At 41.2% G+C, this 576,716-nt stretch overlaps 6 protein-coding genes, 2 long non-coding RNA genes, 2 other non-coding genes and 3 pseudogenes across 25 annotated transcripts; 9 read left to right on the top strand and 4 right to left on the bottom strand.

Annotated features, from left to right (window-relative positions):
* The first annotated feature begins 12,625 nt into the window (after positions 1–12,625).
* TSPAN33 (tetraspanin 33) lies at positions 12,626–32,534 on the top strand. Of its 3 annotated transcripts, none has more exons than XM_012789184.3 (8): positions 12,626–13,006; positions 26,827–26,884; positions 27,511–27,635; positions 27,911–27,985; positions 29,056–29,151; positions 30,544–30,672; positions 31,074–31,235; positions 31,448–32,534. In XM_012789184.3, the coding sequence occupies exons 1-8, from the start codon at positions 12,905–12,907 to the stop codon at positions 31,547–31,549; spliced, it is 849 nt and encodes a 282-aa protein (XP_012644638.1). In that variant the 5' UTR covers positions 12,626–12,904; the 3' UTR covers positions 31,550–32,534. The 3 variants fall into 3 exon arrangements, with proteins under 3 accessions (XP_012644638.1, XP_075862718.1, XP_012644637.1); XM_076006603.1 differs by having other exon boundaries at positions 27,514–27,635; XM_012789183.3 differs by having other exon boundaries at positions 12,627–13,006; positions 27,508–27,635.
* A 16,180-nt stretch (positions 32,535–48,714) lies between these two features.
* Positions 48,715–71,275, top strand: SMO (smoothened, frizzled class receptor). Its single transcript, XM_012789185.3, has 12 exons — positions 48,715–49,581; positions 63,147–63,352; positions 64,059–64,268; positions 64,476–64,648; positions 64,992–65,211; positions 65,306–65,429; positions 66,745–66,837; positions 67,265–67,373; positions 68,206–68,391; positions 68,773–68,921; positions 69,391–69,525; positions 69,771–71,275. The coding sequence occupies exons 1-12, from the start codon at positions 49,254–49,256 to the stop codon at positions 70,196–70,198; spliced, it is 2,361 nt and encodes a 786-aa protein (XP_012644639.1). The 5' UTR covers positions 48,715–49,253; the 3' UTR covers positions 70,199–71,275.
* A 9,719-nt stretch (positions 71,276–80,994) lies between these two features.
* Positions 80,995–260,164, top strand: AHCYL2 (adenosylhomocysteinase like 2). 6 transcript variants are annotated; one of them, XM_012789190.3, is made up of 17 exons: positions 80,995–81,418; positions 213,035–213,146; positions 221,891–222,034; positions 222,485–222,585; positions 231,590–231,692; positions 233,499–233,593; positions 236,131–236,237; positions 238,059–238,175; positions 239,023–239,086; positions 239,564–239,652; positions 242,761–242,831; positions 245,919–246,013; positions 252,727–252,825; positions 254,776–254,844; positions 254,967–255,045; positions 256,649–256,769; positions 257,166–260,164. In XM_012789190.3, the coding sequence occupies exons 1-17, from the start codon at positions 81,056–81,058 to the stop codon at positions 257,170–257,172; spliced, it is 1,836 nt and encodes a 611-aa protein (XP_012644644.1). In that variant the 5' UTR covers positions 80,995–81,055; the 3' UTR covers positions 257,173–260,164. The 6 variants fall into 6 exon arrangements, with proteins under 6 accessions (XP_012644644.1, XP_012644645.1, XP_012644646.1 ...); XM_012789191.3 differs by having other exon boundaries at positions 213,038–213,146; XM_012789192.3 differs by lacking the exon at positions 80,995–81,418 and adding an exon at positions 201,156–203,689.
* On the bottom strand, positions 98,702–110,765 carry LOC105884859 (uncharacterized). 2 transcript variants are annotated; one of them, XR_012921027.1, is made up of 3 exons: positions 110,676–110,765; positions 109,738–109,845; positions 98,702–98,797 (listed from the first exon to the last, which is right to left on the bottom strand). It is a non-coding gene; the product is annotated as an uncharacterized LOC105884859 (long non-coding RNA). The 2 variants fall into 2 exon arrangements; XR_012921026.1 differs by having other exon boundaries at positions 98,708–98,831.
* LOC142873148 (U6 spliceosomal RNA) lies at positions 106,865–106,968 on the bottom strand. The gene has a single exon (XR_012921196.1). It is a non-coding gene; the product is annotated as a U6 spliceosomal RNA (small nuclear RNA).
* A 5,032-nt stretch (positions 260,165–265,196) lies between the features above and the next one.
* Positions 265,197–323,076, top strand: STRIP2 (striatin interacting protein 2). The gene is made up of 21 exons (XM_012789197.3): positions 265,197–265,466; positions 270,625–270,694; positions 274,382–274,456; positions 275,372–275,506; positions 277,546–277,666; positions 278,454–278,522; positions 278,730–278,836; positions 279,502–279,629; positions 280,533–280,736; positions 282,729–282,964; positions 283,224–283,289; positions 284,031–284,094; positions 284,811–284,882; positions 288,880–288,954; positions 289,805–289,902; positions 290,364–290,490; positions 293,415–293,515; positions 297,310–297,376; positions 312,831–312,935; positions 314,817–315,021; positions 320,632–323,076. Exons 1-21 carry the CDS (start codon positions 265,320–265,322, stop codon positions 320,880–320,882), a joined length of 2,523 nt encoding a protein of 840 aa, XP_012644651.1. The 5' UTR covers positions 265,197–265,319; the 3' UTR covers positions 320,883–323,076.
* Positions 309,116–309,867, bottom strand: LOC142872930 (high mobility group protein B1 pseudogene; annotated as a pseudogene).
* On the top strand, positions 319,274–319,425 carry LOC142873084 (uncharacterized; annotated as a pseudogene).
* A 17,704-nt stretch (positions 323,077–340,780) lies between the features above and the next one.
* SMKR1 (small lysine rich protein 1) lies at positions 340,781–347,922 on the top strand. The gene is made up of 2 exons (XM_020289965.2): positions 340,781–340,908; positions 347,391–347,922. Exons 1-2 carry the CDS (start codon positions 340,906–340,908, stop codon positions 347,589–347,591), a joined length of 204 nt encoding a protein of 67 aa, XP_020145554.2. The 5' UTR covers positions 340,781–340,905; the 3' UTR covers positions 347,592–347,922.
* Positions 347,923–364,512: 16,590 nt separating this feature from the next.
* Positions 364,513–372,102, top strand: LOC142872874 (uncharacterized). The gene is made up of 3 exons (XR_012920966.1): positions 364,513–364,591; positions 370,403–370,574; positions 371,334–372,102. It is a non-coding gene; the product is annotated as an uncharacterized LOC142872874 (long non-coding RNA).
* Positions 372,103–382,021: 9,919 nt separating this feature from the next.
* LOC142873223 (small nucleolar RNA U13) lies at positions 382,022–382,125 on the top strand. The gene has a single exon (XR_012921263.1). It is a non-coding gene; the product is annotated as a small nucleolar RNA U13 (small nucleolar RNA).
* Positions 382,126–413,325: 31,200 nt separating this feature from the next.
* Positions 413,326–555,724, top strand: NRF1 (nuclear respiratory factor 1). Of its 8 annotated transcripts, none has more exons than XM_076006606.1 (12): positions 413,326–413,599; positions 433,536–433,626; positions 461,729–461,960; positions 470,604–470,718; positions 472,305–472,431; positions 488,932–489,072; positions 505,892–506,050; positions 507,561–507,758; positions 508,393–508,494; positions 514,992–515,149; positions 523,964–524,088; positions 553,997–555,724. In XM_076006606.1, exons 3-12 carry the CDS (start codon positions 461,738–461,740, stop codon positions 554,158–554,160), a joined length of 1,512 nt encoding a protein of 503 aa, XP_075862721.1. In that variant the 5' UTR covers positions 413,326–413,599; positions 433,536–433,626; positions 461,729–461,737; the 3' UTR covers positions 554,161–555,724. The 8 variants fall into 8 exon arrangements, with proteins under 8 accessions (XP_075862721.1, XP_012644656.1, XP_075862723.1 ...); XM_076006609.1 differs by lacking the exon at positions 413,326–413,599 and adding an exon at positions 413,720–421,287; XM_012789202.3 differs by lacking the exon at positions 433,536–433,626.
* Positions 500,973–501,605, bottom strand: LOC105884863 (transcription factor BTF3 homolog 4 pseudogene; annotated as a pseudogene).
* Positions 555,725–576,716: the final 20,992 nt, after the last annotated feature.

A 576,716-nucleotide genomic window follows, 5' to 3' on the forward strand; every position in this document is an offset into this window, starting at 1 on the left:
GGTATGGTGGTATGGCTTTTTGGAGACTCAGTTATGGCACCAGCTTGGTGGTAACAACAAGCAGGCTGGGATAATGTCCTTCAGGATGCGACATATGCTTTAAATCAATGACAAATATATGGTGTTATTTATTCCATAGCTATGGTTTACAGGTCTGAGAATCAAGGGGTGGTGGTAGGAGTGCCTTTTGTCATTATTATTCTCATAGATCCAGTAGACCAGATGTCTTAGCTGGCATGGAAGTCTTAGTTTCCAAGGGAAGAATGCTTTCTCCAGGGGACGCATGAATGATTCGAATAAATTGGACCTTGAGGCCAGGTGTAGTGGCTCACACCTGTAATCCTAGCACTCTGAGAGGCCGAGGTGGGAGGATTGCTTGAGCTCAGGAGTTCAAGACCAGCCTGAGCAAGAGTGAGACCCCATCTCTACTAAAAATAGAAAAATTAGCTGGGCATGGTGGTATGCACCTGTAGTCCCAGCTACTTGAAAGGCTGAGGCAAGAGGATCTCTTGAGCCCAGGAATTGGAGGTTGCTGTGAGCTAGACTAATGCCATGGCACTCCACTCAGGGCAATGGAGTGAGAGTCTGTCTCAAAAAAATTAAAAAAATGAATTAAAAAATAAATTGGAGCTTGAGACAGCTTCCTGGCCACTTTGAGCTCCTCATGGCAGTGAATCAGTAGGCAAAGAAGGAGGTTACCATACTGGCTAGGCAGATGGTCCTGACTAATAAGGGGAAATTGAGATGCTATTACACAACTGGGGTAAGGAGATGCTATGGTCTAAACATTTGTGTCCCACCAAAATTCATATGTTAAAAACCGAATCCCAATGTGATGGTATTAGGAGGTGAGGCCTTTGGGAGGTGATTAGATTATGAGGGTAGAACCCCCATAAATGGGATTAGTGTTCTTATAAAAGAGGCCCCAGAGAACTGTCTTGTCCCTTCTGCCATGTGAGGACACAGGGAAAAGGTATTGTCTATGAACCAGAAAGCTGGCCCTCACAAGAAACTGAATCTGACAGTGCCTTGATTATGGACTTTGGTGCTCTTGAACCACAAGAAATAAATTTTGGTTGTTTATAAGCTACACAATCTAAGGTATTTTGTTATAGCACCTCAAACAGACTAAGACAGGAGGACTATGTCTGTAATGCAGGTTATTTCCCAAGATGTCTCTTAGATACACTTAGAATCACACATACTATATGATTAATTAGTGAATGATTACCATAACTCACGTAATCAGGACTGTTAAAGGGCCAGATCCTTTAGGAACAAAGATGTGAATCTCTCTATCAGATCACAAACAGCTGAGGTGCGTGCTGAGGGCAAAAGGAACACAGTAGTGGACAAAGGTAGCTACAAATACCAACTGCAACCATGTGACCAGTTGCAGAAACCAGGTGCAATAATTATAATATTTTTTCCTTATTTTGATATGAACATATTTTTTCTCTTCTCTTCTCCCATTCTTCTACAATCTAACATAAAATATGTTAATGGCGTTTAACCTTATATCTCAGTATTTGAGTTGCATAAAGACATGAAAGGAGGAATGTGAATCATGTAGAAAAAAAATGAACACCACCCAAAGATGAATAAGGAGACTCTGTATCCTTTTTGGGAAAGAGGGTTAGTATGCTTTCTTTTATACAAGGGATAGTTGTATTACTATTTTGTTAGGTAGAAGTATGATTTTGCTTTTGTCTTTATCTGGAAGTTAGGTATGGTTGAAAGTGTATATATGGAAGCCAAGAAGACAGGGTGGACTAGGATAATGAGTAACACTAACCTTTCATTTAGAAGTATATTACAGGTGCCCCCTGGTCATATGGCTCTATTTTGTATAAATAAATTCTTTACCTGAATAACATATTTAAAATGTATCAATTTATATTTTCTTATCATGATTAACACATACAGAGACTAATGTTATCACAACCACAATCTACTCAGCGATAGCTGAATTATTCACTCTCTCATCCATTCAACAGTGTTTATGGAACACCTGCTGCATGCCAGCACTACATGCACTGCAGAGGTACCAACGTGAGCCAGGCAGTCCTCACTCTTACAGTAAATGTGTAGTTTACTCTCTTCTCAATCACTGAGAAAACCTATGAAATGATTTCTTCAAGAATAACATCTCAATGAGAAAAAAAGGGAATTGAGAACTGGAGAATTTTGGACTCATAATAACAGTTTTCTTGCAGAAATTTCAATAACAAATGTTGTTTTGATAGCTGTAAGTGTATAGCTATAAAGCCTCAATATGACTGAGCAAATCCAGTGTTTGATTTACATCTATGGATGCTTTTCTTTCTCTATTATCATCAGCATGACGGTTAGCACAAGTTTCAAATGTAGTATTCGCATCACCTTTTCACCCATCACTGCGATTAAAAGAAATCAGAGCTGTTCAAACAAAACAGCCATGTGCTGAAAGTCAGGCTTTTTTCCTGCCCACAGAATTAGTTCCTGAAATAGATCAGAAAATAATCAATAGCTGTTACTATGATGAAAACAGTTTTCATAATTAATTGCTTCTATCATATGAGATATGTGTCATGAAAACTTGCAGGGCAAGAAAAATGCCTGAAATCCTGCCTAGATGTAAAGTTAAGAATGTAATAATGATGGCTAATAAATATTAATACATAATTCAAAAATATCTTCATTTTTGCAACAATGTGATGCCATGGATTTACTTCACAATAATCCTGTGATGGGGGCAGTAAGTGGGAGTGGTGATGAAGCAAGAATGACCACAAACTGATGATTGCTGTAGCTGGGTGCTGGGTTCATGGGAATTCATTGTACTATTATTCTCATTCTCTTTACAATATATATGCATATTTGATTCTATGATATAAAGTTTAAAAAAAATCATCTTTCTTTTCCTACTTCAGCCTGCCCTTTTGATTAAATTATTAGTAGTATTATTTTTAGACAGGGTCTTGCTCTGTCACCCGGGCTAGAGTGCAGAGACATCATCACAGCTCACTGCGGCCTCAAACCCCTATGTTCAAGTGATCTTCTTGCTTCAGCCTCCCAAGTAGCAGGGACTGCAGTTGCATGCCCCTACATCTGGCTAGTTTTCCCATTTTCTGTAGAGACTGGGTCTAGCTCTTGCTCAGACTGGTCTCAAACTCTTGGCCTCAAGTGATCCTCTTGCCCCAGCCCCCCAAAGTGCTAGGATTATAGACATGAACCACCACACCCCAGCCTGCTTAAATTATTTGCTTCAATTATTTCAATTTACCTCTGCCTATTATTTCAAGTTGCTCTGATCTTTTATTTTCTCTTTTTTAGCATAAATTTTGCTATATTGCATATTTAAACATGTGTAACCATGATGACAAGAATAGACATGCTTGTCTTCTCCCCAGCAGCCTCATTGCCTACCACTGCTTGCACGTACCCTGTACACTGGGCCATTGGTGCCTCCCGCTGATCATAGACTTGCACACCTCTGGATCATCATGCACTCTCTTCTTTTCTCTGTTTGGCAAAAATCCCCCTCATGTCTCTAGGCTCAGCTCAAATGCCACTGCTCTCCCTTCTCTCCAACTCTTTCCTGCCCTTTCATTCTACCTCACTTCCCTTCTGGAATGGAAATGTCAAGGTTTTTTTCCTCCTGTGCCAACAGAACTTTGCTTATATTTCCATTATAATATTTATTGCATCATACAATGTGCTGTTGTATCAGTAAGTACTATTTGGTTGAAAGAAAGAGAAACTAACTTAAACTAACTGAAAAGAAAATCTATTATTAATTAGAGAATAAGAAGGAAACTCCCGAGACGCAAGTGCAAGTAGCCAATTGAGCCTGAAGAACTAACAAGGAGATGGACAGACTCTTCGACCATCTCTCATCCCTGATCCTCTCTGGGTGACTGGTTCATTCTCCTGCTGAAAATCAACTTTTTTTGCTCCTTAGTCCCCGTGCCAAAAAATGTGGGTGTCCCTCAGTTACCAAGTTTATCTGCTAGAGATTAAGCCACATGAAGAGAGTGACTATCTCTTTTTGAAAGTGAAGCAATTGATTGGCCGAGTTTAGGGCAGGACTTATCTGGAGCGCGTTGGATGGTGGGTGGGCAGGATCACATTGTGCAAAACAGCCACCACATCTTTGGATGGGGATGGAGCAGTTAAGGGTAACTGGGAACATGGTAGGTCATCTAAAAGTTTCCATTAGAGTTACATATGCGTCTGATTTCCCAGCCAGACTGTGAGCTCCTCAAGGTCGGTGACAGTGGCTCACTCATCTTTGCGTGCCTTTGCCAAGAAACAAATATCCATTGAATGAATTTATAACCAATTCTGTGGCCCTTAATTCACACATTAGGCTCACACAAACATCTGAATTAATACATATAGACATATTCTGATAGACATTCTGACATATAATAAACACTGTGTGACAGACATTGTTCTAGTTTCCTGTCCATATTCTTTCTCACCATCTTTCTTAGCATAACCCCAATTTTTTTTCCTTGGGGAAATATTAACATTTAGTTAGCAATGTTTACTACTTTCCCAGAGGTGGTGATGTGACTCAGTTCTGGCCAACAAGATATTAGCCCAAGTTGCTGGTAAGGCATTTGTGAATACTTTGTAAAAGGGATGAATGTATCTGGATTGAAATTTTTGCTTCCCTCTTCCCCTACCTGGAGTGTGGATGTGATGTTTGGATGTGCAGCAACCATCTTGTGACTATGAGAATGAAGTTTGCTCCTTAAGATAGGGTAGTAGAAAAATAGAAGGAGCCTAGCTCTTTGAGAATATTGTTAAATCTTTGCATAGAAAGGATCAGCCCTGAACAGTATACTCCTAGACTTCTTGTTGCCTGAGACGAAAAGCAAACAAAAACAAAACAAAACTGGTTTGTGTAAGCCACTGTTGGTTGTGCATTTTGTTACTTGCAGCTGAATATAGTCCTAACAAACTTAAATCAACAACAGCTATTTTAGCCAGACATAGTAGTGTGTGCCTGTATTTCCAGCTACTCAGGACACTGAGGCAGGAGGATGGCTTGAGTCCAGGAATTTGAGACCAACCTGGGCAACATCGCAAGACCCTGTCTAAAAAAAAAATCTACTTTAAACTAGAACTCATTTTTAAATTGTGCAAGTCATATTCTTACCTAAGGAAAGATACTAGACTCTTCTAGGTCCTTTAGAGAAGTTTACCAAAGTATTATCCATGGATGATGTGGCTCAGAATTACACAGCCTGCTTGTTTAAGAAGGCAAATTTCCAGAGTGCCTGTTTGTCCAACCTAATCTCCCAACTAAGAATCAGAATCACTGGGGCTAGGACCTGGAAATCTGCCCTTTTAACAAATTTCCCTGGGGATCTCCATGCTCAGAAAATCTTCAGAACCACCACCATATAATCCAAACAAGTTTGAATCATTTGCTGGGCAGGAAAGTAAATGTACCTATTTTTTTTCCCCTTCAGTTCAGCACTAATCTCTACACATATCATACTTAATTCAGATATAATCAAGGAGGGTCCAACCTCCTTCTTGAGGGGAGAGAACTGTCAAGCACACAATTTCCTATGTGGTTTCAGCAAATGTTCTTCTTTCTTTATTAAGTTTATTTTAACTAAATTTGCTAAGCTTCCTCTAAATATGTCATAATATCCCTATCCCCTTTCTTTTTTGAGCACTGCCAATCATATTCCCATTTCATATATGCAATTCTGCACAGTATCATATTCTAATTCTCTAATAAATTTGAAATGAACACAATCCAATATAATTCTGATTTAATATTCCCTTGGTTTAGGCTTTCTTGAGTTATTAATTCTTTTTGGGCTCAGAATAGTCTTACCTAATTTATCTTCCTTATTGGACTAAAAGTTAATTCTTATGAAAAAACATAGGTAGACACAGTTTTCAAAACTCCAAATCTTGAATTTAAGTATGATCAGAAGTTTTTTATTAAGTAACACCAGAGACCATTGAGCACGAGTAGACCCCCTAAACTATCCTGACCCTAAGTTTTGGAACCTCATTTCTCAAGACACCCCAAAGTACATTCTCCCCACCAGTCACTATGCTATGGTCACTCATTCCTGACTCCTCCTCTTTGCTTATGCTGTTGCCCTACCTAGAGTGGCCAACCCCACCTCCTCTAGAAGACTCCTTCAGTTACTCCAACTCATTCCACTAGCTCTCTCCTCTAAATTCTTAGTCTACTCACCAACACTATCACCTAATTTTTCATTTTATTTATTCATTCATTCATTTATTCTTAAGAGCTGAGGTCTTGCTATGTTGCCCAGCTGGCCTTGAACTCCTGGTCCCAAGAGATCCTCCCACCTCAGCCTTCTGAGTAGCTGGGACAACAGGCATGTGCCACTGTGCCCAGAAAACCACCTAATTTTTAAATCTTCCCAAAAGATATTTTGGCATGTCAGTCTCCAACTAAAAATCCTTCAATAGCGTTATGTTTTCAACACTGAACACGACCTGAGCATCCCATGCTCTGCTCGGTGCCAGGGATACACAGATGAACACAACACAGCCACTGTCCTATGGGAATAATGGATTGATGGGTTATTCATAACTGGGGTGCACTAGAATTCTCAAGTTGTCCACAGAATGGACTGGAAACAACTTCAAGGCCCTCCGTGATCTGTCTCCAATTTATTTTACCATTTTTATCCCCCTCTTTCCTTTGATCCAATTACACTGGGCTACTTGCTGCTGGCCAAACACAGCTGCTCCCATTCTCTTAATTTGCTCACTTTGATCTCTGCTCCTGAAGTAACCTCTTCACTGCTCTACCCATGTCCATTCTGACTGATCCTTGAAGACCCAGATTTCAAATACCATGTTCTTCATGAAACATTATAATTGCTCATGAAGTTTCAATTAAATCAAGTTCCTGAGAAAGAACTGCACATAACACCACATGCAATGGCTAGTTCTTGATTAAATCCTGGTTTGAACAAACCAGCTGTAAGAGATTTTTGGGGGTCAATTAGGGCAATTTGAGTATGAACTAAGTATAAAATATTGTTAGAGAATTATTGTTAAACTTAGGAATTATGTTATTGTAGTTATGTTAAAAAGTCATTCTTTTTAGATGTGAAAACGGAATTAAATAGAGTTAAATGTTATGATAGCTCAAAAATGGATGAAGGAAACGTAACAAAATGAAAATTTGGTAATGGGAGTACTATAGATGTTTTTGGATTATTCTTTCTACTTCTCTGTGCATTTGAAAATATTTCCAATCAAAAGTGAAAACAAGGCCGGGCGCGGTGGCTCACGCCTGTAATCCTAGCACTATGGGAGGCCGCGGCAGGCGGATTGCTCGAGGTCAGGAGTTCGAAACCAGCCTGAGCAAGAGCGAGACCCCCATCTCTACTATAAATAGAAAGAAATTAATTGGCCAGCTAATATATATATAAAAAATTAGCCAGGCATGGTGGCGCATACCTGTAGTCCCAGCTACTTGGGAGGCTGAGGCAGTAGGATTGCTTGAGCCCAGGAGTTTGAGGTTGCTGTGATCGAGGCTGACGCCACGGCACTCACTCTAGCCTGGGTAACAAAGCGAGACTCTGTCTCAAAAAAAAAAAGTGAAAACAAGAACTCCAGATATTTTTTTGCCAATAAAAGTAAGATATGTTCACTAAAGAAAATCTGGGGGCAAGCTTGGAAGAATGAACTCCACTCGCCATCAAATTGGTACTGACTGATTAACACTATGGTGCTCAAAGGGTGGTGGTGTTCACCAGGGATTCGGGGGTTGGGTGGGTAGACCCACATCTGACGGATGTGGTAAGCATTGTGGAGGGTAAGGGCATACCTCTAACCCTTGCTAGGGAGAGGCAAAGATATAAAAAGCAACGAAAATGTTTGTACTCTCATATTTTCTTGAAATAAAAACAATAAAGAAAGAAAATTTGGGGACAAAGAAAGTAACACAAATAAAAAACAACCATTATACTACCACACAGAGATAATCATTGTTTATATAATGATGGATTTCATTCTATAAGCTTATAAACATAATTATTTTATTTATTTTTATTGACAAATAAAAATTGTATATATTTAGGGTGTGTGACATGGTGTTGAAAAATACACAGTTCTTTTTATTTTCCAAAATTGTGGTTACTCTGGACATATAGTTTTGTACTGATCTCAGATTTTAAAAGGACATACAAAAAATGTGGAAAGAAGAGCATATAAATAAGAGTGGCTGAGTATCGTGGCTCACACCTATAATCCTAGCACTTTGGGAGGCCAAAGCAGGAGGATTGCTTGCGGCCAGGAGTTCAAGACCAACCTCACCAAGAACAAGACCCAGTCTCTACAAAAACCAGAAAAATTCTCCAGGCATGTGGTTCATGTCCACAGTCCCAGCTACTCAGGAGGCTGAGGCAGAAGGATCACTTGAGCCAAGGAATTTGAGATTGCAGTGAGCTATGCTGACACTACTGCACTCCAACCAGGGCAACAGAGCAAGACCCTGTTTCAAAATAAAAAAGAGACAGAGAGAGAGAGAGAATGCTACAATTTCTAAGTATATGTTAATAAAAAGTTAAAACATACACACACAAAAAAAAAAAAAGAAGAAGAGGAAGAAAGAAAATTCACTAAACAGAGAGAATGATGCAGACAAACCTTCTAATCCTCGCAGACTCACATTCCAGCAGTTAGTTCTCTTACAATCCTAGATCCCAATGGCACATTTCAAACCATCCCAGAATCACTTGCTTCTTTGCAGGTGCCAGCATTTGTAGTTCTCACTGCAGGCTGTCCACACTACTATGTGCTTTTTGAAGGAAATCACCAGCCTGGCTAACTGGGATCACCACAGCCATCAGCCACTCCAGCTGGGCCATCACTGCTGCTGTCCCATCTTGCCTTGGGTCTCCTGCCCTGCTCTACCTAGAACTCCTTCCTAAGGCTCCCAATCTACACCTTGCCACTGCTCTTTTCTCCACATGCCTTCTTGCCAATGTTAGCTCCAGCAACATGACTCACTTTTTTTCTTTACAGAAATATCATTCAAATATTTTAATTCTTTTCATAATCATGTATAATAACATTAAATATATTTTTAGAGTTAGAAATTGCTACACATCCCACCACATCAATGCAACTGATTTTATGTTTACATTTTCATCATCTCTTTAGAAATTTGCACATATTTCTTTACTGGGAATATGCTTATATTGTTAAAATTTTATATATATTACATAATCTTTTTGAGTTCCATTTTAAATGGCCACATCATATATTCCAAAGAATTGAAATACCTTCTGATGACCTGAAGTAAATTGGAACCATTCCTTGGTTCTCAGACACTTTATATACTTTCTTCTACAACCTGATTTTTGTACTTCCTAGATCATGGACCTTTTCCCAAGTTGGTACATATATTTTCTACATTATTTTAAATGATTGCGTAGCATTCCATAATAAGAATGTAATTTTTTTTCAATATTTAAATTTTTTTAGATTTTTCAATTTTTTTCATTTTGAATAGTTAATACACTCCATGTTGTAAAATCAGAATAAATGAAATGGTACACAGTGAAAAGTCACTCTCTTCTCTTAGTTCTCATCCCCACCCCAGTATGGAACCTTTTTTCTCAGTGTCTTACATTTCCTTCCAGACTTTATTTAGGCAGATACAAGTAAATACAAATGTCATTCTTTACTTTTCCCTCTCTCTTCTTAATTAGAATGTAATATATTTACATATACTGTCCCTCATTTTGTTTTTTTTGTTGTTGCTGTTGTTGTTTTTGAGACAGAGTCTTGATCTGTTGCCCAGACTAGTGTGCCATGGCGTCAGCCTAGCTCACAGCAACCTCAAACTCCTGGGCTTGAGCAATCCTTCTGCCTCAGCCTCCCAAGAAGCTGGGACTACAGGCATGCTCCACCATATCTGGCTAATTTTTTCTATATTTTTAGTTGTCTGGCTAATTTCTTTCTATTTTTAGTAGAAACAGGGTCTTGCTTTTGCTCAGGGGTCTTGAACTCCTGATCTCGAGCGATCCTCCCACCTTCCCACCTCAGCCTCCTAGAGTGCTAGGATTGCAGGTGTGAGTCATCACCTCTAGCCCCTTACTTTGTTTTTGTTTTTTTGAGACAGAGTCTTGCTCTGTTGCCCAGGCTAGAGTGCTGTAGCATCAACCTAGCTCACAGCAACCTCAAACTCCTAGGCTCAAGTGATCCTCCTGCCTCAGCCTCCCAAGTAGCTGGGACTAGAGGCATGCACCACCATCCCCAACTAATTTTTTTTATATATGTATTTTAGTTGACCAATTAATTTTCTTTCTATTTTTAGTAGAGATGGGGTCTTGCTCTTGATCATGTTGGTTTCGAACTCCTGACCTTGAGCGATGCCCGCCTCGGCCTCCCAGAGTGCTAGGATTACAGGCATGAGCCACCGCACCCAGCCCTCACTTTGTTTTTTGCAATTAATAACTTATCTTGGAGATTGTTCCAACTCAGTGCATACAGAGTTTTCTCATTCTTTGTTCTACAGAAGCCTGGCTCCCTACAGTGTGGATGTCATCCTTGACTTCCACATTAAGGACATTGTGGTCATCACTTTGCCTCCTGATCCCAGCTCTTCCCATTAATTCCAAAACCTTGTTCCGTCCATTATCCACCTCAATCCCTTTTTACTGACTTACATCTTTCCCCCTACAAACATGTCAGGTCTCATATGCTAAAAGAGAACTTTCCCTTTACTCTGAAGCCCCTGAAGGCTCCTGTAACCTTCAAACCTCTAGGTAGAAGTGTTTTCATCTTCATCCACAGCTTCCCTTTCACCACCCATTCTTTCCTTGACACTTTGTGATCTGCCTTCTGTTTTCTTTCTCTATTAAAACTGATTTCTGGAAGGTCATCTAATAGAAATATTCAGCAGGCTGGTCTATTTATCTCTGTCCACACCCCTCTAACATCTGAAAAATGGATACCTATTCATTCACTCCTTGACCCCTTATAAAATGGTTTCTGTCCACTCTGCCCCCTTCATACTAAAACTGATCCCCAAGTGATCATCTAACCTGTTAGTGGACAATCTCCCAGTAATCTGGCTGTGGCTCCCTTCTTCCACCTCCACTCCAGGTTCTTCTGTTACACCTACTCGCCATTATAGCCAACGCCCTAGAGATTCTGTCTTCCCAATGGCTTCACTTGTCTCCTCTCCGCTCAATTTATTGTTGTCTATTACCCCTAAATCAGATCCTAATTTCTGATTATCTGGACTGTTAATAGTGGGCTCCTAACAAACCTTTCTCTCTCCAGCCTCTTTCTGAAAACTGCAGGTTTTACATCATTCCCTTCCTCAATACTTTTATTTCCAAATCAATTAAGCGCAAACTCTCCAATCTGATATTCAAGTGCTTCCACAATTTTAACACAATTCAATATGTGTTGGCATCAGCCAGCACTATCTTCCACTGCTATAGTAAGCATACTCTATGCTCCAGCCAAAGCCATCTATTTATTTTTCACAGAATATGACATGTGCTTTTGCACCTCCAGGCTTTGGCTCAAGCTTTTTTTGTTCACCTAGATTATGCTTCTCCTCCATCTCTGCTGTTCTCAATCTCTTGCTCCCCTAATTTCACTTGCCATGATATCTTCACTAACCTTCCACCAAATGTATGTAGTTATTTGTGCAGTTTTTATACTTCCATGCTGGAGTCTAAATTCTATTAAAATTCCACGCTGCATTTAGTGAGCCCTTCTGTGTGCCAGCCATGTGCAAAGTGATCGACTTGCATTATCTCATTTAATCCACATACCAACAGCATTAGACCAGGACTCTCCCATTTAACATTAAGCAAACTGAGGCTCAGGGAGATTAAGTAGCTTGCAGCAGCTATCATGCAGCTAATGGTGGTGGAATCAAATCCCTCCCTAAGATTCACGTTTGTGTTACTTATGATAGCCAGAACAGCGTCCACCACCTACACTGCACTCAACTTGTGTGTCAGCTCAGCATGTTAAAAACGGCGTCTGCCTGTAGATCAAGACTCCAAGGAGATGGGTTGGGGGGAGATTGAGACAACAATGAATTAGGATGGCAAGCTTGTCAGTGATGTTTCCAAATTTAACTATTGGGGTATAGAGCTTTAGAAATAAGTATTTACAATATAGAGTTACGAAACAGGATCTTATTTACTCTTACGTAGTATAATTGTTATGGGGAGGTTAGTTTTATCTTTCTGATTTTACTGTTATCCCTCCAGGATTATCTCTATTCCCTTGTGTTCCCAAGCTTTCGGCGCACTGCTCAACACACGGTGTGCGTACTTGTTGATTTTAATGTATGTGTGTTCGCATATGTGCACAGCAACTGGGTAGAGGACGTGGGTGTGGGATGCAGTTTGCATTCCTTCTCCTCATTCTTGCTCCTTTGAGCAGCTGCAGCCTGGATGCTTTCCTTCTCGGGGAGTGGGGGGAGGCAGAACCGCTGACCCTTTAACAAGTTGTCCCTCACAGAACAGGTGTCTCCCCCGACTCTCAGTGGAGAGGGATGGCTGGATACTTAGTGACATCAGCCACGGGCCAATGAGAAGTCAGGCTTCGGCAGCCGCGCCAATGGGCGGCCGGGGGCGGGCCGGGTTTCCTGGGAGCCGGGCTGGCCGGGCTGGTCCTGCGGCCGCAGCGGAGTCTCGGCCGCTCGCGCCGCCCGGTGTGGCCCCGGCGACTCCCGGCGGCTCCGGTGGCGGCGGCGTTCCCCTGCCCGCGCGGCTCGCAGACGCACGGCTCGGGCGCCTCCCGCCGCGGCGCAGCTCCCGCCGCTCGGGCTCCCGCGGCGGCGCGGCTCATGCCCCCGGGCGCGGGGCGCGCAGGCCGGCCGGCCGCCGCTGGGAAATAGGCCCCCGGGGGCGGCGGCGGCGGGACCATGGCGCGGAGACCCGGGGCGCCGGCCGCCTACAGGGACGAGTTCTCCTTCGTCAGCCCGCTGGTGAAATACCTGCTCTTCTTCTTCAACATGCTCTTCTGGGTGAGTCTTGGGGGTCGTGGGGGCACCTGGGCTGCAGGGCGCCCCGGAGGGCGGAGGGGGCTGTCCGCGGCTGAGGAGGGGGCGGCCGGGATGGCCCGTGCAAGGCGAGCGTGGTGAGCGGCACTGCCTAGTTTTCTGGGCCGACGGCACTTTGGGGGAATTTATCCTGGGGAGGAACACCACCGTGGCGCGCAGTGTCTGGAGGTGTCGTGGGAAGGAGGGGGTATGCAAGGGATTCAATAAAGACATGGATATTTTCTGGGGGTCGGATGAGGGTCTGTGTCAGGCCAACAAGGTGGGTTCAACGGAGGAGCGGGTTTTCCTGTTGACCCAAGGTGGACCCACGGGCACGTTCATGACTGGGGGACTTTCAGTCCTGAGGGCTGGGAGGCCCCGCTGGCAAAAGGAGAAGAGAAAGGGAGGGAAAAACCCAAACCTTCCCTCCCCCTTGCCTCAGAGAGGATGGGTTAAGGGGCTTCCTTTTGCAGGCCTCTGGTGGCCCTCCAGAGGCTGAGAAGAATGGCCTCCAGGTGCAGATGTCATTCCCATACCAACACTGCCCCAAAGTTTACCTGCTCCCCTTCCTCAGGGCCAGACTCTACCCCTGGGGTCTGACAGTCCTCAGCTTCTTTAAGTAGAATCCCCTGTGTTGGGCTGGAAGGCCAGGGGTCTTTTCAGAATCTTCTTCTTAGGGGTAGAAAAGTAGAAAAAGTACTGGACTGGGGCTCCAGACACCTGGATTCTCATCCCTACTCTGCCATTAATTGTTGACTTGACTGACCTGGGCAAATACCGTCATATCTGCAGGCCTTAGTTCCTTCCCCCATAAAATCAAACCCAGTATGATCAGGGGTGGCAGAAATACTCTGTTGGAGCTGAGGATTTGGCTGGACCAGATCATGAAAAGCTAGCTGGATCCTGTTTCATGGCTAGAGAGTCCCTGGGCCCCTTGGGATTTGAGAACCTAGGGAGGTCCTTCCCCGCTTTCCCCAGTTTCTCTTCTGGCTCCTTCCACACCAGAGCTGCTGCTCTGGGAGCCCATCGTCCTTGCTCACCTCAGCTGGAGACCTACAGTCCAGACTTGGAGGCGGAAGGAATCTTGAGTCTAAAATATGTTTCCTAGGAGAGGGAGCAGACCAGTGCTAGAAAGGTTTCACAACAGCTATGGGGTGAAGTACAGACATAAAGCACATAAGTGCTGGCCTGTTGGGACAAATGAGAGAAATCCCGGAGAGTGGTGATGACAATTCACTCTCCACCATTGCACTCTTGGGAAAAATGAAATTCGGGTTCCTATAAAATTTTCAATTTTCGAACTAGAAAAAAAATTTAGAAGAAATCTTGTCCAGCATCTGCATTTTATCTATAAAATATAGAAAGCTGAAGCATAGAGATGTTAAATGTTTTGTCAAAAGTCCAGAGGCTGGTTAGCAGGCTTGGTCTGGTGATTTTTCCACTGAAGCACAGTGCCTCTAGGGGAAGTCCTTGGCCCAGATGGCTGCTACTCTCGCTGGGGTATTGGCAGTATTAGTAGTTAACCAGTCAACCCAAGTTCCCGTGGTCTAGGTTCTGCTTCAGCTGGTGGTTAGGGAAGAACAGAAGAAAAACCCTCTCTACCACTCTGCCAGGGCTAGGGGAATGTGCTAGGGGAACTCCCCACCTACAGGAAGTACCAGTGAAGTTTCCTGCATGCTCACGAGTGTGCCAGGCCAGTGACATGCCATCCTCAGAGACAGCGCTAGCATCCCAGAGACCTCAGGTTGTCATTCTGGTTTCCTCTGTCAGCCAAGACTGTCTCCTTTGGAGCCATTGACAACTCACCCTTGTCTGTGCTCCCCAGCAACAACAGCTGGGTGCATCTGTTACACTTGTGTTCCTGGTCTTTTTTTTTTTTTGCTTCCCCACCCCTCTTTTATCAGACAAATGACTTTGGGAGGTTGCAGCCAGGAAAGAGTTTGGCTCCATAGACCCATTTACCTTGGTAAGAATGTTTCACTCAAGGTCAGAGGACCTGGCTAGCCAAGCTAACACCACCCCAAGTTAGAGTCGAGTCCCTTCTTGGCAGTACTGTAGACTCATAAAAAAGTCGGAGGCTCTAGAAATAGCACACTGTAGGACAAGAGGCCCAGCTTCTTTGGTACCAACTTACTGTGTGACCCTAAGCCAATGTATCTGTCTCTCTGTCCTTAATCTTTCTCCTGTAAAAGAGAAAATTTTTCTTCCTTGGTGAACTATTTAGAGATGAGTTAATCGCTTTGGGGACTGTTCAAGTCCTGGGGCTAGATCTAAGGATGAGTCTCTTTGTGTCCTGGTCTCTCTGGAATGTTGCCCTCCCCAGGGAACAGTATTTTTCAGGTATTACTGAGTGTCACTTCTCCCCCAAGCCCAGAGCTGCAGAGTTACATTCCACACAAGTATAGCTGGAGATAAAGGGCTGCTTCTCCAGTTCAGGGGATATCTTTCTTGTCATCTCCTCTTCAGGTACTGACTACTGTGCTTTCTCTTTTGCACCATCCTAATCAAATTCCCCTCATCTGCTCAGGGAGCACCTGTGGGTGGGATGGTCAGCTCATACCCTTTGCAGGCAGAGTGCATGTTCTGGCCAGCTGCTGGGGTTGCTGTGTAGGGGTGGTGTTTGTATCTGTGCCTGGAGCACATTAGGAAGATGGCCAGCATTGCCTGGGCTCACGCTCGGTGGTGGTGGTGGTGGTGGTGGTGGTAGTGGTGGTGGTAGTGGTGGTGGCGGCGGCAGTGGCTACCTCTGCTACTGTTCTAGGAGCCCCAACTCTGGGGCATTTGGAGTCTGACTTAGAAAGCTGCTGGTTCCTTTGGGTGTTCATGTTTCAAATCTCACTTCTCCTTCGGCCTGGGAGTTCTGATTTTCTTCCCAGAAATCATGTTGCTGGGTTACAGATTGTTGGGATCCCATAGCCTAGAGTAATTACGCCATGATCCTAGAAGTTGTATTTAAATATTTTGGTTAGGAAGTAGTTGCCTTTCCTCACCTCCCTCTGTTGGACAGCTCTGTACAGAGGTAAGACATTGGGGTGGTACATGCCTTATCAGCCCTGGGCATATGCTGTCAGGGATATTATCAATGCTGCCCACTTCCTTCCCTTCTGGTCCTATTTCCCACTCAGGGCAGGAGTTGGGTGGCTTTTGAGTCAGGCAGAGCCCAGAAGCTCTGGTCTCCAGTCCCTGTATCTCAGCCCAGGCTTCCTTGGTGGCCATGCCTCAAGGCTCCCATGGCACCTTGCATATACTTCGACGGTCACATTCCTTAACTATGCTGCAATTGTGTGTGTATTTGTCTGTCTCCTCCTCTACGCTTCGGGCTCCTGAGGGTAGGCACTGGCCTGTTCACTTCTGGATTCCCAGTGCCCAGCTGTGTTTGGCAGAAACTGGGTACTTACTGAATATTTATAGAATGGCAAGTGAGACAGCAAACCCCACAGGGCAGAGGCACAGATGCAGCACAAACCTGGAGTCCTCAAGCATTCTTGGTGGTATGGTACCCAACTGTGTTCTCTTCTGAAATGGGTCTTGTGGCCTGCCACCTCTGTCTCTAGCCAGGTGAGAAAAAGTGGCAGCCATCCCTTCCAGCACCTCCTCTGAGCCACACATAATTACTCTCTATAGCATCTGAACTTTTCCACTTCTACTGTAGCACTGTGGACTCCTATTCAGATCCACCCTAGGCTGATCCAAGCCACTGGTGAGGCATCTTCCTCAAGAAATCTACTCTCCCATCCAGCAGCATTGTATAGGAGTCCCTAGAGCACTCAGAATCACCCCAACCACCTGTAGCACCATCTTGTCACCTGGCTCAGAAGCCACGAGGAAGTAGCCAGGCATCAAGCCTGGCAAAAACTCCTTCAAGTAGCCACCCAAGCCCCCTATCCTCCTTTATACTTCCAAATAAACTAGGAGGCAAGCTCACCCCTCCCACTTTCCCCTTACCTTCCTCATGCACTAGGCTGGCTTTAATAACTGAAGTAGCCAGATTCTTTTTATAAAAACCACAAAAAAATGCAAAATACTGAAAATGAAGATGAGAACCATACCCTTTGCTATACCATACCCTGCATAGCATGCATGCCTTCCTAACTCTCCTAGTAACTGTGTTTGCCTTGTACCAAGTAGAAAATCATAAACTTCAAACGGCCTTTAAAAAGAAGTAAAGAAAACATAGATTGCCTCTCAGAGTCTGGGTATCAGGCTGTGCATTGGACCGGTCACTCCAAGGCCGTGGGTTTGAATGTTTATATTAATATTACTGTGAGGCCTTGGGGACTTCCTTTCCTCATTCATAACCTTAGAAGACCAAAACCAGCCATGGCCTGAGGAAGATGCCAAAGGCTTGGCCCCAGCATTGTCGAGGAAAGAGTCTTGTGGCCTCCTCCACTCCAGCGGGACGGTACCATCCAACCCAGAGGGAGAAAGCTGAGAGCCAGTTTCACATGATCAGTTGCCACCACTGAAATCCAGAAACAGGAGTGCCAAGGTGACCACAGAAGGACCAGCATGTGCAGATCCTGGGCAGGGAGAGAGAGAGCACCCTGCTTTGGGTCTAGCAGGCTGTGACTTCTTTGACTTCATCCAGAAATAAGGATGGAAATGACTGAGCAACCAGAGGTGAAGGCCCCTCCCTCCCCACTTCTCTCTGAGTAGGGACAGGGTCTGATTCCCACACAGGAAACCACTCTACCCTCAGCGGTCCCCTACCCTCATCTTCACAACAAGAGGGAAATAGATTCTGAGGAGGAGGAGGGGACTCTGAGCCAGTTCCCCTGCTTCTTGCAGGGGAACTTCTGGGCTTTGGAAGACAGACAAGACCAGGGCTTTCCCTCAGAGGCTGCCCGGGCTGGCATGCCCTATATGTCGTGCTGTGTCTTCCCTTTTCAGGGTGCTGTTCCAGTGACTTCCCTCTGAGCTATCTGCTGGGGCTGCCACCACCCTGGCACCTCCTGGCCCTATCTTCCTTCCCTTGCTTAAGCCTCACCCCATTTGGAGATTACCAGCTGCTCTCCGAGAGAACTGCAGGCAACTGCCTCTTCCTATCTCTGGTGATGGCTGAGATGAATGCCCAGGACCTTGGGGTTGCTGTGAGCCAGAGACAGGAAGGCAGCCATGTGGCCGAGGTCATAAGGCTTTGGGGACATCCGGACCTAGGTTCCAGTCCCACTTCGGCTGCTCACTAACTGAGTGAACTGTGTAAAGTTGCTTGAATTCTCTGAACATCAGTTCTATGAAATGGAGATACTGATGCCCTCTTGGGGTTGTGGTTAGAGTTAAGTGAGATAGCATGTATCAAGCGTTTAGTCCAATACCTACGCCTTAGCAGTCAACAAAATGTAGCTACTACTATTGTCGTTGGAAATAGCTCCTAGAGTTCACCTGTTGGGGGTAGATTTGGAGAGCTAGGTTGACCACTTCTCCAGGGAGGAGGAAAGAGAGAGGCATGCAGATGGGGATTGAGTCTAGGTATAGGCTCAGCATGGCGGCTAATGCCTATAGTCCCAGCACTTTGGGAGTCCAAGGTGGGAGGAGTTCCAGTTTAGGTAAGGGCCAGCCTTTGCTGAACCTCGTTTGATCACATTCCCACCACTAACCAGAGGGAGATGATACCTAATGATATCTTTATATTTTCTAGTTTATGGAGAAATTTCATGTATATCCAAGGATCAGAGCCCCACTGTTGTCTCTGAGGGCCTTCTCTAGGTCCACTCCTCAGAGCTTGTCATACCACCTTGGTTTTAAGATTCAATCCAGTGGAAATGGACTCTAGGACGTAATTTGCCTGTAAGTAATGGCATTTGGGTTTGAGAGCCAGGAGAACAACCCTTGTTCAGGACCTCAGTGTGGGACCCTGCAAACTTTTCTCTCTTAGTGCTGATGGCCTTGAAGTAGTGTCCTAGGGGCTAAGATAACGGTTTTTCCTCCCAAACATCAAATCATGGCTATCTTTTCCCAATTTGTAAGAAAAAAGTTAAGATAATGGAGAGAATTTTCTCCATCTTCTGTTTTCTCCCATAGACACTAGTACCTGTAGCTGCTAATCTGCCAGCAAGTGCTAGCAAAAGGCAAAGGAAGAGGACCACAAGCAAATGAATATTATGGAAAACTAGGAGACTATTTAGAGTATTGCCTGTATTGTTTTATGAGACTGAGAGACATACATCTAACAGCTGCAGTTCTGTTAGTAAAATTGTTTCTTATTTCTTTTTTTTTTTTTTTTTTTTAGAATGTTTTCAGGAGACATAGTTTCTTATTTCTATGATAGAAATTAATATGTTGTGCTTCTTCACATGATACACTGAGAAGGATATAATAATCTTTGTTATATTTCTGTCAAAAATGTATAATCTAAATCCAATGGTGAAGAAACAACTAGACAAATCCAAATTGAAGAACATTGTGCAAAACAGTTGGCTGGGACTTACCATAAATGTCAGTGTCCACAAAATATCTAATTGGGGCCAGGTGTGGTGGCTCATGCTTATAATCCTAGCACTCTGGGAGGCCAAGGCAGGAGGATTGTTCAAGGTCAGGAGTTTGAAACCAGCCTGAGCAAGAGCGAGACCCTGTCTCTACTAAAAAATAGAAATAAATTAATTGGCCAACTAAAAAAAATATATATAGAGAAAAAATTAGCTAGGCATGCGCCAGCATGCCTGTAGTCCCAGCTACTCGGGAGGCTGAGCAGGAGGATTGCTTGAGCCCAGGAGTCTGAGGTTGCTGTGAGCTAACCTGACACCACGGCACTCTAGCCTGGGCAACAGGGTGAGACTCTGTCTCAAAAAATATATATATATATCTAATTGGAACCCTCATACATTGCTAGCGGGAATGTAAAATGGTGTGGGACTCAGTTTGGCAGCTCCTTTAAAAATTAAACATGGAGTTACCATATGACCCAGCAATTCTCCTGGGTATATACTTGAATAAATGGAAAACAGATATTCAAACAAAAACTTGTACACAGATGTTCATAGCAGAACTATTCACAATAAACAAAAGATGGAAACAACTCAAATGTCCTTCAGTGAATGAATGGATAAACCAATTGTGTTATGTTCACACAATGGAATATTATTCAGCCATAAAAAGAAATGAAGTTGGGACACATGTTACAACATAGATGAACCTTGCAAACATTATACTAAGCAAAAGAAGACAGACACAAAGGGCCACATATTGTGTGATTCATTTATAGGAAATGTCCAGAATAGGCAACTTCATAGAGACAGAAAGCAGATTTGTGGTTACCAGGAGCTGGGGGAAGGTGAAAAGATAGAGGAAATAGGGAGTGACTGTTTAATGGGGATAGAGTTTCCATTTCGGGTGATGAAAAGCTCTGGAACCTGAGCATAGTTGCACAGCAATTTGAATGTACTGAAGGCTACTTAACTATATACTTTAAAATGATAAATTTAAAAATACCATGGTTAAATTGGTAAATTTTTTGTTATATGTATTTTACCACAGATTTTAAAATCCAGTGTCTTGAAAGACCAAAAACAAAGGAGGAAAACTAAAGAGAAAATAACAAAAGCCAAGAAAGTGTTCCAGGCTAAAGGAGATTGAATCACTAAATGCATGGTCCTTGATCGGATCCTGAATCAGAAAAATAAGTAAATAAACAAAACAGTTACAGAGGACATTATAGGGATAATTGGAGAAAGTTAAGTACTGTAAATTAGGTAACAGTAATCATAAAGTTTAAAAAAAAAGAATTTAATAAGTCAAAATCTGTAGTGTACACCAACAGAGCACTGTGGCTTCCCAGTGCTCTGTCATTTGAACAATTTAAAGATACACTGCTTAAGCTTTGGATTGATTGAGGACAAATCATCCTGATTAAACTTTGTAAAGCGGTATGCAAGTGAACTCCAGTTTAAGAAAATCTGATATTTAACAATGTTTAAGGCTGGGCTTAGTGGCTCATGCCTGCTGTAACCTAGCACTCTAGAAGGCTGAGGTTTTCCAATCAGCATTGGATTTAAAAAAAAAGAAAGAAAGAAAGAAAAGAAATAGAAGGCTGAGGCTGGAGGATCACTTGAGGCTGGGAGTTCCAGACCAGTCTGAGCAAGAACAAGATCCGTGTCTCTACCCAAAATAGAAAAATTAGCTGGGCATGGTGGCACATGCCTGTGCTCCCAGCTACTTAAGAGGCTGAGGCAAGAGGGTCATTTGAGCCCAGGAGTTTGAGGTTGCAGTGAGCTCACTGTACTCTAGCCTGGGTATCAAAGTGAGACTATGTCTCAAAAAAAAAAAAAAAAAAGAAAAGAAAAAGAAAAAAAAGTAAATTTACAACAAAAATTTGGGTGGGGTTTACAAAAAATAGACTTTATTTTTTAGAAGAGTTTTAACTTCAGAGAAAAATCGAAAAGATAGGACAGAGATGAACATGTTTCAAAAAACTAAAAATAGGCCAGACACGGTAGCTCACTCCTGTAACCCTAGCACTTTGGGAGGCCAAGGCAAGAGGATCACTTGAGGCTGGGAGTTCAAAACCACCCTGAGCAACATAGACACTGTGCCCGGCATATTTCCTTAGTTTTTACTTAATGTTCTTCTTCTGTCGCAGGATCCCATCCAGGACACTACATTACATTTAGTTGTCATGTCTCCTTAGGCTCCTGTTGGCTGTGACAGTTTCTCAGACTTTCCTTGTTTTTGATGGCCTTGGCAGTTTAAAGGAGTGCTAGGCAGGTATTTTGTATAATGTCCCTTTCCTGAAACTTGCCTGATGTTTTTCTTATGGTTATACTGGAGTTGTAAGTTTTGGGGAGGAAGACCACAGAGATAACATGCCATTTTCATTGCATCTTACCATGTCATACCAGTGATTCGTCAACATCATCATTGTTGATATTGACTTTGATCACCTGGCTTGAGGTGGTGTGTGTCAGGTTTCTCCATGGTATAGTTAGTCTTCCCTCTCCCCCAACCCAGCCCTTTTCTATACTATGCTCTTTGGAAGAGGAGCAAGGAGTTATGTTCTATCTCATTTTTTTTTTTTTTTTTTTTGAGACAGAGTCTCACTTTGTTGCCCAGGCTAGAGTGAGTGCCGTGGCATCAGCCTGGCTCACAGCAACCTCAATCTCCTGGGCTCAGCGATCCTACTGCCTCAGCCTCCCGAGTAGCTGGGACTACAGGCATGCACCACCATGCCCGGCTAATTTTTTTTTGTATATATATATTTTTAGTTGGTCAATTAATTTCTTTCTATTTTTGGTAGAGATGGGGTCTCGCTCAGGCTGGTTTCGAACTCCTGACCTTGAGCGATCCGCCCGCCTCGGCCTCCCAAAGTGCTAGGATTACAGGCGTGAGCCACCGCGCCCGGCCTGTTCTATCTCATTGAGGGTAGAATATCTACATAAATGATTTAGAATTCTACTGCATGGAAGATTTATCTTTTTTCCTCCATTTATTTATTCAATAAGTCATTTATATCAGCATGGACTCACATATATGTATTTTATACTCTGGGTAATAATTCAATACTTCTTTCTTTATATTGATGCTCAAATTGTTCCATTGGCTTTGGCCAATTGGGAGCTCTTTCAATTGGCTCCTGTGTCTGTTTGGCATACTCACATTGATGTGGGTATTGAGGTGGGGGGTTGTTTTTATTTGTTTTTGAGAATTTCCTTAATTTCTGACACTACAAGATGCTCCAGGTTCATTTTATATATTTCCTGCCCTGGTCCTAGAATCAGCCATTTCTCCAAGGAGCCCAGGGGATAGCTATTTTTATTACAAGGTGATTAATTTCCTTACATAAGGATAAAAGTACTGGTGTGTGCAAATTATTTTATATAATTTGATTGACAACTTATCAGGAACATACATTTTGCTAAAAGCTAGACTCAGCCATTTTAAAAATTGTATATAGCTTTTGAAAGTTTCCAGCCAGGCTTCATTCTAGCCAGAATGTGAAAAGCTATCCTAAGAAAAGAAGTATCTTTATCTCCATCCTCATTGTGAATGGAGGTCATTGGTGATATTGTGGGGTGTTATAAGGATTTTGCAGCAAAAACTGATATAGTAGAAAGAGTACCAGAATGAGTTGGAAAAATTGAATTTAGTTCCGATATTGCCACTGCACCCATCTGCATGTGGTCAAGTATCACTTCTACTCTTTCAGACCCATTTATAAGGTTCTATTAACCTCTAAAATGTGATGCTGGCTGGGCATAGTGACTCACACCTATAATCCTAGCACTTTGGGAGGCCAAGGAGTGGGGATAGCTTGAGCCCAGGAGTTCAAGACCAGGCTGAACAACATAGCAAGACCCTGTCTCTATAAAAAATGGAAAAATTAGCTGGATATGGTGGTGCACACCTGTTGTCCCAGCTACTCAGGAGGCTGAGGCAGGAGGATTCCTTGAGGCAAGGAGTTTGAGACCAGCCTTAGCAACATAATGAGACCCCATCTCTACAAAAAATAGAAAAATTAGCCAGGTATGGTGGTGCATGCCTGTAGTCCTATCTACTCAGGAGGCTCGCTTGAGTAGTTTGCTTGAGCGCAGGAGTTTGAGGCTACAGTGAGCTATAATCACGCCACTGTGCTGCAGGCTGGACAACAGAGCAAGAACTTGTCTCTAAATAAATAAAAAAATAAAATAAAATGTGATGCTATTAACAGCAGCATCACTAACTTTGGAAAGGCAGTAGCCTTGAGGAATCCAGGATGGGAAGTGGGAGCAGGAATGGGAGTATGCAAGGTCTGGCTGTGAAGTGCAGAATTTGAGAGCTCAGAGGAAAAGACATCATTAATGATCATATTAAATATTGAAAATAATATTAAAGTCTTGATTTTAATGTAGCCTGCATCTGCTGCTCTAGCTCCCTGGCTGATTGTGCCATAGGCTTATGGGTTTTCAGACTTGGCTGCACATTGGAATCACCTGGAACTCATTCAGAAATACTGTTGTCTGCATCCCAGTGCCAAAGATTCTAATCCACTTGATTTGGGGTACAGCTTAGGCATTAGGAGTTTTATAAGTCTCTCCTCCCACTCCCAACCCCCTGGGTGATTCTAATGGCAGCCAAGGTTGAGAACCACTGTTTTCAGCTATAAATGCTATTGTCCATCCACCATGTAACACATAGTTTATAGGTCCTCAGGGTACCATGTACACAGCAGCTGATGAATTGGATTTGGACAGTGTGTTAGTTTCCTATTGGTGCTGTAAGGAATTACCACAAACTTACTGGCTTAAAACAACACAAATTAATTTTGTTATATTTTTGAAGATCAGAAGTCCAAAACAGGTCTCTTGGGCTAAAATCAAGGTCTTAGCAGTGCTGCATTCCTTCTGAAGCCTCTAGGGACTAATCATCTCCTTGCCTGTCCCAGCTTTTAGAGGCTGCCAGGATTCTTTGATTCATGGCACCACATCATTCCAACCTCTACTTCCATCATCATATCTCCTCTGACTCTGACCCTTTTGCCTCCTTCTTATAAGGTCTTTTGGGTCCTCGGGATAATCTCCCCATCTCAAAATCCTTAATCACATTTGCAAAGTCCCTTTGGCCATGTAAGGTAACATATTCATTCACAGGTTCCAGGAACTAGGACATAGACATCTTTAGGGGGACATTATTCTACCTACCACAGAGAGAGACAGAACAACTGCTATGATTACAACATAAATAAAATTGAGCTACCCTGAGATATGCAGCATCTCTTTACTTTGCCTTTCTTGTTTTAGCTGCATTAGGATTTAGTCAGAGACCATCTTTGTGGAAAGTTACACACCCTAGTGAAAAGTTAACATGTGAATAAACAGTGAGGAGCCTGGGAGCAACAGAATTAAAGAGCAGACACATCATTTTAAATGGTTCGGTAAAATGATATTCAGAACCGTAATTGGCACTGGTGAATTTTAAAGGGCAGAGATGCTCACTCACTCTGGCAGAGGGCTGGCCTCCAGGCCCGGGGGATGACTGGCATCTCTACCATGTGGTTCCCCTGCTTCCCCCATGTTCCCTGGGCCTGGTCGTGCTGTGGGACCAGAAGTCAGCTGGCACCTCCAGCCCCACAGGCAGCTCTGCTAGCAGCTCCCTTTCTCCTGGACAGAGCATGAGGGCTGGTGGATAATGCATTGGGTCCTGAGTTAGAGGCAGGCTCAAGTGATGGGGCTGAAGAGAGGGGGCTGAGGAGGGTCCTGAAAGACGTGGTTTTAGATGAGGGTTTGCCATTTACTGCTGAATGCACCTGCCCTCCCCTGCCAGATGGCAGAGGACCTTTATAAAGGAAGCCTATAAGGAAAAATGTCATTCTCCTGAGGCACTAGTCTGACCCTATTGCCTTTCTAGAAGCCCAGGTCCCTTCTACTACCAAAGCCCCAAAGTGGCTCTTTCCAGCTGGCCTCTCTCTTGCAGGACAGTGGAGTCTAGCCAGCCACTTCCTTCCCCACTGAGTTGGTCAAGTCCCTGCTGCTGAGAACTCTCTCCTGCCAGAGCTTGGGCCCATCTATTGCCATGGCAACAGCCAGCTGCTGCTTAGCACCAGCCTGGAGGCTGGGCACAAAGAAAGGGTAGCCAAGGGAGGCACACACTGGGCTGTCCTCACTCCTGGAGGCCTGGTGGGTACAGAAGGCTTCTTTGGGGACTCCTGGTAGTCTCTGATGGATTTATTCTCTCAGGGAGAAGCCATAAAATTTGGAAGATCTGAACTCCTCTTATGACTCCACACTGGAATCAGAGTTTATAAAGATAAAGGTTCCTTTGCCACGGCAGCTCCAGTATTTAGGCACACTCTTTCACATTGGAGTGCACTTCCTTGTAGTTGACACCATCTTGACCTCCAAGAAGGTTAAAGAGCTGGGAGTGTGCATCTGCCCAGGCCTGCTCTAGCTGTAAGAGCTGCCCTTTGATGTAGATAGATTAGAATTCAAAACCTCACCATTTGTCTGTGACCCTGGGCAAGTTAACTATTAGGAATGATAGATAATATGTATTGTCAGGCATTGTGTTAAATGCTTTTCATGCATCATATTATTTGATTCTCACAGTAATTTTTTTTTTTTTTTTTTTTTTTTTTTTGAGGCAGAGCCTTACTCCATGCCCGGGCCAGGCCTGGGCTAGAGTGCCTTGGCATCAGCCCAGCTCACAGCAACCTCAAACTCTTGGGCTCAAGCAATCCTCCTGCCTCAGCCTCCCGAGTAGCTGGGACTACAGGCATGCGCCACCATGCCTGGCTAATATTTTTTCTATATATTTTTAGTTGGCCAATTAATTTCTTTCTATTTATAGTAGAGATGGGGTCTTGCGCTTGCTCAGGCTGGTTTCAAACTCCTGACCTTGAGCAATCCAGCCAGAGTGGATCCACCAGGCCTCCCAGAGTGCTAGGATTACAGGCGTGAACCACCGCGCCCGGCCACGATTCTCACAGTAATCTTGTTAGATGTACTTGTTTGTTTTTAATTCCCATCTTCAGATACAGGAACCAAGGCTCAGAAATTTGCCCCACATGAGCCTAAGTTTGACTCACTCTGAAGCTCATCTTCTTAATCACTGATCTATACTTATATTGACTTTATTTCCTCATCTATAAGATTGAGAAAATATCTACCTTCCAAGATAATTGTGTTGTAAAGATTGAATGAAATGATTTTGTAAAAGTATCTCATGGAGCTAAAGCACTGTCAGATACTATCAGCAATATACCTGGGGAGGAGAAAGATACTCACCTCTGGGTCCTAGGGAAGGCATCTCTCTCCTACTCTCCTGGAAGGTTACTCACGGCATTCAGGGTTCTCTGGTTTCCAAAATCTCAGGGCCTGGCTTGTTCCCTGTCTCTACAGGTGATTTCCATGGTGTTGGTGGCCGTGGGAGTGTATGCACGGCTGATGAAGCATGCAGGTGAGCAAAGGTCTCCCAACACCTCCCCAGGAGTCTGGCCATGCCCTTTCTCCTCTGCCTCCTTCAGCCCTGGCCCTCTTGCATGCCTTCCTGCATAAGCTATGGTGCTCAAGAAGGCAGCCTCCTTGTAGCCAAATCTTAGTGGTCTACTTAGGTGTCAGACCATCCATGCCAGTCCACCTGGATATCCCTGAGCCCCCATGAGTCTTCCATTTTAGGCTTAGGAAATGTCTGAGAAAGAAGGGAGGCCTCTGGAAGCAGAGAGCAATCAAGGGCTTTAGCCCCTCCCTAGCTCTGTCCTAGAGAAACTCAACCTCCATTCCTATTACACTGCACAGTCTCCAGGAAACAGAGTCTGCAAAGCTGGTGAGCCTAATGCCATTCTAATTCTTTTCTGGAGCGAAAGTGGCCCCTCCTCTCTTAAGCCCAGGAATAAAGGCTCTTATATCGTTAGTTCCTCAAATTAAACGCCACAGCCCCATCTGGTTCCTTTTCTCCCCCTACCCTTCACCTGACCATACTGGAGATTCCCCCACCAAGGGACGGAGACTGGTTTGGGGGCACCCTCCCACCCCACCCCCAGTGGGCACCAGGCTCAGACTACAGGACGGCTCCTCCCCCAGAAGCAGCCTTGGCCTGCCTGGCAGTGGATCCTGCCATCCTGCTGATCGTGGTGGGTGTCCTCATGTTCCTGCTCACCTTCTGTGGCTATATTGGATCCCTCCGTGAGAACATCTGCCTCCTGCAGACGGTGAGTGCTCAGGGACCCCACCAGAAAGATGTCACCTGATGCCATTCCTGCAGCCTTTCAGTTTCCCCTGTCCCACCCTCTCCCAAGGCCTGTGCTGTCCACTTCCTTACTGTAGAGCTCAGCCCCAGATGATGATGTTCCAGAAGCAGCTGCCTTTCCCGTGTAGGGGGCACTGGGAAAAGTGCCCAGTGACTGCCCTGCACTCCCCATGGCCCTGGGGGGACAGCTGCCCCGAGTGTTAACAGGCGTCTCCTTTTCCCGTCTGCCTCCCACAGTTCTCCCTCTGTCTCACCATCGTGTTCCTGCTACAGCTGGCGGCTGGGATCCTGGGCTTCGTCTTCTCAGACAAGGTAACACTGAGAGCCTGGAAGCCTCCTCAGGTGGGACCCAGATGGAGGAAGGGAAAGTTTCTGCCTGAGTTTACCCTGGTTAATTAACCACAGCACCCCCTCCCTTGAGAAACACCAGCCTGTGAAAGGTTCTCCTTAGGAGTAAATGAATGAATGCCCTTTAAGGTCACTGTATTTGAAGAGAATTTCAAAGCTGTAAGGTGTTTTCCTCTGACAGTATGAGAGGCCAACAGGGAAGTAAATTCTATGAACTCCAAGTTAAAATAATTTGCAAACTTTAATAGCAAATGACTAAGTAAAACTCAGTGATCAAGTGGGGCATAGACAACATGAGGAGCCTCTTATTTCTTTTAAAAATTGTTTATTGATATAAACACGGAGACAGAAGGGAGAAAAGAAAACAAGATTTTGAACAGTGCTTACCATATCTGGAAGTGGTCTGCCATTCGGTGACTGTCCTTATTGTTAAGAACCAGAATTCCTTTCCCAAATGGCAAGTGATTGCTGGGGGCAGAGTATAGGATTATGGAAGGAACCTTTGAGAAAAGTAGTGTATCAGGAAGAAAGAGAGCATGGTAGAAAATTATGAAATTGAGAGCCATTGAGTTAATTCAGAATTTCCTAGTCCTTCTGGCTTAGTAAGGTCCTGAAAGGATACAGATGTGTTTTGAGTCTAAAGAGATGCGATTCTCTAATGTCCACTAGAGGTCAGTGCCTCAGCTCAGTAAGCCCCTTCTGCCAATTAAAAAAAAATTAGTTTCTCTACTTTGCATCAATCAGCAAGTATTTTGTGGTAATAGTCCTGGAGGTAGATAAGCATTGGATTATCTTGAAATGTGGCTTAGAGAATCTCTGACAGCAAGTCCTGCATTTTTTTTTGCTCACTGGTACCTGAGGGCCCAGGGACATATGGGCTTTGGAACTGGCTATCATCCGTTGTTAGGACTCAGTTCAGATTTCAAGTTTGACTCAGATGGAGAAGGATGATCCCTGTCTACTGTTATTTCTGCAGGAAGGAGCAATTTAGGGATTAGTCCTAGGTCCTGATTCCCCACCCATGTCTCTGGCAGGCTCGGGGGAAAGTGAGTGAAATCATCAACAATGCCATTGTGCACTACCGGGATGATTTGGATCTGCAGAACCTCATTGATTTTGGCCAGAAGGAGGTATGGCCTTTGCATGGTGGGGTCAGCAAGTGGTCTGGGGGGCCTGTGGGTAAAAATGAACATCATCCCAAGAGATACCTCACCCTCTAGGCCTATGGGGCCTCTTCATTACCTGCCAGGTAACGGATTCTGGGAAGGGGTTTGGCAAAAAAACATACATAGCAGAGTACTTTAAAAGTACTTTTAAGGACACAGAACAGTATATATAGTAATCTACCATTTGTGTAAAAAAAAAGGGGGGAGAAAAGAATATATGTTCATATTTGCAAAAGGAATCTGGAAAGATATATAAGAAATTATTACTATAAGTGGTTACCTACAGGAGAATAGGGAACTGGGCAGATTTTTTAATATTACTTACTCAAAAGTTACAATTTTTAAATTTTTGGAAAATTTACATAACATAAAATTTACCATTTTAAAGTGTACAGATCTGTGGCCTTAGGTACATTCAGTGTTGTACAAGCATCACCACCACCCATCTCCAGAACTCTCATCTTCCCTAACTGAAACTCTGAACTCATTAGACATTAACCCCCTATTTTCCTCTCTCCCAGGCGACCACCATTCTGCCTTCTGTCTCTGTGAATTTGACTACTCTAACCACCTCATATGAGTGGAATCATACAGTACTTTGTCCCTTTGTGGCTTATTTTACCTAGCAAGCCTTCAAGTTTCATTTATGTTTTAGCATATATCAGAATTTCCTTCCTTTTTAAGGCTGAATAATATTCCATCATACGTATATACCACATTTTGTTTATCCATTCATCCATCGATGGACACATAGGTTGCTTCTACCTTTTGGCTATTGTAAATAATGCTGCTATGAATCAAAAGTTAACTTTTAAATAAAAGTGCTTTTGAGTTCAACGCTGAGTTCCCTTTCTCCTGGTACAACAGACACTTGACTTTGAGATCCAGTTTGCTTTCATGGAGTAATTATAGACTCACAGTGCTGAAGATTCCCCTGCTGGGTTTTCTCTATCTTAAGACAAAGTTTTTCAGCACTGAGCCTTTGATTATTTCAACCAGTATTTTTGAACACCTCCTTTTGCCAGACTCTATGCTGTGCAAGACTACAAAGCCCAGAAACTTCTCTGAAGAAGCTTATAGTTGAATGTGTAAAACAAAATACATATACAACTGTAATACCAACAAGCACTTGGTGAGTTATAACAAGATACATAAAGTAATAGACATTAAGAAGAGAAAATTTCTTCAGGTGAAAGCAACTAGGAAGCTTGAGCTCAAGGTTCAAGGTTGTGTTTAAACACAACCTGATGTTACAAGGAAAAGCTTGCCATAGACTTGTGGCCACTCTGAGAATTCCCCTGGTCACCTCAGTGTGAGGGGTAGGTGATTCTTAACTTCTGGTGGGCTTTGTTGCAGTTCAGCTGCTGTGGAGGGATTTCCTACAAGGACTGGTCCCAGAACATGTACTTCAACTGCTCGGACGACAATCCCAGCCGTGAGCGCTGCTCTGTGCCTTACTCCTGTTGCTTGCCTGTCCCTGACCAGGTGAGCAAACATCCCACCTCATTTCCCCCTGGGCAGTGATTTGAGTTACTTTCCAATCAGGGCAGGTGATATTGGAGATCCCCATTCCCTAACTTTACCAACCAATTTTGTAGGACAGCTGTCAGGTGTTTTTCTTCACTCCAGTATTATGGTTCTGTTAACCTTTCACTCCTGCAGCCCACATGGGGGTTCAGAAGGGACAGATCTAAAGCAAGGAGACCTGGATCCAGACCTGTCAGAGGAAGGGATGTCTGCATTTAGTGATTTCCAGCCCAGCATCCTCCACATATATTCTCTAACAATTTAGGAGTTTAGGTAGGGTAGGAAGCCCATCTGCTAGGGCCCCAGACAAAAAGTTATTGGAACAGGAGTCCCACTTGGCTTTTCAACTCTCTCCGCAGGCAGTGATCAACACTATGTGTGGCCAAAATATGCAGGCCGTGGACTACTTGAAAGCTAGCAAAGTCATCTACACCAATGGCTGTATTGACAAGTTGGTCAACTGGATACACAGCAACCTATTCTTACTTGGTGGTGTGGCACTAGGCCTAGCCATCCCCCAGGTAACTTACCCTGTGAGACTTGTGGGTCCCACAAACTCTGCAAAGACTCCTTTGTTTTGGGGAGGGCACCTGGGGATCAGCTAGGGTGTCAAGTACTGACATTGCTGAGGGGTAGCGGAAGGGATGGTACTGACGGCACTGGGAAGACTGAGTCAGGAAAAACAAGGGCATCACTCATTGCTGGGGGCTCAATTCCTTCTTGCCTCTCCCAGCTGGTGGGAATCCTGCTATCCCAGATCCTCGTGAATCAGATCAAAGATCAGATCAAGCTACAGCTATACAACCAGCAGCACCAGGCTGACCCATGGTACTGAGAATCCATCCTGTACCTCCTCACCATGGCAACAGGCAAGCCTCATTGACCAACAGCAGCGGGTGCTGAGAACAGCACCAAGTGGAGATTTGGATTCCAGCCCCCCAGTGACAGCCCAGTGGGAAGAAGCAAACTCCAGATGGACAGAAGGCAGGGTGCACAGGTGGCTACTGAAGTCTCAGAAGGATGTGCGTCCTCTTTCCCATCCTAGCCCTCAGCATTGTTTGAGTGTTAGAACGTTAAGCATTTGGGTTTATGTTTTAATCCTCGTTTGGGCAGAGATGCTTGGGAAACAGCAATTGCACAGAGTTGTGGGGGTACTACTGCTGCTTTTGCACCGAGGCACCACAACCAGCAGCTCCTACTTGGGCTGAGTTTGAGCTTGGTGGACATAGTTAGATTCTAACTGTTGCCAGCAAGACCTGGAGAGTAGACACCAGCAGCCCTGCCTGGAGTCCAGTTGGCATGATACCAGTTCCAGAAAGGAAGGGAGTGGAACAGGCAGTGAGGAGTGAGCTTGAGGGTCGGCTGGGGACAGCTGTATGTGTTAGGTAGGAGTGAAAGGGGATATGTTTACCAAATGCCTGCCCTGCCATCCTCCCAGGTAGTCAGAGTGAGCTACATCCTGCCCCTCCTTCATTTCCATGGAAACATGGCAGCAAGGGCAAGGGGTACAACAGCAGCCAAATCCATCCCCCTCCCCACCCCCTTGGAAAGAAGTTTGGAACCATAGTCCCTACATTCTACAGACAGAAGAGGGACTGAGCCATACATGCCCTTGAATTCCTCCCTGCCTGGCCCTCCCTCTCCAGCAAGTGGGGTTTTCTTTAACTTGGCAGTGTGCAGAGGAGTGGTAACACCCACCCAGTCCCCCATCCCTGCCACCTCTGCACCAGAGCTCAGTATTGCTACAGCGTAAGAAGCAGGAATCTTGCTGGGGTTGGGGGAGCTAGAAGTGGCAATAAAAGTTTGTTGACCTGGGCTAAGCTGGACTCCATGAATTTTCCATTCTGGCAACTAGAAGGGGAGGGGTAGAAAGGCCTCGCGGTGGGCCCTGCCTCCAGGAGGGCACTGGAGACTCCCCTAAATGCCACAGTACCTCCCCGATGTGGCCTCACCACAGGATCCATCTCCCTCAACCGGATGCACTGCTACCCTCCCACGATCTCGCCCTCTGTGGTCTAAATTAGGTCGAAAGATTACCAGTTTTGATCTGGAAACTGCGTAATTTTATTCCAAACCCTGATGTTATTTTTCTTACAAATTAAGGCGGATTAAAATTAATTTGCCATGCAAAATCTAGGATGGGGGAGGGAAAGAAATGAGGAGGGAGAAGGCCATGTCTTCACCCCCAGTCTGAGCTGTCTATCCCACTTCTCCATCGCTTCCCGAAGGCGCTGGGTACCCGCAGGCCAGCCTGCTTTGGGGAGGACTCACAAGAGACTCGGAGCGGCGCGCGGAGAGCAGCGAGCGAGGGTGCGGGCCGGGAGGCGGGGAGGCCGGGAGGCGGGGAGGCGGGCGGGCCGGGAGGCTCCGTGGGTGGTCCCCGCCCCGCCCCGCCCCCTGCCCGGGAGGAGCTGGGGGCTGCGTGAGCCTGCTGTCCTGTGAGTGTCCTGGGAACCTCCTGGCCGCCCCTTGCTATCGTAGGCTCAGGCTGGGGTCTCGGCCTGGCCGGGGAAAAAGCCTGGAGAGAATCCACCCGGCTGGGGAGACAAAGAGTCGCGAGTTCGCTCCCCGCCCCCCGCGTCTCCTAAGCGAACCTTCTGCTCCTGCGAGGGCGCGTTTCCAGCAGCCGCCTGGGGCCCCCGCCAATGTTTAGCTCCCAGCTAGTAACAGAACGGAAAGAAAAAATAAAATCATGTGGAATATAAAATAAAAAGTAAGGGCATTTTATTCTGGGAGAGGAGAGTAAAAAAGCGCGCTTTCTTGGTAATGTGCCTTTCTTGCTTAGTGCCAGAGACGTGCATTCTATACTTTTCCTTTTTTTAGTGACACGGACCCAGAAGTTAGTGTCCTGGGTTAGGTGTTGGGGTGATGCACTCTGGGGGTTCTGCAGCCTTGAGACGCACGGGCTCCGTTTGAGGCCTCTTGGAGGAAGTAAGAGACCAGGAACTGTGGTGCTCAGAACCAGGATTCAAATCTCAATTTTTTAAACTCCAAACTACACTTTTACCACGATCTCTATCTATGCTGTCTATCTCTATCTAGCCTTCTGGGCCTGGATTAAGGCTTTAAAACGCTTTGAGCAAATATTCAGAAACTTACCGTAGAGTTGGGTGTTCCTGGCTAGATTCCAGATTATCACTGTCTCTGAGTCTCAGTCTCTAGCTTTTTTCCTCTTTGGCCTAATGCTGAGGGAGAAAATGCTCCAGTTTTTAAAAGGTTTCTCATTGTTATTTCATGTTTCAATTGAACTTGCTCCTTGAATTTCTACCTATTTCTATTAATAGTAACCCTAGTCCCAATCATGTGGGATTAACACCAGTACTTCAGAACAGCTAATCAAATCTTGGCGCCAAAGGTGGTTCAATGGAAGGAGTTTCTTGGGGACAGCAGAAATCAGGCTGAGTGGGCAGGGGTGGAGGGAAGAGACCTGAAGAATAGTGAAAACCAGACTGGGTGGCAGGGCCAGAAAGGCACCGTGAGGGTCTTTGAGCTTCAGTTCCTACAGTTAAACAGGATCTTGTGCGCAGGAGAGCAAATTTTGTAGAATGTTCAATGAAATTCTGATTCCTTCTCTATTATTTTTCTATTGCTACTGTCACAAATTACCACAAATGTAGTGGCCTAAAACTACACAAATGTGTTATTTTACCAGTCTGGAAGTCAGAAATACAAAATGGGTCTCACTGAACTAAAATCAAGATGTGAGCAGGGCTCCTCTATTCCTTCTGGGGCTCTAGAGGAGAATTTGTTTTTCCAGCTTCTGGAGGCCACTTGCATTCCTTTACGTAGTCCCTTTCTCCATTTTCAAAGCACAGCACTCCAGTTTCTGTCTTCATATCTCCTTTTTCTCTGACTGCCCTACCACTCTCATATAGGACCCTTGTGATCATATTGGGCCCACCCAGATTATGCAGGATGCTCTTCCCCTTTTAAGATCCTTAATTTAACCCCGTCTACAAAGTCCCTTTTACTATGTAAGAAAAGATATGCATGACTTCTGGGGGTTAGGACATGGACATTTTTGGGTTGGCCTTACTTAACCTATCACATCCCCCTTTCTAGCCTCATGCATGGCTTCAGGTGGAGGACATGTGGGAGGAGCTAATGTTGGATACCGGCAAGAGTTTGAGGAAGGTGTTCTTTGGTCTTCATTTGATAATTACCTAACATCTATTGAGTGCTTACTGTGTGCTGAGCACATATTTATTATGAAGTTTAATATGCAGTCTTTGCTATTTTCTGACTTATCCTCATCCTGAAGACTAGATATGTTAAGAGGACCAGGGACCCCTTTCAAAAAGGGGAGCAGCACAACTTCTTCCATGGGAAGAATCCCTTGATCCATTACTCTTAAAAGATCAGGAACATTTTGTAAATATCCCCACCCCCAGAAAATAAGAATAATTAGATAATCCTATCATCATAGATAAAGCATGTAGAGGAGAGAATAAAGTAAGTGGGAACTACAATCTAGAACTCAGGTTGGAAATTAAGCCTCCAGAGTCCTCTCCCTACCGTGCCAGGAACCTGATAAATCAATCAGATGAATAGAATAGCATAGAGATTCCAGAAATATTTTCAAACATCAGTGCTCACTGTCTAATAAACAAGAAGCAACACAGTGATGGGAGGGGGAAATCACTGATAAATTTTATTAGAGTTATTAGACAAATGGATTACAGTATGAAAAATAAGTAACAGATTCCTATCTCACATCATTTACTACAGTGCATTCCGGAAGGGTAAAAGAGCTAAATATTTTAAAGCAAACAACAACAACAAAAAAAGAAAATCAGAATATCATATTTGTCCTAGCTCTAGGGAACTAGAGTGGACAGCTTTTCAGTTTATCTGCCCAACTCACAATGACTCTTTCTTCTTTGGAAATTAGTTCCCCACCCCCCAAGCCATAGGGGTGAGTCTGAGGAGCCCCATTTATACTATGACACCTGGTCCCCTAGGCATAGCTGATTGGATCAGGCTTGGTAACTGTATCCTAGCCCTGTTTCCTAGGGCTGCCATAACAAAGTACCACAAACTAGGTAGCTTAAAACAACAGAAATCTATTGTTTCACAGTTTGGGAGGCCAGAAGTCTGAAATTGAAATGTTACCAGGGCCATGCTCCCTCCAAATCCTCTAGGGGAGGATGCTTCCTTGTCTTTTCCAGCTTCTGGTAGCTAGGCATTCCTTGGCTTGTGGCAGCATAACTGCAAACTCTACTTCTGTCTTCACATGGCCATCTTCCTTCTGTGTCTGTGTCCCAGTTTCCCTGTCTTACACGGACAACAGTCATATTGGATTTAGAGCCCACCCTACTATACAGTCAAACCTCATCTTAGCTAATTACATCTGCAATGACTCTATCTCCAAATAAGGTCACATTCTGGGGTACTTGGGGGTTAGGACTTCAACATATCTTTTTTGAGAGGACACAATTCAAACCTATAGCAGGTACCTAACCCAAATTGTGCCAAGCAGAGTTCCTTCCCTGGGACTTTGGAATTTAGATTGAGATTCTAGTCACAGCCTAGACTGATCTCATGAAGAAAGGGAAGGCAACGTGGAGCTAAGGCTCAGCCCTGCGGACTCCATGGACTAGCAGAGAATGTCTTTACAGAAGGAGAAGAATGGGCAGGGCGCGGTGGCTCACACCTGTAATCCTAGCACTCTGGGAGGCCGAGGCGGCTGTGGATTGCTCAAGGTCAGGAGTTCGAAACCAGCCTGAGCAAGAGCGAGACCCCGTCTCTACTATAACTAGAAAGAAATTAATTGGCTAACTAATATATATAGAAAAAAATTAGCCGGGCATGGTGGCACATGCCTGTAGTGGAGGCACATGCCTCCCAGCTACTTGGGAGGCTGAGGCAGCAGGATTGCTTGAGCCCAGGAGTTTGAGGTTGCTGTGAGCTAGGCTGATGCCACGGCACTCGCTCTAGCCTGGGCAACAAAGCAAGACTCTGTCTCAAAAAAAAAAAGGAGAAGAATGAAGAGTGGAGGTGAGGTGGAGAGGCAGAGATGAAAGGGACAGACAGAAGAAGGATCTTCCTGGAGGCGATTTCCTCTTATGACCCCAGAAGCTTTCTGCAGCTCTACTGCTTTCTTGCCTTGGGTTCCCCAAGACACCCTGTATACTCACAGTAAAGCCTGCTTTGTTGGTTTAAGGAAGCTCCACTTGGTTTCTCTTGCTTACAAACAAGGGTAATAGAAAAGCTAGAATCAGAGCAAGGTGCTGTATTAGTTTTCTATTGCTGCTGTAACAACTTACCACAAACTTAGTGCTTAAAACAACACAAATGTATTACCTTATAGTTCTGTAGGTCGGAAGTCTACTGTGGGTTTCACTGGGCTGAAATCAAGGTGTCAGCAGAGCTACATTTCTTTCTGGAGATTCCAGGGGGGACTCTGTTTCCTTGCCTTTTCCAGCTTCTTGAGACCTCCTGCATTTCTTGGTTGGTGGCCCTCTTTTTCCATCCTCAAAGTCAGCCATGGCAGGTCAGGTCCTTCTCACACCACCACCCCTCTGGTTCTCTGCAGCTAGGAAAGCTCTTCCATTTGTGTGATTGGATTGAGCCTATCTACATAATCCATCTCAAGGTTTTTAATCTTAATTACATCCATTTGCAAAGACTGTTTTGCCATGTGAGATAATACATTAACAGGTTCTGGGGATTAGGACATGGATATCTTTAAGGCCTCTTTTTCTGCCAATCACAGATGCAAAATAAGATATATTATGACCATTTGTAGTAAGATAGATGACCAAGAGTTTAATGGTCTTTCTTTGTACTGTTTCTTTTCTTACAAAATTGCTTCATTTCATTTAACAACTCAGTCTGAGCCCTTTTTGAGGAACATATGGTCAACTCTGCCAGCTTCGAGGACCTTTATTTATTTGCCTTCTCATAGCTGAAGTTTTAGCTCTCTCAGAAAGACATTAAATGAGGACCCATTCCCAAAAGTCCTCACTGGAGCCAGACAGCAATGGACAGAATGGGATGAAATGTGTATTCCCCACTAAATAATTGCATTTATTAAAATGTAATTACTGGGAAGGGACATTTGAAAAAAAATTTAAGTCTTCTCTGAACTGAGAATCTGGGGTGGATACCTTGATAAAGGTGTTGTTTCTGGCAGAGGGTTATAAGGTCTAATTTATGTGTTGACACAATAAGCAAAATGGGAAGCCAGGTAAACCCATGCATTTCCTCAACAAATACAGTGTGCTAGGTGCCATTCTAGCACAAGGGAGAGAACGTAACAAGTGCCTGACCTCCTAAGTTTACATTCTACTGGAGGCGACAGATTTACACAAATACATATTATATCTTATACATCACATACTATAAAATCAGGTAGAGATGTAGGCTATGAAGAAAAATAAAGCAAGCTAAGAGGATAGAGAGTGATGGGAGAGCTATTTTGGACAAGGAATTTTCTTTTTCTTCAGAGACAGGGTTTCACTATGTTGGTCAGGCTGGACTTGAACTCCTGGGCTCAAGCTATCCTCCCACCTCAGTCTTCTGAGTCACTGGACAACATGCACACACCACAGTGCCAGGCTTGGATCAGGCATTTTTTTAAAAAGGCTTTAATATTTTCAAGAAAAATTATTTTGAAATAATTATATACTCATAGGAGGTTGCAAAGACATGTACACTTATTCAGATTTCACCAATTATACATGTACTTATTTGCATATATGTGCATAGCTCTATGTAATTTTATCGAATTGTAACCTTGTGTAATCACCACATCAATCAAGGTACTCAACTTTGTATGTGAATTGTATCTCCATTAAATCTGTTACAAAAAAATACTCCACAGTGCCATGATCACAAGACACACTGGTTTACCCCTTCATAGCCACACCCATTCCTCCCCACCATCACTAACCCCGGCAACCACTAATCTGTTCTTCATCTCTATAATTATGTTATTTCATGAATGTTACAGAAATGGAATCATGCAGTAGGTATCCTTTTGAGTTTGGCTTTTTTAACTCAGCATAATTCCTTTGAGATCCATCCAAGTTGTTGCATGCATCAGTGGTTTGTTCCTTTTTATTTCTGAGTAGTATTCCATGGTATGGATGAACCACAGTTCGTTTAACCACTCACCCATTAAAGAACATTTGGTTGGTTTCCAGTTTTGAGCTATTACAAATAAAACTGCCATGAACATTCACGTACAAGTTCCTACGTGAAAATAAGTCTTCATTTCTCTTGGATAAATGCCCAGGAGTGTGATTACCGGGTGGTATGGTAAATGTATGTGTGGTTTTATTCAGAAACTGACAAACTGTTTTCCAGAGTGGCTGTATCATTTTATGTTCCCCAGCACTATATAAGTGACTCAGTTTCTCTGCAGCCTTGCTAGCATTTGGTGTTAATCACTATTTTTTATTTTAGTCATGTTGATAAGTTGTGGTAATATTTCATTGTGGTTTAATTTGCATTTCTCTAATGGTTAATGATGTTGAATATATTTTCATGTGTTTATTTGCCAGATATATATTCTCTGCTGAAATGTCTGTGCGTGTCTTTTGTCCCTTTTCTTTTCTTTTCTTTTCTTTTCTTTTCTTTTCTTTTCTTTTCTTTTCTTTTCTTTCCCTTCCCTTCCCCTTCCCCTTCCCCTTTCTTTCTCTCTCTCTCTTTCTCTCTTTCTTTCTTTCTCTCTTTCTTTCTCTCTCTCTTTCTTTCTCTCTCTCTCTCTCTCTCTCTCTCTCTCTCTCTCTCTCTCTCTCTCTCTCTCTCTTCTTTCTTTCTTTCTTTCTTTCTTTCTTTCTTTCTTTCTTTCTTTCTTTCTTTCTTTCTTTCTTCTTTTTGAGACAAAGTCTCACTCTATCACCCAGGGTAGAGTGCAGTCTCGTCATCATAGCTCTCTGCAACCTCAAACTCCTGGGCTCAAGCAATCCTCCTACCTCAGTATCCTGAGTAGCTGGGACTACAGGCACTTGGCTAAGTTTTCTATTTTTAGTAAAGATGGGTTCTTGCTCTTGCTCAGGCTGGTTTCAAACTCCTGAGCTCAAGCAATCCTCCCACCTGAGCCTCCCAGAGTGCTAGGATTACAAACAATTTGCTTATTTTCTAATTGGATTGCTTGTTTTTTAAATTCTTTATGTATTCCAGATACAAGGCCTTTGTTGGACATGAATTGCAAATATTTTCTACCAATATATAATTTGCCTTTTCATTCTTTTAACATAGAGCAAAAGTTTTTAATTCTGGTTATAAATTTTTTCTCTTCTGGGTTGTGGTTTTTTTAATTTATTCTAGAGACAGATTCTCACTATGTTGCCCAGGCTGGAGTGCTATTCACAGACACTTCCAGCTGGAGTGGCTATTCACAGGCATGACCATAGTGCACTCTAGCCTTGAACTTCTAGGCTCAAGCAACCCTCCCAGTTCAGCCTCTTGAGCAGCTGGGACTGCAGGTTCAAGCTGCTGCACCAGACTTTGGGTCATAATTTTGGTGTCAAGTCTAAGAACTCTTTGCCTAGTATAAGTTCTGAAGATTTTCTCCTATTTTTTTTCCTAGAAGTTTTATAGTTTTACATTTACATTTAAGTACATTATTCATTTTGAGTTAATTTTTGTTTAAGGTATGAGGTTCAGGTGGAGTTTCATTTTTTTGGCCCATGGATATCTAATTGCTCCAGCACTATTTATTTTTATTTTATTTTATTTTTGAGACAGAATCTTGCTTTGTTGCCCAGGCTAGAGTGAGTGCCGTGGCATCAGCCTAGCTCACAGCAACCTCAAACTCCTGGGCTCAAGCAATCCTCCTGCCTCAGCCTCCTGAGTAGCTGAGACTACAGGCATGCACCACCATGCCCGGCTAATTTTTTTTTTATATATATTAGTTGGCCAATTAATTTCTTTCTATTTATAGTAGAGACGGGGTCTCGCTCTTGCTCAGGTTGGTCTCGAACTCCTGAGCTCAAACGATCCGCCTGCCTCGGCCTCCCAGAGTGCTAGGATTACAGGTGTGAGCCACCGCGCCCGGCCTCCAGCACTATTTATTGAAAAAGTTCTCCCTTCACCATTGAACTGCTTTTGCTATTTCATCAAAAGCCAAGTAGCCATATTTGTGGGTGTATTTCTGGATTCTCTATTCTGTTACATTGATCTATATGCCTGTCCTTCTGCCAGAACCACACTGTCTTGATTACTGTAGCTATCTAGTCAGCTTTAATATTAGGAAGTGATTCTTCACACTTCATACTTTTTCAAAAATTACCTAGGCACAGTGGCTCAGGTCTGTAATCCTAGCACTCTAGGAGGCCAAGGTGGGTGGATTGCTTGAGGTCAGGAGTTCAAAACCAGCCTGAACAAGAGCAAGACCCCATCTCTACTATAAATAGAAAGAAATTAATTGGCCAACTAAAAATATATAGAAAAAATTAGCCGGGCATGGTGGCACATGCCTGTAGTCCCAGCTACTTGGGAGGCTGAGGCAGAAGGATTGTTTGAGCCTAGGAGTTTGAGGTTGCTGTGAGCTAAGCTGATGCCACGGCACTCTAGCCTGGGCAACAGAGTGAGACTCTGTCTCAAAAAAAAAAAAAAAAAAAAATTTGCCTAGGAAATTTCACTTTCCATATAAATTTTAGAATAAGCTTGTTTATGCCTACAGAAAAATTTGTTGAGATTTTGATAGGAATTGTATTAAACCTAGAGGTTTAGGGAATAAATTCAGGGAAAGTTGACAACTTTGCTATGTTGAATCATCCAATCCAGGAATACAGTATGTCTCTCCAAAAATTTAGGTTGCCTTTGATTTCTTTCATCAGCATTGTATAATTTTCATCGTATAGATCCTTTATATCTTTTGTTAGTTTTATACTGAAGTATTTATGTTTCTTTGGAGCAATTTGTTAGGAATGCCTTCTTGATGAAAGATATTTGAATGGGCCTGAATGAAGTGAGAACATAAGAGTAAACACAAGTGCAAAGGTCCTGAGGCAAGTTCTTGCTTATGTAAAGACATACAACAAAAACTCTCTACCCATTAACCAGTAAAGAGAACAGCATGTTTGAGGTGGCATGACTAAAAAAAGGGGCAGCAAATGAGATCCAAGTGGTTGCCAGTGGTTAGCATGGACTTGGTGAAGTCCTGATGAGAATTGGAATTTTACTCTGTGATGAAATGCCATCAGAGAATTTTGAGCACAAGAATGATATAACTGGACAGACTTCTGAAGGCAGACTCTAACACCTGGATGGAGAATAGGTTGTAGGAGGGTAAGGGGAAACAGGAATCTCTGTTAGAAAGCTCTCATAGTGGCCCAGGTGACAGGTGATAGCAGCTCAGACGAGGGGTCAGCTGTGGATGGGATGAGGAGTAGTTGGAGTCCAGACATATTTTGAAAGTATAGCTGTCAGGATTTGCTGACGACTGGGTGTGGGATGTTATAGAAAGACAAGAGTCCAGGGTGATTCCAAGGTTCTTGGCCTGTGCAGCTGGGTGAAAGTTGGTGCCATTTACTGAGAAGAGGAGAAATACATTCTTTAGTATAAAAACAAAACTGTCAGCTGGTGCAGTGACATGTGCCTGTAATCCCAGTGACTGGGGAGGTTGAGGTGGGATGATCACTTGAGCCCAAGAGTTCAAGGTCAGCCTGGGCAACATAGTGAGACCCCGTCATAAAACAAAACAAAAACTGTCACTACCCGGAAAAGACCTAAAACCTAATATTAATATCATAGTGTGTGGTCACAGACTGGCATAGGGTAAGATTACCCTTTCCCAAACCAGCTACATTTATACAATGCTGGCCACTAGTTGGACTTCCAGGAACCACTGAGATGGTACCATAAGAAGGACGTTGAAGATGGAAGAAGAGGAAAGTGAAAGCAACAATTGTTAAGCCCTTAAGAGCCAAGGTTTTTCATGTTACTTCATACTAATTCTCATTAGACTCCTTAAAGCTAAGTAGTAATACATTTATTTTTTCTTTTTTCAATCATAGTAAAGTATACATAGTATAGTATTTATCATTTTAACCATTAGTAACTTTACAATTCAGTGGCATTAAGTATATTCACAGTGTTGTATAACCATCATCACTGTCTATACCCCAAACTCTTTCACTATCCCCAACAAAACTCCATGCCCATTAAACAATGACTGCTTTTTTCCCACTTCCCTCCCATCCCCTGGAAACCTCTATTATTTTCTGTGTCTAAGAATTTACGTGTTCTAGGTGCCTCATATAAGTGAAATGATATAATGTTTGTTCTTTTGTGTCTGGCTTACTTCACTAAACATAATGTTTTCCCAAGGTCCATCCACATTATCCCATATATCAAAATTTCATTCCTTTTTATAGCTTAACAATATTCCATTATATGTATACACCATGTTTTGTTTATCCATTCATCCATGGACACTTGGGTTATTTCTACCTTTGGCCTATCATGAACAATGCTGCTATGAACATTGGTGTATAACTATCATTCAAGTCCCTGCTTTCAGTTCTTTCAGATCATATATACTTAGAAGTGGAATTGCTGGGTCATATGTTAGTTCTATTATATGTTTAGCTTCTTGAGAAACCACCAAACTGTTTTCCATAGTACTTGCACCATTTTACATTCCTGGGAGTGATGCATGAGTATTCCAATTTCTCTATATTCTCACCAATACTTGTTATTTTCTTTGTGTATGTGTGTGTGTTTGTTTTAATCACAGTCATCCCAGTAGATGTGAAGTGGTATCTCATTGTGGTTTTTAATTTGCATTTCCCTAATGGCTAATGATGTTGAGCATCTTTTAATGTATTTATTGGCTATTCTTATATCTGCTTTGAAGAAGTGTCTATTCAAGTCTTTGCCCACTTTTAATTGGATTGTTTGTATTTTTATTGTCGCTGAGTTTTAGGAGTTCTTTATATGTTCCAGATATTAGAATCTTATCAGATATTGTTTTGCAAATATGTTCCCCCATTCTATGGGTTGTCTTTTTGCTTTATTGACAGTATCCTTTGATGTACAGAAGTTCTTAACTTTGATGTAGTCCAATTTATCTATCTTTTCTTTGTTGCCCATGCTTTTGGTGTCATGTCCATGAAATCCAATGTCATACAGATTTTCCCCAATGTGTTCTCTCTTTTTTTGGAGACAGCAGTTCACAATAACCTCAAACTCCTGGGCTCAAGCAATCCTCCTGCCTCAGCCTCATGGGTATCTAGGACTATAGGCACTCACCACCCCACCCAGCTAATTTTTCTATTTTTTGTAGAGACAGAGTCTCGCTCTTGCTCAGGCTGGACTCGAACTCCTGAGCTCAAGCAATTCTCCTGCCTTAGCCTCCCAGAGTGCTAGGATTATAGGCCTGAGCCACCACACCTAGCCTTACCAATGTTTTCTTTTAAGAGTTTTATAGTTTTAGTTCTTAAATTCAGGTCTTTGATCCACTTTGAGTTAATTTTTGTATATTGTGTAACGTAAGGGTCCAACTTCATTCTTTTGCATGTGTATATCCAGTTTTCCTACCACCATTTGTTGAAAAGAATGTCCTTTCCCCATTGAATGGTCTTGGCACTCTTGTTGAAAACCAACTGGCCATATATGTGAAGGTTTATCCCTATATTTTACCCTTATGCCAGTACCATAGTGCAATGGCACACTCATAGCTCACTGTAAGCCTGAATTCCTAGGCTCAAGCTACTATCCCGCCTCAACTTTCCAAAGTAGCTGGGACTACAGGCATGCACCACCACACCTGCCTAATTTTTAAGAATTTTTTGTAGAGACAGGGTCTTGCTATGTTCCAGAGACTAGAACTCCTGACCTCAAATGATCCTCCTGCCTTGGCTTCCCAAAGCATTGGATTATAAGATTGACCCACTTCACCTGGCCTCATAGTGTTTTAATTATTGTAGCTTTGTAGTACATTTTGAAATTGGGAAGTATGAGTATTCCCTTGTTATTCTTTTTAAAAGATTACTTTGGCTATTCAGGGCCTCTTGAAATTCCATATGCATTTGAGAATTGGCTTTTCTATTTCTGTAAAAGAGGCTGTTGGAATTTAGGTAAGGATTGTGTTAAATATGTAGATCAATTTGTATAGTATTGACTAACAATGTTAAGTCTTCCAATCCTCAAACACAGTCTAGCCTTCCATTTATTAAGGACTTCTTTAATTTTTTTCAGCAACAGTTTGTAGTTTTCAGTTTACAAGTCTTTTACTTCCTTAGTTAGATTTATCCCTAAGTATTTAATTCTTTTTTTTTTTTTTTTGAGACAGAGTCTCACTTTGTTGCCTGGGCTAGAGTGCCGTGCGTCAGCCTAGCTCAAAGCAACCTCAAACTCCTGAGTATTTAATTATTTTAGATGCAATCGTAAATGGAATTGCTGTCTTAATTTCCTTTTCAGATTATTCATCACTGGTATATAGAAACACAACTGATAATATCCTCATTTTTGGAAAGGAAGAGATAGAGGCTCAGAATAAGTTGTTCAAGGTGCTTGGCTAGTAAGGCCCAAGTCAGGGCTCTAACTCCAAATCGATTGTGGTGTCTCTCTGAGGGTAGTTGCTTATCTGGCCTCTTTCCCATTTTGCTTTTTCCCTTTGACTCAATGCTCTTAATTACAAAATAGGAAACATTGGGGAAAAAAGAACTGGAGCACAGCAACAATTACACTGCCAATTCTGGCCAGGGTAATAATGGAAATAGAAGGAGGCAACCAGGGTCTCAAGGATACCCATGGAATATTCCAGGGGTACTTTCATGTCAACTTTCTTTGAGTGAAGGGCCCAAAGGCAAATAACAAAGAATCAACATTGAATGTGTGACCTCAAAATGCCAGAATATTTGATGAGAATGACTCAGAAATCAAGAAGCTACTTGTAGCAAATCAAGTACTAAATGCAATGTCAATAGGATAGCCACTCATCCCTGACAAAAGGACTGTGTTAGGACATGAAGATGGGGCTAAGACTCTTGAGGAACTGGGTGGCGGGTGGCCCAGGCTCAGGAGAGAAGCACTTCCCAGCCTGCCACCAGGTTGGAGATGGCAGTGTGTCAAGTGAGTCCCTCTAAGGCATCTCTGACAGACATTGGCAGTCTTGGTACGTCTGCAGGAGATGGATGAGCCTTCTCTGAGACCCTGAATGCCATTCAGGAACCACCAAGAAATTCTCTCTTCCCCAGTCGCTACTCAGCACTTTCCTTATTCTCCCAAACCTGCTGTCTGACAGGATTCCTAAATCTCTTTCCACTTCCTTTTGTATCTGTGGAATAGCACGTTGGTGCAGCTGCCACTGATGGGAACCTGGCCCACTAGCAGTAGACAGTGCCATGAGAATTTTCTGCCTTCCTGTTGTCTTTTGCTAGGCCAGCAGGATTCCCAGGAAGGAATGCCAAAGCCTGGTAAACAGGAGCATGTGTGCACAGACACACACACACACACACACACACACACACACACACACACGTGTGCGCACACAGGCACATGGAATTGAGAAATCAGATTATCTTCTCCTTTTCCCTGAAGGGTAGAGCCTTCTGGCTAGAAGATAACATCTTAGGATCTTCTTTTTTTTTTTTTTAGACAGAGTCTCACTTTGTTGCCCTGGCTAGAGTGCCTGTAGCTCACAGCAACCTCAAACTCCTGGGGTCGAGCAATCCTTCTGCCTCAGCCTCCCAAGTAGCTGGAACTACAGGCATACGCCACCATGGCTGGCTAATTTTTTTCTATATGTTTTTAGTTGTCCAATAAATTTCTTTCTATTTTTAGTAGAGACTGGGTCTCGCTCTTGCTCAGGCTGGTTTCAAACTCCTGACCTTGAGCGATCCTCCTGCCTTGGCCTCCCAAAGTGCTAGGATTATAGGCCTGAGCCACCGTGCCTGGCCAGGATCTTCTTAATTTTCCTCTTCCATTTTTAGTGTAAAGGCACTTCTATTATGACAACATGAATCTTCCTCATACCTCCCAAGAAATCCAGACAAGGAATTGTAGAGCCTTCCTACTTGAAGAATTGCCCACCGACATTTTTAGGCAGAGAGCTAAGGGGCTGCTTGAGCACATATGGAATACTGAGAAAATGCCACAGTAATGACCACATAGAAAAAAAGTGGGGAAAGTTCACAAAGCAAAGAGCATCAATGTCATATCAGGCTCCAGGGCAACTTTTTCTATGGCTCATACTTGGACATATTATGACAGTCATTTCATTATAACACAGAAAAAATATAACTGAAATAGGTTATGTCTTAAATTATTTTTCCAGTGGGAATATTATGCCCTGATGACAGTCTATTTCCACTTCATCCATAAATCACCAATGATTTCCTTCAAAATGGCCCCCTGTCTCCAGCCTCTTGCCCTCATACCATCCTCACATTGGCTTATTACTAAGGATTAATAATACTCCCCTGGTCAAAATTTGCACTGTTTTCTAATTTCTAATAAAATTAAGCCTTAATTCCTCTGTCAATTGAGGCCTCTTACCAATCAGTTTCCATACTTACCTTGGTCCCTACCTCCTGAGTACCAGCCAGGCCAGTCATGCTCTGAGCTACAGTCATAGTTTCCTTCACCTCTGATGCCTGTTCTACTCCTCTTTACTTTTCTAACTCTTCCTACTCACACTTCAGTCCTGAATTCAAAACCCATCGCTTCCACTTCTACTCACACTGACCTCTCTGCTATAAATTCCTGTAGTATACTCATAGGACACCTCATTTGGGCAGCTTATTTATTAAGTGATTGATAAGCATGTCCGACTGAACTAGATGCTTTGTGAACACAAAGAGAATAAGATAAAGCCCCTGCCACTGAGGAGGAAACTTTGCTGCTTTGTCATGATATATGTTTCTTGAGGGCAAGCCTTGTCTCCACAGTAAAATGTAAGTCCTCAAGTTCTTCAAGGATGTCACCATGCTATGCACATCCCGAGATTTTAGAAAGACTTGCTAGATAGACTAAATTCTCTCTCTCTTTCTCATTTTCTGGGCTCATGTGCCAATTAAGGATGTTAGCTAAAGTGCAATAGCTAATTTGCTCTTAAACAGTGAAAGGTAACCGAACTTCAGCTTCAGCTAGGCTATAAGCTAGTCTTCCAGGGATCAGAAGGTAAAAACTACCCTGGTGTGATGTCGGAGCAGCAAGGTGGGTAAGTTGCTCCATGCAAGCTCACTCTCCTGGCTGGACCCTTAGTCACACGGGGTCATACGTGGTTGGTTATGCAGGAGTAACTGCTGCTGGGTGAAATTAAGTGTGGTGACTGAAAGCATGATGCACAAAGTGAGAAAAAACAAAATGAGCAGAGTGGGGAAGAGGAACAGCAGAAACTTCCTCAGGCGCATTAGCAACAAGGGCCATCAAAGAAGGACTGGCTTCCTTGGGACACAACCAAAACACGCCAAGGCGAGTCACTGGAAACCACAGTTCAGACTGCACACATTTGTGGCAATAAAGTCTTGATGTTGGCACATTTCATTTCCAGACACCTGCTCCCACAGGTAACAGCAACGCGGGTAGCTTTGTGGGTGACTCTGAGGTCATCACTGAGAGTCAGAAAACTGCAGAAGGATTTGGAGAAGCGGGAACACCAAACCCAAGTTCTTTTCCTTGGGGCCCCGGGATAAACTGTAAGATCCAATCAAAAGCAGGAAAGACTGGCGGGCCTGGGAAACGGCAGGGATGGGGTACGAGCTGCCGCTGACTTCAGGCATCCCCTAACTCTACCACACTAAACCAGGAGAAAAGTCCGCTCCCTACGGACTACCAAGTTGAACGATCCTCAGACCAATTAAGGTGAAGGCTTTATCTCTAGTTGTGACTCCGGCCCACGATTTCCATCCATCTCTTTCCCCGGGCCGGGGCGGCGGCGGTCAGGGTCACCGGATCCCCCCAGGTCCCCCCAGCTCGGGCCCCTCCGGGCGCGAGGACGCCGAAGCTCGCGCTCCTCCTCTCTCGCCTCCCCTCCGCTCCCCTCCCCTCCCCTCCCTCGTCCCGTCCCTCCCACAGCTTCGGCGAAGGGGGGGCCGGGCTTGGCTCAGCGAGGCCCATGCATTCCAGAGAGCCGAGCGAGCTAGAGCAACAAAGGAGCGGGTAGTCGGCGGGGAGAACTCGGGGGGCTGCGGCGCGCTCGGGCGAAGGTGGCTGCTGGGCCGCGGGCTGGCGCGGGGGCGGAGCCGGAGACGCAGTCCCGAACCCTCGGCCTGCGCCAGCCTCCCTCGCTCGGCCGGGAGTTGGTTTTAACGGTGGGAGAGGGAATGGGGTTGGGGATTGGGGGTCCAGAGGGGTCCCGGGGCTGAAGACAACTCGGATTGCCAGGCGAGGGGCTGGGGAATTGTGCATCCCGGCCCGGGCCTCTGCAGCCCAACATGGGCCCCTGGTTCCAAAGTTTGCGAAGTTGGGCGCCGAGGGGCCGTGGCGCGCGGAGCGTCCGGGGAGGCCCGGGCCCGGACTTGCGGGGCGCACAGGTCGCCTGAGCCGCCTCCGCGGCCCCGAGGGTTGCGCGTGTGGCCTGGGGGCTCCGGGGAGCGGGCGGGGGCGCCGGGGCTTCTGCTGAGTTGGCGGGTTTGGCCATGGCCGCTGCCCGCCCCGCGCGGGGGCTGGAGCTCCCGCTCCTGGGGCTGCTGCTGCTGCTGCTGGGGGGCCCGGGCCGGGGGGCGGCCTTGAGCGGGAACGCGACTGGGTCTGGGCCGCGGAGCGCGGGCGTGAGCACGAGAAGGAGCGGGGCCGTGACTGGCCCGCCGCCGCTGCTGAGCCACTGCGGCCGGGCAGCCCCCTGCGAGCCGCTGCGCTACAACGTGTGCCTGGGCTCGGCGCTGCCCTACGGGGCCACCTCCACGCTGCTGGCTGGGGACTCGGACTCCCAGGAGGAAGCGCACGGCAAGCTCGTGCTCTGGTCGGGTAAGCACGCCGGAGCAGGGCCTCTGGGGGCTGCGCTGGTGGGATGGGGGCACTGTGGAAAGAATAGGTCAGGCCTGAGCTTCTGAGAGGGCGGGGGCTGCACCTGGGAGGGTTGGAGGGACAGAGTCCGAAACTTTGGGGGCGGTTACGCGCAGGAAGGGACCCTTGGTGTTGGGACAGGGAGGGTGAGGAAGTTGAAGAGACGGGTCACAAAGGGCCTGAGCAGGGTCGTGAGCAGAGGGTGGGGGATGAGGGGCCTGTGAGGAGGGGGCTCTGACCCACAGAAAAGGACATGTTTTAAGAAGAGGAGATGCTCTACCTGCTCTTGAAGATCCTCTGGGATTCAAGAAGGTGTTTAATATCTTCGGGGAATCGCAGGTGGAGAAGAAAAAGGGAAGGATGGCTGTGGAAGGGGTTTAGGTATTTGGAGAGAAAGGGTAGGCGAAAAGAATGAGTGAAAAGGACTTGGGAAGGAAAAGAAACCTTTTGGTGATGAATAATTAAGAGGTAACCAGAAAGTTCTGTTGGTCTTGATTTGGGTGACAGGAAGTCTGGAAAACTGGGATCTTGTCTGGCTTTGGCAGGAGATTTCCCAGTTTCCTCATCTGAAAAATGGGGACTCTGATCCATGCAAGGGGTTATAAAGGAATTCGACCATTCTTACAATTACTTGTGTGTTTTTGGGAAATTTGGATCCTCAGGCTGGTCGGGGTTGTGGAAGGACACGTAAGTCTGGGCTATTGAGACCCCTGGGTAATACTTTCATGGTGGTTTGAGGTCTCAGAGGTCCCCCATCTCTTGTCGGGGAGGGATTATGGCAAGGCGGGAGAAAAACTACGGACTGAACCCAAATAGGTCCTTCCTTAGCTGTGTGGAGTGGACTGTGTCCCCATCTGTCACTGTTCTGGATGGGGGCATTCGAGGGTGGGCCCTGGAGGATACTAGAGAAGGGAACTGGCCTTGTCATCCCTCACTTCTGGCCAGTATGATTCCAAAACTGTCTTTGAAAGAGAAAACAAAATTAGGAGCCAGCAGCAGACCTAGGAGCCTCCTCCTTTTGACAGGCCTGGGGTGCCACATCTCTTAGCTCTGCCCAGGGGCTGGTGAGGACCCTAAGGGGTAGAGTGTATGTATATAGGCTGCTTGTCATTGTCAGCTTGGTCACTAGAGTTCTCAGCCTTTGTGGGATCTTGGACAAGGCCATAAAGGTTTCTTGGCTTGGGGCAGATGCTGAAGGAGGAACTTGGAAGATGGTACCCATGAGATAGAGCTGTATCCTATGTGGGGATCATGTTCTAAAGTCAACACATAAGATAGAAACTGTGTGTAATCAACAATAGCTCTGAAAAATCCACATATTACCGTAATGTAAGGTCTTCGTGATTTTGTGCTCCTTTTATGATGTTTGCATAAATGTGTAACATATAGTGGTGTATACATGTAAGAATGGTATATATAGAAAATATGATTGTAGTCTTTAAACACTTTTACATACATGCAAAAGACTGAAAATAAAAAAGGAACATGAAAGAAAGATTAAGCAAGGTTTCTTTGAGCACCACTTGAAATGAGACTTGAGTTTGGGAGCCAGCTGCATGGAAAATCCAAGTCTCTCAGTGCTAGAATCTCACCCAGTTCTGAGTTGCTCATGCTCTGAGAGGGTATTCTCTCTCCCGCTCTCTCTGGATTTTGTGGGGGCCCTTGGTCGAATTCTCTTAAGTAAAATGCATATTTGATGCTGCCCCTCTGTAGTTACCATCAGATCAAGGAGGAAGGGTAGGAACTTCTTTCCCGCCCATGCTCCTGACAGCAGCTGCTGAGCAGGCCCAAGTGGTTCTGGCAGGAAAGTGTAAGAGTTAGAACCATCTGCTGGCTGTGCAGGTTCAAATCTCATTAGCTGTGCCTGTGGCAGGGCAGGCTCCTTGTAGAGGCACCAGCACTGAGCCCATGGCAGTGAATTCACTCTGAGCTCTTCTCTGCTACATCCACCATCCCTCAGCTCAGTCCTATTCCCAAGTGTGTTCTGGTTGTACTCTTTCTGCTTTGGGTCTTGCTGCTTCCTGGTTTATGAAGTAAGGCCAGAGCAGGTGTTGGTGTGAGCTGAGTCATGGATGGTAGACTGAACCTGAGCCATGTGTGAAAATCACAGCCAGGTCTTCAGCTGGGAACCCCTGGCTAGTGATTTGTCCCATCCTGAGTGAGTGGTATTGATTTGCCATTAGATATGGTCAGTGTCACCCAGCTTTTGGAAGTGTTTTGTGGATAAAGGATGAGGATGATCTAGGTTGTCTTCATCTGGTAAACTTTTGAAGGTAGAGTCTTGGTCTTTACTTTTTTTTTTTTTTTTTTTTACAAAGCCTATATATCCACAGCTATATATGTACTCATTCATTCAGTTATGTATAGAGTGCATGCTCTATGTCACACCCTGGGTCAAGTTCTGGGGCATATAAAGATGAACAATACAGACATGATCCCTGTGTCATCAAGAGGAAGGCAGACAGTTAAACAGGCTTTAGAAACACTTGTGAAAGATATTGTGACATTCTGGGATGCTGAAAGAACACAAAGGATTTTGGGGAACAAGGAAAGATCCCCAGGAGAACTGACATTTAACCCATGCCTTGAGAAATAAGCAAGAACTACCTGGGCCAAGGGAGGGTTGGGTCATGAAGGGATAGGAAGAGGAAATAAATAGAATGTACAAAAGTGTAGAAGTAAGAGGGCTTGGTACCTTTAAGGTTAAAAGTATAAGAATTGCAGTAGAATTGGATGAAAGTGTGTGAAGGGTAGAATTCGAAGAGATAAGACCAAAAAGAGATTCATCCATACCCCATATTAAGTTTGGATGTTAACCAGAGGACAATAAGGAGCCACTGAAGACTTCTAAGCAAAGGAGAAACGTAATCATATTTGCATTCTAGAAAGCTCTCTTTGGGTGCTATGTGAAGAATCCATAGGATGGCACCTCAGTTGAGCTTGTTAGGGACAAAAATGAAGAAGAAGAAGAAGAAGCCATGGGAGTAGGGGAAGCCTGGAGCCTGGCTTCTTGCCCAGGGCATGGTTGAAGTAGTCCAGGTGAGAGATGCTGGCGGTCAGCTCTGGGGCAACAGACTGGAGGAAGTGGGCAGATCCCTCTGAGTGTCAGAGGTAGAACCAGTGGGACTTGCTGATGAGTTGAATGAGAGGCCTGAGTGAGCAGGAGGCCCCAAGTTTCAGGCTTGGATGAGAGGTGGTGCCATTCCCTTTCTCTAGTTTAGAGAGTGCCAGAAGAGGGGTAGATTTAGGAAGAAAGTATGGCTTCAGTTTTAGCCGTGTGAGTTAGAGGTGCTTGCTGGACATTTATGTGGAGATTCCCAGCAGATCTGGAAATATGAGTTGCTGAAAAGGGATGGCCACTATGTGCTTCTTTGGCCCAGATTGCTGAGGCTTTGGAAGGATGCCATTGAGGAAGTTTATAGCTCAGGTTGGTCCAATTTCTAGGTCTGTATAGACCTCAGGGCTCTCCTATGTCTTTCCTCTCTCTGGCCTTGGGCTACTTCAATCACTTAGCATCTCTCCCTATTACAGCTGGAAATTTCTCCTCCCAGGCATTCCAAGCTGACCAGATAAACATAATGTCCAGGCCGTGGTCCACCGTCGGCCGAACCTGGTTTAGTAAATGGGGCAAGAAAGCAGAGAGGCCAGCAGCTGGCAAGAAAAATAGGTCCCTGAGAGCCAGCACGTAGCCTCCTTGACCACTGCTGCGCTCTTCGTGTGTACCTGGGTGTGTGGTCTTGTCACCCGGCCCAAGCACAGTCAGTGAGTAGGAAAGAAACAGAAAAACTGGGAGGAATGTCTCATTTGCCTCTCACATATTGAGTTGAGAGGTGAGAGGAGGGATGTTGGTGATGATGAGTTATTTGCAGGGGCAAATCAGGAAGAATTTCCTTAGAGCTGTTCCCAGACCTGGCTGGTGACCAGAATCAGTTAAAAGAATATATATTTTGGGAAAATGTAAAAATACAGAAAAACATCCATGGGCCCAAGTTTTCTTTCTTTTTTTAAATTTATTTTTTATTAATTAATTAATTTTTTAGAGCTGGGGGTCTTGTTTTGTTGCCTAGGCTGGTGTGCAGTTACTATTTATAGACCTGATCAGAATGCAATATTCCCTTAAACTCCTGGCCTCAAGGAATCCTCCTGCCTCAGCTCCCCAAATAGCTGAGACAACAGGCATGTGCTACTGCACCCGGCCCAAATTTTCATTTTTGCTTCAGGTTTTTAACTTTTTAATTGTGAAATATAGTGTGCATACAGAAAAGTGCATAAAACACAGAGGTCCTAAATCATAGCTAATTATAAAGTGACACATGGGTCAAGAACTAGAACATGGTCTGACCCTAGAATCTTCCCCTCTGTCTCATCTAGTCACATCCTTCTCCCCCCTTCTCTAGATGTAGCTACTATCCTGATGGTTTTGATAATCATTTCTGTTTTTCCCTGTAGTTTTACTACCCAGTTTGGAATCCCTTAACAGTATATTTCAGTTTTGCATGTTTTTGAACTTTGTACAAATGGCGTGATGCTGCCTGTATTCTTTTATGGCTAGCTTCTTTTACTCTACATTATTTTGTAAGATTCATCGATTCATCCGTGTTACTGCAGCTTGTTTTTCATTGCTGAATAGTATTCCATTGTATGAATATACTGCAGTTTACTCATCCATTTTGTTGTTGTCTCTAAATTTTGCCCACTGTGAATAACATTGCCTTGAATAGCCTTTTATGTATATCCTGGTGCACCTGGCGGAAGTTCCCTCAGGTACATACTTAAGGAGTGGAATTGCTAGATAACAGGGCATGCCTACATGCCTACCTTCAGCTCACACCAAACTGTTTTTCAAAGTGGCTGCACCAATTTACACTCTCACTAGCCATGTAGAGTTATCATTTGTCCCTGTGATCCCCAACACTTGGATTGTCAGCCTTTAAATATTTTGCCAATCTAGTGGATATATTGTGATATATATTTGTGGTTTTAATTTGTATTTCCCTGATTACTTCCCTTTTCAAAGGCTACTGGCAATTTGAATTTCTTCTTTTGTGAAATGTCTGTTCACATCTTTGGCCCATTTTTCCATAGGGATGTCTGTCATTTTTGTAAGATTTTTTAGGGCTTCTTCCTCTTCTTCGTTTTTTTTTTGTTTGTTTGTTTGTTTGTTTTTTGAGATAGAGTCTTGCTTTGTCACCCAGGCTAGAGTGCAGTGGAGTCATCATAGCTCACTGCAACCTCAAACTCCTGCGCTTGAGGGATCCTCCTACCTCAGCCTCCCAAGTAGCTGGGACTACAGGTGCTCACTGCCATGCCTGGCTAATTTTTCTATTTTTTGTAGAGAGAGAATCATGCTCTTATTCAGGCTGGTCTCAGACTCCTGGCCTCCCACAGTGCTAGGATTACAGGTTTGAGCCACTGGTGTATAGCTTCTTCATATATACTAGATATAAGATCTTTGTTGGTTTTATGTGTTGAAAATATCATGTATTAATATTCTGTAGCTTGCCTTCTCATTCTCTTTGTGTCTTCTGTTGAACAGAAGTTCTGAACTTAAAGGTAGTGATTTATCAAACTTTTTATCATTAGTGCTTATTGTGTCTTGTTTTAAAAAATATTTTCCGGCTGGGCGAGGTGGCTCACGCCTGTAATCCTAGTACTCTGGGAGGCCGAGGTGGGTGGATTGCTTGAGATCAGGAGTTTGAAATCAGCCTGAGCAAGAGCGAGACCCCATCTCTACTATAAAAAAATAGAAAGAAATTAATTGGCCAACTTATACATATAAAAAAATTAGCCAGGCATGGTGGCGCATGCCTGTAGTCCCAGCTACTCGGGAGGCTGAGGCAGAAGGATTGCTTGAGCCCAGGAGTTTGAGGTTGCTGTTAGCTAGGCTGATACCATGGCACTCACTCTAGCCTGAGCAACAAAGCAAGACTCTGTCTCAAAAATATATATATATTTTCCTACCCTAAAGTCATGAATTTATTCTCTTACGTTATCTTCTAAAATAGGCATCCTCAAACTACGGCCCGTGGGCCACATGTGGTTGTTTTTGCCCGTTTGTTTTTTTACTTCAAAATAAGATATGTGCAGTGTGCATAGGAATTTGTTCATAGTTTTTTTTAAAACTATAGTCCAGCCATCCAATGGTCTGAGGGACAGTGAACTGGCCCCCTGTTTAAAAAGTTTGAGGACCCCTGTTCTAAAACTTTATTGATTTTCCTGTTATTTTAAGTATATAATTTACCCAGAGTTGTTTTTTGTATAACTCCAGTTTCACATATATTATCTCAATATTATTTGTTTAAAAAAAATCTTTTCTCCACCACTCTGCAGCAAATCAAATGTATGTATTTATCTCTGGGATCTTTATTCTGTTCCATAGGTCTGTTTGTCCCTTTCCAGTATCACAACATCTTAATGACCATATTTTTATAGCATGGTTCTTCCCCTTCTTTGAGTGATGTGCCTCTTTGGCACTCTGGTAAATTGTATGCACTCCTTCTCAACATAATATTTTTACTTTTATTTATTTGTTTTTTCTTTTTATTTTATTAATTTCTTATTTATTAAGAAATCACCACCTTTCAATCAACATAATATTTTAAAATTCATAAGGTAAGACACATAGGATTTTTAAAAAGCATATAGGATTACCAGGGAAATGAATTATATTTATATACAGTTGTCAAATATAAAAAACAAGAATATGCACTTCTATAAGATCTAGTCCAGGTATAATAATAACCACTATCATGATGAAGTGGTGATGAGCATTGACAACATTTTGAGATATCTGCAAGAAAAACATCTGATTTCCGTTTGTGACAAAGCCAAAGGTACTGCTTACATGTTCTGTGGTATGTTGCCTACATTCATAACTGGAATTATGGAAGGGCTGAGGAAGGGCTAAGTTTTAGTTAGGTATACTTTTTTTCCCATCCAAGTTCATAGACCCCTAAATTTCTCCAAGAATGGTTTGTGAACCACAGGATATGAACTTAGGCTACTCTACAGTACATCAGTATCTAGGAGAGAGTCTGGGCTATTTTTGATCCTTTGTGTTTTAATATAAAAACACTTGTGATTTTTATTGGGATTGCATTGACTATATAGATTCATTTGGGGGAAGAAGACATCTTTACAATACTGAGTCTTTCAAACATTGAACATGTGTATATTTTTGTTGATTTAGATCTTATTTTGTTTTCTCAATGTTTTTTACAGTTTTCTGTACAGAGTTCTTAAATACATATTATTTATTAGATTTATTCCTAGGTACTTGATGTGTTTGATGCTGTTGTAAATGATGCCTTTAGTATTTATTTCACTTTCTGTTTGTTGCTTATACATAGAAATACAATTGATTTTGAATCCAGTAAACTTGCTAAACTTATTCTACATGCATAGTCATATCATTTGTGAATAATGAATCTTGTTTCTTCCTGTTCAAGCCTTATACCTTTTATTTATCTCTATTGCTCTACTTAAGGTTTCTAGTACCTTGTTTTATTTTTTTCTTTGTTTTTTATGTCTGCATATTGTGGGGGTACAAATGTTTAGGTTACATATGTTGCCCTTGTCCCCACCCCTCAGAGCTTCAAGGTGTCCATCCCCCAGATGGTGCACATCACACCCATTATGTATGTATATACCCATTCCCTCCTCCCCCCTCCCATCTGCCCAATGCCCGCTAAATGTTATTCCTATATGTGCTCTTAGGTGTTGATCAGTGAAACCAATTTGCTGGTGAGTACATGTGGTGTTTATTTTTCCATTCTTGGGATACTTCACTTAGTAGAATGAGTTCTAGCTCTGTCCAGGAAAATACAAGAGGTGCTATATCACCCTTGTTTCTTAGAGCTGAATAGTATTCCATGGTATACATATACCACATTTTATTAATCCACTCGTGTATTGATGGGCACTTGGGTTGTTTCCACATCTTTGCAATTGTGAATTGTGCCGCTATAAACATTCAAGTGCAGATATCTTTTTTATAGAATGTCTTTTGTTCTTTTGGGTAGATGACCAGTTATGGGATTGCTGGATCAAATGGCAGATGTACTTGTATCTCTTTAAGGTATCTCCATATTGCTTTCCACACAGGTTGCACTAGTTTGCAGTCCCAGTACCTTGTTAAATAGAAGCAGCATCCTTGACACAGGAAGAGTTCTTAAAATAAAAAAATAAAAAAATTAAAAAAAAAAAAAAAAAAAGCAGCAGCATCCTTCATTCTTGACTGTTCTGGATTCTAAAGAGAAAGCTTTTTTGCTTTTCACCATTAAATATGGTGTTTGGTATAGGTTTCTTGTAGTTAGTTACACTTCATCAGATTAAGAAAGTTCTTTTATTCCTAATTTTATAGATGGATATTGAATTTTATCAACTTTTCTGTATCCATTGAGATGATCATATAATTGTTTTTCTTTCATCTGCTAATGTAATAAACAGCATTTTCTTTTTTTTTTTTTTTTTTTTGAGACAGAGTCTGTTGCCCAGGGTAGAGTACCATGGCATTAGCTTAGTTCACAGCAACCTCAAACTCCAGGGCTCAAGCGATCCTCCTCCCTCAGCCTCCCAAGTAGCTGGGACTACAGGCGGGGCACCACCATACCCAGCTTATTTTTTCTGTTTTTAGTTGCCTGGCTAATTTTTTTTTTTCTATTTTTTAGTAGAGATGAGGTCTCACTCTTGCTCAGGCTGGTGTCAACTCCTGGCGTTAAGTCTCAGGAATCCTCAAACTTTTTAAACAGGGAGCCAGTTCACTGTCCCTCAGACCTTTGGAGAGTGCGCACTGTGGGCCTGGGACAGTCGGCTGCTAAGCAGGACAGACAGCTGCAGGGGGGCCGGATAAATGCCCTAGGCGGGCAGCATGTGGCCCGTGGCCATAGTTTGAAGTCGCTGCTTCAAGTGATCCTTCTGCCTCAGCCTCCCAGAGTGCTAGGATTACAGGCATGAGCCACTGCACCTGGCCTGAATTATCTAATGTTAAACCAACCTTACAACAGTGGTTCTCAATTTGACTGGTCATCAGAATCACACAAACAAAAAATCTTTTTAAAATTCTAGATCTAATTGTGGCAAATGTTTTTTTTTTTTTTTTTTTTTTTCATTAGCAAAGACTTCAGGAGCAAATGTTTTTTTAAAAGTCTGTGAACAGCAACAAAGCGAGACTCTGCCTCAAATAAATAAATTAATTAATTAAAATAAAAGTCTGTGAACAGCCCGGGAGTGGTGGCTCAAGCCTGTAATCCTAGCACTCTGGGAGGCCAAGGTGGGCGGATCACTTAAGGTCTGGAGTTCTAGATCAGCCCGCGCAAAAGCGAGACCCCGTCTCTATTAAAAATAGAAACAAATTAATTGGCCAACTAAAAATACATAGAAAAAATTATCCGGGCATGATGACGCATGCCTGTAGTCCCAGCTACTTGGGAGGCTGAGACAGAAGGATTACTTGCGCTCAGGAGTTTGAGGTTGCTGTGAGCTAGGCTGACGCCATGCCACTCCAGCCCCGGCAACAGAGTGAGACTCTGTCTCAAAAAAATAAAAAAAAGTCTGTGAACATAGAAAAGTGCAGACTAATATTGTTATAATATCTGGGTTCCTATTTTTCTTTATATTTCATATTTTATTAAAAGAAAACAAAACAATACAGATAACATGGATGTCCCCTTTCTTCCTCTTTTCAGTTTCATTCCCTTCTCTTCTCTGGGGAGCTTCCCCATGTTAGTAATTTGTATATTTCTTTTGTTTTTAAGCTTAATTACTTAAAAAAAAATAGGTAGTAGGTGTACATGGTACAAAATTCAAAAGGAACAAAAGTTAAGTCCTACTTTGCTTCTAGCTATCCATTTCCCCTCCCCAGAGACAATCAGCGACACTGGTTTTTGTGTGTCCTTTAACAGATATCTGACATCTGTCCAGATGTAGCCCCAAACAGTATCATGCTCTACAGACTGTTCTCCACTCACCCATGTCCATTTAACAATACATATTGGACATCATTCCATTTCATAGCTTATCTAGTGATGTGATGCATAATGATGTTTCATTTAACAATAGACCACGTATACAATGGTAGTGCCATAAGATTATCATACTGTATTTTTATTATAGCTTTTCTATGTTTAGATACACAAACATCTACCATTGTGTTACAATTTCCTGTAGTGTTCAGTATAGTAACATGCTGCACAGGTTTCTAGCCCAGGAGCAATAGGCTATACCAGGCATCCTCAAACATGCCACCCACCTAGGACATTTATCCGGCCCACCAGGTGTTTTTGCCACAGCTGCCTGTCCTGCTTAGCAGCCAGCTCTTCCCCTGGGCCCACAGTGCGCACTCTCCAACAGTCTGAGGGACAGTGAACTTGGCCCGTGTTTAAAAAGTTTGAGGACCCCTGGGCTCTACAATACAGCCTAGGTGTATAGTAGGCTGTATAGTAGGCTATACCATCTAGGTTTGTGTACATATAATACTCCATCGTGTTCACACAACAACAAAATCTCCTAACGATGCATTTCTCAGATCATATTCCTGTCTTTAAGCAATGAGTGATTGTAGTTCTAACCTGAATTGTATTCTATTATATTGATGTATGGTATTCTATTTAGCCAGTCTCCTTTTGATGGATATGAATTCAAGCTGTTTTCTAATCCTTTGCTATTACAAACAATGCTGCAATGAATAATCTTCTATATTATCTTTGGGAACCTGTGAAATGGAATTGCTAATATAAAATTTTGATAAATAATGCAAAATGGTCTCCATAAGTGTTTACTAATTTTTATTCCTACCAACAATATATAAAAGTACTAGTTTTCCCCTACACTTTTGACAATACAGTATTTTCAAATGTTTTGATCTTTATCACTTAAAAAGTGATGAAAAATATACAAGGTTAAAAAAGTATATTTTATTGTTTTATTTCACCTTTATTAAGAGTGAGGTTGAACATCTCTTTATGTTTATGAAGACTTTTTGTCATTTTCTCTGTGTTATCTATTGTCTTTTGTCCATATTTCTATAGGGTTATGCAATTCTTACTGATTTGAAAGAACTTTATACATATAAGTAAATTAGCTCTTTACCTGTGATATGTATTGAAAATATATTTTCTCAGTGTCTTGCTTTTATGAGTTTGTTTTTACCTTACTGAATTCATCTATTTTTCTGAAGTCTTTTCTTTAAATCTTTTATTTCATGGCTTATAGGTTTTGTGTCATGCTTCAAAAGGCCTTCTCCACTCCAAGGTTTAGAAAACCATTTCTCATCTTTTCTTCTAGTACTTTAATTTTGAGAAAAATAATGTAGTTATTTTTGGTTCCCTGGAATTTACTTTTCTATAAGAAATGGGGTGAGATATCTTTTCCCTAGATGGCTCCTCAATTGTCCTTTAATAGTTATTTAATAATCTGTCTTTTCTCCCTAGGGAGTTTATTTTTAAAGTATCAAACAGTATTTAAAATGAGAAAAAAAAGAAAAACAAATTACACATTTTTAAAAGTTGACAGGCACTGCAAATATCACATAATCAAGAAAAATAACACATTTTAAATTAACTGATGCTCCTCTAGAATACAGTGTACTGCAGAGAGCTTCCCTCCCCCACTGCTGGAAATGTATTATATAATAAACATCCAGTGAAACTCACTTTTTGAGTTCTATGAGTTTAGACAAATATATAGAGTTGTGTAACCAGCCACCACATTCAAGATAGTGACCTGTCCCACCACCTCATAGATTCTCTCGTGCTGCTTTGCAGGCAAACCCTCCCCTCCCCGCAGCTGTGCGCTTCCCCCCCCCCCCGCCCCCCGCCCCCACCACTGTTTTCCACTGGCACCCACCTGCTCAGTATTTCTGAGACTAGGTGACCATCTAGGTCAGGCATCCTCAAACTACGGCCTGTGGGCCACATTTGGGTATTTTTGCTCATTTGTTTTTTTACTTCAAAATAAGATATGTGCAGTGTGCATAGGAATTTGTTCATAGTTTTTTTTAAACTGTAGTCCGGCCCTCCAATGGTCTGAGGGACAGTGAACTGGCCCCCTGTTTAAAAAGTTTGAGGACCCCTGATCTAGGTGATAAGGGTTCCCCAGGTGATTCTGATTTGAGTCAAGTAGGAACTCCTGCCTGAGGACATTGCTTCTTAACTGGCAGGAACTTGGCCTGTGCCCTGGAATAGACTCTGAGACCTGTGAACAGAGGCCTTGGACAGGTAGTAATAACAGCTAACGTTTCCTGGGTGTTTGCTGCACGACAGATACTGTACCAGGCACATTTAATGCCTTATCTCACTCTTCACAATAGCTCTACAAGGTAAATCCATCATCCCCATTTTACAGATGAGGAGACTGAGGCTAGAGATTAAGTACTTTGCCCAAGATCACATGGCACCAAGATTGGTGGTGGCACTAAGATTTGGACCCAGGCCAGATAATTGCAGTGCCCTTGCTGCTTACCCTTCACTAAGTTGCCTTCCTCCCAAAAAAGCAGTACCCACCCCATCCTCCCCAGCCTGACAATGTGACAATCACCTGTTTGGCTCTCACATCTTCAGAAGATTCTCCTAAAACAACTTGTTGCTTGGGAAATAGATGTTCCTGAAGCAGGGATGATTCTCGAGGGGCTAAGAGTGCAGAGTGGGGCCAGCTACGGGGATGAGCAGGGTAGGAGCCTGGACTGGGGCAGGGGTGCTGGGTGCTGGGAGACCTCTGCCCGTTTTTGTCTTGCTGACCACACCTTTCCTCTCTCTGCACTGGACAGAGCCTCCTCTGTTTCTCTCCATCTGACCTCCTGCTTCCTCCTCTGGCTTTGGAGTTCCTGGCTCCTCTGACCACCTCTTCCTAAGCCCCCACCTCCTCTCTCTCTCACCTCAGCTTGGTAAGAGGAACAGGGGCTCTCGGGGCTGGGGAGTGGGCCCTGTGAGGGGTGGGCCCCACAACCCCCTCTTCCCCAGGAGGAAGCCTGTAGAAAGTTTCAGGAACACCCCTGAAAAGGTAAATCCACCTGGGGTTCTCAACCAGAGGTGCTACCACTCCATAGCAGGGCATTTGGAAATGGAAGCTGTCTTTTAAAAAACTGTAATTGAATTGTAGTATACAGTATAGTGCACAGATCATAAGCTTGATTTGCACAAGGTGAATACACTCGTGTAACCAGTACCAGATCAAGAATAGAATATTACCAGCATCTGATGTAATAGAACATTCCCCGAAGTTCCTCTTCAGGCCTTCTAGTCACTGCCCCTAGGTGGAGGTGAGGGGTGGGTGGCATTTTTTGTTTGTCACAATGACTTAAGGGCATTTACTTAGCAGGGTGTGGGGATGGTAAATGTCCTACAATGCATGGAACAGTCCTACAGCACAAAGAATTGTCGCGCCCAGGTGCTCTGTTGAGAAACACTGCCTGACAGGTCTGTGCAGTGATGGCCTGTGGTGTGGCAAAGGCCTGGGGCTGCAGCTGTGTCTGTGGGTCAGAGGAGGAGGGGTCTTCACTGCAATGTGTCCACACTGTCACCACCCTCCAGGCCTCCGGAACGCCCCCCGCTGCTGGGCAGTGATCCAGCCCTTGCTGTGTGCCGTGTACATGCCCAAGTGCGAGAATGACCGGGTAGAACTGCCCAGCCGCACCCTGTGCCAGGCCACCCGAGGCCCCTGTGCCATCGTGGAGAGGGAGCGGGGCTGGCCGGACTTCCTGCGCTGCACCCCTGACCACTTCCCTGAAGGCTGCCCGGTGAGTGCTCTATGGGGCAAGTCTGGGCTCTCTAGGCTGGGCAGGCCCGATGTAGGGCAGGGGCCAGCAGGGAGCAGGGGAGCCCTGAGCCTTTTTCTCCTGGGAGACCCTAATCCTATAGCTGTGGGGTCAACAGGCCACAGACCCAAACTGCAGCTCTCTGGGATTGTCCATTCATTTATCAAAGGGAACATGTTCAGCAAATATTTTTTGTGCACCCACTCTGTTGGCTGTTGGGGTGTTATAGGCATCATGGATGATAGGAGCCTGTCCTCAGGACATTATCTTACATGTGGGGAGTCACGGCTGTGCATCGGAAACAGCTGGAGCCACCAAGACAAAGGACATGATCTAGTTCTGGGTGGTGAACGAGAGATTGTAAATGGTAATAATAACAGTAATAATGATAGTAATAATACAGTTACTGTTACTATATGCCAAATACCATTATAAGTATTTTATACTTATTGATTCATTTAACCCTTAAACCATACCGTCAGGTAGGTACTACTATCTTATAGATGGGGAAACTGAGGTACAGAGAGGTCAAATAACTTGCCCAAGGCTGCACAGCCATTGAGTGGCCAGGCTGGGATTCAAATCCCGGAAACCACCATGCCATGCTACTGGGTTCCTTTCACCAAACAAGGGGCTCATCCCTGAGCTGTCTTTGCACCATCTCCTCCCCATCCCACCCCGGTGTCAGAACGAGGTACAGAACATCAAGTTCAACAGTTCGGGCCAGTGTGAAGCGCCTTTGGTTCGCACCGACAACCCCAAGAGCTGGTACGAGGACGTGGAGGGCTGCGGGATCCAGTGCCAGAACCCGCTGTTCACGGAGGCGGAGCACCAGGACATGCACAGCTACATCGCGGCCTTCGGGGCGGTCACGGGACTCTGCACACTTTTCACCCTGGTCAGCAGGATGGCAAGCTGGGTGGGGGAGGGGGAGGCGGCGGGGCATCCTCAGCCCGGGAAGTGGGAAGGGAGCCGAGTGGAGGGAGGAGGCCAGAAGAGGCGGGGGTCCCTGGGGCAGGTCATGATCAGGGGTTCTGGACTCAGATGAAGGTGTCTGTCTGCTCAGTGGAATAACACTCATCACATTTGTGGTTCTATCTTCTAGGCCACATTTGTGGCTGACTGGCGGAACTCGAATCGCTACCCTGCTGTGATTCTCTTCTATGTCAATGCGTGCTTCTTCGTGGGCAGCATTGGCTGGCTGGCCCAGTTCATGGACGGCGCCCGCCGGGAGATCGTCTGCCGTGCAGATGGCACCATGAGGCTTGGGGAGCCCACGTAGGTGGTCTGGGGACCCAGAGGTGAGGGTGGGAGGAGGAAGGCTGGAATGTATGTTTATCACAAAAGGGACAGGTAGCACTTGAAAGTGAGATTTCCGGGTAGGATTCAGCTCTGCGTTATTGCACCCAAAGTCTCCAGTGTTAGGACCTTGGTTTTGATATCAGGACTTTGATTGTTTGCATCTGCTCAAAGGGGAGCGAGCCTCTTCAGGTCTGACCTTGGTCCTGTCTCCAAGCCCTGACTCTTGGTAAACTCCATTCCTCAGCAGCCCAGGGTCTGGGGACAGGATGGAGGGAGTACAGAGTGGCCTTCCCAAGTGATATCCCACATGTCTGTGCAGCTCCAATGAGACCTTGTCCTGCGTCATCATCTTTGTCATTGTGTACTATGCCCTGATGGCTGGCGTGGTCTGGTTTGTGGTTCTCACCTATGCCTGGCACACCTCCTTCAAAGCCTTGGGCACCACCTACCAGCCTCTCTCGGGCAAGACCTCCTACTTCCACCTGCTCACGTGGTCACTCCCCTTCGTCCTCACTGTGGCGATCCTTGCTGTGGCCCAGGTATAGTGACTGGTAAGGGGCTGGGGACCTGTTGGGGTGGGCTCCGGGGAGGGGGCCAGTGACTGACCGTCCCTTCCACCCCTTGCTGCCGCAGGTGGATGGGGATTCTGTGAGTGGCATCTGTTTTGTGGGCTACAAGAACTACCGATACCGTGCCGGCTTCGTGCTGGCCCCGATTGGCCTGGTGCTCATTGTGGGAGGCTACTTCCTCATCCGTGGTAAGTGAAGACCAGCCCACCTGTCGGGCAATAAAACACGCTGAGCACCTGCTATGTGTAAGTAGGAGCTGGGAGCTGCCGGCTCTGCTGCCTTCACTCCGAGACCTCAGCTACCTCGTACACAGCTTTGGTGCAAAGTAGAAGAAGGTGGCCCTCTGGGCAGACACAGCACCTGAGCACTTGGACATCACCTTTATGCTGGCCCGAAAAATCCACTCTTTTCTGCAGAGCCTTGGCCCAGGGCTCATCTGTTGTCAAGCAGAGCTTTGGCTAGGTTCCAGCCCCAGTCGGCCCTTAGGTGGGTGCTATGTGGTGAGCACCCTGAGTAACACACTCTGTCCACATGAACCAACTTGGAGACCTTGGTCATGTGTGTGCACATTAATTTTATATATACTGCCAATCTTTCAGAGCTTGGTTTCCATCTTTTTCCTGTCTGCAGCACACATAAACACACAGTTTTCATGACATGCACAGAATTGCTGGTCCCTGACTTCCCTGTCTCAACCTGCCACCCTGTGATAAGCCTTGCTATCTGTTTAACCTAGTGTTAGGTTTTCCTTCTCAATTTCAGTTTCCTCACCCTGAACTGTCATTCTTCTGCCTAGCCCACGTCTTTCCACCCTTTGTGGCAGTGTCTGGGACTCTGATTTATGTTCTGTGTCTGTGCTGTCCTGTTCAGCAGCGCTGGCCACGTGTGTTGAGTCTAGTCCAAATGGAGATGTGTTCTAAGTGTAAAATACACACTGCATTTCAAAGGCTTAGCATGAAAAAATGTCATTATTATCATTATAATGGTAATAAGTTCTTATCAATAATAACTTGTTACATGGATTACATGTTGAAATGATTATAGTTTGGATGTGTTAGGTTTATGAGGTATATTGAGTGAGTCTTGCTTGTTTCTCTTTACTTTTTTTAAGGTGGCTACGAGAACAGTTGAGATTATGTATGTGGCTCACGTTATCTTTCTATTGGACAGTGCTGTTCTCTAGTCTTTGTTTAATGCCTTTTCCATCAGAACAGCTTTGACCGCCTTACTCGGGCAGCTGTGCCAGGACCGAGGTTCCCTCTCTCTCTTCTTGACTGTCCATCTGGGCTCTGCCCCAGTCATCCCAGTCCCTGGCAGATCTGCCACCAGCAGCTCTTTTTCTCCTGTGTCTCCAGTTCCTCAAGCTTTAAATCAGCACAGGCACAATCAGACTTGGGACTCCAGGGCAGTGGAACCCTTCACCCTCCCACTTCCCCATACACCCATCCCTCCCAGGAGAGTGTCTTCACGCCCTCTAATGTCTGAGGTCCCCTTTCTGTTTAGGAGTCATGACTCTGTTCTCCATCAAGAGCAACCACCCTGGGCTGCTGAGTGAGAAGGCTGCCAGCAAGATCAACGAGACCATGCTGCGTCTGGGTGAGTGGCCTCAGGAAGCCAGTCTGACGTCCTGGCCAGCCCAAGACTGCACCCTCCTGAGGCTATGGGACCTACAGGGTGCAGTAAGTCAGTGAGACGAGTTAGCAGCCATGGGGACAAGGACAAGGGGTGTGTGTGTAGGTGGTAGCGGTGGTGGCAGGTGAAAAGAAGGCCTTTTGGATGGAAGAATTCAAGTTGGTGTCAAGATCTCTTCCTTGTGCCCACTGTCCTCCCACTTGGGACCTCCCACAGTTGCCTCAAGTGTCTGTCTTGCTTTATTTTGGAGAAAGCAGTTCTTGAACTGAGCCCAGCATGAATTCACCCCAGCCTCAGCAGGCTTTCGAGCCTTGGGGCAGCCGGCCTCCTCCCCACTGCTGCTGCAGTACCTGGGATTGGTAATGTCCTGTCCTGCCCCTGTCCTCCACAGGCATTTTTGGCTTCCTGGCCTTTGGCTTTGTGCTCATTACCTTCAGCTGCCACTTCTATGACTTCTTCAACCAGGCTGAGTGGGAGCGCAGCTTCCGGGACTACGTGCTGTGAGTGAGGGGCTCGCAGGCAGCAGTGGTGGGAGCTGCAGGCAGGACTGGGAGGACAGCCCCTCTGCAGTGCAGCAGGGAGCTGCCAGGGCCCTGCCTCAGACAGCAGATTTCACTGATGGTGTCTGGGTGCCCAAGACATCAGTTGCTCTGTACTTTGCCAAACAACCTCCCAGTCCCTGCTCAACCTCACCCTTCCCTCTGCACCCCTGTGTTTGCCTGGCTGGTGCATTTGTTGTGATTGTCACTGTTAAGAAGCCATTTCATGTTTTGGCTCTAATTCTGACGAGATCGGGCACGTTCAGGGTGGTATGGCTGTAGACTCGGCTCTAATTCTGTGTATTCTCCTACAGAGCTTAGTGTAGATCCCTGCACAGGAATAGTTAGTTAGGTTAACAGCCTGTTAATGTTTGCTAGTTTTCCCTGTGTTTTGTGTCGTAACGAGGATGAATCAGTGGGAATAAGGCATCTCAGCTGCTAAAAAGTGCAGCACCTGCTGTGACAGGGACAGCAGTTCCAGTGCCCATTAAAAGGGACACTAGTTCATGCCCTGACTGCTTCATGCTCCTTCTTAAAGGTTCCAACTTCCAGTCTGAGAATTTTAAACCACAGCAGTGCTTGGGCCTCTCTGCCCCAGAGATTTGGTTTAATTATTTAGGGTGGGGCCCAGACATCAGTAGCTATTAAAGCCTTCCCAGAGGATTCTAATGAGCACCCAGGATTGAGAATCAGTGCTGTGGGGCTTAGCTCTTTCTAAAGTCTTTGGATTGATTGTCTGGGTAGCCACCCTGTGAGCTCAGAGAGCCTCACTGTCTACCATCCCTCACCATAGGTGCCAGGCCAATGTGACCATCGGGCTGCCCACCAAGAAGCCCATCCCCGACTGTGAGATCAAGAATCGCCCTAGCCTCCTGGTAGAGAAGATCAACCTGTTTGCCATGTTTGGAACTGGCATTTCCATGAGCACCTGGGTCTGGACCAAGGCCACGTTGCTCATCTGGAGGCGCACCTGGTGCAGGTGGGGCCAGCAGCCAGTAGTCCTGCCCCTCCACCTTACTCTCAGCCCGGGGTCCCCATCTTTAGACTTTGCCTAGACCTATGTCCACCACAGTGGCTCATCACTGCCCCCTGGTGGCACTCCCTGTCCTTGGGAGGTCTGGGGCCTATGGCCAAGTGTAGAGCCAGCTGCCAGCATCTTCTAAGAGTAGAGTGATTTGAGAGCCAGGCACACAGGAGCCCTGCATTCCAGGCCCACCTCTTTGCAGAGAAGTCCTCTACTCAGAGTCCTTCAGGGACTTGAGCTCCCTTCCCTGGAGGGCATGGAATTACTGGGCCTTCACAAGATTTGATGAGCACCAGCTGCACCTCCACGCCCCACCCCCACCCTTTCTGCTCTCAGGTTGACTGGGCAGAGTGATGATGAGCCCAAACGGATCAAGAAGAGCAAGATGATCGCCAAGGCCTTCTCCAAGCGGCGTGAGCTGCTGCAGAACCCTGGCCAAGAGCTGTCCTTCAGCATGCACACGGTCTCCCACGACGGGCCCGTGGGTGAGCATGAGCCCCTTCCCCCTGTTGGAGCCGCCAGCCACAGCACCTGTGCCACATCCCCTGCCAGCTTGGCGGGGCACCTAGATTGAGCGTGGGGGTCAGGGTGCTCCCTTTTCTCACTCACACGCTCATTCTTCTCCAGGCCCTCCTTTGGGGGATCCTCTCCTCTCTGCTTCTGCCCCTGGGCCTGTTTGCTGGTCCTTTGGTTCCAAGAGGACTCACCTCCCTCTCCCTTCATCTCCTAAATTCTCTAGTTGCTCTCCCTGGGCAAGAGTAAGATAGGGTTTCAAGAACTGGATTTATAGCCTCTAGTTAGGCCCTTTGGGAACCTGAGTCCCCTCTCTTCAGGTTCTGAATGGGTAGAGCAGGAGGGATTGGCTGGACGAAGATGAATGGGGCTGAATAAGGGAGGCGTTGCTACCAGGGCTGGGGAGTCACTGCTCCTTCTCCTTTTCTTCTATTCCCATAGCGGGCTTGGCCTTTGACCTCAATGAGCCCTCAGCTGATGTCTCTTCTGCCTGGGCCCAGCATGTCACCAAGATGGTGGCTCGGAGAGGAGCCATCCTGCCCCAGGATGTGTCTGTCACCCCTGTGGCAACCCCAGGTATGAGGTTCAGGTTTCTGAAGGAAAGGGGGGGACACAGAGGCTGGGTGTTCCTGGGCTTAGGGCACAGGGGCTGCCTGAGAGGCAGGAGGAAGGAAAGGCCCCAGAGAATCTGAAGGGTGGGTCGAGGTGCTGGAAGTCTAGAGGTGTGGGTCTCCGAGCTAAAGAAGCAGGGGTCCAGGGAGAGCAGGGGTGGTGTGGACAGAGCCAAGGCTCCAGGCTTGTGTTCTGTCTCCCCTGGTCAGTGCCCCCAGAGGAACAAGCCAACCTGTGGCTGGTAGAAGCAGAGATCTCCCCGGAGCTGCAGAAGCGCCTGGGGCGGAAGAAGAGGAGGAGGAAGAGGAAGAAGGAGGTGTGCCCCCTGGGGCCACCCCCGGAGCTGCACCACCCTGCCCCTGCCCCCAGTGCTGTTCCTCGACTGCCTCAGCTGCCCCGGCAGAAATGCCTGGTAGCAGCAAGCACCTGGGGCGCTGGGGAACCCTGCCGACAAGGGGCCTGGACCCTGGTCTCCAACCCGTTCTGCCCAGAGCCCAGTCCCCTGCAGGATCCATTTCTGCCCAGTGCTCCGGCCCCCACGGCCTGGGCTCACGGCCGCCGGCAGGGCCTGGGGCCCATTCACTCCCGCACCAACCTAATGGAGGCCGAGCTCATGGATGCAGACTCGGACTTCTGAGCAGGTGACAGGAAAGACAGGAGCAAATATGTTCTGAGGCTCTTCCTCCTCCCTGAGAGTGCTTCCCTAGGATCTTGTCTTCCCGAGAACCTGTGGGCCAGGTGCCCTCCAAGGAGAGTTCCGTGTGTCTGGCTCAAAGCAGCAGGACTGTGGGAAAGAGCCTAACATCTCCACAGGCGGCCTCTCCCCAGCGGCAGGGCTCTGGAGCTCAGGGCCCTTGTGACCACCCTGCCAGCTGGAGTCTGGCCGGCAGCATCAATCTCCAACAGGGTCATGGGGTACACAGAGCTTGTGGTGGGGCAGTAATGGCCGAGGCAGGGGCAATGCTACCTGGAGTGTGCTGTGGTGCCCAGGGAGGCAGCCAAGCCTATGTCCATCAGGTGAGGGCTGCCTGCCCTTTTCTGGGCCGATGGGTGTCCTTGCCTGGCACTCTCAGACCAAAAGTGTTTATTGTGTCATTAGTCTTTTGTCTAAGTAGGGGCAGGGCTCTCCCTCTTCTAGGTGGTTGTGGGGCTGGAAGTGCCTACTCCCACAGGGGCCAGAACCTCTCCTGACAGGTGGCCCTACTCCACACCCACCCTCAGTTCTCCTCCGTCCTCTTCCCCTCTCCCATTTCAGTTCAGCCAGGCCAACCTCCTCCTGTTCCTGTTTGTTGATTAAGACCCAGAATGGCAGCACACCCCTCCCACCCCCACCTTGCCACTCCGTCTCCAGGTGAGAGATTGGTTCAGCTCTGGCGCCTCGGCCTGGAGTGGGATGGAAGCAATAAGTGACAGGACCTCAGAGAGACATGTGTTATCTCTTCCTTGTACCCATTCAGTGGAGGAGGGGGTCCTCTTGACTTGAAGGGCTAACCTGGGAAGCAGCTGTAGCTTTAGCCAGGCAGGAAAGCTTCCTTCAACTTCCACAACCGGTGGGTGAGGACATCACCACCTTATGTAACCTCCAACCATGTCCCCAAAGCCCCACTTTCAAGAACCAGACAGCAGGAAGCCGTAGAAGCTGGCTGGGTTCCCCGCTGGGGGATAGAAAGGGGGAAAAGAAATATAAGCAGTAAATAAAACATTTTTGTATAAACTTTGGGTGTGTTTATTTTCCATAGGCCCCAGTCCTGGCCTATTTATCTGGTCCTGATCTCTTTTGTCTTCCACATCCTCCCAAAGGCTGTTCTGCAAGGTCAAGAGCTTGATGCTAATGAGGTCACCACTGACAGTCATGCTTCAGGCTGACATCAGCTTAGTATGTTGGTTGTCCTCCTTGTCCAGTGGTCTCTACATGGGTGAAAGTTCTTCTGTGCCCACAGCTGCCTCACTGAGCACAAGATGACTGAGCACAAACATGAGCTTGCCCCTGGAGTGATGACCGGAAGCAGGGTGGTCAGGGCTCCTCCTGATAATACTGGGTCCCACCTCTGGGGCCCTCTTGCCTTCTATCAGATATGTCTGTCTGGCCAGGTGCATTCTGATCCACAGCTTCCTCCCCTGGCCAAAGGAATTCAGGCTTTGTCAGGGAGGCCTGTTAGCCCCACTTCCTCTAAAACAATGTCAGCTGAAGACTGGGAACTGGGTCTCAAGGACTCAGATGTGCAAAGGACATCCATGGAGAAAAGGGAGTGGTGCCCACAGACCTGGAGGGTGTTGTGGACTTTTTTTTTTTTTTTTGAGACAGAGTCTCACTATGTTGCCTAGGCTAGAGGCTTGTTGCGTCAGCCTAGCTCACAGGCTGACCTCAAACTCCTGGGCTCGAGCGATCTTCCTGCCTCAGCCTCCTGAGTAGCTGAGACTACTATTTTTAGTAGAGATGGGTCCTTGCTCTTGCTCAGGCTGCTATTGAACTCCTGAGCTCAAGCGATCCCACCTTGGCCTCCCAGAGTGCTAGGATTACAGGTGTGAACTACCACATCTGGCCTGTTGTGGACCATTGACCAGGCTTGTTAGGACAGTACCCTTTTCCACTGCTGCTTGTGTAACTGGACACAGCCCTTTGCCCAGAGCCAGACTCCAAGGGAAGGCAAAGGGAAGCGCTCACATACTGATCACATTCTAGGCACTTGACATGGTATTACTATAGCAATAACAGTGAACTCTCAGCGAGTGCTTGCTAGGTGCTCTTCCAGGCTCCTCACCTACATCAACTCACTGAGTCTCAGCACAGACCTGTAAGGCTGTTAACACCCCTCAAGACACTGAGGCACAAAAAGCTCCCACAGCTTGCCCAAGACCACACAGTAAGTGGAACACTGGGATTCAGGCAGGGTCCTCTGGCTCAGTGGGCGCTTAGCCACGGTGCTGCCTTGAGTTTGATTCCAAGAGTAACAGTGATCTAATCAGAGGTGCTCCAAGCTCAGCGAAGCACAATGACTGGCTTACAACCTCATGGCTAGTAAGGGACAGACACAGCCCAGGGTCTTCCTGCCTCCAATGTCCAGGAACTCTCAGTTCCAACCTTTGATTTCAGTTCTCATCCAGATCTTTCTGTGCACCCTCTGTGCCACCTGCCTTGTCTGTCCTCCCCTTGTCTCAGCACTATAGCAGCTGTTTTTCAGTCTTTTTCAACAGTAGTATTTAAAACAATACTTATCAGAGTCGTTTAATGATCTTTTCTGAAACAAGGAAGAGTGTCACAATTTTCATTTCACCTCTATGACAGCTGACTACTAGTTTCCCATCCCTCCCCCTGTCCCTTCTTTCTTTAGTGGGATTACTTGAGTAAAGGATGGGGGTGTAGGTTGAAAAGGGGGCCAAAAGGTTGAGAAATGTGGCCAGACACAGTGGCTCACACCTGTAACCCTAGCACTTTGGGAGGGTGAGGTATGAGGATAGCTTGAGGCCAGGGCTTTGAGACTTTCCCGAGCAAAAGCCAGATTCCATCTCTACAAAAAATAGAAAAATTAGCCGGGTGTGGTGTGTGCCTATAGTCCCAGCTACTTGGGAGGCTGAGGCAGGAGAATAGCTTGAGACCAGGAGTTTGAGGTTGCATGCCACCGCACCCCAGCCTGGGCAACAGAGCGAGATGCTATCTCCAAAACAAAAAAAAGTTCAGAAATGTGACCTTTTTGTGGATAGTAGTGGAGGCAGTGGAGGAGGTCAACACTGTGACCACTAGAGGGTAGTGTTAGCCCACCTTTTGTGACTGCAGGCTGCTGCTGGATGTCCAGGAAGACCGTCATTCCCACAACCAAGAAATCTTGCAGCATTTGTATAGCAGTCTCAGATCTCAGGACTGAGCAACAGTGGCCACCCTTCTACCAAAAGCTCCTGAATAAGATCCCCAAAGAAACCCCTCAGGGTCCAAGAAGAGCCAGGTTTGGGAGCCTCCCTGTTGTGCCGCTGCCCTGAGAGCAGAGCTCTCCGTGCACTCACCTCTCCAGCAGGCTCTGCCCTCCGCTGCCTCGTGGGCCTCCTCACTACCCTCTCCAACTCAGTTGTCCAGCTGCCCAGGTTTTAGGCTCACTTCTGTGGGTCCCACCTTTCTTTTATTTATTTATTTATTTTATTTTAGGTCCCACCTTTCTTTCTTTTTTTTTTTTTTTTTTTTTGAGACAGAGTCTGGCTTTGTTGCCCAGGCTAGAGTGAGTGCCGTGGCGTCAGCCTCGCTCACAGCAACCTCAAACTCCTGGGCTCAAGCAATCCTGCTGCCTCAGCCTCCCGAGTAGCTGGGACTACAGGCATGCGCCACCATGCCCGGCTTATTTTTTCTCTATATATTAGTTGGCCAATTAATTTCTTTCCATTTATAGTAGAGACGGGGTCTCGCTCTTGCTCAGGCTGGTTTCAATTCCTGACCTTGAGCAATCCGCCCGCCTTGGCCTCCCAGAGTGCTAGGGTTACAGGTGTGAGCCACCGTGCCTGGCCAGGTCCCACCTTTCTTAAAGCAGTCTGTCCACTGCCTTTCTTCCTTCCTCTGCCTGCTTTTTTGTTTGTAAGAAATTGAAAAGAGATACAATAGCACAAAGAACAACCTAATAAACACTGAAGTTCCCATCACTCAGGATTATCAGCTGTTTTTATGATTTCATCATATTTCCTTTAAGCCTATTTTTTTTAAAGAAATAAAGTGTCACAGATTGAGCTAACAACCTTTGACCAATATCCCTGTCTCATTTTTCTTCCCATTTTCCCCCTCCTCAAAAGGAAAACAACTGTGTTTCATGGATTTCCTTCCAGTCTATTTTTATGCTTTCATGTATGCATACAGAGCCATGTATCCATAAATAATTTATGCATTGCTTTTGTCTGCTTTTAAAATTTTTATTTTCATCTAAGTTATACATAATATAGTTTGAAAAGTCAAATATTTCTGCAAATCTTGCTACTTAAAACAGCTGTCTTGGTACACCACTCTCACTACCTAATCATTTCCTGTTTCTAGGATCCTTATGATATTTACTTCCATATGTCTGAGTAACATGATTACAATTCTGCCTCCTGAATGTTTGTTTTAGGCATTATCACTGGACTTCCCAATATAGAGGATGGGGATTTAGCTCTTTTTCACTCTTTACCTATAAGGAGGTAAAAAGAGGTGGGGGCTAGAGGAGGAGCCAATAGTAACAATTTTGAAAGCTGGAAAGCAAATGGTGAGTGATCATTTAGCAGTCTTGAAAAAGCTAAAGTGCTTTTATTTTTAGTTATTTATTTGGAGACAGGGTCTTCCTCTGTTGCCCAGGCTACTAGAGTGTAGTGGCATCATGATAGCTCATGGCAACCTCAAACTCCTGGGCTCAAGCGGTCCTCCTGCATGGGTTTCCAGAGTAGCTGGGACTACAGGTGTGTGCCACCACACCTGGCTAATTTTTTGCAGAGACAAGGTCTTGTTATATTACTTAGGCTGGTCTCAAACTTGCAGCCTCAAGTGAGAAAAAGCTAAAGTTTTAGCCAGCAGGAGGGAAAACTTATATTGCAGTACCCCTAAAAGGCTCTGTATTGGAGACAGCAGGTACTTCACAAGGTGGGGATGAAAGCAGAATCGGTCCCCTACCACTCCGCACAGTCAGATGATTGTCCTTCCCAACCTTGGCTGATTGTCACTGTATTCTCTGCAGAAGGCAAGCAGGCTGTAGTATTTGGAGGTATTATCTTCTTGCTTCCAGAATTGATTTTAAGTGTAATCTTTCTGACTCTTTTGCTTTTTAAAAAATGTTGTCCTTTCTCCTACTCTAGACATTTGAAGAATTCTCTATTTGTTCCCAGAATTTTGAAAATTTACAACGATGCATATTAATTTAGGTTGATTTTCATCCACGGGGATGGGTACCTGCCATTCTAAAAATTATTATCTTCAGTTCTGGGAAATTTTTTTTTTTTTTTTTGAGACAGAGTCTCACTTTGTTGCCCAGTCTAGAGTGAGTGCCGTGGCGTCAGCCTAGCTCACAACAACCTCAAACTCCTGGGCTCAAGCGATCCTCCTGCCTCAGCCTTCCGAGTAGCTGGGACTACAGGCATGCGCCACCATGCCTGGCTAATTTTTTCTATATATATTAGTCGATCCTCCTGCCTCAGCCTTCCGAGTAGCTGGGACTACAGGCATGTGCCACCATGCCTGGCTAATTTTTTCTATATATATTAGTTGGCCAATTAATTTCTTTCTATTTATAGTAGAGACGGGGGTCTCGCTCTTGCTCAGCCTGGTTTAGAACTCCTGACCTTGAGCAATCCGCCCGCCTCAGCCTCCCAGAGAGCTAGGATTACAGGCGTGAGCTACCGTGCCCGGCCCTGGGAAATGTTTTGAATTATTTTTCCCATCCATTTCTTTGTCACTGCCTCTGACACTTGTATTATTCCAATGTTGGACTTCCTGGACTGGTCCTCTAAATTATTTTCCTTCTTATTTTTTGTTTTTGAAATTTAAAGAAAAATGTATTGAAGATATGAAAAATAATTCCTTGGTTTTTTCCAGAAAACTGTAGCTATACAATCAATGTATTGTGTCTATCATGTTAAACCATGCATTAGACACAAATACAAAAACTGAAACAAGCCACTATTCTTCAACAGTCTGAGCAAAAGTAAAAATGCATCTTTCTTATTTTTAATTTCTCTTTTTATTCAAGTTTTTAAAAAATTCTGCTAGCATGCTTTCATTTTAAAGGTCTTATGTTTATTTTTCTGAATGTTTACTTCTTCAAACAACATGTTCTTTTTTAAATTTTTTTTTTGAGACAAGGTCTTGTTCTGTTGCTCAGGCTGGAGTGTAGTGGCATGATCACAGCTCACTGTGGCCTCAAGCAATTCTCCCACCTTGGCCTCCCAAAGTGCAGGGATTACAGGTGTAAGCCACTGTGCCCGGCCTAGTATGTTCTTTAACAAGTATATTATCTTAAGTCTCTGAGGATATTAGTGATTTTTAATTTTTGGTCTTGCTTTCTTCTTGATGCATAGCCTCTGTTTCCTCTGAGTTATTTATTTTTTCTGCTTGCCTTCATTGGTCTATGTTTTTCATATGTTTCTTCATATGTCTGGTGACTGTGGCTGTCTGCTCATATTTAAGAGTGTGGCATTAAATGGTTCACAGCAGCACTGTGAGCATGTGTATGGTCTTTACAGTGGGTGATCCGGCTGGCCTATTTCCTTGATGGAACTCAGTGTAAGCATCTTTGTTTTCTCTCCTGTACTAGTCAGATACCTGAGAGAAGTTCTTCTGATGCCCTGCATGGCAGATAAATTCCTGTCTGCCAGAGTTCTGGAGGATGAATGAGCGAGGTAAAGGAATTAGACTTGTAGGATAAATATTTTCATTACATAGTTCATAAACTTGTACTTAATTACCCTGTTTCCAGTATGGTAATTTGTTTTGTTTTTGTTTTTGTTTTTTTTGAGACAGAGTCTCACTTTGTTGCCCAGGCTACAGTGAGTGCCGTGGCGTCAGCCTAGCTCACAGCAACCTCAAACTCCTGGACTCAAGTGATCCTCCTGCCTCAGCCTCCCGAGTAGCTGGGACTACAGGCATGTGCCACCATGCCCGGCTAATTTTTTGTGTATATTTTTAGTTGGCCAATTAATTTCTTTCCATTTATAGTAGAGATGGGGGTCTCACTCTTGCTCAGGCTGGTTTCGAACTCCTGAACTCGAGCAATCCGCCCGCCTCGGCCTCCCAGAGAGCTAGGACTACAGGCGTGAGCCACCGTGCCCGCCCGGCCACCAGTATGGTAATTTGATCTTCAGCTGTGCCTCGTGTCACTCAGCAACAAAGATGGCAGAAGCAGCGGGTATATAGGAATGGAGTTGAGAATGGGTGACGAGTATGCCCTGCAGTTTGGCCCCAATCAGTGGTGGTACCCGGATAAATAAAAGGATGAATATCAGTTTCTTTCCGGTGCTCTAACTGCTATGTTTTATAACCACATCCCAGTGAGAATTAATTCATCCTCTCTGTAATCAATTATATTGGCAGCCCAGGTAGGCAGCTGCTGCCTTTGAGCTCTAACATATGCCAGGTGGCTGTCCCACAGCTCCCTTGTGCATTAGGGGGAAGAAAGAAATCAGTTATAGAGCTGCTAATCTCTGCCTCGACAGCTGGAGGATGAAGCTCTGCGCTGGTTCTTTATAACAGGAAGGAAATTTTGAAAGCCAGAATGTGAAGAGAAAGCTTAAGAAGCTCTTGTGTCTGGTGGATTTGTGGGCTTTGTGGAAGCAGCAGTGCTCAGATGCCTTCCAACACATTGCATAAGGAACAAATTTGGAGATCAGGAAATGAAAGACTCTTTTCAAGGTAGGACAACTTCACAAAGTGAATAGATTTCTAAGATAGTAGTAACACAGGAAAGGAGAAGATAAGGGCAGATGATTTATCCCTCTTGCCCCTTCTTGCCTGGGAAAAAAGTTACTCCAAAGACTAGATGTTCAAAGATTAGATGTCCAGTGGCCTACCTGTGTTGTCAGGGCTGTCACTCTCTGAACAGCTGTAAACTGTCAGATCCACTTTGCCTCTGTTTCTCTGAGAATAGGGAAGAAAAAAACGATCCCACAACTGTCACCAGAATCAACTGCACTTTCTGTGGTGTGTGTTTGGGTGTGTTTTGAGACAGGGTCTCATTCTGTCCCTCAGGCTGGAGTCCTGTGGCACAATCATAGCTCCTGCAGCCTGGAACTTCTGGGCTCAAGTGATACTCCTGCCTCAGCTTCCCAAGTAGCTGGGACTACAGGCCTGAACCACCATGCTGTTTCTGGGAAATCCCAGGACAGTATAGAAATACTGTCCCCCAAACTGAGAAGGAATCAAGAGACCAAAGAATGACTCAAGACCAGCTCTTGATGAGTTAAATGAGTTTATTAGAGGTTACTTACTAGGGTGTTTGCTCCTGGGCAACACAGGACTTTCTTCCTCAGGAGCTTTCTGGCATGCAAAATCCACATCTTCTCACCCTGTGGTGTTGCTTTAAATCTCTTCCCAATGAGTAATGCAAATTTTTTTACAGTGTATTTTTGTTTGTTTACAGTGAAACAAATCACAGGGAAGAAAATAGGGACCATCATTATATATTGTCATTCAACCCATGTTATGTTAATGATATTACAATTTTCCACCAGGCAGAGATTTTAGTATTACAGTTAGCTAAAGGGCACTATAGGACTGCCAAAGCAGCTCTAAAGCAGTTAGGGCCAGTCTGTACTGGCCATTTCAAGGCATGAAAGTGCAGGAACCCACCCCACCTCTAGTAGTTACCTTGGTACCTGTCTAGTCTATTTTGCCGAGCACTCCAGGTTAGCAATAGTGTTTCTGTTATATGGTGGGGAACCTGCATTTTCACCCTCACATGCCTCCTGGCCTCAAGCAATCCCCCCTTGGCCTCCCAAAGTGCTGGGCTTATAGGTGTGAGCCACCACACCCAGACTGTTGTTTTTAATATTATTTACATAAAATCTTAGGGAATATGTAATTTTGTCTCCTGCTTTTTAGCTTTTTATCATAAGCATTTATTTTCCATTATTATTTTAAAAATTCTTGGCAAACAATTTTCAAAGGCTGTAACCATTCCCCTGTTGTTGCACATTCGTTTCAGACAGGTTTTTGTTTTTGTTTTTTTTTTTGAGACAGAGTCTGACTTTATCATCCTGGATAGAGTGTGGTGGCATCAGCTTAGCTAACTCCTGGGCTCAAGTGATCCTCCTGCCTTAGCCTCCCAAGTAGTTGGGACTATAGGCACCACCACCAAGACCGACTAATTTTTCTATTTTTAGTAGATACGGGGTCTAGCTCTTGCTCAGGATGGTCTTGAACTCCTGAAGCCATCCTCCCACGTCAACCTCCCAGAATGCTAAGATTACAGGTGTGAGCCACTGCCACTAGCCTTGGACAGCTTTTTGTTGTTAAAAATAAAACGGCCACACGTCTTTGTACTAAGACCTGCTCTAAAATAAATGTAAAAACTTAAAAATAATATAGGAAAGTAAAAATCACCCGAAATCGCATCACTTGGGAAAATCATTATTCATATTTTAGTTAATATACCTCTATGCTTATATATGTAACTGAATATCAGATTATTGCCCTAACAGAATTATAGGTCAAAAGATTTGGCCTTAAGGTAACGTGTACTTTCTCAGCCCTCGAATTTCCACCTAGTTTGGTCCCCAACCCCCTGGCCAGACCGGTATTGGATAGGTACCTTCAGTAGCCTGTTAGGAACCAGGTCGCACAGCAGCAGGTGAACAGCAGGCAAGCTAAGAAAGCTTCATGTGTATTAGCAGGGCAAGCTAAGGAAGCTTCATTTGTATTAGCAGCCGCAGGGCATTGCTGGCATCACCGCAAAAGCTCCTCCTCCTGTTCAATCAGTGGAGGCATTAGGTTCCCATATGAGCAATAACCCTGCTGTAAACTGCGAGTGGGAGAGATCTAGGTTGACGCTCTTTATGAAAATCTAGTGCCTGATGATCTGAGGTGGAGCTGAGGCGGTGATGCTAGCACTGGGGAGCGGCTGCAAATACAGATTATCATTAGCAGAGAGGTTTGCACAATAATTGTAATGAACTTGAATCATCCTCAAACCATCCCCACCACACACAAAAAACCCTGTCTTCCATGAAACCGGTTCCTGGTGCCAAAAAGTTTGGGGACTGCAGCATCTAGTGATACGTAACTTCTTTGGGGGCTGATTTTAGCTTCCAAACCCAGAATGTGTCAGAAATCGTCACAGCGGGCAAGGTATTATTTTATTCTTTCTAAAAACAAAGCCATTAAAGTTTGGAAAGGTGTTAGGGTCCTGATTTCACAAGAAAAGATCATGCCTCCTTAAGCCTGGAGCCGGCAGTTCTCCTCACGTGAGGCCGCCGCTTCTCCTTTAAATGTCCGCTCACGTGATCGAGGACGTGCCCATTCGGAGTAGTTACGCTGTCGGGGTAACCAGTTGTTCCTCCTCCACTTTCCCACCCCTGAGGTTTCTGGCGTTCCCTCCGGGGAAACCACAATTCCTCTGGAGACTTTGTCTTCCTCATCTCCTCCCTTGTGTCACCTAGCCTCACTCCTTCCCATTAGTCGCCGGCCCTAGAGCTCCCTCTCCGCGAAAGACTCCCACTTTCCGGAGGAAATGGGGGAAGGGACTACAACTCCCAGGAGGTCCCGCGGCTCTCAGTGTACGTAGGGGGCTGAGGTCCCACGGTCTTCTGGCCGCGTGCGGCTCCGAGCAAGCGCACTACAGGTTCCGTGGCGCCTCGCGCGCGAGCCGGACCAGACCGTGGTGGGGTGGGGCGGGGCGGGGCTGGAGAGGCCGGAGCTGGCGGGCGGAGGAAGGGGGTGGGAGCGGAGGCGATGGAGGGGAGGAGTGGGGGAATGGGGGAGGGAAGGGGATGGGAGGCGGGAGGCGGGGCCGAGCTAGAGCAGGATCTGGAGTCTGAGCCGGCGGTTGCTGCAGAGGCGGTGATGTCGGTGCAGGTTGTGTCAGCAGCGGCTGCTGCCAAGGTGCCTGAGGTGGAGCTGAAGGACCTGAGCCCCTCCGAGGCTGAGCCGCAACTAGGACTGAGCACGGCGGCCTTGGGCGCCATGGCCCCCCCGGCGGGCGGTGGAGACCCTGAGGCTCCAGCTCCCGCCGCGGAGCGGCCCCCGGCTCCTGGCCCTGGGTCGGGGCCCACCGCTGCTCTCAGCCCGGCCGCCGGGAAGGTGCCTCAAGCGTCGGCCATGAAGCGGAGCGACCCCCATCACCAGCACCAGCGGCACCGCGACGGCGGCGAGGCCCTCGTCAGCCCCGACGGCACCGTCACCGAGGCGCCGCGCACAGTCAAGAAGGTACTGGGGCCGGGCTGCCTCTGAGGAGAGGAAAGGAGGGAGGGAGGAGAACCGCAGATCCTCTCCGCACAGCGGCACCACCCTCCACGCCCTCCCTTCTGATCACAGGAGCAGAGAGGCCCCTTGTCCCTCAAACCCACTTTCTCAGAGATGTCCCCTCCAGCCCCCAGTGTTGGGGAGCGGAGACTGCAGGTTGCACGGCGGTACTTCGCTATGAATAACATGGAGGTAGCGCTCTCCTCTACTACTTGGAATAGGCAGGGGAGGAGAGGCACCTAATATACTACGTACCGCTCCGCCAATACACTCCCGTGTGTTATTTTCCGTATTATTCGGGGAGAAGACCCCAGTGGCATAGAAAAATTTTACCGCTTACAGCAGCTCTCCCAGCAATAAGAGTGAAAAGATCTTTTCTACTTGTAGAACGAGTAAGCAGTAGTTGTCTTGCATTGAAATCCTCAGAGTTGTCTGGTTTCTGTACAGTTGATGACTTTCTCCCTTTCTGTGGCCAACCGCTTCCATAGAGCAGTGCTGATGCTGTGCCTTTCATTTCTAGTTACTGCAATAATCTATCTTCTCTGAATGTAGAAGGATTAATGGAGAGATTCTCTTCACTCTTTTATCTTTAAGAGGTTGGTCCTTCCTGCTCCGTAGTTGGTCACCATGATTATTAGACTGTGCACGAAGATAATGATTGTTTTATTGGTTCCTTATTATAGTAAGAAAGCATTAGGAAAAAATGCTGCTCTTTTTGGGAAAGGCAGTCATTGTGGGGCTTTCTGTCTCAGGTGTCAGCTCCTTTCAGATATAGTTTTGAGGAGGCCTCAGAACACTGAGGAGTAAGTGTGCCTCGAGGTATGACACCCCGGTATTAACCGTACATTGGCTATCCATGGTGTGTCTCTCTTTCCCTCTTAAAGCAAAATCACAGGAAAAAAAAAGTAAATATTGGAAAAGACAGATGTGGGTCGTATGAAAAGGGATTATGACTGTAATTTCCTAGGCTCAATATGAACACAGTGATTTATGGTTTTTTTTAATTGTTGTGATTTTTTAATTGCTTTATCAGAACAGCAATAAAGGAATGTGAAGTCTGCAATGGTTTTACTGTATAGGACTCAGTGAATTGGAATCTTGGATCCACCCTAACTTTTTGTTGTAACAGCCTCATGATTAAGGTATAGCAGATAATACTTTCATTCTAACTACCCAAATATAGATGATAAAAGATGTCAGAGGCAAGGCTGAGGGAATTTGTATAGCAATGCTTTATGACAGTGTCCTTGTCATTTGCAGTATGAAACTTCTCTGGGAGACATTACAGTAGAAAGAGGCAGCACCAGGACCAGTGCTGGTAGTTCCTGGATATGAGTCTGAAAATATGAAGCGTATTTCTGACTAGTTGAGATGCTTTATAATTGATCATTTTTTTTTCTTGGGATCAGGAGTGTTTTTGTCTAAAATCTGTAATTTGATTAGATGTCTTGAGGGTAAAAGTATTTAACAAATTGCTTTTATAGCATGAGGTTTACAGTCAGGCATACCTGGGTTTGAATGTCAGTACCCCCACTAATTTTTTGGTAATTTCCAAATTCTATAAATCACATTTTCTTCTTCTATAAAATGAGAATACTAATTACGATTGGGGATTAGAAATATTTGTAAATTAGCATTCAACTTGGCACATATTGTAGGGTCTTTTAAGAAAAAACTATTATTATTATGAACAATTTTTTTTATTTCTCCCATCGTGGCTTAAGTACATGTCACCATGTTCTCCTCTGAAAGGTACACACAATTCAATAGATTCTATATAAAGAAGTTAAAAAAATCTCAGGCCAGCATACCAGAGCCTGTTTTTCTTAATCCTGGATGTGCTTCTTGACCATTTTCCTTGTCTCTGAACCACCTTCTTCCTGTTTTTTCAGCATCAAAATATATGATCCATGATTTACTCAGCAGCCTCAAGGCTATAGAAGACAGGGCTGAGCTTGCCTTAAAATGTTAATTGCATCAAAAAACAACTTCTCTGCTGAAAGTTAAAGTAGGGGAAGCTTTGGGTAAGGATACAGCTGGATGATAAAACTAAGGACATGAGGTTGAATTGCCTTTTGGGGGCAGAATCTTTAACTTCCTGATATTGATTGGCTAAATGAAAATAAGTACACAAGATTGCCCTTCTTTCCTCAAGTTGAAAGTCACCTCCCCAAAGGACTGCAGTGTGACATTTTGATTTATAAACTTTTGTTGATTCTTATATTGTCTAAATCATCATTTTGACCATGACTCACTTCTGTTTTTGTTACACCATATGGAGGAACTAGGGATACTAGTATTGAAACAGCTACCTTTGGCTATGAAATTGGTGACTGTTGTTTTTGTTTTCTGTCATATACAAATTTATTTTTTTTATTTATTTATTTATTTTTTTTTTGGGCACTAGGTCTAGTGAAGATATACAAATTTATTTAACTCACATTTCCATTGATGGTTTCCCTTAATCCATTCATGTAATCTGTCATCAGTTTTCCTAGTTCTGTTACTCTGCTCAGCCATACAAGGGAAATGAACTTTTTACAAGAGCCGGAATTCTTAAGTGCAATAGTTAATAAGAATGAACATATGGTGTGCAGGTTACTCAGTCACATCTTATCTTTGGCACCTACCTCCACTCCATCCTGCAACTTACAGTGCTCTGGGGCTACATCTTGTCATTGTGGCTATGATATATTTATATATATAATGTCCTTTTTCATAAACTGACCTTAACTGAACCCAGTAAACCAAAAATCTCTGTAAGAAGTAATTTGTGAAATGGGAAGATAAGTTCCACAGTGAATGCAGTAGCAGTAGTAGAGAGGATTTATTTCTTCCCTGTGTTCTTGAAAATAGGTGATAGGGGTGTTGGAGTACAGCAGGGAAAACAAGGCAAGAGAGGATTTATTTCAGAAAAGTTAAAATTTCCTGACAGTAAGACTGCAAGCCTAAGAACCTCAACTAGTTTGTGCTTATGTCAGTATCAGTAATGACCATGTTCAAACAGACTCTTTATTGCTTTTGGCAAACGTATCCACCTTGCACTGGCTTTGTTGCTGTCAAGAGAGAATAAGTTGAGCCATGTTAGCACTTTCTTGCCCAGAATTGTTTTAAGCTTTTGATTTGGTTAATTATAGATTACTGAAATGGAATGTTTTGGATATAGGCATGGGAATGTGGGAGCAGTATGACTCCTTTTGCCAGTTAGAAAAGTACAGCCTTGAAAGTGTTCAGTAAGGCAATTGGCAGTTGGACTTTAATAATAGTTACCATTAATTGGCCTTTTGTGTGCCAGGAGTTGTCATAGATGTTTCTGTAGGCGGAATTATCTCTGTTTCACAAATGAGGAAATGAGGTCCAGAGAGGTTAAGTACCTTGCCCAAGGTTATACATCTAGAAAGTGGCATATGTAGGACTTAAGCCCACTGATTCCAACTTCTTAAATGTTGGGTTCTGGCTGTCTGCCAGAAGTCTTTTAGAGTGAACTCTAAGGTGTGTCTGTCTGGCTAAGGCTTAGGTCATCCCAAGACCAAAGTAAGGAGAGTCTGAGTCAGGGCTTTGGGCAGAGGACAGGAGAAAATTATACAAATGTAGAACCTCAAAAAACTGTAAAATTAGAAAAGAGAAAGAAGAGCATCTTATACAGAAAAGCATTTCAAGATCAGTTGATAACTTCACATTAGTATTAGGTTATTAAGTATGAAATGTCCGATTTCCTTAAGTTTTACAGTTGATATTTCTGACATTTCACTTTGACACTTGTTTTATTTTTATTGTGAAGTACATCCTCAGTCCTAGAAATGCATGTTTTGGCTTGTGATTATCTTCCAAATTTTTTTTTAGAGCAATTTTTGTGAAGCCATGGTTAAGTCAAAAATTCATGTTATTTTTGAATGTGAGTTCTATACTGCAACCAATGCAGCATAGACATCTCGAAATATCAACAAAGCATTTGGAAAGGATGTGGCTGATAATGAATGCACAGTAGGTCAATGGTTTGAGAAGTTCCATTTTGGTGATTTTAATCTTGAAAATGAGCCACGTGGGCAACCTGAGACCAAGGTAGATAATGATGAGCTGAAAGCTATAGTGGAAGCAGATCCATCTCACCTACACGTGAATTAGCAGCAAGATTTGATGTTACCATTCCAATGATATTAGACCATTTGAAACAAATGGGCAAGCTAAAGAAGCTGGGCAGATGGGTTTTACGTCAATTAAACTAGCATCAGAAGAGAAATTGTCTTGAAGCTTACCTTTCTTTGCCTTCATGACATAAAGGCAAACCATTTCTACACTGTATCGTTATGTGTGATGAAAAATGGATTCTTTTTGACAATTGCAAGCATTTGGGACAATGGTTGGGTAAAGATGAAGTGCTGAAACACAGTCCAAACCGAATATTCATCCAAAAAAGCTAATGGTGTCTATTTGGTGGTCCAGGACTTTTATTATCTGCTACAGCTTCATGAAACCTGGTCAGTTGATTACAGAGGATGTCTACTGCAACCAGTTGGATGAAATGATGAGGATGCTTGCAATTAAGCAGCTGACATTAGTCAGTAGAGACAGGCCAATCCTCTTGCAAGACAACGCTTGACTACACATTGCACAGACAATGTATTAAAACGACAGAAGCTGGACTTGGAAACTGTCATCCACCTTATTCACCAAACCTTGCACCAACTGATTACCACTTCTCCCAGTCTTTGGACCTCTTCTTGCAAGGAAAAAGATTCAATTTTCAACACGCTGTGGAAAACACCTTTTATCATTGCCGCTCACTCTCCAGGCTTCTTTGCTGCTGGCATAAACAAGCTACCGTTAAGATGAGAAAAGTGTGTTAATAGTTTAGGCACATACTTTGATTAATTGTATTGCTTCTTGTTTGAGATATAATAAACTATATTTGTGATTCAAAATCAGACATTGCATATTTAATGACCTAATAATTTACTAATAATCTTAAAAATTTATCCTTCAATTGATAAGTATATCTAGAGAACCTGAGAAATACACTCCTCCTTCCTGTTCAGCTAACATTTTTTCCCTTTCTTTAAGTCCCACCTTCTCTATGAATTGATCTCTGTTTAAACCTCTTAAAAAACAGAAGGGAAAGTATATTGTTATATATTCTTGCTGTGTTCCAGGCATTGTGCTTAGAACTTCATATGTAGTATTTTATTTACTCCTTTTAAGAGCTCTCAGAGATTAGTAGTGTTATCCTTGTTTTATTGAGGAAGCCGAAAGTTGGAGAGATTAAGGAATTTGTCTCAAAATTACACAGTAATGTGATGGAGCTAACAGAACCCTAATGTGTTTGACTCTAAAGCCCAAACTCTGTTGCTTTTCAATTCAAACATTTCTGTTTGAAACTCAAGATCGAACCCTTTAAATCTTAATCTGTATTTTTTTGTGGATTTTTTAAAAATTGCACTAATAGGCAGTTTTTTTGTTTTGTTTTTGTTTTTTATGACAGAGTCTTACTCTGTTGCCCAGGCTAGAGTGCCGTGGAGTCAGCCTAGCTCACAGCAACCTCAAACTCCTGGGCTCAAGCGATTCTTCTGCCTCAGCCTCCTGAGTAGCTGGGACTACAGGCATGCGCCACCATGCCTGGCTAATTTTTTTTTTTATATATATATATTTTTTGTTGGCCAATTAATCTCTTTCTATTTTTAGTAGAGATGGGGTCTCACTCTTGCTCAGGCTGGTTTCAAACTCCTGACCTTGAGTGATCCTCCCGCCGCAGCCTCCCAGAGTGCTAGGATTGCAGGCGTGAGCAACCGTGCCCAGCCATAGGCAGTTTTATTTATTTATTTATTTATTGAGTGGTTGAAGGTCTTGCCATGTGTTTTTGTGAATATGAATTTTCTGAGAAAGCAGCCATTATTTTGTATTTGTATAACCTTTGAATTCTGTTCTCAAACCTGGGGAAGATTGAACAGTAAGAGCTGTTTTAGGAGGTTGTTCCAGGCTGAAGTTGCAGTTGTGCGTTTGATGTCTTGAGGGAGACTATTTTGGTTTTTTAGTGTACAGTTAATTGAAATGGATAATACATGAAAAAAGGGAGAATGAGTTTTTTTATTATGCCTATTCCTTGAAAATGGTCATTTCTTCTACAATGAAAAAAAAAAGAGTTTATTGTAGTTTATTCAGACCCTTTGTCAAGTTGTGTTTATAAAGAATATGCAGTTTCTTTCATGGTAGTTCTTGTTTAAATAATTCAGAGATGTGCAACTGAGGTGGATGGGAGGAGAACAATCTTGGCAGTTGACCTGATCCACTGTCCTGCCATGATTATGTTCTGGTGATAGGCACAATTAGAGGAGATGAAATTCTATTCACTTAAGAAGTTTAGTAAGCTTGATCAGATTTCTATGGAATGTGTAAGAGCTTTTTATAGTCCAAATGACCTGTGACCCAAGATTTGGTGAGAGCAGAGCAGAGGAGAAAGCAGCGTGTTTATGTTTCTTCTATAACAGTTTGTAAGTCTAAAATTATTCTGATCAAATTAAATAATTTAAGACATTCTATGTGCATGATTTTTAGTCTCCCTTCCCCTCGTCCCCCCAGGTGTATTTTGCAACAATTCAATGAGCCATTTTCCCTCTTGGACACTTGCATTAGTAGCTGGTGATTTTCTATTCTTTTTTTTTTTAAGGGTCTATCAGAAATTTATCAGTTTGGGGCACCTAGTTTTTAGCTCAGAACCTATATTAACGAATGGTATTAGAGCTACTAGTTGAGTTATTCTGACTATAAGATTTTTTCTTAAAGCCTTTCTGAGTATTCCACACCTGAGACTAAAACTGGCTTCATCTTACCTACAAACTTACCTCCTGCAGTACTCCAATGTGAACACTTTTGATCACTCTAAAAGATTTGATAACATTGGCTGCCTTTTCTTGGAAACTCTTCTTTTGCTTTTGGTGATGCTTATAATAGCTACCATTTACTGAATACTTAACTCTGTGCCACACATCTATCTTATCTCATTTCATTCTCTTGACAACCTTATCAGATGAGCAGTTTTATCTTTATTTTACACATAAGAAAATATAGGTTCAAAAAGAGTAATTAACTTGCCCAGGGGTTGGCCAGTGAAGCTGCTCATAGCAATAGTGGGAGACTTTGCCACACTGCCAACCCCCTACTGCTCTGACCAAACTCCCATGTAAAGTCTGTTTAAGCTGCTACTAAGGCCACTTGGGATCTCAGGATCTATCCTCTTTCAAGAGAAAGCCTAAACCACCATGCCTCACATCCTTGTTCATTTCAGTCACTACTGGACATCTTGTCATCCATTATCTTCCTAATACTCATGCCTTTATCACTCTCTTCATCCTCTCAGCTGATTCAGTCTTCCCAAACTCTTCCACTGTGTTCTCTACATTATTAGCAAATCCCCATGTAGTGTCAGCTTCTAGCAGCAAGATCTAATTATGGGGTGATAGTGGCAATTTTGTTAATACTGGCACTTGGTATCCAGAACTATAATGGTGCAGACCAAGCTGCAGCATCTCCTGCTTGGCATTAGCGATCACATCTTTGCCAAACCAATTCTATAATTTTAAGTGGTGTTTTTAGCTGTGTAGTCCTGAAGCAAGTTCTTCACTGTGAAAGCTATCTCATATCCTTTCTGTAAATTCTTTTACTCTCTCTTTCTTTCCCTCCCTTCCTCCCTCCCTCCCTTCCTTCCTCCCTCCTCTCCTTCCCTCCTTCCCTCCCTCCCTGTCTCGCTGTCACCCAGGCTGGAGTACAGTGGCCTCATCACAATTCATTGCAGCCTCCAACTCCTGGGCTCAAATGTTCCTCCTGCCTTGGCCTCCCAGAATGCTGGGATTATAGGTGTGAGCCACCGTACCTGACCTGTAAATTCTTTTTCTGTTTAATTCAAGCAGAGTTGACTTCTGTGACTTGTAGAACCAGTGATGCACTGGTTAACCTAACTATCTATCCTCTTAGTTGTCTGCATCCATGGAGCTGAGAGTTGTTAGAGAAAATCAGGAAATCAGGGAGATCAATGTCGCTATAAATTCATAATCATTGATCCCATATGCATAATCAGCATTACCTAGCAATGTTATACATTTCTCTGGTTCACTTTCCTGCTAACTGCAAATGACTGTTTCATATGATCTCTATTTCTAATTTCTCATGTGTTCTTTTTTAACTAGTGATAGATCTTATGCTTCATTATATAATAAAAACAGAAGCTATCAAATGGGAATTCCTTCATCTTTATACGTCCCAAATCTACACACCTACCTGCATCTGGGATTCATCTTTTTCTTTTTCCCTCCTGTTACCGTAGAGAAAGTGTCCTTCATTCAGTCAAAAACCAGTCCCTTCACAGGTATTGTAATCATATTCTCTCCTGTTTTCTTGAAGAACTTTCTTTGGTTATCTTCTGTTTTTACCATTAATAGATCCTTTCCTTCAGTGTTCAGACATGCTCTTCCATCTTCCATTTTGAAAACCCTATTCTTCGACCTGCATGTTTTCTACTACTGTCCTTTCTATTCTCCTTCACAGACAAGCTTCCTCAAGGAATTTTCTGTACGTATGTACACTTTTTTCCCCTCATAAACTCCTTCACCCATTCCTACTATAATACTCTGACCAAAACAAAACCACTTTGCCAAAGTTGTTAATGATTGGGAAACAAAGTTGTCTGTTTTTTCAGTCCTCATCTTACTAGATTTCTTAATAGCATTTGACACCAGCTCCTTATGAAACAGTCTGTTCTCTTGGCTTCTATGACATTGCTCTTTATTAGTTTCTGTCTGATTTCTCTGACTGCTCCTTCTCAGTCTTCTTTGTTGGCTCTTTCTCCTTGGTCTTGGTCCCTCTCTCATTGTGTTTTCTCTCAGAGTCATCCATACCATTCCTATACCTTTAAGTATCATCTACATACCAACAACTCCCAAAATTACTTCTTTAGCCAAGACTCCTTTCCTGAATGGCAATCTTCTATTTGTATGGCTGCCTATTTATAGTAGGACTTCAAAACTTTCATGTCCAAAACTGAATTTTTTTTGTCTAATTCCCCAATTATGTTGTTCTTATTTTCCTCATATCAGTTAAATGGCACTTACATTATTTTTTTCTTTGCTTTAAATAGATGTTTTTAATTATATAAGTAATACTTGAATATGATCTTGCAAAATAATTCAGTCTAATAACGCAGAAGTTTTTCCTTGGCCCTCAGACAGTCTCATTCCCTTTATCAGAGGTGATCCCTATTATCAATCTGTTTATCGTTCTAGACCTTTTTCTATGAATTTACACTCATATTAGTATATAGAGAAATTTATAGTTTTATAATAACTTGTATATAAATAAAAGCCTACTGTATTTACAGTGCACTCTCCTTTTTTGCTTAATAACATGTCTTTTTTTTTTTTTTGAGACAGAGTCTTGCTTTGTTGCCTGGGCTAGAGTGAGTGCCGTGGTGTCATCCTAGTTCACAGCAACCTCAAACTCCTGGGCTTAAGTGATCTTCCTGCCTCAGCCTGCTGAGTAGCTGGAACTACAGGCATGCACCACCATGCCCGGCTATTTTTTGTTTCTTTTTTTTTTTAGTTGACTGGCTAATTTTTGCTATTTTTTAGTAAAGACGGGGTCTCACTCTTGCTGAGGCTGGTCTTGAATTCCTGAGTTCAAGCAATCCTCCTGCCTCGGCCTCCCAGAGTGCTAGGATTACAGGCGTGAGCTACCGCGTCCAGCCTAAAAGCATGTCTTGGAGCTCTTTCTGCATCAGTACATATAGATCTACCTCATTCTTTTTAACCATTGAATTAATTTCCAAAATTTATATTATTATTATACCATTCTGTTCATGCACACTTAACTTTTTTAGGTTAAGTTAACTTTTTTTCTTTCTTTATAAACAATGCTGTAGGCTGGGCGTGATGGCTCATGCCTGTAATCCTAGCACTCTGGGAGACTGAGGCGGGAGGATTGCTTGAGCTCAGGAGTTCTAGACCAGCCTGAGCAAGAGCGAGACCCTGTCTCTACTATAAATAGAAAGAAATTAATTGGCCAACTAACATATATATAGAAAAAATTAGCCGGGCGTAGTGATGCCTGCCTGTAGTCCCAGCTACTTGGGAGGCTGAGGCAGGAGGATCCCTTGAGCCCAGGAGTTTGAGGTTGCTGTGAGCTAGGCTGATGCCACAGCACACACTCTAGCCTGGGCAACAAAGCGAGACTCTGTCTCAAAAAAAACACAAAAAACAATGCTGTAGTAACTATATACATTCTTTTTATGTACCTGTAGAAGCATTTCTCTAGAATAGATACATAAAATTAGAATTTTTGTGTTAAAAGATATACATATTTAAAGCATAATGTCATGTTGTCTTCAAAAAGGTAGTACTGTTTTACATATCAGCTAACTATATACAAGACAATCCTTTCTCCACACCTTTGCCAATATTGGATATTTTTACATCTTCGGGGAAAATATTTTATTGGTCTTTTTGTATTCTCCTGTTTATAATGGAACTGAGTATTTTTATGCATATATTCACAATTTGCATTTTTCTTGTAATTCCCTGTTAGTGTTAATTAACAAATTATTTATTGAGTGATGACTGTGTGCCAAGTGCTGGGAATACAGCAATGAACAAAACAGATAAAAATCTCTACTCTCCTATTGGATTGGTTTTTTCATGTTTGTAGGAATTCTTTATATATTCTAAATATTAATTCTTTGTGTATATGTTGCAATTATTTTTTCCTACTTCTTTCTTGTTTTTTGTAACTTTGTTTACAACGTTTTCAAGGTTTTTATGTACTTAAGATTTACCTGTATTTCCTTTTTGTCTTAAACATTTTTTGTCTTAAAATGGCTTCTCCTACCCTAAGTATTTAAACAAATTCTCCTATATTTTCTTCAACTGTTTTTTTTTTAAATTTTTATTTCTCTAAGAACTAGAATCTTTAGCTGTTTTTATGGTTGTGTTTATTATATTTTGGTCTTCAGTCTATCTAGAATTTTTGTTTGTAATGTAAAATAGAGACAATCTGTAATAGAGGTAGTTCTGTTTGTCCCCAAATAAAATGCATTATTTTACCTTTTTCTGGTTCTCTGATTGTTTCTTTCTCTTTAACTTGTCCTTCTTAACTGTTTTTCTTTCTTAACTTTTAGCTATACATGTAGAAGGAACTTTTGATTTAAGACTGTTCATTAATTCAAGTATGACACTAAAAATTATCATCCTGGATCTACTAATTTAGTGCTTATAATGAGTTGCTTATAGAAACACTTGTTATTTTAGCAATTTTTCTTATTATTTAGTTGATATAGAGTACTTTACGTTTTGAAAGAAATTGGAACCTCGATGATATCTCAGATACATAACATATCCTATGCAGCAGTGGTCTACAAAGGAACTCATCTTATGTAGTTATACTAAGATAGAAAAATGTAATACTGTGTGGTCCTTTTCCAAAATGACACCTAATTTTTTTTTTAAGGCATTGTCACAAATTGAATATGTGTGATTAGGCTGTAGGAGGAAAACTTTTTGCTCTGGTTAGGAAATTGTATGCATCTACTTTTCAAAAAGTTGAAACTCCTTCAAGTTAAAGAGGAACTTTTCCTGGAAGGTGAACAAAGATTCTTCTTCACCAAAGCTTTGTTGGACAAAGCTCGACTGAGTCTAGTCTCGGTCACTCTGTGCTTTGGGAGACAGAAATGGAATAGGGAAGTTTGCTACATCAATTCATGTCTGTTGTTTCTATAAGACAGAAAAGATGATTGATCTAATGTTATTTTCTTTTTAGGGCCTATGCTGGACTGTATTAAAGAAATAACTTTACTTGATACTTGTGTAATAATCTCTTTAATACATTGTGAGCTTCTTTTGTGCATGAACCATTTATCTGTTGGGTACCAAACACTGTAAAGTGCTAGAGTTATAAAATCAGCAAGATACCATTCTCGCCCTCAAGGAGAGGGTAGGGAATGTAGATACAGCAATAAAAAAACACAATCTAGTTTGGTATGAGCAATACTGGAAGCAGGAATTATAATTTGAAGAGGTCAGCATTGAAATTGAGGTGTATCACCTTAGGAAAACTAGTTGGTTGTTAAGCTAAGAAGTTTCACAGTGTATCAGAACCTTTGTGAGATTTCCTTATTCCAGCTGTACAGGACCAGAAAATCACATCTTTAATACACCTAGAGATCATTTACCTCTTAGGACAGGCTCATGCAAACCAAACTCACAGAAAACTCATATTTAAAACAAAATGATGGGGAGGAGGATCAAGATGGCGGACGAGAAACACCACCAGAAAGAGTGTCTCTGCAGAAAAGACAGATTCTAGCAGAAATTAGAAAAAAGAAGCAAGAAGGCAAGCATACAGCAGACGAGGGCCGGAAGGAGGGGTACCCGAGACACCGGGAGACTCCACGGGAGGAGGCTTCGGAGCAGAACTGGAAGCTGAGACCGCCGGAGCAGCCCGGAGACCAGCAGGAAGGGTAGGTGGATAAATCACCTTCCCCCTCCCCTGCATTTGGGACTGCTGGTGGGCTCCCCAGCGGGTAGAGAGACCTGCAGACACCAGCCCAGAGACAGCCGCCACCAGCTAGCGGTGAGCCTGTAGCAGACACGGCACCAGACTCCCAAATCCCTGTGCACCTCCGTGTGCACAGACCTGAGCCGCGCGGCAGGCGCCATATTGCTTCCTTCTCCCCTCCGACGACCCTACCTGCGGCTGCCCAGAGAGACAATATAGCCACCAGCCGGAGGCACCCTCAGGGAACGGGACCTTCCCTTTTGGGACCCTACAGCTGACTAAGGGGAATTCAGACTGTGAGCTCCCTACCTGCCAGCCCTCCCAGGTGCTGCTGGCACGGTGTTCCCAGGAGAACGGTGCTGACTCAGAGGCTGAGAGACACAGACACAGCTTGGGCTCCCTGTGGGTGAATTGGGACCGGAACTCCTCTCCCTGGTGGGGATACAGTTTGAACTCTGGGACCCAGAGGTCAGACCTGCAGACCAGATCCCGTGCACCGAGGTCTAGCATTGCCCGGGGCACAGAAAGGATATTTGTGAACAGCCTGTGGAGGTGTGTGTGCCTCCAGGGGCAGATCAGTGTCCTAGAGGGCAACCCTCCCACCAAAGGGAGGCCGTGCGCCCAGCCCAGGCAGCGTTTCTGCGCAGGGAACCTCCCCGAAGGCATCACAATCCGGGGAGGCTTGGTGGCGTGTGGTCTGGCCTGCTGGCAGAGGCCAGGGGTAGCTGCGGAGTTGGGGAGGGTGGAAAGAAGTGAGGCCTGCTCCCGACTGCGGGGCTCAGACAGCCCCACCCCCACAAGCAGACTTTCTGGCTGAGCGGGACCATTCCAGCCCCACCCTGACAGCTTTTCCTGGAAGCAGAGTACAGAACTTTGACCCCTGCTAACTGCCTGAGGGCAGGCTTACCCAACCCAGCTCCGCCCAGAACAAGAGCTGATAACAGGACACAAAATCAACAGCATAGCCTGTTCCTCCAAGCAAACGCCACCTACTGACAGCGACGGCATCTTGCACAGCCTTTCCACGGCACCCACTGACTCAATATACAGGGAGTGGTCCAATCTCACCCACAGACACCACCTAACCCCTCAGAAACTAAACAAGGCGTGTGAATATCCAAACAAAAACCTAAAGGAAAGAAACAACAACTGATCGACATGGGAAGAAATGAGCGAAGGAACTCAGGAAATATGAAGAACCAAACGGAAAACACACCCCCAAAGAGGAGCACCAGCCCCCTAGAAACGGACACCAACCCAAATCAGGCAACCAAAATGACAGAAGAGGAATCTCTTATGTGGATCATAAGAACACTCACCGAGCTGCAACAACAACTCAATAACCAACACAAAGAAACCACAAAAAGCCTCCAGGATCTGGAAAAAGAAATGGACACAATGAAGAAAAGTTTAACCCAACTCCTAGAAATGAAGAATCAATTCAGGGAACTACAAAATACAGTGGAAAGTCTCAAGAACAGGGTAGATCAAACAGAAGAAAGAATCTCAGAGCTTGAAGTTAACACCCTCCAACTAAATAAAACCATCACAGAGATAGAGCAGAGAAACAAGAGAAAAGAGCAAAGCCTACAAGAGATGTGGGATTATGTGAAGAAACCTAATGTGAGGGTCATAGGGTTACCAGAAGGGGAAGAAGACAACACCCAAGGGTTGGACAAGCTATTTGAAGATATAATAGAGGAAAATTTCCCAGGCCTTGCTCAAAATCTCGATATACAAGTTCAAGAAGCTCAGAGGACCCCTGGGAGATTCAATGCAAACAGGAAGACGTCACGACATGCAGTGATCAGACTGACCAAAATATCAACTAAAGAGGCCCTTCTAAGAGCTGTAAGACGAAAGAAGCAAGTGACATACAAGGGAAAGCCAATTCGAATAACACCAGACTTCTCTAATGAGACTTTACAAGCAAGGAGAGACTGGGGCCCCATTCTCACTCTTCTGAAACAAAACAATGCCCAGCCTAGAATCTTCTTCCCTGCAAAACTAAGCTTCATATATGAAGGAGAAATAAAGACATTCTCAGACAAGCAAAGTCTCAGAGAATTCACCAAGACAAGACCAGCCCTACAAGAAGTACTTAAAACAGTGCTACGCACGGAACACCATAATAAAAACTCACGAATATAAAAACAACCAAAACCCAAAAATTAAAGGCCAGATAATACAATGGCTCAAGAGAGAAATCAAAGCAACAACATCCAACCCAACAGAATGAACAGTAATCTACCTTACCTATCAGTTCTCTCAATAAATGTGAATGGCTTAAACTCTCCACTCAAGAGACATAGGCTGGCTGAATGGATAAGAAAATACAGGCCAAGTATATGCTGTCATCAGGAAACACATCTAATCTGCAAGGATGCATATAGACTAAAAGTAAAAGGGTGGAGATCAGTATTCCAGGCAAGTGGAAGCCAAAAGAAGCCTGGCGTGGCAGTTCTAATTTCAGACGATTTAGTTTTTAAACCAACAAAAGTAGTGAAAGACAAAGAGGGTCATTATATAATGGTGAAGGGCACAGTTCAACAAGAAGAGATAACAATTTTAAATATATATGCACCCAACTTAGGTGCACCCAGTTTCATAAAGCAAACCTTACTGGATCTAAGCAAAAGGATTAATAGCAACTCCATAATCACCGGAGATTTCAACACCCTACTGACGGCACAAGACAGATCCTCCAAACAGAAAATTAATAAATAATGGACTTAAACAAAACCCTGGAACAACTGGGTCTGACTGACATCTACAGGACATTCTACCCAAAATCCACTGAATATACGTTTTTCTCATCAGCTCACGGGACATTCTTTAAGATTGACCATATCCTAGAGATTTACACAAAGTACATCTCAAGAAATTGAAAAAAATAGAAATCATACCATGTACCTTCTCAGATCACAGTGGAATAAAAGTAGAAATCAACCCTAACAGAAACTCACATTTCTACACAAAAATGTGGAAATTAAACAACCTCCTACTAAATGATTACTTCATAAATGAAGAAATCAAGATGGAAATAAAAAAACTCTATACTCCTACACTGCTGGTGGGACTTCAAATTAGTTCAACCTCTGTGGAAAGCAATATGGGGATACCTTAAAGCGATACAAGTGAATCTACCATTTGATCCAGCAATCCCATTGCTGGGCATCTACCCAAAAGATCCAATGACACTCTACAAAAAAGACACCTGCACTCGAACGTTTATAGCAGCACAATTCATAATTGCAAGGCTATGGAAACAGCCCAAGTGCCCATCAATCCAAGAATGGATTAATAAAATGTGGTATATGTATACCATGGAGTACTATTCAGCTCTAAGAAACAATGATGATATAGCATATTTTTCTGGTTAGAGCTTGAACCCATACTATTAAGTGAAGTTTCCCAAGAATGGAAAAACAAGCACCACATGTACTCAGCAGCAAATTGGTATTAACTGAACAGCACCTAAGTGGTCACATAGGTACTGCAGCAATAGGGTATTGGGCAGGAGGGAGGGGGGCGGGTATATACATATATAATGAGTGAGATGTGCACCATCTGTGAGATGGTCATGCTGGAGACTCAGACTTGTGGGGGAGGGGGGGAAATGGGCATTTATTGAAACCTTAAAATCTGTACCCCCATAATATGCCAAAATAAAAATTAAAAAAAACAAACAAAAAAACCCAAAATAATGCCTAGGTTATAGTCAGATACAACACTCAAGCTAATGTGATATATATGTAAGTCAGAGAACACTCTGGAAAATCTACATGGGAGGTCTAATTATAGTTAGAGGCAGTTTATTAAGTTTGGAATCATTTAAATCCTTGCTACTCAAACCAGAAGCATTGTTTATCACCTGGAAGCTTAGAAATGAATAATCTCAGGCAACTGGGGTTCTGTACTAGTGTATACCTATCAAAACCTCAATTTTTTTACTCATTGTTTAGTAGATGTTGGCTTAGTACCTAGTCTCATTTCATGTTTTTCTTTTATGAAACCTCAGAGAAGCAAGAAAATAATTTTAGGGTTTTATGGAAGGGTAATAAAACTTGTTATAAGACTTATAATAAAATACTTGATAAACACAGAGACAAAAATATAGGCACATATACCCAAAGATAGAGATACACAGAGTCAGAGAGACAGACATATAGACTTCCTGTACACACAGACTGCCCCCATATGCATACATACAACAGACCCCCCCCCCCGCAAGAATCCTTTACTTAGTCCCTTCCCACACAGAGACCCCCTCCACACACATACAGAGAGAACCCCAGGCTTGTCCACAGAGTCCCCTACATGCGTCCACAGAGACACTCCACAGAGACCACACACTGGGAGGCCCACTCACACTCAAAAACATAGACTCCCACAGAGGGAGCTATATACACACAGACACATAAACTGACAACCAACAGGTAATGCTTAAAACTGAGCTTTTCATAGGACTTAAGTAGCGTTTTTCATAGTTATTTTGAGGAGAAGGGATGAGTATTCTCTCTAAGGTACTTTTAACTAAGCCAGAAAATGAAGCAAAACAGATGGACTGCCATTGAGTCTGCAGAACAGTTAATGTTACAAAGCCAGTTTTATTTGAATTCTTGTTTCTGGAACTGCTTGTTCCTGGGCATCATTTTCATTTGATGCACTCATCATACTTGGGTGGGAAATCATTCTTCTCTTATTTCTGTCAGGAGCTCACATCCTAGATTGCTGGTTAAGCAGAGTTCCATGCTCAGTTCCCCTTGGTACTAATTAACACACTCCTTTGGTGCTCTGAGTCACATAAATCTGTACAGGATTGGAAGATCCAGAAACATTGCACCTGTGAGGAGAAACTCATACTAGTCCTGTGTGGGTGTGTGGGAATGAGGATGTAGAGATAATGTGTTTCCTTGTTTTGTTTTGTTGTTTTAGAGACAGGAGTCTTGCTATGTTGCCCAGGCTGGACTCAAATTCCTGGACTCAGGCTATCCTCCTGCCTCAGCCCTTCAAGTAGCTGGGACTATAGGCACGCACCACTGCTCCTGGCTAAGATTATGTTAAGAGATATAATTTTGGATTTTTTACCTTTTGGGTCATTCATGGTGTAGGTTTGCATAGCAAGCTATGATGGAACTTAAGAATGATTAGGGGAATTAGTTGTAAGTTAAAAGATTTTAAAGCTACACTGATGTGGGCAGGGGATGGCAAGTTGGATCGTGTTAGTGGATAGAGATATCACTGGTAGCTACATAGCCAGATGTTTTAGTGTCTTGAGCAGCGTCTTGTGAGAAGTATCTTATTAGGAAAAAGGAGATCTGACACATAAAGCATGTTTGTGTGGGTGAATACCTGATGGTTTCTATCATACCAAGGGAGCTAGATAGATACCAGAGACATTAGTAGAATAGTTTTACAGATGAAGGTTCCAAAGAGAGAAATATTTTTCTCTTGCTGTCTGGTACATGAATATGTATTCATTTGACCAAAAGCCTGTTTAAAAAATTTCATTTCAAACATATGAAAGAGTTCTGAGAAAATTGTACTCCCTGTCCAATTTAACATATGTTATCTTTTTTTTTAAAGGTCTTTCTCTGTCTAGAGTGCAGTGGCACAATCTTAGCTCATGCAACCTCCTGGGCTCAAACAGTCCTCCTGCCTCAGGCTCCTGAGTAGCTATGACAACAGAGCTAGGGCCCTCTTTTATAAGGGTACCAATCCCATTGGTGAGGGTTCTACCCTCATGACCTAATCACCTCCTTCCCAGAGTCTTCGCCTCCAAATACCAGGACATTGGGGATTAGGTTTCAACCTAGAAATTTCATTTATTGCAAAGATGGGGTCTCGCTCTTGCTTAGACTGGTCTCGAATTCCTGACCTGTATTGATCCTCTTGCCTTGGCCTCCCAGAGTGTTAGGATTACAGGTGTGAGCCACCTTGCCTAGCCTATAATGGGTGAATTTTATACTAGGTAAATTTTATCTCAATAAAGCTGTTTAAAATAAGAATACACTAGGAGGAATTTACTCAACCAAAATATCAGAGTTGTTATAAAGTTCTAGCAGTTAAAAAAGTATGGAATTGTTAAAGAGATTGACAAAAAGACCAGTGAAACAAAAGGGAGCATCCAGAAACAGTAGGAATATGAGGCATCAGAAAATAGAATTACCTATTACCATAGACTCAATGTTTGTGTCTCCCACAAAAATTTCTATTTTGATCTGAGGTTGATTGAATCCATGGATGTGGAACTCTCAGAGACAGAGGACTGACTATTGGAATTGGGTAGTATAAATCCTGGGCAGTATTTTGTTCTTTTTTCAAAATTATTTTGGGTATCCCAGGTCCTTTAAATTTCCAAATAAATTTTAAGATATGCTTATCAATTTCTACAAAAAAGCTCTTTAGGATTTTGATAGATATTACATTGAATCTATAGTCAATTTGGCTGAATTTCCATCTTAATGGGATTGAGACTTCCAATACATGAACATAGAACCTCTCTGTTTTCTAATTGCTTTTTAGCATTGTTTTTTTTTTTTTTTATTTTTTAATTATTTTTTTTATTTTGGTATATTATGGGGGTACAGATTTTAAAGTTTCAATAAATGCCCATTTCCCCCCCTAGCATTGTTTTGTATTAATAATAATACTTTACAGTGTGTATGGGCCTAGCATTTCTTTTTTTTTTCTTTTTTTTTTTTTTTTTGAGACAGAGTCTCACTTTGTTGCCCAGGCTAGAGTGAGTGCCGTGGCGTCAGCCTAGCTCACAGCAACCTCAAACTCCTGGGCTCGAGCGATCCTTCTGCCTCAGCCTCCCGAGTAGCTGGGACTACAGGCATGCACCACCATGCCCGGCTAATTTTTTACATATATATCAGTTGGCCAATTAATTTCTTTCTATTTATAGTAGAGACGGGGTCTCGCTCTTGCTCAGGCTGGTTTCGAACTCCTGACCTTGAGCAATCCGCCCGCCTCGGCCTCCCAGAGAGCTAGGATTACAGGCGTGAGCCATCGCGCCCGGCCCTAGCATTTCTTTTATTAAATTTACTTCTAAGTATTTTGTTTTTTCTCATACTATTATGAATGGAATTGTTTTCTTAGTTTTACTTTCAGATTGTTTATTGCAAGTACATAGAAATACAATTGATTTTTTTTATTGTTGTAGAGTTTATATGACATTTATGATTTGGACCATTTTAAAGTGTACAATTCATTGGCATTAAATACATCCACAATGTTATATAACCATCACCACTATTTATACACAAAATTTGTTCATTGTCCCCAAGAAAAACTATATCTATTAAACAATAACTTCTTTTCCTCTCTACCTCCAGGCCTTGACAACCTGTGTTCTATTTTCTGTTTCTATGAATTTGCCTATTCTGGGTATTTCATGTAAGTGGAACCATACAATATTTGTTCTTTTGTGTCTGGCTTATTTTAAAGTTTTCAAGTCTATTCATATTGTAGCATGATGTAGCAGAATTTCTTTTTATATTTTTTCTTTTTTTAAAATTTTTCTTGTTTTTAATCTGTTTGCTTTTTAAAAACTTTCCCTTACAGAATTTCATTCCTTATTAAGGCTGAATAATATTAATATTATATTGTTTATCCAATCATTTATTATATTTATAATGATTGGTAAAGTCTATTGATTGACACTTGGGTTCTTTCTATCTTTTGGCTATTGTGAATAATGCTGTTTTGAACATTGGTGTGCAAATTATCTGTTCCAGTTCCTGCTTTCAGTTTTTTTTTTTTTTTGGTATATACCTAGGAGTGGAATTGGTTGATTACAATTGATATTATGTGTTGATCTTGTATTCTGCAACTTTGTTAAACTTATTACTCTAGTAGTTTTTTGGAGATTCTTTAGGGTTTTCCTCATATAGGATCATGTCCTCTACAAATGATAGTTTTACTTCTTGTCCAATGTGTATGCCTTTAATTTCTTTTTCTTTTCATATTGCACTGTCTGGAACCTCCAGTACAATGTTGAATAGAAGTAGCAAGAGTAGACATCCTTGCCCTGTTGCCGATTTTAGAGGAAAAGTATTCAGTCTTTTATCATTAAGTATAATGTTAGCCAATAGTAAGACAAATTTCTCCTAATATATTTTTTATAATGTCTTAATTTTGGCTGATTAAGGGACTGGATAAGTTGGCATTTGTTAGTGAATATCTCCTCTTGACATTTATACTTTTCTTAGCTGTAAGATTAATAATTTCTTTCTTTCTTGTAGAACGGGGCTTATGATACCCTGTGTATTTCCACTTTGAGTCATTTAATTTTTGAACCAGTAATCTGAATTGGCAGATCATAGTCTATCTGTCCATATGTAAGTCTAGGATATCTAGATTATACCCCAACCAGTGATGCCTTTATATTCCTTAATGCTGTTTTAAAGTCTAAATTTTTAGAGACAGGGTCTCGCTGTGTTGCCCAGGCTGGAGTGCAGTGGCACAATCATAGTTCACTGCAATCTCAAAGCCTCAGCCTCCTCAGTAGCTAGGACTACAGGTGCCTGTCATTATGCCCAGCTATTTTTTAAAATTTTTTATAGAGATGAGCTTTTACTATGTTGCTCAGGCTGGTCATGAACTGATATTTTCTTTTAAAGTAAAATATATTAATATGTAGTTGTGTGTTTTAATATACCGCTATGTAGTTATTTTATAGTCTAAACCTGTTGTTTTGTCTCGTCCCATAAGATCCACAAGCAGCACCCTTCTTTTGGGTGGAATCAGTGAGGTTTACTTTGATTGGGAAGTCTGTGTGTGGTATTTCTATTAGGTGCCTTATTCTTTTTTTTTTTTTTTTTTTTTGAGACAGAGTCTCACTTTGTTGCCCAGGCTAGAGTGAGTGCTGTGGCATCAGCCTAGCTCACAGCAACCTCAAACTCCTGGGCTCAAGCGATCCTTATGCCTCAGCCTCCCGAGTAGCTGGGACTATAGGCATGCGCCACCATGCCTGGCTAATTTTTTCTATATATATATTAGTTGGCCAATTAATTTCTTTCTATTTATAGTAGAGACGGGGTCTCGCTCTTGCTCAGACTGGTCTCGAACTCCTGAGCTCGAGCAATCCGCCCGCCTTGGTCTCCCAGAGTGCTAGGATTACAGGTGTGAGTCACCGCACCCAGCCAGATGCCTTATTCTTTAAACCAGGCGTCCTCAAACTATGGCCCAGCCCCTGGGCCACATGCAGCCCACCGAGGACATTTATCAGGACATTTATCTGGGCCCACCGGGTGTTTTTGCCGCTGCTGCCTGTCTGCTTAGCAGCCTGGCCCACAGTGCACACTCTCCAACGGTCTGAAGGACAGTGAACTGGCCCCCTGTTTAAAAAGTTTGAGGACCCCTGCTTTAAACTGTAAACTCCAGAAGAACTGAGACCATGTCTTTCTTGTTCACTGTATTTTTAGCATGTAGCAGATAGTAAGGGTTTTAATGAAAGAATGATTAAATCAGTCTGTTTTGTGATACTTGTGTAAAGAACAGTGATTAGTGCAATTTGGCATTGCTTTAGGGTGAATTTTTATTCTCTAAATTCTCAAAGCATTTGAGAGTATGGATTGTTGTCTATATAGCTTAAACAGGAATTTTCTTCCAGTTTCTTCATAGTAATTAAGATAAATATTAATAGGTTTATTATTTTCTTACATATATGCATTTAAAAAATTTGAAACACATCTCCCCTCCTTTATGTTATTTCTCAGAGATTCTAAGCCCAGACAGTTATGACTAATTCGGGTAATTTTGTAGGAATCTACTTTCATAATTAACTGTAAACCTCTGGGATAACTAGTTGTCAGAAAAGGACAGTGATGAGTATCATGTAGGAAGTCGATATCTTTTTAGTAAAATGACATTTCTTTTGAAGAGGGGTCTGCATTTGTTAGTTCTGATTGATTAATAAATATATTCTGATTTTTAACATTTCAGTTGGTTTACTTGACTGAATAAAGAAATATATTTGGCATTTGAGACCTCTTTTTTATTTCTCTCTGCTTTGTTGACTAAGACCTTGCCACAACATGGAATGTTAGAACTTGCTCATCAGGAGTTAAGCTGAAGTTTTTGGCTCCCAGCCTTGTTCTCTGTCCTTGCACTTCAGTGATGCTTCAGTGAATTTATTAGCTTATAATTTTTTCACCTGTTTTTCTCATACTTCTTGATAATAATAGCTCACATAGTTTGATAATGATATCTAAAAGTGATTATTTCCATTTTGAATACACCCACTGATCTGCACAGCTAATCTTAAATTCTTTTTATGTCATACTGTCTTCTGAGTTAGCATAGTGGCTTATAAATTGTATGATCTTTAGTATCTTTTTTTTTTTTTTTTTTTTTTTTTTTGAGACAGAGTCTCGCTTTGTTGTCCAGGCTAGAGTGAGTGCCGTGGCGTCAGCCTCGCTCACAGCAACCTCAAACTCCTGGGCTCAAGCAATCCTTCTGTCTCAGCCTCCCAAGTAGCTGGGACTATAGGCATGCACCACCATGCCCGGCTAATTTTTTTTATATACATATCAGTTGGCCAATTAATTTCTTTCTATTTATAGTAGAGACGGGGTCTCGCTCTTGCTCAGGCTGGTTTCGAACTCCTGACCTTGAGCAATCCGCCCGCCTCGGCCTCCCAGAGAGCTAGGATTACAGGCGTGAGCCACCGCGCCCGGCCTTTAGTATCTTTTTGAGTGAGAATCATTGAGTGAGAATATTTTTCTCCATCCCTTGGTGTAGTGTCTTTTAATTGCTTCTGTTTGTCTAGCTGATCTGCTTTTTGTTCATTACTTGGCTTACTTTTAGTGAATCTTGCACAATTTAATGCTGGCACATAATAGATTCTTAATAAATGTTTGTGATTATCAAGCTGAGCCCAATCATGGACCATTGATTTATAACGTATTTATCTCCCTTTAGCAACCGAGTTACCTCTGAGCCTTGAATGAACATTAACTCTAGATGCAGTCAAATACATGGAGACTCTAGTATTTTTAAGGTTTAAGGTATGTAGCATTTTTAGGTAGATTCTGTCAGATGGCATTGATAGTTAAGCCTTTGGAAGGAGCCCAAGCATTTTCAGGCTCTCTGGCTAGACAATAACAATAGGAACAGTGTGTAGTATTTATCAACATGATGATAACTTGGCAGTTCTAAAGTAACACAGGTTTTATTCAAGAGCATCAAGTTAAACCAGTTAAAACTCCTTTGGCTTAAAACCTACTTTGTAGATTTACTGTTTGGTATACTCTTCTTCTCCAGAATTGTTCTTTAAATATGTAACAGAGATTGTGATAAATCTGTATTTCTACTTAAAGATTTGGAGCCTCAGCAAGAGAGCTGTTGGCTTAAAAAGGAGGCAAAAGCGATAGATATTTTCAGGCTCACAGGCAGGCTGCTGAAACTTCTGTCCTAATCTTGAAAAGAAAAGAAAGGGAACCCTTAGGAAGGTCAGGACCTTGCCAAGATGTAGCAGAGTATCAAAGAATACTCTTTTTAGAGTACTTATACATTTGAATTGGTTCTTATAATAGCACTGTGGTAAACAATTATAGTTTACTAATGGCAAGGCCAAATAAAATGAAATTCAATTAATGTTTGTTAAATGCCATTAAGCACTCTACTTGGTGCTTGTCCAAGGCTCTGAGAGCTGTAAGTGCAAAAAACAAAAATTGCATTTTACCAAGATAACATCTCACTTTCTCTGTAAAAAATAATTCCAGAGCTATAAGGTTATGATAAAGAAATATTACTGAGGTGAAATTAGAACACACGTGTTTCAGAGTATAATTATTTAGGTTTTCATGTTTTATGAATTTTCAAAGGAGTAAAAAGAATTTTAGAAACAAGAAAAAACTTAATTTATAGTCATATCTTTTCTGTTTTAAGAATTATGATTTAGACAAATCATAAGTAAAAAGTAAAGTTCGACAAAGTAAAAAGTCGAACTTGAATTCTTGTTTTATAGTTCTTTAACCAAATGCTTATTTCACTATGACACATTAAGTCATAATATGAGCGCTTGGTTAAAGTATTACAGAATAAGAACTCAAGTTCAGTTTTTTACCTTGTGTTTGAAATATTAGTATAACATTTAAATGAAGATGTCTTATAGATAGTTAGAACTGGATTTGGAGTAGAAGCAGGGAGGGAGAGGGTCAAAAAATAGCTTTGAAAGGTATCATAAAGGTCCCAAACATAACAGTAGCTATACTTAGAAAGATTGTGTGGAGGACAAAGGTGGTTAATGAGAGCGCCTTGTCTACAAAGCACCATTAATGGACAGGAACTATAAAAGTGTTGGCAAAATTACGTTATTATCCGATAATAACATAATTTTACCTTTGTATAGCTCTTTATGCCTTTCAATCCAATGAAATCCATTATCTTATTTGATACTGAAATATAATTTGAAATGAACTAGGTAACTTCTTAGTATAACATCATGTTAATTTCAGAGAAGCTAATACTGCTTTATCTAAAAACTATGATAAAAAAATAAAACCTAGATACTTTACATTGGATTATTTTGTACTTCATTGGTACATTATAAATATTTTTCTAAGAAACAGCAATTTTGCTGAAACTAGAGCCTGGTTTCAATTTTCTGTTTCGGCTTCTTTGTGGCACCATACTACTATAAAACCATCAGTGCTCATTAAGCTATGGGTTACTTTGGTTTTTTGAACCTAGTTAAAGGAATGCTATTTACAAGTTTTATTTCAAAGACGTGTAACTTTGTAAATAACCTGAAGGCAACTTTATATAGCAAACGTTCTATTTTCTGAGGCAAGGTCATAGGCCAAGATGTGGAAGAAGAAAAGGGTTCAGAGGTTTGAGAAAAGTGGTGAAAATCATTTATTTATTTAAAATATGGACTGCTTCACGAATTTGTGTGTCACCCTTGTGCAGGGGCCATGCTAATCTCTGTATCATTCCAGTTTTAGTGTATGTGCTGCTGAAGCAAGCACAGAGTAGTGGTAAAATATGATATAGTTTTTAGTGGAGTGTGAGAAAGTGAACTAATTAGAAATGTAGTAGGATTTCTGAATTAATCAGAAAGTGAAATAGAATTTTCCAGTTACCACAGTTAAAAAAGTAAAAAGAAATAAGTGAAACTGATTTTAATAATGTATTGTATTTAACTCAATAAATCCAAAATATTTTTCATTGTTAACATATAATCTATAGTATAGAAATTGAGATATTTTCCTTTTTTGTTTTGTACTGAGTCTTCAAAATCTGGTATCATTAAAAATAAATTTTGAGCTACATAGTCAACTGTCATATGTCATTTACATGAATATATTACTTTTTTCTAGCAATTCTTAGGAATAAAGCAATTCATTTAGCAGACCTGGCATGATGAACTCCAGGGAAGTTGATGTGAATAAAAAAGAAAATGAAATCCAGTTAGAAAGAAATTCATTGCAAAAGAGGAGGCAGTGCCAAGACTAAATTTAATACCTGTGTCCTATGTAGACACATTCACATGGCTGAATGAAAGCTGGTCTCTTATTACCCTTCAACTACTTTATTTTTTCTGACTACTTGAAGTAAATACTATCTAATTGGAAGTCAATGTGTGATAGTCAGAATGTGTGGAGTAGAAGAAACTTCAGAAAATAATGTTAGAATGATAAATTTAAATTTTTAATAGTACATGTAATAGTATAAAATTCAAAAGATATAAAAAGATTATATAGCAATAATAAAGCTCTAATCCTCTAGCCACCTGATCAGCCCTTCATAGTGGCAACCAAAATTTTTAGTTTCTTATGTATCTTTTTTTTCCTTAACCCAGTTGATTGGACTGAGTCTTATATATCTTTTAGGAGTAGCCTATATATATGCAAGTATATTTTAAAAATAAACAAAAGGTATCATACTGCATACACCATTCTGCATCTTGCTTTTTTTATTCACTTAATATATCTTGGGGCTATTTTGTTGTTTTTAGAGTCTGTATAATATTCCATTAGGTGGATATACCTATTGATGATTAAGTTGTTTTAAATATTTTGCCCTTACAATCAGTGCTATAATGAATATCTTTGTAGCTATGTATAGAACACATATGTGAATGTATGTGAAATAAATTCTTACAAGTGGAATTTCTAGTTCAAAAGGTATTTTTTTTAAATTTTAGAAATATTGCCAAATGCAATAGAGGTTATACCAGTTAATACTTCCAAATAGAAATGCGTATATAAACTTTTTCTGAAATAGAACTGATTCTCCAAACTGAATCTTAGGAGAAAACAAAATTTATAAATAATAAAATTTTTATTGTACTGTTCTTACTGAAGAGGCATAGACACCCCCTTTTCGTCTTGACATAATCCTTTAGAGCCACCTCAGAGGAGCCCCATAGGGTTCCAGACTACAGACTGAAAGCACTGGTTCTAATCTAGCTCCCTTTATTTCATGTATTAAAAAGAGATTTCTGGCCGGGCGCGGTGGCTCACGCCTGTAATCCTAGCACTCTGGGAGGCCAAGGCGGGCGGATTGCCTGAGAGGAGTTCGAAACCAGCCTGAGCAAGAGTGAGACCCCGTCTCTACTATAAATAGAAAGAAATTAATTGGCCAACTAATATATATATAAAATTAGCCGGGCATGGTGGCTCATGCCTGTAGTCCCAGCTACTCGGGAGGCTGAGGCAGAAGGATTACTTGAGCCCAGGAGTTTGAGGTTGCTGTGAGCTAGGCTGACTTCACGTCACTCACTATAGCCTGGGCAACAAGCGAGACTCTGTCTCAAAAAAAAAAAAAAAAAAAAAAGATTTCTGAAGAGATGGAGCTGTTTCTCCAAGACCCAAAAAACAGAATATAGGTGACCTATAGAATAATCCTCAGATGAGAATAGGAATGGCTCCAAAATTAATATGAAAGTGTTCTGTGTAATGGGTAAACTTCAATTAATGACTTTTTGAGAATCAGACCTTTTTAAAATAACATTCGCTGTTTGAGATATATACATATACATATATATATATACACATATATATGTATATTTGTAAGCTTCATGGTTAGTGGAGGCCTTGGCAGCCTAGACATTGTTGGAGTAGAATAGGGAACTTGAAAAATGGGCCGGGGTGGTGGCTCACGCCTGTAATCCTAGCACTGTGGCAGGCAGAGGTGGGAGCATCCTTTGAGCTCAGGAGTTCGAGACCAGCCTGAGCAAGAGCGAGACCCTGTCTCTACTAAACAAAAATAGAAAGAAATTAGCTGGAAAACTAAAAATATATATATATAAAATTAGCTAGGCATGGTGGCGCATGCCTGTAGTCTCAGCTACTCAGGAGGCTGAGGCAGAAGGATTGCTTGAACCCAGGAGTTGGAGGTTGCTGTGAGCTAGGCTGACGCCATGGCACTCTAGCCTGGGCAACAGAGTGAGACTCTGTCTCCAAAAAAAAAAAAAAGAAAAGAAAAGTAAGGGAGGAAGTCCTACCTTCATATTTCTGACATAATGACGACTGATGTGAAGATTAAACAGAGCCCCAGCTAGCTGAAGAGAATGAGGTGGTACAGGAACAAAAGGATCTTAAGTGCCTATCCAGTGCTTGGTGTCTAATCATTTTGGAGGGTGGTGCTTAATCAGATTATGCATTATGTATGCCCCATGATCCAGCAGTTTTTTTCCTGGGCCTATATCTGAAAGAAATTCTCACATAAGTCCATGAGGGGTTGTTCATTGCAGTGTTATTTGTTCTTGTGGAAAGCAATTTTGTTGTCCATACCGTTTGCCCAGTGAAGGGTAAATGATACCACAGAGTACCATCAGACAGTTTGACGTAATGGACTAGATGAGCACTTACTCGGCAGCCTGATGGATCTTAAAAACAGTGCTAAGTAACAACAGAAAGAAACAGAATGAGATATGTAATACAATAGCATTTATATACAATTTAAAATGTATGAAAGTAAAACACATTACATAATTTGCAAGAAAATGGTAACTTATTAAACACTTTACAATGATTGCCTACATTGGGGGTGATGGGAGTGGAGATAAAAGAGAATAAACAAAAAGTAAAAATACATAAATGTGAAACTTCATTTCTCCACTAAGGTGGTCTTCGAAGCATCTGTTGGATAACTATGAGGATACCTACAGAGTAGTACCCTGGTGTCTCCTGCTGTTGCTACCTTTGGGAGTAAAATTTCTGATAACAAATTATCATTGGAATATATATACATATATATAAATATTTTGTTAATTAAGCTATACTTGAAGTGAATGTTTGGGACGCATGGTTCTGAAATCTTGCAATCTTGCTCTTTTATTTTTTTGCCTGCTTTCTTCCTTCACTTTTTTTTGTTACTGTATGTCTGTTTGGTGGTTTAAATTCTAAATATACTAGCCTCGTTCATTATTTATGTCTGGTTTAAGTACTACGTGTATACCAGCACTACATATTATCATACTTAGAAGATAATACTTAGTAATAATTCACATGAGAGACTTTTCAATGTCCTTTTAGATAACAGCCTTCTCTGATTAGAATAAAGTAGTCACTCCTTTGATCAATTATCTCTTACAAAATATGTTATTTAACTTGCTTTTCCTATAAGAATCTCTGTTTAGAACAGATACAGGTACTGATTCCCAGAGAGTTCCCTGAGATAGCAGTAAGATCTTGGGTAGAATGTAGTATAGGAAATAAACAGTCCCTACCTTCAGCAATTTGTGTCGCTAGAACAAAATCCTTTTTGTAGGTCATGAACTTTTGAGTAGCCTGAGTTTTGAGTTAGCTTCAATTAAGGCTTTTGGTTGTTGTACTTGTGCCACCCAGGCGCCAGATTAGCCACTGGAGACAGGAGCTGTGATGGAATTAAAGTAACCTTGGCAACCATTATAATGTAAATGAGCCTCCTTGGGAAGGAAGTTGAGAGCGTGGGTACTTGTTTAGGCATTCTTTTATTACATTTACAACTACAGCTGACTAGCATTTTGCTATTTTAAAATCCTGGTGTAGCTGCTCCTTGGACACTATTGAGTCCTGTGTTACTCCAACCTTTTGAGTTTTCTGAGAAGCTAACACCATGTTGAAATATGTATATAAAACAGAAAACAAATCTCTGATGTGTTAATCCTCCTTCTTACACATTAAGACCCCTTTTTCGTTTATTAACATTACCTTTGTCTCACTGCCCCTGGCACTAACACTGTGCACCAAATCTCTGAAATACAAAGGAAGTCACTTAGGTTTTGGGAGAGACAGTGAGGTGTGTAGCTATATACCTTCATGGCCAAGATTTGGCTTATGGTGGAACAAGTGGTGCCGGGGCTATTCTTTAAGCAGTATAAGATTGACAAATCTTTGGTCTCAAATCTTAATATTTTGGTTTAGCTGTTCAGTTTTAAGAAATAAAATTTTCTATAAATTTCAAAGTTTTAATGAAGGTTTGCTCTTTGTGGACTTAGAGACCAGGTGATTGGAGGCAAGTAATAAAAGTGAAACTAAAGTAATTAGCAAACTGAGGTTGAGCTGCTAAGTACTGTACTTGTTTACTACCTCCCTAATGTGGGAGGGCTTGTGAGAGAAAAACTTGTTTCCTATTCAAGGTTAACCATTGTTATGATGTTGTGCTAGGCAAATAGCTTCCCTCAGCCTCAGTTTTTCTCTTTGTAAAGGAAGAGTGAAAACAACAATTCTTTCTGTTGTGGGGAAATACTTGCAAAAGGAACTAAAGTTTAACTGGTGGTATGGTCAAGAATATCCTCTGTATAAGATGGAAATTCTAAATTTTAGGTAATATGCCTCAGCTGGGCCTACTTAGCTTGCTCCTGTTAGTTTTTACATTTTTTATTTTGATTTTAGGTTTCCGTCCTCCTACTTTACTCCTTTTTTGAGTTGTCATTCAGATCACAACAGATACTCCTGTGTAACAACTGTCTTTGTTGGCTTAGCCATCAACAGATGAGTTGATCTTGAACTTCAAGTATTTGAGCATTTATTATATACAAAGTTTGCAATTGTGTGCATAGGGAATAAATATGAAGTATATAAAAATATAATTCCTGCCTTTGAATATAATAGTCATTCAAATACTTGGAAACACCTCTGATGTTACTTTTCCTACTCCAGATCTTCTCTTCTCTATGGAAATCATTCCTGGTTCTCTTTCTTCATAAGATTTAGTCTACCAGATCCATTACTACTATCCTTGTTATGCTCTTCTATATCTATTACCTGTAGTCAGTGTCTCTTGTAGGAGGTCATATTCCAAATTATAATTCTCAGATGTTGCCTGACCTGTATTGATTTTCTTCCTTGTTCAGGTCACCGCAGTGTTATTGTATTAGCTGTGAATTTGTGTTAGCTTTTTAAGCTGACAACTCACACTGAAGGCTTATCTTGAGCTTGCAGTCAACTAAACTGTCATTTCGTCAATGAATGTTAAAATTGATTTCTTACTGGTTGTATATTTTTAGGTAAATGCAGTACATTTATCCTTGATAAATTTATTTTGTATTTTCAGCCCATTGCTTCTATATGTTCAGGTATTTGTGATTTTTTATTATGTCTTTCAAGGTATTATCTAATCTTTATATATAGATTTATATCAAAATGTATAAGCTACCGTTTAAATCTTTAAAGTGTTGATAAACTGCTACTAAAGTAAGGCCAAATACACAGCCCTATGACAACAATTAGTTACTTCTATATAGATTTATATTAAGCCATTGATTAATAATTGATCTATAATCTGAAGATGGTTGTTCAACCAGGTATAAATTTATCTCTTAACTAGCATAAAAAACTTTATGTTGATTTCAACAATATGTGTTGGACCTACTCTATGTTGTTTCTCTGATCTTTCAGTCTGATAATTTTGTCAAAAGTAAAATTAAGTTAGCATGATTTTTTTTCTTGTGAACCCAGTCTGACTTCTGGTGTTCTCTGTACCCCTTCCCTACCCCACTGGTAGACCTTATAAGAGAATTTTGCCGGAAATCCTTATTAAACTCTTACTCTATAGTTTCAAGAATCTAGTCTCCCCTTTTCTTTTGAAATTGAGGAAATTAAAATTAAATTTTCTTGTTTCTAGTCTTCTAGCTTCTCTTCCATTCTTTATGAGAGGTCATGGAGATCTCATTGTCTCAGGCTATAATTTAACTGGTCCTAGAGATGTGAACTTACTAAAAGCTACTGGATGCTTTTTTATTATCTTTTCTCCTATTCATGCTTCAGTTTCCGCATAACTATGTGTGTTCTTCTCTTTCCAATGTAGAAAATTATTCTTGATAAAGAAAATGGAAGGAAAATAAGAGTTGAATAGGTTAGATTTTCTTTGTTATGTTTTAACATGATAGAAGGGCCTATCTCATATTTTATATGCAAAATATACAATTTATTTTTTCACTGAAAATGAAAGACTGTATGTTTACACTTTTCGTAAGCTTATATTGATTTTCTGTTATGTGCCATGCACAGCATTCAATTTTGGGTTCCAAAGATAAATAAGATATGATCTCTGTTATCAAGGGTGGGATCACAATATAGTTGGAGAGATGGACATTTATATAAATATTTACTTTATAGAAAGATAAGGATGAGTAGAAAATGTTGAAAATCCTAAGGTGGCACTGAGGAAAAGAGCAACCAATTTTGTAAATGGGGCAGGTTCATATGTGCCTCCACAGAGGAAGCTCTGTTTAAATGGTTTCTTAAAGGCAATGTTGACGATTCCGGTGGATTGGGTTGGGATTGGAGGAATAACTTTCCTTTTTATGGAGAGTAACATCTAGTAAATGGAGGGTATAGGCCAACATGATGTGTTGAGAAACCTTAAAATAAACTAATGTGGTTAGAATATGGAATATAAAGGTGAGTCCCAAGAAATGAGGTTGGAGAGATAAGAGGGACCATAACACAAAGGGCCTTGTATTCTTTGCTAGAATCTGGACTCCAGGAAGTACAGGAGTGTCACTGAAGGATTTTAAGCAGGGGATGTGATCAAAACCAAGCCAGTCAGAGTCCTTCTTTATGACATACTGTGTATTTCAGTTTTGGCTAGGTTATGTTGTGGTAAAAGACAATCCCCAAATTTCAGTGGCTTACAATAACAAGGGTTTATTTTTTGCTCATGCTGCATATCCATCGTGTAGCTCTGTTCCAGGACCCAGGCTGCAGATTCTTCTCCTATCTATGACATTTCTCTTATGCTGCAGGGAAATGAGGCATTGTAAAACCGTACATTGCTCTGAAAGCTTCTGTTCAGAAGTGGGATATGTCATTTCCTCTTGCTTTCTAACATCATTGGCTAAACCTGACATCCACAGGCAGGATGTCTTAATACTCCATGAGGGAGGATCAGTGAATATTTTGAATAATATTGTAATCTATTTACATGTGTCAATTTTATTTCTTTACTTTCTGGGATTACCTTGGAGCTGCTGTTGGCTGTGTTCTTAGTGACTTGGAGTAGCCTAAGGGAATAAAGCTAGTAGTGGGCAGAGACCAGAAAATGTCCTGGCAGCTTTAGTTTGTTTCTGTTCTCCCCTGAGGCTGCCCTGGTTCCTGAAACTTTGTGTCCATGAGGTAACTGGGGAGTGCCATAATCATATTGGCATTTTAGAAAGATTACTTTGGATAAAATATAGAAAATGGGGAAATGGAGAGAATGCATCAGAGTATAAGCAGGAAGAACAGTTAGTACCTTATGCAGAAAGAATGACTAGTAATCTGTTTCAGATATGGAAGCATAAACTAGGGGCCTGGCAGTGGGAATGGAAAGATGTAGATAGATTCTTTTAGAGTTAACTCCAGATGTTGGATCAGGTCCTTGTTATTGCAGGGAGAAGTACTAGAGAGGGAAGAGTGCCCAGTTAGCACATTGGGTGGATGGTGGTGCCATTCACCACCAACACAGGAGGTAAAAGAGGTGGGAAGAGAGAGATTTTAATTTTACACATGTTAAGTTTGAGGTGTCTGAGGAACGTCTAAATGGAGAAGACTAGTAGGCAAATTGGATAAGTTGTTATGGTGCTTACAGCATGTAAAGAGTGTTATTAATTTAAAAAAAGAAAGAGTGCTATTAAAATGATAATTCATGGAATGTAAGGGCAAGAAATCATGGAAAAGAAGGAAAGGAATAAAAAGGAGATGACTGGTTAGGCACGGTAGCTCATGCCTGTAATCCCAGCACTCTGGGAGGCCAAGGCAGGAGGATCGCTCAAGGTCAGGAGTTCGAGACCAGCCTGAGCAAGAGCAAGACCCCGTCTCTACTAAAAATAGAAAGAAATTAATTGGCCAACTAACATATATATAGAAAAAATTAGCTGGGCATGGTGGCACATGCTTGTAGTCCCAGCTACTCGGGAGGCTGAGGCAGAAGGATTGCTTGAGCCCAGGAGTTTGAGATTGCTGTGAGCTAGGCTGACGCCATGGCACTCTAGCCTGGGCAACAGAGTGAGGCTCTGTCTCAAAAAATAAAAAAAAAAATTAAAAAGGAGATGGCTGAGAGTTTGAAAATAAAAGGATCAGTGAGCTACAGTCAGTATAAGATCATAGTGGGGGTAATTAAACAAGTTAGCTGAAAGAAGTCAGAGAACAGGATACCCAAATTAGCTATTTTGGAGATTAAACAATTTCTATTAATGATAAGGTCTGGAGTGTGACCTTGGTAGTAGTTAGCTGAGGAGAAGAACATCATTGGAGATACGATCAAGGAACTTGAAGGCTAAGGTCTTCATGGGTCACCCATGTGGATTGTTTACATCTTCCAGTGTGGCAAAAACTCCTAGCTGTCTATTCAGTGTCCAGTTTCTAATTCTCCCTTATTAACAGAACCCTGAGCAATATGCATTGGAAAAACTGTACTTAGAATTAAATTCAGCTGTTTATGACAGTAAGTCCCAGTAATAATGATTTATACTGTATATGAATATAGGTTTATTTTCTGATAAAATGTGCTATCTTTGTTCATATAAAACAATCTTTGTTTTACATCGTTTGTAGCATTTATGATATTTATTACATTTTCATTTGAGTAAGTTACATACATGATTTATTAATTGTGCTCAATTATAACCATCAGAATGTATGTACTATGTTTTATTTGTAAAGAGATATAGAGATAAACATTACAAGATTCGTATGGTGGCTCCACAAAGATTAGAGACCCAGACACCTGTCATTTTTCTCTCCATTGTTCTTAGTATGTTGCTTCTATCCTTAGGGATGGTTCAGGAGGATTGCTGGAGCTGAATACATTATTTGTGCATTATATACAATAGGAAGGAGGAAGGGCAAAAGGCAAAAAGGGTTTTCCCAGAAGTCCTACCCAACAACTTCATACATTTCGTCGGATAAACTCTGGTTTATGGTGGAATTTAGGATGAATAGAGCCTGAGAGAGAGGAGTTTGTTAGATGGCAGTAACTAGAGGGGGGGAAATGACATATAGTTGAATGGCATGACCTTAAATGAGCTGCTTTCTTTATGAGAGTGAAAAAACAGTGTTCTTGTAGAGAGTATCGTAGCAAGTACAAAGGGTCTGAGGGTGTTAGTGGGTGTGGAGGAGAGCATACCAGGCATTTTTTAAGGAATAGCAAGAAGGCAAGCATGGCTGGAGTAGAATAAGCGAGGCGGGGAATTATAGAGATGAGGCTAACTGGTAACAGGGAGCCAGATATCGTATATGGTCTTAATAGTTCACATTAAGGATTTTATGCTTTATTTTTGTTTGTTTGCTTTTGAGACAGGGTCTTGCTCTATTGCCTTGGTGGAAGGGCAATGGTGTGATCATAGCTCTCTGGAGCTTCAAACTCCTGTGCTCAAGCAATCCTCCTGTCCCAGCCCTTTGAGGAGAAGCTGGGACAACAGGTGTATACCACTGTGCTCAGCTAATTAAAAAATTTTTTTGTAGAGACAGATTCTTGCTATGTTGCCCAGGCTGGTCTCAAACTCCTGGCCTTAACCAGTCCTCCTGCCTTGGCCTCTCAAGGTGTGTCTTTTACTTTAAATGGGATAGGAAACCATTGGAAGGTTTTGGGCAGAGAGTGGTATGATCTGACTTAAGTTTTAACAAGATCATTCTGGCTACAGGGTTGAAAATAGACTGAAGAGGTCAAGGAGATCAGTTAGGAGGTTATTGCAATAACTAGGTAAGAGATGATGGTAGTTTGGACCAGATGACAGCAGTGAAGATGAGAAAAGTGATTGGATTGTGCATATATCTAGAGAATAGAGCAAACAGGATATGCTAATGTATTTGATGAGGGTATTGAAGAGAGGAGTTTTGGATGACTTCAAAGTCTTTGCCCAGAACAGGCTGAGCAAGGTGGCTCTTGCTTGTAATCCTAACACTTTGAGAGGCCAAGGCAGGAGGATCCCTTGAACATAGGAGTTTGAGGTTGCAGTTAGCTATGATTGGGCCACTGCACAACAACCTAGGGGAGAGAGAAAGACTCTGTCTCTAAAAAAAAAAGTCTGTGGCCAGAACAAACTATAAGGAGAACAACAGAGAAAACTCGTCTAATAGGCATAATTGTATTAGTACAGCAACCTACTGTAGAAGGAGTAAGTATCTTTCTGTTTCAATGTATTTGTTTCTCAGGCCAGGCGTGGTAGCTCACTCCTGTAATCCTAGCACCCTGGAAGGCTTGAGCTCAGGAGTTCCAGACCAGCCTGAGCCCTGATCAAGAGCAAGACTCTACTAAAAATAGAAAAAATCAGCCCGGTGTCGTGGTATGCGCCTGTAGTCCCAGCTACCCAAGAGGCTGAGGCAGGAGGATTGCTTGAGCCCAGGAGTTTGAGGTTGCTGTGAGCTAAGCTGATGCTCTGTGTGATAAAAGGGAAAGATGAGTTTTAGTCTTGTATGATTGGAAAAAAATGATGAAGGGAAATATCTAGAGAGAGAGAGAAATGAAAGTGAGAAATTTCTTTTGAAGTCTTTTTGGACAAACTTACTGTTTCGATCACTCCCTTTTTACTTGTAGTTCTACTAATGTAAACTAGTAACTTCCAAGTCTGAATTTTAACAAATGTGGCTGATTTTTAAACCCTTTGTTAGCTATCTTGAGGATCTTGTTATTATCAGCTTGATCCTAAAGAAGCTCAGCTTGAAAGAACATTGTGACATAATCAGATTTTGAAAAGATCTAGGTATGAAGATGCTGTAGGTTTGAAGTAGGCATTAGGGAATTTGCTTATGCTTTCTTGGGGGACAACAAGGGGTTGTAATGCTGGGGTTGACTGCTTTCTTTAAACAAACAAAAAGTAAGATCTGAAGGCTGTTTGGTGGGCTGCATCTCTCTTTTGGTAGAATATTTTAGCCTTTTTTTATTTTTAGCTTTTGGAAAATAAATAGAATTCTTTACTTTTTGAAATAGCTTTATTGAGATATAATTTCATGCTATAAAGTTCGCCCATTTAAACCATATAATTCAGGGCCGGATGCGGTGGCTCATGCCTGTAATCCTAGCACTTTGGGAGGCCAAGGCAGGCGGATTGCTCGAGGTCAGGAGTTCAAAACCAGCCTGAACGAGACCTGTGTCTATTATAAATAGAAAGAAATTAATTAGCCAACTAAAAATATATAGAAAAAATTAGCTGGGCATGGTGGTGCATGCCTATAGTCCCAGCTACTCGGGAGGCTGAGGCAGGAGGATTGCTTGAGCCCAGGAGTTTGAGGTTGCTGTGAGCTAGGCTGACACCGCGGCACTCACTCTAGCCTGGGCAACAAAGCGAGACTCTGTCTAAGAATGAATGAATAAATAAATAAATAAATAAATAAATAAATAAATAAAGCATATAATTCAGTGAGTGGTTTTTGGTATATTTGCAAAATTTTGTGTAACTGTCACCATAATCTAATTTTAGAACATTTTGTAGTAGTCATTCCCCCGGCAACCACTAATCTATTTTCTGTCTCTATAGTTTTGCCTATTATGTACATTTCATATAAATGGGTCATAACAAAGTGTTAGACATTTTGATTTTTAAAATCACTTTTTTCCTATGATTTCTTTTAGTTTTCCATATTTTTAGAGTTCACCTTAAAGTCTACAATTTCTATAGCTCTATCTTGCTTGGTAAATTTGCTTGATTCTTTTTTTTTTTTTTTTAAGAAACATTTCATAAAGCTATATATTTGCTTGATTCTTAATTCATACTTCTGTCATTTAATGCATGTATATAATATATGTCAAATAAATAATCTGTAGTATTACATGGTTTTTTTATGGACATTAAAAGTTAATTATTTGTTAATATTATTCCAGTGTCTGAATATTGTTCCATTTTTTATTAAACATTTTTGCCTTTACCTTTTCACTTTCTGGCTGAATAGTGTTTATACTTCCACTGCTGATGGAAAGTTTTTGACTCAGGCCCTCTTTATTCCTGTAGATTATTTAATTATACAGTACTTGGTAGGATCAAAGTCAAAAGTTTACTGAAAAGAAAATGAAGCCTATTAGGAGACTGTTAGATATATCTTAATACTTACTTTCTCAGTACTTTCAGACCCATCATCGTCGTATAATCAGTTACCCTGATTTCAAGATATTCTACCTTCCTAATGTAATGTCAGTTGTATTTAGAACTGCTTGATTGGTGTTTTCTTCTGTTAGTCACCAGAGCACAGAGATATTCAGACGAGATGGTAAAGTAGTATACGTTCCTTTAGTTAGAATCTTCTTAGTGTAAGTAACCTTGGATCTATAGGGACTCTGTCCTGCTCATGATAAAAGGCAAAAAAATTTTTCCTTTTTTCTCTTTTTGAGTTTATCTTCCTATGACCTTCCCTCCCCTTGTCATATGCTTTACATTTGATAAAAGGGGGAAGGACACTCAAGATTCCTAGTCAAATACCAGATAAATATATAATAAACATTATTTTAAGTCCATAAGCTGATCTTGTGAAAAAGCAAGGAAAATCCTCAGGGGCAAAATATGAGGGAATTGAAAACAAAAGTGTTTAGTACATAAGCTAAAGCTATGGCTGCTCTGTGTGACCAAGTGACTTCAGTTTTAACAGCCACATGGGAATAGGAGACTTTTCTACCCTCCTGCATAAAGCTAGGTTGTTCAAGGGTTACCACATTATCAAAAAGATGCTACAGAAAAACATTTGCCCAGTGGCAAATGATGTTAAGGAAGTTTTCCATTCTGTGTGCATTTTGGGTGGGAAGGTTTTCTCTGAGAATATGTTACCAGGGCTTAACCTTGTGTAAATTTGGTTTAGAATGTTCCTCTTTCTCTGCAGTCCAGGAAACCCAAAGCTAAGAAATTAACATATAAAGTAATCTTGAATCAGTGACAGTCCTATGGCATCAGGCTGAAGCAAATGCAAAACTTCTCTATGGAGATATCCTCAATCTAGGTCACACAAAATCCCACAGCTAAAGGTACTCTCTCTCTCTCTCTCTCTCTATATATATATATATATATTTTTTTTTTTTTAAATAGTCATTGATAATTTAAAACTTGGTGAGCAATATCAATGATAGAATAGATAAATTGTTATATATTCATACAATGGAATGCTGTTAAGCAATGGAAATTAATAAATTGCTGTATAGGATCATGGTTGAATAAAGATAGTGCTGGAGGAAGGAAGCTAGATGCAAAATAATACATAATTTGTGATTTTATTTCTATTATATTAAGCTAAAACCCTTACACATGGTATTAGAAGTCATGATAATAATCTTTGAGGAAGAGGTAAGGGATAATGATTAAAAGGTAGGGTGGGGGCCGGGCGCGGTGGCTCACGCTTGTAATCCTAGCACTCTGGGAGGCCGAGGCAGGCGGATTGCTCAAGATCAGGAGTTCAAAACCAGCCTGAGCGAGACCCCGTCTCTACTATAAAAAATATAAAGAAATTAATTGGCCAACTAATATATATATATAAAAATTAGCCGGGCATGGTGGCACGTGCCTGTAGTCCCAGCTACTCGGGAGGCTGAGGCAGTAGGATTGCTTAAGCCCAGGAGTTTGAGGTTGCTGTGAGCTAGGCTGACGCCACGGCACTCACTCTAGCCTGAGCAACAAAGCAAGACTCTGTCTCAAAAAAAAAAAAAAAAAAAGGTAGGGTGGGAAAAGTTTCTAGATTGCTGGTAACATGGCATTCTTGACCTGGGTGGTAGTTACATGGTTGTTTTACTCTATAACAATTTGTTAAGTTTACATTTTGCATACTTCCTCAAACTAATAGAAAGCAGGAAAGGAAAATGTGATTAAATGTCATAGGAAAGATAGAAAAATAGAAAGCGCAATAAAAGGTGGTAGCAGTAGGCTGTGCATGGTGGTTCATGCCTATAATCCTAGCACTTTTGGAGGCCAAAGTGAGAGGATTACTCAAGACCAGGAGATAATGACCAGCCTGAGTAACACAGCGAGACTCTGTCTCTACAAAAACTAAAAAAACTTAGCCAGGTGTGGTGGCACAAACCTGTACTCCCAGCTACTCAGGAGGCTAAGGCAGGAGAATCAGTTGAGCCCAAGAGTTCCAGGTTGCAGTAAGCATTGATGGCACCACTGCATTCCAGGCTGGGCCACAGAGTGAGACCCTATCTATTTAAAAAAAAAAAAAAAAGGTAGTAGAAATAAATTTAAATATATTTAAAAATATATTTAAAAAAAATAAATTTTTAAAAAAGGTAGTAGAAATCCAAATACATTAGTAATTCTACTTCATGTAAATGAATTACACTTACGAGTTAAAAGACAGATTGTCTGTGTTAGCATGTTTTCAAGATTGCTGACGTTAGTTCCTTTCCGCTACATGTATGCCATCCCCCCATCTAGAGATAGAGTTTATTCCTCTGTTCATCTTGAATCTGGGCTGACTTTAGTAATTTGTTTGACCAGTAAAATGTGGCAGAAATAGCATTCTGGGTCTTCAAGTCTAGATCATAAGAAGTTTTGCAGCTACCATCTAGGTCTCTTTGAACATTCTCTTTTGGAATGCTGTCCCATGGAACACTCAGTCTGGGAACCTAGCTGCCATGCTGTGAGAAGTCTAAGCCAGAGGGAGAGGCTCAGTGGAGCTCCCAGCCAACAGCCAGCATCGACTGTCAGCCATGTAAATGAGTGAAGGAATCATCTTGGACATTCTAGCAGGCATCATATGGAGAAAAGTCCAAGCTCCAGAGATATGAAACCATTCTAGCCATCTTTAACCATTGGAGCCACCCTATCTGAGGCCCCAGATGTCATGGAGAAGCACAAGCTTTCTCTGCTGTACCCAGTCTGAATTGCTGACTCTCAGAATTGCGAGAATAAGAAAATGGCTGTAGTTTTATGCCACTGAACTTTGGGAAGTTTGTTTGTAGTAATAGGTAACTGAAACAATTTAGTACCTAGAAATAAGGTACTGCTAAAATTGGAAATCTGCATTGGCTTTGGGATTTAGTGGTGTGTTGAAGATGGAGAAGACTGTTAGTGAAGGCTTGAAATATAATGAAAAAAGTTACTGGAGGCTGGGAAAATAGTGAGCCTTTTTTATGTGGTACAAGGTTTATTGGCACTGTCACATGTGGTAAAATGGAAGGTAGAAAATGTATCTAATGAATTCTATATATCAAAGGAGCTTTCTAGGCAGAATATTGAAAAGTGTTACCTAGCTTTTTATAACTGCTTATGATAAGGTACAAATAGATAAATGACCTAAAAAAGTAACTATTAAGTTTTAAAGCAGAACTTAGAGGAAATATTTCTAGCCTAATTAGAGTTGTGTTAGAAAATTATTAGCTAGGCATCATGGCATGTGCCTGTAGTCCCAGCTACTCGGGAGGCTGAGGCAGGAGGATCGCTTGAGCCTAGGAGTTTGAGGTTGCTGTGAGCTACGATGATGCCACTGCACTCTAGGTGGGGCAACAGAGTGAGACTTTGTCTCAAAAAAAAAAAAAAAGAAAGAAAGAAAGAAAAGAAAGCTTTTTCTCAAGCTCAGTTGCTTCAGATGGCCAATGACTTTTAAAGAAATAGCTTCAGAGCAAAGGTAAAATGCAAGATGCTACCAATAAAGCATGGCCTCAAAGTAAAGATCTCAAAGATGCAACTGTTAAACTATTTGCTATGACCTCAGAAAGATTTAAGTCAGTGCCTCATAGAACCTTCAAATTGGATAAAATGAATCTAAAAATCATAAGTGAATACCTCTTAGATCTGCTCTGTTAAAAAAGAGGGCTTCTAGAGATCTTAAGGGCGTTTGCTTATAGTAGTCTCACATAAGACTTGAGATAGAGAAGGTGAGTATAGTTTTGTTTCCTGGAGTAAACCCCAGTAAGAATCACAGGAATTCTAGTTGGGCATGGTGGTACGTACTTGTAGTCCTAGCTACTCTGGAGGCTGAGGCAGGAGGATCGCTTGAGCCCAGGAGTTCGAGGCTGCAGTAAGCTATATTCGTGCATTCCAGCTTGAATGACAGAGTAAGATGCAGTCCCCCCCCCAAAAAAAAAATCCATAGGAAATGCACAAGGTTTTAAAGAAATTGTACTAATAGAAGCACATTCAACTTGGATTAAAAGGAATAGAGACAGTAGAAAATGAAAACAGGCCTTTGGACTTTGAATCATCTACAGGCAGGAAGCAGGCTGGGAAGTCTACTCCATTACAGACACTAACCATCTCTTATGTAAAAGGGGGGATAGCTCAGAGAGTGGAACCAAGGGTTATAGAGAATCATTCTTAGTGAGTAGGATTTGTCTGTAATGGAGGAACTGTTGGCATATCTGATTAAATTTCAGAGTTCTTATGGGCTAGTAACTACTATGTGTCTCCTGTTCCTTCCCTTCTCCTCACATTTTGAATGGGAGTGTGGAGTGTTTATTGTGGTTATCCTGAGTCAGTTTCACTATTGTATGTTTGTATGTTGGGTGTGTGGGAGCAGATAATTTGTCTCTTTAATTCAGATCAAGAGGAGCTATACTCCAGTAGCTGTACCTGAGGAACTGCATCTGAGGAGCTTCAGCCACACCTGGACCCTGATTTAGATATCGAGATTCTGGACATCAAGCTGATGCCATAATGAGATGAGACTTTTGAAGGTCTTAGGAGAGGGTGAGTGTATTTTGCATGTGGGAGGGATTTGTTGGGGCCAAGGGGTGGTCTGTGGTAGCTTGTCTCTAAAGTGGCCACCATCAGTTTTTTCCTTCTTGCCATTTAGAGGTAGAGTCTATTTCCTTCCTCCCTTTGAATCTAGGCTGGCTTTAGTGACTTGCTTAACCAATAGAATTGTGACTTTCTGGAACTTCTGAGGCTAGGTACTAGGAAGCCTTTCAGCTTCTGCCTTTGCCTCTTGGAATTCTTTCTCATGGAATACTTGATCTCAGAACCCAGCCACCATGCTGTGAGAGCCCAAGCCAGATGGAGGGACACATGTAGGCACTGGTTGATATCCTTAGTGAGCTACCAGCAAATAGCCAGCGTCAACTAACTGTCAGCCATATGAGTGAGGGAAGGAACCATGTTGGCCAGTCTAGCCCTAGCAGACACCACCTGGAGAAGAGCCAAGGTCCCAAACTTATGGCCATTTTCATCCATTTAAGTTACCCTACCTGAGGTCCCAGACATCATGAATCAGAGACAAACTGTCTCTGCTGTGCCCTGCCAGAATTTCTGGCCCACAGAATTGTGAGAATAATAAAATGACTGTTGTTAACATTACTTAGTTTGGGGGTAGCTTTTTATGTAGCAATAGATAGCTGGAACTTTGTCAGACTGAATAGAAAATAATCCAGCTCTATGCAGTTTATAAGAGATATACCTAAGACAAGGAATCACAGAAATTGGAAGTAAAGATATAGAAAAACCAATTCCAAAAGAAAGCTGGCATAGCAGGTTAATAGTAGGCAAAATTAATTTGAAGGAAAAAACTGTTATTAGAGTTTAAAATCATCAGAAAAAAAATTGTAAAAGGAATAATTAAGCAAGAAGCTATAATTCCAGGGCAGGTAAGGTGGCTCATACCTGTAATCCTAGCACTCTGGGAGGCTGAGGCGGGAGGATTGCTTGAGCTCAGGAGTTAGAGACCAGTCTGAGCAAAAGTGAGACCCTCTCTCTACTGAAAATAGAAAAATTAGCTGGGCATGGTGGTGTGTGCCTGTAGTCCCAGTTACTTGGAAGGCTGAGGCGGGAGAATCGCTTGAGCCCAGGGGTTTGCGGTTGCTGTGAGCTAGGATGACACCATGGCACTCTCCTCAGGGCAACAGAGTGAAACTCTGTCTCAAAAAGAAAAAAAAGAAGCTATAATCACTATACATCCAATAGTATGGTCTCAAAATATAGAGATATAATACAGATAGAGTATAAAATATATAGATAGAATATAGGAAGAAAGTGTTTAGATACAATTACAGAAATAAATTGATAAATCTATAAAAGTGGGAATTTTAACATATCTTTCTCAGTAATTGAAAGTTAAACAGACAAAAAATTTGAGAACATACAGAAGATTTGAGCAAATAACCAATACGCTTCATTTGGTGGGCATATACCGAGCCCTGCACCTAATAGATGAGAATACACTGTCTTTTTAGGCAGTTTTTTAAAAAATTGAACACATACTGAATTTAAAAAACATATCTCAACAAAACCAATGATTGGGTATTAATGCAGACTATGTTCTCTTACTCAATTCAGCTTAGATTAAAATTGAACAAGAAGATAACCAAAATAACTTTATATATTTATAAATTTAAAAGCATACCTCTGGCTGGGTGTGGTGGCTCACACCTGTAATCCCAATACTCTGGGAGGCTGAAGTGGGTGGATTGCATGAGGTCAGGAGTTCGAGACCAACCTGAGCAAGAGTGAGACCCTGTCTCTACTAAAAATAGAAAGAAATTAATTGGCCAACTAAAAATATATGGAAAAAAATTAGCCAGGCATGGTGGCGCATGTCTGTAGTTTCAGCTACTCGGGAGGCAGAGGCAGGATCGCTTGAGCTCAGGAGTTTGAGGTTGCTGTGAGCCAGGCTGACGCCACAGCACTCTAGCCTGGGCAACAGAGTGAGACTCTGTCTCAAAAACAAACAAACAAATAAAAAAATAAAATAAAAGCATACTTCTGGCCAAGCATGGTAGCTCATGCCTGTAATCCCAGCACTTTGGGTGGGTGAGGCAGGAGGATTGCTTGAGGCCAGGAGTTTGAGACCAACCTGGGCAGCATAATGAGACCCCATTTCTACAATGGGGAAAAAATATACAGGCGTGGTGGCATGCGCCTACAGTCCTAACTTCTTTGAGAGGCTGAGGCAAATGGATCCCTTGAATCCAGGAGTTTGAGGTTATAATGAGCTATGATTGTGCCATTGCACTCCAGCCTGGGGGACAAAACAAGACCCTGTCTCTAAGAATAAACAGACAAACAAGGAAAGTAGAAGGAAGGAATAATAAAAATAAGAGCAGAACTTAATGAAATTGAAAACAAAGATATAATGGGGTCAACAAAACCAAAAGTTGATTTTCTGAGAAAAACTATTAAAATAGAAAACCCTCTGGAAAGATTAATCAGAAACCAGAGAAGGAAGATACAAATACTACTAGGTTTGAACAAGCAGACCTATCTACAGATACAGCATATGTTATGAAATAACAAACACACTATTGACAAAATGTGTGTAGCTAAATTGGAGAACTTAGAAGAATAACTTTGTGAAAAATATATATAATTTACCAAAATTGACTCAAAAAGGAATAAAAACATGAAGAGACATATAATCATTAAATATATTGAATTAGTAAGTAAAAGTCTACCCAATAGAAAGGCAGGCACAGATGGAATTTTAAAAAGTTTATAATATAAAGGTATAATTAACATATAGAAAACTGCACATATTTGAATTATACAATTTGGGAAGTTTTGACATATATATAACCATGAAACTATCATTACATTCACCATTATATAATTTATCTGTGTAATAAAAAACACTTGTACTTCCTAAATCTATTGAAATAAAAAAAAAAACACCAGAAAAACAATCATTAAAATGCAGATAAAGAACATATTCATCACCTCTAAATGTCTCCTCCCCCTTTTCTACCACCCAACCATATCCCTAGGTAATCAATGATCTGCTTTATATAATAATAAATGACTTTGCATTTTCTAGACATTTACATAAATAGAATCATGCAGTATATACTCTTTTTTGGGGTGGGAGAACAGAGCAATTCTGGCTTCTTCCACTTAACATTGTTATTTTGAGATTCATCTATGCTGAGTGATCAAAGGTTCATCCTTTTTATTGCTTAGTAGTAGTCTATTGTTTGTCTAGACCACATTTTGTTTATCAATTCACCTTTTGGCAGACATTTGGGTTATTTCCAGTTTGGGGTTATTATAAATAATGCTGCTATGAACATTTGTAGACATATGTTTTCATTCCTCATTGTCAGATATCTAGTAGTATATAGATATATATAGTTGGATCATATGAGTGTAGGTATAACTTTTAAGAACTGCCTGTTTTCCAAAGTGGTTTTGCCATTTTACATTACCATCTTGAGTTTCTCCACGTCCCCATCAGCATTTGGTATGGTCAGTCCATTCTTATTATCAATCCATTTTTAGCCATTCTATATAGCCATTCTAGTAAGTGTAGAATAGTATTTCATTGTGGTTTTAATTTCCTTTTCTTTAATGATTAAGGCTGAACATCTTTTCATTTTTTTTTTTTTGTCATTTGTATGTTTACTGTGGGAAAGTATCTGTTCAAATCTTTTGACCATTTTTAATCAGATTGTTTATTTTCTAATTGTTAAGTTTTGAGATTTTTTTTTTTTTTTTTTTGAGACAGAGTCTCGCTTGTTGCCCAGGCTAGAGTGAGTGCCGTGGCGTCAGCCTAGCTCACAGCAACCTCAAACTCCTGGGCTCAAGCAATCCTGCTGCCTCAGCCTCCCGAGTAGCTGGGACTACAGGCATGCGCCACCATGCCCGGCTAATTTTTTTATATATATGTATTAGTTGGCCAATTAATTTCTTTCTATTTATAGTAGAGACGGGGTCTCGCTCTTGCTCAGGCTGGTTTCGAACTCCTGACCTTGAGCAATCCGCCCGCCTCAGCCTCCCAAAGTGCTAGGATTACAGGCGTGAGCCACCGCGCCCGGCTGAGAATTTTTAATATCCTCTGGATATAAGTCTTTTATCAGATGTGTGATTTGCAAATAGTTCCTCCCAGTCTGTGACTCGTTTTTCTTTTCTCTTCACATTATCTTTTTTTTTTTTTTTTTTTTGAGACAGAGTCTCACTTTGTTGCCCAGGCTAGAGTGAGTGCCGTGGCGTCAGCCTGGCTCACAGCAACCTCAATCTCCGGGGCTCAGCGATCCTACTGCCTCAGCCTCCCGAGTAGCTGGGACTACAGGCATGCGCCACCATGCCCGGCTAATTTTTTGTATATATATTTTTTAGTTGGTCAATTAATTTATTTCTATTTTTGGTAGAGACGGGGTCTCGCTCAGGCTGGTTTCGAACTCCTGACCTTGAGCAATCCGCCCGCCTCGGCCTCCCAAAGTGCTAGGATTACAGGCGTGAGCCACCACGCCCGGCCCACATTATCTTTTGAAAAGCAAAAGCTGACCAGGTCTGGTGTCTCATGCCTGTAATCCCAGCACTTTGGAGGCCAAGGCAGGAAGATTGCTTGAGGCCAGGAATTAGAAGAGCAAAAGCTTTTCATTTTGATGAAGTCCAATTTATCAATTTGCTCTTTTATGGTTTGTATTTTTGGTGTCATATCTAAGAAATCTTTGTCCAATCCAAGGTTACAAAGGTTTTCTCTGTGTTTAGTTCTAGAAGCTTTATAATTTTGGGTTTTATGTTTAAATCACTGGCCCATTTTGAGTTAATTTTTGTATATGGTGTGAAGATTGTATTGAGGTTCTTATTCTTTTTTCTTTCTTGTGCATATCTATCTATGTCTAATTGTTGCAGCATCTTTTGTTGAAAAGACTATCAGACTATCCTTTCTCCCCTGAACTGCCCTTGCACCTTTGTTGAAAATTAGTTGTCTACAGATGTGTAGATTTGTTTCTGGACTCTCTATTCTGTTCCATTATCTGTTCGTCTAACTTGATACCACTACCACACTATTTTGATAGCTGCAGTTTTTATATAAGTATTAAAAACTAGTAGTGTTAGTCCTCCAACTTTGCTTTTCTTTTTCAAAGTTGTTTTGGCTATTCTGGGTCCTTTACATTTCCATGTGAATTTTAGAATCAGTGTGTCAGATTCTGCAACAAAGCTTCTGGAATTTTTATTGGAATTGTGTTGAATCTGCATTTGTGGAGAATTGATAGCTTAATAATATTGAATTTTTTGGCCATGAATGACATATCTCTACATTATTATAGATGTCTTTAATTTCTTTCAGAAGTGTTTGATAGTTTTCAATGTATAGTTCTTGCACATCTTTTATCCAATTTATCACTAAGTATTTCATATTTTTGATATTATAAATGATATTTTTATTTTATTTACTTATTTTTTCTCTAGCAACCTTTCAATAAATGGTATTTTTAAATTTTAATATTGCAATATTAAATTTCTGTAAATTTACTCTTTGCTAGTATATAGAAATACCAGCTGATTTAATAAATTGATCTTGTATTCTTTAAATTTGCTAAATTCTTACGTTAGTTCTAGTAGCTTCTTTGTAGATTCCATTGGATTTTCAACTGAGACAGTCATATGTGTGAGTAAAGACAGTTTTGCTTCTCCTTTTCTAATCTAGATGCCTTTTAAGTTCTTTTCTTGTTTTATTACACTGTTTAGAGCATCCCATGCAATGTTGAATAGAACTGGTGAGAGCAGACACCATTATGATGTTATTAATAGTTGTTTTTGCCTAGAGTCCCTTTATCAATTTGAGAAAGTTTTCTTGTGTTCCTAGTTTTCTTACAGTTTTTATCAGAAGTATCTGGTGGATTTTGTCTAGTGCCTTTTCTTTATCTATTGAAATGATCATATGATTTTTCTTTTTTAGTTTGTTAACATGGTGAAAATTATTGATTCATTTTCAAATGTTAAATCAACCTTGCATTCTTAGGATAAATTCTTAGGATTTGCATTCTTAGGATTAATCGTGCTGTATTATTCTTTTTATATATTGCTATACTTGATTTGCTAAAATTTTAAAGATTTTTTTATCTGTGGTTATGAGAATTATTGGTATGCAGTTGTTTTGTTACATCTTTGCAAGGTTTTAGCATTAGGATAATGCTGACAGAGTAGGTTGGAAAATATTTTTTCTTTTTACTATTCTGGAACAGTTTATATAGATTTCCATTCTGATCTTTATTACTTTCTTTCTTCTGCTTACTTTGGGTTTCATTCGCTTTTTTCTAGATTCTTAAAGTGGAAGCTGAAGTCTTTTATTTGAGACCTTCTTTTTAATAGAAATGTTTAGTGTTATAAATTTCCTTCTTCAGTGCTGCGTTGGCAACATTCCACAAATTTTGGTATGTTTTCCTTTTCATTCAGTTCAAAATACTTTCTAATCTCCCTTTTGATTTCTTTGACCTATGAGTTACTTAGGTGTGTATTATTTAGTTTCCTAATATTTAGGGGGTTTGCAGATATTTTTCTTTTATTGATTCCTAGTGTAATTCTATTATGATTAGAGAACATATTTTATATGACTTGAATTCTTTTAAATTTATTGAGGCTTGGCTGGGCATGGTGGGTCATGCCTATAATCGCAGCACTTGGGGAGGCCAAGGTAGGAAGATTGGTTGAAGCCAGGAGTTCAAGACCAGCCTGACCAACATAGCAATATCCTATCTCTACAAACAAAAAATAAGAAAAGCCAGATGTATTGGTCCGTGCCTGTATTTCTAACCTCAGGAGGTTGAGGCAGGAGGATCACTTGATTGTGCCACTGTGCTCCAGCCTGGGCAACAAAATGAGACCTTGTCTCTTAAAAAATATTTTGAGGCTTAATTTATGGCCCAGAATATGGTTTATATTGGTAAGTTTTTCATATACACCTGAAAACAATTTCTGTTATTGGTGTTTTTCTTGAGCTTTTTCTTGGGGTTCATTGAGCATCTTGGGTCTATGAGTTCATTTTGATCAAATTTGGAAAAATTTGGTCATTTTTTTATTAAAAATTTTTTAAAATTAATTGATTTTGTTTTTTTTTTTTTTGAGACAGAATCTCGCTTTGTTGCCCAGGCTAGAGTGAGTGCCGTGGCGTCAGCCTAGCGCACAGCAACCTCACACTCCTGGGCTCGAGCGATCCTTCTGCCTCAGCCTCCGGGGTAGCTGGGACTACAGGCATGCGCCACCATGCCCGGCTAATTTTTTCTATATATATTAGTTGGCCAATTAATTTCTTTCTATTTATAGTAGAGACGGGGTCTCGCTCTTGCTCAGGCTGGTTTTGAACTCCTGACCTTGAGCAATCCTCCCGCCTGGGCCTCCCAAGAGCTAGGATTACAGGCGTGAGCCACAGCGCCCGGCCTGATCTTCTTTTTTTTAAGGAAACAAGGTCTTGCTTTGTTTCCCAGGCTGGAGCACAGTGGTCTGATCATAGCTCATTGCAACCTTGAACTACTGGGCTCAAGCAATCCTCCCACCTGAGCTTCCTGTGTAGCTAGGCCTGCAGGCGTGCGCCACTGTGCCCAGCTAATATTTTAATTCTTTGTAGAGATGAGGTCTTACTATTTTGTCCATGCTAGTCACAAAACATTATTTCTTTAACTATTTTTCTGTCTCTCCTCTCTCTTCTTAAAGAAATTCTGATAATGTGTATTAGACTGCTTAAAGTGTTCCCAGAAACTCACTGATTACCTTTTTATTCTTTTTTCTCTCTGGTTCATTTTGGATAGTTTCTATTTTTGTGTCTTCAAATTCATTCATCTCTTACTCTGTTTTCTCCAATCTGCCGTTAATCCCATCTAGTGTGTCTTTCATCTTAGACATTATATTATAGTTTTTATCTCTAGAAGTTTGATTTAGGCCTTATTATCTCCCATGTTTCTACTTAGCTTTTTAAATATGGAATACAGGTATAATAACTATTTTAATGCTGTTGTCTCCTAATTCTAACATTTGTGTCAGTTCTGTGTTGGTTTTAGCTGGTTGATTTTTCTCCTCTTTATGGGTCATATTTTCTCACTTCTTTGCATGTCTGATAAATTTGCTTAGATTCTAAACACTGTGAATTTTACCTTGTTACTTACTGGATTTTTTTTTTTTAAAAAGACCTTTGTCCTGTGTTAAGTTATTGATACAGTTTGATCATTTCCTTAAGTGGGATCAGGGCAGTTTTCTTTTCTTTTTTTTTCTGTTTTTCTTTTACTTTTTTTTTTTTTTTTTGCCAAACACGGTGTCTGAAAGGGCAATTTTCCATCTAGGATAGTTTTGATTTCCAGATTGTTCTTTTTTAAGCACCAAAGGAAGCAAGAAAAGCTTCATCTTTTTCTGCTGTGACCATTTTAATAAAAGGATTTGTTCTGTAAAATTTGGATTCAGTCAAAAGGCCACACTTAAGGACTTAGAAGGCCACATGTGGCCTTAAGCCCACAGGTTGCCCACCCCTGTTTGGAATATTCTACCTTGTGCCCTGTAAATTTGGAGTTTTCCATTCTGGCTGGTGGGAACAGGCATTATTCCTGTTCTGTTAGAGTGCCAGTTAGTGTTCACTCTGATCCTCTGAATAGTTCCTACATGTACTTGTTGGTCATTTACTCCACTGAATGCTTAAAGGGTACCCACTGCAGAGCTCCAGGTGCTCCCAGTGTATAGCTCCTTCTTCTCTATACTCTGTCCTGCATACTCTTTCTACCATGGTCTCTGTAGACTCTCAGCTCTATATTCTCAACTAAGATGGGTCCCCTGGTTTCTACCTTGGTTCTCCCTTCCTGAGCTGTACCCTAGAAGTGTTCTCAAGGCAGTAAGCTGAGGCATTCACAGAGCTCACTTCACTTGTTTCCTGTCACTCAGGGATTACTCTCCTTTATTGCCTGATGTGCAGTGTCTTTAAAACTGTTGTTTCATATATTTTGTCTGCTTTTTATGTTTGTTTCAGGTAGGTAGATAAATCCTATACTTGTTATTCCATATTGGTTAGAAATGGAAATATTTTTTATGTGCTTAAAATGTTTCACGATAAACACATACACCAAATATGGATGTATTTGTCAAAGGTAAGGTACTGATTGAATTTTCTAGACTTGAATTAAATTTTACCTTCTTTTCTTTGGTCATTTTGAGAGACTATATTTTTATCTATAAATCAAAAAGGTTCTATGATTATGTGAATAGAACAATACAGTACTTATTGTACTACAGGCCCTGGGATCTGAACTCAGCATCACTATCTTGTTTCATATTAACTTCCAAATAGCATCAGGTGGTCAATTTTTAAATTTAAAACCAGTCCACCTATCTGGTTTGATTTGATCTTGTGACTTCAGGGAAGAAACATCCCAGGAATAGAATAAAGAAACTTTTTATATCCTGAGGCTTCAAAAAACAAAATCAAGATCCAAATATTTAAAAAATTATAATATCTAAAACCCTTCTACAATTTAGTCATTTTTTTAAAAAAAAGAAAGTACTGTTCTTTAGCCTAGTTAATGAATAATTTGAGTACTATTTTATTATAAATAATTGATTTCCAAGATTTCCTGGGGTAGGGAGACTCTGTTCTAGCAGAATAAATTAAAGGAAGTGATAAAGTCTTAAATTCTGTTGGTGGAAGTAATAAAGAAAAGAAAGATATGAGTTTGGGGTTGATTGTGAGCAGAGAGTGATTTTATAGTTAAGATGAAGGAGTTTGGGAGTCTTCAGGAGTAAGGTCATCTGACAAGAGTGATGAATGGGAAAATTTGACCTCTAGGTGGAATGGAAAAAGCTTCTAATAGTTGTTTTGGGGGCCATTCTGAGACAATGATTTTCAACTTTGGCAGAGTATGGACAAGGAATCCCCTGGGAGCATTCTAGCTTGTAACTTTTCACTTTTGCTTTCTTTTTTTTCTGTTTGTTTAATATGCAATTGTTGATTCATTAAAAATGAGTGGGGGTGGGGCATGGTGGCTCACACCTATAATTCTAGTACTTTGGGAGGCTGAGGTGGGAGGATTGCTTGAGGCTAGGAGTTTAAGATCTAACTGGGCAACATAGCAAGACCCTGTCTAAAAAAAAAAAGGAGTGGGAATGGAACTTTTTTAAAAATAATTTTTTTTTCCAAATTAGAAAAGTTTATCAAGATACAGAATATATAAATCACTAGTTTCTGGAGCTTTATTTTTGGCAAACCGGAATAGTCCAGTTTTTTACTGTACCAATTTATAGAATTAAAGCCCTAGGAAGGTGAGCAAATTTCAAATTTCTGCTACAATTTTGTTTTGTTTTTTTGTTTTGTTTTGTTTTTTTGAGACAAGTTCTCACTCTGTCACCCAGGCTGGAGTGCAGTGGCATAGTTCACCGTAAACTCTAACTGCTGGGCTCTTCAGAGAAAAAGCATGGAAAGTCTGTAAAAAAGAAAGTAAACAATTGAAAAAAAAAAAAAGGAAAAGTTCTAACTGCTAGGCTCAAGTGAACCTCCTGCCTCAGCTTCCAGAGTAGCTGGGACTATAGGCACACACCACCTCTATCTTTTGGTAGAGATGGGGTCTCTTTCTTGCTCAGGCTGGTCTCAAAATCCTGGCCTCATGTGATCCTCTCACCTCAGCCTCCCAAAATGCTAGAATTACAGGTGTGAGCCACCGTGCCAAGATTTACAATATTCTTACAAAGGTTAAATCTAGTTAAAATGTCTTGGGATATAAAAAAGTTTGAAGGCATGATACAGAAGAAGAGTCTACGGCTGCTCTGGGGTTAATGAGGTTGGGACAGCCAGCTCTAGTTGTTAGCATGTGTATATGTGTATCAGCTGAGCTACAGTCTTTTCTTTCTCTCTCATCTCTGGCCTCCCTGATGTGTTTATGTATGTAACCTCCGTGATATATGGATGTATGGATTTATTCACAGCTGCCATTGGCAATGGTTAGAGCTGTATTCTTTTCTTCTTCTCCCATCTGAGGCCTCCCAGAGTCATTTCTGCAAGAGTTCACCCAAGTTTGCCGAACTGATTTAAACTTCAAGTTTTTATTAGAAGAATTGGGCAAGGATCAGAGCATAGAGATTTTCTGATGGAAAATCCACCAAGCAATGAAAGGAACAGCTGTGTCCTGAGATGACCAGCTTCTCCTACCCAGACCAGGAAGGATTGTTTTGTCAGATTCTTCTCATGGTGTCAAGGGATTGAGGACTGTAGTCCAGTTTTGGCAAGTTTTAATGAAAAGGAAAAAAGATCACAAAAGAAGAACTTAGGTCCTGGGACTTAGTGCCAACTAAGTTCCCTGCAGAGGAAACTGTTCTTCCTGACCCTATAGAATATATGTGATTAAAGTTCTTTTTAGAGTTCTGAGCAGTAATCTTCTATTCTCTTTTAAACCAGGACCACCTCCCCATGCCCTACCCACATCAAAAATAAATTTTAGGTTTACCAAACCAACTATTTTAGATCACAGTGTTCTTCTTTGGAGGTTGAAAATGAAAGACTTGAGGGCTACACAATATAATGAAAAGAAAGAATTGAGGCTACACAATAAAAATGTAATGGTAATGTGAGATGATATAGTGATAGACATAATCAGAATTCTACATGTTTTAGAGCAGTAATTTTCAAACTTTGCTCTTAGGACCCCTTTACACTCATAAAAATTGAGAATCCCAAAGGGCTTTGTCTATGTGGATCATATCTGTTATTATTTGCCATATTAGAAATTAAGCCTGAGACCTTAAAAATATTTATTGATTGATTGGTTTAAAATAACTATAAATACACTATGTATTATTTAAAACTGAGAAATTTAAAAAATATATTATTGAAAATAATAAACCCATTACATTTAACATAAATAACATTTTCATGAAAAATATTAATAACTATTTTTCCAAACAAGAAAACATTTAATGGGAAGAAAGACATTGTATATTTTTGCAAATCTCTTCAATACCTGGCTTTATAAAAAACATCTGGATTCTCATTTCTGCTTTTGCATTCAATTTGGTGCATTGCAACATAGCATATATGCTCTGGAAAACTCTACTGTGCACTTATGAGATGATGAAAGTAAAAGGGAAAATATCACTTAATTTAATTTATTTTTTTTGTAAAGACGAGGTCTCCCTATGTGGCTCAGGCTGGTCTCAAACTCCTGGCCTCAAGAGATTTTTGCACCTCAGCATCCCAGGGTGCTGGGATTACAGGCGTGAACCACCAAGCCTAGCCCTCATTTTAGTATTATTAATATCATGAAAATACTTTTGACCTCAAGCACCCCCTGAAAGGATACCTCCAAGGGATTCTGGACTACAGTTTGAGACCACTGTTCCCAAACTTTATGTGTGGGAAAAGAGAAACACAAAAGTTATCACTGTTAGGTACAGCAGATTTTTCCATGTATTTAATCAGTACTGGCTGTTTAACCTAATTAAGCAGTATATCATCCAGACTCCAGAATTGAAGTGGGTGGTATAGCTGAAACTTCCAAGCACTGAACTGGGAGGTAGTCCCAGTTCATGTGCTTTTTAAAAGTAGTAGTGGTTCACTGTTTTTGTAGGCCTTTGCTAACCAGTGGGAGAGGAAAATTGAGCCAGATCCTTGGGAAAGAAAAACCAAAGAATTTTAGAGGCAACAATGACCTTTAAAGATAATCTAATCATAGAAATTTAGACTTTCAGATTTGAAAAGTACCTAAGGGGCTCTCTAATCTGACCCCTAAGGTTATTTGTTTTAATAATTATAACTAATACTTGTAATACTCAGGTTGCGTGCTCTATGTAGAGCCCCCAATCACCATCATTTTGATCTGAACTGTTTCTTTTTAAATGTTTTTATAATAGAAAACATCAACCATGTGCCCTGTTACCCACTTTTAACAATTGTGAATTCATGGCCACTTGTTTCATATATATGCCCTTATCCACTCCACTCACTCCCTGGATTATTTGATGTAAATTCAAGAATTTTATAATTTCATTTGTAAACATATCACTGTACTTCTCTAAAATATAAGGACTTTAAATACTCAGTTTCATAATCACACTAAAAAATTAACAGTAATTCTTTAATAGCATCAAAACCAGTGTTCACATTTCCCTGATTGTGTTATTTTAAAATGTATATATTTTTAGTGTGTTTGAATCAGGATGCAAATGTATTTCATGTAGTGCAGTTGGTTGATCTGTCTCTTAACACTCTTCCTCCCCTCTCTCCCCCCTCCCTTTTCTCTTGCAATTTTTTGATGTTGAAATCAAAGCATTTGTCTTACAGAGTTTCTCTGAAGCTGAATTTTGCTGATTATATCTCTATAGTGCCTTTTATCATGTTCTTCTGTCCTGTGCATTTCCTGTAAATTGGTATTTATATTTAGAAGTTTGCTCAGACTTCTTCATGAGTGGTGTTAGGTACTTCCATCAGGAGGCACATAATGTTTGCTTTTCTCTTTTTTTGTGATATCAATACCTTTTTATGATTTTATATAGATTCATTAGATCATCAAAGGCTGCAAAATTCCAATTCTGTCATTTTTTTCTTCATTTATCAGCTGGAATACTTCTATAAAGAGAAACGTCCCCCTATCTACTATTTGATTACTCAGCAATGTAGTTCATATAGGAAAGTCAGGATGAATGTTTTATTCTTTCCCCTTATTTACCAATTTTCAAAATAATGAATTAGTACACTGGCATTCTCCAGTGGTGACCAAATAGGCATTGATTGGGGGGGGGTAGTTTTTGGTATCATTATGAATTTCTGGATTTAAACATTTTTTTAATATGTTTTAATCCATTGCTGTTATTATTATACTTTATTCCTTATCTAATAATTTTACATATTTATTTCTTCTAATAAACTAAGGTTGAAGATCCAGACATGGCTCAGTCACCTTTGTATTCCTGTTGCCTAGTGCATGGCTTTCAATAAACGTCAAATGAATGAATTGATATTTTGAGCAGCATTTTAAAAATATGAGTTCATTTTGGAGGCATGACGGAGGAACAAGGTCAAGTATGGTTTTCCTGCTTGATCTAATAAAAAGCAATATGACAGTGAAAAGTATTCTGAATGAATGTGAAAGAAAAAGATGAATGTTATTTAATTGCTATTTATTGACAGACATTGTTTATACTGTTGTTTCCAGTGGATCTTTGTATTGTATTTTTGTCCAAAGGAGTAAGTCAGAGTCCTTATTTTTACTTTTTCTCCTATAACATAACGAACATTTAAAAGCCTTTTCCCTCCCTCAGGTTCTTTTCTCTTTTAATATAAATGGCAAAGAATATTTTTATGAAAGACATATTTCCCATGAATTCATCCATTTATCTTATAACCCTCCCCCAAAAAAAAGTTTTGCAAGAAAGTAAAGCAAAACTAACCTTAAGTGCCCACAATATGCTGGGCACTGTTCTGAACACTTTTACGTGGATTATGCAGAACATTTATTCATACCACAACCATATAAAGTTGGTAGGATTATTATCATTATCATCATCTGCATTTTATAGATGAAGTAATTGAGATACAGGCATTAAGTAACTTGCCCCAGGTCACACAACCAGTGAATGTTAGCACTAGGACTCAAATCATGTGTTCTTTCTCCACAGCCTCAGCTGTTAAATTACCTTTAGTGACTATCATAGACTGTTTTTTTTTCAGGATGGGGTGGTGTTCATAAAAGAATTTTATAGTCATGTGAGTAATAAAAGTTAGTGTCACAAAATCTGTCATTTTATTTATGTATTTATTTTTTTAAATAGAGACAGGATCTCACTCTGTTACCCAGGCTGGAGTGCAGTGGTACAATTGGGACTACAAGCACATACCACCATGCCTGGCTAATTTTTTAATTTTATTCTAGAGACAGGGTCTCACTGTGTTGCCAATGCTGGTCTCAAGCTCTTGGCCTCAAGTGATTCTCCTGCCTCAGCCTCCCGAAGTGCTGGGATTACAGGTGTGAGCCACTGCACCTGGCTGAAAAGCTGTCATTTTATAATGACAGATAAATGTGGCTAAGCCAATTATTTTTTTAATGGAACTTTATTTCCCAAAAAGGACTAATTTTTTCCCCAGGTCATCATTTCATAGGTAATATTAAGGCAAACAATTATGAAATATTGAAAAATAAGTTCTTACTGTCCTTTGTCTTATTGTAAAAAATTTAGAATTCATAGAATTAGCAAATCGTAAACATTTTAGGTAGGAATACTTGCTTGTAATATAACTTGCTTAACATTACTTTCCCTTTGATTAGGTAATTAATTTTTTTTGTTTGGTTACTAATAAGTTCATAGATTCTTATATATGAGCCCTGAAGAAGCAAGCAGTCATCCTATTAATAGTTTCTGCATCTATCTTAGCTTCCTTTATTATTGTGAATTCATGCATGGATAAAACACTATATTAATCAGTAATTGTCACAGCTGTAGCTATAACATATATAATAGAGCCTTCTGTTGTCAAAAATTACTTCCTGACTAGGGCTATATGTCACTCCTTTCTCTCCCACTCAATAAAATTGAATGTAACATGAGAATGAAAGTGACATTAATAGGAAAAACTTTGTATCTAAGTTAATTTATGCATTAAAAGGTCCTTAAATATTAGGAGTAAATTATTTGGAACACAGTTTTACAACTTTTAGGTTGAGAAAAACATTACTCTTAAAAACATATTGCTTAACCACTCTTCTTCAAATTGATATAGTAAAAACATAAAGTACCTTTTTTTTTTTATAGGGTCTTACTTTGTTGCCCAGGCTGGAGTGCAGTGGCACGATCACAGCTCACTGCAACCTCGAACTCTTGGGCTTAAGTGATCTCCATCAGTCTCTGGAGTAGCTGGTACTACAGGCCTATGCCACCATGCTGGGCTAATAAAGTAGCATTTTTTTCTTTGTGTCTTTCAACCTATAGTGTTGGAAAGCTCAGTTTTAACGGTTGAGGAAAAGGAATTTTTAAATAAGGAAGCCAAGAAATAATAATGCTACACTTATTATAATAAGTAATATTTTGCTGGTTTCCCAAGACTGAGGGGTTAAAAATACTCTTAAAGCACATAAAAGTTATATGCAGATATATGTGTACCACTTCAACTAATACCAGAGTATGGATATGGCCTTAAAACTGTTCTAGTAGAAGCCATGAATTGATTGTAACCACAGATTAAAGTTTATCTGAGGGAACCCAATATATACTTTTTCAAACAGAAAAATCATGAAAACGGCAGCAACTAATATAAGTTTTAAAGGTCAAGGACCTAAAATGTTCAAGTCGTTCAAATATTTACAACAATTATCTCTTTAATATCTGTTGAAATATATATTATTCCAGGAAAGAGGCGGCTTAATGTGAATTTATATATGGTATTGAGATTAAGATTCAGATGTGATTTGTTCTAAACTAATTAGTTTAGAGGCTATTAATTCACTTTTAGGAACTTATTTCATAATCAATGTGATTTTTCATTTATTGGTTGTGAAGAGTGCTATATTCTCTTTGGCTTGTTTGGTAGTAATTGAGAAGGATTGTTTAGATTAACGTTAATATCATTTATCTTTGTATGGATCTAACCAGTCACTTTGTAAGAAAAGTAATATTAATTCAGCTCTTCTTTATTGGGAGACTGAATGTTATATTCTAGCTGGCATTCAAATATATGTTTGGTTGCTAGAACAATTACTTTGTGTGCCCATGATAAATGTTATTTATTTGGACGCATTTGCCTTTTTCCTATTTTTTTCTTAATTGGTTTGACTGCATTTCTAAAAGCTGCTCTTTAGACTGACAGCCAAAAAATCCCACGTGTCTGAGGGAAGTGCCAGGAAAGTGTTAGTGCTTTAATTTCCCTAATCCTTATTCCTTAACTTTTAGGAATCATCGAAATCAGATTAGTTAGACTGTCTCTAGAGGTTGGTCATCTGTTCAGGACCGTTCCAGTGAAGGAAATTAATACTTGAGTACCTTTTATGTACTAGGTACTTGACGTGTGTTAACTCATTTATTTTTAGAGTTCTGTGAGGTAAATGGTGTATGAATTTTACTGAAAAAGAAATTGAGACTAGTTATCAACGTACCCTAAGTCGCACGCCATAAGTGGCAGGAGTGTGATTTGAACCCATCTCAATCTCTACCCCTCTTTCTACCACACCACATGACTCTATAGCCACCACAACACTATAGCTGATCATCTGAAAAGGCTATTTTCTATTAGTAAATATTTCAGTAACATGGGCAGATAATGAGATTAGTAGACATACTAAGGAGATTACAAAGATATGTGATATATAGAAAATCATAGGACTATAAATTATAACAGCATGAGGAAGAGTTTGGATCCACTGTTAACATGCGTACCTTGGAGAAGTCATACATTGCCTTTGTTGCAGTTTCTCAGACTGTAAAATGAAGATATTATCTGTTCTACCTTCCCAATGGGGTATTTTGAGTGTGTATGTGTCAGCTTTGAAAATTATAAAACTTAACTAATGTAAAGTATGATTATGATTAGGGAGAGTCATGTGGCTTGGTAGATGTGGTATCTTTCTTTTAACCAAGGAACAATTAGTTAATCTTGGCAGTAGGCCACTGGATCTCAAAGAAATAGCATCTGTCAATCACAGTCATTTCTTGGAAGGAAGAATTGAAAAATGGCACAGCCAGTTATTCTCCTTGACCTCTTTCTCTGAAAGGGAATTTGATTAGGCAAGCTGGTTTCATAATAGAGTAGTGCTTCTCTCTTCTCTACAGGGAATTGAAGCTGAGCAGCCAGACTTGTTCTGTGAAGCCAGTGCAGTCTGGTTTTAAAGGATTTAACTAAATTTATTGTGATTAAGGTTTTATGAGGGATGCACATTATAGAGCAGCAGCTTTAAAAATGTTACATATGAGTCAGTCTGTGTCCCTGGATTAAGAACAGAACACTGCAACTAGTTAAGTTCCAAGACCAGTCCTCAGCAATTCCATAACATCTTAAAAAGAATCCTGGATTCTGAAATCTGAAAAATAGGCAGTAGGGGACCGTTGTGTAGACTACAGAGCTGAGTTCTCATTTAGGCATTATTTAGTATTTCTCTAGACCTTTGTTAGTGAGCTGACTCAAGTACTTTATTCCATTATATAGGAAAAAAAAACCTCAACACTCAATATATAGTGAGTGTGCAGTAGGGTATGAATATTTATCTTCCTTAACTAGTACAAATAAAAACAAAATAAAATGGTATGAAAATTTAATAAAAATGATTATAGAATTATGCCTAGTTATTGTCTTAAGGTGAAGGCAGTGAATGACCAGAGAAGCTGCTTGAAATGAGTGTAACTACAAGCATCCCTGGAGGGTTACTGCATGCCCTGGTAGAATTAAAATTGTCTTTAATTAGGAAGATCTGGCTTAACCTTTTATTCTTCCACCAGTTGCTGGCTTTGCTAGGGGTTTGTATGCATGTAGCATTAAAAATAATTTGGCCAAGGTCAGGATAAAAATAGATTAGTCAGGGCTGGGCGCCTTGCACCTGTAATCCTAGTACTCTGGGAGGCTGAGGCGGGAGGATTGCTCAAGGTGAGGAGTTCGAAACCAGCCTGAGCAAGACGGACACCCCGTCTCTACTAAAAATAGAAAGAAATCAATTGACCAACTCAAAATATATAGAAAAAAATTAGCTGGGCATGGTGGTGCATGCCTGTAGTCCCAGCTACTTGGGAGGCTGAGGCAGGAGGATCGCTTGAGCCCAGGAGTTTGAGGTTGCTGTGAGCTAGGCTGATGCCATGGCACTCTAGCCCAGGCAATGGAGTGAGACTCTGTCTCAAAAAAAAAAAAAAGAAAAATAGATTAGTCAGTTTCTCAAAAAGGCTCTCCACATTTATACCATTACCTTTATTTGCTAAATTGATTTTGGATAAATATATAGCTTGTTGGACCTTGCAATCTTAGTACCTTAAGCCAGCCTCTTCTGCTGACCTAGTCTACTTCACAGCATATGTTAGTCCAACTAATTGGAGACTTTGGAAGTGTGCTTAGATAAGGCTCATTTTGGGGAAATCATATAGGGTTAGTCCTACAATAGTTACTTAAAATTCTTATGAATATATTCAGGAGAAAACAGATATTCGGTTGAAAGTAGAAAATCAAGGAAATAATAGGAAGAGTAGAGGAGAAGCTGCATAAAGGGAGCCAATGAGGAAGCATTGTATACCTTAATATACCACCAAGAATGGACTTTCCTTCCAATTATGCACTTTCTCAAAACATTAGAAACATCAAGGGAGGAAAGATAAATTATTTGCTGGTGTCATGTTGACTTATTGGATTTAAATATTTTGGCTTCCTAAAGTGGTCCATTCAATTGATAGAGGGTAAATGCCTGGGGTTTATTAAAACGGCAAAGTTAGAATGCTTATATGTATATTTTACATAATCTGGAAGTTAAGATAAAAATTTTAGGACATTCTGATAGTAGATGGTTTCAAACAATACTCAAATAGTTTCTGAAAATAGCCTCATAAAAGAGATGAATATGTGTTTTCATATTACACTAAAATTGCTAAGTTAGAGTCCTTACTCTAGTGTAAGATATGTCAACCCATCTGAAGTAGGTAGCCAACTTGTCAAGACCGTATGTGCAGGCATGAGCTCACCTATTGTAGCCTCAGCACAATGTGTGATTTTAAGTATGGTGGTTGGAGATGTGAAAGGACAAAGGATTATATGCTTCAAAGAGAGGGAGCTTCTGGAAAACATCACCGGTTCATTTATTCCAATTAGAAATTTTTGGTAGTGCATATATCCCCTGTGTAATGATGTTGACAGGGGTTGCCTGTGAGTCTTTTGCACCCAAATATGCTTTGCTTTGAAATAAGCTTCATCTTAAAACCTGGCTGAGTTGTGCATACTACTGAAATTAGAGGTACTGAAAAAGTATAGGGCAGACTGGCCTCAAAGAGAAGTTCCTGTTGGGAACTTTGGAAAACTAGTGAACAGCTCCAGAAGATTGGGGTTTGGGGAGCATAAGTATCAGAAGTTAAGATGGGAAGTTTAGAATACTTTTGCCTGAGACCTAATAGAAATAGCCTCCTTCCTCCTACAGAATTCTAAAAATTGCCATGTGACTCTGGACTAGGGGCTGTAAAGTTGGAGTCACAGTTTTGTTTTCTATTATTTATAGTATAGAAAAGAAACTTTTTTCTTGTTTATAAAATGAGAACAGTCTTTGAGAAGGATATTTTTTGTGAGTGAAAGTATATGATATTTGATAGAGTGATTTAGAGTTGTTGTCAAAATCATTACCTGCTGAGTAGTCAGTTATTCCCAGTTTGTATAATCAAATAACTAGAGGGTGTTAGAGAAGAAGGCCTGAGGTTTAGTTTGACAGGAAAGATGTCAACCTCATTGAAAGAAAATGATCAAAAAATATTCCTGTTCTAATGGTAAGAAAAGAATAACTTTGATTTATTTTAACCTATAAATTAGGTTCATATTCACCAATCAGCCTTTCTATTTCTGATTCCATAGTGAAATCTGATTTAGGAAATACAAGGTAGCCTGGTTTTATTATTGAACTAGGGAAGGAAAAAAAATCACTTTGTCTTATCTAGTTAACTAAATATTTCAAGGTACAGATCAGAAGATAGTTTAAATTTCCGCTACAAAACTTGCATCAAATTTTACTACTCTGGTTTGGTTAGAAACTGTCTCCACCTACTGGCCACAGTTTACTTGACAGTTCATGAGAACAGCTGCTGTTTGTTTTGTTTTGTGCTCCTGAAAAGTATGACAGCTATGGGAGGTACTTAGGTAGGGTTGTAATGAATAAATGTTACACCTCTATGTAGCTTTTCCTAAAATTCTTGGAAGGGTTTTGGGGAGTTTTTACTAAAGTTGGCTTGGGTGATAATGGAAGAGAAATAGTGTAAGGGCTTACAAGAACTAAACCAAAGCATTGAATTCCTGTAAGTGGTACATTTGCAATGGCATGTTTGATATCTTGTCATTATACCAGGTGAATTAAGTCTAATTTATGTATTAAACTGTGTAAGCTTTATTAATTCTAATTGACTCAGGTCATTTTCCAAATTGTTGTTCGTTTCAGCTCTGGTGTCCATTTGGAGATACTTGTCACTATTATTACTGAATTATACAATAAAATTGGAATTTTTTTGGTCAAGGGTCACCTTTTCTGTAAAGTATCAGATAGTATTTTAGGCTTTGCAGGCCATATGGTCTTTGTTGTAACTACTCAACTCTGCCCTTGTAGCAAAAAAGTAACCATAGGCAAGAGGTAAAGGAATGGATGTGGCTGTCTTCCAGAAAAAACTTTATGGAAACAAATTTGAATTTGATATAATTTATGCATGCCATGATATATTGTTCTTTAAAAAATTTTTTCAACCATTTAAAAATGTAGCAACCTTTCATAGTTCATGAGCTATGTAAAAGTAGGCAGTGGTGCTAAATTTGTTCTGTGGGCCATAGTTTGTTGATTCCTGCTTTACATTCAGAAACATTAAAAAAAAATCCATTAATACATCCTCTGTATCCCACAGAGGTAAAAGTCTGGAAGAGAATATCCCAACTTTTAGGAGTACTTCCATGACAAAGAGAACTTATCAGGAGGGTATGTGTCTGTTCACCATTATCACCTACCACATGGTATAGTATAGAATTTTGTGTATGTGGAAAATGATTCCCAGATGTGGGATCTGATCTGTTATGGTTTTATTGTTTATCCACAGTTTAGACAATTTAAATACAAAACACCCAAATGATTTTTTTTTTTTTGAGACAGTGTCTTGCTCTGTCACCCTGGCTAGAGTTTATTGGAATCATCATAGCTCACTGCAACCTCAAACTCTTGCGCTCAAGCAGCCCTCCTACCTTCAGCTTCCTGAGTAGCTGGGACTTACAGGTGTGTGCTACTGTGCCCAGCTAATTTTTCTACTTTTAGCCCTTTTTTCTCGATTCCTTTTGCTCTTCTCAATTCCACTTGCTTTTTTCTCAATTCCTTTATTCTACTTGGGATTTAATTTTTTAAATACCCTAGATTTTACAAAGCACGGCAGTAGAATAAAAAACTGGAGTTTCTTTTCATACGAACTTATTTATTTGGATTTTTTTTATATTTCAAATTATTGATACATTCAAAGAGTAATTTTAATCTCTATAATTTTTGCCAACCGTGTCGAGTCACACTCGACATCCGAGTGCAAAGGGTTAGGAGAGACAGGGACCCACTTTTGCTCAGGCTGGTCTCAAACTCTTGAGCTCAAGTGAGCCACCTTGCCTGGCCCCAAATGATTTTTTGAATGATCTTTTAGCACATGATTATACATAGAGGAAAAGATTGTTTATGTGAGTTAAAAAAACAGAAACATTCAGATGATGGAATTGTTTTTAAAAAGTTTCAAAAAAGAAATCATCTTTATAGCTGAAGAATAATTTGCTGTGGTGAAGGTCATGTCATGTTGGTGCTAGGTCCCATGGGCCACATGATATGGGCTGGGTGGTGTAGATCATTCATGACAATTTCAGTGATGTCAATGTGGTCATGTGGTTGTTCTCAGTCTGTTACACTTTGGGAGATCACTATTTTCAAAGCATTGAATTAAAAATATTTATGGTTACAAATGATTTATCACTTTAATTTGTTACATACAAATATCTTCCACCCCTTGGTTCTTATCCTCTACCAGTCCCCTAATCCTATGGAGTCTGCCTTCTGTTTCTTTCTGTCTGTGCCTTCACAACTGAGTGCTGTAAAGTTATGGAATTGCTGTTTCTCTAAACTCAGGTCTCCAAACTCCAATCTCACTTGGGTTCTCATTGTCAGCAATCAATTTTTTTTACTTTATTTTGGTATCCCTCTGCCATTTCTTTTGGGAGCTATTATAGACCTCACTTGCTCTCCTCAAACCCCTTCCTAATCTCTGTCTCATTGTCATCATCTGATCTGGGTCACCAAAAAAGTTGACAATTTCACTTGTGAACTCTCTCAACTTCCTCTTACTTTCTTGTTACATGTCTCTGTTCTACCTCATTCTTTTTCTTTCCTGTATCAGAGGAAGAGGTTTAGCTCTTCCTAATTTAGATAGTTGTGATATCTGTTTAAATAAATGGTTCTTGATACCATCTCATCCATCCTGTAACTTAACATCATTTATATCCTTGATCTTCAATCTTAGCTCCTTTCCCATCTTAAAAAAAAGACAAAATAAATTCCATAATTCTCTAATCCTATCTGTACATGTTCTTTAGGATTTATCATTTTGTTTCCTATTTGATAATAAAGCATTTATCTTTGCCTTTTCTATGAAACCATGTTTACTTAGATCACCAAGAATCTCCTGTCAAATCATTCATTCTTGCAGTGGATCACCAGGGAGATTATAAGAAGTGACAGGAGAAGAGGGCTGAGAATGGACCCCAACAGACACCTACATTTAAGGGAGTTGGTTAAGGAAAAGGTAATGAAGGAAATTAAAAGCCAGAGTTGAAGGAGAAAACCAGAAGAGTGTGGTGTTCTAAAAAGAAGAGAGTTTTTAAGATGTAGGGAAATTAAGTGTTAAATACTATACACATGTAAAATAAAATCAGTATTGAAATAATTCACTGGATTTAACAGCAAAGCAGTTGCTTAAGTGTTGTGATAGATGGTAAAGCTAAATTGCCCTGGTTGGAGACATTATTGGTAGGAAAACAAAGCCGGTAGGGGTAGAAAACTTTTGAAAAAATTGACTGCAAGGGATGGATGCTCTAGAGAGAATGTTTTTCAGTTTTTAAAATAATATATGACAGATTTGAATATGTTTGGATGCCTATGGGGAAGAGTATGGAGAGGAAGAAAGCAAGATTGGAAGAAGGACAGAATAAAAATGGACTAAAGTCCTTGAAAATAAAGGAAGGAACATGATTGAAAAGATAAATAGAACAATTGGCCTTATTTATATAGGAAACAGGATATTTTACATAGTGAGAGACCTATTATTAATAACATGGGATGCCCTAGGGCTAGTACTTGAACAAAGTCTTCTCTTTTCTTCCTTGATAATCTTACCTACTCCCATGGTTTTAAATATCATTTAATCTAAATGCTGACAAGTCCCCAGTCTCTCTCCTGAATTCCAGACTATCGTATCCAACTGCCTTCTTTTTTTTTTTTTTTTTTTTTTTTTTTAAAACAGAGTCTCACTTTGTTGTCCAGGCTAGAGTGAGTGCCCTAGCGTCAGCCTAGCTCACAGCAACCTCAAACTCCTGGGCTCAAGCAATCCTCCTGCCTCAGCCTCCCAAGTAGCTGGAACTACAGGCATGTGCCACCATGCCTGCAACTGCCTTCTTTATATAATCACTTGGATGTCTTATAGACATCTCAAAATTTAACATGTCAAACTGAATTCCTGATCTTCCCTCTGAAACTTATTTCTCCTATAATCTTGTCTTTCTTCCCAGAAACTTAAGCTAAAAGTCTTATTATCATTCTTTTTATTTATTTATTTATTTATTTTCTTATGGGCACAGCTGCATGGACTTATTATCATTCTTGACATTTCTCTCTAATACCAATCTATTAGCAAATCCTTTTGGCTCTACTTTCAAAATATTTATAATCTAACCACTTCTCACCACTTTGGTCTAAGCCACAATATCATGTCTTGCCTGGATTATTGCATAGCCTCCTAACTGTTCTCTCTGCTTCTGCTGTTGCTGTTTCCATAGTTTGTTTTCAGTACATAGCCAGAGGGAGCTTGTTAAAACCTATGTCAGATCTTATCACTCTTATGCTCAAAACCTTGCAATGGCTTCACATTTCACTGGGAATGAAAACCCAAGTCCTTAAAATTGACTGCAGTGGTCATTAACCCATGAACTCTTCATTTACTTACTCTCCTCCTTGCTCATTCTGCTATGTTCTTTCAAATCTCTGATTCTCAATGTGCCTTACCTATAATTTTTAGTCAGAAGGTCAATTTACAGAATTATCTTTTTGCTACAGTTACTTGTTTTCTTAAACTAGTTTTTTTTTTAATAGAGGCCTAAATTATGTAAAGTACACAAATCTGAAGTATACAGCACATACAACCACCATCCATATCAAGACATTGAACATTTTATCTCTAGAAAATTCTCCTATGTTCTTTCTCTGTCAGAAGCTCCCTCCCCCCAGTTAACTTCTATTCTGACTTATATTACCCCCAAATTAGCTTTGTGTGGTTCTGAACTTTAGTCTTACCTATTTAACACTATTACCTATAATTCTGTAGCCTGGACCTTCACACCAACCCCTGCTTCTACACTCCCTATTCTTTACCCTGCAGTGCTTTTTCTTCTATAGTACTTATTACCTTCTAACATATAATTTGTTTATTCTGTTTGTTACTGTCTTTCTCCCTCCCAGAATCTAATCTAGAATCCTAATCTATACTCTTCTACAAGGGCAGAAATTTCTGTTCTACTGTAATCCAAGTGCCTGACACATAGTAAGTGCTCAGTAAATATTTGTGAAATGAATGGATGAGAGGGCAGATTGATGGATGTAAATAATCAGGATGAGAGGATTCAGAAACTGAGGATATTCCCGTATGTACTTTTATGTTCTTAGAGAATAAGACATAAAATTGTCTTTTGGTTGTACGGGGTGGGTGGGTGATGGATTTGAGATCTTGAAGGCAGTGAAGGAAGTTTGAAATGTTGGGGGCATAGGAGAGTGAAGACTTGGACAACATAGATTTGTTGCTTATTGTTGGAAGCTCAAACAGAGTTCTGGCCACTGATTTGAATGGTACCAACCAAAGTTGAATGATTTACTTCAGCAGAATTTAGCCCAGGTGTAAAAACAGAGAAAGTTGGTAGTCTTTTTTGCCCTGGAGGTGCAATAGAAGGCTGGAAAGACAAGGGAATTGACAAGATACAGACTGAAGTGTTATACCTTGAAGTTTGGCTAGCCTAAGAAGGAAGAGACAGGCAAGAAAAACAGATGAGGATAGTAGAAAACAGTCAAGTTTCCAGAGGTATAATTGAGGCCAAAGAATAATGAAAAAAATAGAGTAGGATATTGATTAAAGGATTAGTAGTTGTCATCAAAGTTAAAATACCATAGTTTATTAGTTTTAAGGAGTACTGTCTTTTTTTTATTTTAACATCTCTGAAGATGAGATGTCCGTTTAATAGGTAACACTTTTTTCTTATTGGTATGTGAAATAATGGTGAATCTTCCAGTTGATGGCATCTTAGATTTGGTAAAATATGATATTTGAAGGTTAGATTCTAGAAGTTTAGTAGCAGTTGTAGGTACTGATAAGGTTACCAGGGTGTGGCCATTGGAGGATATAACTAAAAAGAAGTAGAGATGAAATATCTGATTGATATATTATGAGTCATGAGCTAGTTTTAAGAGTCTTCAGCAAATAAGATGGAGTACTACAGGTAGCAAATGACAGCATAGAAATAGGTAGATAAGAACAGTTTCACCCAGGTCATCCTTCTTTCAGGTCTCACCCGATCTTAGCCAAAGGCAGAGAAGCTGTCCTTCAGGTCTTGTATGTCACTTTCTCAAGAGATCTCCTGTAACTCCTGTTCCCTCAAGTCCAAATTGGTTCTTCTCTTATACTGTCTCATAATATCCTGTACTTTTTCTTTTATAATTCTTTATTTATTTCTAATTATATATTTTGTTGTGTGATTATAGCCTATTTCTTTTCCACCAAATTGTAAACTCATTGACTGGAGGAATTATTTTTTGTACAGTACCTAGCATATTGTCTTATCCATTCAGGCTGTTATAACAAATTACCATTGACTGAGTGGCTTATAAACAACAGAAATTTATTTCTCATCATTCTGGAGGCTGGAGAGTCCCCCAGATCAAGGCACTAGCAGATTTGGTGTCTGATGAGGGCCTACTTCCTGCTTGATAGATGGCTATCTTCTTTCCACGTCTTCACATAGTGGAAGGGGGTGAGAGAGCTCACTGGTGTCTCTTTATAAGGGTTCTAATCCCATTTAGCTCTGATGACCTAATCATCTTCCAAAGGTCCCACTTCCAAATACCATCACATTGGAGATTATGTTTCAATATGTGAATTTGGGGGGGGATACAAACATTCAGTCTATAGCATACATTCTAGGTGCTTAATTCATATTTGCTGAATAAATGAATTGAAATAGAGAAAATGAGCTGTCTGTGACTAGATTAGGGATATACTACTCAGGAATAAGGTTCTAGAAGCCACAATGACAATACAGAGGACATTTTACTAAATTTGATTGTATTTTGGTGGTTAGCTTATTTGTTGCAATGTTGAGCTTTATCTGTTTTCTCTGATCCCCAAGTTCTTCCTGTTAGATTAAGATACTAATACCTCCCTGACAGGGTCATGGTAACCATTAAACGAGATTAAATATGGAAAGTATATAATATGGAACCTGCCACATAGTTGGTGCTTACTAAGTGATAGACTGAAAATGACCATCTTGATTTTTTTCCTTCTGAAAAAAGCCCTTACATCACACCTGAACTATTGCAGTTGATGCCTAATTGATATATATATGTATGCATATATATGTGTGTGTGTGTATATATATATATGTATATATATATATTAGTTTCTACACACAGCATTTATTGATTGATATTCTTGCTTCTGTCCCTCTTACCTCCAGTAACACTTATGTTGAATGATTCTTCTAAAACATTGGTTATGTATCTTCCTTTTTTGCATTCCTTTAACCTCTGCTCCTTGCTTACATGTTTAAGTTCAAACTCCTTAGCTTGAGATTCAAGGCACTGCAGGGTCTAGGACCTTGGTTCTTTGCTAATTCTCCACTTTCATGTCCTGCTGTTTCTCCCCTGCCTTGCTCATTATGCCTCAGTGACATCATGTCACTTATTTCCTCAGCATTCCACACTAATTCAACATTCTTTGCCTTTGCTCTGGAATTTCTCTCTGACCTGAATGTCCTTTTCCCCCTTCGAGGTCTCGATTCCTATTCTTCTTCTTTTTTTTTTTTTTTTTTTTTGTGAGACAGAGTCTTACTCTGTTACCCCAGATCAAGTGCAGTGGCATCACTGTTAGCTCACTGCAACCTCAAACTCCGGGCTCAAGCTGTTCCCCTACCTCATCCTCTCAAATAGCTGGGACTGCAGGTGCATGCCACAATGCCCAGCTAATTTTTCTTTTTTTGTTTTTTTCTTTTTGAGACAAAGTCTTGCTCTGTTCCCCTGGGTAGAGTGCCATGGCATCTGGGCTCAAGTGATCCTCGTACCTCAGCCTCCGGAGTGGCTGAGACTATAGACGCACACCATAGCGCCTGGCTAATTTTTCTATTTTTAGTAGCGACAGGGTCTTCTCACTCTTGGTCAGGCTGGTCTTGAACTCTTGAACTCAAGCAGTCTTCCCACCTCGGCCTTCCAGAGTGCTAGGATTATAGGTGTGAGCCACCATACCTGGCCAGACTCCTATTCCTTCTTAAAGTTACCACCTTTCCTGACCTTTACATACTTTTCTAATATTGCAATATTACACCGTATTATAAATACTGATATATATTTGCATGTCTTTCAGACAAGACTGTGAGCTGCTGAAGGGAAAAAGCGATAGGCTCATCTTTATTCACAACACCTGTATCTAGTGGGTGCTTAGTAAAAGTTTATTGAACTAAAGGGACTATGGAGAGTATATAACCTATTTTGTTTTACCTTAAACAGTAATTTGAGGAAGAAGATAGGTTTGAGTAAAGGTTTTTTTGTTTGTTTGTTTGTTTTGAGACAGAGTCTCACTTTGTTGCCCAGGCTAGAGTGAGTGCCGTGGCATCAGCCTAGCTCACAGCAACCTCAAACTCCTGGGCTCAAGCAATCCTACTGCCTCAGCCTCCCAAGTAGCTGGGACTACAGGCATGCACCACCATACCTGGCTAATTTTTGTATATATATTTAGTTGGTCAATTAATTTCTTTCTATTTTTGGTAGAGACAGGGTCTCGCTCAGGCTGGTTTCGAACTCCTGACCTCGAGCAGTCCTCCCACCTTGGCCTCCCAGAGTGCTAGGATTACAGGCGTGAGCCACCGCACCCAGCCTGAGTGAAGGTTTAACAGGGAAAAATCTTAGGGAGGAATCTAATGGGGGGGGGGAAACCTGGTGAATTATGAAAATTATGTCAGCAATTTTACTACTATTAACATCAAAATATGAGCAATATTCATGTATCTGGGAAAATTAGCATTAGGATACAATAATACTCTTGTTTCAGAGGCCAAAGAGGAGATACAAGAGATCTGATAGGGAAAAATAAATAAATGAAACCCTAGAGGGCAAACGAGACTTGAGGGTAATGGCAGATAACAGACTTGGTTTGGACTTGAAATGTGATCTGGCAGTCAAAGGAAACCGGTGCTATTCTGGGCAGCTAACAAAGAAGAATTGTGCCACAGCATAGGGAGTTGGCAAGAGCTCACTGGGAGTATTACATTTAGCACAGTGTCAGCATGATAGAAACAGAAGGTGGTGAGCTCTGAGAGCAACTGCAGTGCTGAGAGGGATAAATACATGAATTTATGAAGATCGGTTAGCAAATTTAATCATGCAGGGTTGACTGAATCCTGGCAGCTATAAGATCCAAGAGAGATACTCCCAAATATTTGAAGAGTGTTAACATTAGAGGAAAAGAAGAATTATCTAGCCTGGACTATGGAATTTTGTAAGAAGGTAAAACTAAGAGCAGGCGAATTTATATCTTTCTAAAAGGAACGCCTTGGTATTATTATAATATTAATAGTTTTGGGGTGATGGTGGTGCCTTAATCTCTCAGGACTTTTTAAAGTGTGAAGCTGTAAGGCCCCAAAATTTTAAGAAGCTTTTTTCCCTGGAGAAATGGTTGAAGAATATTTTGGTCTCATGAATAAAGAGTTTGTGTCCTGGAAGGCAGGTTATAGAGGATTGGTTCAGTATTTGTTAGCTATGCACAGTATGTCAAGCACTATACACAACAAAGCACATAGTTCTTGAGGTCCTAAAAACCGCTGGTCATTACAGGCCATGCATTCTCAGTTTGTTACAATAGTTTAGAAACTGGCAAATTTGATATGACTGTCCCTTTGAAATTGAATGATGGCAGAAATAGGCCAAATGTAAAGTTTTTTTTTTTTTAATATGGATGAAATCCTGTTTAAATGAATGTTTCACAAAATATTTCACAACATGTATCCTTGGGTCAGAAGTTTCCTTGGTGATGCAGATGAAGAAGCCTTGAGCCAATAACATTTATTGTTTATAATGTTTTAAATGCCAGAGAGTGGTGCTGTTGCCTTCATTGCTGTCCAGAGCTCTGAGTTATTTCTCAGTTCAGGATAGGTCAAGGAAAAATACAGTGATTCACTTAGAGATAGCTCTGCTTCCTAAGGCAAATATACTTGAATTTTTAAGTGAAATAGCCAAGGAGCCCACAGTATACTGAGATTTTTGTAAAACAAAAAAAATTGTATCTTAGCCAGGCATGGTGGCTCACGCCTATAATCCTAGCACTCTGGGAGGCCAAGGCGGGAGGATCGTTTGAGCTCAGGAGTTCAAGACCAGCCTGAGCAAGAACGAGACCCCGTCTCTACTAAAAAAATTAGCTGGATAACTAAAAAAAAAATGTATATATATATATATATAATTAGCTGAGCATGGTGGCACATGCCTGTAGTCCCAGCTACTCAGGAGGCTGAGGCAGAAGGATTGCTTGAGCCCAGGAGTTTGAGGTTGCTGTGAGCTAGGCTGACACCACGGCACTCTAGCCTGGGCAACAGAGTGAGACTCTGCCTCAAAAAAAAAAAACAAAAAACAAACCTTGTATGTCTTCTTTCACACCCTGTCTCATTTACAGAAGCCCTCATGTAGCCTTAAAGATAATGTTGGGTATGAAGAATGTGGAGACAAGGTCCTATTTAAACAGCTAGCTGAGTTTTTTCTCAGTAACTAAATTATCTTATGCTCCCTATATCAGTGTGGATCCTCCAAGAGGCAGATCTCAAGACTGACATAGAAAGGGAAGATTTATTGGGTCTGAGCACCTGTGAACAATAAAAGGGAGGGAGCCAGGAATAGGCAGCGAGAGCTTTCAGAATGTGTTGCAAATCAAACACTTGTGAGGGAAAGTTTGGGTAGGAATTACCACAGACCACAGCACTGTTGAGAACATCCCAGCCATGCAGATGTGGAGTCCCTAAGCAAAAGTTGCCTATAATGGAATCCCATTACAGGAGCAGGAATGGGCAGGCACTATTACTTCGGCCACCGTGCTTAGTCACTGGCGAGGAGAAGCTTAGGCAAAGAGTGTTCTCAGTGTTCATGGGGCTGGCAGCTAGAGGCTAAACTATGTTCCATACAGTAGGTTCTCTTCAAGGAGATCTGAGTGTTACATCTTCATGGCTACTATACTTCTCTAACAAATTTATTTATTCATTTCATAACAAGATTCACAAAGTTTTAATGTGTCTTACCATATAAACATTTGCAATTGGATAATAAATGCTAGGGAATATATAAATAAAAGTAGAAACTCAAATAACTTACTACTAGTTCCTTGAGGTAAACAAAGTTTTATTCCATTAAATTCTAAGAAAAAGGTATTTCTCAAAGAGGATTTGTATTAGAAGTACTAAGTGATTTCATTGTCCACAATATTCCTGTAGCAAATATTCTTAGTTATTTTATTTTCTTATGGCTCTTTTATGTAGTGTGTTTTGAGAAAACCTAAGGGTTTAACATTTAAAATACAACTCATTAAAGATAATTATGTGGAAGCCAAGAATATATGGAGGAGTGATGTAACTGAAGGTTTGTATTGTTGGAGTTAAAATAGAACTGTGAATTCTCAAAGAAGGAAATGGACTAAACAGTATTTAAATAATCTTGCATAATTATGACTCTATCAAACAAGCTTTTTTTTTTTTTTTTTTTTTTTTAAGAGACAGGGTCTTACTACATTGCCCAGGCTGGACTCAAACTCCTGGGCTTAAGCAATCCTCCCACCTCAACCTCCCAAGTAGCTGGGACTACAAACACACACCACTGTGCCTGGCTTATCAAACAAATTTTGATAAAAACTTTGAAACAGCAGACTATTCAAAATTTTCAAAATTACATTCCTTAAAATATAAAAGTTTAGAAACAGACCCAATAGACAGGTAATATAAGATAAAGGTAGCATTTCAAATCAATGGTGATAGGCAGGATGGTGTGAGAGAATGGATTATTTAGTAAATGGTATAGAGAAATTTGGGTAGCCATATGGAAAATAAAGTTTTATCATACCTCACATTTTATATTAGGATAAATTCTAGATAAATCAGATATTTAAATGTAAGAAATAGAACTATGCTACTACTAAATAGAACTATTATACTAGTATAGTAATGTACTAAAAGAAACCATATGAAGTGACCTTGCATAAATCTAAAAAAAGAGAAAAGAAAAAAAAAAAAAAAGAAACCATAGGAATATTTTAAAAAATAATTTTGTATGGTATAGTATTATGGTTTCTGGAATGTTTTATCAAAGATTAGACTGTAAATTTGACTACATAACTTTTTTTTTTTTTTTAATTTTGAGGTAGGAGAGACCAGCATGGCAAAAACTACTATAAGCAAAGTCAAAAGACAAATGAGAAACGGGGGAAAATATCTGTAGCTCATATCGCAAAGGGCTGATTTTCCTAATATATAAAGAGCACTAAAAATCAATGAGAAAAAGACTAGTAATCCAGTAGAATAATAAGCAAAAGAATATGAACAGATAATTCAGAAGAAATGAAATGCAAATGTCACTTAAACTTATGACAATAAACTCAGTCTCACTCTTGATAAGGGGAATATAAATAAAAACTACTTAGGGATACTATATTTGACATCTCAGATTGGCAGGTGCCCAGCAGTTTGATAATGAACTGTATTAGAGAATATGTGAGGAGGCAGACATTCATTGGGAACCAATGCAAATTTCTTTGCATTTTCTCGAATCTTAAATGGAATCATATAATATATACTTTTTTTTTATTTCGGCATATTATGGGGGTACAGATTTTAAGGTTTCAATAAATGCCCGTTCCCCTCCTCCCCCCACAAGTCTGAGTCTCCAGCATGACCATCCCCCAGATGGTGCACATCTCACTCATTATATATGTATATACCTGCCCCCCTCGCCCCTCCCACCTGCCAATACCCTATTACTGTAGTACCTATGTGTCCACTTAGGTGCTGCTCAGTTAATACCAATTTGCTGGGGAGTATATGTGGTGCTTGTTTTTCCATTCTTGGGAAACTTCACTTAGTAGTATGGGTTCCAGCTCTAACCAGGAAAATATAAGATGTGCTATATCACCGTTGTTTCTTAGAGCTGAATAGTACTCCAGGGTATACATATACCACATTTTATTAATCCATTCTTGGATTGATGGGCACTTGGGCTGTTTCCACAGCCTTGCAACTATGAATTGTGTTGCTATAAACATTCGAGTGCAGGTGTCTTTTTTGTAGAGTGTCATTGGATCTTTTGGGTAGATGCCCAGTAATGGGATTGCTGGATCAAATGGTAGATTCACTTGTATCGCTTTAAGGTATCTCCATATTGCTTTCCACAGAGGTTGAACTAGTTTGCAGTCCCACCAGCAGTGTAGGAGTGTTCCTCTCTCTCCGCATCCACGCCAGCATTTATTGTTTGGAGACTTTTTGATAAAGGCCATTCTCATTCTGTTATAGCTGGGTAGTATTCCATTGTATGAATACACTATAATTTATCAATTCTGTTAATGGACACCAGTAGTGTATGAGAGTTACAGTTTCTCCATATTTTAGTCATTCTACTGGGTACGTAGTGGTTTTATATTGTGTGTAATTTTCATTTCCATAAATGTTTGATGATAATAAATCCATGTACATTTTTAAAATTTTTATATTTGTAAAAGTATCTGTTCAAATCTTTTGCCTAATTTTTAATTGGGCTGTTTGTCTTTTTATTACTAAGTTGTAAGTGTTATTTATATGTTCTGTGTATAAATATATTGTTACATATATGTTTTATAAATATTTTCTACCAATCTGTATAGCACAGTGTCTTTTTTTTTTTTTTTTGAGACAGAGTCTCGCCTTGTTACTCAGGCTAGATTGAGTGCTGTGCCCTCTGCCTAGCTCACAGCAACCTCAAACTCCTGGGCTTAAGCAATCCTGCTGCCTCAGCCTCCTGAGTAACTAGGACTACAGGCATGCGCCACCATGCCCGGCTAATTTTTTTCTATATTAGTTGGGCAATTAATTTCTTTCTATTTATAGTAGAGACGGGGTCTCACTCTTGCTTAGGGTGGTTTTGAACTCCTGACCTCGAGCAATCCGCCCACCTGGGCCTCCCAGAGTGCTAGGATTACAGGCATGAACCACTGTGCCCGGCCTCATATTAGTTTTAACAGGGTTTTTTTTGTAAATTCCATAGGATCTTCTACATAGATGATTATTTCGTCGGCAATTGAAGACAGTTTTACTTCTTCCTTTCCAATCTGGATTCCTTTTATTTTCTTTGCTTTTAATTTTTTTTTTACTTGCACTGATTAGAACTTACCACACAGTGTTAAATAGAATAGACAGAAGATTCTTGTCTTACTCTCAATGTTAAGAAGAAAGCATTCAGTCTTTCATTGTTAAGTATGATGTTAGCTTTTAGTTTTTGTAGATGCCCTTTTTCAAGTAAAGGGAATTCTGTTTTATTCTTAGTTTTCCAATACTTTTTTTTTTTTTTTTTTTTGAGACAGGGTCTCACTTTGTTACCCAGGCTAGAGTGAGTGCTGTGGCATCAGGCTAGCTCACAGCAATCTCAAACTCCTGGGCTCAAGCAATCCTACTGCCTCAGCCTCCGAAGTAGCTGGGACTACAGGCATGTACCACCATGCCTGGCTAAGTTTTTCTAGATATGTTAGTTGGTCAATTAATTTCTTTCTATTTATAGTAGAGACGGGGTCTCGCTCATGCTCAGGCTGGTATTGAACTCCTGACCTTGAGCAATCTGCCCGCCTCGGCCTCCCAAGAGCTAGGATTACAGGCGTGAGCCACAGCGCCCGGCCTGGGATTGATTTTCTAAATATTTGTTAAGAATTTTTCCATTTCTGTTAGTGAAAAACATCAGTGTGTGGTCTTCTTCTCTTACTATGTCTTTGTATGGTTTTAGTATCTGGGTAATGCAAGCCTTGCAGGACAAGTTAAAAAATATTTCTTCTTTAATTTTCTGGAGGACTTCGTGTGGAATTTGTGTTATTTTTTCTTTCAATATTTGGAATTCACCAGCTAAGCTATCTGGGCCAGGATTTTTTTTTGTGTGTGAAAGGTTTTTAATTCAGTTTTTATTCAATTTCTTTAGTAAATATGTAGCTACTTAGATTTATTCTTTAATGTGCTTCATGTCTTTCAAGGCATTTGTTGAATATATTGGCAAAAAAATTGGTCATAATATTTTCTTATTTTTCTTTTAATATGTAGAACTGTAGTGAGATCTCCTCTCATTCTGGATATTATTAATTTGGATCTTCTCTCTTTTTTTTCTGATAAGTCTGACTAAAAGTTTATCTATTTCATTGATCTTTTCAAAGAACCAGCTTTTGGCCAGATGTGGTGGCTCACAGTTATAATCCTAGCACTTTGGGAGGCCCAGGTAGGAGGACTGCTTGAGGCCACGAGTTTGAGACCAGCGTGGCCAAAATATCAAGACACTTTCTCCACATACACACACAAACCAGCTATTGGTTTAATTGATTTTCTCTGTTGCTTTTCTATTTTTTAAAAATTTCTGCTCTGATCTTTATTATTCCTTTCTTCTGTCTACTTTTGGTTTTATTAGTTCTTTTTCTAGTTTCTTAACATAGAAACTGGGGTTTTTTTATCTGAGACTTTTCTAATAGAAGTATTTCATGCTATAAATTTCCCTCTAAGTGCTGCTTTAGCTTGATCCCACATATTTTGATTTGCTATGTTTTCAGTCTGTTTGAAATATTTTTTAATTTTCTTTTACTCTTGGGTAATTTAGAAGTGTTATATTTAATTTCCAAATATTTGGAGGATTTTAAGACATTTTTCTGTTTTCTGATTAATTTCATTGTGTTTAGAGAACACACTTTGTATGACTTGAATTCTTTTCAATTTATTTATACTTATTTTTATGGCTCAGAATATATTTTATCTTATTAAATATTCTGTGTGCCCTGGAAAAGAATGAGTTTTCTGCTCTTGTTTGGTTGAGTATTCTATAAATGTCAATTAGGTCAAGTTGGTTTATAGTGTTGTTCAAGTCTTCCATATCCTTCATGATTTTCTGTTTGTTTTATCAATAAGAGAAGGGTATTGAAATCTGTATCTAGAATTATGGATTTGTCTATTTCTCTTGGCAGTTCCATCAGTGTTTGCCTCATGTATTTTGAAGATTAGTTATTAGATAATTATTTAGGATTATATCCTCTTGATAAACTAACTCCTTTATGATTATGAAATGGCATCCTTCATTTCTGATAATATTCTTTGTTCTGAAATAATACTTTACTTGATATCAGTATAGCCATTTCCTCTTTCTTTTGATTAGTGTTAGCATGGCCTATCTTTTTCCATTCTTTTTCTTTTAGTGTGTTTTTTTCTTTTTATTTAAATTGTTTATTCTTATAGGCAGGTCTTGCTTTTATCCAGGCTGCCTTTTAATTAGGATGTTTAGAACCATTTACAGTTGTGATTATTCATATGGATGGGTATAAATGTACCATCTTGTACCAGCTATTTATTTTTCTATTTGTCCCACCTCTTCTTTGTTCCTCTTTTCTTCTGTTTCTTTTGGTTTAATTAAGTATATTTTCATCATTCAGTTTTATTTCCCTCCTGGTTTGTTAGCTATAACTCTTTTATTTTTCTTTTACATTGTTGTGTTAGGGTTTATGGAGTATATCTTTAGCTTAACAGAGATACATTCATGTGGTATTGTGGCACTTCACATACAGCATGTCACTCTTATACTGGTATACTTCCATTTCTCCCCCTCAGCCTTTGCATTTTCATTGTCATACATATTACTTATGCATATATTACAACTCCACGGTACCTTTGTTTTTTTACTTTATTGTTTATTTTGCTTTAAATAGACCATAAACTTTTTTTTTTTTTTTTGAGACAGAGTCTCACTTTGTTGTCCAGGCTAGAGTGAGTGCCGTGGCGTCAGCCTAGCTCACAGCAACCTCAAACTCCTGGGCTTGAGTGATCCTTCTGCCTCAGCCTCCCGAGTAGCTGGGACTACAGGCATGCGCCACCATGCCCGGCTAATTTTTTATATATATATATCAGTTGGCCAATTAATTTCTTTCTATTTATAGTAGAGACGGGGTCTCGCTCTTGCTCAGGCTGGTTTTGAACTCCTGACCTTGAGCAATCCGCCCGCCTCGGCCTCCCAAGAGCTAGGATTACAGGCGTGAGCCACAGCGCCCGGCCAGACCATAAACTTTTAAAGAGTCTAAATAATAATTAAGAAAAAAATCTTGGTGTTTACCCATGTAGTTAATCATTTTTGGTGTTCGTTCTTTTTGTGTATACCCATCTTTCCATATGGTATCATTTCCTCGTGCTTGAAGGATTTCCTTTAACATTTTTGTACTGCAAGCCTGCTGGTGTTGCTTTCTTTCAGCTTTCATGTTTCTCGAAAGGTTTTTATTTTGCCTTTGTTTTTGAATGGTATTTTCACTGGGTATACAATACTGGGTTTGCTTTTTTGTTTTGATAAGTATGGATGTTTTTCTACTGTTTTTTCACTTGCATGGTTTTCCATGAGATATCTATTATCATCCATCCTTTTTTTCATTTGTATATAATGTGGTTCCCCCCTCCCAGCTGCTTTTAAGTTTTCTTTTTTGTCACTGGTTTTGAGCAATTTGATCATGATGTTCCGTAGTGTAATTTTGTTTTTACCTTCTGTGTTTGAGGTTGTTGAACTTCTTGGATCTGTGGGTTTATAGTTTTTATCAAATTTAGAAAGCTTTTAGCCATTATTCCTCTGTTATTTTTTCTGTACCCCCTTTCTCTCCTCTCCTTTGGGGACTCATTTATATGTACATTAGACCACATGGAGTTGCCCTACAGCTCACTAATGTTCTGTTCACTTTTTACAGTCCTTTTTATTTCACTTATTTTGAATAATTCTTATTACTATATCTTTAAATTCACTAAGCTTTTCTTCTGTAGCGTTTAATTTGCTTTCAATTCATGGTGTCATTTTTTCCTTCCCAAAGGATTTTCTTTAATAATTCTTGGTACAGATTTGCTGGTGATGAATTTTTTGAAGGAATTTTGGAGGGGACATAGAATTTAAGGTTGATAGTAGTTTTTCTTTGTTTCTTTAAAGATGTAACTTTACTCATTTCTGGCCCTGCTGGAAACAATTTGATCTTTTTTAGACTTCCTTTTGTACTTGTTAGGCCCAATCTGAACTGTAGTAATTCTAGGGTCAGTCTTCCCTAATACTGAGGCAAAGTGCCCTTATGTGTATTCTGCACAATGCTCTGTGAATAGAGGTTTTTCCCAATCTGGCTATGGTAACGTGAACTACTCTGGGCCTTGCGTGAGTTCCCAGGATTGTTCTCCTTGATCCTTTTATTGGTTCTTTCCTCATCCTCTAGTGGTTTCTTTATAACCCTGTCCTGATCAGTACTCACCCAAAGTCGAGGGGTGATCTGCAAATTTCTGAAGCTCTCTTTGTGTGCAAGTGTCTCCTTTCCTGAGAACTCTAGCCTTCTGAGCCTCCCTGGACTTCTAACTCGTGTCTCCTTAACTGAGGGAAACTGCTAAGCTCCACCTGGGTTTTTCCCTTCCTATGCTAGAAACTCTGTCCAGGAAGTGAACTGGGGTAATTTTAGGGTTTATAACATTTTTCTTTCTTTCTTTTTTTTTTTTTTTTTTTTTTTTGAGGCAGAGTCTCGCTTTGTTGCCCAGGCTAGAGTGAGGTGAGTGCCGTGGCTTTAGCCTAGCTCACAGCAACCTCAAACTCCTAGGCTCAAGCAATCCTGCTGCCTCAGCCTCCCAAGTAGCTGGGACTACAGGCAGGTGCCACCATGCCCGGCTAGTTTTTTCTATATATATTAGTTGGCCAATTAATTTCTTTCTATTTATAGTAGAGACGGGGTCTCACTGTTGCTCGGGCTGATTTCAAACTCCTGACCTTGAGCAATCTGCCCGCTTCAGCCTCCCAGAGTGCTAGGATTACAGGTGTGAGCCACTGCTCCTGCCCTACAACGTTTTTGTCTTCTTTTTCAGGGAATGTTATCCTGAATTTCCCAGGACAATTTCATTGTCCTGAGTTTCAGTGTTTGAAAGCTGTTGTTTCATATATTTTATTTCTCTTTAGTTATTTTAGCCAAGAGGCTAATCAGTTTCCTTTTCCCCATTTTGGCTGGAACCAGAAATATTTTGGCTATTTTAAATATTTAAAGTAGACAGAAAAGTATAAGGAACCCTCATGTACCCATATGCCAACTTCAGCAATCATTAATTGGTATCATAGCTAATTTTGCCTCATTTATATTCCTCTTCCCCCTTCATTAATTATTTAGAAGGAAGTCTCAGAAGTCTTAATATTTCATTTGGAGATATTTAAAGGAAATTAGGATTTTTCTTAGGGTAGTATATAGTTAACTCCATATAGCCTGTGTTCCAGGGGTGGAAACCTGCTGCCTTAAGGCCACATATAGCCTTCTAGGTCCTTAAGTGCGGCCTTTTGACTGAATTTCAAAGAATAAATCCTTTTATTAGAAGGGGTGACAGCAGAGAAAGATGAAGCTTTTCTTGCCTCCTTTGGTGCTTAAAAAAGAACAATGTTGAAATCAGAAGGCCACAGGTTCCCCAGTCCCTGGGCAGGATTGTCCACATTTAGAGTATCATAAAAATTGGTTTTCAGAAAGATGACTAAGAATCATCAAGAAAAGTGTAAAATATGATTGGTTATTTCATTTGAAAAGGCAGAGAAGTTATATTTTAGGGAAGCCATAAAACATAATTGGTGGGAGCTCTGGTGGTATTAGACCTAGTTTTTCAAATCCAAGTTCTACCACTTACTGGTTATGTGACCAGGAGTAAGGTTTTCCAATCTAAGTTGTCATTTTCTTATCTGCAAAATGAGAATAACAGTAGTATCTACTTCAGGATTATTTGTGATTAAATGTATATATCTATGAGTTATCTATGTATATATCTATGAGTTATCTTAATAACAAGCTAGTATTTTTGATGTTTAAAACTAAAAATGGCTCATTAGACAGCTATGTTGATACTTATTAAATCCAAAAGGAGCGTAGAGTATTTTAATTATCTTAATTCCACCCAAATGAAAAAAGATATTATTTTATAGTGTTTTGTAGATCCTTGTTTGAAAAATAACAACAGATTTTTTTCTAACTGTACTATGTGTTCATTGAGAAAAAAAGTAGAAAGTATACATCTGTCTGGAGAATTGTATACGGAAGAAAAATATCACCGGGCTGGAAGCAATGGCTCACATCTATAATCCTAGCACTCTGGGTGGCTGAGACTGGAGGATCCCTTGAGGTCAGAAGTTCAAGACCAACCTGAGCAAGAGTGAGACCCTGTCTCTACTAAACATAGAAGTCCCAGCTACTCAGGAGACTGAGGCAGGAGTTTGAAGTTGCTGTAGCTAGGCTGATGCCATGTACTCTAGCCCAGGTGACAGAGTGTGACTCTGTCTTTAAAAAAAAAAAGGAAAGGAAAAGAAAAAAACTATCACCTGTAATATATGCACACACATTGGACTTGAACTCTTATGACATACTTTTTCATTTTTATAGCATAAAATGCTGTAGTATTCTTTCATCTCACTAGATTCTATATCTGACAACTAGAATATAAGCTGTATAAGATCAAGAAGTTTATCTAGATGTCCCAGCGTCAAAAACAGTGCTTGAGTTTTCATCTGAGTTCTGTCACTTACTAACAGTATGGTCCTAAATAAGTTACTTGACTTGTCTGGTCCTAAGTCCCCTATTAAATGGGATTGTTGTGATGGTTAATGAGTTAATGTAGATAAAATGTTTAGAATAGTACTAGGTATATGGTAAGCATTATGGGTTAGTTAAGTATTGGGTTCCATTATTACTATTACTATATTATTATTATAGTAATTAAATTAAAAATGCTGTTGACTGAATGAACAAACTGCAACAAGTTCACTCATAGATAAAGCTAAAACCCTCCTTGTTTACACCTCTATTCCCACTCCCCTCTTTAGAAATAACCACTGTTATCAGTTTTATATGTATGCTTTTCTTTTTTTGAGGCAGGGTCTGTCTCTGTTGCCCAGGATAAAGTATAGTGCTGTTATCATAGCTCACTGTAGCCTTGAACTCCTGGGCTAGGCTCAAGAGATCCTCCTGCCTTAGCTTCCAAGTAGCTGGTACTACTGGAACATGCCACCATACGCAGCTGGTTTTTCTATTTTTGGTAGAGACAGCGTCTCACTATGTTGCTCAGGCTGGTCTTGAACTCCTGGCCTCAGGCCATCCTCCCACCCTGCCTTGGCCTCCAAAGGCGTGAGCCACTGGCCCTTTTAGACCTTTTCTTTGTATTTACATCCCTAAAGAAATATGTACGTATATTAGGGGGATTGGTTCCAGGACAACCCCCCTGCCCAGGGTACCAAAATTCACAGGTGCTCAAGTACCTTATATAAAATGGCATACTATTTGCAAATAACCTAAGTGTGGTGATAAGCCATTGAAAGGTTTTTGTGGAGGAAGATGGTTTAGAGAGTGGCAACATCACACGCAGGATGACCAACAAGGAGATAACAAATCTTTCCTGTTTCTTGATCACTTTATAATATATATTAATATACTTAGTGTTATGGACTGAATGTTTGTGTCCTTTCCAAGTTCATATGTTGAGCTCTAATCTTCTATGTGATGGTATTAAGAGGTGGGTCCTTTGGGAGGTAATTAGGTTTAGTTGAGATCATGAGGGTGAAGCCCCCATGATACGATTAGTACCCTTATAAAAAAGAGGAAGAAACACCAGAGCTTCCTCTTTCCACCATGTGAGCATACAGCAAAGCAGTAGTAGCTAGCCACCTGCAAGCCAGGAAGTGGGCCTTTGAGGAGAACTGAATCTGCTAGCACATTGATCTTGGACTTCCCAGCCTCCAGAACTGTTAGAATAAATGTCTGTTTAAGCCACCCAGTCTACAGTATTTTGTTATAGCAGCTCAAGAAGACTAAAATACCTAGAAATTGATAAAGGAGAAAAATATTTTAAAAGTAACAAGAAACTATCACATTATTCTTTTTGGCTAGTTATACAATTTCAGTATTAGAAATGCTGATTTGTATTTCTAATGTTATTGTTGCATACCTGTTATTTTTCTTCTGTTTTGTGACATCCCTAGTCAATATTTCAGCTTTGAATTTTTATCCTATTTTGCTTAGATAATTCATTTTTCTCTTCTAACTTATCTTCTTTTATACATGAAGACCATATTTCATTTGACCTCTAACATAGTGTTTCTCAAACAGATTTGAATGTGGACTTTAAAAAATTTGCCTAGGGCCGGGCGCAGTGGCTCACACCTGTAATCCTAGCACTCTGGGAGGCCGAGGCGGGCAGATTGCTTGAGGTCAGGAGTTCAAAACCAGCCTGAGCAAGAGTGAGACCCCGTCTCTACTAAAAATAGAAAGAAATTAATTGGCCAACTAATATATATGCAAAAAATTAGCCGGGCATGGTGGCACATGCCTGTAGTCCCAGCTACTTGGAAGGCTGAGGCAGAAGGATCACTTGAGCCCAGGAGCTTGAGGTTGCTGTGAGCTAGGCTGATGCCATGGCACTTACTCTAGCCTGGGCAACAAAGTGAGACTCAGTCTCAAAAAAAAAAAAAAATTTTTTTTGCCTAGAGCATCCTTTGGAAAAGCTATACATTAAGCATACATTAAAATAAGACCATAAACATACTGAAAGAAGCCATCAATGCTTATTTTCTAAACATGACATTCAACCCAGAATTTATAAGAATAGTACATTTTTTAAAATTTTATTTTATTAGAGATGGGGTCTTGCTATATTGCCCAGGCTGGAGTATAGTGGTTGTTCACAGGCCCGATCATTGTGCATTACAGTGTCGAATTCCTGGACCCAAGCAATTCTGCTTTAGCTGGCTGAGTAGCTGGGACCACAGGTGTGCGCTGCCGTGCCTTGCTAATTTTTTTGATTTCACAGCACCCAGCTACAAGAGCACTACATTTAAGTATATTTTTATTGCTCTCCAAATAGGAAGATTCCAGCAGTTCTGAAGTGATGGGTTTTTCTGTTAGATTCCTATATTTTAATCATTCTAAAATATAGATTATTAAAAGATACACATATTTAAAAATATATAAAACCCTCTTTAGAGGAAGGGATAAGGAAAGGAACATTTTTATACATGCTGATGGGAATATAAATTGGTACTTTTCTGGAGGACACTTTGGCAATAGAGAACATGTTATTTCTTTTGACTTAGAATTTGATTTCTAGAAATTTGTTTAATTAATTAATTAATTTTTTTAGAGGGACAGTCCTGCTCTGTTGCCCAAGAGTGCAGTGGCATGATCATAGCTCACTGCAGGCTCCAACTCCTAGGCTTAAGTGATCCTCCTTCCTCAGCCTCCCAAGTACCTGAGACTCAAGACGCATACTACCATGCCTGGCTAATTTTTAAATTTTTTTGGTAGACACAAGTCTCACCATGTTGCCCAGGCTGGTCTCGAACTCCTGGCCTCAAGCAGTCCTCCCATCTTGGTCCTCCAAAGTGCCAGAATTACAGGCATAAACCACCACACTCAGCCAGAATTTATTTTAACGAAAAAATCACAGATGTAAAGATTTAGATTTAGGGTGAGGCATGGTGGCTCATGCCTGTAATCCTAGCACTCTGGGAGGCCAAGGCAGGAAGATCGCTTAAGGTCAGGAGTTCGAAACCAGCCTGAGCAAGAGCGAGACCCCATTTCTACTAAAAATAGAAAGAAATTAATTGGCCAACTAAAAATATATAGAAAAAATTAGCTGGGCATGGTGGCACATGCCTGTAGTCCCAGCTATTCAGGAGGTTGAGGCCGTAGGATCACTTGAGCCCAGGAGTTTGAGGTTGTTGTGAGCTAGGCTGATGCCATGGCATTCTAGCCCATGCAATAAAGTGAGACTCTGTCTCAAAAAAAAAAAAAAAAGAAAAGAAAAGATTTTCTTTTTTTTTTTTTTTTTTTTTTAGGTTTGGTGGTATATTTTAAGTCAATAATATCAAAAATACTGCTGATATATAATCGACATAAAAATACTGAGCTATTCGGCTGGGCGCGGTGGCTCACGCCTGTAATCCTAGCACTCTGGGAGGCCGAGGCGGGCGGATTGCTCCAGGTCAGGAGTTCAATACCAGCCTGAGCAAGAGCAAGACCCCGTCTCTACTATAAATAGAAAGAAATGAACTGGCCAACTAATATATATAGGAAAAATGAGCCGGGCATGGTGGCGCATGCCTGTAGTTCCAGCTACTCGGGAGGCTGAGGCAGGAGGATCGCTTGAGCCCAGGAGATTGAGGTTGCTATGAGCGAGGCTGACGCCACGACACTCGCTCTAGCCTGGACAACAGAGTGAGACTCTGTCTCAAAAAAAAAAATGCAAAAAGAATAATAATAATAAAAATAAAAATATTGAGCTATTTTACAGCCAGTCTTTCAAAGTCCTCAAAATCTGGTCGGTATCTTACGTCTTCATTTGTCCTAGCCGCTTTTCGAGTGCTCAACAGCCTTGGCTCTCTGATCTGGAAAATGGCGGGGGCTGGGACACTGACTATTGCCGCCTCCCTGTTGCTCCGCATCTCCGCAGGCCAGCGCTGGGGCCGGCCCGATGCAAAGAGCCACCTGGGGCCCCTCAAAAGAAAAGATTTAGATTCAGTGTTTATTGTATTGTAATTTCTAATATTATAAATTTAGAACCAACTTAATATCTGACAATAGCGGATTTTTAATTGGATACAGTTATTCAGTGGAATACTAGCCACTCAATAAAAATATGTTGTAATCTTTAGAATAAGCCAGAGATTAGTACTTCTTATTTACATTTTATATATAAGGTAATTCAGGTACTGAGGTTAAATAACTTGTTTAAGATCACATAGTAAATGGGAGAGCTGGTATTCAATTTAATCTGACTTCAAAAGCCATATTCTCAATTACTGTAATTGTTTTATAGATATGAAAATGTATTAACATTTACGTGAAAAAAGGTTATTAACATGATCTTATTTTCTTCCATGTAAGAAATTTTCACAAGAACTTGTTCTAAAATGTCAGCAATGATAATAGTTGAGTGTTGGGATTATTATTAATGGTTGATTTTATTTTTTTATTTTTATTTTTATTTTTTTTTGAGACAGAGTCTCACTTTGTTGCCCAGGCTAGAATGAGTGCCGTGGTGTCAGCCTAGCTCACAGGCTCACAGCAACCTCAATCTCCTGGGCTCAAGTGATCCTCCTGCCTCAGCCTCCCAGGTAGCTGGGACTACAGGCATGTGCCACCATGCCCGGATAATTTTTTGTATATATATATATTTTTATTTGGTCAATTAATTTCTTTCTATTTTTAGTAGAGACGGGGTCTGGCTCAGGGTGGTTTCGAACTCCTGACCTCGAGCAATCCGCCCGCCTCGGCCTCCCAGAGTGCTAGGATTACAGGCATGAGCCACCACGGCTGGCCTTAATGGTTGATTTTTATCTCTTTTGTTATTTTCCACAGTGTACATAAGTGATTTTTGTAATAAAGTTTTCTATATTTTTTTATTTTTATTTTTTGTAGAGATGGGGTCTTGCCTTGTTGCTCAGGGTGATGTTGACTTTCTGGCCTCAAGCAATCTTCTCGCCTTGGCCTCTCAGAGTGCTGGGATTACAGGCGTGAGCCAGGGCACCCAGCCATAATAAAGTTTTTAAGAGATATTCATTTCATATAAGAGGGGTGGGGTAGGTTAAAAAAATATTCCTTCTTCCTCTCTGTTTCTGGGTGTATTCCTGAGACATATTTCTGAATTTGGGTATATTTACTTTTGATGTTGCCTATAATTTCTTCTTGGCACTAGTTTATAAAAACTATAAGGTTAAAACAGGAGTGTTATTCTGAGATCTGAAGACATGGAAAGATGAAAGATAATTAAATAATAACATTGTAGCTATTATTCAGTTCCCTAGATCTGGGACCATGGCCACTAGAAACAGGATTCAGAAGCCAGAACCACAGTACCACACAGCGAGCAAGTCCCCACACTCTTCTCTTCTAGCTTTTTACTAGAAAATCCTCCTTCACCTCTTTCTCCAAATTATTTTTTGTTAGTTTAAGGGTCTTTTTACCTGGATGAAAAGAATTTGTACCAATCATAAACAAATAGCTCTCTTTTGTGCCTGACTTTTTGTACATTTCTGTTGCCCTGTAAATCAAATAAAGCTGGCTCTGAGAAAACCAGCGATGCCTGTAACCTCCCTCCCTAAAGGAAGGGAAAGGTGGTGAAGGTAATTGAGAAGGAGTAGAAGAAGGGATAGAAATTGAGGGAAGAGAGTCTTATATTTACATTTCTGGTTTTGATTCTCACTCTTTTTCTTTAACTGTTTAGAATATGATGACTATAGCTATTTGTGTAAGTTCTTAGTCATTCTTCCCAGCAGCTGAGAGACATAGCTGACTAACAACCTTTTTTTCTCTCTTTGCATGTTGAAAATGGTTGCTATTTGGGAGTAGACTTTATGGATTCTAAGCTATCTTTTAGGACTGGAAAACCTAGGAATGTGAATGGTTGTGGGGAAAGGCATGGGGTTTATGATTTTTGGTTTCAAAGAGTTACACTTTGGATATTGGCATTAAAAAAGTAGTTCTGGGTGTCTAATTAAAGGTGCACTGGAGGCATTGTAGAGTGACTACATATAGCTGGTAAGTGACTTACGAGCATTTACAATCACAACTGGGACTTGAGAGCTAAAACCTAAAATACTTGACACAGAGACTAGGTAAGAAGTTTGGAATTATTAATGAAAAGATAGTAATGTGTTTATATAAATAGTGAATATTGATTAGGAGTCAGTGGAGATAAACACAGGGTAATACATTATTGTGGGAAGATAAAGAGTGAGTGTGGAAGTTATTTATCTAGTTCAGATATGAAAAAAAGTCATCTCTGAGCTGAGGAGACTTTGGAAATCAATTAGCATCAGATACACCCTCCTCAGACCCTACTGTGCCATCCAAGGCTAAATAAACATTCTCATCCAAATGGTCCAGTTCATCCTTAAGCTAGGAAAAAACAAAATTTAAATGAGAAGTGACATTATAATGACCCATATGTCTCTCACTGGGCACTAGGGTTAATAATGAACATGTGTGTTAATATCCAAAAACATTCTTTCCTAGCCAATTCTTCATTTTTTATTGTTTACTTATACAAATAGAAGTAATATGTTTATTTATTCTTTTTTTTTTTTTTGTGAGACAAAGTCTCGCTTTGTTGCCCAGGCTAGAGTGAGTGCCATGGCGTCAGCCTAGCTCACAGCAACCTCAAACTCCTGGGCTCAAGAGATCCTTCTGCCTCAGCCTCCCAAGTAGCTGGGACTACAGGCATGCACCACCATGCTCGGCTAATTTTTTTGTATATGTATATTAGTTGGCCAATTAATTTCTTTCTATTTATAGTAGAGACGGGTCTCGCTCTTGCTCAGGCTGGTTTTGAACTCCTGACCTCAAGCAATCTGCCCGCCTCGGCCTCCCAGAGTGCTAGGATTACAGGTGTGAGCCACCGCGCCCGGCCTATTTATTCTTATCCTCCCTTTCTTATACAAAAGGTTGGCATAATATGGACCTTGCTTTCTTTCCATGTGAATACAAAGCTGAAATCCTAAGACAGAAAAAATAAGTAAAAAAGAGATGTCTTCAAAATTCCATATTGTTATAATAATAATATAATACGTTATAATAATAATAATACTATAAAGGAGAGAACTTTTCTACTACTGTAAAATACCTGTTACAGTTATTAATAGTATTGTTGGATAGCAAATTACTCCCAGAATTTAATTTTATTTTGCTTATAATTCTATGGGTCAGGAAGATGGGAATGACTCAGCCGGACAGTTCTCATCTGGGGTTTCTTGTGAGGTTGATGTTAGATAGGGCTACAGTCATCTGAAGGCTCAGTTGGGCTGCACATCCAAGATCACTTACTCACATGGCTGGTAGTTGATTTTTGCTGTCACTCTTAAGTGTTTGTAAGTAGCCTCTCTAGCATTATGGTCTCAAGATAAGTTTCTTGCACAGTGGCTATTTTCTTCTAGAGTGAGTGTCCCAAAAAGGATAAGATGAAAGCTGCATGGCCTTTTCTGACCTCATCTTGAAGTCACATAGCATTACTTCCCCTGTACCATGTTGGTTAAATCGGCTCCGAGTGTGCCCAGATTCAAGGAAACAGGTCCTAGATCCTACCTCCATAGGAGGAATGTCAAAGAATTTTAGGGCCATGTGTTAAAATTGCCACACTGTCTCTTTGTAGTCAGAGAGAGTAAGGTTAAATTCTTTTCTTTTAAGGTTAAATACAAAGTACGGAGGTTATTCATTTATTTTGCTTGGTTGAGGCAGCTGGCCTCTGGCAGCTATCATTTGCTTAGGCTTTAAACCTATGTTAAGCCAGGCACAGTAGTCCTGGCTTACTTGTGCCTGTAGTCTCAGCTACTTGAGAGACTGAGGCAGGAGGATTGCTTGAGCCCAGGAGTTCAAAGCCAGCCTAGGCAACGTAGCAAGACCCCATCTCTAAAAAAAAAGTGTTTAAAACTGTGTTAGCAGAATAGGTATTATTAGTGGTAACTTAATTTCTTAGTGGTAACTTAATCCATGTGTTAATAACGTGAACATCGGCTGGCTTTAGCTCAGTGGTTCCTTCGACAGTGTTCTAGCCAACTTCTCTGTGGAGGCAGAGCAGTTGGAAACACCTGGGCACTCTCCAACCCTTTAAAAAGAAAATAACCTGAACATTAATTTCCTATCTTTCTCTTGTATAGAGTTTCTGCAGAAGAGTTTGGACATTATTCCATAGACAGTTGGAAATCACATAAGTCAGAAAGTGTAGAAGATAGATAAGAAGCAGGACTGGAGGCATGAAGAATGCCTTTGAGTACCTTAGGGAGAAATGCATTTCCTTCTCTATTAACTGGTGATTCACTTTGCCTACTTTTCTATTGGATTGTTGGTCTTTTTTCAAAATCAATTTGTTGGAGCTTTTTGTATATTGTAGAAATAGGTCCTTTGTAATATGAATTGTGAATATGTCCCTCAATTTGTCATCTGTCTTTTGATTTTAATGTAGTTTAACATAGCTTAATTAATTTCTAAATAGTGTCTTATGTAGTTTGTGTCATATGTAGGCCTTTTCCACTTTAAGATTATTTTAAGAAGCGATGGCTCTTAATTTCAAATCTTGTGGACATCCCTTGTGCTCAGCAGATTTTCTCACTTTCTACTTCAGTAGGAAAATAGAAGCTATTAGGACTCTCAGCTTGTTCCTTTCCTTTTGTTTTATTTGGAAGAGGCATCCTGGTTCCAGTCTAAGTCTAGTATTGATTTGTCATCCAATTCTCAGTACTCTTACTATATTTCAGGAATGTTGCCATTGGTTATTCTCTCTTGTGCTTATGTCTTTAACCTCTCTCTCTCTTCTGATTTCTTTGCATTAGCCATTTCTGCTTGAGTCTCTTAGGTTTTGTTTGTTCATTTGTTTGTTTTAAAGAACCCCTCCTAAGTGTGGAGAAACAGATCCTTACACATTCATGGTGGAAGTACAGTCTTGGCATAGTCTATTTGAAGGGCAGTTTGAGAGTTAATATAATATCTCTCAAACCGAAAAATGTAGTCTTTGACCAAATGATTTCACTTGTAGGAATTCACCCTATTAATATACCAAATACATATGTGAAACTGTATATATTCTTGGAATAAACTTATGTGATCATGTTTTTTTTTTTACATTGCTGTATTAGTTTGCTAATAATTTGTTCATATTTTGTTCATGAGCTCATATTTTATATATATATCTGTTCATGAGTGCTTAGTACACAAAGATATAAATTACTGCAGTATTCGTGATAGAACGAGACTGGTAACTATCTTTGTTATATCTTTCCAGTAGTTACCTGTGCATCTATGTTTCTGTGCCTTCAATGCAGCCATTAAAATTCACATGATCCCAGGGACAACTTTTTGCCATTTTTCTTTGTTGAATTTCCTGTTTCCTCATGTCTTCCTCTGTATTGTTTTACTCTCTTAATTTGATAAAGCATTTCTCCAATAACTTCCTAAGAAATTGAATGAATGAGAGTTAAAGTTTGAAACCTTACATGTCTGAAAATATCTTCATTCTTACCTTACACTTTTGAGGATTGTCCGATTGTCCTACATTTGGAATTCTATTTCTAACTTGGTTTTTTTTAGAATTTTGAAGGAATGTTGTTCTTGAAGTTTGATATCTTCTTGATTTCTGTTTGTATAGTTCTTTGGCCCACTTCTAATAAAGATTTTAAGATATTCTCTTTATCCTTGATTCATGTTGTTAAAATTTGGTTAAAATTTGGTGTGCTTTGGTGTGATCTTTTTTCATTCATTGTCCAGAGCATTGGATGAATTCTTTCATTATTTTCAGTCTTGGGAAATTTTCTTTTCTCAGTTCTGGGAAATATTACTTTTTTGATAATTTTCCTCCTTCGTTTTCCTCTGTTCTTTTCTCTACAACCTTCTGTCTTGACCTGCCAATTTAAAAAAAATCTTCTTTCTCCTCTTTATTTTCTTCTTAATCTACTTTTGATGAAATTGTTTTAACTTCATCTTCTAATCTTTCTGTTGAATTTAGAAAATTCTATTATTTTTAATTTCTAAGAACTGCTTTTACCCATTTGCTAAGAGTTTTTTAAAATCATGAATGGTTCTTGAATTTTATCAAATGCTTTTTTCTGCATCTGTTGAGATAGTATGATATTTTCTCCTTTAATCCATTATTGTCATAATTCTATCAATCAGCTTTTAAAATCCTTAATCACTCTTGCATTCTTGGAATAAACTTGTGTGATCATGTTTTTTACATTGCTTTATTAGTTTGCTAATATTTTGTTCATGAGCTCATATTTTGTATATATCTATTTTGTGAGTGATTATTAGTATATAATTTTTCTTTGTTGTACTGCCCTTATCTAGTTTTGGAATCAAGGTTATGTTGATTTCATGAAAATTGGCTGGGGCTGCAAATTAATTGACAAAAGACAAATTAACAGAGAATAACAATGAGAAGGTTATTAATATGTACATGGCACATACACACAGAACTCAGTGATGAAAACTCTAAGAGGTAGGTAGAAATTGGGCTTATATAGCATCTTAGCAAAGATCAGTAATTTTTTAGAGAAGTGAAAAGACAAAGGAAAAGAACTTTGTGCTTCTAGAGGTGACAAATTACGGGAAGACAAGTATATGAGGAAAGTAATGATAGATAAGGGCTAGTTAGTAAGATTTGTTTGTGTAGACTTTCTCAGTGTCATCTTGTCTCCGGTGGTGAGGTTTTTATCTCCTTCCGGGTACAGAAAGTGGTGGGGGAACACTTTCACAAAGGCAATTTATGTTCTGTTTTCAGGAGCGAGGCAGAGCACTCATATTATGTCTGCTTTTTCTCAATCGCCTTAAGCCCAAAATAGTCCTTATGCCAGAGTGGCATATTTTAGGGTGGCATACTCTGAACCCCTTCATTAGAATTAACTAAAAGTATCTACAGCCATACCACCCTGAATGCACCCAATCTCATCTGATCTCAGAAGCCAAGCAGGGTCAGGTGTGATTAGTACTTGGATGGGAGAATTAACTAAAAGCATATCATATACTTCTTTGGTAACACTTACTAGAGAGGGAATGTATAGGAATGAAGGAAACTGGGCAGAGGGAAGGAGGTAGTAGTTGGGGGTAGGGGTAGGGGTAGAGGTAGGGGGTAGATGAGGGTGGAAATGGAGGACTTTAGTATGTGTAAGTCATTCATAGCAGTAAAAGTGACTGTTGTCCCCAAAGCTCTTTTGTGGAATTCCTGTGAGTTTCCAGGGTGGGAATGACATATTCATGGTTATCATCAAACCTATTTTGGGTAAGTGAGTGAAAATAAAATATATTAAATCTGCTCATAATCTTGAGAATTTACCAACACATGGGAAGATTTAATAAGTACTTAAAGGGAAGAATATCAATGTAAAGGAGCATGGACTACAAGCCCACTAAGTGGGCTAGGCATTAATTACAACCATTAAACCATTCAGAAGAATGGTTCAAATCCAAGGATATAAAGGTAAAGCTTCATGTACCTAAAAGAAAAGAAGAGATGGAGAATAGGAAGTAAATAGGAAGAGTTAATAGAAAGGAGACAGAGGAGGTATTTTAGACTGAGGAAATTATATGCAAAAGTACTGAGGGGACTAGTGATAGGTATTCCTGGTCCTTGTTAGTACCATCATTTACCCTATCACCTCGTAGCAGAGTGCCAGAAAGTTGAGACTTCTTATCCCTCATCTTATTGAGTTAACTCAAAGGCAATATCAAGAACAAACGAAAAACATTTTTAGAAGGAAAGTGAGAGTAATAATGACTCAAGTTTTGAACCTTAAGTGACTGGAATAATAGTGAGATTTTAAAAAAATACAGAGGTAAATATAAGGAGGGAGTTTGAAGGAAAAGATAATGAAAAGAGAGACCTCTTCCTTTAAAATAGGAATGAAGAAGAAAAAGGTAGATGAATATACCAAGAACTTTTGATTAAAAGATGAAGGAATTTACAATAATCTCAGTATTCTAATAGAAGGTAAACTCATTGCCTAAGTAAAACTGAGACTACTGAGAGGTGAAGAAAGTACATGTAGAATTAGCAAAAGACATTGACACTCAGCAGGCAAGTCTTCAAGACCTGATGGAAATTTATGATATACCAATTGGGAAAATGACATTAGAGCTAATAGCACAAGAGCCTGCTCAAGAATGAGTTATTCAGAAAGCAGACATTTTGGATTTCTTCCTTCAGATGGAGGCTTTTTTAAATATATGGAAATATTTAAAGGATTAAAATGTTGAGGAAAGTTGATAATAAAAAGTACTTCTAATTTTTTGTCCTCCCCCCTTCTGTTGGAGAATGCTGCTATGTAGCTATGTGCCCTGGTGGAGCTAACAAGGGTTAGTTAATTATAATCGACTGTTAGAACACTCTGTTCTGAACAAAGTATTATTCACTTGCCACCTATTTTGGTGGTTCATGTGTAAGCATATAAAATTACCATTTGACTGTTTAAAAATTATGGATCTACATTTTAAAATAGGAGCACTTATATATTTCAAATATAGAGATATATAAATCCTCCCTTTCTTCCTGCTCACTCCTGTGCCCTATAGGTAATTATGGTTGTTGACAGCTTCTTGTGTTCAATTCCAGAAAAATTTGTTGTGTATGTATGCATACATTATTATGTTACATTATAATAACATATATACTAACATATATATCTTGACAATGTATTTAGACTACATATCTTGAAACCATTTTACTTACATCTTTGCTTAATAAATTATGTAAAATCCTTTCTATTTTCCTTTGGTTTCTGACCCTGTTTTCTTTGTATAAGGAAGTATACTACAGGAATACAAATTCTAAACACCTGTTTTGTTTTGCTAACCAATTTTCTCTTTCATTGCATTTACATTGGATTAAAATAGCTTAAAATAGCTTAAAATAGCAAAACAGTTTCCTTTTTTATTTAAAATTTTTTTGTCTTAGAATGAGGAGATTAAATGGAAATATTAATCACATTTGTTGGTATTTAATATTCCTGCGAATAGTGTTTTTATTAGCTCTTCTTTCTTGTTTGGCATATCCCTACAGTTTCCCCCCACTAGAGGGCACTAGGATATTGTTTGTTTTTAATGGTCTGTTTACAGTGAATTTAGCATTAACTTTCATAGTTTTTCTTATTTATCCTGCATAATAATATGAATAAAATGTTCACTTTTCGAACTCACATCCTGAAATCACTCTGTCTGGGGTATATGGACAATTAAGGTACCTTCCCTGCTAGCAATTTTGTGACTTTGAAGACTATTTTGTACTTACTGCTTAAAAATATAAGGTGAGGGAAGACTTGAAAGGGAACAGACTAGAGCACAAGTAGAGACCCTTCTTTCAGTGAAGAGGGTAAGAAGGAAGCTGTGTAAATGAGGTATATACCTGGCAGTTGGAATGGGAGAGAGTTTACATCAGATATTTTCTCTTTTCTTACATTTTTTTTCTTTTTTCTATACAAGGTAAGGCTGTCATCTGAAAGTGAGGGTAGAAGAAGTTTAAGGGGACAAACATGCAATATTCCTCCTGGGAGAGGACAGGAGGGCATGCGCCTACTAAAGAAACTTCATAAGATAACTGAGACTCTGTTGATGCATATGATGTTAGGGAAGATGATTTAAAAGTGAAACCAGTCAGCTTGGTCACGTGCTTTTTCTCTTGCCACATTTAGCTGCATGGGCCCAAACATGGAATTAATAGATTGATATTTATCATCAGGATTAAGGTTTTGCCTGGCAAAAATGATGAAGGGAGTGAAGGTGTTTTTAAGAGTCATTATCAGGATGGACTGGATATCTAGAAGGGAAATGAAACTAGGAAGGGATTCATGAATAGAAAGAAAATGGTGGGGTCATTAGATAGAGTACACAGAATATGTGCTGGGGCTACTTCTGCACATGAAGTGGTAGGATAGGAGGAAGTGGTCTTAGGGTGACTTCCAGGTTTCTACAGTGGAGTTCCATTTATTGAGATAGATAATTCTGGAGAAAGAAGAGCAGGTTTGTGGGGGGAGGGAATATATGAGTTCAGTTTTGGACAGGCTATGTTTGAGGAACTTTAGGATATATAAGTGGAGATGTCCAGTAGACATTTGGATATACAGATCTGAGCAATCTGGGTTATAGAGATCTAGGAATTTTCAGCATACAGATAATAACTGAAACATGGTAACAGAAGAGATCAGGGAGAAATGATGGGATAAAAGAAGGGGGAGAGGCTGGGTGCAGTGGCTTGTGCCTATAGTCCTAGAACTCTGGGAAGCCAAGGTAGGAGGATCTCTTAAGGTCAGGAGTTCAAGACAAGCCCAAACAAGAGCAAGACCCCGTCTCTACTAAAAATAGAAAAAATTAGCTGGGCGTGGTGGTACATGCCTATAGTCCCAGCTACTTAGGAGGCTGAGACAGGAGAATCATTTGAGCCCAGGAGTTTGAGGTTGCTGTGAGCTAGGCTGATGCCATGGCACTCTAGCCTGGCAAGAGAGCAAGACTCTGTCCCCTGTCACCCACCACCACCAAAAAAAAAAAAAAAAAAGGGAGAAGGGGGAGGGTGTGTGGTTTTAAAACTAGAGTGGTTATGGTGGTGGTTGTTGGTGTTTTGTTTTTTTCTCCTTCAATATTCTGTTTCCTTTTTCAAGTAAGTCCTAGGAAGTATAAATGGAATGGTGGTAAGAGCAGTTTAAGTCCTGTCTTTGCTACTTTCTACTATATGCCTGGAATAAACTTCTGAGCCTCAATTTTCTTAGCTGTTAAAAACAATTGTATCAAGAGAATGAGAAGACAAATGACAAACTGAGAGAAAAATATTTGCAAAAGACATACATGATAAAGAACTGTTATCTAAAATATAGAAAGAACTCTTAAAACTTAACCATAAGAAAATAAAAATGGGTAAAAGACTCGAACAAACAGCTCAGCAAAGAAGATAAACAGATAGCAAATAAGCATATGAAAAGGTGATCAACATCATTATGTTATGCGGGAAGTGCAAATTAAAACAGCAGTGAGATGCCACTACCCACCTGTTAGAATGGCCAAAATTCAGAATACGACAGTACCAAATGTTGGTGAGGATGTGCAGCAATGGGAACTCTGATTTGTTGCTGGTGGGAATGCGATATGGTACAGTCACTTTGGACGACAGTTTGGTAGTTTCTTACACAACCAAACATACTCTTACCACACAATCCAGCAATTGCTCTCCTCGGTATTTACCCAAAGGAGTTGAAAACTTACATCCACACAAAAACCTATACACAGGTGTTGATAAGAGCTTTATTTGTAATTTATTGTAAATTTGGAAGCAACCAAGATGTCCTTCAGTAGGTGAATGGGTAAATAAACTGTGGTACACCCAGACAATGGAATATTATTCAGCACTAAAAAGAAATGAACTATCAAGCCATGAAAAGACAGGGAGGAACCTTAAATGCATATTACTAAGGGAAAGAAACAAATCGGAAAAGGCTATATACTGTGTGATTCCAACTACATGATATGCTAGAAAAGGCAAAACTATGGAGATGGTAAAAGGATCAGTGGTTGCCAGTGGTTAGGGGAGGGGAGGGATGGATAGGCAGAACACAGAGGATTGTGGGGGCAGTGAAACTATCCTCTATGATGCTATAATGGTAGAATCACATGTATTTGTCCAAACCCATAGAATATACTCTATGTAATGTAAACTGAACTTTGGGTGATAATGATGTGTCAATGTAGGTTTATCAGTTGACTGTTAACCAATGTACCACTCTCATGCAGGTTGTTGATAGCGGGAGAAGCTGTGCCTGTGTGAGGAGAGAGGCTATATAGGAACTCTCTGACTTTCCACTCACTTTTTCTGTGAACCTAAAACTGCTCTAAAAAATAAAGTCTGTTTTAAAAAATAGAACAGCTGTAATAACAAACTTCATGGAGACAGGTCAGGTAACTCAGGACTACTGGTTTAAACTTGAAATCACTGAGCAAATCCTCTAGGATTTATAGGGCTTTTTTTCACTTGTAGCTTGCTGCTGCTTCATGGGAAAGTTTTGTTTCCCTTCCTCACCTTCACCACCACCTTCCTCAAATCTGCCAAGGTTTTTTTAAATTTTTTTAGAGACAGGGTCTCACTCTGTCACCCAGGCTGGAGTGCAGTGATCTGTTCATAGCTCATTGCAACCTCTAACTCTTGGGTTCAAGTGATCCTCCCACCTCAGCCTCCCAAGTAGCTGTGACTACAGGTGCATGCCACCATGCCCAGCTAATTTATTTATTTGTTTTTAGAGATGGGGTCTTGCTCTGTTGCCCAGGCTAGTCTCAAACTCCTGGCCTCAAGTGATCCTTCCACACATCCTCTCAAAGTGCTGGCATTATAGGCATGAGCCAGTGCCTGGTATCTGTCAAGTGTTTTTTACAGTGATAATGAACAATTACAATCTTTGGAAAGATAGAATTATAGCCTAATGAGTGTAGAGATCTAAATGTCTGGATTTTTATATCATTGGGCAGAAATGATGAGGGCAAACAGCCAGCCCTAGTAATTAATGGCATTTAGTAAAAACTATTACATAGAACAGTAAAAATATCCTAAGGAATGTTTGTGTCTCCTCTTGGTTGTATTCTTTACCTTGTTTACATATACACCCAAGCACTGTTTCATACTTGAAAGGTTTTCAAATAGATACTACATAAGAGTATTAATGTAAACTTTAAGTACCAAGGCCTCCTTCTCCTATGGATTCCAAAACAATTTCTAAAAAGATTGAAGAGGGATCGTTGGTTATACCTATATATGCAAAAAAGCCTGTAAAAGAGAAGAATAACACTTTTGGAAATTAATCCTACAGATGTTCTCACATGGTGTGAAATATATGTAGAAGAATATTAATTACAGCATTATATCATGTCAATAAACAGCAAAATATAGGAGCAATCTAAATGTCCAATGGTAGGGGACTGGTTAAATGAATATTGGTATATCTATAAAACGGAACAATATGCAGAAGTTAAAAAGAGTGAGGTGGCTCTATAAATGCTAACAGGGAAAGTCTTCAAGATAATGTCGAGTGGAAAGCTGGATGTAGAGCTATATGTGTGGTATGCTACCATTGTGTAGAAAAAGAAACAGAATACTACCACCACCTGCACATACGTATGCTTTTATGCAAAGGATATTGTACAAGTAAGATTTCCCTCTAGAGAGGATATTCAGGTGCTGAAGGAAAGGGGTAGAAAGACTTTTCACAATATAGTCTTTATATCTCTTGAACTTTGTGCCATAATTAAAAACAAATGAACAAATAAAAAAATAAAATCCTTATTTAAACAAACCGATATTATAGGATTGTCATGTGAATTAAATGACTCATGTATATAATCTAATGTATTGCCTTGCATATAGTGAGTATATAATACTAAATGATAGCCTTTGCTCTTGCCCCTTTCCCTCTAGTTCCATAATTTCTGTTTGGAGGGTTCCCAGGATTTATTTTCTTAACCTAGCAAGGATTGTCAACCTGTATAGATCTATGAACGCTTTGAAATTGTGTGCCAAATTTTGTGTAAAGATATGCTTATTCCATAGTTTCTAGAGAGAGGGGTCTGTGACTCATCAGATTTTTAAGGAGGGTGGGTCTCATGGCCCTAGAAAGTTAAGACATACTAACCCTAAGCTTTTTTGCTATTTTGTTTCCTTCCACCAGAAAATAACTCTGATGTCAGGCAGTCTTCTTTTTATACCTAGGAAGAGACTGTGGCTGGCATTTTTTTCCTTTAACTTTTATCTTTTCTGGATTCAAGTGTTTTCTAATTATACCATGTTTGGGACAAGTAATTTAAATGCCCTGGGTCTCAATTTCTTACCTGTAAAATGAAGTAATTGATCTTCAGAGAGGTTCCCTTCATCTTGAAAATGTTTTGATTCTATCTAGATTTACTATGTATGGGCTTTAAAAAATTAGAAATGTTGTCATGAAGAAAAACCCTTATGCTACGAATAATCTTTAGGCAGAGACGTAAATCTGAACCAAGGGATGAAATACTAGTGTAAGAATGTATGCCAGCCTGATTTTGTACTGACTAGCCATGCTTTATTTTCTTACCAGAAATAAAGCTACTTTACTAATGAGATAGGGCTGTGAGAGATGTTCTGGTGATCCTGTGAGGCAGAGGTGACATCTCTTTAAAACCTCTCCCGTCTCAAGTTCTTTGCATTGTTTTATGAAAAGGGGAAAAAGTAGATATAACCCTATGAGTTGTAGTTCTACACTAATAAGAATTATCTTGATCAGTATTGATCATTATCTGTTACTTGACTGATTTTCATATATTAGAACTATGACCTAGACTTCAACCTGCACATTTTGACTCAGTTGTACATTTGGTTATTCACACCATTGCACAACCCAATTACTCAGAGTCATTTGTCCCAAATCTGTACTGTGGTCATTTTTACCTTTTGTTCCAAAATGCTTTATAGAAGATGTGATTCTTGACCTACAAGGTAGTTCAGGGTTAATAAGGTTAGAACATTCAACAAGCATGTGAGAGTAAGGGCATTTCAGATAAAGGTGCCTGGATTCAGAGTTTAGCTCTGCGTCTTATTAGCTGTGACCTTGCATCAGTTACTTCACCTGTTGATACCTGTTTCCTCGGTTAGGAAATGGTAATAATGAAAGTACCTACCACATAGGGTTATTATAAAGATTAAATGAGATAATACATGCCAAAACAAGATAGTATTTGGAGTGCAGAAAGCATTCAATAAATACAGTACTTTTTTCCTTATTGTTATTAAAGGCGAAATGCAAAGCCCCATGCCAGTTTTGAAGCCTTAAAGAGTTAGGTATAACTTATTTCTTCAAGACCCAAATCCAGTATTATTTCTTCAGTGCAGCCTTCCCAGATCCCACATGTGTAGAGCTGTGTTCCCCCAGCTCTTTGCTTGTTATTGTAATCTCTTTTGCTACTGAACTATTAGGCTTTCCATGGTAGAAGCGGCATATTATTTTCTATAAATATATATTAAGTATCTGAATATATCAGGCATTATGCTGAGTTCAGATAATATTCTCTTGAAGCTTAAATTCTAGAATGGGAAAACAACAAAATAAATAAGTAGTTTCAGATAGTGGTAAGTAATTGAAGAAATAAAATAAGGTAATAATAAGGCCAGATAGGATCATCAGGGAAGACCTTGAAGAGGTCACAACTGAGCTGAGACCTGAAGCGTGAACTCCTGTGATTGGATGTATTCCTCAACTCCACCCATTTACAATCTTGATTGTGCTCATGGTCATTTCCTTCAGGTTTACCAATAAAATGCTAATTGCCGATTTTAATTTGTACCCATATTCCATGTGTTCAGATATAGCTGTTCTTTCCCTCCTCCTTTCCACGTGAGTGAGGTCTTGAGCTGCCTTGTTTGAGTCTTTATCTATCCATATGTTATTTATTTATTATTTTATTTTATTTTTTTGAAACAGAGTCTCACTCCATTGCCCTAAGTAGAGTTCTGTGGCATGAGCCTAGCTCACAGCAAGCTCAAACTCCTGTGCTCAAGTGATCCTCCTGACTCAGCCTCCCAAGTAGCTGGAACTATAAGCACACACTACAACGAATGGCTAATTTTTATATTTTTAGTAGAGACAGGGTCTCACTCTTGCTCAGGCTGGTCTCCAACTCCTGAGCTCAAGCAATCCTCCCTCCTTGGCCTCCCAGAGTGCTAGAATTACAGGTGTAAGCCATTGAGCCCAGGTTCCATCCATGTTTTTATTTGATACACAGGATACTGCCATCCTAGACGTTCCTGTTGGGATATGCGCTGTTTGTTTCTTCATTATGGTTTCTCAGTAAGTAATAAGTTTGAAGCAAACTCCATTGTAAGCACTGGGGATATTTTAGTCACCATAATAGATGATCTGGAAATTCTAAACAGTGGTCTATTCAGAGATTTCCCAGATAATATTTTCAAAAGTAAAAACTTTTACTGCAGAGAAATCTAGCACTCTCAAACAGGCTATAGCTGGAAAAACATCATGTGCTCTCTTTTTTGCCAAGTGTTTGTTGGCACAATGATAACCTTCAAATCACACTTCTTTTGAAAGCCAAGCCATTCTGTTACCCTTGAAGCAGAATATCCTTGATAATTTTGGTGACTGCTTTAAGAAAATGGCCCTTTCTTGCACTTGGTTAGTCAGCAAGATAGGATTCAGTTTTCTCGACTTGAAGGGCCTTGTTGGAAGGGTAAAGGTTAGAGTGTACTTTTCTATAACGAGACTAGGTTACTTGGATTCCACTGGGAGGTGTGGAACAAGTAGATAAGGAGTTGAATAGAATTGTTGATTATCAGAACTAAGAGCCACTTCTCCCCCACGATTACTTTGTTGCATAAACCCCATAGCAATGATTTCTTTCTCAATGCCCTTAGCCTCCATTGTTTGATTGACAGTAAAGAAAAGAAAGAAAGAAAAGCAAGGCAGCTCAAACTAATGTCTCAACCACTGGATTTCAGAGCTTTTAGATTACACTGGCTGCATTGTTTCTCTGTATGTTTGGAATTCCCACAGAGAAGGGTCACATGGATTTTTTGTTTTCTCTCCTTGTTAGGTACCTGTCTGAAAAAGAATTAAAGGAGATTCTTATTAGAACTGCAGGCCCCTTTACTGTCTACTAATTATTTCAACAACTTACACAACTTCTAAGTAGACTCTACCTCTAATCCTAAAGGTTCAGTTTTTCATGTGTGGTTTTTCTGGCAGAGTTCAGGATGACTGCCATCTAAGCAGTGATATGAGGTCATTTCATCTTTGTGTGTGAGTCAGTCTTTATGTTGTGTGACACATTTTGAAGAGTTCATCTTTGGGTTTTTTTTTTTAACATATTTAATTCCTTTTCTTTGAACTATAAATGATTAGTCTCAAAATGATGCTATAACTTAACTGACAGCCTACTATTTAGGAATATTCTGTTGCATAAGACAAAATAAGGTATATTTTATAAGCTATAAATCTGAGGGAAATATATATTTCATTTTATTTTCATTTTTTATTTATAAATTTTCTTAGTTTCTCTGGAGGAGATTCTTCTCTTTCATAAGTTCAGAGAACTCTGAATTTTCTAATTTCCTTTTTAAAAGCAAATGATTTATCCTTAAATATACAAAATAGTATAAATAAATTTTCTTTTATTTTGGATTATTATTAAATTCTAATAGTTTTAAATAAAAATTAAAAAATTTATAAAAGTTGAAAAAAATTTGAATATTATTTTGAAACAGGTCAATAATATGTACCTATTTTTTGTGTTTCCACATAGGCATAAGAAACACTTTTGGATTTAAAAATAATCATTTATTGGATGATAATGAAGTTATAGAGATTATAGTAGGTATAGCTAAAGATAATAGGAGCACAGAAGAAATAATGAGCTGAAAACAGTTTTATTTATACTCTAACCAATGTCCTTGGAAAATTTTAGAAAACACAAAAATATATAAACACACATTCCATTAAATAGCACAGTGATGACATTATCACATATCATATAGCCTCTGGAAGACTCCACTCTATGCTCAGAAAACTCCACTCTATGCTCATGAGAGAATGAAAAGTGAGAAAGACAAATGACATTTTAGTATTATTATGAAAATACTTTTGACCTCAAAAAGCCCCTAAATAGAAAGAGAAGGTGGAAAGGAAATCCTCATTGGCAATGGTAGAGGTCATGGACCTTTCTGAGACACCCCTTTGCTTTCACAGCCTTTGTTAATCTCCAGACCTCAAAATGATCTCCAAGTACCTTATAAAGCAGTGGTTCTCAAAATGTGATCTGTGGACTCCTAAGGGTCCCTGATGCCCTTTCACAGGGTCAGTGAGGTCAAAATGATTTCCATAGTAATACAGAGATGATGTTTGCCTTTTCTATTGTGTTGACATTCTGCACTAATAGTACATACACAATGATAGATAAGTAGTTAATCTAATGACCATTAGTTATCATTGTATTCTTCATTGGCATGTGCTTGCAGTTAAAATCTTTTTCACAGTTTCACTTAGAATTGAAGCCATTAAAACGATTAGTTTTATTAAATATCCACCCTGGAATACAGATTTTTTTTTAATGAATTGAGAAGTACACATAAAGCACTTTGGCTACATGTTGAAGTATGATGGTTGTCTTAAGAGAAAATACTCATGTGATTGAGTTGCAAAATGAACTAGCCTCTCTCTCTCTCTCTCTTTTTTTAATGGTATACCACTTTCACTTGAAAGAACAACTGACTGATAAGCCGCAGTTATTCAGACTTGGACATTTGGCAGATATTTTCTTGAAAATGAATAAAGTGAGCCTGTCACTTCAAGGAAAACTGCCAGTATTTGTTGTCATGATAAAATTCAAGCTTTCAAGTAAAAATTAGAATTTTGGAAAACTCAATCTGCCATCATGAGCTTTATAGCTTCCAGTCAGATTGCCTCCAGTGTAGACCTCTTATTTGAACTCTAGACTGTCAAAACTACCTATCTATATACATACCATATCCCTATAAATGTTTCACAGATATTCTAAGCTTAACATGTCCACAATGGAACTTTTGATTTCTCCCACAAAACTTTCTCTCTTTCACCCCACCCAGGTATTTCTCATTTTAGTAAATCACCTTCAACCCAGTTCAAACTAAAATTGAAGTCATTATTTTTTTTTAACCTCCTACATCCAATCCTGTAGCAAGTCTTATGAGTTCTGCCTTCAAAATTACTTCAAATATGTCTGGTTTCTCCATCTTCAATGCTATCAGCCTCCTGTAGTTTACTATCATTTTTCACTTGACCTACTGCATCAGCTTTCTGATTGGCCTTCCTTTCTTGACTACGTGTAATCCATTTCCCACACAGCAGCACATATAAATCGGTTCATGTCACTCCCTTGCTTAAAATCCTTTAATAATCCCCATTACACTTAGAATGAAATCCAAATTATTTATCTTTAGTTTAAATGGCCCTTCAAATTGGGGCCTTTACCTGTCTTTGCAACCTTATTATCCATTTCGTTCACTAAATTCCAGCCACACAGTCGTCCTTCTATTCCTTAAACACACTATAAGTTCTTTCATATCTCAGGGTCTTTGCAATTGCTACTTCCTTTCTTTCATCCTTCCTCTCATCCATCTAGTTCTAGCTCACATGTTGCCACCTTAAAATTCCTTCTCAGTCTAGCTAAGATAGTTTCTATGTTCCTTTCATGCTTTATTTAGCTTCTTGGCCATTTCTTTTATAGCACTTGCCATAAGTTTAATTATTTCATCTGTTTATTTACTTTTTTTTTTTTATCTAGCTCCCTTATTAGAAAAAAGTAAGCAATTAATTTTAAATATGTTAAGATGGAGCTGGCCTAGGGGAACATCATAGATTGAAGCCATCTAGTAGGCCATTGTCGAGAACTGAAGCTCAGAGAGGGGTATTAAATACAGAGTTTGGGAAATTACCTGCACATTAATAGTAAATGAAACTGTGATGTGGGTAAGAGAAAGTTTTGAGTGAAAAGGAAACAGAGACTAGAATAGAATCTTCAAGAACTCTTACATTTGAGGCACTAGAAGAAGAAGCTACAAAGGAGATTGAGAATGAAGGTATCTTGGAGATCAAAGGAAAGGTGAGTATAATAGCAGAAAAGCCAAGGGGAGAGAGTCTTCTAAAGGATGAGCTATTAACTATGTCAAAATCCTGAGCAGTATCCATTAGATTTAACAAGGACATAGTAACTGCGGCATGAATAGTTTCATTGGATTGGCAGGAACAGATTGTAATGGATTGAGGACTGAATAGGAGGTAAAGAACCGGAGTGGGGCACACACCTTTAATCTTAGTGGCTCGGGAGGTTAAGGCAGGAGGATCATTTGAGGCCAGGAATTCAAGAACAGCCTGGGCAACATAGCAAGATCCCATCTCTACTAAAAATAAAAAAACTAGCCAGGTGTGGTGGTGCATGCCTGTGGTCCTAGCTGTTCAGCAAAATCAGAGATGCAGTGTAGTGAGTTTAGAAAGCCAAGGAGTTTGGCTGTGAAGGTAAGTACAGAGAGCAGTAGCTGAAAGAGGAAGGTAGAAGATTTACTTTGGGAGGGTTAGGGGAAACCTGAACTTATTCTATGCTGATAGAAAGAAGCCAGTAGAAGGTGAAAAGTTGAAGAAACCAGGAGTGAGAGAGGATAATTGATAAGAGTGCATTCCTCAAGAAGATGAGAGAGAATTTGCTCCAGAGCACTGGTAGAGGGATGAGATTTAGATGGGTAGAGAGAATCTTGTCGCTACTATTAAAATAGGAGGGGGAGAGGAGAGGATGGATGTGGGTAAGTTTTATAGATTTTAGTGTCAAAAAGTTAAAAAAATTTTTCCAACTAATGATTTTAGTTTTTTCTATAAGGTAATGTACTGAGAGTAAAGGATAAATGTTATAGTTGGATATTTGAGAAGACTAAAGAACATTTGATAGCCAGTCTGAAGACAAGAAGAAAGGGCTGAGTAAGGAAATATGGCATAATTTCTAGGTTGTGCTGACCTGTGTGCCTGGGTGGGTTGTTTGCAGCAACAGAACAGCCCAAGCAGCTGGGCGAGGTGGCTCACGCCTGTAATCCTAGCTCTCTGGGAGGCCGAGGTGAGCGGAATGCTCAAGGTCAGGAGTTCGAAACCAGCCTGAGCAAGAGTGAGACCCCGTCTCTACTATAAATAGAAAGAAATTAATAGGCCAACTAATATATATAGAGAGAAAAAATTAGCCGAGCATGGTGGCACATGCCTGTAGTCCCAGCTACTCGGGAGGCTGAGGCAGTAAGATTGCTTAAGTCCAAGAGTTTGAGGTTGCTGTGAGCTAGGTTGACGCCACGGCACTCACTGTAGCCTGGGCAACAAAGTGAGACTCTGTCTCAAAAAAAAAAAAAGTAAAAAATAATAATAATAATAATAATAATAACAGCTCAAGCATAGGCACAACTATTTGGTAGTAGTAGTCTTGTATGTCTGAATATGTATAGCTTCTTGTAAGTCTTCATTATGGGTGACATTGAGTAAGACCTCCTCTTGAAACCAGGCGTAAATTCCAGTTAACACTGTACTGTTAGCATTGCTTTAAGAAGATACATTGAATTCTCTTTGACATTCTCTCTCTCTGCTAAGACTTGACATAAGATTTTGGCCCAGAGCATCTTTACCTTGTAGAGAACTGTACTTAGAAGCAAAGTTGAGGTGATTTATGGAGCTCATAGGTGGTATTTATAATACCTGCAGGCAAGAATTGGCTCATAAGCTTTCAAATCAGAGCAACTTGGCAGGGCTCAGTGGCTCATACCTATAATCCTAGCACTCCGGGAGGCTTAGGTGGGAGGATTGCTTGATATCAGGAGTTCAAGCCCAGCCTGAGCAAGAGCAAGACCCCTTCTCTACTAAAATAGAAAAATTAGCCAGATGAAGTGGCATGTGCCTGTAATCCCAGGTACTTGGGAGGCTGAGGCAGGAGAATCACTTGAGCCCAGGAGTTTGAGGTTGCTGTAAGCTGCTAGGCTAATGCCACGGCACCCTAGCCCAGGTGACAGAGGAAGACTCTGTCTCAAAAAAAAAAAAAAAAAAAAAAAATCAGAGCAACTTTGCCTTAGAGTCATCCAAAGCAAATGAACACAGCAGCACAATCAGTCTTCATATTTGTAGATTCCATATTTGTGAATTTGCCTACTCACTAAAATTTATCTGTAACCCCAAAATAAATAGCCACAGTTCTTTTGCGGTCAGTCGTAGACATGCACAGAATGACAAAAAATTTGATTCATCTGACATGCATGTTCCCAACTCCGGTCAAAGTAATGCTGTATTGTTTCATGTCTTAAACAAATGTCCTTTTCATGATTTATTTAGCACCACCTATTTTTTAATTTTGTGCTTTTTTTTTTTATTTCACTGTTTAAAATGGCCCCTAAGTGTCATGCTAAAGTGCTGTCTATTCTTAAAGACAAAAAGGCTGTGATGTGTCTTATAGAGAAAATGTGTTAGATAAGCTTAATTCTAGCATGACTTATAGTGCTGTTAGCCATGGGTTTAATGTTAATGAATCAATAATATTTTAAAAATACGGTATCTTTAAACAGAAATACACATAAAACAATATTATCTCTTGACCAGTTTTTAAAAATTGCATTGAATCTCATGAGCCTAACCCTGAATTTCCCCTAGGAGCAATGGTTCAGGATTGGCAAATTCAGTGTTAGTGGCAACTTTATAGAATGGAACTACCTCAAATAATAAAAATCTGGCTGGGCACAGTGGCTCATACCTGTAATCCTACCATTTGGGGAGGCCAAGGTAGGAGGATCCAGGCCAGGAGTTCAAGACCAGCCTGAGACCTAGTCTCCACCAAAAAAAAAAAAATTAGCCAGGCATGGTGGTATGGGCCTATACTCCTAGCTACTTGGGAGGCTGAGTCAGGAGGATCACTGGCTCAGGAGTTCAAAGTTGCAGTGATCCTGTCACTGTACTCCAGCCTGGGCAACAAAGCAAGATTCTATCTTGAAAACAAAAAACAGTGCAGTATTTTATATATTTGTCTCCAGGGATTTTGAAGTATCTTACAGAGATTAGCTTATTCATCAACACAACTTCCAGAAATTGGCTGCTAGAGAGTAGGTTATTTGTTATTTGGGGATGAGGGGAAAAATCACTGAGTAGATCGTCTTTAAGATTCATATTCTAGGATAATTTTTGCTTCTTATTTTATTTTTGCTCCTTAAATATACAATATTCTGTCCTTGGATGTAAAAAGATCTGCTTGCTAATCATGGTTATGCTTAATTGATTTGTTTTGCAACTCACTGGAATATTGCCTATTTGTCTTTCATGGGGAAAGATGAAAAGGCAAAGTATTTTGGAAAGCAGTCAGAACTTTTTGACAGAAAACTGCCAGGTAAAGAGAAATAATCATAGTGGTTATTATCACAAACATAAAAACAATAATGATATAAGTTGCTATACACATGGAATTTGAATCTGCTATGTTGAAAATGGCTACTCACATATATATGACAGGAACTTTTCTCTCCTTCAAGTCTGTACCCAGACCTTTGTCTAGATCTGTCCAGTTCTTCCTTTATATGATTTCTCAAATTTGTGCTCTTTTTTCATTTGTATGGTCATAATCTGGAAATCCAGGCTCTATTCATCTTCAAGGTTGATCTTAAAGTTGCTCTTATTTCTTTCAGCCACATTCTCTATTGAATCTATCAGTTACACAGTAGTAAGTCATCTTCCCTAAGCATATTTTTATCACATCATTCTGCAGAGATTACTGCCCTACTTAGAAACTTTTTGTGGCTTCTAGTTGTCTATTTTTAAATTACTATAAACTGTCTCTTCATACTCTTCAATTCTTTCAATTACTATAAACCAGTTGTCTCTTCATGCTCTTCAATTCTCCTACAGCCCTTCCTCTCTACTCCCCATAATTGATGTCATTGTTTCATAATTCATCATGTGTGCAGGGGAACCTCTTAGCTGTGAATTCCCTCATCTTATTCCCACCAAATCTATAAAGCTGCCTGCATCTATCTGGTTTTCCCCCCTTTTGTTACAAAGGAAGAAGTATTAGGACATAGCTTTGGCGGGTGGGTATTATTCTGTTTACCATATATATCTATTCTTTTTTTTTCCCCTTTCAATATAAGACCAATACATTCTCATTGCAGAAAAATTAGACAACAGACCAATAGTTCAGGAACTCTTTAGTCTTAGTTGATCTCTTAATAGAAATAGAGATATTTAGTTCATGTTGATTAAGAAGGGAGGGTCTCTGAACACTTAAGGCATTTAAGGCACTCCAGAAGTCTATCAGAAGTCACAGAGAAGAAAATATCACTTTTGAAATAAAATCAGTGAGGAAAAGTAATGCTATAAGACTTTGGGCAATTTATTTAATTTCTCCAGGTTGGCTTCCTTATCCTTAGAATATTGAATTAGCTGACTTTTAAAATTATTGTCTTTATTAATATATAAAGGCTAGTATCTCCATTCTACTAAGAATTAATCAAAAGAGATGGATAGATAATAGCCAGGTTTGTTTGTTTTTTAATCCAATCAATGTATACCCTTATTCCAGGATTTAGTCCATTAGATTGTCAATCAAGAACATGAAATGAAAGGCAAGGAAAAACTGAGAAAACTATCATAGATTGGAGGAGCCTGAGGTAGTCAGCCAAATGTAATTAATGTAGGATCCTGGATTGGATCCTAGAACTGAAAAAGGACATGAGGACATGAGTGGAAAAACAGGTGAAATACAAAGAAAGTCTGCAGTCAATAGTATTGTACCAGCGTTAGTTTTGATAATTACCATGATTTTACAAGATGTTAACATAAGAAACTGGGTGAAGTATATATGGGAACTATCAAAACTATTTCAAAATAAAAAGTTTTTTTTAAGTCAACAATAAGACTGGAAAATCAAGCCACATAGTGGGAGAAGTTGTTTGCAAGATTTATAACCACAAAGGACTCATAATCATACTCAATAACTCATACAAATCCGTAAGGGAAAGGTTGACATCCCAATAGAAAATCCATAGGCAAAGACTCACCACTTCACATATGAGAATAGCCGAATAGCCAATAAGCATATAAAAATGTCTTGGCATAAATGCACAAAGGTTCCAGTTTCTCCCAGTTGGAACTCTTTTTTTTTTTTTTTTGAGACAGAGTCTCGCTTTGTTGCCCAGGCTAGAGTGAGTGCCGTGGCGTTAGCCTAGCTCACAGCAACCTCAGACTCCTGGGCTCAAGCAATCCTTCTGCCTCAGCCTCCCAAGTAGCTGGGACTACAGGCATGCGCCACCATGCCCGGCTCATTTTTTCTATATATATTAGTTGGCCAATTAATTTCTTTCTATTTATAGTAGACACAGGGTCTCGCTCTTGCTCAGGCTGGTTTCAAACTCCTGACCTCGAGCAATCCGCCCGCCTCGGCCTCCCAGAGAGCTAGGATTACAGGCGTGAGCCACCGCGCCCGGCCTCCCAGTTGGAACTCTTGTGCATTGCTGGTGAGAATGTAAAATGATGCAGCTGCTGTGGAAAACAACATGGCAGTTCCTCTAAAACTTAAACAGCAATATCATATGACACAGCAAGTCCACATCTTCATATGTAATGCAAAGAATTGAAAGCAGGGCCTTGAAAAGATGTTTGCCCATCAGTGTTTATAGCATCACTATTCATAATAGCCAAAAGGTCAAACAACCCAAATGTCCATCAACAGATGAGTAAATAACAAAAATGTGGTACATGCCTACAATGGAGTATTATTATTTAGCTGTAGAAAGGAATGAAATTCCGATGCATGCTACAATGTGAATGATCCTTGAGGACATCATAAGTGAAATAAGCCAGTCACAAAAGGACAAATATTATATGGTTTCACCTATATGAATTATCTATTCATAGGATATCTATTAATAGAATAATCAAATTCATGGAGACAGAAAGTAGAATAGTGGTTAGCAGGGGCTGGAAGGATGGAGGAATGGGGACTTGTTTAATGAGTGTAGAGTTTAAGTTTGGGATAATGAAAAATTTTTGGAAATGGATGGTGGTAATGGTTGTACAACAGTGTGAATGTACTTAATGCCACTGAACTGTTCACTTAAAAATGGTTAAAATGGTAAATCGTATATATGTTTACCACAGTTTTTTACAAAGTGCTTACTTCTGGCGGTCATGGTGGTGGTAAAATGTAGATTATAATAAAATCACAATGTGACACCATTACCTAGAATGGCTAAAATGACAAAAGACCAAGGAGACTAAGCAACTGGAATATTGATATCCTGCTGGTAGGAATATAGATTAGTACAAATATTTTAGAATATTATTTGACATTATTTACCTAGCTGAACATATACATATTCTATAACCCAGTAGCTCCACTCCTAGATATATATATTCAACAGAAATTTTTTCATATGTGCATCAAAAGATATGCACAACAGTGTTCATAGCAACATTATTTTTTTTGTTTCCTCCAAACTGAAAATAACCAAAAAGCCCATCAATAAGAAAATGGATTCAATAAAATGTGAATATGGCATATTTTTCCACAATAAAAATAAACTAATAAATTACTAAGCACAGCAAACTTGGATAACTCTTAAAAACATTGAGCAGAAAAGGAGACACTTAAAAGTACTTATTTTAGGCCAGGCGAGGTGGCTCAAGCCTGTAATCCTAGCACTCTGGGAGGCCGAGGCGGGCGGATTGCTCAAGGTCAGGAGTTCGAAACCAGCCTGAGCAAGAGCGAGACCCCGTCTCTACTATAAATAGAAATAAATTAATTGGCCCACTAATATATATAGAAAAAATTAGCCGGGCATGGTGGCTCATGCCTGTAGTCCCAGCTATTCGGGAGGCTGAGGCAGGAGGATCGCCTGACCCCAGGAGTTTGAGGTTGCTGTGAGCTAGGCTGATGCCACAGCACTCACTCTAGCCTGGGCAACAGAGTGAGACTCTGTCTCAAAAAAAAAAAATAGTACTTATTTTATAATATTGGTATCAGGTTCAAAAATAGACAAAACTGATCAGTGATGATAGGAGTCAAAATAGGGATATTACCTTTAGGGAGGAGTGACAGTAATGAGAGAGGGGACATGAGGGACGGTTTTAGGGGACATCATAAGTGAAATAAGCCAGTCACAAAAGGACAAATATTATATGGTTTCACCTATATGAATTATCTATTCATAGGATATCTATTAATAGAATAATCAAATTCATGGAGACAGAAAGTAGAATAGTGGTTAGCAGGGGCTGGAAGGATGGAGGAATGGGGACTTGTTTAATGAGTGGAAATGTTCTAGTTCCTTATCTGCATAGTGGTTACATAGGTATGTTGACTTGTGAAATTTTATCAAGCTGTAACTTTCTGCTTTGTGTACTGTTTTTGTATATAAGTTATGCTTCAATAAAATGCTTATTTAAAACTAAAAAGAATATATCAAAGTAAAGAATATAGTGACAAGTCCAACTCTTCATTTATTTAATGGCATTATGCTTCATTATTTTACACCCCACCCCTAGCTCCGTGATAAAATTGAGGGCCTTGAATACAAATTCTTCCCACTCTTATTCTGATTGTTTTCAAGTTTAAGTTTCAAGTTTAAGCATAACTTCTCTTTAAGGACAGTTTTAACTAGAGGTGCTAACTGCAGCAAACTGAACCCTGACCTAAGTGGCACTCTATTAACTATGTCAGGGAAATTGAGGATTTAAGTCTACACCCCACTCCCAGATTCTAAAGGACTTAACAGGGAGTGGAGAAGGTGGCTTGGTGCCTGCTTTAATACTGTAGCCTTTGTATTGCATGATTCTTTATCTGAGAGACACTGATTGGATTAGTCAATGTCAAGTAGGTACATTTAAGTGCACTAGGCATAATTTTGTCATAGTGATGATTCTATTTATGGTTTGTCAATTCTTACTCATACCTGGTTCTCTTTTCCTTCCTTTTACCCTTCAGATGCCTGTTCTATATTTTACTGATTTTAGACTTTGTCCTAAGGTAGTTATTTATTTTTTTGGTTAAGTCACTTTTTTATTCAGCACATATTAATTGATTGTTTACTATATGCTAGGCACTTGGAATACAGGAATAAGATGTAATCTCTAACCTCAAATTACTAACAGTTCCAGTGTGGAAACAGACAAATGATCAATTATTGGTAACAATACTGATAGGTGCTATGATGGATATCAGTCTGGGTGACTACTCAGTAATTCATAGAATGGATTCTTAACCTAGACCCACAGCTGGAATTGTGTGCCAAAGGAAGTTACAGCTAAGCTATAAATCTATAAAGTTTGAAAGACGTCTGTGTGCGTGAGAGGGGAGGTAGGAAGTGCAGAGAGCTTACGGCTCCAGAGCTGTGCAAAGGCAAAGCCATGAAGGGCCTTATAGGTCACCGTGCTAAACAGTTTGGATTTTATTTTGAGGACAGTGGGGACCAAAGTTCAATTTAATGAATTGCAGTATGCTGTTCTACAGATGGAATTATCTAGGCCCTTACTTCTTAAAGTGTAGTCCCAGCAGTATCGGCATCATCTGAGAGCCATTAAAAATGTAGAATTTGGCAGGGAGTGTTAGCTCACACCTGTAATCCTAGCACTCTGGGAGGCCAACGCAGGGGGATCGCTTGAGGCCAGAAGTTCCAGACCAGCCTAAGCAAGAGTGAGACTCGCCTCCACGAAAAAATAGAAAAATTAGCTGGGTGTGGTGGCATGCTCCTGTAGTCCCTGCTACTCAGGAGCCTGAGGCAGGAGAATTGCTTGAGCCTAGGAGTTTGAAGTTGCAGTGAGCTATGATGGCGCCATAGCACATTAGCCTAGGGGACAGAGCTAGATTCTGTCTCAAAAAAAAAAAATCTTGGGACCTACCTCAGACTTACTAAATCAGGATGAGCATTTTAACAAGCTACCCAAACAATTTATGTACACATTTGAAAAGCACTGATTAAGATAGGTATGGTGATGGTCAGGCTTTAGACAGCTGGTATGAAGAAGAAAGGACAGATTGCAAGAAATTATAATATCTCTTGTAAATGTTCTTCCCTCTACTTGGAATACTCTTCTCAATCTCTCCTCTCACCAGACATACACCAGCTAACTCCTGCTCATCCTTTACCTTTCTGCCTTCTTACCTTTAAGCATCAGACAAGCTTAAATAGAGCTTCTCTGATACACACCCCTAATACACATGATTGGTGCCCTTGCCATATACTCTCATAGCACCCTGTACTCACATTATCATTTCTCACACTTTTATTTACGTAAATGCCTGTTACTCTCCCTATACCCTAAGGACTATGAAGGCAGGGGCTGCCTTTCATATGGCACACATGGCAGGCACCCCATAAATATTTGTGGTTTGATTAAATGAATGAATTTTCCATGTGTAAAAAGAGAAAATAGATTTGGGTGTGTTAGAGAGAAGGATGTACATATTATTAATAGTAATAGTGCAGACCGGCGCGGTGGCTCACACCTGTAATCCTAGCACTCTGGGAGGCCTGGGCAGGCGAATTGCTCGAGGTCAGGAGTTCAAAACCAACCTGAGCGAGACCCCATCTCTACTATACATAGAAAGAAATTAATTGGCTAACTAATACACACACACACACACACACACACACACACACATATATATATATATATATATATACATATATATATATATATATATATATAAAATTAGCTAGGCATGGTGGCACATGCCTGTAGTCCCAACTACTCGGGAGGCTGAGGCAGCAGGATTGCTTGAGCCCAGGAGTTTGAGGTTGCTGTGAGCTAGGCTGACGCCACGGCACTCACTCTAGCCTGGGCAACAAAGTGAGACTCTGTCTCAAAAAAAAAAAAAAAAAGTAATAGTGCGTTTTAAAGATCACTGACTGTTTTAAGTGCTTTATACATATTAACTGTATTACTGATATCCTTAGTGATCCTGTAAGGTAGATATCCTTAATATCCCCATTTTAGAGATGAGAAAACTGAGGCACAAAGAGGATAAGTAATTTGTCTAAGGTTACACAGTTAGAGGCACGATTCAACCAAGCAGTCTGGTTCTACTCTGCTCTATCTAATTTTGAACAAAATAGCTTCCTGGCACTGTGCTTAGTATTTTATATGTATTACTTATTTAATCTTTATAAAAACAACGTGTGGAAGGTATTATTATCCTGTTTTACAGACAAGGAAACAAAGGCTCAAGAAAATTATATAGCTTACTCGAGGATACACAGCTAGTCAGGGATGGAGCTAGCCTCCAAACCCAACCCTAGCCAACTTTAAAGCCTGTAGTATTTGCCAGTAATGATGATGTTTCCTGTTAATCTAAAATATCTGTGGGATATAAATTTTAAGATCACTGAGGAACTGAAAGGTAAGATGTCTAACATTATTTAGGTAGTGAGCTAGGGAGGAGGACTTAATTCCAGTTGCTGTGTAGCATTGGCATTTCAAGTTGGAAGGAGCAGGAAGATTTATGGCTCAACAATTCCAGCCAACCTCATAATTAACCATGTTGAGCTTTGAACTCAGGTGGTTAAGAACCTTAGCCTCTATAATAAGCTGTAACATAGGTGACTAAGTAATAGGTTTTTGGGGTTTTTTTCATTTGTTGGTTTTTTATGATCTCAGGGAAGCCAGCTGGATTAGAAATACTGAATGTCAGAACTGGAAGGAACCAGTTCTAACCTTCCACAGTCCACTCTTCCTTGCCTTTCCCTCATTCATTTTATAATAAGGAAACTGAAGAAGAGAGTCATTAAGTGACTTGCCAAAGTCTAATAAAACCATTAATGACAGGCCAGAAAACAGAGGACAGGGTCACATTCTTATAATCTTTGCCCTGTGCCTTATGACTCCCTAGGTTCCAGATTCATCATCTTTTTTTTTTAAACTGTTCTACCATTATGGTAACTTCTTCACTGCCTAGTTGTTTTTGGCTTTGACCTCTGGAAATATTAACTTTTTGTCTTTTCTTCAGCCCTAAGCATATATTCACCCTGATTTAAGATCATCTTGCATACCCCTACTATCAAGTCACCATTGCTAGGAACACACCTGGCACATAGAACTTAAAGCTGTTCTTAGAGTTAAAAAGAGATTCTTCTGAACTGTTCACACACTTGGTGAATTTTTATAAAACAGGAGGCTACAGGAGCATATACAGTTTGTATAACTCTCTTTGAAGTTGCTTACTTCTTGCCTAAATTTTAAGTGTTCTGGTCTCACTCCTGCCATTGCCATAGGTGTATCTTCTAAGGTACATTATGGTAAAATGAAATTATATTGGAAATAAGTTTAAAACTAGTACTTATAGCTATACCTTATACCTTCCACAGTCCTGGTCAGTTAATAGAACTTCACTTCTCAAATGTAATAGCTACTATTTTATGTTTGTTTCAGAATCATTAGAGAAAGGTACAATGAGGTTACAGTGTTCAAATAAAGTCTATTTTAGGTAAAACCTTCACTAAGAAAACAAAACAATGGCCTAACTAAAATAACATTTAGTTTAGCCTACCAAAGTGATATATTTTACTTGTGTTTATTGTTGAAAAGCTATTTTTCCCCATGGTTTAATGCTACCATGAAGGCAGTCACCCTCAATTTATATTTATGATTTATTAATAAATCATTCATGGAGAATATAAACAGGAGTATCAAAATCTAGTAATTTGCTGATAGGTTCTACTCTAGCAGTAAAATAGACTTTTGGCCTTGATTTGTTCCTAAAAGCTTCATTATGATATAATCATAATGGGTTACAATTGGTGCAGATTAAGCAATGGAAGTGGATTATTTGTTCCTACAGAGATAAGATTATAATTAAGGATTAAAAACCTACTAAAGACTCACCATCAAATAAGTCATAGCTGTCATCAGTAATGTAACTAAGCCCTATAAATATAAAATAATGTTCCACATTCTATAAAGTGGACATAAACATTATTAATAAATACATTAATTTTGTAAGTTGCCCCCAGAATACTATAAGGTGTATATATAGCATACAAAAATTTAAAATTTATCTGGTAATTTCTTAAACACCTACTGTATGCCAGGCACTATAGACAAAACAAAGTTGGCTAACCCCCTGAAGAACCTAGAGTCTAATGAGGGGTAATACACATACATAATAATTATAATATGAGGAAGGATGAGAGGAATGATAGAGCCAAAGAACAATATTAGAAGAAAGGGAGATTGATTTTTTTAGGTCACATTTCATGGCAGAACTATCATTTGAGCTGAACATTAAAGAATTTGAGTGACGATGGAGATGAAGGCAGAAAAAAATGCATTTAAGTTTGAGAAAATGGCATGAGCAAAGGCATTGAGGTAGGAAAGGACACAGCATAATAATGATATAATTAAGAGGTACCATTAATTGTGTATGCACCCTTTTAATATATATATATATATATATAATTTTTATTTTTGAGACAGAGTCTCACTCTGTTGCCCAGGCTAGAGTGCCATGGCATCAGCCTAGCTCACAGCAACCCCAAACTCCTGGGCTCAAGCAATCATTCTGCCTCAGCCTCCCGAGTAGCTGGGACTACAGGCGTGTGCCACCACAGCCAGCTAATTTTTTTCTATTTTTAATAGACAGGGTCTCGCTCTTGCTCATGCTGGTCTTGAACTTCTGAGTTCAAGGGAATCCTCCCATCTTGGCCTCCCAGAGTGCTAGGATTATAGGCGTGAGTCACTGCGCCTGGTCATACCCTTTTAAAATCTTTGCATCAATCCTGTGAGGTGGCTATTGTTACTTCCACTATATAGATTAGAAAGCTGGAGGTATAGAAAGGTTAAATAAATGGCAGACCAGAATCCTAACCCAAATCTGTCTTACTCCAAAACCAGTGCTCAAGGCTGCCACACTGTACAGTCTTCACATTCAGGAAATAGCAGCTAATACTGCCTCCCTGGAGGATAGAGTATGTATATAGGGATATGCAGTGGAAGGTCATCTTGGAAAGGATTTGTAGAGAGTTTTTAAGAGTCAGTGAAAATGAACAGAGAAGGCTAGATGAAAGCCTTGGTAGAGGAGGGCTCAGGTATAATTGGCAACTGATTATTCTGGGGACTAGGGGCAAGGGGAATCAAAGATGCCTGAGGTCTCATATCTGGTTTCCCAAGGGAACAGCAACATCAGTAACACAAACAGAAAAGTGAGAAGAAAGAAAATGTTGTTTGGCGGATGATGGGGAAAAAGATGGAGCGATAATTTTGCTTTTAGACATGTTGTATTTAAAACATAGATGAAATATATCATTGGAATTTTAGGCAGCAGATATGACCTCATTTTTAAGAAGTTTGTATTAAAAGGAAGAACAGAGAACAATAACTAGAGGTTGCTGCAAGCTAAGGCTTTATCAAAGTTGACACCCTGACCCCAGTGGGCCTTATCTTCCCTGCATCTCATCAATCTACTGTCTTGACATCACTCAGATTACTGCACTCCATAGCTCCTCTCTGACCACAGCTTCCTTTATTTCCACTTCTGCTGTTCTCTCTTCTTATTGTACCTGCTCTCCACCCTCCCTGTGATCTCTAATCCCTTGACATCTCTGAATGCATCTGGCGCAACAATCCTCTGGCCAGTCTCTGGCATCTTACACTACCTGTTCCCTAGATATTACCTTCCTGCCCTCCATTCTGCATCCAAAGGATCATTCTCTTAACCAGCAAAGGCTCTAAAGGGTAACAAACCTATAATCATAATTGTAATATTACAACTGTCAGCTCCAGAGAAATTATCCACTGCAATGGGAATTAACACTGTAAAGAGTCCTTGGTCCTTGAAGGAGACCAAAGCAGGCATATCTTGGACTTCCTTTGTGCCTGAAAACTATGGTACTCTTATTGGATAATATACCCTAGGAATGAATTAACCAGGTAAAGTAGATTAGAACACAGTTTTTTCTACTTATGTCTTATTTCCAAATTTCTGAAGTGTACTACAAGGAGGGAGCTGGTATGGGGACATAAAGTGGAAACAGCGTCTTAGGTCCTTTAGCAGTCCCCAACCAGTCTCTGGTTTCATGGAAAACAAGTTTTCCACAGACCAGAAGTGGAGGGATCATGTATGGAGGGATGTGTGGTATGGAGCTCAGGTAGTGATGCTCGGCCAGTTTCCTAACAGGCCATGGCCCAGGGGTTTGGGGACTACAGCTTTAAGATGATAGCATACAGAGCTACCATGTTGGTATCCTGTTTCTTCCAAAACCAGACCTGTGAGTAAAAGCTGGCATTGGATAGGAACTTTGAGGCAACACTAGTCTTGCTTGGAAACCCTGATTGTCCTCTACACCTACACTCTGGTGGCGCCTGACTAGCCTCAGTGAAGCCACTTTACAATCAGCATCCGTGTTGTTCTGTGGCTGAGGGCCCTTAGGCCTTCATGTATATAGCATAGGAAGCCAGCAGGGGGAGTTATGGTCCCAGAACTTTCTTGCTCTGATCTTGCAAAAGGTCTTCCCAGGCTCCATCCCAACCTCCTGTGCGATAAGAATTTAACTTGAGATATGCCAGCATTTGGTGCCAGACCCCTGGTGTGAGCAGATGGGGAGCTTCTGCATAGCTGTTTAAACTTGAAGGCCATAAGGAGCTCTTGATTTCAAGGAAACGCCTATTTACTGTACTAATCCAAATTAAGCAACTCATGAGAAAAGGGAGTGCCTTCTTGACCTCAATCTTTATTGATCTTGGTATCAGTACCTCCAGTGACGTGTCCTGAGGGGCGGGAGAAAATTAACAAGTGTCTTACACAGAGCGAGAGAAGGAAGCTTGACTGTTGCTGCAGAAAGTCCCCACTGCGAAGGTGGGGGTAGAGTGTTTGGGGCAGCATTAAACAATGAGTGCCCAGTGAGAAGTACAGTGCCTGGGTGCAGCACTTTGCACCAGCTCTGATTTTACATCAGAAGCACAAGGCTTTGAAGCTGGCCAGTGAGGAACTCTCAGGCAATTGACTGATTATCTCGATTTGAATAGGAGGCTGCTGTGAAAAGGGATGCAGCTTCTGCTAGCCACTGTGAACTTCTGAATCACTAGGTTTGGGTCTGCTTTGAGGCACTCAGATAACCCTGGCATTTCCAAACCAGCTTTCCCTTTTGCTTCAGGACATACCTTAACCAAGCCTGCACTATGGAGAAGTGGGACAGTAATGAGGGCACCTCAGCTTTTCACATGCCTGAGTGGATGGTGAGTTCTTTGGTTGCTTTCTTTTTCCTTCTCTTTCTTGATAATGAGAGACAACCATTTCTGACAGGTGGTAAAGATCACCTCTAAGAAGCTCCTACCAAGATCTGTGGTTGGGAAAACATGTATTACTCTAATTGCTGATTAGTTCCTAACCAGTGGAGCTAGGGAAGAAATGAGAGCTGCCTGGCCAGAGGCAGCTTATTGCCTGGTTGTCTCTGGGTGGGGCTTTCCTACAGCTGCTGGTGTGCTGTATGGGTAGTATTCTCCTGTGATTGCTTTGCATTTCTATTTCAAGCTAATGCTTATTTTATCTCCCTGGGAGTAAAGAAAAAGCATAATGAAAGTTAGGTATGGTAGTGCACACCTGTAGTCCCAGCTACACAACTATTCAAGGTGATAGGATTGCTTGAGACAAGGAGTACAAGACCAGCTTGGGCAACATAGCAAGAGCCTTTGCTCAAAAAAAAAAAAAAAAAAAAAAAAAGTAAGAAAAAAAAAATAAAAACAACTTAGAGAAATGGTGCTCTCTTAAGTCTCTGAAGAGATTTAAAACATTTCTCTCCTCCCTGTCCATTTTTTACTCTAGTCAAATCATTCTCCCAACTATTCTCCCCCCATCAACTATTATTTATATATACATATTTCTACAAGGCAGAAACTGTAGCCCTCTTGGTATAGTTCTTCAAAATACCATATTTGACTGATAGTTTTAATATAATGATAATAAGGACCTATTTGTTGATAAAAGGTAGCACATAAAACCTAATATTTTGGATCCAATTTCAACTTTTGATTTAAAAATGGTAACCATCCTTATGCTTCCAACTGATTTCTTCTAGATTTAGCCTGATTTCTTATAGCCTATATGGTTTGTGTTTTATATAGACACATTTTTTTCCTATGGAAAACTGGTTAGACTCTCTACAATATATTCGAAGTTCTTTTTAGTGTTTGTGGAATTATGGACTTGAAGAAGTAAGTCTTGATAATGAAATTCAATATATAGTGGGCCTAACAAAGGCCCAACCAAGGAGGATACATTTCAACTCTGGTTGTTACAACTATAGTTTATTTTTGTGGCTGTTATTGCTATTGTTCTTGGTGCCATTTCAGAACATTGTGCTCACTTATTTGATGGAAAGAAATCCTATCCATTTACAAGCTTATTTCAAATAATGTAAGTGTTGTAGAATTAATGGAAAGGATTCATGTAATAATTCTGGTTGGGTTTTTTAGAATCTCTAACCACTCACTAATAAGGGGGAAGAAGAAATTTTTTTTCTTAGGGGAGGGTCCATATTAAGGTATTAAACTTTGGTATTTCTATAAAGTAGTATTACAGAAGAATTCTACTAAACATTAGTGTGCCAACTCAGAATCAATAAAAGTTTTTACATAACTAACTCTTACTGCTGTAAGTAAGCGTCCTCACTGTCCACCTGCTTATTAGCACATCCCCTCAAGAGGAGGGCCTACAAACTTTTACTCATTTACCTTCTTTCTATTTATGTGAATAGGAAAACTGCTCTACAGGAGTTAGTGTGACTGCTGCTTAAGGGATATAACCTAGGGCTTCTCAGCTTTTAGAAAACATTCCTTAATAAAGCATAGCTCTCCTCTGTTTTTAATATGGCATCTCTCTTATTTAGCAATTTCTTGACCCTTCTCTCTCAAAAACCAGGAAATACCTTTTTTGAACAACAATGAGGAGTAAGGAGGGACTTGTCTTTAATAACACAATCGTCTCATTTGCTATCTTTTCCTTGCCAAAGACCTTTGAGGCTTTCTTTCAGATACCGAGTAAGTCATTAACTTCTGACCTGGTCTATGAAAGTACTTCATTAAGCTGCCACTGATATCCACTTAGCCAGGAGAGGTAGCCACTGAGCACCCTCTAGTGTATTATCTATAGATTTCCAGACCTTACTTGTGAAATGTTAAAGTGCCTTTTAATCCCCAAGAGAAAAGTCTGGAGCCAGCTCCCAGATTGGGCAAAAATTTCAAGTTAAGAGAGTTTTAACAAATATCTGATTCATGTTCCAGTTTACATATTAGTATAATGAAATTTCTGAGACTATCCCTGCCACCAAAGGAAATAGGAGAAGCCACTCAAACCTTCTTTCAAGAGAAAAATTTAGCAGAGAAGGTATCTCCACTTTTGTTAATAATCACTAGCAAAAGGAACTTGTGTGCCCTCAGAAAATAGGACTCAGACCACAGATAGCTGACAGTACTCACATCTCTGATTCTCAGCAGGGAAATAAGCCAGGATGAAGTTTGAAGAACCCCCATCTCAAGAATTGACAAGGTAGAACTTCAAGGTAACATTCCATCAGTCACTGGAAAACTTCTGGAGCCTCTGCTCGTTAGCTGCTTTCATGTGAAGGATTTTCTTAGCCTTGTTCAGGCAGTTTTGTTGCTGAAAGGTTGGGGAACACATTCTTTTAAAGATTGTCTTATTAATGTGTTTTACTTCCCTTGAAAAATCTTTAGTCCTTCATCTTATGTGCATGGCGATTAGCAGTAACCTTTTTTTATGTTTCTACATTTTAATATTTCCTCCTCCTCCCACTCAAGCTATCTGTGCTTGGTACTTTTCCATAGAAAATCTGGTTGATTGACTTTCTTGAGTACCTGGCCAGCTTGCTACCCAATATTCTTTCAGCTAGAAGTAATCCCTTTCATAAGTAAAGAATTTGTTCAAGCTGCTCATTTGGCTTGGAAGAGAGAGGTGTCTTGAGGAATATTTGAACCATATCTATTAATACTTAGAAGTGAGAGCGAAACTTTTATCTGATAAATGGTGGTTGAGATAGCTTGAGTATAACTCTAAGTCAAGATTGGCACTGAAAGCAGAAACCCATTTGAAAAACTGATGAAAACTATGTGTATGTAGTTTTTCCCTCCCCAGGAAAATATACACAAACACAAAATTTTGCATACTCTTTTCAGGGGGTTCTAGACATCCATGGATTCTAGGTTAAGAACCTTTGACCTAAAAGAATAGAAATATTAATATTTTAGGCTTGTATATCATTATGTAGTCTTCAAAGCTCTCATTATTTTATTTTATTTTATTTTATTTTATTTTATTGTCTCAGCACACATTTTAGATAGGCAAAGTAGATATTGTCTCCATTTTACAAATGAGCATTATGTAAGTTAAGAAATGGAGATACAGATACATCCTTTGTAGTACCACTTTATGTACTTGAAAGTAATTAATTGGTTTCTCTTTGCCTGATTCTCTTTAGAGTAAATAGGTCTCCTCTTCTCCCCATGAGTCCTATTTTTCTTAATGCATTATCCATCTATAAGAACCCTAAATTATGGAAATCAGAATTAGACCCAGTTTTCTTTACACCTTGTGTTTGGTATAAAGAAAAGATCTCTGTTCTCTGAACTTTCAAATAACCATTTCTTATCTGCCTATGAACATGCCTCCATGGCTGTAGGCATAGGTAGGGTAAAATGTTTGGCTAAGGAGAGAGTCAAGAGAATCAGGGCTACTTTATTCATGATTGGAGAAATTGTTAGAGCAGTGGTTCTCAAAAGTGTGGTCCCCAGATCAGAGCATCAGCATCACCTTGGGACTTATTAGAAATGAAAAATCTTTGGCCCCACCCAGACATAGTAAGTCAAAAAGTCTGGTAGTAAGGCCCAGCAATATGCTTTATTTAATAAGCCCTGCAGGTGAATTTGATCCAGCTAAATTGTGAGAACTACTCTGTTAGATAAACTTGTTAAGTGGTAAGACTTTCCCTGTCAGTCATAGTATCCTAAAATGTTTTCTGGTTGTATTTGGTATAGATCTGCAACTCCCTTTGGCTCATGTTTAGTGACTTACGCTATTGGTCTAAGGAGTTCCTTTTCACCAGAGTGAGGAAAATGAGGAACCAGCTTAATACATGCATACTAGGGTGAACATCCTTGTTGAGAATAGGAATAACAGAAATTTAGAGATTCGTCAAGCAAGCAGGCAAAGTGGTCTGTGTCACTTTGTGAAATTATGAGTAAGAGAACAAGATTGTCATGGGTGATGTGAACACCAATATTTGAGTTCAGTTAATCTGTTTCCATTTTTGGTGGTGGCATTGGGCAAAGTTGCCAATTAACAGACTGTTAGAGTTCTAACTATTTTTTTTTTTTTTGAGACAGAGTCTCGCTTTCTTGTCTAGGCTAGAGTGAGTGCCATGGCGTCAGCCTAGCTCATAGCAACCTCAAACTCCTGGGCTCAAGCGATCCTCCTGCCTCAGCCTCCCGAGTAGCTGGGACTACAGGCACGAGCCACCATGCCCGGCTGATTTTTTTTTTTTATATATATATTTATTAGTTGGCCAATTAATTTCTTTCTATTTTTATGGTAGAGACGGGGTCTCGCTCAGGCTGGTTTTGAACTCCTGGCCTTGAGCAATCCGCCCGCCTCGGCCTCCCAGAGTGCTAGGATTACAGGCTTGAGCCACCGCGCCCGCCAGAGTTCTAACTCTTATATGATCAAGTGTTTCAGAATTATGGCTTGATCAGGGCACCAAGATCATCTGGGATGATGTCATTTCTGAGGCCCAATCTAATAAGATAATAAATTTAAAGAGTAATATTAAGTTAAGTATATTTAAAGATAAATTAAGAGGATTAAATTGGGGCTAGTGCACCTAGGATTAGGGCCAGGGGAGTTCTTCAGCCTTCCAATTAATATCATAAGGTGTGGTATAGTGAAAAGCTTCAGCTCTGATATAAACATAGGCTCAAATTCCAGTGCCATCACTTACTTGCTGTGAGACCTTGGGTAAACTATTTGTTCTCTCAGAGCTACATTTTTCTGCTTTGTCAAATGAAGGTAATGCCTACTTCTTAAGATTCTTGTACAGATTAATAGAAGTGACATATACACAGGGCTATAAGGGCTGTGCATATAGTCATGTGATAAATATTAGTTCTCCTCCCCTTCTCTTTCAGAGAAGTCAGTAAACACTATGCAATATGACCTTTTCTCTAGAAATAAAAATCATCTTTAAAAAAGAATCTGTATTCTTTCTTGTTCTCAATAGTCTTTTTTTTTTTAAGGATGAATTCAAATCACTTCCCCCCTCAATCTCTGTAGCATCCAGTTCAGAGTAGATTTCCTATTCATTGGGTCCATTTCAGAAATCAGCAAATAAATAATGTTATTCTTTTCCCTTTTGTTTGAATCTTTATTTGCCATGTAATTAGATTATTATGATTCTGGGGATTCTGTGGAGATTCTCCCCTTTGTAGTCACACTTTCCATGAAACACACATTTAAAAAAAAAAAACAAACTGGGTCACCCAGTGCCAAATCAGCAACAATCTTGAGATGAGACTAGAAACCAAGTGTCAAAACCTGTATAAAAGATGTATAATTAGGCCAGGCATGGTGGCTAACTCCTATAATCCTAGCACTTTGGGAGGCCAAGGCAGGAAGGATCCTGTGAGCCCTGGAGTTTGAGAGCAACTTGGGCAACACAGTGAGACCCCATCTGTACCAAATAAATAAATAAATAAGCAAGCAAGTCAGACATGGGGGTAGGCTGAGACAGGAGGATCGCTTCAGCCCAGGAGTTCGAGGTTACAGTGAGCTGTGATGATGCCACTACACTCCATGGGCAACAGAGCAAGACCCCATCTCTAAAAAAAAAAAATTTAAATTTAAAAAAAAGCACAATTAAGAGTAAAGTAACAGGCTGAGAAAATTTATTTCCTTGGTGACAGAGCTGAAACTAGTGTCCCCAGTCTGGCTAATCCAAGGACATAGTGTAGGGTAGGGGCTGCCTGAGTACTTGGCACCATTAATTTTTTTTTCCTTACTCTCTTAATAAAGTTCCTCATTGTTTTAGTGGCTCTATAGTTAATTTTTTTCTAATGAGACTAGGTTAACTAAAATCATCTGACATGGAAAAGGAGGAGGTAAGGTTAAAAAGGAACCTAATTAGCAAGTTAATTATAGCAGGCAAAAAAAGTGCATTGGTTATATAAATAAGCTATTGTTATGCGCATGCAAGTTGGGCCTTGTCAAGGGACTTGTTAAGGTTTAGAGGTCAGAGGATCCATGTAATTAGGTGTTTCGGAAAAAAATAAAAGCAAAACAGCCACCAGAATTAGGAATGGCTGATGAGCCACTAACAGAAATGCCTTATTAAATTGGGGCTCTGCTGCTGAAGGGGTTGTTGGAACTGCTTCAGGGATTCCAAGGAAGAGTAGTCCCCCCTCCCCGCAAAAAAGCTAGCTGGAACCAGAGCCAACAGAATTGCTGATGAGGAAAGTTTAAAGGCCTGGCCACAAGGGTCCCAGGGCCACAGAGGTGGCAGTGGGGCTGGTAATGTCACTATGCTGAGCAGCAGGAAGAAATACATTGTCAATGGCAACTCTGGGATTAAAACCCAGGTGAGGCTAAGCTCTTATTTACCAGTCTTGCTGCCGCTATAGCCATTATTATAAAAGGCCATCTGCTTACATTCTTTCCCTCTTTTCCTGCTTTCATCCCTCCCTCTGGCATAAGGTGAGCTACCACTCTCTTAGTCTCTTTTTCTCCCTAGCCTTGATGCCTGTTAGAATTAGGCTATTCTCTCTGAAATGGAAACGGAGGGTTATCTTGAAAGACTCTTTGGTTTCAGACAAAGTAGGAAAGTTAGGGGTTGAATCTACCAAGGTACTACGATTGGGGTAGGTAGATTACAAAATCAGTCAATTACAAAATGGACTGTTGAGTGAAGGATAAAATGGCATTTAATTATTGAGGGGAGGCGGGCACCAGGGATGACCCATTTAACTCGTATATTTTGGTTATCAGTGAAAGACGTTTATTTCTTTGGAAAATTTTATGACTTATGTGTAAGTGGTTAGTCTCTCTCTAATATCCTTCTGTCTTAGAGAAACTTGAATTTAGTGTCTAACCAAGGTTTTAGAACCCTGTGTTCTAAATGGAGAAAGGCTGCACAGCCTAGTCGTCTTTAGTGCCAAGACAGCCTGAACTTGTTCTGGATAGGAGGGATTACTGTAAATGAAAACAACTATAGAGAAGAGAGCTCAGCTCAGAGACACTGGTTTGAGATGATAATGCCACTAGATATCTATATGGTTTAGTGTTACTAGGGTAAAAATACCTGGGTATTTACCCCGATCCTACACATCTAGAGAATAAGAGTGACTGGCCCCCTCTAGTGGTGTGAGTGTGTGTGTATGTGCACACGCATGCATGTGTGTGCATGTGTGTACGTATGAAGGTGTGTGGTTGGGGGAGTTGTGTTGAGGCGGGATTTATCTGTTATTCTTTTTGAAAAGAAGGTACTTCCAAACTTAGTGACTCAGCGTGGCCTTTAAAAAGTCCATTACTACTTTTTTTCCTAGATAGACTGCTAAAAAAGAGTAAAGACATGAGATTGTCTTGAACAAGGTTGATGAAGTGGAAGCCAAAATTTTGAGCCTGACCGCCATCTACCTTTACAGCTTCTCACCCTCCCTCTTCTCCTTCCCAACTTTTTTTGCTCTGAAAAATTATTTTTTAACTTTAGACTTGTCTTATGTTTACTATATTTACTGAATATTCAGCCAAATACAGTGACGATAGAATAGGCTACTTCAGATTAATTGATTCAGCACATGATTGAGTGCCTGCAATGTGCCAGGCATTTGTGCCTGAGGATGTAAGGGTGAATAATATAGCCCCTGCCTTTATGGAGCCTATAATTTATAGAGGATACAGGTGTAAACAGTTATATTCCATGTAATAGGTGCTGTGCTAGAAATAATACAGTACATGAAATTTCATGTGCATCCCATGGGAATACACAGAAAGGGCACTTCTATCTTTTTGAAATAAACTGTTACTTTAGCAAAATAGTCTGTTGCATCATTTTTCATTTTGTGAAGAGTCTTTAATCCAGTGAATTTTCCTGTTCCTAAAAACAATTTGCAAATTCTAAAGCACTATGCAGGCTTTATTTGTTGTTATAGCTATGAAAATGCTATGAATTCCCCTACAAGGCAATGCTAAGCCTTGTCTCAATACTCAAATGACCCCTTAGTTACCTCTAACAGCAGGAGTGTAGCCATCAGTTGCTGCTTTCATCCTAGTCTGCTGTATCTATTCTGCCTATCAAGGAACCATCTTTTTGTCATTAAAGGTAGAATCAGTCATCAGATCTTTTATCCTTTTCAATAGATCTTTCTTTGTGCCACCTTGAATCAAGAAGAATAAACAATTATTGAAACATTCAGTTAGAGAAAAAGAAAAATTATTAGTTGAATAAATAATGTAAGCTTTGATTTATAAAGTATTATAAAGTATCAGCTGGAACCTTCAACAGTAGGGGAAAGAGAAAAAATTATAACAAAGTCATTATCAGATATTGTCCAAAATGCAACTTCCAGAGTCTGATCTGAGATTTATAAACATTCAGTGAAATCACCCATTCCTTCTATATCTGTTATAGTTAGTAAATGATCAATCTTGTAGCTTTTGGATATTTTATAATACCAAACATTAAAAAATAATAAATTAATTAATGGTTTGTAGTACTGGAAAGCCAACTAATATATTTTAGAAAGTCTTTAACAAATTAAGAGTGCCTCCTTGCAAGAATTACCAAAACACTGAACTGTTGGGATTGAGGATGGGAAGTGGATTTATTAAATCTCCTGCCATGTTTCAGTTTACATACATTGTTTCATTGAACCCTCTCTAAAATTTATGAATGAGGTAAGTACTTTGTAATTTTATCTTTGTTATATTTATGGGAAAGTGAGGCTCACAAAAGCATCTTGACAGCATCACACAGATAATGAATGGCATAACCAGAATTTGAATGTAATTCCAGAATGTTCGTTCTAAATGAAAAGCCTTTTTTAAAGTTATTATATACCGCTTTCTGAGAATCTTGAAACTTGAATGCAAGTCATTTTACCTTTCTGTACCTTGTAGTTTTCTCATCTAGATATATGAAGCTTATAACTATATGGATAATCTCAGAGATTGTTTCCAGCTTTAATTTTCAGTGAAATTATAAAAGATATTTCTGAATATGACTCAACTTTCTAAAAATTTATTTTAACCAGAACATCCCATTTCCATTTTGGGGGAGGGATGTCACAATTTTATTGCAAAAGCATGTAGTCAGAGAGTGGATCAGAGATTTAAATTTGATAGAAACATAGTAGGCAAAGAATGCAAAACGATACTCCTCTTCAAAAGAGTTTTAACATTACAAATAGGGGTTAGTTCAATCATATCAACTGCGAAGAAAGGTAAGAGCCTATAATGCAAGCCTTGAGTTGCTGTCTCAAAATGGAGGGTTTTTTCCCTTATATAACTAGGGTTCTTTTTCTTAGCAGATCCAATTTGCTGACCAGAAGCAAGAATTCAACAAACGTCCCACCAAAATTGGACGTCGCTCTCTGTCTCGTTCTATTTCTCAGTCATCTACTGACAGCTACAGCTCAGGTGAGTACTGAGCTGCTGTGGGCCCACCTGGTGGCTAATAAGTAGGATCAAAGACCCTCCTGTCTATCTAAGACTAATTAAGCATGTCTGTGCTTTGAATAAATACTTTGAGTAAAAATTTAGAACAAAATTCTTGATGGAATCTTTGGATTTCTCTTTGGAATTCAGAGTGGAACTTAATAGAGGCCTCCTCTTCTAGTAGAGGCAGAACAAGTGATAATAGAAATTGAGTTCTTTGATCTACTCAGAAGGGTGGGAGTATGTAGTTCACTGATCTTCTCTGAACTTGTGTAAAGACTTGTGTTCTTTTCATCCTTTAAAGATAAAGAAAAAAAGTTCCCCATTCCTCCATCTGGGACTTGCAAATTAACAGGGAAATCTCAATTGCCTCAAGAAGCAATGAAGACGTTGTAGCTAGTTCAACATTGTAGGCTCTTTGCCTTCTCTCTTAAGCTGTGACATTGTATTGTTTGTTACTCCTTCCTTCCTTTGCAATGGCATTAATTCAAATACATGTGCTCTGAGGCTGAGTTATCATTTAATGCCAGGTGAGATATTACAGTGTACAGCCCTTTGAAGGCATTAGCCATTTGTGCAGCGGTGCCCGGTATGGTATGAGTCTGATCTAACATGGAGCTATTTTATTTTTCTCTTGTGTTGGAATGTGGTAGGGAGTGGAATGTTTGCCCTAGTTACCTCTTCACGTTATGAATAGTAATATTCATTAGAAAATGTTTATCATGACCTGAAATTTTATTTGTTCTTCACACAAATAGGACAGTTGTATTGCATAAAATTGAAGAAAGATTGCTTGGGAATCTATAACTTTTAGTTTGGGTAGATTATTTACATACTTCTTATATTTCTTATTTTACTTTTCACCCATAATTATTGTGAATGATGTAAACTGTATGACATAAATTCCTATGGATTTTTATCTAAAGATATAGACTTTTGTACCTATCCTATTCTGCTGAAATAAGCAGTGCTGAAAATTCATTAACTGGTTAATATAACTCTGAAAACCATAATAATTGTGAAAGTGTGAATTTTAAAGTGGTATGTAGCATTTTAGGCTGTGGGTTTATGCTTGTTATCTAAATATTGATATTGAATAATAATATCAAATGTTAACTTCAGCTCAGTCTTGCCCCTACACACTAGATCCATATCTCCAACTGTGTTTTTGCAGAGGAAACCAATGTCTGCCTTCCCACTCAGTCCCCATATGCAGAGAGGGTACTTTAAAAATATCTATTTACCTAGAAAAGTGTAGTTGATGCCCTTGATTTCTAAGCCAGAACTCCTTAGTGAGTGATACTGACTGGTGTCATCCTGGTAAACTTGGACCTTTTAGATTAAAATATATGAAATTGCCATTTTTATGAGTCGAAAATTGTCAACCTAATATATCTATTTAAGGATATTAAGTTCAGAAGCAGAGAGTCAAACATCCTGCAGATGAAAAAGAACTTAAAGATCTAATTCAGCTTCCCACTGAATGCTGGCCTCTTTGATAACATTTTAGATGATAGGGTGCTCTCTGCTTTATATAGTTGTTTATCTCCTGATAAGCTCCTATATAGTCCATGGAACTTAAAGATTTTACTTATAAATAAAAATTGCCATTTTTGGTTGCCTAATTTTGGGATATCCCACTGTCCTGGTTACTCTCATCTGGACATTTTCTAGATTAAAGTGACCTTTTAAGAATATTATGACTATCAACATAATACTCTAGATGGCCTGAACTAATTTATAAGAAGTGTTATTCCCATAAACTCTGCTTTTAAAATGAAACCTAAGATTGTTTGCTTCTTTAGCAGCTGCATCACATGCACTGTTGCCTCCTTTTTACTTTCTCTTTTTTTCCCCCTCACATGAACAGGTGTCAAGCCCATCTAAACAAACTCTGAATGGAGATGCCTATTGCCTTAATTCTTAGACTGGGAATTAGGAGAGACCTAGTTTCAGTTTTTAATCCATGTTTGATTTACTTGCTTCCTGGCATATTCATAAAAGAGAAATGGGAAGTTAGATGAAAGAATTCCATGCCCATCAAATGAAAACCCAAGAATAATGGAACTGACTCACAGCTTTCTAAATATGAGAAGATATGCAAATGTATGACAATAAGAACTTAGAGACCATTTTCAGCATGCATTATAATTTCAATGACTATAGAAATTACCGCTGGAGAGCCCCCAAAAACTGATCCTTGAATCCTTTTCCTTTCTCCATGTATACTTTCTTCCTAGGTGAACTCATTTAGAATCATAGTTTTAAATACCATGTATTGGTGTTTGATTCTCATATTTTATCTCTAGCTCAAATCTCTCCCCTACATGCTAGATCCATAATTCTACTGTCTGCTTACTCTTTTCACTTTGATGTTTTATAGACATCTCAAACTTCATGTCTTAAGAACTGAGCTCCTTAATTCCAACCTTACCCATCTTCAGTCTATTTGCAATAGCCAAATTCATTCTTTTAAAATAAATTGCTTCTTTGCTCAAAACTCTCCAATGGCTTCCCAGTCTCACTCTGGATAAAGGCTAAGTTTCTTATGAGGCCCTCCAAGGCCCTATTCCATCAAGCCTCTCATTACATTTCTGAGCACCTCTCTACTTTCCAAACCTCCCTCTTCTCCTGGCTGTTAATTTCACTCTAGCCATACTAGTCTCCTTACTGTTATTTTGAAACATGCCAGGCACTCTTCTGCTTCAAGACCTTTGTACTTGTTCCCTTTGCCTGAAATACTCTTTTCCCAGATATATGCATGGCTGGCTATCTTACTTCCTTCAGTTCTTCACCAAAAATACTGTCTGGTCCAAAGATAGTGAGTTATCTCAGTTGATTGTTTACAGTCAGTTACAGATAGAACTCCTTGTTCTACTCTTTCTTTCCTTCTCACTGCTTCACTTGACTTCAGTCTGTAAAAAATATATAGATATATACTTTATTTATTTATTTCATCTCATTGAGTCCTATTCTGGCTACTCTTTTAAAATTATACACAATATGGTGACTATAGTTAATAACAATGTGAGAATCAGTAAGAGAATAGCTTTTTAAGTGTTCTCATGACAAAAAAATAAGTATATGAGGTAATGTATATGTTAACTAGCTCTATTGAGCCATTCCACAGTGTATACATATTTTAAAACATTGTATTTTACACAATAAATACATATACAATTTTATGTCAATTAAAAATAGTGTGCTAATACATCACCCAACACTCCCTATCAAATTTTCCTCCTTTATATTTCTTCATAGTACTTATTATCATGTAACACACTTTATATTTTACTAATTCATTTTTGTCTTTCTTCTACTTAAAAAGCAAGATTCATGAGAGCAGAGATTTTTGTCTTTATATTATTTTATTACCAGCTCTTAGAACTGTTTGACACATAAAAGGTACTCAATAAGTAAATATTGGTGAAAGGTGTTCAGAGGCATTCTTATTATACTTTATATCCTTGCTGAGGTCTCTAATATACTCATTATATGTGAATAGCCAGATGAAGGTTTATGACATTTCAAAAAAAGATACTTTCTTGTCCAAAGTGCTTATTTTGCTGAAGATACTTAGGGGCTTAAATAGGCTATGGCCTATGCTCCCTTCCTGATGATCCTAATACTAAGTTTTGCTACGTTTTTTTTTTGAGACAGAGTCTCACTCTGTTGCCCTGGCTAGAGTGCCATGGCGTCAGCCTAGCTCACAACAACCTCAAACTCCTGGGCTAAAGCGATCCTTCTGTCTCAGCCTCCAGAGTAGTTGGGACTTCAGGCATGCGCCACCATGCCTGGCTAATTTTATATATATATGTATATATATAAATATATATATGTGTATATATATATTTATATATATGTGTGTATATATATATGTATATATATTAATTGGCCAATTAATTTCTTTCTATTTTCAGTAGAGACGGGGTCTCGCTCTTGCTCAGGCTGGTTTCTAACGCCTGTCCTTGAGCACTCTGCCCGCTTCAGCCTCCCAGAGTGCTAGGATTACAGGCATGAGCCACCGCACCCAGCCTGCTACATTTTATTTAGGAACCTTTACCTGCCTTTCTCAATTGGGGTTCCTCATCTAAATCACAGAACACAAAATGATTTGATAGACTGTTTTCTTAGTTCTCCAAAAGATGGTACGTAACTAGCAGTACCATTCGTGAAGAGAACTTCATTATTTATATACAATGAATGAATGTTTCAATGCATTAGAACTTAATTCTAGCAGAACCCAAGTTGAAAATGCTACAATGAAATTATTTTATAAGAAACAATGGCAGGGTACAATGGCTCCTTCCTGTAATCCTAATGCTTCGGGAGGCCAAGGCGTGAGGGTCGCTTGAGCCCAGGAGTTTGAGACCAGCATGGGCAACATAGAGAAACCCCATCTCTACAAAATTTTTTTAAAAATTAGCTGAGCATGGTGGCACATGCCTGAGTTACTTGGGAGGCTAAGTCAGGGAGATTACTTGAGCCCAAGAGTTCGAGGTCGCAGTGAGCTGTGACCATGCCACAGCACCCAGCCTGGGTGACAGAGCAGCAAGACCCTATCTTAAAAAAACAAACTTCTAAAAACTCTTTCCCTAAGCAAAAAGTCTCATAAAAGCAAATGAACAAAAGAGACCTTTTTTCAAAGTCAGACTGTTCCCAGTTATACATTTCTGAAAAAGCTGTCATTGTAGTGAGTTAATTAGTTAAGGATGAGGTGGGAGGACAGAAGTCTCTTATTCATAATTGGTTCTTAAACAGTTTGAGGTATTTTCAGATTCTTCCAAATAACAAAGTTTTGCCTGTTTGTATTTTTTTGGATGCTAACATAGCTTTTTACATATTTCTAGAGTGTCGTTCATCAGTGAAGTCTGTTGCACACTGACACACAGGTCCCTACATTATTCCATTACCAAATGAATAGGTTGGGCCCAAGAGGAGTTGCCTTACTTAAAATAGTGTAATAGGACTAATTCAGCCAGGATTCTGACTGCTTCTTCTCCTAGCAATAACCCACAATATCACAGCTGCTGGGAGGTAAGACTTAATCAGGATTGACCCATAGACCATATGTATGCATGTTCTATGGGCTAAATTGTGGATTAGTGATTCATCAAGTTGTATTTTGATTCTGGGAAATCATGAACCGAGAGAACATTCCACAGTAAAGTTATATTGTACTTCATATTACTTTTCTACCTAGAAACTGAACTCTTTTTGGGTATTGTCTCATTTATTCATAAGATTTTTCTGGTGGTAGTTAGGGTAAAGGAAGAACATAGGGAAAGAGGGGATCTATTACACTCCCTGTTTTATAGTTGGATAAATTGAAAATTAGTCACTTACCCAATTAGGCGTGAAGCTGGATCTAAGATCTTAGATCTGTACTTTAGTACGTTATTGATTATTCATTTTTAATTAAATTATGATTTTGGGCTTCAGAGTATTCTGACAATTACAAATACTTTAGAAACTCTATTCTAGCAGATATGTACATATGTGTCGAGTTTTTCTAAATTTTCTTGGAAAAATCCTTAATGCTACCTCAACTGTTTTCATGAATTTGCTACTTTTAAATATAATGGTAGAAATGAGTATGGATTAAAAAAATAAATGAATTAATGTCACATTAGTTCAGGAATAATCTTTCCACTGTTTGCAGAAATAACACATTCTCTCAGTCTGGGTCTGTCAGCCATGTTGATTAACGTATTAGTACAATCTAGACTTTTGGTTCTTACCTGATAGCAGGTCTGTATACAGGGCTCTTTGAAAACAAATACATTTTGGCTCAAAGAAAAACATTGGTTGAATTAACTGTAACCAGTTGACTACTATTAAGAAAGTAAAATACTGTTTTCTCCAAGTTTTAGAATAAGGAAGTGGTATAAATAATTTTTTCTTTGAGTTGGGGGAAAAAAAGCCAAAAGTTAGAATGCTTCTCTTAAGTGGAAATTTTATTTTGTTTTTGTGGTTGTTGTTCCTGACTCATCCTTAGAAGCTAAAGAGGCATAGGAGGTGAGAGCTATTCTGGGTAGAGTTAGGACTCTAGTCTCAACCTTTTTAATCACTTCCAACCAATCACCTGATGCTTTGGTAGAGTAGTAGGAGATGACAGACATACAAAAAAGGAAACTGCAGGCCAGGCATGGTGGCTCACGCCTATAATCCTAGCACTCTGGGAGGCGGAGGCGGGCGGATTGCTCAAGGTCAGGAGTTCGAAACCAGCCTGAGCAAGAGCGAGACCCTGTCTCTACTATAAATAGAAAGAAGTTAATTGACCAACTAATATATATAGAGAGAAAAAATTTAGCCGGGCATGGTGGCGCATGCCTGTAGTTCCAGCTGCGAGGAGGCTGAGGCAGTAGGATTGCTTGAGCCCAGGAGTTTGAGGTTGCTGTGAGCTAGGCTGATGCCACGGCACTCACTCTAGCCTGGGCAACAAAGTGAGACTCTGTCTCAAAAAAAAAAAAAAAAGGAAACTGCAAAATGATAATATGTATGTCATTCCTTTTCTATTTTAAATCCTAAAGCTGAGTAAGAACCTTTAAAGATGTTATATCTGGTGGTGAATTTAAAATATGTGCAAAAGTGGGTAATATCAGGTATCACTTATTGAGTGCTCAATTACTATATGCCAAGCATTGCACTAAACACTTTACTTACATTATCTTAATCTTCTCAACAACATAACTCTGACAAATCATGTCCTCCTATTATATAGTCTTATATGGCATCTTGATTTCTGTTTCATGGCACACATTACAACTGTATTGAAGAAAACTCTAATTAATTTTGTAATTAGTTATTTTATTTCTAACTTACCTACTAGACTGAAAAATCCATTAAGGTAAGGACCATATCTGTCCTGTATTCCCAGTACCTAAACTATGGCTGGTACGTAGTAGGTACATGATTAAAATTTGAATGAACAATTGAATGTGTGAATGACTGAATACATGAATAAATTAACAACCCTATTAAATAGATTCTGGTATCACCTCCACTTTATACATGCAGAGACTGAGACTTCTACCAAAGTCTGACTCTAAAACACATGACCACTATAGTTATTTAAATGGCCCTTGGAGAGTATAAAAATCATCATGGCTCTGGAAAAGGATTTGAAATTTCAGGATATTCTGAATGTAAAAGCTTTTTTGGAATGCGATTTTTTTCTATAAATTTGGATTAGGATTAGGAATGGCTATTATCTCTTTGTCTCTCAGGTGATAGAAGCATGGATACCCTGAGTACCTAACTCATAAACTGTTTCTAAATATTGATTAATGAAACAGATGACTGCCCAGAAAGCTGTTCCTGGGCTCTATTGCCAAAAGTACTTTGAGCTCTCACCCTAGGAGGGGGAACCACAAACTTTTTGTACAGATTAGCTCCTTTCAAGAACAAAAGTTTCTTTGGGGATATTTACTAATTCCCTCACCTCCCCTGGTGCCCATGTTCATTCCTGTTGCCTCGTGTTAGGACTTTACTCAAGGGCAGTTTTCCAGTTCCAAGAGAGATTCTCAAGCCCCTGCTGCCCAAACAGTTTGTAGTGCCATACCTGATTAACTGGACAAGGTCAGACTTGCCTTACAGCCCTCCCAGAGATAGACCCTTTGCTAAAATATCCCAGAAATGCCTTAATTCTCTGGATATAAGTAGATCAGAGCACCATAGACCCTAGATACTCTGAACTTTTACAGCTTTTTTCCCTTAAAAGCTATGGCAGTACTTCTTCCATTGAGAAATATAAAATGCCTTATAGACAGTGCTTTATATCTTCCACCACCGCCCCAAAAAACTGTGGGGATTAGTAATAACTGTCTTCAAAAACTTAGACATAAATAAAGGAAGGAAATTGCTTCAAATCATCTTGCAAATGATTAGCAACTGCAGAATTACATGAAGACTAAAAAGACCTCAGCTAAGCATGTGAATAGCAGTAGCCCCAGCTGCCCGTTAGCCACAGTAAAAAATTTTAGACCTTTCACCCTCTAGTGTATATTGCTAAATGGATTAGTTATGAGAGCATTTTATTGTACCCAAAGAGGATTTATTCACTTCTTTGGGAATCTAAAATGCCTAACACAGGACCCACTGAGGCCAGCAAGAAGGGAGAGCACATTAAGTACTTGATTTTGTCAATGTCTAATTGGGTCTGCAGGCACAATTCAGCCTCATCAGAGCCAGTATTAAAAAAGAAAGCTCTATTATGTCAGACAAACACTTTTTGTGTGGTTCTTAATTACTTTCCCATGGGTTCCTTGTTTTCTAAGTTTTATCTGTTCAGTTATTGTACTAAAGCACAAATTACATGAGACATTTAATCAGCAGAGAAGAGAGGCCAGAATCCCAGAAACCCATAGGTTAATGACCATGATCTTGCATTAAGAACTTCCACCTATTGCTACCATGGTGTAACCTCTCTCTTTTGCATATTCAAGAACCTCTGCATATTCTGAAGATAAAGTTAGTCCTACATTGCAAGTTAATGCTATCCAGGGAGAATGTCTCTGGCAGCCTCTCTCAGCTTCCCTTTTCTGACCTGTAGATAGCATTTTCCATAAAAGATGATTGAGACAGCTCCATGATACCATTTATGTGCTTACCAGAGGTATAAATCTGTATGGTTCTAGATGGCTAGAGAAGCCTCAGTTCACTCCATAGTTTGGAATTTTAGAGGAAGCCATTTTTTCCCGGGTTTTTTTATTCTGTCATTCCAGCGGCTTCATATACAGATAGCTCTGATGATGAGACATCCCCCAGGGACAAGCAGCAAAAGAACTCTAAGGGAAGCAGTGACTTCTGTGTCAAGAACATCAAACAGGCAGAGTTTGGACGAAGAGAAATTGAAATTGCTGAACAAGGTAAAGAAAGCAAGCACCTTTTCCTTCTCAACCTGCCTATGTCTTTTTGCCTATATTAATCCCTTTTTATTATACATCCTGGAGTCTGGTAGCTTGTGAAATTTCTGTGTAATATTGAAGAATACTTACGATGAAAGAAATGTGAGCTCAGGAAACACTGTGGGGAGGGAGTAAACTATGGCAAGTCTAGAAGGAACTCCTGTACAATGAAAAGAGAAAGAGATTAGAAAAGGAGGACTGAATATAGGGAATCAGAACCCTAGAGCATTTGCCTCTGAAAGCCCTCATAGAAGAAAATTCAGGTTTAATGTCTTGATCCCCTGAGAAACCTAATCTAACCTGATAGGAGACAGGAGGATCATAACTTAAGAGAATAAGTTTTTCTGTTTATTCTTTTATCTCTTATTCTGTTCTCTTTAATATTGCTGTATATGTATTGGGCCTTTTCAGAAATGCCTGCACTGATGGCTTTGAGGAAGAGAGCTCAAGGAGAAAAGCCTTTGGCTGGAGCCAAAATTGTTGGTTGCACACACATCACTGCTCAGACCGCTGTGAGTACTTTTCCTCTCTCCTCTTAATGATTATAGTAAATAGTAGCCACCAGCTCCTGAATACTTATACTATATCAAGCACCAAGTTAAGAGCTTAACAAATATTAGTTCACTAATCCTCAGAATGGCCATGTAAAACAGGTATTCCTGTTTCTGTTTTATAAATGAGGAAGCTCAGAGGGCTTAAGAAATTTGTTTAAGGTTATACAGCTAGTAAATTACAGAATCAAGCTTTGAACTTTAATATATGGTACTTCCCCCGTTGCCCATAGGGGATAAGTTCAAGACCCCCAATGGATACCTGAAATCAGATAGTACCAAACCCTATATATACTATATTTTTTCTTGTATGTACATACTTGTGATAAAGTCTAATTTATACAGTTGTCCCTCCATATCTGCAGATTCTACATCAAAGGAGTCAACCAACTACAGATTAAAAATAATCAGGAAAAAAAAAAACAAAAAATGCAGATTAAAAAATACAGTATAACAACTATTTACATAACATTTACATTGTATTAGGTATTATAAGTAATTTAGAGATGGTTTAAAGTACATGGGAGGATGTGTGTAGATTATATGCAGATACTCTGCCATTTTATACAATGAACTTGAGCATTCTTGGGTTTGGGTATCCAAGGGAGTCCTGGAAAAATCCACATGAATACCAAGAGATAAGTATAAATTAGGCATAATAAGAGATTAACAATAATAACTAATCATAAAATAGGACAATTATAACAAAGGCTAATTAATATAAGTTATGTGAATCTTGTCTCTCTCAAAATATCTTATCATACTGTACTCACTTATTTTTAGACCTTGGTTGACTGTGGATAACTGAAACCACAGACAGTGAAACTGTGGGGTGGGGGTGGGGGCTATTACATCAAGATAAGCAAACTCATGCTTCCACTATTATACTATACTGCTTCCCCTTATCTTCCCTTCCAGTGTTATTTCTACAAGCAAGGCAATCTTATGTGTTAGGCTGCTTTCAGTGGCAAATAAGAGAAAACCTGATTCTACCTGACTTACAGGAATTTACTACATAATGTAGCTAAAAATCCAAAGGGAAGGTAGACTTCAGATGTAGGATCCCAGGGCTCCAATTCCACCTCTCTGTGATTCACTTAGATCTGCCTCTTCAGTGTGCTTACTTTACCCTCAAGATGATAGCAAGGAGGTTACAGCTATTCCATGCATCACAAACTGACATGAAAAGGAAGAAGGACCATTTCTTCCTCTCTCTCAAGAGCAAGGAAACGTTTCCCAGAAGTATTCCAGGATACTCCATTGTGTCTCACTGAACAGAACTGATTCACATGCCTGTGCTCCACCAGTCCCAGCAAGAGGCCTGGAATTACCATGATTGGCTTAAACCAGTGATTCCCATCCTTATTCCATTTCTATATAAAAAAAAATTTTGCAAAATTCAAATTCAAAAAAATTTGAATTATCCTGAAATGGAATTCAAATATAATATCTAGGTACATATAATTTTTACAAAATCAACATAAAATCTTAACTGAAATATGAAGGAAGAATGAAAAGAAAGTATAATGTGTATTTCAATATGTGAATGCTTCAGCATATACTACAATAGTCAGATATTTGTACTTATTCATAGCATTACTTGAATGAGAGTGCTACAAATTCAAATAGAGGCTGGGCACAATGGCTCACACCTGTAATCCTAGCACTTTGGAGGCTGAGGCGGGGGGGATTGCTTGAAGTCAAGAGTTTAAGACTAGCCTGAGAACATAGCGAGACTTCATCTCTACAAAAAATAGAAAAATTAGCCTGACATATTGGCACACACCTGTAGTCCCAGCTACTTGGGAGGCTGAGGCAGGAGGATCCCTTGAGGTTGCAGTGAGCTATGATAACACTACTGCTTTTATGCACAGGCAACAGAGCAAGACCCTGTCTCAAAAAAAAAGGAGATATAAATGTTTTATTGGTTCCAGAGTATCAGGGCAGCATTACCAAATTATGATATTCTGAAATAGTAAACAACTTTTTGTAAATTTCTGAGCAACAAAATATGTGCAGTTTCTCTCGATTTACATAGCTGGTACATTCCTGGAAAAACTACTATATATTAAAACTACAAAAGTACTTTTTGTTAGTATGTAAATTAGAGTTAGGTTCCAAACTCAGGTAATTATACATACATTTTTTACCCATATGAACTTTCACTGGGATGTTTGAAAATTATATCAGATATGACACAATTTTTTGTAAGAGACTGTCTTGCACTTTCAAAATGTCTAGATCCCTGGTCCTGCCCACTAAATGCCAGTAGCACTTCCTTTCCAGTTATGGTAACAACCAAAAATACTCTGACAATTTTTTTAATCTCCTGGGTTGTTTTTTTTTGATACAGAGTCTTACTCTATTGCCTGGGCTAGAGTGCCATAGTGTCAGACTAGCTCATAGCAACCTCAAACTCCTGGGCTCAAGCAATCCTTCTGCTTCAGCCTCCCGAGTAGCTGGGACTATAGGCATGTGCCACCATGTCCAGCTAATTTTTTCTATATATTTTTAGTTGGCCAATTAATTTCTTTCTATTTTTAGTAGAGATGGGGTCTGGATCTTGCCCAGGCTGGTTTCGAACTCCTGATGTTGAGCGATCTTCCCGCCTCAGCCTTCCAGAGTGCTAAGGGATTACAGGCATGAGCCACTGTGCCCAGCCAAAATCTCCTACTTTTTTTTTTCCCCAGCATATTATGGGGGTACAAATGTTAAGGTTTACGTATATTTCCCTTGCCTCCCTTCCTCCCTCCCTCAGAGCTTCAAGCATGTCCATCCCCCAGTTGGTGCACATCGCATTCATTATGTATGTATATACCCATCCCCTCCCCCCTCACCTGCCCGACACCCGATAGATGTTATTCCTATATGTCCACTTAGGTGTTGATCAGTTAATACCAATTTGCTGGTGAGTACGTGTTGTGCTTACAAAATCTCCTGTTTTAAATCATCATCAAAGATGTGATAGACACCGAGCTACCAACCATAATGAGACCACTACAGGGAAATTGGTATATTGAGAAGTAGTCTAGAGTCTTTTATGTGATTTATAAGATCAGGTCATTTATATGGATAGATCACTTTTCAAAAGATTGTCTGTCCTGAAGCACAACACTTATATGGTCACATTCCTGATTAAGAACATTTGAGGCCGGGCGCGGTGGCTCATGCCTGTAATCCTAGCACTCTGGGAGGCCAAGGCGGGAGAATTGCTCAAGGTCAGGAGTTCAAAACCAGCCTGAGCAAGAGCAAGACCCCATCTCTACTAAAAATAGAAACAAATTAATTGGCCAACTAAAAATATATAGAAAAAATTAGCTGGGCATAGTGGCACATGCCTGTAGTCCCAGCTACTTGAGAGACTGAGGCAGTAGGATTGCTTGAGCCCAGGAGTTTGAGGTTTCTGTGAGCTAGGCTGACTCCATGACACTCTAGCCTGGGCAACAAAGTGAGACTCTATCTCAAAAAAAAAAAAAAAAGAACATTTGAGATTCCTCAAGATACAGATGACTACTGTTAGCATCTTCACTATGAGACTTTTCTGGGTTATATGTTCTCTGAGGAAAAGAGCACCTTGACTGCCCAAAATTAATATAATAATTTGAAAAGCTATCTCTTTTTGGAGCTACAGGCTAATGAATCAAGACAGAAACACTCTTGAAACCTTTTTTGGGCTTCCTCAGTCAGTGACATGAGACTTCAGTGTGGTAGCTTAAAATAGTAAGTGCTTGTCTCCTGTCTCATATTGCTAAATGATATCTAGTTTGTTTTTTACTCCTAGGCTCACTGACCATTACCACCCTGCAGGATTCCTTTTCTATGCTGAATGGATTAACCATAATTAGTTTACCAATTTTAATATTATTTTGTTGTTTCCACCCCACATTTTTTCCTTTAAAAAAATAATTACAGGCCAGGCATGGTGGCTCCCGCCTGTAATCCTAGCACTCTGGGAGGCCAAGGTGGGCAGATCACTCAAGGTCAGGAGTTCAAAACCAGCCTGAGCAAGAGCTAGATCCCGTCTCTACTATAAATAGAAGGAAATTAATTGGCCAACTAAAAATATATAGAGAAAAAATTAGCTGGGCATGGTGGCATATGCCTGTAGTCCCAGCTACTAGGGAGGCTGAGGCAGAGGGATTGCTTGAGCCCAGGAGTTTGAGGTTGCTGTGAGCTAGGCTGACCCCATGGCACTCTAGCCTGGGCAACAGAGTGAGACTCTGTCTCAAAAATAATAATAATAATGATTACAAAGGAATTTTGCTTCATTTTTAATCTCTATCATATTTTTCTGAGTGTAAAAACTAGTTACATTCATTTTATAAAACTCAAACATTACCACAATATATAATGTAGAAAGACAAAGTCTGCTATAATCCCATGCTCTCGAAATAACTATCATACTTAATGGTTTCCTGTCCATGTTTCTAATAGATGTGGATCTATTTATATATTTTAGGTGTGTCTCCATAGTTCTAACCTGATTTCATTGCTACTGTTCCTAAATTATAACAATTTGAAGTCAGGTTAAACCAGCTTGTAAGTGCTGTCCTCCTCCATCTCCTACTTGCCTTCTGCCTCCTGTTTGAGCCCTAGTAGCCAATAGACTCACAGTTCTTATATTCTTTATTCCAGTCACTTTTCTTTCCTAGTTAATTTATATGGCTTTATAGGTAAGTCTCAAGATCATTCGTTGTTTTGTTTGTTTGGTTTTTTTTTTTTGAGACAGAGTCTCACTTTGTTGCCCAGGCTAGAGTGAGTGCCATGGTGTCTGCCTAGCTCACAGCAACCTCAAACTCCTGGGCTCAAGAAATCCTTCTGTCTCATCCTCCTGAGTAGCTGGGACTACAGGCATGTGCCACCATGCCCGGCTAGTTTTTTCTATATATTTTTAGTTGGCCAATTAATTTGTTTCTATTTTTAGTAGAGGTGGGGTCTCACTCTTGCTCAGGCTGCTCTCCAACTCCTGACCTCGAGCAATCCGCCCGCCTTGGCCTCCCAGAATGCTAGGATGGAATTCAGAAATTCTTTAAGGTGAAAAATTAAATGATAGGGAAAAAATAGGAATATATATTGAAACATAATGTGGGCTAGAAATTAAGACATATGAGCAGTTCTGCTGTTAACTGACTATGGGGCCTTGGATAAATTACTTGAGTGGGTTAGCCTAAATCTGTAAAATTGTTTGCAAGTATTGTTTTAAAAATTAGAACATATTTTAATTAGAATTTTTATTTAATGTTGACATAGTAGAAAGTACAAATCTTTAAAAATGAAAATTACCAGTACCCAATGTTAACCACTGTCAGGAAATCTTAAATCAAGCTTTTTAACCAAAGCTTTATTCTTGTTAAAATCACTCTTGATCAAAGCAGTAGTGTGTATACTACCTTTTTAAAGCACTCCTGTTTCTACCTTTTACATTGAAATAACAATAAGTCAGGATCAAATAAGTGGCTTTAAATTTTTTTAAATAAGTTTTTAAATTTTGACATAAACACAGATTTACACAAAAATTAAAAGTACAGTACAGATAACTTTTTTTTCCTGAGCCATTTGAGAGTAAGTTGCCAACCTAATACCCCTTCACCCTTGTCTTAGTCCATTTGGTCTGCTATAACAAGATACCTTAGACTGGATAATTTATAAACAGTAAAAATTTATTGTTCACAGTTCTGGAGGCTGGGAAGTCCAAGATCAAGACACCAGCAGATTCAGTGCCTGGTGAGGGCCTGTTCCTCATAGATGATGCCTTCTATGTAACTTCACATGGCTGAAGGGGCAAGCAGGCTTACTCAGGCCTCTTTTATAAGAGTACTAATCCTATTCATGAGGGCAGAGCTCTTGTGACCTAATCACTTTCCATTCACCTTCCTAATCACAGCTTAACACCGTTACCTTGGGAGCTAGATTTCAACATATGAATTTGGCAAGCTGGGGTGTGAAAGATGTGGGAGACCACATATATTTGGACCATAGCAACTCCCAAATACTTTACTATGTACTAAATACTCCCAAATACTTTAGTATGTATTTTCTACAAACAAGGACATTCTCCTATACAATAGTATCACCATCAAAATTATGAAATTAACATTGATTCATTACTACCATCTAATCTTCAGACCCCATCCAAGTTTCATTATTTGTCTCAATAGTACTTTTTATAACAAAAGAATACAGTCCATACTTAATGTGTTGCATTTAAGTGTCATGTCTCTTTAGTCTCTATTAGTCTGGAATACTTTCTCAGTCTTGATTTTTTACTTGACACTTTTGAAGATTACAGATGAATTATTTTGTGGAATGTCCTCAATTTAGATTTTTCTGATGCTTCAGGCTGTGAGTCTGTGGTAGGAATACAGAGAAGTGATGCTGCATTTTCCTTGTTCAATTCTATCAGGTGGTGCATGATTTCAGTTTGTCCCATAACTGATAATGTTCACTTTGACCCCTTGATTGATGTGGCATCTGTCAGGCTTTTTCCCTGTAAAAGTTATTTCCCTCCTTTGTAATTAATACATTTTTTGTGAGGTAGTACTATGAAACTATAAATATCCCATTCTTCATCAGACTTCTGATTTATTCATTCATTTATTTTTATTTGTATGAAATCATTTCCTATTTTATTTAATAGATATAATCCATTACTGTCATTATTTCGATGCCCACAGTTTAGCCAGGGGGAGCCCCTTCAGTGTGGTTTTTGTGGCTTCTTTGTCTTTTGACATGTCTCTTTCATTCTTTGAGCATTTCCTTGCACTGGTACAAGTTGATCTAAGCTCATCCTGTATATTCCATGCCCTTGGAATTAGCCATTTCTCCAAGAAGCCTTGGCTCCTTTTAGTGAATCTGGGCACAAATGTGCTCTTTGCTATCGGGACATTGTTGTTCCCGGGTCCTATTTTATTAATTTTGGACAATAACTCTTCAGATGTTTCTTTTGCCCTGTCTCTCCCTCTTTGCCTTCTGGAACTGTAGTTACATGTATGTTAGACTGTTTGATAATGTCCCATAGATCTTGAGTGCTCTATTCCAATTTTTTTCTGCCACCTTTCTTTCTTTTTGTATTTTAGTTTGGTAATCTTCAAGTTCACTGATTCTATTGTTGGATGTGCCCAGTCTGATGATAACCCTGTTGAAGGAGTTTTTAATCTCTGACTTTTTTTTATTTCCTTTATTTCTTTTTCTTTTTTTTTTTTTTTTTTGAGACAGAGTCTTGCTCGATTGCTTGAGCTAGAGTGCTGTGGCGTCAGCCTAGCTCACAGCAACCTCAAACTCCTGAGCTCAAATGATCCTCTTGCCTCAGCCTCCCGAGTTCCTGGGACTACAGGCATGTGCCACCATGCCCAGCTATTTATTTTTAGTAGAGACAGGGTCTCACTCTTGCTCAGGCTGCTATTTCTTATGCTTCTATTTGAATTGTTTTTATAGTTTCATCTTGCTGCTGAATTTTCTATCTGGTCAAAGATGTTGTCCATCTTTTTCACTAGATCCTTCAGCATAAACATATTAATTATAGTTACTTTGAAATTCCTCTTTGATCAAACATTTGGCTTGCCTGAGAATCTGGCTCTACTGATTATTTAGGTGTGTGCCACCACTCCAGCTAATTTTTATTGTTTATATAGAGATGGGGTCTCGCTCTTGCTCAGGCTGGTCTCAAACTCCTGACCTCGAGCAATCCGCCCACCTCAGCCTCCCTGAGTGCTAGGATTACAGGTGTGAGCCACCATACCCAACCTAAAAGATTTCTTTATATTTCTTTTTTTTTTTTGAGACAGAGTCTCACTTTGTTACCCAGGCTAGAGTGAGTGCCGTGGCGTCAGCCTAGCTCACAGCAACCTCAAACTCCTGGCTGGGCTCAAGCGATTCTGCTGCCTCAGCCTCCCGTGTAGCTGGGACTACAGGCATGCACCACCATGCCCAGCTAATTTTTTCTATATATATTAGTTGGCCAATTAATTTCTTTCTGTTTATAGTAGAGATGGGGTCTTGCTCTTGCTCAGGCTGGTTTCGAACTCCTGACCTTGAGTAATCCGCCCGCCTCGGCCTCCCAGAGAGCTAGGATTACAGACGTGAGCCACCGCGCCCGGCCTAATAACTTTATTTCTTAACAGTGGAATTTTCCCCCCACTTTTTGTGTGTCTTAAAATTTTTATTGAGTAGTAGTATATTAGTTTCCATTATAGTCGTGATTTGGGCTGGATTTAGGTTTTGTTGTACACCAGCCAAGGCTTCAAATTCCTCCAGCAGGGGGTTGCTGTTACCTTGTGATTTGATGTTTCAAAAGAGCCTTCCTCAGTGTCCCTGCTTCTACCTCAGTCTTCATCTGTTTCTGCACATGTAGAAACATGTGCAGTTTCTGCTAGAGCAGAAAGTGGTATGATGTTCTGCTTGTTCTCTATGTCCTTGGCTAAAGTAAGTCTCTGAAAACTTCCATTGTTTCAATGTAAATCTTTAAGAAGGTTGACAATGAAGGAGCTGTCTTGGAAGAAGTGGGGGCTCTCCCTTCTAGTTCCTGCCCCACCTGCAGCACTAGACTGCTGCTCCCTGTTTCTGGGGGCTAGGCTCATGGGGAGGGCAGGCGGGGTTCTTGGATCTCCCCATGTGGCCTCTTGTCTGAAGAAGGCGCCTTCTTTGTGAGAGCAGGGCTTTCTTGGTGTTCTTGCCTTGCCTATCTGTAGCAGCCAAATTTTGCCTTACATCTGTGGTGGGTCTTGGGCAAGAGATATTTTCCTGCTAAACAGGTAAAAGCATAGAGCTCATGTGGAGCCTCTTCCCATGGCTCCCCCAAACTTCGCACTCCTGTCAGAATACAGAAGAGGTTCTGTGGAAAACAATTTGAAAAGCATTGGCCTAAGTTATTTCTGAGTATGTTCTTATTGTCAAATATATAAACTTAATCTCCTTGACCTGTTATTTGGCTCAGGCTTGCTCATCTCCTGCTTTCTCTTTAATACAGGTGCTTATGGAAACTCTAGGTGCTCTGGGGGCACAGTGCCGATGGGCTGCCTGCAACATCTATTCCACTCTCAATGAAGTGGCTGCTGCTCTAGCAGAAAGTGGTAAGATCTGTTGCTTGTTCTTTATGTCTTTGGCTAAATAAGTCTCTGAAAACTTCTGTTGTTTCAACGTAAATCTTTAAAGAAGGTTGACAATAAAGGAGCTGTCTTTGAAGAAGTGGATTCCTAATCTTGATAAGTTTGTTCTTTTTCTGGGTTTCTCTTGTCAAATATGATCTGGTTAACTTTGTTATATTTTACAGTTAGCAAATATCTACCTATGTCTATTATTCCATTATTAGTTAATGCTTTGCTTTGACTCACTAACAGTAGAGCACTAGCAAACACTACTCACTGTCTAAGGTAATATGGATTAGAGAAGAAAATGCTTCAGCCATAGTTTTGTGGCTCTGCTGGTTTTCCAGCAGGTAGTTTGCCCTGACTTAATGTTTGGTGTTTCTGCTTCAGCAATAAAGAGTACTTGACCTGGCAGATTAATATTTGATCACAGTATCCACTGATACTTGAAGGACACAAGAAATAGAGAAATTTGGACTTTGCCAGCCTCTTGCCTTCACTCTCTGGCAACACAGCACAGATCAAAGTACTACACACTTGCTTCACTGCTCCCGGGAAATACTGGGAAAGGCCTGTAGAGTGTATGTGTCTCTCCTTTTGCCAGCACTCTCAGCATTTCATTGGTTCTTTCATTGATACTCATTCATTTATAAAATTTTATTAATGTATATATAATATAAAAGTAATATTAATACAAATGTTAAATGTATAGCCCAATTAATTGTGCATATGGATTCACTTATTTTTTTAAACAAATGCTTATTGATCTACTCTAAGAGTTAGAAGGACAAATGAGACAATGTCTTTGCCCTCAGAATTTTATATCGTGGTCAAGGAGATAATACACATCTATAAGTATTGATAATACAAGGACATATATGATAAATGCCATCGCAGATCATAAATCTATATTCAGTACATAAACAAGGGGCTTAGAAAAGTTCAGATTCCTTGAGAGCTTACTTCCAGCAGAGTTAATCAGGCTTCATTAGGAACGTGACACTTAACTGGGCTATGAATTATAGCAACATTTTAGCAGATGAAAAAGAGTATAAGGGGCCGGGCACGGTGGCTCACGCCTATATTCCTAGCACTCTGGGAGGCCGAGGCGGGTGGATTACTCAAGGTTAGGAGTTCAAGACCAGCCTGCGCAAGAGTGACACCCTGTCTCTACTAAAAAAAAAAAAAATAGAAAGAAATTAATTGGCCAACTAAAAATACATAGAAAAAATTAGCCAAGCATGGTGGTACATGCCTGTAGTCCCAGCTACTCAGGAGGCTGAGGCAGTAGGATCGCTTGAGCTTGTGAGTTTGAGGTTGCTGTGAGCTAGGCTGATACCATGGCACTCTAGCCCGGTCAACAGAGTGAGACTCTGACTCAAAAAAAGAAAAAGAGTGTAAGGGTGTTCCTGATGAAAAGGGTGGGATGACTAAAGTATAGAGGCAAAAAGATCAAAGAGGAGTTGAGAAATGGTGAGAATGCCAGTGTAAGTGGATCAAGAAGTATTTATTTCTGGTTTCTTTTTTCCTTTTTAGTCATATTTTTAACAACCATCATACTTGTGTTCATTTAGCTTGTCCTTTTTGGGCTAATAAGAGCAGAATGACCAACAAAGACAAAAAAATGGATAAAGGTGCTAAAGGCCATGCTAGTCAGTGAAGAAAGTCAATCCAAGGAATATAACAGGATGAGAGAGTTTGGAATTGGGGAAAACCAATGTCTTCTTGTGAAAATTTGGAGGTTGGCCCTTTTTTAAGGTTTTAATGGTTTCTTTTGTTTCTTTTTCTCAGGATTTCCTGTCTTTGCCTGGAAAGGAGAGTCAGAAGATGACTTTTGGTGGTGCATTGATAGATGCGTGAATGTAGAAGGCTGGCAGCCAAACATGGTGGGTCAGATTTATGCTGACACAATTATGTAGGAGTCAGGGGTGGAAGTAGGAGGAGGCTATGGCATGAGAAAGGGTTTCTCAATAATAAGAAAGGAAAATGGCTCCATTTCTATCTGATATACCTGGATTTCCAGTGAAACTAGGTGCTTATGCTTAGGGTACCCCAAGAGTATTGAACTTCTTGTAACCTCAAAGTGCCTTAATTCTTGGAAGCATTCATATTCATTAGTAACATTAAAGCACTGCTCAGGATTCATACATGGCTTGTTAAAAAGCAAGAGTAATGACTTTCCATCCCCTACCACTGCCCATCATCCCTGCCAACAGCAACCAAAAAAACACAACATCTCCCAAGATACTTATCTTTCTCTCTAGAATCCGTATACTGAATTTTTAGTAAACCTGAAGAACTTCCAAGTTCAAATTTCTTCTCTTTATTCATTCACCACCTTAAAAGAGATGACCAGGCAAAGTTTGCATTTTTAATTTTTGTTGCATTTTTTAAAAGATCAAGTCTTGAAGCCTAATAGCACATTATATTTGCAGAGAGGCAAAAAGCTACACAAAGTATGTGGCACTCTTATTTCATAAAAATTCTGCACATTAGAGGAGAAATTAGGGAATCAACTGAAAAAAGAATCCTTGAAGCTGTAATCCAATCATTGCTTGCTGCTGCAGACTACAGCACAGGCCTCGTCTGGCTCACAGCAGAGAAGTAGCCTCTTTTTGAATTCTGTGATCCAGGTCACATTGCACCCTGTGCTGGTTTAAGGAAGCTGGGTTGAAGCCTTCATACCAAAGGGGTGGAGGGATGGGGTTGACCGTGGCTGTAAGATGAGTCAGCTCATTCCAACAGTTTTAACAGCAACAGGACAGAGTATGACTGACAGACACTAAAGAAGGTATGCCAGGGGGTTTCACCCGAGAATAAAACATTGATTTTATAGTCAGGAACCCATAGAGGACATGCAATTGTACTCAGAGAGTTTTTACAAACTGTGGAGCCAGCACAAACTGCTGGGAAGGTTAATGAAGAGAGTAAGACAAGGGTAAAAACAGTTGTCACTTTAGAAAACAGGACCCATACCTCTTTGGATCTTGTCAAGATCTTAGTACTTTTCCTTGCTTTCTAATCTCAGGAAGATTTCCTGGTGACAAGAATTTTCTTCAGTAGATTTACATGGTAAGAATTATGGGCTGTATTCATTAAATAAATATCAAGGATATACCTGCCTGTATCAGGTATATTTTTTAAAAGGTAAAAGGGGATGAGAATATTAGAATTTACAACACAGAGTTCCCAGTTGTTTGATCTTTTTGTCTTTGATCTTTTTTGTGGCAAGGGAAAACTTAGAAGAGCCTTTCGGTTTCTTAGGAAATCTGTTTTGAGGGTTTCTACTTGTGTTTGGAGCAAGTATAAGAGTTTTAAGAGTTCTGCCTTGGATCTGTGCTCTCAAGCAAGGCTTGATTGAGTCAGAGAAAATAGATCCAACAGCCAGAGCAGAAGCATAAAAGAGATCAGGTTCTAGACATGAGGTTGGGGATTTTGTGTACCCTGGGGTCCAGGATGGCATTTTAGGCACTTGCAGGAGAGTTGATAATTGATGAGACTGCAAAATGGGTGCATGCCAGCAAAGGGCAGCTCAGTTCTGTAGGGACTTTCCAGGAGGATAGGTGTAACAATTTGCAAAGTCCTGCTAAGCACTTTTAATAGCCCAGTAGAAGGGCTGAAGTGCCACAGCCTAGTGCCTGATAGTGTTCTAAGCTGTTGCTTCTTTAGCTTATTTATAATTCAAAAACTTTCCTCTGCGGATGAAAGCTCCAGTGGGCACAGTATTGTGTTTATCTTTAATCCCAACCTGAAATAGTGATGAGCTGTTCAGAGGCATGCTTGCACACCTACATGCTGCACGGTTCCCTGGTTATTTTTAATTTGGTTTATACAGAGTGTGAGGTTGTGCTAGGCAAAACCCTATAGTGCTGCCTGATATTTTGGGTGGCAGAGTGCCTATACTTCAGGAGAAGTAAAGGATTAATGAATTCAGTCTTGTAAACCATTGTTCTGAGAGGGAGACTAATTATCTGGCCTTTTATTTTAAAGTAAGCCTTGACTGAATATATTTAAAGTTCTGAATTTAACCAACAGAAATCAGCTATATAAAGTTTAGGCTTTCTGAATATCTACAGCACATTCAAGGATTAGTGATCTAGATAACTACTTAAGCTGTCAGTCCATAAGAAAATCCTCATTGTGTTGCTGTGTATTTTGATAAAGTAGGTGTGTCATATGGGAGGACCATTTGGCTATGAGAATTACAATTGGCCTTTCACCTCTCATTGTCTTTTACTTCAGTATAATGACTGTTTAGTAGATTATTCCATTAACCCTGCTTTAAGTTATTTTACATTATCATCTGGGAAATTTGGCATATCTCTAAATTGGTAATTAGAAATTGGGATACAAAACCCAGAGAAGCACTGAAGCCTTGAGCCTTCAGCAAAGTAAATGACATTATTGATGCTTACTATTGCAGATCTTGGATGATGGAGGGGATCTCACTCACTGGATTTATAAAAAGTATCCCAACATGTTTAAGAAAATTAAGGGCATAGTAGAGGAGAGTGTCACTGGAGTTCATAGGTAAGATTTGACATGGGCATACCTGGTTTTATGTAGCCTAGACATCTAATCTTGTAATCACATACCTATGAACACATTATGTTAAAAGATTGGAACCTGCTCTGAGGTGACCAGATCTGAACCTGCATGCTTATTTTTTAATTAATACAAATAACAAACCTAAAATAGTGTGGGGGTCAGGTAGGAGAACAAGTGGAAGCCTCATGTTTTCTAGTCATTGTAATATGATGAATTCTTCTCCTTTCTGGAAAGATTCATTTATTCAACAAATACCTATTGAACTTCTACAGTGAGCCAGGAACTGCTCTAAGTGCTAGGGATTTAGCAGTGGACAAAACAGACAGTAAGCTGTGTCCTCATAGAGTTTATATTCTTACATAGAGTGCAGGAGTTCTGTTCTGTTTCTCAAAGAAGCACTAGTTCCCTGAGTAAAATTCAAATCATTTCTGTTTGCTATTATTCACACATAAAGACCTAAGAATATGAAATAAAAGTTTTAGGAAAGTAAATTCTGAATCAGCTACCATTGTTGCTTCAATGTATCATTATCTTTTTGAATATATGAAACTATGGTATAACATACCTTCTGACTCTTAAAAAGGGATGAATTTTGAATAAAACCCATAGTTCAATGTATAATTGACTCAGTTTAAAATAAAATTCCTGTATATAGATATACATATTGAGATTATAAATTTGAGACTATTTGAAAGTTTAAATTGTTGCATTAGAGTAGTGGGATTATGCATGATATTTAAAATAGTACTTAAAGTTACTCCTTTTATAATTAAAAGAGGGAATAAATTTATATGTAGTTAAAAATTTTACATTTGAGGCCAGGCATGGTAGCTCATGCCTATATCCTAGCATTCTGGGAGGCTGAGGTAGGAGGATTGCTTGAGCTCAGGAGTTTCAGACCAGCCTGTATAAGAGCGAGACTGCATGTCTAGTTAAAAAAAAAAAAAAGTAAAATGTAAATTTACATTTGAAATTTAAAGGTAGGTCAGAGATTTTCCCCACGTTACTTTTGAATAAGATCTTTATTTGCTAAGCTATATACAGGCTCTAAAAAGATGTGGGTTGTTTTTTTTTAATAGTTCAAGCTCTTTATTTTTTTAAGATAATTTTATATGTAAATCAGCTATCCCCATATATTCTTTTTTTTTATTTTAACATATTATGGGGTTATAAATGTTTAGGTTACATATATTGCCTTTGCCCCACCCAAGTTAGAGCTTCAAGCATGTCTATCCCCCATTTGGTGCATACCACACCCATTAGATGGGAATATACCTATCCCTGAAAGATATGTTTTATTAGTTTGTGTGTTTGTTTTTCCAAGACAGAGTCTCACTCTGTTGCCCAGGCTAGAGTGCCATGGTGTCAGGCTAGCTCACAGCAACCTCAAACTCCTGGGCTCAAGCAATCCTTCTGCCTCAGCCTCCAGAGTAGCTGGGACTACAGGCATGCACCACCATGTCCAGCTAACTTTTTCTATATATTTTTAGTTGTCCAGCTAATTTCTTTCTATTTTTAGTAGAGACAGGGTTTCGCTGTTGCTCAGGCTTGTCTCGAACTCCTGAGCTCAAACAATCAACTCACCTCGGCCTCCCAGAATGCTAGGGTTACAGGCATGAGCCACCACGCCCGGCCTGAAAGATATGTTTTTATTTCTCAATATCTACCTAATAGGACAAAACTAGTCATGTCACATGCTTTTATGCCTACCCAATCAACATATTTCTGGGATTTGATGTGAAAGCAATGGTGGATCATAATGTCTCATTGTTTTATGTTCTTCTTGACTTCCTTTATTCTCAGGCTATATCAACTGTCCAAAGCTGGGAAGCTGTGTGTTCCAGCCATGAATGTCAATGACTCAGTCACCAAACAGAAATTTGACAACCTCTACTGTTGCCGTGAATCAATTCTTGATGGGTAATGTTTATTATCTTTGAGGTGAACTTGAGTTGTTGAGTTGAGATTCTGATTTTTTTTTTGATTTTGCTTATTTCTGGAAATAATGCATGTAGCACCTCTGGATAATGTTTCCATTAAGCCAGAGCTTTGTCACTTCATAAATTAAAATTACATTATTTTTATTTTCTTCTTTGTATGTTTTATTTCCAAGCAGTATATATTCAGAACATTATATAATAAATGTATATTGTTTTTATGTTCAAAAGTTACTGTGTAATCTACATCTTCTTCCCTTCTGTACCACTCCTAAGAAAAGGGGGGAAAATCACATATATAGAACTAATTGGATGGTAAAGTGTGAGAACATATGTATTTTATTCAACCTTTCTTTCTGGTCATTAAATAGTTTCTCTAGGGTAGAAATCAGGCTTTATTTCAAAATGAAAAACAAACCAAAAAAAACTCCATGAAGGCTGGGCGTTGTGGCTCACGCCTATAATCCTAGCACTCTGGGAGGCCGAGGTGGGCAGATTGCTCGAGGTCAGGAGCAAGAGTGAGACCCCGTCTCTACTATAAAATAGAAAGAAATTAATTGGCCAACTAATATATAAAGAAAAAATTAGCTGGGCATGGTGGCACATGCCTGTAGTCCCAGCTACTCGGGAGGTTGAGGCAGTAGGATCGCTTGAGCCCAGGGGTTTGAGGTTGCTGTGAGCTAGGCTGATGCCATGGCACTCACTCTAGCCTGGGCAACAAAGCAAGACTCTGTCTCAAAAAAAAAACCCATGAAAAAACAAAAGGACTTAATACTAACCTCGAGAGAAATAAGAGAAGATTTTTCTGATTTAATGTTTTTTTCCCTTAGTCTTAAAAGGACAACAGATATGATGTTTGGTGGAAAGCAAGTGGTGGTCTGTGGCTATGGAGAGGTAAAGTTTGACCTTTCATTTATTAGTTGTTTAAAATGTAATTTGCTGAGATATTACAGAATTTTAAATTTGTATAGACATAAGAGTATATTGATTACCACTTTAGAATGGGAAGAAGTAACTTTGGAGGCCCTCTGGTTAAAGTACAGTCTTTTGTTTTACCTTTGCATTTTTGCCATTTTTCCTTAAGTTGATTTTCTGACTTATTCCAGTACCACCGTTTGTGATGTTCTTTTAGCTTGTGTTTTGATTATAAATCGTGAGTGTGGGTGTGCTTATGCACATGAATGTGATAAGCAGGAGCCAGGGGTTTGTTTAGGAGCTGCATTCATTTGTTTTTCTTATTTTTCCTTGAGCATGAATCTATTCAGTAAAATTCCTTTTGGGGGCGGAAAGGGAGGTGCTCTTTACCAGAAGCTTTGAGGAACTGTTTTCTGGTTGAGTTTCCCTAATATATGTGTTCTCTCCCCTCTTTAGGTGGGGAAGGGGTGCTGTGCTGCCCTGAAAGCCATGGGCTCCATTGTGTATGTAACTGAGATTGACCCCATCTGTGCCCTGCAAGCCTGGTAAGTATGCAAAGGGAGAATTGCTTCCTCCTGTACGCTGCCATCTGACATGTGATCTTGGAGCTGCGCCAAAAAATGACTGAGTTAATGCTGCATCTTATCTTAGAGGGGCCCAGATCCTCAGATAGGCTGCCACTAGCTCTAAATTTATCTTTCAAAGGTCAAGGAGCTCTGCTCTGAGAGAGCAGAGACTATCAGAAAAGCTAAAATTTAGAATTCCTGTGGAAATAGTAACGGGGGATGCTTTGAGCCGGAGAACAAGTAGCTCCTTACTGTCTCTATGTGTAATCCCTGCCACTTTGAAAACAATGATTGAAAAAGAAATAGACTGGCATTGGATGTCTTATGATATGATGTACTAAAAAGAGCCTTCTGTGGTATTCCTCCCCAAAATGTATAACCTAAATCTTTTTTTTTTCTTTTGAGACAGAGTCTCACTCTGTCACTCAGGCTAAAGTGCCATGGCATCAGCCTAGCTCACAGCAGCCTCAAACTCTTGGGCTCAGGTGATCCTCCTACATCAGCCTACCAAGTAGCTGGGACTACAGGCACGTACCACCACACCCAGCTAATGTTTTTTTCTATATTTAGTTACCCAGCTAATTTTTTTTATTTTTAGTAGAGACAGGCTTTGGCTCCTGCTCAGACTGGTCTTAAACTCCTGACCTCAGGCAGTCCTCCCACCTCAGCCTCCCAGAGTGCTAGGATTACAGGCATGAACCACCATGCTTAGCCTATAACCTGAATCTAATTGTGAGTAAACATCAGACAAGTCTAAATTAAGGGCAGAATCTGCTAAATCTGAGTAAAGGATATATGAGAATTGTTTGTACTATTCTTATAATTCTTAAGTTTGAAATTATTCTAAAATTAAAAAATTTGAAAAAAGAATAGTTCCTTTCTCATCTGTAAAATGTGGGTAATCATACATACCTCATAGGGTTGTGAGAGTTGTTCAGTAAAATAATTATTATAAATTATATATTACATAATAAATATATAATTATATAAGGTGCAGAGCTACTGTCATGTAATAGATGCTCACTAAGTGATAGCTATTATTAAAATTTTCTCTTGCCAGCCTCAGCAGGATGGGAACTACTACTATCCCTGAAAATTATTGTAGAGTCCTAGTGTCTATAGCCTGGATGCCCCACCCAGTCTTTACCATTAACCCTCTAGAGGAATGTCCCCAGAATAGAATGAAGCATGGCATAAAGTTTTTACTGTAACCATTTCCTCCTGTTCTCCTTACATATCCTAGCTATAAGTCCACTGACTTCCCCAACAGAGTTGCTGGCTTTCTCTGAGTCAGGGCTTCAGCACACAAGGGGAACCATCACCCTTCTAGTATTCTCAAAGTTTATTATAGAAACTGACCATGCTTTAATACTTATTGCAGTACTATTGAAATTATCAGTTCATAGACATGAACTGATCATTTACTATGTATTAGGTACTGTGCCATGTGCTAAGGATAAATAGATGAATGAGACAGGGGCCTGCTTTTGAAGCACACGGACAGAAAACCACTATGCAGTGTAGTAAGTGCTGTCATGGAGGTAAACAGCACATGCTTCTATAGGAGCACAAAGGAGAAATTTGTAATTGGAGAGCAAGGGGGCTAGGGTAGAAAGAGAGGTCAATAGAACTGAGCCTTGAAACGTGTAAGTGTTTTCTTAGTTTGGATGTATATTCCAGTTAGAGGGAACATGTGCATAGTCTCTGAGGAAGGAGATAGCATAGCGTATCTAAGAAGCTGGAAATATTTTAATGTAGCTGGCAGATGGGATAAATTTGAGAGAGCGGTAATATCTCAGGTAGGTGTCATGGGAATCATATGTCAATATAATCCTATATCAATGTAAGTATCTTATCCTGAGAACAAGCATTTCATTGAAATATTTTAAACAAGGAAGTGACATGATCCAAATTGCATTTAGGGAAATTATTCTGCAAAATGATTTAGAGAGATGTAAACCTAGAAGCAATGAGATTGGGCCAGGGTTTACTACAGTAATCTGGGCAAGAAATAATAAGACCTGAACTTAAGCAAGGCCAGCATGTATGAAGAGAAAGGAGCAGATTCAAGAGACTTTTGAGGAATGAAGGAAAAAGAATCAACCAGATCTGGTGACAACTTCAATTAGGAAGAGGCAGTAAGCTAGAACATTCTTGTTTATATGGCTCATACAGTTGAATGAACAATGATGCTGTTGATCAAGGTAGAAAATATAGAAGAAATTGGTGAAGTTGGAGGTGGGGAGAAGATAACCAGTATAGTTTCAAACACAGTAAGTTTGAGATCCTTCTGGGACATTCATGATGAAATATCCAGTGGATAATTTGATTTTTGACTATGAAGCTTTGAAGAGATCTAAGGTAAAGATATAAATATGCAAATCAGCCACCTGTAAGTGGTCATTTGCAGCCAAAGAAAGGGGTATGGATGAGTACTGAAAAAATAGAGAAAAGAGTAGAGGTTAGAACCATACAGAGTACCAATATCTAAAGGTTGGCTGAGGTCAAGAAGAGACAATCAGAAAAGTAGGGGGAAAACCAGGATAGAAATGTCATGGAGTCCAAGGAGCATAGAGTTTTAAGAGGGCAAATAATGTTTAATGAAGCAGAAGAAATCAAGTAATATGAGTGTTAGAAATATTTTTGGTTTTAGCATTCAGGAGATTATTGATGATCTTGGTGAGAGCACTTTCAATGGGCTAGTAGATTCAGTGGCTAAGTGCCATTTTCTAAAGTTTCCAGAAACTTGGTTGGGAAATCTCATGGTAATGCCTGGCTCTCTATTACTAGGAAGAAATAAGTTCCACTGATGGAAAAGAACCTTTTATTTCTGTGCTGTATGAACTAAGGGAATGGTTTGAATTTTTTATTTTTATTTTATTTTTTTTTTTATTTTTTTATTTTTTTTTATTTTTTAACAGGAAACAACAGCTAAAGGTTTGAATTTTTTGCTATTAAGAATAGTCCAGCTATCTCAAGAAGTGACAGTGTAGCTACCAAAGGACCTTGGTAATAGCTTTAGAAGTTCTGTGGCAAAAGGCTCCCAGCTGCCTGTTTAGGTTAATTGGTCATGCTTTATTTCTACAGTATGGATGGATTTCGACTGGTCAAATTAAATGAGGTCATCCGACAAGTGGACATTGTTATCACCTGTACAGGTATGATTATGACATATTAAATGGAGTGGCACTTGAGAATGCCCATTAGGTCATTCCTTTAGGAAAGTTTCTCTCTATCCTTTATAACTGCTATATCTCCATCCATTATAAACTACCTAGAAAATGGCTAGAAATGAGATTAATTAGTAGAGTTTTATTTGGGAAGCCAGATCTTAAATTTGTACACTTGATTTTTTTTCTTTTTTTTTTTCATCCATAGGACTTGATATTGATTTTTTAAATTTTACCTCCCAAAGTGATATATATTTCTCTCTAGTCCCTATAATTAAGGCAAACCTAGAGCAAAATTCTTCATAGATAGAAAAAGTGGGAGAGATTATTGTGCTAATTCACCAAGAGGTAGATTTTGAGTTTTAGAGAGGAATATACAGAGATGGCTAGTTTTATTAGACTGAGATACTTATTTTATTTTGATGGTAGAGCACTTTCAATGGGCTAGTAGATACCATAAATCACAGGAACACTGGTTTTCCTTTATAATTCTATTTTTGGGGGGGGGATCAATTTTTTTTATATATATATTTTTTTCGAGACAGAGTCTCACTTTGTTGCCCAGGCTAGAGTGAGTGCCATGGCATCAGCCTAGCTCACAGCAACCTCAAACTCGTGGGCTCAAGCAATCCTACTGCCTCAGCCTCCCGAGTAGCTGAGACTACAGGCATGTGCCACCATGCCCGGCTAATTTTTTGTGTATGTATATGTAGTTTTAGTTGGTCAATTAATTTCTTTCTATTTTTATTAGAGACAGGGTCTCACTGTTTCTCAGGCCAGTTTTGAACTCCTGAGCTCAAGTGATCTGCCCGCCTGGACCTCCCAGAGTGCTAGGATTACAGGCGTGAGCCACCGTGCCGGCCGGGAATCAGAATATTTTAAAAAATATATTTGTAGCCTCAGGAAGAGCTGGGGGCAGAGAAGAGGACCCACAAGAAGTTGTTCTTGGTTCATATCAATCCCCTGTATCTTTTTTTTTTTTTTTTTTTTTTTTGAGACAGAGTCTGACTTTGTTGCCCAGGCTAGAGTGAGTGCCCTGGCATCAGCCTGGCTCACAGCAACCTCAAACTCCTGGGCTCAAGCAATCCTACTGCCTCAGCTTCCCATGAATCTTTTTTTTTTTTTTAAGTAGCTTTATTGAGAGGTAATTCACATACTACATATTTCATATACTACATATTTCACCCATTGAAATTCACTGTTTTCTAGTAAATTCACAGGGTTGTACAACTATCACCACAATCTAATTTTTTACTAAGATATAATTCATATACCATACAGTTAACCTTTTTAAAGTTTACAGTTCAATGGTTTTTAGTAAATTTGTGTAACATCCTATTACCTGTACAGGTATGATTATGACATATTAAATGGAGTGGCACCTCGAAAGATTTTTGTCACCTCAAAAAAGAAACCCCATACTATTAGCAGTCACTCCTTATTCTATCCTCCATCCTCTACAATCCCCCAGCCCTAGGCAACGTGCTAATCTTTCTGTCTCTGTAGATTTGCCTTTTCTGGATATTTTGTGTTAACATAAATGGAATCATACAGTATATGATCTTTTGTGACCAGCTTCCTTTACTTAACATGATGTTTTCAGGGTCCATCCATGTGATAGCTTGTCTCAGTACTTCATTCCTTTTTATTGCTAAATAATATTTCATTGTATAATATAACCACATTTTATTTATCCTTTCATCAATTGATGGACATTTGGGTTGTTTTCACCTTTTGACTATTAGGAATAATGCTGCTATGAACACTGTATACAATTTTTTATGTGGACATATATTTTCAGTTCTCTTGGATACCTAGGAGTAAAATTGCTGAATCATATGGTAACTGTATTTTTAATGTTTTGAGGAATTGCCAAACTTTTAAAAAGTGACCACATCATTTTACAATCCCACCAAAATGCATGTGCATTCTAATTTCTCCATATTCTCACCAACACTTGTTATTGTTTGTCTTGATTATCGCCATCCTAATGAGCATTAAAGTGGTATCTCATTGTAGTTTTGATTTGTACTTCCCTAATGACTAATAATGTTGAGTATCTTTTCATGCACTTGTTGGCCATTTGTATAATACATCTTCTTTGGGGAAATGACTGTTCAGATCCTTTGTTGGTTTTTTGTTTTTTATTTTATTTTTTGTTTGTTTTTAAAAAAATGTATAAAGTTAATTCTTCTTTGATTTTATTTTTTTCCTTTCTCCTAAAATGATAGAGCTTTAGTTTTTTGTTTTTTAAATTAGAGATAAGGTCTTATTCTGTCACCCTGACTGGAGTATAGTGGCCTGATCATAACTCACTGTAATCTCAAATTCCTGAGCTCATGTTTGCTCATTTTTGAATTGTCTTATTATTGGATTGTAAGAGTTCCTTATATATTCTGGATACAAGTCACATATCAATTATATAATTTGCAGATTTTTTTGTCATTCTGTGGTTGTCTCTGCGTTTTCTTAGTGATATCATTTGCATATAAAAGTTTTTTTTTTTTTTTTTTTTTTGAGACAGAGTCTCACTTTGTTGTCCAGGCTAGAGTGAGTGCCGTGGCGTCAGCCTAGCTCACAGCAACCTCAAACTCCTGGGCTCGAGTGATCCTTCTGCCTCAGCCTCCCGAGTAGCTGGGATTACAGGCATGTGCCACCATGCCCGGCTAATTTTTTTATATATATATCAGTTGGCCAATTAATTTCTTTCTATTTATAGTAGAGACGGGGTCTCACTCTTGCTCAGGCTGGTTTTGAACTCCTGACCTTGAGCAATCCGCCCGCCTCGGCCTCCCAAGAGCTAGGATTACAGGCGTGAGCCACAGCGCCCGGCCATATAAAAGTTTTTAATATTAACATAGTCCAGTCTATCTCTTTTTTTCTTTGGTTGTTATATCTAAGAAACCATTACCTAACCCAAGGTCACAAAGATTTACTCCTGTGTTCTTCTACGAGTTTTATAGTTTAGCTATAACATTTAGGTTATGATCCATTTTTGAGTTAATTTTTACATATTGAATGAGGTAGGGGTCCAACTTCATTCCTTTTCATGTGGATATCTCTTCTGTTTTTAAGGTAACAAGAATGTGGTAACCAGAGAGCACTTGGACCGTATGAAGAATAGCTGCATTGTTTGTAACATGGGACATTCCAACACAGAGATTGATGTGGTAAGATCAAGTGGCTCATTATTGGGAGCTTTGTTTCCTTCTCCTTCCCAAGAAACAAACTGAAAGAGGAAAGAGCAGGGTCACCAGCCATCCTAAACATAACTTTCCTGGCAGAGTTGTCCATATCTGTTCACTTATTTGCCCTACAGCTGTGCTTGTAGATACTATAATGGTCTTCCTCCTAATTTAATCATTTCAAGTTATTATCTTCCTCCTCCCAACTTGATATCTACTTATAATGTAAGCCATTTTATCTCTACATTTAGGATTGAAAGCAGGGTAAACTCAAAACTACAAAAAGGATACAATGAATGTGAGTCAGTATAGCAGTCGGTATTTGGGGGGTGTTTGGCTTTACCATAAAGATGAAGATAAGTAGGTTGGTCCAAGGAAACAAGTCAAGGAAAAAAAATCTATGTGCTGGGATGATTGTGTTGCTTAAGATTGAGTGCCTGTCAAATGCTATGGTTTTTTCTTTCTCTCCCTCTCACTGGGCTAGGTCTCTCCTTAACATATTTTCTAAACTGTAGTAATTGGGTCTGTAGATGTCAAATCAATGCAGTGCCATTGTGTAGTGGCATGTGGTCCTCATACCTAGAAAATCTACACTTTGGTCCTCTAATTTGATTATATTCACTCTAAAATTTTCCAATCCAAAATTGCACTTGGTCCTAATAAGTTGCCCAAGTAATAGTTACTAGAAGTGTTATTTATTTCTTTTCAGACTTACCAAAATATTTCTCAGTGTGACTTTCACTCTGGTTTTAAATTTTTATGGCATTTTTCTGGCACACTTGTATTTTTCTCTGGGTAACTGGCTCAAGCAAAGCATGCTTTAATCTCCATGGAGGGCTGCTCTCACTGAGTTTCACCATTGCCAGATAAGGATCAGTTGATATATTGAGAGCCTGTTTAATAATATCTATTTTATATGGCTTCTCTTTTTAACTCTGTGCTCTATTCTTCTATTATTAAAAATATCTGGCAAAACAACCTACCAAAGCCTATTTGTACCCTGGGTGTTTGCCTCATTACTCTATCATACCATGATTTTGCTTATAATGAATAATTTAGTTGGTAGTTGGGTTTTTTTCCCCCTTAAGTTTCACTTATATGCCATATTGCCCTTTGCTAAATGGCCAAAGATATTAGTATTTCTAAACCTGTCTAGCATTTGATTGTACTTTCCTGTATTAATCTGCTTATAGAGCCTTCAAAGGGGAAAAGCCTGAAGGGAAGTATGTGTGCCATGCCATAGACCCCAATGAGAAATCTTCAGAAGGGAGAACGAATTTTCCCTTCTAAACCTTCAAACAGCTCTGAAATAAAAAATAACTCCAGATACAGTCATGTACCTTTCATATTTTTACTTTATCTCATTTCATCTTCTTGATCATTCCATGAGGCATTATTCTTATTCTTAATTTTCAATTGGAAAACTATGAAGTTAAGTATATTGTCAGTCATATAATTAATCCAAAATAAAATTGGAACACAAAATCCAGGTTTTTTGACTCATAGTCAAAAAACTCATATTTTGTTTTGTTTTCCTATATATTTTATAATTACCTCCTCATGACTTGTGGATTAACTTTAACTTCAAATTATGATGGTAATTTCTCCTTCAAATGCAGCCCAGACATAAATAATCTCTCAGAATAAAGACCAGAAGACTCTTGACCTTCAATCACAAATATTTTTTTTTGTGACTGCCAGGTATTGGTCTAGATGCTTAGAGTCAGTGAACAAAACAGGCAAAGATTCCTACCATCATGGAGCATATATTTTAGTGAGAAGAAAGACAATAAACATAATAAATTTTAACTAAAATTTATACTATGTTAGAAGGCAGAAGCACCAGGAAAAAAAGAAAAAGTAGAGAATGGTAAGGAGAATCTAGCACTGTGTGGCAATTTAAATATAGGGATCAAATTGTGAGCCTTATTAAGAAGGTGATGTTTGAGTATCCTTGAAGGAATTAGGCATGTGCATTTTTTTGGTGAAGAGCATTTTAGAAGAGTGAAAAACCAGTACACAGGCTCTCAGGCAGGAGTGTGCCTAGGCACACTGAGGAACAAGGTGGCTGATGTGCTTGGAGTAGAATGAGCACAGGACAGGGAAGAGTGGAAGATGAGGTCAGAGAGGTCACAGGCCAAATCTTACAGGGCCTCATAGCCTATCATAAGAACTCTGGATTATGTTCTAAGAGAAATAGGGAGCCATTGTAAGGTTTGTAACAACCTGACTTAATGTTTTAAAAGAATGACTTTTATTTAAAAGGATCATCCTGGCTACTGTATTGAGACTAGACCTAGTTTTGCAGGTGTTGCCAGGTTGACCGCATAACTACCACTCACATGAGCCAGGGGCCAGCTCTCACTTCTCTTTGTGTCCTTGTTATCAAAAGGTATATGGCTAAGCTAAATGGTCCAGAAAGAGAAATGCTCATAAGGGATTTTGAAAGTTAAATTATTCAACCTTTGGTGGTATGTGAAATGAAATGCAAGGAAACAGCAAATTCAACTAATAATTGAAACCAGAATATTCATTCACTATTTAGCATATTTATATTGAATACCTATTCTGCTCTGTGCCAAGTACTAATTGGCTGAAGAAATACCAGAGAACACATCTCGGCTCTCATTGAGCTTATATTCTAGTGTGGGAGACAGATAATAAGCAAATAATAGACAGTTTATTGTCAATTAGTGCTTAGTATTGAAAAAACACAGCAAGGTGAGGACATTGAGGATCCTATTCTAGTTTGAGTGGTCAAGGAAGTCTCTTTGAGGAGATGACATTTGAAAAAAAACCTGAATGAAATGAAGAAGCTAGCCATCTGAGCCTTCTATTCAGAGACAATGGCCAGTAAAAGACCCTGAGGTAGAAACCCACTCAGTGTGTTTGAGGAAGAAATAAGGAGCCATGGGGGAGGAACTTTGGGCAAGGGGGTGAGGAGAAGAGGTAGTTCAAGGAGGTGGTGGGCTACATAGAGCTTTATAGGCCATCATAAGGACTTTAGGTTTTATTTTGAATATGAGGGAAGCCATTGGAAGGTTTTGAGTAGACAAGTGACAAAATCTGACTTAGATTTTTAAAAATTACTCTGGCTTTTGTATTTAAAAAACACTATAGAACTTTAGTAGTGATAGGAACAATAGGAAGGTCTTTCAGTATTTCTGATAATAGGAGGTGGAGGCTTGGATTAAATGGGCAAGCTGTGAAGGTAATAAGAACTGATATGCTGTGACCAATGGGATTTGCTAAGTGCATTGGATGCAAAGTGTGAGAATAAGAGAGGAGAATCACTATAAGTCAACTCAGTAAAACTGTGTAGCAGAATAATTTGGCAAGTATTTACCCAGATATTTTGAGTGATCAAAAATTTAAGGTTTCTTTGAGCTGAGGATGGTGGGTGCCACCTGAAGTCCCAGCTCCTTGGGAAGCTGAGGCCGGAGAATCGCTTGAGCCCAACAGTTGGAGAACAGCCTAGGCGATAAGTGGGACCCTGTCTCCTAAAAAAAGAAAAAAAAATTAAGGTTTTGGGGGATTTTTTTTTAGAAAGAATTTATAGTTTTACTTTACCTTGAAATGTTGTCTACTATGCATTTAGGAAGGAATAGCTCATCAAAAGAGTAGGTCATTTAGAAAGGTTCATTTTTTTCTGAGAAATATTAATGCTGTGAGTACTTAGGGAAACTGTTTTAGAGATTATGCTCTCAGCTGCCTTTTGGCCATGCCTTTCTTTTTACATGTTTCTTTTCTCTTGAAAGCAGACCTGCTTACCCATATGCATCACACAGAAGGCCTGTATGATTGTAAGCTTCACAATTCAAGTGGTTAAACCATTATGTACACAGGCTTTAAAATTTTTTTCCAGCCAAAGAATGATTTAACCTGAGACTTGCTGTTAACTCCATGTTTTACTAGGACTCGAACCACAGTGTTCTCCCTGAAAAATAAAACCAAAAAACTGATAAGCACTGTTCCAAATTGTATCAGACCAATTTGTGCGAGCACAATAACTGGCTAATTTATGGTGGGATGTCTGGGAAGGTAGTCTGCACAGGGAACCCTTTTCCTGGTAGATTGCTCAGTGACTGTAAATCACAGTGAAGACAGTTGGATATCTTTAAGGGAGATTCTTGTCAAGCTGTGCCAGCTGTAGGGTAGGAAACTGTTATTCTCTTAAGGAATATAACTGCCAAATAGATCTTAATAGTCAGGTTGGTGGAGTGAACAGTGGTAGAGATAAGTTAACCAAATCTCTCTTCAAACTCCTTTTATAAACTTCTCCTCAGGGCTTTTGCCTGCAACATATAGCCATTCTAGTGCTCTAGTAAGCTGCTTCTACTAAGCATTGATTATTTTTTTATATTCATAAGAAGTGTCCTTTCTTTGATTCCATCATATCTTTCTTCCCAAGGAATATGTCCTAAGACAGGAGACTCTTGTTATCCTGGTGTTAGTCTTTGCTCCCAGTCACCAAGATTGCTTGTCCTCTGAAGATTATAGGTGTGAAACACTAAAAACATGACATACTTTATAATCCTGTCATCTCAATAAATGCCAGTGTTACCAGTTAGTATTTCTTAGCTATTTCCACTGGCAAAGGGATTTTTTTTTTTTTTTTTTTTGAGACAGACTCTCGCTTGTTGCCCAGGCCAGAGTGAGTGCCATGGCGTCAGCCTAGCTCACAGCAACCTCAAACTCCAGGACTCAAGCAATCCTTCTGCCTCAGCCTCCCGAGTAGCTGGGACTACAGGCATGTGCCACCATGCCCGGCTAATTTTTATATATATATATTAGTTGGCCAATTAATTTCTTTCTATTTATAGTAGAGATGGGGTCTCGCTCTTGCTCAGGCTGGTTTCGATCTCCTGACCTCGAGCAATTGCCCGCCTCGGCCTCCCGAATGCTAGGATTACAGGTGTGAGCCATGGCTAAGGGATTTTATCTTGTATATCCACCATAACTTCTCAAAATGGTCTGTTTGCTTAAATTCTTCTGAACTCTATTTACAGTGTTTATAAAATTTCTTTTTAAAATTCTAATTTTAAAGTAGTAATTGCATAGTTTAAAATTCAAACACTGTAAATATGTTGACAGCAAGAAGTTAAAAGTTTACAAAATTGAGGTTATATTGTTCTGCAACTTGATTTTTTCGCTTAACAGTAGAAAATGGTTTTCATGTTAACATATTTAGATCTACTTTTTTAAAGGGTTGCATAATATTCCATTGTATGGAGTCATGATTTACTTAGCTGTTCCCTTGTTGATGTAGATTTTTTGCTATTATTAATACAAATAATGCTAAATTGAACGTTCTTGGACACTAACATTTCTGAACTTGAACAAGAGTTTGTATACGATAGAGCCCTAAAGGTGAAACCGATTGGTCAAAGATTAGGTACATATAAAATTTTGTTAGTTACTGCCAAATTGCCCTCTAGAAAGGTTGAACTAGTTTATGAAACTTGATATCTCAAGAAATTTTATGTTTCCATCTACCTAATAAAGAAATAGTTCAGACAATTAATACAGTTCTGAAAACACTGAAATATAATTATGTTTGTCTTTCCCACTAGATTGGTACCTCCTAGGAGACAGGGACCATGAATTTCTAAACATTAATTGAGCACCCCAGTGTATTCTTAGATAGACTTTGGGAATACACAAATGAAAAGAAAATGCTGTTCTTGTTCATAAATAGCTCACAGTATAGTAAAGGAATCCACAGTCTTATCTATATTCATATTCTTTACCACAATGCCTAGAATATGGTAAGTACTCAGTATGTGATTATTGTGTAACCAACGTGTTTCCCTTTATTTGTCAGAAAACTACTATCTGACAGAACTTCTCAGTTTTATGAAATGAACCACTGGGTAGTTTTAGAGTATGAATTCCCTTTCTATTTTAGACATTTACCTATTGGAAGAGGGAAGTTGTTGTCTTAAGTCTATACCCTGTGACTGTTATTTGATTGCTACCATTAATAAATTTAACATTTTTTCTCTTGTTCTCTGAATATACAATATACAGAAATGGAAGGAGGGTGAGCCATTAGGAGCTTTACTCAACCATTAAGCATTTCTTTAAAGGCTACCTCACATTTGCACTTAGGTCACAAAGCTTCTGTAACTTTAGGGTGAACCACCATCATTGAGAAGGTGGAACTTGGGATATTGGGACATGAGGGCAGAACCTTGGGCCCTAGCATGCTGGTTAGGACATTCAGCCTTCTTTTACTAATCCCACTGAGCTTGGATTGTCCTATTCTGTGTCTCTTCAGCACTTATGTATTCAGTTTGCACTGTATTAATTTGCACTTGTTTGCATGTTGCTTTGTAAGTATTTTAAAGGCTTTTTTTCCTCTCACATATGTATTGTTTTCCAACTAAAGTGCAAGCTTTTTGAAGGCAGAAACCATGTCTTTGGTTTCTTTTGTATTTCCCATAGCACCTTTTACTGTGAGAGTGGGCATACGGTATATGTTGTGGAATGACATCCTGAGTGATCCCTCCCTGGCTGGGCCTAAGATTAAATTCCCTGAAATGGAACAGTCCTAACCAACCCAGGACAGGTATTCTCCATCTGGCATGTTGGTTGCTCCTTTCAACTTGCTATTTGAAATGGCTCCCTTCAACATCATTTTGTCCCCAAAGTGGGACTTGCCACGGCTGATGACGTGCTTGCTGAATGTGTTCCAGGCGAGTCTGCGGACACCAGAACTGACCTGGGAGCGAGTGAGATCCCAAGTTGACCATGTGATATGGCCTGATGGCAAGAGGATAGTACTGCTGGCAGAGGTAAGACAGGCTGCCATAAGATACTCCCCCTTAACAGGAGAGACTGCAATACCAGGGTCCCTCCTCCTCATGTTCTCCCATACTTTCAACTCTTTCTTTTAAGTACAAGTTTGACTACTTTACCAGAAGATTTTGCTTCTAATTGTGAAAGATCTTCTTAGCAATTAAGAAACTATTTTGGTTCCTCATTTTTCACCAATTATCCTGTCTCTCCATGTCACTCCACAGGTTGAGTCAGATAATGACTGTTACTGTGGAATGAATTCACAGATAGAAGCAATGCCACTTTGAGTGATACTTACAAAGAGATAATGTCATTTGTGGGATGGTTTAATCAGTGAGCACAAAATAGATAGATATTTCTGACTATAACTAAGACTATCTTGGGCAAGCTCTGAGAAAATCATGTCTTTGCCAATAGAATCCCTGTTCTTGAGTGTTCATTCCCTTGAATTGAGCCAGATGTGTAGTAGGTACCCAGCTATATATTGGTTGCTTGATTGCTATTTCCCCATCCTGGCTTCTTCTTCTTCACACTTATTCTTGACATTCATTTCACTTAGCCTTCCATGTCAATCTTTGACCACTTTTCCTTTCTTGAAAGCTCCTCTTCTCTAGTCCTGGATTCCTGACAACTGTACCCCATGTTCTTGCCTTGAAGCTTTCTTATCTTCAGGGAAAGTTATCAAAATAACAAGAAAGATAATACTTTTCTCAGTTTTTGATTTTCAGTCAGTTTTTCTTTTTTTATACTAAAGAAACTGAATATGAAAAGGGAAAGATACACTGTCTTTAGCTAGGGGTCCAAAAAGCTTCAGCATCCTTACTGTTCTCTTCACCTTTTTTTCACCTTATCTCACCTTGTCAAATACGTTAGGGCATCTATAAGGGAAGTGAACTATTTCTTCACAAGGAAGGAGTGTGTATAGGTAGATGGGCAGGTTGTTAAATATGCATTAGTAACTTTGATGTCAGCCCACTGTCTGGCAACTTATTTCTAGTTGTCCTGGGAGGTCCCACTTAGTAATTTTGGTGACAAAAGCATGCACCGCAAGTGTTTTTGGCTATACAGTTTAGAAAAAAGGTGATTAGGCTTCCTAGAAAACAAAATAGGAAAGGGTGGCATTGGAGGCAGTTTCCAGCCCTTCTGTCTGAATCACCCGCTCAGCATATTAGGCTGCCTTGAATTCAGGAGAACCAAACTGAGGAAGAAGCACAAAAATCATCACAGCTTCCTAAATCCAACAATACTTCCCCTCGCAACCTGGAGAGATCACCCCTGGATTTAACAAGATCGTTGCTTATTTTAGGACAGTCTTTCAAAAACTGCTGATCCTCTGAAGGAGGATATTATGCTAGAGAGAGTAGAAAATTTAAGAGAAATATACCCATCTTTGTCATAAGTTTCAGTGTCATGTGACCATCTGTATTCCTTTTTTTTTTTTTTTTTTTTGAGACAGAGTCTCACTTTGTTGTCCAGGCTAGAGTGAGTGCCGTGGCGTCAGCCTAGCTCACAGCAACCTCAATCTCCTGGGCTCAAGCGATCCTCCTGCCTCAGCCTCCCGAGTAGCTGGGACTACAGGCATGCGCCACCATGCCCGGCTACTTTTATATATATATATATCAGTTGGCCAATTAATTTCTTTCTATTTATAGTAGAGACGGGGTCTCGCTCTTGCTCAGGCTGGTTTTGAACTCCTGACCTTGAGCAATCCGCCCGCCTCGGCTGTATTCCTTTTTTACATAATTCTTTTAGCTATTACCCTGATCAAATTTTCCAGCATTTTTAGTGGTTTCATTTAAAAGTCAGTTTCTATTTATCAAATACCTTTTTATCCAGCAATGTCAGTTGGGAAGTGTTTGGAAAATGGCAGTCACACTCTTCCCTCACTCCTCAAAGGCTAGCAACTTTGTCCTAACCCCATCTGTATCTTCACCTTTGATTACTAGGGCCGTCTGCTGAACCTAAGCTGCTCCACAGTGCCTACATTTGTGCTCTCAATCACCGCTACTACTCAGGTAAGGTCTCCAGAATGGAGCACCAGTGGGCTGGAGAGGGTCCTCGGACCATCCTGGTTTCATTTGATAGGGGGTAGATTGCCATGAATGGCACTTCTGCATCCCTCTCTCTGCTTTTCTAGGCTCTCGCCTTGATAGAGCTTTACAATGCTCCTGAGGGACGATATAAGCAGGATGTCTACCTGTTGCCCAAGAAAATGGGTAAGCACATGCTTTTCCATCCCATCATCACCAAAGTAGCTCAGAGTCAGAGACCAAAGGAAATTTAAGGGTGTTAACTTTCTTAGGGATGGGAGAAAGAAGATCTCTTTATCTTGTAAAGTAGGAGCTAAGATTCCTAGGTTCCATTCCCAGTTATCCAATTTCCCACATGGGTTGTCCCATTGAAGTTGTGACATTTTGCTGTGATTTAGTTTACCTGCCTGTGAATTTTGAGGATTTTCTCTCATAAAGTATCTTGTAGGCAGGAATCTCAAAGGAGAAAGAAAAATCTTCCCCCAAAAGAGAGGAATCATTTACTACCTTATGACATCTGACTTATTCCAGTTCTAAGCTGCTAAGTGTCCCCTACCAGACTTTCGCAGACCATGTGAGACTTTCTTACTATATATTTTTTTGTGTGTACGTGAGACAGGGTCTCACTCTGTTGCCCAGGCTGGAATGCCACGGTGTAGCATGATCATAGCTCACTACAATCTCCAACACCCAGGCTCAAGCGATCCTCCTGCCTCAGCCTCCCAGGTAGCTAGGTCAGGACTACAGGCAAGCACTACCACCCCTGGCTAATACTTCTTATTTTTTGAAGAGACAGGATCTCACTGTGTTGCCTAGTCTAGTCTCAAACCTCTGGTCTCAAGTAATCCTCCTGCCTAGGCCTTTGAGAGTGCTGGGATTATAGGCATGAGCTGCCACATCCGGCCTCTTACCCTTCTAAGGCTAACCCTGTTGTTTCAGGCCAAAGGACAGACTCTGTATAGCTACTGTGTGGGTGTTTCATATCAGAGAAACATTAAACTGTGTTAAATTTTTAAAGCGCCTGCTGCCTCAAGCACCTGAACTGATACAGTGTGTCTACAAACTCCTCAAGCAAAGATCAGGGAATAGATCAGCTTCTGGTTTTGTTTTGCTTTAGCAATAGGTGTATAACAACTTTTAAAAGTTGGTATATTTTCCCTTTAACAGACACTTTGAAGGAATATAAAAGAAACAGAGCAGTCCCAGTTTTGACTGAATGTGTAATGAAGTTGGGGAGACGATACAGATACATGAGAAATGACATAATTATGAATAAATACTGTGTGTTCAGATAATAGAATGTGAGCAGAAACACATAAGAACTAAGAGTACTAAAAGCAAAGCAAACAGTGTAGTATCCTTCTTAGTTATTCCTTTCCAATTTCCCCAAGTGTTAGTTTTTTTTGGATGATACAAAGTATAGAGTCCAAGACAAAACTCAAATTGCAGCTTACCATTTTTTAGTCCCCCTGCTATCCCATTCTTTCTTTTAGATCCTGACGCCTATTGCTTCTTATGTCTCTCCCTCACCTTTCTGGGATAAGGAAAGGTTTAAGGCTGAAAGAGTTAGAAATGTTATGGAAGAAATGTTATAGCTTTGAAAAGCACTGGGCTTGAAGCTAATGGCAATGGCAACCATTCCTTAGAATTGAGGACCAGTGAGCAAAAGTTGAGCATTTTTCATTCAGCTCCAAGTATTAGACAGTTACTTCCAACTTTTTAAGGCCTATCTTGGGAGCCAGATAGGAGGCATGAAAGCTTATATCAGGGCTTCTGTGTTGTATTCCAGATGAGTATGTGGCGAGCCTACACCTGCCCACCTTTGATGCCCACCTTACAGAGCTGACAGATGAACAAGCCAAGTATCTGGGACTCAACAAAAATGGGCCCTTCAAGCCTAATTACTACAGGTGCCTTGGGTATCCTCCAAATCAGGGACACTGGGGTAGTGAAGCACTTCCTGCCCTGAAATTGGACTTTGTATCCTGACCACATACATTTATAAGAACTCAAAAAAATAAAATAAACCCACTCCCCCACTGCCACTTCCAAAGGACTCTTTGAGGCCTTGAATAGTGTTCCCCTTCCTGAATATGCCTTTCTCCATTTTATCTTGCTATGATTTTTATCTCTTTATGAACAAATACTGGCTTTTTTCACTGATATGAAAAGGGGACACAATTATCTACCCTTACCATATACCCTAGAAAAGTTCCTGCCTACCCATTTCACCTTTAGGCACGTTCATGTCCCAGCATCCCCACTAGCTGATAACATCACTGTCTCATCTTTCTTTTTCCTTCCAGATATTAAGTTCCTGTAACTCAAGCCAGAAGTTTTAAGGAATAGAACTCCAAGCCTTTTCTCCACTACTATACAAGAAAGAATTCAGCAAGCTGCTTCTCCAATCAGAGCTGCCCGCCGTGCTCACCTTATGTGTTAGGTTATTTATTTATTAAAATCTAGAATCCTGTGCCTGTAGCTTTGGCCCAGAGTGTGGTTACTGCCCTAGGGGCCATGAGAGTCACAGAGAACAGGCTGAGGAAGGGAAGACATGGGGTAACTGCGCCCAGTGCATCATTCGCATCATTCCCCATGGACTCTATATCCTCAGCAGTAGCCATTTTTCTCTTGTTCAGGCTCAGAAGTTAGTCCAGGGATTCCAGACTCCTTGTTCCTTGGGGTTTTTCGGAATAAATTATCAGTAGCTGCCTTTCTCAGCTATGGCCCTTCCCCAGGTGATGCCTTTGGCAGCCTCTGAATTAACACAGCCTTGACCATCACTATCACTGCCGCCTTTATACAAAGGCTAGTAAGGAAGGAGTGTTATTTATGGCTTTGGCAAGCTACACCAGGAACTCAGCTGTGCTGTGCCTATTGGGGGTCTCCTTCCTTACCCAGCATTCCTTTCTTCTTGAATATTTATGTCCATTTTAATGCTTTCTGGTTCCAAGAGGGATGTGCCTCCATTATTTCCTCCACAGCTATGGTGTTTGTCAGACACTTATTTTGTTGTCTTTCTAACCCAGCTAACCTCTGCTTAGGAAGTAGGGACCATATCCACTGGTACCCATAGTTTTACTTCCTTGGCATTTAACTGGATAGTTTCCTAGGAATCCCCTTCCTGATTGGTGCTGTCTCAGAAAGGAGGGCTAGTGGTAAAACAGTACTTCCTGAAAGTTCCTGCCATTGCCTAAAACTATTTCTGAAAGTGAGTAGGGAAAGACATATTTTCCCAGGGATTTAGGGGTTTAAGGCTTTTTTTTTTTTTTTTTTTTTAGAAATGGGACAGGTCTTTCAGGCCCATAGCATGACACCCTAAAGAAACAATGTATGTATTTGTTTCCCAGAAACGCCTTTGTAGCTTGACTGGCCAAGGGATACAGAGATGACACTGTAAACTGTATCCAGATGATCAAAGCTAGTTTGACTAGTTTGAATCTCATCAGAAATTCATCCCTTTGGCTATTTCCATTGATGAAGCTGAGATCTGCAATCTGATCTGTGGTCCTACTTTGATGGCTTATCTTTTATGATTTGACCTCTTCTATTTAAGGATTCTATATTTCACAGAATACAGAATAGTTTCTTGAGTAACTCCAACATTACAAAAAATTAGTGATGTGAGCTGCATGAAATTTTATGTACCACCTAAGAATTGGATTTTTTTGTATACTGACATACTGGTCTCAGGGGTTCCATTGGGAGCAGATTAGTTCTAAGAGTTAGAGTCTGGAGTGACTCTAGGAATACTGAATAAAACAAGTCCCTTTTCCCTCTACTGACCCTATTTAACACTGTTTCCCATTTCTTTCCTATACTGGTCTGCCTCAAAGTATCAAGACCAAGGTGACTCAAGGAAATACCATATCATCTGTGATCACTGTAACTTTCCCATTCTGATTCTCTTCCCCTACCTTTACTCCCTCCAACTTCCCCTACTCTTAACATATGCCCTCAGAGCTTATCTGGAAGTGACCTTAGTTTGGTGGTAGGGAGGTGGAACTTGGGTAAACGGCTGTTTGCCTCATTAAATAATATACAGGCTCAGCCTACTCAGCCCAGTTCTTCAGAGGCCGTATGTCTCACCAAGTATGGAGAAGTGCTACATACATGGCTATATTCTTCTTGATAAAGAAGATTATAAATGCTAAAAATCCCATTAAGACACTCAGTTCTTCCTTTTGCCTACCCAGTTCTGATTTTTGTATTAATTGGATCCCTTTAGTAAAAGATTCAGATCCTTGTACCTCATCTTACATCCAGAGCAGATTCCATTCGGCAGATATATGGACTCTAGCCTATTATGTTCCTACACCAAAAATCATAACCTGCTGATTCTCAGCAAAGCCTTGCTCTCTATGGAGCTTATTGTGTGCTGGTATTTATAGAGTACACTCTGCCTTGCCATAGTGAAGAGACCCATTCCAAATAAAACAGGAGCACACTGGGCTTCTAAGTTAGGTTGCCAGTGCTGCTGCTCATGGTAAGGTATTTGCCCCTGCATTTCAGGTGACCTCTCTTCCTCACTCTCTGGGAACCCAGTGTCATCAACCATTAAGAAGAAGGAGGCCAGGTTTCCCGAATATTTGGGTTCTGTTATAGTGTTGGAAGTCTGGTCATTATTCCCTCTACCTTTGGAATCAGAGCAAATGTGTCTTCTTTCCTGAAGCCTCTCACCTTAGATGCATCCTAGCTCTCTGGAAGCATGGGAAAGAAGGCTAATTATCTCTTTGTATGTGGCCCTTGCCTGTGAGGATACATACCATTTTCTCTACAATGAATTTGTGCTAGTTTTCAAGGTCTTTCTTTTTTGCCTTCTTAATGGAAATAGTTTTCTTTTCCTCATTAAAAAAAATTGTATCTAGTCTACCTTCCCTCTGCCCTTCCCATATGAGCACGGCTCCCACGGCCACACACTCCTGCAAAGCTTTTTTGCTGCTTGGCTTTTCTCTAAACAGATCTGAAATTACTGCTCCTGTGGTTTTCTCAAAATTAACTTTGTCATGGTTTAAAAGAAAAAAGGAATCAAAATGCAAAATTATTGCATTAAGCTTTTTTAATAAAGGAAAATTACGGAAGGAAAATAGGAAACACCAGCAAATTATATGTGGATAAGTTCTAAACTATATATACATATATATATCAGTAATCATCTAGTTCTGTCATCTTACTGAAAGGAATAAAACCTCTAAGGATCATCATTTCTAAGAAGCTCTTGGAAATCTATGTCTAAGTGATTGTATTAGATCAGCAATAATGACTATGTAATCTCAAAAGACAAATAAAATATTCTTAAAATGGATGCTTGTCTTAAGAGGATTCCTTGCTTCTGTGAACCAGGAATTGAGAGATGAAAGAGTTCTCCAGGCAACAGCCTAGAGAGCCTGCTGTAGGACAAGGATGTGGAAAGCAGAAGCAGTTAATAATAGACATATTTGAATGCCCTTATCCTTGCTAATAAATACCTTGTCTCCCTGCTCCCCTGCCCTGCCCCCATACACCTTGGCTATTTGTGTAAGGAACCTGCCTTCTCATACCCACCCCAGAGAGCTGAGAACTGTAGGCTTAAGGCAGAGAAGCTAAAGCGTGGTTCTAGATCCCCTGAGCCCTCTGTGTGCTGCCTTTAGCTGCAGAGCTCAAGAAGTCAGCATCCCCACAGTTGGACCAAAGGTCCCTGACACCCAGGATCTGAATGTATTCGGCCAAAAGGAAGAAAGAAATGAATTAGGCAGAGCTTTGTCTCTGAATCATGTTGCCTGACTAAATCAGTAATCAGAGGATGAATCCAGCTGCTTCTTGTTTCCCATCTACCAGTAAGGTAGCCATCTTTGGGTATCTTCCTGATAGACACCTTCTTTTTTTGTATGTGACAGTCTCACTCTGTTGCCTGGCCTAGAGTGCCATGGCGTCAGCCTACCTCACAGCAACCTCAAACTCCTGCCTCAGCCTCCCTAGTAGCTGGGACTACAGGCATGCGCCACCATGCTTGGCTAATTTTTTCTATACATTTTTAGTTGGTCAATTAATTTCTTTCTACTTTTAGTAGAGATGGGGTGTCACTCTTGCTCAGGCTGGTCTCGAACTCCTGACCTTGAGCGATCCACCCGCCTCGGCCTCCCAGAGTGCTAGGATTACAGGCCACAGGCCACCGCACCCGGCCTAATGATAGCCACCTTCTTTAGTTGACAAACTAGTTCCGCATCCTGTTGCAAGATGTTTTCCTTCTCTAGCACCATCTTCTACCACTTTGACTTCTATTTATTTAGACTATGGGTCACAGGGCTAGAATAGTCTGGGCAGTTGGTAATGCTCAAAGCTGATGCCATTTCAGTTAAGGGGGAGAATGCAGCAGCTAGCAATGAAGCCTGTGAGTTTATTCCCTACAGTAGGGCTTGACTTCTCTTTTGTAAAAGATAGAACCTCAGGTGCCTGGGTCTTAATTTCAGATTCATGGGTAAGCCCAGGCTGCCCACCGCTGTGCAAATTTCTCCACCTCACAGTATTGTGGAAAGAGCTTGGATTTTGAATCAGGCTAACTTGGGTTTGAATCCCAGCTCTGCCATTTACCAGTTGTATAACTTGGCTGAATTATATAACCACTCAGAGCCTCAGTTTCTTTGCCTGTGAAGTGGGTAATGTTTATCTTTTGGGTGAGGGTAAGGATTTAATGACCTGATATATAAAACATGCTGCTTACAAAGCCCGGCACACACTGCTGACTGCATAAACATCAATTCTTTGTCTCATTCGGGCCCTACAGCCTCCATTGCATCACTACACCCACACATGCCCTTTATGGGGACAGAAGGGTGTTCTATTGTTTTTCTACTATATTATCCTAGTTGCCTGATAGGCTCAAAAAGCAGGTACTTTAACGCTTCTTGCATCTTATTTTTAAGCTTTCTCAGTGCCAGATGCCATCTATTTAATCAAATATATGACCTCTGTGGGTTAAAGTAGAATGTTTATATGGGGAAAATGGTATGTTTGAATCTTATACATATTTATACCTACAGCCTTCTGCCTGAGTTTTGAAGAAAACCTGAGTTCTGAGACAAGAGAAATTGGTAATGTAGGTTTTTTAATAACTTTAGAAATAACAGGACTGGAGCCATCTCTGCAGGATGGAAAGACTTATAGACCAGCCTTGACTAGCTCCCAGGTATGAGTGCCTGATGGATGCCTCTGTGGTCAGTGGTATTGATGACTATCACTCCTTTGCTGACAAATAAGCTAAAAGAAATTGAGCGTGTGCCAATGTCATGGCCTATAGTTTCAAAGTTTTCAGTCACTCTGCAGTTTCTTGTTACTTCTTCCTGTTGTTTCCAGATTATCTTCCTCCTTGTGACAAGTTCTGAATATCTGGGCCCGTAATGATCAGATGTCTGATCTTTACAGTCTTCCATTTCACTGGAGTGTGGAAAAGATCATGGATTTAGGTCTCTCCTTATGATTTTTTGGTCTCCAGAGCACCAGTTTTTCAAATTTCTTTTCTGAAAGTAAAGCCAGATGGAGCTCTAGGCTCAGCAATTGGCTTTAGATGGAGGCCAGAGATCTTACTCCTAATTGAGGATCAGTCTCTGCTCTTTACCCTAGGGATAGGTAGGGAAAGGATCAAAGCCTCAACACTGGCCACTTTTATCTGCCACCACTGTTGGGATCCTGCTGATTAACTAGGCTTACAAAAGAATATGAAGTTCTGGGCTTGTCAATCCTAGGGATCTGCCTGCTTAGAGGAAGTATTAGGAAGAAGAAAGGTAGAATAATGAATTCTTTTTATTAAGAAACTCCAATGGGCTGTGCTGTGGCAGGTTTACGACACAGAAGCAGGGATGAGCTAGGCGTTGGTTGTGAATTTTAAAACAGGGTGTAAATTTTTGAGAGTTTAACAAATTATACACTGAAAAAAATTCCAAAATCAAATAGGTTAGGCCTTGAGCCAGGGACTTTCTTGGAAATTTGTATCAATTCAGTCTGTAAACCAGTGAATCTGAACTGAAGATTTTGCCCCCCAGGGGACATTTTACAGTATCTGGGGTACTACTGGCAAATAGTGGGGAGAGACCAAGGAATTCTTTTTTTTTTTTGAGACAGAGTCTCACTTTGTTGCCCAGACTAGAGTGAGTGCCATGGCATCAGCCTACCTCACAGCAACCTCAAACTCCTGGGCTCAAGCAATCCTTCTGCCTCAGCCTCCGGAGTAGCTAGGACTACAGGCATACACCACCATGCCCAGCTAATTTTTTTTCTATATATTTTTAGCTGTCCAAGTAATTTCTTTCTATTTTTAGTAGAGATGGGGGTCTCACTCTTGCTCAGGCTGGTTTCGAACTCCTGGTTTCGAACTCCTGAGCTTAAATAATCCACCCGCCTCAGCCTCCCAGAGTGCTAGGATTACAGATGTCAGCCACTGCGCCTGGCGGAGACCAAGGAATTCTGCTAAACATCCTACAATATACAGGACAGCCCCCCTCCCCATAAGTAATTTTTCAGCCACAAATATCAATAGTACAGAGACTGTGAAACTCTGTGTTATACATAAATGGGACATACAAAAATGAATGAAACTTGGTCCTACTCTGAAGGAGCCTATATCCATGTCGGGTTAGGAGTGGGAATGGGAGAGGAAAGGGAAGATGGGTGGGTACAGTAAGGAGATGTTGCGGCCCAGGGAGAGAAAGGAACCCAGAAAGCTCCAAGGAGTGCCCTCAAGCCTGCCTTGTTCTGTCACCTACTAACTAGCAGAGGGAAGAGTGAGGGAGAGATATAGTAAGAAAGGGACAGAGTTGTCCCTAAGATATGGGAAGGGGGAGTAATTGTTTTGGATATATAGTGTAAAATGTTAGGGCCTGGCACAGTGGCTCATGCCTCTAATCCTAGCACTCTGGGAGGCTGAGGCGGGCAGATCACTCAAGGTTAGGAGGGAGTTTGAAACCAACCTGAGCAAAAGCAAGACCCCGTCTCTACTAAAAAAATAGAAAGAAATTAATTGGCCAACTAAAAATATATAGAAAAAATTAGCGGGGCATGGTGGTGCATGCCTGTAGTCCCAGCTACTCTGAAGGCTGAGGCAGGAGGATTGCTTGAGCCCAGGAGTTTGAGGTTGCTGTGAGCTAGGCTGATGCCACGGCACTCTAGCCTGGGCAACAGAGTGAGACTCTGTCTCAAAAAAATAAAATAAAATGTTAGGATTTTGGATCCAGGCAGAGTTGGCTTGACACCAACATAGCCTGAATCGGTTGAGGAAGGTCAAAAGGAAGGCTTTCTGGAGGAGGAGGAGGTGATAACTAACTAGAATATTTAAGAAAGAAAAAGTCAACCAAGAGAACAGAAGAATGATTCCTCGGAGAACAGCATATGCGAGGCCCTGAGACAGAGTATGATACCTTAGAAATTGCAAGGATTAATCTGTGAGTCTTGGTTTCCTCATCAGTAATATTGGATTAGTGAAAATAACCTGTCAAAGAGAGTTATGATATCAGGAAAGTGCCTAGTGCAATGCCTAGTGCAATACCCATTCCCTTCAGCTTACTAGTTTGGGGCTTCTATTAACAAGCTAGACTATTTAAATATTTACTGCAAGCTGATTTTTAGGTAAATTCAAGAGAGAGCAGACCAAACAAACAGCCTCTTAGCCCCGGGGAACACTGAGCCTTTAGGAAGTATCTCAGAAAGGAGAGAAGAAGGAAGGAAAGGATGGGGAAGCCAGTCAGGGTGGGGACTTGATCCTCATTCAACATTTGTTCCCCACCTCACCCCACGAGGAAGGTGCCTACTACAGCAGAGAAGGACAGATGACCAGAAGCAGTCCTGGGCGGCATCAGCAATTTCAGTGAAATAAAAACGCCCTCATCCCACCCCTCAACCCCGTCTCCCAGCCAAGCTCTCACTCCGGGCGAGACACGTTCCCTTCAGAAATCTTGGCTTACGGAAAGTATGAGTCCCCCGCTTCCTGCGGTGTCCTGGTCACCTGGCGGTGCCATCCCTCCCCTGCGTCTAAGTGGGATGTGGGACGTGAGCCGGGATTTGGGGGTCCGCGTCCGTGGGAATGTGGACACCTAGACCGCAGGAGCCGGAGCGGGGACTAGAGCTCCTGGTAAAGGTCGCTATTGGGGCAGGGGTGAGTGCTGAGAGAGCGAGCGAGAAGCAGAAATAGCCCGCTTGAGTTCAAGGCCCAGCATTCGGCAGGTGGAGCCGGGAGCCAGTCTAGGAGTTTCGGGCTACCAGTAATGCCGCAGGACGAAAAAGAAAGATTTCTCTAAAATCCCTTGAACTAGCCCCCACCTCTTCGAGTCCCGCTCCGGCTGGTCGAGCAGCCAATCGCGTCGTGAGGCGGGGCTGCGGAGATCGATCAGAGCCAATAGCGGCGGAGGGGCGGGCCCGCGCTTCGGGCGCGCGGCGGAGGGGTCGCCCCAGGCAGAGCGCGCTGAGCCCTGAGGGGAGCCGCTGCCCGCTGCATGGAAGACCCGGCGGTGCCCGGGGCAGGGGTCCCGCCCGCCAACGGCAACGGCAATGGCAACGGCAACGGCAACGGTGGCAGCAAAGGGAAGCAGGCGGCCGCCAAGGGCCGAGAAGCGTTCCGAAGCCAGCGGCGGGAGTCGGAGGTGAGGACTCCGGGGAGCTTCGGTTGGGGCTGGAGACACCCGCGGGCAGGAAGCGGCGGCTGAGGTGATTCGGCCTCGGCCCCGAGACCCCCGCGCGCCCCAGGCGGTCCCTCGGAGCGGGCGCCTGCAGGGTCCGCCGCGACTGGACTCTGAGCTCTGCAGCCCCGACTGTTCTCCGCACGTCACCTGTCGCGGGTCGGGAGCTTTCTAGCCCTCGGCCTTTCCCTGGGGCGCGAAGATGGAGCAAGCTACAGAGAGTGCTAGATGCATTCCAAATATTTGTCTTACTTAATCGCTGCGGCCCCTTGAAGCAGGAATTCAGATCCCACTTTACTGAGGGAACAGGCGAGGGGAGGTTAAGCGGCTGGCCTGAGGGCCGGGAGGCCGGAGCTCAGCTGCGGGAGGCGAGGGTCGGCGAGTGGGGCAGCCGCCCTCCCGCTCCCGACTGCCTGCCCCGGCCCCTGGGCTGGTCCAGATTGGCCCGGACTTGTGCCCTTCCCCTTCCATCCTCTTCCTCCTGTAAGTGTTAGGCCCTTTAGGGAGCGCCTTCCGCGGCACCGGCCCCCCCAACAAAGCGTTAAATGAGACGGGGTTCAGGCTGGGGCAAGACAAGAGTGACTATTTGGAGGGGTCTGTCCCAGGATACAGATAGGGGTATGCGTGTTTCCACGTCTTCGTCCTTTTCTGAAAAAAGAAATCCTAAAGAAGAAGACGAAAGGACTGAATTATTATCACTTCCCCAACACCCTCATCCAGGCAGTTTCCATTGGCTGGATCTGAGCGGGAATCAGAATAGACCGCAAAATGTCAGATGTGGAAAGGCCTGTAAGAGATAATCTGGTATAGCCCTTCCATTTTACGGACCTAAAAGAGACAGAAGTAACTTGCCCAAGATCAGGGATCTGGCAATAGTGAGTGGCCAAGAGCACCAAACTTTGGAGTCATTCAGCCCAGGTTTTGAATCCCAGCCCTCCCATTTACTATCTGTGTGACTTCTGGCAAATTACTGAACCTCTCTGAACTCCAGCTTCTTCATCTGTAAAATGGGGTTAACACTGCCTACCTCGGAAGGTTGTGATAAAGTCAAAATGAGATAATTGAATATATGTATAGCACAATGCAGGCACACGGTATGTAATTGGTCAGTACCTAGTAGCTCTTAGTACTGTATTACTGTCATCATCATCGTCGTCATCAAGTGGCAGTGCTAGAAGCCAAGTCTTTGGCGTCCCAGATTGGTTTACCATTTAAATAGCATTTCAGTCTCCAAACTGATCTCTTGTATGCTTTCTATTTTGACATAGGCAGAGTAGGAATCCATCTATGTTTTTTAAAGATAGAAAAAGGTGAAAAGACTGGCCCAAAGTCACCACCTTGCAGAGGCAGAGCTCAGCCTTCCTGCCTTGCTAGATCATACCCACCACGTGGTCTCCCTCCCTACCTCAATACTAATCTGGTCTTCTAGGGCACCCTGTGCCTTCTTCCCCCGCAGAGACATTGTTCTTGCTCAAACGTTTTTTTGGGGGATGAGTCGTTCATTAATTCAACAATTATTTATTGCAGTCTTTCTATATGCCAAGCACTGTTTTAGGTGCTAGGATTATATCAGTGAACAAGATAAAGTCTTTGCCTTTGTGGAGCTATCATTCCAGTAGGGTTGGGGAGACAGACAAATTTTGAGTAAATAAATAATTTCAGAATAAAATGTTCTATGGGGGAAATAAAGCAGTCTCTGCTTCTATCTCCCTTCTGAAGTTGCAGTCTGTTCTCCACCTATGAAGTCTGCCTTCACAAAAAAGGCTCTGATAATACAGTACTTTTGCCAGTGACCTCAGTGTCCAGAGACTGGGAGCTTTCCACCTGCACCACAGTTTTACCTGCTGATTGTCTGCAGCTGCACTCTTCATGCCTGGAAATGAACAACTGCAGTGATCCTCTCTATCTGGGCTCGTTGCCTGCCAAAAGGCTGGCTGGAAAGATTAGCTTTCCTCCTCCTCCTACTGCAGCAGGAAAGCTGCTTTTACCTGTCAGTACCTCCCCAATCACCACAGACCCAAGTGCCAGATCTGCTTTTCCTTCCCTCCCTCTCTTTGCTTTCCTATGGAAGACAGTCCTTAGAGGAGGTGGATTTTTTTCCTTCTCTGGGGCTTCTAGAGAATTACTAGAAGAGAATTACTGTTAGCACAAGTCAAGAGAGCCTCCTCCTATATCACTGCATTTATAGGGGCGCTATTGACCTACCTACTCCCAATGGCTTAGTATATGAACATCTCAACCTAAAAAGGAAGCTAGAGAATAACTGTTTGCTTAATTAAAAGATCTTTAACCTAACAAAAGGATTCACCTCAGGCCTCTTTTAGCCAGATCTCCTGGTTGTTCTTTCTCAAGGTCTTTGACAAGGTTTTAACTGGTCTGTGGTGAGATGTAGAAAATTCAAGTCATTGAAGTGAATTTTTCTTTTTTTAATTTTTAAAAAATTTTTTTGTTTTTTTATTTCAGGATATTGTGAGGGTACAAACATTTTGGTTACATTTTATGTCATTGCCTCTCCCTAGCAGGGGTTAGAAGCCTGCCCTTCTCCCCCTCCCCTCCATGCACCACACCGTGTCCTATAGTTGTGAGTTTATCCTCCCACCCCACCCCTATCCCTGGAGACTATTACTAACATGTGAGCACCATTGTGTTAATCAGTCAGTACCAATTTGATGGCGAGTACAGTGGAGCCTATTCTTCTGATCTTGTGTTACCTCATGAAGTGAATTTTTCTAAAATTTAATTCAATATATTAAAGGATATATATAATTTAAAACAGTGTTTTTCAAATTATAGGGGACAACTTGTGAATTGGGACCAATGTTTTTTAAAGAAATAATAGAAACTGTCGTGCATCATGTATAGGGTATTTTGGGTATTTTTTGTTAAATTTTTGTTCCAGTTTGTGGGGGGGGGTGTGTTGGGACATGATATAAAATGTATAATTTTTCTAAAGAGTTTGAAAAACATTGTTTTTAATGATTATCCTTTATTCTGAGATTTTGTCCTTCATTTTTGGAGTATTAAACTATTCTTTCTTTTTTGAAATATATGTATTTTTAAAAAGACTTTTTAAAGTCCCTACATAAAGTCCCTATAAAACAGCAACAACCTTATGTCATTCCCCACCCTCCACCTTCTTTTTTCCCTACTGGTCCCTGTAATCCAAAAGTTTGAAAATTTTTGTTATAGTGGATTTTAAGATGATTTGCCTTGCTGGCAATATAAATTGATATAATGTTTTTGGGAAGCAAATCATCATGAGCCATACAAAGAACCATAAAAATATTCATAAGATTTGATTCATTAATTCCCTTTATTAAAATTTATCTTTAGGAAAGATCCGAAATATAAAAAAATTATAAGTGTATTATAGTTTCAATCATATAATAAAGAAAAATTAAAAACAACTTAAATGTTCAAAAATAGGGAACTGGTTAAGTAAACCAATAAATATCCACTTATTCAGCCATTTAAAGTGATAGTCATAATAATATGAGAAGAATATCTTTAATATTAAAATTCTAAGTAGGGTAACCACCCACATAGTGCTGCCAAGTGCTGGGTAGTGTGCTAAGTGCCTTTCCTGTATTAACTCATTCAGGCCTTACAATGACCCTGTGAAATAAGTCCTATTACTATCCTCATTTTACAGATGAAAAAACTGAGCACATCATTTTCCAACAACTCCTTGGATGTCCTACAATTCAATTTAATTCTGACACTTACTATCCAGAGTGAACACAGACCCCACAAGTTAAGAGCTCAGTCTTACAAGGCGGCCCCCACTTTTGATAGACCTCAGCCACAGGTGGGGTCCTGGCCAAACACACTTCCACCTGGCCAACTACAAATTAAAGGGTTATCATGACCCTCTCTTCAGGTTCCATAATGTGCTGGAATGACTCATAGAACTCAGGAAAGCATGTACTTATGATTGCAGTTTTATTATAAAGGATACAACTCAGGAAGACCCAAATGGAAGAGATGCATAGGACAAAGTATGGGGCTGAGGTGGTACAGAGCTTCCATACCCTTCTGGGTCACCACTCTCCTAGCACATCTGTTTGTTCACCAACTCAAAAGCTGCCTGAGCTTAGTTGTTTCTGGGTTTTCATATGGGATTTCATTACTTAAGCATGATTAAACCATTGGCCATGTGACTAAATTCAATCTCTAGTTCTCCTCCCCTCCCTGGAGATAGGGGTGCTACTGACAGTTAAGCCCTCAAATCAAGACTTTGGTCTTTCCCACCATAAGTCACCTCATTAGCATAAATTCTGATATGGTTGACAAGGGTTCATTACCAATATATAGTAACAGATACTCTTATCACTCAGGAAATTTTAAGGATTTCAGGAGCTCTGTACCAGGCACCAGGGGCAAAGACCAATATATTGTTTATACCACACTGAGGCAGAGAAGTTAACTTGCCTAAGATCACACAGTACGTGACAGAACTGAGATTGAGAATTTTAAATATTCATATATCTTATACTGGAAGGAAATACCCCTAAATGCTTAAAGAAGTTAGAAAATGGGATTTAAAATATTTTAATAGGATTATAAATTTATATATACAACATTGTAGGAAATCTACCCTTATCTACAATGTGGAGTAGAAATGGTACCTTATGTGACAATCTTAAAATTGTCAAATATTAGAGCTGAAGAACCTCTTTTTATAGATGAGAAACTATGACCCACAGCATGAGACTCGCCCCATATCATGTAGTTGATGACAGAACTAGGGTTAAAATCCAGTTCTCTTTTGTTTTTGTCTGTCTCATTTTTGTAGAGATCAGCTAGATGTTCCTCTGATCTGTGTTTATGTCAATTAGATGTGGGCACAGATGGTAGCTTTTGTATCTGTTTGGGATCCTGCCCTTTACCCAGACTTTCTGATTCTATATAGGAATCCTCAGCCTCTCCCCACAATGAGCCTCAAATTTTGGCTTGGATGAGGATACCTCTGGGATGAAAGGCCCAAATAGAACTCTCCTAACTGCCTCCCTGATCTAACATTGGCCTCCAAGAAGGGAAGAAGATGAAATAAGGGTAATCTTTCTTTGGCAGCCCCTTTTCCCAAGTTACCTCAGTTACCAGAAAAATTTCTTCATTACAGGGCTCTGTGGACTGCCCCACTCTGGAGTTTGAGTATGGAGATGCAGATGGGCACGCGGCAGAGTTGTCAGGTATGAGGTAGTTGGGTCAGTAGTTAGTGGAGGAATGGCCAGGAGAAGGGAGGGGGGCTGTGATCTTCCCTGGCAGCTTGTTTGTTCTCAGCAAGTGTCTATTAAAGACTGTTCTCCACATTCCATTTTCTCTCCATTCTCCAATGGTAAATATCTCTTTATTTGCTTTCACATTTCCTTCTGTAGACTCTACTTGGCTGTGGTATTCGTTGTTCTTCCATTCTATTCTATCACTCTTTCCTGATCACCCTTCATTATTCTATTTTGGTACACTCTCAAAACAGTTTTCTCTCCATTTTCTTCCTATTCTTTCTCTCTTTCTCCTACTGTCATCCATATCTTTGCCTGGACCCTTCTTTCTGCCACCCTCTGTCTATCTCATTCCATCTCTCTCTCCTTTGTCTCCTCTACCTCCATCTTTCCCTCTAACACCTGCCCCTTATTAAAATCTCAATGTCTGAGGAAAAACTCTATAGACAACTGGCCAGCCAAGGAAGGCTGGATGTGTCACCTGCATCCATTAGAGTGGAGTTCTGCTTGTATGTTTGTGAGTTGGGCTTAAGTAATTCTATTCTTTCAGGGCTGGGCTGCTTCTCTGTGTCTGGCTTTTTAGCTTAGGGTAAATGTGATCTTCTCACTGTAAGGGCCTCCGTGTTATACGTGCTATGAATGCCAGTTATTAATAAACGAGCTTTGGGTGGAGATGGTGTGAAAGTTAAATATTCTGTCACATGGAAGTGTCACTTTGAGACATGCTTTTTCAGAGAAAAGAGACATTTTAAAAGAAGTTCTTGTGAATAAGCACAAGTGAATAAATTTTGTGATGAGTGACAGAAATAGAGAGCTAAGTTTAATAACCAACAAAGAATTAGATCCCAGAATATGAAAAAAAAAATATATATATATATATTTAGAGAGAGAGCTAGATAAAGAGAAGAGGAGGAAATGAATAACCAAATAGAGAAGTGGGCAAAGAATATGAATAGGAATTCATAGAAGGGAAAACCAAGTGGTCATTAAATGTATGAAAAGATATTGAACTTCACTAGTAAATGGGGGAAAGCAAATTAAAAGAATAACATATGATTTCACAATCATCAGATTGCAAAACTTAAAATCCTGGGGTTGGTGAGGGTACAGAGAAATGAATACTTTTATACACTGCTAGGTATGGGGAAGCAGAGTATAAAATTGGAAAGCTGTTTGGTCATATCTAAAGTTGAAGATGTATACATATTGTGACCCAGCATTTCTATTCCTAGATGTATGCTCAAAAGAAATTTATACTTGGGCACAAGAAAATGTACAAAGATGTTTATTGCATGCTTGTTTATCATTGTGAAAAGTTGAAAACAACTTAAAATGTCCATCAGTAAGGGAATGGATAGCATATTAGTCCGGTGGGCTACTGTATAACCATTAAAATAATCTATATCAAGGCCGGGCGCTGTGGCTCACGCCTGTAATCCTAGCTCTTGGGAGGCCGAGGCGGGCGGATTGCTCAAGGTCAGGAGTTCAAAACCAGCCTGAGCAAGAGCGAGACCCCGTCTCTACTATAAAAAAAAATAGAAAGAAATTAATTGGCCAACTGATATATATATAAAAAATTAGCCGGGCATGGTGGCGCATGCCTATAGTCCCAGCTACCCGGGAGGCTGAGGCAGAAGGATCACTCGAGCCCAGGAGTTTGAGGTTGCTGTGAGCTAGGCTGATGCCACGGCACTCACTCTAGCCTGGGCAACAAAGCGAGACTCTGTCTCAAAAAAAAAAAAAAAAAAAAAAAAAAAAAAAAAAAATCTATATCAATGTGCTTCAATATCAATAAATGTTAAAAACAAAGTTGAGGAAAGGAAGCAGTGACCAAGGAATTTATACAATATGGTACTGCTTTAATAAAAATTTTTAAAACAGGCCGGGCGCAGTGGCTCACACCTGTAATCCTAGCACTATGGAAGGCTGAGGTGGGAGGGTCGCTCAAGGTCAGGAGTTCGAAACCAGCCTGAGCAAGAGCAAGACCCCGTCTCTACTAAAAATAGAAATTAATTGACCAACTAAAAATATATAGAAAAAATTAGCCGTTGGGGCACATGCCTGTAGTCCCAGCCACTGGGGAGGCTGAGGCAGGAGGATCCCTTGAGCCCAGGAGTTGAGATTGCTGTGAACTAGGCTGATGCCATGGCATTCTAGCCCAGGTAACAGAGTGAGACTCTGTATCAAAAAAAAAAAAAAAAAAATTTAAAACAAAACATCATATGTTGTTTACAGGCACATACATATGTAGTAAAAGTATAAAAATAGGCATATGAAGGATACATACCAACTTCATTATGGGGATAGCTCTAGAGAAGGGAATAAAATAGACTGTGGAACAGTCTGAAGCAGTTATGACAAGTGCTAACATTTGTTTAATCTGGGTTGAAGATATACAAGTGTCTTAAATGTACTATTCCATACTTACCTGTATATGAAAATCATAATCTAAAATTTAAAAATAAAAAGAACAAAACCAAAGTTCAGTACCCTAAGAGCCTTGCTCACTTTTCTGACTGAGTAGTACCTTACTCTTAAAAATATATTTCTTCGACTTGCTGTTGGTAGGTAAAAAAAAAATAAAAAATAAAAAAAATAAAAAAAAAAATAAAAAATATATTTCTGTGGAAGTTAAAAAAAATAATAAAAATATATATATCCACATTCTCCACTAATGACTGAAGAATTTAAGATTCAGAGATGGGATTTGTTTCTGGTCATTCCCAGCTTCTGGAACTCAGGACTCAAAGTCCTGGCTCCCAGACAAGGTGTTTCTCAACCATTAGACATCTGGCTGGAACATGTGAGTTTCTTTTGCTTTGAGAATTATCTGTGACCTAGTTAAATTTCCAGTAAGGGGCTCAGGTGTGGAAAGAAATTTTGAGGAAATCTTTTCTATCACCTATTGACTTTTCTACTTCAATTCTTCATCTTCTGTAACATGAGAGTGCAGATAAAATGTTCTGGGGGCAGGGGTGTGTAGGAAAGGGCATTTGAATTTCTCATAAGCTTTCTGTATTTTGTATGGAGAGGCTGCTGTCAGCAAAGTTAGCTTTTCCTGGGCACAGGCAGTCCTTTGGCAACTATATCTGTTCTCTACATGGTTTTATGCAGTCTCTGCCATGGGCAGGAACCTAAACTTATACACCCTTTGAGTAAACTCAGCAGGGAGAGAATGAACTGGCTCCAGCCCTGAAGAGCCATCTAGGACCTACTTTTCAGCCCTTGCCCTGGCTTCCTGAACAGCACAAGGATCTTGCCTCTAAATTTCAGGAGTTGTGTTTCTCTCCTCTCCCCTAGAGATAGGATAGTCCCAGTCTAGACTGACAAAGCAGAAGGAGTTGCAGCCCTGAGAAACAGGAGTTGATGACATTAAGCTCTCTGTGCTCCAGCCCTCCTTTTGGCCCTCACTGAATGTTGAAGGCTGCCTTCTCTGCTGCATCAGCCAGCTGGCAGGAGGAGGACAGGTTTGATGGTTTAATCACCCAGGGACACAAGTGGCTATTTTTAACTGCTCTGAACGGGAGGAAGCTGGCTTTGGATTGAATTGGACACAGGAATGTGTTGGAAGCTTCAGCTCTTTCATGCCACCCTCTCTACCCCAATCCCCTTCTTTAAGGATCTCCTGAATGTGACTGTATGTCTTTCCTGCTGCAGAATTGTATAGCTACACTGAGAACCTGGAATTCACCAATAACAGAAGATGCTTTGAAGAAGATTTCAAGACTCAAGGTGATCCTGGATCTTTACTCATAGAGTCCTTCTTTTTTCCTCCTGTGATATCCCAGCCTGACCTAGTAAAGGGCTAAAACAAAGTATGATCCTTTATCCCTTCCATAACCATATACCCTTCTCTTCTTGTATATGTGATACAGGTTTCTCTGTATCTCAAGTGGAGAGGCCATGAGAAGCAAAAAAGAGCCTGAGCTGGGTTCCTTTCCCTGGTGTAAATGGGCAGGAGAGCAGAGGGATGGTGAGGCGAGGCTGGACTGGTGCCCTGCTGCCTAATAGAACCCCTTGACCTTAATGTTCAACCCCTGCCTCCAACTCTGCCCCACTCCCAATAGTAATTTTATGTGCCCACACCACGACATTCTCAGACCTTCATTTCCTTACTTTTTCTGTGGCAATTCAATTTTCAATTCAACAAATGTATGGTGAGTATCTTCTGTGTCAGCGATGCAGGAGGCAGGGGTGAGAAGCAGCTTCTACAAAGAGGCTATAGTCTGGCAGCATGATGTGTGCATCATGAAACTAGCAGAGGCCAAGAGGAAAATACTAAGTATCACAGAAAAGAAAAAAGGGTCTTAGGAGCAGAGCTTTTGGCTGGAGCATTAGTGGGAAAGAGGTTATTTTGAATTGGGCCTATAAGGATGACTAGGAATTGGATATGCAGAGAGACAGGACAATATAGGCTGTATGTGGAAGACAAAGGAGACGTTGAAGATGAGACTACAGAGTGGGTTCAAGCCAGAACATTTTTGGTCCTTTACTTTCCCATCCCTTGTTCTTTCTCAGTTAAACAAGGAAAGCTTTTAGAGGGAAGAATTTGTTGGGGGCTGAGATTAGAGGCAGATATACTATCAGGAGCCTTTCCAGGAAGGATGGCGTGGCTGACACTGGATATGTATGGCCTTCTATCCCCAGTGCAGGGCAAGGAATGGCTAGAGTTGGAGGAAGATGCTCAAAAGACCTATGTAATGGGACTCCTGGACCGGCTGGAGGTGGTCAGTAGGGAGCGGCGGCTGAAGGTGGCCCGGGCTGTTCTTTATCTGGCCCAAGGTGAGTGACCACCCCTGCTAGCTTGCGAGGGTTGGAGGCTGGAGAGGGAAGTGGCATTATCAGGACTGGGTTGAGGCAGCCTATGTGGGGAAGGCAAAGTTCCTTGTCTCTCAAGGACAGAACTTATCAGGTGCTGGAGTAACCTGTGCTTATGAGGAAGATGAGGAGATGGTGTTGAGTGCTATTCTGGATCCCTTGGGATCTGCCTTTATCTTACCAGGCATGGCAGGATTTTTTTTTTTTTTTTTTTAGACAGAGTTTCACTTTGTTGCCCAAGCTAGAGTGAGTGCTGTGGCGTCAGCCTAGCTCACAGCAACCTCAAACTCCTGGGCTCAAGCAATCCTTCTGCCTCAGCCTCCTGTGTAGCTGGGACTACAGGCATGTACCACCATGCCCGGCTAATTTTTTTCTATATATATTAGTTGGCCAATTAATTTCTTTCTATTTTATAGTAGAGACGAGGTCTCGCTGTTGCTCAGGCTGGTTTCGAATTCCTGACCTCAGGTGATCCACCCGCCTTGGCCTCCCAGAGTGCTAGGATTATAGGCATGAGCCACCATGCCTGGCCCATGGCAGGATTTTTTTTTTTTTTTTTTTTTGAGACAGAGTCTCGCTTTGTTGTCCAGGCTAGAGTGAGTGCCATGGCGTCAGGCTAGCTCACAGCAACCTCAAACTCCTGGGCTCGAGCTATCCTTCTGCCTCAGCCCCCCGAGTAGCTGGGACTACAGGCATGCGCCACCATGCCCGGCTAATTTTTTATATACATATCAGTTGGCCAATTAATTTCTTTCTATTTATAGTAGAGACGGGGTCTCGCTCTTGCTCAGGCTGGTTTTGAACTCCTGACCTTGAGCAATCTGCCCGCCTCGGCCTCCCAGAGAGCTAGGATTCCAGGTGTGAGCCACCACGCCCGGCCTGGCAGGATTTTTTATAGTGTTCTTTTTTTACCTAATCTGAGCTATAATCATATGTGAAAACTAGTAAGGAGGTCAATGTGGCCAGAGCTAACCATGTCTACCAGCTGAGGATAGAGACTTCTTTCATCAGCTGTGGCCTGCCCCCCAAGCTGAGGAGATATGGAGGAGTGTTACAGACTCACACATGGACCCTCTGTGTTGTTTCTTGTTGGCATTTTGAAGGTTCAAGCCAAAATAGCAGCAGGAGTAGTTGCTGTGACTAATTTGGAGATGATCACAATTAAATGAGATTAATTGGGGAAAGCTTCCCAGAAGAAACCTGTTAGCCAGATGCAGAAAGGGAAATGAGATGGCCTAGCTGGCATAGTGAAAATAAGCCCTGAGATCATAAATATAAGGATGGTTGTCAGAGCCATCTAGTTGAGAACTAAAAAAAATTGTAAAAGAAAAAAAATAAATGGAGAGGAAACAATGTGGACATTGGGTGAAGGTAAAACTGTAGCCAATAAGGCAGTACCCACCCATACCTGCTGGGTCTGGTGCTCTGGCCAACTTCCAACTGCCAGTACCTTTTTTTTCCCCAAGGTTTGCAGCCCACACAGGGAAGCCAGGAAATGTAGGTAATTAATGTGCTCCTCTAGTTTAGCACCCCTCATCCAGTGACTGGCAGGAGTTAGTGAATGGATAGCCCAACTATCTCACCTCCCTTGCATGGGATAACTCTGAGATTTATGTTTTATACTGTTTCAGAGCTTCCCATAAGATAAAACTCTATTGGCTACCTTTTCTTCCCTATCTCCTTTTCCTACTTCTCTACTAGTGATTCCTGGGATCAATTCCCAAATAAACTACTTGCACTTGGATCCTTACTTATTTAAAGATCTGCTTCTGGGCGATCCTACACTTAAGACAGACCATTGATGAGTACATTAGACTTAACTCTGGAGACTGCCTCTCCTCTCCCCTGACTCATTCCAGGAAGTTCTTGAGGGCTGCCATATATCTGTCAGCCTAATTATTGGGCAGGGTGTTACAGAAAAGTCTTAAGATCATGGGGCAGGGTGGAAAGAACTGAGATATCACTCCCCCTCAACCCCTATGGTAACTGTCTGGTCCTTTTAGGCACTTTTGGGGAATGTGATTCAGAGGTCGATGTGCTACACTGGTCCAGATACAACTGCTTCTTGCTGTATCAGATGGGGACCTTCTCGGCCTTCCTGGAGCTACTCCACATGGAAATTGAGTGAGAAACCTTAGGGGAGAGTTGGCCTAGACAACCCCCTTCCTTGAAAGGGTCTCGTGTTCTGTGCTGGTTCCCTCACTATAAAGACCCTGTGGGGAGCTGGGTCTACTCACACCTCAGCCCAAAGCTTGTTGATGGTTCCTCTCCATCTGGCCATGTCCCCTGATCTTCTGTTCTCCCTCCCTGAGGTTGGGCTCAGCAGCAAGTTTCTGCCCCACTTAGAGCCTCAATCCTGGGCTTCAGGGGCCTGTCTTGGATGGGTTCACTTTTTATTCAAGCACATTCTAAGCTCATTCTAAGCTTAACTCTGGAATTCATGAGGGAAACTGTTCTACCTAAGAGCATGACACAAGAAGAACAGGACCAAATCCTGTCATAGTGCCTAATTCTTTCTCTCATGGATTATAGCTCTAAAGATGGCCTGATCAGCTGATACTGCTATAGTGACCCCTCATTCTGTCTCATGCCCGTCACCCAGGAGTTTTAGATAGGGTAAAATCTGCTTATTATTCATCAAGTATTGCTTAGCATCTGTTTTTTATCCCATACAGTACTAAGTATTGTGGGGATTGCAAGAGGAGTGGATACCACAGACCCTGCCCTTGCCTGTCTTCACCACAGATGAGGGTTTGTTGTGGGCTCCTTTATCTTAGATAAGTTTCGTTAGTAGCTACATAGCCAGGGACAGATACTCATGTTTATGTGCAGATAAGTGAGAGCACAGAAAGGAAAGAGGCCTTATGGGTTCCCATTCTCTCCCTCTCCCCACTCTACCCCACCACGGCAGCAACAGCCAGGCCTGTAGCAGCGCCCTTCGGAAACCAGCTGTTTCCATTGCCGACAGCACAGAGCTCCGGTGAGTGGGGCTGTATATGGGCTTGGAACTGCGGGATTATTAGGACTAGGTTACCCTTTTCCCATATCTCAGACGACTCAGACCACTAGGCAGTTGCCCTCTAGCTAATCTCACTGGTTTGGGCTCCCAAAGAGACCATTCCTGAGGTCTCTGACTGTGGGCTGGTAACTCCCTTGGGAACCTCTTGTGACCCTTCTGTAACCCCAGAGTGCTGCTGAGTGTCATGTACCTAATTGTGGAAAACATCCGCCTGGAGCGAGAGACAGACCCCTGCGGGTGGAGGACAGCCCGGGAGACCTTCCGCACTGAATTGAGTAAGAAACGGCACTTGAGGAAGGTAGGGATAGGGTGCTGATAGTGGAGGGGAAACAGAGCATCTGCCTAGGAGAGGCAAACTGTCCTTTTTCTTTTTTTTTAATTAACATTCTTTTAGGACAGAGATACTGCATGGCAGGCATGAGGGCCAGGCTTGATTGCTCCCCTTATCTGTGAGCTAGGACTAGCCATATAACTCTGTGCCTGGGTTTCCTTGGTTGTAAATGGGGATGGCCACCTCTCTTCCATTCCATCATGAATCCCACATGAAAAAATGAGCTGAATCACCTTGAAAACTGAATTCTGTTCAAACATAAGCTGGTGTCATTTGACAGGGATAGGATATGAAGGCCTATAGGATTTTAAAAATATGTCATTGATGTGGGAAAGTGAAATGTATTGGGTCGTTCAGCCAGAAAGCAACATCTTCATTACTATTACTTCTAAGCCATTTTACCATGGCCTCCCTTTCTGCCATGAGGGGTCTCCCTTTCTTGAGAGGCTTCTCTCTGGGGCTTTGTAAGCCTCCCTCTCAGGACCAAGTACTCTGGAATTCTTCAGCGGAGGTGAGTGCCTTCCTCAGGGTGCCCAGAATCAGGATTACAGGGGCAGGGTTTAGCTGCCTCGTCCTCACTTTCTCACTCGCCTCTCTCCACATCCCCAGGCTTCTCCATGCACAATGAGGAGCCTTTTGCCCTTCTGCTCTTCTCCATGGTTACCAAGTTCTGCAGTGGCCTGGCTCCCCACTTCCCTATAAAGAAGGTCCTGCTCCTGCTCTGGAAGGTGGTTATGGTGAGTGGCTGATCCTCTCCAATTCCATCTCATCAGAGCAGCAATGCCCTGTGCCACATCAGTTTCTTCTAGTCTGATTTCAGGAGGCTGGAGCTAGGCAGCAGAATAGGCTAGCCATTAGCCAACAGCTAATGGGGAGAAGTAACAAGTCTGTCCTAGAGGCATCAGGTGTTCTGTGCCAGGGCATATTTCCCCTTTCTACTGAATGGATGGGAGATAATACTCCATGAGTTGGGGTGTCAGTGGCACCCTTCTGCTGATAGAGCCAGTGTTTCTGGGAAAGAACACTGGTTGAAAGTTGGGAGATCTGGGTTCTGCTGATACTGTGGAACTTTGGGCAACTGTGCCTCAGTTTCTCTTGCTGTAAAATGCTGGGGTTAGTGTCTGTCCTCCTTCCAGATAAATAGAGGATTTGCTTTTTTAAAAAAATGAAGTCCTTATAAGTATACGGTTATAGTTTTAATACTAACTATTCAATCTGATCCTTCATCTCTGGCTCCCATCCCACAAGGCTGGCTGAAAACATACACTCCAGGCAAAGTTCATAGGGAGAACTGCCTCTTGACTGCAGAAGCAATTGAGTGACTCTGGTGTTTATAGCATCTGGATATGCTCCTTGAAAAGGGAGATAGTTTCCTATTTTTTCAGCACAGGCCCTAAGGAGTCCCTTTTCTAACTTCTGGTGATGTTTCCCAGTCTGGGTCAGTAAATAATGCTTTATCCAGACCCCTAAGTTCCTAAGACTGGGGTCGGCAACGACATTTACCCCTTCCTTATTAAGGAGAAGATCTGAGGGGACTAGAGGTTATGGCTCTTTCTTTCATTTATATTTCCCTCAATTTACTCTCTCTGACTTTCCTGCCTTCCTCTTTCTTCTCTGCCCCTTTCCTGTTTCCTCCTTAGTTTACCCTTGGTGGATTTGAGCATCTGCAGGCTCTCAAAATACAGAAGCGGGCAGAATTGGGCCTGCCTCCACTGGCTGAGGACAGTATCCAGGTGGTGAAGAGCATGCGTGCTGCCTCCCCACCCTCTTACACTCTCGACCTGGGGGAATCTCAGCTGGCGCCACCACCCTCCAAGCTGCGAGGCCGCCGTGGTTCTCGAAGGGTATGTACTAAAGTAAATGGTAGTGTCATGACACTGACTAGCCAAAAATTGAGATTTTAAGTTATTCTGGGTGTGGTAGGAAAAGGGCAGCAAATGATGTGGCTCACCCTGCCCCAAGTTGGCCCTGTGAACAACCTGAAACCTTACAGTTTATACTTTGGCCCTTCCTCCAGTCCTGTCAGGCCCCGAGCTGTCCTGATGTAATGCTGTGATATCAGATCATACAGCCATGCCTTGCTACCTTGGCATAGACATCAGTGCCCAGAGTTCCTTAGCATTCTAAACAACAGTATAACAACAGGTATAATCCTGGAGACAGGATGATCAAGTACCAGGGCACCTGAATGGGGCTCCCAGCAAATCTGTGTGCCTGGGATGAGGCACTTTACCTTTTTTGTGGCAGCAAGAAGGTTAACTCTGAGCTAGCCACACTCTTGTCTGGCCATGGAATGAAAGGCTTACATTTGTGGCAGCAAGAAGGTTAACTCTGAGCTAGCCACACTTTTGTCTGGCCATGGAATGAAAGGCTTACAATTTGAGAGAGACTGGTTACGGTTCTAGGTATACATTCATGTGTTGCTTAACAACAGGGACACATTCTGAGATATGTGTCATTATGTGATTTAATCACTGAAAACATCATAGAGTGTACTTATACAAACCCAGGAGGTAGAGCCTACTGCATACGTAGGCATATAGCCTATTGTTCCTAGGCTGCAAACCTGTACAGCAGGTCACTGTACTATATGCAACTGTGACCCAGTGGTATTTGTGTATCTAAACCTAGATAAGGGCAGGGCATGGTGGCTCACGCCTGTAATCCTAGCACTCTGGGAGGCCGAGGCGGGTGGATTGCTCGAGGTCAGGAGTTCGAAACCAGCCTGAGCAAGAGCGAGACCCTGTCTCTACTATAAATAGAAAGAAATTAATTGGCCAACTAATATATATAGAAAAAATTAGCCGGGCATGGTGGTGCATGCCTGTAGTCCCAGCTACTCGGGAGGCTAAGGCAGAAGGATTGCTTGAGCCTAGGAGTTTGAGGTTGCTGTGAGCTAGGCCGACGCCACAGCACTCACTCTAGCCTGGGCAACAAAGCTAGACTCTGTCTCAAAAAAATAAAATAAAAATAAAATATAAACCTAGATAAGGTACAGTATTAAAATCTTATGGGTCTACCATGATATATGCAGTCCATTGTTGATGGATGCATCATTATGCAGCACATGATTGTAGTCTGCAGTCCTGAAAAGGTCAGAATTACAAGTTACTCTGAGACCTTACCACACTCCTACAAACTCACCTGCCTGACCTACTTTAGTTCATCAACAGGGCCAGACAGTTGTGCTCAGTAATCCAGTCTACATTGTCTGCAATGTGATTTTTTTAACCTTTATTTTTTTGTTTTAGAAAGTAATGCTTACTCATTGTAGAAAATTTGGGCCAAATATAAAAATGTGATGAAGGGAGAAAAGAAAAATCACCCACAATCTTAACAACCAGAAGCAGTCACTGTTAACTTTTTGGCCTATTTCTGTCCAATCTTTTTTTCTTTCTGTGACAAGATTTAAAATTCCAAACTTGCTTCCCTCTGCCTGGCAGCAAGCTTCTGTCCTCCTCTTCCTCAGTCAGCCAGCTGGTGTATGCTCACAGAAGGCAAACTAATTGAATGTTCACCTAAGCAGAGCATAATTAAGAAAGAAAGTGCTGGCAAAAAAAGGCATCAGTGCTTTCTGAAAACTAAGTGACTATGACTTTGGGATTATCTATACTCTGTTCCCTGGCCATTGGCATGGTTGCCTGAGAACTACTTGTCCTGGTATTGGGCCTGATGGTGGCAGTAGGACTGAGGTGAGGAATGGGATGTTCTCACAAGGGCTGGGTTCTGACTCCATGCTCCCTGAAGTCTGGAAGCCTGTGGGTAGCAGCAGCCTCAGACAAGGATGCCCAGGGTGAGATCTCTGCACATCTCCCCTCCCTGCTTCCTCCCTCCAGCAACTCCTCACTAAGCAGGACAGCCTGGACATCTACAATGAAAGGGATCTCTTCAAAACTGAGGAGCCAGCCACAGAGGAGGAAGAGGAATCTGCTGGTGATGGAGAACGAACCTTGGATGGAGAGTTGGACCTGCTAGAGCAGGACCCTCTGGTGCCACCTCCACCCTCACAGGCACCCCTCTCTGCTGAGCGGGTGGCCTTTCCCAAGGGCCTACCTTGGGCCCCAAAGGTCAGGTAGGTTTAATAGCAGCAGGGACTATGCTCTTTGGGGTTGAATCACTGAAGACCCAGGGTAGACTAGTCTATATATTCAAGACTCATTAAGCTGGTTTGGCAGTCAGAACTCCTGGGTTTGAAATTCCCTCTGTTGACAGCTATCGTCCCCAACTGCTCCAGTCCTCCTATTGGAGGGGTAGGAGCCCAGAAAAGTTCTCTCTCTCAAGGTTTGCTTTTCTTTCCTTCTCTGGGATTGGTCTGTCCACCATCCTCTCAGGCAGAAGGACATTGAGCACTTCTTGGAGATGAGCAGGAACAAATTCATCGGATTCACCTTGGGGCAGTAAGTGACTAAATGGTAGAACTGGCTATAGAGTGGTTCCTTGGGATCCAGAGGAGCAGGTGGCTTGGAATGAGGGATGTTGCCTGGTAGTCATAATGCAACCTAGAGCTACCAGGCTGTGGGCAACTCTCAGTGACTACTTTGGGTGCTTTACATGAATTTTTTTCATTGGGTTTCTTCCACTTTCCTCAAAGAATGTTTGTGTTCTTAACCAGGTGCAGGATCTTAAACAACAGGTTATATCCCTCTTGGGCCTTAATTTAGTCATGAGAGTTTTGGATTAGATGGTCCCTAGGGACCCTTCCTGCTCTAATGCAAAATTCTGCTAAAATTCTGTGAAGAAGAGACATGGTCAGAACAGATCCAACCTTCCCCCATTTCCTCACCCATGTGAATCCTTCCCACTGGCCTCTTCAAAATAGAGAAGGCTTTATTTATTACTGGACTTTCACTTTCAAAAGTGTTGTTGGGCTATATACCCTTTTAAGTAGGAACATACCACTCCCACACCAAGAAGACTCCCCAAGAGACTATACAAATCTCTTAATTTTCAGGAACACTTCTATGTGCCATTGTTCTTTTTGTGTCCTGAAGCAATAATGGGAGCCTGGGAGCTTGCAGAGGAAGGTCCAGGGTGCTGGGGGTAGATGTTGAAAGTGGCATGGTCCCTGTGACTCCAAAAGGTATCAGTGTTCTCTGTACTTTTGAAGCTTACAATCTGGTGTGTCTGGCTTTTCACAGGGACACAGATACCTTGGTTGGATTGCCCAGGCCCATCCATGAGAGTGTGAAGACCTTAAAGCAGGTGACCAGAGTGGGCTCTCAGTCTTCAGGGGTAGGGAGCCATCAAGGCAAGTCACATTACCAGGATCCTGAATACTGAGTGGGGCTCTTATACCAGATGCTTTCTGGACCTTATGCATTTCTCCTGCAGGCATTTTGGCCAAACAGGAAAAATCAGGTCTCTTCTTACTTACCCAGTTTCCTAGGTTTAGATGGATAAAAAAGTTCTCCTTTCTTGTTCTCATTCCTTTTCCCTCTTTCCATCTTTCTCTCTCTCTCCCCACTCCTTGCTTCCTTTCCATTCACTTATCTTTGCCCATAGGTCCACTAACTTCCAAAGGCCCAGGATTGAGTAGGAGTCTGCTCTACATCCATTATATGTATAAGCACAAAGTGTATGGAGTCATCACTTCATGCATTCATGCACACACAACAAAACTCTCAGGGCAGTGGCCCAGGGTCAGGGCCTATTCTTGGCTTTCCCTTGCACTTTGTTTGAAGGCAAATGCTTAAGTATTTGCTGCTTTTCAACAAATATGGAAACACTATGTGTGAAGCACTTTGACCAGTGCTGATGATGCAGAGGTGACTAAGACTCCTACCTTCAAAGAGTTTATGTCTATTTAGTGTGACCCATAAGCAGAACATTTCCTTTTTGTTGGGGAAGTTAAGTAAAAGACTGGTACACATGTGATTGAGCCCCTCAGCCCTTAGTGATGTCTTTTTTGTCTTCACCAGCACAAGTATATCTCCATCGCAGATGTGCAGATCAAGAATGAAGAAGAGTTGGAGAAGTGCCCCATGTCTTTGGTGAGTCAAGAGGGTCCTGCACAGGAGGAGGGCAGAAGAAAGTCTGTCTGCAGTGCTATCACATGTATTCATTCAGCTTATTGGGCTCTTACTGTGTCCCAAGCAAGACAAGGTCCCTGCTTTCATGGTATAAAAAAATCAAAAAAGTAAAGAAGACTATCAGAGAATGGTAAATAACAGCAAAGAAAATTTAAATAGGGTGACATGATAGAAGTATCAGTAGACTACTTGAGATTGGGCAGTCAGGTAGGTTGACTCTGAGAAGATTGACATTTAAGCCAAGATCTGAGGTACATGGAGCCAGCCATAGGAACATCCAGGGAAAGAGCATTCCAAGTGAAGAGAACAGCCTTAACAAAGGGACAGCATGCCTCTCCTCAGTCCCAGAGTGTTGGAAGTAGTAAAAAAAAAAAAAAAGACTGGTGTGGCCAGCATACAGGGATGAGGGCTGGGGTCCTAGAGATAGAGTCAGAGAGGTGACCCAGGGCCACTTTACAGAGGACCTGTAAGCAAAGCTAGAGAGCTTGAAGTTGATTCCCAGTACAAAGGGAAGCTTTTGGAGATTTTAAGCAGGGAAGTGATATCTGATTTATAGTTGATTGGTTTGTTTGTTTTCGAAACAGAGTCTCACTTTCTAGCCTGAGCTGCAGTGCTGTGGCATCAGCCTAATTCACAGCAACCTCAAAACTCCTGGGCTCCAGCGATCCTCCTGCCTCAGCCTCCTGGGTAGCTGGAACTAGAGGCATGTGCCACCGTGCCCGGCTAATTTTTTCTATTTTTAGTTGTTTGGCTAATTTCTTTCTATTTATAGTAAAGACAGGGTCTTGCTCTTGCTCATGCTGGTCTCAAACTCCTGAGCTTTTGCAATCCTTCCGCCTTGGACTCCTAGAGTGCTAGGATTACAGGCAGGAGCCACCACACCTGACCTGATTTATGTTTTTAAAACACTGGCTTCGGTGTAAAGACTGGACCTAGAAAGAGTGGAAGCAGGGAGATTAGGAAGCTCTTAAAATAGTCAAGGTAAAAGATGATGCTGACCTGGAATAGGTAAAGATAGTGAAAAGTAGATGCGTTTGGTTTACATTTTAGAGGAATAGCTGTCTAGACTTGCAGTTCAGTTGGATGTGGATAGAGAGGCAAAGAGAAGAATGAAGAATAATAATCATTTGCCAACATGAGGCGGAGTATCAGGCATTCCGTTTTGGTCATACAAAGTTTAGATGCCCATTATAGAGACCCATGTGGAACTTCAGGCAATCAGATATACCGGTCCAGAGCTCTAGAGAGAGTGCTGGCTTTGAGAAATAAACTTGACAGTATCAAAAGCCATAGAACTGGCTGAGATAACCCAAGGAGGGAGTGGAGACAGAGAAGAGGATGGAAACCAGGACAAAGCTCTGTGGCACACTAGTATGTTAAAGGAGGGCTGAGTCAGGAAAGAAGAGGAATCAGAAAAGAAGAGTAAGAAAAACAGTGAGGTTGCAGGAAAACCACGAGATTATGATATCATAAAAGCTAAGAAAAGAAAGTCTTTCAAGAAGAGGGAAGTGATCCACTAGGTCAAATTCTGCTGATAACCTGTGATAAGAACTGAGGTACCCACTGGATTTGGCAACATGAAGATAACTAGTGACCTTGATAAAAGCAACCCCCAGTGAAGCAGTGGGGCTGAAAGCCTAATTGGAGAGCATTGAAGGGGATGTCAAAAAAGGAGGTAGACAACATAAAAATTTTGTGATGAAGAGGAAAGAAATGGAATGATTTTATAGCTGACAGAGGATGTGGGGTCAAGGAAGGGTGTTTTATAGCTAGAGATACTAGACTATGTTTTTGTCCTAAAAGAAATGATCCAGGGAAGAGGATAATTGTAGGACTGAGGCATTCAACAAAGTGAATGGGTGTAGGATCCTGAGCACTAGTGAAAGATTGGCCTTTGTTAGAAGCACAGATGGTTCATCCTTCATGTCAAGAAGGAAGGCAAAGACTTTTTGGTTGATAGGTGTTGAGCAAATGAGAGTGTGTCTGTCTGGTTGCTTCTGTTTTCTCCATGAAATGTGAGGTGGGATCAGCAACTGTGTAGGGGTCGTGGGGTAGAGGGCTTTGTTTGAGGAGAGGGAAGATATGAAATAGGCCTTTCGGAGAACAGGAAGGGAAACATGCCAGTATTCCCAGGCTCTGTTGAATGTCCATCTAAGACTTGTGTCCAAGGTCGGGCACATGGCTCATGCCTGTAATCCTAGCACTCTGGGAGGCCAAGGTGGGTGGATTGCTCAAAGTCAGGAGTTCGAAACCAGCCTGAGAAAGAGCGAGACCCCGTCTCTATTATAAATAGAAAGAAATTAATTGGCCAACTAAAAATATATATGGAAAAAATTAGCTGGGCATGGTGGCACATGCCTGTAGTCCCAGCTACTTTGGAGGCTGAGACAGGAGGATGGCTTGAGCCCAGGAGTTTGAGGTTGCTGTGAGCAAAGCTGACGCCACGACACTCATTCTAGCCTGGGCAACAAAGTGAGACTCTGTTTCAAATAAATAAATTAATAAATAAACTTGTGTCCATTTAAGTAGCAGCTGAGTTATGTGGGATGGAAGAAGCCTGGTTATTCTTTCCTACTTTGGAGTCTCATGACAGTGATCCTTGTCCTGTAATAGAGGGATGTTGGGAGAGGAATGAGACTGCATTGATCAAAGATGACAGTGGCCACAGAAGCCTTTTGAGCATCTGAGGACCCTGCCTCCCCACTCTGACAAAAGGCTTAGTTGGGGCCGGGCGCAGTGGCTCACGCCTGTAATCCTAGCACTCTGGGAGGCCGAGGCGGGCGGATTGCTCAAGGTCAGGAGTTCGAAACCAGCCTGAGCGAGACCCCGTCTCTACCATAAAAATAGAAAGAAATTAATTGGCCAACTAATATATATAATATAAAAATCAGCCGGGCATGGTGGCTCATGCCTGTAGTCCCAGCTACTCGGGAGGCTGAGGCAGGAGGATTGCTTGAGCCCAGGAGTTTGAGGTTGCTGTGAGCTAGGCTGACACCATGGCACTCATTCTAGCCTCGGCAAGAAAGCGAGACTCTGTCTAAAAAAAAAAAAAAAGGCTTAGCTGGGGTCATCAAAAGGACAGAGATAGGCCGGGCGCTGTGGCTCACGCCTGTAATCCTAGCTCTTGGGAGGCCGAGGCGGGTGGATTGCTCAAGGTCAGGAGTTCAAAACCAGCCTGAGCAAGAGCGAGACCCCGTCTCTACTATAAATAGAAAGAAATTAATTGGCCAACTGATATATATATAAAAAATTAGCCGGGCATAGTGGCGCATGCCTGTAGTCCCAGCTACTCGGGAGGCTGAGGCAGAAGGATCACTGCAGCCCAGGAGTTTGAGGTTGCTGTGAGCTAGGCTGACGCCACGGCACTCACTCTAGCCTGGACAACAAAGCGAGACTCTGTCTCAAAAAAAAAAAAAAAAAAAAAAAAAAAAAAAAAAAAAAGGACAGAGATGGTTGTGCATGAGGGGGCTGGTCAAAAAGGAGAAAGTAATGTCGTGGGGACTAATGCAGAGGGGAAGAAAACTTTCCATCCACCTAAAAGCTTCCCTGCTAATGTTCCTTCCTATCTCTCCAAGCTATAGGTTACCCAGCTTCCTTATTAACCCCTACTATTTTTGAGCCACCCACCTCTCCTTCCAGGCTTACAGAGCATTCCAGAGCTCTCAGTTGGCCTCAGATTGACACCATGGGAAGTCTTTTTGTGTGGGGTGTCTATTCCAGTGTCCTGAACCCTGAGAGGTCATCCAGACCAGCCCGCTGATCCTATTGAAGAGGAAATTAGGACTCAGAGAAGGAAGGTGACTTATCCAAGGTCATACAGTGAGTCATTAACACAGCTAGGCTAGGAACCTACATCTATCCAGCTTAGTGCTCTTTTCATGCCATCCCTCACAACCAAGAAAATGTAGCCTTTGGTCACTTGGAAAGTAGCCTGAACAAACTGTATTTCCTGCCATAGGGAGAAGAGGTGGTACCAGAGACACCATGTGAAATCCTCTACCAGGGCATGCTGTATAGCCTCCCTCAGTACATGGTAAGGAGACAGCCAGGCCAGAGCTGCCCTTCTCTACTGCAAGCAATATACAGTTAAAAGCAGTCTCAAGCTGAGCTTCACGTCATTTGAGCTTATTTCCTGAGCCTTCGCCCATTTAGCAAGGCATTCTCTGACATATGAAAATTCTGAGCTTTCTTCAGGGCTCCTCTGAAGGTGCTGTTCTCCCTAGTCCTTCTTTGGGAGGGGTGGAAAATAAGCTTAGAGCAGCCTAAGAGTGAGTTCCCCATGGCTCCCTCCTTATTCTCACGGGCAGGCCTCTCAGGACTGGGCACCCATTTGTCCTTCTGGATGCTGGGGAGATTTGGTCATTGAGGGAAGAAATTAGGGAAAGCCTTTAAAACAATTTTCATAGGGCTGTTGAGGATACATTTTAGGATTTATAGGATACATTGGGAACCGTCCTCTTAGATAAGTACCGTAGTCCCTCTGAGATCTGCTGCTGTCTGTCATGTCCTAGATAGCCTCAGGCTGAGACTGGGGAGGATGCCAATGGTCTGGGAAGGAAATGAGTAGGAGGAGTTGAGCTTATACCTCCTACCTTATTTCTATGCACTGTCCTTCCTACTTTGCTCCTTCCATCCTTCCCCTTGGAAAGAGCAGACTTAGAGCAACCTAGGAGAACTCCCCATGGCTCCCTCCTTAGCCTCACAGGCAGGCCTCTCAGGACTGGGCACCCATTTATCCTTCTGGATGCTTAGGAGATTTGGTCATTGAGGGAAGAAATTAGAGAAAGCCTTTAAAATAATTTTCATAGGGCTGTTGAGGTGTTGAAGAATCACTCCCTGAGTAGGATGAAGAGGGATGAATTTCCTCATTTTCTACTTCCCAGATTGCTCTGCTTAAGATTCTTTTGGCTGCAGCTCCCACTTCCAAGGCTAAGACAGACTCTATCAACATCCTGGCAGATGTCCTGCCTGAGGAGATGCCGTGAGTGCTTCAACTGGGACAGCTGCTAGATACTAGCTATTTTGTCTGCAGGGTCTCTCTAATCCCTACCCCACCTTAACATTTACAGGAATTATCTCCAAAGATATCTCCCCTCCACCACCAGTACCCCCTCTCTCCTGAATGGCTCTCTGCTGTGCTCTTTTTTTAGCTCAGAACTAAGGGTCTGGAGGGTAATGCTACTGCTAATAACTGACTGCCCAGGTATGTGGGTGGATATTGCCAATGGGAGCTTGCCAAAGGAGAGAGACAGAAACAGATCAGTGGAGCTTACCCCAGACAGGCTCGTAATTGGGAACTCTTGGAGGTTTCCCTAGCACAGAATTTCAATTTTCCCAAGTTCTGGTTCTCTTGTATATATTGTATTAGACCCAAATACTTGGTTCTTGTAGGCCTGCCTCTAAGGCCACCCTCTGCATTGATGTCTCCTCTCTCCATTGTAGCATCACTGTTCTTCAGAGCATGAAGCTAGGCATCGATGTGAACAGGCACAAGGAGATCATTGTAAAAAGTATCTCCGCCCTGCTCCTGCTACTCCTCAAACACTTCAAACTTAACCATATTTACCAGGTGAGCATCCAGGAAAGCTTCTCCACAGATCTTAGGTGTTTTCTAGGCCCTATCTCCCAAAGTAGGGATGCAAGGGCCCTTGTAGCATCTTTTAGCCTTTTGTCCTCATTCAGGGGATCCAGCTACCTGTTGCATTTCCTTAGGGTAGGGGTTTGGAGTGGATAGTGAGTAACTGTCCTAAAGAGGTATAGATGTATGTATCCTTATCCCAGGGTTGTGGATAGGAATCTCTAGCTTCTTCGTATAATGCCTAGCCAGTTTTGAAACAGTACAAGACAGAATTCAAACATTTCACAAAAAGGGGAGAAAAGTATGTTGACCGTACTTTTCTATATGTGAAGCACTTTTCTGACATTTGAGATATAATTGTGAATAAGGCACAGTTCTGGCTCATAAGAACCTTGAAGTCTTCTAAAGGATACAGACATATAAATGGCCAATTATAGAGTGATAAGTGCTGTGATACAGATAAGCATTGGCTGCTATGGAAATACCTAATCCAACTTGGGGTGGAGAAGGGGTAACTTCTAACCAGAATCCTAAAGAAACAGATGTTAGCCAGGATATGGGAGTTGTTAGAGAAGGAAGACAGGAAGCTTTTCAAGCAGAAAAGCTAATATGCAAAAGTCCAGAAGTGAGAGAGCAAAGTACTTTTGGAAACAGCAATTAAATGTTGCTGGAGTTCTGCCTTTGGTAGGAAAAGATGGGGATTGCCTGGTGACACATGAAGCTGGAAGGGTTGGCAGGGAACAGATTATAATATGTATGGCAGCACATGATTATTGAGTACCTATAATGTGCCTGGCACCCTGTTAAGCTTGGGTGGGGATTCATTTAATTCGGTCAACCCTATAAAATAGTCTTATTCAATGCCTGTTTTATAAATGAGGAAACCAAAGCTAAAAAAGACTAAGAACCTGTTTTCCCATGAAAGCATTGCTTGCCATGCTAAGGAGTTTGGACTTGGTTCTATGGGCTTTGCCAAGGTATAGGGACAAGATGGGGGCAGTGAATGGATGCTTCCCGTCTATGGGGAGACCATAGGGAGAAGAGGAAGGCTTTTCATTCCCGCCTAGAAGCTCCATCCCATTTTCTTCCTAAGAAGTCAGAATCAAGCTTGCTGGTAGAAGAGAAGGTCCTCAGGGTGCAGGGAGGCTCCTGCAAAGTCTGTGTGTGGGCCTAACAACCAGGGTATTTCTCCACTTTGGTATACTCATTTTGTTCGTTTGTTTAATTTCCACACACAGCATTGAACACTTCAGTACATTCAAAGACATCTTTGGGTGTGTTAGGGTGTCCTGGGTGCTCACACTTCTTCTGATGTTTGCTGAACAGCAGCAGGGCTGGGAGGGTAGAGGTGGGTAGGGGATAGTGTTTCTGGTGGAGAAAGAATAGAGAGCTGTGAATGTGTGTTACTTCTGCTTCCCTTGGTAGGCAGTATATGGATTGATAACCAGAAAGATGGGTGGCTTGATAGGCCTTGCCAGTGTGTGTCAGTGAATCCTGATAGGGCCACAGGCACATCTCAAACTGAAAAAGGTTTTCCATCAGTTGATAGTGGGTATGTGTTGGCTGTTCTCTCTGGGGCTTTGGAAAATACCTTGGATTGACTTCTGGGGAGAAATTAATGAGCAGAAGAGGGAAGTAGTCTTGGCGCAAGCTGACTCCCCACCTTTAACTATATACCTAGGGGCAGAGGGTAGCTTTGTTTGCTGCCTTGGCTACTTCTTGGTGATCAGAAAGAGCTAGGTATGGAAAACACCACCATTCTCTGTTTTTTCAACTCCTTTTCTGTACTGTCCCAGCATACAAGATTCTGGATCTGAAAACAAACTGTGTTTGGTACTCCTCAGTCTATCATGGTTAACGTAACCCCATGACACAGCTCTGTGACCATCTGCCCCATTAGGTCTTCCTATATACATACCCCATCTGGATTCAAGAGAGCAAAATGGAGCCCCCATGTACTGCTGTATAGCCCATCAAAGACATCTTGGACTTCTTCTCAGTGTGATGTCTGTTGGCTGAAGGGCTCTTACTCATTCGTTTATTAAAATACTTAAGGCCGGGCGCTGTGGCTCACGCCTGTAATCCTAGCTCTTGGGAGGCCGAGGCGGGCGGATTGCTCAAGGTCAGGAGTTCAAAACCAGCCTGAGTGAGACCCCGTCTCTACTATAAATAGAAAGAAATTAATTGGCCAACTGATATATATATAAAAAAATTAGCCGGGCATGGTGGCGCATGCCTGTAGTCCCAGCTACTCGGGAGGCTGAGGCTGGAGGATCGCTTGAGCCCAGGAGTTTGAGGTTGCTGTGAGCTAGGCTGACGCCACGGCACTCACTCTAGCCTGGACAACAAAGCGAGACTCTGTCTCAAAAAAAAAAAAAAAAAAAAATACTTACTGATATTCTAAGTACTAGGGCTAATATGGTATACCAGACAGACTCCAGCTGGAGCCCACATTCCAGTGGTTCATTTGGTTACTGTATGCTGTCCCTGTCCTGACTGAATGATGCTACAGTTGCCAGGAGTAAGCTGCACCTGTCCCTGCTATATCAATCACATTTGCAACATTATGAGCCAGAGGTTTGGTATGGAAAACAGTTTCCTTAGGGAGCCTTCCTTTCCTGTTGGGCTTAGGAACAAATCTCACAGTAATTCATTCTATTTATTGAACTGGGATTTTCTTTCTGGCTTGCTTGTTTTGTGCTTTAGTCGGGAGTTTGCAGCATACTGCAGATTGTCTGCCTCCTTATAGGAGGGACTGGCTGAGGATAAATCTCCCCATTTCCCAGACAGGAAGACTGATAACACAAGTGGACAGTGGATATTCTTAGGAATTCATGGAAATTAGATTTGTACTTTCCTTTTTTTCATGTATACCTTCTATTCTCCCCCTTTTCTGCTTTGATCTTTTAATTCAGTTTGAATACGTATCACAACATTTGGTATTTGCCAACTGCATCCCTTTGATCCTGAAGTTCTTCAATCAAAATATCTTGTCATACATCACTGCCAAAAACAGGTATGCACACTGGGTAGGTTTATCTCAAAGGACTTCATTGGAGTGGTTGAGAAAATTATATCATCTCTGAGCCTTTCAGTTCACCTGAGGTCCCTAGTCCCTCCTGTCTTAGAGTTGTCACTGTTAAATTTAATTTCCTTGAAGTATTAGTTGATAGGGTATATGGTTTGGCCTCTTCACAGAGGTATTTATATTTTAATAGTTTTGAAAATGGAAAAATGTCATGACTTAAAGAAATGAAGCTGCAATGATGAAATTTTGGCATGTGGCGGAAAGATCTAGGAGATGGCTTTTTGTAAACAGCCTGCTTGCTTGGCCACCCCTGATCTTACCATAAATTATAAGTTGGAACAATTATATTGCTTTGTAAACCACAGTGTTACACAAAATTTGTAAGTGAAGGTAAATAATAAACACTTAGGTAGATTGATTTATAGTTCAAAAAAATAAGGTATTTTCACATTCATTCTTTTTTTTTTTTCCTTGACTATTTTAGATATAGAGTCTCCCTCTGTCACTCATGCTGGAGTGTAGTGGTACAATCATATTGCACTGTAGCCTAGAACTCCTGGGCTCATGAGACCTTCCCACCTTAGCCTCTTGAGTAGCTGGGACAATAGCCGCACCCCAGCATGCCCAGCTAAATTTTTTTTTATTTTAATTTTCTTTTGTAGAGACAACGTTTCATTACATTGCCCAAGCTGGTCTTGAACTCCTGGCCTCAAGCCATCCTCCCATCTTGGCTTCCCAAAGTACTGAGATTATAGGTGTGAGCCACCAAACCCAGCCTCATTATTTCATTTAATCTCCTCAGCAGTACTAAGAGTTATTAAAAGTTTTATTCTCATTTTACAAATTAGGAAACAAATGCAGAGAGTTTAATTGACTTGCTCAAAATTAACATGCTAGTGAGACCCTTAAGTAAGTATCATAAGCAGAATCAGTTCCTAAAGTGGGAATAAGAAGGCTGATCTCATACTTGGGGTGACTAGAGAAGGAGGTGCTAGGAGATGTTGCTGTACCAGTCTGTTAGTATTGCCTGAAATTCCACCATGGAGAGGCAGCCTCCTTTATGTAGTTTAAACACACACACACCCCGTGGAACCTAAAGTCAGGAGACCTGGATTCATGACCTGAATCTGCCACTTGCTAGCAATGTAAGCTAAGCAAGACACTTTGTTTCTCTGAGCCACAGTATTTTTATCTTTAAAATGAGAATACCTTCTCTATATCATAGAACTCTTATAACAATTGGCTAAGATTAGTATATGTGAGAGTGCTTTAAACACTTTAGCTTTGGGGGGGAAGCATGGAGAATAGGTTTTTTCCCAACTAAGTGGAGACCTATGCACTGACCCCCTTTAAAAAGCCGGCCGGGGGCGGTGGCTCAGGCCTGTAATCCTAGCACTCTGAGAGGCCAAGGCAGGAGGTTCGCTCAAGGTCAGGAGTTCGAAACCAGCCTGAGCAAGAGCAAGACCCCATCTCTACTAAAAATAGAAACAAATTAATTGGCCAACTAAAAATATAGAGAGAAAAAGTTAGCTAGGCATGGTGGCGCATTCCTGTAGTCCCAGCTACCTGGGAGGCTGAGGCAGAAGGATTGCTTGAGCCCAGGACTTTGAGGTTGCTGTGAGCTAGGCTGATGCCACGGCACTCTAGTCCAGGCAACAGAGTGACACTCTGTCTCAAAAAATAAAAATAAATAAAAAATAAAAAGCCCTTAAGACATACTAATTGGGTTACCAGGGAAAATGAAATTGTAGATCAGCCTGTATCAAGGCCACTGCTGCATGCTGTGTGTATCAGTCACCTGATACACAGTTGACTATGTGTATCAGTCAACACTCTTGGTTAGAAATAACCAAAACCAGCTGGACTAGAGCCACAGAACAGGGAATTTGTTAGGAGGAAATTAGATGTGTCATATTGACGAACCTAGGACAGCAATGTAGCTCTGGACCTCAGGTTGGCTTATGGTGTGGGGAGTCCAGGAAGCCTTCCACCTCCATCTGTAGGACAGATGCCAGGCCTCTGTACTTCTGCTCCAGTTTCCTCTCTCACTGACAATTTGTTAGTTTGCTTTGTTTGCATCTCAGATTGCTTGCTGAAATATGCCCACACAAGTGAAACATGTCACAGTGTTACCTCAAAGGTTGAATTGACTCTCCCTTTTTCAGATTCCCTGAGTTAGAGGTCTATCCCATGCCTCAATCCACTGCAGCTGGGGGAGTGGAGTACAGAAACTAAATGCCCCTTCTGTGCCCACGGGCCTGGGGGAGGCAGGGCAGACAATTCAATAGATGTCCACTGGGTTCAATTTGGAGTTAGAAGAGTGGTAGTGATGGACTACACCTTTTGTTGAGGTTGGCCTGAACAAGATGGTTCTCTTGTGCACCACCTATAAGTTTTACTTTGGAATGATCTCTGAGAACTTGGACACTCATAGCTCATTATTACACAGTTTCCTCATGGCTTTTACAATCTAGACATTCTAGATACTTGTAAATTTATTTTATGCCCCCTTAGGCTAGAATTCAATTCACTGAGAGACTGGAATAAATCCATCTTTGAGTTCCTGCCATTTCCTGGTTGCCAGCACCTACTTTGCCATGGGGCTTTGTCAGTGGGAGGTGGGTAGATAGGTGGATGAGCCAGCCAAGAATGTTTACCCTATGGGGTAGTACAGAACTAGCAACCTGGGAGAATCCAAAAGAGCGAATCTAGATGATGAACAACAATACAGGTGGACCCACTGCCCTCGCAAGCTGACACCTCTCCTACCCTGGTCCCCAGGTTATCTTTGTCTGCATTTTGTGGACAAAGGTAAACAATTCTAGCCAAATAAATCATTGTCTTTTACTTATATAGAAGTTTTGATTTTTAAAATGTAGTGACAGGTCCATGAAACCCCATACTCATCTTTATAGCCCTTGCTTTGCCAGCATCCTTTATATATTTCCAACTGCACTAGTTTAGATAGATTGGTGTTTAAAATTTCATGGAATGTCAGGACCAGAAGGAGCATTGGCGAATAACTAGTCCAAATTCTGTACTGTATCTATGAAGAAGGGAGAAGAGAAAAGAAAGAGAACTGTAAACTGTAATTTTTTGTGTGACTATGGCCCTGTCATCATGCAGTGCCTTATTTACCCTCCTGACTCATGCCTACTTCCCTGGGCTCACCACAGAACCTGCAGCTCCTTTGTAGTCCCCCACTGTTGGCTTTGGGGACAATGCTGTTACCATTCTTGAGCTACTAGATTGGCCCTCTGCAGGAAGCTGCCTCTATATCAAGCTCCCTTTAGGAGTGGCTTCTATGATCATTCCCGGGAGCTCTGGCTTTCAGAAAGATCTGATGAGAGACACAGGAGAGGTCTTCGTTACATCCTCACATCATCAAATGGTTATTAAGTGGATGATTTTGGGCAGCATCTCTGGGAGCAGTTATATTCACACATATACTTAAATGCAGAAACACAAATGCACTCAAGTTTATATATTCCTTTAAAGAAGCGAGGAGAGCTAAGAAAAGAGGCTATCTTTCTGTTCTCTTTTGCATCTGCCAGATAGGGGCCAGCCTAAAAGAACTCATGGGTTCCTCTCATGACTGAGGAGAGGAGACTGCAGCTGGAGTTGCCCAGCACTAGAGCCCTCAATTTCAGCTGAGGTCACTAAGCAATTTGGGAAATGGATGGAGCCTGCGGGAGAGAAATAACTCCTGCCCTTTTCAGATACAGCCATTGTACTGCTCTTGCCATTTACTTAAAGCCTGTCCTTATCTCTGTATCTTGCAGCATCTCGGTCCTGGATTACCCTTGCTGTACCATCCAGGATTTGCCGGAGCTTACTACTGAGAGCCTGGTAAGCAGATGGGGATTTGGTAGCCTTTGAAATTGCTAGGTGGCAAAGATTGGCATTTGCTCTTTCATTTCTTTTCCAGCCCCTTAATGCTCTGGTTTGGAAGTCTCAGATCAATGGAAGCATATTGGCAAGAACACAGAGGCAGTGGGGGGTTTAGAAGCTGCTGACCCAGTTGAGAAAGATTTGGAAAAACTGAGCATAGCATTTTGCAGAGAAGAGGAAAGGGCCAGTGAAAAACACTGAGGAGAGGGAATTTAGAAAGATACTGGGACTGAAATTGGGTGTGAATATCTATGCTAAATGGCAGGAGAATCTCTTCTGGTAGAGCACAAACAATTATCTGTCTTCCTTCTGCTGTGCAACAGGCAATTCACTTCTTATTTTCATATAGATTATAAAACCCAGGAGTGTGTACTTCAGAAAATACCTTCCCTAAGTCTCTCTGAGGCAAAATAGATATAGCCACAGAAGGATAGTCCAGAAAGTTTCTCATCTTGAAAATAGCTCTAGGAAGGCCAGGCATGGTGGCTAACGCCTATAATCCTAGCACTCTGGGAGGCCAAGGCGGGCAGATTGCTCAAGGTCAGGAGTTTGAAACCAGCCTGAGCGAGACCCCGTCTCTACCAAAAATAGAAAGAAATTAATTAACCAACTAAAAATATATATACAAAAAATTAGCCAGGCATGGTGGTGCATGCCTGTAGTCCCAGCTACTCAGGAGGCTGAGGCAGGAGGATTGCTTGAGCCCAGGAGATTGAGGTTGCTGTGAGCTAGGCTGACGCCATGGCACTCACTCTAGCCTGGGCAATAAAGTAAGACTCTGTCTCAAAAAAAAAAAAAAAGAAAAGAAAAAAGAAAATAGCTCTCGGCAAATGAGAAAAGTCACTTAGAGTTATTCTGAATTCCATGAATCTGACTGCCTAGCAGCTTATTGAAGACAAGTGTCTACCTTATCATTTATCGCCACAGCTCCTTAGATATAACACAATCCATACCTTCATCCTGTTGCATTGTAATTATTTATTTGTATTTGTTTCTCAATTTAACCATAAACTGCTTAAAGAAAGAGATGGTATCATTTTATATCCTCGGAGTCTAGCACCATGTCTGCTACATGGAAGAGCTCAAATGATTGAATGATGGCATCCATGGGTGCTACAACCCTTTGTCCCCCAACTTTAATTTCTGCAAAAGGTTGTCAGTATAGTATATTATGCAAAAATAGAATGATGCCCTCTGTGGTACAAGTTTTAGAGAGCCATAGGGTTCTTGGCTGGAGGAGATTTAAGAGCCATTTGATCCAACCTCCTTCTTTGAAAGATGAGAAACCTAAATGCCCAGTGGATAAAGTGAATTGTCATAGTCTACTCTTCATACATAACAGACCCTAAATTTTATTTATTTATTTATTTATATTTTTTGAGATGGAGTCTTGCTCTGTCACCTGGGCTACAGTGCCGTGGCATCAGCCTAGTTCACAGCAACCTCAAACTCTTGGGCTCAAGCGATTCTCCTGCCTCAGTCTCCTAAGTAGCTGAGATTATAGGCACGTGCCACCACACCCAGCTAATTTTTCTATTTTTAGTAGAGACTGGGGTCTTGCTTTTGCTCAGGCTGGTCTTTAACTACTGGGCTCAAGCAATCTTCCCACCTTGGCCTCCCAGAGTGGTAGGATTATAGCTGTGAGCCACCACACCTGGCCAATAGACCCTGAATTAGCCATGGTCCAATGACACATGTCCTGAGACACCAAAGCTAGCATCTTTTTTTACCAGTAGGACAAAGATTCCCTGTCAAGGCCGGGCGCAGTGGCTCACGCCTGTAATCCTAGCACTCTGGGAGGCCAAGGTGGGCAGATTGCTCGCGGTCAGGAGTTTGAAACCAGCCTGAGCAACAGCGAGACCCTGTCTCTACTATAAATAGAAAGAAATTAATTGGCCAACTAATATATATAGAAAAAATTAGCTGGGCATGGTGGTGCATGCCTGTAGTCCCAGCTACTCGGGAGGCTGAAGCAGGAGGATTGCCTGAGCCCAGGAGTTTGAGGTTGCTGTGAGCTAGGCTGATGCCACCGCACTCACTCTAGCCTGGGCAACAAAGCTAGACTCTGTCTCAAAAAATAAAATAAAATAAAATAAATAAAAAAGATTCCCTGTCATATTTAAATGTGGTCTCAACAGCCAAAGAAGTTGGAAGCTTTTTATTCCTGCAGAGAAGTAATTGTCTAACCCTGTATATGTACATGGTGCTATTCACTTTTTAATGGTATTCTACAGATGGAAAAGTTAAATAACTTGCCAAGACCTTACAGCTGAAAGTAGCCATCAGGGTAGAGACACACATCCCTACCTCAGATTTGGAATGAAGAATACATTTTTCACAGAAACAGCATGTGGATGGAAAAATCCAAACTCTGAAATATTTGAAAGAGGTTTATTCTGAGCCAAATTTGAGGGCCATGGCCCAGAGTCACTCCCAAGAAGCCTTGCTGTGGCTGGGGTATAGTTTGGTTATATACATTTCAGGGGATACGGGCATACATTGGTTTGGCCCAAAAAGGTGGGACATCTTGAAGGGGAGGTGTTACCAGTTATAGGTGGGTTTAAAGATTCTTTGGCTGACAATTGGCTGAGAGAGTTAGGCTTTATCTACAAGATCAGAGAAAGGAAATGCTTACTTTAAGATAAAGGTGTGAGCACTCTGGGAGATCCAGACAGGAGAATCTTTCAAGTTAAGATAAGGAACTGCTAGGATGCTTGACTTAAGATGGGGACTTTATCTTTTAGATGATACTAATGCTATACTGGAATCAGGTTGGAAAGTAAACCACTCTATATTTGGTTAACAAAACCTGCTTAGTGGGATTTTACATTTGTGAGTGTGACTCATATGGCCCCCTTAGGAAAGGAATTTTGAGCAAAAGAAAAAGATCAGAGTTCAGTCCTCAAGTGGTACACAGTAGCATTAAATTTTTAGTATCAGTAGAGTATTTCAGAACATAGAGTCAGTTTTTATGGCCTGAATCTATTTCTTGATATATGTTCTCTCTTCTTAATTTGAACCCCATTGGTTCACATATAGGAATTGATGGGAACTATTCTTTCATATCTCTTCCAATTGACTTTTTGTGATATGAGCATAAAATTATTTAAATGATTAACATGTTTTCTAAGAAGACTTTATTATTATCCAAGAATGAAAGCATGTATCTATTCTTAATTAAAAAACAAAGTATTTTACTCCTCTCTGTGAAGCAACAGTGGCACCTAGTGGTCTCATTTAGTAACCACAGACTTTCTTATTTGCTTTGAGCGCAGTCCTGGGCTTCAGTAACTAGTTAAGTTTACTCCACATAGGTCCTCAGTACAATGGTTTGTTTATCTAAACTGGTGACTTGTGTACTCAGAAAAAGACTAATGTTTATATGAGTAAGATTTATATTTTTTCAGTCTCAATGAATTGCAAGCACAGAAAATGTACTGGGTGTTTAAATGTATAGGATTTTCTTTAAATAACATTTCAAGTTTTTTCCTGATTATAAAATCAATAATATATAGAAATCAATGCAGAAAATTGGAGAAATACAGAAAAGTATGTGGAAGAAAATAAAAATTCCCTATTATGCCACCTACATATATCCACTGTTAATATTCTCTGCAATTACCATATATATTCATTCATATATATAAACATTATTGAACAAAATAAAGATTTTATATATTTATGTTTCACTTGATATAGTAAAATTTAAATATTCACAATATGATCTTATTAAACAATCTTGACATAATTTTAATAGCTACACATATTCTACTTAATTTTAAAAAATGATTCTTTTCTGCTGTTGTTGGACATTTATTTCACTTCTCCCTATATAACTCCAAAATGAACATCCTTGCACATGAATCTTTGACCTCATCTTCTGATAGAAGAAGATAGATATTCCTTAAGATAGAATTTTAGAAGTGGAATTATTGGGCAGAGGTAATCTTGATTCATATTTTTTAAGTTTTCTGAATTTAACTGAATTCAATTCAACTTCATTTGGAACTCTTAGCTGCACAGCATGATAAACATGAAATAAAGGCAAAATTAGTGGCATATTAATTTCTGAAGTCTCCCCATTTTATCAGAATGATTATCGTTAGATTGGTCATCCTTACCCATGTACTGAGTAGTTTTCCCACCCACTTGGTATAGGAAGGCTTAAAACTTATGGATCTCTAAAATCTGTATTTAAATTCATTCCATTAAGCTAGGAAAAAATTAAATTCCAAACTTAAAGGATGGTGAATGTATGATTATTGTGGAAGTTGGGTATGGTCTTTGAAAGGAGGTTGCTAGAAAAGCCAGTTGATATGGCCTCAGCATGTACTGTAGAATGCTTAGTATCTGGGTGGCTGTTTAGAGCAGTGGTATGAAATGTAGGGTGTACAAGGTAACGGTTTGGGGAATGGAAGATATTAGATCTTTTGTATGCATTATATTAATATCTTTTTTATTTTATTTATATGTATATAACAATGTTATTACAAGAATACATTTATAATTTATAAAACTTACATGTATTTAGGAGTATACACAAAAATTATTTTATGATAGATATATGCAATAAAAATGTTTAGAAACCACTGCTTTCAAGTACAGTGAAATGAAGGTAAGGTTATAGGTCTGTTTTCTTTGTGGGCCTGTTAACTCTAAAGAGAAATCATGCAGATTATATCTCATCCTCCTTTCCTTTCCTATCTTACTTGGGCCAAAAAAAAAAAAAAAGTGGAAAATTTTGTGTGAAAATATTGTCACTGCTGCAAAGCCAACTCAAAGTTCAAAGTGCTTGTTTTTTTCTAGAGTGTGATTTAATAACAGCAGTATCAGATACAATGGAGGGCATATTTTAAACAGTGTGACTGCTCAAGCTATCCCATAGATTAAAGATGATGGAATGAGAAGGCAGTATTTATGGAATCAGGGAGTTTCAGAGCTAGAAGTGTCTTGGTCTATATCTTGCCCAATCCCTTTACTGATGAGGAAACAGGAAGAGTGGTGAAGCATGTCCAAAGCCTTATAGCTGGGGAGAGTCAGCAGTAGGTCATAATTTGCATAACTAAGCATTTGCAAAGAAATGTTTGGCATTTCCTTTTAGATCTAGGCAAGTGAAATTATTAATTTCACAGTTATTTCACAGTTATTTATTTGTTTGAGACAGAGTCTCACTCTGTTGCCCTGGCTAGAGTGCCGTGGCATCAGCCTAGCTCATAGCAAACTCAAACTCCTGGCTCAAGCAATTCTTCTGCCTCAGCCTCCTGAGTAGCTGGGATTGATTACAGGCATGCACCACCATGCCCGGATAATTTTTTATATATATTTTTTAGTTGGCCAATTAATTTCTTTCTATTTTTTTTAGTAGAGACAGTCTCACTCTTGCTCAGGCTGGTTTCAAACTCTGACCTTGAGAGATCTGCCCGCCTCAGCCTTCCAGAGTGCTAGGATTACAGGCGTAAGCCACTCACTCGGCCACTTAAGTTAATTTTAAAAAGGTAGATCATTGCAAAATTTTTCAAATTTAGGTTTGATTTATATTCAGAAAGACTTATTAGAAATGTTCATATCACTTAAATTTATATACCAGCTCCTTTCATCTGCCTTTATTTATTTTATAATTTCCTAATGTAGATATTTCCAGACATCCCAGAAGGTTTTTGTTGTTTTGGTTTTAGTTTTCTTTTTGGGATGTAATCTTTATGTTTAAGTGTTAAAATCTGTAGCGTTCCATTCAGGCATTATTCAACCAATGGTGTATGACTCTTTAAAATAGAGTCTTTGTTCTAACCTTCACCGTCACTATTTACAGCCAATGTTACCTTAGCATTATTGTTTCTCTATTGCAGATATAATGCAAACATACTATAAGGTATATGTTCATTTTCCATGAGGTATTTATACAGAGGAAGGACCATGGAAATTTTTTTTCAGCATTTTATCTATTTTTTTTTGTTGGTCACTATTTCTGTAATGGGTTCCTGAGGAAATTAGAATCTCTGGGGTGATTGTTCAGACTCACATGCCAGATCACTTCCCTGGAGCACATGTAATTTGTTAGTTTCCCATATAATCTTGGAATTTTTTTTTTTTTTTTTTTTTTTTTTTGGAGACAGAGTCTCGCTTTGTTGTCCAGGCTAGAGTGAGTGCCATGGCGTCAGCCTAGCTCACAGCAACCTCAAACTCCTGGGCTCCAGTGATCCTTCTGCCTCAGCCTCCCGGGTAGCTGGGACTACAGGCATGCGCCACCATGCCCGGCTAATTTTTTATATATATATCAGTTGGCCAATTAATTTCTTTCTATTTATAGTAGAGACGGGGTCTCGCTCTTGCTCAGGCTGGTTTTGAACTCCTGACCTTGAGCAATCCGCCCGCCTCGGCCTCCCAGAGTGCTAGGATTACAGGCGTGAGCCACAGCGCCCGGCCTATAATCTTGGAATTTTCTTCTCTCTTTCCTCCTTACCTTATCACTTCACTGAGAACTATCACTCTCTTATGCTATCTAGATCCTTAGATCCTTAATCTAGCAGTAACTTATCAGAAAACCATACGATATTGGCCGGGCGCTGTGGCTCACGCCTGTAATCCTAGCTCTTGGGAGGCCGAGGCGGGCGGATTGCTCGAGGTCAGGAGTTCAAAACCAGCCTGAGCAAGAGCGAGACCCCGTCTCTACTATAAATAGAAAGAAATTAATTGGCCAACTGATATATATATAAAAAATTAGCCGGGCATGGTGGCGCATGCCTGTAGTCCCAGCTACTCGGGAGGCTGAGGCAGAAGGATCACTCAAGCCCAGGAGATTGAGGTTGCTGTGAGCTAGGCTGACGCCACGGCACTCACTCTAGCCTGGACAACAAAGTGAGACTCTGTCTCAAAAAAAAAAAAAAAAAAAAAGAAAACCATACGATAAGGGTTTTCCCACATCATTCTATAGAAAAGAAAATCTAAAATAAAAATATGACTTCATTTTCAGTTATATAAACCATAATAGAGAAATGGATCAAAAGAGGGAAAATCACTATAAATTGCGAATTTTCAATCAGTAAGTATTAAGATCTAGCAAATGTTTTCACAATAGTTTTAAATAAATGCAGGGCTAACATGGCATGGGAAACCTGAAGCATAAATCAAAGAAATAGACTATAGTTGGTAGTATAGAAAAGACAGACAAACCTAACTTTACCACTTATAACTATAAGGGATCTTGAGCAGGTTTCCTATAGGATATAGGAGTTTCATCTATAAAAGGAAGAGAGGTCAGGTCATTAGATGAGCATTCAACTTTCCTTGGTCTATAAAATTCTCCTAGATTCATTATAAAACAACCAAATTAATATTAATAATTTTGATTTCTCAGTGCAGAGCTCGTTTGTCACTTATGGACTTCAATAAGCTGTTGAGGAGGTTGAGATATACTATTACATCTCACTCTTAGAATCTCTTTTTTAAGGGCTCAGTCTGATCATATTGGCTGACGGAACTCAGTCAAATGCTCCACTTTAAAGCAGTAAACCTCACTGGTTTTTTTTGTTGTTGTTTTTTTTTTTTTTTTTTTTTTTTTGTTTTTGCTAGAAACTTACCTTCTGCTTTGAAGTAGAAATTATAGTAGAACATAAAAAGGGCTTCTCTACTATTAGGTCTTCAAGAAGTTCAGAAAGCACTGGATCAAACCAAATTTTCTCTCAGAAATCGCCTTCTGTGTCTAGGATTCCATAATTTCAACTAGAAAGGGCTGGGCATTGTGGCTCAGGCCTGTAATCCTAGCACTCTGAGAGGCCGAGGTGGGCAGATCGCTCAAGGTCAGGAGTCTGAAACCAGCCTGAGCAAGAGCCAGACTCCGTCTCTACTATAAATAGAAGGAAATTAATTGGCCAACTAATATATATAGAAAAAATTAGCTGGGCATGGTGGCGCATGCCTGTAGTCCCAGCTACTCAGGAGGCTGAGGCAGAAGTATTGCTTGAGCCAAGAGTTTGAGGTTGCTGTGAGCTAGGCTAATGCCACAGCACTCTAGCCCAGGTAACAGAGTGAGACTCTGTCTCAAAAAAAAATTAAAAAATAAAAATAAGGCCGGGCGCTGTGGCTCACGCCTGTAATCCTAGCTCTTGGGAGGCCGAGGCGGGCGGATTGCTCAAGGTCAGGAGTTCGAAACCAGCCTGAGCAAGAGCGAGACCCCGTCTCTACTATAAATAGAAAGAAATTAATTGGCCAACTGATATATATAGAAAAAATTAGCCGGGCATGGTGGCGCATGCCTGTAGTCCCAGCTACCCGGGAGGCTGAGGCAGAAGGATCACTCGAGCCCAGGAGTTTGAGGTTGCTGTGAGCTAGGCTGACGCCACGGCACTCACTCTAGCCTGGGCAACAAAGTGAGACTCTGTCTCAAAAAAAAAAATAAAAAAAAATAAATAAATAAATAAAAATAAGATTGGATACTTGTATGACCTTGGGCAAGCTCTTTCCCCTCTCTGGGCCTCAGTTTTTGCTTCTGTGGATGACGAAATTGGAGAACAACTAAGTCCCTTTTTGTGCTCAGATTCTAACCAATTTGATATCTTCAGTCTAGAAGGAAGAAATACTCCATTCTTCCCTTAATCATCTGAGTTAATTGTCTACATAATTGGCATAGCCTGGATTTTTCTTTGGCTTGGCTTACTCAGCTGAACTATGGATGGATCTTTGAGAATATAGCCTTCATAGTGTTTTGGAGATGGTCCCTGAACTGAACCTTTAGACCCAAGGTGTACTACAAACAAATATTTATTTGTGAGAGTGGAATTTGGGCAAATGTTTTCTTTTTTAACTTTAGCTAATTGAAAGTAAGTGAAGGTCTTGCTTTGGCTAATATGAAGTACTGAAGAATGTGACTGTGTACTGCTGTTCACAAAATGTCTCCTCACACAGGTTTACATCTTGCTTAGTATGCTGCATCTTTCAAAAAAAAAAAAAAAAGAGAGAGAGAAAAAAATAGGTGACCTGCCTTAAATGAACATAAACATAAAGAAAAAACCCTTGAGTCTGGCAAATCTGAACAGGTACCATGGAGCTGAAGGCCTGCTGGGAAAATGATTATCTGCTGAGTTAGAACAAGGCAGAAGCTAGAGCAGCGCTATGGGTAGAGCTTGCTGCTGCAAGCAGAGGAGACAGAACAGTGGTGCTTGGCTGTCCTGATAGAGCCACTGACCAGCATGTGTGCCTTCAGTGTCAGCTCCAGGCAGCATCTGGTGACAGCAGAAGTGGGGCTAGTTACAGTTGTCTGAGAAGGCTTATCAAAAGGAAAGGAGAGCCAGGCCATGGGCAACTGAGACTATCTTCAGGGAGGGAACTGTGGTACCTTTCTTGGGACTCTTGAGACTGAGCTCTGAAGAAAAGGCAGTCACAATCAACTTATCCTCACTTAAAACTTCTCTTTGAAAACTTTAAAACTTCACTTGATTACTCACTAATCCATTTCTTTTCAGGGAACTAAATATGGATCCTCCCTTAGGGTATCTCAGGCAGGGAAGTTAGCAATGTTTGGATTACAGTCACACATCCCAAATGATGCAAGTCCAAGATTATTCATTGCAGCATTGTTTATAATAATGAAAGATTGGAAACAACCTAAATGCCCACTAATACAAGACCAACTGGTTAAATAAATGATGGTACATCCTTATAATAGAATATTATTATTCATCATTAAAAAGAATGAGGGGCCCGGCGCAGTGGCTCATGCCTGTAATCCTAGCACTCTGGGAGGCCAAGGCAGGTGGATTGCTCAAGATCAGGAGTTCGAAACCAAGCCGGGCGCGGTGGCTCACGCCTGTAATCCTAGCACTCTGGGAGGCTGAGGCGGGCGGATTGCTTGAGGTCAGGAGTTCGAAACCAGCCTGAGCAAGAGCGAGACCCCCGTCTCTACTATAAATAGAAAGAAATTAATTGGCCAACTAATATATATATATATATAAACTAGCCGGGCATGGTGGCGCATGCCTGTAGTCCCAGCTAGTCGGGAGGCTGAGGCAGCAGGATTGCTTGAGCCCAGGAGTTTGAGGTTGCTGTGAGCTAGGCTTATGCCACGGCACTCACTCTAGCCTGGGCAACAAAGCGAGACTCTGTCTCAACAAGAAAAAAAAGAATGAGGTAGTTCTTTTCAACTGGAGAAAGTCCGAGTAAATCACAGATAGAATGGTCAGAGCTGAAACAATTTTAAAGATTAACTAGTTCAGGCCAGGCACAGTAGCTCACGCCTGTAATCCTAGCACTCTGGGAGGCCGAGGCGGGTGGATTGCTCAAGGTCAGGAGTTCGAAACCAGCCTGAGCAAGAGGGAGACCCCATCTCTACTATAAATAGAAATTAATTGGCCAACTAATATATATAGAAAAAATCAGCCGAGCATGGTGGCACATGCCTGTAGACCCAGCTACTTGGGAGGCTGAGGCAGTAGGATCACTTGAGCCTAGGAGTTTGAGGTTACTGTAAGCTAGGCTGACACCATGGCACTCACTCTAGCCTGGGCAACAAAGCGAGACTCTGTCTCAAAAAAAAAAAAAAAAAAAAAATTAGCTAGTTCAACTTCTAGGAAACAGGGGAAATGATTTGCCTAAGATCATACAGTCAGTGCTGAGGCATAATCCAGGTGGCCTGGTACCTACTCCAGTGCTTCTATAAGGCCACACCTCCATTCCCATATTATTCTTTTTAAGTGCTAAAGAATGCATGTTTTTTACGCCTCTACCATATCGGAAACCAGGATAAAGGAAGCTCAAAGTAGAAATATACTTACCTATCCCATGTTTTGTGTTTCCCTTGCTGCTTAAAAATTTAAAAGTGTATCTTTTTCTGTTAACTACACAAGATACAATGTCTGTAGAACCTGATGTGTTTTGGGCAAGCCAAACTAGCTAATGCACTAGGGTGGAAACTCTCATGGAAGTTTCCCTCAGAAGTAGATAGGTTGTTCTCCTGGGACTAGTTCTAAGCACAATATTGAACATTTACATAGGAAGGAGGATATTATATCTAAATAATATTTCTAAAAAGTTTTTCTGAAATTTTTTGGCCCTTGGAATTAGGAAAGCCCCTCAAAAATCTTGAGTGCTCATTTCACATTAGATGTATGCCTGTCTTGCTTGCTTCAAATTAATTTGGGGGAGGAGGAGGTAATTTTCTATTCATCAGATAGCAGCTCACTTCTACACATCTTCTATTCCTATATTTTCCTATCACACTGTAGACATGAGGAATTTCCAAGATGTTGGTTTGGCTGTCATACGTGCTGATTGATTTATATAGCTTCTGATACTGGTATATATTTGCAGACCTCAAAATTACATAAGGACTCTTTTTTTTTTTTTTAATAAAAAAATTGTATTTACTTAGAAGCATTCAGAATGTCAACAAAACAGCTGCAACTTTTTTTTTGCAATTACAGAGTGGTATTCAGTTAACAGAACAACAATTATTTCGTATAAGCTGCATCAGAGACAACTGAAGATGAAAAAACTACCATCCCCATATATAACTAATTTGTGCTGTGCACCAAAAAGAACCTGCTTTAAATTTCCATGCCAATTTACAACCCCCATACTGTACCAGGCAAGGTTAGTGGCTATTGAAAATACCACCAGGACAGGGCTAGCTAAAGACACATTCGGTAGTGTGTTAACTATACAAAGAAAGACACTGTACAGTTTAAAAACAAATCTTACACAGCCTTACATTTCAATTTTTTTCTTTAAAAGGAGTGAGTTGTGTACAGGGGGGTTAAATGCTTTATAGACAAGAAAAAAAAAACTGCGCTAGAACCAACTTATTCATCATCATCATCATCATCTTCATCTTCTTCATCTTCCTCCTCCTCTTCATCCTCTTCATCTTCCTCATCTTCCTCCTCTTCCTTCTTTTTCTTGCTTTTTTCAGCCTTGACGACTCCCTTTTTTGCTGCATCAGGCTTTCCTTTAGCTCGGTATGCAGCAATATCCTTTTCATACTTTTCCTTCAGCTTTGCAGCCTTCTTTTCATAAGGCTGCTTATCATCTGCAGCAGTGTTATTCCACATCTCTCCCAGTTTCTTTGCAACATCACCAATGGAAAGGCCAGGATGTTCTCCTTTGATTTTAGGGCAATACTCAGAACAGAAAAAGAAAAAGGCCGAAGGAGGCCTCTTGGGTGCATTGGGATCCTTGAACTTCTTTTTTGTTTCCCCTTTAGGAGGGATATAGGTTTTCATTTCTCTTTCATAACGGGCCTTGTCCGCCTTTGCCATATCTTCAAACTTTCCTTTCTCTTTAGCAGACATGGTCTTCCACCTCTCTGAGCACTTCTTAGAAAACTCTGAGAAGTTGACTGAAGCGTCTGGGTGCTTCTTCTTGTGCTCCTCCCGGCAAGTTTGCACAAAGAATGCGTATGATGACATTTTGCCTCTCGGCTTCTTAGGATCTCCTTTGCCCATGTTTAGTTATTTTTCCTCAGTGAGGCACAGAGTCGCCCAGTGCCCGTCCGGCTCTCACTTGGCCCGGCGCTGTCTCTCAGGACTCTTATTTTTATCCCTGAAAAATGTTTCTATGAGTAGATACCTGTTTCTAATCTGACATCCATATGTTATTTCTGGTTAGGTGCTCATAGCTATCAAGGAACAATATAAGAAAAACACCTGGTTAGAATAAACCATCTGCCATTTTTCCTTCCATGCTGAAGAATTTAGCATCTGACTAGAGTAGGGTTTGATGAAGGATGGTGGGGGTTGATTTAAATATTCAAGCATAAATAGATCTGGGATACCAGAGATGAAACCATCAGTATATGGCAACCTAATATTTGATAAAGTAGACAAAAATATACAATGGGGAAAAGAATCCCTCTTTAATAAATGGTGCTGGGAAAACTGGTTAGCCACATGCAGAAGATTGAAACAGGATCCCTACCTATCAGGATCCCTACCCTTCTCACCTCTCACATAAATTCACTGAAGATAGATAACAGACTTAACCTAAGGCATGAAACCTTAAGAATCCTAGAAGAAGACGTTGGGAAAACCCTATTAGACATTGGTCTAGGCAAAGAATTTTTGAGGAAGAGCCCCAAGGCAATCACCGCTGCATCAAAAATAAACAAATGGGATCTCATCAAATTAAAAAGTTTCTGCATAGCTAAGGAAACCATCATTAGAGCAAATAGACAACCCACAGAGTGGGAGAAAATATTTGCTCTCTATACTTCTGATAAAGGTCTAATAACAAGTATCTATCTAGAACTTAAAAGAATAAACAAGAAAAAAAATCAAACAATCCCATCAAGAAATGGGCAACGGGCCGGGCGCGGTGGCTCACGCCTGTAATCCTAGCTCTCTGGGAGGCCGAGGCGGGCGGATTGCTCAAGGTCAGGAGTTCAAAACCAGCCTGAGCAAGAGCGAGACCCCGTCTCTACTATAAATAGAAAAAAATTAATTGGCCAACTGATATGTATATAAAAAATTAGCCGGGCATGGTGGCGCATGCCTGTAGTCCCAGCTACTCGGGAGGCTGAGGCAGAAGGATCGCTCGAGCCCAGGAGTGTGAGGTTGCTGTGAGCTAGGCTGACGCCACGGCACTCACTCTAGCCTGGACAACAAAGCGAGACTGTCTCAAAAAAAAAAAAAAAAAAAAAAAGAAATGGGCAACGGAAATGAACAGAAACTTCTCTAAAGAAGACAGAATAATGGCCTGCAAACATATAAAAAGATGCTCAACATCTCTAATCATCAGAGAAATGCAAATCAAAACCACAATGAGATACCATCTAACACCAGTGAGAATGGCTTGTATCAAGAAATCCCAAAACAACAAATTCTGGCTAGGATATGGAGAGACAGGAACACTCCTACACTGCTGGTGGGACTGCAAATTAGTGCAACCTCTGTGGAAAAGAATTTGGAGATACCTCAAACAGCTAGATATAGAAATACCATTCACCCAGCAATAGCATTGTTGGGCATCTACCCAAAAGAGCATAAGACATTCTACTATAAAGACATCTGCACCCAAATGTTTATGGCAGCACAATTCACTATTGCAAGATCATGGAAACAACATAAGTATCCGTCAATTCATGAGTGGATAATTAAAATTTGGTATATGTTCACAATGGAATACTACTGAATTCTAAGAAATGACAGTGAGCTAGCACCATTTATGCTATCCTGGATTAAGCTTAAGCCCATTATCCAAAGTGAGGTGACACAAGATCAAGAAAATGGGCTCCACATCTACTCGCCATCAAATTGGTACTGACTAATTAAAACTATGGTGCTCAAATGGTGATAGTGCTCACCGGGATTTGGGGGAGATACACATCTTAGGGTTGTGGTGAGCATTGTCGGGGGGTAGGAAGTACCTCTAACCCTTTGTAGGGAAAGGTAAAGATATACAATGTAACCCAAAACTCAAAAAAAGGAAAAAAAAAAACTTTTATCTGGTGGTGGGCAGATGGGAGGGGGGAGAAGGGGAGGGACATATACTTACAAAATAGGTGCGATGCACACCACCTGGGGGTAAGACACACTTGATGTTTTGGTAAGGAAGGGGGGCTGGGGGAGGAATGGCAGGGGCAATATATGTAACCCTAACAATATTTGTACCCCCACAATATGATAAATAAAAGGAAAAATAAATAAATATTCAAGCATAATAAATACCAGATCCGCCCAGCATAGTTTAAAATCTACTAGAATGAGACCTAATTCCTAGCAATTACAAACAAAGCTTGTATAAGTGCAAATTACCTGTATACAGGAATAAAACTCTATGAATCTCTTTTCTGATCCTAAAGTATAAGCTACACAAGAAAGCTTATGAATTGTGTTCATGTATCATCTTTCTTACTTGATCTAGGTAAAAAGTCTTCCAGGATTTGCAGCAGAGAGGGTTTTCATATGAAGGATGTTGTGTGCTTTAAGATGTCAATGTGGGTCGGGCGCAGTGGCTCACACCTGTAATCCTAGCACTCTGGGAGGCCAAGGCGGGCAGATTGCTCGAGGTCAGGAGTTCAAAACCAGCCTGAGCAAGAGCGAGACCCCATCTCTACTATAAATAGAAAGAAATTAATTGGCCAACTAATATATATAGAAAAAATTAACCAGGCATGGTGGCGTATGCCTGTAGTCCCAGCTACTTGAGAAGCTGAGGCAGTAGGATTGCTTGAGCCCAGGAGTTTGAGGTTACTGTGAGCTAGGCTGACACCATGGCACTCACTCTAGCCTGGGGCAACAAAGCGAGACTCTGTCTCAAAAAAAAAAAAAAAAAAAAAAAAAGATGTCAATGTGAAGAGCAGGGGTGAGAAGGTAGCATTTCATACTGAAACACCTGACCTAAACTGACCAACAGTGACTTCCAGCCTTCTTTAGGAATGAAAGCCTTGTGGTGTTGAGATAATGATGGATGTTCATTATTATAGGAAGCTGGAGACAACAACCAGTTCTGTTGGAGAAACCTCTTTTCCTGCATCAACCTCCTGAGGTTGCTCAATAAACTGACCAAATGGAAACATTCCAGGACCATGGTGAGTGGGGCTTCAGATCACTGAGGTGTCCATCTGACTGAATTTTTAAAAATCATTAGTAAATATTTGTGGACTGCCTGCTTTGTGAGCTCTGTAGATAGACACTGAATACTATGTAAGATTTAACACCTCCTAATCCTGGACACTTATTCTATTATCTATAAGACGATTACTCATCAGTCCATTTCTTTTCAGGGAGTTGAATACAGACCCTCCCTCAGAGTAGCTCTGGTAGAGAAGTTAGCAATGTTGTTTGGATTACAGTCACACATCCCAAATGATGCAAGTGCAAAATTATTCATTGCAGCATTTTTTATAATAATGAAAGATTGGAAACAACCTAAATGCCCACTAATATAGGACTAACTGGTTAAATAAATGATGGTACATCCTTAGAATATTTGCAACCATTAAAAAGAAGGAGGCCCAGCTACTCGAGAGGCTGAGATGGGAGGATCGCTTGAGCCCAGGAGTTCTGGGCTGTAGTGTGCTATGCCAATCAGGTGTTCACACTAAGTTCGGCATCAATATGGTGACCTCCCAGGAGCGGAGGACCACCAGGTTGCCTAAGGAGGGGTGAACCGGCCCAGGTCAGAAACAGAGCAGGTCAAAACTCCCGTGCTGATCAGTAGTGGGATTGCACCTGTGAATAGCCACTGCACTCCAGCCTGGGCAACATAGCAAGACCCTGTCTCTATAAAAAAAAAAAAATTATTAAAAAAAAAGAAGGAGGTAGTTCTATACTGATATGAAATAATTTTCAAGATATATTGTTTAGTAAAAAGATATAGAACAGGCCGGGCGTGGTGGCTCACGCCTGTAATCCTAGCACTCTGGGAGGCTGAGGCGGGCGGATTGCTCCAGGTCAGGAGTTCGAAACTAGTCTGAGCAAGAGCGAGACCCCGTCTCTACTATAAATAGAAAGAAATTAATTGGCCAACTAATATATATAAAGAAAAAATTAGCTGGGCATGGTGGCACATGCCTGTAGTCCCAGCTACTTGGGTGGCTGAGGCAGGAGGATCACTTGAGCCCAGGAGTTTGAGGTTGTTGTGAGCTAGGCTGACTCCACGGCACTCACTCTAGCCTGGGCAACAAAGTGAGACTCTGTCTCAAAAAAAAAAGAAAGATATAGAACAGTATGGCAGGATCTGCATTGACTATTGTTTTGTGTTAAGAAACAAAAATAATATATGTGTACATAGAATTATCTCCAGATGATAGACAAGAAACTGGTAACAGTGAAAATGGATGTGTGGCTAACAAAATTTTCTTTTCACTTTATACTATGTATTTTGTTTTGTCTTTTTTTTTTTTTTTTTTTTTTTTGAGACAGAGTCTCGCTTTGTTGCCCAGGCTAGAGTGAGTGCCGTGGCGTCAGCCTAGCTCACAGCAACCTCAAACTCTTGGGCTCGAGCGATCCTTCTGCCTCAGCCTCCCGAGTAGCTGGGACTACAGGCATGAGCCACCATGCCCGGCTAATTTTTTTATATATATATCAGTTGGCCAATTAATTTCTTTCTATTTATAGTAGAGACAGGGTCTCACTCTTGCTCAGGCTGGTTTTGAACTCCTGACCTTGAGCAATCCGCCCGCCTCGGCCTCCCAAGAGCTAGGATTACAGGCATGAGCCACCGCGCCCGGCCTATATACTATGTATTTTGAATATGAGAAACTTTGAATTATGAAATATGAATGGAATAGTTCCCTCTTTGTTCTTGAAGACTATCTATATAGAGCCTGGACCACAGATTCCCAAAAGCTCCTTGGGGGCTTCTGAGGCTAGCCAGGTTTGGTTTAATTTGTCTGTGAGTTGGAAATTCCAAGAAACTTGAGATCTTTATCTGCATTTCTTCACCCCACCCCTCTTTTAATGGGCAGATGCTAGTGGTGTTTAAATCGGCTCCAATCTTAAAGCGGGCCCTCAAGGTCAAACAGGCCATGCTGCAACTTTATGTCCTAAAGCTGCTAAAGATACAGACCAAGTACCTGGGTCGCCAATGGAGGAAAAGCAACATGAAAACCATGTCAGCCATTTACCAGAAAGTACGCCACCGCATGAATGATGACTGGGCTTATGGGAATGGTGAGTATTCTCAGAGCTCCTGACTTCCAGGAGTTTCCCGGGGTTTAAACTAAACTAAATAAACATTCTATTTATCTCTACTCTTGGCATGAATTGTTACGTATTTTGGGTGAGAAAATATGTGATTATAGGTCGGGTGCTAATACACCAAACTTTAACACGTTTAAATGCCCCAAATTCTTTTATTTTATTTTATTTTATTTTATTTTATTTTATTTTATTTTATTTTATTTTATTTTTTACTCTTTTTTTTTCTAACCTTCATTATTTTTTTCTTTTTCCTCTTCCAATGCTCAGATGCCCCAAATTCTAATGTGTACCCTGTCCTTTACCCTGTAAACTACGAAGATCCATTTTATAAAACAAGTAAATTGAAAGATAATTACCCCCTTTCCAAGATGTTCTTTTAAATGGCAGCTTTCTCCAAAAGATGTGTTAAGTTAAAATAACTTTTATTTTAAAGCAGTTAGGAAGAAAAGATAGAAAATACAAATAAGAAAACATTGTATTATATTATCATATTTATGCCATATTTGTGCCACCTAGAGATTACTACCATTAACACCTTATTGTGTATTCTTCCAGATCTTTTTCTATATGCATGCATATTTTATTAAAATGAAAGCAAATTATATATGCCATTTTATAATCTCTTTTCAGTTAACATTATCTATATCTTTACATGTCAGTATATTTTCATTTCATCTAATACAATTCATATTTAGAATTCCCCAGTTGTCTCAAAATGTTCTCTTTTTTTGAGACAGAGTCTCACTTTGTTGCCTGCGCTAGGGTGCCATGGCATCAGTCTAGCTCACGGCAACCTCAAACTCCTGGGCTCAAGCAATCCTACTGCCTCAGCCTCCCAAGTAGCTGTGACTACAGGCATGAGCCACCATGCCTGGCTAATTTTTTTTCTATATATATTAGTTGGCCAATTAATTTCTTTCTATTTGTAGTAGAGACGGGGTCTTGCTCTTGCTCAGGCTGGTTTCGAACTCCTGATCTCGAGCTAGGATTACAGGCATGAGCCACCACACCCGGCCTCAAAATGTTCTTTTTTTTTTTTTTCTCATATTTTTTTTTTCTTGTCAATACTAGTGAGGTTGATCAAAATGTTCTTTATTGTTATTTTTTCCAAGTAAGAATCCAATCCAGGACCGCAAATTGCATCTGGTTATATACATTAATTCATTTTGAATTTAGCAGTCTTTTTTTTCCCCCATAACACTAATTGAAGAACTAGCCCAGTTGTCCTGCAGAATACCCACCTTCTGAATTTGTCTGTTTGCTTCTTTTTTTTTTTTTTTTTTTTTTGAGACAGAGTCTCGCTTTGCTGCCCAGGCTAGGGTGAGTGCTGTGGCGTCAGCCTAGCTCACAGCAACCTCAAACTCCTGGGCTCAAGCAATCCTACTGCCTCAGCCTCCAGAATAGCTGGGACTACAGGCATGCGCCACCATGCCCGGCTAATTTTTTCTATATATATATATTAGTTTGCCAATTAATTTCTTTCTATTTATAGTAGAGACGAAGTCTTGCTCTTGCTCAGGCTGGTTATGAACTCCTGACCTCGAGCAGTCAGCCCGCCTCGGCCTCCTAGAGTGCTAGGATTACAGGCGTGAGCCACCGCGCCCGGCCTGTTTGCTTCTTTATGGTGTCATTTACCTTATTCCTCTATCCTTGGTATTTATTACCTGTAAACTTAAAGTTAGATTTAAAGGTTTGATGAATTCGGTTTAAACCTTTTTGACTATAGTACATCCTAGGTAATGTTGGAAACTGCATATTGCCTCACATCAGGAGGCATACTATCTGTAGTCAAAGGCCCTGCCCCTGAGCTATACCCCCGAGGAGACATAATTTTGAAAGGGCAGCCTTGCAAAAATAACAGGAAAATACCTAATCCCACAATTTCCCCAGTAACAGATCAATCCTATGAGTTCTCTCACTAACAGGTACCCTACAGGAGGAGTTCTGTTTTACACAGTTTCAGAAAAGAGATGTAAATCTCTCTCTTTCAAAATTGTTTTTTGAGAATCTGCTTTTTTACAGAATTCGTGAGTAAACAACAGGAGAACGAGCTCCATGCCTCAACCATATCTCCAGGATGGAGTCACATCTCCTGTGATAATCCCTTCTCCAAGGAAAGGCAGGAAATGAAATTTTGGACTTTGACATCCTTGCAGTTTTTTGTTATTTACCTGCTACTGCTTTTGTTATCAACTGACAGCCATCACTATTTTTTTTTTCTCTTCGTCCCCCTTAAAATCAGCAAGCCACTTGGCCTCACTGCTGGATCCCCTTCTCTTTGTTTGGGATGCCACCTGTTCTCTTTCTCCCCCCCCCCACCCCCATTCTCTGTCTTTCTAAAGAATAAAATAAACTTTTTTACTTTTATATCTTAATTTCTGCATGAGAAAATGTTCTCCACCCCCATCGTGAACACCTACCAGCCTTTCAACCCCTAACATCTGGTGCCCTGTACAAGGACAAAGGCAAATCACTTCTTTGCCTTGGCATGGGGACTTGAGACTGAGTCACAAGGAAACTGAGTCACTTCTATACCTTTATATAAGGAAAATCACTTCTCTGCCTCGGTATGGGGAATTTCTCTGCTTCCACACAGGAAGAGGTCAGGGGACTATCTCATTGTCTCTCTTTTTTTTTTTTTTTTTTTTTTACCTCTGGTAGGGGGTGAGAAGGTAGGGGTAGGGGGTAGAGCTGCTTCAGTCTGGAAACTTCTCCCTTCTCTGCGGCAATTCCAAAGACATTCCTCTTAATGTCCTCAAATCGTACAGAATTCAGTGAGTAATTTGGTCTCTGGAAACTTTGGGAATGGTCATAGGCATAAGGCGGTGAGTGGTAACTTCAAGGTTTGATTTGGTTTGGTTAAAGTAAAACCCCAAGCCAGACGTGGTGGCTCATGCCTGTAATCCTAGCACTCTGGGAAGCCGAGGCAGGAGGATCGCTTGAGGTCAGGAGTTCAAGACCAGCCTGAGCAAGAGCGAGACGCCATCTCTACTAAAAAAGTAGAAAGAAATTAATAGGCCAACTAAAAATATATAGAAAAAATTAGCCGGGCATGGTGGGGCATGCCTGTAGTCCCAGCTACTCGGGAGGCTGAGGCAGAAGGATTGCTTGAGCCCAGGAGTTTGAGGTTGCTGTGAGGTAGGCTGATGCCATGGTACTCTAGACCAGGCAACAAAGTGAAACTCTGTCTCAAAAAAAAAAAGTAAAACCCCAATGCTGGGTCTACCACTCAGGGGAGTGTCATGGAGGGACACTTCCTAACCACTCTTTCGCAGGGGGGGCACAGCCCCCATTACTCTTCACCCAGACCCAGGGACACCTGGCTATGGGGAAGACTTCAAATTTACAATCTGAGTCAGAAGTCAGGGATGCCTATTCTCTGGTTCAGATCACTAGGTTTTGGTCTGACTCAGATTTTGGAGGCTGCCTGATGTCTGATCAGACCTTCAACAAGTCACCTGAATTGGGGATGCCCTCTCAGACTTCTGGCAACATGTGACCATCCCCCAAAACATCCTTTTCTTTTTCTTAGTTGCCAACATGAGCAACATTTGGTCAGAACTTTGGGACTCATTGACCCCCATCCCAAATGCTCAGTAAATTAAAAGACCAGGAAATTTGGCCCAAGAATGAATCTCTGTGTAAAGGTACTTGACCTTTTGTCGCCACTAGCCAAGCAAAGAATCTAAAGTCCTCTATTTTCAAGCTTTCTTTAAACTTGCTAGTCTTTCTGGTCTTTACTGTGCCTGCCTCGTGTTACTTTTTACCCCTGCATCTCTCTCATTGCCTTAACTTTCCAGATAATGTTTCTCTTTTGGATCTCCTGTTCCTCCTTCCTCTTCTCTGTCTCCATCTCTCTCGCCTGGCCACACCTACTCTGGGTGGCCATTCCAGAACCCTGCAGGGTGCCTGTTAGTGAGTGAACTGATAGGATTGATCTGTTACTGGGGAAATTGTGGGATTAGATATTTTCCTGTTATTTTAGCAACGCCACTCCCTTTCAATATCTGGTTGAACTACCAGAACCTATGCTAAGGTTGACCAAAATTCGGAAAATTTTATTTTGGCAAGCTTTTTCATTGTATTTGCTGTAATGGGATTTGACCATTATTTCCATAATTGTATTTGAGAGTTTTTGGTAAGGTGTCTAATGACTTGCCTTTGCTGAATTTGTAACCTGCTTGAATTTTAGAGGATGCTGCAGTAAACAGTTCAGAGAACTATACTCACTTAAGCTGGCAGGGAAGATAGTTTTCCCAGAGTGAGGCTTATGCATTGCACTCTGAATGTGCCGATCCCTGAGATTTCCCCAAATGTGGGAAACTTGGCAGTATAATTTGTGGTAGTGAGGGACTGTGTTTTCACTTTCCTCTGATTTAAAAAAATGAAAGAAAAAAAAAAAAGAGTTTAGAGAACTAAGGGAAACATATGATTAGCATATAATAAGCCAGGATTCAATTTCTACTGTAAGACATAAAGTACAATTAGCTATTTAAATTCTTATGTGAGCAAATGTTAACATTGGAGGAAGGAAAGAATAAAAAGAGAAAAAAAATTAAGAAAAGAAAAGAAAAAATTAAAAAAATAAATTCTTATAAATTTTTAAAAAGTGAAAACGTTTTATCCTGTAAATGCCACATCTGTCCTTGGTGCCATTATGATCCCAAAGTCAAACTGTACTTTCTTAATATAAACCATTGAGTATAGGACATAAGAGATCTGGGAAATTGTATCTCTCACCCTGAAATAAGTGTCTAAGTACATAGAAGGAAAGCAGATTATCCGTTTTCTTTCTTTACCTCCATGGAAGCCTTCACCTCATAATCTTAAAATAAGCTGACACATAGATTCATCATGTGCTGAGGGGAATTCCAGGGAATCAGGGAAGTCTTCAGTAATTGGTCCATCCTGATTCTCCAGATGTACCCCTCTTGTCCCTTCCCATTCAAATGAGAAACTCTCATCCCTTAGGGAAAGCTCCATAAAAGGAATGTAGTTACCCTTGTAGAAAACATAATACATACAACAACTGATACATATAACTAGTAAAAAAGTAAAATAATAAAAAAGAAATACAATAAAAGAAGTCCACCTCCCTCAGGACCCTCATTTCCATTCTCAGAGGTATAACAACTGTTACCAGTTTCTAGACTACCCTTCCAAAGATAATTTCTATACATACAAGTTTATGTATGGGGGATGTGTCTGTTTTTTAAACCTAAGCGTCAGCATGCTGTATACTTTGTACATTGCTCTTTACAAAAAAGGGAATTTGGCCAGGTGTGGTGGCTCACACCTGTAATCCCAGCACTTAGGTAGGCTGAAGCAGGAGGATCACTTGAAGCCAGGAGGTCAAGACCAGCCTGGGCAACATAGCGAGACTCCATCTTTACAAAAAATAATTTTAAATAAAAAAATTAGCCAGCCAAGACCTTGTCTTTAAAAAAAAAAAAAAAAAAGCAGGGGTGGGATGTGATTTTAAGTAATTTCATTGTTGGAGTCCCAGAGACCATGCTCTGTGGTAAGGGGAGCAGTATCCTAAGTCATATATATCTTTTTCTTCCTCTCTTCCCAACAAAGACATCGATGCCAGGCCATGGGACTTCCAAGCAGAAGAATGCACCTTGCGAGCCAACATTGAGGCTTTTAACAGCCGCCGGTATGACAGACCCCAGGACTCTGAATTTTCACCTGTGGATAACTGCCTCCAGAGTGTGCTGGGGCAGAGGCTGGATCTGCCTGAAGATTTCCACTATTCATATGAGCTCTGGCTGGAGAGAGAGGTGTTTTCACAGCCCATCTGTTGGGAGGAGCTGCTCCAGAATCACTGACTGAGCTCCTCTTAACAAAGCATTGATAGATGGAGGTTGGCTCCAATAAATGGTGCTCTGCCTACCCTGCTAAGCCTTCATTTCCAGTTCTAGGAGTGCTTTTCAAGGGGCGATATGGCCCAGCCCTAGGACATCCAGTACAGTTCAGGGCTATTCTGGAGTTTGTTGGGCCTAGAGATGGCGCAAGGCGGAATCCTGAGTCACAACAAAATGATTAACATTTTTTTTATCCCAGTATTCTCTGGGGTCAGTTGGGTGCCCACTTGGTCTTGAAAATCTTTTAGTGATTCAGTCCTGGACAGGCTCTTTGGTGGGACCTCTCCCTCTCCCTGCTTTAGTCTTGGCTAGAACTAGTCTAGCCTTAGCTGGCCCCAAGAGTGAGAGGAAGTTTGTTATGGCATTTGACTCCTAGCATTCATCACAGATAGTGTGGGATACAGGTTGTAAAATAGGGAGAAAGTTTTCTTCTTGTTCACCCTGGATTCCTAGGACTTATCAGAGGTTTGGCAAAACCAACTTTGAAATTAAGTCTATATTTTAAATTTTGACACTCACCTCTTTCTAAGATCATTAGCTCTAAGATGATTTTAGAGCACCTGCACCTTCTTTGTGGAGGATGATGATTTACTATTCCCTAAATAGTGCATGTTATAGAAAAGTGTGTTATGTAGTGTTTTTTTCTTTATTACCTAAGAGATCTGTGTTCAATGTGAAAATTATTTCCTTGTGTACTCTGTATAGGGCATGGAGTACTCTGCTATTTTTAAAGAGCTACAACCAATATGAAATAATCAGGCCTTCTTTAAGGATGTTCCATGTTTTTCTGAAGCTACTTCCATCTTAAGATGGCTGAGTATACTGCAAAAAATTATCGTTTTCATGCAATTCATTTTTTAAATGACAAGTTAGCTACAGGAGGTTTTATTTATTGAGATGTTATGTCCATTTGTGCTCACGATTTATTTATTTTTTTAATTGAAAAGAACAGCAAGAGCATCACAGCTTACCATTTTTCTTTTTCTCCAATGTTGATTAATGATTTTTTTCTTTTATTGCTAGCAGTTTCAAAGTATCATGTGGAGATTTAGCAATACTGTTTCTATCAAAAATATTGCACATTTCATTGAAAATATAAGGATTTATGTGCTAACCTCTTTACACTTCTCTCTTTTACAGCAGTATCACATACCACCCAAAAGAAACTAGGTTTCTAGAAAAGTTTCTGATTTAGTCAGGATTATTTTATTTCTCTTCTGTCCCCAGAATTATGTCATCTATATCTTCAAGCTTTTTTACTTTAAATTGTTCCCCCCAACATAGACTCTGCTGAATCTTTTAATGATGGCACCAGGTCACCTTATGCTGGGAGATGTAGTCAAAATTTGCTTATTTACTCTGTCTTTTGCTAACCACAGTCTCACTTGGAGGTCATGATAGAATACTTGATAATATCCGAAGGAACTATACCAAAATCTAGTAAGTAAACTTTGAATTTTATCTCTTTGTGCTTTAGGGTAGCAGGATTTCTGTTTTTATGGAAAGGTCATGGAGAATGTAAGTATGTAATGGATAAAACTTCTTAAAATGTGTAAATTTTATCTAAGTAGGATGGCAGTCCTATTGTAATCAAAATAATTTACTGAGCATATCTTCTATGAATTTTATTAATCTAGAGTCAGCTTGTATGATTTTAGTGTGATTTGAATGAAAAGACAATTTTCAAGGAAAGAGAAATCATCACTCTATTTTCTTTAAAGCCATATTAAATTCAAATTGTGTCAAGAACAAATAAGTTACCCGTTTAAAAGTATGCACATGAGTGCTTTTTGAGATACAGAAGTATGCTAAGCTTTAAAATTTTATATTTTTATTATTTACAACTCTTCTCTAAGGAAAGATTAGTTCTCTGTATAGATAGAGAAACTGCAGCACCAAGGATGAGTGATTAGTTTGGTTTTCTCCATGGACTTGGTGAGACTAGCTGTCATGTACTGACAGCCAGGCCTCCATGCTAAGGTAACCAGGTTGAATCTCCCAATTTGAAAACCCGAATGTGTGGTTAGGAATAAACTCAGATTAACCAATTTCTAATGGTGATTACTGTTACTACATAGAAAAACATTATTTGAGTGATTTATAAAGTAGAAGATTTTTGTGAATGTTTCAATAAAGTTTGTGTTGATTATTGATAACACTATCTACTGAAGCACTTTAATAAAGAAAAATAGGCTGGAATTAGAAATTTGGTCTTTAAATTCCTCAACACAAGAAAAACTTAGTCATATTAGTTATAGAAATGAAGGGTATAATAAAGAGGGTGAATATACAAAATCTTGCATTAGTCTACCCCCAAGGAATGCTCAAACAAACAACTCTAAATCTTAGTGATTTACAATAATGTGTATTTCTGGGGGTCAGCTACAGTTCTGCTCTGCTCAGCTTGGCTTGCTTGATTGGCTTGCTCCATAAGTCGTTTTCTCCTGGCATTAGGCTGATGCAATAGCCCCTACCTGGGACATAACTGCTTTCATAGTGAAGGCCAGGAGCCAAAGACAAACTATACCCTGCAAGCATATTTAAAGCTCCTGCTTAGATATGGCATAAGTCAAATTGTTCATATTCTATTGGCCAAAACCAACTTGCATGGACAAGCCTAACATTGGGCCAGAGAAGAAGCATACTGTACGTACAGGGTGGCAAGTATGGGGTGGTATAATACTCTTGCAGTAGAGAAAGTGAGTCAATAATGAATATCTGCTCCTATCCTATACACAAAATCCACATAGCCCCTCCTCAAGGAAGACTCTAAAAATCTTATCCAGTCATGTTAGACCTAAAATCCAGGATCTAACCTAGATGAAGGTCTAGATGAAGTGTGTCTTGATCCAGAGACTTGCAGACTTAAATAGCAACAAAATATGTTATGTCATCCTAAAATGAGTGACAGAGACTGACTTTCCAAAGCAAATAATTTATTTGAGAATAGCAGGGGATTACAATATGGTGTGCAAGTTATGGTGGACCATAGGTACATCTAAAGGGATTGGGGCAAAGGGAAGCATTATTTTTCAATGGCTTTTAAAGACAAAAAAGTCCATGTAAACTGTTTTGAAACAAAGACCACTGGTTACAGGACTTGTTGCAAGAGTTGGCAGCTCATTGGTGGAGATAGCCATTATTAGGCAAGTGTCCTTGTGCAAGTGGCTTATCTGCAATACTGTGGTTCTGAGGAGTTCCTTGCATAGTTCTCATCACAGGCATACTCACAGGAAGGCCTCTCTTTCATGGCCTTTCAGATTCGTTTTGTTAGGATCTGACATTAGTGATTCCATTTTGATAACTTTCACAGTTAATGAACTGAATTGTGATCACTTCAAAATGTGTGTATATATATATATATATATATACACACATATATATGCATATATATATATCAAAACTTCAAGCTGCACTCTAAATATTTACAATTTTTATGTCAACGATATCTCAATAAAGCTGTTTAAAAAAGAAACAAGAAATGTTGCGGTGGCTCACGCCTAGAATCCTAGCACTCGGGGAGGCTGAGGCAGGCGGATCACTCAAGGTCAGGAGTTCGAAATCAGCCTGAGCAAGAGCGAGACCCCATCTCTACCAACAATAGAAAGAAATTAATTGGCCAACTAAAAATATATAGAAAAAATTAGCTGGGCATGGTGGCACATGCCTATAGTCCCAGCTACTCAGGAGGCTGAGGCAGGAGGATCTCTTGAGCCCAGGAGTTTGAGGTTGCTGTGAGCTAGGCTGATGCCACGGCACTCTAGCCCAGGCAACAGAGTGAGACTCTGACTCAAAAAAAAAAAAAAAAAAAAAAGAAATGTTAAATAAGAAAACAAGTTATCTGCCTCTGTCCCGTACCACACACACACACACATACACACATCCAAAATACAATGATAGGCTGTTGCGGTGGCGAATCCTAGCACTCTGGGAGGCTGAGGCAGGAGGATCACTCAAGGTCAAGAGTTTGAAACCAGCCTGAGCAAGAGTGAGACCCCGTCTCTACTAAAAATAGAAAAAACTTAATTGGACAACTAAAAAATATATAGAAAAAATTAGTCGGGCATGGTGGCACATGCCTGTAGTCCCAGCTGCTTGGGAGGCTGAGGCAGAAGGATTGCTTGAGCTCAGGAATTTGAGGTTGCTGTGAGCTAGGCTGACGCCACGGCACTCTAGCCTGGGCAACAGAGTGAGACTCTGTCTCAAAAAAAAATACAATGATAGAACAGGGAGAAGATAGTCTCAATAAACATTCTTTTTCTGAAAGCAGGAGAATGAAAGGCACATAGTAATCGCTGGTCCATAGCAATTCTGTAATCCCACTGAGCAAATGTGAGGTGATGTAACTCTGGGGATAGGAAAGGTATTCAGTCTGCTCCTTAGAAGTAGGCTCCCCACTCCTCATGGTTCTGTGGGAGCAGAGAAGGCTTCCTTTTCTCATATCCTTGGCCACTCTGAAGAGGACATTGGGGAATGCTTTCCCTGTGTTCCTGGTGGCTGAACAGCTTTCCTTGTCTGCTTCCTGTTTTAGGTATGCTGGGGCTCAAGAGCCATTTTATATTTTGAACAGTCATTATCCTTTAGTTGGACTGGCAATTTAGCAATATAACTCTCAAAAGCTTTTAAAAATCTATTTCATTCCAGTCAGCTCATTTGCCAATAGCCATAATCACAACTTTTTTTGATGCCTCTCTAAACTTGGTGGTAGGTACTTTATCAGCCTTCTGTAAAGCCATTCCTTTGGTCCCTTTCCTTGAACCTTTTTGTCTAACTGAAAGAATTTACTGAAGCCCACATGATCCAGTACAGAGACAATAAAAAGCCTAAATACCACACCCTTAATTTGGTCTTCACCCTAAGGCAATGTCTTAAAACAGCCTTATGGTTCAAAGTGTTTTAAAATTTTATCTTTCATAAGTTGGATAAAAACAGTTACAACTCTCCATATTGTAAGTCCTGAAATTTCTGGATTCTCTTTTCCCTTGCTTGAAAATAGGCCAATTCTTTTCTGAGCTATCTCTTGCTTGTAGTTTAACAAATGGGCTAATAATAACACTGTGGTTCCCAACCCTCCAGGCCAAGGACCTATATCTGTCTGGGGCCTGTTAGGGACTGGACCACAGAGCTCTGCCACCCCCCAATCCTGGCCTGTGGAAAAATTGTCTTCCATGAAACTTGGGGGGTGGGGGACAGTGCACAGCAGGAACTGAGCAGAGTATATACAGCTGTTCCCCATCATCTGCATCACCGCCTGAACTTTGCCCACCCCATCCCCATCTGTGGAAAAACTATCTTCCATGAAACCGGTCCTTGGTGCCAAAAAGGTTGGGGACCACTATGTAACCAACTCATGCTACCGACATCTTGTCTTACAACCTCTTCACCAACCACACTTTAAGTGCATTTTCTGCCTTTCAAGTTATCATAGACAATGATTTTGCCAAATTTTTTTGCCATTGTATAACATGGGTTGCCAATTTTCCAGCCTCTTACAGGTTTTCTCACTAGGGTATTGGCGCTTATATCAACACCACATATTTTAGGGCTTTGTTATGGCAGCAACCCACTATTTGCTACCAACTTCAATATTAAACATTTATGCTCACAACAACCCTAACATTTCAGTGGCTTATAACAACAAACATTTATTTCCCAGTTGTGGATCTGTGCACTTGGTATAGCCCTACTTAGCTCTTTATGTCTGCTCATTCTAGACTCTAAACTTCAGGCTGGCTGATGAAGTAGACTCTGTTCTCATGATGAAAAGCAGGAGCAAGAGATCAAATCATAAGAATGAATTTACACCTTCTGCTCAGATGTGATATAATTCACAATGTAACAGAAGTAAAGTTCTGAAAAAGGGCAAAATGTTTTAGGATTTGTCTCTAAAAACCCTACCTTTTTTGGGAATTAAAATCTGCATTCCTGCTCAAGGCCAGTAATCAAAGGGGCAGTAAGATGTTCTTTGCTGTTTGTTTTCTAGCATCTTAAACCACCAGGACATAACTCAAAAGAATTGTCCACACAAAGGTCATGAGATCAGCCTCACTGGGGATAAGGTCAACTGAAACCACCAACTATAGTTGAATAATAGCCTGAAGCCATGACATGTGACACTGGTCAAAGACCCAAGCCCAACCACCAAGTTCCCCCACCCCCTTTACAAAGCCCTGTATTTCTGCTTTAAGGCAGGATGGTAGTCTTTTGAAAAGCTAGTCTGCTGTCCTCCTCAAATAAACTTATCTTTCCTTTTCCTCAATCCTCTGCCCTGGCTCTTTGTTCTCACTGATTCGGCCTCAGGGACAAGTACTGAACTTTCAGTGACAAGAAGTCACATTTAGTTGGCCAAAGCAACTCACATGGACACACTAATATTGGTGCAGGGAAGTTTACTACATCTACAAGAAGGCAAGCCTGTATTATACTCTTACTGAGGAGGGAGTGTATAATTAGAAACAAGCATAACATCTACCACAGTTACATTATATTGTCTTTTTCAGAAGCTAAATATGGGCTAAGAAGTTAAATATAGATGCTAGATTAGCAATTCTTAATCACTACCACTCCCTTCTGGGTTCTCTGCATTGAAGGGAAAAAGCCTGGAACTACATTTCCTAGAATCTCTTACCCTGTGTGATTTCAGGTTAAAGTTTACCAACAGAAGGAACTCACAAGATTTGGAAGGGAGAAGAGGAGCCATTATCCTGTGGAGGCAATTGCACCCAGACATATAGGTAGACATGAGTCATAGAAGCTTCCCAGTGAACTCTTGAGATTGGTGATGCAACTTTGTTAGAGATCCTTGGGAATTTCAACAGCTATTTCAAATGCCAGTGAGCATTTGAGAACCATCCATTTCAGTGCTTTATGCTGACCTCTTCAGTTGTGGCCTTCTTGATTCTCCTTGCCCCACAGTGTCCCTAGCTCTTCCACCTAACAATAAGCATTGATATATAAAGGCAATGCTATAATTCTGTTTCTCCCCCCAAGTAGTTGTGGTGAGTTTGAACTCTCTCTTCTAGTCCTTTTTGAGATGACCCATATTTACAATAAAACTAGCTAAGATTAAGAATGCAGTTGTAGTTTTAGGATAAAATTGATGCTGGTTCATGCAACAATCAAACTCACCATCTTGATCTTATTGATGCTATAATCGATGAGTAACCACCTAAATACCCAGGCTATATGAAGTATGAATTTATAAACTTTGGTACTCTAGGAGCCCAGGTGCTAAGTTGTATTTAGGGTGGTCTGCAGGGGTAAAGACAGTCTTGCTGTGATTTCTGAAATCCAGGGCATACCAATTAACACCTGCTTTACCTATAATATAGTTCCAGGTCAGACTTTTCAGTAATAGTGTGATAAGAAAATGTTTTCCTTAGTAAAAGAATGTTTTATAAAATTTTATAGAATTTAGCTATAAACATTTGTGAAATACCCAGTAGATTCTATAGCAGCTAGTACTATTCTTACATGTGACTAATACTAACACATTCAGTTGGCCCTCCATATCCATGGGTCCGCATCCATGGATTCAACCAACCAAGGATTGAAAACATTTTTTAAAAATTCTGTGTGTACACTACATGTACAGACCTTTTTCTTGTCATTATTCTTTAAACAAATACAGTATAACAATTACTTACATAGCATTTACATAGGTATAAATAATCTAGAGATGATTTAAAGTACATGGGAGGGGCTGGACACAGTGACACTTGCCTGTAATCCCAGCACTTTGGGAGGCCTAGGTGAAAGGAAAGCTTGAGGCCAGGAGTTCGAGACCAGCCGGGCAACATAGCAAGACCCAGGTATGAGTTAGCTGGCCATGGTGGTTTGCACCTGTAGTCCTAGCTACTCAGGAGGCTGAGACATGAGGATTGCTTGAGCCTAGGAGATTGAGGCTGTAGTGAGCTATGATCATATCACCACATCTAGCCTGGGCGACAGAGTGATACCTCACCCTAAAAGTATATATATATGAGGGCCAGGCTCATTCCTGTAATCCCAGCACTTTGGGAGGCCAAGGCAAGAGGATCACTTGAGGACAGGAGTTCAAGCCAGCCTAGGCAACACAGCAAGACTCTGTCTCTACAAAAAAATTTTTTAAATAGCCCACATGTTTTTATTTTTCCACTAGGAAATTTTCATTAGCCTCTGGTATTCCATTAGAATTCCTGGTCTGGAAAATTTATAGAGGGTGAGACCTGAACATTTTATACCTTCAGCCCCTCTTCCAGGTAAATTAATTTTCTAAATGTTTGGCTATTCTGATATTCTCCTCAAAATGTTCAACCTCAATATTTGGAAACAAATTATTCTATGGAAATATGTTGCAATGCACTGAATGTTTATGCTCCCCCCAAATTCATGTGTTAAAATCCTAATCCCCAAAGTGACAGTATTAGAAGGTGGGGCCTTTGGGAAGTGATTAGGTCATGGGGACAGAGCCCTCATGTATGGGATTAGTGCCCTTATAAAAGAAGCAAGGAGGCCGGGCGCAGTGGCTCACGCCTGTAATCCTAGCACTCTGGGAGGCCAAGGCGGGTGGATTGCTCGAGGTCAGGAGTTCGAAACCAGCCTGAACAAGAGCGAGACCCCGTCTCTACTATAAATAGAAAGAAAATTAATTGGCCAACTAATACATACAGAAAAAATTAGCCGGGCATGGTGGTGCATGCCTGTAGTCCCAGCTACTCGGGAGGCTGAGGCAGTAGGATCGCTTGAGCCCAGGAGTTTGAGGTTGCTGTGAGCTAGGCTGCCGCCATGGCACTCACTCTAGCCTGGGCAACAAAGTGAGACTCTGTCTCAAAAAAAAAAAAAAAAAGAAGCAAGGGATCTGAGGTTATCGAGGCCAATCTCCATCCAATGCAAGAATTCCTTCACTACCATCCCCTAGGTGCTAATCTAGCCTCTAATATTTTTACTAACAAAGAACCTCACTATTTCACAGTTTTATTAGTTACAACTGAATATCTATGACAGAATTAAGTAACTTCATATAATACTATCAACTTTTGGTATTATTTGGGCCAGAAAAAACATGAATACATTTATGGAATCCAAAAACCAAACTTTAGCTATTAATTGCACCTTTTTCCCCACTGTAGTAATTTCCTAAGGTTGCTGTAACAAGTTGTCAGAAACTGGATGGCTTAAAACAACAAAAATTTATTCTCTAAGAGTCCTAGAAGCCAGAAGCCTGCAATCAAGGTGTCACTAGGACTATACCCCCTCCAAATGCTCTAGGGGAGAAGCCGTTCCTTGCCTCTTTCAGCTTCTGTGGGCTCCAGGGTTCCTTGGCTTGTGGTACATCACTCCAATCTATAGCATGGTCACACTGCTTCCTCCCCTTCTCCGTCAAAACTCTCTCTGCTTCTCTCTTATAAGGATATATATGATTGCATTTAGGGCCCACTCGGATGATCCAGGAAAAACTCTTCCTCTAAGGCTCCTGAACTGAATCACAACCATATAAAGTAATAATAGTCACAGTTTCCAGGGGAAATGAACATAATGTGGACATTATCTTTTTTGGAGCCACCATTCAACCCACTACACTCACTAACACTCATCAAAAACCTAACAAACAGGCCGGGCGCGGTGGCTCACGCCTGTAATCCTAGCACTCTGGGAGGCCGAGGCAGGCGGATTGCTCGAGGTCAGGAGTTCAAAACCAGCCAGAGCAAGAGCGAGACCCCATCTCTACTATAAATAGAAAGAAATTAATTGGCCAACTAATATATATAGAAAAAATCAGCCGGACATAGTGGCGCATGCCTGTAGTCCCAGCTACTCGGGAGGCTGAGGCAGAAGGATTGCTTGAACCCAGGAGTTTGAGGTTGCTGTGAGCTAGGCTGACGCCACGGCACTCACTCTAGCCTGGGCAACAGAGTGAGACTCTGTCTCAAAAAAAAAAAAAAAAAAAAACCTAACAAACAGCAAAACTATTTGTTAGTTGATTCATTTGCTCTTCCTGTCATCATTAGTGGTGTAAAACAAGTCCCAGGTAAGGTTATTTTTATTCAAAAAATGCTTGAAAAGCAGATGTTGTCAAAGAAAATTTAAAGAAAGATTTTCAGGCTTGGCTAGGGGATATAACATGAGGAAGCAGGTGTCAAATTGAAGAATACATTTATGTATTTATTGGTATTTTTATTAAGAATATACATGTAAAAATTCAGAACATACCAGAGTACACAATAAAAAATGTAATCTCCTCCCACCCAGATCCGTATCTTGTTCCCCACAAGTAATCACTATCAATATTCTTTTTTTATCCTTTCAGAAAATGCCCATAATACCCAACTCATCCCTACCAACATTTTTTTACACAATTGGAACTTAGTACACTCTGTTTTATACTTGCTTTTATCATTCATCTTGAAGATCTTTCCACGGTAATATTCTCTTATGATTATCATCATTTAATAATATAAAACATGATTACATTTGATAATAATTAAATCAAATAATTCTTCCCCAACATTGCCAGCAAATATTTTTCAGCTCAGAAGGTAAAGATGGGAAGAATGGGGGGGGTGTGTACTATGGTGGCGATGTGTAAAGGGGGAGTCACTCAGTTCCCATAGCAACAGGTCAGAGCAGGCTGGAATATATTAAATAATTTCCTCCTGGCAGTTCTGGGTGTTCAGACTCCCAAATCTTGTAAATTCACTGTGCTTGTGCCTGCCTGTGCTATGGGGAAGTGTTCAGGCTGTTTGCTCCATTAGTAATTAGCCAGATTAAATTTCAAAAAGCAAAGATTTAAAATTTTTACTTTTATTTTATAGAAAAGAAAATAACTAAAGTCTTTCTAAGGAACTGCCAGAGTACAAAAGTCACCCCACCTCTGCTCAAGCACCTTCGGTGACAGTAACTTCTTTACTAAATAAGACAATGCCATCTGTCTCCTTGCCTCCAAATAGAAACGTTACTTTGAACATTCTGTAACTTTTTGTTCAAATGCTGAATGGAGCTGGCAGGACAAAGATTCTCCCCACTGATGCCTGTGAAAATATATCTTTGCCAGAAGATATTATTTTACCCAGAAAGATAGTACAGCACAAAGGCTCAGATAGAGGGTGTTAGACCGGACTTGGTGAGCTATCAAATCATATCACACTCTGCCTCTAGTAGCTGTGTGATATGAGACAAATTATTTAACCTCTCTGTGCCTCAGATTCCCAATCTGTAAAATGGGAACAATATTACCACTTACTTTCTATGGTTGTGAGGATTAAATGACTATATATGATGAATATGTATATAGTGCTTAGATAATGCTTGCTAAATATGAGTGCTCAATAATTTCTGACCACTATTTCCCACCTCAGTCTGCTCCCTCTCAAAGAATCCCCCAGCAAGAATAATAAATAGCATTTTAATTCTCTAGATCAGAGATTTGCAAATTACAGCCCATGGGCCAATTAGCTTACCGTTAGTTTTTATACAGCCCATGAGCTAAGCATGTCTTTTATATTTTTTAAATGGTTGGAAAAGGAATCCAAAGAGGAAAAATATTTTCTGACACATGAAAATTCTGTGAAATCCAAATTTCATTTTCTGTAACAGTTTTACCAGAATATAGCCATGCTCTTTCTTTTTTTTTTTAAGAGATAGGGTCTTGCTCTGTTATGTTGCCCAGGCTAGAGTTCAGTGGTGCAATCATAGCTCACTGTAACCTCAAACTCCTGGGTTCCAGTGATTCTCCTATCTCAGCCTCCTCCCAAGTAGCTGGGACTACTGGCACATGCCATCACTTCTGGCTAATTTTTCTTATTTTTTATAGAGACGGGATCTTGTTATATTGTCCAGGCTGGTTTCAAACTCCTGGCCTCAAGTGATCCTCCTGCCTCAGCCTCCCAAAGTACTGGGATTACAAGCATGAGTTACGGCACCTGGCCCATGCTTATTTGTTTACATGTTGTCTGTACAGTTATGCAGCACATAATGATGGGCATACTTTATGAGAAATGTGTCTTTAGGTGGTTTTGTCATGAAAACACCATAAAGTGTACTTACACAAACCTAGCTAGGCTGTATGGTATGTCCTATTGTTCCTGGGCTACAAACCTATACAGCACATTGCTGTACTGAATATTATAGGCAGTTGTAACACAAAGGTAAGTATTTGTATATCTAAACATATCTAAACCTAGAAAGGGTCCAGTAAAAATATGGTATAAAAGATCAGGCCGGGCGCGGTGGCTCAAGCCTGTAATCCTAGCTCTTGGGAGGCCGAGGCGGGCGGATTGCTCGAGGTCAGGAGTTCGAAACCAGCCTGAGCAAGAGCGAGACCCCGTCTCTACTATAAATAGAAACAAATTAATTGGCCAATTAATATATATATATAAAAAATTAGCCGGGCATGGTGGCGCATGCCTGTAGTCCCAGCTACTCAGGAGGCTGAGGCAGAAGGATTGCTTGAGCCCAGGAGTTTGAGGTTGCTGTGAGCTAGGCTGATGCCACGGCACTCACTCTAGCCTGGGCAACAAGCGAGACTCTGTCTCAAAAAAAAAAAAAAAAAGATTAAAAGTGGTACACCTGTATAGGGAACTTACCATGAATGCAGCTTACAAGACTAGAAGATGCTCTAGGTGAGTGGAAGGTGAATGTGAAGGCCTAGGACATTACTGTACATTACTGTAGCCTTTATACACACTATACACTTAGGCTATATAGGATTTTTTATTTTTATTTTTTTAGAGACAGGGTCTTGCTCTGTCCCCCAGGAGGGAGGTCAATAGTATAATCATAGTTCACTGCAACCTTGAAAGCCAGAACTCAAATGATCCTCCCAGTAGCTGGGACTACAGGCATGTGCCACCACACCCACTTAATTTTTAAAAGTATTTTTATTGAGACCCATCTCTTTAAATAAATAATAAATAAAATTCATTTTCTTTTTACTTTTTAAACTTTTTTGTTAAATCTAAGACACACACACACACATTAACCCAGGCTTACACAGGGTCAGGATCATGAAGACATCACTGGGTGATAGGAATTTCTTATGGGACCACTATCATACATATAGTCCATCGTTGACCAAAATGTTATGTAGTACATAGCTGTAAACTGCTTCTGTGCTACATCAGCAGAGTTTAGTAGTTGTAAAAAGGGCCCACAAAGCCTATGCAAGGCCCACAAAGCCTAAAATATTTACTTATCTGGCCCTTTACAGAGTTTGCTGAGCCCTGCTCTAGATAATTCTCTCCTCGCCTGCCCCAGCTAGTCTGACCGCACTGCCCAGTTCTCACTGCTGGGACCCTGGCAGCTGACCAGAGGAAATTACCTACAAAGAACATTTCATTTTTTCTGTAATTTCTTCGTTAATGTTAGGGCCATAATGGGTGAGGGGTTATGTGTGAAGTGAATGCAATGGTATAGTGTTGCATTTCATGAAATAAAACAAGAAAGAGGAGGGAAGGAAGAAAGGAAAGAAGGAAGGGAGGGAGGGAGGGAGGAAGGAAGGAAGATACTACTAGGGCCGAAAGGAGGAAATAAAGTGTAACTTCTAAGAAACACAGTGATAAAATATTCTAAGTTTGGATAGTCTAAGAATGCATGCTTCAATTCTGGTAATTTTTAAAAAGAACAGCACAGCATTACTATTTATAAAGAAGACATAAGGGTATGTATTCATAAATAAAATTAGTGCTATTCTGATGTGAGGTTGAATAGTTATCTAAATTGAACATCCTTCAGTTTACATTGGAAGATTTGTTCTGTTCTTGTGGAATAACCTTCTCTCTTGAAGTCCTAAACATTAAGTTATTCTTAAGTGAATTGGCATTTAGGAAAAATGCAAATATGGTCAATGATGATATCTTCTGCTTCTAGCAGTAGCCTGCACTGTGTGTTATAACAGTCTGCCTTCTAGTCACTCACTTCAGCAGCCCTCCTCGACTCCTTACAGGTCAATGCTAAGGCTTTCTCCAGTGTAAAGGCTGAAGATTCTCTTGGCCAATGAAAAACAGTTCTGCCATTGAAGTTCTTCTGATCATCATTAGACCATTCTTTCTGTGTTCTGCCTGTCCACTGGCAAAACATGCTTTCTTGTGCTTTAGAAAGCACAGCTTCCTGCAAACACTTTAATTCACAAAGCACTTTCATATTTATTCTGTCATATCACCTTCACAGCAATCCCAGGAGGGAAAGTAAGCTCAGAGAATAGCCCCAAATTGCACAACTAAATAGTGAAGCCAAGAATTGAACTCACGCCTCCTGGCCTCAAGTCCAGGGCACCTTCCTGAGTAATTTTAGTGGTTAATAGCATAGGCTGAACAGATAGAGTGGGCTTTGACTCTGTGTGAACCTGGACAAGTTACTCTGGCCTCATGTGCAAACTGGAGAACATAATAGAACCAACCACACTGGTTGTAGTGAAGACTTAACACCATGATGTGAGCAAAGTGCTCAGCAAGCTGCCTGCCATCAGCACTTCTTCAGTGTTAGCTACTGTTTGCAGTACTGACGCAGGAAAGTCTGGTCTAAAGTGATGTAATCATTTCACTCCTGTAATCCCAGCACTTTGGGAGGCCAAGGTAGGAGGATTACTTGAGGCCAGAAGTTGCCCAAGACCAGCCTGTGCAACATCGAGATCCCTGTCTCTACAAAAAATAAAAATAAAAAATTCTAAAAAAATATATTGATATAAAAGTCTATTCCAGTAAATGAGGTAGAAAAATAAACAAATAAAATGATGTGGGTGTCAAGAAAGGGATTGATACAAGAGAATTTCCAAATACCCAGACCTGAGTGATGGACTCATCATTTGAAAGAGACATAGGTGAGTTAGAGAAGATGAAGAGCGAGAGCTTGGGAGCAGTGGAGCCTCCACTACAGCGGAGATGCCCTAAGTGCAGGGAATGATGAGGACTGGAGCTCAGGGGGAGGCCATTCTTCACCACAGAGACTGTGTTGTCCCAAGACCAGTAGTCACTGACGTTACTAGATAAGCCATCACGTGAAGGGACACTGAGGGGGCACAGGGCTGAGGACTGGACTTTGAGATCAGCCCTGACTTGTTGTGCAGCAGGAGGCATATGGGCACATGGGGGCTAAGGTCGGGATGTGCAAGGCGCATCATGCACGTCTTTGAAACAAGTAGGGGGGACCTAAAAAGGGAAGGAGGGTAGCAGCATTAACAGCCTAAGAGGTCAGTGAGAACAAGGAAGTTTCTGGGCTTGGCAGAATGAAGGGGATAATATTTCCCATAAAACCATGAAAATTATTCCATTAACTTTTTTTTTTTTTTTTTTTTGAGACACAGTCTCGCTCTGTTGCCTGGGCTAGAGTGCTGTGGCATCAGCCTAGCTCACAGCAACCTCAAACTCCTGGGTTCAAGTGATCCTCCTGCCTCAGCCTCCCAAATAGCTGGGAATACAGGCGCGTGCCACCATACCCAGCTAATTTTTTCTATTTTTAGTGGAAATGGGGTTTTGCTCTTGCTCAGGCTGATCTCTAACTCCTGAGCTCAAGTGAGTGATCCTCCTGCCTCTGCCTCCCAGAGTGCCAGGATTACAGCCCTGAGCCAACTCACACGGCCTCCATTAACTATTATTATTCTATTATACTGCTGTGGCATAAAACAAGGAGCCTAGGCCGGGTGCGGTGGCTCACGCCTGTAATCCTAGCTCTCTGGGAGGCCGAGGCGGGCGGATTGCTCGATGTCAGGAGTTCAAAACCAGCCTGAGCAAGAGCGAGACCCCGTCTCTACTATAAATAGAAAGAAATTAATTGGCCAACTGATATATATATATATTAAAAAAAATTAGCCGGGCATGGTGGCACTTGCCTGTAGTCTCAGCTACTTGGGAGGCTGAGGCAGTAGGATCGCTTGAGCCAAGGAGTTTGAGGTTGCTGTGAGCTAGGCTGACGCCACGGCACTCACTCTAGCCTGGACAACAAAGTGAGACTCTGTCTCAAAAAAAAAACAAGGAGCCTAAAAGAGGCTGCTTAGTGTGGAGGAGACAAGTAAACCTGCCTAACTATTGTCCAGATAAGTGCAATGTCAGAAGCCCAGGCTGAGTTCAATGAGCACAAAGCTTTGCTAGTGACTAATGAGCTGAGAGAGATGGCACAGCTTGTGCTGGACCTCGAAGGTTGAACAGGCTTCTGGTGGGCAAAGAGGAGAAGGCATTCTAACTGCAGGGGACCCCATAAGCAGAGGCTGGGAGGTCTGAGAACATAGCATATCCTAGAGAGGAATGTGCAAAAATAAGGCACACAGGGCCTGTGAGAGTATGGAAAGCTGGATAAGCAGATTGAGGGAAGATTTTGAATGACTAAAGAGTTCCCAACTTTGTAGCTAACAGTCATTGACAGTTTTTGAAAATGAGTGAGACATGACTAAATCTGTGCTTTAGAAAGAGTACCAGGATGGTATTCAGAAGCCAAGAGACAGCAGGGCTGGTCAGGAGACCTCTGCAGCAGCCCAGGAGAGAAATAGTACAGGCTTGAACAGGGTGGTGATCTGGGGACAGGGGAGAGGGGAAGGGGCAGGACAGGCCCCCAGAGAGGCAAGGAGTGTGGAAGGCACACTGAGGGGTTTGAGGATGGGTAGTAAGGAGCAGGTGGCAAGATCCACAGATCTTCATCTTATGTTCTTGTAACAAAAAAAAGAAAAAAAAATTTTTTTAAAAAGATCCACAGATTTAAGAAAGTCAGGATGTAGCCTGGGTAGGTGCAGGTGGCAGTGAGCTCTAGGGGTAAGGAGAGAGGGAAGGATCAAAGATGACCAGTTTGCAGCCTGGGTGCCCAGGCAGCTGAGGCCATTTTCATTTGCCATGAGAAATGTTTTTAGAGATGGTAGGTAGGCTGAGGTTCTTAAAAGCTGAAATTTTAAAATCACCTTTATTGAGATATAACTTACACATAATAAATTGTACTCATTCGAAGTGTGTAGTTCAATGAATTCTGACAAATGTACACACCTGTGCAGTGCCACCCTCATGGGTGTGTGACCCCAGTCATGACACCGGCTCCTGCTCTCAGAAGGGCCTTGTGCATGGGGTTTAAAGCTCTGAGTTCATGGTGGGAGATTTCTTAGTTATTTTACCTTTGAATTTGTGTTTTGTAAATGAAGTATGGAGTAATGCAACATGTTGGGGAGGGGCTTGGAGCCTTAGTTCCTCTGTGTCCCATCTCCTGTCATCCCCCACTGCCCCCAATCCCCACTCTCACCCACACCTACCCCCACTTCAGGGCAGGGTATAGCGACACCACAGCATATTTGGAGTGAGACACATGAGCATCTTGCCCACTGTGATCATGGCACCAAGCCCATTCAGGCGCAGAAGTTGCAATCAACCCCTTGAGTGTCACCCATGTGCTGTGGGAAGATACCCATGAAGGAGAGTGTTCCTGTACTCAAGGAAACACAACATGAAACAGTAAATAAAAACAGCATGACAGGTTGATAGAGACCAGAGAAAAAAAGGAAAGTTTTACAACTTAGCACCTTTAGTGGCATTTTTTTTTCTTGCTTCTCCCTATTTTCATTTTGCACTGAGCCATGCAAATTACCTGTGTAACTACCATGGCGATCAGGACAGAGGGTATTTCCATCACTCCTAAATTTTACCCTTAGCTCTTTGCAGAGTCAGTCCCCCCGGCACTCCCCAACCACCAGTTTACTTTTTTTTTTTTTTTTTTGAGACAGAGTCTCGCTTGTTGACCAGGCTAGAGTGAGTGCCATGGCGTCAGCCTAGCTCACAGCAACCTCAAACTCCTGGGCTCAAGCAATCCTTCTGCCTCAGCCTCCCGAGTAGCTGGGACTACAGGCATGTGCCACCATGCCCAGCTAATTTATAATTTATAACTAATATATATATATAATATATTAGTTGGCCAATTAATTTCTTTCTCTTTATAGTAGAGACGGGGTCTTGCTCAGGCTGGTTTCGAACTCCTGACCTCGAGCAATCCGCCCGCCTCAGCCTCCCAGAGTGCTAGGATTACAGGCGTGAGCCACCGCGCCCGGCTTCCAGTTTACTTTTTTTTTTTTTTTTTTTTTTTTTTTGGGGACAGAGTCTCACTTTGTTGTCCAGGCTAGAGTGAGTGCCGTGGCGTCAGCCTAGCTCACAGCAACCTCAAACTCCTGGGCTCAAGCGATCCTCCTGCCTCAGCCTCCCAAGTAGCTGGGACTACAGGCATGCGCCACCATGCCCGGCTAATTTTTTATATATATATCAGTTGGCCAATTAATTTCTTTCTATTTATAGTAGAGACGGGGTCTCGCTCTTGCTCAGGCTGGTTTTGAACTCCTGACCTTGAGCAATCCGCCCGCCTCGGCCTCCCAAGAGCTAGGATTACAGGCGTGAGCCACAGCGCCCGGCCCCAGTTTACTTTTAAGACAGCTGAATTTTAAAACTTGCAGCAGGGCTCTGGACCTCTGATCAAGAACTTGGGAGAAGCATTTAGGAGTGATCCCAATTGTTAACCCAGGAGAGCTGAGATGACCCAGAGGATAGTAAGCAGGGAGGGTGAGCTGCCCCTGTCCAGGGATTAAGAAGAGAAAGCCCATAGAGGGCAGAAGAATTGACCACATCAAGGCCATTTGGACTCATGAAAAGATATTGGAACTTAGGTTTGCTTTGTCAATGAAGGATTGTGAGACCTACAATATAAATACTCCCCTTTGGAAGCCAGTTCATCTTTCAAGAGAAAGCAAACCGAACATCTTATCTTCATTTGCAGAGCCTTTTAGGACCTCACCTCTGCTTCCTTGTCTAGTCCCCTCCTCCAGTCCCTGATTTTGGCATAGTTGACCGCCCTGTCACCCAGATCTCAGATGCAAAGTCACCTCCTCAGAGAGGCCATCCATCCCCCATCACCAATCTAAAAGGGCACCCAGTCGTCACATCAGTTTAATACACCCAATGCTATACACTGTATTACTCCTACCACTTTTAATGTCTCCAGGCCCTCCATTTCCCTCTCTGCCCACTCCCTCCAAAAAACCCTTAAGAACAAGGACTGTGCCCTCATTCTGGGCCAAATTCCCAGGGTCTAGAAAAGTGTAAAGCACACAGCAGACGCTCAGTAACTGCTGAAAAAAAGGAAATGAGGGTCGCGCCCCCAAACTGTAGTCTTCCCCTTCGGGAGGGATGAACTCACAAGGCTGGAAGCGGAACTATCTACTACATGTATCCTTTCTCGCCTGATCCCACCAAGGGTATGGGATCCCCCACTCCTCCTCCTCGTTACTCTCATGGGGCCTGTACACGGCTCTTTTGCAAACATTTCCCCATGTTACTCTCACTTCACCCTCAAAGTCCTTATTCCCGTCTTCCAAAAGAGGCTACTGAGTCTCCGATGACTTTTCCACGGTTAGCCGAGTGCATGGCCGAGCCTGCACTCTCGGCCCAGCCGGCTGGCTAGAAGGCCAGCGCCTCACCCCTCCGAGTGCCGCCCGGTCCGGACGCCCCAACTCCGAACCGGGGTCCGCGCGCTCGCGGCCGTCATCGCAGTCGCTGGAGGTGACCGCCCAGCTCGCGCAGCGCAACTGGCAGGCCGGACCGCGCGGACGCGGCAGAGCAGGCGGGCAAGGGCGCCGGCTGGGAGGCGGCGCTTGGCCCCCGTGCCCCGGCAACGGGTAAACAGCGCGCGGCCCCGCCCCCGGAGTGCGTTCGCAGCGTTTGCGCGCGCGCGGCTCTGCCCCGCCCCCGCGGTCTCGGAGCGCCGTGCGGGTGCCCGGCGTGGGCGAGCGGGGGCGCGCGCGCAGGGGCTCGGTGTCCCGCGGCGCCCTGAGCCGGCCGCTGTCTCCTCAGCGCCTCCGCCGTGCCGCGCGGCTGTGCGGACGCCGGCTGGCTCCGGGCGGGCGGCGGTTCGCCGGCGACGGCCGAGGAGCGGGCCGGGGGCGCGGCAGGAAGGGGTGCGGGGATACTGCCCCCCAGGGGTGCGCAGAACTCCGTCCTCCTGTACTTCAGGACCTGGAGCCCATGTCGCTTTCGCCTGCTCGGCTGAGAGAGGAATTGCCATGGTAATACCCATCTTACCCGAGGACCAGGGGTCCCCAGGCGCTCGCTCCGTTTCGTCACAGGCCGCCTGTTAGCGGCGCGCCTTCGCCGAGGGCATCTCCCCTCACCGCGGCTGCTGTCCGACCCAGCCGTGAGGACACTGGCCCAAACATGAGGGATGTAGGGGGTCACCAGCCGGTCTGCGCCTGCCCATGGGGACAGCAGCCGCAGAGGCAGGGTGAGCCTTCTTTGTGTTAGTTGGTTGAGTTCCTTGGTTCTGCCGAGCAACTTTCACCTAGAAGGCGGGAAATAAAGGGACGTCCATAGCGTAGTGTGGAACCCCAGGGCGCCAGGACAAGCGACAGCGACTGGTCGGGGCACTGAGCTGCCGCTGCTGCCCTGGCCCCACGCGAGGGGTTCGCTGCAGAGTCAGGGAGAAGTAGGTGAGGCTGTTCCTCAGCTTTCATCCAGTCACTTGCAACCTCCTTCCCACCGCCACTGTTCTTTCCAGAGGGCTGTGACCTGTAGCCCCAGTCCCAAGTCCTCAGGGAGGCACATTGCTAAACTGAGCACTGCGCTGCTTGACCTGTGCGTGCAGAGCCCTTGGTGAGGGGCCCTCAACCTCTTGAACTTTGTCCACCACGTTACCCTCTCTGCTTAAAAAAAAAACCCTCCATGCCACACTAGACCCACATTCTTCTAGAAGCTTCTTGCACCTACCCTGCCTGGAGCAGTTGATGTGTTTTCTTTGAGATGCAGCTAAGGACTGTGCTTCCCTATTGCTCCTTAAAGCCCACCTTGCTTCCAGGCCAACTGGCTCCTGGAGCTTTGCCTGTTTTGCCTTGGGAAGCCTTACTCCTCACCCCCATTAAACTGTAGTGTAGAAATATGATCTGTGAGTTTCTGTGTTCCTTCCAGTTTGTGTAAAAGTACTAAATCTCTTGATTAAATTGAGAGCCATTTCTGAGTTACTTCACATGGTTGACATTGCTGTTTTCTTTCAGCGCCCAGAGAACTGAAGCAGAATGGTGTACAAAACCTTTAAGCTAATGGCTTTCCCCTGCTCCTTTGATAAAGGTCAAACACATTAGTTCCCAGAGCCTGCAGGCCAGAGCTGCACCCTGCCTACCTTTCCTGCCTCAGTGCCTTTCACTGGCCCCCCTTGGTTGCCTGTGGCTGGCCACATTGACTGTTTTGGGTTTGGGGTCCCTTCCACTGCATGTTCTCTCCAGCCTTTGCACAGGGTTTTTGCTCCGCCTGGGAATTTCCTACTGTCAGCCCACAGGCCTCTCTTTAACCACTTCGGTACCGGCATCGACCATGGTCAATAGCCACAGATGAATGCACAGTGACTTTAGATGCCAGCCGTGATTTGAAGGCGAACAGCCGAGCTTCGACTTTAGCCGACAGCTGTGATATGACTTTTCTAATTTTTCATTTATCAAAATTATGAACATTTAAAAGTAACGTAATGAAAACATATATGTATATGTTACCTATTCTGATTTACATTACAAGTAAAGCTGCCTGTAAAGTAAAACAAGCTTTCAGTGCTTTAAAGCTTTCCTCATCACACAAGAGCAAAACGGATTCATTGTCAATGCACAGCACAAACTATCCTGCAGACTATGAGTGCCGGCTGTGGGCAAGGTTTCACAGCCGGTGAGCGCTGTACCGTAGTGGTTAAGAACCCTTCCTTGATGTCCCAGGTAAGGCCAGCCCCTGCCTCTCCTGTGCTGTCAGATGCCGTGTTTTGTGGGTGTTATAGGGCCCTTCCTTCACAGCACAGCTGGTGATGTGTTTGCGATTCGATGGCTGGTGTCTTTCTCCCTCACTGGACTGCATCATGAGAGCGGTAACCCTGTCTGCCTTGCTTGCTGTCTAATACAGAGGGCCTGGTGCTCAGTAGGTATTTCTTTTTTTTTTTTTTTTTGAGACAGAGTCTCACTTTGTTGTCCAGGCTAGAGTGAGTGCCGTGGCGTCAGCCTAGCTCACAGCAACCTCAAACTCCTGGGCTCAAGCAATCCTGCTGTCTCAGCCTCCCGAGTAGCTGGGACTACAGGCATGCGCCACTATGCCCGGCTAATTTTTTATATATATATATCAGTTGGCCAATTAATTTCTTTCTGTTTATAGTAGAGACGGGGTCTCGCTCTTGCTCAGGCTGGTTTTGAACTCCTGACCTTGAGCAAGTCGCCCGCCTCGGCCTTCCAAGAGCTAGGATTACAGGCGTGAGCCACAGCGCCCGGCCTCTCAGTAGGTATTTCTTAAATATTTGTTGAATGAATGAAAGAGGCATCTTAAAATTCAGAAAAGCAGAAATCTACATGCCTTCTAAATTATGTTCTGCATTGCATCTTTCTTGCTATTTATTCATTCACTCAGCAGAAATGTTATTCATCCTGACAATGTACCAGATATTGGTCTAGGGCAGGGAATTCAGTTGTGAACTCATAGACTAAAGGCTCTGGTTAGAGAAACTAACAGTAAACACATAAACAATTACTATTAAATAGTAAAAAGTGCTGATGGTGAGGAGATAGAAAGTGACACTGCCAGGGGTTGTTGGGAGGGAGACCTTCTGTACCTCCCCTTGCTTGAGACAGTCCCAGTTTATGTTCCTTTATGTTTGTTGAATTGTCTTGGTTTGGGCAATAAATTATATGGTCACCCTAGTTATAGGCAGGGACGTGATATTTTAGCAGAGGCCAGCATAAAGAGAAGAAACAAATTATGCCCCTTCAGTGTAGTGTTATTTCAGATCTTTTGAATCTTTTAGGCAAAAGATTTAAATTTTGATGGTGAGTTTATTAACATGTTTTTCATGGATTGCAGGAAGAGCAAGGCCTGTGCAGGAAAGAGCTTAGAGAGTTGAGAACCAGAAGAAAGTCCTGTGTGGCTGGGGCTGAGTGGTCTTCCTTAAGGAGTTTGGAGGGTTTTAAGTTAGGAGCTGTGTGTTCTGAGACCAGGAACAGCCAAGAGCCACAGAGTCATATTGAACCAACTCAAGGAGTGGATGGGCCCAGAAATTAAAATGTTTACTCTCTTGTAATAATTTCTTAACAGATTCATTGAGGTATAGTGGATATATTAATACAATAAATTACACACTTAAAATGCGTACTTTGATAACTTTGGCCTATGTGTACACTCATGAAGCCATCACCACAATCAAAATAATAAACATGTCCAACATGCCACAATGTTTCCATCACCCCAAAAGTTTCCTTGTGCTCCTTTGTAATTGACCTTGCTCTCTTCCCCATCTTGCACCCCACTCCCTCCCAGGCAACCACCGACTGATCTGCTGTCTGTCTCTATAGATTAGTTTGTAATTTCTAGGATTTTATATATATGGCATTATACAGTATGTGTTTTTTTTTCTTTCTTTTTTAGTCTGCCTTCTTTTACTTACATAATTTTTTGAAATTCATCCATGTTGTAGCATATATCAATAGTTTATTGCTGAGTAGTGTTTCATTATATGGTTATACCACAGTTTATCCATTCTTTTGGGTTGTTTCCAGTTTTTAGCTATTACAAATAAAGCTACTATGAACATTCCTGTACCAGTCTTTGAATGGACATATGCTTTCATTTCTCTTGGGTAAATACCTTAGGAGTGGGATGGCCATATGGTAGGAGTATGCTTAACGTTTTAAAGAGGCTGCAAACTGTTTTTCCAAAGTGGTAGTATCATTTTAGATTTCCACTAGCTGTGTATAAGAGTTACTGTTTCTCCACATCTTCAACACTTGGTATAGTCAGTCTTCTTAACTTGAGCTGTTCTAATCAGTCTATAGTGGTATCTCATAGCTTTAATTGCATTTCTTTAATGGCTTAATGATATTGAGTATCTTTTCATGTGCTTATTTTCCATCTGTATATCTTCTTTGGGGAAGTGTCTATTCAAATCCTTTGACCATTTTTTTTATTGGGTGGTTTTCTTATTATAGTGTTTTGAGAGTTCTATATTCTCAATATAGGCCTTTTTCAGATAGATGATTTGCAAATAATTTCTCCCAGTCTGTGGCTTGGCTTTTCATTCTTTTAACTGTATCTTTTAAAGATCAGAAGTTTTAAATTTTGATGGTGAGTATATCAACTTGTTTTTCATAGATTGTGCTTTTAGTGTCATATCTAAGAAATCTTTGCCAAACCCAAGGCAACAAAGGTCTTCTCCTATATTCTAGAAGTGTTATAGTTTTTCATTTTATGTTTAGGTCTATGATACATTTTGAGTTAATTTTTATATATACTACAACTGTGGATTGAGGTTCATTTTTTTTTGCAAGTGGATATTCATTATTCCAATACCATATATTGGAAAGATTATCCTTGCTCCACTGAATTTCACTGACACCTTTGTTGAAAATTAGTTTTTCATATATGTCTGGGTCTATTTTTGGACTCTGTATTCTGTTCCATTGATCTATTTGTCTGTCTTGATACAACTGCCATGCCAACTTGATACTGTAGCTTTATAAAAATTCTTGAAATAAAATAATATTAGTCCTCCAATTTTGTTCTTTTTCTAAGTCCTTTGCTTTTCCATATGAATTTTAGAATCTTCTACAAAAAGATGAGAACTTTGGATAAAAATGTCAAACCATTCTGTCAAGTCTTTTTCATTTCCTTGTGAATTTTAGAATCAATTTGCCAATTTCTACAAAACAGTGAGAACTTTGAATAAAAATGTCAAACTTCTATGTGAATTTTAGTTCTCAAACCATTTTAAAGATTAAAACACACACATATTAAGTGTGGTTGACATGTAAAAATGTATAAAGTCATAAAGAAAGCCAAGACCCCAAATCTTTAAGAATTCTGGCAAAATGTGCATCCCACACCCTGTGGGCTGCTTTATCAGCAGAGTGCAGTCATGTTGGGCTTTGTATTATTTCTCTTCCTTTGGGTTTTCTCAGAGAAGTCAGGACTGTGTTGCAAGATACTTCTCATCTTCATTCCTGGGTTTTGTATTTAGGAATGTCATTCCATTTCGCCTAGCAAAAAATGTATTTTAGTGTTTTTAGCACATTAACTATGTTTTTCTTTGTTTAGCTTGGGACATTTTAAAACTGAAATGCTATGACCAGGACATCTATTTTATACAAATATTTAGCCCTTACAGGTATCCTTGATAATTTATACGTTCCTCTTCTTTCTCTTGCCTAGAAGAGACACTTTTTAATAAAACACTTCCATCTGTTATTTTTGTATGTGTGGGTCAGAGGATATAAAGGAGTTCAACTCAGTTTCGAGCAGCTATAGCAAAACTTTGCAAATAGTTTATTTCTAGATTAGGATAGTATCCATTCATTTTTCCCAGAGGACACTGACTTCGTGGGGTATTCCAGGAAAGAACACAGGCACTGAGCCTGGTGGATGTTGGTTTGCATGTCCTGAGCAACCTTGCTGAGATAGGAATAACACCTACCTACCTTGAAATACAGCTCTGAGAATGAGTGGGAATAAGTAACGTTCACTGAGTGCCTGTTTAATAAGGCAGAGACTACTTGCAAAGCAAGTGCCAAAATATATATTTGTGTCCTGATTATGTAGTTTGTTTTTAACTTACTTATGAAAAAAATTTTTTTTCTGAGACAGAGTCTCATTCTGTTGCCTGGGCTAGAGTGTCGTGGCAACAGCCTAGCTCACAGCAACCTCGAACTCCTGAGCTCAAGCAATCCTTCTACCTCAGCCTCCCAAGTAGCTGGGACTACAGGCATGCACCACCATGCCTAGATAATTTTTTCTATATATTTTTAGTTGGCCAATTAATTTCTTTCTATTTTTAGTAGAGACGGGGTCTCGCTCTTATTCAGGCTAGTCTTGAACTCTTGGGCTCAAATGATCCTCCCAATCCTCGGCCTCCCAGAGTACTAGGATTACAGGCATGAGCCATTGTGCCCGGACTATTATGAGAATTTTTAAACACATACAAAAATACAATTATAAAATGAGTCTCCATATGTCCATTTCTCAGATTCAGAAATTACCAGGATTTTGCCACATTTGCTTTATCTGTCCTTTTGGGGGATATAGTGGGGGACACTGCAGTGTTTTAAAGCACATTTCAGGCTTTCTTTCATTTCATCCCTATAGATTTCAGTGTGCTGCTCTGAAACATGAACATTTTCTTCTATGAACCAATGCCATTATCCAACCTAACAGAGTTAATAATTCCTTGATATTATCCTGTTTTCCTGATTGTCATAAAAATGTCTTTTTGCAGCCCTCGTTTAAATCAGACTGCAAACAAGGTTCACATATTGCATTAGGTTGGGTCTCTTTTAATATGGGGTGTTTAATAAACATCCTTCAAATTAGATTTTAAGCAGCCTCTCCCATTCCATACAAACATGTTTTTTGTTGTTGCTGTTTTGATTGGTTTCCTTGTAGGATTTTTTTCTCCTTAAGTTTAATACAGAAATGTTGAAAATCTTGTCATGGTTATAAAAACTAATCCCCCCTCCCACCCCGTATTTATACTTGTCTTTGAAAGCCAAAAAAAGGGAAGAAAGGAAGAGGAGGCCGAGGCAAGTCTCATGGGAAGAAGCAGAAGAAACCAGATGTAGACATCCTCAGCCCAGCCGCCATGCTGAACCTCTACTACATTGCCCACAACGCCGCTGACTGCCTGTACCTGCGAGGCTTCCGGTGGCCAGGTGCTCCCAAAGGGAAAAAAGGCAAAAGCAAGACTTAAGTGATGGCATTTCACAACCCATCTCTGTTGTGGAGATCAGAACGTAGGGAAGAGAAATCAGGATAACACAACTATTGCAATCAAAATAGACTTCACGGAAGACAACTTGAAATGCAAGCTAAGTGTGCTTTTCTGTGGTAGTTAGTGATAAAGAAATGCATTTTACTTCCTCAGATAGACAAGTATGGTCAGCCACTTTGATTTTTCAGAAGTTAATGGTGAAAAAAGTAGTCTGAGTAATTCTTGCCCAGTGTGGTGGAATTGATTGTATGTTAAAAAATTATTATCATCATAATTTTGGGTCAGAATTAAACTTTGCTCTCAAAAGGCAGTTCTAGTTTGCATGAATTGTTCTCTTTTGCCAAAGGGGGTTTGTTATTTAGAGAAGACACAACAAAAAGCATAGCATATACTTACGAACATTTCTTTCTTGAGCATGCTTTCCTTTTTTTCCCCTTCTTTCTCCCCCTTTTTTTTTCATGGAAAATAATAAACATTTTGTTTCTATGATTTTCTTCTCAACAGTCTGACTCTTTGCCTGATTTGAATTAGCCACCGACTCCAGTGGAGACTGAGATTGTCACTACTGCTCTGACCTTGCCGGGCCAGTAAAGAGAGGGTTAGAAATGGCCGATGGAGTGCAGTGCTCAGAGGACAGGGAGAGTGAGCAAATCCACACTCATCCCTCTCCTTTCTATCTCATTGGCTCTTCTCCCTACTTTCCTCCACACTTACATTTCTTTCCCCCTTCTGCCAGCTTTCTTTTAAACTTGGCTGACCCCGAGTTATGGAACTGGTGCCAGGACCTTGCCATGGGCAGTCGGCTGCTATCCTGAGATCTCCCTAGCCCTGTGGGGAGACACTTGAGAGAAAACTGTAGTTTTTTTGGCTCCAAAAGCCTAATTTCCCCAAATGTGAGCAGTGAAAACAAAGTTTTTTTATTTTATCTTGTTTTTTGAGACAGAGTCTCACTCTGTTGCCCGGGCTAGAGTGCCATGGCATCAGCCTAGCTCACAGCAACCTCAAACTCCTGGGCTCAAGCGATCCTCCTGCCTCAGCCTCCCAAGTAGCTGGGACTACAGGCATGAGCCACCATGCCTGGCTAATTTTTTCTATATATTTTTAGTTGGCCAATTAATTTCTTTCTATTTTTTTTTTTTTTAGTAGCGACGGGGTCTCGCTCTTGCTCAAGCTGGTTTCAAACTCCTGACCTTGAACGATCCTCCTGCCTCAGCCTCCCAGAGTGCTAGGATTATAGGCATGAGCCACAGTGCCCGGTCAAAACAAAGGTTTTTAAATGCAGATGCCATCCCCACCTTGGGCTCTACCTCCCTGGCCCCTCTCAGCCCTCACTGACACCTGTACTGTGGTCTCCACGTGCAGCTCTGAGCCCAAAGCTCATTCTCTCTGCGCAGCGCATTCTCAGGGATGTTCTGGTTCATCTGAATTATGATTATGCCTCAGGTTGCCTTGTGAGGAGCTCAAACATTCATGAAATTTGCTAAGGGAGGCTGCAACCCAGGACTCAGGATTTCATAAATATTGGAGAATAAAAGGAAATTACATGAATCTTTATACAGGAGAAATAGGGTGCTCATAGCCCATGTGAGTTTGTTGGGAATGACATCTGTCTGCCTGTACCATCTGTGCAGAGTCAGTGCCAGCCCTTGACCAGTTGCCAGAGGACCCCCTTGGGTGAAGCTGAAGGGAGGCCTTCTCTGTTCTCTGTCTACCGTCTGGGGAAACGGGGAGCACCTTCCCACCCTGTTGCTGGGATAGACGTAAGCAGTTGCTATTTGTGAACTCACTAAGTCTAGTTCAGTGGTTCCCAAACTTGAGCATGCCTGCCAGTCACCCGGGAGACTTGCCCACATGCAGATGGCCTGGCCCTGCCCCAGCTGGAAGGGTGGGTTTGGAGAATTTGCATTTCCAGGAGGTTCCCAGGTGATGCCTCTCTGCAAGCAACGCACTTAGAGAAACACTGCTCCAGTTACAGCCGCCTCCCCAGATGCTAAAAGGCTCGTTAAGTCTTTGAACTTGTAAGGTGGGTAATGTCCCTCCCTGCCTAGCTTGGGTGCAGGAGCTCGTATTTGAGCAGTAATGTTTATTGGAATGTTGGGGAGAAGGCACTTGCAGAGCTTCCTTTTGATCTCATCAGCAGCACTGATACAGTCAGCAGACATTTACAGGCTAAGATCATCTGGAAGTTGACAAGCTTTTTTTTTTTTTTTGAGATGGTGAAATGATGATTCAAAAGGATTGTAAGTGTGTTGGGATGGAAGAAATACCAATGTGATGGGATGGGCTCCGAGTATTCAGGGCTCACACCCAGTGTTTAGCAGACTGGCTACCGGCTGTCTCAGTGGGGGTCACCAGGACCCTGAGGTCCTGAAAGAAACCATCAGGAATTTTGAGTTCAAATAGCTATGCTGTAGTGTTACCATATAGGACATAAACAGTCACATAAGCTATATAAAAGTTATGATACATCTTCCTTTTTGAGAAATTTTTATTTTGGTGAAATGCTATATTTAAATTTTTTTCAAAAAAATTTATTTCAACACATTCATTGAGCATCTGATATGCTTGGCATGAGGAGAGCAAGGTGTCCCTACCCTCGAGGAGCGTCCAGTGTGGTAAAGGACAGCTGCTGCATAGATTTCATCACGACAGAGGGCAGGTAAGTTCTATGGTTCTGTGCCAGCTTTGATAAAGCTCATTCCTCATACAATCTATGAAGGTGATTTAGAGGAGGGCGGGACTATGGGATGTCCCCTATAGGATATCTGGAGGGTATCTGATGATAAGATGGATTCTGGAACCCTGCTATTTTGATTTCCCCTAAACCCAAATTGGCAAAGATCCTGATTCTTCTTTTGGGTGAGGATTCAGTGAGGAGCTTGTGACAGGAAGGTCCAGCTGCAGGCCGTGAGGGCTGCCTGGGGGAGGCAAAGGTTGCAGTGAAGGCACTTGTTGGAGCCCATGGGGCTCTTTGCAAGGACAGCTCTCTATTCACGGATGGGGATGGAAGCAGGGCCTGACAGGATGTGACAGACAAAGGAACAATGACTACAGGAATAGGCAAAATGTCCCTGAGGAGGAGGGAAGATGTGGCAATAGCATGTCAATAGGGAAGGCATATTTTAGAAAGGAATTGCCCCTTAAAAACCTGATGACAGTGACAGAGATCAAGGTGCCAGCAGGTTCAGTGCCTGGTAAAGGCTGCCTCTCTGCTTCCAAGATGTCACCTTATTGCTGCCCCCGCCAGAAGGGGGAATGCCATGTCCTCACACAGAGGAGGGCAAGCAGCCCAATGCGCTGTGTGAGACGCCTCTTATGTGGCCTTAATCCCATTCACAAGGGAGGGGCCCTCGTGGTGGAATCACCTCTTAACCCCGCTCCTTAATACTACCACATTGGCAGCGCCCGGTTTTTGAAGGCAACACATTCAAACCACAGCACCCGCCTTCCTCGGAACCATCTCAAACCCCTTGTTGTCTGTGGTTCTATTCCTTCTCACGTCACCAAAACCTTTCTCAAATCGTCAGTGGCTTCCTAAACCCTGAGACAGTGGCCTTTTCTCCATCCTCTTTTTATACTTTGCCTCATCCTTCATCCAAGGTGTTCTCAGCGCCTCCCATGTGGCAAGCTGCGGGCTAGAACAGAAAGGGCTCTGGTCCCTGGCGGCTCGGCCAGCCTCATGCTGCTGGGGAGATGGGGGGAGGCTCTCAGGACTGAAGAGGGCGCCTCAACTTGGCCCCATCCACCCTCGAGTGGTGGCTTTGGAATCCTGTCCCTCTCATTTCAGGATGTAGATCATACCTCGCTGATTATCCATTTAATACTGTACACAGGGGACACTTAGGAAAAACAGGAGCCACAAGAAGATCATTAGAATCATCCCAAGCCTCACCCATCTGGAGATAAGCTCTGTCAACATTTCGGCGCATTTGATGTATACTGGAGCCATTTTCTGTAGAGTGATACGAGTCTATCTCCATACACTCAGGAGTGTGTATTCTTGTTCCAGGGCAAGTGTTTCTCCTCTACTTTCAAGCTCTTCCTCCCTGCCAGCTCCTTCTGCACAGCCTGGAAAAGAGAAACTTTTCCCTGCATTTTAATGCGGGGATCAGAGGCTCACTGAAGTCGGGGGTGGAGGGTGGTTGACAGACGTGCAGAGCAGTTAAGAATTGCACATTCAGTCATTTGCTTATTGAATGTTTATCAAGGGCTTGGGTGTGCCAGGCACTGGTGACAGTGACGAGGCCAACAGACATGCAATCCTGCTCTCGTGGAGCTCCAGTCTTGGGGTGAGAGGGGTGAGTGCTTGCTAGTTTGGTGCCATGACAAGTGTACCAGAGCTGTCCAGTAGACTCTTCAGTGATGGTGGAACCGCTGTGTGTTTGCACCATCCAACACAACAGCTATCGAGCACGTGAGATGTGGCCAGTGCCACTGAAGAACAGAATGTCTGGTTTGGTGTCATTGTAATTCATTCAAAGTTAAATAGCCACATGTAGCAAGTGGCTATTGTATGGACAGTGCAGAATTAGTGCAGAAGGACGTGGCCTGGTTGGAGAGGGCGAGAGAGGCAGGTAGATGTTGGCAAGGAAGTGATGTTGGCATTGAGACCTGAAGGAGAGGCATCAGGAGAGGCAACAGCATCGTGCTGTTGTGTTCCTTTTGTTAAAGAGGGTCCACGAGCTCTAGGCTCTCCCCTGGCCTAGTCGGGCAGGGGGCAGAGCGTGTGCACAGGCAGAGAGAGCAGGGCAGGTGGAGGGAGCTGGATGAGAGCAGAGACAAGGGGATGGAAGGGACCTTGTGGGCTCCCAGTGGACATCTTGGGGCCCAGCCTGTGACTCCAGGATCCAAGACAGGGCCAGAGACCTCAGCAGCAAGGTGGCATCCTTCACTCTTGTGCCGGTGGAGCAAGTCGACCGGTTCTGCCAGCTGCTGACATGTAGTCCTCCCTCCCTGCCAGGCACATCTCTCCTCCATGCTCTGGGTTTCTACTTTTCCACCACGGCAGCCTGTGCTTCCCTCTGCACTCTGTGGTCCCTCTGTGCTTGCTCTGAGCATCCTCTCCCTAGTGCCTCATCCTCTGGGTTTCACGGGAGAGACTCTGATCGACCCTGATATCTTCCCGGGGCTGTGGTCTGTCCTAGCAGCCAGCAGATGAACTGTCAGGGTCAGAGACCTCCTGCCGGCCGTGTTGGCTGAGGCTGAGGGGTGGCCATGGTGAGGACACCCAGCACATGTCTTCTAGGGGGCTGGTGTGGTCCCTGAGTTGACCTGAGGACTCGCTTTCTCCCCTTTGCGGTTCCTTTGGGCTGTAATTCATTCCTTTATAGGCAAGATCCTGGGGAGAATTTGCTTCCACTTTTATCTTCACCTCATCACCTTTCTGTCACACATTTTTCCCTTCTCACTTTTTTTTTTGGCTAACTTTGTATTTTAAAAAAATTTTAAACTGGCCAGGCACGGTGTCTCACACCTGTAATCCTAGCACTCTGGGAGGCCAAGGTGGGTGGATTGCTCAAGGTCAGGAGTTCGAAACCAGCCTGAGCAAGAGCGAGACGCTGTCTCTAGTATAAATAGAAAGAAATTAATTGGCCAACTAATATATATAGAAAAAATTATCCAGGCATGGTGGCGCATGCCTGTAGTCCCAGCTACTCGGGAGGCTGAGGCAGTAGGATGGCTTGAGCCCAGGAGTTTGAGGTTGCTGTGAGCTAGGCTGATGCCATGGCACTCATTCTAGCCTGGGCAACAAAGTGAGACTCTGTCTCAAAAAAAAAAAAATATTTAAACCTACAGAAATGTTGAAAGAAAGTACAATGAACACCCAAACTCTTTACGTAGATGAAGGTTCTCAACCTCTGCACCTGTGACAGTTTGGGCTGGGCAGCACCCCCTCAGCTGTGACACCCAGAAATGTCTCCAGACATTACAAATGTCCCCAGCAGCAAAATCACCCCCAGTTGAGAACCATTGATCTAGATTCATGAATTAACATTTGGTCACATTTGTACATACACAACATTTGTATACATGTTTATATTATATACATACACAATAAAAATACATATGCATATGTATACATGCATATAAACATTTACATCAATAAATTTATATCCGTACATTATTTAACAATATTATTTAATATTTAGTCCATATTCACTATTTGCTTTCTCCTAATTAATATAGTCCATATTCACTATTTGTTTTCTCCTAATTATCCCCATAATGTTCTTTATGGATTTTTTTAAATCAATAATCCAGTCAAGGATCACATACAGCATTTAGCTGTCAGGTCTCTTTAATATCTGCTAGTCTAAAATAGTTCCTCCTTGTTTTGTGCACTGTTCCTCTGCCTTTTCAACCTGTACATTCAGACCTCTGCCTCCACTGCTTCAGTGCAGCCATTTCATTACTGTCATTGTGCCATCAGTTCTAAGAGTCCATGGATTTTAAATCTTATAATCATTTTATGCACTACTAAGAAAAAGGGAAGAAAAATTCTTCTAAAAACTCACCACCATTTAACAAGGAAATGCCATCGGTTGTGTGAGACATCGTGTCCAAATGTGAAAACAGTGTCTTCACATGGATGAACTCTGGGAATTGCCAAGGCTAATACCCTATTTTCATCCACTCTCTTCTTCTTGCAACTCATTCCTCTCTTGATTTCTTTGGTACCTTCTCTCTGGGTTTTCCTCCCACCTCTGTTCCTTCTGCATCTCTTTTTGCTTCTCCCCAGCCTGTGGTCTCCCCCAGTGTGTTGGTCTCTCCACCTCGCCTGTCCTCTGTACCTCTTCCGTCCCCCAGACCAGGGTGGGAGCTGACTGAGACACACGAGCTGGATGAGTCAGACCTTCTCCCTGGGAGACCTGAAATGGCTGTGGGAAATTCAGGGAGATGTCCTCGCAGGCACTCAGGAATTTGGGAGTGGAGCTCAGAAGAGAGGTGTTGGCTAGGCGTAGAGGTTCAGGTGTATTTAACTCTAGGTCATGGTTGGAACCAAGAACTGGTAGGGAGAGTGTAGAGTGATAAGAAAGGAGTTAGGGACCTTGGGAGCAACAGCCTTTCCTTTAGGGGCAGAAGGAAAAAGAGAAACTGTCAAACATGCAGGAGAAGGTGAGAAGGGTGAGGAAGCCTGGAGACAGGAGTTTCTGGAAGGAAAGGAGGGTCCGTGGGACCACATGTTGGAGAGATGTCAGGGAGGAGGAGGAAATGGGAACGGGGACAAGGGGTCCTCCTCGACTCAGGCTCTGCTATGAAACAGGAGCTAAGAGTAAGTGTGGAAGGCTTCAGCTGGTGCAAAAAAAACGGGCACAGACCTTTTGGTCTCAGAACCGAGTCTGAGCTCCGCCCAAGCAGGCCATGCGAGCCTTGTCTCCTCTCAGTCATAGAAGGATGCAGGTGTATCCCCAAGTGGCCATGAGAACCCAGAGGTGTGGCCAGCTTGCAGCAGCATCCTTGGAGTGGCCGACGCTGTGCCCCGTATTTCTCTGTGCCTTTGCAATGAAGCGCTGGCCATGTAACCCACTGTTTCCCGGCTCTCTTCCCTGCGAGCATTTAGCTCTGGGAGAGCAGGGTGTCAGCTTGTCGATGGCTTTCTTGTTCCCAGCTATATTCCCAGCACCTTGGCATATAAGTAAATATTTGTTGATGGATTTTTTTCCATTATTTTTATTTGTACATATTCATGGGGTACAAGTGCAATTTTTTACACTGATATTAATATATTGCATTGTGGTGGAGTCAGAGCCTTCAGTGCAAACATCACTGAAGCAACAGACATTGTACTCACCAAGCAACCTCCTATCATCCCCCTCCCCTTCTCCTCCCTACCCCTCTGAGTCTCCATTGTCTATCATGTTGAAGGATTTTTTTTAAAACAAGCCAGTTATGCTACAGTAACAACCTCCAAATCTCACACCGAGGTTAATACAACCAAGGTTTATTTCTCATTCGGGCTTCACATCCAACTGTAGGCTGGGTGGGGGGCCTGCTCCCTGTCACCCTCCAGCTACCATCTGGGTGTTGCAGGTTGCCGTGGCAAAGGGAATGAAGTGTAAACTGCACATGGGCTCTTAAAGTTCCCACCCGGAAGCGACACGGGCCACTTCTCTTGCTTTGTTGGCTAAAGCACGTCACACGGGCACGCTGTAAGGGAGCAGAGAAATGCAATGCCACCTGAGGCCCGGGAGGAGAACCAGCAGCATTGGTTGGGCAGCACTAATAACTACCTCAGACATGCTTTGCTTTTGTACTGAATAAAAAAGACTTGGAATACAATAAAGAAAAAAACAAGAAGCACAGGCTGAGAGACAGTGCTCGGACGTTAGGTGGAAGAAGAAAGGCAGGTGATCTGCACTGTTCCTCGTGTCACTGTGTCTGTGTGCTGTGCTTTATTTCTTGAGCTTTCTGTAGAGCCGTCCAAAGCCATCAGGATACCTGAGTACAGCACAGAGTTTTAGGTCTCAACACTCTTCTTACAGCTGATCACGTTTTTTTCTGCACCGTTGACTCCCAGAGAAACCATCCAAATAAGATGACTGCCCTGAAATATTTTATTTTGATTAGTATTTATCAAACGCGATGCTCAGTTCAGCACTTACACTAGCATTTGTGTTGAGATAGTGTGCTTCCTGATTCCCCGTGTTAAAAAGATACTGTAAGATTTTTTCAATTGCAAAAATTCTCATGAGCGCAGCCTTCCCACTTGTTCAAGGCAGAGTGACAACAACAAAAGAATCTTGTGAAACATGAGCTCCTCTCTGTGACGTCTCCTTCACCTGGCCTCGTGGGGTCATGGAAGCCTCAGAGATGACACATCTACAGCACAGATGGACCTTGAAAACATTATGCTAAGTCAAATAAGCCAGACATGAAAGGACAAATAGTCTCTGATTCACTCATGTGAATAATCTAGAACAGGCACTCTGGGAGGCCGAGGCGGTGGATTGCTCAAGGTCAGGAGTTTGAAACCAGCCTGAACAAGAGTGAGACCCCGTCTCTACTATAAACAGAAAGAAATTAATTGGCCAACTAATACATATAGAAAAAATTAGCTGGGCATGGTGGTGCATGCCTGTAGTCCCAGCTACTCGGGAGGCTGAGGCAGCAGGATTGCTTGAGCCCAGGAGTTTGAGGTTGCTGTGAGCTAGGCTGACGCCATGGCACTCACTCTAGCCTGAGCAACAAAGTGAGACTCTGTCACAAAAAAAAAAAAAAAGAATAGGTAAGCTCGTAGAGTACTGGCCACCAGAGGCAAAGGAGAGGGCAGAACGGGAAGATATTTCATGGGTACAGTTTGTTTGGGATGATGAGAATGTTCTAAATGGAGAGTGGTGATGGTCATGCAGCATTGTGAATGGCCTTAATGCTACCAAATTATACACTTAAAAATGACTAAAATGGTAAATTTTATGTTATGTATATTTTACTACAATAAAAATTATGAAATAAAATCAAGACTTTTCCCTCTTTGCTCCTGGTCTCTGGCAGAGGTGGAGTGTGGAGGGACCGCAGGTGCAGGCAGGTGGGGGCTGAGGGGCAGAGCAGAAGGAAGGGGACTTTCCCAGGAGGACAGGCCCCCGCCCCCTTTGCACACAGCCTGCAGTACAGAAAAGCCAGCACCCTGCGCCCCTCTTCCCCATGCCCCTGCCCTCTGGTGTCCCAGCCTGCTGGAGCCACCGCTCACCCAGCCACCCCCTGCCTTCTGTGGCCCCCAACACCCTGAGGGCATGCATTTCTCACCGCACATTCTCACCTTGGAGCTGTCACACTGAACAACTTTCCCAGCCAGTTCAACTTTGTGTTTTCTCTCCAGGGCTAGGACATAAAATGCATTCATGATAAATGAGGCGGAGAATGTGTGCTGGGAGGTCAGGCTCGTGGCAGAGGTGCCAGGAGCAAACCCAGGGGGCCTATGCAGACCGAGGCTCCAGGCTTGTGGGCTCAGGCATCCCCCGGACTGTGTCTTCTGGGGCCTCTGGCTTCTGGGGCACCAGTCACTGGCATACAGACCGTCGTCATATTTGCCACAAATATATTACAAGGAGAACTATAAACAGCAGCATCCACCCAACTGGGTCCACCCCTTGGCCTTGGGAGTTGAATGGTCAGTACCGCCTGACCCCTTCTCTCTCTCTGTGTCCTTCACCCTTGACCTCTTTGGCAGCGTGGCATCAGATGCATGTAGCCGGGGAGGCTCCCGTCTTCTGTAAGATTGCTGAGCTCCATCCACACTGTTCGAGTCGGCCTCCGAGAACTCCAACTCAGCACGGCCACGATGGCAGCTGGTGCTGCAGGACAGCCAGGCTGTGTGTGTGTGTGTGTGTGTGTGTGTGTGTGTGTGTGTGTGTACCAACGGAGGACAGAGAAGGAGTTTGAAGGTGTGGCTCACATTGACCTTGACAGATGTTGAAAAGAGGGTCCAAAGGGCATGGGAGGACATAGTTTCAGGGAGCAGTGGCAGGGAGAAGAATCCCTTGCCAACTTTGCCTTGTTGGGTGGATCAGCTTAAGTTCCCCTTCTGGTTTCAGCCTCTGGTCAAAATGAAGCAGCCTGTTGACTGGTCCTTCTCCTGAATGACAAGTCTGTCTGGCCAGGGTGCCTAGTCAGCTACTGGACATGTCAGGAGTTTCATCTGTCCCCTCATTCACTAGTCCTACTGGGTTCTCCCACTGTCCCCCCAGGGCCCGAAAGTTGACCCCAGCCATCTGTGGGCTCCATGGATGGACAAGGAGCATCAAAATGCCTTCTCTAGCTGTAGTGTGGGGCTCGCCACCGTTGCTGCCCAGGCAAGCCAGACCCCAGCTGCTGTCATGCACAGAAGGCTTTTTGGGGCAAGAATTGCCTGTGAGGGACTGAATGTTTTTGTCTCTCCCTCCTTCAGTTCATATGTTGAAGCCCTGACTCCCAATGTGATGGTATTTGGAGGTGGGGCCTCTGGGAGGTAATTAGGGTTAGATGAGTTCATGAGGGTGGGGCCCCCCTATGGGAATTAGTGTCCTTATGAGAAGAGACACCAGAGAGTTTCCTCTCTTACTTCCTATAAGCACGTAAGACGTCATATGAGCATATAGAGAAGTGGCAGCCAGGAGCAGAGGCCTCAGAATGAAACCTACCTTCCCAGCACCTCAATCTTGGACTTGTACCCTAGAACTGTGAAAAATAAATTTCTGTTGTTTATGGCTTAAACCATGGAATTATAAACATTTTTACCTGTAGCTTCATTGCCTTTATAGCTGTCTGTTAATGGTCATGTGGAGTTCCGTTCGGTTGATGTGCTGGAATTTACCCGAAGATCACATTATAATGTGACACTTATATTGCTTCCAATTTTTGCTATTACATATAATGCGGGATGCATGCTTGTTTGTGTATAGTTTGTTTTTTTTTGTTTTTTTTTTTTTTTTTGAGACAGAGTCTCACTTTGTTGCCCAAGCTAGAGTGAGTGCCGTGGCGTCAGCCTGGCTCACAGCAACCTCAATTTCCGGGGCTCAGTGATCCTCCTGCCTCAGCCTCCCGAGTAGGTGGGACTACAGGCATGCGCCACCATGCCCGGCTAATTTTTTGTATATATATTTTTAGTTCGTCAATTAATTTATTTCTATTTTTGGTAGAGACGGGGTCTCGCTCAGACTGGTTTCAAACTCCAGACCTTGAGCAATCCGCCCACCTCGGCCTCCCAAAGTGCTAAGATTATAGGCGTGAGTCACCACGCCCGGCCTGTGGATAGTTTTTTAAGAAGGTATTTTCTTAGAATAAATTCTTATGAATGTGTGTCAAAAAGTGAAATCCTTTTATGGAGCCTCTTGGTTGTTTATGGAGCATGTTGTTTTCCAAAGACTAAATATTGATTTCTACGTCCATTGGCAATGAATCGATTCTCACACTTGAGGTTGAGCCTAGGGGTTTAATTCTGCCTGGGCAGGTGTGGCAAAGCGGTAATACAGAAAGACAGAACTCAGGGAATGACCAGCTACAGGGTCCCCGGGTGGCATCTGCTGCTCAAGTTTGTGCAGACATACGAAACCCATCCCATTGGCCTTGGGTTTAGGATTTTGTTATAAAATGTAGGTTTACTTAGCTTAGGGGTTAAGTCAGGGGTTGTAGAGCAAGATGCTGGTAATCAAATCCAGGCTCTATTGGGTAGATAGATATGTAACCTTGGGGTAAGTTGTTTTCTCATTCATAAAATGGAGGATTACAAACGGAATGTACCTCCTGAAGTATTGTTAAGGATTGAATGAGATTATATACATGCTATGGTTTGAATGTGTCCCCTAAATTTCATGTGTTGGAAACTTAATCCCCAAATACAATGCTGATTGAAGGTGGGGCCTTTGGGAAGTAATTAGGATAGGATAAAGTCATCAGGGTGGGGATCCTATGATGGAACGGGTGACTTTATAGAAAGAGGAAGCGAGACCTGAGCCGACACATTCTCCTGCCCTATCACCAGACGATGTCCTCTGCCCTACGTGAGGCAGCCAGGAGGCCCCAGCAGATACTGGTGCTTTGCTCTTGGACTTTTAAGCCCCCAGAACTGTGACAAATAAATTTCTTTATAAATTACCCAGTCTAGGTATTCTGTTATAGCAACAGAAAACAAACTAAAACAACCTGTCATGTGTTTAGCCCAGGGCCTAGCATGTGGTAAGTGCACAGTGCATGCTAGTTCTATCAATAGGACTAATTAAAGCATGTGTCACTAACACAGCCTGCTGCTCAGACTGGGTTTGGCTCCTTCCTACCTTCAAGTTTGTTCCCACACACAAATCCTGTGAAGTTCACTATTTAAAATTCTCAGCTGAAACTTAATCCTGTACATTAGAATGGAAAGCTTTGCCTAGAACATCCACTAGGTCTAAAAAAGAGAAGAAGAAGAAGAATGGAAGCTTGAAGTCAAACCAGCTAACACACCAACTATGCAAGGCTTCTGAAGAAGCACATGCTATGTCCTTGAACTCAGAAAGCGTACATTCTTCGAACTTTCAGCTTTGAAAGAAAGACTGGATGTGCAGACCTTGAGTCTGAAATAGCAGGGAACGTCGGGTCACTTGTGGCTGCCCTGTCACACGTGGGTGGTGGGGTTGGGGCAGGGCGTGTAGTGAAGCATGGCTCAGGCACTGGTGACAATTCTGTGGTAGGAGTGACAAGTTTGTCCTCAAAGCTGACAGTGAGAAATATGCATTTAAAACTAATCTACTCACTTAAGAGTTACAGTTAATAGAGCAACTGAATTTTTAAAAAAAGAACCCAAAGCACCCTTTCCTCAAAATAAAATTCAAAGAAGAAATAGAATAAAACCCCAGGGATTTCTGAGTCCCACCAACCCAGGACCTTCCGTCATTCCGTTGTTAAACTATCTGAGCTCTTCTGAGGCTGCCCCTGTGGATGTGGGTTTTGTTTTTCACAAGACATTAAGATAAGCACCACAAAATTTTCTTTGTTTAAATCTACTTCTGTTCTCATGGAAACTGATGGTCTGTCAGCACCAAAATATATAAAAGGCACCAAGGCAGCATGAAGATGTTACTACGACAACTGGAATTTAGAGTATACATTTTTAAAGGACTGTGGGAGGGTTTAATTTCACTTTCTTCAAGAAAGCCTGGGTAGGATGAGTCAGGCATTTCAGAAAACGGGGGTAGTCGGGGGCCTGAGTCCTGGGCTCCTGCAGTCACTGTGCTGGCTGGGAGACTCGGTGACAAGAGAGTGTGATGACAAGAAAATTCTGTGAAATTCACGTCAGTGAAATGTTGCTCTCTTAATCAGAAATTATACAAAGGCATCTTTGTATTGGAGTAGGCAGGATTGAGAGGTGAGCATTGGAGGAGATGAACTCTAGATGTTTAGCCTTCATGGAATTTGTAAAAATACAAGATGGCCAGGAAAAACAAGCTTGCTTTTTAAAAAAATGCCCATTCATTGTTTATAGCAGCACAGTTCACAATCGCAAAGGTGTGGAAACAACCCAAGTGCCCATCAATACATGAGTGGATTAATAAAATGTGGTATATGTTTACCATGGAGTACTATTCAGCTCTAAGAAACAATGGTGATATAGCACCTCTTGTATTTTCCTGGATAGAGCTGGAACCCATACTACTAAGTGAAGTATCTCAAGAATGGAAAAACAAGCACTACATGTACTCACCAGCAAATTGGTATTAACTGATCAGCACCTAAGTGGAAACATAGGAATTACATTTATCGAGTGTCAGGCAGGTGGGGGGAGGAGGGGATGGGTATATACATACATAATGAGTGAGATGTGCACCATCTGGGGGATGGTCACACTTGAAGCTCAGACTTGGGGGGCAGCAAGGACATTACACCCAACCTTAAAATTTGTACCCCCATAATATGCTGAAATTTTTTTAAATGCCCATTCATAAGTACATAAATAGTCCATTCTCCAGTTTGGAACGTACAGGTGCTTAGAAAGAATATGACATTTCCATTTTCCTCTGAAGTTGTAAATTTATTTCTCATTCTGGGCCTAGCAGAGCTGAAGATAATTGTTGTCTTTGTTGCATGTTTACAGAACACCCCTAACCTCAGTATTAGGGATATGGCAGATCGGTGACCAGCCAGGGGTGCCAGCCTTCTGAGTGTGGCACCAGAAAGAACTTCTCCTGTGCCAGGGTGAGCTCTGTGTCCGGGGCCCTCATAACCCATGTCCAGCCATTAGTGATGACAGCCCACGGGCCTGGCCAGCCCTCCCTGTTCACTGTGTTGGTTCCCACCTGCCTGGAGTGATTCGCGATCACCCCAGTGTCTCCCTACTGTCACCTAAAATGTCTGCTCAGGACAGTCACTTCTTTTGATCTTGCTATCGGTCTGCAATTTACTGAGTGTGGCCCAGGCACAGGCCATAGGAAGGTCTAGGGTAGAGCCAGGACCTTCCCAGCCATCTCCTGACGGTTCTCGGAGGCAGGACTTGTGCAGCTCAGAGTGAAAAGCTGAGCAGAGAAGCTTCTGTACACAGACTGAGCAGAGAAGCTTCTGTACACAGACTCAGAGGAGAGGAATAATGTGCCCAAGGTCACCCGGCAATAACTGATAAGTGAATTCAAGCCAGGGAGAGGGTGACAGTTTCCACCAGCTGACATCAGAATGGGGTTGTTGAGGAATCTGGGAGTATCCTGCTCCGACTTTGCCGTCTGGCTCCAGTGCCCACCTCACTGGGTGGGGCTCACAGCGAGGTCCCAGCCTCACTGATGCTCCAGAGCCTTCTGACATATGTTTCACTCATGTTTTTTATTTTCTGTATTTTATGATACTTTGAAGTCTCGGGGCTTTGCAGGCCCAGGGAGAGATTGGGCCAGGGTTAGCTGATTCCTAGAAATAGCAAACAACTTGCCTGCGAGCACGCCACTCGCCACTTGTATGCAAACCAACCAAGCCTGAGTGCACATTCCCCGCCTGCCTCCTGTGACCAGGCTGCTGCAGTCCAGGATGCCGACCAACCTGGTGCTTCCCTGCGTGGCCTTTCCTTCATGGTGTGGCCCACCCTTTCCTCTTAAGAACTGAGTAACAAAATATATTTTTTTTAATTTTATTATTATTTTTTTCGAGACAGAGTCTCGCTTTGTTGCCCCAGGCTAGAATGAGTGCCGGGGCGTCAGCCTAGCTCACAGCAACCTCCAACTCCTGGGCTCAAGCAATCCTTCTGCCTCAGCCTCCCGAGTAGTTGGGACTACGGGCATGCGCCACCATGCCTGGCTAATTTTTTCTATATATATTAGTTGGCCAATTAATTTCTTTCTATTTATAGTAGAGATGGGGTCTCACTCTTGCTCAGGCTGGTTTCGAACTCCTGACATCAAGCAATCCGCCCGCCTCGGCCTCCCAGAGAGCTAGGATTACAGGCATGAGCCACCTTGCCTGGCCTTAACAAACTATTAATACTTTTTTTTTGAGACAGAGTCTTGCTCTGTTGCCCAGGCTAGAGTGCTGTGGCATCAGCCTGGTTCACAGCAACCTCAGTCTCCTGGGTTCCAGTGATCCTCCTACCCCAGCCTCTCAAGTAGCAGGGACTACAGGCACATGCCACAACACCCAGCTAATTTTTTTATTTTTAGTACAGATGGGGTCTTGCTCTTGCTCAGGCTGGTCCCGAACTCCTGAGCTCAAGGGATCCTCCTGCCTCAGCCTCCCAGACTGCTAGGATTATAGTTTATGGTGGCACCTGGCCATAAACTACTGTTTCAAAGGCAGTCATTTCCTGGTCTGTTGGCCTCACCACACCTGAATAAAAACAAAATCCCAGGTTCATTTTAAAACACAGAAGATAGCCAGGCGCAGTGGCTCACGCCTGTAATCCTAGCACTCTGGGAGGCCGAGGTGGGTGGATCGTTTGAGCCCAGGAGTTCAAGACCAGCCTGAGCAATAGCGAGACCCTGTCTCTACTAAAAGTAGAAAGAAATTATTTGGACAACTAAAAGTACATATTTATATATAAAAATTAGCCGGGCATGGTGGCGCATGCCTATAGTCCCAGCTACTCCAGAGGCTGAGGCAGGAGGATCGCTTGAGCCCAGAAGTTTGAGGTTGCTGTGAGCTAGGCTGACACCACGGCACTCTAGCCCAGGCAACAAAGTGAGACTCTGTCTCTAAATAAATAAATAAATAAAACACAGGAGAGAAGGAAGAGCAGGGGCCAGGGCGGGCCGCTGTCATGGAAGCCCTCCCCTCGCCTGGTACAGGGAGACGTCCACCCCGCTCGCCCCTCAGCCCTCTGCTCTCCCTGTCCTTCTTCCTGCTCCTCTTCCCTTCTCCAGCTCCTGCCTCTCTGCCCTTTCCCCTGAAGCCCAGAGGCCAGGTCTGGGTTCTCAGAGAGGCCGGGCAGGGACTAGAACAAGGATGTGACCTACTTAGCTTCCTCCATTTCCTGTTCCTCTCACATCAGCGCCTGCTCTGATCCACCAGGCTCTGGGGAGAGCACATTTGCTTCCGGAACTTCTGCCAGCCGCAAGGTGAGAAAACGTCTTCATGTGGAGTTGAATGTCCTCACACTGGGATCTGGCAGCTCCAAAGGACATCCCAGTGGGGGTGGCTGGCTGGGGACCGCCCAGGAGCATGGCAGGGGCTGGGCTGCTCCTCCAGGACCCGCAGCATGCCAGTGCCGCCTCTCAGCCCAGGGCCACCCTGGCGCCGCCCGTCCTTCCTCTTCCTTGCACCTACGTGATTAGTTTATGCAACTTGAATCATCAGCTCAGTGTGTAGCGTTGTGTGGTCTTCTGTCCTTAGCTGATCTTTTATAGTCTGGAACGTTGTTAGTGAGAATAACAATATGATGACACAGGACAGTGACCACACTGACCAAGCTGACAGAGCGTGAGACATGGGCTGGAGTTTCATCGCAGCACAGACGAAGGTGGCTGAAGCAGGAGAGGAGAGAGGGGCTGGGGAGGGGAGCGCTGGCCGGGAGAGAGGTCTGGAGACAGGGCCTTGGCCCGACTCTGGGGCAGAGAGAGCCAGGTTCGGGGCTCAGCCCTGATGCTGCGGGGATGACTCACTCCCAAAGGTCTGACAAGGGCGTGGCCAAGTGTGTGTTTGAGGACCTTCATGCCACAGATCATATGTGCAGGGACAAGAGGAAATTGGGGGAGTCGCTGCCAGACCCCAGGTGCAGATGAGCCCCCAAACTGGGGCCGAGGGGCGAGGACAGAGGAAGCCCAGAGATGTTGTGGACGTTTGTGGAATAGGCCTTGTGACGTAGGAGGGGGTGCTTTTGTAGACTTTCTGGAATCCCTGGTTTAAGGGCATCACTCAGACAGGCAAGGTGGCTCACACCTGTAATGCGAGCACTCTGGGAGGCTGAGGCAGGAGGATCGCTTGGACCCAGGGGTTTGAGGTTGCTGTGAGCCGTGATGCCACCACTGCACTCCAGCCTGGGCTGAGAGTGCTATGAGCTGGGTGGAGCTAAATAAATGATTCATTTCCCACCCAGCAACCTCCCCAGCAGGGGAATCAGCAAAGCTCCCCTAAAATGAAGTTAGAGTTACTTTCTGAGAAGAAAATTTGGAGTCAAAATGTGGTAGAAGACGCTGACCAACCAGAGAAAACAATTAACACAAAGCATTTGTAGCAAGAGTGACCAAAGTGAAGGGACAAGAACCTTGGGAGCATGCAGGATGAGCCCTGCTGTGGGAGCAGAGAATCATGAGACTCCTCCCTATTGACGCCCCTCTGACGCCTGTCAGCTCTCTGGGTGTGAAAAGCTCAGGGCAACTTCCTGACTTCCTGCCCTGACACTGTGACCTGCCCTGACCCCTGGCTCTGCACTTGCAGGAAGAGTCGGCCTTTGATCTGGCAAATTCCTCCCCAGACTCCTGGTTCTCTTCCAGGCTCTCAGTCTGAACTTGGCTCTCTTATCTGTTTTGCTTTTCCTCTCCCCTCCCTCGATTATTCATAATTATTAATTTTTATTTAGACTTTTCCATTTAAAAGCATTTTTATTTTCATTTTCATTTCTTTTCTTTTTTTCTTTCTTTCTTTCTTTTTTTTTTTTTTTTGTTTTTTGGAGACAGAGTCTCACTCTGACAGCCCAGCTGGAGTGCCGTGGCGTCAGCCTAGCTCACAGCAACCTCCAACTCCTGGGCTCAAGCAAGCAATCCTCCTGCCTCAACCTGCTGAGTAGCTGGAACTACAGGCACAAGCCACCACGCCCGCCTAAGTTTTCTATTTTTTGTAGAGATGGGGTCTCCTGAGCCACTGTGCCTGGCCTATTTTCATTTTAATTTGATCTCACAAAAACTATATGCGATTGGCAGATCACCAGTGTAAGTTTCTTTCTATAGATAAGGAAATGCAGCCCACAGGTTTAGGGACTTGCCCAAGGTCACACAGAGAAGAACCTGGGTCTTCTGAACCCTTTTCAGTTGTCCTTTCAGTCTAATATCCATGAGTAAAATTAACAGCATTTTGCCTATTTTCAAGCACCGTCACACTCACGCCTTTGCCACACTTTGAATGCCTGCCCACCTACCCCACCCTCCACCCTCCACCCTCCCAATTTCACTTTTCCCCAGTGAAATTCTACTTATCCTTCAAAGCTCAGCTGAAATATCACCTGCTCAGTCATGACTTCCCTCCTCACCCAGGGAAGAGCAATCCTGTCTCCACTCAAAGTCCAGGGCAAGTGTGCCTAGGGTGTGAGTCCACACCCAGCTGCAGCTGCAACCCAAAGATGAAAATGCGTCACTTACACAGGGGTAATCAAGAGTGTGTGCGCCCCTTATTGGTGCCCGCACCCATGTCTGGTCCAGGTTATCCAGCTGGTGCCACCCTCCTCTATTTTTTATTTTCATTTATTTTAAGGGGCCAGTGGTGCTGGGGCAGCAGCAGCACCACCATGTGGCCGCCCCACGCAGGTCCCCTGCGACCTGCCACCTTCCTCTAGATGTCAGCTTAGATACTCCAACACAGTGGGTGGCCACCCCCCCCACCCTTCCCCACCCCAAAGGCTCTTGGTAAAATAAATCTTTTGTAACATCCCCTTTACTACCCTGACATTGAATGTTGGAGGTAAAATATCCTAACTTTGTCTACAGTTTTCAAGATCTAGCTATAATCTAGCTCTCTATCTTCCTAACTGTATATAAAGGGGAAATAATTTATAAAAAATAAAGATAAAATGTATTTAAATAAGTAAATTCTCAGGCATAACAACTCTAGACATTATAATAAAAGCATCCGATGATTCAGCAACTACATGAATGCAATTAACCTGTCACCAGGTAGCCAGCTCTCACCTGCCTCCCCCACTCAATGAATGGATTGGAAGAGCGTGCTCAAATGTGGGATCATGTTGCCTCTAAAAACCACAGTGGTTGTCAGCCTTTTGGCCGGGCACGGTGGCTCACGCCTGTAATCTTAGCACTCTGGGAGCCTGAGGTGGACGGATCATTTGAGCTCGGGAGTTCAAGACCAGCCTGAGCAAGAACAAGACCCCGTCTCTACTAAAAATAGAAAAAATTAGTTGGGCAACTAAAAAAATAGAAAAAAATTAGCTGGGTGTGGTGGCGTGTGCCTGTAGTCCCAGCTTCTTGGGAGGCTGAGGCAGGAGGATCGCTTGAGCCCAGGAGTTTGAGGTTGCTGTGAGCTAGGCTGACACCATGGCACTCTAGCGCGGGCAACAGAGTGACACTGTGTCTCAAAACAAACAAACAAACAAACAAAAAAAAAACCCACAGCGGTTCACCTGTTGTTCCTAGTGTTATGCTTCTTTCGTAGCGGTGGTCTGCCGAGGACAACTGCCATTAAGCTATTAAAGGATGCTGGTGTGTATACATACACAGTGGAATACTACTCAGACTTAAAGAAAAGGAAATCCTGTCATTTGTGACCACATGGATGAAACCCAGTGGACGTCATGGCAAGTGCAATAAGCCAGGCACAGAAGGACCAATACCGCGTGATCTCACTTGTATGCTTCAGTTTGACAGAAGGAATAAGTTTTTGAGATCTATTGTACAGCAGAGTGACTATTATCAGTAATAATGTATTTTTCAAAATAGCTAAGAAAGTAAATTTCAAATGTTTCACCACAAACAATGATAAGTAAGTGAAGTGATGGATATGTTAATTAGCTTGATGTAATCGTTCTACTTTGTGCATATATATATCAAAATATCATATTGTGCCCCATAAATGTATACAATTATGATTTATCAATTTAAAATAATCCTAAGAAAAATGCAGACTCTGGGGCCCTACCTCAGACCTACTGAACCTGAATCTGCATTTTTTTTTTTTTTTTTTTTTTTTTTTGAGACAGAGTCTCGCTTTGTTGCCCAGGCTAGAGTGAGTGCCGTGGCGTCAGCCTAGCTCACAGCAACCTCAAACTCCTGGGCTCGAGTGATCCTTCTGCCTCAGCCTCCCGGGTAGCTGGGACTACAGGCATGCGCCACCATGCCCGGCTAATTTTTTATATATATATCAGTTGGCCAATTAATTTCTTTCTATTTATATAGTAGAGACGGGGTCTCGCTCTTGCTCAGGCTGGTTTTGAACTCCTGACCTTGAGCAATCCGCCCGCCTCGGCCTCCCAAGAGCTAGGATTACAGGCGTGAGCCACAGCGCCCGGCCTGAATCTGCATTTTAATAAGATCCCCAGGTTATTTGTGTGTAAATTAAAGACCTAGAAGCACCAGGTACTTACTCCTGGGGGACACAGTAAGAAAGAGTGGGCCGTCACACCCCCCAGCGCAGCAACGCCCTGGAGTCGAAGGTCTTTGCTGGCCTCAGCTGCTTGCGGTTTCCAGCCTGCCATGAACCTTTGGCAGATCAGCGTAATTGTTTTTTATAATTACAAAAATAATAAGGCACATTTAGAAAATATAGAAAAGTAAGAGCAGAAAAAAACCCACCTATATTCTGCCACCCAGAGGCAGTCCTATTAACATTTTGATATATTTCCTTCCTGGATTTTAAATGCATTTTTCTGTAGCTGAGATCATACTGTATACATAATTTCATGCTCTAATTTTTTTCACTTGTTACAGTATTTTCCCATATCATTAAAATTGCTTGAAAACATTATTTTTTTTCCACATTAGTTTTTTTTATTACAAAAGTAATACATACTGTTAAGAATTAAAATAATTCAGAAATCTATAAAGAAAAAGTAAAATTTTTCCTTTACTTCTGCTTTTTCCCCTCATGCCTCAGGGGAAACCACTTTTAACAGTTGAGTTTTTATCCTTACAGATCTTTCCATATGTTCCTACAAAACGGCTTTTTAAAAAATGGTTCTACAACTAGCTTTTCATGTCACAATATGTCTTGGAGACATTTTTTTATCAGTACATAGGGATCCGCTGCACTTTAACAAAGCTGCTCAGTATTCCATCTTCAGATTTTACCTTTCCGCTGTTAGTGGACATTTAGGATATTTCTGATCACCTACATCTGTCTTTATATACATTCATGAGCATTTCTCTCGGATGGTGTCCGTGTATTGGTCAGGGCCAATAAGAGCTATATAGATGTAGATACACCGGTGCAGATATAAGGGGAGATTTATTATGAGAATCGGCTCACACGTTTATGGAGGCCAAGAAGTCCCACCATCTGCCATCTGCAGGCTGGAGACCCAGGGAACTGGTGGTGTAACCCAGTCCAAGGCCAAAGGCCTGAGAAAGGGGTGAGAAGGGGGCCCGCTGGGTAAGTCCCAGAGTTCAAAGGCCAGGTACTGTGATGTCCTAGGGCAGGAGAAGATGGATTTCCCAGCTCCAGAGGGGAGAGTAAATTTGCCCTTCCCCCACCTGTTTGTTCAACGTGGGCCCTCAGAGGATTGGATGGTGCCCGCCCACATTGGCCAGGGTGGGTTTTTCTTATTGAGTCTACTGATTCAAGTGTTCATCTCCCGGCCGGGCGTGGTGGCCCACGCCTGTAATCCTAGCACTATGGGAGGCCAAGGTGGGCGGATTACTCGAGGTCAGGAGTTCGAAACCAGCCTGAGCAAGAGAGAGAGACCCCGTCTCTACTATAAATAGAAGAAATTAATTGGCTAACTAATATATATAGAAAAAAATTAGCCAGAAAAAAAATAAAAAAAGAGATAAATAAAAAATAAAAAAAAACCACAAATGTTCATCTCCTAACACCATCATAGGCATACCCAGAAATAATGTTAAACCAGCTCTCTGGGCATCCCTTAGACCAGTCAAGTTGACACACAAAATTAGCCATCACAGTGTCCTAGAAGTGGAACTGAGTAATAAATGGCATGTGCATCTTAAAATTGTGATAGCTGCAGCAAAATTGCCTTTCTTTTACAGGTTCTCACCACTATAGCTTTATCGATAGTGCGCATGGCTGTGAAAAGGTGCCCCAGCTGTGTGATGGTGTGAGGTTCGGTAACCTAGTGGTTCATACCTGTGTATAGGACTCACACAGTCTTGGGTTCAAATCCCAACTCTGCCACTTAGCCAGCTGTGTATGAGGTCTTTGGTAAGTTACTTCATGTCTCTATGCCCTGGTTTTCTTATCTATAAAATGAAAATGATAACAATAAGAGTTCTATTCTTTTGGGGTTATTTTGAGCATTTTTAAAAAGTGAAATGATGTATATAAAACACTTCTTCGCCTGGTACCTCGTACAGAGTAAGTATACAATAAGTGCTGACTCATTATTATTGCAATTTACTTAATCATTCCCCTGTCATCGGACACTTGAATGGCAGAAATTCTTTTGGCAGGATTTCTTCAAAGAACTTTGTGAGTTTGTCCCTCTGAACATTTTAAACATACATTGAAAATAATTAAATAGTAGTTTAAAGTTTGAATATCTATTTGATATTTAAACAACTCAGTAGTAAATCACACCTCTGTCATCTCAATATAACACTTTTTATAACTAATTACACCCCTTCTACTGTACATCCACACATAGACATAGTTGTTTTGTTTTGTTTTGTTTTTGACGGGGTTTCACTATGTTGCCCAGGCTAGCCTCAAACTCCTGGACTCAAAGGATCCTCTGGCCTCACCCTCCCAAGTAGGTGGAACTACAGACTGCACACAGACATAGTGTATGGTGGTGTGTTCCACCTCCACTTGCATGCTGATTGTTTCAGGCACAATAATGTAGGTATAAAGATGGAGAAAGTTATGACAAAATTACATCACAGAGCAGGCCCAAGGCCACACAGAATTCGAAAAAGCAACATTCCTCTGAACAGATCCCGCATTGTTTCTTTGCGTTTGCAGAGGGTGACCCGACAGTCTGGGACCCAATGTTGACTCCTGTCTCCTCTGCATCTCCCTGATGATTTTCCACATGGACAGTCTCCTGGGCTCCACAAGTCTGAGTTCCTGACCTCAGAAGGGCTGGAAAAATGCCAGCGACTCTTGAATTGCGTGAGGGAGAGGCGCGCAGGTGGCAGAGGCTATTTATGGAGTGTGCAGGATTCAGCCCAGAGGTGTGAGGCTGGAACCAGCGTCGGCCATGGCCTTAGGCCCACCCGTAACGAGGACTATATGGGTTGCCAAAGCCACACATGTAAAAAATACGTGAGTTTACAAGCACCCGGGTAGCCTGGCCTCTGCCTCCTGGACACGCCTCGCCTCAGGCACATGGATTATAGGAACCCAACGCAGATGCTTGGCGGCTAAGCAAGGGCTTCAGGAGTTTACAGGAGGACAGAGAGAAAGTCTTGGGTACTGGAAACATTCAATAAGGAGCCAGGCCAGGGCTCTACTTCAACATAAGCCCAAAAAAAAGCAAGGCGCCCCACCTCGCCTTTAAGCCACGGTGCTGAGACTGACACCTCCCGACCTGCTGCTCTGTGGCTGGTCCAGGGCTGCCCAAGATGCCCAAGAATTCTGCATCCATATTTGTAGGGCATGCTCAAGTAAGCTGGAGGGGACTTGGGGACATCTACGTGGAGCTTGATGGAAAAAGTAATTATGTCTTCTTTATATTAGAGAATTATAAAAATGAAAATAATTAGAGAACATATTAAACACTGAATGTGTATGAAATTTTCCAAATAAAATATTTTCAGGTTTTTTAATGAGAAACCTGAGCAGGCTTCCATGAACATAGCTTTTAAAAAATGTTTTATAATGTATTTTATTTAACCTAATATATCCACACTATTATGCTTTCAACATGTCATCAACATAAAAATTATTAATGAGATATTTTACATTCTTGTTTTTCTTACCAAGGCTTTCGGATCTGGTGTGCATTTCACATGCACGGCACATCTCAGCCTGGGCCGGCCACAGTTCAAGGCCTCAGTGGCCACATGTGGCCAGTGGGTGCCTGATGGGACACTCGGTTCTGCAGTGGGGATGGCAGATATAACACGGACGTCACTTTTTTTAAAGGTTCTTTTTTTTATATATGCTTGAAATGGCTATAAATAATTACCCTTGAAGATTTCTGAATGATGATCTCTTCGAGTTCTTGGTAACTGCCATCAATGAGGAATTTGGCCCAAGTTGGAGATAAAAAATTTAAAGGCGTTTCTCCCATCCTTCAAAATTTTACAGCATTTGAAATTATCTGTAGAGTTGAAGGGCTCTTATTGAAATTTCTTGCGATAAGGCAAAGGATTTCAAAGCCATTAAACGCTTTCACACCACGTATTTCAAGATAATGCGGGCCCTCTGGTTAGCAGCCCGAGCGCGTGCCGATGGAGCAGTGCCACACTGCCCCACGGACACCACACCGGACACAAGGACAGATTCCAGCTGGGGTGGAGACAGATTCATGCCGCAGCCCTTCCACAACAGCCTGCCTCTGCCCCACTGTCCACTGGCTTAGCAGGACGCTGGCTCCGAGGGCCGTGGGACAAACACCCCCGCAGCTCCTCAGCCCCCTTCGCCTCCGCCTCCCTCAAAGCAGACGTGCAGCAGCTGTTGACATCGCAAGGGCGTTGCGGGAGTTCCCATGCTGGATGTCCCCATTTTTCTCACTCCCTCTCATACCATCCCCTCCTCTCTGTCCCCACGCTGATTGGGCCACTCTCTGAGGAGCCCAGATGCTCTGACACAGCTGGATGTGACAGCCTGAAGGGCTTGCCCACCTCCCAGCCGCCACCGTCCCTGAGGGCTGAGGCTGTCAGAGACCCTGAGCATGCCAGGCTCTATGGCGGGCTGTCGGGAGGTGCTGGCGCCACAGACACTACCCAGCATCGTCCCTGCTTCTGTCTTGCTAACAAAATCCTGCCACGTCCTTGGGCAGCTCTTGTGATATTTACGGACTTTGGTTCTCTCATTCTCTCTCTCTCTCTCACTCTCAACAGCTTTATTGAGATAGTATTCAGTACCATAAAATTCACCTGTTTGGGGGCTGAGGGATGAAAAGTTACCTAATGGGTTCAATGTACATTATTCAGCTGACAGGGACACCAAAAGCCCAGACTCAGCACTATACAATACATCCATGTAACAAAATTCCACTTGTAATTTATTTATTTTTTTGAGACAGAGTCTCGCTTTGTTGCCCAGGCTAGAGTGAGTGCCGTGGCATCAGCCTAGCTCACAGCAACCTCAAACTCCTGGGCTCAAGCGATCCTCCTGCCTCAGCCTTTGAGTAGCTGGGACTACAGATATGTGCCACCATGCCTGTCGAATTTTTTCTATATATATTAGTTGCCCAATTAATTTCTTTCTATTTATAGTAGAGATGGGGTGTCGCTCTTGCTCAGGCTGGTTTTGTTGGTTTGTTTTTTTTTTGAGACAGAGTCTCGCTTTGTTGCCCAGGCTAGAATGAGTGCTGCCTCAGCCTCCCAAGTAGCTGGGACTACAGGCATGTGCCACCATGCCCGGCTAATTTTTTCTATATATATTAGTTGGCCAATTAATTTCTTTCTGTTTATAGTAGAGATGGGGTCTCTCTCTTCCTCAGGCTGATTTTGAACTCCTGACCTTGAGCAATCCACCCACCTCGGCCTCCCACAGTGCTAGAATTATAGGCGTGAGCCACCACACCTGGCCCACTTGTAATTTATTGAAAAAACCAAAATTTCCTGTTCTTACAAACACACACACACGTACATAATTCCAGGCTGGGCAATATAGCAAGACCTTGTCTCCTTTTTTTTTTTTTTTTTTGAGACAGAGTCTGGCTCTGTTGCCCAGGCTAGAGTGCCGTGGTGTCAGCCTAGCTCACAGCAACCTCAAACTCCTGGGCTCAAGCATCCTCCTGCCTCAGCCTCCCCAGTAGCTGGGACTACAGGCGCGTACCACCATGTCCAGCTAATTTTTATTTATCTATATATTTTTAGTTATCCAGATAATTTCTTTCTATTTTTAGTAGAGACGGGGTTTCGCTCTTGCTCAGGCTGGTCTCAAACTCCTGACCTTGAGCGATCTTCCTGTCTCGGCCTCCTAGAGTGCTGGGATTACAGGTGTGAGCCACTGCGTCCAGACAAAACCCTATCTCTTAAAAAAAAAATTATCCAGGCATGGTGGTGCCCATTGGTAGTCCCAGCTACTTGTCTAGAGGCTGAGACAAGAGGATCGCTTGAGACCAGAGTCTGAGGTTACAATGAGCTATGATTGCCCCACTGTACTCCAGCCTGGACAACAGAATAAGAGCCTGTGTCTAAAATTCACCCATTTAAGGCATACAGTTCAGTGGGGTTTAGTACTGTATACTCACAAAATTGTGCAAAGACTCCAGTTTCTTGTCTGTCAAACAGGGATAATCGAATATATAACCTCATAAAATTGTTGTGAGAGAGAAAGGAGATAAGTGTAAAGTGCTTGGCACATTGCCTGGCACATGGTGAGTAAGCTCTCGGTAAGTGTAATTATTATTTCCATGATGAGGATGACAAGGACAATGGGTGAAGAAAAGCAGCCAGGGATTTCCACCACTAGGGACACTGAGTCGTGGCCACTGCCCGGGAGTTTGTCGCATGTTTTGTGGAATCAGGGCCGCCCCAACTCGTCCTGCCCCTCCCGCCTGGTACAGGAGCACTGCAGACCGCCCATCAGGCTCTCACAGCCACTTCTGTGTCAGGGCAGGACGTGACAGCTGCTCAACAGCTGCACGGGCTGCAGTGCAATTTAAGGCAGGAAATGGAGAGAGATGCCGTTTCTTACGGAAAATTCACGGGGAGAGAAATTCAAGTCGGCAGCAAGAACAGTCATTTCGTTGACTTGAATTTGATCAGCTGCTACCTGGTCTCAGCTGTCTAGGGCTTTTTTTTTTTTTTAAAGAAAGTTTTACTGTCAAGATTATTATAATAAAAATAATGTTTATTGTTAATTTTTTGGTATAATCCTCTCCCAAGGAGGTAGTCAGTATTAAATGTTTAAACTAAATATTTTTAGTCTATACATATATTTTTAAGTACATACATTTTTAAAATAGAAAAATGGGAAAACTTTTTTTCAGTTAAGAATATATATTAGTTACCACTTCACGTCAGTAAACAAATCTTGTTTTTAACAACTGCATAGTATTCTTTGGCGTGGATGTACTGCTATTTGTTTATCAAATCCCAAATAGGTAGACACGTGGGTTATTACATACTTTGTAAAATTATTATGGCAGTAGTGGATGCTGTAATGTGCCACCCACGTCCCCCGCTGGGACTGGGGCGCTCAGTCCCCCAGCTGCCGGAATTTGCCTCTCCAGCATCCAACGACTGGCGCGGTTAATGTGTGTGGAGCGGGGAGTAGAAAGGCCTGGCCCCCATGCCTCAGTGGTGTAACTCCAGAGGGCCATTGGCTCCAGAACTTTCCATGGGATTGGATGGAGATTCACTGCAACTGCACTGTAGCTTCGCTTCACCCCCTGATCTGGCAGCCTCGCTCCTCACACACCCTGTTCTCAAGAGCATTCCCAGTAAACTTCCTGCACGCCGTCTGTCTCAGGGTCTGTCTTCTGGGGAACTGGGCTAAGATTATCAAAAGGTTTTTTTAAAAAACAATCTTTTTTTTCTTTTTTTGAGTCAGAGTCTCACTCTGCTGCCTGGGCTAGAGTGAGTGCCGTGGCGTCAGCCTAGCTCACAGCAACCTCAAACTCCTGGGCTCAAGCAATCCTGCTGCCTCAGCCTCCCTAGTACCTGGGACTACAGGCATGCACCACCATGCCCGGCTAATTTTTTCTATATATTTTTAGTTTTCTATATATTTTAGTTTAGTTTATTTCTATATATTTTTAGTTTTAATTTCTTTCTATTTATGGTAGAGACGGGTCTCGCTCTTGCTCAGGCTGATTTTGAACTCCTGACTGTAAGGTTTTTCGGCGGTGGCGAAAAGAAAAGAGACACAGAAAGAGAAAGAGTAGGGGGGGCCAAACCACGTGGCTTTATTATACACTCGTGGACGAGGTTCTGGGGCCCCAAGAGCGGGGGGCCCCGGAAGTCGCCGCAGTTTGAAGGGGCTGAGGCCTTTTATATCCTTTGGGCCTGGCTAGGGACTTTTGGCGGGAAGAGCTGGGGATTTTAGGAGGGGCTGGAGGTGTTTGTGGAATCCAGGAGCCAAAACATTCTTATCTAGGTGGACATCTGGGTGTGGATCCTCTCAGCAGGGCCTGACAGCTTTGTCCTTGGCGGGTCTGGTCTCATGAGTCTTCTCTTTTTGATCCAGGGAAGGGAGGGGGCCCGCCACCAGCCTTACACTGACCTTGAGTGATCCTCCCTCCTCGGCCTCCCAGAGTGCTAGGATTACAGGCATCAGTCACCACACCTGGCTCAAAAAAACGATCTTTTTTTTTTTTTTTTTTTTTTCCTTTGTGAACATCCAGGGGAAAAAACGATCTTTTTTGTTTACAGTTGCTACTAGAATTCTTTTTAGGAAAGGACGTGTCCTTGAGGAAAAGAACCTTGATAAGTCTCCTGGGGTAAAATGTGTGACTCGCAGGACTGGAGGTCGCCCCTGGGGGTGGGGCGGCTCTGCAGAAGACACAGGGAGGAACTACTGGTTTTGCTCTTGACTCGGGAGGACACTAGTAAGGAAGAAAGAGGAGCAGAAGACACGGACAAGAGCCAGGCGGGTGGACAGAAGCCAGGACTGGTGAGAAAGGGCAGAGGACTTTGAGGAAAGGGCTGCCGTCGTCATGTGGCTGTGATGCTCACCTCGCCTGTCTCCCCTCTGACGTCATCCGGAAACTCCCCGTCCTGACAGACACGGGGCGGGGGGTGACGTCAGAGAGAGAGGCTCGTCCCCTCTCGGAGCTGCCTCGTGCACCTGCGGCGCGCTCACAGACGCGGCAGCCCAGGACATGGACATGGCGGAGGCTGTGTTTTGGGACTCAACCAAGGAGGCTTGGGACTCAACCCAGATGCAGGTGGCAGAGACAGCCTGGCCACGGTCGTCTGCCCCCAGCAGGTGTCAGTGTGGGTCTGCAGGTCCCAGGGGAACCTGGGAAAGGACAAACACGACCTTCTGCCACCTCTCTCCCTTTTGGAACTCAGGATATGAAGGACCCAAGTGACAGAGTGTGACAACAGCTGAGGGAGGAACAGTGCACTCATGCAACTGAGGAAAAGAACGGTGCTCTGGGCCTCCCTCGGCAAGCGTATTTAGAGAGACCGCTTCCACTCATTGCCCTAAAATTACCCCTCACCTGGTTCACGAATCGGAGTCATGACTGGCATTTTCCTGTGGCCCCAATTTTACGTGATTGCAATCCTCCTCAGTAGCAGCTTTGTGCAATAGTTTCTGTCTTCCAGTCTTCCGAGGCAGGAAGAGCTTGGGCCCTGAAGTTCGATAGGGCTGGGCTTCAAATCTACTCTAGCTGACCTTTGAAAGCTTCTGACCTCAGTCTCCAGACCTATACAAAGGTAGGACCTCCTTTGCTGGGTGGTGGTAGAGACGAAAGGAATGAATGTGTGTAAAGCATGGCTGGGCACGGTGAGCACCCGGTAACTAATGACTATTATTATTCATCCTTTTTTCCTGCATAAATTCCATGGCTCTAATATTCCCTGGTGTTGGACATTTAGGTGCTTTCTAGTTTTTGTCATTATAAACATATTCTTCCACTTTCCGAGGTGGAAATGGGCATATAGGATAACTTGGTGCCTCGAATTATCTTTTGAAACTTTGTACCCTTTAACTAACTGATAATGTCACATACCTCATAGTGTGGTTATGAGAATTAAGTGAACTAATACATATTAAAGTGCTTAGTGCAGTGCCTGCCACCTGGCCCACTTTATAAAAGCATTTGAGGGTGTTTATTGTTATTGTAATGATTCCTCACACCTCCACCTGTCCTCCTCAGCCTCCCAGCCCCACCCGGCACTCCCAACTGGATTTTTTTTTTTTTTTTTTTTGAGACAGAGTCTCACTTTGTTGTCCAGGCTAGAGTGAGTGCCGTGGCGTCAGCCTAGCTCACAGCAACCTCAAACTCCTGGGCTCGAGTGATCCTTCTGCCTCAGCCTCCCGAGTAGCTGGGACTACAGGCATGTGCCACTATGCCCGGCTAATTTTTTATATATATATATCAGTTGGCCAATTAATGTCTTTCTGTTTATAGTAGAGACGGGGTCTCGCTCTTGCTCAGGCTGGTTTTGAACTCCTGACCTTGAGCAATCCGCCCGCCTCAGCCTCCCAAGAGCTAGGATTACAGGCGTGAGCCACCGCGCCCGGCCCCAACTGGATTTTAATGACATGCTGATGCCCCCCTCTGCCCTCAGTGAAGTGTGATTCCCCCGAACTCCTGCAGGGGAAGAATCAGATTTGCATCATCTAAAAACTCAGCAAACTCTGAACCAGAAATCAAGTAAAAGGAACCTCCCTTGGAGTATTTAAGAAGTGTCAGAGCTGCATGTTCCCCGGGCTCCATTCCTGCTGCAACATTTCCAGCGCTCATCGACGTGGCCTTCCTGGGTAAGACACAGGCTGATGGGCCCTCCCCTGGAGCAGCTGCCTGCTAACCAGGCAGGACCACCAGGCCAGCAGTGGCAACACTGTGAGACTCTTCAAAAAGACCCCAATCCCCTCTTATAGCTGATTCCTTCGTTTTCGTTTGTGTGTGCCTTGTCACCTGGGGTCTCTCAACAGGGCAGATAGTGTGGAAACAGACAGACCCAAGTGCACACCTGGCTCAGACACCTACTTACTGGCTGGGTGGTTTGGGCAAGTTATTTAACTTCTCTGAGCCTTTGTTTCCTGTTCTGAAAAATGGGGACCATACGTTCCATGTCCGGCTGCGTTTTTGTTTTAAATTGTGGTAAAATACATATAATATGTGCCTTCTTAACCATTTTTTTTTTTTTGACATAGAGTCTCACTCTGTTGCCCAGGCTAGAGTGCCGTGGCGTCAGCCTAGCTCACAGCAACCTCAAACTCCTGGGCTCAAGCAATCCTTCTGCCTCAGCCTCCCAAGTAGCTGGGACTACAGGCATGTGCCACCATGCCCAGCTAATTTTTTTAATATATATTTTTAGTTGGCCAGTTAATTTCTTTGTATTTTTATTTTTTATTTAATTAATTTATTTATTTTGAGACAGAGTCTCGCTTTGTTGCCCAGGCTAGAATGAGTGCTGTGGCGTCAGCCTAGCTCACAGCAACCTCAATCTCCTGGGCTCAAGCAATCCTCCTGCCTCAGCCTCCCCAGTAGCTGGGACTACAGGCATGTGCTACCATGCCTGGCTAATTTTTTCTATATATATTTTTAGTTGGCCAATTAATTTCTTTGTATTTTTAGTAGAGACGTGGTCTTGCTCTTGCTCAGGTTGGTTTTGAACTCCTGACCTTGAGCAATCCGCTTATCTCAGCCTCCCAGAGTGCTAGGATTACAGGGGCTGTTTTTGAGGATTAAATGAAATAATATACATAAAGGCTCCAGCATATAAACAGAGCACAGTGAATATGGAGTGAATGTAAATTCTCCCATGATTTCTCCCGCTAAGCTAAGCATGAGGGTGGGCAAGAAGGCCTCGGGTGGTTTGGGGTTTAAGTTCAAAGCCTTGCCCGTCCCTTATCTTGGCCCCGCCTGCCCCCGCTGTGGCTGCTGCTTATCACCCGGGTGGTTCCGTGTAGAAACCTTGTCTCCTGAGGAGGCGGCAAAGGAGCTGGCGGTCTCAGGAGATCTGTTTCCTGACAGGTTCCGCCTTCAAACACCCAGGGGCCGCACACAGTGGGAGTAACTTTCCCTGGCTCTTTCCAGACTGCTGAACTAGGCCAAGGGGCAAACATTCCAGGAAGCCAAATTTCAACTTAAGGGAAGGAGGTCATCCCAGACATTGCCCGTGAACATAAGACACAGAAAGTCACTCATTGGTTTTTTGGGTGGTTTTTGTCTCCTGTGTGGGTTTTTGGTTTAGTCAAAGGACTATGGCACGTAGTTTAAAAATTCAATTACACTAAAAGGCTTATATCAATAAACAATAGTCTCTTGGCCGGGCGCGGTGGCTCACGCCTGTAATCCTAGCACTCTGGGAGGCCGAGGCGGGCGGATTGCTCAAGGTCAGGAGTTCGAAACCAGCCTGAGCGAGACCCCGTCTCTACCATAAAAATAGAAAGAAATTAATTGGCCAACTAATGTATATAATATAAAAATCAGCCGGGCATAGTGGCGCATGCCTGTAGTCCCAGCTACTCGGGAGGCTGAGGCAGGAGGATCGCTTGAGCCCAGGAGTTTGAGGTTGCTGTGAGCTAGGCTGACACCACGGCACTCACTCTAGCCTAGGCAAGAAAGCGAGACTCTGTCTCAAAAAAAAAAAACAAACAAACAAACAAACAAAAAACAATAGTCTCTTTCCTCCACTTTCTTCCTACCCAGCCAGGCTCTTTTCTGAAAGCAACCACATTCAACTAACCCTTTTAGCTGTTTCTTCTGGTACATACCTCCATATTTCCAAATAATATGCTCATTATATTTCTTAATTTACCGATTTTAAGTATTATCTGTTGACTTTCAATTATGGTAGATGAGGATTTGACTTTTTTTAGACAACCTCCATCCTTTGATTACAAGTTTTAGTTAAATAAATATTCAGAGTATACTTTTTTTTTCCTTTTTTTTTTTATTTCGGCATATTATGGGGGTACAGATTTTAAAGTTTCAATAAATGCCCTTTCCCCCCTCCCCCCACAAGTCTGAGTCTCCAGCGTGACCATCCCTCAGATGGTGCGCCTATCACTCGTTATGTATGTATATAACCGCCCCCCCACCCCCCCTCCCCAATACCCTATTACTGTAGTACCTATGTGTCTACTTAGGTGCTACTCAGTTAATACCAGTTTGCTGGAGAATATATCTGGTGCTTGTTTTATTAGGAATCATTTGCGTGTTTGCCACATCCTAAAAATCCCTATGGGACCTGGCTTCAGGCTCCCTTTCTCCCCTCACTTCAGGCTGTTCATTGGCCTCCCTGTCCCTCAAACATGTAAACATCCCTACCTCAGGGCCTTTGCACTTGCTCTTCCCTCTCAGAATGCCCCTCCCCCCGTGTTTGCCCCACCTGCTTCTTTATTTCATTCACGAATCTGCTCAGATGTCACCTGATTAGAGAAGTCTTTCCTGGCTATCCTGTCTAAAATAATACCCTCCCCTGCATCCACTGACTCAGCTTTCCTTTTCTGCACAGACTTATCTCACACACACACCCTGACATTATATTATATGCTTATTGATTTAAATATTGATTATATGTTTATTGAGAGCAGGGACTTTGTTCAATGCTATGTCTCTCCTTGGGCCTAGGACCATGCCTGGCACATGAAAAGCTATCAGTAAATGTTACAGAGTGAAGGAATGCCGAGCCTATTGATTTACTGTGCTTTAATACATTGTTTGTACAATTCCCAACCTTCCCTCTCCCCAAAGTTAATATTTATCTTGGTTTTTCATTTACTTTAATTTGTTTGTAGCACACCCTCCAACAGCCTTTCGATCTAATTTTTTTCATACAGTCATATCAGATAATCTGCTGAATTCCCCTCAGAGTGCAAAAGCAATACAGGAATCAGAGAAATAAATCCTTTTGTAGTTTATAAGAGTGATGATCAGGTTTTCATGTGCAAGTGTGAGATGTGCCTCCTTCAAACCTTGTTATGATGTTGGCACATTACCTGTCTGACGTGAAAAGAAAAGAAAAAAAGGAATCAGAGAAATAGAGATAAAATATCCATATTAGTAGATAATAGGGATTGGAGGACAGAATGTAGATTTGTAGCCAAATATCTTTGGCCACAGCCCCCCCACACATTAGACTCCCACTTGGAATTGCAGCCGGCCCCTTCCCAGGGGCAGAGCATGCTCTGGTAGCTGACCACGTGGAGGCAAGGGATGCACCTCACACACTGAGCTCCTTTTCCAGCCTCACCAATCAGTAAGTGTCACCTTCTTCCCCAGGGAAGAAGGAGGGAGTGGGTGCGTGAGCTGACAGAAGGGCCAAAGTTACTCTTTCCAACACTTTTGGAAGGATGGCAGTTCCTATTTTAGTAGCCTGGATAAGAGAAAGGAAATTGGGAGAGGATGCTTTCTCCTCCTTTCTTAGTTCCTTCTATTCCCCCCCCCCCATATCTACCTCCTGGAGCCCTGTCTGCCTGCGTCAGTTGGAAAGGGTATCTCGCTAGTCTGTCGTCCTGGGATTTTCCCTCGCTGTCACCCTACAAATTTCCTTACCTCTCTCCTATGTGGAATCTCCTGCTTCCTAAGTTGCTTACCAAAAAAGGGCGCATGGCATTAAAGTTTTCAATACCTGGCAGGCTGAAAATGTCTTATCCACCCTCATACCAATGAATAGCTTGGCTGGGTATATAATCTGTGTTGGAAATGATCTTTCCTCATAATTTTGAAAGCTTTGCTCCATTGTGTTTTAGCTTTCGTTTTACTCTTAGGGGTTTGATATCATTCTAATTCCTTGATCTTTTTGTGTGATCAGCTTTTTCTCTGTGAAAAGTTTTAGGCACTACATTAGTTTTCTCTTGCTGTTGTAACAGATTATCACAAACTCGGTACATTTTTTTTTTGAGATGGGGTCTCACTATGTTGCCCACACTGGTCTCAAACTCCTGGGCTCAGGTGATCCTCCCCCCACAGGCTTCCAAATAGCTGGGATCGCAGGTGTGTGCCACCATGCTCAGCAAATTTAGTAACTGAAAACAACATAGATTTATTATTTTACAGTGGAGCAGAAGTTTGACACAGATCTCACTGGGCTATCTAGGTGTTGGCAGGAAGCATTCCTTTTTGGAGACTCTAGGAGAGAATCTGTCTCCTTGACTTTTTCAGCTTTTAGAAGCTGCCCATTTTCCTTGGCTCATGGTACCCTTCCTCTATCTTCAAAGCCAGCAGGCTCAGGCCAAATCCTCTCAGGCTGCCATTTCTCTGGGGTTTCCTTTTCTGCCTCCCTCTTCTACTTTTAAGGACTCTTGTGGCTGAGAGAGGTGGCTCACACCTGTAATCCCAGTACTCTGGGAGGCCAAGGCAGGAGAATGGCTCAAGGTCAGGAGTTCGAAAACAGCCTGAACAAGAGCGAGACCCCATCTCTACTAAAAATACAAAGAAATTAGCTGGACAACTAAAAATATATAGAAAAAATTAGCCAGGCATGGTGGCACATGCCTGTAGTCCCACCTACTTGGAAGGCTGAGGCAGCAGGATCGCTTGAGCCCAGGAGTTTGAGGTTGCTGTGAGCTAGGCTAATGCCATGGCACTCTAGGCCAGGCAACAGAGTAGACTCTGTCTCAAAAAAAAAATAAAAAAAAAAATTAAAAGGACTCTTGTGATTACATTGGGCCCATCCAGAAATCCAGAATAATCTCCCATTCTTAAAGTCAGATGATTAGCAACCTTAATTCCCTTTTGCCATAATCTAACAAATTTACAGGTTCTGGGGCTTAGAACATAGACATCTTGGGGGGAGGTGCATTATTCTGCCTACCACAGGATCTTTTCTTTATTTCCAGTGTTCTAAAATTTCATGAAAATATGTCTTGATGAGAGGTGATTTTTTTTTCTTTTTCATTTGTTCATTATGCTGGGCAATTGGTGAGCCTTTTATTCTAGAAATGCATATTCTTCAGTGCTGGGAGGTTTTCTTATATTACTTCATCAAAAGCTTCCTTCCTCCATTTTCTTTTTTTCCTTCCTTCCCTCCCCCCAATCTCTGGAAGTCTTATTAGTCAGAAATTGCATTTCCCAGTCTGCATCACTAATTTTTTATTTTATTACATACCACCTATTTTTTATCTTTTTATTGTATCCTTAATGGAAGATTTTTTAAGAGACAGGGTATTTATTCTGTGAGAGAGTAAGACAGTCCACAATTACCATCCTGCCCTAAAGAACTAGAAAACTGGCCGGGCGCTGTGGCTCACGCCTGTAATCCTAGCTCTTGGGAGGCCGAGGCGGGCGGATTGCTCAAGGTCAGGAGTTCAAAACCAGCCTGAGCAAGAGCGAGACCCCGTCTCTACTATAAATAGAAAGAAATTAATTGGCCAACTGATATATATATAAAAAAAAAAAATTAGCCGGGCATGGTGGCGCATGCCTGTAGTCCCAGCTACTCGGGAGGCTGAGGCAGAAGGATCACTCGAGCCCAGGAGTTTGAGGTTGCTGTGAGCTAGGCTGACGCCACGGCACTCACTCTAGCCTGGACAACAAAGCGAGACTCTGTCTCAAAAAAAAAAAAAAAAAAAAAAAAAGAACTAGAAAACTGAACCAAATACAGCACAGTCAGACAGAGGCACTATGGGAATATGGTCCCTGAGGAGAAAAGGAAACAGATGAGATGAGCCCTGCCGTAGTCTGGCTGTTTGCATAGAGATAATTCCCAGAATGCAGCATAAGGAGAGTGAGTCCAAGAAAAGTCTGGCGATCTCGCTAAGTTGAAAAGACTGAGATTGATGTTTGGGGAGGCCAAGGCAATTAGAATTTGTAGGGCATACTGTCTGAAAAGAAAGAGTTACCAGAAAAGGAGGTTTAGATATCTCAGATTGATCTGGTTGAGTTTAGGCTAAATACCAGTTTCTACATGCATAGGATGAGACTTCATAAAGCCAGACAGGAATAGCTTATGAAGAGAGAGCAACTACCAGGAATGTAAGACTAAAAATTCCCAGAACTCAGAATTGTTCAAGGCTGGGCGCAGTCGCTCACGCCTGTAATCCTGGCACTCTGGGAGGCCGAGGCGGGCAGATTGCTCGAGGTCAGGAGTTCGAAACCAGCCTAAACAAGAGTGAGACCCCCTCTTTACTATAAATAGAAAGACATTAATTGGTCAACTAATACCTATAGAAAAAATGAGCCGGGAATGGTGACACATGCCTGTAGTCCCAGCTACTTGGGAGGCTGAAGCAGGAGGATCGCTTGAGTCCAGGAGATTGTGGTTGCTGTGAGCTAGGCTGACGCCATGGCACTCACTCTAGCTTGGGCAAGAAAGTGAGACTCTGTCTCAAAAAAAAAAAAGAAAAAGAAAAAAGAATTGTTCAAGTTCCCTCCAGAGTGGTGAGAGAGAACTCATTGATTGCAAGGGACATTCTGTAAAAAATTCCAGAGGACAAGCCTTAGAAATGGGACTAAATCAATCCGAGAATGAACACTACTTTATGCTCACCCTAAAAGGGTTTAAAAATTCACTGCAATAGGCCGGGCGCTGTGGCTCACACCTGTAATCCTAGCTCTTGGGAGGCCGAGGCAGGCGGATTGCTCAAGGTCAGGAGTTCAAAACCAGCCTGAGCAAGAGCGAGACCCCGTCTCTACTATAAATAGAAAGAAATTAATTGGCCAACTGATATATATATAAAAAAATTAGCCGGGCATGGTGGCGCATGCCTGTAGTCCCAGCTACCCGGGAGGCTGAGGCAGAAGGATCACTTGAGCCCAGGAGTTTGAGGTTGCTGTGAGCTAGGCTGACGCCACGGCACTCACTCTAGCCTGGGCAACAAAGGGAGACTCTGTCTCAAAAAAAAAAAAAAAAAAAAAAAAAATTCACTGCAATAAGTTCAAACAAATCCTTAAGTAAAGTAAGTGCCTGCCAGAAAAAAAAAAAATCTAATACTCTTTAAAGAAATACAACAAAATCCAGCATGTAACAATATAACATTTGCAAAGTCTAGACTAAAAAATATGACTAGACATATAAAGAACCCAGAAAATATGACTTATAAGCAGGAGAAAAATTGATCACTAGAAACAAACCCAGAAATGACAGAGATGATAGAATTAGCAGACTAGGATGTTATAATAGCTATTATAAATATGCTCTAGATGCTCCAGGATGTAAAGGAAAACATAAACATAAGTAAAGAAATGGAAGACATGACAAAAAGACCCAAGCAGAACTTCCAGGGATAAAAAGACAGTTTTCAAATTAAAGAAAATGAAGGGAATTTGTTGCCAGCAGACTTATAAGAAATGTTAATCAAAATTTTTTAAGCCAAAGGGAAGTTATACTAGAGGGAAACTCATATCATCAGGAATAAATGAAGAACATCAAGATGGTAAATATGTAAGTAAATATAAAATACTATTTTTCTTTTAGTTAAAATTCATGGGTTTGGCCAGGCGAGGTGGCTCACGCCTGTAATCCTAGCACTCTCGGAGGCCGAGGCAGGTGGATTGCTCAAGGTCAGGAGTTTGAAACCAGCCTGAGCAAGAGTGAGACCCCATCTCTACTACAAATAGAAAGAAATTAATTGGCCAACTAATACATATAGAAAAAATTAGCCGGGCATGGTGGCACATGCCTGTAGTCCCAGCTACTGGGGAGGCTGAGGCAGGAGGATGCTTGAGCCCAAGAGTTTGAGGTTGCTGTGAGCGAGGCTGACACCACGGCACTCTAGCCTGGGCAACAGAGCCAGACTCTGTCTCAAAAAAAAAAAAAAGAGGCCGGGCGCGGTGGCTCACGCCTGTAATCCTAGCACTTTGGGAGGCCGAGGCGGGCGGATTGCTCAAGGTCAGGAGTTCGAAACCAGCCTGAGCGAGACCCCGTCTCTACCAAAAATAGAAATAAATTAATTGACCAACTAAAAATATATATACAAAAAATTAGCCGGGCATGGTGGTGCATGCCTGTAGTCCCAGCTACTCGGGAGGCTGAGGCAGGAGGATCGCTGAGCCCCGGAGATTGAGGTTGCTGTGAGCCAGGCTGACGCCATGGCACTCACTCTAGCCTGGGCAACAAAGTGAGACTCTGTCTCAAAAAAAAAAAAAAAAAAAATGAATAAAAAAAAAAAAAGAGAGACAGGGTCTTGCTATATTACCCAGGCTGGAATTATGTACGTGTGTATGTGTAAGAACAGGAAATTTTGGTTTTTTTTCAATAAATTATAAGTGTGCCAGGTGTGGTGGCTCATACCTATAATCCTAGCACTCTGGGAGGCCAAGGCAGACTGATTGCTCAAGGTCAGGAGTTCAAAATCAGCCTGAGCAAGAGCGAGACCTCGTCTCTACTATAAATAGAAAGAAATTAATTGGCCAACTAATATATATAGAAAAAATTAGCCAGGCATGGTTGCGCATGCCTGTAGTCCCAGCTACTCAGGAGGCTGAGGCAGCAGGATTGCTTGAGCCCAGGAGTTTGAGGTTGCTGTGAGCTAGGCTGACGCCACAGCACTCACTCTAGCCTGGGCAACAAAGCTAGACTCTGTCTCAAAAAAAATAAATGAATAAATAAATAAAATAAAGTATATGGGAGGATACATAGGTTGCACAGGAGGATGCACAGGTTACATGTAAATACTATGCTTGTGTATGTAAGGAACTTAAGCATCCTTGGATTTTAGTATCCATTGGAGGTTCTGGAACCAATCCCCTGTGGATACCAAAGGACAACTGTACATAACATGAATTCAGGTGGTGAATGGACCTATATGATTACAAGGTTTCTATTTTTGTTGTTGTTAAGTTCTACAATGTTACTTAAGTAAACTGAGAAATGTTAAGGATATATGGTTTAATCCCTAGACTGACCATTGAAAGTATAATGCAAAGAGATATCATGAAAAAGCCAATATATACAGCAAATGGGACTATAAAAAATATTCAAATAATTCAAAAAAGGGAAGAAACCAAAAATAGTACATACTATATGATTTCATTTATATAACACTTAACTAATCTATTATAACAAAAAGCAAATCAATATTCTGGTGCTAGGGGTGGAAGGTCAGGGGGCTCCAAAAGAGGCATGAAGAATCTTTTCTGCATGTATACCTAAATCATCATGACAAGTGGTTGATGAAAATATGGATGATAAAGACATTGTTGATGAGGGCTTGTCAATTTCTGCTGCTATAACAGAATACCACAGACTGAGTGATTTATAAAGAATAGATATTTATTTGGCTCACAGTTCTGGAGGCTGGGAAGTCCAAGACATGGCAGTGGTATCTGGTGAGGGTCATTCCATGGCAGAAGGTGTCACATGGCAAGTGAGCATGTGAGATAGAGAGCAGTTGAAGGCCCAACTCCATCCTTTTATCAGGAACCCACTCCTATTCTAACTGACCAATTCCCAGATAACAGCATTAATCCACTTATAAGGGCTGGGCCCTCATGACTGATTACCCTGTAAAGGTCCCACCTCTTAATACTGTCACAGTGGCACAAATTTTAACACAGGTTTTGGAAGGAATATTCAAACTGTAGCAGGGCTCAAACGGAAATGAGAAACAGATTATTAGAAACTGGAAAGAAAGAAATCCTTATTATGTAGCGGCAGAAAGCTGAGCAGAATTGTGTACTCCAGTCATATAGGGAGCAGAATTTGTAAATTATGAGATTGGACATTTAGCTGAGAATTCCAATCAAAATGTTGAAGACGCAGCCTTCTTTCTTCTTGCTGCTTATAGTAAAATGGAAGAGGAAAGAAATCAATTGAGGAAGAAGTATGAAACAAACAGGAATGAAGACTTGGATTATATGGGAATTTCTCAGCCTATCCAGATTGCAGAAGATGTTAAAATTAAGAGATTCACTGTCAGGAAAGTATGCTCTAAAGGAAAGCCCAGAGGTGTAGCTGGACAACCTTTTGCTAATATTTTAAAAATATTTTTTAGAAAGTCAGCATACTTAGTCACACAGAATACTCTTTAAAGAGTATGTGATTCATAAATCCCCTGCCATTTCAGCAAAAGCCAAACATAGAGAAAAGATTATCAGGGAAGGATCTGTGGACATGCCTGTCGTCTGCTAGAGTGAATTCCCATGACATAAACAGGAGACCCACTAGGATCTTGAGAAATTTATTCCAGCAGAAACATTGCCAGCTTGGACTAAAAGGGAGAGGGAGGATGATGAAATGTAAGAAGGCTAGTGGTGTCCCAAAATTCTACTGGCAAGAAACAGGCTGATGAAACTACTCAGCTATAAATATCAGCTACATTTCATGAAAAAGGAAGGATGACTCAGAGGCCAAGGTTTAAGCCCAGAGGGTGGAGCCTTAAACCACAGAAGACTATTTCCAAGTCTTGAAACCTAATGTTGTTTGCTCGGGTAGGTATTGGCACTTCCTTTTTTCCTTCTACAGTGTTTAATCCCATTTTGATTGGGAATGTTTACAACTATTACCATACACCTGTCCCACCATTGTACCTGGGGAATAGATAACTTGTTTTCTCATCCACAGGTGGAGAGAAATTTTGCTCCAGGATGGACTGTATTCACAACCTCACCCATATTTTATTTAGATGATATAGATGATGAGATTTAGGACTTTTGAGTTTATGAGGCTTACATGACATTTTGAACTTGAATTGATGCTATAAGGGGGTGAGAATTTCGGGGACCTTAGGAATGGGTAAATATTTTGCACATGGGAGAGCTGTGAATCTTTCAGGGTGAGAGGGTCAACTAAGTTTGTGACAATTTGGGGAACCTCAAAATCCCTCTGGAATGTGAAAGGGTGAGTTGTGAAACTGGAGAGGTTGACAGAGCCTGAGCAAAACTCCCTTGTGCTAGGGAGCTGGGACTCGATCTTGCTGGGCAGAGGAGAGCCTTTGGAGGCATCGAAAGTGGGGCTACAGTGGCTGGAGTTCGGGAAGTGAATTGGAGGAGGGCAAGAGGGAAACAGAAGAAGTTATAGTTACTTGTGTGAGAGAAAATGGGAGGGATTGGGGATGGAGAGATGCTGGACATTGGAAGAGAGGCAGAATTTGATGCTGACAATCAGTGACTTTCCATTTTTGTCTCCCCCATTGGTTTGTTTGGCATCCATAGCAGTTAGAAAAATGCCTGGCGCCTACTAGGTGCTAGATAAATTTTTCCTGAATTCCATTTCTTCCTAGTGACAGCAAAAATTAAAATGGAAGATAAGTAATGTAACTAGGCAGAATTTGAAAATGAGATTACCCTGGGAAAGCCCAGGTGGCTGTGGTAGCTGTACTTTAGGGGAAATTTCCAGGAGAGATGTGGGTATACTATTCTCTTGGCCTCCTACTTGCCCGCTGCAATGAAAATTGCATTTAATCATCCTCCATTTTGCTCAGAGAACGAGAAAATGCACTTGATTGGCATGAATGGCTGTAAATTAGCATCAAAAACCTTCTAAAGAAATTCTAAGAAATCTTATCTTTTGACTGAGAATTTGCCTGCAGAGACCTAGCTGGGTTTTGTGGGTTCTTGTCATCACAAGTGATGTTTTTGTAGTGGATGAAGATGTGGTTGGTGTGCAGGGAGGCAGTGTGATCTGGTGGAATGAGCATCCATCAAGGATAACTGGTTTTGGGCACCAGGTGAGCTCGAGTAGGTTATTTAGGCTTGCTCAGTCTGATCTATTCTGCATAAACAATCATCCCTACCTTATACCAGGATAAGGCTTCCTACACCTGGTATGGACCTCACACATGCGTAGTCCTACCTTTCTCCAGCGTTAGACATTTGAAAGGTGGCCAGTTGTACATTTACACCCAAATGTCGCTTGATAAGATATAGTGGCCTCCTTGTTGGGGCCATCATTTCATTGGGTGGGGTTCAGCAGGCAGGACCCACCGCTGAGCACAGAGCACCTTAAAGGCCAGATTTGTGCACGAGAGCCAGGTTCTGATGTAGGAAATGTTTCACAGTTGCTGGGTTCATGGGGCCATTGCTATTGTTTCCCAGATAACAATAACTCGAGCAACAATGACTATAGCACTTATGATGTGCCAGGGGCTCTTCTGAGCACCCTGTGTCTATTTTGTCCTAGAGAAGCAGACTTCTAGGTCGCCCCCTCTCCTGGCCATGCAGACCGACTCTGCGGGAGCACGAGTCCACCTGGGGCTCACTGCATTTTCTCATACCCACTTTTTTTCATGGTCTCTGCAGGAGCGATTCTTCTGGAAACTGAGGAAGCTCAACAACAAATCGCAAAACGTATCAAAGAATAATGGCTATTTTGGCCAGGCACAGTGGCTCATGCCTGTAATCCTAGCACTCTGGGAGGCCGAGGCAGGCGGATTGCTCGAGGTCAGGAATTTGAAACCAGCCTGAGCAAAAGTGAGACCCTGTCTCTACTATAAATACATATAAATTAATTGGCCAACTAAAAATATATAGAAAAAATTAGCCGGGCATGGTGGCGCATGCCTGTAGTCCCAGCTCCTCGGGAGGCTGAGGCAGGAGGATTGCTTGAGGCCAGGAGATTGAGGTTGCTGTGAGCTAGGCTGACGCCACGGCACTCACTCTAGCCTGGGCAACAAAGCGAGACTCTGTCTCAAAAAAAAAAAAAAAAAAAGGCGCAGTTGAGGTTTGACTTGCCATGAAGGGAACTTTCCGAGCCCTCTCTACCTCTTTCCACTGGACTGTGACCCCACGCTGGCACGCACACTGATGGCACTCAACACTTACCTGTATGTTAATTGCCTGTTTAATTTCCTGCGTTCTTCACTCAACTGTGAAGGCCTTGAAGGCCAGGACCCATCTTTTACTCACTCGACAAATCCTGGAACACCGAAGGTGGGCACAGATGTGAAAATACCTGTTTTATAATTTGGGATATCATGTAAAACAAAACAAAACAAAAAGTTTCGTTTTTAATTCTCGGGGAGTAGTGGGGTTTCTAAAACAGAAGTTTTGTTGTTTTGTAATTTTTAAATTTTGACATAACTTCAAACACAGGAAAGTTGCCATCGTAAAAGGATCCTCTGTATACCTTTACCCAGGTTCACCAATTGTTTACATTTTCCCCTATTCGCTTTATCATCCGCTGTCTGCATATGTTTACATAGATGCATCTTTTCTGAAGCCTTTTTGAACTGGAGACATAGTGCTCCTTTACCTCTAAATATTTGGTGTGTATTTCCTAATAAGTATGCTCTCTTACAGTACAATTGCACCTTTTGAATGTTGGATCCTATCAGTGTACCATCTACTAAAATAAAGCATTAAAAAAAAAAACAGTCTTGTCTTCTCCGTGGTTTCTTTAACGACCACTCCAGGGAGGATGAGGCCTGCTTGCGTCCGCAATCCTGTTCACTATGTTTGGCATTCCGAGGTCCTGCTGGTGGTGCTGGCCACCTTTCCCCGTGTAGGTGTCTGGCTTCCTTCCCAGGGCAGGAGCGCCTCAAGGGAAGGGGCTGTATCCGGGATCTTCAACCGGGCCTGACAGGTTTCCTGTTCAATGTTGGGTGACTCATTAATTAAGCAGGAATTAGATCCTAGAAAATCAGAATCAAAGGAGAGTTGAATGATGTTGAGGGTAAGGGAGGAACGTGGAGCATCTTATTCAGTAAAGTAAAATGTTAAATTATTTTAAGACCTTGAAAGTGGGAAGTTGTGTTAGTTGAGAGTCTCTTTGGGTAGCAAGTTGTAGAAACCAAGCTAAAATTAGCATAAGTGAACCAGAAGAAAACAAAGGAAGGGGAGGAAGAGGAGATGTGGGGAGAGGGAAGGAAGGAAAAAAAAAAAAGAGGAGGAGGAGAAAACTATGAAGTTGTTCTTGCATTTAGGCAAGGTTGGATCCAGGGACTCCTTGCAGGGCTCCCCCTCCTCTGCTTTCCCCTGGACTGGCTGGTGCCCAGGCAGCTCTTTCCCTTGGTAGCAGAGAAAGCTACTCTAAGAATAAAATAAAGCTTTATTTTATTCTTACACCTTGCCATCCCAGAGAAAAGACAGTTCTTTCTTCTCTCTTAGGCAAAAAGCTGGAGGATGCTGCTTTTCACATTGATGCAGCTTGTGAGCGCCTCCTTGAGTTAATCAGCGTGGTCAGGGGACGGGGGACTCTGATTGGCAAGGACTTGGGTCGCTCACCAGTCCTGGAACTATGAGGTCGGGGGAGGGGCCTGCCCCACCTGAACCAAAAGACCAAGATTGGGGGATACCTTCAAAAGAAGGTATACAGGTCAGACAAAAAAAAGCATACTTCCATATGGGAATTAAAAGTGACATAATTTAAGAAATATTTCTTGAATAGAAATATACACACCATTGAGAATTAAAGCTCTATAATGCTTTCATGGATCTAAGTATCAATTCATACAACATCAAAAAAGAGATGTTGATAGAAGCACATATCACCACCTAGGAAGTAATCTTGCCCCACAAAATGTTTTTGAACTAAAATCTAATCCAGCTTGTGACTCTAATTATCAATTTACAGGAAGTCAGCAAAATCTAGATTGTGGGAAACTCTACAAGTCCATTTATTTACCCAGTTTCTGCAACGAAAAATTGCAACAAAAAATAAGGGAACCTACAGATTAAAACAAATTAAAGACTCAAAAAGATATTTACCTAGCACTTTGGGAGGCTGAGGCAGGAGGATCAATTAAGGCCTGGAGTTTGAGATCAGGCTGGACAACATAGTGAGACCCCATCTCCACAAAAAATAAGAAAAATTAGCCAGGCATGGTGGTGCACACCAGTTGTCTTAGCTACTTGGGAGGCCAAGGTGGGAAGATCACTGGAGCCCAGGAGTTTACGCTATGATCACACATTGCACTTCAGTCTGGGTGACAGAATGAGACCCTATTTCTAAAAAAAAAAAAAAAAATAGATAAAATAGTTTTTGTACATTGGAACAACCCCCAAGGGGATCTGTCAGTACCCAGTCAAGGAAATCCTTTGACTCAGCAACTCCGCTTCTAGAAATTTATCCTACAGTTATACTCCCTTATATGTAAAATGCTACCCTCACAAGAATATTCTTTGTAGCATTATTTATAATAGCAAGTGATTAAAAACAAACTAAATGTCCATCACTAGGGTAATTAAATTATGATACATTTTAATAATAAAATACTGTACTATGATACGTTTATATAATAAAACACTATGCAGCTGTATAGAAGAACGAAAAATCTTTTTGTATAATTATGGAAAATTTTCCAAGATATGTTAAGTTTTAAAAAGTAAGATGAAGAGTGTATAGAGGATACTACTATTACAAAAAATATATTTTCATGCTAGCTTATATATGCATTTAAAAATATCTGAAAGAAAAATAAGAAACTAATAGCAGTAGTTACTTCTTGAATGGGTAGAAGCTAGTCAGATGGGACAAATACAGGTGGAAAGAGACTTTTCATTGTGTACTTTATGCACATTTTAATATTTGGACTACATGTATTACATATTCAAAAACTTAAAGAATTTTAAAATATTAAGTGGCTGAAAGTTTATGTTGTAGTTTTAAATGTTTGATTTTTAAAAGAAAACTAAGTAACATGTTGAAATTAAAGCAAATAAAAAACAATAACAATCAATTTTGCTATTTATATATGTTTATAATGAATGCCTCTGACCTTTCCCTTTCTCCCTCTAAGAGTTTTGTTTTTTTATGAATTAAAAATCTCTATTCATGCCTCAGAGCATAAGTGAAAAAAAAAAAAAAAAGAAAGAAATCTCTGAAGTCTAAATGGCACAGGAACAGAGAATCCAAACCCAGAAACAGATTCACATGTGAGTCACTTGATTTGCGTGGTGGCAACACAGACCATTCGAGGAAGGACCAGTGGTTAACAAACAATGCCGGATCCAGTGAATATCTTTATGTTTTAAAAAAAAAAATAGCAGCTTGCCCTGTACTTCACAGCATACCACGAACATAAATTCCATGTGGGCGGTAGCTCTAAAGTGAAAATTAAAATAATATAGTTTAAAGAAGATAATAGCCGGGCGCGGTGGCTCACGCCTGTAATCCTAGCACTCTGGGAGGCTGAGGCGGGCGGATTGCTCGAGGTCAGGAGTTCGAAACCAGCCTGAGCAAGAGCAAGACCCCGTCTCTACTATAAATAGAAAGAAATTAATTGGCCAACTAATATATATATATATAAAATTAGCCGGGCATGGTGGCGCATGCCTGTAGTCCCAGGTACTTGGAAGGCTGAGGCAGAAGGATCCTTGAGCCCAGGAGTTTGAGGTTGCTGTGAGCTAGGCTGACGCCACAGCACTCACTTTAGCCTGGGCAACAAGCGAGACTCTGTCTCAAAAAAAAAAAAAAAAGAAGAAGATAATACAGGAAATCATCTTCCTGGGGTGGGCAAAAATCTCAAACAGTACACACAAAGCACTAACCATTAAGAAAAAGATTGATTTTGTTCATCAAAATTCACCATGAAAAGAGTGAAATGACAAACCACAGACTGAGAGAAGACACTTGTAGTGCATGTAACCCACAAAGGACCCACACCTAGAATATATAAAGAGCTGCAAATCAATAAGGAAAAAGAAACAAACAACAGAAAACTGGGCAAAGGCTTAAACATTAGACATTTCATAAAAGAAATTATACAAATGGTCGGTAACGATGTGAAAAGGTGCTTAACCTCCTTAGTAAATAGGTACATGCAATTTGAAATTACCATGAAATAGCACACCCACTCACCAGCATGGCTACAATTGGAGGGACTGACAGCACCACGTGTTGGCAACAAATGTGGACCCACTACAACCTTAACACACTGCCCGTGGGTGTGGAAATTGGTAACACCTCCTTAGAAAACTGGAAATACTTACTAAACTGAACATACACATACCTGATGATGAAGCACTTGCACTGCTGGGTATTTACCCAATAGAATTGGATATGTTTGTGTGCATCCAGAGATAGGCACAAAAAAATACAAGCATTCTTCATAATAATACCAAACTGGAAAAACACTCGGTATTCAGAACAGAACAATAGACAAATGGTAGTACATTGTAGGAATGACTACCCGCTACATAGGATATGGTGACTCTCACAAACTATGTTGAACAAAAGGAGGACACAAAAGAATGCATACTGTAAATTTCCGTTTATATAAACTTCAAACACAAGCATATACGGTGTTAGAAGTCAGGCTGACAGTTGCCTTTGGGGAAGATTGGGTGGTAATGACTGGGAGGGAGCCTGAGTGGGGATCCTGGGGTGTTGGTGATGTTCTAGTAACAGTTTTCCTAGGTTGTGGTTACACAGGGGAATTGATTAAAATTTCATGGAGCTCTACACTTCTGATTCATGCACTTTTCTTTATATATTAAATGTCACTTAAGAAATGTATTAAAAATACATATTAATAATATATTTAGGCCAGGCACGGTGGCTCACACCTGTAATCCTAGCACTCTGGGAAGTGGAGGCGGGCAGATTGCTCAAGGTCAAGAGTTTGAAACCAGCCTGAGCAAGAGCGAGATCCTGTCTCTATTATAAATAAAAAAATAAATTGGCCAACTAATATATATAGAAAAAATTATCCAGGCATGGTGGTGCATGCCTGTAGTTCCAGCTACTCGGGAGGCTGAGGCAGGAGGATTGCTTGAGTCCAGGAGTTTGAGGTTGCTGTGAGCTAGGGTGATGCCATGGCACTCTAGCCCAGGCAACAGAGTGAGACTCTGTCTCAAAAATAAATAAATAGATAATATATTTAAAAATCAGTGAGGAGCCCTTATTTAATAACCCAGTGGCTGACAAAATTATGCACCGTAGTTTCTCGAGTCTTCTTTTCCTACTGTGAAATTTTCAAATGTAAACAAGAGGACAGCAGAATATAAGAGTAGCATTCCTTTAATTAAATTTGCTATCATTTGTCTCCACAAATCATTCTTTTAAAATATTGTATTCCCTATGAAAATAATATAGTCATGAAAACAAAATTTCAGAAATCAGAAGCAAACAAAATCCCTAAGCTCTCCCATCAATTTAAACATAAATTGCTTTATGATTTTGATTCATTTCCTCCTAATCTTGCTTCACATTTATTTCTTTTCTTTTTTTCCCCTTCTTCACATTTAGATGGTCTTACATTTAGTAAAACATTTTTTTTCTCATTCAGAGTTTTAGTCACTGTCTCTATAATTTGAAAATACATTTAAATTTAATATTTACCTAGCACTTAAGGTCATTTCTAAAATACTAAGCCACTGTGAATATATGTCAAACAAAAATACAAAGTAAACTTCACTTAGCTATTCAAAAAATAGTATGCTAATATATCTTGAATTCCAAGTACCTCTAAGCAGTTTATACACTTGATGGTCTTATTTACATAAAAGGGACACTTTTATCTTCTCTACTCATCAGGTAAGAAAAACATGGCGCACAGCTGATCAGCAAGGAGGCTACAACTAGATGGCAGGTTTCTTTACCCAGCTTCTGCACCACAGTGGGCCTGGCCACCAAAATATCAAACACCCAACTTAACTTACACTGTCTCTTTTAACTAAGAAATACTTAATAATGCTTCTCCTCCATTCACTACTCTCCAAATTCATCAGCTATACTCAGATAATACAAATACACTAGAGTCTGGTGAAAATGTTGTCTTTAGGTTCATGCTTGAAAATACCTTATGGTCAATGGCCATACCACCCTGAGTGCACCCAATCTTGTCTAGTCTCAGAAGCTAAGTAGGGTTGGGCCTGGTTAGTGCTTGGATGGGAGACCAGCTGTGAATACCAGTGCTGAATGTAGGCCTTTGAAAAAATGTAAAAAGCAAGAAAAGAAGATGAAAACACCTTATAGATGTCATGATTTTCCCCATTTTCCTCTATTATAGAAGTAATAAACCATAATGAACATACCGTGTTAGACTGGCTTGGATGACCCTAGAAGCAATCCTGTGGGTAAAAACCCTAGTGTGATATTTTGCTTGGGAAGTGCTCCTGGGAAGCCCTGTTGGGAATGGGGAGTCAGACAGGGAAGAGAAGGAAGCCCACAAAAGGTTTGAGGTGTTGAGGCTGGATCCCACTGAAGAACTCTGGGAGACAGTGCAGAACCCCCCTCACTTGGTCCCAACCAAGCAGCACAGGAAGCTGGGGTAGTGATCCTTCAATTCCCATGTGTCAGTTGACTGAGGGATATTCCTGGGGGTCTAACTCCCCAGGACTTCTGGTCCATCCTTAGGTGAGCAGGGCTAAGAGAAAGCCAATATTGATACATTATTATTTATCTTTATTAAATTCTCAGTCATTATTGCTTCAACTATTTCTTCTGTTCCTTTCTCTCTTTTTTCTCCTTCTGGTATTTCCATTATATGTATTTACAATTTTTGTAATTGCCCCACAGTTCTTGAATATTCTGTTACCTTCTTTTTGGTCACTTTTCTTTTTGCATTTCAGTTTTGGAAGTTTCTATTGACTATTGACATATCTTCAAGCTCACTGATTCCTTCCTCAGCTAATAAGAGCATCCACTCTACTAGTAAGCCCATCAAAGGCATTCTTCATTTTTGTTACAGTGTTTTTAATTTCTAGCATTTCTTTTTTCTTTTTCTTTTTCTTTTTTTTTTAAGACAGAGTCTCATTTTGTTGCCCAGTCTAGAGTGAGTGGTGCCATGGCGTCAGCCTAGCTCACAGCAACCTCAAACTCCTGGGCTCAAACAATCCTGCTGCCTCAGCCTCCTGAGTAGCTGGGACTACAGGCATGCGCCACCATGTCCAGCTAATTTTCTATATATATTAGTTGGCCAATTAATTTATTTCTATTTATAGTAGAGACGGGGGTCTCGCTCTTACTCAGGCTGATTTCCAACTCCTGACCTCGAGCAATCCGCCCGCTGCGGCCTGCCAGAGTGTTAGGATTACAGGCATGAGCCACCTCGCCCGGTCCCAGAGAATTTTTTGTATATATATTTTTAGGTGGTCAATTAATTTCTTTCTATTTTTAGTAGAGACGAGGTCTCGCTCGGTCTGGTTTCAAACTCCTGACCTCGAGCAATCCGCCCGCCTCGGCCCCCCAGAGTGCTAGGATTACAGGAGTAAGCCACCACGCCCGGCCTCTAGCATTTTTTTTTTTATTCATTCTTAGAATTTCCATGTCTATTTATGTTACTCATCTGTTCTTGCATGTTGCCTACTTTTTGCTTTAGATCTCTTAACATATTAATTCTTGTTATTTTAAATTCCTGGTCTGATGCCTCCAGCATCCCTGCTCAGGTTGTGGGACAGGGGAAACCTTCTGAAGTCCTGTGACTAGGTCTCAGTCTTTTAGTGAACCAGAGCTCCTGAGCTGTGACCTTCACCAGTGCTTCTCAGTCTCCACTGCTCCCTTTAGGTGTGACAGGAAGGCTAGAGGGGTTGGGAACGGGTATCTTCTTCTGTCCTCCAGGTCGGTTAGGCTGTGGTAGGACCCCACCTGATTAGGCCACAGTGAAATAGTTTCTCTTGAGGGCAGGCATTCTTAGAAAGAACAGAATGCTCTGGGCGCATTTCAAAGCCACTACTTTCCCCCTCCCTCTGCCAGAAGCAAGAGAGGATTTTTCTCATATTTTCACTGTGAAAAGCTGGTGGCGGTAAAGCTCACAAGTGTGGACGCCCCCCAACACTGGGCCCTATGGTGGTTAATTCTCAAACACCCACACGGAGCCTCTAGCAATTTGTCAATCATAGTTTAGCTTCTCCCACCCAAGACTGGTTCCTGCAGAGCTTTCTGCTGGCAGCTCTCTGCTCCAATAAGCTCTGACTCTCTGTATCTTCCAATCTGCCTCTCCAATTCTGGGGCAGCGATTTGCCCTGTGACCTCAGTTCTCTCATCCATCTAAAAAGGGTTGCGGTGGCTCACGCCTGTAATCCTAGCTTTCTAGGAGGCCAAGGCGGGCAGACAGTTTGAGCTCAGGAGTTTGAAACCAACCTGAGCAAGAGCGAGACCCCATCTCTACTACAAATAGAAAGAAATTAATTGGCCAAATAATATATATAGAAAAAAATTAGCCGGGCATGGTGGCGCATGCCTGTAGTCCCAGCTACTCGGGAGACTGAGGCAGGAGGATTGCTTGAGCCCAGGAGTTTGAGGTTGCTGTGAGCTAGGCTGACACCACGGCACTCACTCTAGCCTGGGCAACACAGTGAAACTCTGTCTCAAAAATAAATAAATAAATAAAAAGGGTTACTTATTTTCAGTTTGTTCAGCTTTTTTCTTGGGAGAGATGGCTTCTAAGGTTCCCCCATGCCAGAATGAAAACCAGACATCTTGATACATTATTATCAACTGAAGTTCACACTTTATGCAGAATTCCTTAGTTTTTACCTAATGTTCTTCTTCTGTTCCAAGATTATATTTAGCCATCATGTCTCCTTAGGTTCCTCTTGGCTGTGACAAGTTTCTCAGATTTTCCTTGTATTTGATGACCTTAACAGTTTTAAGGGGTACTGCTAAGGTATTCCATAGAATGTTCCTCAATTGAAATTTGTCTCCTGAGGAAATTATGATTAGACTGGGTTTATGGGGGGAGGGGTTGTTTGTTTTATTTTTTGAGACAGAGTCTCACTCTGTTGCCCTGGGTAGAGTGCAGTGACATCGTCATAGCTCGCTACAACATCAAACTCCTGGGCTCGAGTGATCCTTCCACCTTATCTTCCTGAGTAGCTGGGACTACAGTTGTGCGGCACCATGTGTGGTTAATTTTTTAATTTTTTGTAGAGACGGGTCTCACTATGTTGCCCAGGCTGGTCTCAAACTCCTGACTTCAAGTGATCCTCCCTGCTCAGCCTCCCAAAATGCTAGGATTACAGGTATGAGCCATGGTGCCCAGACAGCTTATGAGTTTTTGAGAGGGAAATAACAGAAGTACCATTCACATCACATTGTATCAAGGATACATACTATCAACATGAATTATCCCTGTGGATGTTGACCTCAGTCATCTGGCTGAGGTAGTCTGTAAAATTACTTTCCTTCCCTCCATTTCCAAATGTGTGTGTGTGTGTGTGTGTGTGTGTGTTTTCTTGAGCACATTCTTATTTCTGGCACTATAAAAGATTCAAAGTTCAAGGTACTTTAGCTAGATAGGAGGAATAAATTCTAGTGTTCTATAACACTGTAGGATGACTATAGTTAACAATAATACATAGTATCAAATAGCTAGAAGGAGAATATTGAATGTTCCCAACACAAAGAAATGATAATGTTTGAGATAATGGACATACTAAGTACCCTGATCTGATCACTATACATTATATGTATTGAAAGATCACTATGTACCCCATAAATATGTACAATCATATATGTACATATGTCAATTAAGAAAAAAGATGCTCTAAGCTCATCTGCTGCGTTTTCTTCCCAGTCGTAGAACTAGCCATTTCTTTAAGGAGACCTAGAAATGGTTTGTTTTTTTTTTTAAATCCACATACATTAAGGTCCACACTTTGTGCTGTAAACTTCTATGGGTTTTGATAAATGCATAGTGCCATGCACCCACCATTGCAGTCTCATACAGAACAATTTCACTGCCCTAAAATGCCCTGTTCTTTACCCCTCCCCCTAACCACTGATCTTTTTACTGTTGCTACAGTTTTACTTTTTCCAGAATGATATGTCATTGAAATCATACACTCTATAGTCTTTTCAGACTGGCTTCTTTCACTTAGCAATATGCATTTAAGAGTCATCCATGCCTTTTTGTGGGTTAACAGTTTATTTATTTTTAATTATTATAGGTACATAATAGTTGGATAGCTTTAGAGGGTACATGTGATTTTTGATACAGGCATGCAATGTCAGTTAATCAAATCAGTGTAATTGGGGTACCCATCACCTCAGGCATTTATCATTTCTTTGTCTTAGGAACTCCAATGCCACTCTTTTAGTAATAGCTCATTTATTTTTGTCACTGAATAGCATTTCATTGCATATACAGATCACAGTTTGTTTATCCATTCACCTTTTGAAGGACAACCTCTTGGTTGTTTCCAGTTTGGGGGATTATGAATAAATTTGCTATAAACAATTGCATACAGGTTTTTGTGTGGACTTACATGTTCACATCAGTTGGGTAAATTACCTAGGAGCATATTTGCTGGATCATATGTTAAGACTATGTTTAGCTTTGAAAGAAATTGCCAAACTATCTTCCAAAGTGGCTGTACTCTTTTACATTTCCTCCAGCAATGAATGAGAGTTCCTGTTGCTTGTCATCCTAAACAGCACTTGGTATTGCTAGTTTTCAAATTTTAGCCATTCTAATAGATATGTAGTAGTATCTCATTGTTGCTTTAAGAGGCAATTCCCTAATGACAAAGATGTTGAACATTTTTTAATATCCTTCCCTCATTTTTAAACTCATTATAAATATCATCACTGTTAAAGAAAATAGGATAATGCGCTATGATGTTTATAATACATATAGAAAAAAAAGCCTATTACAAAAATGGCAGAAAGGACAGATGGATAGAAATCAATTTATATTGTAGTTTTGTTTTGTTTTTGAGACAGAGTCTCACTTTGTTGACCAGGCTACGGTGAGTGCTGTGGCATCAGCCTAGCTCACAGCAATCTCAAACTCCTGGCCTCAAGTAATCCTGCTGCCTCAGCCTCCCTACAGCTGGGACTACAGGCATGTGCCACCATGCCTGGATAATTTTTTCTATATATATTAGTTGGCCAGTTGATTTCTTTCTATTTATAGTAGAGACGGGGGTCTCACTCTTGCTCAGAGCTGGTTTTGAACTCCTGACCTCGAGCAATCTGCCCGCCTCAGCCTCCCAGAGTGCTAGGATTACAGGCATGAGCCACTGCGCCTGGCCGATTATATTGTAGTTCTTATATTAAATGTGAAGTGCTAGCAAATGAAGGTAGACTGTGATAAATTAAAATTGTATATTTGCAAAATCTAGAGCAGCACCCCCCAAAATAAACAAAGAGATCTAGCTAATAATCCAATAGTAGAAATAATGTGGAATCATAAAAGACAAATACAAGAAATACGTGGAACAAATACACAACAACTTGTAAGATGATAAATTTAAAGCCGACGGTATCTATTATCACACTAAATGGAAATAGTGTAAATACCCCAATTAAAAGGTAGCAATTATCAGACTGAATAAAAGAGCAAGTCCCAACTATTTGTTGTCCATAAGGAACACTTTTTAAATACAAAGACACAGATAGGTTGAAAGTAAAAGGATAGCACCTGTAATCCTAGCATTCTGGGAGGCCGAGGTGGGTGGATTGCTCAAGGTCAGGAGTTCAAAATCAGACTGAGCAAGAGTAAGACCCGAATCTCTATTAAAAAATAGAAAGAAATTAATTGGCCAACTAAAAATATATAGAAAAAATTAGCTGGGCATGGTGGCACATGCCTGTAGTCCCAGCTACTCAGGAGGCTGAGGCAGAGGATCACTTGAGCCCAGGAGCTTGAGGTTGCTGTGAGCTAGGCTGATGCCACAACACTCTAGCCTGGGCAACAGAGTGAGACTCTGTCTTAAAAAAAAAAAGGATAGGAAATAGGCCAGACATGGTGGCTATAATCCCAGCACTTTGGGAGGCTGAAGTGGGAGAATCACTTGAGGCCAGGAGTTCAAGACTAGCCTAGCCAACATAGTGAGACCCCCTTGTCTCTTAAACAAAAAAAAAAAATTAGCCGGGCATGGTGGCAGGTACCCATAGTCCCAACTATTCATGAGGCTGAGGCAGGAGGATCACTTGAGCCCAGCAGTTCAAGTTCACATTGAGCTATGGAGCCACAGCACTCCAACCAGGGCAGCAGAGCGAGAACTTGTCTTAAAAAAAAAAAAAAAAGGAAAATATACTACAGAACACAATCTTAGATTTAGGAAAGAAAAAGAAGAAAAAAAATTAATGAAATAATAATTAAAATAATATATAAAAAAAGGGAAAATAATATTTTACCCAGACATTCACTATACAGTATTACTTTTTGTTCAAGAAATGTGAATGTGTGTGGAAGCAAATGTTTATGTGCATGTTTGTAGGTGCTTATTTTGCATGAAGAAATACCAGAAGGAGAAATAAAAACTAAAAATGATTGTCCATGCAAGAGGGCAAGGGGAAGGGACTAGGCTGAAAGTAAAACTTCTCTGAATATACCTTGTTTTATATTTTCCGTTTTGCAATCATGTAAATGTTTTGTGCGCTCAAAAATAAAACTAAATAAAATTCTGTGACTTTTATAGCAGTATGCAGACACTGGGGTGGCCAATGCACAGTTTTGAACACAACAAGAATGAATGAGCCTAAGTGTATTTCAAGTTGATATCATAACAAAGAGGAAAATATTATTTCAAGTGAATTTATTTATTTATTTTTTTTTTTTTTTTTTGCTCCCCCCCCTCAAGTGAATTTAGACCATAGTATTTTGACTATACATCCTTAGTGAGTTATTTTATTTATTTATTTTTTTGAGACAGAGTCTCACTGTGTTGCCCAGGCTAGAGTGAGTGCCGTGGGGTCAGCCTAGCTCACAGCAACCTCAATCTCCTGGGCTCAAGCGATCCTTCTGCCTCAGTCTCCCATGTAGCTGGGACTACAGGCATGTGTCACTATGCCTGGCAAATTTTTTGTATATGTATTTTTATTTGGTCAATTAATTTCTTTCTATTTTTTTTTTAGTAGAGACGGGGTCTCGCTCAGGCTGATTTCGAACTCCTGACTTCGAGCGATCCTCCCGCCTCGGCCTCCCAGAGTGCTAGGATTACAGGCGTGAGCCACCACGTCTGCCTCTGAGTTATTTTTTTAAGGACACATAAAGCTGCAAATAAATCTTAAACTTTGTTCAGTAGTCTCACTGTAAATAGTAATATTGGTATTCTTACTTTGAAACTATTTTACATACATTATATAATAAAGCAAATAGGTAATTGCCTTAATGTTATTAGGAACTAATATTTTCAGTATAAGAGAAAAGTGATACAAATATAAAATCAGTAAGGTTAAGTAAACAATTTTAAGGTTTAATTTGAATCAGGAATAGCAGTATAAACTCTTTTCGTTCCTTTCAAAAATACTTATTTCATAGCACTGCCCGTCGAAATGACAACCTTGTGTTAATGATCACTCCTAGTGTCTGGATTGTGATCTATAAATATTCCTCACTAAAAGGAACCTGGGCTTTTTATAGGAATGCTGATTGCTAGTATGCGGCAGGAATGAGGCTGAGCCATCTTATTTTGCCTGGGATATCTTCACGTTATAGAAAGCAAATAAGCAGTAAGGTACGTGAGCCATAACGAATGCATAAAAAACAAAAACAAAGACAAAAAACAAACAAAAAAACCCACTTAAAATGGTTAAGATGGTACATTTATGTTATGTATATGTTACAAACTGAATTGTATCCTCTGTGTCCTCCCCACCCCCAAATTCTCTTGTTGAAACACTAACTCTTAGTACCTCAGAATGTGACTATTTGGACAAAGGCCTTTAAATAGGAAATTAAGTTAAAATGCGGTCGTTAGTGTGGGCCCTACTTCAATATGACTGATGTACTTATAAGAAGAGGAAATTGGACACACACACACATACACAGAGAGGAATCAATAGAGAGAGAGAGAATTAACTGGGCATGGTGGCACATGCCTGTAGTCCCAGCTTCTTGGGAGGCTGAGGCAGAAGGATTGCTTTAGCCCAGGAGTTTGAGGTTGCTGTGAGCTAAGCTGATGCCACAGCACTCTAGCCAGGGCAACAGAGTGAGACTCTGTCTCAAAAAAAAAAAAAGGCCGGGCGCTGTGGCTCACGCCTGTAATCCTAGCTCTTGGGAGGCCGAGGCGGGCGGATTGCTCAAGGTCAGGAGTTCGAAACCAGCCTGAGCAAGAGCGAGACCCCGTCTCTACTATAAATAGAAAGAAATTAATTGGCCAACTGATATATATATATAAAAATTAGCCGGGCATGGTGGCGCATGCCTGTAGTCCCAGCTACCCGGGAGGCTGAGGCAGAAGGATCACTTGAGCCCAGGAGTTTGAGGTTGCTGTGAGCTAGGCTGACGCCACGGCACTCACTCTAGCCTGGGCAACAAAGTGAGACTCTGTCTCAAAAAAAAAAAAAAACAAAAAAAAACAACAAACAAAAACCCGCAACTGATAGAATATAATATATACAGTGCTACCCTTTGCATTTTTATCTCAGACTTGATTTTGTAGAGTGCTTCCTTATTCTTTGTGAAAGCTACATAGTGTTCAGCAGTATTTCTGATTTCTCTACTCTCTTGTCTGCAACATCCAATCAACTGCCAAGTTATATTAATTGTGTATTATTTTTCCTATACCATCTCCATTCCCGGTGCCAATTAGCTTAGACTTTTACCTCTCTGCCTGGATTACCACAATAGCCTCCTGTTTGACTTGACCTTAGCCCTTCAGTTCATGCTATTCGGTTCCATTCATCTTCTTAAGTACCACTCTGATTATGTCATTTCCCAGCTTAATAACCATCACTATTTTCTCGTTGCCTGCAGAATCTGACTTTATGTTCTGTCCTTTTTTCTCACTGTCTTCTCCTCGACCATGCCCTGTACTCTTAATTCACACTAAGGAGTCTGATGTTCCTAGAGCAGATCTTAAGAATTCTCACAGGAGGATTTCCTGCAAGGGTACTTTACGTTGAGGTATATGACATTGTCAGCAATTCCAAATCCATCCTGTCCCGTGGTTCAGCTCAGACACTAACTTTTCTATGCAGTCCTCCCAGCCCCCACTGTTAGCCAAGCAAGCTAATGTGAGCCTAGCAAGGTGCCTAGGGGACAAAATTCAAGGAGGCCCTCACTGTCAGGGCCATGCAGGTGCCAACCCTGCACTCACACACCCTCAGTATGGGGTCCTTAAATTTTGTGCCTTCTGTTCTGGGCTTGCCTCTCCCTAGCAGTGCCAGGCCTCCAGTAAACCCTCAAAGAGCTTGATAAATGCATCTCTAACAGGTGTTCTCTTCCTAGCCTCTATCGTAGTCATTGAAGTACAGACTTCATTTTATTCCCACTAATATCCTTGAGGGTGGCACCACACCTGACCCATATTGGGTCCCTGGTGCCTTGTCCAGAGCCTCACACACAGCACATGAGTATCTGTTACAATTCTTTGGGTTGGGAGCATCTGCCATCAGAAACCCTACTCAAACTGCTTTCAGCAAAAAGTGCAATTTATTAGCAGCTACTCAGAAACTTGTGAAACCCAAAGGCAAGAATCCTGTAAGTTAGGCCGGGCGCTGTGGCTCACGCCTGTAATCCTAGCTCTTGGGAGGCCGAGGCGGGCGGATTGCTCAAGGTCAGGAGTTCGAAACCAGCCTGAGCAAGAGCGAGACCCCGTCTCTAAAAAAAAAAAAAAAAAAAAAAAGAATCCTGTAAGTCTTAGGAAAAGAACCAGAAACTAGAGCAATGTCTGGGAAATTCTCTCTCTCTCTCCTTTCTGCTACTCTGTGTGCATAAGCCTCACTCCTCTCTCACTACTGATGGACTTTTTGCTTCCCAATGCATTTGGTGGAAAATTGTCTCTGCCTACAGCTCCCAAAGTTATGTTATATAAGTTGTAGCTTAAGTACAGACACACACACAAAGATCTCAACTTCAATTTCAAAATCTCCACGAAAGGACCTGATTGGCCCAGCTTAAGTCAGCTCGAGTCTGGACCAATCATCTGTGGGCAGAAAGCATGGCAGGAATATGGCAATCTTGGGTCCTCAGTGGTGTTCATGGATCTTATCTCCATAGCTCCATCATTAATGTGACTTAGCTCTAGCATGCTTCCAGTCTCTGTGTCTTTAGCCAAACAAACATTCTGAATTCCTGAAACAGAGAGTGCACTTGGCACAGCATGGGTCAGATGACTACCCTTGGCTCATTCAGCGAGGATGGGTGGAAGGAGGGAGCTTCTCAATCATAGGCATGATTGGTGGGCACCATCTCTGTGAATGGGGCAGTTTCCAGAGAAGGGGACTCTATCGAACTAGTGAGTCACACCCAAAGGTGACTATTACGAATTATCTGTTGAATAAATAAATGTAATGACTGATCTCATTTAAAAACGGAGCAACTGTCCAAAGATATTAGCATTTAATATAAAAGTTTTAGGGGGTTATTGGAAAACTCATTTACTCCATCACTCTCAAAATCAAATCAGTCTTTGAGCCCTGATTAAACTTTCTCTCCAATGTTTCTCAAATCGTCCCCCTTCTCTGCCACCAGCAGGCACCACTCCATCCCCACTCAGGCCTGATTGCTCAGCCTTCCCCACTGCCATTCCATGCTGCTCACTGCCTGCAGTGATCTGCCCAAACGCCAGGCCTCTCTGTGGCCACCCATCACACAGTCTGTCTGAAACCAAATACATCCTCTGTCTAAATTGACTTCCCTTTAGATGACTGTCAATGGCACTACCAAATCTCTGCCATTTAGTTCTTAAAGCCATGAAATTACCTCCGACCTTTGCCCTCCTAGTTCCTCAATATTGTATCAGTTACCAAGCAGTGTTGAATTTTCCTGTTTATCTCCGTTGTTGGTCTTTTTTTTTCCCATTTCTTTTGGCCATTTCTAGCTAAATTCTGGTCTGTTAGGGGCATTAAGAGTAACTTTCAAGGACTGCTATTAAAATGGTATGGGGAAGATACTTGATTGGGGATCTCGAAATGTGTGAATCCTGCCTTGGCCAGTCATCTCTACACCCCATGAGGCCTACGGTGTGTGCGCATGTGTGTAAATACAGGGGACAATGACACAACCAGGCAAAGGAGCACTTTATTATTAGCTGGGTACAAACCACAGTGCAGAAGTCAGGAAAGATAGGCTGGTCTCTGATCTTCTCTGCCTACCCTGTCCCCCATCAATGCCCAAATATGAGTCTCAGAACTTTACTTCCTAGTGGGACAAAGAACCACCCTAACCAGAGAAACTGGAGAGAAAGACAAACTACAGCCTCTTTGCCCCAAGCCTGGGGCTGTCCCAAGCCTTCATCTGCGGGCTGTGGCCCTAGGGTCTGACTACCTTGTGGGAGGGGGAAAAGAGCAAGCTGGCTGGGCTGGGCTGCTTCTGAGAAGGGCAAGGGCAGCCCTTGTTACCACTCAGGTTATGTTGAAAAATGGGAAGGAGATGTCACCCGTTTTTATTGAACCTTTTATCTTTTACTCAACCCCAAAGAGATATTCTATATCCCCCAGTTTTAGCAAGATTTTCTTCCTTCGTGTGTGTAGGGTGGGGGTGGGGGGAAATTTCTTGCTTACTGTTCTGCCTTCACCTTGGGAGGAGTAGGAGGGTGGGGGAGGGAGGAGCCAGGAGTGCCCTCTGGAGACTCGAGGCTCAACTCATGTTTGGATTTTCTGGTAAATCTGTTATGACCCTAGTGTCTTGCTCAAAATTGTCGAGAGCTATCTTGTTGCCTACTGAGTTAAGAATGAATTTCTAAGGAGGTCATTAGGACCATACAGCCTGGCTCAATCTACCTTCTTTGTCATTAGAATGACTTTGGGATTGTGGCAGAAAGGGCAAGTGTAGGAAAAGAATGCCAAATTTAATTACCCAGTGAAGAGATCAGTTGGATCTAATCCAACAGGGAAAGGAATCTGGGTGAGGTTTCATCTACCTCCTAACCTAATCAATAGGTCCAGAAAGAACAAGGTAAGACACCAGAATCTAATCTCTAGGGTAGGTCTGGGAGAAACCTATGGACATAGCATCTCTATAAAAGGGACTCAGTGTGTTTACAGTGGTAGCAGAAGTATTTTAGCCAAAATCTCTGGTCTTAAGGCAAGCTCAGCCTGCTGAGACAGAATCCCTCTTCTCCTGCAAAGATAAACCCAGTTGGCTTGGGGCAGTAACCTCAATTCACTTGGGATAGCAAATCTCATTTAACCCTAAGAAAGTTCAGAATTAAATATAAGGATGGGCCTGCTGCGGTGGCTCACGCTTATAATCCTAGCACTCTGGGAGGCTGAGGCGGGAAGATTGTTTGAGCTCAGTAGTTCGAGACCAGTCTGAGCCAGAGTGAGATCCCGTCTCTACTAAAAATAGAAAGAAATTAATTGGCCAACCAAAATATATAGAAAAATTAGCTGGGCATGGTGGCACATGCCTGTAGTCCCAGCTATTCAGGAGGCTGAGGCGGAAGGATCGCTTGAGCCCAGGAGTCTGGAGTTGCCGTGAGCTAGGCTAACGCCACGGCATTCTAGCCCAGGCAAAAGAGTGAGAATCTGTCTCAAAAAAAAAAAAAATATATATATATATATATATACACACACACACATATATAAATATATATATATGAGGAGGAAGAAATAAATCCATAGTATTTATTTATTTTTGAGACAGAGTCTTGCTTTGTTGCCCAGGCTAGAGTGAGTGCTGTGGCATCAGCCTAGCTCACAGCAACCTCAAACTCCTGAGCTCAAGCAATCCTCCTGCCTCAGCCTCCCGAGTAGCTGGGACTATAGGCATTCACCACCATGCCCGGCTAATTTTTTCTACATATATTAGTTGGCCAATTAATTTCTTTCTATTTATAGTAGAGACGGGGTCTTGCTCTTGCTCAGGTTGGTCTCGAACTCCTGAACTCAAACAATCAGCCTGCCTTGGCCTCCCAGAGAGCTAGGATTACAGGCGTGAGCCACCACGCCCAGCCAATCCATAGTATTTATACTTTTGTGTTCACTTTGGTAATATTTGTGTAATTTTGTATTTTCAATATTTACAAAATTTAGAGAACTTATGATACTAGAGAATCTGACAAAAGTTTGCTAAATCAAGAGCCTGTTTCTGCTGGTGTGTTAATCTTGGGGAAAAAAAAAAGAAAATAAAATTGAAAAAAAAAGAGCCTGTTTGATGTTCTCTAATATTTTCTATTTCTTTAATGAAATGTTGGTTATAGCCTACTAAGTTATTTCTGTACTTCATCAGTGGGTACTGACCAGTGTCTGAAAAATTCTGGTAATGGTTAAGGGTACAATTCTGAGGTCAGGCTAAGGGCTTTCAGATCTGGCTGCATCTCTTACTATCTGGGTTTGGGCAAGTAACTTCCACATGTCCCTGTTTCTCCATTTGTTAAATGGGATAATATAGTACCTACCTCATGGGCTCCACTTGAGAATTAAATGAGCAAGGAGATAATGCATGAAAAGGGCTTAGAATAGTGCCTGACACATTCTGATGCCTCAGTAAGTGTTGGCAATTAAGTACTAGGGGTGATGACAAAAGGGCCAAAGCCCTCAATTTTGGGGGATGAGGGAATGCTTCATGGAGGAAATAGTATTAAATTTGACACCCAAAAGAGTAGTAGGAATTATTTGGGTGAAGGTTCAAATAGGGGAATAGAAGGAATACAAAGGAGAAGAAAGTTCGGAATAAAGGGAGCAGCCCTTGCAAAAGCTGTGAGGTGGCAGAATATCCTGACCTACATGACCTGAGAGCTCTCGGGTTTTGTTTATACCCTGAGAAAAGTCTGTGGCAGATGAGGTCAGAGATGGTAGTATTTACGAGGTCACCAAGGGTCCTGAAGCAGCCACAAATAATTTTAGACTTCAATCTACATGTTAATGGGATCTTACTGTTTTTTGTTTTTTTTTTTTGAGACAGTCTCACTCTGTTGCCCAGGCTAGAGTGCCGTAGTGTCAGCCTAGCTCACAGCAACCTCCAACTCCTGGGCTCAAGCGATCCTCCTACCTCAGCCTCCTGAGTAGCTGGGACTACAGGCATGCACCACCATGCCTGGCTAATTTTTTCTATATATTTTTAGTTGTCTAGATAATTTCTTTCTATTTTTAGTAGAGATGGGGTCTTGCTCTTGCTCAGGCTGTTCTCAAACTCCTGAGCTCAATCTTCCCATCTCAGCTTCCCAGAGTGCTAGGATTACAGGTGTGAGCCCTATGCCTGGACTTTACTAAGCATCTTAAACAGGGAAATTATATGATTTACTTACTTTCTTTCTTTCTTCTTTTTTCTTTTCTTTTCTTTCTCTCTATCCCTCCCTCGCTCTCTTTCTTTCTTTCGCCAGGAATACTGTGTTGAGAATGATTTAATTTTTTGAGAGACTATTCAAGGCCAGGCTTGGTGGCTCACGCCTGTACTCCTAGCACTTTGGGAGGCCAAGGTGGGAGGATCACTTCAGGTCAGGAGCTCAAGACCAGCTTGAGCAAGAGTGAGACCACGCCTTTACCAAAAATAGAAAAATTACCTACCCATGGTGGTAAGTACTGTACCCTCAGCTACTCTGGAGGCTGAAGCAGGAGAATGGCTTGAGCCCAGGAGGTTGAGGTTGCAGTGAGTTATGGTAACAGTACCCTGGGCAACAGAGCAAGACCCAGTATTAAAAAACAAACAAAAAACATTCAAACTGTAGTGGTGTAGTGTGGAATATGGGTTGAAGAGGGCAATTCTAGGGGCAGGGAGACCATGAAGAGCCTATTGCAGTATTTCTATAAGAGTTGATAGTAGGGGGGAAAAACAGTTATAAAGATATAACTGGATGTGGGAGATTTCAGGGAGAGATGAGTGATGGATCCTTTCTCAGTTTCTGGCTTGAGCACCTGGGTGGTTCTTACTTCCTTACAGAACACTGGAGAAAAAGACATTCAATTTTTGGATATGTTGAGTTTTGAGGTAAATAGAGTCTTCTTGAAAACGAAAGCTTCCTGATTTTGTTAAGCTGTTTTCTGACACCCTCTGGGATATTCAGTAATTCCTTCAACACTGGACTGTTTCCCGACTGTCTACCTCTCTCTACTTCTCAGGCACCTGTTTGGGGGTCCCTATTGCTTCGTATAAGCTCCATGAGAGCTTAAACGACTCTGTCTTGCTAACAGGTGCATCTTCATTGCGCCCAGAACAATATTTGGCACAGAAAGGGCCTTCTAGAAATGTTCGCCGAATGAACGAATGAGTGAATAAATAAATACATTGCTTTGCACAAAAACTTTTACTTTCAAATATGTGGGCAGAGTTTGAGATAGGGAAGCAGAGATCATTCCAAAGAGAGGATTAGGATGCGAGAGGGAAGGCAGAGCCGAGGAAAATTCGGGGGAACCCCTTTCTGATCCTCCAGGCACCTTTGGGAGGTCTTAATTCCCGCGGCTGGAGGGCGAGAGACGGTACTCCTTCCAGATTAGCAACCATTTTGAGCCGCCTGTACCGCTTCTCCTGGGCGTCCACATTTCGCTAACCCAGCTGCTGTCATGGTTCCGGCCCCATCCAAACCTTTGCGGCGGCATGCGAACGCGAAAAGACTGTGGGCCAGGCGGAAGCCCTAGCCCCAAGCCCTGTCCGCGCCACCCGGCCCGCCTAGGCGCCCAGCCGACCTCCCCATCATGGCGCCGCCGGGCGGGGAAGCCGAGCCTGTGCGTCGCGTGCGTGCCTCTCTTCCTCCCCTCCCCCTCCTCGGCGGCGGCGGCGGCGGCAGAGGCGGCAGCGCTCGCCATTGCCGCTGGTGGCAGGAGGCTGCGAGGAGCCGGCGCGGTCGCAGTCTCCACGGCGCAGGCCCACGGTAGCGCAGCCGCTCTGAGGTGAGTGCCCTACCGCGCAATCTCCAGCTATTTCAGCCCCGGCGCAGCCGCAACACGGCGCCCGCCCGCCGGCCGGCCGGCCCGCCCCGCAGCCGGCACCCTGCTGCCCCCGGCTCCGGGCCTGGGCCCCCGCCGGATTCGGCCCGCCTCGGGCGGGGGGCCCCGGCCCGGCCCAGTCAAACCGCCACCCCGAGGATGCGCAGGCCGCACTAGGCCCCAGGCGTCCTGGCGGGCTTGGGAGGGAGCTACTGCCCTCCGAGAGCCCCAGGGTTCCGGCCTCCCCCGCCGCCTGGGGTTCTCGGGGCCGCGGCCTCCTCCTCGCCGTGGAACCCGGGGCTCGGCCTTCCCGCGGGCTCGGGAGCAGGAGGCGCGGGAGAGCGCGCCGGGCCCTGGAGCGGGAGGTGGGCGGGTTGCGCGGGACTGGAGCCGTGGCTCCCGGCTCGCCCCCTCGGCCCTTCCCGGGTTTCGGCCGCGGGCGGCGCGGCGCGACGGGGCCAGGCTGGGGCGCGGGAGCCGCTCTTTCCTGCGGGAGAGGAGGCTGGCTCTTCGGGTTACCGCCGAAGCTTCCCTCCCGCCGGGGTAGCGTGGGCTTGTTACCCAGGTAGACAGGGGGACGCTGGAATATGGCGCATTGCCCACCTTCTTGCAAGTTAGCAGGCGGCCCAGGCAGCAGTTCGAAAAGGAGGGCGCAAAGTCCTTTTGTACGCAGAAATAAGGAGCGACATTGTGTTTTCCTCCCCAGCTGAGATGTGCTCACGGAGGGGCCTCGGTTCTTCCTGTGCCTGGGGTGGAGGTCCCCTGGGTAAGGGAGAGGGGGAGTGGCACGCCCTTCCGAAGGAACCGAACCTTGCCACTGGAAAGACAGGGCTCTGGAATGGCCTTGTGCATGGTATTATCCCACATCCCCAAACCCTTTCGGGTTTTGCATGTTATGCACTTCACTGTGCAGTGATGTCCACTGCCTCTCTCACCTGTTGTGTCGTTGCTGCTGGTCCCAAAGTTTCTGCAGTGCATTTGAATGTGCCCATCAGAACTTGGGAGTCTGAAATTTTTATTATATTTAGGGCTTCAAATCCTATCTTGCTCTAACCAGTTGGAGGAGCTGTTGCCTGTTGTTCTTTCTTAAGCATTATATTAGAATATATTAATTGCATACTTTAGAGCTGGTGTCAATTGTGCTGAATTCTTTCTGTGGTCAGAGCAAAATACACATTTTCTTGTGTATGTTCTTAGAGGACATGTATTGGGAAACTCAGAAGGAGAAAGGTAGTGAGCCTATCAGCTTGGACAGTGTTGGGCAGGAGAATGGGTACAGCTTTTTGTCCCATGGCATCATCTGTGTTCATAGTGATCCTTTCCCCATTCTATCTCAGCCCTGGCTTTTAAAATTTTATTTTCCTTTAGGCTTGAACAGTAAGTTACTGGGTTGCTTCTCACTGAAGGGAAAGGGGTGGTGAGGTGGAGACCTGGTGATGCTGGTATGTGTGTGTGTGTTTTTGATCCAGTAGTAAACTGACTCTCTAAAATGTGTTTGAAAGTTCTTGACAAGTTTCCCTATCAGGCAGTGAAAATATGACTAGTTATATCTGTGCATCTGAGTGTAATTTTCTTATTTTATGAGTGTGAAAGCAAGCATATAATTACCACATGTAATGTACTGTATTTATTCTTAACTTGGACCTTAAATTGTGTGCAGAATTTTTTGTGTCAAAGGAGCTTTTTTTTTTTCTGTTGATAGTTAGACCATGATGTTCAACAGGGCCATGATCAAAACAAAATCAGATTAAGAATAACTGTTTAGTTAATCTTTTGGCTCATCTTTATTTGAAGTCCTTTGGTTTCATCACAGTCTCAAACCCAGCATATAGGAGGGAAGATGACTTTGCTTAGTAGTCAGTGGTCATGTTTTCATTTTCATTTAAGCAAAAGAAAAAACTTATCCTCACACCAGGAGTTTTCATGGAAATAATTTTCTTATTACAAATTTTTTTTTTTTTTTTAGTTAGGAACCTAGGAGAGGGGAATGGCTGGGCCTTGCTGTATTGCCCAGGCTGGCCTTGAACTCCTGTGTTCAAGCCATTCTCCTACCTCAGCCTCCTGAGCAGCTGGGACTACATTCAAGCACCACTGCACCGGGCGTCTTGCCATGTGTTAAGGAAACTTAGCTCCTGTGTTTAGAGAAGGATCTATAGGAGTAGGAGATAATGAGGACCCTTGTCCAGATATAGAAGGAATTAAAGGGGAAAGGATTTCAGGTTTCCTTTTTAATTCATGTATATTTCAGTGGAAACCAAAATTGTAGGTTTTTGTTTTATTAAATCTTAATTGTGCACTCATCTCTTCAGTTTGTTAGGAGGCTGACGGCCAACTTCCCATGATTTAGATCCCTGAATTTGCATAGCCTGTACACTGTAGGTTCAACCAAACAAGAGCATTTTATGTGAAAACCACAAATGGATGACTGTTTTAAGGGAAATTTAAGCTCCTTGTGGTCTAGGATTAAAATTGTATACCTTACATGTAATAAGGCATTCAGTAAATGTAGGGAAATAATAATGATAAACAGTAATTACTGAAATTAAAATTTTTTCAGGACTTTTGAAAAAGTGTGCTGATTTTTTGGTTTCTGGAGGGACTATGAACTGTCAGTCTTTAGAAACACATTCTGGAGTCCTACCTCAACAGGAAGTTAATGTATACATTCAGCTTCTGTCAAATGTCTTTAGACAAGCCCAGTGCTTCATGCTGAAGCAGGCTTATTCATCCACATGGTGCCACTGTGGAAAGTTGGAGGGTGAGGGGGAACTCCGTGGGCTGTTGAGTTTCACGAATGTCTACTCTAACCTGAAGAGTTTAGAAGCATCCTTTCTGGGCCTGTAATCATCCAGGAAATGGGATATTTGAATTTAGATGTTAGTGTGTGACTATGTGTGTTGCTGAGTAGTATAAGTAGTATTTGGAAAATCAATCTTACAAATAAATACCAATTTTTGTTTGCCACCAAGCTTGTCCAAAATTTATAAAAAAAAATAAAAATAAAAAAAATAAATAAATACCAATTTTTGGTATTTATTTTATGGTTTTTTTTTCTTTTATGTTCCTATGGATTCTGAGATTTTATGGTTTTATAAAAAACATTTTAGAAAATGTTTCTATACTAAAGGACATTTTCTTTTTGTTCTTTTATGTTTTCCTTGTGAGCTAAAGCTAGTGTTTTCAGCTTGAGCTTACACAAATATAATTTTCCATGAATGCTTAGTAAAACAGCAATGAAAAAGAAACTCACTTGTTAAGTTTGTTTTAGAAACATTTTATTTAGATCAAGTCTGATGTTTTTAGAGTCTCTGGATACATGTTAATTTTTGTACGTTTTGTATCATGTATTTCCTCATTAACTAGGGGGTGAATTATCCACTTTCTTGGGTCCATTAGTATTCTACTAAGGTGAATGGGCTGGAAGATAAATAGTAGTAAAAGGAGGTGAAACAAATCAATTTCAGGTGTTTCTAGAAGATTAAAACCACATTGAGCTATTGGAAACTTTTAATCCTGGAGCAACAAGACTGTTTTGTTTGAAGTTATTTTAATGTAATATGGACAAAACTTGGAAAATGAATACTTGACTGCTCAAGGAAAATAAGTGGATTATATATATACTTTGGAATATATATGTTTTTCTAAAGTGCATTTCAGAATTAGGCTAATGTGTTTTCATCCCCATGCAATTCAGTTTAGTTATTGCAACATCAAAAGGCTTCATCATGTCATGGTCTTTATGCTTAAAATGTCCTAAAATGTGAATGTTTATATGATACCAAGTGAACTTTCTATGAACTGAAGAAAAGTCAGAAATGACAACTTTATAGAGATGTTCTAGTATATTAAAAAACAAAGTAGTTATAGTTAACGAATGCCTATCACATTTGTGATCCCTTCAGGCAAATCTGTACTATATCACTAATAGCAGTCACACTGAAGATAATCTGACCCTAAGGAATCATCTACTGAATCCTAGACCTGTAGTCTGCCTTGCCCAACCACAAAGTAGTTTAAAACTGCAGCTGGTACTGAATCATCAGATAATTTCTTGAAGAAGCCATGTCTAGTAAGGAGGGGTATATTTGTGTGTTGAAGAAGGGTGAGTAGGAGAAAAGAGCGAAAGAGAAGATGATACTGGTAAAAGAATCTAGTATAGGTTGAGATGATCTCTGGAATTTTTTGGGGGAAATATTTTCAAAAGAAGCTACTAGAGCTATTTTTATATGGGTCATCAGTTTGGTGATTTAGACTATACCATTTATAGTAATTGTGTTTTTTAGTATATAAGGATAGTATTTAGATAATTCATGCATGCCGATTTCTGTGGTTACAAATGTGAAAAGTTTGGCTTCACTTTGGTGAAAAGAAAATGGTCATTTTTCTTAAGAACTCTTAAGTGGTGCCTGTTGGGTAAACTATGCCAAGCCATTTTCAGAATCATCTATGATGAATGAGCTTTGTATGCATGTACATTAAGACTTGAAAAAAAAAGACTTGTGTTTTACTGTTGGTAATTGTACAGTCTTTGCTTTTTAGAATTTTAAGTGTTTTGTTGCTGCTACTGAATGCTAATGTGGTTAGGCTGGCACTAAACCTACAAAGAACAAGAGGAAGTGAGGAAATGTCCCCATGAAACATTGCTTGAAACTATTTGAACAGTGGACTAGAAATGGGGAGCTAGGGACTAGGGGACCTAATTCTTGTTTTATGTTCAAGAAGATGCAGCATATCCTCCATTGAGAAATAATATCCTTAAGTGTGTCTTCACTTTGGAGTTTGCAATTCATTCACTAGACATTGATTAAAGATGCACTATGTTCCAGGCATGTGCTAGGTGTTAGAGTAACCAAAACCATGGGCCTTGTCTAGTAGGGGAGAAAGAAGGGGGTTCAACTAACTATAATACAGCTTGTTGAGAACCAAAATAAAGAAAGAGTGGTGTGGGATTATAGGTGGAGGCAGGAATTCCTTCTGGGGAGAGGAAGGTGATCCAGGGGGAAAAGTGAGGTTAGGGAAGACTTTTCACGTAGGGGAAGTTAGAGTAGGACTTTGAATAGTAGTAGTACTGATGGAGAAGAGGAGCAGAGAGGAAGAGCATCAATGGTCTGATTTGAGAAATAGCAACTGGATTTTACTCTACTTGAAGAGTAGTGGAAATGAAGCTGATGAGATTGTATCCTGATTAGGAAGAGTTTGTAATTCCATGCTCATGAGCATGGACTTTATTCTGAGACATTTGGGGGCTTTGAGTAGGACATTTCTAGTTTTGAAAAAGATGACATGTGAAGATTGGACTGAAGACCTGTGAAACTATCAAATTGTGATGTAAAAGGAGATAAATTCTGAGGCTGGGCACAGTGGCTCACGCCTGTAATCCTAGCACTCTGGGAGGCCGAGGCAGGCAGATTGCTCAAGGTCAGGAGTTCAAAACCAGCCTGAGCAAGAGCTAGACCCCGTCTCTACTATAAATAGAAAGAAATTAATTGGCCAACTAATATTTATAGAAAAAAATTATCCAGGCATGGTGGCACATGCCTGTAGTCCCAGCTACTCGGGAGGCTGAGGCAGGAGGATTGCTTGAGCCCAGGAGTTTGAGGTTGCTGTGAGCTAGGCTGACGCCATGGCACTCACTCTAGCCTGTGCAACAAAGCGAGACTCTGTCTCAAAAAAAAAAGGAGATAAATTCTGGAGATTATTTTTGCTTTACAGTTATCATATTTGTCTGACAATTGAGTATGGAGGAGTTAAAGATTATAGTTTGGTTAATGGATGATACTGATACCTTTAAGATAGGGAATGTATAGGAAGAACAGAATTTGAGGAGAAAAGTAATAGGGTATGATTTCAGATGTGTTTAGATATCTATGGGAATCAAGAAATGTCAGGTGTGTACCTGGATATTTGGGCTGGAGCTCAAGGAGTAGCAATCCATTAAGGGATTTGCATTCATCAGTATAATGTCATATAGAAACTGCAAAAATGGTACATGTAGGTTGAGTATCCTTTATCCAAAATGCTTGGAACCATAAGTGCTTTGGATTTTTTTCTAATATTTGCATATACATAGTGAGATATTCTGGGAATGGGACCCAAGTCTAAACAAAACTCATTTATGTTTCATATACATCTTATACACATAGCCTGGCAGTAATTATATATAATATTTTAAGTAATTTTATGCATGAAACAAAGTTCTGACTGTGACCTGTCCATGAGGTCAGGTGTGGAATTTTCCACTAGTGCTGTCATATCAGCATTCAAAAAGTTTCCGATTTTGGAGTCTTTTGGATTTCAGATTTACAAGTTAAGAAAGCTCAACCTATATAATATCAGGAGTGAGGAAAAAACTAAGGGCAACCTTGGGGAGCATACATCTGGGGGTCAAGTGGAAGAATAGGGACTTATGAGGTAAGTTGAAAAAGAGTGGCTAAACAGATGAGATAAATGGTATAGAGTTGAAGATGCTCAGTAGAGGGATTAAGAGAATCTTAACAGGGAAGTTAGCAATGTGAAATACTACCGGGAGTTTACTGGGATAAAAACTGGACTTGGGCCGGGCGCGGTGGCTCACGCCTGTAATCCTAGCTCTTGGGAGGCTGAGGCGAGCGGATTGCTCAAGGTCAGGAGTTCAAAACCAGCCTGAGCAAGAGCGAGACCCCGTCTCTACTAAAAATAGAAAGAAATTAATTGGCCAACTGATATATATATATAAAAAAATTAGCCGGGCATGGTGGCGCATGCCTGTAGTCCCAGCTACTCGGGAGGCTGAGGCAGAAGGATTGTTCAAGCCCAGGAGTTTGAGGTTGCTGTGAGCTAGCCTGACGCCACGGCACTCACTCTAGCCTGGACAACAAAGCGAGACTCTGTCTCAAAAAACAAACAAACAAACAAAAAAAAACTGGACTTGGTATTTAAGAGATAAAAGAAATTTTCTGAATGTGTGTGTGTGTGTGTGTGTGTGTATGTATGTATGTATGTATGTATTGTTTTGCTAGTAATCATGTAGTTTAGATAGAATAGATTTCCAGACCATTACTAATTACAGGGGTAGGGCCTATAAAACCCAATTTAATAGATGGCCCATGCTTAGAAGTAGATCCTGTTCCTGCCCTTCTTTCATGGGAGTTGATACTTGAAAGCTTTGGGAGATGACCTCAATGACAGGGCTGCCTAAAAATTCCTTCTCCATATTGTGGTTTTTTTACATTTTTTTTTTAACAGTGTCTTAAAAGTTTTTAATTCTAAGAATTAGAGATATCATTTGAGTTGACAGTTTCTTAAAATACAAATTCCTGTGGAAGAGTCTTGGGATTTTATGATAGTAAGTAAAGGGTTTTTAACCTGGAGCTTATAGTTCTGGGGCTTATGGATATATATTGGCTTTGTGACCCTCAATCTCTTGAAATTGTATGAAAAATTTGGGATGAGTGCCTATGTGATTTTTCTGGGGAGAGAAAACTTCGAAATTCTCAAAGGCCTTTTTGTAATATTAATGATTAAATCAAGTGTTGTTTGTGTTAGTTGGCTGAAATGAGTTATCTTGACTTCTAGGAGATGAAGGGAAAGAAATTTTGAGGTGTCTCAGGTGAGGAACTTGGGGAAGATTTAAGGCACATCTTAGAGGTGAGAATAGGAGCACCAGACAGAAGGTAGGAGGAATGCCAAAGCAAAGCTTAATGAATTTCAGAATTTTGTCAAGTCTCTGGATTCCTTGTTTTTCTATATTCTAGGACTCATACTAGTAACTGCCTATTCATGCACTATAGATACAGTAGGCTTTGTACAGGGGATCCAATTACTATTGTTTTAAAGGAAAAGTGTGCTTTGAAAGAAAGCAAATGGGCTCATAGATTTTGCTTATATAAAAATTTATTTTTGCTGGGCGCGGTGGCTCACGCCTGTAATCCTAGCTCTCTGGGAGGCTGAGGCGGGCGGATTGCTCAAGGTCAGGAGTTCAAAACCAGCCTGAGCAAGAGTGAGACCCCGTCTCTACTATAAATAGAAAGAAATTAATTGGCCAACTAATATATATAGAAAAAATTAGCCGGGCATGGTGGCGAATGCCTGTAGTCCCAGCTACTTGGGAGGCTGAGGCAGCAGGATTGCTTGAGCCAGGAGTTTGAGGTTGCTGTGAGCTAGGCTGACGCCATGGCACTCACTCTAGCCTGGGCAACAAAGCGAGACTCTGTCTCAAAAAAAAAAAAAATTATTTTTAAGTTAGGAGTTGCTTATACTTTGGAAAATTTTTAAAATGCCCAAATGTTTCAATCTAATGATATAAGGCAAGACATTTATTCTCTCCTTGCTTAATTTTCTGACCATGAAATGAAAATACTACTGATGTATTTTATAGGGTCTTTTTGAAATATGACAATTGTGGTAGAATACTTTGAGATCCAAAATGAGTTAATGCTTGTAAATTGCTAGTGTTCACATTTCTAAAGCCATGAATAAAATGAAAAAACTCAAACACATTATATATAAGTATTCCATACTAGAGCTTGATTTTTTTAAATATTTCATTCTGAAATTTTTGATAATTGATAATTTTTACATTCTGCTATCCTTTGGATCTTTGAAATTACGGTCAGGCGTGGTGGCTCATGCCTGTAATCCTAGCACTCTGGGAAGCCAAGGTGGGAGGATAGCTCAAGGTCAGGAGTTTGAAACCAGCCTGAGGAAGAGTGAGACCCTGTCTCTACTATAAATAGAAATTAATTGGCCAACTAAAAATATATCTATAGAAAAAATTAGCCAGGCATGGTGGGGCATGCCTGTAGTCCCAGCTACTCGGGAGGCTGAGGCAGGAGGATTGCTTGAGCCCAGGAGTTTGAGGTTGCTGTGAGCTACGCTGACGCCATGGCACTCTGGCCCGGGCAACAGAGTGAGACTCTGTCTCAAAAAAAAAAAAAAAGAAATTAGATTAGGAGACAGTTTTGTCAGCTAGGCACTAGTTTCTGGGGCATTGATGTCCAAACTTTTGGGTTGCCATGTAAAATAACCACTTGATATTGTTTTAAAGTATACTCTATAAAACATTTCATGTATTGGTAAATATAAGAATGATATGAATAAATATGTTATATAATCTTAGAAAATTTGTGTTATGTAACTTGTAATTAGCTTGTGTTTGTGGATTATCATTTTCTTTTCTTTTCTTTCTCCCTTTCAAGATGAAATCTCACTAAATTGTCCAGGCTGGACTTGAACTCCTGGGCTCAAGTGATTCTCCCGCATCAGCCTCCTGAATAGCTGGGACTGCAGGCATGCACTAGTGGGCCTGCCTAGATTTTTAGATTATCTTTACATTCATTAAATCTACAAAGAGAGTCCAAGTAGAACTGGAGTATTTATTTGTTTTAAAAATTTTAGTTATCTTTTTTAGGGATGTAGTCTTGCTCAGGCTGGAGTGCAGTGAAGTGACCATAGCTCACTGCAACCTGGAAGGCCTAGACTCAAGGAATCCTCTGGCCTCAGCCTCCTGAGTGGTTGAGATTACAGGTGTGCACTACAATGCTCTGCTAATGTTTTTATTTTTTTGTAGAGTCAGAGTCTTGCTGTATTGCCCAAGCTGGTCTCCAACTCTTGGCCTCAAGTGATCCTCCTGCCTCTGCCTCCCGTTCTGGGATTAAGGTTTTAGTCACCCTTCCTGGCCAGAACTGGAGTATTTTGTCTTTTACTTTGACCACTTCTGTTTTTTTTTTTTTTTGTTTTTTTTTTCATTAAACAATTATAAAATAAAATTCTTGGTGATAGGTTTCCCATATAAAAATAGCCCATGAATCAAAGAACTAGCCAAAGTTTGTTAAGTAAGAACACCATCAGAGAACTAGTTTCTTGACTCCAAACTGGCTTCAGGTACTGAGTCTAAAGAAGAAATAATTCTGATATATTACCAGTTATGTGACTGAGTCTTAACATTTTCATCTTCTTTAATTTTTGGCTCTATATATTAAAAGTTTTTCTATATTGAAATGTATTATTTTTATAGTGAAAAATTCAGAAAGAAAAACCAAAACAAATACCCCTTCCCTCCAAGTAAGTGGTTTATCTTTGTTTCATAAGCTTATAGGTGATTTTCATTTTCTTTCTTGTACCTTCCATTGTTTTTCAAGTTATCCTTAATGAAAATGCATTTGCTTTTATAATCAGAAAAAATAAACATAAATACAGATAATGTATTAATAATCATGGTTCTGATGACTTCACTATCATATTTTGAGTAGCCAAATTACTTATCTTTGCTGGGCCTTGTTCTTCATTTGAAAATGAAGAGTACAGAAATAATATTTAAAGTTTCTTCTAAATAAAAATTGCTTCTAAAATTAATTCTGAGTCTGTGTTGTATGTTAAGCATAAGTATATTTTCTTCTTATTACATAGCTGCATTGTAGGAAAGTGTTTATAGTAGAATGTAGTGGTTTTTGTAGAAAAGCAAAAGAAGGGCCATGCGCAGTGGCTCACGCCTGTAATCCTAGCACTCTGGGAGGCTGAGGCCAGCAGAGTGCTCAAGGTCAGGAGTTTGAAACCAGCCTGAGCAAGATTGAGACCCCATCTCTACTAAAAATAGAAAGAAATTAATTGGACAACTAAAAATATATAGAAAAAATTAGCCAGACATGGTGGTGCATGCCTGTAGTCCCAGCTACTCGGGAGGCTGAGGCAGAAGGATCACTTGAGCCCAGGAGTTTGAGGTTGCTGCGAGCTAGGCTGATGCCACGGCACTCTAGCCTGGGCAACAGAGTGAGACTGTTTCAAAAATAAAAAAAGCAGGGCCGGGCGCAGTGGCTCACGCCTGTAATCCTAGCACTCTGGGAGGCCGAGGTGGGCGGATTGCTCAAGGTCAGGAGTTCAAAACCAGCCTGAGCAAGAGCGAGACCCCATCTCTACTATAAATATAAATAAATTTATTGGCCAACTAATATATATAGAAAAAATTAGCCGGGCATGGTGGTGCATGCCTGTAGTCCCAGCTACTCAGGAGGCTGAGGCAGCAGGATTGCTTGAGCCCTTGAGGTTGCTGTGAGCTAGGCTGATGCCATGGCACTCACCCTATCCTGGGCAACAAAGCAAGACTGTGTCTCAAAAAATAAAAAAAATAAAAATTAATAAAAGCAAAAGAAGAAAATTAAAAATCATTCTACCATATAAAGATAATATTTTAATATGTATGGTTTTAGGTATTTTTCTAAGCATACATGTATGGATATGTACATACAGTACATGTATACATACTGTATATGGTAATATAGAACAATACTGCACATGCTATCTTGAACCCAAAGTGTCTAAGGATATTTGATATGATTAATTTATTTTTGCCTTGAAACATTCCTAGCAAGGCAGTTACAATCTATTTGTTTTAGTGAAATAAAAAATTTTCTCTCTGAATACATATTTGTCCAGAAAAGGCTTTCTATTTCATGTTCCATGTGGTTTTGCTGAGGTAAGGGTGACTTGGAGTAAGGGTATAAGGGCTTGCCCATGAAAGATTACTTAGTGAATAATGAAAACTAAATAAATACTAGGTTAACTTCAGTTTCATTCACATATTAACTTGCTTTTTCTCCACTCTTCTACTATACTTCCTGAGATAAGATTTCTATTTGTAACATAGTTCCTGAAGTGAATAATCTTGTCTTTTTAATTTTTTTTTTTGAGACAGAGTCTCACTTTGTTGCCCAGGCTAGAGTCAGTGCCGTGGCGTCAGCCTAGCTCACAGCAACCTCAAACTCCAGGGCTCAAGCAATCCTCCTGCCTCAGCCTCCCAAGTAGCTGGGACTACAGGCATGCGCCACCATGCCTGGCTAATTTTTTCTATATATATATATATATATTAGTTGGCCAATTAATTTCTTTTTTTATTTATAGTAGAGACAGGGTCTCGCTCTTGTTCAAGCTGGTTTTGAACTCCTGACCTCGAGCAATCTGCCCGCCTTGGCCTCCCAGACTGCTAGGATTACAGGCGTGAGCCACTGTGTCAGGCGAATAATCTTGTCTTAATACAGTATTGGTCTTTTATTTTACCTAGGAACCATCTGAGTTGTTATTGCCATTGACAGCAAATTAACTATTAATAGCAGTAATAGTATAATACAGTATATTCTTTTTTTTTTTTTTTTGAGACAGTGTCTTACTCTGTTGCCTGGACTAGAGTGCTGTAGCATCAGCCTAGCTCACAGCAACCTCAAATTCCTGGGCTCAGGCAATCCTTCCGTCTTGGCCTCCCGAGTAGCTGTGACTACAGGCATGTGCCACCATGCCTGGCTAATTTTTTCTATACAATTAATTTCTTTCTATTTTTAGTAGAGACAGAGTCTTGCTCTTGCTCAGGCTGGTCTCCAACTCCTGCGCTTGAGTGATCTACCCTCCTTGGCCTCCCAGAGTGCTAGGATTATAGGCGTGAGCTACCGCCCTCACCCAAGAAGACAGGGTCTCTTTTTTTTTTTTTTTGAGACAGAGTCTCACTCTGTTGCCCGGGCCAGCGTGCCATGGAGTCAACATAGCTCACAGCAACCTCAAACTCCTGGGCTCAAGCTATCCTCCTGCCTCAGCCTCCCAAGTAGCTGGGACTACAGGCATGCGCCACCATGCCCGGCTAATTTTTTCTATATATTTTGGTTGGCTAATTAATTTCTTTCTATTTATAGTAGTGATGGGGTCTCACTCTTGCTCAGGCTGGTTTTGAATTCCTGATCTTGACCGATCCGCCCACCTCTTCACTCCCAGAGTGCTAGGATTACAGGCGTGAGCCACCGCGCCCGGCCTAAGACAGGGTCTTACATTTATTTTTCCTTAAGAAGACACCCTAGGGATTATTTTCAGGGGATGTGTTTTTTTTTTTTTTTTTAAGTACGGTACAATAATCTACACTTATTCAAATATAGTTAAGTCATCTTCTTCTGGAACATCATCATAACTCTCCAAACCCTGAATTCCATCCTAAATTTCTTGCGACTCTATTTCCTTTAGAACCATTGGCCCCAATGTCTCATGTCAAGCCAATAGAGCTCTCATTAAATGAGCAGCTCTTATCCATGTAACCTGCTCTAAGTGCATGTGCATTGACAACAATACTGTCAGTGATTTTTATCCCGTGAATTCTTCACCCAAATCATGACCTCTTGGAGACTAGGCTTCACTGGGTCCAATCTGCACAGTGGAGCAGAATGATCTCTCTGGACTCAGCAGGAGACTCCTTGCTGAAGCTTTTCCCCTATCCCTTGGTGTTTGTGGGTGGTGAGAGAGGCCCACAGTGCTGAGTAAAATGGCAGCAACAGCTTTCCTTCTTCCCCCCGGGGACACACAATACCTAAAGTAGAGCATTGCACTCCTCACTTACTGAGGAGACTTTCCCCTCAAAGCCTCAGCTTGCAACACGCACAGGATGGCCAGGACCTGAAGGGGAGCCGACCTTGTTGGTGGGGCTGCCCGCACCTTTCCGGTCACCTCTGGGATAGTAGCTGTCATCATGGGGCAGATGAGAAGGGCTGCTCATCTTCTATACCACTCCGTGAGGAAATGCATGGGTTGTGCAGATACGCTGCGTAGCCACGCCCATCACTAGGTCTTATTTTCGGGGTAGGGCTTATATTGCACAAATGCTTAGAAATCCTGCTAGGGCTTATTTTATGGGTAGGTCTTATTTTCTGGGAAACACGGTAGTTCTGTCTTTAATCCCTCTGAGCTGTTCTTTGTTTTTGTTTTTTATACAAAATGGAAGGCAACTCTAGGGTAAATAGTTCCTTAGTGACTGCAATTAGTATCTAATTGTATTATTACTAATGTAGTCATTTTTGGTCTAAGTATAGGGTAAAGCCTGTGGAAATGTATGTGATAGAAGAAGAAAAGTCTGACTTGTTTATTCTTTTCCCTTCTACTTTGAAGGTTAGGATCTTTTCCAGGAGAAAAACTTTATCCTGTATGCTTGACAGTTATGATCCTTAAGTCAGTATCTTCCAGACATAGAGAATCTGGGAATAAAAACCATTTTGTCTCTTAAACTTGTGTATCTGTCATTCATGTCTGTTTAGCTTTAAAAAGAAAGAAAGAAAGAAAGAAAGAAAGAAAGAAAGAAAGAAAGAAAGAAAGAAAGAAAGAAGAAGAAAGAAAGAAAAAAACTTGTATATCTGAAAGGTGTGAGAGAAGTAGCTAATTCTCATTTGATATCTGAGGGGGGGTCCTCGATAATCTCCCATGGATACCAAGGGGGAACTCTGAGTCCATCAGGTCTCTGGTCAAGCATCATTTCCTCAGGGAAATTTTGCCTAATTTCCCTCATTTTTGTGCTTTTCCTTCACCATATGTGTCCATAAATGTAATTTTACATTTGTTTACATATTACTTGATATTTGTTTCCCACCAGGTTGTAAGCTTCATGAGAGTAGATACTGTGTTTTCATTACCAAGCACAGTGCCTGACACATTACAAGTGGTCAGCATTTATTTGAATGATTATAGAGATCTTGTAAAACTCATTTGTAATATTTTACCTTAAGTATGCTTTTGTAGTGCCATCTAACATTTTATAATTTTGGGAACTCAATGGGAAGAGATTCTAAATGATCTAAACCAGCTCTCTCCCCAAAGTTTAAATCAAAAGTCTCTTCTTGAACACATGCAATGATAGGAAACTTAACTACCTATCAAAACTCTGGTTAGTGTTTAAGACATTTAGATGGTTAGAAAGTTTAATTTCAACTGAAATTTCTTCCTGGAACTTTTACCTACTGATCTTCTGTTGTCTAGGGCTTCCAAAAACGAGTATGGTTTCTGTTTTCTTTGTAGTCTCGGAGTTGTCTCTAATGTAGTTTAATTATCCCTAGATCCTTCATGAGCCTCTTGGGAAGGTAAGAGGGTATGCTGGAAAGATAGAGTTTGGGGACTGTATTAGTTTCCTAGGGCTGCTATACCAAAGAAGCACAAACATAGTGGTTTAAAACAATAGCAATTTATTCTCTCATAGTTCTAGAGGCCAGAAGTCCAGAAGCAAGATGTCCACAGGGCTGTGTTCTTTCTTGGTAGGAGCTAGGGAAGATTCTGTTCTTTGCCTCTTCCAGCTTTTGGTGGCATTCCTTGACTTGTCTTTATATCATTCTACTTTCTGCCTCCACGGTCACATTGTCTCCTCTGCTGTCTGTGCCGTCTCTATGTGTTTCATGCTTAGAAGGATGCTTGCCACTGGAATGAAAACCCACCTAGAAAATGCAGGATGATCTCATATCAAGATCCTTAATTTAGTTACATCTGCAAAGACCCTTTTTTCAAGTAAGATAACATTCACAGATTCCAGTGATTAGGGCATGGACCTATCTTTTTGGGAGCCATCATTCAACCCACTTTAGGGGCTCTAGGCTTAAATGCTGATAATGCCACTTAGTAGCTTTGCAATCTTGAGCATATAACTTAACCTGAGTCTGAATCTCCTTAATTTTAGACAGGGATAATAATGTCTTTATCCCTGATTTTGAAGCTATAAGGAAAATTCATATGAAGTGCTTGGCATGTGGTAGCTAACTCATTACATGTTGCCTTCCACATACAAAACTACCCTGACCCTACTGCACTTCGTCATGGTCCCTGGGTAGCATGTGTGGCCTAGAAACCAGCATGAGTTGTAGGATTGGTCTGATAAATACAGACCACAGTGGCTCTGATTTTTCTGTGTTCTGGACACCATTTAACCAACTACGATATAGCGCAAATTTGAATTTGATGGTTTATCTGGTTTATCAGGTTTATCTGTAGCCACATCATAAGGTTGGCTCATTAATGTTAGAATTATTTAAAACGCCCAAATCTTTTTCATTGGTGGTTAAACCTATATTACGTGGTTAGGTGTTTAGATCTAAGTGCATGCTGTCATGTTACATTGTGTGTTACAAGTGTTACATTATCAAGTGGTAGTGCCCAGTGCATGGTAGGAAGTCAGTCAATGCTAAATTTAATGTTGCTGTGTGATTTAAAGGAGTATTTAAACTTACCTACTTTAGTGCTATTCAGAGAATATTTCTTAAAACAAATGCTGTGATTAATATAAAAAGGGAGCGTTATTAATATCATTGAAGGAGCAACTATATTAATTATGTTGGGCAGATGGACGGTATTTAGATTCTTCTGTAATCAGGTACTCCTTCAGGTAATCAATGGTGATCACTTCCAGGTTGATGGACGGCTTACTTTTGATGCTTTTTGTCAGATGCGAGATGTGTATCCATTGCTAATGTAACAAATATGCATCATCTAATGATTTTTCACATCTAGTATTTTTTTTTAATTTGCATTCAAGATAAAAGACTAGAGAAATAGGTGAAATGGTATTTTACAAACATCTTGTTTTGAATATTATGTGCACATGGGTAAGAGGTCAAATAACATAAAAAGGAATACAGTGAAAAGTGAGTTTCTCTTCCACAATTTCCCTTAATGGAAATAATCGCCACTACCAGTTTCTTACGTATTCTTCCAGGTAGGCTAAGCAAAAATGTGTATATATGTCCTTGCTTTTTAAAAAAACACAAATGGTAACATACAGTCCTTTAGAAAGTGCTTTTATAAAGAAATAACATATTTTATATCTTAATCCTCAAGACCAATGTAGGATTTCAAGTTTTTTGCCCTAGTGTTTTTTTTTAATTAAATTTATTATACTTCTATTCTTTTTGTTTTTCCACAAAAGGTTAGATACTTTATGAATGCATTGCCCTAGTGTTGAGAGATAGGGAACCAAATTCCATAGCTTTCCATTATTAATCTGATTGTGTGGGATGCATTGCCAAGAGAGTTGACTATTATATAGTCCTGGCCAGGTGTGGTGGCTCATGCCTGTAATCCTAGCACTTTGGGAGGCTGAGGCGGGAGGATCACTTGAGGCCTAGGAGTTCGAGACAAGCCTGAACAAGAGTGAGACCCCGTCTCTACAAAAAAGTAGAAAAATTATCTTGGCATAGTGGTGCACACCTGTAGTCCCAGCTACTCAAGAGGCTGAGGCAGGAGGACTGCTTGAGCCCAGGAGTTTGAGGTTGCTGTGAGTTAAGATGATGCCACTGCACTGTAGCCCACCCGGGTAGCAGTGAGAGACCCTGTCAATCAATCATTCAATCCTTTGTCTTTATAGTCTCACTCGGTTTTTTTTTTTTTTTTTTTTTTGAGACAGGGTCTAATTTTGTTCCAGGCTATAGTGCCATGTCATCTAGCTCACAGCAACCTCAAATTCCTGGGCTCAAGCGATCCTTCTGCCTCAGTCTCCCAAGTAGCTGGGACCACAGGCATGCGCCACCATGCCCGGCTAATTTTTTCTAAATATTTTTTAGTTGTCCAGCTAATTTTTCTTTCTATTTATTTATTTATTTATTTTTTTTGTAGGGTCTCGCTCTTGCTTAGGCTGGTCTCGAAATCCTGAGCTCAAACGATCCACGCGCCTCAGCCTCCCAGAGTGCTTGGATTACAGGCGTGAGCCACCACGCCTGGCCTCACCCAGTTTATAACAAGGAAATAAAAACCAAGTTTAATTTAGGTCATTTATTTACAAAACCAGTAAAGAAAAAAACTCATCAATTGAAATTTGCTTAACACATTAACTTGGGCCCTTTTCATGCTTGCTAAATAACGTACTCATTTTGATTATATTGACAGAAGCACTAAATAAATTATTTCAAGAGCCTGGTCAGGAGGAGCACAGGTTTCGCTTAGGAAGAGCTGGAATGCCAGGAATGGAAAGGCTATGAGAATCATCACATTCTACCTTGGGTTAATATTTGTGGGTTTTTCCTCTCTTATATGATAAACCAGTGGTTTTTAATCTTTGGTCTTTGAGACCCTTTTACTGTCTTAAAAATTACTGGGAACTACAAAGAGCTTTTGTTTATGTGTGTTATAACTTTTAATATTTTCTATATCAAAAACTAAAACAGAAAATTTTATAATGTTTATTAATTTAAAATAATCATAGTAAACCCACTACCTGTTAAAAAGATGTATTTTTATGAAAAATAATTATATTTTCCGGCCGGGCGCGGTGGCTCATGCCTGTAATCCTAGCTCTCTGGGAGGCCGAGGCGGGCGGATTGCTCAAGGTCAGGAGTTCGAAACCAGCCTGAGCAAGAGCGAGACCCCGTCTCTACTATAAATAGAAAGAAATTAATTGGCCTATATATATATATATAAAATTAGCCGGGCATGGTGGTGCATGCCTGTAGTCCCAGCTTCTTGGGAGGCTGAGGCAGAAGGATTGCTTGAGCCCAGGAGATTGAGGTTGCTGTGAGCTAGGCTGACGTCACGGCACTCACTCTAGCCTAGGCAACAAGCGAGACTCTGTCTCAAAAAAAAAAAAAAATATATATATATATATTTTCCAAAACAAAAGACAATTTAGTAAGAAGAGTGGTATTTTTTGGTGTTTGCAAATCTCTTTAATGGCTGGTTTAAGAGAAGACAGCTGGATTCTCACATTTGCTTTTGCCTCAGTCTGCTGCAGTGTATTTATTGCTTTGGTTAAAGAAGATCTGGTCTCATACCAAATATGTAGTTGGAAGTGGGAAGAGTATTTTAAGAGCCTTTTCACATAATTGTGGATGTTCTTTGATGTTATACTAAAACTTGGCTGTGGTAGTTTCTTACAGGTGAATTTTAGTGTATTATCTGAAGCCATAATTGTACTCTGTTATGTTAACATCTATTGGTTTATCATGTACTTTTTTTTTTTTTTTTTTTTTTGAGACAGAGTCTCACTTTTTTGTCCAGGCTAGAGTGAGTGCCGTGGCGTCAGCCTAGCTCACAGCAACCTCAAACTCCTGGGCTCGAGCGATCCTTCTGCCTCAGCCTCCCGAGTAGCTGGGACTACAGGCATGAGCCACCATGCCCGGCTAATTTTTTATATACATATCAGTTGGCCAATTAATTTCTTTCTATTTATAGTAGAGACGGGGTCTCGCTCTTGCTCAGGCTGGTTTCGAACTCCTGACCTTGAGCAATCCGCCTGCCTCGGCCTCCCAAGAGCTAGGATTACAGGCGTGAGCCACCGCGCCCGGCCGGTTTATCATGTACTTTAACTGGATCTTTTTAACTATATAATTCACCCAGTTATGCAGATCTTCCAAATCCTGACACAAAAATCACATTCCTTAACATCACCACTGATCTGATCAGAAAAGACTTTTAAGTAATTAAACTATCAAGCTCACTGTGGCAGATACAAGTCTTCTAAAATTCTAATTATCATTTGAAACATCAAATTTCATCATTGGCAACAAATATCATCTGTTGTTTTCCTTGAAGTGATAGGCTCACTTTTAATTTTTGAGCAAATGGCTCTCAACTATCCAGATTTGAATAACCATATAGTTTATCAGTTACTTTTTCAAGTAAAAATGGTATTGTGAAAAAAAGCAGCCAGTTCAACTTGCAGCACAAAGCATGGGATACGTGTTTGTCAAGATAGCCATTACCCTTCCAAATGCAACTGAAGTGCCTTATGCATACTTTCTGTTCGTTACTCAGAATAGTAAAAAGACATTAACTCAAAGCAAAGATTTAATAAAATTAATATTTTTTACTCCATCATCAAGCATATTCTTAAATAAAATTGCCCCCACCTTTACTGTGAGTATATCAAGGTGAAGAATGTAATAACTACTAGTACAGTTTTGTGCCATTACCTTAAGTTGTGCTAAGTATCAGTAGTTTTACACCACCATTGCTGTTGCATCCTGAGTGTAAACATAAAAACACTGAAAAAAGGCAAATAGTATCTTTGTTATTATGAAATGGTAACAAATGACCTCATTGATTCCTTGAAAAGAATCTCAGGGACCCTCCTGAGGTTCCATGGTTCATTTTGAGAAGTACTGCTGTTAAGCTGTTTGAGGGTTTAACTAATCATTCTAATGTCCCCTTTCAGTTCCTGGTCCAGAACTTTACACAGAAAAGGTGCTCAAAGAATATTTGTTTATTGAATGTGATATGCTGACATTTAAACAGGACAAAACTTGGTGAGTAAAATTATGTGGGCAGTCTTCATTAGGCAGCTTTTCCCAGACATTTGTGAGAATAGGGTAAACAAATAGAACGTAGATGGTATACACTTGGTAAATGCAAATGATGAAATAAAAGAATTAAATGTAAGGTGATAGTACCTGCAGAGCTAACAATTTGAGCCTTGCTAGACTTCTTTTGATGAGTCCTCTATTTTGGGGGCCTTTAAATTGTAGTGGTCTAAGAGAGAGGATCCTCAAGTAGGATGGATCCCATCTGAAAAGCAAATATGTAATTTAAATTTCAATAGGTCTTTCTCTGCTTCTAGTAAAGTCTTTGCAAAGGGATTAATGAAGGTGAATGTTAAAAACAAATCATTCTCATTTTCCATAGTAAATTAAGAAATATATCAGACACCCGTGTTTGGCCAAAAAAAAGAAAGAAAGAAAGAAATATATTTTGTTGTTCTTCTTCTGATTTCTAAACAATATATTTGGCTTCTTGTTTTATTTTGGTTTTGGGGGAGTCAGTCCGAGGAAACCTTTGCTTTCTATAAATTTTGATATTCTTTGGACTTGAAGAGGCTGCTTCCTGAAAAGGTCTGACTGCACTGGGTAAATTGTCATATTTCATCCTCATAGAAATTAAAGTATAAAATTGAGGGCTTTGCATTAAAGAATATTAGTTTTCTAGTCATTTAAAGGAAGTAAATTAATGAAGAGATTGATCATTTCAGATACTTGGAATAACTTTAAGCTATTTTATGTTAAAACATTATTTTGTAGGAATTTTGAAATTTAACCTCCTTTTTGTCCTAAATTGATTTAAAATCAATATCAAATGCTGAGGATTAATAAATTAAACACTCATATTTTGTTTTGAGCAAAATATTTTATATCACACAAAATATTATAACTTGATGAAGTTGATACAGTATTTGTTCTGCCTTTACGTGGGGCATTTTCATGAGCTTTCTTGTATTAATTTGCTTAATTGTTTTTCATAAAGTTGAATGAGACTGTAGCAGGATACTAAGGAACATCCTTGAATGATTTTGAATCTTCCTCAGGAACTTGATTTTTCGGGAGAAGCCTATTATTCAGTGTTTCCTTGGACTTTCTCTACCTATTTGCTCCATAGCATGTCATAAGATGATAAACTAAATCCAACTGATAACCAGAAATGGTTAGGAACCATTTTAAATCATCAAGCTAGAAAATACCAGTCAGAAATTAAGCTTATTTTTATGACATCCTTAAAAGACTAAGTACCATTTAAAACTGACCAAAGTAAAAAATCTGCTATCAAATAGAGTTGTAACTGAAGATGTAAAATAAGAGCATATTCAAAATAATGTATGTATTACATTTACTGAACAGATTTAATTTTGAGCTCAATCTGTGTAAGGCACACATTGGGATGTTTGCTACAGATATTTTGTGAAATACAGATTCAGATTGCTATTGGATTATAAATATGTACATGACTGCCCACCTTCAGAACTCCTGCTTTAAATTTTCCAAAGAATTTTCTCATTATAAAAGATATGTTTATCTTTGATTCCTCCATTACTGTATCTCATTTAAGTATTGTAAGGGTTAATTCCTACTATTTTTGGTATGACTCCAATTGTTGCTACTTTTTAAAATTTTTGAAATACTTCTGGTATAAAAAAGGGTATAGAACAATGTAATAAATACCACATACCTACTACCCAGCATAAGTAATAAAATATCACAGGTATAATTGTTGAAGCCTTCTGGGTACCACTTCCTTATGCTAGTCCCCTCTCTTCTTGCTGTGACCATTATTCTGAATTTGGTATTTATTTATTACTCTGGATTTTTACAGCCTTCCCTATATGTGTATGTGTCCATAGGAAAGAAAATATTGTTTTGTAGGTTTTTAAACTTTGTATAAGAGGTTAAACTTTATGGATATATGCAGTTATAGTTTACTCATTTTAAATGCTGTAGAATATTTGCTATAATCAACTGTGAAATCAGTATATCGTTTTGGTAGGGTATTTAAAAAATAAAGTTTTAAGACTATAAAAATTTGTAACAGCCCTCCAGAGATGCCACAGTTAATATTTTTTTTTCTTTTTTTTTAAGAATGAGATAAGTAGAAACACAGTTAATATTTTATATTTTGTTTTTTTCCTTTGCTTTCTCTCTTCTTACTTATGTGTATGTATTTTTTGGTGTCCTTTACTATTAATATAAAAGGGACTCAGTTTTATGGACTACATAAAATTGCAAAACAGCTACATAAAGGCTATAATCTCATTTTAGTTGATTCTTAACCGTGTTTCCCCGAAAATAAGACCTACCCATAAAATAAGCCCTAACAGGATTTCTAAGCATTTGCGACATATAAGCCCTACCCCCAAAATAAGGTATAGTGATGGGCGTGGCTATGCAGCGTATTTGCACAACCCATGCATTTCGTGGCAGAGTGGTAAAGAAGATGAGCAGCCCTTCTCATCTGCCCCATGAGAGCTCTACTACTCAACATGAGAGATGGAGGCCAATGGTTCTAAAGGAAATAGAGTCGCAAGAAATTCAAGATGGAATTCGGGGTTTGGAGAGTTACGATGATGTTCCAGAAGAAGACAGCGTAACTATATTTGAATAAGTGTAGATTGTTGTACTGTACTTAAAAAAATAACACATCCCCTGAAAATAAGCCCTGGGGTGTCTTCTTGAGGAAAATGAGTATAAGACCTTATCTTATTTTCGGGGAAACATGGTAGTTGAAAAAGGAAAGAAAAATGAGCATTACATATCAGATATACCTGGTAAATTTACTGCCTATGCCAAACATTAACGGCATATTTTGTAGTATGGAAACACTGCATAAGTGGCATCTGGGAAGAGTTAGGTCATATTTAGTGTGTTTTTAAATTTATATGAGAGATTTTTCTAGTAAACAGATTTACTAGATAGATGATGCTTATCTCTTTAAACATTAAGTACTATTTTAGTTTTAACCATCTACAATGAGTTATTTCTATGCTGATTATCCAGAATACTATGTACTGCTTATAGTTTTATCTTAGCAACTCAGTTTGTCACTGTGGAAAATAGTGATTACTGAACTGTATTGGACTTCTTTTGTCCTAAGTGCCTTTGAACTCTTATGCATTTTTTAGTTAGAGCTTTATTAGCATGCCACTGCAGGGAGGGAGCAGGAAGAGCATGATAAACAATTTGAGACAAGTGCCACCATAGTCTACTGCTGGCAAACAAGAGCTCCACCAAACCATTGTTTAAAGTGAAGAAGATACAGTCTAAGGCAGGGGTCCTCAAACTTTTTAAACAGGGGGCCAGTTCACTGTCCCTCAGACTGCTGGAGGGATGGACTATAGTTTAAAAAAAACTATGAACAAATTCCTATGCACACTGCACATATCTTATTTTGAAGTAAAAAAACAAATGGGTAAAAACACCCGCATGTGGCCAGCGGGCCGTAGCCTGACTCTAAGGCATTTCTCTCACCATTGGCAGTAGTGGAAAGCTCCACGCAACACAGTCTCTTCATTGGATGAAGCTGATCCACCCTCCTGATTTCTGTCTTTTCCCAACACCACTCATCTTTTATGTTCAAATGTATTCAGTACTATATAACCGTACAATTATTACCTCTAAATGATGACTATATTACATATAAACTGTATTTTAGAATGAATATATTTATATGTAAACTAAAATATAGCTATATATTTTATATTTATATAAACTATGATACTATGCAAGTATTCAGCATTATATAATTATAGGCTATGTTGACTTAGATTAGAGGAGTTCCTAACTGTGCCTGAAAATCTCTTTACCCCGTCTTTACCATGATTTCTTATAGGATCATTAATTTTTTACATATGTATTTTTAAAATTAGTATACATTATTTTTAGAGAGGTTTTAAGTTTATAGAAAAATTGGATGGAAAGTATGGAGAGTTATCGTATACTCCCCCATGCCCAGCTTCCTTCATTAACATGTTGCTTCAGTGTGGTAAATTTGTTACAGTTGGTGAACCATTATCAATTAGAGTCCATAGTTTATATTAGCATTAACTATTTGTGTTGTACAGTCTATGGGTTTTGACAAATGTGTAATGATGTATCCTCTATTGCAGTATCATACAGAATGGTTTCACTGCCCTAAAAGTCTCCTGTGCTTCCTCTTTTCCTCCCTTCTCCCTAACCCCTGGCAACCACTGATCTTTTTACTATCTCGATAGTTTTTCTAGAATGTCATATGGTTGGAATCATACATATGTAGCTTTTTCATATTGGCTTCTTTCACTTGGGTAATATACATTTAAGTTTTCTCCATGTTTTTTCATAGCTTGATAGCTCATTTCTTTTTAATGCTGAATAATATTCCATTGTATGGATGTACCACAGTTTATCCATTCACCTGCTAAAGGACATCTTGGTTGCTTCTCAGATTTAACAATTATGAATAAAGCTGTTATACATCTTTATTTGTGTGCTGGTTTTTGTATGGATGTACATTTTCAACATACTTTGAGTGCCTTTGTTGGATCATATGGTAAGAGTATATTTAGTTTTATAAGACTGAAAGCCTTCTAGAGTAGCTGATGTATGTATTTTTAGGTTGCTCATGCTTTTTTTGAAAACATATTACTCAGGTATGTAAAGGAATGCTTGCCCTGTGATAGGATAATGCCCTTACAAGCAACTGAAGTCTGTAGGGCCGGTTGTCTCTACATAAATAATACCAACTGGTTGTACTTTGCTTGTTCTTGTCTGCTTTCTCTTTTGTCTATTTTTTCTTCTTCCTTATTGCTCTTTTTTTTTTTTAGACAGAGTCTCAGTCTGTTGCCCAGGCTAGAGTGCCGTGGCATCAGCCTACCTCACAGCAACCTCAAACTCCTGGGTTCAAGTGATCCTACTGCCTCAGCCTCCCGAGCAGCTGGGACTACAGGCATGTGCCACAATGCCTGGCTAATTTTTTCTATATATTTTTAGTTAGCCTATTAATTTTTTTCTATTTTTAGTAGAGATGGCGTCTTGCTCTTGCTCAGGCTGGTTTTGAACTCCTGACCTTGAGCGATCCTCCCACTTTGGCCTCCCAGAGTGCTAGGATAACAGGCGTGAGCCACCACGCCCAGCCTTATTGCTCTTACCCTCTTTATCTTGCTTTACAACTTTTCCTGGTTTGGCCTGAAAAATCAGAGGACTACACTTGTTAGAATAGTGTTCAAATTTAAAAGACAAAATAAACAAAACTGAAGTGCTTTCCTACAGTCTCTTGGCTATGTTATGGGTGGTTGAAACTGCAGAATTAAGTAAGATGTTGTTGGGCCGAGCGCTGTGGCCCCTGTAATCCTAGCACTCTGGAAGGCCGAGCCAGGAGGATTGCTTGAGCTCAGGAGTTTGTGACCAGCCTGAGCAAGAGTGAGACCCCATCTCTACTATAAATAGAAAGAAATTAGCCAAACAACTAAAAATAGAAAAAAATTAGCTGGGCATGGTGGTGAATGCCTGTAGTCCCAGGTACTCGGGAGGCTGAGGCAAGAGGATTGCTTGAGCCCAGGAGTTTGAGGTTGCTGTGAGCTAGGCTGACGCCATGGCACTCTAGCCCAGGCAACACAGTGAGACTCTGTCTCGAAAAAAAAAAGTAAGGTGGTGTTGGATCATTAGTTTAATTATGTACAGTATACACTATATACAGTTTCACTATATACAGTACAATCTTCAGAGATGAGAATAGAAGAGCAGTACATTAATAAAATCTGCTTTCCTTTCACATTTATTAATAAAAGGGAAACTATAAATATTTTAAGATATGATAGTAGAAGAGTTTTGGTTTTTTCTTGCATTTCTCTAGGAAAGCCCTTCAGCTTCTATTGTTATAGTTCTTAAAAGAGGACCAAAGCTTTGCTTAGGGCTAGTTTTATACTATGTGTGTAATTCTGTATGTACAATTAATTGTACATATCCTCAACTGTAGCAAAATTATATATCAAAAGATTATATTCTTCCAGTAGGTGAGTGGCAAGGGCTGTATCAAGTCTTATCTGGAGTATGTATCCAAATGACCTTAGTCAGTCTTCCCAATACACATCTGTGGACCCCATGGTCCAGAATCTCCTGGAATGAAATCTTTTTTTGATATATTACTTTGCATGCTAGTTTCAGCCAGGATGCATGCAAGGCCCACTTCTCCAGTGCCCCCACGTGGTGGTCTAGGATTTGCACTAAGACAGCTAGTGATGGGAGAACTAATTGCTTCCTGACAGCCTATTCTGTCTTCATAACCTTTTTAGAAAAATGGTCTATTGACCAGAATTCTACCTTACCTTAACGTCTCATCTAATTTTTATTATTAAGGTCTCATACTATGTCTGATTCCTCTTCCTCATAATAGTCTTTTAATATTTAATGAGAGAGATCCCTTTCCTAAAGTCCTTCTCTAGATTTAAACACCTCTGTTTTTCTAACTATTCCTTATAACATTAGGCCTTTTTCTAGTCCCAATGAAATGTAATGGAGTTTTTCTATATTTTTAAAAAGTGAAGTACCCAGCACTAAATACAGGTGTGGTCATTATTCACATAGTGCATATGTTGCTTGTTATATGATGATTTTTTTCCATACTGTTTGCTGTGAACCAGTACTTTTGAAACTTTTTTTTCTGTGATGATACAAGTCTCCATCATCCTGTTTTCTGCAATGGATTGTTTTTAGAACAAAGTTTAGAATGATATGTTTATGTTTATGAAAACTTATTCTGTTAGATTATACTCATTATCCTAAGCTATTGACATCTTTTTGAAATTTGATTTTACCCACAAGGGCCAGACATTACTACCCCTGGCATCGCTAGTTATCTACCTATTTGATCAACATATCTTTTCTGGGAGGTCATATCCAACATTACTTGGGTCTAAGTCTTCCAGGAAAAAAAATACTTAAACTGCCTCCAACCCAAAAAAACATAACACCCCCCCCCCCAAAATATACCTTTTTTAATCTCTTTTCAATTTCAAAAACTTTGCTACTGCTTTTCTTCCACTTGTTTTCTTCAGTGGCTGCTTCCAGCTTGTTTTAATTTGATGGGTATATATGGCTAAACATGAACTTCAGGCAATAGAAAAACATATATATTTGCAAAGGCACCAGGGAGTGTGGTATGCTTGAGTCATGTTGAACTTCAAGAACCATTATGTTTCTTTTTTTTGTCTTTTTGACATTTAATTATACATTAATTTTAATTATGCAGTAATTCCTTTGGTGTTTTGGAGCCAATTCATGTGTTTTTGCAGTTTTCTCTTAAACTTTTTGTATATATTTGAAAAGCTTGCTCATCCCAGATACTGTGTCTACCGTATTTCCCTGAAAATAAGACCTATCCATAAAATAAGCCCTAGCAGGATTTCTAAGCATTTGCACAATATAAGCCCTACCCCGAAAATAAGACCTAGTGATGGGCGTGGCTACGCAGCATATCTGCACAACCCATGCATCTCGTGGTGGAGCAGTAAAGATGAGCAGCCCTTCTCATCTGCCCCATCATGACAGCTACTATCCCAGAGGTGACCGGAAAGGTGCGGGCAGCCCCACCAACAAGGTCAGCTCCCCCGTCAGCTCCCAGCCAATGGCTCTAAAGGAAATAGAGTCGCAAGAAATTTAGGATGGACGAGGTTTGGAGAGTTATGATGATGTTCCAGAAGAAGACGGCTTAACGATATTTGAATACATGTAGATTGTTGTACCGTACTTAAAAAAAACAACACATCCCCTGAAAATAAGCCCTAGGATGTCTTCTTGAGGGGAAATAAATGTGTAAGACCCTGTATTATTTTTGGAGAAACGCGGTATAATGCCTAGTAGGTAAAAAAAACCCATTGGCCAGTCATAAGGCAGAGGCCTTAATAGGAGGGTGATCCTTGGGCCTTAGTTTTCCAGCTGCACAGTGAAATAGTTTCATTAATCAGGAGTTTCCACGTGCGCTTTGGAGTTCTAAGTAGCCTAGGGTACTGCTGGAGGTGAGCAGGGTGAATGGCGATAGTCCTCCACTTCTTATCCTCCTCAATAGAAGAAATTCCACTTTTATCATTTGAGGTTCCTCATGGAATTCTGTTTGAAGAAAGCACTCTAATTAAAAAAAAGAAAAGAAAAAAGAAAGAACAAAAATGGCTTCTAGAGGACATTGGACAGCTTTGATGGTCAATATGTATTTCTGATTCCATGAATTTAGAGGCCTCATGTTTTCATTTGATGAAGGGGAGAAGAGCACATCATGCATGTTATTTGTCCTTTCTTTCCCAAATGTGGGAATAACCACTTTTATAAAAGTGATTACATACGTCTTTCTTTTTCTTTTTTTTTTTCCTAGATAGAGGGTCTTGCTCTGTTGCCCAGGTTGGAGTGCAGTGGCATGATTAATGCTCACTGCAACTGTGAACTCACAGCTCACTACATCTGCAAACTGCTGGGCTCAACACTCCCACCTCAGCCTCTCAAGGTGCTGGGATTACAGGCATAAGCCACTGTACCTGGCCCACAATTTATTATTTTAAAGGGAGAAAGAAATCTATAAAACAGAAATCAGGCCAGGCGCGGTGGCTCACACCTGTAATCCTAGCACTCTGGGAGGCAGAGGCAGGAAGATCACTCAAGGTCAGGAATTCAAAACCAACCTGAGCAAGAGCGAGACCCTGTCTCTACTAAAAATAGAAAGAAATTAATTGGCCAACTAAAATATATAGAAAAAATTAGCCAGGCATGGTGGTACAAGCCTATAGTCCCAGTTACTTGGGAGGCTGAGGCAGAAGGATTGCTTGAGCCCAGGAGTTTGAGGTTGCTGTGAGCTAGGCTGATGCCATGGGACTCAAGCCCGGGCGACAGGGTGAGACTCTGTCACAAACAAACAAACAAAAAAACAAATCAAGTATCATAATTCCATTCTGCATAGACAAAAAGTGTTAACAGTTTTAGTCTATCTTTCTAGATAATTTTGTTTGCCCATAACCATAGCCATACTTTTTTTAAATGAGACCACACTCATTCTAGCAGATTTTATAACCTGTCTTTTCCAATTTCCAGCAGTATATTGTGGATACTTTTCTGTGTCACTACACATAAGTTTACTTCATCCTTTAAGACATCTATAGTATTCCTCTGTACTAATGATTCGTAACTATAGTAAGTCAGAGTTAATATTCCTTGTTGCAGGCCCCAGCTACTGTGAAACACGTGAAATCTTTTCTAAAGCATAACTCTAGTTTTATTTATACATTGCTACTGGCACACTCTTTTTTTTCTTTTCAGTAGTTCACTCTTTGGGAGGTTGTGGATATTTGTCACTTTTTCTGGTTGCTTCCCTTTCCTCTGGCTTGACTATAGATCAAGACCTCAGTGTTACCCCAATCAAGCTATAGATGCAGATTGTCCTTTTAGACAATAGCTCTAATTTAATGTCCCCTTTAATAGTTACAAGTCTGTTCTTAAGAAAATCTTGGGAGCCGGAATTATACTTGACACTGTTATTCCAGCATATTACTGCTAGTGAGAAAGGCAGTTGACTTGTTTTGACCCAAGTGAGCTTAGTTCTGTAAGAGAGTAGGAAGGTAGATGACAAGCAGCTTTTGATGGTTTGACAACCAGCTGCAGGACACCCTTTGTGGCCAGGAGCAAGTGGCTGCTGATAAATGTGTATGGTAAATTACATTTGATGGCTTGCTATTCCTCTTCTGTTTTTGAGAGTTTTATCAAAGATCACACTGAGAAAGTAGAAGTGAGAAAAATACTTTTTATTCTTGTAAATAATTATCTTCCTTGTACAGTTCTGTATACTTTTGTTCTAAACAGATGCAACATTTGGTAGTTGTGGGAAAATTTTGGTGATTTTTTTTTAAAAAACAGAAAATAAAGTATATATGTTATATAGGTGGTTTAGATTTCTTTATTTTTTTTTATTTTTTTATTTTATTTTTTTTTTTATCTTAAAGAAGCAGAGGATAGATTTCTTTAGAAACTTAGGGTAGTATTTCTTCCTTCCTCCTCCTTTAAGTTTAGAGGTGTCTTTTATAGGTTAAACAAATTTTAAAATGGAATTCTTATTCCTAGTTTTAGGTAAAGTTGTTTTCGTTTTATATTCAACTTTCTAAATTTCATTTGTTTTAGTCTTGAAATGTGTGCTTTTTTACTTTCCCGTAACTTCCTTACCGTATCTAGGATTCTAATGTGATTTTTTCCCTTCTTATTACTATGCCTATAACCTTGATTATATGCTGTCCTAAATTTAATTTTGTAAGTAATTCAAGGTACAGTTGTTTTTAGTGAATTTACTCACAAAGTAAATACAGGGGTTTTAACTTTTGAGTGGACATAGTTCAAATTTAGATGCCTGACACTTTTTTAGAGTGTTTTTAGGTAGGAACCATTTTTACTTATTGTTATTTAGAAGGTTTGTTTTGTTGTTTACATTACAAAATATCTGGGTGCTATTTATCTTTGTCTTAAAATGTTTTTCATATATTTATGTTTTCTTGTCTAAGTAATTTAGGAAGTTCTAATTTCTTACTCATTCATAATGAATTTGAGTGATTATTGTGAGCTTTGAACAGTTCTAGGTGCTGGGGATAAAGCACTGGATAAAACAGAAAAATCTTTGATTTCATGAGCTTACTTTGTAGTGAGATGAGAAAGAAGATAAACAAACAAATATTATATCAGGTGGTGATGAGTACCATGGGGAAAATGATGTTGCCTTGAGATTATCTCCATTGTGTTCAGAAAGTTAAGCCTCAAGAATACAGAAACTGCAGATGGAAACCTGGGCTGTATGTATAATGGACTTTTTGATTGGCTATTGCTTACTGATTGATGTGTAATTGGAATGGATTCTCCTATTTGTTTTCTGCTCCCTGTCATGCTACTTCCATTTTTACAATTGTATTAATAATTCTTAGTGTGAGTTCATTTATTGTTGCATAAAATAATAGCTTTTATAATGCTTTACAGTTTATAAGACATTTCCACATTTTTAAAAGTTGGTATAGCAACTTTTAAATTGCTTTTTTTTCAAAAAGCAACTTCATATTGTTCAGTTTAATACTGAACGATTTTAAAAATGTAGAAATGTCTTATAAACTGTAAAGCACTATGCATGTTGCCAAGATTTAAATTGTTATTGCCATTCACTTCCTACTTGCCTTAGAATAGTTACTAAACCTCATTGTACCTCATTTCATCATACAGTCTGCCCCATATATCTGTAGTTTTCATTTTTTTTTCTTGTTAGTTTAGAAGTTACACTTATTGTTAGTGGTAGCCCTAGAAATTATAACATCTATCACTTATCAAAGTCATATGTGCCTTGTACTTTCATTCTCTACGGGGGTAATGCAAATTTCTTAGAACACTTGAATTTCATTCCCCTGCTCCTGACCTATAATATGCTAGTGTGGTCCTCTGTCTTCATTCTTTTTAAAAATTGTTTTGTTTGGCCAGGCCCAGTGGTGCATGCCTATAATCCTAGCACTCTGGGAGGCCGAGGTGGGAGGATGGCTTGAGCTCAAGAGTTGGAGACCAGCCTGAGCAGGAGTGAGACCCATCTCTACTAAAAAAAGAAAGATCAATTGGCATTGTGGCCTGCATCTATAGTCCCAGCTACTCGGGAGGCTGACCCAGGAGGATTGCTTGAGCCCAGGAGTTTGAGGTTGTAATGCAATGATGCCACTGCACTCTACCTGGGGTGACAGAGTAAGACTCTGTAATAAATTTGTTTTGTTTTAGTTTTTCTCTTTTAGAAGAGAGGGTGTACCTTTTTCCCTTTTTTTTTTAAATATATATTTATTCCATTCTTTGTATACAGGTAGTCCTTTGTATCTGTGGGTTCCATTATCCACAGATTCAACCAATCATGGATTGAAAATATTTGGGGGGGGACCCAATAAAATATAACAATACAACAAAAATAATACAAATAAAAAATGAGTACAGTATAACAACTATTTGCATAGCATTTACATTGAATTAGGTATTATAGTAATCTAGAAATTATTTAAAGTATATGGAGGATGTATGTATATAAAATACCACACCATTTTATATCAGGGACTCAATCATCTGCTGATTTTGGTGTCTGTGGAGAGTCCTGGAAACAATCCCCCATGGATACCGAGGGACAGCTGTGTGTCAGTTAGAATAGTAATAATACCTGATAGAGTTGTGAGGACTGCATGAGAGTATACATGTAGAAGTGTGTAGAAAAGTCCCTAGCATATATAGTAAGGGGTTAGTAAATGGTAGCTATTATTACTATTACTACCTGCGAGGCAGGCATTGTCATTCTCAGTTTTGCAAATGAAACAAACTCATGGAGATTTTATGAGTTTTTCCAAGCTGACACCACCAAACAGTGTTCTTATTCCTCATTTTTGCAGTTGATCAAAGAGGGTAAAATGCAGGAAGTAAACCAAGAAATGAGTGTTAGGCTTGGCTTGCTGTTCAGCCTGCTTTTGTCACAGCTAACTAATTAATGTTGCTGTTGCCCTACAAACTTCCTTATACCAAGCTCATGTGTGAGGAAACATTCAGTATTACTTATTTTAAATTAGTGATACAATGAATATATTATTCATAAATTATGTACAGTTTATTGGAAATACTGTAGACACTGGGATTTTGTTTTTTATTTATTTTTTTATTTTATTTATTTATTTTTTTGAGACAGTGTCTCACTTTGCCCAGGCTAGAGTGAGTGCCATGGCATCAGCCTAGCTCACAGCAACCTCAAACTCCTGGGTTCAAGTGATCCTACTGCCTCAGCCTCCCAAGTAGCTGGGACTACAGGCATGCGCCACCATGCCCGGCTAGTTTTTTCTATATATATTATTTGGCCAATTAATTTCTTTCTATTTATAGTAGAGACGGGGTCTCGCTCTTGCTCAGGCTGGTTTCGAACTCCTGACCTCGAGCAATCCGCCCGCCTTGGCCTCACAGAGTGCTAGGATTACAGGCGTGAGCCACCGCGCCCGGCCTTTTTTTTATTTTTTATTTTTTAAAATTTTTTCTACCCCGAGTCTATGCTTGTCAGAGACACTGGGATTTTGGCTATTCGATCTTGATGCTACTGTATGTACATGATTTCCAGTGATTGGCCTGCCTCTCCTTCTACATGTTGTTTTTTTGAAATTTTTGAATTTGTTCCTAAATTCATATAAATATTAATAATCTGTACAGACTTTAATCCCTTTTAAAATTCAATTTTTATTTTATTTTATTATTATTATTTTTGAGACAGAGTCTCGCTTTGTTACCCAGGCTAGAGTGAGTGCCATGGCGTCAGCCTAGTTCACAGCAACCTCAAACTCCTGGGCTCAAGCAATCCTGCTGCCTCAGCCTCCCGAGTAGCTGGGACTACAGGCATGCGCCACCATGCCCAGCTAATTTCTTCTATATATATTAGTTGGCCAATTAATTTCTTTCTATTTATAGTAGAGACAGGTCTCACTCTTGTTCAGGCTAGTTTTGAACTCCTAACCTCGAGCAATCCGCCTGCCTCAGCCTCCCAGAGTGCTAGGATTACAGGCATGAGCCACGGCGCCCGGCCATCTTTTATTTTTTGATCCATCAACTTCCTGTAGGATGTTTTAACTTGCCATTTTGGAAGATGGGGTTATAAGTGTTACTCTACTTCTTTCTTTCTATATTCTACCTTCTGATAGCTATACTCCATGGATACATTGTCAAGGTAAATAGATTAATATTTTTATTCTGTCCTCCATTTATCACCAAGTATTATGTGCTTATCTTTATGTTTAGATTTCTGTTATTATTGCATTACCTTTCTATGTCTTCTATAAGAGTATATTCAGATTCATCACTGTATGATTAACTCGAAGTTTTTGTATCCTTTAAAAGCTAAGGAAATAATTTGGTATGTACTTGAAGACTTGGCTTAGTAAATCATCTGTTTACTCATTTATCAGACTTATATAGCAGTGCTATTTATAAAAGTGAAAAATTGGAAACAACCTAAATGACTTTGGGGGATTTGTAAAATAACTGCTGTACATTTTTACAGGGAATGCTCTGTAAACATTTTTTAAATGATGCAAAAATGTTAATAAAATAGAAAATTCTATCCTGTTAGGTGAAAAAATATTTATGAAACAGTATGTACCATATAGGCTCATTTGTTTAAAACAGTAAAGTAAAACCAACCATATAACAAAACTAGCTTGGTAATGTGGCTATCCTAGATGATAGTGATTTGTGGTTTTGTACCTGTATTTTCTCAGTTACCCAAAAAGAACACATGTCACTTCTATAAGAATACATTTTTAAAACGAAAGATACAAGATTAGAATTGCCAGTCATGGTTTTTCTTGGAATACTCATGCTACAATAATCTGGGAGTACCTGGTATGAATTCAGTAAATATTTGTTGAATGAATGGGAGAATGATTGAATTGCAGAGATTCCTGGTATTGATGCTTACACTTTCATAATTTTATCCAGAAACAAATCCTTAGTTATTTCAAAAGAAAATCATATGTCAAACTGTCCTGCAGAAGCTAGGAAAAAGCTTTAACTGAATGTTGGTTGTGCAATGACAGATCCAGCAGAATTGAGGCCCATCACAGACATAGCCAGGCAACAATGCTGTTTCACAGTATGCAGGCTCTGAATAAAAGTGTCCTTTGTGTTTGTCTGAGACTAAGGGGTGGGGCTTGTGGCAATTTATTTTTCCTTAATGGAAATTGAGGCAGCCTCTAATCCTCCTATCACATGACCAGTACTTATTTGATTTTTGGTAATTTGGGAGCAGCTGTGTACAAATAATTATTTTGCAAAAAGAGCCTAGCCAGCTGTATTCTGAACCACTTGCAAATGCTTAGGCATACCAAACTTCCCTATCCACCATGTTTCTAGACCAGAGATGGCTTCAGTGACTCACCTGCTTTTTAATGATATTTGTAACAACTTTTTTTTTTTAATCTTTTTTTACTCAGCTTAGTGAAGCAGATATTTGTAACTTCTAATAAGCATCTAAATATTTGAAAATGTATTCTGTAATGCTTTTTTTTTTTTTTTTTTTTTGAGACAGGCTAGAGTGCCTTGGCATCAGCCTAGCTCACAGCAACCTCAAACTCTTGGGCTCAGGCAATCCTTCTGCCTCAGCCTCCCGTGTAGCTGGGACTACAGGCATGCGCCACCATGCCCGGCTAATTTCTTCTATATATTTTTAGTTGACCAATTAATTTCTTTCTATTTATATTAGAGATGGGGTCTCACTCTTGCTCAGGCTGGTTTCGAACTCCTGACCTTGAATGATCCTCCCACCTTGGCTTCCCAGAGTGTTACAATTACAGGCGTGAGCCACCGCACCCGGCCTCGCTAATGCTTTTTATCATTGTCACCAGCATTCATTAGGCACCTACTTCATTCAGGGCACTGTGCCAGACACTGGGTTGTAAGCTGTATGTTGTTATACAGTGTGGATAGACAGACTGCTTTCCTCTTTGATAGGTGGGTCAGCATTACCTTTATTTTTAGCAGTCTAAATGGCAGTGTAAAGAAAGAATCTGGTGTGGAGGCAGTTGAGAGATGTGTCTTTTGGTCTCATACTCTCCCTGAATCTGCTGTCTAGGCGTTCACTGATGTCCCCTTGCAATGCCGTGTGCTTTGACAAGCTGTTGCCGCTGTCTGCAGTGCCCTTCTTTTGTTCTGGAGCCTGACAAACTCCTGGCTGAAGACAGTCTTCTTCAGGATGCCTGCCCCATGTTTTTTGCAGTCTTGTCTTCTCAGTGCTCCCTCAGGAAATAGCACTAGAATAGGATTTCTTTTTTAAATGGCAAAAGCCTACTTATTTCGCTTTGTTAATTCAGTATTTTATGTCTTTTATTTTTTTACTTTTTACTACAGGAGACTGAATTACCTGTGTATAATTCAGTATTTTAATATGTACTTTTAAAAAAGCTCTTATAACCCAGGGGCTTAAAAACATGTTTGGATAAAGAAACACTGAGAATTGAATAGATAAGGGTGTTCTATAATGAGTAAAGGAAAGCTTTACTTTTGATCGTGAACATGTGTAGGGTGAATAAGCAATACTGACAGTCTTTTTCTATCTCTTCAGTGTTACCACCTGGGACAGATTGGCCTGAATTATTGTATGAACCCTCTCTAATAGAAATTCCTTTAACAATAATATATTATAGCTTGTGATAAGAAGCAAGTCATTTCAAAACTTTAAATAAAATGTAGAACTGGACTGTGAAGTATAGTAGCTGTAAGCCACATGTATTTAAATTAAAATTAGTTGAAATTAAATGAAATTAAAAATTGAATCCCTTAGTCACAGTAGTCACATTTCATGTGGTCACTAGTCACATGTAGTTAGTGGCTACTATTTTAGACAGCTAGAACATTTCCATCACTGCAGAAAGTTCTACTGGACAGCACTAATCTAGAACCTATAAAAGAGCTGACATATTTTAAAGCATTTGATGAAGTATATTCACCTAACTATTCTTTTCTATGGAACAACAACCATCCGGTTGTTTGTTCCACTTGAAGAATTTTAAGCAACTTGAAATTCCCTGTGCTTTCTTTACATTTTTTTCTTTGGTTGTGGCACCCTCTAGTGTTTTAGCTCTGTTATAATAATACCATCATGAAATAGTCTATGTGATTTGAGTCAAAGAACATTGAAATATTTTGGAAAATTTTGTGTATATATACATTTTTATAGGGAGAAGGTCTGTAGCTTTCACTCATCCTCAAAAGGGTCCATGATACAAAAAAGATCAAGAACTACTCTATGATAGAGGTCTTTATATGTCAGAACTTCTTGTGTGATCTGTGTTATTTCTCCCAGTATGAAAAAAAAAATCACATAACTGTCCTTTGGCTTTTCTATGCTGTACCTGTCTTTGTATGTGGAATAATAATAAGTTACACTTATATAGCACTCACTGTATACCATGTCCCACTTGAAGCCCTTTTAAAAATAGTAATACATTTTGTCCTCAAAATAACTCTATGAAGTAGATGTTATTCTCCTCCATTTGACAGATGGCACAATTGCTGCGTAGAAGTCAAATGAAATTTGTCTAAGGTGCTAGTAAAATGGCAGAGCAAGAATTTGAACACAGCATTCATTCACCACCCTGCTGTGGAAGGGAGGAGATGCGTGTTGAAGCAGGTGTGAGGTGGCATGGAGAGGAGACTCTCCAGACCCTTGCACACATGATAAGGAAAAATGGTAACTCGGAGCCATTGCTAGCCATGTTGGAAATTATAGCCAATACTCACTATTGATTTTCAATAGATATATAGAGATCTACATAGTCTGCCAAGAAGTTAGAGTGGTAGATGAAGGTCAAAGTTGCCATTGCTGCCACATTTTCATTGATTTGCCCAAACTTCTAGTCTATTCATTGAATAATATGACAGATCATTTTGTGATAAAAAGACACTTACTGTATTACTATGATGTTGATTCTGAGGTTTTCAGGAATGTTAGACTTATTAAGTACCTTACTTAAAGAGTAGATGAAAGAGACTCACAAATAGATAAAAGTTTGTATTTGTATCTACTGCTTTTCTCACTTGTAAGTGTCCCATTTTTCTCTTTGTGAGGCATTTTATATTCTATGACTTGGCCTCTTTTTAATGATTTGTTAAACTCAAGATTTTGTACTGAATTTCATCAGTGTATTTCATACACTGATGTGTATGCAACCTAATGGTAGTCTTACAAAAAACAGCCTTAGAGTCACTTCTTTACTGGGGATGTAAGAAGCCCAGACTGCTGCTTACCAGCACTCTGATGAGGGTGCATATTTTCTTCCCCTGGTATATCAGGGCCTAGAAAACCATGTGAGGTATTTCAGAGAATTTGAATCTGGGAATTGGTTACACAGGTGTTAGAAGACTGAAAGAGCAAAAAGTAGACACTGAGGTAATCCAGACAGGAAGCACTACCACGCCTAGGGCTGAGTGAACAGAAGAGAAGAACCTAGAAGCTCAGAGGCTCGACACAGCTGGGAAGCTGACCTCTGAGTGGGATGCCACACAGCTGGTGTTCAAGCACCAGGGGAGAAGGAGAACAGCTGGAGTTGGGAGATGCAGCTGCCCTCTGTTGCTGGAGCAATGCTGACAGGAATGAAAACACCAAGAAAATCCCTTGTCTCCTCTTCATTCTCCCTAGGCAAAACCTGACAGGGTACTGGCAGACAAGTCTGGAAAGCATGGTTGGCAGACTCAGTCCAGAGCTGGGTATAGTGCAGTTCAGGACAAGTGTGGGAGCGAGAACTTGGAAGTGAGAGAGAGAAATAGCCAGCACAACCTTACAGGGGCATTACGGAAACTGTACTTGCCTGGGTTTAGCTTTAGTAATTAAAGTATGCAACCAATTACCCCCAAGCATTTATTAAGGAGGAAATGTGATAGATACTATTCATGGAGACTTTATGGACCCAAGCTCTGCCTTCAGTGAGCTTATGATATTGTTTCATAAAAACACCCACTCATCCTTCAGTCATTATGACATTGTGTGGTAAAGCTTGTTGTGTATTATATAAAAGTATCATTATTAACCAGATTCTTGAGTTATTAATATTAATGAATATTTGCAAAGTTAATCAACATATTGGAATGAAAAATATTTGATTACACTCATAAAATTTTGTTAGTTTTAAATGCTCCATGTTAGGAAGTTAGTTTTACTCAAGGCAAGGCTATTTCTAAACTTGAACTGTACTGTTCTCTTGGTTCTTACTATCAGAAGGGAGCTTGATTTTTTTCTAGTGACAGTTTGCCCTAGCATATCATTTAATTTTAATTTTCAAAAGGATCAATTTGGAAGGTATATTTTAGTTACTTGTTTTTAAAGTTCATCTTATTAAAAGTCAAAGTAATACATTTGTATAATAAAAGATCAAATAGAAAGACTTATAATAAAAATCAATGAACTGTTGTCACACCCCTTCCCTTCCCAGTCCCACTTTTCAGAGGCGATTACTCTGTTACTCTTTTGTTTATAGTATTATCAAACAGCAATACCTCTGTAACTCTGAATAATATGTCTATACCACTGTTTCTTGATTTATCAAACTTGGGCATTATTGACTTCCTTCTGTGAAAAATGAGGATTACTTTACAGTATTTTCCTTTCTCCTCTATTTTTGATAGTTATATTGTAATATTAAATTCTTCCATCTACTTTTGATAGCATCTCCTGACCCCTCACCATGTGAAGATAGGATATTAATGCTTCTAGCCATTCCTCCACCTCTGCCCCTCTTACCTCCTAATTTCTGTCAGCCTTCTCTTTGCTTTTACATTGTCATGTTTCATAACTTTACATTCTATTTTGTATCTTATTTAATTTTCTGTATTTGGTTTTGGAAATGAAAATAAGAACTGCATGTATGACTACAACTTCATTTTTTAAAAAATTGTAGAGCCCAGTGGTATAGGAGGATTTTTTTTTCGTAGGTGTCTGATATCATCACTTGTGTTGTGGGCTATTTGAAAGAGACTATTCCTAGGTCATATGAATTCTTCTTATGCTCTAAATTTTACTCAGAATTAAGCCACATTTTACTTTGCTTCTATTTTCACTCCAACTTTTCTTGTGCAGTTTTAAGAAAAATTTTTCCTGCTATAGTGAGATTTCCATCCATTACCCTAGTGTACCCCCAAGGAGAAAATCTTGCTGTTGATTTTAGGCTTTTTGAGAAAAGGATGTTCTGTTGGGTGAAGTTTCTATCCTAGCTGTGCAGTTTGGATTTTGGATATGTCTAAGAATGTAAATTGAACCCCTATCAATTTTCTTGTCCTTGGTTTGGACTATAGATATAGGCTCTGTCTGAGATTTTCCTTCAAGCAGTTCTTGCAGTTTTTCTTTTGATATGGTAATGCTATTGATTAGACTAATGCCTTCTTTTATATTTAGTTATACTTTGATTAGATTTCCTGGCTGCTCTTTTTTTCTACTTTGATTTTTAAAATACTCTACACTTAATCTCACCCATTATGTGTGGATTAGACTAAATTTAACTCCCTTGGACATTTCCTCCAAATTCTAGTAGCTCCCTGTTATTTTTTTATTTTATTTTATTATTTTTTTTAGGCCCATTCATGTACTTGTAATATTTTTTATTTTTTGAGACAGAGTCTCGCTTTGTTGCACAGGCTAGAGTGAGTGCCCTGGCGTCAGCCAGCTCACAGCAACCTCAAACTCTTGGGCTCAAGCAATCCTCCTGCCTCAGCCTCCTGAGTAGCTGGGACTACAGGCATGCGCCACCATGCCCGGCTAATTTTTTTCTACATATATTAGTTGGCCAATTAATTTCTTTCTATTTATAGTAGAGACGGGGTCTCGCTCTTGCTCAGGCTGGTTTCGAACTCCTGACCTTTAGCAATCTGCCCACCTGGGCCTCCCAGAGTGCTAGAATTACAGGTGTGAGCCACCGCTCCCAACCTCCCTGGGTGTTATTGACTACACGTACCTGGGTGCTTTGGGCTAAGACGAACTTTTTCTGTGTTCTCTTCCACTATCTTTCAGTCCCACCCTTACTGACCTGGAAGGGAAAAGTAGGAACTCCTCTGTACCAGATTGCTCCCTCTTCCCCACCAACCCCTTGTAGTTTATATAATAAAGATGAAACACATATTGCATCCTAGGTGATGATCCATGCTAAGAAAGACATTTTAGTAAAATCATTACTATGCTAAGTTACTGTTTTGGGGAATGATTTTTTTAAAAAATGAAATATTGTCTAATCTGCTGAACACTAGCTCTGGGTGATAGATAAGCCCTTTTATCTGAATGTGGTGTTTAGAGTCACAGATCATGTGTTGTTGGTGCTTTCATCTTTTTTTCACATTGGTTCAGAGGAATCACTGTCGGCTGCATCTGCTGCCTCTCCATTTTGTGCACTGTCATGAAATTATGCTACGGTTCTTGGTTTCCTATAGTTTCCTTATTTTTTGTCTAGGAGAACAATATTTCAGTTGCTGGAATTAATATACTATAGGACTTTTTAGATGCCCGACTTAAAATCTGGTACACAGTTAAGAAAACTATCCTCAGGCTGGGCACGGTGGCTCACACCTGTAATCCTAGCACTCTGGGAGGCCAAGATGGGTGGATCATTTGAGCTCAGGAGTTCGAGACCTGCCTGAGCAAGAGCGAGACCCCATCTCTACTAAAAATAGAAAGAAATTAGCTGGACAACTAAAATATATATATAGAAAAAAATTAGCCAGGCATGGTGGTGCATGCTTGTAGTCCCAGCTACTTGGGAGGCTGAGGCAGCAGGATTGCTTGAGCCCAGGAGTTTGAGGTTGCTGTGAGCTAGGTTGACGCCATGGCACTCTAGCTGAGGCAACAAAGTGAGACTGTCTCAAAAAACCAAAAAAATAAAAAAAAAAGAAAGAAAGAAAGAAGGAAAGAAAATATCCTCAGAGATGGATGTCTGATTTAAAAATGGAGAATTTGAGGCCTAGTGCTCGTGAGACTAGTCAGGCAATGAGTCAGGATAGAATCATGAAGATACAGGGATTCTGGCATCATCATTATAATTTTGAGCATTTATATGCTAGGCACTGTGGGCCTCACTTTATCTGGATCATCTCATTTAATCCTCACATCATCCTTCTGAAGATAGGTACTATCATTTTTTTTCATTAAAAAATATGACAGAATTACAGCCTAGAGATTAGGTAACTTGTCCAGGGTTCTGGATATCTGGGTGATAGTCTGTGCTATTTTATAAAATGCAGATTATCCAATAGGTTTTCACCTATTAGCAATTCACATCAGTTTTGCTATCCAGAGACTCTGACTCCTCATGGATGAAAGCCAAAATGCTTCACTAAAATTGACTTAGGGGGAGTGGGGTCTGATGATCTCCAGTAATATGTGTATGTCAGTGATATCTGGCTTTAGCCAAGCCGCTTCCTTTATGATTTTATGGAAACACCGAATCATTTACAAGTATCCCACTCTAAGTTCAAAGAAGTCAGAAATACCTTTGCCTTTGCTTTTTACAGAGTGTGCTGAATAACTAAAAATAATTAGAAAGGCTGAAAGATGGGATGGGGAGAGTCAGGTGGAAAGAGATGAGGCGCTGGGCAGAAATGGCAAGCCTGTGAAGCAGACAGCCCTATTGATTTATGCTGTGAGCTGCATTCTGGAGCAAAGAATTGAAATCCATTATGCCAAGTGCATGGCGTACAAATCCCTTTGAAAAGCAGTTAGATGCCATCTAATCCCAAGTCATTTAAAAACAATTTGAAGTACCCAGAATTCTAAAATACCCTAAGCAGTTTGTCTCTCAGACTAAAAAGACAGTGAAATGGATGGAAAAATAGCATTTTAATGGTATCTTCCTCTCCTATATTACATTTAATTGGGTGACTTAGTGTGTTAAATTGCATTTTAGATAAGTACAAATCTGGGGGCTAGGGTGTATTCCCTTGGATATTCTGAAACTCACACTAAACATAGGATATGGAAGAAATCTTAGGGCAGCTTATCAGGTACCTCTTATTAAGAAATTTTTTTTTAGTTAGCCATAATTTCAGACTTTTAGAAAAGTTGCAGACATAGTACAAAGAATCCTCATGTACTCTTTACCGAGATTTTCCAAATGTTAACATTTTTACCTTGTTTCCAAAAGCCTCAGAAAAGTAAAAATTTGGTCATCTACATGGAAATAGTTCACCTAAATAATAAAGACATAGCAGGATGAAGCTTAAGAGAACAGTTACTCAGAAGAACAGAGGATTTTAGAATCAAAAGATCTAATGATGGAGAATGAGGCTTTCATAAAAAGCAGGATAAAATAAGAGAAGAATTTTACATAAATAGATAATTATGTTCACTTTACATGTAGCCATAAAGGTCATATTTCTGTGTCTGTATGGTTGATATAAACTCTAGATATGCAGTGCTCTATAATGTTACATGATAGTCAAATTTTAACCATGTGTATGTGTTTATGTGGATTTATACAAGTAGAGATAATCCTAACATACAACTAAAACATTCAACTTTTCAATATATTAATATATCAAATTTAAAATATGTATGGCTTTTGATCCAGAAATTTTACCTTCAAGAATTTGAAGAGTTGGCCAGGTGCGGTGGCTCATGCCTGTAATCCTAGCACTCTGCAAGGCCAAGGCAGGTGGATCACTCAAGGTCAGGAGTTCGAAATCAGCCTGAGCAAGAGCGAGACCCTGTCTCTAATACAAATAGAAAGAAATTAATTGGCCAACTAAAAATATATAGAAAAAATTAGCCGGGCATGGTGGCGCATGCCTGTAGTCCCAGCTACTTGGGAGGCTGAGGGAGTAGGATTGCTTGAGCCCAGGAGTTTGAAGTTGCTGTGAGCTAGGCTGACACCACGGCACTCTAGCCTGGGTAACAGAGTGAGACTCTGACTCCAAAAAAAAAAAAATTTGAAGAGTCTGAGGAAATTACAAAAATAAAAATACTTCATTCTTAAATAATATGCTAAGTTTTTTTTTTATGAAGATAATATGGGCTAGTTTTATTCTGCTCTAAGATTAGTCCTTATTGTTTGCACAGAAGTCACACTGCTGGTGTAAAGGATAATTGGGGAAAAAAATTAGTTGTAAAATATACATAACAGTAAATTTACCATCATAATCATTTTTAGGCATAAATTTCAGTAGTTGTGCAACCAATCTTTAGAATTCTTTTTGTCCTGAAAAACTGAAATTCTGTAGCCCCAGCCCCTGATAACTACTAGTCTACTTTCTATCTCTATGAATTTGACTACTCTAGATACCTCCGATAAATATGTAGTATTTTATCTTTTTGTGACTGGCTTATTTCATTGAGCAGAATATCCTCCAGGCTCATGCTGCTTGTAGCATTTATTAGAATTTCCTTTTTTTTTTTTTTTTTTTTTTAATAAAAACTGGTTTTAAATAGACTTTCATTTTTTTTTGGAGCAGTTTTAGGTTCACAGCAAAATTGAGTGGAAGGTATAGAGATTTTCTATATACTCCCTGCCCTCATACATATATAGTCTCACCCACTATGAGCATCCTGTACCAGAATGGTACATTTATTTCAGTGAGCCCACATTGGCACATCATGATTGCCCAAAGTGTCCATAATTTACATTAGGCTTCCCTCTTTGTGGTGTACATTCTATGAGTTTGAACAAATGTATAACGACGTGTATCTGCCCTTATAGTAGTACAGAGTAGTTTCACTGCCCTGAAAATCCTCTGTGCTCTGCCTGTTCTTCCCTTCCTTTGCTCTAATCCTTGGCAAGCACTGATCTTTTTACTGTCTCCGTAGTTTTGCCTTTTTTGAAGGTCACATAGTTTATACAGAATGTAGCCTTTTTTTTTTTTTTTTTTTTGGCAAAGTCACAAATCAATACAAGAATGTAGCCTTTTCAAATTGACTTCTTTCACTTGGCAATGTGCACTTAAGGTTTCTTCATGTCTTTCATAGTTTGATAGCTCATTTCTTTTTAGTGCTGAATGATATTTTATTGTCTGGATGTACCATAGTTTGCTTATTCATTCATCTACTGAAGAACATTGTGGTTGTTTCCAAGTTTTAGTGATTGTGAGTACAGTTACTACGAATATCCGTGAGCAGGTTTTTTTGTGGACATAAGTTTTCAACTCCTTTGGACAAATACCAAGGAGTGCAACTGCTAGATTGTATGGTAAGAGTATGTTTAGTTGTGTAAGAAGTTGACAAATGTGTTCTAAAGTGGCCATCCTATGTTGTGTTCTCCACATCTTCAACAGCATCTGATGTTGTCAGTGTTGTCAGTATTTTGGATTTTAGCCATTCTAATAGATGTGTAGTGATATCTCCTTGTTATTTTAATTTGCAGTTCTCCAGTGACATACGGTGTTGAACATCTTTTCATATGCTTATTTACCATCTGTGTATCATCTTTGGTGAGATCTCTCTTCAGGACTTTTGCCTGTTTTTTATTTGGATTATTCATTTTCTTATTTTTGAGTTTTAAGAATTCTCTCTCTTTTTTTTTTTTTTTTTTTTTTGAGACAGAGTCTCACTTTGTTGCCCAGGCTAGAGTGAGTGCCGTGGCGTCAGCCTAGCTCACAGCAACCTCAAACTCCTGGGCTTGAGTGATCCTTCTGCCTCAGCCTCCCGGGTAGCTGGGACTACAGGCATGCGCCACCATGCCCGGCTAATTTTTTTTTTTATATATATATCAGTTGGCCAATTAATTTCTTTCTATTTATAGTAGAGATGGGGTCTCGCTCTTGCTCAGGCTGGTTTTGAACTCCTGACCTTGAGCAATCCGCCCACCTCGGCCTCCCAAGAGCTAGGATTACAGGCGTGAGCCACAGCGCCCGGCCTCTCTTTTTTTTTTTTGAGACAGAGTCTCACTCTGTTGCCTGGGCTAGAGTGCTGTGGCGTCAGCATAGCTCACAGCAACCTCAAACTCCTGGGCTCAGTCGATCCTCCTGCCTCAGCCTCCCAAGTAGCTGGGACTACAGGCATGCGCCACCACAACCGGGTAATTTCTTCTATATATTTTTAGTTGGTCAATTAATTTCTTTGTATTTGTAGTAGAGACGGGGTCTCACTCTTGCTCAGGGTGGTCTGGAACTCCTGACCTTGAGCGATCCTCCCTGGCCTCCCAGAGTGCTTGGATTATAGACATGAGGTGCCACGCCTAGCCAAGAATTCTTTATTTATTTTAGATAAAAGTCCTTTATCAAATATGGCTTTTGCAGAAATTTTCTTCCCAGCTATGGCCTGTCTTTTCATTTTTTGAACAATGTCTTTCACATAGTAGAAGTTCTCATTTCAATGAGGTCCAGTTTATCAATTTCTTTAATTGATTGTGTCTTTGGTGTTGTATTTAAGAAGTCATTGCTATACCCAACGTCATCTAGATTTTCTCCTATGTTATAGGAGTTTTGTAGTTTTGCATTTTGCATTTAGGTCTGTGATCCATTTTCAGTTAATTTTTATGAAGGGTGTAAGGTCTGCATCTAGATTCATTTTTTGGTATCTGGATGTCCACTTATTCCTGCACCATTTGTTGAAAAGACTATCTTTGTCCAACCATTGTATTCTCTTTGCTGCTTTGTCAGGAAAGAAATCGGTTGACTATATTTATATAGGTCTATTTTGGGGCTCTGTATTCTGTTCCATTGACCTATTTGTCATTTCGCCAACACGACACTTGATTGTTGTAGCTTTATAATAAGTCTTGAAGTTGGGTAGTGTCAATCTTCTGACTTTGTTCTTCTCTTTCAATATTCTGTTGGCTATTATGGGTCTCTTGCCTTTCCATATAAACTTTAGCATCAGTTTGTTGATATCCACAAAATAACTTGCTGGGATTTTGGCTGGAATTATGTTGAATCTAGAGATCAGGTTGAAAGAACTGACATCTTGGCAGTATATTGAGTCTTTCTATCCATAAACATGGACCATCCCTCTATTTATTTAGTTCTTTGATTTCTTTCATCAGAGTTTTGTAGTTTCTCCATATAGATCTTATACATATTTTGTTAGATTTATACTTTAGCATTTCACTTGGGGAGGTGCTATTATAAATAGTATTGTGCTTTTAATTTCAAATCCTACTTGTTTGTTGCAGGTATATAGGAAAACAGTTGACTTTCATATAGTAACTTTGCTCTTGCAACCTTCGTATAATTACTTATCCATTCTAGGAATTTTTTTTTTATTATTATTTTGGATTTTCTACATAGACAATCATGCCATCTATGAACAGAGACAGTTTTATTTCTTACTTCCCAATCTGGGTACGCTTTATTTCTTTTTTTATCTTGTTGCATTAGCTAGGACTTCCAGTACAATGTTGAATAGAAGTGGTGAAAAGAGCCTTCTTTGCTTTATTCCTAATCTTATTGGGAAAGCTTCCAGTTTCTTATAATTCTTATAATTAGATATAATGTTAGCTATAGGCTTTTTATAGATGCTCCTTATCAGGTTGAGAAAGTTCCCTTCTATTCCCAATTTGCATTTTCTTCCTATTCAAGGCTGACTTATATGTAGTATGTATGTACTACATTTTGTTTACCCATTCATCCGTCAGTGGACCTGGGTTTGCTTCTACCTTTTGGCTATTGTGAATAATGCTTCTATGAACATGGGTATACAAATATCTCTCAACTGGGTGCAGTGGCTCACACCTATAGTCCTAGCACTTTTGAAGACAGAGATGGGAGGATCATTGGCCCAGGAGTTCAAGACCAGCTTGGGCAACATAGGAAAAACCTGTCTCTATAGGAAAAAAAAAATTAGCCAAGCATGGTGGTGCATGCCTGTAGTCCTAGCTACTTGGGAGGCTGGGGCAAGAAGATCGCTTGAGCCCAGGAATTCTAGGTTACAGTGAGCTATGATCACGCCACTGCACTCTATCCTGGGTGAAAAAGGAAGACCCTGTCTCTAAAGACAAAAAAAAAAAAAAACAAAAACAGGCAAGCTACTTGTAATATGAACCTCTTTTTATTTTAAATCTATATGTATGCATGCATGGTCTAAACATTTATTTATTTTTAAGAATAATGAACTTCTGAGGGTGGGAGACATGGGGCAGACTTTAAACCTCCTGCTTTAAATTACTGCATCATTTTGGGATTTACAAGAAACACAATTTTGGAAGGAGAAAAACCAATTTGAATAATTGTATTTTGGGAGAAAAAAGTGTAACTCTTTGAAATACAAATAAAATGTTAAGTATTTCATTTATTTCCTAAGTGTTTTTATGTCTACAATGTCAAATGCTGGTCACTGGGATATTTTAAGTATATTTTTATTGTTATATTTGAACATCTTTATTATCAAGGCTATTTATTGTTTTGGGAGCCAAGATATAAAATTAGTACAGTGAATTTCCATCAAAATGGTTTCACATAAGGAACATATTCCATCATTTTTATGTTACATTTGAGCGGTGCTTCTCATTTCCTGTGACTTGGTGTGATGAGGTAAGCAGTGAAATTCAGAGGTTTGTCAAAGTTCCTCTGTCCTTGAAGAAAATATCTCTTAGCTTAAGTATTGTGTTATATTACACACTGAATGCTGTTCTTTTCCTTTTTTGTCTGACAGTAGATCTTCATGGAGGAACACGGAGTGACACAAACTGAACACATGGCTACCATAGAAGCCCATGCAGTGGCCCAACAAGTACAGCAGGTCCATGTGGCCACTTACACTGAGCACAGTATGCTGAGTGCTGATGAAGACTCACCTTCTTCCCCAGAGGACACCTCTTATGATGATTCAGATATACTCAATTCCACAGCAGCTGATGAGGTAACAGCCCATCTGGCTGCTGCAGGTAATGTTGTTTGGATTGGAAGCTTTTCTTTTTTGGTTTAACTTATGCATATCTATGCATATCTGAAAAGAGCCTAAGATTGAGGCACTCTCACATGTATCTTTATCACAATATTTTTAAGCCTTGCATTTACAACTTAAGCTTATATTATACTGAGACTTGAGTTCTAGAATCATTTACTATTTTGACTTTTAATTTTGTTTTTCATTCTTTCTGACAGTCTTTTGGCTTTAAACTTAAGCATTTATTCCATTTGCATTAAATGGAAAAACTAATATTAATATATTTAGATTTAAATTTACCATCTTTAGTACTTGTTTTCTATTTGTCCCACCTATTCTATGTTTATTTTTCTTTTCCTTTGTGTGTCATTTTGGAGTGACTCAAAAGTTTTTCATTTTTTTTTCTTGTTAGTTTAGAAGTGATACACTTTTATTATTACTGATACCCCTAGAATTATAACATATACCCTTCACTTATCAAAGTCTTATTTTATTTGTTACTTTTATCCTTTATACGAATAATGCAAATTTCTTAGAACTCTAGATTTTTTTTTCCTCTGCTCCTGATCTGTATGCTCTTGTCCCCTTCTGTATTCATTCTTTGTATATAGTCGACCCTCTGTATCTGCACCTGAAGATTCAACCAACCTTGGATCAAAAATATTCAGGGAAAAAACAATAAAAAATAACACAACAATAAAAAAATAATAAAAATAAAAAACCAATACAGTGTAATAACTATTTACATAGCATTTACATTGTATTAGGTATTAAAAGTAATTAGAGATGATTTATATTATATAGGAAGATGTGCATGGGTTACATGCAAATACTGTGACATTTTATATGAGGGATTTGAGCATCTGCAGATTTTAGTACCCTAAGTGGGGGATATCCTGGATCCAATCTACCAATCTCCTGTGGATATGAAGGGTTTGGTGTTTCCTTTAGCATGGATATGATATAAGCAAATTCTGTTTTTACTTCTGTGAGAATGTTTCTATTTAACCTTCCTCCTTGAAGGATATTTTCACAGTGTGTGAATTCTAGGTTGGCAGTTATTTTCTTTCATATTGAAGATGCTGCTCCACTGTCTTCTGGATTCCATTGTTGCTATTGAGAATAGCTGTTTCAGTCTAACAGCTAGTCCTTTGAAGGCTCTCTCTCATACGGCCCCTCCCCCACATCTACTTTAAGATTTTCTGTCTTTAATTTTTGTGATATATTTGGCTCTGATTCTTTTCATTTATTCTGTTTAGGATTCTTTGTACATCTTGAATCTGTGGATTGATGTCTTTCATCAATTCTGGGAAATCTTAGCCACTAAATTTTGCTTCAGCTCTATTCCATTGCTTTTCATTATATGACTCCAGTTTTTTTTTTTTTTTTTTTTTTTTTTTTCCGGACAGAGTCTCACTCTGTTGCCTGGGAGAGTGCCCTGGTGTCAGGCTAACTCATAGCAACCTCTAACTCCTGGGCTCAAGTCATCCTCCTGCCTCAGCTTCCCCAGTAGTTGGGACTATAGGCACACACCACTGCATCCAGCTAATTTTTTTTTCTATATTTTGTAGAGACCTGGTCTCACTCTTGCTCAGGCTGGTCTTGAACTCCTGGGCTCAAGCTATCTTCCTGCCTCGGCCTCCCAGACTGTTAGGATTACGCTTTTATCTCTTTATCCTTCATTCTATTTGGTTTCTTCTTTCAACTTATTTTCTTTAGCTGTGTCTAAAGAAAATTTTAAAGGTACTTTTAAATCTGTTCATTAACTTACTAATTTTAGTAATTATTAATAGTTTTGGTTGGTGTCCCACCCATTTTTAGAATTCCTAGCATGTTTTCCCCTCCCAAATATGCACTGTAACAGTTTCCAGTTGTGAAAAAAAATTATTTTTAAACAAACATGATTTTACAATCTGTCTGATAATTCTCTCTAAAGTTCTTGTGGGTCTCTACCTGTTGTTAGCACCATTTCTTATTCATGTTGGCTATTTTCTTCATGTACTAGTTATATTTGAATGAATGCTGGATGGTGTGTTTAGAAAATTTTTTTTAGAAATAATTTGTGCTCTAGGATAATGTTATCTTCCTCTAGGGAGGATTTTTGTTTGCTTCTGCCTATGCCTGAGGGCACTAGCAATCCTGGATCATCTTAATCCAATTTAAGGTTTTGAGATTTTTCAGGGCTACTAAATGACTTAAAGTTTGGCTATATTTTGCGTCATTCTCTTTGATATTTACATTGTGTATTTAGCACCATAGTGAGAAGACTTCATGTAAACCATGCCTGGATGGGTGTATTATTGTATAAGGAATTATGATCTTAGAAGATATTTAGGAAAAACTGGATAAGAAATCAATTGTCAGAAGGGGCCAAAATACTACAGTTTTTAAATACATCCTGTACTTAAGGGGAGGAAGACAGATGCAGTGAAGAATAACCTTTTTACTGCCACTATCCAATGTGTATTTCTGGAGTGATGAATTTAAAAATAAGTCTTAGTGGCAAAACACATAGGAACTGTTTGTAAAATATATTTTGTGAAATGCTTATACTTCCCAGAAGAGGGCATCCTAACATAATGAATACAGATAAACTTCTTTTCTATGAAGGAAGATGCTTTTGAGACAAGGCTTTGCTGTACTACTGTATGGCATAGTCATAATGTTAAGATTAGGAAAGGACTTTAGCCTAATCCCTTCATGTGACAGATGTGGAAACTGAGGCCCAGCTGGTAGAAATGATTTACCATTTGATCATTCAATAATTATTGATGGATTATAAGTATAGTACTGTCTATATTATTATATATAGAAATTGTGAAGAAAACAGGCAAGCGCTTGCTTCTGAAGGCGCTTACATTCAATGGTGGGAGAGAGATACAAATAGTAAAATATAATGGTTTTAGAAAGCATTGAGTGCTTTGAAGAAAATAATGAGGTAGGGTAATTGAGAGGGAAGGGTAGCAGGTTGCTGCTTTAGACTTAGTGGTCTGGAAAGCCTCCCTGATCAAGCCAGTTGTGACTGACAGGCAGTTAGATGTCAGCAAAGGGAAGTGCATTTTAGACTGAGACAATATGGAAAGAAAGGACTTGCACATAGGAAATGGGAAGGAAGCCAGTATGGCTGGAGGCTTGTGAGCCAGGAGAGAAGATTATACAAGAGGCAGGCATGAGTCAGACCACACAGGGCATAGGGGCTGTGTGTGGTAAAGAATTCAGGGAGGAAACAGAGTGCAGTGGTTAACTGCCCAGAGATCCTTACTGCACTTACTAGCTGAAGGATTTTTCTGAAGAGAGGGTCTGTAGCATTCAGACCCTCTGAAAGGTAATCCAAAAAAGGTAAATGGCTATACCATGTTGCCCCTCAACAACACCTCTAATTCTCTACAACACAGATAGCCTCTGATTAGTGTTGATTTTCAAGGCAAAAAAGTTTAAAAGTAGTACGACTAAATGAAGTTTGCAGGTAATAAACACAACATCTCAAGTTAGTTGACATTTTTTGGTATCAATCACCAATATGAATTTTAGAGGACTTCTTTTTAAGCAAAATTGAATTTATTCCTTTATTTTTTGAAGTGATAAAGGGTAGGTTAATCAAAGAAGTGGGGAAGGATTCACATGGTCTATAGACATGATTAGTACCTCGAGAGTGACAGTTGTGGTAAGTTGCCCAACAAGTAGAAAATACTTGAATATTTGAATCATACAGAAAAGTATCAAGATTGATGTAACAAACACAAATGCACGCACTACCCAGCTTTGTCAGTTATTACTATTTTGACATTTTACTTCAGACTTTTTTTTAAGAAATAAAAATTACAGATGTATTGAAATTTCCAGGGTAACTCTTTCTAATCGTGTTTCCCTTCTCTCCTCCACTGAGATAACATGAGTGTTGTGTATTTGGTCTTTATCATTCTTTTGCATTTCTATATTTTTGCTGTTTGTGTATACATCATTAAATAACATTTATCATTGTTTTACATGTGTTAAGTTTTATATTAATGGTGTCACTCTGATACTCTATTTCTGTAACATTATGTTGTCTCATTCAGCATTATTTTTCTGAGATTCATCCATGTTGATAATGCAGCTATGTTTTCATTTTAACTGTTACTTGATATTCCATTCATTATCTGAATATCTCATGTGTTGCTAGATACTTAGGTTGTTTATAATTTTTTCTGTTATGGTTTTTGTAAATGAAAATTATTTTACATGTTTCTTATGCACATGTGTAATAGTTTCTCTGGGCAGTAACTTATTTTCTTTTCTTTCTTTCTTTCTTTTTTTTTTTTTTTTTTGAGACAGAGTCTCACTCTATTGCCCAGGCTAGAATGCTGTGGCATCAGCCTCGCTCCCAGCAACCTCAAACTCCTGGGCTCAAGCAATCCTGCTGCCTCAGCCTCCGGAGTAGCTGGGACTGCAGGCATGCGCCACCATGCCCGGCTAATTTTTTCTATATATATTTTTAGTTGGCCAATTAATTTCTTTTTATTTTTTAGTAGAGACAGGGTCTTGCTCTTGCTCAGGCTGGTTTCGAACTCCTGGCCTTGAGCAATCCACCTGCCTCTGCCTCCCAGAGTGCTAGGATTACATTCGTGAGCCACTGTGCCCAGCCTGGGCAGTAACTTTCAAATTCTTTTGACAGATCACACAGTAATACTTTACATTGTGACCCAGAATAAACAAATGCACATGTAACCAAAGTAACAATTTTTCATTAAATAATACTTGCCCCTATTACAAACTACATACTCTGTGATCCATTCCATTCCATTCCATTCCATTCCATTCCATTCCATTCCATTCCATTCCATTCCATTCCATTCCATTCCATTCCATTCTGTAATATTAGGAAAAAAAAATACTACTCATGAGCCACAAAAAGGTAACAACCTGTAGTTTGAAAAATACTACTTGAGGATATACCCAGGAGGGCCAAAGATGTACATTTTCAGCTTTACTAGATATTGCCAAATTTCTTTCCAAATCATTGTGTTAATTTACATTCCCACAAGCAGTGTATTCTAGTGCCTGTTGCTTCTCATTCTCACATTTAGTGTTGTCAGTCTTTTTTTCATTTTTGTCAATCTGGTAGGTATGAAATAGTATCTCAGTGTTGGTTTAATTTGCATTTTTAGCTAAAGGTTCTAGCCAGTGCAGTAAGAAAAGGCAAAGCACCATATTATTTTTTATTTTTATTTTTTTCCTTTGGAACTTACCTTAGTCAAGCACAAAGCACCATTTTAGAATTTTATGGACTTTTTAGTTTTCTTCCTTTGCATATTCCTGTTTATGCCTTTGCCCATTTTCCAACTGCATTGTCTTTTTTTCATATTGATTTGTAAGAGTTATTGATATACATGTGTTTTTTATACTCCTTCTTTCTCAGTAATAGGCATTGCAATTATCTTCTTCCAGTTTGTTGCCCACACCTATTTATTTCTTTATTTTTGCCCATAAAGGTTTTAATTTATATTATTATGAAATTTATTAATCTTTTACCTTATAGTTTATCATTTGGGGATCTTATTTAAGGAATTCTTCTTAACCCTGAGTGTATAAAATAGTCTCCAATAGCTTATCGTAGAGGTTATATATATATATATATATATATATTTTTTTTTTTTTGGCTTTTGTTGTTTTATTGATATAGTTGTGTTACATTTAGGTCTTTAACCACCTGAAATTTATTTTTGTTTATGCTGTGATGTAGGGATCTAGTTTCATTATTTTTCCATATGGACAACTGGCACCATATGTTTAATAGTCAATCCTTTTCTCCTCTATCTTCTGACACAGGAGGATGTTTCTGAAATCTACACTTCATTTGTATTGGTTTATTTGTCTATCCCTGAGCCACTTCCATACTGGCTTAATGACTGTTGATATAGTCTTATGGGTATAGCTTTAGAGTAATTATGAATATGTGATAGAGTGAATGTCCCCACTTCTTAAAATCTTCTAAATTGTTCTGGCTATTCTTGGCCATTTGTATTTTCATTTAAATATTAGGATCAGGCCGGGCGCAGTGGCTCACGCCTGTAATCCTAGCACTCTGGGAGGCCAAGGTGGGAGGATTGCTCGAGGTCAGGAGTTCGAAACCAACCTGAGCAAGAGCGAGACTCTGTCTCTACTATAAATAGAAAGAAATTAATTGGCCAACTAACATATATAGAAAAAATTAGCCAGGCATGGTGGCACATGCCTGTAGTCCCAGCTACTTGGGAGGCTGAGACAGCAGGATGCTTGAGCCCAGGAGTTTGAGGTTGATGTGAGCTAGGCTGACGCCACGGCACTCACTAGCCTGGGCAACAAAGCAAGACTCTGTCTCAAAAAAAATAAAAATAAAAAAATAAATAAATAATTAGGATCAGTTTATCAAATTCCACAAAAACTTATATTGGGATTTTTACTTGAATTGCATTGAATTTATAAATTAATCAAAACAGCTTTAGGCTAAAACTGAAAATAGCTTAGGTATCCATCAATAGGATAATGATAAACAAAATAGTTCATTCATACAATGGACTATTACTTGCCAATAAAAAGAAACAAACTGCTGATACCCATGACAGCATTGATGAATCTAAAAACATTCTAAGTGGAAGAAAGCTTATACAAAAGAGTATATATTGTATGATTTCATTTATTTGGAGTTCTAGAATAGGTAAAAGTAATGTAGGGTGAACAAAACCAGAATAGTAGATACTTTTGGGAGGTAAGAATGAGAATTAGCTCAGAAAGGGGCATGAGAGGATTCTCTGGGGTGATGGTGTTGTTATGTATCTTGATGGAGATTGGGTTTTGCAGGTATATATATATTTTTAAAAATGTGTTGAATGTACACTTGGGTTTATATACTTTATCATGTAAAAGATAGCTATTATTGGTGAGATTGTGGAGCAGCTGGAAACCTGGTACACTGTTGGTGGGAATATAAAATGGTGCAGCTGTTATGGAAAAACAGCATGGAGGTTCCTCAAAAAATTAAAAATAGAACTACCATATGATACATCAGCCCTTCTTTTGGGTATTTATCCAAAAGAAATTGAACTCAGGATCCCAAAGAGATATTTGTGTTCATTGTTGCATTAATTCATAATAGCCAAGATGTGAAAACAACCTAAAGGTCTATTGATGGATAAATGGCTAAAGAACATGTGATACATACATGCAATGGAACATTATTCAGCTTTAACAGAAGAAGGAAATTGTGCCATATGTGATAACATGGATGAACCTTAGGGACATTATGCTAAGTGAAATAAACCTGTCATAGGAAGAAAAATACTACATGATTCCACTTACATGAGGTATCTGAAATAGTTGAACTCATAGAAGCAGAGTGTAGAATGATGGTTGCCAGGCCTAGAGGAAGAGGGTTGTGAGGAGTTGCTCTTCAACAAATATAAAGTTTTAGTTATGCGAGGTGAATAAGTTCTAGATATCTGCTGTATAGCTTTGTGTTTATAGTTAACAATATTGTATTGTAAACTTACAATTTTATTAAGAGAATAGGTATTAAGTGTTATTACCACAATTTTTCAAAATAAAATAAAATGTTGGAAAAAATGCAGCAATAAGGTTTTGTCCATACTACCTGCTCTTGATGGAAAGGTAAAAAGCAGTCATTTTTTATTTGCTTTGGGGCTCTTTAGAAGGGTTTATTTAAGTCAGACTGATTATAGTACTAAATAACATGTAAAGAAGCTCATCTAGGTTTACAGGGAGGCTTGTTTTATTTGGGCCTCTTTCAATGTATATGCCAGTATAATTGTGAGCAAGTAAACTAAATTTTTATTTAAGCCTTTTACAATATAAAGGATAAAGGTATAACTTTAAAAAAGAAAAAATATTATCTTTGACTTATTGAGATCCCAGGAATCAGAGACTTCAGTAATTCCTTGGAGTCTACCCTTTAATTCCCCTTCAAAAAACAAAACAAAATATTATACATTAGTTTGAGGGTACACCAGACCAACTTTTATTAACATTTTTCTCAGAGTGGGAAAGTTTTTATCTTTTCTGCCAGGATGTTTCATCAACTTGACCTTATCGTCAACATCTCCATTTTTGGCACAATTCTCAGATATACAAGAAAAGTTTTCTAGCTAAGATGATGTTCTTCCACATACCCCTCTTATAGGTGTTATTGTTGGGTTTCCAAGTATCAGTAATTATCTCCAACTGTCCTAACTTGGCAGTATCTTGGAGTAATGGAAACAGGGGCATAGGGATGGAAATGAATGTTGAAATCTGTAATTTTTTCAGTTTTGGCAAAGCTTTTCAACTCAATGCTGCAATTTTTCCTAGCACCTCTGAGAATATTGCCTTAACAGAATGGGCATGCTGGCAAAACAAACCCAAACAAAAACAACGTTATGCAAAATTCAAGCTGGTATGTGGGGGGAGGTGTAAGTCATTTGCTTTTTTGAATGATTTATTGTTTTATTGGTAAATCACAATATGATTCATGTTAAATGATAGGAAAGTATATTGATAATATCAGGAACATTCTATATATACTGAGAACATATTATGAAAGAAATGCTACCATTTTTGTACCTTTGTTTTGTGTCTTGTACAGTTAACAGGCTTCTGTCTAATCTCAGTGCATACATTGTTATTTCAGGTCCTGTGGGAATGGCTGCCGCTGCTGCTGTGGCAACAGGAAAGAAACGGAAACGGCCTCACGTGTTTGAGTCTAATCCATCTATCCGGAAAAGGCAGCAAACACGTTTGCTTCGGTGAGGGCTTCCTTATCAATACCATTACTCTACCTCTAATATTTCCTATGTGGAGGACAGAGTTGGAACATTCATGATTAGTTTCGGCAGGATACCAGGTTGGATTCCTTGATGACAGACTTAGACTAGAAAGTTCTCTTACAAAGTAAAATAAATGAAAACCTTGAAATATGACTTAACAGGTGTGTAGTGTCACAGTAATTCATTCAGAGAAGATTTGTATGCCCCACTATGTACCAGGCATTGTTCTAGACATTGGGAGTAGAACAGTAAACCAAACAAATTGACTCAATGAGCTTATATTCTGATGGAAGGGGAAAGAAAATAAACAAATATATAATGTCAGATAATGATAAGTGTTGTGGAAAAAGTAAAGTGGAGTAAGGAAAATAGAAAGGTTAGGAGGTTGGGGAAACATAGTAGTTTCTCTCTTTTACAGGGATGGTTTGGGAAATCATTTTTGATAAGGTATCCTTTGAACAGAGACCTAAAGAAACTGAAAGTAACCATGCTAAAATCTAGGAGAAGAACATTTTGGGCAGAAGGAATGTCAAGCAAAGGCCCCGAGGTGGGAATGCACTGGTTATGTTGGAGCAACAGCCAGGGAGAGGTGAGAGGAGACATCAGAGTATTAGGGGACAGCCACACCAAGAGGTCCTATATTCCAATATCAGGGCTTTGACTCTTACTCTGAGTGAGGTGGGAAATCAGTGAAGGCTTTTGACCAAAGCAATGATATAATCTGACTTACGTGTTTAAAGATTCACTCAGGCTACTGTGTTGCTCTAGGGGTATAAGAATGGAAGTAAGAAGACCAATTAGGAGGTTATTATAGTAGCCAAAAAATTGTTTTGGCACCCCAAAACAGAGTACTAACATCAAAGATCATTGATAACAGATCACCATAACAGATATAATAATAATAAAAATTTGCAAGAGTTACCAAAATGTGGCAAAGAGACATGAAGTGAGTACATGTTGCATAAATGGCACCACTAGACTTGCTTGACGTAAGGTTGCTACAAACCTTCAATTTGTTTAAAAAAAAACCAACTAGCCATAATATCTATGAAGTGCAAAAAAAAAAAAAAAAGCTAAGTGCAATAAAACGAGGCATGCTTGCAGTATTTTTGGACAAAATTAAGGATATATAAATAATGGCTGTATCAATGAAAGACATTAGAAGCAAGTCATTTGAGCCCCCTTCACTAAACATGGAGATGATCTAATAAATCCTATAAGAGGATATCTCAGCTGTAATATAGTTGTAAGTTGCAGTAAGTGATGTTGCTAACATCAGGAAGGATGATATGTTCAAAACTGTGTCATGGCTATGTTCCCAAGCAAAATCCTCAGTAAACACTATATTAATGGTATAGTCATCAGTCTTTAAGAGAAAAGTATGCATATATTTCTGCCAAAAAGCATATGAAACCTCACACTCCCCTTTTCACATTCCAGGTAAAAGAAAGAGTATCTGGTTAGAATAAATTGTCAAGTCAAAGTAAATTTCATTTGTGTCTGTTTTACTATAATTTCTATTGTCTTTGAACTGTTTTTTATTCTCTTCATATTCTCTGATTCAGGAAACTTCGAGCCACATTAGATGAATATACCACTCGAGTGGGACAGCAAGCTATAGTCCTCTGTATCTCACCCTCTAAACCCAACCCTGTCTTTAAAGTGTTTGGTGCAGCACCTTTGGAGAATGTGGTAAGTCAGGTGCCCTTCGCTTTCTGTGGGTTGTTCCCATTCCTCTGATCCTCTGTGTAGTACCATAGTTAGCACTTCTGTGCTCCCCTCATCTGGGGGTAGGAATGTGGATTAGATTTCAAACTACTTTGTGCATATCCAAACAAAAGGATCATTATTACTATTTGTACTTCCTATATCAAGGTGTTTTACCTTATCAGATGCAATAGGGGAAAAAACCCCATAGTGTTTTGTTTGTGAAGAAACTGGTGCAGAGGCTGGGTGTGGTGGCTCACACCTGTGATCCTAGCATTCTGGGAGGCCGAAGTGAAGGGATCACTTGAGGTCAGGAGTTCAAGACCACCCTGAGCAAGAGCAAGACCCCATCTCTACTAAAAATAGAAAAAATTACCCGGTTGTGGTAGCACATGCCTGTAGTCCCAGCTACTCGGGAGGCTGAGGCAGAAGGATCGCTTGAGCTCAGGAGTTTGAGGTTGCTATGAGTTAGGCTGACGCCATGGCACCCTAGCCCGGGCAACAGAACAAGCTCTGTCTCAAAAAAAAAAAAAAAAAAAAAGAAACCAGTGCAGGATTTTGTAAAAAAAAAAATACTGATTTATATCAGAAACAAAATGGTAAATAATTCTAAGATGTGAACTTCATGAAAAACATGAGTATTTTATTGATCAGGTATTTGAGTTGCATATTTAAAATGTCTTTTATATTTCTTCAAAGAATTGATTTAACACTCTGCTTCAATTTGGAAATATATTTGAACATTTCGATTGAATATCCAGAAAAAAGTAGTATTTTGCCCTTGCATATTTATACAATGTGAACTATTCTTCCTCTGGCCAAGTTAACTTTGAATCATTAGTAGAATAATGATCTGTCAACATTTAAATTGCATTTCATTTTTATTAGGATAAAGTTTATTAGCTTAAAATGGCATTTATTAGATTTCTCTCATATTGAGTGTAGATATTTCAAGAGTTCAGAATTAGTAATCAGTTGATAGAAATTTTGTTTGTTGTATTTTTTTTCACACCATCTTCCTATCCCTGAAATGTTGTGGTTACTTCTTAAATTTTTGGGTTTTGTTTTGAGTTTTGAGGTTTTCCAAAAATTCCTGGGGCCCTACAATTAATATGCACCTTAGGACCTTTCCTTAGAAGAATATGGTTGAAGGCTTCTAGTTCAAAATAGTGCCTGGCAAGCAGCCTTACTGTCATGCTATTGGCAAACATGAAATCTGGGCATGTCTTCTCTTTCTCAGTATTGAAAAGCTAAAGCAGTACTACTGGTAGTAATAATGATAATGTGATCTGTGGGAAAAAAACTCATCTAATAGACTCAGAAAAATACCTCTGAAAATTACTAACTGAAAAATCCAAAAGAAAGGTTTAGGAAACTGTTAGAGTCTTCCATATACTACAAAAAGATATAGACTGTAAAACAAGGTAGACTAGACTGAGATAAAAAGCAGTATATATTTTGCCATTGATTGACATTTGATAAATATAGGTTAAAGAATGCAAATACCAGTAAAATTATAAGCAGAATATATCTTCCAGAGCACTAAAGAGGAAAAACTAAACCAAACAAAAAACCAAAATAAAGTCTATATACAACAGACAGAAAACAAAGGAAAGAATGACAAAAACAAAACACAAAGTATAGAACAAGGTAATACAAGTGAGGCCTGTTAATTCTGTTGTAAACTATAAATATAAATGTGTTAAACTGCCTTGTTAAAGACAAAGACTTTTTCTTTCAGATCAGAACAATCTAAGTCAAAACCCACTTCTATTCAATTTATAGGTCATACTTAAAAGCCACTCAAAAATATAAAAGTAGCTGCTGATACAATCAAGAAGGTGCAAAGACAACCCACAGAAATGGTAGAGTATATTTGCAAATTTTGTGTCTGATAAAAAAAAAACTTGTATTCAGAATATATGAAGAGCACTTAGAACTCAACAATAAAAAGATAAATAACCCAATTTTAAAATGGACAAAGGATCTGAATAGCTATTTCTCCAAGAAGATATAGAAATGGCCAATACAAGCACATGAGAATTAATGATAAATAATCATTTATCATTATTATGTCATTTATCATTAATTATTAGTCATTTATCATTAATAATCAAATTTTTATGACTAATGATAAACACATAATGATGAATAATAATTAGTCATTAGGGAAATGAAAATCAAAACCACAATGAGATATTACTTTACACCTACTAGGATGATTATAATAAAAAAGAAACAATAATAAGTATTAGTGAGGATATGGACAAATTGGAATCCTCGTATATTGCTGGTAAGAAAATAAAATGGTGCAGCTACTTTGGAAAACACTTTGGCAGTTTCTAAAATCATTAAAAGTAGAGTTACCATGACCTAGCAATTCTCCTAAATTATACCCAAAAGAACTGAAAGCATATGTTCATATACAAACTTGTATACAATGTTTATAACAGCATTATTCATAGTAGCCCCAAAGTGAAACAACCCAAATCTATCAACTGATGAATTAATAAATAAAGCAATATATTCATACAATGGAATGTTATTCAGCACAAAAAAGGAATGAAGTGCTGGTATGTACTACAGCATGGATGAACCTTGAAAACATTGTGCTAAGCAAAAGAACCCAGTCATAGAAGACCACATATGATTCCATTTATATGCAATGTCCAGAATAGGCAAATCTATCTGTCTGTCTGTCTGTCTATCTATCTATCTATCTATCTATCTATCTATCTAGAGAGAATCAATTAGTAATTGCCTGGGGAAGATGGAAGGGGGAATGGAGCATGACAGCCAATGGGTATGGGGTTAATTTTAGGGGGAATGAAAATGTTCTAAAATTAGAACATTTAATGTGATGATGATTGTAGGACCCTATGAGTATATTAAATGATACACTTTAAATAGGTGAATTATATAGTGTGGTAAGCTGAACAGCGCCCCCCACTGAGATTCCCTAATCCCTGGAACCTTTGAATATTACCTTACATTGCAAAAGGAATTGCACAGTTGTGATTAAATCAAGGATCTTGAAAAGGGGGAGATTATCCTGGATTGTCCAGGTAGGCCCTAAATGTAATCACAAATGTCTTCATGAGAGAGAGACCAGGAGAGATCAATACAGAAATAGATGTGTTGGTGGAATAAGAGGCTGGATGCAAGGAAGGGGTCAGGAGCCAAGGAATGCAGGCCAGACAGAGACTAGATAGGACCAAGAAGCGTGTTTTCCCCTAGGTCTCCGTAGTACCCAGCCTGCCAATAGCCTTGACTTTAGCCCAGTAAAACCAAGAAAATAAATTTGTGTGGTTTTAAGCCGCCAAGTTTGTGGTAATTTGTGGCAGACATAGGAAATAAATCTGTATGGTATGTGAATTATATCTTAATAATGCTATTAAAAATGTTAAAATGACAGGCAAAAGTATGTCAGACAAATACCTAGAAAGGTAAATCATGGATCACAGCATTAATATCAGACAAAGCCAAATTCTCAAGGCAAAAAAGTATTGAGAACCAGAGGTCATTTAGTATTGATAAGCGATATAAACTTATAACAAACCTTTTATTCCTCAAGTAACATTAAAGCAAAACAGGTAGATTAAAAAATTAGAAATGTAAGAAAAAAATAATTAAAACCCACAGTGGTAGTAAAGGGCTTTAATATCTTTGCCATATCAAGGAAGCAAAATATAAATAATATAGAGATCTGAATAATAGAATTAATAAGATTGATATAAGAGAAAAAGATATACTCACATTAACACCTTATAAGGTGATAATACCGTGTTTCCCCAAAAATAAGACCTACCCATAAAATAAGCCCTAGCAGGATTTCTAAGCATTTGTGCAATATAAGCCCTATCCTGAAAATGCGACCTAGTGATGGGCGTGGCTATGCAGCGTATCTGCACAATCCACGCATTTCATCGGGGAGCGGTAAAGAAGACCAGCAGCCCTTCTCATCTGCCCCATCATGACAGCTACTATCCCAGAGGTGACTGGAAAAGTGCGAGCATCCCCACTAACAAGGTCCGTTCCCCCTGTCAGGACCCGGCCATCCTGTGCGTGCTGCAAGCTGAGGCTTTGAGGGGAAAGTCTCCTCAGTGAAGTGAGGAGCCGGACGCTCCGCATTAGGTATTGTGTGTCCCCAGGGGGAAGAAGGAAAGCTGTTGCTGTCATTTTACTCAGTACTGCGGGCCTCTCTCACGCCACACAAACACCAGGGGATAGGGGAAAAGCTTCAGCAAGCAGTTTCCTACTGAGCCCAGAGATACCATTTCTGCTCCACTGTGCAGATTGGACCCAGTGCTCACTGGATCTCTGATAAATAAGCTAGCCTTGCTCATTTAATGAGAGCTCTATTGCTCGACATGAGAGATGGGGCCAATGGTTCGAAAGGAAATAGAGTCGCAAGAAATTCAGGATGGAATTCAGGGTTTGGAGAGTTATGATGATGTTCCAGAAGAAGATGACTTAACTATATTTGAATAAGTGTAGATTATTGTACCGTACTTAAAAAAAATAACACATCCCCTGAAAATAAGCCCTAGGGTGTCTTTAGGAAAAATAGATATAAGACCCTGTATTATTTTCGGGGAGACACAGTGTACCATATTTGAAAAATTACAAATATGTATTATAAGAATTGACCAGAAAATGGTCCCAAAGAATGTTTATTCTTTGGGGCCATATTCTCTGATCATAGCACAGAATATTTAGAACTTATATCAAAAAAGTGATAAGAAAAAAATTCAACCACATGGACGTTTTGAAAAGAAAAAGTTTATTTATAGGCTGTTTAGAAACAGTTACAACGAAAAACAAAAAGTTATGATCTAAACTGTTACTCAAAGGAATATTCATTGCCTTTTTAAAAAAATATATATAAGAAAGGCCGGGCGAGGTGGTTCACGCCTGTAATCCTAGCTCTCTGGGAGGCCTAGGCAGGCGGATTGCTCAAGGTCAAGAGTTCGAAACCAGCAAGAGCGAGACCCAGTCTCTACTATAAATAGAAAGAAATTAATTGGCCAACTAACATATATATATAGAAAAAAATTAGTTGGGCATGGTGGCGCATGCCTGTAGTCCCAGCTACTCGGGAGGCTGAGGCAGCAGGATTGCTTGAGCCCAGGAGTTTGAGGTTGCTGTGAGCTAGGCTGACACCACGGCACTCACTTTAGCCTGAGCAACAAAGTGAGACTCTGTCTCAAAAAAAAGAAAGAAAATTGTAAGAAAATGTTATGTATTAATTTTGTTCTTATAAATTAAAAACCTCAGCTAAGTGGATAATTGAGTAAAAAAATAAAATAACCAAAACATATTCAAAGCTCAGTAGGACAATAAACATTAACTAAAAACCTCAATAGAACAGTAGACATATATAAAATTGAAAAAGTTATTAAAGAACTATATCCCTCAAAGGGATAATAGGACTTGATTATTTTGGTTGACTTCTGTTTAACATTCAAGGTACATATAATTCCCTAATCTTATACCAGTGGCCCTGGTAATAGAGAGTGATATTAAAGTACTAGAGCCCATTTTTTACTATAATCACTTATGCATATATTTATTATGTACATAATGACTTGCCATAATCATTGTGCACATAATCTCATAGTTAAATGATTTAGATTTTATAATATTAATGTCTAAAAATTATTAATTGCTTACTATAGTCTCCGTATAGTATAAGCACTTTGTATATCTCGTTTAATAATTTAAAAACCAGTATTTGGGCCGGGCGCTGTGGCTCACGCCTGTAATCCTAGCTCTTGGGAGGCCGAGGCGGGCGGATTGCTCAAGGTCAGGAGTTCAAAACCAGCCTGAGCAAGAACGAGACCCCGTCTCTACTATAAATAGAAAGAAATTAATTGGCCAACTGATATATATATAAAAAATTAGCCAGGCATGGTGGCGCATGCCTGTAGTCCCAGCTACTCGGGAGGCTGAGGCAGAAGGATCACTCAAGCCCAGGAGTTTGAGGTTGCTGTGAGCTAGGCTGACGCCACGGCACTCACTCTAGCCTGGACAATAAAGCGAGACTCTGTCTCAAAAAAAAAACAAAAAACAAACAAACAAAAAAAAAACCAGTATTTGTATTTTGTCCCTTTGCTTGAAGCCATCATTAATCCTCCTTTTGCTCTTCTAGCAGAAGGCCGATCAGAGTTCTGGAAAAATTAAAATGCAATAGACTTGTTCATCTTTAGAATATGAGTTTCAGATTCAAGATTGTCTTTTATGAGCTTGTTGAAAGGAGATTGAAATGGATTTTTTCAATAATAATAGTTGGGCCTTATAATATTTGAAATTCTAAAAATATTTTCCAGGTTTTTGTTTATTTCTCTATACTGTGTTCTGCCCATATTACCTCCCTGCCCACAGTTGAAGTGTATATGTATAGCAGAGCATTATGAACAAAGTTAAATGGCTAACAACAAACTGGAAATTTTGTTTTCCAAATAATGACAGCAACTATAATTTACTGAGTGTTTACAATGTGCCTGTTTTCTGCTAAGCACTTTATGGTTTTGTTTAATCATAATAACCCTATTGTGTGTGTGTATATGTGTGTGTGTGTGTGTGTGTATACATATCTGTTATTGTCTATGCTTTATAGATACGAAAATTGAGGGCTTGAGACCTTAAGTAGTTTGGCCAAGATTATACAATTAGTAAGGATTCAACTGATGGTTAAGATTCTTAAGTATAGGCCGGGCGCGGTGGCTCACGCCTGAAATCCTAGCACTTTGGGAGGCCGAGGCGGGCGGATTGCTCAAGGTCAGGAGTTCGAAACCAGCCTGAGCGAGACCCCGTCTCTACCAAAAATAGAAATAAATTAATTGACCAACTAAAAATATATATACAAAAAATTAGCCGGGCATGGTGGCGCATGCCTGTAGTCCCAGCTACTCGGGAGGCTGAGGCAGTAGGATCGCTGAGCCCCGGAGATTGAGGTTGCTGTGAGCCAGGCTGACGCCACGGCACTCACTCTAGCCTGGGCAACAAAGTGAGACTCTGTCTCAAAAAAAAAAAAAAAAAAAGATTCTTAAGTATAAAAAGCTCTCAAAAATCAATAAAATAAGTACAGATGAATAACAAAGACCCAAAGATACAAATTTGACTATAGATTAGATATTAGATGATATTAAGTAATTATTATTTTTGTAAGGTGTGATCATTGTATCATAGTTATGTATGAGAGTGTCCTTACTTTTCCAAAATGCATGCTGAAGTATTTAGAAGCATCACAATGTCTGTAAAATACATTTTAAATGGTCAACCAAAGAAATATTGTGTGTCAAAAAGAATTTGTACGTGTGTGTACATGGCAGATAAAATAATTATGCCAAGATATTGACTATTGAATCTAGGTGTTGGATATGGAGACATTTATTTTTACCATTCTTTCTACCTTTCTATGTATTTAAACTTTCTCATTTGTAAATATTTTTTAACCCTCAAGAAAAAAGGGAAAATGGCATAAACAAAAGGAGAAAATGCAGATGACTAACAAACATACAAAATTCTAAAGAAACGTGAATTAAAAAAAAAACAAAAAACTATTTTGTTTGGCTTATCTTGGGAAACATGAAAAATATAAATTACCTAACAGTACTGGCATGTCAAACAGTTAATTAATTATTTTTTTTTGAGACAGAGCCTCACTTTGTTGCCCAGGCTAGAGCGAGTGCCGTGGCATCAGCCTAGCTCACAGCAACCTCAAGTTCCTGGGCTCAAGCAATCCTCCTGCCTCAGCCTCCCGAGTAGCTGGGACTACAGGCATGCGCCACCATGCCCGGCTCATTTTTTCTATATATATTAGTTGGCCAATTAATTTCTTTCTATTTATAGTAGAGACGGGGTCTTGCTCTTGCTCAGGCTGGTTTCGAACTCCTGACCTGTAGTGATCCTCCCGCCTCGGCCTCCCAGAGTACTAGGATTACAATTGTGAGCCACTGCCCCCGGCCCAAACAGTTTAAATTCATATAATTTTCTGGAGTTGGCAGATGGTTGGCAACTGGTAAGAAAAGTGCCCCAAACATATGCCTTTTAACCCAGCTTCCTTTTGAAATTTTATCCTAAGGAAATAATTTATTAAATGATCAAAGATGTATATGTGAGTATGTTAGTCACAATGTTATTTGTTTTGAAAATTGAGTATATTTTGAAAGATACATTTTAAAAATTGAGAGTAACCTGAAAGTTCAGAGATAAGGGATTGGTTAGATAAATCTGTGGCTCATCCATAGGTAGGACTATTGTACAGTACTGCCATTAAACATGACGTAGATCTTTCTATGGACATTTTCAGATGGAGGTGATAACTAAGTGAAGAAAGCAGGTTATAGAACCATACATAGAATTTGATCCTACTTTAAAAGTAAATCTGCATAGTCTACATGTTTACAGAATTGTTAAGTGCAGAGGACTTTTGTAACTAGTGTTGTAACTAGTGTTTGTATAATATAGCAGCCTTGAAGAACTTTGAATTATACATAGTCTCAATAACTCTAACAATAACCCTGAGAAGTAGGTATATAATTATCATTTTAATTTTTTAAGTGAGAATACTAGCTTAGAGAAGGTAAGTGGTTTGCCCAAGATTTCCCAACTTCTGTCTAGTAGAGCCAGAGTAAGAAAAGTTCTTTCTGTATAAATAGATGGTACAAATAACACAAAATAGACATCAAAAATAATTCCAAAAGATTGTGACTGAAAGAGAATTAAGAAAGGGAAAAATCTTTTATACCTTACTAACACTTCAAGCTCAGCATGTCTAAAACTGAACTTAAATCTTTTCGCTCCCTTTCTGTCCCTAAATTAAGGTCTCTTTCTAGCATTTGTCCCTGCTCATCCAGTTAAGCAAAGCAGAAACTTGGAACCATTTTTGGCACCTCCGTCTCCTCCTTTCCATCCCCTGGCCCATCCATTATTTTATTCTCCATTCATTTCCTAAATCTCTCCCAATTTGGACCACTTTTCTCCGTTTCTGTTGCCACCACCATCCAGTTCCCTTTTCAGTGACAAGAATCCTTTACTTGACTCTAGTGGTCTTTGGCCTCCTCTTGCCTCACTCCCCACTCTAGCCACAAGAGTCTGTGTTCAATCCCTTGCACAAACTGTTTCTTCCCTCCACAGAGCTTTTGTGTGTGTGCTCCTCATTCTGATTTGCTCTCTCTCTCTCTCCTCCTTTTTCACCTTATTGACTTTTGTTCCTATTTAAGAACTCAGCTCAGGCTGAGTGTGGTAGCACATGCCTGTAGTTGCAGCTACTTGAGATGCTAAGACAGGAAGATCATTAAACCCAGAAGTTCAAGGCTGCAGTGAGCTGTGATCACACCACTGCATTCCAACTTGGGCAACAAAGTGAGACCTCCATCTCTAGAAAGAAAAAGGAAAAAAAAAAACCTTAGCTTAGTCAATACTCCCTCCATAAGGCTTTCTCCCTGAGCAGGTCAAAACCTCCTATTCTGTCCTAGACTCTGAGCACTTGTTACAGATGTGTGATTGTTTTATTGATGTCTGTCGCAGCTAGATTGTAAGCTCCAAGAAGGCAAGGAGTGGATCTAATTTGCTCTCTGTTATCCTCCCAGTGCCAAGCACTGTGCTTGCCACAGGCAGTTGCTTAGGAATATTTTTTGAATGAACAAAGCATCTTGGCAGCACTCAGAAATTTTAAAGTGCATATTTGGTTTATAAATCCTATTTTTACACTGGATCTAAATTGAGGCCATGAGAAGTAAAGATCTATGAAGTTAGGTTGTGTCATCCTTATAGTACTTGTCCCAGTTTGCAATTATGCACTTATCTTTGTAAATATTTTTGTTATTTGTCTTATGTGCTAGATTGGAAGATGTACAATAATGGGATACTGTGAGCGATAAATTTGCTAACCATTTTGTCCCCAGTCCTTCCTTAGCACAGTGCTTAGCATATAGTAGATAAATAATTAATATTTTTTGGTTAGGTCAGGTGCAGTGGCTCATGCCTGAAATTCTAGCTCTTTGGTAGGCTGAGGCAGGAGGCTCCCTTGAAGCCAGGAGTTTGAGACCAGCCTGGACAACATAGCAAGACCTTGTCTCTAGAAAAAATTTTAAAATGAGCTATGATTGTGCCAGGGCTGCTCTCCAGCCTGGGCAACAGAGTGAGACCGTGTCTGAAAAAGAAAAAAAAAAAAAAAAAAAAAAAAAAAATATATATATATATATATATATGCATACATACACACACACACACATATGTGTGTGTATGTATGTTGGTTGGTTGGTTGGTTAGCTGAAGTAGCTACCAGGCTCGTGGACAATGTATGTCATGTATATATTTGTAACATGGGGTAGTGAGAAGATAAGTCAAAACCAGGTAAACTCTTAGAAAGAGCCTTCACTATGATGGATACTGAGAATCCCTTACTAAAGGTTTCTCTTAAGTTTCTTGGGATCTACCACCTTTAGATCCAATGTCCTCTGCAGTTTAAAACCTTTTTCTTTTAAAGCTTTTGGTCTTTAAAACAAAGCAAGTTAAAAGACTCCAGAACAACTCCACTGAGTATTTTGTCCTTTAGTGTTTTGACACTTTTTCTTAGTGAAGGCTTGCTTCCCATAATAACATAGAGTTATCAACATTTATACAGGCTAATTCAGTCCTGTTCATAGGATTGGTATTAACTAGAGTGGGCATATGTAGCTAAAAACTCCACTTTTATGAAAACTGTTTTTAAGCTTTGATTTTTTTGAATGCTTCTACATTGATTTTTTTCACATCTGTGACTCAGTGTCCTCAAGTGTAAAATAAGGATGATAATACTTACCTCAAGGGGGAGCAGTAGAAATTAATTAAAGTTGATTATCATCCCCCTATATATAATGCTTAGAAAGAGCTGGCCTGAAAAGCATTGGCAAATGGTAGATTTTAAAGTTGTTGTGCTCTGAGGGCGTTTTCTTGGTGGCTTGCTGCCATATTTCATATATATATATACACACACACACACACATATATATATATTGATCAATTGATTGATTGATCAAGACAGGGTCTTGCTCTGTTACCTGGGGTAGAGTGCAATTGCATCATAGCTTACCACAACTTCAAACTTCTGGGCTCAAGGAATCCTCCTGCCTCAGCCTCCCAAGTGGCTAGGACTACAAGTTCACACCATATACTTTAATGAGCTTTAAAGGAACAGAATTTCTTTTTTTTTTTAAAAAGAAAAAACATGGACATTTCTGAAGGTGGAGCTCTTTCTTTCCTTGGAGTCAGTAATCCCTAGCACTTAGATTGGGGATACACTGGATATGACTAACCAGTTTTACAGGTACAGAAATCACAGTCACAGAGGCAAGAGATAGCTCTGGGGTTATCATCAGCTTCTTAGAAATCCTCCTTCTACCTTTGTTTAATTCTGCTCTCCCAGTAGAGAAGTGGACTCAGGAGTCAGTAGTACAGTAAAAGCCCTATTGCTCATTTATTTAGTTATTTAACAAATAACTATTTAATACCTTTAGTTACAAAGTATGAGATGAGTATTCCATCTAAGTCCTTTGAGGTTTCAAAGTTCAAAACTAGAGATCCAAGGGACTAAGGAAACTAGAGAACTGAACTGAGGCAGGAGAAGAAGGGAGGCAGACATTGGGGGTGGAGGGAGAACAGAATGAAACCAACATGACTTCATGGGCCACGTCCTGTGGCCTGGCTAGAGGCCAGATGTGCTTCAGAATCACAAGTCTGCTCTGGGGCAGCGGTTTGTTATATATCTCAGGTGTATAACAAAGACTATATATATCTCAAAAATATATCTCAGACAATATATTTTTAGTCTTAGAGGAGCTTATAGACAATTTTTTAAAAAGTCTTTTATAGGACTTTCCTGAAAACTCCTCTTTTATCCAAAAAAGCTTCAGAAATACAAAAGGATTATGTATCTTGTCTGGGACTGTTTTTGCAACCTGACTAAAGGCCCAACGACCTTAGGTTTGTATCAGCCAAATCCTAAGTTTCAACAAGCACATTCTGTGCCCAGAACTCTAATGGCTCTTGTAAATACCCTAAACATCCTTCATTTCTGATAATTATGAGAATGTTTGTTAATGTATTATTTGTACATGTCTGGATATATAAAATATTTTATAATACATGTTAAAAAATAGAAGACCTTGTCCTGCGTTCAGTGATGTCATGCAATGGTTGTGTACAGTGTATTTAAGTGACACACAATTATTTGTGTCTGTAGGAATTTAAAGGAGGAAGAGAGTCTTGGCAAGAACACTAGGGAAGTTTTTTCAAAGCAAGTGGGAATTGAGTTGGGCCTTGAAAGATGGAAAATATTTAGATAAGAAGCAGATTTAAAGACCCAAAGGTAGAAAAGAACTTGCTAAATGCAAAGGCTAGTGAGGAGGCTGGCCAGCTAAAGAGAAAAGAAGGTGAGCAAAGTTGCCTAGTAGGACTCCTTGGGGGTTGTATTGGGAATTCCAGAGGCTGCCATTCACATAGTGTAAAGGACAACTGTATCGGTGGCACTGGCAGAGGAGTATTGGAAAAGTAAAGAATGCTTGGAAAGGTTGAAATGCTAGACCGAGAAGTTCGGACTTCATCCTATAAGAAGTAGGGAACTATAGAAGTTTTTTGAGAAAAAAAGGTAAATGATAGTGATGAGGCTGAACATACGAGCTTTAGAGCTAGATAAAATTAGTTTGATTTCCAGCTATATTTCTTTTTTCTTTTATTTTTAGACAGAATCTTGCTCTGTCTCCCGGGCTAGAGGGCAGTGGCATCATTTTAGCTCACTATGACCTTAAACTCCTGGGCTCAAGTGATCCTCCTGGGTAGCTGGGACTGCAGCAGCGCACCACCACGCCCAGCTAATTTTTCTATTTTTCATAGGTATAGGGTCTCACTATGTCGCTCAGGCTGGTCTCGAACTCCTGGCCTCCAGTGATGCTTCTGCCTTGGCCTCCCAAAGTGCTAAGATTATAGGCATAAGCCTCCACTACCAGCCTTTAGCTATACTTCTTACTATATGATTTGGAAAAAGTTACTTAACTTTTATTAAGCCTCGGTTTTCTTATCTGTGAAATGGGTATGATGGTATTTTCCTTATAGAATTATTGTGAGGATTAGTTGATACTATGGCTTGGCATATAGTGTTCAATAAATGGTATCTGATGATAAGTGTTTCAGAAAATTTAAATGGCAATAGTATACAAGATGAAGTGGGGGAAGAGAGATTGCTAACTGATTTTGATTTTAAGTGGTTTTTTACTTTGTGAAAACCAGTTACTTGACATATTGGTGTGCAGTGACAGAGGCTTGAGCTATATTTTTTTGGAATAGAAGCATAAGTTGGAACATAAACCTGTATTTTATCACATCTGTGACACCTCTGATTATGACATGCACCTTTGTGTACTACAAAGAAAGAAAAAAAACATTGACAAGTTCTGATACAATATCTGTCATCTAGAATTTTTATTTTATACTTATTGAAAGACCTCTTTCAGGCTTACTTAGACATAGCTTTTAACCTTACATTGCTTTTGGGCATACGTTAAAAAGAAAAATGTAAGTGAAATCAATTAAGATATTCCTAAAACTTCTTCACATTCAGAGTCCAACTCTTTTGAATCACTTCTCGTTTCAGTCATTGTTGCTATGGTTTTGTTTTTGGTTTTTTTTTTTTTTTTTTTTGAGACAGAGTCTCACTTTGTTGTCCAGGCTAGAGTGAGTGCCATGGCGTCAGCCTAGCTCACAGCAACCTCAAACTCCTGGGACCAAGCGATCCTACTGCCTCAGCCTCCCGAGTAGCTGGGACTACAGGCATGCGCCACCATGCCCGGCTAATTTTTTCTATATATATCAGGTGGCCAATTAATTTCTTTTTTTTTTTTTGAGACAGAGTCTTGCTTTGCTGCCCAGGCTAGAGTGAGTGCCATGGCGTCAGCCTAGCTCACAGCAACCTCAAACTCTTGGGCTCAAGCAATCCTGCTGCCTCAGCCTCCAGAATAGCTGGGACTACAGGCATGTGCCACCATGCCCGGCTAATGTTTTCTATATATATTAGTTGGCCAATTAATTTCTTTCTATTTATAGTAGAGATGGGGTCTTGCTCTTGCTCAGGCTGGTTTCGAACTCCTGACCTCGAGCAATCCGCCCGCCTAGGCCTCCCAGAGTGCTAGGATTACAGGCATGAGCCACCGTGCCCGGCCTGCTATGGTTTTTCATGTAACGTTGTCCTCTGCACCATAAAGAACATGAGTGATGCTGCCTTTCTTTAAAAAAGTGCTCTGTTACTGTCTCTGAGTTTTTTTCCCAAGCTGCACCAAGTTTGATGCAAGTCTTTCTTGATTTACCAGAAAATGCCATTGAGAAAGTTATCAGACAATAGCTAAGACTCACATTCCTTTCTCAAATGGTGCTAAATGATTTGTTGACTGAAAAAGCAAAGGGTTATAGTCATGTTCCCAGGCATAGCAGGCACTTTCTCTTCTGTGCAGGCAGTGACAAATATGCACCATTGTTGCCTGGGCCACAATTTTAAGATGTACCTCGTGGGAAAGAAAAATATATCTCAGAATTGATAGATCAGATAGAATTGGAGCACTAGCTCTATAATTCTGGGAAAGTTACCTAACCCTACAAAGCAAGCTTAGCTAGCAATGCTGTTGTCACACTTGAAGTTGTTTTGTTGCAAATTGCTCTGAGAGATACTCTATCAGGATTAAATGTATGTATATTTTAAAGGAATTATATAGCAGTGACTAAGTTTAGCAAAATACTTGGATATGAATTCCTAAAATTTTGTTAACTCATAAAAATTGCTAAAATTGTTTGAAACTGGCAAATAATGTGATGGTAATAACCTAATGATTTCCCATCTTTGAATACCAGGCATTTCCAGCACAATGAAGTTTGTATTTATAATATGAGCATTCATTCTTACTATGGGCCAAGCCCTAATATAAGGATTCAACCTGATACATTAAAGTTCAAAGACCAGAACCCAGCCTTGTAAGATTCAGTTTCTTCTGTGGGTTGGTAGCAAAGAAACTCGCTAGAAAATTGAAACATAGAAAGCAGAAAATAAAATCTTGTAAAATTGCCATGGCAGCACCACCTGCTTATATTACAATAAATATAATGGCAATAATTTTTGAAACGTTCATCTTTATTAGAAACCAGGATGAAATGAAATATCTAGAATAATGAGTCTACCTGTTTGTGCTGTTTTTCTCTCATTCCCTTAGTTTTTGACCTATTTGGAGGGCTCTGTAATTGCAAAAGTCACACTATGTAGCCAACAATAATATTTACTTTTCCAGATGCTTGGGGTGGAGTATGGGAATCTTTCTTTTTTAATCCTTAATATGAGATATTTATAAGAAAGTGTGTAATGATCAAGAGTCCAGTTCTCTTAGCAGGAAACTGAGGACTCAAACATCAGGACTTTTGGGCAAATCTCATATCCTTTTTCCTTCTTTTCTTCTAAGATAATGCCTTGGGCACTGAAAGCAAGTTAATTTCTTGTCTCATCTTATCACATTTCCATAATTCCATGGCTTCTTTGTTATCCCCAGAGGTGTCCTCATCCCCCTTGTGTATTCGTCTAAGTGAATGAACCCATCTTTTTTTTCCCTCCAAGTCCCACGTGTTCAGATAAACCCATTATATTGGTGGGCGTAGGACCAGTGTCTTTCTACTCTTGCTGCTTATGTTAGAAGAATGTGTACATGTATAATGTGCTGCTGTTAAGTTCCCAGTCATTTGACATTTCACTGACAGTGGCAAGGAAAGGTATCAGAGAACAATATCTGGTTCAGACCTGGGCTAGAGATCATCATGTGTTTGAAGTTCACTTCTATCACCAGTGAGGAACAGCAGGGAAGAAGATTTGACTTATGGGACTCTCTTCCCTGGGCCTTTGACACTCAGCTACAATATACACCTCTTGCTTTTTTCTTTGATTCTTTTCAATCCAGCCTCTTGTGCATTTGAATCTCTTATTTGTGTGGTAGTCTGGCTTTGCAGAAAAGTAGCAGCAGTTTCAAATAGGCAAACTAGAGTTTTGAAGTCATAAATCCTTGAGGATATTGAAAATGATTTTGGCAACTGTCACATCTAGGTATTTATCAAATGGCCTGGGAAATGCAGATTAATGAATAATACCATTCCTGTTAGATCTGGAACAGGTGTTGGGGTCTGCATTGACTGAAAAAGCATGATTTTAACTGAGAAACAGTGCTTTGTAAAACTTTTTCCATTAGGTCCTTTTTATTATTGTTACCTGTAATTTCATCATCTTTTCATTTGATTCTGTTCAGTGTGATGTCTTTGGGGCCAGCGGGTATTTTTATCTGCTTGTTATAGGAGTGTTTATTCTTAAGGCTGTACAGTGGCTCAGGGAGGCCAGCCCCACCCACTGTGTTGTTGCTTGGCACCAATCCTCCCTGGTTGTTGGGTATCTTGTTTACTTCTGCCCTTAATTCCCTGCAGGTGCGTAAGTACAAAAGCATGATCCTGGAAGACCTGGAGTCTGCTTTGGCAGAACACGCCCCTGCGCCACAGGAGGTTAACTCAGAACTGCCACCTCTCACCATCGATGGAATTCCAGTCTCTGTGGACAAAATGACCCAGGTAAGGGGCGGGAAGTGAGGAGGAGATGCAAAGACAAAGTGTTGCAAATGTGGGCGGGCCTCTCTGATCACTTTTCTTAGTTTTGTCTTCAGTGATGAGACCAGAGAGTGAGATGCAGACTGGAGTCTGATAGTGAATCAGGAGCAGCCTTGGAAAAGGCATTGTAGTGCCAGAAGAATGTTCCCAACCAGGGGCTTAGATGTGGTCTCCTCCTTCTGCTGGTAGTTTTTTCCTTTCACTTGGGCCTTTAAGTTGGATAAAGAAACTTTTGGCTTGGGGTTATTTTGAACAGAAGAATGTTAGGAGTTTGATGTATTATAGTCAAGTGGGGCCAATAAACTTTTAGTCAAACTTTTGGGCTGAGCTGCTTCTCTTTCCATTTAAGTTCTGAATACCACTGTCCTATTGCTAAGTGAGCTTCTCTCCCCAGGGAATAAGAATGGAAGCCTCAGAAGGACACCCTTCCAAGCCATTGATTCCCTCTTTCTTCCTTTGAGAAAGGAAGTCAGAATGTACTTGATAAATCAGCATGCCTCAGTAATTTTGCTGAGATTGTCTTTTTTATATTTCTTTTAGCTTAGCTTGATCAAGATGTAATACCTTTTTGGTAACATGTTTTCCCACTCTCTTTCTTTATTAATGTACTTCTGTCTTGCTAAATCCAGTAGTCAGTTTCTTTCCTTATCTGAGTCAGTCTTCCAGCAGTTGATTATTCCCTCCTTCTTTTTTTTTTTTTTTTTTTTTTTTTTGAGACAGAGTCTCGCTTTGTTGTCCAGGCTAGAGTGAGTGCCGTGGCGTCAGCCTAGCTCACAGCAACCTCAAACTCCTAGGCTCGAGTGATCCTTCTGTCTCAGCCTCCCGAGTAGCTGGGACTACAGGCATGCGCCACCATGCCCGGCTAATTTTTTATATATATATCAGTTGGCCAATTAATTTCTTTCTATTTATGGTAGAGACGGGGTCTCGCTCTTGCTCAGGCTGGTTTTGAACTCCTGACCTTGAGCAATCCACCTGCCTCGGCCTCCCAAGAGCTAGGATTACAGGCGTGAGCCACAGTGCCCGGCCTATTCCCTCCTTCTTAAAGGATTTTCTTCTCAGTCTCTGTGACCCTTCCCTCTCCTGACTCTTCTCCTTCCTTGGTGATGCTCTCTCTCAGCCCTTCTGTTGGCCCGGCTTCCTCTTTTCACCTGATCAACTATGTGCTGTTTTACTCCCATCTTATAATCACTGTGAGATGTCCAGCGCCTAACATACCCAACACAGAACCTTTGGCTGTCCCTACTCTCCAGTCCAAATCTCTTTCTCTCCTGGTGTTCCCCGTGTCAGTCAGTGGCACCACTGTCCATCTGGTTGCTCAAGTCCCAACATAGGGGTAATCCTTATTTCTCTGTTTTATCTTCCTCCCCCCTGACATCTTAATTCACCAGCAAGTCATATCAGTTCACCTCTGAAATGAACCCCTGGATCTTACCATTCTTCTTAGTTCTCATCACCTACCCTAGCCGAAACCTTTAGTGTCTCCCACATAGTCTGTTTCCATGGCCGTTGGTCTTCTTACTGCCATTTTTGCTCTGCTGCAGGCCATTCTCCATGTAGTCATCATAGAGGTTTTTAAAATAACTTAAGTCAGATTATATCATTTCCTTGCTTAAAGCCCTGTAATGGCTTTCCACTATTCCTACAATCAAATTCAGATTCTGCCATGGCCTTGGAGGTCCTGTGTACTGGCCTCTTCCCACCTCATCTCATTTTTCCTCCTCAGTCACTGAGCTCCAGCCACACTGGCCCTCTTCCTCAAACACCCCAGGTCCATTCTTTCACCTTTACTATTCCCTTTGCCTGAAACACTGTTCTCCCAGATCATTGCGTGATTGGCTTTATCTTATTCAAAGTCTGGCTCAAATATCACTTCCTGAGACAAGCCTTTCTTGATTATCCCAACTAATGAAGCTTTTTCCTCCCAGGCCAAAGCACTAACTAATACATCCCCTGTGTTACTGTCTTTGTAGCACTTATCACTACCTGAAATTACCTTATTTATTATTGTTTATACTTACTTATGGCCAAATTTTCTCTCCAACTAGAATTTGAGAGCAGGGACTTAGTTTCTGTTCTTTACTGCTGTTCAGTACAATTGCCCAGCACATGAAATAGCAAGTCATCTAAATAACAGTATCTGTTCAGTAAATGACCTCAGGGTTACAGCAAAAATGAATTAAGTGTAGTGGTAGATTGCAAGTCCCCTGAGCAGGTGTTCGCTCCATATGGACATATGCCGCTGCCCTCGAAGTGCACCTTGCTTCATTATTCACTCTGAACCAGCAACTTTGTCTGGAGTAATACTATAATTTATAAATATAAAGCTAAATTGTGATCTTTTTAGTGTTGGATCCACAGACCTGTCTGTGAACACTTGAACGATCTCTAAATAATAGTTCAAAAAGGAAAGCATTTAGAAAACTTTTTTTACTATCCTTTCGTAGTTGTTATTCTGTTCCTAGGGCCATTCTGACTGGTTAAAATAAAGAAAACATAAGGTGAATTTTTTCTTCCTGGTTGATGTAAAGTCTCTACTCTGGGCCAGGTGTAGTGGCTCATGCTTATAATACCAGCATTTTGGGAGGCCAAGGCAGGAGCATTGCTTGAGTGTAGGAGTTTGAGACCAGCCTGGGCAACATAGCGAGGCCTTGTCTCTACAAAAAATAGAAAAATTGGCTGGGCATGGTGGCATGCATTTATAATCCTAGCTACTCCGGGGGCTGAGCCAGGAGGATCACTTCAGCCCAGGAGTTTGAGCTATGATCACATACTGTACTCGAGCCTGGGTGACAGAGCAAGACCCACTCTCTTTAACAACAAAAAAAGTAAAGCTGACTAAGCGTCTAGTTTAGAATACTGTATTAGGTAGACTCCTCTTCTGGTGATGGGCATTTCCCTCCCCCTTGTCACATTTGTTATTTAGATTGAAGCAATCAGAGGTTTTGATTATATTAAATCATCATGGATACTGAATTTTATGAAAATTGGCTGATATTTGCAGAATCCAGAACAAACAGTTTAGTTATCATTTTGGAGGTAAAATTCTTGAAACTCTGTTGTTTTCCCCTGAGCAGAGCTTGGTGTAGTCGAGGGTCCAAGGGGAGCTGATACTGAGTCCTTAGTCAGATGCAGGGTACTTAGCTGGATGGAGGTGTGTGCTTTGTCGTCACACATTCCTCTCTTTCTCTTCTCACCACAGATGATGACTAAAAAGTGAAGCATAGCAAATAAGACAAAACAAACAAATGATGAGGAGTGAGCAGGATGATGAAAAACCCAGCTCCCAACTGAATGGGAATTTCTAAGTGTTTGGATCCTGGTGTTTCCCCCTCAGCCTGTTGTTTGTTTTGTTTTCCTCAAATACTTTCTTCTGAAATGGAACCAAATACCTCTCTTTTATAATTGATCCTAAAGCCTTTTACTATTAATGGTAGTAAAAGGAGGGTTTTATTTCAAACCAAATCTAGATAGGCGAGGGTATGGGAATACAAGCACTTAATACACTGTCAATAGGAATGTGAATTGGTACACATTTTCTAGATGTTGGCAAGGCATATCAAAGTTTAAAATGTGCACATCATGCCCTCCAATTAAGCTAAGATATATGTTCACTGTTTATCATAGCATGTTTACAATAGGAAAACTTGGGAACAACATAATTCATTAAATTATAATAATGGTGTTTAGAATTTACATGGAAAGAGAAGCAGTACAGTTCAAAAGAGATTATTTAGTGAACTTTTAGATAGAATGATACTTGCGGTATGTTGAGTTAAAAGACTGGTTGTAAAAGAGTCTTTTTTATATACGGCAATTTGAGGACCATATATAAAGGCTTTATGGTTTGTTTCTTTTGGGAGGCTAAATGTATTTTTTTTAAGTTCAGAGAACACAGAATTGAGCTAATGGACCTCATTTTCTAAAACATGCACAAAATGTACCTGTGTGTGTGTTGTAAAATTTTGGAGGGATCTACACTTAAAATATTAACTTTGATTAATATGTGGTGATATTATGGGTGATTTTTATTTTCTTTATCTAATAAGCATGGGCTGGGCATGGTGGCTCATACCTGTAATCCCAGCACTATGGGAGGCCGGGGTGAGAGGATTCTTGAGGCCAGGAGTTCGAGACCAGCCTGGACAATATAGTGAGACCTTGTCTCTACAAAAAATAAGAAAAATTAGCTGGGCATGGTGTCATGCACCTGTAATCTCACCTACTCAGGAGGCAGAGGCAGGAGAATTGCTCAGGAGTTGGAAGTTATAGTGAGCCATGATTGCGCTACTGTGCTCCAGCCTGAGCAACAGAGCAAGACCTTGTCTCTTAAAAAATAAACAAATAAATAATAAGAATGAATTACTTTTAGTCATAGAAACACAAAAAAGTATTTGCATATTTTATACTAAATTTGAATCTTCAAAGGCACACTACTACGTTGTTTACAGGGGCATTTCATTTAACCCATCCTCCAGAGAGTGTGTTTATGTGTGTGCTAGAAATTTCTATTTTATATTTAAGGAAGCACAGCTCAGATATGATATATAGCCATAAAGAACAAAGTTTTGAATCGTCAAAAGAGTAAATTATATTCAGTATTGTTCTAATGTTACATGTTCTATTATTTTAAAACTTTATAAATTAGAAAGTTAACATGGTTTATTGGAAAGAATACTAACTTGGAGTCAAAGAATCTAGTCTCTTCTTGCCCCAATTTTGTTACATATTAGCCCTGGTTCTTACTTTCATCTTCTGAAAGTAAGAATAATACGTGCCCTCCTACCTTATGAAGTCGGAGGAAGAAAAAAATGAGGTATGGTATGGGAAAGTGCTTTGAAAACTAAGGTATCACCTAAAGGTATTATTACTAATTATTAATACTAATTATATGTATTCCCTATATTAATTTTTTTGAATAATCTGAACATGCCACCTCTCACCCATGCTTTATTAGAGAAACTTAATGAACTGAGAATTTTTATTTTTCTCAGCAATAAAGTGGAACAATACAGATGACAACACATTTTGTAGGTTGAAAATTGAGGCAGAAATAGGAAATGCAATTTATGAAGCAAACTAGTGACAAACAGGAATAGAAGTTAGAGTTGAGTCCATATTGCCAGAGCTTTTCTGTTTTTTTCCTATAAAACTGTATCATGATCATCACTCCTGTTGAGTCTTTCAGCTAATTTACACTAGGCATTTACTTTGTAAAAGAATTTTTTGACTTGCTCTGAAGACTTAAAATTGTTTCCTATATATATGTCTTCCTACAGCTAGAAATATACATAACAGAATATCTGAAGTTCTGTGTGAATTAAATAAATACCCTGTTCTTTTAGGAAGCAGCTCTGTAGGGGTTTTTATTTGTTTATTTTTGTCTTTTTTGTTTTGTTTGTAAAAGTATAATTCTTTATTAGTAAATAGGATGTTTTACCTGAAAAGCTTCTGTTTTTGCTATTGTAAATATATTTTGATCCTGGTAGTTGTTTTTTTTTTTTTTTTTTTTGTGTGTGTGTGTGTGTGTTAAAGAAGACACATAGCTCTGTAGTATTTTTAGTGATAAAATGAAAATTTGAATTTCTAAGCACCTTTAAGAATAATGGTTGGAACTTATCCCATATCTTTCTGCCCACCATGCCATTGAATTGAAGGACATTGAGCTAAAGCTTAGAAGAAATCATTACTTTGGGGTAGGTTCTGCAACCTCAGAATTCATTTACAATGAAATAATGAAGTTGCCTTTTTCAGAGATTTTGTAAGTCAGGTTAGCAAATTTTTATAGAATACTATAGACCAGAGCCTAGAAGATGGGCTAAATCAGTGCTTCTCAAACTTCAGTGTGTGCAGCAGTCTCTTGCTTGTTCACATGCAGATTGGGAATCAGATCTGGATGGGGCCTGAGACGCTATCTTTCTAGCCAGCTGCCAGGTGATGCCAGGGCTGCTGATTCTCAGACTACACTTTGCATTCAAGGAATTACATTGTTTCTAATCATAAGCTCTGATTATGATTTTACTATTGGAAAATCACTTTCACTCTTTTTTTTTTTTTTTTTTTTTTTTTTTTTTTTTTTTTTGAGACAGAGTCTCACTTTGTTGTCCAGGCTAGAGTGAGTGCCGTGGCGTCAGCCTAGCTCACAGCAACCTCAAACTCCTGGGCTCGAGTGATCCTTCTGCCTCAGCCTCCCGAGTAGCTGGGACTACAGGCATGCGCCACTATGCCCGGCTAATTTTTTTTATATATATATATATCAGTTGGCCAATTAATTTCTTTCTGTTTATAGTAGAGACGGGGTCTCGCTCTTGCTCAGGCTGGTTTTGAACTCCTGACCTTGAGCAATCCGCCCGCCTCGGCCTCCCAAGAGCTAGGATTACAGGCGTGAGCCACAGCGCCCGGCCTCACTTTCACTCTTGATCACATTAAGTCCTATAGGATTCTCTTATTTTGGGCAGGTTATATATCTTTTTGGAATCTCTTAGAAGAAATCCAGTCAAAGATTACAACTAGAAGAAACATTTTTGGAAAGACCTGTCCCATACTGTTGGTTAAAATCCATCCGCTTTCTCTTCTTTCCCTCTAGCCCCTTGAACTTACTGCCCTCCTGTTGTCTCACTGGGGCAATCTTTGTTGCTTTAATATTCCCGTGGAGCGATGATGCAACAGCATAGTAATTTTTCACCCAGTTTCAGGGAAACCTTCAAAAATATTCAGCACAGTGATTGCTTCATTAGGAAGGAGTTATTCACAAGGTTTGACATGTTTTACTTAGAAAACATACAGTGAGTTATCAACTTAGGTTTTTTAAAGGTTTTGTTTTGTTTTGAAAAAGCATAGGTCTTGCCTCTTCTACCCAAAGAGTAGAAAACATGCTAAGTGAAAAAAGCCATACACAAAAAGTAAATATTTAATTCTACTTATAAAGTATCTAGAATGGGTGAAATCATAGAGACAGAAAGTAGAACACAAGTCACCAGGGGTGGCAAGAGGCAGAAATGGGGAGTCATTGTTTTAGTGGGTACGGAGTTTCTGTTTGGGATGATAATAAAAAAGTTCTGGAAATAGATGGTGATGGTGATTATACAACATTGAGAATGCACTTAATGCCCCTGAATTGTACATGTAAAAATGGTGAATTTTATGTTATGTGTATTTTACCAAAATTAAATTCTTTTCAAAAGAAGAAGAGCTCCAAAAGAAGATAAAGAGTATTTTGGTTTAATGGTTCTCCAAGTTGGATACATAATAGAATCAACTAGGGAACCTCAAATCCTAGTACCCAGGCCACACTCCAGACCAATTTAATCAGAATCTTTAGGGATAGGCTTCAGGCATCTGTAGTCTTTAAACTCTCCAGGTGATTCCAGTGTGCAGTCAACTTTGAGAACCACTGTGGTGTATAATTCCAAACTTCTTTTCCTAGTGTAGTGTCAGAATTTATTTGCAAAGTAGGCTTTTCCTACTGTCTGAAATTATCAAAAAATGTTTATGTATATGGTGCCATGTCACGTTTTATAAGGGTATGTTCAGGAATACAAAGAGAAGGGAATAGCCATATAAATTACATATCTAGGGTACAACTTGATTAGGGAAATATTTACAATTTATGTGACAAGGTAATTCATATCCAGAACAAATTAATATTTCCTTCAAGTTAATAAGGAAAAAGATAATTAGAAAAATAAGCAAAGCATTATAAACAGTTCACAGAAAGAAAAAGGAATCAGTAAACATATAAAAAGATTCTCAATTCACTAGTAATGGAAATTAAAATAAAAAACCATTTCCTCCAAGTCAGATGAGCCAAAATAAGAAAGCTCATTAGATTGGGCATGGTGGCTGACGCCTGTAATCCCAGCACTTCAGGAGGCTGAGGTGGGAGGATTGCTTGAGGCCAGGAGTTTGAGACCAGCCTGGACAACATAGCAAGACCCTGTATCTACAGAAATAAAAAAATTAGCTGGGTGTGGTGGTACACACCTGTGGTCCCAGCTATTCTGGAAGCTGAGCCAGGGGGATTGCTTGAACCTGGGAATTGGAGGTTGCAGTCAGCTGTGATCATACCACTATACTCCAGTCTGGGTAACAGAGTGAGACCTTCTCTCAATTAGAAAAAAAAAGAGCTTGTTAGTAAAATGTAGGAAAGGGTATGAAAAAATGGGCATTGTCATTGTCCTCCACTCTTAGGAATGGGACTGGCAAAGTCTTTCAGGAAGACAACTTGGCAGTATCCATTAAAATGTTAAATGCATATGCCCTTTAGCCAGCAAATTCACTTTGCTGAATTTCTCAAACAAACAAACAAACAAACAAACAAAAAAACACACACATGCACAGAGAAGCATGTACAAGCACTATTTTTAACAGCAAAAAACTGTAAACAACCTAGAGGTTTATCAGTAGGAGAATGATTAAATAAAATGGAAAATCTAAATCATGGATTGGATACTAGGCAACTGTTAAAAAATTAGATTATTCTAGTTCTACCATGAAAAGATCTCTATGATAAAATATTGAGCGGAAAAAGCAAGTTGTAAAATAAGGTACAATATGGTACCATTTGTGTTTTCTTTAATAACTGCCTCTAGCATATATTTACATAAATGCATAGAATTTGGCCTATAAGGAATGAGCTGTTCATCAAGCTCATTCCTCTGGACAGGAAACTGGACTGGGAGGAGGGGTGGATGGTACAGTGAACTTTGATTTATCTGTGTTATTTATATTTTTGTATACAAGAGTGCAACTAGCATAAACTAACAAACTGAGCAATCTCAGACTCCTTCAAAGAGAAGGTAGGGCTTTAAGAGCATTTTGGTTAATGAGAGGGAGACAGTTTGATCGGTTGATGGGGCATGGAGATACAGAAGCAGAAGTTTGGGCTTTGGAGAGAAGTCTAAAGAAGTCTGTAAATGAGTGTCTTTGTTGGCTGGGCCTCAAATTCACTACTTCTGAAGTTACACTTGTCTTCCCTTCCAAATTTGCTCTTTCCATGTTTTCCATGGGAATGTGTTTTGGGGAAATGAGACTAAGAGAAGCCGATGTTTCTGCTGGCACTACAAGGGAATGGTGTTTCTGGTAAAAATAGCTACCTTTATCTTCTCTGTGAACAGACATCAGTAGTACAAACAATTCCAAATATTGGGCAGATAAATCATTTTGCTTTAGCTCTCTAATGCCCTTTAAATATCTATTTAAATATAATTGGATCTGTCAACCTGGAAGGTCATAATTTTAAATTAAAATAATGATGCCACAGTGAAAATTCTCCAGTTTTCCTGTTTTCTTGTAGGCTATAGAAAACATAGCCTTTCACCATGGTTTGATTTCAGCTGCCTTCTCTTTAAATTTATTATATATTTTCTGACATCTTCAGTAGAGGTGGAGTTAACAGACTTTGGCTTGAGAGAACTTTTCTTGGTAATTGAACGTAAATGGACATCAGGAGCCCTCAGAATCCCTAGACTCAGGCACTTGCAGAGCAAAGATAGGCTGAATGAGAGAAGGGTGTTTGTGAATGTGTAAGGATAATGCATTGTTGGACAGCAAAGGATTAACTGAATTTACAAGTGGAAATCTCTAGCATAGTAAGAATTATTGTTTCATTTTGGTTGGATTAGACTTTTTTAGAGTTTTAGAAAAATCTTTGATTTTAAAACCACCTTTGGTTGCCACATAATCTTTACTGTTTACTGACAATGGCCTGAATTTGGTATCTTTTTCTTTGCTGGTCATGCTGTGGAAGGAGTAGTATTTTCCACTATGCTGGTTTGGGGTTGGTTTACTGACCAAGCTGGGGCATTTTAGGTCCACATGGAGCCCTAAATCAGACTGAAAAAGTCCAGGAAAGCTTATTTCAGCCCAATTAAAGGACAGTCTGGGAGGTGAGGCTTTAGCTCTGCTGATCCTGTTGATTGTCTCCCTGTGGATTAAAGACAAACCTTCCTTAACAAGCACATTGAGAAGCTTTGGTTTCCAAAACTCTCCAGGACCAGTAATTAATCCAGCTGGTAATGAGAGCACAGTGCTGAATTCTGGAAAGGAATCATTTAACTCTTTCTATACTGGACAGCTAATTTCCCTTTATTAATAGTTTCTGTGGCCTTAGCACTGTTTATTTGGGATAGTATAAAAATAGTCTGGTGGAAAATTACCTTTCTCGATGAAGTCAGATTATTTCTATTCATTTGAAAGTAAAAAATATCCTGCATCCTCAAAATATACAGACCTGAGAAATGAATTTTTACAGTAGGAAATATCTCCTTTTGATATAGGGGCAAATTTTATACAGTTGATAATTAGCACTTTATTTTCTTTTATTACTGTTATTTTATTTTGTTAAGTCCATATATTATATAAAACATAACAGGAAAAATGAACAAATTTATAAAATAAATTGAGGTGTCTGGATGAAAAAAATATAAGAGCTTTGCCTTCATGTCTATAGATCTCTCAATAGTTTGTTGGTCTTGCACTTTAGATATCAAATAAAGATATCTAGCTAGACACAAAAGTTGGTATGCTGCAAAATTAAGCCATAGTTTGATGATGGGCCAGGAAATGATAGATTTTCTAAATATTATCCTTAACATTGGCTATAACAAATGCTGATATAGCAGAATGCAAGCTTTTATCACACAGCAAGAGGGAAGCTTGAGTGAATGAATGCAACTTACCTCCAAGTTCTCTGAAAGGAGGTAAAAAAATAAATACTGTGTTTTACCAGTGCTCCCCTCAAAACATTATTCTAAGCGTGCAGGAGGGTGTTGCGAGCAGCTACAATAGTAAGATCCAACCCAGAGGTAGGTTCATGGCCAAGATTAGGACAGTGATTGAGAAAATCCTCCTAGGGCCAGTACCATTTCACAGAATGCCCATTTGTGCTAGGGGATGAGTCTATGGCCTATTTTCTTCTGATTCAAAAGGACATTCCCAATTTCAACCTTGCTGAAAAAGAGGCATTTTTGCACCTGCTATTAAGAACAGCTAGAATATAGGATAAGGCTGGCATAAAATTATTTAGTAAGCACATGTTAGCTATTCCAGTTTGAAATCTACCACACTGTAAAATCAACAGGAAATGCTGCAGATGAAGTTGTTGTTCCTCAAGATGAGGGAACTCTTACAAAAAGAGAGATTAGGCACTCACTTAACTCTATATGGAGAACATCCTTCTCAAGCTAGATGGAAGATGAGGAAGAACATTACCAAAGGCTGACCAGGCCATTTGGAGACCAAAATGAGAGGAAAACAGGCATTTAGGAAGAAAGCTAGTAAAACAAATTCTTATGGGCCTGATTAGGTAAGTGAATCTAAGGCAACCGCACCAAAGATATGCTACCCATCACTCCAGCATGAAGCTGGTGGCAAAATATCTCAAGACATTTTAAACCCAGAGAAATGTATAAAAAATATGATAGTTAACCAAGCAAATTAAAAACCAAACCTCCAATGGAAAATCTCTTAGATCTAAAATATATGATACTCACTTTTCATTAATTCTGTGCATTACTGAGGGGGGGAAAAGTAACAAATGTAAAGATTTGTTTTATTTCCACTGGGGGAAGGAGGAGGATAAATAGAACTGTTTTCTAATTTGCTCTCCACTGTATACATCCATACCCACACGCATATATACACATATGTACACCAAAAATACCCCAACAAAAAACCCAAGAATCAAAAACCAAAAGACCCTCAAACTACACCAATACTTCATATTTTGACCAAAAGAATAGATCCTGGGAGGAAGTGCAAAATGCAAAATCAAGTGACCGAAAAATGCTGAACAAACAGCATTATTAATATATAAAATATTTATATTACTGAACTAGTAACAGGTGATGTTCTCCATGTCTGTAAAACTTTGGAACCACATAGCCGATTTGTTAAATCTAGTCCATGCCAGCTTCCAAAAACCAGAAAAAAATTTTAGTTAGCTTCATTCTTTGATGTCTCATCAAAATTTTCTACAAGATCTGGAACATCATCATCCTCCTCATCAATGTCTTCTGGTTTTGGTGCTTTGCTATCCAAAACTTGCCGTGGGAACTGTTCAGCTAACTTTCTAAGGCTTGTTAAGCTGTCAGCACCAAGCTGACTTAATATTCCAGGAAACATTTCTGTGATTGGTTTAGCTTCTGCATGACCGGTAATTGCAAATGTATTAGCAGACAGGGAAGCCTGGACTTTGGGATTGTTGAAATGAATAACTGTCCCATCATCTTTAATCATGTTCACCTCTTCAATACCAGCTATATTATTCACAGCGAGTTTTTTAAGAGAAGTCTGAAGCTTCTTGGCATCAGCTGTAGCTGTTCTGTGTACCACCTTCTTCTATCTGCGAGCTGTACCCTTTCCCCCTATCCGGACCTGAGCCTGAAGTTTGGCTAACTTTTCTTGATTCATGCTGTTGGTAAATCTGAAGCAGGGAGGGTCCTCCAACACCAGCCAATAATTAGCACTTTAAAAAGCTAGAACTTGTATAGCATCAAATATTTTCAGTCCAGTTCCATTTTTTAACTTGATAAGGTTTCAAACCTTCCTTTTGTGCTGCTTCTGTTTCTCCTGCCTCTCATATTACCTCCCATATTGGTTTCTAGAATCTTCTTTCTAGGAGTTTGAAACATTTATCATCCAGAGATTTCTAGCAGACAAACACTGTTTGAGAAGTTTTCCTAGTTTCTCTTTCCTCTAATTATGGTTACCCTTGAGTCACGTTTTCTGACAATTTTCATTGGTAATCTGCTTGTGCCTTTTTTTTTTAAGTTCGAGGATCCAATAGAACAAGTCACCTAAACTACCTATATATATTGGGAGTGGGTTGGTAACAGTTTGCTTCCTAAGGCAAGGAATTGGCCCAGATGGTCAGTTTGGTTCCTTCTTGGTTCTAGCATTCTTATTTTTTATCCTTAACTTTGTTTACCCCAAGATGTATAAACTCATTTTTCTGCCACCTTCTGCTTTTTTCTATTTTACCCATTTTGAAAAACTAAGGATAAATGTCTTTGTGTACATTACAGTCCGTTCAATATTAGAAAACCATTTCTGAAAGTTGGCTATTTCTTTGAATTGGGAGAAGAGATTACTTAATTTAAAAATAAAATCTCATTTATCATTGAAATATTTATTTTTGGCAGATAGTCACATTTGGCCTTTGAGAGAAACTTAATATAGGTTGAGTACCCCTTATCCAAGATGCTTGGGACTGGAATTATTTTAGATTTTGAAATTTTTCCAGATTTTGGAATATTTGCATATACATAATGAGATACTTTGGGGATGGAACCAAGTCTAAATATGAAATTCATTTGTGTTTCATATACACCTTATACACATAAGCATGAAAGTAGTTCTATATGATATTTTTAATAATTTTGTACATGAAACAAAGTGTTGACAATGTTTTGAATGTGAATTGTCACATGAGGTCAAATGTGGAATTTTCCACTCATGGGTGAAGTCATGTCAGCACTCAAAGGCATGTTTTGGAGCATTTCAGATTTCAGATTTTCAGATGCTCAACCTATAGCAGATTTAAGATTAAAACTGTGTTGGATTAGAACCCATGATGCTTCTGAGTACTTATTTATTTTACATTATCATCAACCTTTTGCAGGTAAGAAAATTAAGTTTCAGAGACGGGTGGGATTCAGAGCCAACTCGAGTCTAGAGCTCATATTTTTGTTGCTAGAGCTGACTCAAGAGAAGCGGTCAGTATATGTTCCACAAAAAATGTAGGACTTGCTGGGCACTAAAGAATAAGTGGTGGCATTGGAATAGTAGCATGGAAAGTAGTCCAGCAAGGGGACAATCCAGAAGGCAGAGAAGCAGGAACGGGCTCAGCAGTTCATAAGACAGTGCAGAACATGTCTAATGAGGACCAAGGCTGCCTGGTGGGAGTTAGTGGGAATTGAATTTAGTGTGAGGCCAGATTATAGCAGGTCTAAAAAGCTGGACGAGGAGTCTAGGTTAATTGCCAGTAGTTAAAGGACATTTGAAAGTTTTTGGACCATTGGAGCTTTGTAGGTAGCATGTGGGAAAACCTATCTGGCAAGGATATATGGGAAGAGGGAGAGAACTTGGAGTTCCATAAGAAAGCCAACTAGGAGAGTTCCCATGGCTAGGAAGTGGGGATGAAGCTGGAGAAGGAGGGATAGATAGTTACCCCAGACATTTCAAAGAAGAAAAAATTGGACTTGGAATGAGTGGCTAGATGGGTGTTGAAGGAGGGAGGTAAAGATAACTTTGAGGTTTTGAGCTTGGGTGTCTGCAGAAAGGGATGGGTTTCTAATGGCAAAGACAAAGAAGTTGAGGAGACAAGTGGTTAGAGAAAGGGCAGGATGGGGTTTAAGTGAGGAGGCTGACTGCACCCACATTTCAAATAACCTATTAGGTACTGAAACTCAATGGAAAGCCTCGTATGAGAGAGCCAAAGCAAATGGTCCTCAGTGAGGTGGCAGCATGACCCAGAACTGAAGACCAGAGGGAACTATTGGTACAAATAGGGTGAGGGCTCAGAAGTGGAGTGTCACCATAATTAGAGAACATATAGGGTTCCCACTGGACTTGAGCAGGCTCTGTCAGCCTAGTGCTCTCCACAATGAGTGCTTTCTGAACGCTTTAGGATTTTGTTAATTTAGAGATATTTAGCCTTCTCATTTCATTTTCTCTAGACTGTCCTAGATATGGATATTAAAAAACTCTCCTTTTTGGAGACTGTTTATGGGATCAAAATAAAGGGGAACTTAAACAAATTTGTGGCATCAGTTTATTTGATTTATGTCTCTGAGAAATCCATTTTCTTATATGAGGAAATATAAAATATTCTATGTGAGGATTAAGCCCTTTCCTGCTCTTTGTACCTGAGGCCAGAAAAAGACACACTCCCAAGAAACCAGGATAAAGGGGAAAATGACTTTGAGATGCACTTTCTTAAAATAACTGAAGGAATTACCTCATGAGCCAGCTGATAGCATGGGTTTGCAAATGGATACACTTCTGTCAGCCTGCTGCTTGATGCCGCAGAGCCAAATATATGTGGAGTGCATTATATCATATCCTGTAGGCAGGACACTGTCTGGGTGGGGGGAGGGACTTAGAAATGAGGGTGAAGAGGCAGAATTAACAAAGTGAATGCTGTCAACCAGAGCTTGCTTTGTTAGGTAAACATTACTGACTGGGTTCACTGTTTTTTTGTTTTTTTGTGTTTTTTTTTTTGAGACAGAGTCTCGCTTTGTTGCCCAGGCTAGAGTCAGTGCCGTGGCGTCAGCCTAGCTCACAGCAACCTCAAACTCCTGGGCTCAAGCCATCCTCCTGCCTCAGCCTCCCGAATAGCTGGGACTACAGGCATGTGCCACCATGCCCGGCTAATTTTTTCTATATATATTAGTGGGCCAATTAATTTCTTTCTATTTATAGTAGAGACGGGGTCTCGCTCTTGCTCAGGCTGATTTCAAACTCCTGACCTTGAGCAATCCGCCCGCCTCAGCCTCCCAGAGTGTTAGGCTTACAGGCGTGAGCCACCGCACCCAGCTACTGTTCTTTATCATGTAACAATTAGTATCTTCTTCTGGTAAAGTAATATAATATCTATTATAAGAAGAAGAATTAGGAGAATACCTGATATTTATATAAGATCTTCAGTATTAAAAGGTGTTGCCACACTCAGTCAGTAATACTTAAGTATTCCCATTTCTGTTTTTCTTTTTTTACTTTATAATTGTTAAGTCCTTCAGTCTGACTCAAAAGTCCTTCAGTCTGACTCATTGCTAAAAAGGTCCTTTCCTTTTAGTTTTAAGCTGCAGAGGCAGTATAAATACATCTTTAGGTGGAAGATGCTGCTCATGAGGAGTGTGGTAAATCACCAGGTTAAAAGGAAAGCAGTAGGTCTGGGGGAGGAGTCATAAGGTTACAACTTGATAAACTGCTTTTCTTGCCCATGATCATTATTAGCAACTAAGAATGTTCACGGACTAGACCCCCACCCCTGCCTCCCCAACACACAAAGAATGTGGTTACTATGCCAGGAAATAAATAAGAATGGCAGTTGTCTCTATGGTTTAAAACTTGTTTGGTCCGGATTTGATTTGTAAATAACTCTGAATGAAGTCCATAATGTACTTAAAGTCACACATGCTTCACTATATCTATATGTTAGAGTCATTAGTGGCCTAGCTTACTAGAAACTTTCTAGAAGAGTTAGGGTTGTTGTTCCTTTTATTAAGTTAAAGGCCTATTTATTTTCATATGTTTTGTAATCAACCACCTTACTGAATTCTTATTGTTTATAGTAGTTTTTTATTTTATTCTTTGGAGTTTTCCAGATATATAGTCATTTCATCTACAATGGTGATTTACCTGCTTCTCATCTCTTATTTCTCTCTATTATGTATTGCATTGATCAGTACCTCCAGAACAGTGTTGAAAACATCCTGACTTTGATATCTTAAATGCATGGAAACTATAAAAGGGAAATAAGCTATAGTACCAGTAGTATCTTAGGAGGCAGAAATCAAACTTGGTAGATACTCTTGCTCTTATAGGAACAAGTCTACAAAATGCAGCTTAAGGTACACTTTACCAACATATGTATAATTCTCAATCACCCATGAAACTATGTAACCTATGGAAAACAGTGGTTTTTATCAGTCACATTTTATAATTCTCTGGGACCCTTCAAGAGGGCTCTCTGTTTTATAATCATACGGTTTGATAGGGGACATAAAACTCATCCCACATGTCTTTCATGAGTATTGATTACCACACTATTCTTTTCCAGGCCCAGCTGCGGGCATTTATCCCGGAGATGCTCAAGTACTCCACGGGTCGGGGAAAACCAGGTTGGGGGAAAGAAAGCTGCAAGCCCATTTGGTGGCCCGAAGATATCCCATGGGCAAATGTCCGGAGCGACGTTCGCACAGAAGAACAAAAGCAGCGGGTAAGGATTCCTCTGGCCTAAGTTTCCCATTGCTTTTCCATTCTGAAGCAACAACCTCAATTTCTGTCATTTTTACTTCTTATGCTAAAAAGTATAAAACCGTGTATAATAGTTAAACCTGTCCCTCCAGAGAAGATTGACGTTTTCTGATGTATGGCATTTCCCATTCGTCACTCCATCACTGTAAAGAGAAGACTGGGATGGGTTTGTAAACTTACAGTCTCTCTTCATAGTTGTCTTTTGGAGCAGTTTGTTTTTTTTTTTTTTTTTTTTTTTTTGAGACAGAGTCTCGCTTTGTTGCCCAGGCTAGAGTGAGTGCCGTGGCGTCAGCCTAGCTCACAGCAACCTCAAACTCCTGGGCTCGAGTGATCCTTCTGCCTCAGCCTCCCGGGTAGCTGGGACTACAGGCATGTGCCACCATGCCCGGCTAATTTTTTATATATATATATCAGTTGGCCAATTAATTTCTTTCTATTTATAGTAGAGATGGGGTCTCGCTCTTGCTCAGGCTGGTTTCGAACTCCTGACCTTGAGCAATCCGCCCGCCTCGGCCTCCCAAGAGCTAGGATTACAGGCGTGAGCCACAGCGCCCGGCCTTGGAGCAGTTTTAATTTAATGATGTGCTTGAGAAAACCAAAGATACTTGAAGTAAATGTATTAATCACTTTGAACACTTAGAAAATGTCCTTATTTCAGGTTAGCAAGAATCACTGTTACAAAAATATAAATATGTAATTAGAGAAATGTGAAGTGTGCCAAGTGAGTCTGCTAATGACAAATTTTAGAAGAAAGACTAAACTAGATACCATCTCTTACTTTTTCTGCTTGTTTTTCATTGAACTTGGAAGTTTACCGAAAATTTTTTTTTTTTTTTTTTTTTTTTTCAGACAGTCTCACTCATTGCCCAGGGTAGAGTGCCATGGCATCAGCCTAGCTCACAGCAACCTCAAACTCGTGAGCTCAAGCAATCCTTCTACCTCAGCCTCCCAAGTAGCTGGGACTACAGGCATGTGCCACCATGCCCGGCTAATTTTTTCTATATATATTAGTTGGCCAATTATTTTCTTTCTATTTATAGTAGAGATGGGTCTCACTCTTGCTCAGGCTGGTTTTGAACTCCTGACTTTGAGCGATCCACCCACCTCGGCCTCCCAGAATGCTAGGATTACAGGCATGAGCCACCATGCCCGGCCTACTGAAAATCTTAATACATCATTCTTGGCCAGAATAATCTTTTGTGAGAAGTGTGAGTTTGGCCTCAGGTTTAAATAGGGCATAAAACCCCGAAGCTAAACCAGACTTTTATCAGGAAGGAAACCAGTGGGAAACCCTCTTTGGTATTTGGTGCTTAGTTTCTTTGTGCCAGCATCAGTGTATGAGAAATAATCCTAAGAAAGTTTACGAGAGGTTTGGTATGGTTTGATAAATAAGCAGCTGCTTATTCTATACTGGGACTAAATAACCAACGTTCTTTGTGGCTCAATGTACTTTGCTGGTCTTTTGGTGACAGGTTTCATGGACCCAGGCACTACGGACCATAGTTAAAAACTGTTACAAACAACATGGGCGAGAAGATCTTTTGTATGCTTTTGAAGATCAGCAAACACAAACACAGGCCACAACTACACACAGTATAGCCCATCTTGTACCATCACAGACTGTAGTCCAGACTTTTAGTAACCCTGATGGCACTGTCTCACTTATCCAGGTGAGTAAACCTGAGGGTTGCCAGATTGCAGTTTCTCAGATGGATCACTGAGCACCTCACCTCAGACTAGAGAAAGTTTTCTTTGTGTAAACTCTTGTGTGACATTTATTATATAGGTTCCCAAGATCTTTCTACCCGAAAATGATTTCTGAAGAATATCTTAAATTGTTTGCATCTTTAAATGCAGAGCTATGAGTAGCTTTCCTGGATGTTTCCAAAACAGAGCACTTTAAAATAGCATCTTTTTTATTGTTTCACTGTTAGTGGCCAGGGAATATTTCTTCTGAAGTAAAGCACAGTTTGATAGAGAACCTTTAAAGTTCAGATTGGTGCAGTCTTACTGGATTTAAAATAAATAAATAAAGTTCAGATTGGGTAAGAGTAGAAAGTTGGTTGACTGACAGTGGGCACTGATAGTGAAACATGATAGCTCCCCTAATATTGATTTATTTGGTTGAGGTAAAATTCTGATACTCATGTTAATCTCTGAGTTATGATTTTAGTAACTTGTTTCACAACGTAAGGCATATTATCTGTGCTGAATCAGGGATTAAATCAATTTTAGCTTCTGAGTAGAGGAGAGGAAGAGGGCTCCATCCACTGACACTTAGTCACTTTCCGTGTTTTTCTTTAGGTTGGTACAGGGGCAACAGTAGCCACATTGGCTGATGCTTCGGAATTACCAACCACAGTCACTGTTGCCCAAGTGAACTATTCTGCTGTGGCCGATGGAGAGGTAAGAAAGAGGATTCTGCCTGCATCTTCTTAAATACTTGAATGTATAGGTGAGGGTAAGTGAGGGTCCAGAAGATGAAGTAGTAGTGTACACAGCTGTAGCATTATTTTATTTAAACTTATTTAAACATCAGACCATGACAGTTTATATGTTAATTATAACAATTGAAATTCATGGGTCCTTATGACCCAAACCCAACTGTCAGGAACTTAAAATTTTACACTTGCAATATAGCATTTTATACTATGCACAATCAAAAGGGATTATTCCTTTAATACTTTTATGCTGTGAATCTCAAAGGATTTCATCTTTGGGCTTTATGAAAAAAAATTGGTTCATTAAAACTGAAGTTGACTAAGGGGAGCATTCTTTGAAGGAATAAATATATTTGCAAGTCAGTAATGTGATTTATTACATCTTAAACATGGCTTTGAAAAGATTTCACAAGAGAATCCTTCTCTACCAAAATTGAGGTAATTATGGGATGTTAACCTAAAGGCAGCTAAGCTTTATTGAACACTTAGTGGGCTCAGCACTAAACCCTATGAAGTATAGGTTCTGTTATCGTCTTCACTTTATATATGAGAAAACTAAGACATACAGAGTTTAGGTGATTTGCCCAAAGTCACAGAGTAGTGTTGAAGCAGGATAATGCATTTAGAAAAACATTATCTCAGCTCTCAGCTCTGAGCCATTAGTGAGGATTCAAGAAGTGAAGAAAAAGGTTCATACATCACTGTGGGTGTTTCCCCTAAAGATACTGGTATGATGTACACCTGAACTTTGAAAAATAGCCAACAGAGGTCAAAGAGCAATATCAGAAATAAAGCTAAAAGTATTATCTCACCCTTGTTCAAAGCCATGGAGCATTTCCGCTTGGAACACCACAAAGGCACTTTCATTTGTGTGCCTTAGGAAGGGTAGAACTGACAAAGGTCCCACAGCTCAGAGATGAAACGAGAGTGCACGGCCAGGCTCCTTGGTCAGCCGGCTTGTATTGAGTCCCTGCTGTGCCGCAGGTGATCCGTTAGCTATATGGAGTTGACTTACACAGGATCCCTGCTCTCTTAGGGCGCCGGTCCAGTGGGGGAGAGAGATGCCTACATAAATGAACTATGGTCCGTGCTGCAAGAGATGCTGCGAAGGGTGTGTGCCTTCCGAAGGAGAGGATATTTCCAGCTGAGGAGTCTGGGAAGGTTTGGGACAGGAGATAGCACTTGGTTTTTGAGTGTAGAAAGGTGAAGGCCAACAGGACACTTACTTTTCTAAGTATATAAACATCATAAAAGGATATGGATTAGCAGAGCAAAAAATTAATCAGTCTCAGAACACTAAAACTAGAGGACACTCTTTGAAGTGTGAAAGAGGTAGAGGTAAAGTTTATGAGATTTGCTAGTGTTTAGCATAGTCAAAGTTATCAATCATATCTCCCTATTGAATGTTTCCCATTAATATTTAAGGAAAGTAACTTTATGTTTCTTTCATTTTTAAAAAAATTTTTATTGACACATAATATTTATGCATGGAGTTGTGTTTCTTAAACACTTTTGAGACCAATTCTTTGAAACATATTTTACTAAGTAACTTCACATATACAAAGGTAATTAATGTATTCAACCATTCAGTAAAAATATGGAAAAAAAAATCTCAGTCACATATGGCTTTTCTAGCATACTAACATCATTATTAAGTCATTTATTGTGAAGATTGGTGAATGACATTTGTAAAATTTTAATTGCCTTTTGGTAAATACCCAGATTCAGTCAGATGAAAAAAATATTCTAATTTCTCCCACACTTCCAATGAAATGAAAATGATATAAAGAGATGATAGGTTATGTCAGAAAGGACTAACATTTTTTAGATTATATAGTTTGTTTCCATTTCCCTTCTGATTTCTTAGATGTTGACATAGTTATTATTGTCTTAGTTTTGAACCCTAAGAACTATAATTAGTCAAATATCTCACTGAAGTGGGGTAGATAAGACCACATCAATGCCAAGGAAGACATTATATCAGGTGACTCAGTAGAAACATACTTCTCTATGGTTAGCATCTTTTCTCCCATGGAAAAGAAAGTACTTTATAACAATACGTGATACCTATACTTTTAGAAGTTGGTCATTTTGTTATTCCAGCCATACCAGCAAGAGCTCTTACCTTAAATACTGCCTTCAACATCCAATTACATTCAGTTGCATTTATGAGAAGAACCATTTCAGGTCTTGGTGTGCTGAGAATACTTAAAAATCTGAATAGTTAAAAAGACACAAACCCTCTAGCCTTAAGCAGTTTAAAATTAATTGGGGGCACAGAACAATTTACATAGACATTTATGATTGAGCAAAAAAAACAATTTCAAAATAATATAGAATAAACTATGCTAATTTTAAAATATATAATCTTAATTTTAATATTATATTTAAAAATGCAAATTGGTTTGAGAATTTATTCTGTCGTGTAAGACTACCAATTTGTGTTGGTGGTATTAATTGCATTAGATGTTGGAAAAGTAAAAATTTGAAATAGAATGGTATCTGATGATGATGGTGTATGTGATTCTTAGAAGGGAAAAAAAAGCCAAAGTCCAAAGACATGAGATGTGAATTTTCAACTAAACCATCAACATATGTAACAGTTTTGAAATTGGACAACTCATTTTAGATAGGTGTTTTGTGAATGTCAATTTACCTGAAATATGAATAGGCTGAATAACAAGTAGGAAAATGAAAATAGTGTCTTCTACATCCATCCGTTCAGTAAATATGTTTTGAGTCCTGTGCCAGGCATTATAGATGATATAGATACAATATAATAAAGACTGCCTTTGCCCTTAAGGAGCAAACAGGTAGGTGGTAGAGAAAAACATATAAAGAACAATTGCAGTGAGATAAGGACTTAGTAGCAGCAAGTCCAGGGTGGTATGGAACTGCAGAGGAGAGGCCCTAACTTTAGACTGTAGGGGGGTGGAGTTGTCTTAGGAAATACTTCCCACAGCAGTAGCCCCTGAGCTCAGACAAGAAGGGTAACTAGCAAGGCAAAAGATGGAGGGTTAGGAGTTGTGTTCCTATAAAAGGGAGCAGCACATTCAGTGCATTGAGTTGTGAAAGCGTAGAACAGCCATTGTGGTTCACTCCAGCTGGAGAGATAAGGGGAGCCACAGTTTGAAGTTCCTCATTGTGTAGTGGCTCTCTCTCAGAAATACATAGACGCTAATAGAACATCTTCTGAATATCTTCCTCTCCTAGAATTACTGGCCCTTTCTTTGGAGCATGGTGACATCCAGGCATAGGTAACTACACACTGTCTCCCAACAGGTGGGATAGGAGGGCAACAAGAGCTTAAACAAATGAAGCCAAAGCACTGTAACTCAAGAATAGAAAATTCCAAAGAGATGTTAGCACCTAAGCTGATTTATCACCTGCCATATTTCTGATTATAAATCTCTTCTGTTTCTTCTTCCTATTCTCTCTCTACCGTTTACTGTCATCCCCCTTAATCTTTCTTGCCATATAATTTAACTTCCTTAAATTATGCTGTATATGGCAACATTCTAATACTATTTTCACTATAATTATAGTTGTAACTGAATGTGTCTATATTGAATTGCTGCCTTTGGAGTATGAGGACTTGGCAGAGCTGAATGGGCCAAGCTCAGGTGAGAGCAGAAGCATGAGCGGGGCTAAAATAGAGGGGCAGATCAGGAAAGAAGAGCACTGTTCGATGACAATAGGTGACAGTGCCACCCAGCGTTAGCCAATGATTTGAGTATACTCATTGGCCACCTAAGAACTGATGGTGGAACTTGCCATCTGCAGTAGCACTATTGGCAGTGGTGCTCATTGGAGTAATGAGAGCAAAGCAGTCACACTTTGGGAAGCAATAGCTTTGAAGTTCTGAGTGGGCAACTTTGTAGCTCTAGGATATCTCTGCCCTCAATGGTGATGGACCCTCAAGGCTTGCTGGCACAATCCACTGCCCATGAGAGAGCTCAGGGCAAATACTAAGGTAGCTCAAAGGAATGTCTGATTTTTCTAAAATGATTTTGACAAAGATTCTGAGAAGCATATCATATTCTAAATATGGAATAGAACCAAAGCAGGAGACATTTTAAATATTTACCTCTCCTAGAGCTTGTGGTACTGTCCTTGGGACACAGTAACAGGCAGGCGCAAGATAACCACCCACTGGGCCTCAGTAATGTAGAAAGGGAACAGCAAGAGCTGCAGTAAGCATAGCCAATGTCCTGAGACCCAGGAGTGCAAAGAAATATTATATCTGAGCTGATTTATCACCTACCATATTTTTTAGTAGAAATTGCTTTCACTGCCCCTGGTGCTTTTCGTGTTTAAAGGGGGATAATTAACCAGTATTTATTGAGCAAAATGGATTGAGGTAGCTAGAGACAGGTATCCAGAACTAAGAAGTCTTGCCAGGTGTAGTGGCTTGCTCCTGTAATTCCAGTGCTTTCAAAGGCCAAGGTTGGAAGATCGCTTGAGGCCTTAAGTTTAAGACAAGCCTAGGCAACACAGTGAGACTCAGTCTTTATAAAAAATGTAAAAAAAATTAGCTAGGTATGGTGACATGCACCTGTAGTCCTAGCTACTCAGGAGCCTGAGGCAGGAGGATTGCTTGAGCCCAGGAGTTCTGATGATGTCCCTGCACTGCAACCTGGGTGACACAGTGAGACCCTGTCTCTTTAAAAAAAAAGTACCAAGAAATCTCTAAATGCAAAGCATTGTATTAATATCAGTGGTTCTCAACCCAAGGCCAGAGGGAAGATTTGGCAATGTCTGGAGACATTTTTGATTGTCATGTCTGGGTAGGGCACTGTTGGCATCTAGTGAGTAGAAGCAAGCGAGGTGCTAACCATCCTTTGACACACAAGAGAGCATCCACAACAAAGACTGGTCTGGCCCAGAATGTTAACAGTGCCAAGGTTGAGAAACCCTGGGCTAGATCTAGCAAAGTTGGATTTTCATCTACTCTGTCACCAGATAGTAGTATGTATGGTTTTTGGGTTTTGTGGGGTAGTTTTTTGTTTTGATTTCTTCATAATTTCTCCCCTACTAAAAAGAAAGTTTTTGCTACATTAAAAACATTATTTGCTATTTGACAGTTTCCATCAAAAATAAAAATATAAAATAACTGATCTGTAATTTCACCTCTAGGAATTTACTGCATAAATAAGTAGACTCACATATGATATATAAGGTAGAGTAATATATAAGAATATTCATCATAGCACTGTTCTGTAATAGTTAAAGACTAGAAGCTATCTAAATGCCCAGTAAAAGATACCTGGTTAAATAAATCATGGTGTTCCTATATAATACAATGCTGTGTAGCCATTATTATGAATCATAAATGAATGAAGCAGTTTTATATGTTCCAATATGGAGTCATTTCAGAGATGTATTGTTTGAAAAAAGCAAGGCACAAAAGATACTTAGAATATGTTGCCATTTTTACTTTTATTTTATTTATTTATTTGTTTGTTTATTTATTTAGCCTTATTCTGTTGCCTGGGCTAGAGTGCTGTGGCGTCAGCCTAGCTCACAGCAACCTCAAACTCCTGGGCTCAAGCAATCCTGCTGCCTCAGCCTCCCAAGTAGCTGGGACTATAGGCATGTGCCACCATGCCCAGATAATTTTTTCTATATATTTTTAGTTGGCCAATTAATTTCTTTCTATTTTTAGTAGAGATAGGGTCTTGCTCTTTCTCAGGCTGGTTTCGAACTCCTGACCTTGAGCGATCCTCCCGCCTCGGCCTCCCAGAGTGCTAGGATTACAGGTGTGAGCCACCATGCCCGGCCCATTTTTATTTTTAAAAAGGAGGACATAGAAAGAAGAAATAGGAGTATGTGTAAATATGCTTGCATATAGAGAGAATACCTCTGCAAGGTACACAAGAAAATGGGTAATGATAGTAGACCCTTTGGGCAAAGGATCTAGAGTACTGGCATTATATTTCCTTTAGTATAATTTGCATTTTTTCTCCAATGGGCCATTTTTAATGACCTAGCCTATGTATGTTTTTTACCTTCATTTATTATTCATTTATTTTAATTGACAAAATTGTATGTATTTGTCATGTACGACATGTCGTTTTGCAATATGTATACATTGTGAAATGGTTAAATTGAGATATTCATAAGGATACAGTGGAATTCTTGCTTTCTGTCTCCTATCAACCTGTTTCCAACTCCCTAACCCCAACACACACAATGAAGGAAATATTTTCAATCGTTTCTTTTGTGTGTCCTTTCAGAATTTCTTTATGCAAATATAAATAAGCAAATTCAAATATACATTCTAATATCCCCCTTTTTGCAGAAAAGATAGCATTCTAAAAATTCTGTTCTGTACATCATAGGTCATCTTAATTTAAAGTGTATATATTTGGCTAAAAACAGCAATTCATTTAAAAAATTACTTTTTGTAATCATAACCCTTTCGTGCCTTTAATTTTTACTATTTTATCCTTTCTGCCCCAGGTGGAACAAAATTGGGCCACGTTACAGGGAGGTGAGATGACCATCCAGACGACGCAAGCATCAGAGGCCACCCAGGCAGTGGCATCATTGGCAGAGGCCGCAGTGGCAGCTTCTCAGGAGATGCAACAGGGAGCTACAGTCACCATGGCGCTTAACAGGTGGTGGCAGGGGTGGGGAAATAAATGAAGATTGCAAATCTCTCCCTGTGGTTGTGGGTGTTGTACCTCAGTTTGTTACAGTTGGCAGTTGGAACTTAACACTCTCAGCCCATAAGATATTGTAGGTTGGCTTATAATCAACCTTTACCAAGACAAATTGAGCTTTTTTTCTTCCAGTATGTTTAGGAAGGATGCTGCAGGATGGAATATTCCAATACAATGTGGTTTCCAAAGCTAAATTGTATTGTTTTCTGCTTGGTTCCTTCCACTGGCTATTGATAGGAAAGATCATCCCCACATCATTCTTCTTTTTATCATTCCTGACACAATTTTATTTTCAGTGGACTCAGGCATTTTAATTAATGGTTAGGAGTGTGGGCTTTGAAGCCATACTACCTGGGTTGGAAGCCCAGCTCTGTCAGTTACTAGCTGTTTGGCCTTGGGCAGTTGATTTGAACTCTCAATGCTCAGGCTTTCTTCTTCTGTAAAATGAGGGTGATAACAGTACCTGCCTTGTAGGGGTGTTATGAGAATTCAGCAAATTACATCATGTGAGATCCTTAGATCAGTGTCTGGTGTATAGTAAGGGCTGCTATTCTCATTATATGCAGCAGCTATTAGTCCCAGATAGTCACTGTAGTCTTATGACATGCTAGCACTCTACTGGGGAAGTATGTAAATAGAGAAAGAGTGCTCTACTGTCTGCCCTCAAAGAAATCATACTCTCATTGGGGAGACTGATTTAAATAAAACACATAGTAAACAGTAGTAATTAGAGTATAATTCACTATTGAATTGTGTAGTACAGACTGAATTTTGTAGAAATTCAGAGGAGGGAAATCACCTCCCCCCCAAATATAAAATTAGCTAAAGTTTAGATTGGTTGTGATAGATTCTAGAGAGCCATGATGGGTTTATGAACAGACAATTTACTGTATGAGGCTGTGTAGTATGGTGGTTGAGAAGACGGCTCCGAGGCCATACAGATTCAGGTTTGAATCCTAGCTTTACTACTTGTCATTTGATCTTTAGAAACTTAACCCCTGAGCCTTGGTTTCCTCATCGTTATAATGTGGATAATACTAATCACACAGACTCGTGTATGTGAGATGATGTATGGATGTGAGATGATGTTGGACACTCTCATCAGAGTGTCCAACCCATAGTTAACACTTTAGGAATTATAGTTATTATCATTTAAATTATATTTTAAGATTTGCCTATTCAGAATTGATTATAGTGAGAAAAGATTAGAAGACCAGTTAGGAAGAGGCAGTCTTGTGAAGATCTTGGAAACTAAAGTAGTAAGAATGGAGACAAAGTGACTGATTTTAAAGGAAGTATGGCCAGAGCTTGGTGGCTAATTAGGAATAGAAAACTGAAACTCTCTCTCACACACACACTTGTCCTCTCAGAATTACTCAGTGAGTCCCAGAGTGACTGGGATTGAAACATTTTTCTCAGCCCATTGAGCTGTTGCTTTCCAAAAACATGGAAGTCTTACTTGGTTCCTTAAGCTTTGGCTCAATTCCACTCCTCCTTTTGAGAGAGGACACCCAGATAAACTTCCTGAGAGACATGGCCTGAGTGAGAACCTCTCTCTCCCTTTGGTCCTGTAACCCCTCACTATAGCTTGGGGCCTAACAGGCTCTCATTAAAGACCAGCAAAATTTGATTTAATTGAGAATTCCAGCCAGCACCTTAGATATTCCAATGAAGTGTGAGTGTCCTGGGAACCCTGTACATAGTGGAAAATGTGAGGCACATTCTGGCTCCCTTTACTGTAAGGACCAGGGCTTATTTCTAAAGGCAGCCAGGGTAATGGTATGCCCTGAGGGCTTATTAACAAACTCGACTGCAGCTGAGGTGGCTACAGTGTTTACTCCAAAGGAAGGAGAATGTGGTTCACTGTGGCATGTGGGAGGAGTAAAGAGATGTTGAAATCTCTTTGCAATCAGATAGTTCAATGCCCCAGTGAGTATTGGGGGGTGGTGTGTTGCAGCTTCTGCTGGGGATGCAGAAACCAAGCCTGGCAGCAAAGACTAGCCTACAGTAGGCTATTAGGGGGACATCAGGGCTTTTTGAACCCACGGGCTAATGTCTTAGTCAGGAGGGTTGGATGGAAGACACAAGCCCTTGGCATTTGCTTCTCTGTGGATGAGATGCATTGGAATCCTTTATTCCCTACACTCCCAGCCTCTCCATAGAATTTGTTGTTGGAAGTCATCTTAGTGAAAAATACACAGAAAAATCTGGGATTTGTTCCTGTGGTGACAAAGCAGTTTCATAATCTGCCCCCCTTCCAGTCTGTCTCGGTTTCAGGTGCAGATGGAACAAGCATGGTTTTCTAATAACCACCTGTACCTCTGCTGCAATGTAAACAACAGATGTGGGCACAGGGTAAGAAGGAGAGGCAAGCTACATGGAGTGGCAGGTGGGGGACAAGGAGGCAGAGGACACCTTCATCTGTTAGAGGGGGAAATGGGATCAGGACAGTTGCAGGACAGACCTGTTTTTCAACCATGCTATTAGAAGAGTTTTGTACAGCAAGTCACAACAAGGGCCCTGGGCTCCACAGCCTTTAGTCCACCCTGGCTTCATAACAACCCATAGGAGATATGGAGAAATTGTCCCTAAAGAAACCTGAAAACTTTGTTAATTTGAATTTTCAAAATAAAGAATAAATTAGTACTTTTCAGGAAGGCACGGTGGGGAGAGACTCAAAGTGAACAAGTGAAGAGTGAAACATCACAGCTTAAAAAATAAAATTGAGCTATTCAGTCCAAACAACCAGAGAGGAAAGGAAATGATATCATCATTTATTTGTTGTGAACCAGTGATTAATTTGAAGTTCTTTTGTTAAGCTATCCTAGACCGATAGTTCCTCTTAAACATGTCCTTTTACAAAGGCAATTCTTTACCATGCCCAGTACAGTCCTTACATACAGGAATATATGATATGAATTTGTAGATTGGATCTACATTTTCCCAGGTGGAAACTTACTTTATCCTGTGTTGTTGACACTGAGGCCATATTTGTGTCTGCTGTGTGCAGTGCTGTGACTCAGTGCAGTGGGGAAACATGCTTTGAGCAATTGCTCTTCCTAAGGAATTTAGAATTTGCCATTTTGTTGCTGTGGAGACTTTCCTTTAAAAAGAGAAGTAAGCCATATTTTTAAAGAAAATGTCACTCGTATTCTTTTTGAAGATATAAATATTGACTTAAAATTAGAGACATTATTAAAATAAAATAGGACTTTAATATATGGAGTAGTATTTGTCCAATAAAATAGATGGACAACTTAGATAAGAAGTCCTCTCTGGAAATGGAGGGCAGGGATTGTGCAACTGTAAGATTGGACACTTATTTTTTTTTTTTTTTTTTTTTTTGAGACAGAGTCTCGCTTTGTTGCCCAGGCTAGAGTGAGTGCCGTGGTGTCAGCCTCGCTCACAGCAACCTCAAACTCCTGGGCTCGAGTGATCCTTCTGCCTCAGCCTCCCGAGTAGCTGGGACTACAGGCATGCGCCACCATGCCCGGCTAATTTTTATATATATATATCAGTTGGCCAATTAATTTCGTTCTATTTTATAGTAGAGACGGGGTCTCGCTCTTGCTCAGGCTGGTTTCGAACTCCTGACCTTGAGCAATCCGCCCGCCTCGGCCTCCCAAGAGCTAGGATTACAGGCGTGAGCCACAGCGCCCGGCCTAGATTGGACACTTAGAGATAAGAAACTGATGGAAAGCTCCATCTGCAGCTCTGGTTTAGAAATGACTTTTGTCTTTGAGTTGTAAGGTGGTAACTCAGGGATATTTTAATCCCTATCCATCTTTTAAGTAAAGGTAATTTTTCCCTAGTAGTTTAGTTTGGTCATTTCCCGTTGCATATAGCGTAAATGTTCAGAATTACTTTGGAAATGGTAGGCCTGCTGACGATAAGGGACATCATGTGCTTATGCCCATGTGAAAGGTGCACCCATTGTTGCTTTGTCTCTGGCTCTGACCTGGGATAGAATAACTAACCTCACTGATCTGCCAACCCATCACCCCTGTTGGACTGCTCATCCCTAGCATCCAGATTGTTTTAGGGTGTTGCTGGTTCTTAGCTTTTCTTCTACCATACCATATTTTAGAAAGGTATTAAAGAAAATAACTTCAAATTTTTAGAGCTTCAGAAAAATGGGCGTGATGAGGCGTAGGTACGCTTTCATGTTGAGGCTTGGCTAGCTGCCCTCCCCCTTCTTTGCCCATGAAACTCACTGCAAGCATGTGTCCAGGGCACACAAAAGCAACAGGTTGTGTCACCGTTGATGCCCATAGAGATAAGATTATTGTAAATTGTAATAAAAATTCTAGGGAATGAAGAGTCACTGAGGTAACCTGTAAATGAAGATCCTATTTCCATGTAAACAATTCTCACATACCAGCTTCTTTCTTCAGAATATCACGTAGCTGCATCTTTTCCTGAAGAATATATTTTTCTGCTTTCCATAAAGTGTCAGGTCAGAGTGTAAATATTTTTATTATTGATCAGTGATAGCTGGTGCTGTAAAATTGGTTGGTAGTATTATTGACACAAGCATCTTAGAAAAATATTAAAAATTAAGGACCTAGGCACTAAATAATCACCCATTATACTCTCTCTAATAAATATTTATGAAGCACTTTAACATTAAAATCTATCATGAAAAATGTAAAGCACAGCTTTAATAGTAATTCCAGATCAAGGATCCCTTTTGCTCTGAGTTCACGTTACAGATGCTATGGGATAACTGGCTGTGGGTGTCAGATCACCGAGAAGTGTGTCAGCAGAGATAATGAGCTCAGCTTTTATATGGGCTGCGTGTGAATTCTATGAATCTACTCTGCTTTTTGCACAATTTCAATTATGTCCCAAATTATTTTATGAAAACAAATAAATTTAAAATATATCATTATGACCTTGAACTAAGTCAAAGGAAATCTGGAAATTAAATTTTCTTTTTTTCTCCCACAGCTAAACAACTAGAAAAAGGGGAAAGATCAGCAATTTTGCATTTAATTTATCATTTTGAATAAATGTCAAAGAATATTTACATGGAGAAATACAATGTTAAGTGAAAAAAGTAGGCTTTAAAAACTATATGTACAAAAAGGATACTAGATACTGTATGAAAAACTAAAGATCTCAGTAAAGGTAAATACTACTAAAATATTATTAAGATGTCAATACTACCCAAAGCAATCTACAGATTTGCTTCAATTCATATCAAAATCCCAGTAACATTTTTTGCAGAAATGGAAAAGCCCATCTTAAAAAACTTCTGTGGAATCTCAAGGGACCCAGACCCCAAATAACCAAAACAATTTTGAAAAAGACGAGCAGCAAACCTGGAAGACTTTGCCAGAAGTCTTCTTATTTCAACTTACCACAAAGCTATAGCAATCAAAGCAATATGGTACTGGCATAAAGATAGACACAGACCTATCTGTGGAACAGAATTGGGAGCTTAGAAATAAACCTTCACATATGTGTTCAAATGATTTTTGACAAGGGTACCAAGACCATTCAATGGGGAAAGGATATTCTTCAACAGTGGGGTTAGGAAAACCGGATATCCACATGCAAAATAATGAAGTCGGACCCTTACCTAACACCAAATGCCAAAATTAACTCAAATAGATCTGCAACCTAAAACTATACAACTCTTAAAAGAAAAATGTTAACACATTGGATTTGGCAGTGATTTTTTTTATAGGACACCAAAAGTACAGCAGCAAAAGAAAAGATAGACAAATTGGACTTTGAAAATTTTAAAAATGTATGCATCAGAAGACACTATAAACAGAGTAAAAAGGTAACCTACAGAATGGGAGAAAATATTTACAAATCATATCTGATAAGGGATTGATTCCTAGAATATATAAAGAGCTCCTCAAATTCAACAATTAAAAAAAACTGATTCAAAAATGGTCAAAGGTCTTGAATAGACATTTCTCCAAAGAAGATATACAGATAACCAATAAGCACATGCAAAGATGCTCAGTATCACTAATCATTAGGAAAATGCAAATCAAAACTACAATGAAGTATACCACCTCACACCTATTATGATGGCTACTATCCAGAAAATAACAAGTGTTGGAGAGGAGGAGATGGGGAAATCAGAACCCTTGTTCACTGTTGGTGGGAATGTAAAATGTTATAGTCACATGAAAAACAGTATGGCGATTCCTCAAAAATTTAAAAATAGAATTACCATGTGATCCAGCAATTCTGCTTCTGGGAATATACCCAAAAGAATTGAAAGCAGGGTCTCGAAGAAATATTTACATGTCCATGTTCATAGCATTATTTGCAATAGCTAAAACATGTAAGCAACCCAAGTGACCACCAGCAGATAAATGGATATGCAAAATGTGGTATATACAGCCTTAAAAAGAAAGGAAATTCTGACATGTGCTATAACATAGTTGAACCTTGAAAACATTCTGTTAAGTGAAATAAGCCAGATAAAAAAGGACAAATCCTGTCTGAATAGTCAAAGTCATGGAGACAGCTGAGCATCGTGGCGTGCTCCTATACTCCTAACTTCTCAGGAGGCTGAGACAGGCCGAGGCAGGAGGATCGCTTGAGACCAGGGGTTTAAGACCTGCCTAGGCAACATAGTGAGACCCCCATCTCTAAAATAAAGACTGAAAGTAGAATGATGGTTACCAGGGGCTAGGAAGATGGGGGAATAGGGAATTAATGGGTACAGAATTTCAGTTTTACAAGATGAAAAGAGTTACGGAGATAAAATGATGGTGATGGTATCACCATCATTAGTAGTGTATTTAGTACTACACACATTAGTAGTGTATTTAATATCACTTGAACTGTACACTTAAAAGTGGTTAAGTATATAAATTTTATGTTATATATTTTTTGCCACATTAAAATAATTTTTAAAACTGTATGTACAGTATGATCCTGATATTACCTGTTTAAAGTTGTGTTTAAGATGAGAAGGAAATAGCTGTGATTTCTGTATATTTTAAATGTTCTTTTATACTTAATAAAAATTTCCCAGTTTTCTACACGTATTGCTGTTATTATCAGAAAAACATAACTTTTTAAACAGAGAGGCATAAAAAATTAAAAAGACAAGTTAGTAAGAAAGGGAGAATTTTCTATTTAAGGAGACTTTTTTTTTTTTTTTTTTTTTTGAGACAGAGTCTCACTTTGTTGCCCAGGCTACAGTGAGTGCCGTGGCATCAGCCTAGCTCACAGCAACCTCAAACTCCTGGGCTTAAGCAGTCCTACTGCCTCAGCCTCCCAAGTAGCTGGGACTACAGGCATGCGCCACCATGACCGGCTAATTTTTTCTATATATAGTAGTTGGCCAATTAATTTCTTTCTATTTATAGTAGAGACGGCTGCTCTTGCTCAGGCTGGTTTCGGACTCCTGACTTGAGCAATCCGCCCGCCTCGGCCTCCCAGAGTGCTAGGATTACAGGCGTGAGCCACCGTGCCCGGCCTAACCAGACTTTTTTGTCAGGTTTCTTTTTCTGCTTCCTGGAATCCTTACAGTGACCAAGAAATCTTTTCCAGGGGAATTATTATGTCTGTTGCCTTACTTGTCTGCTGACTTTCTTAGGTGAAAAGGACACTGTTCGGTTTGATACGTGTTGCTTTGCCCACAGTCCTGACATGTTTAGCCTGACCAATCTTCATCCCCTCGCCTGTCCCCACTTACAGCTTGTGATTACAAGACAACTGCCATAGTTATGGCAAAATCTGCAGCTTCAGAGCAAAGCTGAATCAACTAGCTTATTTGTCTACCTCTGCTAAACTAACTGGCACTGCCGTCTCTTCCTTGCCCCCTTTTGTTATTCTCTCAGTAACTATAAATTGGCATCTGATACTTTCCCAGGAAGGATACTGAATGACCTTTTTTTCTTTTTTGCATCTCTGAAATTTAGATGGCACAGTGTAATCTTACAATTATAATTATCAGGAATTTTTCTTTTGTTTCTTACTGGTGCATAAAATAATAGTGTATCTTATAGTCTGTAGCATCACTGAATCAAGAAAAATGGGTATTTATGCATATAATAAAAGTATATAGCAAGGAAAAGAAAAGAAAGAAACAAACTTCTAGAATAGTGCTCATTATAAACAAATTGTTAATGTCTTTTTATTCTACAGAGTATTTGTACAGTGAAGGGAGGTTTATTATTTCATCGTATTTATAGAAGAAAGAAATTTGGACTTGTAGTGATAATTTAAAATTTTAAGTCTTCATTAGCCCTGAAAAACATGGCTAAAAACCAAATTGTTATTATTTAATATTAATTGAATAGCGAGTCCAGGTTGCTGCTGACTCCTGACATCCTCTATTCTTGGCTAGAAAAGGACATTCTCAGATGGTCTGCCCTGTGTTACTATAAAGAGAAAAAAAAAACCTTGTGATCGACAACCAAAAGGGCTTTTGCATTGTGAATATGGATCAGAGCTTCCACTGTGGCTTGTGAGCACTCAATTGATATTGATAAGGAAGAGACTGATAATGAGTACCTTGTGTCCCTGACACTCATTACCTAGGTTTAGAGAAAATCTCACATTAGCTTTATAACTATGTAAGACTTGAGATTTCTCTAGCTGTTTATTATCATTTAAACATTACTCCTGGCTCTATCTGTTAGCACTGGTATCATGTATTTGCTGGTAGACTCACTCACAAGCATGGAGTCAGTAGATAGAGGGAGAGGGTTGAAAGGATGGTTTGTGGTGCTGCAGTGCTGTACTTTTATTCATCTTACACATCCCCCTTTCCTGTTCCTGTACCTGCAGCGAAGCTGCCGCCCATGCTGTCGCCACCCTGGCTGAGGCCACCTTACAAGGTGGGGGACAAATCGTCTTGTCTGGGGAAACCGCAGCAGCCGTTGGAGCACTTACTGGAGTCCAAGATGCTAATGGTAAGAGAGCATAAATATTTTATTGAATTTCTTCCCTGTTTCCACTTAAACCTTCCTTATAGGACTGGCAACAAACCTTCAGAAAGAGGTTGAACTTTGGTTTGAGTTTTTCTTCCTTTGTAGGTATTTGATACCTAGGAACATTCTAGGAGCTTCTGATTCCTTTCAGTAGTAGGAGACTTGGGCATCTCCTGAAGGAAAGTGCCATGATAATGGCTACCTAGTTGAGTTGTTACTTAAAAAATGATTATTTTGCTGTGACAAGACTAGCTGAGAGGCACTTTAAAATTTTCCATTGGGCATATTTTGTCCTTTACTCTCTCATGGGGTAGGGTAGGTCAGTGTCCTTTACTGTAACAGAGACTCTCCCATGGATGAGTGCATTGTGGTAGGGTAGAGTGTTCTGACTACCTCCAGAAGGGTACCACTGTCTCACCCGTCCACAGGGTCAGGCAGAGGATGTGATGAAAGCACTTTTTTGGTTGGTGCTATGAGTTCTGCTTCCCATTATATGTGACCTCAACGAAGGACCTCTGGATATGACCAATATCATGCTGCCATCCTTGCCCTTCTTCCCCAGCTCTTGACTTGCTGGATATGGGTGAATATCTCAAATAAACAAAAGGGATAAAGTTCATAGAAGTATAGTGGCAAAAATATACAACTCCAATGGATCCAGCTCTTTGAGAAGTGCCTTAGGAGTCTGGATCAAAGAGAAGGACCAACTCTGTTCTGAAAGACTCTATGTGATTGTTTCTTATATACATATATAAGAATACATATAATACATTAATTATATACATATATAATTAAGCAGGACAAATTAAGAATAAGACAAATTAAGCACAATGCTATGCCCTTCTTTGGAAGTAGGAGGAAACAAAGTACTTCTGTCCCTCCAGAGAAGAATGACATAGAGGCTGGGCTTGGTGGCTCACGCCTATAATCCTATCACTCTAGGAGGCCGAGGTGGGCGATCGCTCGAGGTCACAAGTTTGACGAGATCGGGCGCGTTCAGGGTGGTGTGGCCGTAGCCAAGGTCACAAGTTTGAAACCAGCCTGAGCAAGAGCGAGACCCCGTCTCTACTAAAAATAGAAAGAAATTAATTGGTCAACTAAAAATATATAGAAAAAATTAGCCGGGTATGGTGGCGCATGCCTGTAGTCCCAGGTACCCAAAGGCTGAGGCAGGAGGATCGCTTGAGCCCAGGAGTTTGAGGTTGCTATGAGCTAGGCTGATGCCCGGGCAACAGAGTGAGACTCCGTCTCAAAAAAAAAAAAGAAAAAAAGAACGACATAGGGAATGCAAAGAGCCATTGATTGTAGCATCTGAGAATCATTTTCCAACAATAACCAAAAAAATCCAATACTAAAACTATAGTCTGCTTTTTCTGTAGGGCTTAGCAGCTTTCATGAACTAACCTATATTAGCCAGAATGCTGCAGGATAAAGGGCATCTTATAGCCATGTGTGTTCAGGATGAAATGGACCACAGATAGAATTAAAGAAAACCTCTCTCTGTAGCCAGAATTCCACCCCTGTTTTCTTACCTTTTACTATTTCTAATGGTAGTCCTAACCTACCCTATAACGTAGGATAGGATAGGATATCTGGCTATGTGGCATTCCTCTGAAGTGTAATTGCCGTTATGCCCTATGGAACTGCTAAAAATACTTCCCATGTGGGTTTGGTAGGAGACTTTGTTATCCATTCTAGTCAACTTGACCTGTCTGGGAGAGAACAGACTGCTTTATAATACTGGCTCCTCCCCAGTATCACCTGTTCAGATGGATTAATTTATTGGTAAGGACCCTCTGGGTTTCTGGCCAAGTAGACCTATTCAGCCATACAATAAAGTTGGACCACACCCACTGCTGCTGATCACTGGAAGCTGCCTCTTTTCAGTAGCCTTGGATTGTATGAATCAATTGGTGTGATTTCATCTTACTGGCTGCATTTGTGGTGATTCTAGTCTATATCCTAAAATCCAGTAGTTCCTCTAAAGCAGACCATCCCCAGTTTGTGACTGCCAACACTTGCTGAACTCAGGCCTGGAAAGTTGGAGTTGTCCTTTTCTCAGTGCAGCTTTTCCATATCAAATCAGATCCTTGACTTGTGCCTTATCCCAGCAATTGTAGGCAAAGGCCAATCATTTTATCTGCCTTTGGGAATCCAGAGAATGAATCTAGTATTGTAATTTTTAAGAGATGGAGTCTCACTATGTTGCCCACGCTGGTCTCGAACTCCTGGCCTCAACCAGTCCTCCCACCGCGGCCTCCCAAAGTGCTAGCATTACAAGTGTGAGCCTCCACACCCAGCCGAATCTAATATTGGATATGTTCCAAATAATTCTGATTCCTTCTGTCTTCTAACATTTTTACCCAGAGTGCTATAGGATTTATTTCTGGGAGTAGAGCTAGGTTATTCCCACTTAATCAGAAAATTTGATATCTGGCTAGACTTACAAGGGTTCTCTTTTCATCATTCTTTCAGATTATGTCTTGTTGTCAGTGTTTGTCACTTCTGTAATAACAGGCTTATGGGATCTGCCAGTAGGTCAAGTTTTTTTGTTTGTTTTTTTAATAAGGAAGAGTTAATTAGGAAGAACTAGGTTATAGCAGAACAAGTGCTATTTGTTGGCATAAAACTAAGGTAGAAATGGATACTACCAGAAAAAAAAAAATGCATTCCAGATCTCAGAGTTTTTTTGTTTTGTTTTGTTTTGTTTTTTTGTTTTTTGTTTTTTTTTTTTTTTTTTGAGACAGAGTCTCGCTTTGTTGCCCAGGCTAGAGTGAGTGCCATGGCGTCAGCCTAGCTCACAGCAACCTCAAACTCCTGGGCTCGAGTGATCCTTCTGCCTCAGCCTCCCGGGTAGCTGGGACTACAGGCATGCGCCACCATGCCCGGCTAATTTTTTATATATATATCAGTTGGCCAATTAATTTCTTTCTATTTATAGTAGAGACGGGGTCTCGCTCTTGCTCAGGCTGGTTTTGAACTCCTGACCTTGAGCAATCCGCCCGCCTCGGCCTCCCAAGAGCTAGGATTACAGGCGTGAGCCACAGCGCCCGGCCTGTTTTGTTTTTTTGAGATAGAGACTCGCTTTGTTGCCCAGGCTAGAGTGAGTGCCATGGCGTCAGCCTAGCTCACAGCAACCTCAAACTCCTGGGCTCAAGCAATCCTCCTGCCTCAGCCTCCCGAGTAGCTGGGACTACAGGCATGCGCCACCATGCCCGGCTAATTTTTTTTCTATATATTGGTTGGCCAATTAATTTCTTTCTATTTATAGTAAAGACAGGGTCTCGCTCTTGCTCAGGCTGGTTTCAAACTCCTGACCTCGAGCAATCCGGCCCGCCTCAGCCTCCCAGAGTGCTAGGATTACAGACTTCAGAGTATGTTTTAAATAAAAATCCAAGTAGCAGATGACTATTCTAAGAGCAGTTTGGATATTGTTCAGGCCTGAAGCAGAAAGAGTTTGTGGGATAGAATTATCAGGGATGGACGACAGTAACCAGTGGGGGCTGACTGGGGCAGGGGAGGCTAGGAAACGATATTCTGGAGGGTGGTGTTTCCCAAGATAAAGATAATGAATGACCCGCATGGCAGAAGTTTAAATTCCAGGTCACCAAGGCAGACTTGATGAAAACATTGCACCTTGCATCTGTGTACCCTGAACATTTCCCCTTTTTTCTGGACACCTAACCCACCTCAGCACTAAAGGAACTACCCAAGTACTAGTATTACTTTATTAATTTATGTTCTTTGTCTTGTTAAGTAGAGGTAAATGAACCTTTGGTTGCTTAAGATGGAATTTCATGATTTGGTTCAGTTTAAAGATTTTCACAGGTACCTTTTCATTTAGATGTGAGTAGAATTGCCTAAAGCTGGGAAAGGCCACCAAATTAGTTCCTTCTTTTACTTCTATTCGTTTGTTTGTTTTTACACAGTATCTCAATATTTTCCCCCCTAACACACCTTAATATTATAAGAGGTCATGCAATTTAGGCTATTCGTTCCTTTTCACTCCACCATCCTCTCTGCTGGGCCTCAGAATCCCTGCGCTCCAGGACACTTGACCTGTAGGACCGACAAATACAGGCGTTCATGCGGCCTTGAGGAGCTCTTTGTGGAGTCTTTCACCTCTCACCCAAACATTGACACCCGCTGTTAACAAGCCTCAAAGGACCAGGTCTACAGACCTTTCCCTTCCTTCCTATTGCAGCCAAAATAATGAAAGGGAAGAATTATGTTGGCACTTGGCCATCTCAGAAATGCTCTTATGTCTGAGATCTTATCACAGATTCATACAGCCGTCTTTCATTCCTGAAAACTAGATGGGGGGAAAACAAAACAGATAACTAAAGTGCATAAATAATCAAGCCTCTTACCAGAGCTGCTAAGAAAGTATCAACATTTTCTAAAATAGCTGACACTTTTTCTAGTGATACCATGAAAAAAAAAAAGGGACACAGAGCATTTTGGATGGGGGGGGTCCTGGTTATAAAAATCACCTATAATCCTATTTAATGTTTGGGGTTTTTTTAATGTGATCTTTTTTTCCTCTTCATGAAAAAACTTTTTGTTACTCTAAATAGGATTGTGTTATAAGTACTTTTTTATAACTTGTTTTGAAGTATCCTAACCATTATTTATCATTAAATATTTTTTGAAGAGATTATTTTAATGCTTCATACTATTTCATTACCTTGTCCATAATTAGCCAATCCTCTGTTATTGATAATTTAGGTTGTTAATAATTTTTACAATAAATATAATACTTTGTACAAAATCTTGCCACGTACCTTTGCTATCTACTCTACTTCACCCATACTTGCTTGCTCTTCCAGCATGGCTGGGGAACCTGCTTCTTTATCCCTCACCAGCACCAGATTAATAAATTAATATTAATTTAATCAGCACAATTAAATGGTTTTTGTCTGCATGTTTAATTGGCTTTTTTTTTTCACCTTTTTAGGATAGGGTCTCACTCTGTTGCCCAGGCTGAAGTACAGCAGTGAGATCGTAGCTCATTGCAGCCTTGAACTCCTGGGCTCAAGTGATCCTCCCACCTCAGCCTCCTGAGTGGCTGGGTAGGCTACCACTGCCAGCTAATTTTTTTTTTTAAGAGATGAGCTCTGGATATGTTGCCCAGGCTGGTCTTAAAACTCCTGGCTTCAAGTGATCCTCCCACCTCAGCCTGCTAAAGTGCTAGGATTACAGAGGTGCGCCACAGTGCCTGGCCTAATTTGCATTTTTATATTAGTGATAAATGTTTTCACTTTTTTTCCCATGTTTTTCTCTACTTGTATATTTTAGTACTTGTTTACTCATGTTCTTTGCCATTTTTGTGTTGGAATATTTATCTTTCTCATTAATTTGGAAAAGCTCTTCATATATTAAGGACATAACCCTTAATGTGCATATTATAAATAATTTTTTCTCAGTTTATTTTTATTTCACTTCCGTTAACTTTCATTTTTATTTCTCTTTGCTTTTATGTTAAATAGGTCTTTTCTACCCTCAAAAGTAACTATATATTCTTCTGGTTTTAGTATTTGTCAATTTTTATTTTGAATACTGTAAAATAATTTATTTTGGTGTATAGCATTAGGTAGGAATCTAAATTGATTTTTCTACCCTATATAGCCCAGGTATTCCAGCACCATTTATTTCATTAAAAAGGTTGAAATCCATCTTTTCTGCACTGGTTTGAAAAGTTATTATTGTCATATGCAGAATTCTTTTCTTTTCTTTCTTTTTTTTTTTTGAGACAGAGTCTCACTCTTTTGCCCAGGCTAGAATGAGTGCCGTGGCGTCAGGCTAGCTCACAGCAACCTCAAACTCCTGGGCTCAACCAATCCTCCTGAGTAACTGGGACTACAGGCATGCGCCACCACACCCAGCTAATTTTTTCTATATATTTTTAGTTGGCCAATTAATTTCTTTCTATTTATAATAGAGATGGGGTCTCTCTCTTGCTCAGGCTGGTCTTGAACTCTTGAGCTCAAACGATCTTCCCGCCTTGGCCTCCCAGAATGCTAGGATTATAGGCCTGAGCCACTGCGCCCAGCCAGAATTCTTAAATAGACTGCTTAGGGTCTTGGGGGAGTACTCCTATTTCCATTTATTTGGTCTGTCCTTTGTAAAATGTAATATTATGTAAAATGTAAAATATTATAATATTTTATCATTGTGATGCTATTATTAGCAGTTAGTGAAAGGGCCCATCTTCAGATTTGAAGAGAAAATCATTCAGAATTCCAAAGAATATTTTGAAAGACTGAACTTTACATAATTATAAAGTTCATTTAGAAATATAAGCCTTATTTTAGCCTTTTTTTTTTTTTTTTTTTTTTTTTTTGAGACAGAGTCTTGCTCTGTTGCTCTGGCTAGAGTGCAGTGGCATCATCATAGCTCACAGCAACCTCAAACTCCTGGGCTCAAGCAGTCCTCCTGCCTCAGCCTCCACAGTAGCTGGGACTACAGGCATGTGCCACCATGCCTGGCAGTTTTTCTTTTCTCTATTTTTTGTAGAGACAGGGGTCTCACTCTTGCTCAGGCTGGTCTCAAACTCCTGAGCTCAAACTGTCCTCCTGCCTCGGCCTCCCAGAATGCTAGGATTACAGGTGTGAGCCACCAAGCCTGGCTTATTGTAACCATTTTTTTTTTATCCTACCAAGCCTTTTGGTAGAACTGCTAACAAGTTTTAATTTAAGTTTTCTCCTCTCCTTCTACCCCAGCTTTGCCTGAGCATGGGTTATGGGGAGTTCATCAGAGAGATGAACTAGGGGTGGGAAGCAAATGTTCTTGCACTTTGAAATGTTAATTTCTCCTTTTTTTTTCTTTTTGACTTTTTAAATTTCATTTTTTGTACTACAGATGATACTGGGGCACACCCCACTTATGAAGCTCTTCTGAGCTAGGACATCAACATACCTAGCTATTGACCTGGCATTCTCTTTCAATCCCATGCCATTAATTTTATTTAACAAACCTTAATATAATGCTTGCTATGTGCAAGCATTCTGCTAAGTGTTTTAATTTAAAACCCGTAATAACGTCATGAGATAAACACTGTTATCCACATTTAACATATAGGGAAACCAAGACACAGAAAGGTTCAGTAACTTGACCTGGTTCACACAGAGAGTGGCAAAGGTGGAATTTGAATTCAGGCAATTTGTTTCCAGACCACTGTTACGCTGTCTCCCTTTGATGTGAGCTCTGGGTTCCTGTTTGGACTCCACAAATGCAGAGGTGTGACTGTCTGCCAATGTTGAACAAATAAGTTTGGAAATGTCAAACCTTTCCCCATCCCTGCCAGAGGCTGCTGGCCATAGTCTAGTTTAGCCACAATGCCTGTCTGCCCAGATGTTCCGAAAGGCTGTAGGGGTGCTCTGGCGGTTCCTGATGCCTGGAGCTGCAGGCTCAGCAGCTCTCCCTCTGTGCACACAGGCTTTGCCTTTTCTAGCCTGAGAGCCTACAGGCCTGTCATCAGCTGGCTGGCAGATTTAAGTATCTTCACTGAGAAGACCACTTCGCAATTAGTGGTGCAATTAGTGAAAGTGTCTTGTTTTCATTTGATTGGAGTGGGCTGTGGAGTAGAGGGTGCTGTTTAGAACCCGGGGAAGTTTTTTGGGAGGAAAATGATGTTTAGAAGGAAGTAAATTTACTCACCAGAGAGTTGTTTCCTCACCTCCTAGAAGCTTCACCCAGGCCCTGCTGCTGCCCTTCCATTTTTCAGGACTCTTTCAGCCTTCCCACCTGTCTTTAGTGAAATAGAGACTGAGGTGGTGTGAGAAAGGAAAGGGCTCTAGGAAGTGTGCACTTCTGCCTAGGGCAAGTTCGCTGGCTCATTTGTTTCCCCAGTTCCTCACTGGGTTCTTTCCCTTTGCTCTGCCTACAGCCCTTCATTGGGGTCCCCAAGAGAGGTTGGAGATTGCATCTTTCTGTATTGTCCAACACTGAAGACTCAGAAACCACCCATTACCTATGCTGTCCTGCTTAAGACCTGGGGTCTCAACCTGCCTTCCTCGTGTTCTGAATGAAGGGAAATGGATTGGGGGATGTTTAAAAATTAAAGGTGATGACAAGGCATTAACATTACACTTAGAGAAAGAGCAGCTCTTCTCATTTATCTCCAGTGCAGTATGTTCCTCTTGCTCTGGTCTGGCCCTGGCAACAATCTTGCCGCTGAGGTTCTCCCTTAAGATGTAAAATTTCCTAAAACTGAAAGACCTCCCTCAGACTTACTATACTGTAAACAAATGCACATTCTACTACTCATGACAACTGCCAAATTAAACTAAATCAATTTAGAAATACCTTTAGAAAAAAATTCTATCTTCACACTAAACTTGTCTTCACCTTTTCACATCTGTTTTTCTTTGACCTTATTAAAAACTCTTTAAAATATATGTCTCCCCAGTTGAATTTCGTGTCAACTATGCTCATTAGAATAGCTTCTTAATAATTAATATTTTTAGCAAGAGGGGTAACAGAGAAGATGGATGAGGACAAACATGAGGTCCAGATAAGGGAGCAGGATTCTTGGGTGTGGTCCTTGCATGAGAGATTGGAACACACAGTTCTAATCTTCAAAGCCTCCCAGGTGAGGCAGGATAGCTATAAGGCCTATTCTGTACTGATTATAAAGAAGTAAGCCCACCTGGACCCAAAAGAGTCAATATGTGTGTAATTTTCTATAAAAACCTTCTTTATATGTATTACAACAACATCAGGGCATTCTTAACCTGGAGTTTGTGGACCCTGAGAAATGCTATATGAAATTATTTGTCTTTTTCTAGGATCCATAGCTTTGATCAGATGTGTCACTAGATCAGAGGCACTCCCTCCACTACCTATCTCCACCCCAGAAAAAAGGGTTTAGAACCTCTGTGTAGATTGTGATGGCAAGGGTCGTTTAATTTTGTAGCTACCTGGTATAGAGCTGAGAGTGGAAGCAGGGGCAAGGGAGATGGGAGAACTCACAGGAGCTGGTTACTCTAAAAGCTGCACCACTGACAAGCTCTTAGGCAAGCAAATTGACCTCTCTAAACCTTAGCTATAAAATTAGGATAATGATAGTTCTATGCTCATAAGATAGTTGTGAGCATCAAACAAGATGATTCCTGTCAAGGGTTTAACATAGTGCTTAGCACGTAGATACATCATAAACATGAAATTATTATTAGCTATCAACATCTATTTCTTAATATGTTCCTCAAAAATATATTAAGTTTTGTACAGAGTGCTCAGTTCTTTTGTGGACCCTGCTTTCCTGCCTTTAAGACAGATGCAGGCCGGGCATGGTGGCTCACGCCTGTAATCCTAGCACTCTGGGAGGCCAAGGCGGGCAGATCGTTTGAGCTCAGGAGTTCGAGACCAGCCTGAGCAAGAATGAGACCCCATCTCTACTAAACAAATAGAAAGAAATTAGCTGGACAACTAAAAATATGTATATGTGTGTGTGTATACATACATATATATACATATATATATATATATATATATATTAGCTGGGCATGGTGGCGCATGCCCGTAGTCCCAGCTACTTGGGAGGCTGAGGCAGGAGGATCGCTTGAGCCCAGGAGTGTGAGGTTGCTGTAAGCTAAGCTGATGCCACAGCACTCTAGCCCGGGCAACAGAGTGAGACTCTATCTCCAAAAAAAAAAAGATCCAAATTCTTACCTTATGCAGTTGTAGGCTTTATGTTCCAGAGGTAGATACTGTTAAAATGAGAATAGATCAGAAGCCCTTTCTGTAACCTTGATTGAAGGAAATACAAAGTAACATTGTTTAAAAGTTCTCACTTTTGGTTTTATCACTGTTCTTGGTCTAGGGCTGCTGTCTTCGTCTAGTACATAATTTGCAGTAATTAGGGTGGCCTTTTTACTCTTAAAATGGCATAGTCTGTCTTCAAATCCTAACTGCATTGTATTTTTAATTTCCATTGTGAAGGGTGACTTTTTTCACGTTTTCCTTATCACCATCACCCATTTTTACTTACTGCATGTCCTTCTGTTCTAGCTCTTCTTTAAAAATAAGAGGTAAGGCCGGGCGCGGTGGCTCGCGCTTGTAATCCTAGCACTCTGGGAGGCTGAGGCAGGCGGATTGCTCAAGGTCAGGAGTTCAAAACCAGCCCGAGCAAGACCTTGTCTCTACTATAAAAATAGAAAGAAATTAATTGGCCAACTAATATATATATATATATATAAATTAGCCGGGCATGGTGGCGCGTGCCTGTAGTCCCAGCTACTCGGGAGGCTGAGGCAGGAGGATCACTTGAGCCCAGGAGTTTGAGGTTGCTGTGAGCTAGGCTGACGCCACGGCACTCACTCTAGCCTAGGCAAGAAAGCGAGACTCTGTCTCAAAAAAGAAAAAAAAAGAGGTAAAGTGCCAGTCCTCATCTTGATAAACCATAAAATACATCTCTCATTCTACCTTTTTCTGTGCTCATTCTCTGGACACATCCACATATGGACTTTTTCTCAAATGGGTCAGTTGAGATGTAAATGTTAAATTAATTTAGGAAATGTGTCAGTGTTGCTCACCAAAAATGTTGCTGATATGCTAGTCTGGTGTGTACTAAATCATTTTTTTTGCCTCAATGTCTTAATTAAAGTTTAAATAAATAAATGTATTAAATAAAGCTTTATTGTAAGAGTGCATTTTCAGTCATCGTAAAGCATAGAAATAGCTTTAAAAGTGCTGTTGAACTCTGTGATACTATTTGTACCTTTAAATCAAAGATGGTAAGTTCAGTGTCTCCAGGACTTAAGCAGGCAGCCCTTCAGCAACTGTTTTTTTATGTGAGGGATGAGTCCCCTGATAGGAGCCTCCCATCTTCAAGGTCCCTAAAGAGTAGCACATATGGTAACTGTGGGTTTTTAGAACACCCTCCTGAAGGTAAATGGCCTTCTTTTCCACCAACCCCTTTGTTGATAAGGTGACTTGAAAGAAAATGAAGACACTAGGATGGTCTCAGTCAGAGCAAGCTGAGGCCTTGCCTGCTATATAATAAAAAGCAAAAGGAGACTTATTTGTATTATAACTGTGTCCCCCTTGCAACCATAGGTCTTTTTCTTTTCTTTTCTTTTCTCTTCTCCTCTTCTCTTCTCTCTTCTCTTCTCTTCTCTTCTCTTCTCTTCTCTTCTCTTCTCTTCTCTTCTCTTCTCTTCTCTTCTCTTCTCTTCTCTTCTCTTCTCTTCTCTTCTCTCTTCTCTCTTTTCTCTTTTCTCTTTTCCTTTTTTTTTTTTTTTTCACAGAGTCTCACTTTGTTGCCCAGGCTAGAGTGAGTGCCATGGCATCAGCCTAGCTCATAGCAACCTCACACTCCTGAGCTCAAGCAATCCTGCTGCCTAAGCCTCCCGAGTAGCTGGGACTACAGGCATGCACCACCATGCCCGGCTAGTTTTTTCTATATATATTACTTGGCCAATTAATTATTCTTTCTATTTATAGTAGAGACGGGATCTCGCTCTTGCTCAGGCTGGTTTTGAACTCCTGACCTCGAGCAATCCGCCTGCCTCAACTTCTCAGAGTGCTAGGATTACAGGCGTGAGTCACCGCGCCCGGCCCATAGGTCTTTTTTAAATGCAGGGGGAGGGCAGCATACTCCTAGACTTGAAAAGATTACTCTTATAAGAAACAACATAAGGAGAGCTGTGGGCTGTGGCTCAGAAAGAAGAGGAGTGGGAAGGGTACCTGAACAGGGTCTGCAATCAGCTGAGCAGGCACTGGCTGCCATGCTGGGGACAGCAGCAGTGTATGGAGTGTGGAGCAGTGCCTAGGGACAGTGCTGCCTCAGTGTCCTCCGCCTGCCCCTCTGGGAGACAGGCTTTCTCTGCCTACAGCGTTTTTCCCATTTATGTGTATCATCGCCCAGTAAAGTGGGTGGAACAGATCTCATGAGCCCTGTTCTGAAGAGGCACCTAAAGCTGGGACTTGCCCAGGGTCAGTCAGCTAATAAATGGTGAGACTGGGAATCAAAGCTTCATCTCCAGTACACTGCTACTGCCCTGTATAGGCCCCCTTCTTTCCCTTCATTCCCTCTTGCCAACCTATCCAACCTGGGAATAAAGAAGGTATAAAACAAATGACAATCATGGTCTTTGTTATTCATCTGATTATGCTGCTACTTGGTGTGGTGACTATTTTGCAGGAATTGTTAAGGAGTGGCAGCTATATTTTGTCATTTTAGTAGAAGTCAAAGAGTCATGATAAATCTTAGCAGAGATAAATACACGGTATTAAAATCTAAGATCTAAAGCTAGACTGTCCAATATGGTAGCTTTTAGCTACATGTGGCTATTAGAATTTAAATACAAGTTAATTAAAATTAAATAAAATTTAAAAGGCAGTTATCAGTCACATTAATCATATTTCAAGTGCTGAATAGCCACATGTGGCCTCAGGTACTGAATTTTTAATTTAATTATAATTCATTCACGTTTAAGTTTAAATAGGCACATGTACCTAGTGGTTACTGTAATGGACTATGCAGATACAGAACATTTCCATCATTGAAGAAAGTTCCATTGGCTTGTGCTGATTGATCTAAAGGCTGTAGCAAAAGTACTGTGGTCGTCTTCTGGCAAGTTGTGCTCCCTCTGCATAGGGGAGGACAACACAAATACTTCATAAGCTCTGACTCCCAGTGACCTTCTCAGCTCATAGACAGCATGGCTTTGCTTTGGGAAAAAAAATAAAACAGAGAAAACTACCATGTGACTGCATTAATCTGTAGCCAGTAAATAGCAGGGCAGTAGGGTTGCAGAAAGAACTGGCCTATTTTTATGCACTGCAGAGTCCAAGCAGGAAAACCTGAGACAGGAGACAGTGGCGACACCTAAATTCACTTCCGACCTGGTCTATTCATTCATGACCCAGGCCACTTGCATATTTCCACTTAGATTCCTCAGGAGTGCAGGTTCCCCTTCTTGGCTACAGGTATCTGCAGCCAGATGCTCTAATGGATCTATAGTAGCCCCCAAAAGATCAAATATCCACAGCCTGGTATGTCATAAGGCCGAAAGGAGCCATTACTGTTGGATGAATTCCAAATTTCACAGTGAAACGTGGCTGCTGCTGAGAAATGGGAACACGGAGACGTTTCATGGGGCTCTAGATTCTAGAATACCCAAAGAGGTATACAGTTCTCTGCCCCATGTGTGTCATTCACCCAGCCTTTTTCATGACATTGAGGGAGGGAAGAGACAGCTTGGTGGTGATTCTTCCACTTCTGAAGCTTGTCTTCCCCCCCCCCATTCCCTTCATAATTATCTCCTGAATTCCAAAATGCCTTTCAGAATAGCTCTCAGAAAGAGGTGGTAGTTTTCCTGACTCTCCAGTCTCCCCCATCCAGGGAAAAGTATTGATAGCACATTTGAGGGCAGCAGGGAATATTCAGTCCTACTTAGGTTAGTGCCTGGGGCATCGTAAGCATGCAATAACTGTTGACTACTGCTGCTGCCATACTACCATTATTATCACCATTATCATTATTAAACACTCACACTGAAAGGGAAGGGAGTTAATCTTCAGAGGGTTCATTTTTAGTACTTCTGGGACGCATGTTTAGGACCCAGGCCAGTAAGCCTCTATTTGCAGGGAGGAGGTAGCAAATCTCACACTAAGAACTCCAATTCAAGAAGCCTCCATTACTGATGGGTGTATATTGTATTCCTCAGACATACCTCAGCTCAGTTCTCTAGAATTACCAGGCCATCCCTGTCACTCATCAGACATATCCCCCACCACTGAAGGGGTTTCGAGTTGTCAGGATTCTCTGATGCTTTTCTTTGCCTCCTGCAAAGATGCTGAGCTGCAGACACCTTCAGAAGGAGTGGCACTTTCTTGTTAGAGTGTCTTCTGTCCCTCATTGTGGGTTTAGGCCCATCTTTCTCCTTGCTTGAGTCTGCAGATAGAGAGGTGATGTGTCATTCTCCCTTTTCCTTTATACATTGGGGTGGCCTTGGGCACTGATCATTTGTACACCAGGAATTGCTTGCTAACGTAGGTTCTGCTACTTGAAGAACCTAAAAGACTTAAAAGACTACAGAACAAAAGCAGACATAGAGGTTATTATGATGAAATGATAGGCCACTAGACATCGATCTCTATTTTTCGTATTCATCCCAGCTGTGGCGACGTCTTTCAGATGTATCTTTTGGAAGCTTTTCATGTTAAAGGCTGGATGCCTCAGGAGTTGGCTCCTCGGAGCCCCAAAGGGAATTAGCACATGTTGTCGAGCCAGGTTGGCATGCCTTCCTCGGCTCTTTGGTCTGACTGTGTCAGGTTTTCTCAGGGGAAATTTGATGAGCCAGTGCACTATTCTGTGAATAGGACATCAGTCTGAGCCAGGACATACTGGGCAGAGATTCCCAAGGAGGTCCCTGCCATCTGTCAAATGGACATAGTCTCCTCTCCATCCGCAGTGTCCTCAAGGCCAAGTTACCTGTTTCTTCCATTCTCCTTCCCTTTAAGTCCCTAGATCTTTCTGAGTCTTTGTATGTGAAAGACAGATTCTGATCTTAGATGATTGCAGTTCCTTGTAACCAAGACAGCATCTTGGTGCTTGTCATTGCAAGCAATATTCTGTAAAGGGTTTTTTTTTGGCATACCAGATCCATATTTGGCAAGTTTAATTGGAGTCATTTCTATTCCATACATGGGTGAAAAAGTAGGTTTTAATTAAGCACGTAAAAAGGGCATTAATCACTGCTTGAATAAGAACCAGAATATTATAGCAGGAAAAATTCGTAAAGAATAAAGTTTTTAAAGTTCTTGGGTAAAAGGGGACTTTCCTCTTTTTATTTATGCTTCCATTAGGATTTTGAAGGAATGTCAGTGCACTATTATTAACTCTAATAGCTTGCACATCACAGCCAGGATGGTTTGGGGCCCTCTGGCTCTCAGGTTACCTGTGTAAATACAGAGATTCACTTCCCAGCACCGAAGCTCTAACATTTGCTTAATAAAGAGCAAATGTGCAGAATCTAGCAGCAGCAGCCTGGCAGAAGCAATAATCTGAATAGGATAAACATGCTTCCTTTTTGTGTGATGCTCTTTCCCCATCCTCCTGCCAAGAGCAGGATATCAAATGAAGGGGAGGTTGTGGTTGGAGTCAGTAAAGTGAATGTCTAAGTGGCACCTGCTTCATTCAACAGATCTGCTTTCCTGGGGCCTCCCACTGCACATCTGCTCCTGACAAAGCCTCTTTTCTCCTCTTGTTGGTCAGACTGAGAGCAAAGGCCCAGCAAGGAGACATATTGGTTTTGCTTTGTCAGCACAGTTGCCTGTGACATTATAATTACACCAAATCTTCATTATTAGAAAGGCCCCGATTTAGAGATTTTCAGAGCCTAAATGGGGTTTTCAAACTGAAATTGATAAAAACATCTTTGCTGTTGTAAAGCCAGCAACTGGATCTGAGAATCATTGAAGGCGTCTAAATATGGAAAGTGAGACACTGCTCTGAGAGAGACTACAAAGGCCGTGCTATCAGATTGGCTCGCCGAAGAGGCGTCCAGCAAGGCTTCTGACTTTGCCCAGACCAGCCTCTCCTTATTGCCTGTAGTACTACAACGTATGTCTACTCTGTGTTGTTCTTAAATGCTAATAGAGTTTCTCATGAAAGGACCAAGAGGGTGGGAGGTGTTAGGATAAGTTGATGGGGTAAGGCAGTAAAGGAAAGAACCTGTGGTATAAATAAGGGAAATGCCGGGAAAACATATTTTAGCTGAATACAAAGCATCCAATTTCAGATTGAGTTTCCATGTAAACAAAGACAACTCTAGAGAGTGTGTGTGTATGTGTCACATGCACATTTATGATGTAAAATTGGCACACTGGAAGCTCTGGAAAGGTTTCAGAGCTTTCCTGTGGCTATTTAAACTTAATTAAAACTGAATAAAATTAAAAAATTATTTCCACATTTCAAGTGCTCTATAGCCACCGTGTTGAACAGCACACAAATAGGACATGTCCATCATCTCAGGAAGTTCTAGTGGACAGCACTGTTTTAGAGATTGGTCTGAACCTTTTGAAATGTCTTAACTACTTAAGGAAGGTTTGGATTTCTATTTCAGTCTTATTGGTAGGGGAAAATGAAATTTGTTTGAATGTTTCTAGAACAACTTCTTCCAGCCATGTTACCTAGACTGTGTTCTTTATCTTTTCACCTTTTTATATTTTTTTCTCCAAGAATTTCATGTCCCTTTTCCACTCCTACCCCTTGCAAAAACAAAAACTAACCCCCCCCCCCAACCACACACACACACTGAATTATAGCCATTAAGAAAGGAAATGAATTTTAGGAATGTGTGCTTTCAGCCGATCCTCTCCCTGCCCTTCTCCTTGAGCTTTCACAGCCCTGCTGTTGGTCTGGACAACTCTTTTCTTGTTAAAGCAAGCCTCTAGCAAGAGGACATGTGAACTACTCAGGGACTAAGAGTGTGTGTATGAATGAATGTCCACTGTGTGGACAGTGTCCCTGGGAGTGGGCTGCTAGCACTTTCTATTCTCAGCAATTCTTGGGACCAAGGACAGGGCCTTTAATCTTGCTGCTTCTAATTAGCTGCATCTAGTAGCTGCCATACAGTGGCTTTGACTCCAGGGAGAAAGCCCATATGAAATTACAATGTTACCTCAGTAAACATAGTGTGCCTTATCTTCATAGCAGCCCTAAGAGACAGAAATAACCTGTCAGTTTTATAAATGTAAATATAGTCAACTCTTAGTTGTCACATACAGATTATCTGTCATGCAGATTACTTGTAACACGTTTTAAATCCTTGGACAATTTCTCTAAGCAAGCCAGCGTAAGCCTGGACCATCTCCTCCGCTGCCCCCGGGCCCCCACCCAGCTGCCGGATACTTAGGGAATATACGAGTTTTCATATTAGCTTAAGAAAGGCATAATTAGGAAGATAAGTGTCCTATAGGAAAACCACATCATAAATTCCAGTTTAGAAGGGGAGGCAGAGGGGAAGTGCCTGCCCTCCCTTCAGTTTAACTAAGAGCTGACTAAAAGATATGTTTTTATAAACATTTGCACAGTGCATTAGCACTCAGTGTGCTGATGTATACTGAAGGCTTTGGAAACCCCTCCACAAGTGGATGTCAGAGAAGGTGTGTGCCCTGTTCGCCGTGGAGGACGTGGGAGGCTGCAGAGCTGCAGCAGGTCCGGTGGCCCATCTTGCCCAGTGCTGTTTTAACAGTTCTGTGTTGTTGTCAGGCCTCTCCATGGCAGATCAAGCAGGATGCAAGTGGATTCTGACTGACAAGGCCAGGGGTAGTGCATCTTTGGGGAAAGAAAGAAATAGCTGGAAGGTAGAATAACTCTGAGAGGCTGTCATTCCAGGCACTGCTTCCTGCATGGATGGTGTTAATTCCTCTACTGCACAGTCCCTGTCACCCAGTCACCTCATAGTTTCAGTAACCATGATTTTTCTAGTGTTATTGTTCCTTTTTCACTTATTAGCTGGGATTCTTTTTTCTTTTCTTTCTTTCTTTCTTTTTTTTTTTTTTTTTAGACAGAGTCTTGCTTTGTCACCCAGGCTAGAGTGCTGTAGTGTCATCATAGCTCACTACAACCTCAAACTCTTGGGCTCCTCAGCCTCCTGAGTAGCTGGGACTACAGATGTGTCTGGCCAATTTTTAAATTTTTTTGTAGAGATGAGGTCTCACTATTGCCCAGGCTGGTCTTGAACTCCTGGCCTCAAGTGATCCTCTTGCCTCAGCCTCCCAAAGTGCTGGAATTACAGGCATGAGTCTTTAAAGAGATAGGGACTCGCTATGCTGCCCAGGCTGGACTGTAGTAGTGCTGTTCACGGGCATAATCATAGCACACTATAGCCTCAAATACTCCACCTCAAGTGATCCTTTCTTTTATAAAGAACTTGCCCTGGGCTGGGCGCAGTGGCTCACACCTGTAATCCTAGCACTCTAGGAGGCTGAGGTGGGTGGATTGCTCGAGGTCAGGAGTTCAAAACCAGCCTGAGCAAGAGCAAGACCCTGTCTCTACTATAAATAGAAAGAAATTAATTGGCCAACTAATATACATAGAAAAAATTAGCCGGGCATGGTGGCGCATGCCTGTAGTCCCAGCTACTCGGGAGGCTGAGGCAGGAGGATCGCTTGAGCCCAGGAGTTTGAGGTTGATACGAGCTAGGCTGACACCATTGCACTCACTCTAGCCTGGGCAACAAAGTGAGACTCTGTCTCAAAAAAAAAAAAACTTGCCCCCATTAACAATTTGACTATGTAAGTACAGTTAGATAGGAAAAGCAGGAGAAATACTTTGATCAAGATATTGAGATTTCTTTCTATGTGACAGTCCCATAACTGTCAGCTTATTTCCACTTTCTGATTTGCTGTCTGCAAGTGTCTCTCTACCTTCATGAAGCCAATTTCATTCATATGCACTTAGAAAGTTTAAGCTTGGGGTTTTTTCCCTAAATGGTGCCCTTCATATTCTGCTAAGTGAGGGATTGAAAAGCAGGAGCAGATCTTTGGAGGCTGCCTTCCCTCTGTCTCTTTTCAGATAGAAGATATGGGGGCTGCACAATGGACACTTGGGAGTTCATTGGACTCTTCTCTCTCCTTTTGTGCCTATCTGAAATTTTCCATAATAAAAAGTTTGAAAATAACAACAGAAAAATAAATAAATCTCCATTCCTAACTCGGAGTGACTCTTGCTTGGGCCTGCTATTCATTTCTATACCTACTGCTAACTCTTAGACAGCTTGGTGACTTTCTTCTGAGGTTTGTCATCTGGGCTCCACTTTCCGTTTAAAAATATTGGTGTAGTCTACATATTTCCCATACTCTGTCCACTGCTATGTAAGCATTGGAGCCCTTGGGTGTTGCTCCCACTGTTCCCAGTGATTTCTGCTGGGAATTTATTGGACACCCCTTGCCCTTCTCTAGACAGTCAGACTAGATGTTGCCCAGAGCACATGTGTATGCTACAGTCTTTGGTGGGACACTTTTCTCTCCTGCCATTTTCAGTTTAAAGCCGCCTTGGTCAGGTCAGTGGGCTTTGGAGTTAGCTTGTTCAACTCCACATCGGGAGCTCAGTCTCCAGGATACTAAATTATGGTAGTTCTGAATACAGCACAAAATCCTGATTTCATAATGTTCCTAGGCATCTCCAATAATTTCAAGAGGAAATCATGAAATTATATCTCCCAAATATGTTTTTTGTTTTTTTTTTGTTTTTTTTTTGTTTTTTTTTTTTGAGACAGAGTCTCACTTTGTTGTCCAGGCTAGAGTGAGTGCCGTGGCGTCAGCCTAGCTCACAGCAACCTCAAACTCCTGGGCTTGAGTGATCCTTCTGCCTCAGCCTCCTGAGTAGCTGGGACTACAGGCATGCGCCACCATGCCCGGCTAATTTTTTTTTATATATATATCAGTTGGCCAATTAATTTCTTTCTATTTATAGTAGAGACGGGGTCTCGCTCTTGCTCAGGCTGGTTTTGAACTCCTGACCTTGAGCAATCCGCCCGCCTCGGCCTCCCAAGAGCTAGGATTACAGGCGTGAGCCACAGCGCCCGGCCTCCAAATATGTTTTGAGATATTTACTAATGAAGTAAAAGTGAACTCAATTTTTAACATTTGGCTTGTGGGATGCAGGGCATGAGAAGTTTCCTAGTGGTCTGTAAAATCAGGCAAAAGACACAATGACACTGTCCCAGCCAGACACTCGCTGCTTTGAACGTTATTCCAGAAAGCAGTTTTCCTAGGTGAGTCTTGAGATTATCTAACAAGAGGCAAGAAAACCTTGGATGCTGGGAAGTGCCCATTACACCAAGGCATCTGTGAGGCCGCTGTAGGCTTCATGGGAATATTCAGTACTTGCCAGATGTAAGACATAGTCTCACTCTGTTGCCCCGGCTAGAGTGCCGTGGCATCAACTTAGCTCACAGCAACCTCACACTCCTGAGCTCAAGCAATCCATCTGCCTCAGCCTCCCAAGTAGCTGGGACTACAGGCATGCACCACCATGCCTGGCTAATTTTTTCTATGTATTTTTAGTTGTCCAATTAATTTATTTCTATTTTTAGTAGAGACGGGAGTCTTGCTCTTGCTCAGGCTGGTTTCGAACTCCTGACCTTAAGCGATCCACCCACCTCAGCCTTCCAGAGGGCTAGGATTACAGGCATGAGCCACCACGCCCGGACATATTTTAATTCACAAATCTTCCCCAAAATGCACCCAAATGCCTTGGACTTAGAAAATATGGAAAAGGAATATTAAATGTCCTAGAAGCAGCTAATATAACAGAAACAGAACCACTGGGAGAGAAATGCTTTTTCTCTTTCCCCTTTGCCTTGCTATCTTGATGTTGACATTCTTTTCATGACCTTCCTTTTCTTGCTCTACATCATCCCTCTGGCCGTCTGGTCCTCCTTTGTTGTTCTCAGCCTCTCTATTTGCTGCCTGCCTACTGTCCCAGCTTCTTTACCTGATTTCCTTCTATCTCCTTCCACTTCTATATCACTACGTACTGTGCCTGTTTTTCTTTATATAATAATGGTTTTCCTTAGACATCAGCCACTGATGTAAATATTTTCCAAGCCTGCAATGGAAAGATTTTTAAAGGATTTGCTTCCTCCTTATCACCCCTAGAAACACCTGTAGACACCCTTGGTGGCTCTTTAAAAACTTCAGAAGTTACTTAAGTAATACAATGCATGGTTTCATTGCTTTCTTATTTATGCCTGTCTTTTCCAGTCATCGTCCTGGTTCCTCATTTAAGCCAGTATTCTCCTGATGTATGTAGAGTTAGCTTTCATGTCCATAAACTACAGAAGGCATTACATTGTAAATTTTCCTTTGGGTTTTATTATTCCTCTTCCACCACGAATAATAATATGTTTATTATTTGTTTAACTCTCTATTTTTCTCTCACAACCATCAATATTTTTCTCCCAACTAAAGATTTTTCCATGACCAACTTGGAAGGCCTTCGGGCTGAAAGATTCAGTTACAGCAAACAACAATTCCCAAAGGTTTCCTGGCCTGTGAGGGCAAATGAAAGGCCCATTCTTCCTCAGGCCGTCTGTCCTGCTCTGTCTTGTCGGTGGGGGAGGGCAGACTGTGGTGCTGGGTAACTGACCACACCTGCACCCCGTGCTCTGGTTGTCTCAAGCCTATCCTGTTCGTTTCTAGAGGAGTTTGAGAATTTATCAGGGTGATGACATCATATCATACAGTCCTGATCATATTTTAACATTCTTAATATTGAGTGTGGTTTAGCCTGGACTGTTGATTTACCAATGCCCAGGATTGCAACTGTCTCATCTACATCATGGTGCGCTTCCAGTGCCAGTCTGACCATCACTGTGTTTCAGAAGGGAGCTGCCTTCCAGCCCATCTGCCCTGATTTCATGGCTTTTATGTCTAATCTTTATATCTTTGAAGGCCTTTGGCGAATGATGTGCTTCCTGGCAGGAGCAAGTCGCCGCTGAAAGGGGATCTGTACTGTCTCTGCTTTTCTTTCTGTTTCTTGAGAGCTTTAGCCTAACATCTGTAACCCCAACCAGGCTTCATCAAACTTCTTATTCAAAGTCATCTTTGAAAAGCAGCTGACATTTATTGTATACTTACTATGTGCCAAGCACTGTACCAGACTTTACCTATGTGAGCACATCTAGTTCAACAGCCCTGTGAGATTAATAATTACCATTTCTTAATAGATGAAGAAACAAAGGCTCACAAGCCATTAAATGGCAAAACTAGGATTTGTATGTAGGTCTTTCTGACTGGGAAGCGTTTAGTGGAAATGAAACAGCCTATTTTTCCCTCACATAAAATGCACCTGAACTATCATACAGCATTTGGCTACAGCACTTTAAGAATGCTGTTATGGAGAGAATTTGACTTCATTTGGGATCAGAGTAAAAAGCTTCAAGGCTCTTCAATCTCCAGAGGGCCAGGCTGGAGAAGACGATAATCAAGTTTCTGAAAATCATGAAGAATATGATCAATTATTGAGCACCTACTATGTTCAAGTTCCCAACATTCAAAAACATAGTCCTGCCAGCAGTGTAAGTAAGCAGATTTATAGAAAGAAAAGCAATGACTACTTGGAAACAGGTCAGCACATAGCTGGTGCCAGATGAATGGTGGAGGCAAGAAAATCGGAGGAGGGCGAGAACCTGGTGGGCTGCTCCATCTGAGGTAGCTCTGTGAAAGATGTGAAAATCGTCGGAAGGATAGGGCCTCGATTGGCAGGAAGTAATTCCAGGCAGAGGGATCTACCTGAGCAAGCACATGTGGTGTTCAGGGTACATTGAAGGGACAAATATGATTGTAATGAAGGGATCATTAGAGTATTTGTGGGAAAGGCTTATGTGAGCTCTCTCAGCTGTTAGCTATTTGGACTTTATGTTTCTGATAGTGGAAAGCTACCAAAAGTAATTTTTTTGGTGAGATGGGATGGCTTTTGCCAAATAATATTTTAAGATTTAGCTAACTGTGATATATATTAATTCATCAAATAATACTGAAAGAAGTTGGTCTTGGGAAAAATTAATTCCTCCAAATAAATAAGTTTCACTTATATGTTTATATGCATGCGTGCACATGTGTGTGTGTGTGTGTGTGTGTGTGTGTGTAAATTCCATCACGCAGCAGGCAAGTGATGACACTCAGGAGAGGTCAGGAATAGAGTAGCTTGGCTTATGAATGATAAATCCACAGAGTGTGTAAGGCCGTGACCCTAACCTTTAAAGTTACTCTAATTGGCGCCTACGGTCTACCACAATGCTCCCCTGGCACCATCATCAGAGACAGACCACGGCCCCCTGTTTTGCAGAAGACAGCTAGGATTATGAGTAGATAGTATAATCTGCCACCTGTGTAATATGATTTGAGAGGCTCAAACACAACCCCCTATCTAAAGATTCATTCCCTATTGCTTATAATGCTTTAAATCTTAAATTCCACTACTTAGAGATAGGTTATTTTGAGTCTTGAAAGGAATCGGAAGAAGAATCCCCCATTACTGTACCTACCAAATTTTTTTTTTTTTTTTCTCAGTCGAGAGCTGTGGAACCAAATTTTAAAATATAAATATCCTCTGACTAGGAAATTGTACTACTATTTATCCTGCAGATTGTACTACTATTTATCCTGCAGAGAAGTTACATATACATTTGACATAATTGCAAAAGATTGGAAACCCAAGGTGTAAGTCATCAGAGCACTGGTTAATCAGTCAAGTACTTCCGTATGATGGAATATTGTGCAGCTACTAAAAAAACATTAAGGCAGCTCTCTTTGTAATTACAAGGAAAGATCTCAAAAACGAGGTGCAAAAGGGTATAAATAGTGGGCACTGTTTGAGTGAGGAAGATACACACATGTTTCAAATGCATGGACTATCTTGGGTAGACTATGGGCCACCTTAGAAGCTAGCCACCCTAGTTCCCTTTGGGAAGCAGACCCAAGTGACTGGCAGGGAGGGAGATTTACTCTCCCACTCCATACCCTTTTGTAGCTTTTCTACTTTGTCCTCTATGTGTTACCTATTTTTAAAAATTAAGTGCCTGTTAAAATATAGGTTCTCCTAAAAGAGATTAAACTTTAAAGACACCGGTTAACACTGGGAGGGGAATGATTGCCTTCCTGAGAGGAGCAAGCTCCTTTAAGAATGAATCCCACGTGGGGGTCTCCTTCAAGCAGACGAGGCAGAAGCCCGTGTGCCGTGCTGTTGCTTGCCCAGTGGGTCCTCTTAGAAGGGCATTTGGTTTGAAAGGAAGACGGATATTAGGTGGGCAGTGAGTTGTTCCAGAGCTGGCCCACCTGGGAATCTGAATTTTCAGAGCACATGTCTATTTCCATCACTTTTTGTGAAAGTCTAAAAAATTCCCTCTGGCAAAGGCTGAAGTGGGGTGATCACAAAGGAAGCTCAAATGTAGCCCAGGTAAGAGATGATAGTATTTGTCCCAGGAGACAGCAACAGAAGTGTTGGATTCTGGGTTTATGTTTGAAAGGAGAGTTGACAAGATGAGCTGATGTGTTGGTTGTGAGGTCAAAGATGACTTCAAAGTCTTTGCCCTCAGCAACTGGAACGATGTAATTGCAATATATGGGGTAGGGGAATGGGAGGAGCATGTTTCACCATTTGGCCTCAAGAATAATACCCATCTGCTTTAAAAAGAATTTTTAAAAACCGTTTTATGCCTCATTGTCATTTACAGGGAAATGTGGTCCTGGAGCCAGGAGTTTCTCTGGGGATTTTGGTTTGACTGTTATTTGACAAGGAAATCCTTGTCCTGGGACCTGAAGTTTTCGAGTTGTCTTTGACCTCTTTTTCCACTTTGGCCAATTCTGTAAACCTTACCATATGACTCCTGAGAGCAGAAGCAGCGGGGAGCCCAAAGAGGACAGTCCCTTCCCCCTAAGGCCCATGCTGGCCCTGGCGTTAGGTGTTAAGGGCATTGTGGTGTATGGAAAGACTCCCAGATCAAAAGCCTGGGCACCTGGCTTTACCATAAACTCAGTGAGTTAGTGAACAAAATCACTCCATCTCTCTCACTCGGTCTGTGTTTACTTTTTTTTCTTAAATAAAATTGTTATATTTATTTCTGAGTTTAAAGGAAAAAAAGGGATCGTGTTTACTAAACCAAATGAACTCTAAAGCTTCATGTAGCTTCTAAATATTGGGGTACTAAAAACTTCAGGACATTATAATAAGTATGTGCCTTTGTGATGAGCCCCTAGTCCTGCCAAAGGAGCTTCCCTGTCATTTGTGAAAGGGAAGAACACCTGCCCTGTGTACTTTTCCAGGATCTGCAGAAATCAAGTGACATGCAGCCAGGTGTGAGAGGGCTTTGAAAAGTGCTGTACAAAGGCCAAGGGAGTCTTCATTACTAGGACTGTACAGGGTCTCTCTGAGAAATAAAAAGAACTCCAAGCTCTTAAAGTAGAACATCAAGGGCTTCCTGTTGCTTAATCAATTGCAATGACCCAGAATACAAGCTTGGATTAACATGTGCCTCTAGATTAGGGCTAATCAGGCACAGGCTGAGCAGATGCAGGGACAATCCCAGCCTGATTACTATACCTCAGCATTTAATCATCTCTCTTCCAAGGGCAGCCGGCCCGACTTAGTGCATGCTGCGTTTTGAAGCCTCCAGTCCCCGCCCCCTTTCCCTTGCTGTGGACATAAAGGCTGCTGGGTCAGAGACACTGAGGCGATTTAATCTAATCCCATGTCAAAATGCCTGTGTGTTTTGAGGGGGAGGGTGTCTTAAAACCTCCACAGTGGGCTGGTAATGCGTTTATTTAAAGTGGAGGTAGACTGAAGCTGCATGTAGAAAACAGTGGAATTGAGATTTCAGGGCATGTGAGGTTATGAAATGACCCTTCCTTGCACATGGAATTTCTCCCTCTGAAAGGCTTCCAGGATGTGTAGTTGCTGTCACCAGTTATTCACCCCAAGAGAGCTTTGTGTAGGAGTCATTTCATCGCCCAGTTATAGTGGCCAAATTTGCTCCTTTCCTGACTGATGTGGAGTACAGAAGATGGAATCTTTTACAAATGGTTTCATTTGGATGAATCCTGAATGTAGTATTTTTGGCATTGCTTTTTTCTGGGCTGGGAGCTCCTGCCCTAAAGCAGCCTCATCATTCTAAAACTCACCCACCTTAATCATCCAGTCCCTAGAAGGGACACATGCGAAATCTTAGAAGCCAGGTTTTATTCATGAGTGTAGAAAACATGTATTGAGCACCTGCTGACTGTTAGGGACCCAGAGATGGAGACTCAATCCCTCCCTTGAGGAATTTATGGTCTCATTGGTGACAAGACATGTAAACAGTGGTGATGAATAAGACCATTGACTCCATAAAGCCTGTACACAGTGCTGTGGGACCCAGGAGAAGAGGACCCAAGACAGGAGAGGAGAGACTGGAGCCGGCTCTTGGAAGAAGAGGAGAGGAGCCTACTCCAGGCAGAAGTAGCAGTGTGTGCAGGCAGGGAGGTGAATGCTTGGGGAGCCTCGGTCAAGTAGTTCACCTGGCTGGCATGGAAAGTGAGTGGGTATTAGCGGACCACCGGGCTTAACTAAATAACAGGGCCCACATGAAGGGTTTGGATACCTGCAAAGGGGTTTGGACTTTATATCCAAATATATTCAGTGGGACGTTGGAAACCACTGAAAAAAGGAGAGCAACAAGATCAGTTTGTATGTTCAAAAGATCATTCTGGTCATAGCAGTCTCAGCCAATATATATTTTTGCATTTGGACCTTTCTCCATTTTATTGTGGAGCAAATCTTCCATGACACTAAAAACCATTTTAACAGCAGTTTTGGGCATGGACCGACATCATTAGAAACCCAATGCATCATAAGCCAGGGTGAAAGAAATTTAACTTTTGACAATTCTTTAAGCTTCTGGTCACCCCTGCCCTAACCTAGATGGCTGCTCATGGTTAGAAAGGGTCTCCCTGCTCACAGTAGTCACTGTATTTGTAAATCGTGTGACTCGTTCCCCAAGTTTGGAGCTTTCAGAACTGAATCAAACCCAGAAGAGCAATGAAATGAGACTGATTTGTGCTTCTGCTTTGGGTTGCTCTGTGCCAGCATGTGGGCTCTCTGGGCGTGGCAGAGATGTGCATCAAGTCTCTTTTTATGTTGCATCATCAAATACTTATCTCCTATCCCTAAACTGGCAAAACTTACTCCTGGAAAAGTTACCTGCAAGTTAACACTGTGAAATAACATTTTATATTTTATTTGTTTTGCATTAGAAAATATTCTCACATCCCTTTTTTAAAATTAATTTTTATTTTCATCAAAGTAGCATATAGTTTGAAATGTCACAGAGGATTAAAAGTGAGTCTTCCTTGGTGGTGGCGCTCTTCCATCTGGTGGTTCCTCCTGTGGGCCCCCCACTGAAGAGGCTGATTAATCCAACCTGAATATGAGTGTAGCACTGGTACCACATAGTACCACTGAAGAACCCAAAGTTATAGCAAATTCTGTGGCAATTTTAAAGTTGAGTTGGTATAGTAACTTCCCGGGCCTTCTCAATACTTTAAAATGGACTATCTGCGCAGGGCAAGGAAATAACATTGCACTGTATAAGCACTGGAGTGGAAAGTGCAATGTCTTTAAACTCTATTAAAATTGGTACCCTTGGCCCCATGAAAAGGACCAAAAGACTTTTTTTTTAAGTCTGTATCCCAGAAGCAACATTATATGCTCTTTTTCTATTATGTATCCTTACTGCTCTAAATAATAGTCTTGTGTCATTATTTTTTTAGTTGAGACATCATCTACAAGTTTTGGATAACTTGGCATCTATGTTTACATTATTATAACCACATAAAAATTACTCATTGCCAAGATGAATGTAATTATTATGATTATATTTCCTTTTTTGTACAACTTTTATTTTCTCTTCAAGTTAATACCTGTCTTTTTGGTGGGGGTGAGGCTTCTACTTTTTAACTATTAAGCACCCATTTTGTCCAACTCTGCTCTAGAAAAGCCTCTTTCCCACGTGGTCATGGCGTTTTCCCCACAAGCTCTGTTGTCTCAGACCTGCTGCGCAGCCTTATCCTGGGCCCCTCAGCAGCCCTCAGACTCCCTTCACCATTCTCCGTGGTGCACTCTGTCTCCTAGATCCCGCGGCTGCTGCCTTCTTAGTTTTCTCCTGCTTCTGTGGACCACAGCCTTCAAAGCTTCCGGAGGAAGCATGCATGGGTGGCCAATTTTTTGAGCCCTTACTTATCTGGAGATGTCTGTATTCTGCCCCACAATTAATGGATATGGCTGTCATTTCATGGGCTGATTACAGAATTCGAGGCTGAAAGCATTTTCTCTCTGACACTTGAAACCATTGCTCCATCATCTTCTAGCTTCTAGGTTTGTTGTGGAAGAGTCCAACACTGTTCTTATTCCCAGTTCGTTGTATGTGACTTTTTCTTTCTGGAATCCATTAGGGTCTTTGCTTTATCCCTGGTATTCTGAAAATTTGCAAAGATGTGTCTTAGTGTCTAGATCTTTTTACATCTGTTATATTTGGCATCAAATGGGCCTTTTCAATCTGGAACTCATGTTTTTCAGTTCTAGAAATTTATATATCTGTCTAATAATTTCTTACCTCCTATTTTTTCTATTCTCTTTTATTAGAGGTTGGACCTTATAAGTCATATTTTCTCTCCTGTCCATCTTTTAATCTTTTGTACTCTGGAACATTTTTGACATCTGATTTTATTTTGAATATATTTCATCTATTGGAATTTTTTATTTAAAATTTTTTTTCTCTTACTCCTTTTAATTATATCCCATTTTATGATACAAATCCCTTATCTGAGTATCCTCAGATACTCAGATAAGGGGCATTTGTTTTTGTTTTCCTCTGCTCCCCACATTGTCTCTGCTGCCCCTATCGGCCTCTCTGTTCCTTAAAAGTAAGACACTGAAACACTGATTGTCACAGGGTGTGCCAGGGAAGGGTGAGGTGACCTGTAGGCCTCAGTGTCTATATTAGGACAGCAGGCCAGATTTTTCACTATCTCTCCTACCTCCTCACCCCCAAATATCACCTTTTCCCCCATTCACTATAATTATAGTAGCAGAAGAAAGGAAGATATATGCATTTGTTCTGCCTTAGTTAACTGGAAAATTCCTTTTTTAAAAAATATATAAAGTCAGCTTTCCTGTTTTAGGAAGGACTACATTTTTCTGAGATTATGTGCTGCTTCCTTTCTTGATGTTTAACTGTCTACTCTGAAATAATAGTGATAGTAGGAGGGAGATGGAGTCAGGCACAGTGGTATATGCCTATAGTTCTAGCTACTTGGGAGGCTGAGGCAGGAGGATCACTTAGCCCAGGAGTCAAAGTCCAGCCCGGGCAACAGAATGAGACCCTGTCTCGAAAAAAGGAAAGAAAATTTGGGAAATGAGGTTGGAGTATTTATTTATTTTTAGTTGTCCCCAAAATGTATTTTTAAATTTTACTGGTCTGTGAAATCTAAAAATCAGGAAACCAATGACCTAGACTTTATTTATTTATTTATAAGTTCAACTCTGAAGGAAAGGACATAAATGGAGCAGTGGATAGGAGAAGAAGACAGGATAGGAGAAGAAGTTTTTTCTCTTCAGGCTTGAGCACAGGCAGAAAGGTGGTTGAAGAAGACAGTGTAGCAGAATATCAAGGAAAATAATGGTGGCCTACTCCTAGAAAGGGAAGACAGTCAGAGGGGCCATGGGCAGTCCACACCTGTTGGGCCCCACTTTCCTAGAGATGAAGTGGACAGGGTCTTCTCTTGGCAAATTGGGGAGGCCCTGCCCTGAGGCATGTTTCCACAGTTTCTCCAAACTTTTCTTTCCTGGTAGTCTGTTTTAAAAATTAAAATGGAAGAAAGTTGATTTCATAGAAGTAGAGAATAGAATAGTGGTTACTAGAGGCTGGGAAGGCCCAGAAGAGGTTGGGCAACAGGTACAAAGTTATAGTTAGGAGAGTAAGTTCTCGTGTTGTGTCACACAGTAGGGCAACTGTACCAAATAATACTTTAGACCTCTGCTTAGCTAAAAGGGAAGATTTTGAGTGTTGTCACCACAAAATGGCAAATGTTTAAAGTGATGAATATGGTAATTACCTCAATTTGATCATGTCAAATGTATGCATGCACTGAAACGTCACACTGTACCCCATAAATATGTGTAATTGTTACGTGTCAACTATAGATTTTTAAAACTATTTAATGAAAAAAATTAAAATGAGATAGGGAAAGAGATTTATTTGTGCCTGGGCAGTGGCTATGTGACTGCCTGGGGCTGGCAGACAGTGAGACCCTATAGGGCAGGAGCTGCTTGCCCCTGTCCAGCCAGCACCTGGGAACTGAGCACCAGCCCCACCAACCGTCTCTTTTGTCCCCCCAGGCCTGGTCCAGATCCCTGTGAGCATGTACCAGACTGTGGTGACCAGCCTCGCCCAGGGCAACGGGCCAGTGCAGGTGGCCATGGCTCCTGTGACCACCAGGATATCGGACAGCGCAGTCACCATGGACGGCCAGGCTGTGGAGGTGGTGACATTGGAACAGTGACAAGCAGCCATATCATGGCATTGTTTTCTAGTCTACTTCAAAATTTTTTACACGTTTGCAGAGGTGCAATCAAATGGAATTAAGTCTCTCGACTTTGGAAGAAAAGTTTTGTTTAACCTTTTTTTAAAAGGAAGAAAGACAGCGGATTTTGGAATTGCATTTTTTAAAGCACCACTCAATTTTCTGGGATTGGTGGAATAAGAAACTGCATCGTCAATTTCACCACCCCAAAAAAGCCAAATTGTGGCAGGACTTCTTTCTGCAGAAACGTGTGTGTATACTTATGTGTGTGTATGTGTGAGTGTGAATATATGTATATGTGTACATATGGACATACACATTTACATATATATAAAGTATATATATACATATATATATATGTATGAAACCCGCATGGAATTATCTGTATGAAATCAAGGTGAGCTGTGGAAACAATAATTCACCCAGTTTAGTGGGTGGTAGGGTACGTGGCCAGACACAGTCACCCGGTTTTTGTTCATACCAGGGTCATGCGTTGAGCTACTGACAAACTCAGGCGGAGGTGACCATGCCCTTCACCAAAGCTGCCTCCCAGTGGCCGCCCAGAACTTTCTCTGCTGGACTCACCTGAGGAAGGAGATTCCAGAACGAGATGGGTCCAGAAAATGTGCTTACGAGGTCTAGAGGCCGTGTGGTCTGCCACCTGAGATGTTCCTTGGGCTGGCCCAGGTGCTGACCTTGCCACAGGCAGATGAATGTCCTAAAAGCTCCCAGGCAGGGACAAGAGGGTTCTCCTCAGCCTCCCATCTCCTCCCCTTCCCAGGAATCCTTCTTGATCTCATGACTATTAAAATGTTGCTTTGGTTTTAAGGTCAGTCCTGAATTGGTCATGTATGTGAACTGAAGGTAACAGAAGTATTAAGGGTTGAAGAGTGCGAGAGTGTGTTAAGTGTGCTTGTGGGTGTGTGGTGCGTGGTGGGGGAGAGAATGGGAAGGGGGTGGGAGGGGTTGGAAGGGAAAGGAAGGAGGGAGAGAAACATCTTCCTGGACCAGGGCACCTGAATGGGAGCAATTTTCTCTAGCTGTCTGTAGCTGAACAGAGGAGACGCTGGAACTGAAAGGAAGGGACACCTGGCTCATGAAAGGTTGGCCATCACCATGGGACATGGCAGAAAAGCACTGAGGGTGTTTCCTGCATGCCTGGATCAGGCCCCGCTTCGGAAGGGACTCTGCAAGACCCATTTTCCTGGGTGCAGCCTGGAGGCCCAGGTCCTGAACAGCTTTCCTGCTCACAGGTGTTGATCGGTCTGGGTATTCTTTGTAACTATCAAATTCTGTCTTTCTCAGCTGCAGGCCCTGTTCCAGTGGCTAAATTCACCTGACTTTTTCAACAGGCCAAATCTCTGCTCCTTGCGTACAGGGACAACTCTTCCTCCCTCCCCCTAGGCCCCCCCATATGTGTGATAGTGTATTTAATGTGTTTTTTTAAATGCGACATTAAAAGATTCTTCATGTCTTGCTCAGCCTTTGAGAAAAGTTTCAGATTCTTGTATTTGCTTGTTTTATATAAAACTATCCAATGTTCTTTGTATGTTCTTTTCTGTACGTAATGGGGGGGAGGGAAGGGAAATTTACATATAAATAGTCCTAGTTCTACAATTTGTTATTTTTTTAATTATTATTTTTTATCGTCATTGTGAAGCTGTTCAGGGGCTTTAAAGTCCGTGTTCCTTTGTGGTGAAATAACCTCTTAATAGTTTGAGAAATTGCCAAGAAGAAGAAAAAAGCAAAACTCCAGTAGCAGAGCATGGATTCTGTGTTGTTTTCCATTCTGTCTATTACTGCCTCATTAAATAAATAGTTAAAAATGTGGCAACAGGAAGTGGAACTGTTCATCTCTATAGGAGCACTTGGCTTCTTAGGCAAAAGGAATTACATCTTGGGGTGGCTTCTTCTGTTTTCTAAAAGGTACTTGTCAGCCTGGGTGACAAAGTGATACTGTCTTAAAAATATTTTTTTTCAAAAAAGGTATTTGTACTCAAGATCAGTGATCTTTCACCTCTGCCCCCTGGCACTGTGGGGCTCCATGAGGAAGACACCGAGGATGAGCCCGGGACCTCCTGCAAGCACAGTCACCAGACCACCTCCATTTCCTATATAATCTGTTTTCTTATACTGATGTTCTAGGAGAAAAATCTAATTTGAAAAATCCTAAAGATAGTTTGAAAGCCTCTACTCTGAAGGGTTTGTTGTTGTTGTTGTTGTTATTTGTTTTGAGACAGTCTTGCTCTGTCACCCAGGCTACAGTACAGTGGCATCATCACAGCTCACTGAAACCTCAAACTCCTGGGCTCAAGCAATCCTCCTGCCTCAGCTTCCAAAGTAGCTGGGACTACAGGAACACACCACAAGGCCCAGCTAATTTTTCTATATTTAGTAGAGACGGGCTCTTGCTTGCTCAGGCTAGTCTTGAAGTCTTGAGCTCAAAGGATCCTCCCGCCTCGGCCTCCCAGAGTGTTAGGATTACAGGCATGAGCCACCATGCCCAGCCCTGTAGGGTTTTATTAAAGTTTCATATCCACATGAAAATCAGGGTGAGTGATGGTGCGTCTCCATCTCGGGAGGTCTCCCAAGATGAGTGTTTAATATTGGGGTGAATTATCCTTCTTGAAGCAGAAGCCCCAAGCCATGAATTGTTTTATTGTGTCCTCATTTCTTGGTTTCCCTCACAGCTATCTTAACATGACAACTGCCATCTTTTCAAATCCATCTCCTGCCACAGCCCAGCTTCGGGCCTCCCTAAAGCCCCCAGTGTCTTCACACCTCCATGCTTGTGCACACTTTGCCACCTCCTGGAATGACGTGCCCTCCTTGCTCTCCACTACCCCTTTCTTTTCATTGGTATTTTGGTCAGTTTCCTGGCGATAATGATTAGAATCATTGGATGGGAGGCCAAGAAATGTTTTCTTTGTTGCATGACAACAGTTCAACGAAGCCAGGTGCCCACCTCTCTCCCTCTTGTGCAAATGGCACACCATCACCTATTTTCACCAGAGAGAGGGGACCAGAAAAAGGAGTCATTGCAACCCAGTCAACCAAACATCACCACTGTTGGCTGCCCACGGAGCAGCTGGGTCTTCTAGACGACTTGCCAATCAGGAGCAGTCTCTACCGAGGTGTCTTCCACAGTCCATGCTGATTGCCCGGCAACAGCCCGGCACTGCCTTTGCCACAAGCATGTACTGACAGCTGTTGGTGGTGGAGCTGATGGAGACCTTCACTTCCATCACTGCCTAAGTCACCAGCAAGGGCTACTAAGCTATCTACAGGCACCATGTAGGCCAGTGAGGGAAGTGGGACAATTCAGGTGTGAGAGAAAGGGCAGTGACAGAGACATGCAGGGTGGAGAGTACCATGTTTCCCTGAAAATAAGACAGGGTCTTATATTTAGTTTTCCTCAAGAAGACCCTAGGGCTTATTTTCAGGGGATGTGTTTTTTTTTTTTAAGTACGGTACAACAATCTACATTTATTCAAATATAATTAAGTCATCTTCTTCTGGAACATCATCATAACTCTCCAAACCCCGAATTCCATCCTGAATTTCTTGCGACTCTATTTCCTTTAGAACCATTGGCCCCAATCTCTCATGTCAAGCAATAGAGCTCTCATGGGGCAGATGAGAAGGGCTGCTCGTCTTTACCGCTCCGCAACAAAATGCATGGGTTGTGCAGATACGCTGCGTAGCCACGCCCATCACTATGTCTTATTTTCAGAGTAGGGCTTACATTGGGCAAATGCTTAGAAATCCTGCTAGAGCTTATTTTATGGGTAGGTCTTATTTTCAGGGAAACATGGTATCTATCTAAAGGGGGCAGCCTCGTCTAGGTGCTAATAACATTGTCACCATTCAGGAATATAGACCCTCATGCCCCATCTTTGAAATTTTCCAGAGAATCTAGGGAATCTAGATTTTTATATGAAATCTTCTGACTTCAACAACAAATTAAAAATTCTTTACATACTCTGCAGGCAAAATAAAATCCATCTGGTAGACCAGCTCTGGCCTGAGGGTCAGTTCTGTTTAACTTCATGAATGCCTACTATGTGCCCAGTAATAGAGCATGGTCGTGGCCGTGAGAAATCAGAGGAGACGTTCACAGAAAGAGGTCCCGGCAGCCCAGTGTGATAAGGTGCAGTCTGGACAGAGCTCTCGCAGAACAAGTTCTCTTATCTCATTTGATCTCTCTCAGGGTCCATCTGTGTTAAGTAGTTGATCATCCAGGCTCCAGACAGGGATCTGATACTCACAGAAACCAAGAGACTGATCTAAGATCCTTGGCGATGCTGGTCACGACTGGTGTTATCCCAACTCAGATGAATGAGCTGAGGAGAACCAGAGGGGCAGGGAACAAGAGGGACCCTCTGCCGGTAAGGAGAGCTCAGGCTGCCAATGCCTCCCAGGCCTTGCTCGGTAAGGCCCCTGGACAGCAGGCAAGGCAGAGTCATGCCAGACCCATGGTGAGTCATTTTGGTGTCAGCACCGAATCTCATCAGGGAGGAGACTAGAGCTTAGTTATTTGGAGCAGGAGCTACGTGGGATGAGGGAGTAGAGCCCACATCTCCCCTTTCCCTCCACCTCAGTGGGCTGTGGGCTACCCGGGTCATCAGCCCAAGCCAGCCTGTGGCTTTCACACAGTTGGAGCTCAGATGCTGAGCCAGTGCATTCCCACCTGGCCTCTGCTGTTCACTCCAGGAGGGCAGCGCTTGAAGAAGATCCTCAGGATGGTGGAAAGAGGCGCCATGGACAGAGGAGGAGGACGGCAGGACTGGGCTTCAACTGAAACAGCCAAAGACCGCAGGTTTTCTCCACCTGCCATCCCATTCCTGGTGCTGAGCCCCTGAGAAGGCCCCAAGCCCCTCTCAATTTGAGTTCCTCCCTCCTGAAACCTGTTGGGCTGTTAGCAAACATTTGTTGAGTGCTGGTGGCGCAGATAGTATTTCCGCATAGTGGAGAAAGGAGGAAGGAGCAGGGACAACCATCATCTGCACAAGGAGCCAGGGTTCCCTGAGAGCCTGGGACTTACCTAGAGCCACCCTGGGAGGCAGGGGTAGGCCTGAGCCAGGAGCTCTGTCCAGAGGCTTTCCTGGCTCTTGTTTATGAGAACTGTATCTTGTCTACAACAAGAATATCTACATGGCAACAACGATAATAGTTCTACAGCCCTTACAATGTCTCATACTAATTTACCTATGTATGAATATTAACTTATTTAATCTTTACAAAGTACTATTATTATCCCCACTTCACAGATGAGCAAACTGAGGCACAAAGAGGTTAAGTCAAATAGCCTATCCAAGTTCACACTGCTGGTAAGAGGCAGCGCCAAGATACAAACTTAGGCAGGCTGGCTCTAGAACCTGTGCCTGGAAACACCACTTGACACACTTCCCTTGTGGCCTGAAATGGATGAAAACAGAGGGGATAAGGGCATTTCGTTACTTTCTAAAAGTAGCTTAACTAATATTGTGGGGGGGGAGGGGTAATGCTAGAAACTATCTCCCAAAATTGCACTTGCAAATAAAACTATTAGGGAAACTTAAGTTTACTGGGTCCCAACTCAAACTTATGAATTCATCTACCCTTTAAGAAACTTAATAGTTACAGTAACCATTACTAAATGGCTGCTCTGCATTTTACTATACAAAACACCTGACACGCTTATTTCTAACCCTCCGCAATCCTGTAGGAGGGAGTGATTCCATCTTATGAGTCTGCGGACTGAGACACAGCGTCTTCCCCAAGGTCAACGCAGAACAGGCAAATGGAGGGCTGGGACACCCCCAGCTCTGTACCATAAGTGTGCACGGGCACACAGAGGAACATCTCACTGGGCAAGTCAACCTAGTTCTCCTTAGAAAATTGAGGGAACCCAAAATATCCATTCCCACACATTTTCGTTACTCAAAAATTTTCTGCAAAAATCCAATGTTAATATTGTTAAATAATTTGATGTAAAAATGTTGATTTTATTCCTAAAAAAGTCTGGCCATGTGATACCTGCCAGGGGTGAAAACGCTGATAGTGAAATAGTGAAAACGTTGAGGCGGGGAACACATTCCTGGGCCCAAGTTACATTATGCTGTCCTCTTTAAAATCCCCAGGGCCCAAATGAGGGGGGCTGGGGGCAGGGGAGTATGAATCAGTTAATGAAATTTAATAAAATTTAAGAACCACTGGGCAAGGAGGCCAAGCCAGATCTTGGCAAAGAATTGTGCTGCGGAGCCTAAGTCCCCAACAGTGTTTTGGCTCCTTTGTGCCCTTTTGTGGGAAACTTTAGCAACCACCCCCGCAACCCCAACCTTTAGGCTATAAAGGCTACAGCCTAGGGGCCACGTGGCGGCTCCTCCTCCCAATGCACCTGCTCCCTCCCTGCTGAGCCCTCCCGCTCTGGCCTTACCACCCAGAGTCTCAAAACCTGAACACGTTGATTTCCGCCTTACGTCTTTTCCTTACCAGAGTCATTTTTATAGACAGCAATGTTTCACCAAAGAAATTAACAAAAGATGAACTCCTAGGAATACTATGGAAATGTTTTAATTAACAAAATCTGAGGGAAACTAATCACATGGCAGGATTCTCTGCCCTGGGTGGGCCTCGGGGTACTCATCTGCACAGAACCGCGGCTCGTGGGGCTCCATCACCGGCACGGCGCGGCGGCCGGGTCGGTCCTTCGCTCTCGCCACGAGCCGCCGGGTGGCCCGGGCCCAGCCCGCCGCCGAGGCCGCACGGGACCGTGCAGGGCAGCGCCCGGCGCCTGCCTCCAAGCCTGCCCGCTGTGAGCAGCAGAAACCCGGGGGCTGCGTGCGCAAGGGCGGGCGCCGTCTCCATCCAGCGGCCCGGGCTGCGGACGAGCGGGGCACCGGGTCCCTCGGAGTCCCCCAGGGCGCTCCCCGAACTCGGAGCCCGACTCCCAGAGCCGCGGTCGCGGAACGCGCGTCCGATTGGCCGGCTGAAGTCACGTGCCCTCACGCGGCCCAATCAGCGATGGCCAAAGCGTCGGGGCGGCTTGGTCCACGCCGCGGTGAGAGCGACTCGGGAGCGGCAGGAGCGCGTGTCCGCCGGACGCGGTGGCCGTCGTTACTGCCCGCAGTGCTGCAGCCGGGAAACAGAGGAGCTGGGATCCAGCGGCTCCCGGCTGGCCGCACTGTATCGAGGCCGGGATCCCTCCGGGTCTGTGAGGGCTGGGTGACTAGCCGTGCGCCCGTCCCCTTCTCCCACCGCCCCGGTGACCTCAAGGAATGTTGGGACAACAACAAAAATACCTTTATTGAGAACCTACGTGCCATCGAGTTCATCCGTTCACGCCGTGCCATCAGTGGTCTTTCGTATATTTACAAGGTTGTACAGCCATCACCATCATCTAATTTTAGAACACTTTCATTACCCTAAAAAGAAGCAGTTGTTTTTAATACTTTCCCCCAAAAATAACTTGAAGCAGGTTGCATAAAAGCTGTATACAATGAAGTAAAAAAAAAAAAAAAAAAAAAAAACCAAAATAGGAGAAATCAAAGACCAGCGGAGGTCACACATTTGCCAACTTGGGGTCACCACTGTTGGTATGATGAAGGCTCCCGTTTAGCTCTGGTCTCGGCAAAGAGGTCCGTGTCGCTAGAGAGGGGACAAGGCACCAGTTACTCGAAGAAACAAAGGACTGAAGACATTTTTTTTTACAAGTTTAAGGGAACTCCAAGTTACATTTAGCATCTTCCAGAACATTTTTATAGCCAAAGATTTAAATAGCTTTAATTATTTCCTTCTGCTTTTTAAAGCCTTGAGCATTACTTTTAAAACACCTCAATTCAGACATTGTCTTCAGAAATGGGATAAAAGAAAAAAAGAAGAAAATTTAAATATTTAAAAATTATATATTTAAAATATTTTTTAATTAAAAAAATAAAACACCTCAATTTCAGAGGTATTTTGGGAGGAGCTAAACTAATGTGACATTTAAGTGTTTATTTAGAGAACATTAATCTAAGGAAAGGATGGAAGAGAGAGAAGTGTGGCCAGCAAGTCAGTTGTGCCCCCTGAAATGGCCGCAGCAAGAAATTGCCTGGAACTTTTCCCCTTCCCTCGGATTGTGGGTCAGAGCCACAACTGGGGACAAAGAGTTCTTCCTCATGTTGGCACCCTGAATTCTCAAGAGAATCACCAACCACAGGAGCACGAGCCTGCAAAACTCACCCTGCTGCCCCGGCCACCACCCCAGCTGATCCCTTCCCAGGCCATCTGGGAAGACTGCAGGGAAACAGGAAGAGCTAGTAGGGTCGTTGGTGTTGGTGCTTAAGGATTTCTGCCTTCCCTTTCTACCCTCCCTGCTTGTCCACCACCCTCTACCCTCATCCCTGGAGGATCTGGACCCCAGAAGAGAAGAGACGTGTCATCAAGGCAGACCACAACCCTGTCCCCAACACCCCCATCCTGCCTTCCCTCAGAACAGGAAAACGAATGTAGTTGAACTTAAGTTTGAGATTGAGTTTGAGATTGGGTGGACTTAATGATGGAACATGTTTACAAAGTTATGGAATTCACCTAAAATGTCATTATGGAGCTAGAAGAGTCAACAGAACATGTAAAGGCAGTGACTGCAGAAAATAAAACCATTTTGTGTCCAATTCTGAGTCAAGATGCCTTTGTTTTGCAAACAGAAGACACCTGACTGTGGATTGGTCAGGTGCAAAGTTGCAAAGAAGTGTTCCATTTCCATTCTCAGAGACACAAATCTGTTTTCATGAAAGGGTAGGCTCCTCACTGCCCTGAAAAAATTGGGAGGTGGATACCTCTGCCTGCAGCTCACCTACCCTGACAACCTCCTGGAAGTTGTCCTTCCTCTTCTGGTCCTAAACGTGTCCAGTTCCCTGTCCCCACACTTCCCAGGGGAGCTGAGGTGATGGAAGGCTGACTCCCAGAAGGTAGGGACCTCCAGGACAGGGCAGGGAGGACGTCACTGGGGGCAGCGGACATCTGTGGATGGAGCTGGGAGGGTGGGCCCTGGCTGGGAAGAGGAAGCCTTCGTTGCAGGCTCACTGCCATCCCCATGGCCTGCTGCCTCCTTTCCCAGCCAGCCTCTCACCCCAGGAACCCCCAGGAGCAAGTGCAGGGAGAGGCTTCCAGCCCTGGGAGGTTCCGGCTGTGTCTGGGCCAACGCCTGTAGCAGAGCTTCGAGAGCCCTTACACAGGACTTGCCCACCTCCCACCACAAGGATTGGCTTTTCAGCTTCTGCTGTTTAAGACACATCCACTGTGAATGCAAAGCTCTTCCTGTGTCATTTTGTCCTCACAGCATTTATTTTAAAATGCCCAGGCCGGGTACGGTGGCTCACGCCTATAATCCTAGCACTCTGGGAGCCCGAGGCAGGAGGATCGTTTGAGCTCAGGAGTTTGAGACCAGCCTGAGCAAGAGTGAGACCCCGTCTCTACTAAAAAAATAGAAAGAAATTAGCTGGACAACTAAAAATATATAGAAAAAATTAGCTAGGCATGGTGGCACATGCCTATAGTCCCAGCTACTCAGGAAGCTGAGGCAGGAGGATTGCTTGAGCCCAGGAGTTGAAGGTTGCTGTGAGCTAGGCTGACGCCACGGCACTCTAGCCTGGGCAACAGAGTGAGACTCTGTCTCAAAGAAAAAAAAATGCCTAGATCACATCATGGCTGGGGAGTTTAGGGAAGTGTGAGGGATCCCCACTTGGGCGAGGAGCCAGCATAAACATAACTTGGGGTTGTCGCCATGACCAGGCATCTGATCTAGTCCCTGCCCCAGCAACTTTCCTTGACCACCTCTCAGGATGGGTTGCTCACCCCAACCGCCTTGCCGTGAGTCACCAACAAGGCCCCACCTCCCAGTTAGGAAGTTCTGAGACGCACAGAAGGTACCTCTCTGTAATGTCTGCCCATTGCGCCCACTTCCACTTAATTTTTTGTAGAGATTGGGGTCTGGCTGTGTTGCCCAGGCTGGTCTCAAACTCCTTGTCTCCAGTGATCCTCTTGCCTTGGCGTCCCAAAGCACTGGTATTACAGGCGTGAGCCACTATGCCCAGCCCTGCTCTCTTGAGTCTCAGAGAACTGTAAAGCTCTCAATTCCTTCAAATACTCGAAAAGAGCCTTCACATTACCACCAAAATCTGTCATAGCTAAAATCTCCAGTTTTTCCTGGAGATGGGCGAGTTGGGTTTTTTGGTTTTTTTGAACTTTATAAATAATTTTACTTTTTAAAAATTTTTTACCCATTGCCCTTCTTGTTCTGGATGTGGGTGAGTTGTTTCCATTCGCGGAGTGGACTAGATTTCCTGAATGGCCCTCCCAGTGAAAACCAACAAAGCTGGATCAAAATATATCTTTTTAAATCTCTCTTTAAATGAAGAGTAATAGGGCAAGTAAACTGCAGAAGGGCGCTGGGTGCCCAGACCGTCACTGGGCTGGTCCGACGCTGAGGCAGACACTCTGAAGATGGTGCCAGAACCTGCCCGAGGCCCAGGTGTGGTCTGCTCGCTGCCTGGGACCTGTGGACTGTCCCTCCTCCAACACTGTCCCAGGTGAGTATGTGTCAACCAAAGTCACCAAATCTTCCCTTCCACCTTCATGTTGGGAGAGAGAGTCAGGTCTCCTCTGTTATTGCCCTTATATGATTGATTCTTTTTTCTAGCCTGAACATAAGATTCAACACTCGCTCTTCTCAGATGTCAACTTGCTGGTTCTAACCTATCATTCTATGCCAGGGTTTCTCAACCTTGGCTCTAATGACACCTCGGACTGGATAAATCTTTATCGAGAAGGGCCGTCCTGTGCACCGTAGGGTGTGGAGCAGCATCCTTGGCCTCTACCCGCTACATGACAGTAGCACCTCCCCTCTGGTTGTGACAATCAAAAATGTCCCCCAGAGGGGCAAAAATCACCTCCCATTGAGATCCACTGTCCTGTCCGTGTCAACCACATGCTCTGCCTGTATTCAGGTGGCAAATGACTGAGCTGGGAACAGGATCACACTGCAGCCCTGGCACCCTCCAGACTGAACCCAGACTCCGAGGGGCAGCGTCAGGACTTTGCCAGCTTCAGCTCCCACAATTCTCTGCCGGGATTCTCCCGCCATCACCTGGCTGCAGCTGGTTCCTTTCAAGCTCTGCACTTTGCCACCAGTGTTCCTCCTCCTGGAGCCTGCTCCTTCCCATGTCTGTCTCTCCCCTAAGGCTCGAAGCTGCCTGCACGCAGAGCCCACCAGACCACCCCAGCTCTGGAGGCTGTGCCTTTCTCTGGCCCCAGCGCCTCTTCCTGTCTGCACCGCATGCACCTGCCCGTCCACACTGTGCAGTGGCGCTTGTTACTGCGCCCAGCCCAGCCCCCCGGCTCAGCTGCCTGCAGCAGGCAGGACAGGCCTGGTCTGCTGGTTAGTGTCTGACAAGAACATCAGTGTGCTCCCTGCAGCCAGCCTCGCTCTGCATGAAGGCTGGGCTCTGCTGGAGCCTCACAGGTGGTTTTGATGGCGCTTTGCCTGAGGACACTTACTCTGTGCTCTAAAAGGTGCCCAGATCCCTGTTGCCTGCCTTGGAAGAGCCACTCAGTGAACCCTGCCTCTGTAGCCCTTGGGCTGGAGCCATCAGCCAGCCCTGGGCCCAGCCAAGCAGGACTTTCTATGACTTCGGGGGCCCATAGGCTGCCCACACACAAGGGTCCCCTCCACTGTGGGAACTTGGACTCTGAGGTGGCCAGGATCCTGGAGGTGCCTGAGGTCCAAGGCCACGAGGTGTGGGAGGCTGAACTGTGACACCCGGTCTGTGGGATGCCAGGGCCTCCCTGCTGTGTCATGCACCATGCCAGGCTGCGGCCAGCCCTGGGCATGAAAGTGTATGACTTGCAGCCTGGCCCCAGAGAGCCTTCCATCGGGGGTGAAGCAGCCCCACTGACAGGTGCTTTCAGCAAGGGCGGCCTGGGAAAGCGTGCACAGGGCATTTGAAAGATGCAGGCTGGGCAGGTGAGCGGGGGCAGAGGTGGGGGGAGGCCACAGGAGAAAGGCAAGGAGTTTCCTCCAGGAGGTGAGGGGGTGGGGCAGACCACACGGCAGGGCCAGGTCACACGGGGCCTCCTAAACCAGGTAAGGCGCTTGGGCTTATCCTAGGGGAGGAGGAGGGGGTGCCACGGTCAGATTAACCCAGAGGACGGTCAGGGAAGCAGAACAGGAGAGGGACAGGGAGCCCAGAGGGAAGGCGGCAGTGAGGACGGAGCCTTGGGGAGCAGTCCTGCCTTCTCGCCACCCTGGTTCTCCCTCCACCGCCCCCAGCAACCATGGCCCATACAGAAGTCCCTGCAGGGGCTAAAGGGGCCATCAAGAAGGCCAGTGTCCACTGGCCACCATGGTTTCCCAGCCCCCTGCCAGCCTCCTAGCCCAAGCACTTCATCGCCTGATCCCGTCTGCTCATCTGTGCTCTGCCTGTGGCTGTGAGGATTAACTGAAATAATGAAAGTATAGCATACAGTAAGTGCTCACAGATCAGTGGCTTTACCAAGACCAAATCTGTCCAAAGGCCCCTGAGTTCTGCTTTAGCACCTGCCTGTCCTAGGCCCAGAATAGTCTCCTTTCCGTCTGCCCCTCCAGGCCCCAACTGGCCCGCCCAGAGCACCAGCAAGGAGACCCGGGAGGCTGGGGGTGGCCTCCTGCTCGGCCTCGACTATAACACATGTCCTAACTGCCATGCTGACCTCAGGGCTCAGCACTTAGGAAAAGGACCTGGCAAGGTGTCGAGCCTGCTGTTGTCACTACACTGCACCACTCGGCACCTGCCTCCTGGTTTGTCTGCTCACAAGCATTAGAACAGCCCTTTACAGCCCTGGGTGCTGTGTGACCCCCACTCTCCTTCCCGGGGAGCATTTCTGAGGACTTTCTCCTGCCACCCAGCTGCCCATCCTGCCACTGCCCCGGGGGTCCACCTCCCCTCTCGGATTAGCAGCGGCACTGCCCTATGGACCCAATGCCAGAGTCTGGTCCCTCCTCTCTCCTCTGCAGAACTGCAAGAGTGATCTTGCCAAAACACACATCTGCGCACATCCCCTCTGCCTGCGTGGCACCCGTGGCCCTCAGGTTCAAAAACAAATGTGGCCTAAGAAACGGGCCACCTTTCAGCCTGGCGCAGTCCCCAAGAAAATCTGTGCTTTCTCCTGCAGGAGCCCTTCCTCTTCCCGTGCCTCCAGGGTGGGGGTGTCGCTGGTCCTTTGGGGCTCCCAGCAGGTGCTGTGCTGCCTCAGCTCAGGGCAGCCCTCTTCGTGCCATGCAGAGCCTGCCTGTCTACAGTGTCTGCGTGTGCCCCTCGTGCCCATGCAGCCCATGGGAAGACAGTCTCCTTCTGTCTCAAGAGCTATGGGCTCAGATGTTCCCCACCTACCTTCTTCCCTACTCAGCCCATCTTTTCCGGAAAGATTGCAGCTGAGCTGCGTGCAGTCGGGCGAGCCTAGGGCCTGGAGCCAGCAGAGGAAGGTCTGCCCTGCCAGCCACCCATCCGCCCCTTGGCTGGAACCACAGCTGCCCTCTGAGGGCAGGTGAGGGGGAAGAGGAGGCTGGTGGGGGCAGAGAGCTGGGGTTGACCAGAGACAGAGAGCTGGTCAGGCCTGGGCTGGGAAGCAGAGGAAAGGCCTTTGCATTTGCACTACTCACTGTGGGTCAGGAACTGTCCTCTCCCTCCCTCTCTACTCATCTCTCTCTCCCTCCCCACCACACTGGCAGCTCCACCCAGGTTCCTTGGAGCCATCTGCAGGCACAGGACAGACTCCAGGGCCCAGGCTTCCCTGACAGGTCTGCAGCGAGCTTGGCTCTCTGGGAACTGCCACTCATCCCAGCCCCAGAGCCAGGTCCGTGCCCCTCTGGTCACCTCCCGGAAGCCCATGCTGCAAACACAGGCCCTAAGCTGTGCAGGGAGACTTTGTCACCAGGCTCTGAGGCAGCAGCAGCCTACCGGAAAGGTAGAGGGCTGGAGCTGCAAGCACAGAGACCCAGGCCTCGGGTCACCGACACCCCTGGGGGCCAGTCCTACATTTACACAAGACTTTGACACACACCCCCAGCCCATCTCTGGAGCCTCTGTCCCCTCTGTCCCTCCACAGCCTCAGCAAGATCGCTGGATATCTGTGGATGCATGGTGTGCCCTCCCTGCCCTCATCCTCCCAGCCAAACGCCCAGAGAAGGAACCCCTCTGAGCAGATCCTCCCTCAGGGACAGGGCCTTCCGGGGCATGGATGAGAAGGCTCACTGCCCAGAAGAGCCGAGAGAGCACCAACTGCAGACGCTCCCCTCCCCGCAGAGCCCAGGCTTCCCCAACCCTAGCCCCCTCGCTTCCTCCCGCCTCAGGTCCGAAGGCCGCTCCGGGAGCAGGGCTGGGCCCCAATCCCTGGTGGTAGCACCCCAGGAGGACAGCTGTCCAGCCGACTTGGAGACCTGTGACCTCAGGGGGATGCAGGGAAACACTGAGTGTCACTTCCAGCTGCACCTGCCCTCTGCCACTGCCCAGCAGTCCGTGGACCAGAGTCCCTTCCTCCTCTCTGGTGGAGTAGCGGGTCTCAGCATGGTCCGGACCCTCCCTCAGCAGTTGTCTGCAGATTTGCCAGCTGAGCCTCGCACCAGAGTTGGCAAGTCTAGAACCACCGGATCCCATGACCTCACCAGTGTGAGTTCTACCATTGCCAAAAGCGGTGGGAGGCAAGTGGCGGCTGGACCCAGGAGCCGGGGGAAGCCACAGCCTGTGCTGAGGAAAAGACAGGGACAGTTAGGATGGTCCTGGCGGGGCTGGGGAGAAGGCACCCCCAGGGCTAGGACAAGGCCTGCAGGGTCACACTGATGTGGAGGCCCAACCCCTCCACAGCTCCTTCCTCTCATCCCTCCCTTCGTGTCTGTAACCAGTGCTCCTGTGCAGGGCAGGGATGGGGGAGACACCCAGGGGGCAGCTATCAGGACCCAGCCCAGGCCACCACTCCCAGGGCCCAACAGCAGAGTTCCTGGGAACGGGCACACCCTAGCCAGGGAAGCCTCCAGCCAGGTGCTGGGGAAGAGGCAGCTGAAGTGGGCTGTGCCTTGCTATTTCCAGCACCCACGTCACAGTCCCTTTTGATCCAGGGAGACCCCTCCCATGTCATTCCCCAGAGCCTAAAGCCCATGGGCTGCCCCAGCCCATGGGGAGGGAGGTGCGTTTCTGCACAAAACATCCCTGTTCCCTATCAAGTCCGACACAGGCCAGCCACTCCACTGCTGCGGTCTCTTCTCCGACTATGGTGGACAAATAGCTGGGCTGAGGCTTCCCGCCCAGGGGTGGCGCAGGCAGCTTCCGGGGCATCACTCAATGGCAGGAACGGGCCACGCTAAAGCCAGCCAGATATCCCACCCACACAGCACTCTGCTGACCGCAGGGCCTTCCATGCACACCCCGCCGCCGCTCATGCTGCGCCCCAGGAGGGCTGGCTGCGACCTGCTCCCCAGAGCGGCATTTTCCAGGCCTCCAGTAACTTACCCTGAGGACAGCACACTTCTTTGTTCCCGCATCCCCCAGATGAGGCCAGGTGGAGTGTCAAAGCCTAAGGAGTCTCAAAGCCCCCTGAGGTCATCACAGTCTTGGGTGGCTACAGCTCCTACCCACCACCACACCCAGCCAGGCAGGGCTCCTTCGCCCCAAACCCCATGGAAGTATGACCAAACAGTAAGCAGGGGCATTTCCAAAATAAGCGCAAGCTGGGGGGCGGCTGACTGGGCAGGGCCCCTGAGACAGCAACACCACCGCCCCTTCCGTCCTCGCTGCCCTTCAGGGCAAGGCGAGACTGTCAGGAGGATGCCTCGGGGACAGCAAAGACACAAACAGGTCTGGGCCATCCCCAGAGCCGCCTTCAGGACCTCGGCACTACCCAGGCAGGACCAGCGGCCGGGGCTTGGGTGGTGGGGGAGACGCCTCTGCCCAGAAACGAGTCTGCTTGGTCAGGAAGGTTCTGGAACTCTGAGCAAGGGCAAGGGCAAGACTTCGAAGCCTCTCCTGAAAGTGGGTGGGCCTGTTTTAGGGACACCAATAAGTTCTGGGCTTTTTTGGTCCCAAGGTATTCCCCAAGCCTGGGGACGTGGTCAAGAAGCCACTCCCACCCCCCTCAGAGTGTGCATGTGTTTGGAGGGGTCCTGCCTGCTGTCCCCACTGGGCTGTGGCTGCACCAGTCAGGCTTCATCCGCAGCCAGGGGATCAATGGAGCCGGATCACATTTCCACCAGCCGCAGAGCCAGGCAGGGCCCAGGATAATGGCCCGGATTGAACAAGCAAATGGAGGGCTGGGGGAGGGGCGGGAGCCTGGAGACGCCACTCTGCACAGCCCCTGGGGCAGCTGCCCTCTCCTGCGGGGCCACACACCCAGACAAGCAAATCAAGGTGCCCTTCGTGGGGAAGGCCACAAACTCCGGAACCTGGGAGCAGCTGCTCCTGAAAAACACCAAAAAACAGAGCACAGAGTGCTTCCCAGAGACCTTCCTGCTCTGGCAAGAAAAGGCTTTCAGCTGCCGCAGGAGAGACTTCAGGCGGCAAGAATGCCCGTGTGCAGGGGATGTCAATAACCTCTCACTCGCAGCAGTGCTGTGGGGCGGTTGGAGCCCTTTGCTCATCTCACAGACAGACCCCCTGCGAGACATGCAGGGGACGACTCAGCCCCATTTTCCACGGTGGGGAGGGGAAGAGGGGCGCCCTTCCACCCAAAGCGCCTGAGCACGGTTGGCAGGGAATTGCATCTCTGGGAAGGAAAGCCTGCTGCAGTGACCTCCACTCGCCAGGATGGTCACTCCTGTGGGCCCGGCCTGGGCCGGGCTGAATTAGGACAACTAGAGACTGCTTGTGGCTTGTGTCCTGGGGTCCTCCTGGAGGGAGGGGAGAGGCCCGGAGGCTGGCAGGAGGCACGCCTGCCACAGCACTGCAGGGCTCAGCAAAGGCGCCCACCTGGGCAGGTGTGAGGAGCTGGAGCCCAGCTGCAGACCACCCAGGGGCTGAGGGCAGCTGCTGTCCTGGGTTGCATTTCTTCCAAGTACTTCCCTTCCCTGCTAGGCAGGAAGGAGCAGAAAAGGGAACCAGACACTTCTGAGGCTCCAGAGATAAGCTGGAGAAACTGTCACTGCCAGGGGCCTTCTTTGCTGGGTCTCTGTGCCCGCCCACCTTTCTTGTTCAGGCCGTGGATGCCCTTTGTCCCTGCCCCTCCGACCTGCAGCAGGGGGCTCTGAGGAAGGCCCAGGCAGGCCAGCCAGTTCAGCCCTGGAGCCTGGGGGGGCACTGGGACCACCAGACGGGAGACCCAGCTACAGGGGCGCCTCACCAGGGCAGACGTCTCCTCCTATCCTGAAATAAGCAAACAGCTCCCCTTCCCTGCAGGGGCTTGGAGGGCTTCTGCCAGGGACTGCCAGCACCACAGCCAGCAGGAAGTTACGCATGGGGTGGGGGCTGACCATAAAGTGGCAACAACAGACTGGCAGAAATAAATGGCCCGACCCATCCAAGGCAGTCCCCACGGCACCTGGGCAGGCAGGGTGGGGAGCCGTGTTCCTGTTGACCAGCCCACTGGACCCTGTCATCCTCCACTGACAGCCTCAACCACACCCTGCACCCCAGCCCTCCCTAGCTTAGACACTCAAAAGTGACCCTCACTGATCTGGGCGAAGTCGCCAGCCCATGCCTGAGGTTCACCAGGGAGACGCAGCTCCATCAGGGGCCGGCCCAGTGACTTCCAGCATGACAGCTCCCAGCCTGTCAGTGTCCCAAGTCAGCCACTAGCCTCTTGCTGACAGCCGATCACCAGAGCTTCAGGGACAGCCTGGCTGGCTTGGATGCACTAGGTCCTCAGTCTCTGCGTCCCTCCCTGGGGGCCTCCCTGGGAGCCCAGGCCTGTAGGCTCAGAGCCGAGATGCCTCTGGGCCCGGGCAGAGTGAGGTGGGCGCCCACAGCACAAAACCACCGATGAGGCTGACTCCACACACCTTGTGGCAGTGACCCAAGAGCCACAGGGAACCAGTTCTCCCATTCACTGACCTTTGCAGCCAGGTCTCTCCTCTCAGAGCCTGTGTCCCCATCTACGGGATGATTTGAAGAAAACCTGCACACCCCATAGGGCTGTGGCAGGGACTAATGAGATTACATGTGTAATGTCACCCGGTACAGCAATGGACAGCACAAGTCAGTAAGTCATAGCCCAGATCCAGGGGTCCAGGAAACCACACACCAGTGTGTGGTATGTGAAGGGGAACATTGGCCCCCGCCCCAGAACCTTCCAGGGGCAGGGCCCAAACCACACACTCCAACTCTAGCCCCACTAAGTACCCTCCTCCTCCCAGGGCTGTCCAGAGATGACCCACTCCATGGCAGGCTCCAGCTCCAGGGACAGTGGCCCCAAGAAACACTCAGGCTCACCTCAAGGGCACCCCAACTGCCTGGAGCTGCCTCCCTCGGAACCTGCAGCAGAAGGCCAGGCCCTGCGCTGCCAGCCAGGGTCTCACCCCAAGGGCGAGCGGGGCCTTTCCCACCCGCACCGCTCAAGTCCGCCCTACAGATGGCGGCTCCCCCACCTCCGCCCTGGGCGGCCCCATCTGCTGGCAAGTGGCTCGGATTGCCAGGCCCCAGCTCTGCCGCAGCCCCAGGCAGTGTAAGGCGATCTGGCTGCCCACCTAGTCTGCCTCTCGCAGCCGCTGAACCAGATGGGCCGGGGAGGCGGAGAGGAGGAGCAGGCTGGGGCCGGACGCGAGGAGGCAGGGAGATGAATGCAGCTGCAGCGTCCCGCTTTTCCCATATTGGCACTGCACATGATTGCTCAGAGCGGAGAGACACAAGCAAAAATGTGCTAGTGCCAAAATCGGCCAAGCAGATGGTACTGGTGCAAGCCCTCTGGGGACACACCGGACAGGGTCCTTGCACCCCAGGCAGCAGCCCGTTTCCGACGTCCAGGCCCACTCCGGGGCAGAAGGGGGTGAGGCGCTCCTGAGGCACTCGCGGATCTGTCTCTGCTCTGTTTATGGCCCTTCGGTAATTCACTGACCGAGACTGTTCACAGTGAATTCTACCAGTGCCATACACAGAACAGGAGTCACGCTCTCCCGCCTGCCGACCCTGCAGAGAGACCCGCTGCCCTGCTGCCCGCGACTCCCTGCTCCCTGAAGCCGAAGGCCCCCCAGCCTGCCCACCCACGTGGGCCCCCAGCAGGGCTCCTGGAGGCTGAGGCTGCTGTCTCCCACCCACTCCCCTCCTGGCCCACCTCTTCCCAAGCCCCATCAGCCCAAGATGACCTTCCAGGAGGCTGGTCCAGTGGGGCAGGAGGGCTCATCACCTGGCTTTGCAGAGGGTGGAAGAGAAGCCATATTGAGGTGTTTCCTGTCTCACCCTGAAGGCTCACATCCCTCCACCCTCCCCCAGAACACCCCTACCCAGGCTGGGGGTGGAGGTGGATCTGGATGGTACATCTCTTTGCCAGAGGACATCCAGCTCAGAGCAGCAAGCAAATGGCCGGATCCCTTCTGCCCATCATGCCAGGCCCTGCCTGGCCCCAAAGGGACAGTGACCAATGGGACATCCAGGATCTCTCCTGGCCTTTGAGTCCAGATACCAACAGCCCTGGCTCTAAGCTGGCTTGATCTCCATCATCCTCCCACAGTCCTCCCAGTGGCAGACACAGAGCCCCAGGAGGCAAATCAAACCCACCGCCCACCCTCCCCACCCCCATCCCAACCCCAAGCCAGACCAGACCACGCACTGCCCAGGCGGGTGTCTCTGCTACCCATCCAGGGCCAGGACCAAGGCAGGAGAAGGGAAGGGCAAGAGGCAGCTTGGAGGGAACTGTAGGCACAGCTGCCCTCTAGCAAGGGAGTGGCTCCTGGCTGGCTCTGAGGGGACTGCAGAGGAAAGCAGAGGCCGGGAGTGAGGGAGGGGCCAGGAAAGGTTGCATCAGTGGTTGCCAGAGCGGCTGCCTGGAGAGAAGTCACAGTGGAGGCTCCTGCCTCTGGTGCCAGGTGCCCTGGGGAAGGAGGGGGAGGAAGGGAGGGATGCTGGGGAGCTGGTGCCTAGGGCAGGAGGGCTGGGGACTCTGTAGAGCAGCCACTAGAGTCTCAGCCTACCCTGGGCCAGCCTGTTGCCCATGGGGCAGGGTGGCAGAAAACACCCTGGAAGGGTCAGAGAGTGAGTTTCCTGGCCCAAAAACTATGCAAACCTCTGGGAGATGCTACCCCAGGAATACTCCCAGTGTCCTCAGGGCTGCTGCTGGGCACCTAGGTCAAATCCTCACCTGCTCTGCCCTAACCACTGCTCAAACTCCACCCCCCCCCCCACAGTGACTCCTCTCTTGCTTCTACACTGACAGGCTCCAGCCCATCTCCCCTGAGTCCAATCTGGCTTGATGAGGTAGTCTTTGGGAATCACTCTGTGGCCTTCTGCCTCAGTTTCCCCACTACAATTTTCTGAACTCTGCTAAAGAAAAGGGCCAGGACCTCCCAGCCTAGTGGGATGGGGTGTTAGCCAAGGGTTTGGGTCCAATGGAGGTTGGTAGTTACCAACATTGCTCAGGGGTGACCATCAGAATCACCCAAGGAGCCCTCTACATGTAGATTTGTGGGCCCACCTGAAAAATCTGCATTCTAATAGGCACCTAGACAATTCTGCAGTCGGGAAGGAGGATCCACTTTTAGAAATATCTGGGAAAGATTTCCCAAGAAGCCCTCCATGGTAATTAAACAGAATCTTTAATTCCTTTTACTTTTTGTGAGGGGAACCAAAGATGGAGAGAGGTGGGCGCTGGGGAGGGGAAACACATGGCTCCTTGCACCCAGGAGCAGGCAGAGGCCTGAGAACAGAGGGCTGCAGTTAGGGATTCTGCTGTCCCCACTCAGGAAGGAATGAAGGGGCCCTAGGTAGAGTGGTGAGCCCTGTCACAGAAAGTATAAGGGGGTGCAGGCTCTTTCCAATTGTGGCATCTCTATCAAGACACCAGTTTTCAGGTCTCAGTTTTCCTCATCGTTGTGACTGACATGGGATGGACTGCAGGGAAGAGCTTACAACGCCAAATCCCCTCCTGGCTTCCAGCTCCTGTCAGCTGGGTCAGGCTCCTCCCCTGCGCCTGCCTCCCCCTCCTAACCCAAATGCGACAAGATGCCTAAGTGCCGCAGAGCCCGTGGGGTGCCACACCCTCCAGGGTGCAACCAAGAGCCCTGCAGTACCTCCTGGACCTTGGCAGGCTCAGGCCTGGGCCTTAGGGGAACAGGGTCTCCCAGCTCTCCCAAAATGGGGGACAAGGGCAGCTTGGAGGACATCACCAGCAGAAGCCCCACTCGAAATCCCAGAAGGGAAAATTGAGGCCCATGGTTTGGAGTAAGTCCCAAGGGCAGCCTCTTCTGCCCTCCCTGCAGGCTACAGCCCTGACCTTGAGAATGAAGGCACAGAAATCTACTGGGAGTGAGAAGATGAAGATGTGGTCTCCCACCCTGGCTGAGCGTGAGCTCCTGGCAATGAAGAGCACTGGGGCTGGTGGGTGTCTAAAGGAGGCACCACTGCAGGCCAGGTGGGGCGACTGTGTGTCCTACACACACTACAGGGCCTCTGCTAACCCCAAAGCCCCCGCCCCTTCAGTTGGTCTCAGCCCCACCCTCCTGAACTCTGCTTGGACCTTCTTCAAAGACCTCAGAGTCTCCTTCCTCCCTAGGGGTTCCCTCCCTGGCGCTGGAGCCCAGGTGCAAAGGGCAGGCGCTCTCCCAGTGCTAGCGGCTCCCCAGAGGTTGAGCACTGCAGGACTCTGGGCTGTGGGTACTCAGGGTCCTTCGCCATCATGCAGCCCTTACAGCCCTCCTCTCGACCTCCACACGATGAATCTGGAGTCCTGGGTCTCAGCCTGGCCAGCGGCGACCAGCCCAGTCCTGATCGCTGGGGTCTCCATCAAATGCCCTGGGGGCCCAAGGAGCTGGGGATGCCAGGACCCTGTTACCAGCCCAGAATGCGGTGCCTGAGGTCCCAGGGGATGGCCCCAAAGCTGACCTCGGCACTGCGCAGACCACCAGCTGACCCACAGTGCCTGGCTCACTCCAGGAGCCGCTGGGCCGCAGTAGCAGAAAAGGAATAAACGAAATCTCCACAAGTAAGACTGGCACCCTGGATTTTTTTCTTCTTTGCACAAGCCCTACTGAAGAGGCCCCTTCCTTCCCCCACGGAACCTTGAAGGGGCAATGAGAGGTAGCGGGGGCTGCAGCTTGGTGGCCAGGTCCGAACCAAGAGCCTTGCGGGGAATGCACCCGCCCGTAGAGGCTGAGAGCTGGGCAGGGCCACGTTTCCCTGAGTGCTCTCTGTCCACGGTGAGGCCACCAAGACAGATTTCTCGGAATGCTCGGGGTCGCCAACGCGGTGCCCAAAGGGCTTACTGCGAGGGCAGGCGGAGGAAGGGTGATGCGCACCCCATGGAGGTGAGCCACCCCGTCGGAGAACCAGGGGAGTAGTGCAGCCTTCCCCTGATAGGTTCGCAGGATTTTCGTCCTCAGGGGCAGGGCGAAGCCCGGGGGATCT

The sequence above is a fragment of the Microcebus murinus genome, chromosome 9 (genome assembly GCF_040939455.1).
Source record: "Microcebus murinus isolate Inina chromosome 9, M.murinus_Inina_mat1.0, whole genome shotgun sequence".
NCBI classification, from domain to species: domain Eukaryota; kingdom Metazoa; phylum Chordata; class Mammalia; order Primates; family Cheirogaleidae; genus Microcebus; species Microcebus murinus.

Bases quoted from the DNA above. Each gene is read 5' to 3' on its own strand.
- STRIP2 (XM_012789197.3), top strand. From the start codon at position 265,320: ATGGAAGACCCGGCGGTGCCCGGGGCAGGGGTCCCGCCCGCCAACGGC. The intron at 274,457-275,371 runs GTGATCCTGGAT...TTCTATCCCCAG, and splicing joins AGAAGATTTCAAGACTCAAG to TGCAGGGCAAGGAATGGCTA. The intron at 278,837-279,501 runs GTAAGAAACGGC...CCACATCCCCAG, and splicing joins GACCTTCCGCACTGAATTGA to GCTTCTCCATGCACAATGAG.
- TSPAN33 (XM_012789183.3), top strand. From the start codon at position 12,905: ATGGCGCGGAGACCCGGGGCGCCGGCCGCCTACAGGGACGAGTTCTCC. The intron at 13,007-26,826 runs GTGAGTCTTGGG...CTGTCTCTACAG, and splicing joins TCTTCAACATGCTCTTCTGG to GTGATTTCCATGGTGTTGGT. The intron at 27,636-27,910 runs GTGAGTGCTCAG...TGCCTCCCACAG, and splicing joins ACATCTGCCTCCTGCAGACG to TTCTCCCTCTGTCTCACCAT.
- SMO (XM_012789185.3), top strand. From the start codon at position 49,254: ATGGCCGCTGCCCGCCCCGCGCGGGGGCTGGAGCTCCCGCTCCTGGGG. The intron at 65,212-65,305 runs GTATAGTGACTG...TTGCTGCCGCAG, and splicing joins CGATCCTTGCTGTGGCCCAG to GTGGATGGGGATTCTGTGAG. The intron at 67,374-68,205 runs GTGAGTGAGGGG...CCCTCACCATAG, and splicing joins AGCTTCCGGGACTACGTGCT to GTGCCAGGCCAATGTGACCA.
- AHCYL2 (XM_012789190.3), top strand. From the start codon at position 81,056: ATGTCGGTGCAGGTTGTGTCAGCAGCGGCTGCTGCCAAGGTGCCTGAG. The intron at 239,087-239,563 runs GTAAAGTTTGAC...TCCCCTCTTTAG, and splicing joins TGGTCTGTGGCTATGGAGAG to GTGGGGAAGGGGTGCTGTGC. The intron at 254,845-254,966 runs GTAAGGTCTCCA...CTGCTTTTCTAG, and splicing joins CAATCACCGCTACTACTCAG to GCTCTCGCCTTGATAGAGCT.
- NRF1 (XM_076006606.1), top strand. From the start codon at position 461,738: ATGGAGGAACACGGAGTGACACAAACTGAACACATGGCTACCATAGAA. The intron at 470,719-472,304 runs GTGAGGGCTTCC...TCTCTGATTCAG, and splicing joins CAGCAAACACGTTTGCTTCG to GAAACTTCGAGCCACATTAG. The intron at 515,150-523,963 runs GTGGTGGCAGGG...CTGTACCTGCAG, and splicing joins GTCACCATGGCGCTTAACAG to CGAAGCTGCCGCCCATGCTG.